Genomic DNA, 576,716 nt, shown 5'->3' with positions numbered 1-576,716 from the left:
CCTGGCTCGCAAGCCCTCTGGCTTGGGAACCCTAGAGTCACACCATAGGAATCCGCCTGCCACCCCGCAGGAAACCAGTCCATTCAGAGCTGCACCGAGCTGTCAGAGCCAGAGAAATCTGCGTGTACCCATGAGTATGCCCCCACGTTCTGCAGCCCCCTGAAGACTGATGTGCCGCCTGACCCCCATCCTCAACTCAGCTCCTCAGGGAACCCACCTCCACACCAGCAGTTCCGGCCTGCCACACCACTACCTCAGCTCTTCAGGGACCGCTGTCAGCTCTAGGCAGACCCAGATGTCCCCTGCCTGCCACAAAAACTCTGGGATCCCCTCTCCTTCTTCTCAATTTACACTGGCCCAAGGCTTTCATGAGAAAGGGGGAAGGCTACCTCTTGAATGTTTAACACCTCTTTTTCTCTTCTGCCCTATTTCTCTCCACTTACTTTGTACCTGGGCAAACTGGAAGGAATGTATCAGTGGAACATGGACATGCTCTGACATCTGAATCTTTCCTGGCGGCTTTCTGAGCGCTCCTTATGCAAACAGAAGCTAGTGTATCCTACCACAGTGTGTTTGAAAATGATCATCAACAGAACAAGAGAGCGAAAATCACTCCATTTTTACCTCACTCTTCATGAAGTAGAACATGGTCTTCTTTCCTTCCTCGACTTCAATTCCAATTTGTTTCCATGCAGTGTTCATTCCTTTGCTTCAGGGGTAGGATTTCATGATTCCTCACCTGCATAAAACACCCAGAGCTCATCACAACAAGTACCCTCCCTAATAGCCATCACCCATTGAACCCTTCCCCTGCACACCCCTGCTCTCTAGCCACCCTCGGTTGGTGCTCTAAGTTTGAGTCTTTCTTCATTGACCTATCTTTCTCCCCTCACTATGTTCATGTTTTCTTTCTGAAATTCCATCGAAGTCAAATTATAGGCTATTGGTCTTTTCTTACTGATTTTACTTAGCTAAATCCACTCTAGATCCATCCACATCCTTGCAAATGATAAGATTTCATTCTTTCTGAAACTGGCTCCTATTCCATTAAGAATATATGGGAGATTATATATCTACGTTCATATATATATATATATATATACACACACATATACATATCACTCATCAGCAAATGGACATTGGGACTTCCTCCATCATTTTGCTATGGTTGATAATGCTGGTGTCAATATCACAGTGCTTGTACCCCATTGAATGTGCATTTTGTGCCCTTTAGGGAAATACCTAGGAGGGCACCTGCTGGATCCTAGGGTTGTTCAGTTCTTAGCTTTTGGAGGAACCACCATGCTTTTCCAGAGTGGCTGCTACAACCCGCATGCCCACCAACAGTGCAGAAGGGTTCCACTGGAAGCAGAACATTCCCTGCCAGCAATTTCCTAAGGAGGAAACAGAAAACCTGGGGGATAACATGACTCACCCAGCGTCCGGCAAGCAGCCCCAGAAATTCACACCAGGATTCCTGAAGCCATGCCCTGGGAAGCCATCAGAATGCCTCTATCCAGTGGAATTCCCGAAGACTCTCCTTCTGACTTCATCACCCATGAAACTGCAGAGAAAGGCTGACATGTCCAACTCTCTAAATGGTCCACTGCATGAAATTAGAAAGTCAAGCTTCCCTTTTCAATTGTCTAAGGCTCCTTGGAATCCTTTTGAATGTTCCCTCTGCCCTCATCGGACTCTTTGGATAAAAAAGATGAATCCATTCAGATACATCACCTTGGACAAAGGAGAAGCCATCATCCAAGCCTCTATCTGACCGCAAACAGCCACCTCACTCTAGAGGCTGGCCATTCCACCACAGCCTAGGACCTATGGAATAAACACTGTTAGATGAAGGAAAGCATTCTAGGTTCCAAACACACACCGAGTCCATCTCATCTTCCCTTTTAAATCCAGGGGATTGCCAGAAAAGAGATGTTCCAAATATCTTTGTGAGCCAGAAATAAACAGATAAAATGAGATCTTCTGCCAGGTGCTCCCTGCAGGGAAACTCAGGAACTCTAGCACCCACTCTCCATTGCTGACAGCTGTGTTCGTGTGATTTTGGGGCTCCACTGGAGATGAGAGAAAAGCCAGGATATTTGGGGTGAAAGAGAAGTTCACCATGTGTCTGCTGTGCCCCATGGGTCTGCTGTTTTCTCTGAATGCTGATGTCCTGGGACAAGCTGCATGACAGACTCAGACGCTGATTTCCAAACTTCAGGTACCGTGGAGCCAGAGCAAAGAAGGGTTGTCAGGTGGGCATAAGCAGGCACCTCCCACCTAAAGCCTACACACCTGCTCCGATTCCTGGGCGAAGGAGAGACACAGCTTGTTTCTGAAGTGGTCATTCACTTCCTTCTCAAGCCGGCCAATGCCCTTGTCCTTTTTGGAGAAGCAAATAGACTCTTCCAAACAAACACTCAACTTCTCGGTTCCAAAGGCACCATGGGTTGAGTTTGGTTCCCCCGGCTCCAGACCCCCACCAGGAGGACCCTCGTGAACCATCCTGACAGCACATTCCCATCAAACCTGGGGCAACGGGGCACAGTGCTGAGTGGGGGCCTGGCTCCAGCAGTTGTTATCACCACTCTTGAGCCTGGGGAAACAGAGTCTTCAGCTCAACACTCCATCCTGTAAAAACAAGCTGCAGTCCCTCACGTTTCAGGGTCTCTCACCCAGCACCTCATCACTGCCCTCAGAGCCAGCAGGCTGCACAGACTCCTCTTCTGGTGTGTTTCCCACGGCAGCTCGCCACTGCCTCCAGTGGTGGCGAGCAGCACTGCCACGCCTACTATGCTCTCTCTCACCGCAGCTCACCACGCCCTCCAGTGGCGTGAATCGGCACTGCCGAGCTTTCCACAGACTCCTAATGCAGCTCCCAAACCCTCCACAGGTCTACAGCCACACTGGCACTGCCCCTCCAGACTGGGACCTCTAGGCCACACCCCACGAGTCCACCTGCCACCCAGGAGGAAACCGTGCCATTCGAAGCTATGTAGAAACCTAGGAATGGAACAACTTGAATGCCTCCCTGAGGACACCCCAACCTCAATGGACCCCCCCAGTCACAAACTCACAACCTGACGTGCTTCCTGACCCCTGTGCTTGACTCAGCCCCCAGGGTTCTTGCCTCAATGCCAGCAGATAGGGCCTGGATACCCCTAAGCCCTAACCCAAACCCTAGTTTGTGTTTTCAAGCTTCCGTGTCCGGAGATCTGGCCAACAAGCCCTCCAGATTGGGAACCCCTTGGCCACACCTAAGGACTCCGCCTGCCATCTAGGAGGAAACTTCAGTTCAGAGCTGCCCAGAACCCTCAGACCGCGATAAACTCGCATGCATTCCTGAGGCCACCCTCACCACAGATGGCCCACACAACAACAAAACCCAGAGATTGAAGTGCCGCTTGACCCCCCATTCTCGACAGCCCATAAAGGAACCCGCCTCAGCACCGGCAGATCGGGTCTGCCATGCCCCTAGGCCCTAACCCTAACTCTACATGCCTTTCGGAACTGCACAAAACCCTCAGAGTGAGAGAAACATTCATACCCAAACTGAGGCCTCCTCAACATTTGGCTCTACATCGGGCCAAACAGTTGGAGGCTGATGCCTGGCCACAACCCCTCCCTCAACTCTGCTCTGGGAAAGCTCCCCTGCACCGGGGCCCCCGAGTGGGCCATGTCCTCTTGGTGCATTTAGTGCTCTAGGCCCCGGGGGACAGGGCAGTCCGAAGAGCCGCCCAACACCCGCCAATTCTCACGAGCTTTCTGCCCAAATCAATACTTGATTGATTCTCCCTCTCCCTCTGCCTGCTGCTCCTCCTGCTTGTGCACTGATTCTCTCTCTCTCTCTCTCTCTCTGACAAATAAATAAATAAAATCTTTTTTTTTAAGATTTTATTTATTTATTTGACAGACAGAGATCACAAGTATGCAGAGAAGCAGGCATAGACAGAGAGGAGGAAGCAGGCTCCCCACTGAGCAGAAAGCCCGAGGCGGGGCTTGATCCCAGGACCCCGAGATCATGACCCGAGCCAAAGGCAAGAGGTTCAACCCACTGAGCCACCCAGGCGCCCAATAAATAAAATCTTTAAAAAGAGAGAGAGAGAGAGTCTTATCTGGAAAATGGAGTCAAATTAGAATGCAATTCATAAGGCTGTTGTGAGGATGAAATGACATAATCTAAAGTGTGTGGCTCTCAAATGTATTAAATTTTTACTTGCTCTTTTCCTGCCTCCCCATGGGGGACTCCAGCCTCTTGAAGAATCCATCCTGCCACAAACAAATGGAGTGCACTGGCCACTTGGCTGCCCTGAAATTGCCCAGTTTCTCCCCCTGCTGTAACCCCCTGACAACCTATCCCCTCACCTCCTAGTGTCCTCCAGGTACCACAGTCTCCTACCAGCTACGGCTGCCAGAGCCTCTAGGCACTATCCCCCACCAGTGTCACGGGGGAACCCCTTCAGTGCTAAAGCTGATTTGGGAAAATGATATGAAGTACCAAGACATTGATCCTGGTCCCCTAGGGTCCGGCAGACTTTTTGTAAAATAGCTCTTTCAGATTTTACTGATGACATAATATCATCACTGTATCCCACTCAGTCTATAAGGATTGGGCTAAGGATGAGCTGAGGAAAAACAAAGTGTTTGGAAATACCCTTCACTTCTGCCTTTCTAGGCCAAGCTAGAGGTACTAAGGGGTAAATTCACTCCTAGAGTGTTCTTTAGTTCCTCAAAAAAAAAAAAAAAAAAAAAAAAAAAGAAAGAAAGAAGGAAAGAAAGAAAAAGAAAAAGAAAAATATTTTTTCTAGACAGACCTCACATGTCTGAACCCAACTCCTGGTGAATATAGCTTTATTCAAGAGGGAAGGTTTTCCCTTGATAGAAGGACAGCCTACAGCTTTTTCTTGGCCTTTCCAAGCCAAACTCTCTCTAAGTACTTGACAGCTCCCCATTTTCAAAGAATTATGGTAAAGATAAGAAGCCTCTAAGTTTGTAGTTTAGAAACCAAATTCTTTCCCAAGTAAAACAGTGTCGGAAGAAATGACTACAATCTCTCATATTCTAATTCCTTGGTGAGTGCTCTTAAGGTCTGGGCCAAGCTCCTTGGTGAAAAAGGAGGGTAGAAGAGAAGTAGAGAAAAGGAGTCATACCTCCTATCATGCAGATATTACCTATTCCAGGAAAAGCCCCAGTCCTGGGCAGTGTGCTTTGCACTCACCACAGAAACCACATACTCCCTCAGCCCCTCATCTCTGGAGGAGCTTTCCCATGACTTTTTCACTACTAATATTGGGAAAACAAGGAAAGATAATGTTTCCCTATACTTTTAAAGATAAACAGTATGGTTTTATGATTATATCAGTATTATATTAATAATATTATAGTATTAATAGTATTATTTCATTATTATTTTACATTATATAATATATACTGTATATTACATATACGATATAATAATGTAATATTATTTTATTATATAGTATTATTAATAGTATTATATATTAAACAGTATGATTATATGATTGCCACTGATTTCCCCAGAGAGTCAGTGAACACAGATCTAAATCCTTCTCTCACTACACAACACTGTCTTCATTACTTTTCTCACACTTTGTTCACCTCCCGCCAGACCTTCATTAGTCTGGGATATGTGATTCCAAATCTCTCCCCTGTGGATAAGGAGGATCCTTGCCAGAGCTTCTCCTATCTTTCTTTTTTACCTAACCTCAAGGCCAATAGAAATATAGGCTAGGACTAAGATAAAAGAAAACTAATCTTAAATTTCAGAGAAAATCTCAAACAACTATTCCAGGAGGTAACTTCCTTGGTCACAGTATTCTTCCACCAAAGTTACAAGCACCCCATGAGAAAAAGGCAGATGGTTCTCTGGCAGAGCTGGAAGGTAGGACACCATCAAAGATGACTTCTGTGTTGCTCTTGCTTCTGTTGCTGCTACAGCCGCTAGGGAGGAGTAGGATGGTGATGAACCCAGGAGCTTCACATTGTTTATATGCCCCCATGAGTCTGAAGAGATACTCCCTATTCTCTTCACTTTCCAGATTAGAAAATTCTAGTCCAAAGTAATAAGTGGTTAGACCATTGGTGGAATGCTGTGTTCAATCACCAGTCAGCCGCTGCCTGACTTAATGATAAAAACATCCTGCCAACGGAAGGGAGAGAGCAGATGTTGCGGACAGTCTGTCCTTTCTTGCTATCGTCTCTTGTTTCCTCTCCTATACATCCCGACATTGCCGATGGTAGCAGCCAGAGCTTAGCACAATGCTGAGAAATAAAACACCATAAACTCAGGGGCTTAAAACAGCAGTCACATGCACATGTGCAGGCCACCTGGCATCGGCCTATGGGAGCTAAGTTTGATCAGGCTTCACTCCGATCAAGTGCAGGTTGGGTCCAGGGCTTTCCCATTCATTCTCCCCAGTCCAGAGGGGCCAGCTGGCACGCATTCTCCTCATGGCATTGACATGAGTAGCCGAAGGCAAACCTAACGACGTATGCAGATTTCAAGCCTCTGCTTGCATCACTTCTGCTGACATCCCATTGGCTAAAACAAATCTCATGGCCAGGCCCAAATTCAAGCAGAGAAGTAGAGTAGGTTCACCATGAGGCCATAACCAGGGATGTAGGATATTAATAGAGATGAAGAATTCTAATCAATAATTAAACCTCCATACCCAAACCTTAGACAAACAAAGATGCCAAGGAAGGATTGACCAAAGCTTTGAAAGATGGCTCCAAGATCATGGAGATCTGTAGCAGCAAGGAGTAAGAGTTAAGTGACTGAAAAAGATGAAATGAAAAATCCATAGAAAAGCAAGTTAGAAAAGAGGAAAAACTGTTTCACTGGGCTCACTCGGCAATTTAGTTACTGCAACACAAGAACTCGCTTCTAATATATAAGCCTTGCAAGCCAGGCCCTTGCAGAAGTTCCAGGCGCATCTAGCAGGGGCCAGAACTGCTCATTGTCACAAACAGAAAATGAGAAAAAGAAAACAGTTTCCCAAATTCTCCATTTCTTTATGGGCTGTGTTCCTTGGGGGTGGATTATCTCTCAAGATCTGCAACTCAACCAAAGCATCACTGAAGTGGAGCATGTTAGAGCTCAACAACTTGCAAAATTCAGGCTTTGCTGGTTTTCAGAAAACAAGAATATCTGACATTTCCCTGTTACCATATAAAAATGTCAGCTGGATGAGACCATGGGCATTTAACAATTCAAAGGAATAACAATAAGTTTGAGAAATGGTCCTTGTTTCATACAGAACACCAAATGTAGCCAAGCATGTAACGGTATTTGTTTCTCTTACAATGTTTGAAATGATACTGCCGGCCTTCCTATTTTCCCCTAAGCTTTCTCTGAAACTGAACTGTAAACTGTTTTCTATTTGGGAAGTAAATATTTAATTACTTATTTAAAACACATATTACCCCAGGTATTGGGTGGATAGCTTACGAGAATTACAGATGCTAGCAAAAGAGTTGTATACTCTGTTTAATATCACAAGGTATCATTTCATAGTGAAAGTGGTTGGGATAAAAACTCTGTTTTTTTTATAGAGGCAATGTGGTTTTCTAGAGAGATGTCTGGTTCCCACTGTGCTGTTGACTCACTCTACCTCGGGCAATTCATTTATGTGCAATTAAAGGCTTTTAACAATCTGGCACCAATCTAGCTTCTCAAGAAGTATTTCCAACTTTTCATTTTTACCCTTAGTTCCAGCCCTCTTTCCTTTTCCTCTCCCCTCTTGTTGCCTTTTGAAAAAATGAAACAGTTTTTCCTCTTTTCTAACTTGCTTTTTTACAGATTTCCCATTTCATCTTTTTCAGCCATTTAATTCTTACTCCTTACCCCTACAGATCAACATGATCTTGGAGCCATCTTTCAAATGAAAAAATTCCATTACTCTGCAGAGTAATTAATTGATTTCTTTTTTTTTTAAGATTTTATTTATTTATTTATTTATTTGAGAGACAGGGAGCATGAGAAGGGGAGGAAGGGAGAGGGAGAAAGCATGTTGAGCAGATTCCCTGCTGAGCACAGAACCCTTTCAGGGCTCAAATCCCAGGATCCTGAGATCATGACTTGAGCTGAAACCAAGAGTCAGCCGTTTAACCAACCAAGCCACCCAAAAGCCCCACAGTTACTCAATTTCTCTGCAGAATACACCTTGGATAGTCTAACTTCACTATCAAAGGGGCCTTCAGGGCATTTTCCAAAACAAAGTAATAACTCTTCTTGATAAAAATTTTTCCCAGGGTTCCTGGATGGCTCAGTGGGTTAAAGCCTCTGCCTTAGGCTTGGGTCATGATCCCAGGGTTCTGGGATCAAGCCCCACATCGGGCTCTCTGCTTGGTGGGGAGCCTGCTTCCTCCTCTCTCTCTCTGCCTGCCTCTCTGCCTGCTTGTGATCTCTGTCTGTCAAATAAATAAAATCTTAAAAGAAAAATTTTTTTTTCCCTGGTGATGGTGTATTTCCCTGGTGTGTTAGTGTATTGCTAATAGAATAGCAATTTTTTCTTCCACTTACATCAGTATAATTATAATAGGCTTTGAATGAACTTATTGAATAAATGAAAAATAATTTTTGTTTTTATACCTATCACGTTTTGACCACTGATCTGACCTAAGCATTTTTTGCAAATTCTCACATAATCCTTACTATAATCCTACTAAGAATCTGGGGGGGAAAACTGAGCTTGGAGAACTTGTTTGTTGTCAACTCTGAACTACTGCTTCTCGGCAATACAGAAGAGAACCTAAGATGCCACTTCCCAAAATTACTTTCCCTGTATTTTGAGGATTTGCCAGTGAGACTTGGGAGGCAGGGAAGAAAGAGGAGCCATTACTTGACCGAAGTAGTTACAGTCAGGTACACAAACCAAGGATCTGCAAAATCTTTCTGTGGAAGGCAAGAGAGCAAATATTCTGCAGGTCAGACAGTCTTTGTCACAGCTGCAAAGTCTGCCACTGTAATGTAAGACAGCTATAAGCAATATATAAGCCAGTGAGTATAGCTATGTTCCAATAAACTTTTATTTGTGGATACTGAAATTTGAATTCCATGTAATCATGTCACAAAATACTATGCTGCTTTTGTTTCTGTCAACCACTTGAAAGTATAAATCCATTCTTGGTTCACACACTGTACAAAAACAGGCAGCAGGCCAGATTTTTCCCAAGGGCCATAGTTTGGCAACCTCTCCCACAGAGAGTTAGCAGATAGGACGCACACTAGCTTCAGAGTGAACTCCACCCACTCCACGGTTTTAGGCCAAGACTCTCAGAAATGGCTTCTCTGATTCAGATCCCCAGCCTTTCCCATGGTTTGCAAGTCCTTAATGCCCTGCATTAAAACCCTTCAAGCTTGAAATATACATAGTGACTTCTGCTTTAATGACCAAACTCTGGCTCTGAGAACATTTCATATAGCAGCAGTGTCATGAAAACAGAACCTCAAAGAAGAAAATTCAGGCTCTGTTCTATGATGTGAATAAAGGCAAAGGAAGGAATAACCTCACTGCTAGTAGAAAGTGAGACTTTTTGGTGGACAGCACACAGTGGCAAAATAATTCCTTAAATTTCCACCTCTAGTTGCCTGGAATTACATGCCAACAGGAAGCTAGGAACTAAAAAAAAAAAAAAAAAAAAAAAAAAAAGACTGCTGCAATAGAATGTTCTAGTAGAAAGTTTGATGGTAAAGACCATGAAGCTTACTGGATACATAACACTGCAGCTTACAGAAGGAAAGTCTTCAAAATTCTCATCTTATAGTCAGAGAACCAGAAAGTCCTTAAGACTGTCCTGAAAGAGCCTTTTATTTCTAGTAGCTGCAGGGTTGAAATATCTGAAAATCAAACCCAAAATGTGATCCTATCATTGGCTGGGTAACACTGAAATTTGAATTCACAGTGGACTTTGTCAAGCCTGAAAGAATGGGGCCAGGAGAACTGGGACGGGGCACTTACCGAGATTTCAGAGGGGAGGAGAGGCTGCTGCTCCCTAGGGGAAGTTGTAGGTACATGCTGGGCGGATGGCAGGTGGGAGGCCCACAGCACTGTCCTTCCTGCTCTTAAGGACAGCCCACTTCAGTGTTGTTGGCTGAGGTCACTGGCAGCTGGCCTCTTGGCCAGCCCTTCCCTCTCCCATCTGACAGGTGTGAACCCTCAAACTCTCTATATTAAAAGACAAAGAACAACTTCCATTTTCTTGAGTGAAAACTGATACAATGATGGAACATCAGTTATCCAAAATATTAGGAAGTTTGTGAATTTGACACTTCACTTCTCAGAACTGTGCAGACATGAGAAGGAAAGCAATGTTTCCAAACCAAGTAGGAATGGGTAGATACTGGTGTTCCCAGCCATGTGCACCAGATAACACAGGAGAACCTATGTATGTTTGCTGAACAGATACCAAGGAAAGAAATTCTCTCTGAATTAAGAGCTTTTAAGCCTTTTTATCTTTGTAGCCTGAGCCCTTATCCCAAGGCCTAGTACACCTGAGCACTCAATACATATTTACTTAGCATTTTGATTTGCCTGGGCAGGATGAATCCCTCCCCACCCAACTGTTATTAACAATTTAATAGCCAACAATTAATATTATCTGCAACAGTCAACAACATAGCATCATCACACTGAAAGACTCAAAGTTGACCTGAGATATACAGATGGGATCATGGATTCATTTATTTTGCTTCAACTAAAGCTGGATAGGTTTTTAACCTAAATAGATTTTTTTTTTATTTTTTTTTTAATTTTATTTTTTATAAACATATATATATATATATATATTTTTCCCCCAGGGGTACAGGTCTGTGAATCTCCACATTTACAAACTTCACAGCACTCACCATAGCACATACCCTACCCAATGTCCATAACCACCCCCCCAACCCCCCTCTGCCCAGCAACCCTCAGTTTGTTTTGTGAGATTAAGAGTCACTTATTAACCTAAATAGATTTTTAAGGAAGGCATATTTTTCCATAGAATTTAGCTTTATATATCCAAATTTTGGGAGAGAGTTTTATTGAATATTTTTAAATTATATTTATAAACTGCTCTATGAAGTATATTTCAGTAGCCTATTTGGGGTTATAGAGTTATTTTATACACATACCAAAAAAACCTTCTTCTTGTGATCTTTTGATGTTAAAAAAGCTCAAGAAAGAATATGTAAAAGGAAAATATTCTATCAATCAGCATTTCTGGATATCAAATATAAATATCTTATGGAAATTAACTAACAAATTCAGAACTTTTAGCCAATAGAGCACTTAGAATAAGTTCAACAAAATAACGGAAGAAGCAAAATAAATGTGGCATATCTTAAAAGATAAAATAAAACTAAATTTGATCTGTTTATTTCTCTCTGAAGGTGACATTGGCCATTTAATCTCAACATCCTGAATTTATTTCCACTGAGAACAGAAACTTGAGTGCAGGGACTGGGCCTGGTCCACCACTTTACTCGGCACCTAGAATATCTGATGCAAGCAAAGCCTGAGTAAATATGCTTTTAATGACTGTAACATGGATAGACAAGTGATTTTTCTACTTTTGTTTTACCTTCTCTTCTTCTACTTCCCTCATTCACTAAAGACTGCATTAAAAAAAAATTAAGAACTTTACATCTGCTCCAGTGACCATTAGCAACCTCTCAAACCACATATCTAATGTTTGTTCAACATCAGCCCTTGAAGGGGATTTTCTTACAGACACAGCAAACTGCCCTCGTCTTTCCATGCTCCCTAGTCTCTGCCACTATGCCTTACCATCCCCACTACCAATGTGCCCTGTGTCTCCGTAAACATCACACAAGGCACCAGCTATCTCTAGGATCCTTTTTCGTATCTACCTTTTCCTTACTCCCTACATCCAGCCACTACCAAATCCCATAAACTTTATTTCCAAAATCCTTCTCCAATGCATCTACTTGTCCCTGTGTCCCACTGTCACTAATCCAAACCATTCCATCTCCATATGGACCTGAAAAATAGGCTTTTAACTCCTCCCTAGGCATTCCCACATGACCTCTCCAACTTGTTTTTGTAACTCAGCTAGAGAGATATTTTTAAAACACTGCATCAAGACTGCCTCCTCTTTAAAAATCTTATGGTAAGGATATGAAGAAAAGGGAATCCTTCTGCACTGTTGGTGGGTATGTAAATTGGTAGAAAACAGAAGGGATGTTCCTCAAAAAATTAAAAATAGAACTACCATATGATCCAGCAATCTCACTTCTGGGTATTTATCCCAAGGAAATGAAAATAGAATTCTGAAGAGCTCTCCATGCTCTCATGTGCCTATCAATGGACAAATGGATAAAGATATGGTGTGTACACATACACACAATGGAATATTATTCAGCCATGAGGAAGGATGTTTGTGACAACATGAATGGGTCTTAAGGTAATACCCTTAGTTAAGTGAACTAAGCCAGACAGAGAAAGACAAATACCCCTTGGATCACTTATAGATGGAATTAAAAGAAAAAAAGTGGGGCACCTGGGTGGCTCAAGGGATCGGTTGTATCTGACTCTTGGTTTCAGCTCAGGTTGTGATCTCAGGGTTGAGAGATGGAGCCCTGCCTCCGGCCCTATGCTCAGCGGGGAGTCCACCTGGAATTCTCGCTCTCCCTCCCCCTCTACCCCTGCCCCACTTGTGTGTACATTCTCTCTCTCAAATAAACAAAAAATAAATCCTAAAAATTTTTTAAAAAGAAAAGTTAGAACTCTTAGAGGCAGAGAACAGAAAAGTTGTGCCAGGAACTGGGAAATGGGGTGATAGTGAGAGGCTGATAAAAGGGTAAGTTCCGAGGAGCTTATGTATAACATGATGATTATAGTGGATAACACAGTGTTATATAATTCGCTAAGAAGAGAATAGAAAATTTGTCACTAAAAAAATAAAATAAAATATGTGAGGTGATGGATGTGTTAATTAAATAGATGGGAGGATCCTTTCATGATACATATCAAATTACCATGATGTACACTTTAAATATCTTATAATGTTATTTATCAATAACTCCTAAATAAAACTGAAAAAAGTAAAATATAGCTTTCCTTGTGGAAACACACACACACTCCTTTCAAAGTCTCATTTCTCTATGGCGGACCTCTGCCCATCTCTTTTTATGTCACCACAGACAAGGATATGGGATTCAACCCGAGGACGCCTAGATAACTTTCAGGCTGTCGCCTGCCAGACAGAGAGACTGAGAAGAAGCAGGCAGTAAACAGATTAGTTTAATTCAATCAAATCAGACAGAATTAAGATGATGTTTGATGTGAATCTAGGACATGTGTATTGTGAGGACAGACTACCTGGAAGACACGGAACTAAAAAGATAAAAATCTCTTACTGGTTAGTGGCAAGGAGAGAATCAAACCTGAGACCAAGTCCAAAATTCTCTGGCCAATCAGCAGCCTCAGTGAGCTGGGACTCTTTTTTTTTTAACCTGAATCTGCCTGAGAGGATTACGTCCATCTTGTTGGAATGGTAGAGACATTTCCCTGACAGGGACAGGGTCTCCACATGCATTTGTGCTGGATGCTCACTGCCCAACTTTAGGGTCTACCTTGGAGATGGTGGTTGACATGAATGCGCCCCCCAGAGTTGTTTGGGGAACCATGCATGCAGCCAGTGTTCCTGAGTAAATGTATTTTACCTCCAGAAAGAATAGTCACACTTTTGTGTTAGGTCCTAGAATAAATATTTGTAAGCAATGGTTTGATTTTACAGTTACTTTTTAAAGCATTTATAATGGAGCGCCTGGGTGGCTCAGGTCATGATCCCAGGTCCTAGGGCTCCCTGATCAGCAGGGAGCCTCCTTCTCTCTCTGCCTGCTTTCCCCCTGCTTGTGCTCTTTCTCTCTCTCGGTGAAATAAACAAATAAAATCTTTTAAAAAAATAAATAAATAAAGCATTTAGAGGCGCCTGGGTGGCTCAGTGGGTTAAAGCCTCTGCCTTCGGCTCAGGTCATGATCCCAGGGTCCTGAGATCGAGGCCCCCATCTGGCTCTCCGCTCAGCAGGGAGACTGCTTCCTCCCCTCTCTCTCTTCCTGCCTCTCTGCCTACTTGTGATCTCTGTCTGTCAAATAAATAAATAAAAATATTTTTTAAAAAAATAAAGCATTTATAATATTGAAGAAAAGTTGGCATACTAGAATAACAAAAAGATTACATTTCAAAGCAGTAGGAAATAGCTCACACACTCAAACTGGGAAAACCTGAGCAAGGTTTTAAATAAAGACACTATTAAAAAGGCATAAACTGTATCTATAGCTAGTGACAGTGACAGTTGTCTCTCTAGGCCTGAAGGGCATTGGGGTCATTACCAGAACCTAGAGGCAGAAAGGGCAATGTGTTATTGTAATTTTGAAATAATTGTTCCATTAGCGCCTCCTGACTTCTGTTACATCAGCCCTTCCGAGAAGTTTATTCCCTGTGTTCTATCTCTTTCTGCTTAAAACACCTAGATTGGAATTTAAAATGCCTGCACTAAGCTGGGCCTGGTGCAGATACCCAAGCCGCTGCAGGGAATAGAGCCTCTGGGGCAGAAATGTGTAATTGACGATCTGATCTGACTGCACTGAAATCAGGGATTATCTGGAGACTATAAAAAATGGGACATTTATAGTTCATGCCATAGCAAAATGATTGCTTAAGTCGTCACTTGTGGTTTCTTAAAATGAAGTGCCGAAGGCAGGCATAATTTTACCTGATTGCTTGACAGATAAAGGGGGTAAGACAACCCATGAAGGGCTCAGAAAAAGATTTTTAATTTTCATCGAATTTTTAAAATTTTTTTTAATTTTCATTTTAAAACATGGGTCAAAGAAACAGGAATCGCCTCTGCCTGGTCTAAACAAATCTCTTCTGTCTTTAAACCACAAGTGTCACATACCTGAAAATTGATTAGAATATGATCCTGAGGAGTAGAGAATTACAAATGCAATGTAATTCAGGGGCTCATCAGGCTCTTTACGTGAAAGACAGGATGTTAATTGGAAGGACTTAGGCTTAAGTACTAGAATAGGATCACTGGAAGGATTTAGATGATTCTGAACTCCCCCAACCTACTAACTCTCCTTTAGCAGCTGCATTTGTTGTCAATGACAGCATACAAATCATCCCCAAACCCAGTGACTTAAAATAACTAATGTTGGTTATCTCATAGCTTTTGAGGGTCAGGAATGTGGACCCAGCCGAGTTGTGGGTCTCCCTCAGGCTGCTATCCACTTGAAGCTAGGGCTCTAGTCATCTCAAGTCCTCAGTGGTAATGGATCCACTTCCAAGTCCCCTCACACAACTGTTGGAAAGCCCCAGCTTCTCCCTGGCTGTTGGCCAGAGACAGACTTCAAGTCATGCGAGCCTTTCCAACAGCAGCTCACAGCCTAGCCGCAGGCTTCCCTCAGAGCAAGTGAGCAGAAATGAGAAAGGATCCCCAAGACAGAAGTCATAATCTCTTTGTATCCTAATCTCAAAAGAGACAAGTGACATTCCATTACTTTTCCCCTATTTTATTGTAAACTCCTACTATATCCACTCCCACACAAGGAGAGAAGATTACAGAGGGTGTGAATACCAAGAGGGAGAAAACACCAGGGCCACTCTTAAGGCTGTCTACCATAGTAATGCAACCCTCTCTTCTCTTGGCTGCAATTACTTCTGCCTTCCTTGAAGACTTTGTAAGAAGCTCATGTGACTTAGCAGCAAGTTAGCTTTCCAAGGGCAACTATTCATCTCAGGCCTGTCTCCTTTTGCCCCCCTTACTTGCCCAGACAATGGCAGGAATTTCTACCAGCTCCTGGAGAATAGATCGTGGGATCGTGTTCATCTCTTCCGAAGTCCAAGTATAGAGACTTCCGGTTGGTATTTGAAAACGGCCGTGGTAAGTGCTTACACCACCAGCAAATGCTATGAATCAGGTTTTTCAGTGAGCTGATTTACAAGCACACTACTGACCCTAGATCTATAAATAAAGTCAGATTCCAGCAAGCCTTCAAAGGAGAAGTACAGCGTCAGATGCTGGGAGGTAAGGCCAAACTAATTGCAACATAGTGCTAGTAAATATTTGCAGAAATCATGGTATTATATGTGGGAATGAATATAAGGCTGGTAGAAGAAGGCCTTTAGATCAGGCCAAATGTTCCTGTGTGATTGCCTTGGCCAGATTCCAATGGATGCTCCTGGTTACACAGTAGACGTGGTAAGAAGAAACTGTGGGTTTGGTTGATTGAAAACTGCCCTCGACAGAGCTCTAACCTAAACTGAGTGTACAGTCAGCAAAATTCAGAATGTAGGCAACTCTATGGGTAAAACAACCTGAGTTCTTCAGAGAAGAAGTCATAAGAAAAAGAAATGAATGGAAGGTAAATACATAGATATATATAATCTGTAATATAGCAAATGAAAAACAAACCAAAAATATGGGTAAGACTCATCTAAAACATTAGGGAAGCACCCTTGAGAATGAAAACTCTGAAGAAACAGAAGAATGTAATTACTGTGAAAAAATCAGGATATCAGTTACTTGCAGGGGGAACCAGGAGGCTGTGGTTGGACAAAGAGGAAAGGGGATGTCTTGACCTGAAGTGACAGTTACCAAGGTGTTTACTTTATAATAATTAGATTAGGCTGTAATTAAAATTCAGTGTTCTGTGTCATTTTCAGCATTTGTGTTCTATTTTACAACTTTAAAAGTTAATAGTAATATAGATACAGGAGTATTAACATGGAAAGAGCCACTCATCGAACAACTACTTTTTGAGCATTCTGGGCTAGGCACCATAACAGAAAAAGACAAACCCTCTGCCTTCACAGATCTTAATTTCTAATGAGAGAGACAAGAGACGGATAAGTAAATAACATGAAAGATAAGTGTGGTGAAGAAAATGAAGCAGATTGGGAGGCTGGGGTGGGATGGAGGCTAGTACTTTAGATGAGGTCATGGGGGGGGTGGTGCTGATGTCCGTGACATCTGAGCAGAGACCTGAGAAAGAGAGAGAGGAGGCCCTCAGAGAGGTGGAGAACATTCCAGGCAACGGGAGCAGGAAGGCCCCAAGTGGGGGTGCAGTGAGAACGTTGGAGGAGTAGCAGGGAGGCCAGTGAGCCAGAGAAGAGTAAATGAGGAGAAAGGAGAGGAGGCGAGGCCCAGAGGTTCCCTAAAGCCATATCTTGCATGGCCTTAATTAAGGCCAACTGTTGAGTACTGGATGCAGGTTTTAAAGAAGTACAAATCCATTTTTCGAAGATGGATACAAATTCATTTTTAATGTAACATACTTGTCTCTATGAAACTACACGTGTTTAAAAAATAACATCCTCTCAACTCCGTCATCACCTGTTCCCCTTTTAGTAAACAGGCGGAAGAATGGCACTAACATAAGTTCCTTGTGCACCAAAAATGGTGACCACGTTTTGGGCTACCAATAGTGTCTGCTAAGATGTCCAAACAACCTCCCAGTTCTCATTAACCAACCAGAAAACAATGCCACCTTCTAACTACTCCCTAAAACAAGTGTCTTTGGCCATGGATTTTTTTTTTTTTTTTTTTTTTAACTAACTCTGCTGGAAACATACATTGGTTGGGGCTAGTTCATTTCTCTTTACCTATTCAGTGGAACTGTATTTAAATGATAACAGAAGAGATTGGGGATAAAAACTAGGAGGAATATCTTGATAAAATATGGTATCAAACACAAGGAAAGGAATTATCAAAGCAGTTTTTGTAATCATTTCTTCTGTCGAGGTTTTTATTTTTTAATTTTTTAAAAAGATTTTATTTATTTATTTGACAGACAGAGATCACAAGTAGGCAGAGAAGCAGGCAGAGAGAGAGAGGGGAAAGCAGGCTCCCCACTGAGGAGAGAGCCCGATGCAGGGCTCAATCCCAGGAGGCTAAGATCATGGCCTGAACTGCAGGCAGAGGCTTTAACCCACTGAGCCACCCAGGCGCCCCTCTTCTGTCAAGTTTTAAGAATAAAATGGATGCCCAGTCAAAAACTCGACCTAAGCCAACTTAGCCAGTCTGTAATTGTCAGCTTCTCTTTGATGACTCATCTTGATGCATCCAAAGATTGAAGCAGAATCGTAGATCACCTGCCTCATGACCTTGCTACCTGATAGACTGTGAAGGAAGGAAAACTGGTCCTGAATTCTGCTCCGCACCCAAACATTTATTACCAGATCTTTATATGCTGTTCACACAAGAGCTAAGATATCTGTACAATATTTCCAGCCAACTGCATATCTCAAACACCGTTAACTCTCCAGAGAAACATTGTTCCAGGTACCTCTTGTGCTAATTAACAAACTCTACTGCAGATGTGGATAGCAATATTTGAAATGCTGCAGTCAGTCATTTCTCTAGTGTGGATTCCTGAAGAGTCTTTCAAATGCTAATTAACCATTCACGAGTGTGGATTCTGATTAGAATACCTCGAATGCTCTAATCACTCCTAGGGTGTCGATTAAACTGGCACACACTTTGACATTACTCTGACTTACACACTGAAGCATTTTTAAATGAATTACCATTGATTGTAACAGAGTCTCAGCCTACGCTAACTTAGACAAAGGCCAGCTTAGGGAAAGAAAGGTTGAGTAGTTGACACCTGTGGTCTCCTTCTTCTCAGGCATTCTTTACCACCTTCCAATAAACATTTGGGCAGTCTGCAGAGAGAACTTTATATTGTCCTTATGTGCATCATGGTAAACATAGCAGTTTTAAGTCTGGCCATCAGAGGGCAGTAAATGCCTGTTTATTCAATATTTTCCATTTGAAATCTAGTTTTTAGAACAAGGAGAGTTATAATTGACTTACATGCAGCATGGAAGTTTTTCTCAATCTTTAAAGAAGGAAGAGAAATAATAGTTCTTCTATTATTATTTCTTCTATTATAAATAATTCTTCTGCCTGAAGAATCCTTGATCCATGGGCAGAAAATCCTTTCCACACTTAGACCCTTCATCTTATATACAGCTTAAAATTAAAGGTTCTGCATAAATTCTAATAGAGTAAACCAGAATTTAAAACAAAGATCCAACATCATCATTTCCATTTGCAGGGGGAAAAAGAAAAAGAATAATTCAAACTAAAGCTTTCAAAAGAATGTAGATTTCTAAACTAAAATATAATTTCTATTATTTATATACATTATAGTTCCCAACTTTTTACAAAAATTTTTATTTATCTCAGAGAGAGTGTGTGTGCACGTGCATGGGGGGTGGGGGCAGAAAGAGAGGGAGAAGCAGACTTCGTGCTGAGCACAGAGCCAGATCCCAGGACCCTGAGATCAGGACCTGAGCTGAAGAAGGATGCTTAACTGACTGAGTAACCCAGGCACCCCAGGCATTTCCCAACTTTTTTTTTTTTTTTTTTTTTTTTTTAAAGATTTTATTTATTTATTTATTTGACAGAGAGAGAGAGAGAGCACAAGTAGACAGAGAGGCAGGCAGAGAGAGGGGGAAGCAGGCTCACTGCCGAGCAGAGAACCCGATGCGGGGCTCGATCCCAGGACCCTGAGATCATGACCTGAGCCGAAGGCAGAGGCTTAACCCACTGAGCCACCCAGGTGCCCCGCATTTCCCAACTTTTAATTATCTTAACTTCACAATGATCTTTGAAGTATTGTTATCTGAGTTTTACAGACAAGGAAAACAACCCAATATATAACAGCTGTTATGCATGTAAGCAGATGTAATTAGCCTGAGGTCCAAAGTCTAATTCGTAATCCATAGCCCTGGATATATTTACTTTCTCTAAACTCCCTCAGAGATACCTTATATCTTTATTATACCACACATGCACTTATTTATGTATTTTTCTCCAATAACAAGGACATTGTAAGCTCTTTTGGGGGCAGGAATCCTGTCCATTCTGTGACCTGAATATAGTTAATGACTTGAAAATAGTTAACCAAGAAATTGAATTTGCTACCCAAATAACTAAATTTAATTTTCCTGGTCTCTTTGTCTTCCCATAAACTCTGTAGGACACATACACACACATGACAGGCATCAGCTTCAACATGGAGAAATTCTTGGTTGCATTACAAGTCTGAATAACATCAGAGAAACCCACCTACTCAATTCTAGACACAACCAGGTATTTTCATTCTCTAGAGCGGATCTTCAGACAAACTGATTTTGTATCTCAGGAGCAAAAATATGTAAGTACACATCTCTAATTATAGATACTTATTTATAAATAATAAATATGCATATCTACTAGTATTTATCTAAATTTCAAAACATACTCAAAACAGAAAAAATAAATATGGTAAAATAAAAATATGTTTAGGAAATTATATACCCCATTTCCTTTATAATGACACAAAAATATTGTTGATCTCCCTAAATATTATGTTTTATCACCTCCTTACTTGTATTTATAAATTATAAATATTTAAAACATTTCAAAACACATACACAAGAATGGAATTTTTTTTTTAAGATTTTATTTATTTATTTGACAGAGATCTCAAGTAGGCAGAGAGGCAGGTAGAGAGAGGAAGGGAAGCAGGCTCCCTGCTGAGCAGAGAGCCCGATGCGATGCGGGGCTTGATCCCAGGACCCTGGGACCATGACCTGAGCCGAAAGCAGAGGCTTTAACCCACTGAGCCACCCAGGTGCCCCAAGAATAGAATTTTTTAAATGAGTAAAAGATGCGATAAAATATTTTAAATTATTCTGTATCTTCTTTTTACAGCTACAAAAACACCTTTTTGTTCTCACATCATTTTTTTCCCCTCAGCTTACTGCAGTTCAGAGGTTTGAGTTTATCTGGATGCTTGGTTTTAATGGCTCTAGAAGCTAGAAAATTAACCTCACAAAAACATGTCATAATATTTATATCCATCCACATTTCAAATAATGTTTAATAATTTTGCCTTAAGGGGTGCCTGGCTAGCCCAGTAGGAAGAACATGCAACTCTTGATCTAGGGGCCTTGAGTTCAAGCCCCACAATGGGTGTAGCGGTTATTTAAATAAATAAATAAATAAACTTTTAAAATAATAATAATAATTTTGCATTTTATTATGTGAGATTATATTGTCAGTTTTTAACCTCATAATGTGAAAAAAAGTTCACACCAATAAAATATGTCAGCACCAACATTTTCTTGTAGATCACTTATGCTTGCACTATTATCTTATCATTTCTTACATTTTTTGTAAGAATCTTGAAGCCACTGGTAGATTGGGGAGAGTTACCCTCCATAAACTAGATGAACTAACACCTAATTATCCTGCACTGTCCTCTGTCACAAAGCACTAAAAGAGAAGAGAGGAAGACAGCCACTGCTCACCTCTTTCCATGACCCCCACTCTGCTTTTAAAGTATCCCATCTATCCCCACAATTTGTGACCCTATAACATGTGAATTGAACTGAATGTCATTCTATACATGACTATTCCAAATGCTTAAATGCCTTCCTGTAATTTTTTTTTCTTTTTTCTTTATCTTTTCTTTCTTTCTTTCTCTCTCTTTCTTTCTTTCTTTCTTTCTTTCTTTCTTTCTCTCTCTCTCTTTCTTTCTTTCTTTCCTTCCTTCTTTCTTTCTTTTTTTCTGAGAGAGAGAGCAAGAGATCACGAGTGGGGTTAGAAGTAGTAGAGGGAGAGGGAGAGACAGAATCCCAAGCAGGCTCCATGCCGAGCATGGAGTCTGACCTGAGGCTTGATCTCATGACCTTGAAATCATGACCTGAGCCAAAATCAAGAGTTGGATGTTTAAGCAACTGAGCCACTCAGGCACCCCTGAATTCAATACCTCCTACTTGAATCTACACAGTAATTTCTGTTTTCCTGACTGGATCCCAACTCTACGTAAAGTTCCTTTTAAGGATCCCCATGTAGAATCTTGTTCCACTTCTCTAACCCACTCATAAATATATTTTTTTAGGATTTTATGTATTTATTTAACAGAGAGAGAGAAAGCACAAGTAGGCAGAGCAGCAGGCAGAGGGGGAGGGAAAAGCGGGCACTGAACAGGGAGCCCAATGCAGGGCTCAATCCCAGGACCTTGGGATCATGACCTGAGCCAAAGGCAGACGCTTAACCAACTGAACCACCCAGGCACCCCACCCACTCATAAATACTGTCATCAGTTTAGGGTTTGCCCTTTTAGACATATACCCCCCCACACACACAGACCAAAAATATATGGTACTGGGTAGTATTTTTTCTAATGCACAGTGCTATTATTGTGAGTGTTCTGGTCATCTATCGCTGTGTAACACACAAAAACTTAATGATGTAAAATAACCAACATTTTTTATGCTCACAATTCTGTAAGTCAGAAATTAGGGCAGGCCACAACAGAAATGACTCATCTCTGTCCCATATGTCTGGGGTCTCAGCCAGGGTGACTTAAAATGCTAGGGATAGCTGGGATGGTTTGACTGGGCCATACGTCTAGGACCTTGGTTCTTCTCTATATGGCATCTGCTGGGATGGTAATATCCAAGACAGCAGCTTTATTCACATATCTGTTTTCTCATCTGGCTGGGTTGGAATGGTGGAAACAGCCAGGGCTGGCTGACATCTTCCCCTCTCCATGCCCACCATTCTCAGGACAATTGCATGTTTTTGTGTTTGTTTGTTTGTTTGTTTTTAAGAGTTTATATATTTATGTAATAGAGAGAGACACAGAAGAGAGGGAACACAAGCAGGGGGAGAGGGAGAAGCAAGCTTCCCGCTGAGCACAGAGCCAGATCCCAGAACCCTGGGATCATGACCAGAGCCTAAGGCAGACACTTAACTGACTGAGCCACCCAGGTGTCCCAGGACAACTGCACTTCTTACACAACAAAGGACTTCCCTCCAGAGTAAGAGTTTCAATAACTCATTCCATGAGACCCATGAGGAAGCTGTAAAGCTTCTTATAACCTAACCTCAGAAGTCCCAGAATCATTTCTGCCACATTCCATAGATCAAGGAAGTCATTAACATCAGCTCAAATTCAAGAGGAGGGCAGGATGAGGCTCAGGCTCCTACTGGAGCAACGGCAAGAATACACAAAACAGGAATACTGAGGAGTGAAATTACAGTTTTAGCATTGTAGGATATAACCTATTTAATAGATACTATCAACTTGTTCTCTAAACTGGTTCATCCAGTTTCTATTCCCCCAGGAATGCCTGACAGCACTAGTTTCCCTCTCAGTCACTTGATACTATCAAACGTGTTAAGCGTGTGCCAGTCTGACTGGTGGAAAATGATGTCTTGCTCTCTTATTAATTCTTACTCCTCTGATATTATGGGTGCTTACTGTTGGGTTTGTTCTTCTGTGAGTTGCCCATTCATATCTTTTGTCCATTTCTGCATTGTAATTTTTTATATTTCTATTTATTTATAGAAATTATTTGTCTATTGTGGATTCTGATCCTCTTTCTCTTACCTAGTCAGAGAAGGTTTGGATGGAAGTCAGGATTCCCAGCTACAAGGCTGGAGCTCAAGTGAAGAGGAAGGCTCAGAACTGTGAGGTGCAGGGTACCTCAATTTCATTACTGAGCTGCAAGTTGTATTCCGGACCAAAACAGAGTTCCAAAGACTTCCCAGGCAAAATCCCATTCTTGAAGTTACAAATTGTACTCTTGACAGTATTTCTTAAAGTGTGGTTCTCCACCAATGGTCTCAGAATCACCTGCATGATGATTAAAAATACAGATTTCTCGGCAATGCCCCAGGTCAGCTTCCTCAGAATTTCGTGGGGTGGGTCCTAGGAATCTGCATTTTTAACCAGCTATTTACTACTACTCACCCCTGAAGTTTGAAAATTACTGCTCTAAGAACAAGCCAGAAAGTTATTCTAAAATTGGGGGAGAGTGATAGGCAGAATAATATCCCACCTCCTGGTTTGCTATGGAAAGAAAAATAGAACCACATTATCCTAGAATCTGAGAGCTAAGCGGCATCTTGGAGGTCACTGGACCCAGTGGTTTAAACCTTCCTGGTATCAGTACGACCTACAGAGATTCACCCAGATTGCTGAATTCGGAATCTCTGGAGGTTTGGTCCAACACCAGCATTTGTAAAAAGCTATATTCTGTGCCATGTACCCAGAGCCCACAACCACTAGCCTCACTTTATAGAAAAAGAGACTCAGGCCAGTGAATTTACATCATTTGACCAGGGTCTCCTGGGTGCTAGCAACCATGTTCCTACCTCCCTGACCAGTGTTCTACTATTTGAGTTCCACTAGAAAGGTGAAGTTTAGTTGGAAAGGGTTAATGCTGGAAATACTTACTTTGCAAGTGGAGCGTTTTTGTAATATTGGCAGAAGTTCCTGTCTAAAAATCAGTTCTGTGCTTAGGTCTGTATTTCTGTAAGAACTAAGAAGAAAAGCTGCCAGGCCTCTGACTATGGTGGTATTGCTGCCGGAGGCACGGCTATGATTCAACACAAAGCTCTTCCTATTATGTACTTTTTCTTCCCGTGGTTTTAAAAACCACGTATAACCCATCTACATATGAGGAATTGATAAGACGTAAATATTTGTACTCTTAAAGAAATATTTCTACTTTCTTTACAAACTCAAACAAATGTGTTCTCAGAGACAGGAAGTAATATAAAAACGTAATCAAGCATTCCAATTTTCATTCCTCCTTACTGGGTTTTGTTTTGTTTTGTTTTTTTCATTTTTTACTCTCTTTTCCCTGTGCTCTTGCTCCAATTACCTTTAAAATCCTCTGCACAGTTGAGGTGAATAAACCTAGATATGGGACCAAGGAGTTTAAGCTCTAGTCCTTACTACGCTCCGTTGTGGCATATAAGAATTCATTTAATGTTCTCCTCCTCTTTTTCTATTCTACAAGATGGATAAGATAATCCATGCCCTGTTTATCTCGCAGGCTCATAAGAATTGTCAAAATACTTTACAAACATAAGCACTGTAGAAATATGATCTATCACTAACTTGTGATACCACGCCTTAGCAGACCTAAGTGTAAGAATAGCCATTAGAAGCCATCCAAAGGAGTTAACTGAAACTATTCTTCAGGAGAGGTATTTAGTTTCACCTAGAAGTTACTGCAAAGTCAAAATCATAGAAAGGATACACAAAACTGGGAATGGAAATAAAGAATCAAAATGTCTTTTTGTTACTTGTCCATGTCTAAATAATCACCATTCCTTTCTCAAGTTCTATACCTTTGTCCCAGGTCTTACTGGTCCCAATTTTTTTCTCTAACTCTGCCTTATTGCCCCCCTTTCTTTTTGTCAATCCTGTCCTTCCCTACACAACAAAAACACTGTCCAAAAGGAAATATAGTACTAAAAAATAAGTTTTTAATCAATACCCAAGGTGCTTATTTAAAAAAAAATTTTTTTAAAGATTTTATTTATCTATTTGACAGACATAGATCACAAGCAGGCAGAGAGTCAGGCAGAGAGAGAGGCAGAAGCAGGCTCCCTGCTGAGCAGAGAGCCCCATGCGGGGCTCCATCCCAGGACTCTGAGATCATGACCTGAGCTGAAGGCAGAGGCTTAACCCACTGAGCCACCCAGGCGCCCCTATTTTTAAAATTTTTAATTGGATAACAAAATAGCATTTATCAATAGGATAATATTCCTATATATGGCAAGAACTCCCATCGCTATTTTTTGTCTTTTTGGGGAATCTGATAAAGTAGTCTGAGCTTACTTTAAATGGAAAGAAACCATGTAAAGAAGATAATATTATTTATCCAGAGACAATTATGTTTAATATTTTTATATATTTTCTTACAGTATTTCTTCCATACAAATTAACAAATACACTTGCATATTTCAAAATTGAGACAAAGTTGTGCATACAATTTTAAATCCTCATGAATACTATTATGAATATGTTATCATGAATACTATTTCATGTCTTTAATTATTCTTCATAATCATAATTTTTAATGATTTTTATCTTATTTCTTTGTATAGAAGAGCCATTATGTAATTATTCACTTTCTCATTGTTAGATGCATAACATAATAAGAACTATCATTTATTGAACAATTAGATTATGGCTGTAATCAGGGCAAGATTTTATCTGAATTTTTTTCTTTTTAATAGATCTTATTTTATTGAAGATTTTATTTGTTTGTTTGACAGAGAGAGTCAGAGAGCCCAAGAGCAGCGGGTAGGTGGCTGGCAAAGGAAGAAGGAGAAACAGGCCACCTGCAGAGCAGGGAGCCCTAACGTGGGGCTCAATCCCAGGACCCTGGGATCATGACCTGAGCTAAAGCAGACACTTAACAAACTAAGCCACCAAGGTCCCCTAATAGATTTTATTTTACAGCAGTTTTAGGTTCACCACGATTAGACCGTGGTTGTAGTTATGGCAAGATTTTATCTAAGTTTTTTTTCTTTTTTTAAAGATTTTATTCATTTATTTGACAGACAGAGATCACAAGTAGGCAGAGAAACAAGCAAAGAGAGAGGAGGAAGCAGGCTCCCCACTGAGCAGAGAGCCCCATGCGGAACTAGATCCCAGGACCCCGGGATCATCACCTGAGCTGAAGGCAGAGGCTTTAACCCACTGAGCCACCCAGGCGTCCCCAAAGTTTTTTTTCTTTTTAATAGATCTTATTTTATAGCAGTTTTAGGTTCACTGCAGAATTGAGAAGAAGGTATAGAGAGATTTCTCATATATCCCCTGTTGCTGTATATGAATAACCTCCCCCACTAGCAAAAGCCAGCCCCAGAGCTGTGTATGTGTTACAGCTGATCAACACACATTGACACATCATAGTCACTCAAAGTCCATAGTTGTTTGTTTCTTTAAGATTCTCTTTATTTATTTGAGGGAGAGAGAGAGTGAGAGAGAGCATGAGAGGGGAGAAGGTCAAAGGGAGAAGCAGACTCCCGACTGAGCAGGGAGCGTGATGCAGGACTCGATCCCGGGACTCTGGGATCATGACCAAGGCAGTTGCTTAACCAACTGAGCCACCCAGGCACCCAAAGTCCAGAGTTTATATTAGTGTTCATTCTTGGTGGTATATATTTTACGGGCTTAAATAAATGTATAATGACATGTGCCTACCATTATAATTTCATAGAAGGTATTTTCGCTGCCCTAAAAGTCCTCTGTGCTCCAGTTAGCTTTCCCTCCCTCTAATCCCTGGCAACCGCTGATCTTTTTACTGTGTTTGTAGTTTTATTTTTGTCTTATATTTGGAGTCATATGGTATATAGCCTTTTTAGATTGGCTTCTTTCACTTAATAATATACATTTCTGTTTCCTCCGCATCTTTTCATGACTTGATTGTTCGTTTCTTTTTAGCAATGAATAGTATTCCATTGTCTGCATGTACCACAGTTTATACATTCACTTACTGAAGATACCTTGGTTACTTCCAAGTTTGGGCAATTATGAATAAACTACTATAAATAGCCATGTGCCCATTTTCACGTGGCCATAAGCTTCCAGCTCCTTTCGGTAAATATCAAGGAACAGAATTGTTGGATCACATGGTAGGAGTAGGTTCAGTTTTGTTAGAAGCCACCCAGTGTCTTCCAAAGTGACTGCACCATTTTGCATTCCCATTAGCAATCAGTAAGGGTTCCTGTTGCTCCACTTCTTTGTCAATATTTGGTGTTGTCAGTGGTCCAGAATTTAACCATTCTAATAGGAATGCACTAGTATCTCATTGTTTTAATTTACATATTCCTAACATATGATGTGGAACACTTTTTCGTTGGCTTGTCATCTGTAGATCTTCTTTGGTGAGGTGTCTGCTAAAGTCTTTGGTGCCTTTTTAAATCAGGTTGTTTGGTTTCTTATTATTGAGTTTTAAAGGTTCTTCACATGTTTTGAATAGCAGTCCTTTATCTGCTGTGTCTTTTGAAAAGTTTTTTTCTTGGTCTGTGGCTTGTCTTCCATTCTCTGGACATTTTCTTTCATAGGGCGAAAGTTTCTCATTTTAATGAAGTTAAGCTTCACAATTATTTCTTTTACTGATTGTGCCTTTGATATTTTGTCTAAAAAACATTGACACATCCAAGGTCCTTTAAGTTTTCTCCTATGTTAACTTCTAGGAGTTTTATAGTTTTACATTTTACATTTAGGTCAATGATCCATTTTGAATTAATTTTTATGAAGGCTGTAAAGTCTCGGTCTGGATTCATTTTTTTTTTTTTTTTTTTTGTATGTGGGTGTCTAGAACCATTTTATCTCTATTTGCTGAAAGACTTTTTTTTTTTTTTTTTTGGTGGATCTCATCACATAGCTGCTGACTTTTAATTAATAATGACTAGAAAAAGTCCACAACCTGCTACCTCTGAACTTAATATCTTGTCTTTTTTAGCATTTATAGGGGCTATATATGAAAACACTATCTTTGCTCCACTGTATTACCATTATTCCTTTGTCAATGATTGGTTGACTATATTTATGTGGGTTTCTTTCTGGATTTTCTGTTCTGTTCCATTAATCTATTTGCCTGTTCTTTCACCAGGACTATACTGTCTTGATTACTGTAGCTTTATAGTAAATCTTGAAGTTGGGTAGTGTCAATCCTCCAACTTTGTTGCCTTCAATTTTGTGTTGGCTCTTCAGGGTCTTTTGCTTCTCCAGTTATATAATATATAATCAGTTTGATTATATCCACAAAATCACTTATTGAGATTTTGATTGAAATTGTACTGAATCTGTGGATCAAGTTGAGAAGAACTGAGACCTTGACAATATTGGGTTTTCCTATCTATGAACATGAAATATCTCTCCATTTATTTAGTTCTTCTTTGATCTTGGTCATGAGAGTTCTGTAATTTTCCTCACATAGATCTTGAAGATATGTTAGATTTATACCTAAGTATTATTATTTTGGGGGGGGGAGTGCTAACGTAAACTGGTATTGTGTTTTTAATTTCAAATCCCACTTGCTCATTGCTAGTATATAGGAAAGAAATTGATTTTTATATATTAACCTTGTATCTTACAACCTTGATATAATTGCTTATTAGTTCCATGAGTTTTTTTGATCAATTTTCTACATAGAAGATCATGCCATCTATGAACAAAGAAAGTTTTATTTCTTCCTTCCCAGTCTATACACATTTTTTTTTCTTGTCCTACTGAATTACTTTGGACTTCCAGTACAATGATGAAAAGCATTGGTGGGAAAGGACATCTTTGCCTTGTTCCTGGCCTTAGTAGAAGAGCTAAGATCTCTAATCATTAAGTATGATGTTAGCCAGAGGTTTTTTGTGGGTAACTCTTCATCACATTGAGGAAATTTCCCTCTATTCCTATTTTACTGAGTGTGTTTATCATGAATGGTGTTAGATTTTATCAAATGCTTTTTCTGTATCTACTGACGTGATAGTGTTTTTTTTTCTTCTTCAGCCTATTGATATGATGAATTACATTAACTGATTTTCGAATACTGAACCATCCTTAGATAACTGAAAGCAGGCCTTGTTACGAAGAGCAGAATGCTCTGTCATATTTCAAAAATTGTTTCTTTTCCTCCTCCCCCCGCCAGAAGCACGAGGGGATGTTTCTTAGAGATTCACTGTGAGAATCAGGTCCAACCCCTATAACTGGGTCTCCCTGGAGTTTTTTTTTAATGGTCAGAGTTTTCCACAAAGACCCCAGAAATTCATCAGTTGCATTTCTGATTTTCCCAGCCTGGTGCTGGTTTCCTCAGAGTTTTCTGCTTGTGGATTTCTGCTCTGGTAAGTTGTGATTCTCTGTATTCACATATCTCTCCAATTTTGGAAGCAGTGGTTTGCCCTGTGACCTTACTTTTCTTATGGATCTAAGAAAAATTATTCATTTTCAGATTTTCAATTTTTACTTGCTGTTAGGAAGGAGTGCCAACTTCTGAGCTTGCTACATACTGAACTGGAAACCAGAAGTCCTGAACATTCATATAATTTTTGTATTCCAATAACTAGGTTGAATCATATAAAATATCCAGTAGTTGATGAGTTTCGACCTACAAAAATGGCAATTTCATATGATTTAACCTCATAAATATTACCAGTATTACATGAATACTCAGTTTTAGAGGTCAACTACCTGCCCACATTACACAGCATGTGAAAGGCTAAGATGTGAACCCCCATTTGCCTGATTCCAAGGTCCTGATCTTAACCACCACTATTTTATGTTATTATGTTTGGGTTGTTATATTGATATATTTAAATAAATCTCCTGTTTCTACTAACACTCCTCCTTCCAATTAAAAATAATGTTGCTAGGCTCAGGTTACGATCCCAGTGTCCTGGGATCGAGCCCCACATCAGGCTCTCTGCTCAGTGGGACGCCTGCTTCCTCCTCTCTCTCTTCCTGCCTCTCTGCCTACTAGTAATCTGTCTGTCAAATAAATAAATAAAAATAAATAAATAAAGAAGTAAAAATAATGTTGCTTTTGGGGCTCAGTCATTGGGCATCTGCCTTCAGCTCAGGTCATGATGCCAGGGTCCTGGGATCGAGCCCTGCATTGGGCTCCCTGCTCAGAAGGAAGGCTGCTTCTCCCTTTCCCACTCCCTCAGCTTGTGCTCCATCTCTCACTGTGTCTCTCTCTGTCAAATAAATAAATAAAATCTTTTTAAAAATAGTTATAATAATGTTGCTTTTGCTTCTTTGTATTATATAATACCCTGATGATCAAAAAGATTCATTATTTTCCTATTCCTTTGTGTAACCTCTTTCTTTTATTGGAAACCTACTCTAATTAAACAAATTGAACTAATTCAAAGACTAGCCATGAAACATCACAGAGCACTTCACTTTCATTAAGTTGAAGATATTCTCTTCTTATTCATCTATTCTCTGACCCAACATTTCTGATTACCTTCTTCAGATCAGTTATTTTTACTATAATAATGGTATAGGATTGAGTATATTTCCACACAATCTTCCTATGTACAGACAAGGCCAGAGGAAGAAAACTCACTTGGTAAACACATACTATGTGCCACTCATAATGGGAAAAGCATTCACACATTATATTACTATGTTCTCATTGTAATCCTATGGAATGAAAATTATGAGAAGCAAATAGAAAATTAATTAACTTGTGAGTACAGAGAACAGGACAGAGCTAGGATTTTAATCCAAGTCAGAGGCCCGAGCAGGTATTGATTTTGTACATAAAGGTTGGACAGTAAATATCCATCTCTAGTGGTAAACAGAAACCAAACCATGAATATTGAAGTTCAGTCATCTTTTTTTTTTTTTTAAGATTTTATTTATTTATTTGACAGACAGGGATCGCAGGTAGGCAGAGAGGCAGGCAGAGAGAGAGGAGGAAGCAGGCTCCCCACTGAGCAGAGAGCCCGATGTAGGGGCTCGATCCCAGGACACTGGGATCATGACCTGAGCTGAAGGCAGAGGCTTTAACCCACTGAGCCATCCAGGCGCCCCATCATCTTCTAAATACATCTTAAGTGTCCCAAGTTTTTGCTCAGATGCTTCTCTCTGCACAGTAAAATGTCTTATATATAACCTCACACTTTTCTGCCTGGGTTTCCTCAGTTCTGTTGCTAGACTGTGTAACTTTAGGCAAGTCACTTAATTCACTAAGTTTTAACTTTCTCATCTACAGATTTAGGTCCATTTAAGTTTTAAAGATCTACAAGTCTATATATAAGAAGAAGAAGCCCACTATCCATCAGACAAAAAGAAACAGGTATAACTACATCAGCAGTTTATAAATTACAGAAACTCCTGAGGTTAAAAAAAAAAAATCACAACTCACTGGATATAATCAATTGCACAGTCATCTGCAAATATATAAAGTCAAAGTGAAATAAGATGAAACATAATTTACAAATTAAAAAAATGTCATAATCTACAAGGAAGCTACTGCAGTATATCAGATTTTGTTTTGTTTTGTTTTTTTCTTGCCTTTTTTTTTTAAAAAAAAGGATTTATTTATTTAATTGAGAGGGAACGGGCATGCAAGCCAGAGGGTGGTGGGGTGGAGAGGGGCAGAGGAGACAATGAAGCAGACTCCCCGCTGACCAGGGAGCCCAACATGAGGCTTTATCCCAGGACTCCAGGATCATAATCTGAGCCAAAGGCAGACACTAAACAGCTTAATCAACTGAACCACCCTGGCACCCTATGGTTTTTCTTGCTTCAGTTGAGAGAGTTGTTTTTGTTTTATTTGGGGAAGTGTTTTGTTTTTGTTTGGCTTGAGGAGGAAGGGAGACTTTGTTTCTGGTTTTGTTTGGAGGAATGTTTTATATCCAAAACAGAGCACTGACCTCAGAGGCAGATAGACCTAAGCTCTGGAATCAGATTCAGTCTATTTCTTCTGCTCATATGATCCATGAGAACCCATTTTGTTCAATGTGCTTTTAAAAACAACAAAAAATAACCTAGAACAAGTGGATAAACTCCTATAAACTAACAATATACCAGGACTGAATCATAAAAAATATATAATTGAACAGACCAGCTAGTAGCAAGGAGATTGAATCAGTGATCAAAAATCTCCAAACAACAACAAAAAAAGGATAGGACCAGATGGCTTCAGTGGTGAATTCTACCAAACAACCAAAGAAGAATTAATACCAACCCTTCTCAAATTCTTCCAAAAAAAGAAGAGGAGGTAATAATTCCAAAGCCACTTTATAAGGCCAATATTGCCCTGATACCAAACCCAGATCAGGGAAGAAAAGAAAAGAAAATTAGTGGGGTGCTTGGGTCAATTGAGTATCCAACTCTTAATTTTGGCTCAGTGTCATGAGATCCAACCTTACATCAGGCTCCATGCTCTCTGTGGAGTCTGCTGGAGATTCTCTGCTCTCCCTCCCCTTGCGCTTCTCCCCCTACTAGTGCACACACAAACTCTCTCTCTCTCCCGCTCTAATAAATAAAATCTTACAAAAAAGAAAAGAAAAGAAAATTATAGGACAATATTATAGGACAATATTCCTGATTAGCATAAATATAAAAATCTTCAACAAAATAGCAAACTGAATTCTACCATACATTAAAAGGATCATAGACCATGATCAAGTGAGGTTTATTTCAGGGATGCAAGAATGACTTGATATCTGTAAATCGATCAGTGTGATAGACCACCTTAACAAAATAAAGGATAGAAATCATGTAATCATCTCAATAGATTCAGAAAAAGCATTTGACTAATTTCAACATGCTTTTGAAATAAAACTCAAAAAATTAGGTAGAGAGGGGTGCCTGGGTGGTTCAGTTGGTTAAGCATCTGCCTTTGTCTTAGGTCATAATCTCGGGGTCCTGGGATCAAGCCCTGAATTAGGCTCCTTGCTCAGTAGGGAGCCTGCTTCTCCCACTCTCTCTGTTCCCTGCCTGCTTGTGTTCTCTCACTCTCTCTCTTCTCTCCCTGCCAAAAAATAAATAAAATCTTTTAAAAATCAGGTCTGGAGGGGTGCCTGAGTGGCCCAGTTGGTTGGGCTACTGCTTTCAGCTCAGGTCATGATCCTAGAGTCCCGGGGACTGAGTCCTGCATCAGGCTCCCTGCTCGGCAGGGAGCCAGCTTCTCCCTTTGACCTTCTCCTTCTTGTGCGCTCTCTCTCTCTCTCTCATTCTCTCCCTCTCAAATAAATAAATAAAATCCTTTAAAAAAATTAGGTATGGATAGAAAGTACCCCAAAATCTCAACATAATAAAGACCATATATGACAAGCCCCCAAATAACATCATTCTCAATGGTGAAAAGCTGAAATCTTTTCCACTAAGATCAAGAACAAGTCAAAGAAGCCCACTCTCACCACTTTCATTCACAGAGTACTGAAAATCGTAGCCACAGCAATTAGACAAGAAAAAGAGGTTAAAAGTATCCTAATCAAACAATGGGGTACCATAGCCCGGCCAAGTTAACAGGTAAAATTAACCATCAATTTACCATGTGAAGAGAGATGACATCTGGGTTTTGGTTTGTCTGTTTGTTTTCTTTTGTAGGTTTTTGTATTTTTAAATATTTCCCTGTGCATGCTAGGTTTTTGGTTGGGTTTTGGTTTAGGTCCTTGCCCAAATGCAGTGTTTGAATTGCTCTACAGTTAGTTGTTGCCACATAAACAGACCATCCCCAAAACTCCATGGGTGAGAGCATCAACCACTTATTTAATTCATAGTTCTGTGAGTCAATACATTAATCTGGGCTTGATTGGGGCAGGTCCTGTCTTGGGTGGATTTGTTCACGCATCTGTGGTCAGGTGGTGGCTCATTTGAGTGCTTGTTGATCTAGGATGACCTCAGCTGGGATGGCCCATCTCTGCTGCATGTGGTCACTCCTCCTCAATAAGACTAACTCAGGCTTGTTCACACACAGGAACCAAGGGTCCCTAAAGAGAGAAAAGCATGCAAGGGCATCTTGAGGCCTCCACTTGTAAAGGCTGAATAAGCAGGGGTGCCTCTTGAGCTGCTACAAAGTGACATTGCAGAGGGCACAGCTGTAGGAATAATTGTAGCCATTTTTGCCAACAATCTTCCAGAGTTCCTCTCAAGTAGAAACCATCAGCTAGCCTGTCAATCAATGCCTGGTAAGGCAAGGTCAGTGAACATGCTCTCCCTTCTCAGTCCTTTTGGTCATCATTTTGAAGCAATTCAAGTTTTCATAAATACAGGCAGGCTAGCATTTCATTTTTTCAAGTTTCAGATATTTATTTATTTATTTTAAAGATTTTATTTATTTATTTATTTATTTGACAGAGAGAGATCACAAGTAGGCAGAGCAGCCCACAGAGAGAGAGGGGGAAGCAGGCTCCCTGCTGAGCAGAGAGCCCGATGCGAGGCTGGATCCCAGAACCCTGGGATCATGACCTGAGCTGAAGGCAGAGGCTTAAGCCACTGAGCCACCCAGGTGCCCCAGTTTCAGATATTTATTAATCGGTATGATATACATCTTCATCCTGTGCCGTTCTCAGCACTGGCAATTCTTGAAAGATAAAAGTAGGAAAGAAATTGAGAGACACTTAGTCAATATCCCCCAGCCCAAAGTATGATCACTGGATGTATGTTATAAAGGTAAATATTTCCCTTTTAAAGACCACAGGTTCTTATCCTTACTCATTCCTCTAAGTCATTATTTCTCTTTCTTTTTTTCACTTTCACCCCTCCCTGCCAAGGCTTTTTAAAATACTTTTTTCCGTATTCCTCATGCTCAGGAAAGTATATACTGTATATCTGTGCTTTATACATACAAATAGTAAGGTATTTTTTGGCCTCAAGTTCATCATCTGAGTTTTACCCCATTAGGGATGAGATCACCCTCACTGGAAGTACATACCTAAAGTTCTTAACAGAAGTTTCTTCCCCCATGCCCGGCCACTTCTGCCATCCCCACCACAGCCCAGAATCCAACCAGGATTTGCCTGTATCAACTTTAATCATAAGTCAGGGGTTGCTGACACCAGTGAATCTGTCTTCACATGACAAACAATAAAAACAGGAAGATAGGACAAAAAGTCAAGTGGAATTTCATAAATAAGGTCTTAACTGACAGGGATAAGCCAAAGGGGGAAAATCACCAGTTATGAGTAAAGACTGAATCACTGTCCAGAATTGTCAGAATCCAAAACAAAATCCATACCTCCCCTTAAGGAAATTGAAGATCTGGATAGCAAAGGAAATGGCTTTCAAACCAACGCTGTTCCACATTTTCCTGATCTTTCTTCCCTTGAGTGTGGTGTGCATGTGTGTGTGCTCGTGTATGTGCATTATGAAGCAATTAAGCATAATTTAGAGATTAGTTGGTATTTCCTCCTGATGAGTATTTAGAATCCTTCTAGTATCTTTTATTTTGTTAAGTTCACTCAGTAATATGCTCCAGTTAATCTAATTTCCAGGAGCAATGTTTTTGTTGATCTGCAAGCTTATTGATTTTTTTTTTATCACCTTACTAAATCTCTAAAACTGATTGTTTAGGAAATGACATAATGAGAAAAACCTCCAAGGATGTGATAAATTTGCACTTGACATTTAATCAATGTACCTATACGTATACATTTGAAAATATAATTATACCATGACAGAATTTTTAAAAAATATATATCTAACCATAGGTAATTAGTGTGCTAATACTCTTGATTTTCTTAATGAAGTAATTAAAGCACCTCCCTACATCAAATTTCAAGGGAATTATTTGTAGACTTGTTTCTTTTGATAGGTATGGTCATCTGTTGAGTTAGACATTATTTTCTCTTATTCTGGCATTTTAACCCAAATTAAATGCTTTCCTGAATTTTCCCAACAAGTATTGCTGGGAATTAAATTTAAAGAAAAATGACAAATGTAGATCCAGTTGATGTGAATTATATCCTTAAACCACTAAATAACATGATTCTCTGTACCTCCAAAGACTGAAAAATCCTAAAACCTCCTGAAAACCCGGGAGGCTGGGATCTTCTGGTTAAGCAGGAACTTCACTAACTAGAACTAACTAAACAGGAACTAACTACCCTGAATTTCTTGAAGCATGAAGTTCTCAGTTGATTGCCCAGCTCTTTGGCCTAGGATAAGTGAGGTGTTTGGTATATCCATTGTAAAGTCTATGCTTCTCTGGGCTTTAAGTAATGACTGATACAGGATCAAAATTGTTGTCATTTTACAAGAGAGAAGAAAGAGAAATTAAGGAGTCAATCCCATTTACAATTGCCCCCAAAACCATAGGATACATAGGAATAAACCTAACCAAAGAGGCAAAGAATCTGTACTCAGAAAACTATGAAGTACTCATGAAAGAAATTGAGGAAGACAAAGAAATGGAAAAATGTTCCATGCTCATGGATTGGAAGAACAAATATTGTGAAAATGTCTATGCTACCTAAAGCAATCTACACATTTAATGCAATCCCTATCAAAATCCCATCTATTTTTTTCAAAGAAATGGAACAAATAATCCTAAAATTTATATGGAACCAGAAAAGACCTTGAATAGCCAGAGGAATATTGAAAAAGAAAGTCAAAGTTGGTGGCATCACAATTCCAGACTTCAAGCTCTATTACAAAGCTGTCATCATCAAGACAGTATGGTCCCCGCACAAAAACAGACACACAGATCAATGGAACAGAAGAGAGAGCCCAGAAATAGACTCTCAACTCTATGGTTAACTAATCTTCGACAAAGCAGGAAAGAATGTCCAATGGAAAAAAGACAGCCTCTTCAATAAATGGTTGAAATGGGAAAATCTGACAGCCACATGCAGAAAAATGAAACTGGACCATTTCCTTACACCACACACGAAAATAGACTCAAAATGGATGAAGAACCTCAATGTGAGAAAGGAATCCATCAAAATCCTTGAGGAGAACACAGGCAGCAACCTCTTCGACCTCAGCCACAGCAACTTCTTCCTAGAAACATCGCCAAAGGCAAGGGAAGAACGGGCAAAAATGAACTATTGGTACTTCATCAAGATGAAAAGCTTTTGCACAGCAAAGGAAACAGTTAACAAAACCAAAAGACAACTGACAGAATGGGAGAAGATATTTGCAAACGACATATCAGAGAAAGGGCTAGTGTCCAAAATCTATAAAGAACTTAGCAAACTCAACACCCAAAGAACAAATAATCCAATCAAGAAATGGGCAGAAGACATGAACAGACATTTCTGCAAAGAAGACATCCAGATGGCCAACAGACACATGAAAAAGTGCTCCACATCACTCGGCATCAGGGAAATACAAATCAAAACCACAATGAGATACCACCTCACACCTGTCAGAATGGCTAAAATTAACAAGTCAGGAAATGACAGATGCTGGTGAGGATGCGGAGAAAGGGGAACCCTCCTACACTGTTGGTGGGAATGCAAACTGGTGCAACCACTCTGGAAAACAGCATGGAGGTTCCTCAAAAAGTTGAAAATAGAGCTACCCTATGACCCAGCAATGGCACTACTGGGTATTTACCCTAAAGATACAAATGTAGTGATCCAAAGGGGCACGAGCACCCGAATGTTTATAGCAGCAATGTCCACAATAGCCAAACTATGGAAGGAACTTAGATGTCCAACAACAGATGAATGGATAAAGAAGAGGTGGTATATATATACAATGGAATACTATGCAGCCATCAAAAGAGATGAAATCTTGCCATTTGCAACGACGTGGATGGAACTAGAGGGTATTATGCTGAGCAAAATAAGTCAATCAGAGAAAGATAATTATCATATGATCTCCCTGATATGAGGAATTTGAGAGGCAATGTGGGGGGTGTGAGGAGTAGGGAGGGAAAAAATGAAACAAGATGGGGTCGGGAGGGAGATAAACCATAAGAGACTCTTAATCTCACAGAACAAACTGAGGGTTGCCGCGGGGAGTGGGGTAGGGAGAGGGTGGTTGGGTTATGGACATTGGGGAGGGTATGTGCTATGGTGAGTGCTGTGAAATGTGTAAGCTTGATGATTCACAGACCTGTACCCCTGAGGCTAATAATACATTATATGTTAATTAAAAAAATAAAATATTAAGAAAATGGTTGCAATTTAATCTGTAAAAAAAAAAAGAAAGAAAGAAAGAAAAGAAAGAATTTGTTACCATATTTCTAAAGGGCAGGTGGCAATATTTATCAAAAGCCTAATGTGTGTGTACTCTATAACCCAGCAAACAGACTTTCAAAATTTATTCTAAAGAACAAGGAATATGTCTAAAGAATTAACTATAAGGATAATAATTGCAGTGTCATTTATAATGATTTATTTTATTGGAAGCTCCTCAGTATCCCACTACAGAGGAATAGTTAAATAAACAATGGTAGATCCAAATATTTCCTTACAAAAACAGGTAACAAAACTATACTAAAATATCAATTATAAGTAAAATAATCCAGTCTCCAAAAGACAAATGCTGTACGATTTGACTAGAATAGTCAAGTTCACAGAGACAGAAAGTAGAATGATGTTTACAGGGGCAGGGAGTACTTGAGGGGGAGTTGGTGTTTAACAGGTATGAAGTTTCAGTTAGGAAAGATGAAAAATTTTCTGGAGATTGGTTTCACAATAGTGTGGATGTACTTAATACTATTTAACTGATTAATATGGTAAATCTTATATTATGTATATTTTACCACAATTAAAAATGTATATCCTAAAGATATTAAGTATTGTTTTTCTTCATTTTCTATATTTTCTAAATATTTTCTATAAATGTATTTTGCTTATAATAAAGGGGGGACCTAATTATGGGGAAAAAAGAAAGCTCATTTCATCTTCAGTTAATATTATTTTTTTAACTATTATTTTTAGTGGCTAATAACTTTGTGTGACAATAAAGAGGTGTTCTGGTCATTGTCCCTGGTAAATGTGTTTTCTTTATCTAGAATTCTCTCTCTGCCCATACCCCCCATACTTGTCTACAGAAGATATACATACTCTTCAAGACCCAATTTGCATCCATCTTCCCTAAGAAATCTTCCCATATGACCTCAGTGAGAAGTCATTCTCACTCTCATAACAACTATAATAACATTAATAATACTTAATATTATGAGGTGTTTAAAATGTAACTAGCTCTAAGATTAACATATTACTTCACCTCTTAATTATAATTAAGTAGGTGTTATCATCCCCATTATACAGATGAGGAAACTGAGTAACAGACACAAACCACCTTGAATTATAAAAGGGATTACAGTCCAGGTCTGTCTGCCCCAGAAAGCACAACCTTACACTGCCTCTCCTATCTTGAAAGACCAGAAAGAATGCTGTGCTGACTTCACTTACTTTGTGGAAGAGAATTTTTAACCAATATTTGGCAGAAAAAATATTTTTCAAAAAATTTTTTACTTTCTCCCAGTATTTCCCATCACATTTGCGGAGATACTAGATTCTAAGCTCCTTGCCACCAGGGAGAGATATAATCAATCCAAAAGTAGAACATAGCTCTTCCTGGCTCTTCCCAACTGTGATTTCTGAGAGCTGCAGGATAGATAAAATGGTTGCCACAGGCTTCATGACAAAGGCCCTTCTCTCTGTCAGCGCCCCCATACTCTACTCAGTCCTTCTTTATAAAGGGAACAGAGGAAGAAGGTATGTCAGGCAAGAAGCAGGGAGAGCTGTGCCTAGGTGGGTATCCATAAGAGGGGACCTACGTCCATTTCCCAGGTTGGGCCTGGGGTGAATGACTTTGATGCCTACCTAATCATGGATCACAGAGGATTTCAGAAACGTCACTGTGCCCCAGAGGGTAATGAAAACCCAGACTGTAGCACTAAAAGGAGAGAGGTGTGGTCATGGAGGAGTCAGAGAAGGAGGGGATGACCAACACACAACCAGTCCCATGCCTTGGGTTGGGCCAGTAGGAAAACTGCCCATGGCCTTGTGGTAGGAGGCAGTCATGGACAGGATACCTTACCCTTGTTTTCTGAGCATCATCACAATTCAGTACTACCATGTATCATCTGGGATTTGCTTCAAAATAATCTAGTGTAGTGAGGATATGGGTGAAACAAGGAAATTATGATCATTACAGCTGGGAGAGGAAAACTCAGGGATTCACTGCTCTCTATTTTTATGTATGTTTAAAGTTTTTTTATAATTTTTTAAATTTTAACTTTAAAATTTCTAATAATATCCCAAAGATCTTAGAAGAAAGGTGCCAGCCATGGACTTTCATTCCAATGACAATTACAGAGGGTCCCCAACTTTTAATGGTCCAACTAAACAATGGTCGGACTTCATGGTTTTTCAACTTTGCAAAAGTAAAAAAGCAATGGGCATTCAGAAGAAACTGTAATTTGGATTTTGAATTTTGATCTCTTCCCAAGCTGGTAATAGGTGGCATGATACTCTCGTGATGCTAGGCCGTGGCAGAGCCACGGCTCCTAGTCAGTCCCCCAGTCACGAGTGTAAAGGACTGAAACAGCAGCAACCCTCTGTCCCCATACAGCCATTTTGTTTTCCACTTTCACTGTAGTGTTCAATAAATTATATGTGATATTCAACACGTATTACAAAATAGGCTTTCTGTTAGATGATTTCACCTAACTGTAGGTTAACATAAATGTGCTGAGCACATTTACGGTAGGTGAGGCCAAGCTATGGTGTTCATTAAGTTAGGTGTATTGAAAGTGATTATTTTCCAGGTTTCCTGGGACATTATCCCATTGTAAGTTGAGAAAGGTCTGTATCTTGCGCTTGTCTGTCCTACACCAGTTGAGTTACTCCAGGCCCTCAACTCTTCTAAGGAAGGCCATGCCAGCACCGATTAGTACAAAGACTGATGGGACAATGGATGATTCCATGATGCCTGCATGATATGGAGACTTCGTTTCTTCTCCCTTCTCTCCTTTCAAGGACTTGGGCCTTACTACATAAGCCCCTGGAATTTATTAGATTCAATCCCAAGAGGAAGATAAGAACCACAAATGGACTTGTTTCTACATAATGGAAACTGAATTAGAGGGAAATAAAACTATATTTTTTATAGCTGAGAATTTATTTTTAAATTCTTACTTGCTACAAATATTTTCAAGGTACTCACTATATCCTACCACTGCATAATCAGTTTGCCAGTATCTGAGTCCATTAGTTCCAATAAAATATATGCAACAGTATGAACGGCCATACTTCATACTTACTCACTTCATATCTAAATGAAGTGGATAACATCCCCTAAAGGGGTTCAGTGTTAGTAAGGATTCCTACTTGCTGGGAATTTTTTTTTTTTAGGGTTTAAGCTCCATTAAACACACACACACACACACACACACACACACACACACATTTTGTTATGTTTGTTTCACCTTTGTCACCAGGCTGTTCTCCAAATTAGCTTAACTGCCTAAGCCTTTCTTGCAAATTTGTCTGATGCAATCTGATACCACAATAATTTGAATTTAAGCACAAGTGAGATTTGGAGATGAAAGAATAAGATTGTTTTTAGGTCTACACTTTAAAAGATGGGTGGGTCCTTTTTGCCTGGGCATCCCAGATTCGAAATGCTTAGCTGCACTGGATCTTTGGCAGACCTCTGCTATAGCTCCCCTGGAACTGATGGCTTTCCAGGGCAGCCTGAGGCAATAGAACACGCATTCAGGGCCCCTGCCTCCTGCTGAATCCTGCTGGAAGAAGAGCTACTTTCCCTGACAAAATGAGGCCTACCCTACTCTTTCATAGCTCTGCAACCCTTGATAGGTTTTTACTCAGCCTAGGCTTAGACTCTGTAAATAAAGTAGACATCGTACTACCCGCATTATCATAAATTCATTTTGAGTACTGAGTGTCTAGCATATAGCAAGTGCTTAAGAAATGCCAGTTCTAAGAAACGAATGTACCCAGAAAGAAAAAGCCACCAAACCAAGATTCCTAACCCACATCTACAGACATGGTTAAAACAAACAAAAACACAAAATGAAACAAAAACTTTCAGGTAGAAAAATATGCATGTTTGGTGTTATTCGTGCTACCAAAGAATGAGGCAACCCTGGGGAGCCACAGCTAGCATCAGAGTTGAAGGTCAGGGCACGTGAAGCACATACACAGGGTCTGTCTTAAAGATGTGCCCTTTTTTATGAAAATATAGAAGACCACCAGCAACGCTGAATTGGATTGGCCTGTAGTGTGTGTGTGTGTGTGTGTGTGTTTGTGTGTGTGTGTGAAGCTAAAATGAGTTGTATGCTATTCTGATTGCTTTATAGACAGAATGCATCCAACCTTCATTTAAGAAACACTTTCAACATCACCATCCTCAAAGAGTGGGAGCTGGGATACAAACCCAGGAAGTCAAGTTCTTGAACTCACACAACTAAGGCCTGTGTTATGTGGCTTCTTGCCTCAGTGTTTTGCTTTGTAACCTGGAAGCTTCCAAACTTCATGTCAAACCGGCCCTATTCATCCAGCGAAATGAATAACAAGATGAGACCTTGGCCTATGGCTCAGTAATACAAATTTAGAAGACACAGATGACCAGGCCAGCCCATACATCTCTGCTGATGCCCTTAGTTGCTTTTTCTTTGGAGGCCAAAGACGTCATCTTCTAGATATGTGCCATGACATGGGGAGACCTGGAGCATAAGGCAACAGTTACAGAACTATTTTCCTCCTAGAATATGTACAGGGGCCCCTCTTCCACTGATCAAACTTTTATCAGCTGACAAAAGCTACATTCTCTTTCTCCAAAGAAGAAACAGAGCTATTGAATTCCAACCCTGGTGTCTTTTATATGGAAATGATTGAGGTATTCTGCTTTCTTTGAAAGTTTCTGGTTGAAGTATCCTTCTTTCAATTACTGAACAGTGAATGTCTGACCTGTCTCTTTACTCAAAAACCAAGGCCTCTTGGCTAGCTTCCATTTATGTACCGAATGCACCAGTCCTCCAATTTCAATTGGAAAAAAAAGGCAGATGGGAACAACAGTTCATTAAACAAAGACACTTTTTTTTCATCTTAATCGTGCATCCTGGTGCTATAGCGTTAGTAACAAATTCTCATTGTAGAAAAACTGTCTAATTTGAGGGATAAATAATATGGTATTAGTTGACTCTTTTGCCAGTAAATTACTATAGTAAACTTTTGACTGAGAGAGCAGATAACTACCTACCAACGCATGACATTAGGTGAGATTCCACTAGTAAGTTCAGTTTTCCCATCTGTAAAATGGGTTGCCCTTAATGCACAGTTTTAAGGGTGCCCTTAATGCATAAGGTTTGAGAATAAAAATTAAACAAAATCTTCCATGTATGTGGCCTAACACAATGTCTGCCAAATATAGGCACTTATATATATTAGCAGTTATAATTAATCATCTGAAAAAAACCACAAAAAGAATTCTGGTTTTATTTCTTTTTCAGTTTACTACAGATGCTTTGAGATGCTTGGTGAGTGTTTTTCCTCTATTTGGATTTCTCTTCTGTTAATGGTATCTTCTGACTCTAAAATCATAGCCTTACTCATTACTGAAAGTGTGATTTGTAAAATCTGTGCATTTTATATAATAATGGGGGGAGGACCTCTAGTGACCATAATATGATGAATTAAAGTTTCTTATTATCTGGAAAAAATTATTTCTGTTGTTACCCCTGTAGCTTAAAACTTTTCTGAGATATATCAGTTTGTGTTCTTTTTTAAGATTTTATTTATTTATTTATTTATTTAGAGCACAAGTTGGGGGAGGGGCAGAGGAAGAGGTTGAAGGGAGGAGACTAAGAGAAGGTGGGAAGAACACCACATGCAAAGGTATGGAAGTGTTAGAGAAGCAGTATGAGAGCAAAGGTATCTCAGTTCAAGCCACAGCAGAAACGCCAGTGGTAGACCAGAAGCCCAGCCTGTACAAAGTCACAATGTAACACTCCTTAACACCTTCCCCTCTCTACACCCTAGCTCCAGCTCTGCCTTTAGTCCCAGAACCTGGCCCTGTTTCTGGCACAGAGCTGTTGAATACTCTTTCTCACTAATAACAGTGAAGTGCATGGAGAACCATCCGCTCCCTTGAACGTTTCAATGAATTCAGTTCATTAAAATAAATTTCTGTGTGTAAGTTTGTTCTGTGATTTGGGGTCAAAACAATACATACATATAAGAATAAGTGCATCCTTTCCAAGAATCAGTGATCGATTCAACTGGAGGTGGTTGGAAACATAGTACTTTACAAGGTACAGTCAAAAGGGCACATGGACAGTTCCCTAAAGGATAAAGCTCTAGCCCAGCCAACAGCAGGGGTATTGAGCTAGTCCATTGCCTTTTCTGAACTTCAATTTCCTCTCCCATAAATAATATATAATTTCAGATAAGACTGTCACCTTACTTCCAGTGAGGGTGATAAGGCCAAAAGAAATACCTCACTGTTAGTGGGTTATGTTTTATTTTAACTCCCAAGATGCAATACAGATCTATCTACAAATACAGACAGGGTAGATATCAGAAAGCGAACGTTAGGACACTGGAAACATCAGAAAACCAAAGGTGACATACCCTATAGTGGAAAAAGAAACCATGTGGAACAGTTCAGTTTTTAAGCACAAACATTTCTTATGCCCGAGTTTTTGTGTCCGAGAGACCACCAAGGAGACAAGCACCGATGCAATCACATGAGGGTTTATTTGAGAAGCTTAAGCTTGGGCCCAAGTATACCTGGCACAGCAGAGGAGGGACTTGGATCTGTTGGAGTAGAGGGTCAGTCAGGCTAGGATTGTCCTTAGCAAAACTCAAAGTGAGGGCAGTTAAGTCCCCAGGAGAGAGCCACTCTGTCTGTTTCAAGGGCTTGTCAGTAGGTAAGGAATTTTAATGATTTTCTTCTGCCTCTGTTTCCCACATCAGCTAAATTTGAGGTGGGATGGCCTTAATTTTCTTGGTCTCCACACATTCAGAGTAAGAATGAATAATTTAGTGGCAAAAGATTATATATATATATATATATATATGAATAAATGAACAAATAAGCTTTTCCTATTCTTGACATCAGTAAAGTGTCATTTCCCAACCTTCCTTTCCATGCATTCTGAAAAACATAACATTTAAGATGCTAGCCTTGCTGCAAAGTTGATTTCAGTGCTGGTGAAGGAGCCAAGAAAAATAAAAAATAAGTCAACAAACTAGCAAGCAAACAAATCCAATGACTGCTTGAGTTATGAGGCTTTGATGAGGGAACAGAAGGCAAGCTGAGGGCAAAGCAGAAGGCCCCGCTTTGGCCCCGCTTTGCCCCCGCCAAATCCCTCCCCCCCCCGCCCCCCGCAATGGGATATATGTGACATTCCTCAGGCACTCCTGGCTGCCCTAAAGGAAAAACAAATAACTACCCTGTAGAGACCACAATCCTGCAAGACCTGAGTCTCCCTCAGTTTACAAATTTCTCAGTGATTTATAAGAAAGGCTTTTTTTCTTTCTTTCTTTTTTTTTTTTTTTAAGATTTTATTTATTTACTTGACAGAGAGACATAAGGAAAAAGGGAACACAAGCAGGGGGAGTGGGAGAGGGAGATGTATGCTTCCTGCTGAGCAGGGAGCCCAATGCCGGATTCAATCCCAGGACTCCGGGATCATGACCTGAGCTGAATGAAGGTCGGTGCTTAACAGATTGAGCCACCCAGGTATACCAAGAAAGAAGCTTTCTTGTCAACAGTCTATCTTCCAGAGACCCATAACTCAGTTCCTGAAGCCCTAACATCATCCTCCCCTCCATAATATTGAGGAAGTCTGAGGCAGAGGGAAATGTAAAAAAAAAAAAAAAGTTGAATTTCTTCGAAACCTAAAGCTCATAAACAAGGACGTGTGATAGCAGGAGTGCGACGCTCTCAAATATCTTACTGTTAATGCCTTAGTAAAAGGAAAAACCACCTTAACCTGACAGATAGGAAAGCCTCCAGTATCCTGTGTGTGTTCTTTAACACCTGGAAGTTCTTTCTTTCTTTCTTTCTTTTTTTTAAGATTTTATTTATTTATTTGACAGACAAAGACCACAAGTAGGCAGAGAGGCAGGCAGAGAGAGAGGGGGGGAAGCAGGCTCCCCGCTGAGCAGAGAGCCCGATGCGGGGCTCGATCCCAGGACCCTGAGATCATGACCTGAGCCAAAGGCAGAGGCTTTAACCCACTGAGCCACCCAGGCGCCCCCTGGAAGCTCTTTCAAACCCTCCCTTTTCCTTCCCTCCCACAAAACCATAGTGTATAATCAGCCACCCCTCACAACCCCTGGGACAGCAGCTCTCTCTGCCCACGGGTCCTGTCCCCATGCTTTAACAAACCACCATTTTGCACCAAAGACATCAGAAGAATTCTTTCTTGGTGGTAGGCTCTGGACCTCACTTAGCTTCTGAACCTCATCAGCTTCCCCCTCATGAATGGGATTAGTGCTCTCATAAAAGAGAGTTAAGAGGGGCAACAGGGTGGCTCAGTCATTAGGTCAGGCATCTGCCTTCAGCTCAGGTCATGATCCCAGAATCCTGGGGGGATCGAATCTTGCATTGGGGTCATCGAATCTTGCATTGGGGTCCCTGCTGGGTAGGAAGCTTGCTTCTCCCTCTCCTACTACTCCTGCTTGTGTTCCCTCTCTCGCTGTGTCTTTCTCTGTCCAATAAATAAATAAAATCTTTTAAAAAAACAGAGGCTCAAGAGAGAGCCCTCAACTCTTCCAGCATGAAAAGACAGGAGGAGTCAGCAGCCTGCATCTCAGAAGAGGACCTTTCCCAGACCCTGACCTTGCTAGCAGCCTGATCTTGGACTTCCCAGCCTCCAGAACTGAGAAATAAATTTCTATTCTTTATGAATCAGTCTCTGGTGTTTTGTTATAGCAGCCCAAACAGACTAAAACGTGTTGTAAGCAGTCTTCTGTATGTGATCCGTTTCTTTGAGCATGCTGGTTTCGAGATTGTGCCTGTATGTTGTTGCTTAGATGAGTAGTTGGCTGCTTTTCACTGATGAATACAGAATGCCACTGAATAGGGATACCTACGTTTTATTGATCCATTTATCAGTTGATGGGCATTCAGGTGTTAGTTACCAGGGCAGGACAAGTTTGAATAATAGTGCTTCTGAAGAGTCCCATCCCAGAGGATGTGTAGACATAAGTTTTCGCTTCTCTTAGGTAACTTCCTAGGAGTGCACTAGCTGGATTAGACAGCAGGTATATATTTAACCTTTTAAGAAACTGCTTAACTCTTCTAAGTGGCTGTACCATTTTGCATTACTGAACTGACTTATAATTCAGCATATTTTAATTGCATGGACCCATGCTTTAATAGCCCTTGTTTGTTTATAAACCAAATTCTGCATTTGAAGCTCTGCTCTGCATTCTGCAATTTTTCTGAGAATCTGCTTCTCAGTGTCTCTCTCTTTCTTTCTCACACACAAGCTTGCACGGACACAAAATCTCTTGAGTATCTCTGCCCTTGGCTGGCGGTCTTAGAGCCAGGCTGAGCAGTGGGGAAACCAACAATATATTAAATTTAGCCAAACAGCATAATTGACTGTTTTTCACTTATGTGATTAGCTTCCTTTTCAAAGTCAGCCCTAGGACAAAGAACGAAATGTCTTTCTGGACAAACAAAAGAGCCAACAAATCTACATGAAAATGGAAGATGGCCTAAAGCAGTTTGGGCTTAAGTGACCCTTAAAATGATACCAGAGAAGGAGCTATCTTTTCTGAGGGCAGAGCAAGCAAAACAACAGAGGAATTCTCCCTCCGGAGAAAACACCCGCTAAAAACACACTTCACCATTTTAGAAAATGCCTGCATAACTTATTGTCAGTTCCCAGGAAAAACCAGGGAGACATGAAAAAGAATATTGAACTGACAAGCATTCCTCAAAAAGCATTAATCAAAGAATGGATTCTGTATGTTTTAAGAAATGCCTCTTTCTTTATACAATGATAATAAATATAGTGATTTCAACCATAGCCCTTTATAAGAAGGCTTTTCTCTGGGGGGTGGAGTGGAAGGGGAAGGTAAAATGGGGAGCTACAAGTCAGTATCTGCAAATTCATAAGAGTTTTTGAAAGCTTTCTTTCTTTTTTTTTTTTTTTTTTTAAGATTTTATTTATTTGACAGAGATCACAAGTAGGCAGAGAGGCAGGCGGGGGCGGGTTGGGGGGAGCAGGCTCCCGGCCAAGCAGAGAGCCCGATGCGGGACTCGATCCCAGGACCCCAGGACCATGACCTGAGCCAAAGGCAGAGGCCCAACACACTGAGCCACTCAGGTATCCCGAAAGCTTTCTTTTAAATCAATCTGTGAAGTTGATTTGTTACACCATAAAATAAAGAGCTGGTTAGGAATAACAGAGAAGGAAAACAATGTTTTAAAAAGAATTAGCAAAATTGCCATCCTGTCTCATTCCCTTACTTCACCTTTAGCCTGGTCTTTAGCTTAGTTCTGTTAACAGACGATCATCACTTTAGATCTTTTTAAAAAGCCATGGTCTTTCCTAAGCTAGAAGTCATATATGCTAATAAAAATTACTTTTGCTACTAAAAAAAAAAAAAATTACTTTTACTACTAAGAGGATTTAGGATTACCCCAAGTGTGCAGTTCTCAACCAGGAGCAAAAAGATGCCTGACTTTTTTTGTTGGGTATCTTTTAAAGAGTCATTTAAATCATTATAGAGATAACATTAATGGCACAATTGCATTAGATTTATGCACAATAAGAAAACTTTGAAAAATGTCCTTTGTGTACATTTTAGGGACAGTAGCTAATTGTCCCCCTCCCTTGTTTCAGGTTATTTGCTCCGGGGTGCTCCATCTCCCTTCTGTGGAGCAGGAGGCTTGGAGTGGTCTATGAGTGGGATGGTTTGGCTTGACCCTGCTCCACAGAGCACCAAGCTGTCATGGCCAATATCAGGTATTTGTAGAATTCAATTACAATTCCTTGAAATTTTATAGACATTACCAATTGTTAACCTTAAAACTATCAGTTATTTTACCAGCAATAGATGGGCTTATTGGAGAATGAAAGAGAATTGCAATCCAAGACAAACAAGATGTGGCAAAACCATAGGCAAGACCAGGGTACCAAGGAGAGGCACGCTTTTTTAAGGAGAAAGGGGGTCGGTTGGGAAGGCTGTTATGAACTAAACAAAAGCCTGTTGGAGGAAACTGGGAGCTTGAAGTGCAGTGGCTTCTCACGGGCGGAGCTGTTGCCCGGGGGTGGATAAGAAAAGCATCTCTTCCTCCAGATGGAGAGTAGTATCCATGTGCAAGGTCAAGTCCAAGTAAGGTCAAGACCGTCTCTTCCTGCTGGGTCTGTAATTGACAGTGTGGTTGTGCATGAGAGCTGTCCCCCCCAAAAGTTCTGGAACTCCATTTTAGTAAGGTTTCCTGTTTTTAATTTTCACATAACAAGTCAGATTTTTTTATTTCAAGTCATACTGTATGTCTCACACATGGAAGTTCTTCTGAATTCAGATCATATTCAAGTCAGGATTTAAAAATGTACTTTGGGGCACTTGCCTCTTCCTCAGCTACCATTTTACAGAACATAATCATGTTTATAGGGGCTGTGGCCTTATTATTGCCTCATGACCTCATTAGACCCTAATCACAGCTCCACCTCCAGAATACTGGATCAAATTAACACTTGACTGAGGGAGGTTAATTCACTGGCTGAACATAACCATATGATTTCTCAATGGAGAATTTGAACCAAAAGGCAAAATGACTATTGCCAAATAGTCTGGGATCTAGCGTTAAAAGTTCATGCAGAGGGGTGCCTGGGTGGCTCAGTTGGTTGGGTGACTGACTTTGGCTTGGGTCATGATCCCAGAGTCCTGGGATCGAGTCCCACATCAGGCTCCCTGCTCCATGGGGAGTCTGCTTCTCTCTCTGACATCCCCTCTCATGCTCTCTTACTCTGTCTCTCTCTCTCTCAAATGAATAAATAAAATCTTTAAAAAAAAAAAATTCATGCAGAGGCAAGATCAGAAGTGGGGACAATGGCAAATCAGAGCCTCTCGCACACTGCAAAAATGAGTAAGCAAAGGAAGATGATCCACAGAAAGTACATTAGAACAAACCTATAGAAGAAACACAGATGAGAGACCAAACAGAGAAGAAAAAAAAAGAAGAGAGAAGGTAAGATTTTTCTAATCCTGACTATGCAATTCTCTTTTCCAGTTTGCAGAAGGTTTGGCTATACTTTATTTCCAGATTTCCAGGTCATAGGTGGCTTTAGGATTATTCATTAAATTCTTATAAAATGGATATACTAATCAATCATTAAGAATTAATAATAAAACAACTTAAATTGTTTCCTCCTGCTATCTCCTTACATTTTACTTGGGGTAAGAGAATTCTTTCCCTGCCCTCTTGATATCTCTTCTCTGATCATTTTCATGTAACATAACATTCTATGATCAATTTAAATGATAAAGAAAACTTTCAAATCTTACTTAGAAGATCCCGTTCCATGTTAGAGACAAAATTTCCAACTTCATTCAAACTGATGGCTAACTTATAACTTCCTGTGGTAGGAAATAATTCTCCTATGTTTCTGCATATCTGGATAGAGAAGCACTGACTTTCCAATGTTCTTTTTCCAGGATCTTTGTATAGTGAACAGCCATAGAAGACAGAGAGAGGGTCTCCCTCAGGAGGAAAGAGCAGAAGAGCAGACTGCTTGCTGTCCAGTATGATAAAAATTATGTCTCCCTCTGGAGAAAAGGGCAGGCACGTTTACTATTAAAAAAAAAAAAAAGTGTGGGCCCAATGTTCATAGCAGCAAATTCCACAATAGTCAAAATATGGAAAGAGCCCAGATGTCCATCAACAGATGAATGGATAAAGAAGATGTGATATATATATATATATATATATATATATATATATATAATGGAATATTGTTCAGCCGTCAAAAAGAATGAAATCTTGCCATGTGCAACATGGGTGGAACTTGGGGGTATTATGCTAAGTGAAATAAATCAATCATAGAAAGACAATTATCACATAATCTCACTGAGAAATGGAATTTAAGAAACAAAACAGATGAACATAGAGGAAAGAAAGGAAAAATAAAATAAGATGAAATCAGAGGAGACAAACCATAAGAGACTTTTTTTAAAAGATTTTATTTATTTATTTGACAGACAGGGATCACAAGCAGGCAGAGAGGCAGGTGGGGGGTGGGCAGAGGGTGGGGAGCAGGCTCCCTGCTGAGCAAAGAGCCCCATGCAGGGCTCAATCCCAGAACCCTGAGATCATGACCTGAGCTGAAGGCAGAGGCTTTAACCCACTGAGCCACACAGGCACCCTCATAAGAGACTGTTAACTCTAGGGAAAAAACTGAGGGTTGCTGGAGGGGAGGTAGGTGGGGGGATGGGGTAACTGAGTGATGGGCATTAAGGAGGGCACTAGATGGAATGAGCACTGGGTGTTGTAAGCAATTGATGAATCACTAAGTTCTACCTCTGAAACTAATAATACACTATAGGTTAATTAAATTGAATTTAAAAAGAAATTTTAAACATCTGGGTTTAATCCACTACAAATGCAGGCATAATTTGGCTCCCTTTGCATCACCCTATGGGAACTGAGGCTCAGGGAACCAGCATGAAAGTACCATTGCTATGAGTAATAAACCATTCTTTGTCTCTGGCCCAGAAGTCTTTTATCCTCTACTAGCATTCATGAAATAGTTGCAGGCTAACTTCCCAGTAGGGTAAACTCTCAAACCATTTACAGTTCTTAACACTTCCTTTTCTCCAGGCAGGAACTTCTATACCTGGGAAAGGCATAGTAGTAGTCTTTGCATCAGTTGTTTCCACTTCCTCTTCTTGCTGGCTGCTTTCTGGTTCCTAAAGGGTTTGGGGAGTGGACAGTGGGAGGGTGGAGAGGTTTTTTAACCTGGTAAAGGGCATCTAAAAACATCCACAGCTAAAACGGGGAAAGACTGAGAGCATTCTGCTTAGGATCATGAACAAAACAAGAGTGTCCAGATGTACCACTTACATTGGGCTTGGTAACAGAGGTTCTAAACAGGGCAATTAGGCAAGATTAAGAAATAAAAAGCATTGAGATTGGAAAGGAAGAAATAAAACTATCTCCATCTGCAAATGATATAATATTCTATATAGTAAATCCTCAAGAAACTATTACAACTAATAAATTAGCTTAGCAAGGTTGCAGTTTACAAAATCAATGTATACAAATCAATTGTGTTTTTGTACATTAACAATGAGCAATGCAAAAATGAAATTCACATGGGACTTATACGGAAATGCAGGAATCTAGAATAGCACAAACAATCTCAGAAAAGAAAAACAAAATTAGAGGACTTGCATATCATGGTTTCAAAATTTACTACAAAGCTAAAATACATAAAACGATGTGGCCCTGGAAAAAGCACAGGCATGTAGATCAGTGGAACAGAACTGAGAGTCCAGGAAAAAAAAAAACAAAAAAACCAACACATATATTTGTGGGCAATTGATTTTTTAAAAGATTTTATTTATTGGGGCGCCTGGGTGGCTCAGTGGGTTAAGCCTCTGCCTTCGGCTCAGGTCGTGATCCCGGGGTCCTGGAATGGAGCCCCACATCGGGTTCTCTGCTTGGCAGGGAGCCTGCTTCCCTTCCTCTCTCTCTGCCTTCCTCTCTGCCTACTTGTTATCTCTGTCAAATAAATAAATAAAAATTAAAAAAAAAAAGATTTTATTTATTTATTTGAGAGAGAGTGTGTGTGAGAGAGAGAGAGCGTGCGCCTGCGTGCACGCAGGCACCTGAGCGAGCACCAGCAGGGGGCGAGGGATAGAGGAAGAGGGAGAAGCAAACTCCCCACTGAGCAGGTAGCCTGATGTAGGACTTGATCCCAGAACTCTGGGATCATGACCTGAGCTGAAGGCAGACACTTAACCAACTGAGCCACCCAGGCACCCATGGGCAACTGATTTTTGACAAGAATGCCAAGAAAATTCAACTGGGGAAAGAATAGGCTTTGTAACAAATAGTACTGGGAAAACTTGATATCTACATGCAAAAAGAAAAAAAAATGTATTTGGATCCTTATCTCACACCATAATAAAACACTGTTTTAAAATGAAGACTAAAGAAAAAAACATTAGAAGAAAATTGTGTAAATTGTGTAAAGGCATTGGCCTCTTAAATATGACACTAATAGAACAAGCCAAAAAGAAAAAAATAGATAAATGGGACTTCACAAAAATGTGACTTCTGTTTCAAAGGCACTATCAGGAAAGTGAAAAGACAATTCATAGAATAAGATGAAAATATTTGCAAATCATCTGATGAGGGTCTAGTATCTAAAATTTATACAACACACTTACAATATAGCAATAAAAAGCAAATAACCCATTTTAGAAATGGGCAAAGAATATAAACTAGCCACTCTGCCTAAGAAGATATACAAATGATAAATAAGCAATAAAAACATGATCGACATCATCCGTACTTAGGGAAATGCAAATTAAAACTATGGAGAGATGTCATTTCACACCCACTATGGCTATAATAAAAAAAGACAAAAAGGGGTGCCTGGGTGGATCAGTGGGTGAGGCGTGTGCCTTCGGCTCAGGTCATGATCCCAGGGTCCTGGGACTGAGCCCTGAGTCAGGCTCTCTGCTCAGTGGGGAGCCTGCTTCTCCCTCTCCTTCTGCCCCTCCCCACTGCTTATTCTTTTTTTTCTCTCTCTCTCAAACAAATAAATAAGGTCTTTATAAATAATAAATAAATAAATAAAACAAATTTTGTAAGAACTCTTGGTGGATACATATGCAAACAAATGGTTACCTTTGAACCAAGACTGGAAACTCTGAAGCTATTTTAAATGTAGCCATTTAAAAATCAATGTAAGCATATTTAAACTGTAATGTTACAAGGATTGGAGACTGGGTCATAAAAGGCACAGCAACTTCCTCCTCCTTGTCCAGATCACTCACTCTGGAAGAAGTTAGCTGCCTCATTGTGAGCAGCCCTATGAAAAGGCCTACCTGGTGAGGAACTGAAGCCTTCTTCCCACAGCCAGTCCATATATATGGATAGGAGCAGGAGACAGACATTCTTCTTTACTCACCTTACGTGTATTAGTTCATTTAATTCTCATCTTTGAGGTAGGTTTCATGATCATCATTTTATAGATAAGAAAACTAGGTCACAGAATATTTATTAAACTTTCCTAAGGTCACACCACAGGGTGTTGGTGCTGGGATGAGAATAAAGGATATTGCCCCTTAAACTCAGGCTCTTGGGACATCTGAGTGGCTCAGTTGGTTCAGTGTCTGCCTTCAGCTCAAGTCATGATCTCAGGGTCCTGGAATCAAGCCCCATATTGGGCTCCCTGCTTAGCAGAGAGTCTGCTTCTCCCTCTCCCTCTGATCCCACACCCCATGCTCTCACTCTCTCTCTCCAATAATTAAGTTTTAAAAATCTTTAAATTTAGGCTCTTAATCACACACATTACTAGGTGGGAGCAGAGGTCTGGAGGGCTGAAAGGCAGAGGGAGGGGAAAAAATGAATGAGGAAAACGATGTTATAATATCATCACATTTATAGATTTGTAACATTAGTAGTTATATATAAGGCCATTTTTAACAATAAAAAGTGTAAGGTTTTATAGGCGAGATAAACACGACACCAGGCGAGGTAGGCGCAAGGCAAGATTTATTAAATGTGCTCTCAGGTGAAGTTTCAGGGAGGAGGTGGGCACCCTCGGGCAAGGTTCCATGACTCTGGAAAGTAGAGTGGGGGAAGTTGCACTGGGAGGGAGTTGGCGGTGGTCTTTCATCTGTTTCCTGCATAGGTATCAGGTTACCTATGGAGCAGTGACCTGGGCATACATCCTTTTGGCGGGAGAGTCAAGGGTGAAGGAAAGAGGGGGAGGAGGCTGGAAGATAGCTGGACCAGCGGTCATTTCTATTGTTCCTCCTGCGCTACCGGAGCCCGCCAACTCAACAAAAAGTAAATGAAATACTACAGGAGAGTATATTGGAATTTTTAAAATTGGCTTATCTTACACAAAGAGAAAATGGTCTTAATTATAATTCATTCACTGTAGTTCCTATTTTTGTTATTATTTCATTCATTCAGCAAATGCTTAATGAGCATCTCCTATATGCCAGGCAGTAATACTAGATGCAGTAGAAAACAACAGCAAAGATATGGCCTCAATCGACTCAAGACATCACAGTAGTAAGGGATGGAGGTCATCCTTCATCATCAAATTTCTTCAGTTCCTCGTACTAAATATTTCACTCAGTTTGGCTAAGAGAGCATAGGTGGACCTGGCCTTACCTGCATAGGCTCAAGTGACCCTAAAATCTAAACCAAAAGGGAGTCAAGGCAAGAAGCAAATAACATTTGATTTGTAAGGCTTTTTGAGATTTCAGAGGTTGAGTACCTGATCACAGCTTTGGCCACAGCAGAAAAAAAAGGTCATACAGATCCTTTGAGCCAGGATTTACATTAAGTGATTTGGATTTATAACACAGAAAATAAATCCATAAATGCACAAAGCCGTGCTGATCTCCTTTGGCTGGGGAAGCAGTGTCATCTGTCAGGGTCCACACAGAGACTGGTGAGAGACTCTTCAGAACCACTTTTCACACGACTTTATACATTGAAGCCAATCCTCCTGACAAAGAGTGTGTCTGAATACTAAACGCTGGTTTTGCAAAAATCCTCTCCCTTTGTGGAAGCTCGCAGGTGCCAAGTAAGGGAGCATTTGGTTCCTAGAGACTCCCAGGAACTGACTGTGCTACTGTTCATTCCTAGTTCATAAACTACCTTAAAAATGGCATAGAATAACATCTTAGGGTTTTTTGTTTGTTTGTTTGTTTGTTTGTTTTAATTTAATTTTATTTTTCAGTGTTCCAGAATTCATTGTTTATGCACCATGCCCAGTTCTTCATGCAATACGTGCCCTCCATAATACCCACCAGGTGTTTTTTCTATGGCAAAATAAAGTCGTTGAGTGCCTCACTCCAGAACAGGCAGGAAAGAAAGAGGACACTGAGGCTTCCTGGGCAGGGCATTCTCGGTCTTCAACTTTGTGATTCTGAAGAATCTTGCAAAAGAACCAATGAAAGGGGGTACCTGGGTGGCTCAGTCAGATAAGAGTCTGCCTTCGGATCAGGTCCTGATCCCAGACTCCTGGGATCGAGCCCCACCTGGGGCTTCCTGCTCTGCTTCTCCCTCTCCCTTGTTCTCTCTCTCTCTCAAATAAATACATAAAATCTTAAAAAAAAAAAAAATGGAATCAACAAAAGAAGGAAGACATAGAACTTTCCTCTGAAGCAGCACCTAGCACAGAGGTTGGCAAGAGCTGTCATGAGGGAATAGCTTTCCAACTGCATCTCCTACCCCCTACCCTCTCTCTCCTTAAATCCAGTCACACTGGTTTCTTGCTGTTCTTTCTCCTGTCTCAGGGCCTTTGTACTTGCAGACTTCTTTACGAGGAATGTGTCCCTGGTTTTCCCACAGGGCTTCACTCATATTTCGTGTTTTGAAGATTCTTTCCCTGGTTGCCTTATCCAGATTCTCTCCCTTTTCCTTGTCCTATTTCCTGTAGCAGGCGCCACTCTCTGGTACTCTCTCCCATCATTAATGTTCTACTAGGACCTAGCAGTGTGCCCAGCACATAACAGGCACTACTCGACTGATATTTGTCAAATGAGAGAGAATGAGAGAACGTGAACACAGGGAAGACGGCAAATGCCCACTCCACCTCCAGTTAGACACCCCTGTTGGATTTTCCTCAAAAATCCGCCAAAACCCCTAGTAGAGATTCAGAGACCTTCCTTTTTAGAAGATTATCAGGTGACCAAATCATGCCGGTCATGATTTGAATTCCATTTGAATACCACAAGGCCAATAGCAACTTTTTGCCCTGGGGCTTCTTTGATCTCCTATCCAATCTGGGCCAAGGATTGCAAACCAGAGAAAAGGTAAGAGAGAGCCCCTCATTCGATTGACAGCGCTGGTTTTACTTCCGTGGGGTCTCTGGTGCATTCACGCTGTGGACAAGCCCCTTAGACATTGGGTCGCTTCAATCTCTCCTTCTCCAGGAGATTAACATGACAATTAGAAGGATTAGTGACATCATACTTCTGTAATGCTGATAGGTGCCATGTAAATTTATGAAAAACATAGTTAAAATGTTATTTCCATTTGCTCTCCTTGCTTTTCTTCTTGTGTCAAGCCCAGGGCCCAGGATTTCATCTCCTTCCTCCCACAAATTACAGAAAGTCACCGCCATTGTGTTGTGCAAACTGCAATTTAAATGGGCCTCTGAGGTACGTGTCTTGTTTTGTAAAGCCCTTCTCCTCTCTCCTGGCACTGAGTCCAAGGACTGAGATGCTCTGTTAACAAACAAGGTGATGACAATAGCTCTGACAGCCTTCTTCCTGCAGGTGTCATTGTAGGACTCATCGGGCACCCAGGCCAAACTGCGAAGGCTGATTGGATTCCAAACATTAAAACTGCAATTATGCAAATACTCCTGATGACTTGACTTTGCTCTTCTCATTATTTTTATCATTCGGGGAATCTTCCAAGTCTTTAACAGAAATATTTTACTTATCTCTGCTGAGGCACACGCCCCCACAGATTTTTCTCTCTCTTCTCTGCCACCGCCACATAATTTTTGCTTAGTTATCAAAACAAGGAGCGTGGTGTGCCAAAGGTTTACAGTTTGCTAAAAGCTCTGATAACCTCTGTGTCACTGTTCACAGTAGCTACACGCAGGCAGGGCTCCCGCCTCCCACTAGGGGAACCCTCAACGCAAATGCAAAGAAAACCTGTGCTCCCAGCCAGCTGTGGGAAAGCCCATGCACTAAGTGCTGGAACCTGATATTTCCTGGATGGTTTAGAGAGTAACAGCAACAAGCGTGTCACCATCCTCCAGAAGGAAAATTGTCGAGTCATCTGTCTGCTGGTCTGTGCCCGAATCCACTGTCCAGGATGCTGAACACCGACTCCGGTGTCCAGTTCATACACTCGGGGCTCTTCGCTTCTCAGATATGCCACACACCTTCCTGATTTAGGGCCGTCCAGTACATTTATTCTGGCTACCTGGAATGCTATTCTCTCAAATCTTGGGAAACTTAATTCCTGATCCTCCTTTGGGGTATATGAAATACCATTTTGTTGGGGTAAGTCTCCCTGATCATCCAGAGTCGACCCATCTATACGCCGGGTCGTGCTGACTGCCAGCAACAGAACACCCAACGAAAAATATCTTTAGCAACGAGAATTCACTTTTCCTCACCTGATGGGAACTCTCCAGGCATTTAGCTCTGGACTGACTCAGGAGTTCAAAGTTACATTCGAGTGCTGGGTGAGCTTTCTGCCAGTTTCTTGACTTTCCCCTCCTAGTCACAAGATGCCTACCACAGCTCCAAGCATCACATCCTTATTCAGCAATGTCTAAAGTAAGAAAGAAGGGGAAGGTTTTCTTCTCAGATGCTTCTGTCTTTATCAGGGAGGAAAATGTTCTCTTAAAATGCACCTATGCCAGCAAACATTCTATTCAGACAGCATTAGAATTTATTTATTAGAATAGAATTCACAGACTCTGTATGGTGGGGATCTGGGGGTCTGGCAGTTTTAATTTCTAAAGTAGAAAAATTTTGTTGGCAAAGGAGAAGGACTATTGAATAGGCAATCAACAATGTCCATCACAGCAGCTTCTCCCATTTCTCCATTTTCATAACACTCGTACCTTTTCTTTGTATCTCTTATAGCAATTGTTATTATGGAATTCACCCTCTGAAACAAACTCCATGAGGGTAAGAGTCTGTCTTACTTATCTATCATTATATTCCTGTTTCCTAGCATAATATATGTCCCCAGGTTCAGCTACATAATTTGTGGGGTCCCTGAAGAATGATAAGCAGTTCTCCTTATTAAAAAGTAGGAGAAAAGTACTATTATTAAAGTAATAAGTATTAAAATATCAAGTATTCTTCTTCTATGTTTTCTCTCTCTCTCTCAGCTGGTCATGGTGCTCTTGTTTGCTACTTAAGATTGCTCAAAATGTTAATTTTATTAGCATGATTTGTACCACTCATCTTGACATTGTATGTTGCCAGCTCAAATGGAAATATACTTGCATTAATTTGTATGTGGAATCATCAAAATTACAGTTTGTATTTCATAGCTTGCACATGCATATTATATTTTTACCATCAGTAGAAATACTGCATACTACTAAGTCAACTATTTGAGTTCACTTCTTTATATATGCACATTCTACCAACACCATCTACCCTCAGCTTACCAAGAGTACGGACAGCTGAAAGGAAAAGGAGTTGTCTTTCCCTTTCTGTATCATCATTTTCAATGAAACAAAGCTAAGAAAGAATATGATAAGGTTCCCTGATGGTCCATTTCTTAGAACATCAATATTGGTCTTCTTTCTCTGTTTGAAGCAAGTTCTGGTTTGAATGGAAAGTGTGGCCTTTGGGGGTTGTCAGGACACTTGCATACTTAGTCCTCAGTGTAACACGATTTTCTTCTACTTGTTTGAGTCTCACTGAACTCCCACCCATCATGCGTCCCTGGAATTCTATACTCATCAAGGCCATCACATATGCTATGTGGGAATGGGACAGCAAAGAATAAGGTATACATACTGAGAATAAGATACACATGTTGTGTATATCTCCTTTCCTCATATTCCATTATCCCATCAGACTTCACTTAAAAAATCACATGTTCAACCATAAAATTATTAAGAACTTCAAGACAATGACAACGGAGCATTAAATCCAAGCACAGAGTCATTTTGAGTATGGGACCCTCTATGACTACAGTGGTCACATGTCTATGAAGCTGGTCTATCTGGCTCATCTAGATGTTCAATAAATGAATGAATGCATGCATGCATGCCTCTCTTTGACCTGTTTTCTAATTTCAATAGGTTTCTGACTTTTCCTCCTAATGAGACCCTCAGGCTCTTAAAGCATTTTCCTAATCATTTTATTAAGTTCAGATAGAAGGCATGTGAGGTTCTTAGTAGTTTAAGCATGGAGGGACACCCTGGAGGAAGAGTGAAATGTTGGCTGTTGAAATGATGAAATGTGTCTGCCATGTCATAATCCTCAAAACAGATGCAGTATTCCAGTTTTCATATTCTCCAAAACGCTTGTTGGCTTGACCACTTCAAAAGCTTATAGTATGAAACTCTAAGAGAAAGTTGAAGTCAAAATGGATACTTTAATATCAAAAAGAAATACCTTGATATTATTAAAAAAAACTATTCCTCTGTTTAAAAACTTAAGACATCGTAATGTGCTTACTTCCCACCAGTTTCAATGCAGCAATCAGCCTTGAGTCCCCACTGCCCCGCTAACTACTATTCATGGCTGCCTGTCCCTGATCATGCTGACTGTGTGAACTTCCCCCATTCACTGCTCCCCAGTTTCTCCACAAAATTGCTATTAACTCCCTGCACCTACCTGTAGTCTCTATTTCTGCAGTGCCTCACTTTTGCCTTCCCTAGTCTGTCAAGAAGACTTCAGATACATGTTCATTTTTAAAGATAAATAGTTTGAAGGAGACAAACCATGAGAGACTCTTAACTACAGGAAACAAACTGAGGGTCACTGGAAGGGAGAGGGTGGGGGAAGGGGGTAATTGGGTGATGGGCATTAAGGAGGGCACGTGATATAATCAGCACTGGGTATTAATATGCAACTGATAAATTACTGAACTCTACATCTGAAACTAATAATGTACTATATGTTGGTTACTTAAATTTAAATTTAAAAAAAGAAAAAAATAAATAGGTTGGATTACCTGGTATCATTTCCCAGGGTTTGAATTGGATACTTCTCTATACATCTCTTGTGAAAGTGTTTTCTTTCGTTTCTCAGTGTCTACAGTTCTGCATTAACCTTTGAAAGAAACTTTTATTCTTTCTGCTTTCTGTGGGAAACAAAAACAAAAACAAAAAAACAAAACAAAACAAAACAAAACCGCTCTATACTGTGAACTGCCAAGCCTCACCCCTGAAAGTATGACTCTCACAAGGAATTCTTTGGCTTCAACCTGCTTGAGAACTAATAAACTCTCCAAATTTGAAAAGGAACAAATTCTTTCCACAAAAAAAAAACAACCAAAAAACACCCTTTGAATCCACTGAGAGAAATCAAGTGGTATTTTACATTTCTAAGCATGTCTACAGAAGCTGTATTTCACTGTTTTCTAAGTACTGAATTTTACTTCACACCACTGTGTTTACAAATGTACTCCTAATCTAATTTTAAAACAAACAACTCCCTTGACTTTAAACTTCTTGGAAGAGTAGAATTCCAGTCACGATCTCCACAATCCTCACCTACTCCAATATGCTACAGCCTGTTCCACCCACAAAAACTATTCTACTGTGATCACTCTAGATACTTCTACCTGGTCCTTTTCCATCAACAATCAAGCAATCAAAACAGTTGCCCACTTTACCCTTCTTGAAATATCTCCTTTTCTTGGCTTCCATGACACCCCCTTCCTACTTTTCTCTAACGGAGCTGCTACTTCTCAGACACCTCTGCTGACTAGTCCTCTTCTTCCTATCCTCTAAATATTAGAGTGGATGAGGGCTACATCCAATTAGATTTCATCCAGTCTAATGATTCAAATTACATCTATAAGATGGTGAAAGCCAAATCAAGTCTCTAGGTTTGTCTTGGTCATGAAATGTAAATCCCTGGACTTATATATCCAATGGTCTACTTGAATCTTCACTTAGATGTCTCAGAAATAACTGGCCAAAACAACTCAACAACCCTTCCCAATCTGATTTTCCTCCAGTTTTTCCAAAAGGCACCTCCAACCATCTAGTGTCTCTAGCCAAAATCTACAACTTAAATTTGAGGCCTTTCTCTCCTTCACCTTGTACATCCAAGTCTATGGGGCAGTCCTGTCCTCTCTATCATTAATTCCTATCCAGAACCATCTACTTCCCTGCTTCTCTCCTAAACCACATCCCCAGTGTCAGTCACCATCACTTCTTAAGTGGACTTACAGCTATGGTTTCTTGAATCACCTCCTCCCTCCATTGTATACCTTGCTCTCCTACAAAATATTCTCCATAATACCTTCTTTCAAGAATGTGTTCTTGGGGCACCTGGGTGGCTCAGTGGGTTAAGACTGTGCCTTCAGCTCAGGTCATGATCTCAGGGTCCTGGGATAGACCCTCATTGGGCTCTCTGCTCAGTGGGGAGCCTGCTTCCTCCTATCTTTCTGCCTGCCTCTCTGCCTACTTGTGATCACTCTCTCTCTCTGTCAAATAAATAAGTAAAATATTTAAAAAAAATAAAAAAAAATTTGTGATCTTTTAAAAGGTACATCAGAGCAACTGGGTGTCTCAGTCATTAAGTGTCCACCTTCAGCTCAGGTCATGATCCCAGGGTCCTAGGATAGAGCCTGATCAGTGGGAAGCCTGCTTCTCCCTCCACCCTTCCCCCTGCTTGTGTTCATTCTCTCACTGTCTCTCTCTGTGTGTCAAAGAAATAAAATCTTTAAAATATACATCAGTGTGTGATCTTTTAAAAATGCATATTAAATCAAGTTATCCTCTATCCTATCATAACTGAAAAGCCCTGGATGTCTTTCTATCATATTTAGAATAAAACCTGAATTCCTACCTTTGTTGGCCAAACATTCCATGATTTGCCCCTCTCATCTCTGACTACTCTTCCCTCACCCACTCCATTCCAGCCACAGAAATATTCCTCATTGTTGGCTAACTGAACATAATAATAATAATAATAAATAAATAAATAATAAAATAAAATACATATTTTTTTTAAACCTCTAAAAAAAGAAATATTCCTCAAACACACTGAGATTCTTCCAGTCTAGGGGGCCTTTGCATTAGTTTTTCCCTCTGCTTGGAATATCTTCTGATTGTTCTTTGCATCCCTGCATATTTCTTATCATTTACTCGAGTTCTGCCTCCTGCAGGAGACCTTTCCTGACCACTAGATCTACAATAGCCTGGCTCACTAATATCTTTCCGGCCCATCCCCCTGCCACTTAATCATATCCTGTATTTTCCTTTCTTTCTTTTCCTTCCCTCCTTCTTTCCTTTCCTTCTCTCACTTCTTTATTCATTTCTTTATTTTCACCTCAAACTTGTCACAGAGCATAAGGTCCCTATGAGCAGAGTCCTTGTCTGTCTTAATCACCACTCCCTACAGAGCCCTTACATTGTGCTAGTATGTTTATGTCCCCTTACACACACACACACACACACACACACACACACACACTACTGGACTAGCAGGATGTACATGATTCATGATTCAGCTATTACGGAGCAGACAAGTAAAGGTAAGACTTCAGAATTCAGGGCTGTAGGTACCAGCCTGTGGACAACCACTCTGAGCCATCTAAATCTAAGACGAACACATCAAGGGAGGGGAACATGTGATCACAGCCTTCAGGAATGTAGGCTCCTTCTTTTCTGATCAGACCAAGAGGCCGCCTTCCAACAAAAGCAGGAAATCATCATACTAGGGACATTCTACTTACAAGGTGGTAAGAAAGTGTCTGAATCCCACCTCAACCCCAACCCAGCCCAACCTGAAAACCACGTCATGTCGTGTATTAGAGCCAACAGTTCTGGTGATGTCTGATGATGATCAGTCTGTTTTTCATTTCTTCATTCTCCTCTTGTTTGTTTTCAACAAAACTTCAATAGAGTAGCCTAAAAGAAGAGGGATTTCTTCCCAGTGAAGCAATGACTGGAAAGAATTCAGAAATACCAAGAGTGAGGCAGGTAAGCAATGTCAGAAAACACAGAAGCAGGAAAATTATGTAGGGAAATATATTCACTTCAACACAGATTTTCTTTTAAAACATTTTGAACCCTTTGAATCCTGGATCTTTCAAATTGTTCTCTTCAACTTGGCCAGTGTTTGAGGAGCATTGCTCAGCTCTCCTCTTCAACTCCTGAAGCTGGTAAACACATCACTCCTACAAAAAGAATCAGGTATGGATTAAAGTCTTTCAGAAAATATGAGGTTAAGTCTCAGATAAGCTCTTCTTTTATTCTAATAGCTCAGGGGGTATTTTTCTCCAATGTTTTCCTTATACTACCTCATCAGATGCTTCAGGAAAAAAAAAAAGAGAGAGAGAGAGAGAGACCAGTTTTAAACAGTATTAAATATTTGGAAACTAATTAGGTAAGCTTGCCAGTTTCTCATAATTTTTTAAGTTGATAAATAGTAAATGAGGACAAACACTGAATATGAAAAATATTATTTATTTTCTAAAGCTTTTTTATAAAATGCAAATGCTTTAGCATTTTTATTTGTGTTTACTTCATAAATTCATTGACTTAATATATGCTTCTAGAAAAGGGCAGCATTTTAGCAAAATGAGCAGTAACAAAAAGGAATTGGGACACTGGCCAGCTTTATGGCTAGAGCGTGCATCTCTTGATCTTGGAGTTGTGAGTTCAAGCGCCACATTGGGTGTAGAGATTATTTAAAAATAAAGTATTTATAAAAAATCAGAAGAAAGATTATAGTGTATTTGTGGACGTAGTTATTATATACATTTCCATCTTTTTTGAGTCATTAAAACACCCTAACTATAAGAAAACATGTTCAAATATTTAATAAAGAGCACAAAGGAATTTCAATAAATGATACTGAACATCTAGTTGGACAAAGATAAAAATTTCCAGTATCTATTCACTGTGTTATACCATTTTCTTCTTCCAGTATTTATCTGTATTTCTGTCCTCTCTAATTAGACAATTTTACCTATTCTGGAAATAAAGGCCAGATGTCTGTAGTAATTTAATATAAATTATTATTTTGCCCAGAACCCTCAATATTTAAAATGTTAATTAGCATATTTATATTCACCAAGGGGAAGTAATAAATATTTGGTTTGGATAGACTTTTAGTTTTTGTTTGCTTTTGTTCTTACGGCTTTAACACAGACGGAGCAGACACGGAATTGCTGTTTTTTAAGGGATCACCTGTTCCCGGTGTTCCCTGCTCCCGTTTACAACATAATCTAATGTTGCAGCATCAGAACTTGTTATTGTGAAAACAGACTTCCGATGGGGCCTCCTGGTATGACACAAAACTACATTTTGGGCTGCACTATTTTTTAAAAGGTGGGAGCATTATCTTTTTACAAGGGGTACTACAAACGGAGAATGACAGTACACATAATACTTGGCTTGAGTAAGTCTTTTGGAAAAGATGGTAAATTATGCTAGACAGGGACTATGGGATAATAGAATAAACATGTAAGAGGAATACCAGTAGTTAATCAGTAGAGAATTATTCTAATTGTAGAGGATTATCCAGTTTATTAATAATTGCAAGCGAAAGTCTTTTTTTTTTAAATATTTTATTTATTTATTTGCGAGAAAGTGAGCGAGCATGAAAGAAGAATAAATAGGGGGAGAGGCAGAGGGAGAAGCAGACACTCCATCCAGCAGGGAGCCCGACATGGGACTTAAATCCAGGACCCTGAGATGATGACCTGACCTGAAGGCAGACGCTTAACCGACTGAGCCACCCAGGCTCCCCTACAGGGAAAAGTCTTTTAAAATGAAGGGTTAGGGAATCAAAAGAACTCATCAAGATGAGAATGTCTGCAGCTATACAGACATAGACTGGAGAGCTGGAAGCAGCCATGAATTTGTCTTATAAAAACTGTATAGGACAGTGGTTAAGGGTCCATGTTTTAGACTAGAGTCAGACAGCCTATGTTTGTATCATGATCCCAGAATTTTAGCTCTGTGAATTTGCACAAACTATTAATCTCCCTGTCTTATTCCTCCTCTGTATAAAAGGTATAATTAGACCTATGACACAGGTATAGGCTGTCAAGAAGGTGTGCCTAACAAGGTCTGCCGTAGACTAAGTAGTCCATAAATATTAACTACTACACTCTAGCCATAAATAAAGTATACAAGACCCAGAGCAGTCATGCGGTTTACCCCCAGCAATTGTTAAAATTTGTGTCTTTGACCCTGTGTTTCTCCTACTACACTGTGGGATATACAAAAATTCGTCAAGACAAAGTCCCTGAAATTAAGGAGCTAGAGAACAAGGATGGTGTACGGGAAAGAATAAAGACTTTTGGTCTAGAAACTAGATTAATATGACCTGGGCCATATAATCTGGATTTTTCATAGCTTCAGTTACTTCATTCATATACTGCTTGAATACGCTTACTGTGTCTCTCCCATGCATACAGTAGCAGACACATTGTAGGTCTCTGACCCATGGTTTCTATGGTATAGAAGAAAAAATAAAATTGACTTTTCATGTGGTGACAGTCACCTTTCATTTCTCCCTATGCCAAAAGGTGGGGGAGGGGGTACTACAAGACAGGGGGGTCTGCCCACAAAAATAAGGTTAATGTAAGTTTTGTTTTGAGACTATTCTCAGGATTGTGTAATCCTCTGAAGTACTAGGAAGTAGTCTCAGATGTCACGGAACAGTGGGCGGGACACACCCAGGACTCATATAAAGAAGCCCTTCTCAGAGAATAGCCGGGGACACCCAGCCCAACATGCTGAGCAAACGCTGCCTCGTACACAGTCGCAGTTTGGCACCTCAACCTCCTTCCACTGTCAAGCTGCTCTTGGCAGGACCTCCACAGCGAAGGTCAACGCCCTGCTCTATGGAAGCAGGTAGCAGGGAGGTTTCCGCTAAAAAGACATCCAAACTCAAAAACTAAAAGCATAGCTTAATAATGATCCACTAGTTTGCAATGATCCATGGTAACTGGGAAATGTATTGGCAGGGGATACTCCAGATACAATTAGAAAAACTGTAATTGTCAGTTAGCCCCTCCTCCCCTCAAACATTTACAAGTGTTGCTAACAAGGAAAAAAAGTGCTGATTTTGACATTCCCCTCTATTGTCACAGGCAAAAAGTAACTAAGTGGCAAGAAGCAGAGAGCATGAACTTTAGATGCCCAGACTCAAGTCAACTCGACCACACTGGGAGCAACAATGTGTCATAACGGACCAGCTCACTAACCAAGAAAAAAAAAAAAAAAAGACCCTGGATGATAATAAAATTTTAGGGAGCAACTGCTCTTAGCCTTTGCTTTCCATTTTGATCCCTGGAGCATTAGGACTCTGTATATTTTGCTCCCTATCCCTTACCCCCCCATCCCCACCCCAGGGCTTCTGAACAGTTTCTTGGAAATTATACCTCACATTAATGGTTATTTTTTGCAATACTAACCCAGATGAGCAGAAAATAATCCAACAGAGCTACTTTTCCAGCAATTGTAATGGGCTCAACCTTTAACCAGCTGTCTATAGCTCCCACCACGCAGTGAAGTAAGCCAATACTGTGGTACTTGACCCATTTCCCATTATCGCTGAGAGACGTCTTCCATCATTCCTTCCTTTCACTAATATAATCTTTACCTCTCACATAGCTCGTTTTCGTGGCCAGACATGCTTATCTTTTTTTAGCCTGGATTCTGATCGCTACTGTACTTACTCCCACAAGGATTTTCAATTTACAAGTGACAGATTTCTAAATATCCCCTGAAAAGAGGAAGATAATTAAAGGGAACTCACAAACCACGGGACAAGTCACAAGTGGCATGCATCCTGGGCCTTTGAAGGCCCCAGGTCATTTGCCTCTCTAGGGCTGATAAAGGAGATACAGAGAAAAACATATGATCCTTCCCCAGCTTATGCTCTCTCTCTAAAACAAATAAACAAAATCCTTTTTTTTAAAGAAAAAGCCGTATAGTATTTCAAAGTTAGTGTTTTCTATTTTTAAATATTCTTTTGCATTTAAGCTTTGAATACTACTTGTATTATCTGCATACTAAGTAAACCACAAGTTTAAGAAGTTAAACAATGTTTGTAGCCCTCAAAGATAGCTCAGTGATTGCATTGCCTTGTTTTCAGACACAATGTGTTTGTGTGTGTGTGTGTGTGTGTGTGTGTGTGTGTGTGCATGTATTGATACACTACTATCAGCTCTTCCTACAAATGTGGATTTGTGTCTCTAAATACTACACCTGAAGATAAGATCCTGAGAGGCACAGATGACTCATGGTTTTCTTGTTCTGATCCTTCTACCTGGCATTACAACTGTTGAGCAAATTTTTCCTGAATACTGAAACTAAAGTCAGTACTGCAAAACCTGTGGATGTCTGTGATTCTTCGAAACCCATCTCTGCATGTTGCTTCTAGCTCATGGAGAGGTGGTCATTCGCCACAATTGTTTCCCAGTTACAGTCAGCTGGCTTTAACCTGTGTTTCAGTATATTTTTTTTTTTAAGATTTTGTTTATTTATTTGACAGACAGAGATCACAAGTAGGCAGAGAGGCAGGCGGGGGAGGGGGGTGGGAAGCAGGCTCCCTGCTGAGCAGAGAGCCCGATGCGGGGCTCTATCCCAGGGCTCTGGGATCATGACCTGAGCCAAAGGCAGAGGCTTAACCCACTGAGCCACCTAGGCGCCCCCTGTGTTTCAGTATATTTAAACCATTTTTCCCTCCCTGGCTTTCAGTGCCTCAAACAAGTGGCAGGACTAGTGAGAAAGAAATCTGGGGACAAATTATACCAATGAATGACTGCCTGCCCTGTGTAGGGGCTGAAATAGATACATCAAAGGGAATATGGACAAGAAGGGAAAGTTTCAGAGAGGACATGGAAGGAAACATGGGGATGAGGGGTACAGGGAAACACAGGTGGTACATGGCTCCTAAGGGGGAACTAGCACATTAAATTTAACCCTAAAATGTTCACAAAGCATTGTGCATACATTATTCCACAGCCAGCAAGTGAAGTAGATAGTATCTTTACCTCAGATGTGAGTAAAGAGGCTCAGAGAGGTTGAGTGATCTAAGATCACACAGCTAGTACCCATGCAGCAGAGCTAGTATGTAACCTCTAATGTCATCACTGCCATCAGACCAGACCACCGCATTTTCTCTGTATCCGTGACTACCCTCTATACTATTCCTTTGCCCAGGTGTCTGTAGACTCCACACTTAAATAAATATATTCAAGTACTCATTAATAATGGGTGTATATCACATGGGAGAAGGAGAAATTTTCTAGATATCAAACAAATTATAATTACTTATTTTTCTTAACTCTAAATTGCGTATATGAACAATAAGCTCCAAGAGATAAGCAGGGTGTTCACATGTTGAGATTGCTCACAGTGTATACATAGATTGTTTGAAAGACAAAACAAGACCACCAACAACAGTGACGCGGCCTGACTGTGCGCTAAGCCTCATGGGCAGGCTTCAGACTCTAGAAGAACCAGGACTGCCCTCATTTTACAGATGAGAAGACTGAGGCACATCAAGTTTGCTAAGCTGCAAGTCTTACAGGGGCATCTGGAGCTCCCTGGCTCTGAGTCCTCTCTGGGCCAGTACACCATGTGACTTTAGGTATGGATATCAAAATAAATTAGTTCTAGGTGATTTTATTATCAGTTCAATAACTTTCTCTGTATATTATACTTTATTATAAATGTATTTCACTTTACATTGTGCTTTTGAAGCTTTTTAAATTGGTAAATTCTTGAGAATGACATCATTTTCATGACTTCACAAGGGCATCATTTTCCTATGACACTTAGAAATATTCATTGTAGGGGCACCTGGGTGGTTCAGTCTGTTAAGCATCTGACTTTGGCTCAGGTCATGATCCTAGGATTCTGGTATTAAGCCCTGTGTTGGGCTCCCTGTTCAGCGGGGAGCCTGCTTCTCCCGCATGATCTCTCTATCAAATAAATAAATAAAATCTTTTAAAAAATAAAATAACTTCATTGTATGTCTTTTCTTTTAATTACTAAAGTAAACATAACCTCAGTGTAAAAATAAAATATTACAATAAAACATTAAAACATTACAGAAATCTACAAGAAGACAATTACAGTCCTGTATAAATTCAGCCCCTCCCTACACCACCACTAATCACTATTAACACCATTGACTCTGTTTAAACCACCTCGGTTATAATGAGCCCAGACTTTCAGCAATGCACACTTCCAGTGTACAGATAGTTGCACCCATTCAAGGTTTTCACGGCAGTGACAGCAGATAAACAGCACCCAGAGGAATTCAGCCAGTGTGGTGAGTATTTCGGCCAAGGCTTTCTTTTGCTTCCATCCTTCAGTCTGTCCCAGGGTCCCTGCGGTCATGTGGTACAGCTTCCCATAGGGGATTCAACTGCACCAACAGGAAAGAGAAAGGAGGCCAGCTGAGGGGAGCTGAGTGCAGTAAGAGGAAGAGAAAGGAAAACACAGGCAGACCCAGATGCTCTGATGCTCCTCAACAAAATCCAGAAACCATTCTCTTACTGTAGGTCAACTGCTCTGAAGACAGTTCCAGAGGAGAAACTCCACAGAGCCTGGGCACGGTTCAATTCATTCAAGACATTTGAATCATTACCTACCAGCCTATGCCAGGCACCACGCTAGATGCTAAGACTAGAAAACTGAGCCATCTACGCCTGCATCCTGACACATGATGCTCATGATATAGCACTGAAGACAGGTGTTCATTCATCACGCGGATATAACGTACAATTCAAACTGTGGTAATTGTTAAGAAGGAAAATTGAACAATAACGTTTGAAAAGGAACTCATATAGATGATTAAATTGCTGTGTGCTAGGAGTTGGGGGAAGTTACTCATGATTTTAAAGATAAAGCTCTCATTCAGTTTTTTACATGACACAGGAAGGAAAGGAGAAACCAGCCCAGTTCGAGAAAAACCCACCAGCTGTATGACTGATTTAATTTTATGGGTCCAGGGCCAAAAGCAGTGCTGGGCACCTTAGAATTTGCCCAGCTGCCAGCTGCAGCTTTTTGATACTGATAAAGAACACTGCAGAGAGGGATCAAAGGTGGCAAATGCCCATGGCAATTGAGGTTTCCATTGGGCAAGTTAAAAGGCAGATGTGTTTTGCATAACATCAGAGAACAAGACCAAGCTGCTGGTACCGAAAGGAGAGTTCTAGAAAGAGGTCGCTGCTATTAAAAACAAAAAACTAACAATGTGATATTCACAGCTGAGATCTGATACAGCGAAACTGATGCAAAACGGGCGGGTGAAACAGCCAACCATAAATCAAGTTCTCAAAGTCCTATCAGGTGATGTTACCTCTGCCCTAAAGAGAAAGAGCTTTCCATCAATACTGTAAGAGTCTATCAATGACTGCTCACTGATTTGCTACAGGAAAAAAATGATTTCTATGTACTGATTTATAAAATATTATAATGGGATATTTATGAATGATTAATTCATTGAGTTGTTTACATTCAGTTGAATTCACTACGAAGAGCTTAGGTGCTCCATTTGTATTTTAATAAAGATTTGTAGTGCGTTTTAATTTTAAAAAGCTGGCATCCACCTCTTGGACAGGACAATATCCTGCACATTCAAAATTTTTTAAGGCATAGTCTGCTTTTGCCTATGTCTGAGGTTCTCAACCCAGGATACAAAGACAGACTTCAAGGAGTTTACTAACCTAAAATTTCACATCTCTAGGCACTTTCTTAAGAGAGGTTCTCTCAAAGGGGAACCCTCCTGCACTGTTGGTGGGAATGCAAGCTGGTGCAACCACTCTGGAAAACAGCATGGAGGCTCCTCAAAAAGTTGAAAATAGAACTACCCTATGACCCAGCAATCGCACTACTGGGTATTTAACCTAAAGATACAAAAGTACTGATCAGAAGGGCCACGTGCTCCTGAATGTTTATAGCAGCAATGTCCACAATAGCCAAGCTATGGAAAGAGCCTGGATGTCCATCAACAGATGAATGGATAAAGAAGAGGTGGTATAATTGAGATATCACCTTACACCAGTTAGAATGGCCAAAATTAGCAAGACAGGAAACAACATGTGTTGGAGGGGATGTGGAGAAAGGAGAACCCTCTTACACTATTGGTGGGAATGCACGTTGGTGCAGCCACTTTGGAGAACAGTGTGGAGATTCCTCAAGAAATTAAAAATAGAGCTTCCCTATGACCCTGCAATTGCACTACTGGGTATTTACCCCAAAGATACAGATGTAGTGAAAAGAAGGCCCATCTGTACCCCAATGTTTATAGCAGCAATGGCCACAGTTGCCAAACTGTGGAAAGAACCAAGATGCCCTTCAACGGACGAATGGATAAGGAAGATGTGGTCCATATACACTATGGAGTATTATGCCTCCATCAGAAAGGATGAATACCCAACTTTTGTAGCAACATGGACGGGACTGGAAGAGATGATGCTGAGTGAAATAAGTCAAGCAGAGAGAGTCAATTATCATATGGTTTCACTTATTTGTGGAACATAACAAATAGCATGGAGGACATGGGGAGTTAGGAGAAGGGAGTTAGGGGAAATTAGAAGGGGAGGTGAACAATGAGAGACTATGGACTCTGAAAAGCAATCTGAAGGGTTTGAAGAGGTGGGGGGGTGGGAGGTTGGGGGAACCAGGTGGTGGGTATTAGAGAGGGCACAGATTGCATGGAGCACTGGGTGTGGTACAAAAACAATGAATACTGTTATGTTGAAAATAAATTTTAAAAAATGATTAAAAAAAAAGAGGTGGTATATCATATATATATATATATATACATACATACATACAATGGACTACTGTGTAGCCATCAAAAGAAACGGAATCTTGCCATTTGCAATGACATGGATGGAGCTAGAGGGTATTATGCTCAGCAAAATAAGTCAATCAGAGAGACAATTATCATATGATCTCTCTGATATGAGGAATTTGAGAGGCAGAGTGGGGGGCTCTGGGGGGTAGGGAAGGAAAAAACGAAACAAGATAGGATTGGGAGGGAGACAAACCATGAGAGACACTTAACCTCACAAAACAAACTGAGGGTTTCCAGGGGGGAGGGGGTTATGGAAAGGGTGATTGGGCTATGGACATTGGGGAGGGTATGTGCTATGGTGAGTGCTGCGAAGTGTGTAAGCCTGACAATTCACAGACCTGTACCCCTGGGGCTAATAATACATTATATGTTAATAAAAAAAATTTAAAAAGAGAGGTTCTCTCTATATATGTATTATATGTTATATATATAATATTATGTATATACTATATATATTCTCTCTATAAATGTATTATATATATAATACTATATATATACATACACATTCAATTATATATACATACATGTACATACATATAAGTGTGAAGAAATTTGAAATAAATGTAGATATGCATGTCACATAAAATATAACATACATGATTTTATGACTAATAATAGTTACCCCCAATTATTGTAAACACCTTGCAAGAAGAAGCTGCATTCCAAACCCCCTGCCCAGCATATAGCAGGTGCTCAGTTTTTAAAAAAATTGCTGAAATAAAGTGAATCACTGAGTAGACCTGACCTAAACAATATGTCTAAGGAAAAAACGGAGTTAGCTTATGATCCTTTGACTATAATATCAGAAATATATGAGAACCTTATGATAGATTATTTATTTTGGGAGACTTAAACATTGAATTTTATTTAAAATATATAGATAGAGAGATTCATGGTCTCTTTTTTAAAAAACTTCCCCTACTTAGGGTGCCTGGGTGGCTCAGTCAGTTAAGCATCTCACTTGATTTCAGCTCAGGTCATGGGGTCAAGCCCCAAGTCGGGCTCTAAGCTCAGCACAGAGTCTACTGGAAATTCTCTCCCTTTCCCTCCCACAATTCTCTCTCTTTCTCTCTAAAATAAATAAATAAAATCTTTTAAAAAAGAGAAAACTTCTTTTAGTCAACTGTACAACAAATATATTGGGAGATTTTGGAGGTCAGTCATATCATTCTCACTCCACACTCCAGGCAATGTAAATTTTGTGGGGTGCCTGGATGGCTCAGTGGGTTAAAGACTCTGCCTTCGGCCCAGGTCATGATCTCAGGGTCCTGGGGTTGAGCCCCCATCGGGCTTCTGCTCAGCAGGTAGCCTGCTTCCCCCCACCCCTGCTTGCCTCTCTGCCTACTTATGATCTCTATCAAATAAATAAAATCTTTAAAATAAAATAAAATAAAATAAAAACAATGTAAATTTTAAAGAAAATAATCTAAAATTTTTGTTTCCCCATGATATTTGCATTTCTTATTACTGTGGATAAATTAGCCAGTAAATACTGACGGATACCCGATAATGATACAAGATTTTACATGTGACCAACAATAAGTTTACTGGAGCTCAAGAAGGAAATCACCATGGCCTGAGTGGTCGAGGAAAGAGGGCGTTTAGAGGGAGCAGGAGGGGATAGGAAAAGTGACACTGCCGGCTCAAGAGGGTAAGGCTCTCATTCACTGATCCGTGGTGTGTAGCACACCTATTCTAACATGCAGTACACTTTCAATCCATGTTGGTTGAATGGATAAACAGAAAATGAAGGGACTGAACATGAAAAAACCCACAATATCATCAAAGTTAGAGAGATGGAAATGTGCTTCCTATGTAGGAGAATTGCAAATAGAACAATGTAGCACATGGTTTGAATAAAGAAATATAGGGTTAAGTGGGAAACACTGGTACCTCTCCTCTGTTCCTCAGTATCCTTGTTTTGCTTCTATTACACCACTACCACACTGCACGATGAATAATGCTTTACTTGTCTGTCCTCACCTCTATAAGATGAGAACTCTTTGCCTTGAGGGCAAGGAACATGGTCTCCATCTGCATGCCTAAAATTCAACACAGGGAATGGGCCAGCAAATAGCCAACTTATATTGAATGAATGAATTCACTAATCAATTTATATTATCTTGTATGATGCTCACAATAATGGTACACTTGATTTCAGTGTAAGCAGTTTGGGTTTCATCTTAAGGGCAGTGGGTAATCAATATGTTCAGTTGGTATATAATGTGACGTAAATGCTAAGGATCAAAAGGTTAATGTCATCATGTAGGTAAGAGTTGGTGGGCTGGAATGATGGCAGTGGACTTGGAGAGGAATGGACCTGTAAATGCAAAAAATATTACATATAACCCCAAATATGCATTGAAATTGGACACCATCATCCAAAAACCATTAATATTCTTGTTCTATTGATCTGTTTCCAGCTACATTATAAAAATATTCCTATCTGTTTTGAGTTCAAAATATTCTTGACACTTACTTTTTATTGTGTAAGACCTTTTACTTTCTGTAGTACAATTATCTAGGGCACTTTTAAACCATGTTTCTTCATAGCTTTGAAATCTGACAAGTACACCATAATTTTGTTTAGAGGAACAAAGAAAAGAGCCTTACTACTTAACCTGATAATTTTCATTGATTCTGTCAACAGAAGCTTCAACAGACAATGAGAAAACAGAGTAAGTCAGGACAACAGACATTGTTTTTTTGTGTGTGTGTTCCAGCCTTAGCGCACCTTAAAATTTTGATATGGAAATGAAAGAATGCTATTTTAAGACAGTATATAGACACAGATCATAAAGATCTAGATATTTTTAAAGAGCCTTAATTGGAGTGGGTTTTTAAGGGCTTACACAATAATCCCTTTGCCCTTGACTAGAAGTATTTCCATGACAAAACAAGTTCTAAAGCAAATCTAAACGCAATTATCAAGGTTTAGAGAACAGAAATTATGTAAAACCATCTATTTTTTATACATCTTGTCCTTTCCAGAGTTAACATGTTCTTAACATACTCAGAGTTAACATGCTCCTGTTACTTATCAAGCATTGAGAATAAACTGTCTTTTTTGGGATTCCAACTGTTAGCTGGCAAGTTAACATTTATTAAGCATTTATTTATGTGCCAGGGAGTGAGTGAAACATTTTATATAATAAATTGTACTTAATACCAGAACTCCTTTGTGAAATCAGCATTTTTTTCCCCCATTTTTCAGATGGAAAATGAGGCTTGACAAAAATCAAGGGACTTGCCTAAAATCACACACCTTACAGTTGATGGAGGCAGCATGGAATAGATAGGATATGAACCTTAGAATCCAAAAACCTGAGTTAGAATAGTGGTTCCACTCGCTAACAGCTGTGGGTCCCTGGCCAATTCACTTACTTCCTAAGTCTTGGCTTTATTTTAAAATTGCCCGCAATATAGAATAGTGGTTAGGGCATGAACTGTGCAGACGGACAGCTTGGATCTGAATCTAAGTGCTACCACTTACTGGTTGTGACCTTGGATAATCTAACTCCAGATTTGAATTTCCTCACCTGTAGAAAGTGGATGATGATATTACTAAGAACTATCCCAAAGGACTGGTATATAATTAAATGAGTTAGTAAAATGCTTAGAAATGTGTGCCTGGCACAAAATGTCCATATATATATATACACACACACATATATATGTGTATATATATGTGTATATATATATATATATACATATATGCTATTAAAATAATTATGACCTACACCTCCCAGGATTATCACAGCATACATAAAGGAAACATGAAAGCACCATGTCCATAGCAATAAAGATTCACTGAATAGGAGTCGGGAAAATTAACATTATGATTCAATGACAATGAAATCAAGATGTAATAAAAGACATGAGCAAAAGCCATACTGCTATCAAGCTTTGTGGAAACTGTCAAATGTCTGCAGGTGTTAGATGATGCCCAAATAAGCTAGCTGAGTTTCCCTGGGCCTAATTCAGAGTTCCGTTTTTATCTGTCCTACAGGCTCTTTGGTTCTGAAGGCAGAGGTCAGCTCAGTCTGACACTGGGTGAATTTGCATCAGTGTAAAGATCTCTGAGCTCCACATAGACATGGGAGACTGTGACAGAGCCCCTGGTTCCTTTTCAGTCTTCAGGATCCAGATGTTGCCTCAGTTGCATTTCTTCCACATGGGGGAATTCATTTCCAGGACACTGAGAATTAAGAATAGGATCCAGAAAAAAAAAAAATGGGGATCCCAGAGGTATGCATCTTATATGTGGGATTTGCTAGTAATAGAGGTTCAGAAAACAGTGGCTTAAACTATTTCCTGGCAAGGAGTCCAGAGGTAGCCCTCCACGGCAGATACTGGAGGGTCATGAAGTCCTCAGGGACTTATCTGCTTAACTGTGCTAAGTGCAGAGAGAAATCGCTATGATTATGGTTGAGAGGCATCGATGACAGAACCCCAGATCTAAGATTCAACCATCTCTGATCCTTAGACTTTAGCTTATTAGCTCAGGTGAGGTCCTGAGTGTTCATTTCAACATGGGGCTTTGCGCCCCCCCCATCCCCCTGCATTTGTTCCATTAGGGCAGCTTATTCTAGTCCAAACTCTGCACATTCAATAAAAACCAAGCTTGCAATATTAAGAGATCTTCTGGAACTGATAGTTGACAGCTTCCTCTTCTGTAACTCTTTGAAGTCTGCTTAAATGTCATAATGAAGTTTCAGTAGTTGCTGAGCCAAGAGTGAGGCCCTAGAATTTAATAGTGGAATAAAGGCTTCAATTTATTGATCACAAGCTCCTGTGTGCTTGACAATTTAGAGGTGTTAGTTCTAACACCGAATGTTTACAACAACCCTGAAAGGCAGGGATGATTCCTACCATTTTCTAGATGAAGAAAATTCAATTAAGAGAGGTGAAATGATGTATTCAAAACCACAGTGCTAATAAACGCTAGAATTATGGTTCAAATCCTGTCTTTAGTCTAGCTTAAATAAAATGTGTGTGGAGAAGTTTCAAATTATTTGCCAGGATAGCAAAATGCCACTTCTTCCCCTTCCAGTTGAACCTCTGCCTTTGGAAGTCTAACCCCACCCCTGAATTCTCTTTCATATTCTAATTTTTTTTTTAAGATTTTATTTATTTATTTGAAAGAGAGAGAGAGAGCGAGCTTGAGAGCAAGGAAGGGTCAGAGGGAGAAGCAGATTCCCTGCTGAGCAGGGAACCCAAGGAGGGACTCAAGCCTGGGACTCCAGGATCATGACCCGGGTCTAGGGGCAGATCCAGTATCATTCAAAGCATTTTGTTTATTTGTGTTTTTTACCTAACTACTACAATACAGATACAAAAGCTATTCTGTTAGCACCAAATGCGTATGCTTTCCTCTGCTCTCTGTGAGGATATCAATCTACTTAGTCATATTCAAGCACAGAAAATCCCCTCACTGAGTTGAGAGGCAGTCTGCTACCTACAGGAAGAAAGTCACTAACAAAACCAGGGTTTCAATGTGGAGCAGTTGGGTACTCCTATGGTAAGCATGAAGGAAGACTGGCCTCCCCAGGTAAGGTGAGAGAGCACCTTGTGGCTATAGGAAGGGCTGGGGCTTAGCAGGGAAGAAGGCCTGCCGAGAGTCTGGGGCAGCCTAAATAAGTCTAGGTCCAGAGAAAATTGTGAGAAACAACAGGAGTGAGTTAGGGCTTGGGAAGTATCACTGCTGAATAATCTGGTGGGAAGAAGAGGCAACCAGATGCTAAGTCTTTACCAACCCAAAGACAAGGAAGAAACAGGATGACAGGCAGGATCAGGAAGCACTGTGTGCTGGGGAATTGGAGGATCCACTTAAAACCCCCTCTTTGTGTTCTCACTTCAGGAACTGGATGTTCTTGACTTATCTTCCCTGCATGTTCTGTCTTGTCCCTCTGTACCCATGCTTCAAGAAGACTGATTTTTTTTAAAAGCTTAACCATTCATTTATGCATTTTTATTTGGTAATGTTTATATCAGCATACTAAAACTAAATTTTAGAGACTCTGGATATCATTAGTTTGAACACAATTAGTTTATTAGAAACTAATGACATGAAGGGGTGCCTGAGTGGCTCAGTCGTTAAGCATCTGCCTTCAGCTCAGGTCATGATCCCAGGGTCCTGGGATCGAGCCCCTCATTGGGCTCCCTGTGCAGTGGGAAGCCTGCTTCTCCCTCTTCCACTCCCCCTGCTTGTGTTCCCTCTTTCACTGTCCCTCTTCCTCTCAATATCAAAAAAGAAACAAAAATCTTAAAAAAAAAAAGATGAAAATTATTTATATGATGAAAGATTACACAACTTTGCTGGAATGGGCAGCTTCACTTGATGCTATTTCAATAGTGATTTATTTCAGTCTGCATACTTTCCCAGCATGTCCCTGTCTCTAAATAATAATCCTTGTCATCTAGAACTACCTTGGTACCTCCACATTCTGGGAGAAGGACCTTACCTCCAACTTCCATGCTCACTGGTTGAATCTCTCCACTCTTTCCTTTGGAGCCTGATCTAACAGCTACGACTGTTACTGGTGATACTTTTCTTTGACATTTTTCAGGAAGCATAAACCCTCCTTTTGGTTATAGTTTTGGCTCCACTCCGTCTGCCAGCTGGTACCCTGCTCTGCTGTTCTGGGGTCGCTGCGGCAGACCTGCATTCCAACAATTGGGCCATGTGAACCAAGAAGACTGATTAATGGCTCTCCTGCTGATTTCCAGCTCCTCCTAGACCTTTGCTTCCTCAACTTCCTCAAGTATGTAGGTTCTAAATCCTAGAACTAATCTCTCATCGCATAATGAGTAAACATCTTTCTAATCTGAATGGGCCCTTGTTCATCTAGGACTAGCCATGTCTCCTTTGATCCAGGAAGCCCCCTGGTCTGCTTCAGCATCCCTCCACAGGGAGGAAGGAACATGCAGATGACTGATAAGAACCTGAATTTTCCAAGTCGATGAAGTAGATATTCTCTGACTCATCCTCTAGCACACATAGAACTCTCATGATAGAATGTTCTAACTTTATTTCACCCCCTGCCTTTCCAAAGATCAGCTGGTCTCCTGAATAGCTTCTGCAGGTTAAGCAAAATCTGCCTTGATCTTCTCCAGCAGGCAAGCATGGGCACATAAAGTTTAAATAAGAGAAATGGTCTAATGGCAAGGCAGACTGTTAGAATGAGAAGGAAACTAGTAATTTACTTGTTGGGACTCACTGCAAATAACATTAACTGGCCCAATTCAAACTAAGTTAAACAAAAATGGTAACTTATTTTTTTCATATGATTGGAAAATCCAGTGGTGATCCTATTTGAAACCTAGATGGATCTGGGGGTTCTGTTTCTCAACACTTTTCTATTTTAAGATCAGTGGGGGAGGGGGTTTGCAGAGGGAGAGGGAAACAGAGAACCTTAAGCAGTCTCCACACACAGCACAGAACCCCACATGACACTGCATCTCATGACCCTGAGATCATGACCTGAGCTGAAATCAGGAGTTGGGAGCTTAACCAACTGAGCCACCCAGGCACCCCTCTCATCATTTCTTGATATTGTTTCTTGAGAATTGGCTTCATTCTCAAGCAGGCATTCTCCTGGTGCTGAAAAAGATGCTTATAGATACATATCCTTTAAATTAACTGCTATTATATAAAGAAAGAATCCAGCTAGCTTTGACACAGACTTTCAAAGAATGACTTTGGATCATCTGGGTCATGTCTCATGCAAGTTGGTAAAACACTCATCCTGGCCAGTAAAAGTGGGGTGCTTTTTTTGGCTAACCCTGAGTCATGCATGATATTTGCTAGAGTGCTACATTTCCTTAGCAAAAAGATACAGAAATAATTCAGTGCCTTCAAAAATATAGAGGCATACTTCACTCTCAGGTTTCAGCCAGAGCTAATAGTGCACACCAGTGGGGCTCTGCTCCATAAAGTCATTCAGGAATCTACATTTCTTGGATTTTGTTTCTCCACCAGCCCCTAGAGTGTGTATGGTCAAACCTGGATGACAAGCACATGTTCCAGCTTCTGGAAAAGGGAATGAGAGCATGGAAGAAGCATGCTCCTGTCTTCAGGCCTTGGCTCAGAATGTGTATGCCTCACTTTTGTTCCCAATCCACTGGTACAACTTTAGTCATATGGCCCCTCCTAAAGGCAAGAGAGGCAGGGAAATGCAACCTAGCTATGTGCCCAGGAAGAAGGTGAGAGTGTGCAATCACAGTCTTTACAAGGGCCCAACTGTGGCTAGGAAGAGGAAGAAGAGGTCACAACTGACCCATGTGGAATGAATTCTCCAATGGAAAAAAAAAAAAAGATTTTGATACTAGAATAAAAGGAACAGATGTTGTTCAGGGGAAAACAAAAACAAACACAGATGCAGGTATCAGAATGAGACATCCAAAAACATGCCAAAGCCAAGCATGGCCAAAGGAACAGGGTGTTGGTGTCAGATACTATCCAACCAACCAGAAGAGCATTTCTGAAGGCATATGCTGCAGAACGCATACAGAACAGCAGTAATTAGGATGTTATTCTTCAAAAGAAGACTTAGGGTGAACTAAGTTTGGAAAACACTGGGTTAAGCAAAGCAGAGCAGATCCCTTGACTGTAACAGTTCTCAGAGTGTTTAATCTGCTCATCTTCAAGTTGCTGACATTTGTCAAGTTCACTTAAGATCATGGGGATGGCAAGGGACTCTTGCTCTGAGGAACAAACCGCAGGATGTGGTTTCAGTGTCAGTGCTGTAAGGACCCGGGGCAGGACCACCCCTATAAGGCTGGTCTTGGCGGGAGCAGCAAGCAGCAGGCTGATAAGAGCCAGTGGCAGGGGTAAGGGTGAGACAACTTGAACTTCTGTCAAGAGTGAGGGCCTAGGAGCAGTGTTCTGAAGGACACTCGAGAAGTGACAGAGGGACTGTTCCTAACACTTCCCTTCTGGGCTAATCTCCACTAGCAGAAGATAAACTCTGCTCTCAGTCCTCATGAATCTCACCCTCCAAAGCTGTGCTGTTTGATACAATGTCCAGCAGCCACAGGTGGCTATTGAGTTCTTTTGATGGAGCGACTGCAGACTGAGAAATGGAATTTTTTTCAGTTATTTTTAATTCATTTAAGTTTACATTTAAAAACTGAAGCAGCATAAAACATTTCTCCATTAAACACAGTTTTATTGTTATTGTTATTAAACAATTGTTTTATTGTTAGTAAACAATTATTGTTATTGTTAATAATTTTATTGTTTTTATTGTCATTAACTATTGAAAAATTAGTATCTAGTTGAAATTTACACTAAGTATAAAATACTGGATTTCAAAGACTTAGAACAAAAAAAGTATAAAATACCTTATTAATTTTTATGTTGATTGCATGTTGAAATAAAAATATTTTAGCAATATCTGCTTAAATAAAATTATTAAAATCAATCTTGTTGATTTCTTTTTGCTTTTTTTAATGTGGCTACTAGAAAATGTGAAGTTTCATGTGCAGCTCACATTACATTTCTATTGAGTAGGGCAGCTTTAATATCTTGCAAAATCAATCCCCAAATCCAGACTTCCCCAGGTGATTATGTTTTCAGATGCCCTCCACAGTCTTATAATAAAGCAATCATAACTAATCAGCAGACTTGGGGGAAAAGTTAAAAAAAAAAAAAAAGAAAACCAATTAGAAAATCCATTAATTAGCATTACTTCTGAACTTACAGCAGTTGTTTGAATACATTTTTCCTTTGCCTTCCTCCTATAAATTAGTACCTGTCAACAAAAACTAATGCATTTGAACTTTACCAGAACGCATAAAATTTGCATGCTGAGACTTTTCTAATGGTAAGAAAGGATCAAACAAATTTTCACCCAAAGAGAGACAGCTAAATCAAGATCTAAAATACTTATTAAGTTAGAAAGTGATTGCCCTTCAGGCTATATCTCCAAAGAGACTTTCAGTTATTCTGTTTATTTCTATATTTAGACATCAGCCACATTCTATCTTTAGCTTTTGCAATTACAATAATTCAAGAAAGAAATCAAGGAGGTTGGAAAGGTATGTTTTGTATAAACTTTACTTGAGAGACTGACATTAAGTATAAATACGTGATGAAGAACTGCTCTGTGCCAACATTTTTGGACCCTTCTGGGATGACTGCACCCCTATGCCTTTGCCCCTGCTCATATTTGTAGCCATGTTTGTGGTACATGGTACAGTCCTTCCTTTGCCACTGCTGATTGGACAGGACTTCACTTGTGACTGAAGCTACGCCAATCAGAATCTCTTCTTGGAATTTAGAATTGCAGCTTAGAAGCTGGACTTCACTGGGTTTCTGATGAGCACTAGAGCTAGGAAATCAGGCAAAACAGAAGCTGGGGTGAACAGGTGCAGGCCACAGCATAGTAAAATAATCTATTATAAGATCAAGGGAAAATAGTGTAAATGTGCCAAAAAAAAAAGGAGAGCCAAGGGATCAAATATCCTAGGAAAGGCAGAGCAAATAACTTTGGATTTGAAGTTTTTGGTTCTTGGGTCTAGTGTCTGATGACATCTCTCTATAATTATTACCCTCAGTAATGTTCAATAACTTCCTCTGTGTTTATTTATTCATTCATTCCCTGATTTATTTTTTTGTTTCTGACCTAAACTAGTTCATACGAGTTTCTGTCTTAACAACAAAAACTGATCCTTGCTTTAGTCAGCCAAACAATAGGGCTTGCTGTCCATTATGAAATTACTTAATATAAAATTAGTGAATACATTATATAAAATTAATATTAATAAAATGATATAATACAATTCCATCAAAGAAAAAGCAGAGTGATTACCTAGAATATTTTCCATTAAATTCAAACAAATATATGGGTAGTCACACAACTCCTATTAATATGTTAAAAGTAGTAAGAGGAGAAAATGAAAAACAGAAAGAAAAAAATAGAAGAGGAAGAAACAAGTCAGCTCTTCAGTTTAAAGTTTTTCCTTCATCAATGTCTACTCCTTACCCTTTTGTTTTCATAAGATCTTCCAACAAAAACTGAGCTAGATGAGGATCTGAGATGTAGGAATGTATGAAATAAACAGTAGTAAGCATCTAAAAAGAGCTCAGACTTATACAAGGTTGTTGGGAGAATCAGCAGGAAAAAAGCACTGATCCTTACAGGGAACAGCTACCATCAAGATAATACTGGCAGCAAAGTTATTACCTGGACCTAAAAAATGAGAGTAAGTTCCTTGGATTGGAGTTTCAGAAAAAGTTTGGGTCTGATGGTATTCTTCGCCAGAGCAAGGAGAAAGGTATACTCAAGATAGAATCAGATCCAGGGCAGATATCGGCATTATCTGATAATATCTAAATTATCATCAAGGTGTAGAGAGATTCATAGGCAGGAATATAATACTGAGAGAGAAGTCTAAAGAGAGAGTTAGAGATAGAAAAATGAGAAAGAACAAGTAGGTTTAAAGTTGAGAGGAAGGAGATCATGATACATATGGAACAAGAATGGGCCAAGACAAAGATCATGGCTAGCAAAAACTAGCACAGTGCCCTCTTATATGGGGCTGAATAGCGGGCCAGGCGAGTTGATGGTTGCTCTAAAGGAAGGTGAATGGGGTGCCTGGGTGGCACCTTCAGCTCCAGTAATGGTCTCAGGGTCTTGGGATTGAGCCATGCACCCAGAGTCCTGCTCAGCAGGGAGCCTGTTTCTCCCTCCTCTCCTTCTTGTGCTATCTCTGTCCACTAATCTCTGTCTCTCTCTCTCTCTCTCTCAAATAAATAAATAAATATCTTAAAAAACAAAAAAAAAAAAGGAAAGTGAATGATTCCAACAATGGATAGTGTCTAAGGAACATCAAATCAGAGCCAACCATAATCACACACCACCCACCAGTGTAATATATCTGCTCCCCAAACGACATTCTCCCTACCTCCCAAACACAGCTGAATGTTTTCATTTTATCCACTGTGTCTGGGTGGATCATCCAGTTCGACTCACTAATTTCAAAGACCAAGCTACTAAGGGCCAGACAAGTTCTATAACTTGATCAATACAGTACAGTTAGTGGCAGAGTCGTGACTAAAATGCAAATTTTTAATTTTTAATTTCTCAGTAAGGGGCTTTCCACATATAAATTCTCCCCAATTCTGCACATCCCAACCTTTTCACTATCCCCAGCAATAGACCAGGGCCTTTTATCTCTCCAGGTATAGAAAGAACTAAAGAAAAAAAGATAATTGACAATTGGATTGGTCAAAGGAAGTTTCAGCAAGAAAATGGAATTTGATCTGAATTTTAGAAAAATAAGTATGATTGAAGAAGAAGAGACAAGGGAACAGATTCCCAGGAAAATAAAGAAGAGCCTCACTGAGAATGGGAGGTAAGGAAGCCCACATCTTGCTACAGGATGAAGGGGAGAGAGAGAGAGGAAGAGAGATGCTCCAGTCCTAGCCTTCAATTTACGAAGGACACTAAGAGCTCCTCTTCAAGGTATTTTCCCCTCAAAGCCTCCATTCAAAGAGGTCAGTAACCATTTATCTGAGACTATTTGAGAGGCAGAAATATCAGTGATTAACATTGCTTGACCACCAAAATCTATTCAGAATTTTAAGAAAAATGAATCCTTTCTCATAGGAGTCCTATTGAAATGCAATAGTGTTGCTTCATACTTTTCATATTCCTCATATTTTAAGAGCCTCAGAAAATGATTCATACCCCAATAGCTTGTTCTGATGTTTGGCATCTTCTAGAACCACAACCACGGATCTGGTCTTTCCTCTTCTCTGTGGTTTCTCTGTCCCTTCACTCATCTCAAACTTTTTTAAAAAAGATTTTATGTATTTATTTGACAGAGAGTGACACAATCAGAGAGGGAACACAAGCAGGGGGAGTGGGAGAGGGAGAAGCAGGCTTCCAGCTGAGCAGGACCCCGGGATCAGGGCCCAAGCCCAAGGCAGATGCTAAACAACTGAGCCACCCAGGCGTCCCTTATTTCAAACATTTTCTTATAGGACTAAATTAGACATTTTCCCCTCTTTCTTTCTGAAAATAGTTATGTTTTATCACATTAATATGTGGAGATCATTTTAAGTCTCAAGCAGTAAAACAAGGACCATAATGATAAACAGCAGTCCCCCCACCTCATACCTTCCCTACAAGGCCTGCTTCACTCACACTAATGACCTAACTTCCCATTTCGAAGCATGATAACAGAACCTCTGAAGGAATAATATACACACATAATGGAATAAGACACTATTAGCTTTTCATGCTTTACTTTTTAAAAGATTTTATTTATTTATTTATTTATTTGACAGAAAGAGAGAGAGAGACAGCGAGAGAGGGAATGCAAGCATGGGGAGAGGCAGGCAGAGGGAGAAGCAGCCTTCCCGCTGAATAGGGAGCCCGATGTGGGCTTGATCCCAGGATCCTGGAATCATGACCTGAGCCAAAGGCAGACACTTAAAAACTGAGCCACCCAGACACCCCGCTTTTCCTGCTTGACTAACTTTTTCTTTACTGTGTATCACTATCTAACACACTAAATATTATACTTTATCATCATGTTTATTGTTGGTCTTTCTCATTAAAATGGAAACTCTGTCCCAGCAGGGACTGTCTGTTTTGGATTTCTGCTATTTCTCAGGTACTCAGAGCAGGGCCTACACACATAGGAACTCAGCATTGGTAGAAGCCATATGTTCTAGTTCTCTATTTCATAAGACTGAGAGACTGGTGCACCAAAAACTCTGAACTTGTCCATGTTAAATGGTGAGTCCTGAACTAGAATGTGAGTCCCAACTCCCAGAACTATTTCCCTCCTTCCACTGTACCAGGATATTTTCCACCATTCGATTTAGAATTTCAACATAAATGTATTTCAGCAATAGAAGAAGTCAGTTACAGCTAGAAAATGGGCAACATTTTCCCTCACATTGGCTCTGTTCAGTCATTTAAATTGGTGTTTCATATCTATATGATTACATTAAAATAAACACAGGGATGATCACTGCAACATTACATGTAAGAGCAGAAATCAGGGGCGCCTGGGTGGCTCAGTGGGTTAAAGCCTCTGCCTTCGGCTCAGGTCTGATCCCAGGGTCCTGGGATCAAGCCCCACATCAGGCTCTCTGCTCAGCAGGGAGCCTGCTTCTCTCTCTCTCTCTCTGCCTGCCTCTCTGCCTACTTGTGATCTCCGTCTGTCAAATAAATAAATACAATCTTTAAAAAAAAAAAAAAGAGCAGAAATCAGAAAATCCCAAATGTCCTTCAACAGAAGACTGCTGGGGCATTTGGGTGGCTCAGTTGGTTAAGCCTCGGACTCTTGGTTTTGGCTCGGGTCATGATCTCAGGTTCATGAGATCCAAGCCCCACATGGAGCCCGGGCTCCCTCTCCCTCCCCCTCTGCCCTTATTTCCACTCATGTGTGCATGTGCTCTCGCTCTCTCTCAAATAAATTAAATCTTTTAAAAAGATATGAAGACTGGTTAAATAAATTCTGTGTCATTCATACAACAGAATACTTCTACAGAGGTAACAAAGATCTATACATAAGTACTGACTTGGAAATCATAGCTCCACAATAATATTTTAGGCTCTACAATTTCTTACCCACAATTCCAAAATCCAAAACGCTCTAGAAACTAAAAGTCCTTTTTAAAACTTCAATGGCAAAACCTGACCAATCCTAAACTCACTTGATAGCAAATATTTATCTGTCCTGACATGAAAACATGTAAGACTTAACTGACCTCATAGGGTGTGAAGAGAATAGTCATACCTTCCAGCCCCAAAACAATTTACTGTGTTTAATTATGAGGTATTGCCTCAGACCACACCAGCTACATCATGTGATTTTTGGTGTACGTACTATATCACGACTCTAAAATCCAAAAGAGGGGCGCCGGGGTGACTCAGTGCTTTAAGCGTCTGCCTTTGTCTCAGGTCATGATCCCAGGGTCCTGGGATTGGCCTGAGTCAGGCTCCCTGCTCAGCGGAGAGTCTGCTTCTCCTTCTCCCTCTGCCTGCTGCTCCCCCAGTTCATGCTCTGTCTCTGTCTCAAATAAAGAAATAAAATCTTAAAAAAAATTTTTTTTAATAAAATAAAATCCAAAAAATTCTGAACTCTTAAATTCATCTGGACCCAAAGGCCCTCAATGAAGAATATAACCCCATACTAAGTGAACAAACAAGATGCTGACTAGTGTCCGTAGGATGATACAATCTGCATAAGTTAAAAAGAACATACAACGGTTTGTGCCTGGAAATTCTGAAAAGAATATATAGTTTTTTACCAAAAAAAAAAAAAAATAGAATGGACGTTGCTTAAGTCTAAGGAAGGGAAAGGAAGTGCTAAACAATTCTACCATGAGGAGAACCAGCTCATCTCCTGGGCCTGGAGCACCAGGAGGGCTCCCCTAGCTCTTTCTCGGCAGTGGGGCCACAGGATGCTTCTACACCAAGTCCCACACATCCCTGTGTGCCTCAAGTGGAGACTGCACGCTCTAGTGACAGAAGCTGATTGACCCACCTTAGTCACATCCCTGGGGCTGGGGGCAGGGTGCAAGGGAAGATGAAATCTCACTGGACTAGCAGTGCAGATGGTATCTCCCCCAAAGGAGGCAAGGCTGAGGCTCTTACCCGGGGACGGGAATGATCTGTTGAACAGACAACTAAAAATAATGTCAGCAGCACACAGGACAGGACTGGCACCAGCTCATGCTTCTTAGTGACTGTGTAAATGTCATAAGCCCCTGGGCCTTGTTTTCTACCTGGGGAGGGAGAGAGACCTTCGCGCTCTCACAGACCTCACAACTCGCGGATGGACACAATACGTCTCAGACTTGAAAGAGCATTCAGATCACCTAGGGATCTTGTTTAAAATACAGATTCTGATCCAGCAGTCAGGCGGTAGCCTACACAAGCTCTTAGGGGATGCCAGAGATGCTGGTCAACCAGACCACACTTTCAGTAGCAAGGTCCCAGAGTACTCTGTGGTGGCTTGCAGAGTATAAGATGCCAAGACAAAATAAGCAAAATTTGAGGTCTGAATTGCTTGATAGTCATCTGCTGATGAAAACTTCCACTGTGGTATAGTTTATGGCAAGCATTGAAAGTATAGAGAGAGGGGTGCCTGGGTGGCTCAGTGGGTTAAGCTGCTGCCTTCAGCTCAGGTCATGATCTCAGGGTTCTGGGATCGAGTCCCGCATCGGGCTCTCTGCTCAGCAGGGAGCCTGCTTCCCTCTCTCTCTCTCTCTCTCTATCTGCCTGCCTCTCTGCCTATTGTGATCTCTCTCTGTCAAATAAATAAATAAGATCTTAAAAAAAAAAAAAAAGAAAGTATAGAGAGAGCCAGTAATGGGGGTCTGTCCTTTGTGAAGGCAAGCAACCTTTGATTTAATCATTAATCTAATTATTAATCAACAAACCAAGAGTTTATCCATATATTAATACTCTGAAGTATATGACCTAAAAGCTGGACCATGGAAAATATTAGGTACTTAAGAAACAAATGATTCTAACTTTGGCTTAGAGCTAACACAAACGATAATCACTTTTCAAGGTTTTCATGATTCATCTAAACTTCAGAGAATTTTTGGGGGGCTGTAGACCAATCCATTGTCCAATAATACCAGGACATTAACCAGCAGAATTTAGCTTGGGAGGACGCTGAGGAAGACCTAAGATTTCATTTATGGCTCTTCAGGTGGGTTTCAATAAATAATTAATTATAATGGAGCTAGGGGACTCTGAAAGTGAGTTGAGTACAGTACTGAAAGAATCACAATCAAGTTTGTTTATTCAAGGGTGTGCCTACATTAGGAAGCTAAATCCCCTCTTGATAGGTTCATTGGTGTTTAGTCTACATTAGGTATAATTTTAGAAGTCAAGTACTCTCATGCCAGACATTTTCCAAATTACACTTTCAGACTAGAAGCCACATCAGAAACCTGAGTTGATTGTGACATTAATTACCCCCAAACAAACACTCCTCTTTCTGCCAGTTTTCCCCCTTTCTGTGCCCTCTCCCTGGCATTAAACTGGCATGCCTTGGGGACACAGGAGTCTGGGAGAGCCAAATAAGATAATTGTCTGCAAATTATTGAATAGGATAGTGTTCTGGACATTTCAAGCTATAATTCCCCTCAAGACATGAAGCAGTTGAAAAAAAAATAGTTTTAAATCCTCACAAGGCAGCATTTTGTCCCAAGCGTGCAGCTTAAAACCTCAGGTAACCTGGGATCTTAGACAGTGAGAGCCAAGAAATAGCTATAAGGAAAGGGCTTCTAAGTAATGAGACAAAAATAAATAAATGAATAAATACTTAATATGACACATGGTAATAAGGGACTTCTAGAAGCACTCAGCCCAGAAGACAAGCTTTTCCCACCTAAAGCTAGGGAGAGGATAAACTCTTACCAGTTATAGTATGCCTTTCCAGAAGGAAATCCATCCAGAAGTATGGATGGCGATCCAGTGGAGATGGTCCGGAGATGCGCACCCCCAGCAGGCAAAGAGTGGACATTTAAGATCTACTCGCTTAACAGCTTTTAAGTATATAATCGTTATTAACTATATCACAATGCTGTGCATCAGATCCCCAGAACTTACTCATCTTCTAACTAGAAGTCTGTACCTTTTGACCAACATCTCTCCATTTCCCCCCTTCCTTGGCCACTGGTAATCACCATTCAACTCTGTTTCTGTGAGTTCGACTTTTCTAGATTCCACAGATAAGTGATATCACGCAGTGTTGTCTTTCTCTGACATTTCGCTTAGCGTAACTCCCTCAAGATCCATCCATGTTGTTACAAGTGACTGGATTTCCTTTTTTCTCATGACTGAATAAAATTCCACTGTATATTAATTCTACATCCTCTTTTTTCCTCTCATTCAAGAGTTGTTAAGGAAATAGATCTTAAATGCTCTTATCACAAAAAGAAATGGTCATTATGAGATGTGATGAAAGTGTTAGCTAACAGCTCAGTGTATTGGACTGAAACCTTGGGAGCTTCCTGGGTGAGATCTGAAACTGGCCCCAAACACAGAGGGCAAGGAGAGAGCAGAGAGTGGAGAAAGAGGTCGACTGCTCCAGACTGGAGGATGGCAGGTCTAACAAGCAAGGGAACTTACATATGAGACTTCTCTTGGGCGGCAGCAAGATGAGTAGATCTCTCCACCTTCTTGCCAGCATCTTAAAAGTTTATACAGACGCCTCCACAGCGTCCAGTCATGTATACGTCCAGATAGTCCCAACAACACATTGCTCTTCAGGCTTCCTCTTTGAAAACAGCTCTGGCTGTGGTGGGTGGAACATGTGCTCCAAGGACAAGGGTGGGTTGAGGATCCACCTATTGCCGGGGTCCAACTCCAGGGTCAAGCAGAGGTCATGTCCTCCAGATGATCTCTTCCAGCACGGTGGGAATCGTTTTGTGATATACAAGTGCATCCAATCAACCGTTGTTCACCTGAAACTTACATGATGTTCTATGTTAATTGTATCTCAGTAAAGCTGGGGGGAAATGGTTTAAATAAAAACACACATTTTACAAACCATAATTTCCATCTCTAGATTGATTCTTCTCTATAAGCTGGAGGAAATCTAACGTATATGCATAAGGGAATGTGTACAAGGAAGCTTTCTTTTTAACATTAAAATGTTGAATTAACCATACTGCCTATAAACAGAAGACATATTAAAAATCTAAGGTATACGCATGTAATAGCAAGCTATTGAGTAGGTAAAATTAATATAGCCACATGAATATGTGTAGATAAATCTTAAAAACAATATTGAGTCGGGAAAAGTGAGTTACACAGTATGCCTTCTGTTATGATAAACACTAAAACCATCCAAATCACTACCGTATATTGGTGACGACATACAGTTGTGGTGAATGGGGAAAACATGGATGGAAAGAGGAATCATCAGTCTAAGCACATTTGTTACTTTTGTAAAGCAAAGTGGTGGATTGCATCAGTAAGGGTACAGATGTAGTTACCACATTTAACTACAGTATAATCAGTGGATTTTAAAATTAAAAGATTGGAGACAAATATATCAACACATTAACATTTTAGGGCTGGGGCTGCTAGTCTCCCACCTCTTTTTTGCCCTTCACTTTCTCTCGGTCTTTAAGATGTGCTGTAATTACAAGGGAAACCGTTATTATGTGCTCTGGGCAACTCCTTGTACTGTTCCTCCGTAAAGCAACTGGGTTTTGTTTGTTTTTCATGTGATTAACAAACTGAAAGTTTGTCACTATGTAGAACATTGAAAGTAGACGAGAAAGAGTGGACAGAAGTCATGAAATGCAAGTATTTGAGAAATGTCCCATTAGAGAAACTTCCCATACATATAATTAAACCAGATGCCTCACATTTGCCTGTAGGGAAATTTCTAGGTCACACTGAGAATATCCAAACCTATTGGAACCTTAGATAAGAACAGAAAAAGCTCCAGTGATATGATGTACTTTATTTGGTAATCTGGATATAAGCTGTATATTGAAGAGAGTTAAGAATATATGCTTTCATAAGAAAATACTTCAAAGGACAGAAGTGTTATTTAATGCTAAAAAGTTTTAATTATAGGGCTGTGTGTGTGTATCTAGTTCCAGTAGTTTCTAGCTTTATCGTGAAGAAACACAGTATTGTGTTTAATCGTCTTTGTTCCATGTCCCCTTAAAAACATGCAGGATTTGCATTTTGGTTTAACAATAATTAGTGGTATTATTATCAAGCCCAGGACATTCCTTCAAAGACAATCCTAGAGACTGGGGGCTATAAAGATAAAAATCTGTGCTTTGAAATCAGGTTTATATTCAAATCTCTTTTCCACCACTTTGCTTGTATGACCTTGGTATAATCATTAATTTCTTAATTTCTGAGTCTTAGTTTCTCATCTATTTAAAAGGAATGCTTAATTAGCTAACTATTTCCCGCAATGCTGTTGTAGGATTAAATAAGGTTCTATTAAGTGCTTGGTACATTAAGTATTACCTGTGCTTAATAAATGGTAAATACTTTTGTTATTAGCAACAAGAAACAGGTGGTAATCTTTTCTGAATATCACATAATATTACAATTCCCGGGAAAATAAAAGTCAAATGTTTAACTTGTGTGATGCGAAACTGGTCTGACTACATTTTTTCCCTGAATTTCTTAATTTTAATAGAGTTTACTGAGTTTTGTTTTTAAATAGGAAGAACCTGTATCCATGGATATGTTAAAATCAGCCTGATTATAAACTCATCAAAAGCACGTCTCATCACCTCACACCTGTCAGAATGGCTAAAATCAACAACGCAAGAAAAAAGGGGTGTTGGTGAGGGTGTGGAGAGAGGGGAAACCTTTTGCACTTTTGGTGGGAATGCAAACTGGTATAGCCACCTGGAAAACAGTATGGAGATTCCTCAAAAAGTTAAAAATAGAACTACCCTATGATCCAGCAATTGCACTGGATACTGGGAATTTACCCAAAGGATACAAATATATTGATGTGAAAGGATATAGGCACCCTGATATTTAATAGCAGCATTATCTATAATAGCCAAGTTTTGGGAAACAGTCCAAGTGTCCATTGATTGATGAATGAATAAAGATGTGGTACATACACACACACACACACACACACACACACACACACACACACACACACACCAGAATGTTATTCAGCCATAAAAAAGAATGAAATCTTGCCATTTACAATGATATGGCCAGAGCTAGAGAGTATTATGCTAATCAAAATATGTCAGTTAGAAAAAGACAAATGCCGTATGATTTCATTCATATGTGCAATTTAAGAACAAAACAAACAAGCAAAGTTTAAAAAAGAGAGAGCGAGAGAGAGAGAGAGAGAGGCAAACCAAGAAACAGACCCTTAACTATGGAGAACAAACTGATGGTTACTGGCGGGGAAGTGGGGGTGGGGGGTGCAACAGGTGATGGGGATGAAGGAGGGCATTGTGATGAGAGCTAGGTGATGTATGGAAGTATTGAATCACTAAATTGTACACCTGAAAGTAATATTACACTGTATGATAACTGGAATTTAAATAAAAACTTTAAAAAACACACCTCATATTTTCTTGATTCAATAAGAGAAGCTTAATAAATGTTAATCAGTTTTAATTGAACCACTCTAAACATCAGGGAAATGCCAATTCTTATAGGGAAATTGCTGAACTATTATTGAGTCCAAAAATTTAGCAATAAATATTTAGTCCCCAGAGTATGTGGCATTTTACTAGGCATTTCAGAGAGCTATTAAAGAAGAGTCATGGGGGGCGCCTGGGTGGCTCAGTGGGTTAAAGCCTCTGCCTTTGGCTCAGGTCATGATCCCAGGGTCCTGGGATCGGGCCCCCCATCGGGCTCTCTGCTCAGCAGGGAGCCTGCTTCCTCCTCTCTCTGACTGCCTCTCTGCCTACTTGTGATCTCTGTCTGTCAAATAAATAAATAAAATCTTTAAAAAAAAAAAGAGTCATGGTTTAAGTCTTCAAGGGACTCAAAATTCTTTTAACCACCTTTTTGAGGTATAATTGTCATCCAACAAAGTGCACATATTTAAAGTCTACAATTTGATAAATTCTGACACAGGTATTACACCTATGAAACCATCTTCAAAATCAAGACAAGAACCATGTGCTATATCACCAAGAATTTTTTGTCCCATCCCTTTGTAATTCCTCTGTAGTTTCCCTGGTTCTCAGCAACCACTGACGTGTTTTCTGTCACTGCAGATGGGTTTTCATGTCTTGGAATTTTATGTAATAGGAGTGGTACAAAAGTGCATTCTTTTTCCCCAGGCTTATTTCATTCGCATAAACTTTTTCAGATTCATTCATGTTGTTTCATGTATCAGTAACTCAGGAGTTCACTTTTTATTGCTGAGTAGTATTCTATTGTATGGATAGATACACCATAGTTTGTTTATTAGTTCACCATGTTGATAACATTTAAATTGGATTCACTTATGGGCTATTATGAACAAGGTGCCCAAAGCTCTCTCCTGCCTTCTGTGTCTCTTGGGTTCTATCTCCTTGACAGAGTGCTTTTATCCTACACTAGGAACACCGTAACCCAAAACTAATTAACTCTCTCTTTAGACCCACAGCAACCCTCCCTCACATCTAGGATTCTGAGGTTGAGATTTTGGTGGTGATTATAGACTGTGGTGGTATTGTATGAAAAGGGTCACACTGAGCCCTCCTGCATTTGATGGCTTTGTCTTCCTTCTTTTTTCCATCTCTATTCATCTCTGCTGTGCCCTTTCTTCTCCTTTGCCACTGAACCATCAGCTTCTTTTTTTCTCCATTGTACTAGGCAGCCTCAACTTTCTCTGAGACCCAGGTGCCAATTGACAGCTCAGCCCTTGGGGAACTCATCTTCTGCCCTAACCACGTATCAAAACATGTTCCTAATATGGAGTTTCATCTTTAGGAGGAATTTCAATGTTGGTAGCTAAGGTAATACAATTAGATAGATCCTTATAAGTTTGCTTGAAGCTGCAAAGGGATATTAAGAAGATACTAAGTAGCTTAGGTTGGAGAAGGTAAGACCTGAGAAGACTTCCTTGAGGCCAAGTGTCACTGGCAAATAGATCAGAATCTGTCCTGCCTGGAGGCCTCCATGCTGATTGCTGTTACCAAGTCTTTCTCTCCTCCCATGACTGGGAAAAATATGGAGACCTCATGAATGTCATTGTCAGTGCAGCTGTCCCTATAACATGCTCCCCTGTTCCTCATGGCCAATCATATGGTTTTAACTTTAAAGTGGTCAAGTCAGTTACTCTAAGGTGAATCTAAGATGACAAACATTAGAAAAAAGTTCTGGAATATGAGGGTTGGCTAATGGGAAAAAGAAAGCTTTGGACAAAAGTCCAAACTCAGACCAAGGCCTGGGGAAAAATCAAGACAATTATGGATGTGGTCAGGGAAATTAAGAAAGTTGTGCAACAGGTTTCAGAAGCAGGAGGCTCTAAGAAAAGAAGGATCTGGGGCACCTGAGTGGCTCAGTCAGTTAAGCTTCTGCCTTTGGCTCAGGTCATGATCTCAGGGTCCTGGGATGGAGCCCCACATTGGGCTTTCTACTCAGCAAGGAGCCTGCTTCTCCCTCTTCCTCTGTGATCTCTCTCTCTCTTCCGCTCCTTCTCAAATAAACAAATAAAATCTAAAAAAAAAAAAAAAAGAAAGAAAGAAAAAGGAAAAAAGGTGCTGGGTGGCAGGAATAGAGTCACTAATGAACTAGGGTTTAAGGCATGGAAACATGTTAATGGAAACTACCATTCAAAATAGTAACAAGAATGCATACCTGGAATCAGTTTCTTGGAGATCTAAGGCCAGAGTTCAGGGTAATAGCTTAATTCCTACAGGGGCTATACAGCATCATGGTAAAGAAGCCCAACCTTTGGATTCAGACAACCCTGGGTTCCAATCCCAGTTCTGCTATTTACTAGCTAAATCACATAAAGTTAATATCTCCATAGCTTCAATGTCCTCAATCTTAAAAATAGAGTGGATAACATAACCTACCTGGTATAAAGACTAATTGAGGTTGATAGGTCTTAGAGTCATCCTTGACTGCCCTCTTACACACTTCCTGATAACCCTGTTGCTCTGTGTTCAGAATAAATACCCAGATCTAAATCCATTGTCATTGACTATATTGTTACTATTTGATATGAGCCCTGATCTTAGCTCTCCTGCATCATATATAGTAGCAATCACCCCCTAACTCATTAGCCTGCTGCCATTCTCATCCTCCGAACCTTTTAAAACATAAGTCAGACATAATAGCCCTCTGCTCAAAAATCCTCCAGTGGCCCCCCAATCTCATTCCAAGTGAAAGCCAAAGTCTTTATTATAGTCAAAATCCCTATAGGATCAGTCCCCCAAGCCCCAGTGCCCAGCCACACTAACCTTTTCCCTCAACAAACACATTCTTGATGTAGAGACTTTAATTATTCCTTCTGGCCAACATGTTCTTCTCCCATCCACATAGTTAACTTTCTCAAGGGCTTCAAATCCCTGCTCAGGTATCACCTTCTCAGTGAGGTCCATTATGACCAATCTATTTAAGATTACACCCTACCTCTCTTTATAGACATACACTCTTTCTACTTTCCCTTCTCTGTACTTTTCATAATACTTATCACCTTCCTATATAGTCAATAATTTAACTACTGATTATGTTTAAATATAAAATCGTTTCAATTCATTTAACCTGTCTTCAAAGACCTAGTTTTCAACTTTTATCCTTATTATTATTACTCTGGGAACCCTGTGAAGTTAGTTCTCCCACAGTCCTTATAAATAAATGTGAAACTTGTGGCTGAATATTGGAGACAGACAGGTAAAATAATTCTTCTGAGTCAGGCAGGCTATTTTGAATAAAAGCACTCAGTTGTCTCACGCTGAGGAATAGTAGCACAGAACACCCCCTTTTGTTAGATAATGAAGCTACCTTAGGTTAGTATCATCCTGGTTTCCACATTTCAGAATTCCCAGTCCATCCAGCTGGGGAAGGATCAAGAAGAGAGTACATTTCTTGGAATCTATAGTTGTAACAACATTGTATGACAGATGCTGCCTTCCAGATTTAAAAAAAAAAAAAAAAAGGCTTTCCTCAGAGTGTCTGCTCAATACTGATTTCATAGAATATTAACAGATGTTTCTCAGGGAAAAGGGGGAGAAGTGGATCTTCAGTCAATTTAATTTAAGAAATTACACAACCAATCTTAAGCAGATTTCTTTACTGCAAGATTTTTGGCAATTGCATTTGCTGACGTGTAACTGAATATCCAAGTGGATGGCATAATCTGCAAATTTCCTAAACTTACTAGGCCAAAGAAGCGTCTTGGAAAGAGTTCCTTGAGACGCCTGTTTCATTCATTCAACCAAAAGTTACTGAACACCTACTATGTGCATAGTTTGCAAGTATCCAGGATTCAGTGGTATGCAGGAAACACATAGTCCGTGAATTTACATGGGATTTACAGTCTAGTACAGAAGACACATATGAAACGAACATTTGAAAATTGATGAACGCAATGAAGGTAAAATACAGGCTGCTCTAAAAACATTTAAGAGAGAATGGTGTTAAGTAAAATGAACTGTGAGGAAGCCTGACCTAATAGTTTTCATGAATAATCTTATTTTCAGATGATTCGTCACAAAGTGTTTATCATTTACTGTGTACATAACACTGCACCGAGTGATATTGGGAAATACAGATGTGAAAGACATGAACCTTTCTTTAAAAAAACTTCTCCAATTGATATTCAGACCAATAAAAATAAACTAAACGATGCAAGTCAGAATAAAATTACACATAAATTTGAAAGGTTCAGATACACATTAAAATGCTCTGTATCTCTCAAAGGTAACTGATCATGGCTTCGAGAAGACTTCCTCCACCTTTGCACAACTACTCCATCTTAGGCGGATTTTTCCAGTACTTCTCACACAATGCCTCTTAGGAGAGGGATCTGTGTGTCTCTGACCTACCAAACTAAAGAGTCAACTTTGTGGCACAGACACTGGAACTTTTATATCTTTGCCTAAAGTGGGTTCAGTCTCGTAGACAGTCCAGACAGTCTCAACAACACATTGCTTTCTCAGGCTGCGTTTTTGAAATGGCTCAGGCAGTGGTGGGCAGAACCTCTATTCCATGTCCTCTCAATGACCTCTTCCAACACCTGGGTCCGGCATTTGTTAGCTGTATGACTGTGTAAAAGTCTTCATTCTTGAAGCCTTAATTTTCTTGTCTGTAAAATGGAGATAATAATACCCATATCTACCTAATTGTTTTAACAGAGATGAGGCATATAAAATAATTTAGTGCCTGACACAGTAACTCCCTCATAAATGACATCATTATTACATCTATTATTATTGTACAGTGACCTCAGAGAAGTGATCAGTCAATCTAGATGTTGAGCAAAAGGGAAAAGGAGGTCAGGCCCTGGAGGACGAGGCCCAATGCCTCACCTATCTCTCACAAAGTTCTAGCACAAAGACGGGGTACTAGCTACTGTGGATTGCGGCCAAGGGACAGCAAGGTAGGATAAATGATGTTGAATAGACATGAAAAAGCCTGATGATGGAGGTAGAGAGGACTTGAAATAATGACTGAAATCCTCAGATTCGATCTAAAGACAGTGGATTAAAAAACTAAAGAATAATGAAGATGAAATTGTTTTCAAAGAAAAATTAACTTGCCAACCATAATCCATAAGAACTAGATGGAAAGCACCAGTATCTAAGATACCAGTAAATGACAGCTATGTAAAATAATAAAGCAGACAGACCTACCACAGAGTCTTCCACTTTTTTACACTCTGATAATTAAGTGAACCAGGCCTGGATAAATGTGGAAATGGAGAGAAATGGCAATGTATGCTCAAGGTTAGTCCATTGCTGTGAACTGAAATGCCTAAACCATATTCTGCACAATGAATTCCAAGATGTCATGGGGTCTATAATTAACCATCAAAACTTCCTCAAGAAACTCTATTTTTCTTTAAGAAAATAACAGTTTCAAAAAAAAAGAAAAGAAAATAACAGTTTCATCACATGGTTAATTTAGTCATCAAATATGGTCAACATTTACATAGGAAATCTCTGTGGCTTTTTAACAGGGAACTTGAATTAAATCCATCATGGAAAAAGCAGGTGAGAAAAGAATTTGCTCATATTTCTCTAAGGAATTTTTTTTTCTTTTTTTTTTTTGAGAAAGAGAGCATGAAAGCACATGTATGAGTGGTGGGCAGAGGGAGAGGGCAGAGGGAAAGGAGGAAGAATCTTAGGCAGGCTCCACATCCCATGCAGAGACAGACACAGGACTCAATCTCATGACCCTGAGATCATAACCTGAGCAGAAATCACGAGTCAGATGCTCAACCCACTGAGCCACCCAGATGCCCCATTCTAAAGAATTTCTAATAAGACATTTTTAGTCTTGCATTTATTTTACAGAAGAAAAAATAAATATTAAAAATAACTACAGGAGAACATACAGATATAACTGACTATTTTAAAAGATTTATTTACCTTCTTGAAATAATAAAATACTTACTTTGATCTTTTTCCAAGCTAATGACTTTCTGAGTCAAGATAGAAATTTGAAGGTACAATGTTTGATCATTATTCGAGTACTATGGTGAAAGTCCTGGGAACACTTCGTCCCTTTCCATTCTCTTCCTCTCCACCCACTAACCTGTGGAGATTTGTCCTTAAAGTTCTAGATTACATTACAATGCAATTTCCCATAGAAATAATGCTATATACAAATATGTGTGCTTCAAGTAGTATTAGTTCTATATATTGGATTTTTAGTTTCCAAGCTAGAACACAAAAGGTAGTCAAAGCATAAGACACAGTATATTACAAATTAATGTTTGACACACAATCTGTTTGTAATTTCAGGACTCTCTAAGCAGTGAAATATTGGGCCATCAACTACATTCAGGTAATCACTGTCAAGATGACACACGGATTCACAGTAGCAAAATTCATACCTGGCCTCCTAATCCTGCATGGCAGATTTCTAAATAGATTCACAGGATTCTAGAGCTGGAGATATTTTCAGAATCATATAAGCCACCTCCTCATTTGCATCTGAAGACATTGAGGCCAAAATGGTGAGATGATTTGTGCAAGGTCACTTAACTGATTAGTAGGCAAGTTAGGACTTCAAAAGAGTTACTAAACTTTATAAACCCTGTTTTCAGCTGAGAAAATGCTGAAAAAAGTATTGATCAACTCACTCATTTATTCATGAATTCACTTATTCTTCATTCATACATTGAAGAACCATTTGCTATAAGCCTCAAATGTGCAGAATATTCTGCTAGCTGCTGAAAAAATTCAAAAAGATTATTAATTGGTTTGGGGCTCCTGGGTGGCTAGTTCGATTAAGCCTCTGACTCTTGGTTTTAGCTCAGGTCACGATCTCAGGCTTGCGAGATTGAGCCCTGAGTCGGGCTCTGTGCTCAGCATAGAGACTGCTTAAGATTCTCCCAGATTCTCCCCCTCCCTCTGCCCCTCTCCCCACTCTCTCTCTCTGTAAAATAAATAAATAAGTCTTTAAAAAAAAAAATATGAACGGGCTTTTGCTCCTAACTACCTGAGCTCTAATTGGCTATAAATTTAGAAAATTAAACACAAGAGTTACATAAAAAAAAAAGTTATGTCAGTATACATGATTCCATGTGAATTAAGTTATTCAGGTAATGTGTTAGGAATTCAGAGGGTGGAGAAGTCAGGGTGGATTTAAGGTGTCAAGAAAGATTCATAAAAGACAAAATTTAAATACCCATCTGTCCATTTCATAGACATTATTAATTACTCATTTTCTCCCATATACTCAACTGAACTGGGACTATAAGGATGAAAGACAAAACCCTTGTTCTCTAAGATTCACAGTCTAATGAGGAAGACAGAGCAAGAAACAACAAGAGGTAGAGGGTGCTTATGACATGTTTGTAAATATAAGTAAATACTTATGTTTACTATATTAAATATAAGCAGAGGCAGGATTGGGATTAGGAAGGCAAATAAGCAACTAGGGCACAAAATTTAAGGAAACAGTCATTCTCAAGCCATTGCAAGTTCAGACTCAACTCTTGCACAGACCTGAGGGGAAGTGTCTCCTTAAATTTTGCACCTTAGGCATCTTACTGCCTTATCTTTGTGCTGGCTCCCTAGTACTATTTAGTCATCATATAAAGTGGCAGAATGGTGTAAACAACAATAACAAAACAAAAAAAAAAACAGAAAATCGGGTGCCTGGGTGGCTCAGTTGGTTAAGCAACTGCCTTCGGCTCAGCTCATGATCATGGAGTCCCAGAATCGAGTCCCACATCTGGTTCCTTGCTCAGCAGGGAATCTGCTTCTCCCACTGACCTCTCTCCTCTCATACTCTCTCTCATATTCTCTCTCTCTCAAGTAAATAAATAAAATCTTTTAAAAACAAAAAACCCCAGAAATTTTTGAATAAGGTCTGAATAAAATCTGCCACTAATAACTATGGGATCTTAGGTAAGTTTTTTCATATCTGGACCTCCGTTTCCTCTGCAAAATCTAGGGGCTGACCTAGATGAGTGCTTTTTAGATGGTGAGCTGCACAGTACATGGAGTCTTAAGAAATAACTGAGATGAAGAAGGGCTGACTGGGTAGACCTCTATATCCTTTACCTTGGCCTAAACCAGACTAGCCATCTTTATTGCTTTTTTTAAAAGATGATTCTTACACATTCATTTTTTAAAGCTTTCAATAATTTAAAAAAACAATCAGAAAAATTAAACATCAGGCTGACCCTAGATGATCTCTAATACCTTTGACAGTTGCCTATTTATCTTTTTATAAGGGATCTGGTTTCCACCAAAGGCCAGTGAGAACAGTTATAATTGTAGTTTCAATGACCAGTGATAGAGAGCAGTACCCAAGGGCACTGATCTCTTATTATTCCTGTGGTGAATATATGAGTCCAAATGCTCCCCATACAAAGGGCTCAGTGACTCTTGATGAATTAGGTAGAGAAGAAAAAAATGAGAGCTAGGCTGAAAACTGGACCAATCTGATGCTAATCTGGGGGTGCAGTAGAAGTTAATATCTGAGTCTGATGATGTTTTGGGGTTGAAACCGGGAAGTATTGAGGCAATCAAGTGTCATGCCCATAAAACAGTGCTTCGTGAATATCATAGTACTTTCTACTTCCTCTACAGAAACACCACTTAATCAATGATTAGTCACAAATTGTCAGAAGTATGGTATTTATTGAAGAAATCCTGGGCTAACTTTGTGATTAATAGCTAACTAACTATATTATTTGTTCTATTCTAAGAAACAACTTAATGATCTCTAAAGACTTGCAAATCTTCACAAGCATTCTGAAACAATAATTAGGAAAGAGGTACAGTGAGAGAATGGAAGGGAAAGCACAGTAGTCTGGTTCATTTCTGTGAGGTGGCACGGTTTTTCAAGTAGTCATTGAGAAAGTGAGTAAAAAGTGTAGCCCTCATCTCAGTATGTGAAACCAGGACGGGTAATCATATGCTCCAAATGGTAAAAACAAAGAATGACTTTTGTATTTTTTAAGTTTTAAGAACATCAAGGACAAAACTGTTTTGATAATAAACCTCAGCCCTGTGCCCAAATTGGGGGAGGTGCCTCAAAAACAGCATGGAGAGAGAGTAAGGTGTTAGGGGAGTCCAGTTAAGGAATATCTACTTCCACTTCCTGTCAGCACGGTGAAGACATCATCTCAGTAAATACAATAACTTAAACTGGGCAGTATTAGTCCTAAATGTGGATAAAGAAACCAAGTTTCAAAGAGATTAAATTGCCCAAATCATAAAGGTAATAATAAATAGAAGAGGTGGTCTTCAAACCGAGGTTTTCCAAAAAGAATGTTTCTCTAATACAATCCCAAAGATGGGGTACCTGGGTGGCTCAGTGGGTTAAAGCCTCTGCCTTCAGCTCAGGTCATGATCCTGTGGCCCTGGGATTGAGCCCCACATAGGGCTCTCTGCTCAGCAGGGAGCCTGTTTCCCCCTCTTTCTCTCTGCCTGCCTCTCTGCCTACTTGTGATCTCTGTCTGTCAAATAAATAAATAAAATCTTTTTTAAAAAATCCCAAAGATGTGAAGGTAGGAATATAAAGATTTAATCACTTCCTTGGTTAGTCCACTGGGTGAGAGTCACAACTCCCCAAAAAAAAAAAAAAAAAATAGACAGTATGAGAGGCAAGGGTATATTGAGGAAAACGTCAGAAGCTAGTGAAAACCCATTTAGTCACATAAGAGTTCTTTAAGTGAAGAGTGAGGGAGAAGAAGAGGGAAATGAGGATGTGATGAAATCTGACAGTTTCCTGTAGCTTCTGGAGAGTTGGAGTATGCTTGTTTAGTTCACCACTGTACGTTCCAGCACCCAGCACAATGCCTGATGTTGAATTAATAAATAAATACTGAAGGAAATTTGAGGAGCTGGAGGTAGAGTTGCATGTATCATCCCAAACCTATGACAAATACAGATTTTTAATGCACACATACATCTACCCTACGTGTATGAAGGAAAAATGTGAAAAATGACTGTGAAATAATGACCACATTCATAAAGCTTCTGCCTTTATTTCAAAGTCAACTTTACTCATGGACTGAATAAATAATTTTCTGTTGGATGTGTTTCAATTCCAAGGTTTCTTCTAACATGGTAGAGACTCCCTTCCTGCAAAGTCTAAAATCCCCACCACTACATTTGCTTATTTCCAGTAAATTTAAATGTAAATGTAACAGGAAACTAGAATGAGATTTTTTTGTAACTCAGTTTTGGATGAGGCAATAGAGTACCAAAGCAAGAGTGTGACAGTCCCCCACAATACCACTACTATGTGCGGGTTTACAAAAGAAATGGACCTGAGAAATTTTCCACAGCCCTGATCCCCATAGTCAATTGAAAAGCACAGAAAGACTTTAGACAGTGGGCAGGAGGTGGACTGGTGAAGAGATTACTTGGGTAGGAGGTGCAAGTGTCTAGCCATGAGCTTAAAGATGACCACTCAGAGAACTGCATTCCCTAAATCTGGAGACAGAGTACCGCCACCTGATTTGCACATGAGAGAGCTTATGGTGGTTCTGAAAGGGCCCTGATCCCCACTCAGGAAATCTAGACAGTGAGAGAAAGGGCTAACCACTTACTGAGGGAGAAGGAGAAGGCTGCTCTTGTACAACTCTACATTCCCAGAGTTTTGTGGGGCAGAGGATGCACATTGGCTTGGGTTATATTGGGTCTTGCCCAATAGGGCTATCTGGAGTGGACTGTTCTGTTTTGCAGAAAGAAAGGAGGTGGACCCCCTTGTTGTCCAGGGGATGATTAAGGAATCCAACCAACTTTCACTTGCCCACGCCAAGGCATCTGCATGGGAGAAGAGGCTGGCCGAGATGTTGTCAGCGTGGACTGTTGGCCTGCATGGAGAGTATGAAGCCACCGAGCCCAGCAAGCTCTGGCCCTTCGCCTTACTTCTCTCCATGCACCCCACTTCCCTTCAACCCTGGTGGGCTCCAAAACTATAACTCACGTGGTGAGTGTAAAGAGAGCAGAGTACAAGGACCACATGCCCTTTTCCTCCTGGAGTATTCCAACCTGAGGCTCACCCAAGCTAGAGGAGAGGAGTCCAGAGTTTTGATAACTAAAAAAATAAAAAACAAAAAAAACACTGGACATTCTAGTTGCTGGATTGAAATTCTTTTTACCAAAAGTAACCAGAGGACTTTTTATTTTCTGAGACTGGCCAGAAAAATATGCCAGCCTAAGTCTTCATTGAGGAAGGCAAAGTATAATTGTCAAAAGATAAAAACATGTCTCTCATACAAGCACAGAATAAACATGTGTCACGATTTATTTAACTCTTGGGTGAGAGAGTTAGAAGGATATTAATGCTACGTTAATGAGCATTTGCGAAACTGAATATAGGAAGTGAGTGAGGATAGGACATTGGAAAATTGAGAGATTAGAAACTAAAATGGCTAAACTCCTACAGGGCAATAAAACCATAACCTTTCAATCTGTTGTTTTTTTTTTTTTTCTATCAGACAGAAATCATTGTATCTCTACTGAGCAAAAATCTAAAAGTGAGCATGCATTATCATGTTCAGTATGGACCCTAATTAATGGTAGTAAACAATGGCCTATTCCCCCCCAGAAAATCAAGTAGTCCTTGGGTGGGTCTGTGACAACACTTGGGTCTGATGCAGAAAGAAGAGATTTCCATCCTCTTGCCTTAGTTCCAAGTTTTTAATAATTTGTCTTCATAAGGGTTGGAGGAAATTAGCCCCCTTCTATCCCCAATCAGTTTTAAAGGGCTGTGGGAGGCAACAATAAGGTTGTATTTTGATCACAATCTGGGGTATATGGTTGTTCTGCAAACCAGATACATATTTTCAGCCCTGAGAACATGGCTCATGACATTCTGTCCTGATCAGAATAGCAGAGGTTTGGCGATCCGGTTCATCACCAGGGTATAAGGTTCAGATGGCTGGGCTCCAAGAAGAGGAAGGAAGAGTTGAGACAAAGGTCTGAATACTCAGGGAAGCATGAGTAGGCAAAAGCCGGGGAAAGACCGCTCTTGAGATGTAGTGTTTAGGGATGGCCCCCTGGGGACAGAAGTGGGTACAATTAGGGGGAAGGCTGATTCCTTTATCAGCCCCTGGACAACAAGGGGATCCACCTCATTTCTTTCTGCAAAGCAGTGCAGTCCACTCCAGATAGCCCTATTGGGCAAGACCTTATATATGATAACTTGGCTTATCACATATTTGTGTTTGGCATTCTCCAAAGCAAAGATAGGATTTGTTTGTTTGTTTGTTTGTTTGTTTAAAGACTTCATTCATTTATTTGACAGAGAGAGATCACAAGTAGGCAGAGAGGTGGGCAGAGAGAGAGCAGGAAGCAGTCTCCCCGCCAAGCAGAGACCCCGACGCAGGACTTGATCCCAGGACCCTGAGATCATGACCTGAGCCGAAGGCAGAGGCTTAACCCACTGAGCCACCCAGGTGCCCAGAATTTGTTTGTTTTCAGCTGTGTTCGACATTAAGGTTTTATTATCATTTTCTATGTGACCTAAAAATCTTTCCCTAAAGGAAAAATAGTCACACTGTTTGACCAAAACATGAATACATATTTAGTTTAACCTAGTTATTGACAGTGAACTTTAATGAAATAAATCAGTGTGCTGTCATCATTGTTCTTTGCAATTTAAGGTAGCCAAATGTTTTACAACAATTCAGAATTACATTTTTGTTCCTAGTTACCGACAGATGACACATACCAGTGACTCCTCTACAGTGTTCTCTCTCTACAGGGTTCTGACATCATGCGAACTTTTGTGGACCCAATTCAAAAGAACACCATGGTTGTTTAAGAGGGTGATACTATCTCCCTTGGTCACACATGGGACTTTTTAAATTCTAACAAACCAAGTGCCATAATGGAGCCAGAATTGCCTTTGTTTTGTTTCTGTAGGAAAACGGGTCTACAGTACAGAGTTTTTGCCAGGCTCTCATGGTTCATGCTGTTTCCTTGAACAAGTTCATGCTCTTTCCTTGAAAGAGCCCTGAAGAGTTGACTGCTGCCTGTGTGCTTGGCTACCCTCAGCCACCATCTGGTAATCTGGCCTTGGATGTGGGCAGCGGACAAACAGTGGAGTCTTCCTCATGGACCCCCAAGCTAAAATAAAGAAGCAGATACATGTTTCCAAAGAAAGATGCTTCTGTTGAGAAAGTGATAGGACAGTGATGGGATTTACAGAAAATAGAAAGGAAGGAAAACCCAACACTGTCCCACAAGACAAAGAATGAACAAAATCACTCCAGGAAGGATTGGAATAGGAGATACAATCTTAGAATGGTTATCTTTTCTAACACAGAAGATATTCATAACACAACCTAAAAAAAAAAAAAAAACTTCATTCTTTTTTTTTTTTTTACTAAAGTCATGGGAAACAGTCTTGCTTGATAAATGGAAAATTTAAAAGAATTTGTAAAAAGAAAAGCAATGAGCATGACACTACACTAGACCTGACAAAAGAATTTCTTCAAATTAGAGATAAAGAAAGTTTTTTTTTAAGATTTTAATTAATTTATTTGAAAGAGAGAGAGCACAAGCAATGGGGGAGGGGCAGAGGGAGAGGTAGACATAGACTCCCCACTGAGCATGGAGCCCACTTTGGGTCTTGATCCCAGAACCCTGGGATCATGACCTGAGCCAAAGGCAGACTTGGGATCATGATCTGAGCAGAAGGCAGATGCTTCACTGGCTGAGCCACCCCGGGCACCCCTAGAGGAGCCCTTTTAAAATTCAGTACTCGAGTGTTTGTTTATTTGAAAAATCAGTAAATAGTGGCCAAAAAATCCATTTGTTTTTTTTTAAAGCCCTTCATCTTTCATACCACATATAATGAGGATAATGACTTTTAAAAATAATAACTCAAGTCTTTGAGTTAACATTTGCTCTAATTTTTTCCAACCAGAGAATTCTTTTGGTGAATAATATGCTTTCATATTTATCAGGTACTGATCTTACACTAACGATGAGAATATTCAAAAAAGAAAAAGAAAGGCCAACAACAAATTTTTTTTAAAATTTTATTTATTTACTTGACAGACAGAGATCACAAGTAGGCAGGGAGGCAGGTAGAGAGAGAGAGGAGGAAACAGGCTCCCCGTGGAGCAGAGAGCCCAAAGCAGGGCTCCATCCCAGGACCCTGGGATCATGACCCGAGCCAAAGGCAGAGGCTTTAACACACTGAACCACCCAGGCACCCCAACAACAAATGTTTTGATTCCCTATTAAATGTACTCTCTACTAAGAGATGAAAATCAGAGATCTATAGATATGAACAACCCCAAATTACTTATATATGCCTTTGGAATGAATTTTTACTTTTCTATGAATCTAGTTCAAGTACGGAATTATAATCTTTTAATTAAACAAGTGGAATAATCCTGAAGCCTCAAGAAAGAATCCTGGTCCATTTCGTTCATTGCTTCAGACTTAACTCAGACCAGCAAGCCTGCATCTCTCTCTGAGCTCCCTTTCTAGAAAATACCTTTTGTGGAGTGAGATGAAGAAGAAAGATGGCAGGAATTAACTGCTTTGTTTAAAAAGCTTTTCTGGGTAGCTGAGACAAGGGCAAAAAGAAAAGGTAGTACATGTTACTGGATTGAAATGTGGAACGGGGACATAGTAAACGATCATCTTGACTTTCAAATTTTTAATGTCCACTGCCTGGTATGAGGCAGCGTATATTCAGAATAAAAAACAAGAAAGGTAGTGAGAATATCAGCAGAGGATTTAAAAGTTACCTGTCCTTTCCCTGTGGGAAAAAAGAAGTCATATTTTTGTATTATTGTGGAAAGCTTATTGTAAACTCTCTTCAGCAGAAAGAATGAAGAATGAGTATTATTTTTGACTGCATAATTGGGATTTGTTTCCTCTACTCTTTTTGTTGTTCATGAAATATTTAGAGGCTAGAAATAAGGTCTTAATTGACTTTCACACATGAAGCTCTTAGTAAAAATGATAGCTACCTACTATGTGCCAGGTACACTGTAGGCACTTAAACATGTTATTCTAGAATAGCTCAAAAATTAAAAAAAAAGTTCTGAATTAGTCTACAAAGTTCCAGTACCTAATACTGATGAGGCCCATTGTCAAACATTCATGGTATTGTATGCGCTCGACACATATAAGCACTAATCACTGGTAAGCTTCTTCAGACTTCCCATCCTCCTACATCAGAGAACAGCCCCAGTTAGTTCTTTTTTTTTTTTTTAAGATTTTATTTATTTATTGAGAGAGAGAGAGAGAGAGAGAGAGAGCATGAGCCGGGTGTAGGGGCAGAGGGAGAGGGAGAAACAGACTCCCCTAATGAGCAAGGAGCCTGACGTGGGGCTCGATCCCAAGACCCCGAGATCATGACATGAGCTTAAGGTAGATGCTTAACCAACTGAACCACCCAGGTGCCCCCATCCCAAGTTCATTTTTCTGAAAAGTTAAGTTGATTTTTAACTGTCAAGCTTTGCCACCTTTGGTAACTTCTAAAAATATTTTTCTATTGATTGTTTTCAAGAACAATAGCAAAACAATGGAAATAAACGTTAACTGGGAAAGAACAGATTGGTGGATAAGACAGTTATTTTCAGATAGAAAACATTGATGGGTGGTATCCATGAAAAACAACTGTAGTTATGAAAACTGATCCTGAATTTCAAATTGCAACAATTTAGTAACAGACATTTCCTACATTTATTAATGCTTTAATAGAAAGGTCAAAGACATGAAGTATAGGGGTATTTGAAATACTTCTACATTCAAATTTAGGACAGAGTTTTGTTTTCCAGAGGTAGTAAATAGAATGCTTGTCAACATATGAATCACCTGATTTATATAATGAGGACATTTATATTAAATCTCGTAACTTCTGGACACCAAAATTAGGATGCTATAGATACTTGCCTGGGTTTAAGGACCTTTCAGCTCTATCTTCTTTTATTCTAGAAAGTACTACTAAAATTCCTCTAATTTGGCCTTTAAAGGAGATACTTCTTGTTACCATTCGCTCTTTGCCATAGTTACTTATTTACACATTCATGTATTCAACCTTTGTTTAATATATATAATGTATGATAAATATTGTAGATTCAAAGAAGAAAAAGAAACAGCCCCCCTTTTTTCAATTATCTTACATTTCAGGAATCAGATAATTTTTTAAAGATTTATTTATTTACTTAAGAGAGAGAGAGAGGGCATACGGTGGGGGAAGGACAGGGGAAAAGGGAGAGAATCCTTGAGCAGTCTCCCCTCTGAGGGCAGAGCCCGACACAGGCCTGGATCCCACAACCTTGAGATCATGACCTGAGCCAAAATCAACAGTTAGAGGCTTCATTGACTGAGCCACCCAGACACCCCAGTAATCAGTGTGTAAGGTTCTATAACCAGAAATGGAGTTATGTACAGGCACTTTGGGAATATTGAATATAGAGGGAATATAGAGAAGGAAGCTCTTAACTACTAAAAGGATATGGGGACATGAAAGAATAGGAGTTAACCACTGGGTGTTGGGGGCAGGGCAGGAAGAAGGGCTTGTAGCATTTCAGGGCAAAGAACACAACCTGTTCAGACAGAAGGGTGGGGAGGAAGGACATGAGATTCTAGAAATGATGAGTGAGGCTAAAGTACAGGGTTCTCAGAATGCAGACAAGGCATTCCGTGAATGAAAGGTTAATCAGGATCAGATCATGAAGGCTCACGGTGAGGATTCTAAACCGATGGCCAACTGAAAAGTTTAAACCTGGGAAGTTACATCAGTAGGTCCTTTGTTTCTAAAGCTCTCTTTGGCTCTCCTGTGGGAGATAGCACCACAACAAGAGTCTGCTGTGGAAGTCCAGGTATGAAATCGTGAAGATCGGAGCAAAATTAGTCACTCTGGAATAGTCAGGGGGAGACAGTCTTAGGAGGTATTTGAAAGACAGAATTGACAAACTGATTGACAGACATCTGATAGGGGAAGATGAGAGGGAAGAAATAGAGGATACCCCACCCCCACCATGTCTAGAGTGGGTAGGTGGATGCTGATGTCATGAGCTGACCCTGTGGTCTCAGAAGAAAGAGAAGCAGAGTCATGGGAAGATAATGAGTTTTATTTGTGAGATATTTGAGATGCCTGGGAGATATACAAGAGCAGAATTCTAAGTCAGATTAAAATCCTGTGAGTCCTCAGGCATTGAGAGATTGTATCTCATGCCCTAGTCCCAGCAGTTAAACCAGAAACAATATGAAGCCATGTGACAAATACAAGGAAGGCCAAAATTTTTTTTCTCTAATAATGACTTTTCAAAAAACATTACCAAAATATAGATTTAAAAATATGTTCTATATGTTTATTTCTCTAAAATTTTTATTTTTATAAATGTACTACCTATATAAATATATTTATAGATCACTTTTTTTCCTGCCCCTGCTTGGCACATGACAGAGACATGTGCACAAACAGACTGCCTATTGGGTGCTCCAACCTGGAAAGTGATGGGGGTCAATCCTACTTTTTCTGCAGTTTCCCAGGTGCTGAAGAAGTCACATATCTGCCCACAGCGAATGCACTTAGGGTTTCACACCAACATAAGGCTATAGAAATCACACAGAAAAGGACAGTTCACAGTCATCTGAATAGATCAAGTTGACGAGTCTGATTCACAGCTGTTCTATTCTGTATCCATCTGGAGGGAGAGCTCTTGGGCCACGCTTTATTTTCCTGTTTGAAGATTTTACTTATTTATTCTAGAGAAAAAGAGAGAGAGAGCATGCTAGAGCAGGGGAAGGGGCAGAGAGAGAGGCAATCTCAAGCAGACTCTCCACTGAGTAGGGAGCCTGTTGCAGGACTCCATCCCCTGACCCTGAGATCATGACCTGAACTGAAACCAAGAGCCAGAGGCTCAACCGACTGAGCCACCCAGGTGCCACTCAGAGGGTTTTTATGAGAAACCCCGGGAGGGCTCTTATTCGGCTAGATTGTTGGGTCCCACCCCAGGGATTCTGAACCACTAGACCTGGTATGGGACCAAAGGATTTACTTTTCTAACAAGTTTACAGGTGACCTTGCTGCTGTCCAGGGAGTACAATCTAATTAGCCATTTTTTTTTCACAGTTAAAGCAATTAGAGGAGAACTCAGACAATAAATTAATTTTTAAAATTCACTAAAATAGACAAAAGGAAGAACTTGCCCAAAGTAGGATGTGTTCATGATGAAAGGATCCTCAGGGTAACTGGGGTGGGGATGGGGTCTTGCTTTTGAATAAAATATGAGATTGTTATGACATTCCACTTTATTTTAGTTTAGGAAAGCTGACCATAAAATCTTTATAGGCAAGCATAAAAAGTCTCTCTACTTTGATTCAAAATGCAGTTGATGATAAAAAGAACAAAGCAACTAATTCTGCATTTGCAGACATTGTAGATAGCTTTCCTGTGTACTTGCATAGAACAAACTGATCCTTTGGGAGATTAAAAGTAACTTGAGTTTGTAGTTCTTAGTTATGAAGCTGTCTTGAGGGGTGCCTGGGTGGCTCAGTTGGTTAGGCAGCTGCCTTCAGTTCAGGTCATGATCCCAGTGTTCTGGGATTGAACCCTGAGTCCAGGATTGAACCCCACGTCGGGTTCTCTGCTTCTCCCTGCTTCTCCCTCTCCCACTCCCCCCTGCTTGTATTCCCTCTCTTCCTGTCAATCTCTCTCTGTGAAATAAATAAATAAAATCTTTGAAGAAAAAAAAAAAGAAGCTTTCTTTAGTTGCTTGATTTCTGAATTTTTGCAAACTGCATGCCCTTCTTTGAGCAAACAATGATTTTACCTTTTGATAAACAATCTTCATTGGCTACTTTGGCCACTATTACCTTGGAAAAATAATCATGATAGCAGGATTTTTTAAAAAAGATTTTATTTATTTATTTGACAGAGATCACAAGTGGGCAGAGAGGCAGGCAGAGAGAAAGGGGGGAAGCAGGCTCCCCACTGAGAAGAGAGTCCCATGTGGGGCTCAATCCCAGGACCCTGAGATCATGACCTGAGCCGAAGGCAGGGGCTTAACCCACTCAACCACACAGGCACCCCGATAGCAGGAATTTTAAAATGGCAGGAGAGTGGGGGAATAAATTATAGCTGAAAAGAGAACTTAACATGGAAGGCTTGGAAACAGATTGGTAATATTAAAAACTTTTTAAAAAGATATTTTCTGGGCGCCTGCGTGGCTCAGTTGGTTGAGCGACTGCCTTTGGCTCATGTCATGATCCCGGACTTCCAGGATCTCATCCCGCATCGGGCTCCCAGCTCCTTGGGGAGTCAACTTCTCCCTCTGACCTTCTCCTCTCTCATGCTCTCTCTCACTCATTCTCTCTCAAATAAATAAATAAAATCTTAAAAAAAAATAAAAATAAAAAGATATTTTCTGTTGAATAGAATCTAGAATTTTTATATGACTTCAGCATGACCCAGGCAATTCCCAATTTAGAAACAAGTTCTGTCTAGAAGTGTTAAATTACTATATTGTACACCTGCAACTAATATAACACTGTGTGTTAACTAACTGGAATTAAAATAAAAACTTAAAAAAAATAAAAACCTCTCTGGTAAGTCATTTGTTAAGAAGTTGGAACAACTTCCAAATGACATTATTATACTTATTCTACTTAAGGTTGCTAAGGGGTTGTTTTATTTCCAAATCCAAAGAAAATTTACAAAATCCTCAAGGTAACTAAAATACCAGATCTTTGCATGGAAAGGTTAGGAAAAAAAGTTTATAAAGTAAATGATCTGATAGAATGTTAAAGAAAGTACTTTATGAAGCAACTGGGTGTTGCTTCATTCCTAGCTGTGTGGTCTTCGGCAAGTCATTAATCTTTTCCCAACCTCATTTTTCTCAATAGTAAACTGTTAGTGTTGATTAAGAACATTAGAAACAATGTTTAACTTACAATGTTGGCTAAGAGCATTGGAAACAATGTGTGTCAAATCCTCCTCCCTCACAGTGCAGGGTGTTGTCAGGTTAGTAGTTCCCTGGTATCCAAGCAGGATATGTCCCAAGATCCCCAGTGGATGCCTGGAACTGTGAATAGTACCTAACCCTATATGTATTATGTTTCCCTATACATACGTACACATGGTAAAGTTTAATTTATGAATTAGGCAGAGTGAGAGAACTACTAATAAAATAGAATAATTATAACGATAGGGGCACCTATTATATATTATAACATTATATTCATATATTATATATTTTATAACAGTAGGGATACTTGGGTGACTCAATTGGTTAAGTGTCTGCCTTTGGCTCAGGTCATGATCTCAGGGCACTGGGATCAAACCCCGAATCAGGCTCCCTGCTTGGTAGGGAGTGTGCTTCTGTCTTTCCCTTTTCTCCTCCCCAACCCCTCCGCCCCCTGCTCATTCTCCCTCTCTCTTTTTCTCTCTCAAATAAGTAAATAAAATCTTAAAAAAAAAAAACCAATATACTGATTGTACTATAGTCACTCTTGTTATGGTGTGAAATAATAATAAAATGCCTACGTGATAAGATGAATTGAGGTGAATGTTTCTGATGGGACATTGCATTAGGCTGCTTTTGACCTTAAGATTCATCAGAAGGAGGATCATCTGCTTCCAGACCAGGGTTGACTGTGAAATAATTAAATCTGCAGAAGGCAAAGCTGCAGATAAAGGAAACTACTGTATCATAACATTTATTATGCTTTTACTAACCACCCATTCTGTATCAGGAAGAGTACTAGCAACTTTCCTGTTATTCTATTACTCATCAAAATAATCCTAGGAGGCAGGTATAATTATTTTCATCCTTGTAAGTGGAAAATAGAAAAATGAAATGATTTAAAAATCTTAATATTGAAATTTCTCTTAGTACCTAAGGGAAAAAATACACTTAACTAAAAGAGGGTGATAACCTTGGGATTAACTGTTTCATATTTACAAATATTATCTCCTTGGTCTTTGCAGCTGTCCCATGAGATTGAAATGACTATTTTTTCCATTTTATAAGTTTTCTCATTTTAGAGTCTAATCTAAAGTAGGTAACAGGGGACCAGGAATCATGTGGAAGAGATACAGTTTGATATAATTCTTGTATCATTTACAAAGTGGTTTCAGTTTAGGATGATAGAAGCAAGGGATAGAATAGTCTATAGAAGGTGGCCAATGGGAAAATAATAAGAAAAGTCAAGTATAATCCAGTGGTTGACTGTACCAGAGGTTTTGAAATCACATGTTTGTAATCTAGGGAATATCTGGATTTGATGGAGGTAAAAATTACAAATGTACTATAATTCTACTCAAAAATTAGCTATAAATTTCTTGGTTCACAAGAAAATTATTATTTATAAATAAATGGTTTCATTTAATGAAAAATATATTCCTTTCAATGTCAGGGATTTTCAGACAATATGTTACTACATATGAAACCAGAATCTAAACTATTTTGGAAGCAAAAATAAGTTAATGTTAAATATTTAATGTCATATTTTTGTTCAGAGCTGTAACAGGTTACCAGGTCAGTATGAAGCAGAGATCCCCATGCCTTGATACACATTTATTAACAATCCAGATATTGTCTGAAGGGAGCTAAGCCTTCTCTTATTAGATTGTAAAGAAGTTCTGCTTAACACAGGGATAAAGTGAGAAAAATCTTCAAGAAAACAGAGGTTATAAATATCATAGATTTGGTCATTCAAACAAGCCATATTCTTTGCTGAATATAATTTTTTTTAAAGAATAATTTGCCAATGGAACCCTATTACTTGTTAGGCATTAGGCTAGGTGCTGGAAATACAAAGATAAAAAGAATGTTCTTCCTCTGTAGGACTTCACTGCCTAATAGGAAGACATCAGTAAGCTACTAGTTACGAAACAAGGAGATTAGCACCATGAAGGAGGCATGAACCTACAGCTGTGAGAGAGAGCCCTGGAAGGGCATAATTCATCCTTCTCCTGGCCTGACTTCCAAATAAGTGTTTGCTTTCAACTGGAATCAAAATGACCCTGTTTTTCGTTTTTTTTTTTTTTTTTTGAAAAAACTTTTTGTTCCTACATACCCCTCACCCAGCTTCCCCTAATGCTGACATCTAAACTAAGAAATTCACACTGTGACAGTATTGTAGTGATGTGTCTCCTTTGCCTGCAATCTGACAGTTTCTCAGTCCCTCCTGTTTTTTAGGACCTTGCCACTTTTGAAGAGTCAAGTATTTTGTAGACTATCCTCTCTTGGGGTTTGACGCATGTTTTGTCATGGTTATAGTGAGGTTGAGGATTTGAGGAGGCAGACCACATAAGCGATGTGCCCTTTTTACTGCATGACATCAGCATGCATAGGGCTTTAATAGGTCTCACTACCGGTGACTTAACTTGATCACTTGTTTTATGTGATGTCTGCCATGTTATTCCTCCATAGGTATTGGTTTTCCTTTTATTAAAAATTAAATTAAATCAAATCATTTATTTATTTATTTATTTAAAAAAATTTTTATATTTAATTTTTTTTCAGTGTTCCAAACATATTGTCTCCCTAACCACCAAAGAATATAAACCCCGCCTTTTGGGCGCCAAACTTGTACACCAATTCTGACCAGAGTAATAGGTTAGTTTAAACAGCTACTATAGGGTAAATTGTAATTCAGTTGGCCACCTGCCTGTGGCCTAACATGACTATGCAATGTTACAATCTCATTGGCCACCTATGTGTGGCCAGGCTTTTGCTCTATAAAAGGTAGCCTGTAAGCTGGGGGTGGTCGTTCTCTTTGGAGACGGCCCTGGCCAATCAGTCTGACTTCTACTGCTTGGCATAGAATAGAGCTTTGCATAACTTTAACTTTGGTTCAATCTCGTTCCCCTGTCCAATCAGTCTGACTTCTAATACTTGTCATAAAATAAAGCTTTAAATAACTTTCACTTTGTCTCAGTCTCGTTTCGTTTAATAACGGACCTAACATTTTCCAAAGTGGCTACACCAACATGCATTCCCAACAGTGTAAGAGGGTTCCCCTTTCTCCACAGCCTCTCCAACTCTCATTGTTTATGGTCTTGTTAATTTTGGCCATTTTAACAAGTGTAAGGTGGTATCTCAATGTGGTTTTGATTTGAATCTGGTTTTTCTTTGTAATTAAATATTTAGGGGAATCTGTGATGTTTTCACTGAAGAAATTATCCAGACCTTTTATTTTTTTTCCTGAAAATAGTCTTACTGATGGCACAACCATTGTGTAGTCAAAGCCATGGTATTAGAGGCCTGGAAATGAGATTATAGTTATATAAAGAACAACCAAGTAAAAGGTCCATGCAGCTATACTATAAATGAATGTTCTGTTAAAGTCTTCAAACTCTCATTTTCCAAGGGGAAAGAAACTACAAAAGAGACAAATGAAGCATATCTATTGATGACTGGGACATACATAGAGTGGGTAAAATTGAGGGTCTCTCAGTTTCTGATTTTCACACCACTTGAATTCAGGCAATCACTAATCCTAAAGCTGGAAGCACATATACTCCCAAATTTGCATTTGTAATAGATATGAAAGGCATATTTTTTCCTGGGGTTCTCCTAAAACGGATGACCACCCATTTTATTTTTTGAAGATTTTATGTATTTGAGAGAGACAGAGAGAGCACAACCACGGGGAGCAGCAAGCAGATGGAGAAGCAGGCTCTCCACTTAGCAGGGAGCCCAGTGCAGGACTTGATCCTAGGACCCTGGGATCGTGACCTGAGCCAAAGGCAGATGCCCAACCAACTGAGCCACCCAGGCATCCCATGACCACCCCATTTTAATCAGAATTTACTTCCCAGCTGATCTTCAAGAATGACATAATTGAGGAGTAAATTACATGGAAAATATTTCTCAGGAAAATCCTGTGATGCAACACTGGTCTTTGAGGTAGGTATAAAGATAGTAGTAGATTTATTAATTAGTGGTGAACACTCATACTATAGAAATCTTCAAAGGAAAAAAAAAAAGAAATGTTCAAAGGAGAACAGGTATGAAAGTCTGTTTGCCTGTCTTTGCAGAACAAACTAGCCTTGCAAAGCTAAAGATATATCAACACTTTCCCACGAAAGATAATACTCAGATGACAGAGAAACAGAAGAACTGCCTACAAAATTTTGGTTCACAAATCTGGCTAATACTACCAAATTCAATTATACCAAATATCTTATTTGAGATAAGTTTTAGAAGCCAAGGGAAAATATTAACAGTAGTGATCTCCTGGGGAAATTTTTGGAGTCTTTTGTTTTTTCATTTATGGTTCTGTACTATCAGATTTTATTTACTTATTGACCATGATCAGGTACTACTTTAAGCTGAAAATAAATTATACAGGAAATTTTTAGAAATCCTATTTTTAGGAAATACTGAGCCTCGCTTAAAGTGAAATGAAGGTCAGAACACAATAAATTAATCTCAATAGAGGTTAGTCACCCAAGTTTCCAAAGGACATTGGTAAAGGGTCATTGTTCTATGACAAAAGCTTGATAAAAGAATTCTAAGTTTATGTGGGACTCAGTGGATGCCAGAGCATGTGGTTGGTTAGATGTTTAGCCACTACATAGATTTTTCCATGTAGAAGTTTATAGTTTAGCAAAGCAAAGATTGAGAAGACTTTTTTGTTGTTGTTGTTCATTTAGATTATTTATGAATTATTTAGAATTATTTAGAATCCTGTCCCAAATTTTAAAATTAGAGAAAGGGGTCCAAGCTAAAATTATTTTTCTGTTCTGTGAAAAGTAATAAAAACTCATTGACAGGAATGGTACCTCACTGAACATTTGCAAGTTTGTTTTTTTTTTTTACATAATTATTTGCTATAAACTGGAGTACCTATTTGTGAAAAAGCCAAAGGGGAAAATAGACTTTAAAAATATTATTAAAAAAACTTTAAAAATATTATAGATATGATAGAAAGGGTGTCAGTGAGGTTTACTCAGGCCTCACCTAAGAGCAAAAATTCCAATTCCTCTTGGAAGGATTACTTTCCCTCCAACACCTGGGCCTCTCTCCCCACCTTCCCACTCATTTGGAAGAATGAAGGTCTGTATTCCCTCCTGAACTCTAAGTGAGCTGTTCAGAATGTGTAACTCCACCAGTAACACAGAATCTTGGCAAATTAAATGGTAGGTAAACATGGGAACAGGATACAGAATAAGTAAACATGAACAGGATATAGCTTTCTTGCAAAAAAAAAAAATAAGCTAATATTTAACAAATGTCACCTCTGATAAAACACATTCATTAGTTGGCTTTTCAGACATTTTTCTGTTTAAGAAAATAGTCTACATTAAGTGTCTCAATAGTAAACAGAATAAGCTTCAAAAAGATATTTTTGTTGTTATGTTGGAGGAACATGCTTGTATAATCTATTTAACAGTTAAGGACTAGGTAAAACAGGGCGTGTATCTAACTTACAGCCCTTTTGTTTTCTTTCCATTAGCTTATTCTGGGTTCAAAACAGAGCTTGTCTGCAGATAAAGATGCGTGTGGTGGTAATAAAATTTTTTAAAAAGTAATTCTAGAAATGCCTAGGAGAAAACTTTCAATAATTCTTGTGCAAAACTTGAGTTTTTTTTTGTTGCAGCTCTGAAGTCTTTTACACCAGGTGTTTCTCATTTCCACTGCCGTCGCACCGTGGACTCGCCCCACCAAGATTCCACTTGTCTCCCCTTTCCCCTCGGGCTCCCGAAGTTTCCTTTCCCCGAAGGCGTAGGCAAGCACTCCTCAGCGAGTGGACTCCTCAACTGGCTTTGCCCGGCTCCACGTGACCTCCCCTAACACCTGTATGCGGCCTTCCGCTCACAGCGCCCCCATCCCCTCAGCCAGGTACGGACATAGCCCGGCTCCGCCTCCCCCAGGAGGTCACGATCCCGGTGCGAGCCGCGCTCCGGCCGGCAGGGGAGGGGCTGAGCTCGGGCCACCGCAGCTGCCCGAGCCCGTGCAGCCTGATTATCACATGACTCGACGGCGGCGGTAGCCGTGGCAGCAGCCGCGCCGGCTCTGCTGGCTCGCCGGGTGGGCTCAGTTCCGCTCACGCAGGAGCCGAGCGCAGAGGGCGGGGAAGGGACCTGCTGCCGTCGCCCAGCCGCTCCCGGAGCGCGCGGCGTCTCTCCGGGCCCCACTGGCCCGCTCCATGCCGCTCCGTTGCGGAAGTGTAGCCTGGGGAGGCGGCGGCGGCGGCACGGAGCGCGGGAGGCCGGGGCCCGGCCCCCTGCAGCACTAGGCTCCGGGAGCCGCGCGGCGCGCCCCAGCGGCCCGGCTGCCCGTGCGCCCGGCGCCCGCCGCAGCCTGCATGCCCCGCGCTGCGCCTCGTCGGGCCCCCGCCGCCTCCTGCTCGCACCGCTGCTGCAGGACGCCGGAGTAATATGCTCACTCGAGTGAAATCTGCCGTGGCCAATTTCATGGGCGGCATCATGGCTGGCAGCTCAGGCTCCGAGCACAGCGGCGGCGGCTGTGGAGGCTCGGACCTGCCCCTGCGCTTCCCCTATGGGCGGCCGGAGTTCCTGGGGCTGTCTCAGGACGAGGTGGAGTGCAGCGCCGACCACATCGCCCGCCCCATCCTCATCCTCAAGGAGACCCGGCGGCTGCCCTGGGCCACTGGCTACGCAGAGTGAGTGTAGCGACACCGGCGGCGCCCCCTGCTCTCCTCGCGGCCCTTCCCCGCAAGGTTCCAGCCCTCCTCTCTCCTTCCTCGGCCCCAGGGCCCTGCAGGGGCTGCCGGCGTCCAGGCCTCAGCGGGGACCTCTTTACTTTACACTGGTCCTTCCCCTCTTCCCCAATTCCCCCTTCCCCCATCCCCAAGGACGCAGCGTCTCCAGCCCGGGTATGGTGGTGGATAGTGGGTGGCAGCGCAGGACCGTGGGAAAGCTAAGATTGAACCGGTCCGTGAGTCCGGGGGCTGTGACACTTGGAAGAAAGTGCGTAGAAGAGCTCTGGTGAAGTTTGAAGCACAGCAGGCAAATCTGGTATCAGCGCCCACCCTCCCCAAAATCTTTGCGCCTCCGCATGAAGTTTGTGGGGTAAAGTCGCGAGGAGCTGTAGCTGCGCTTGGGCGGTGGGGGGGGGGGCCGCGTCCGTGTGCGAGGTTGCAAATTTCAGAAGGGCTCAGTTTCTCTGACTTAGCCTAAGAGCTCGCTCCCTTCTCCTTTAGCAGGTAGTAAAAGCCTGAGCGTTCGGTAAATGCCCGTACTGTTTCCCCTAACCCACGGGGAGGGGGAACTTATTTCGGGTGTCTAACGATAGCATTTTGGTAATCAGCTTTGGCGATTAAGCGAACGTTTGAGTGATTTACTATTTCAAGAACTGATTCAGTTAGATTGTCGATCTGGAAAGGAACTGGGAAAGGAGAAGGGTTTTAATGGCCTCCCCCCACCCAACCCCGACCCCCAGCTTCTCCGCCATTGACTATTAACGACCCTCTTATGAATGGTAGGATACGTGATGTTTTTCACCCTACTCAGCGTTATGAAATGGGAAATTCGGAGGGTGGAATTTAGGAGATCAGGGATCCAGGCTTAACAATGACCCCATGGGTGCACAAGTGCACACAGAACGCGGGTGCCTGGCACACCTGGCCCTTTTCCTTTAACTCCATCCGCTCTATAATCTTGGCCCTCCCCGATCCGCGAACAGCATCGCTCGCTGATTGGTTCACCCGGGAACCAATCCGCTCTCCCGACGCCTGGGCGCTTTGATGCTGACCCTTTTCTGGTGGCCCGGATACCCCGGGGCAGATATGGTTCCCGAAGCTCCGGGTTCCGGTGCGAAAGACGGCAGGGAAGACACCCTAACTAGAATTTGGAATTCCGTTTTTCCTTCCCTTTTCACCATATGATCTTTTCTCCCTGGATTTTAATAGAAAACGTGAATAGGGATAGGCGACGGGAGTGTGAAAAATGGTGATTAGTCTTCACTAGTGAGCACGTCGGGTGCTAAAACAAAAATTAACTCCTAATAAAGGACAAGTATGGTAGAGAACGTCGTGTGGGGGGAGGTACGAGATAGCATTGTAACTTCCAGGAGAAAGCCAAAGCAGAAATGAGCACCTGTGTAAAGAAAAAGTGCCCAAACACACCAAACACCGTTTCTTGAATGAGATTAAAAAAAAAAAAAAAATGCTTAAAAGCCCATTTAGAAGCGTTGCAAGCAAAATACTCCACTCATCCTACAATTGTGTGCCTGCCAAAGACACCAAACTACCTGACTAGTTGTCACTCTGGCTAGTTGTCACTCTGGTGGGTTTCCCAAGGCAGGGGCACCTGTCTAAGGGACGGAATGACAAGCAAATGGTGAGAAAGTTCTGAGAGGAAGGAAGATGTTAAAACACATGTCAAAGCTACATGGTCGCAATAGAAGAAAGGCCTCAAACAGGAAGAAAAGGAAGGGGGAATAAAACAACCGGATTCAGAATGTTTGGATCCTATGGCAGGCGCATAATGTGCCAAGGACTTTAGAGACTGTAAGGGAATCTGAAATGAGACCTGTAGATGGGATTGATGGGACTACAAGGCTCTCCCTCCTCCTAGGTGGGCCTCCATTTCCTTATCTCCAAGAAGTTCACCTTTTTCTAGACCTGGAAGTGAGAAATGTTCAAATTGAAGGTTAGAAAGCCCACTGTAAAATGTTTAATTTTAAAAATTGATTATAAACATAGTACATGATGTGGGAAACAAAGGCAAAAGTTAAATTTCCTTGCTGCTTACAGTCTATTGACAAGTCCTTGAAACAGGCAGTGACCTTCCTCTAGAAAACTCAACTGCCTCGATGTCGACGCTTAATTAACTAAGGGCAAGAGGCGATCTTTGTCCAACTAGGATCCTGTAAGTCTACTTTAACATATAAAAATTCCTTTGGAAATTCCTTTATCTCTATTCCCCAAGATACATGTTAGCAGTCATCCCCCCCAGCATATGGCCCACTGATAAACATCCGTAGGGTCTCATGACTAAGGTTTTATTAGACTGTAATAAATGACCTTTCTCTAACAATAGCTAACCCCTCCTGGAAACTTGTTTCCAAAATTCCTTAGAGATTTACACTATCCCGAACCCCCTCCCAACTTGAAAGGACATAATCGCCAACCCTCACAACCCCAGTGCAGCCCTTTCTGCCCATGGGTCCTGTCCCTGTGCTTTAATAAAACCACCATTTTGCACTGAAGATGTCTCAAGAATTCCCTATTGGCCATCAGCTCTGGACCCCAGTATTACCTACATCAGTACAAACTTGTGAATTCAAGCAAAGACCTGTACTTATACAAATGTAGGAAACCTCCCCCCCACCAAACACACACACACACACACACACACACACACACACACACACACGCATTCCCTGGGGGTTATGACTGTGATTTAGTGTTGAGTGGTGTGTGTGCCTTTCTAGACTTATTTGGATGCACTCATCAATATGTATCATGTGTTTCTTTTTTTTCTTTCCAAGATAGACTCCTACTAAGTATGTTATTCTGTAGCATTTTCAGAAAAACACTGTCATGGACTTTATTCCAAGTCGGTACATAGAGAATTACCTCATTCTTTTAAAATATATACATGGTGCTAATAATAGCTAACGAAGTTGGTGCTTACTGTCTAGCGATTTCACTCTATCCAGATTTGTATCCTGTCATTTGATTCTCACAACAACCCTATAAGGTAGGCAGTAACATTTGTATTTTCTATAAAATAGAATATATATATATATTTCTATATAATAGAAATACATATTTTTTCTATAAAATAGAATATTTTATAGAAATAATCTATAAAATAGATTAAAAATGAATATAATTTTTAAACTGAGAAAAGGCAAATTTGGTGATGACTGATGGCAAATCTGAATATCCATAAGATTCTCTTAAATAAAAAAAAACTACTAAAATTAATAGCAATGCAGTAAACTTAATTTGGTGACACTTGATTACATATAAATTAAACATTTTTTAAAAAGTTAATAGGCGTAGGAGAAGAGTAAATGAAGCAAGATGGGATTGGGAGGGAGATAAACCATAAGTGACTCTTAATCTCACAAAACAAACTGAGGGTTGCTGGGGGGAGGGGGGTTGGGGGGATGGGGTTATTATGGACATTGGGGAGGGTATGTGCTATGGTGAGTGCTATGAAGTGTGTAAACCTGGCGATTCACAGACCTGTACCCCTGGGGAAAAAAATATATGTTTATAAAAAATAAAATTAAAAAAGAAAAAAAAAGTTAATAGGCGGGGCGCCTGGGTGGCTCAGTGGGTTAAAGCCTCTGCCTTCGGCTCAGGTCATGGTCCCAGGGTCCTGGGATCGAGCCCCACATCAGGCTCTCTGCTCTGCAGGGAGCCTGCTTCCTCCTCTCTCTCTCTGCCTGCCTCTCTGCCTGCTTGTGATCTCTGTCAAATAAATAAAAAAATCTTAAAAAAAAAAAAAGTTAATAGGCTTCCTACAGTATTTTCCAAGAATGGACATGACATAAATCATAATAGTGAGAAAACTATAATAAGTTTTAACATAAAGTTAATGCAATATATGGTAATATGTTATTCATTTTGTTTTAAAATAGTATTTTATTCTCCAGTATTCATTTAAATCTTACTGTGATTTTATATTACTTATAAATATTATTACTGTCATTATGTAAGTAAATGACTTTTCAGAGTGAAAAAAATTCTATAAAATAGAAATATATATTTTTTCTATAAAATAGAATATATATATATATATTTATATATATATAAGAATGCAGAGGCACTGAATGGTTATGCAACTTTCCCAGAGTCATGACCTTAGCAGAGCCTGTATTTGAACCCAAGCATGATTCCAGAGCCCATACCACTGAACTGCCTCCTTACAGTGTAATAAACTATGATGCATTCATCTGTACCCAAGATTAACCACTGGTGTTATCTTACCACAGCCCTCTGTCAGAAGTACTGTACCGCTTCCTCAAACCTTGAACTATACTTACTCTTCCTGCAAAAACACATCCTGAATGGGCAAAATGGTTGAAATAGGGAAGGGGAGAGAGAGATCTGTAGGGTCTAGGCTGCTATGAGTAATACTGCCCTTTGCGCAGTATCTCCTAGAAGGAGGAATTCCCTTCATTTTAGAAGGTACCTGAGAGGGATGGAATTGGTGGGAAGGTTGCTCAGAGAATGGGGACAAGGGGGGATGCTAATGACTCAAGACCTGAATCAGAAGTGGTTTGCTTACATTTCCAGAGAGGGAGCTACTTTTTATGCCTTCCCCAGAAGAATAATTGGCATCACTTGGTGAATGAGGCATTAGAGGAGAGTTGAACTCTAGTGCTGACCTTTTGGAGGGCAGAAACATTGAGAGATGTTCTATTTTTTAGCCACTTACTGCTAATCCTTTTCAAGAAGAGATTTTGTATAGGTTATGTACAGAGAATTCGCTTAAAGCAGTCCTTATAAGACTCAAGGATCCAGAGACTGAAGACCCTTACTTATTCATTCAGTATTTATTGGCATTGGGCTGAGTGGAATTTCCTGGCCCTTCAAAAAGCTTTCTATTATGGCTGAAGATTTTAAGGGCTATATGCTCGGTTGTAAGGCTCTGTAAAGCATTACAGTTACAGATAACATCCACAGAGCTAAAATCGTAAAACAAACCTGCATTAGCAAGTTTTATTTTTTAGTTTGGTTTTGAAATTATGGATTGAGACTGTTAGAACTGCTTGGAGAGAGGCTATGGAAAACAACGTCTGACCCAAAGACCCCACAGGGCAACTACTTCCTTTCTCTCTCTACAACTTTAAATACCCCCCAAGTGGTCCCCGTGCTTCTGGGACCTAGAACTTGGTTCAGTTTTTAATGGGTTGGGAGCCCATTTGACTTTCTCTTGTCCAGTTTGTCCAACCTTTCTCTCACCAGTGATCGGCTGGACTGAGAGATACAAGTGGATATGGGGTTTGTGCCCGAAACTCTGGCAGTGGAAAATGCCAGAGAACATGGAATAGTCTGTATGAAAGCATCCTATTTACATTTTGTCAATGACAAATTTTTACTTGTGCAGAAAGAAATAATTACAGCAGAATTTTACTTAGGTTATAGCTATAACTATGTGATTCTTTTCTTTTTCTAGTACTTATAAAAGTGACCCAGACATGGGCACCAAAAAAAGGAAAAAAAAAGCTACTTTTAAGTTCTTTGTGTCACACGATGTTCAAAATTATGATGAAATAATGTTGTTTAAATCCAGCAAATAGCCCATAAGTATTTAGATTTGTTTTGGAATCTGTAGGCTGTTCTGTCTCCCTAGTTATTGGCATTAATGAACAATTACCAATAAATCACATTGGTTGGCTGTGCAGCTGTGATGACGGAGAAACCACTATTTCTCTCTTGACCTGAAGCTCAGAAATCCCCTGGCCTTTCTTTTTCCCTTCGAACCTCCTCTAGCACACCCATCTCTTTTACACCTCTTAGCAGAGCTCCTGCCTTGGAGCTTCCTGTTTAACTGGGCAATGGAAAAATCTTGAAGGTTCTCCACTTCTTGCATAAAGATAAAAAGAAATGGACTGTGGAGGGGTGTGTCTTATTTCAGAAAACTCTCCATAGCACTTGTTTGCAGAATAGTTAAAAGTTCAGAGTAACCTAAAACATTTCACCTACCATTCTGGTAGCCTGCAAAAGGTATTAATTTCCTATTTTAAAGCAGGCAATTAAGCTCTCCTCCCCTTTTCAGATTTTTTTTTATTTTAAACTTTTTAATTTAAATTCAACAGTTAATATATAGCGTATCAGTAGTTTCAGATGTCAAGTTCAGTAATTTATCAGTTGCATATAATGGCCAGTGCTCATTACATCACGTGCTCTCCTTAATGCCCTCACCCAGTGACCACATCCCCCCAACTCCCCCCACCCCCTTTTTCAGATTTAACATTATAATGAAGTCTTCCCCTCAGGCGTGGAGCTTCTGGGCTATCTCTTAGGAAACTGGATCAACTTCCTTCAAAGACTAGTGATGCTTCTGACAGAAGATTTAAGCATTCTGAGGTTGTATGTATCCTGTGTTGCATCCCCAGTTAGGTACACGTCTCTGATACTTTCCCACCACACAGTACTTCCTGACACTGCAATACCGACTGATAAAACTGGTTGCATACTAGAATTGTTTTCTAAAACTATATCATTTTTTAAAAAATTTTCAAGATTTTTATTTATTTATTTGAGAGAGAGAACAAGTGGAGAGGAGAGGGAGAAGCAGTCTTCCCACAAGCAGGGAGCCCTGTGTGGGGCCCGATCCCAGGACCCTGAGATCGTGACCTGAGCCGAAGGCAGATGCTTAACTGAGCCACCCAGGAACTCCTAAAAATATATTATTGAGGACTATTTTTCATTGACATATGATGGACATAGTATTAGTTTCAGCTGTGTCGTAAAATGATTCCATATATGTATATATTGTGAAATGATCATAATAAGTCTGGTTAACATCCATCACCACACGGAGTTAAGATGTGTGTGTGTGAGAGAGAGAGAGATGAGAGCTTTTAAGATTTAGTTTTGGCAACTTTCAGATATACAGTACAATATTATTAACTATAGTCACCATGCTATACATTACATCTGCAGGACATATTTTATAACTGAAAGCTTGTACCTTTTGACTACCTTAACCCATTTTGTGCACACACACACACACACACACACCCAACCATTCACCAATCTGTTATCTTTATGAATTTGGTTTTTGTTTTAAGATTTACACACATAGGGGTGCCTGGGTAGCTCAGTTGGTTAAGCAACTGTCTTTGGCTCAGGTCATGATCCTGGAGTCCTAGGATCGAGTCCTGCATCGGGCTCCTGGCTCCACGGGGAGTCAGCTTCTCCTTCTGACCTTTTCCCCTCTCATACTCTCTCTCACTTTCATTCTCTCTCTCTCTCTCTCTCAAGTAAATAAATCTTTAAAAAAAAAAAAAAAAACGACACTTAGAAGTGAGATCATATAGCATTTGTCTTTGACTTATTTCGCATAACATATGTCCTCAGGGGCCATCCATGCTGTCACAAATGGCAGGATTTCCTATTTTTATGACCAAATAATATTCCATTGTGTGTATTTATCTATATATATCACATATATCTTATCTATATATTTATATGATGTATACGAATATAAGGTATGTATGTGATGTATATAGGTACACACACAATTTTCTTTATCCATTCATCTATCATTGGGCACTGAGGTTTCCATGTCTTTTTTTTTTTTTTAAAGATTTTATTTATTTATTTGACAGAGATCACAAGTAGGCAGAGAGAGAGAGAGAGAGGAAGGGAAGCAGGCTCCCTGCTGAGCAGAGAGCCTGATGCAGGGCTGGATCCCAGGACCCTGGGATCATGACCTGAGCTGAAGGCAGAGGCTTTAACCCACTGAGCCACCCAGGCGCACCTGTTTCCGTGTTTTACCTATTGTAAATAACGCTGCAGTGAACATGAGGGCGCAGGTATCTTTTTGAGTTAGTGTTTTTGTTTCCTTTGGGTAAATACCTAGAAGTGGAATTGGTGGATCCTAGGTTAGTTATATTTTAATTTTTTGAGGAAGCTCGTACTGTTTCCCATAGCATACCAATTTACATTCCCACCCACAGTGCACAAGAGTTCCTTTTTTCCCACATCCTAACTAATGCTTGTTATTTCTTGTCCTTGTGATAATAGCCATTCTAACAGGTGTAAGCTGATATGGCATCGTGGTTTTAGTTTGCATATCCCTGAGGATTAGGGATGTTGGGTACCTTTTCATGTTCCTGTTAGCCATCTGTTTGTTGTCTTTGGAAAAATGTCTATTCAGGTTCTCCTTCCATTTAAAAAATCAGACTTTTTTGGTTTTTGAGTTGGATGAGTTATTTTTTTTAATATATTTTGGATACTAACACCTTATCAGGTATATGGTTTGCAGATATTTTCCTCCATTCAGCAGGTTGCCTTTCATTTTATTGTATTGATGGTTTCCTTTGCTGTGTAGAAGCTTTTTAGTTTGGATAGTCTTACTTGTTTTTTTGCTTTTGTTGCCTTAACTTTTGGTGTCATACCAAAAAAATTGTTGCCAAGACCTATGTTAAAGAATGTACCACCTATATTTTCTTCTTGGAATTTTATGGTTTCAACTAGCATTCAAGTCTTTAATCCATTTTGAGTTAATGTTTGTGTATGGTGTAAGATATTGGTTCATTTTCATTCTTTTGAATATGGCTTTTCCCATACCAGTTTTTCCCATACCACTTATTGAAGAGACTGTTCCCAATTGTTTATTCTTGGCTCCTTCATCATAAATTAACTGGCTATAAATATATGGGATTATTTCTGGGCTCTCTGTTCCATTTATCTATGTGTCTGTTTTTTTGTCAGTCCCATGCTGTTTTCATTACCATAGCTTTATAATATAGTTTGAAATCAGGAAACATGATGCCTCCAGTTTTGTTATTCTTTCTCAAGATTTGTTTGGCCATTTGGGGTCTTTTGTGATTCCATACATATTTTAGGATTGTTCTATTTCTGTGAAAAATGCTATTGGAATTTTGATACTAGGGATAACATGAATCTGTAGATTGCTTTGGACACTTTAACAGTATTTTTCCAATCCCTGAGCATGATATGTATTTTCCCTTTGTACTTCCTTCACTTTCTTTCACCAGTGTTTTATAGTTTTCATCGACAGGCTTTTCACCTCTTTGGTTCATTTTGTTTTTAGGTATTTTACTCTTTCTGGTATAGTTGGAAATGGAATTGTTTTCTAAAGTTCTCTGATAGTTCATTATTAGTGGATAGAAACACAACTGATTTTTGTATATTGATGTTGTATCTTGTAACTTTACTGCATGTGTCTAGTCTAACAGTTTTTTTTAGTGGAGTCTTTAGTTCTGTTGATATCATGTCATCTGCAAGTAGTTGCAGTTTTATGTCTTCTAATTGGGATGGCTTTTTCTTTTCTTTCCCTTCCCTTTTCCTTCTTTTTTTTCCTGCCTGATTGTTCTAACTAGGACTTCCAGTGCTATGTTGAATAAAAGTGGTGAGAGTGGATATTCTTGTCTTGTTCCTGGTCTTAGAGGAAGAACTTCCAGCCTAGCACCAGTTAGCATACTGTTGTTAGCTATGGACTTGTCATATGTGGACTTTATGACATTGAGTTACATTCGCTCTCTACCTACTTTGTTGTGAGGTTTTTTTTTTAAATCATAAATGGATGTTGAATATTGTCAAATGCTTTTTTTAATGCATCTATTGAGATCATGATTTTTATCCTTTACTTTGTTACTGTGTATCACATTAATCGATTTGTATGTATTAAACAATCTTTTCATCCCTGGAATAAAGCCCGTTCGATTATGGTGTGTGATCCTTTTAATGTGTTGTTGAATTCAGTTAGCTAATATTTTGTTGAGCATCTGTGTTCATCAGAAATATTGGCCTGTAACTTTCTTGTGCCCTTATCTGGTTTTGGTATCAAGGTAACGCTGGCTTTGTAAAATGTATTTGGAAGCATTCCCTCTTCTGTCATTTGGAAATTTGAGAAGGAAGACAAATTATTTTTGAAGGAAGATATATTTTAATTCTAGGCATTTGGTTGTTATAGTTGTCTTTACAGTTTTCCCTGATTTGTCTGATTTGAACAGAGGATTGATTCCTCTCTCAAACCTTTGAATTTATTTTTGAATTACTTTTCCTTTTTCAGGAAATAAATCCTGTCCATCCGCTTCCATTCTTTCATTCAATCAATGAAATCATTGCATTCCTACTATATTGGTCCTATTCTTGAGTACATATAGTAAGACATAGTCATTGTCCTCAAGAAAATTTTATGTCAATAGTCTTTCCCCTTTTAGTGTCATCCTTTGAAATTAAAGTGAAATCATGGAGTAATAAAGTTGAAAGGGGCCAGCATTGGGGAAGGGAGGGCAAGGAAGGGTTTTATTTTTGTTTTATTTTTAAGGTTTTAATGCTTCTGGGCAATTTTAAATGTCAGCATTTGGAGCCTTTAAGTAAAACAGCAGAAGGAAACTATACTTTCCAGCAAGCACAATAATTAGCTGCCTGGTTCTCTGTACCTGAAAGTCTCAAGACCTTTATACATACCTGTATAAAGGCATGAGTGAAGAAAAAGTTATTCTAACACTTGTTAAAATGGTAAGGAAGACTTTATTCAAGACTATTGCAATAGAAGCATTTTAATAGGGGAAAGGAATTAGACTTTACTCCAAATACAGCTAAGACAGCTGGGGATTTATAGCCAATGAGCAGAGCGAGGACATAGTAGGTGGAAAATTACTAAGAGGAGACATTATGGATAGGGAGATTCTTGCTGAAGGCAGGTCAAGGGCTTAGACATCAAGGTAGGAGAGGAGGATATGAAAGGTAATCAGATTTGACTGCAAAGTGGTGACCCAAGGAGCCAAATCTGTTATCAGACAGTATATCTATTGCCAACATTTCGTTAAATAAACGATAAAGCCCAGAAGTGTAGAGGTAAATAATCTTAGCAAAGGAGCAGTTTTTAGCTTTTTTGAAAATGCTATGATACTGCTATTTTTCTAATTTTTCACAGACCCGTAAAATTACATATTTGTCCTGCCATAGAGGATTCCTAAGACACTTTCCAGTTTTAAACTTTGAGAGTTCCTGGGCTTAAGCTAAGAACATCCCTTCTTTCTGTCTTTCAGCCGTTCATTCTAGGCTGAGGTCTTTCCAGTGGGGCCTACTGTCTTCTTGTGATAACAGTTTTGAATTGTTTTTCCCTAGCACTTTATTATGAACATTTTCAAACATGCAGAAAAGTTGAAACGATTATACTCTTAGCACCCATATGGCCACTCTCCAGATTCTACTCTACGTCTTGCTGTATTTGCTCCATCACTTGCCTGGCCATCAGTCTATTATTGTTATTTATTTTTAAGATTTTATTTATTTATTTGACACAGAGAGAGAGATCACAAGTAGGCAGAGAGGCAGGCAGAGAGAGAGGGGGAAGCAGGCTCCCGGATGAGCAGAGATCCCCATGCGGGACTCAATCCCAGGACTCTGAGATCATGACCTGAGCCCAAAGCAGAGGCTTTAACCCACTGAGCCACCCAGGCAACCCTATTATTGATATTCTTAAGTGTATGTTCTCTTTAGCCCAGTGGCTCTGATTTATGCTATTGAAGTATTTTCCACAGTAAATCAGAAAGGAGGATTAGTAGCTATGACGGGCTCTGGTGAGAAAACCACCAAACAATGGGCTCGTCATCCAAGTGGGAGGAGCCAACCGGATTTAACTTTTATTCCATTGGCACCCTGCGAGTGACCCCTCAGTCCGCATGCTTGTCGTCACTTGGCATTCACATACCTGAGAGCTCTAGATGGGGTCGAACCGAAAATGAGAAATAGATGAGCTGCCTCTTTGCTGTGTTCCTGTTTAATTAGAGCAGTAGGAAATTTGTTTAAAACTCGCGCCTTTCCTTCTGGCAGCCGGTAAGTAGGCAGGTAAATACGGGGAGGAGCAGTCTGTTTTGTAAAGACAAGCATGTTGCCTGAAAATTGCTGCTGGTGAATAAAGACTCCATTGTGCCGATTTCCTTCCTTCTGAGGTAGGTACTGTCCACTAGGAGGCTTAGGCAGATCAAAGTACCTGCCTAATTGCCTTTTACCTGGTGTGGTCGGATCACTTGGGTCTTCTGGAATGTGAATCCGTAGTGCTTTCTCCGTTATACTGTTTCTGACTTAGTTTTCTCTAATAAGCTGTAAACTTTAAGAGCTTACCTCCCTGTATTTTCTCTGTGTGTGGACTTTATGCTTCCGTATTTATGAGAGAGAATAATGATGCCACCAGGTACATCTGTATAGCTTTGGATGGCTGTTAAGCCCCTGCCAGTACGCTGAAATGTCCGCAGAGGTTCTCCATGTATAATAAGAGAGGAAAGTGAGGCTCAGAGATAACACAAGTTCCTTCAGAATCTCATGCAGCCCCACGATCCCGGTGACCGTCATGGAATCCCTGAACCGGATCCTTCCCTGTGCAGACGTCGTATTCCTGTGAACAAAATGTCACAGAAGGGTGTAAGATATTTTATTACATAAAGGAAATTAGTAAGCCTTAATCGCCAGGTGACTTTAAATTAGATAAGGGTAGGGGCGCCTGGGTGGCTCAGTGGGTTAAATTAGATAAGGGTATGTTAGCACATCAAGTTTTACATGAAAGAATGCTTTTCCAAGCTTTAAAAAATAATTCTCAGAGCACCTGGGTGGCTCAGTGGGTTATGCCTCTGCCTTGGGCTCAGGTCATGATCTCAGGGTCCTGGGATCGAGTCCTGCATCAGGCTCTCTGCTCAGTGGGGAGCTTCTTTCCCCCTCCTCCCCCCGCCTACTTGTGATCTCTCTCTGTCAAATAAATAAAGTCTTTTAGAAAAAGTAGTTCTCTTCAGTATAATAGACTTTCTTAGTATAGGCACATGTCCTGAGAACAACAGCCCAAATCTTGCCAAATTACCATCTTCACTCTAAAGTACCTTTTTCATATTTTAACGTTTTTGGAAACCTTGAACCTTAAAACCAGTCTGTACATTTTGGGTGGTGGCATTTTTCTACAGTTAATAAATCCTGTGTTGTACTATAAATAGCTACTTAGAAGTGGGTAACATACTGAGGAATTCTGAATGATGAGGCACAAATCATGAGTCGGGTTCTATAAGGGATACCCTCTTAAAGTTTACCTTGGGAGTCCTGTTAGCCAAGCTCTTTACTGAAGCAGAATCAAGTTTTAAGGCTAATGTTGCAAGTTAGTGTGGACTTTGGGGGTCAACAAGGCCACCAGCACAGGTGTAGCATTTCTTTGCTGTGCCTCAGCCCCGTGGGTTCATGCGGGGACTGTCCTGTGGCGTGCACGCATCAGCAACTAGAGTCAGGTATAGGGGAATGTCATCAGTCATCACAGAGCCTCGGGGCAGACAGAGAGATCAAGTGGTTTGTATGCTCTCTTGTCCTTTCAGTAAGTTGACAAACAGACCTTTAAGCTCTTTTAAAAAGCTGCCTCTTTACCATATGACCTTTTTCATATGAGTGTAGGAAGAGAAAATAATCTCTAGTGATGCAGTTTTTTTTTTTTTTTAATAAAAATGCTGTGGATTATCGAATGACCGTACTTAAGTGGCCCACTGTGGTGTGGTAGTAGCTATTCTATGCCTTTCTTGAATGTTGGCAAATTAGAACACACAGCTAGCAAAAAGAAAAGAACATCCTTGTTGAGTAGGAAGCAAATTTTAAGGCACAGTGAATATGAATAGCCCATAAGAGGATGTGAGGGGTGGGAAGGAACCAAACTGGTATCAGTATAGAAAGAACTGTATTAAGAGGACTTTTTTTAATATAAAAGAGGAAATGAGGGGCGCCTGGGTGGCTCAGTGGGTTAAAGCCTCTGCCTTCGGCTCAGGTCATGGTCCCAGTGTCCTGGTATCGAGCCCCACATTGGGCTCTCTGCTCAGCAGGAAACCTGCCTCCTCCTCCTCTCTCTCTCTGCCTGCCTCTCTGCCTACTTGTGATCTCTATCTGTCAAATGAATAAAATAAAAAATCTTAAAAAAAAAAAAAGAGGAAATGACTACAATATTTTGTTGCAAATAAATAGCCTATGAGGATGAACTCAAAAATAAGTGGGAAAAACAAAGAGCAATTCTATCAGCCCTTTAGGATGGCATTCACCCTATAAAGTAGAGCCAAGGAGCCAGATTACTCGGCTTCTTGGCGCCCTTCCCTGTGATTATTGCTAATGGGGCCATGCCGCCCTGTTAGAACCAGGTGTCCAGAGCCGGGCTGGTGATTCAGCGCAGCCGTAAATGGGGAGAAGAGAGTTGGCAACTTGCACGACAGCAGCTGGTGTTTAATTTTTAAAATATCCAGGTGTCAGATGGGAATTGCATGGGTCCATAGTTGAAGCCTGCCTCTCCTCCCTTCCATGTGCTCCAGGTTATCTGGTCAGTGCTGGTGGAAACCACCTGGCCCTTCCCTGCCTCGTACACTACCTGGAGCCCTGCCTGGTGCTTTGCCACCCTCAGAGGCACCATGGCGTGTCACCGAGCTCTGGAGGAGCTGTGGATTCCCTCCAGTTCTGGCTCCCCACTTTCTCACTATCATGCACCCTTTGATTTATTTTTCTTGGATGTATCCCTTTGTGAAGGATTTTAACATCATATCTTCTAATCAGCAAGAAGGGTGGGTGTGATGATAATGGCATTGAACTGGTAACATTTCGGTTAAAGCAAAGAGTTAACCTTTGTTTGGGTTCATGTGTGACTCCTTATTGTCCTCAGTCTATTTTTCATTAGCTTCTTTTTTCCTCTAATGCTTAAAATCATTTAGGTTTCCTCTTGCTGCCTTCCCAGATCCTTTAAGAGCCTGGACCACAAGCTGAAACCCTCCCACCAGGCTTGGCTTCTGCACCAGCCCTGGGTTTTCCATCAGGTTGCTCAGATTCATATCAAGATCCTTTTCGCTGGGATTCAGATGTGACACAACTTCCTTGAGCATGTAATTTCAAAGTCCCTGATGTCCTTCCCTAGTTGAAAACTATGTTTTAATAGTTTTCTTGGCTGCAAGTTGCCTTAGAGGCCTGATACTTGTCAGCTGCAAGTTTAATTAAACTCGTGCTGAGAATATTATCCTTTTTGTCTAGCAGAGTTTTGACCCTTGGGCAAAAATTTATCTTGCAAAAAATTTTTATCATCCACTGATGAGTGAGAAGAATTTAAAAACATCTTTACCTGTCTGTTAACCTGCCAAGATGGAAAAAGGCATTGATTAGTCAGAAACACAGAATTAATTTTTTAAATGACACTTTTGTTTTTCTCCTTGCAGATTTGATACGCATTCATTGTAGCACTTTCAAATTCTCATAAGCACTATGAAGAATATAAAAATTATCCATAAATTCTGTCACTCATAATTAACTTCAACTGATAATTTGTGTATATCTCTTAAGTACATTTGTATTTATAGAACGGGATGATTCTACATACAGATTAGTAGTTCTTTCACTGCAAATAAAGTTACTGTCCACTTAAATATCATACTCTGTCACAGATTTTTTTTTTTGTTGGTGGTAACTCCCCCCCCCCCCCATTATTAGGAGACCTGGGATGATTTTCCTTTTAGATAAATCTTTGTTAAGCCATAATTTGAAAGGTGATATTTTTCTGGGAAAAATTTTCAAAATGGACTTTCAGCTATTTCTAGTGACATTATTTAATAGTTTAAAAGATCAGTGTTTCGGTTGAACATTGTATTTGAGAAATGTTATATACTTTATTTTAAAATCCTTTATCAAAGTAGGTTTTGGTAAGCCAGGCTTACTGATTTAAGAAATAATATTGCTGCTTTTTCACATTTTGGATTGATTTTTAGAAAAATGACCCTTAAGGACTAGTTTAAGATACTATGAAGAATTGCATGATGATTCTGTCTTCAGAGCTAAAAGCACTCATCAACTATCATGCCTTTGAGAGATAATTGGTGACATCTTGGTTAACTTAATTGCTTTAAATTTTAATGAATAATCTTGAGGGAGTATGCATTATCCTATACGTTTTAATTTTTCTAGTACATAACGTAGGGTCCATATACATTCTCATATATTACATTGACCTGAAGTAGGTGGACATAATCGGTATAGTTCCTCTTATTTCAGATGAAGAGAAGGTCACCTTTGTTCTGTAGGCTAATTTCAAATTATCTGCTCAACTCCCGGTAACACAACAGCTAACACAATACTTGAAAATTTCATCTGCTCAAAAGTTCATTAGAGGTGTTGTATGGTATTCTCTGAACCTGGAAGTAAGCAGTAAGAACTGAGCTTGCTGGAAAAAGTAGATTTCTTGGTAGAGATGAGTGAGTGGCCTATAATGGCAAGTCTGCCTGGATGCTGCGTTCAGAAACCCACTGACGTTTCTAAATACATTATCAGTGCTTTCTCTTCCCTCATCTACTCAGCTTTTTTTTCTCTACCTTATTTTCTTTACTTTGGAGTATTTTTGGTGGGTTCATAAGGCGACTGCCCATTAATCCTTCCTCTGTGCACAAGCTAAGGCATTATTGAATTAGGCACAGTAAAATTTAGTTCATCTCTGGATTGGATAATTTATGCTAAAATTTGCAGTTTCCTTTTGAATTAAAAACTCAAAGTCACCCAAGGTAATTGGCCCATTTCCACCTCTAACTCCAAGCCCGTAACTTCTTATTTAAAGTCACATATGCATTGATATGGACTAGTTAGAATAAAGACATTCTGTATTAAATTTTAATTTCATTAATTTCTATTCCTACGTTGCTGTTTGTTGTTCAGCTGAGCCTGAGGAGCTTTTGTTTTTGTCAGCTGTGTATAAAGATGATATTTACTGTGCTGGAAATTAAAACTGAGAGAATGTAAAAATATTTATAATTTCAGTTCATTTTTGGTGAAAAATAACCCTGTTTTCCAAAACAAAAACCAAGTTAGAAGAGCAGTATTCTTCTTCACTTGCAAATCTCTTTAGTATCTGGCTTAATAGAAGACAGTTGGATTCAGACCTGCTTCTGCATTTCATCTCTGTACCATCACACTCACTTGCACCCAGTGAGAGGAGGGGAGTGAAAAAGGAAAGGAGCACTATAGCATTATGGTGAAAATAGTTTTGACCTCATGTATCCCTTAGAGGGCCTGGGCAACTCCAGTCGTCCCTGAGAACTTTGGCGGGGAAGGGGTATGATCAGCATAACTGTCTTGTTATTTTTTGAATCATATTTTACAAATAGAGAAACTTAGCCCACTTTTAAAAAGTTAGGGCTGGAATATAGTTCATCTGCTTCTGACTTCAATGTTTGTACTGATTCTGGAGTCCACTTTTCCACACTGTGTGGTATTTCTTCCAGACGTGCAGAGTACTTTGTTTTCTCCAGAGGGCCTGTGCGTTGTGTATGTTTGGGCTGTTTAAGACCGATGGACAATTGAAGGTTGAGTGTTACTCTGTTTAACAGAATAACAACTGTAGGGGCCAGAATGTGCTATAAAACGTAAATCTTCAGTAAAATACAAATCTCAGATTGACAGCAATTCTGGGATGATTTAGTGTTAGCATGGCACTGGTTTTTTTTTTTTTTTTCCTTCATTTATTTATTTATTTTTTTGTATCATTGCCATGCATTTACTGTATACTTAATATGGGCAAAGGAGCAAAAGATAAAGAAGGTTTAGCCTTAAGTGGCTTACACTCTTGTTGAGAAGATAAATTCATGAAAAGATGAAAATCTAAGCATAGTCTATGACAGAGGAGTAGCATGTGCTGGGAGATTAGTATCTTGAAGAGGCAGCTTGAGGTCGTCTTGGCTCTTCTAACCAGCTTGTGGCTTCAGCAAGCTGGTTCACTTTTTTAGCATTTGGTTGGCTTATTTATAAAGTTAGGTCATTGCCTCAGTCCTTTCTGGCTCTGAGGTGCCAGGAGTAAGTAGTAGCATAAAAGAAGATGTGTGCGCTGATCAGTTCACTTTGAGTGACTTTTATATAGGATACTTGTGTACCGTTCATAAAAAGGAATGGTTTTTCGTTTGCTTATTTGCTCTGTCTTAAATCTCTGAAGGATCTGTTGGCTGAATATGCATTTTAGCAAAAGGTGGAAGGGAACTGAAAATGCAATTACATTTGACTTCATGATACAAGCTTCTAAATCTAACACAATGGTAAAACCAAGAATGATATCATGGTAAGTAAGCCTCTGTCTGGAGATCCGCCTGCCCTCCCCACCCTGTGCAACACTGAAGGAAAGAGTGCTGAGCACAGATTATAACATTGTTTCAAAAAAAATAAATAAACACAGCCTATCATGGACTAAAAGGGACGAAAATTTTAGGGAATTTTCCCTCAAATTCTTTTAGAATAATGAGGCAGTTACTGTATCTGTCCAGAAAAGTTATGATTTAAAGTATTTGCAGGGAGATATGTTTCAAAATTTTATCAGTGAAGCAGGTAAAATTGTGGTGGTGAGGATTCCATCATAATTGGTTCCCATTGCCTCCACTCTGTCCTTTTTGGGACATGATTCGGTTAGCCAAACTATAATTTGTGAAGTATGTAGACGTCTGAGTAGTGTCTATAAAAAGTTTTTTTTTTTAAATGTGAAATTGGTTGAAATCTTTGGATCCTTCCAGAAAAAGAGGAATGAAAATCACAACCAGTTTTTAATTTAGTCCTCTGTTAGCCCCATGTTGCCTCAAGTCCCTGAGGACATCTCCAAAGTTCTCAGAATTGTGCTGTCGCTTGGTGCAGAGCTGATGTCCTTTGCTTTGGCAGTTAAATTGCTGTGGAAAGCAGCTGTACTTGATGTAATTTTAATCAATACTTTGTACTTCTATGTGGCCCTGTAGCTACTGTATCACTCTATTCTGTTCAGCATCTCTGACCTAAGAGTAAGGGACACAGTGTCTTGCTTGAAATTTGGTTTTGATTATATTTTAAAAGCACTGGGAAACTTGCTACTTGAAATACATCACTGGAGGGGTATAGTGTCTCCATGTTGAGAATAGTTCTGTTAATCAGTCTTGGTTCTTGATGAGTTGAACTTTGCTACATTTTTCTAAATGGAAGATAACAAGTGGTATGTGCCTTTCAAACATTAAGCAGTAGCTAGCAAGCATCAGTAGCTTCTTGAAGGTTACCAGGCATAAGTGGCTAAGGGTGAGTGGTTGGAATTCATTTGGCTTCCTCCCTAAAGTTTCTTTTGATACCCTTCTAGGATCGATTTCTCTTTTCACAGCTTTGGTCATACCAGAACTGCTTGAGCTTCCATTTCTACTTAGTTCTAATTAAAATAGGAACTCTTCAAAACTGTGTGCTCCACTAATTTTTTCCTCACAAAAAATGTATACTCTCAGTGTTTGAACTTAAATTACATATCCTTTGCTAAGATGGATTTATTTTTACCATCTCTCAAAGCTGTGATTTACCTCACCTGTAAAGTTAATTGAACAGTTTTATAAGAAACTAGCTCTTTTCTTCCATAAATATAATTGGCCAGGTGCTTATAAATTGAAGGGAGAGCCATCTTCATTTCAGTCCATGTGGCATTCAAGCTTCTTGGGGTATGGTAGAGGACAGACACCAAAAGCAAAACAGAAGATGTTTAGGTTGTGTTATGTTAGTAAATAGTTTGTTAAAATTACATTTATTGAAGGAAATCTCTGGGTCCCTGCATGGCCCAGTCAGTTGAGCATCCGACTCTTGATTTTGGTTCAGCTCACGATCTCAGGGTCGTGAGATCGAGCCCCACATTAAGGTGGCAGGTTCCATGCTCATTGGGGAGTGTGCTTGAGATTCTCTCTCTCCCTTTGCCCCTCCCCACTATTTGCACTTGTGAGTGCACTCTCTCTCTTAAATAAATCTTTAAAAAAAAAAGAAAATCTTATCAACAATGCCCATTTTTAATAAGTCATGCTGGGTGCAAGTAAAGCAGACTTTCAGCTAACTAGGTAAAAACAGTAGATTAATTTCCATTTTCAGCCAGCTAACATTTATTAAATTTCCACTGAATATATAAGCCTTTTTCTTTCCTTTCCCTTTTTTTTTTTTTTTTTTAAGATTTTATTTATTTGACAGAACACAAGCAGGCAGAGGGGCAGGCAAGGGGAGAGAGAGAAGCAGGTTCCCCATTGAGCAGGGAGCCCAACTCCATCCCAGAACCCTGGGATCCTGCCCTGAGCTGATGGCAGCTGCTTGACCAGCTGAGCCACCCAGGTGCCCCTGAATATGTCTTTCAAGGTTAAAAAAATGCATTCCCTGTTTAAAGGAATTTCACAGGTTATCAGGGGAGGTATTATGTGCATAACTATAGTGGAGGGATCTGCTGTGATAAAAGAAGGGATGAAATGCAGTGGGAGCCCAGCAAGTAGTTGGGGGGGAGGGTGCTCAGGGGAAGGGGGTTAGCAGAGCTGATGTTGATGGAACCCTGCAGTGCTAGGTGGAGGAAGCATACTAGAGAGATAACAGCCTGAGTAAATACATGAAAATGGTTGTATGGGGGCTCCTGGGTGGCTCAGTCCTTAAGCATCTGCCTTCCACTTGGGTTCTGATCTGGGGGCCTTGGGATCAAGCCCCACGTGGGGCTCCTGGCTCAGTGGGAAGCCTGCTTCTCCCTCTCCCACTCCCCCTGCTTGTGTTGCCTGTTTCCCTGTATCTCTCTCTGTCAACTAAATAAATAAAATCTTTAAAAAAAAAATGGTTGTTTGAAAATGACTACTCAGAATTTGAATAATCTTTTATGACTATTTGTAGGAGTTCATTTGTAGAGGCTCCTCAGAGAAATTCCTTACCTGGGGCCTGACCACCTGGCACTAGACAAATAATGATTCTCCCTTCTTTTTTTTCTTTTTGAAGATCTTATTTATTTATTTGACACAGAGAGAGAGAGAGAGATCCCAAGTAGGCAGAGAGGCAGGAGGAGAGAAAGGAGGAAGCAGGCTCCCTGCTGAGCAGAGAGCCCTATGCAGGACTCCATCCCAAGACCCTGAGATCATGACCTGAGCTGAAGGCAGAGGCTTAACCCACTGAGCCACCCAGGTGCCCCTGATTCTCCCTTCTAATGAAAGAGTGGGTACAAATCAAATTTTGATGCTTTTTTTTTTTTTTAAGATTTTATTTATTTATTTGTCAGAGAGAGTGAGCACAGGCAGACAGAGTGGTAGGCAGAGGCAGAGGGAGAAGCAGGCTCCCTGCTGAGCAGGGAGCCCGATGTGGGACTCGATCCCACAATGCTGGGATCATTACCTGAGCCAAAGGCAGCCACTCAACCAACTGAGCCACCCAGGTGTCCCGAATTTTGATGCTCTTTAGACCTGCCAAGCTTGGCCTCTGGAACCTCCCTGTAAGACTTGTGCTTTCCTTTATTATGCTAAAAGGAAGCTATCTGATGCCTTTCTACCTAGGACTCCTGTTGAGCTGCTCTTGGGATGCTCTATATTTTGTACTGAGGGGTGGAGGGAAAATGAGAGGAGCACTGCTTCTCACAGAAGACCTGGTAGAGTGAATGGAGGTCTAAGGTGAATTCACTATGGACCACAACTTCTGCTGCACGAAAGGATATAATGAGGAGGGTTGTGTTCCTGTATTTGCTGGTAGGATCTCCTGGATGTGTTCTGCAGAAGCTCTGTGCTGTCTGTGCCAGTACCACCTTGTAATTGAATCACCGAGGAAGTAGAGCTAGTTCTGGAAAGCAGACCGGTAGAGCTCCTGCAGGCGTTGCCTTAAGGTACAGGTTTGCAAACACTGCTGATGGGGCCTGCCTTTGACCAAACACCCAAACGCTAAGCTTATTTTTCTTTTGTCCTGGGATTTCTGATTCATGGCAATTAAAATCAAAGTAAAACTTATTCCAGGAAGTGGACTTTTTTTTTCTTTTTTAGTGTCAGGCTTTAAAAAAAAAATGTGCAGAGAGGCTGGGGATGGGGCTGAAAAGGTATATAGGGATGGAGATGGTGAAGGCCCTTGTATATCATGATCAGGAACTTTGTATGTGTCCAGTGAGCAGTCAACAAGGGATTATTTTTTAGTAGGGGGGATGACATGAGATTTGTATTTGGGAAAAATAATTGGCAGGCATGGAGAGAAACAGGTGAATGTGAGGTGTGCTAATGAGAGGAAAGAAGAGGGGACAGCTGGAGGGCTTCTAGATGTCAAGCTGGCAGGTTGTGGGGACTGACGGGGCTGAGGAGTAGGGATGTGGTGAAGACCGGGAGTGCTTCCTCTTTTCTTAGTCTCTTGTCTGGCCACATGGGAAGCTTACAGTTTTCTGCTCTCTTTTCAGTTGAGTGAGCCCAGACGACTAGTTCCGACCAATTGTTGTGAGCAGAAGTGAAGTGTCACTTCTAGGCTGAAGCATTTCATTGTCCCTGGAACACCTTCCAGCATTATCTTCCTCTTGTACAATAATGAGAAGTCTGTGTGTCTCAGGTTGTTCAGCCGGAGGTTGGGGGGTGGGGGCTCAATCGGTAGAGTCCTTTTTGGGGCCGGGCAGCGGTTGGAGGTAGCTTGTAGAATTGTTCATGTCTTCGTCGATCACCATATCTTGTATAAAGCCACTACGATTTGGAGAACGTTTGTTACCGCAGCGTATCCTACCTGTCCTGATACGTGGTGGTACTTAGTAGCATGCATTTGTGGACGGAAGCTGTAGTGGGAAAATGGGTTCCATTCCATATTTAATAGGTGCCACCAGAGAAAAACACCCTGCAGCCATGCTGGGTTAGAGTTAAGCAGGTTTCTGTGTAAGGTTTCTTAGTGCTTTTAATCCACTGACAGGAATTTTGAAACTCCCACCTGAGGGAGATGATGAATTGCTTCCCAAGCCTACCCTGACTACAGACTCACTCACTTCCCTCTCCTTTTTGGTAAGTGCACTTAATAACAATTTGAAGAACACAGTTAAGGAAACAGCAGATTACACAATTGTCATGGTCTAGGTGTGAACTAATTGTATAAACCAGGAAGAATCCTTGACTGGAGAGGAAGGATTTGAGGGAATATTTGAAGAAAAGATGGACAGGAGTGGACTGACTGGATATTTAGAGAAAGAGTAAGGGGGTTATATTGTTTCAGTTACACCAACTCATTTCCAGTTGATTTCTTACCAGTCTCCACAGTGCCTTTCCAGACCTTTGTTCCTTTCCTTAAATTATCAATCCTATGCCTGAACCCCTTTGTGTTGGCAAGAGGTTCTTACCTTCTCTCCTTACGGAATCTCTCTTCAGCACAAGCTCCTTTTCCAGCCCACCTTGGGATGTCTTCCACATCATCACTTTTTATTCCCTGCTGTCTCGGATGGAGAAATATTCTGCCCAAAATGTTAACACCCACCATCCCCCATCACATACATTCATACCTTGTCTTCCATTTCTTCCATTTGTTACTTGTTTTCCTTTTCATTGCCTATCCTTTGTCTGTAGATGTGTTAAGTCATTGCTGTTGGGTCAAGCAACATATTCGTTTTTCCAGCCTTCATCACCCCTTCAGGTTACTGGGCATACTACTGCTCTCTTTTCTGTAACCTCTTTATTTCCTTTCTTACAGAAACATACACAGAATGCCTACCCTGTGCCAAGAACTCTTCTGAGCACCAGGGACACAAAAACAGATAAGAAAAGCCTCTTCCAACTGGGTGACCCACCCAACTGAGTAAGCCATGGCAGTGGGTTGTGCTGGATGTCCTGATAGGGTTGCGAGCACAGGGCATCACAGGGTGTGAAGCAGGAACACACAGCTAGCTAGGCTGGAGATGTTGGAGAAGGCTTCCCACAGGAGACAAAGAACTGAACCTTTAAGAAGTCAGCCAGCCAGAGGAGGGGCTGAAGAGAACAAGTGTGAGTACCTAGAAAGTGAGAGTAGGATGTACTTTAGAAACTGGGGGTCATCTCCATGCAGTGCTTCTGTTGTGGCACTGCTTGGGCAGTTGGTCAGTGGAGGTCACCAGTGACTTTTTAGGTTCAAATGGTCACTTTAGAAATTCGTTCACCCTCTACATCTTCCCTGGGGCAGTAACTATTGTGTTCACTCTAGTCCATGAACTCTTCTTGTATCTCTCTCTCTCTCTCTCTCTCTCTTTTTTTTTTAATTTGACAGACAGAGCTCACAAGTAGGCAGAGAGTCAGGCAGAGAGAGAGAGAGAAGCAGGTTCCCCGCTGAGCAGAGAGCCCGATGCAGGGCTCAATCCCAGGACCCTGAGATCATGACCCAAGCCGAAGACAGGCTTTAACCCACTGAGCCACCCAGGTGCCCCTCTTCTTGTGTCTCTTAACTTCTGGAGAACCCTTCCCTCTGGTTGTTTTTCTAGCCTCGCTCCCATTTCTTAGTAATCTTCCTTAAATAGTGGTGGTGTTCCCAAGCTTTCCAGCCCTCCTCCCTGCCCTTCTTTTCACTCAGTTAGCAGTTTATCTATGCCTTTATTCTTTGGAATTTAGATTTCTCTTCAGCCTTACCTCTCTCCTAATCTTTTTGCATGTTCCCCTCTGCTGTGGTCATCCCTTCACTGTGCCTGCCTGTTTCATATGCTTTGCATGAATCTGAATTTGTATTTGTTTGAAATGTGAGTGTAAATTATGGGTATTGTAAAGGACGTGGTAGATATATTCCATGCCCATGTATCATTCACGAGCTGATGGTTTTTGACAGTGCCAGGTGGAAGCAGTTGGATAATGTTGAGACCTCACTGTGCCCAATACCTATGAACAGCTGGGGAACAAATCTGCTTTTAGTTTCTAGAGCTACATTGGCCTGTTAATAAAATTCTGTTACGTTGTTTTTCTGGGAACATGGGTGTATTCTTGTCCAATTACATTACAGTGGATTTTTTTTAATGAGTTTCCATATTATGAGGAATAACCTGTGTTTGTCTTCTTATCTTTGTTAAAGCAAGAAATTGAATCTCTATATTGATTTAGTGTTACTTTCTGTGATGCCATAGGTAGAATGTTTACATTTCTGCCAAACCTCCTGTGGTGGTCACTAATGCCGTTCACCACTTATTTCCAGTTCTCCTCCTGGGCACACGGCTGTTCACCATCTTCCTTCCCTTTCTTACCCTCTGGGCCTCTAGATTGTGGAGGCTCTGTATTCCCTGTTAAGAAGACATGGAGCCATTAAGAGATGGACATGTGTGGTGTGTGAGAAATAAAACTTCATTACTGCCCAGTAATCTAGCCCATTCTTGCTAATCCACTTTGAAAATTTTGCAGTATTTGGAAAGCTAATTACTGGTTTGCCTGGACTGTGAAAGTGGTTCTAAATTTTCTTAATATCTCAGGCAGATAGGGACTGTGAAGAAATAATTTTCTGAGTAAATGACTGAGCTCTCTAGCTCACTAAGTTGGTTTTACTATGTTGTCTGAAGTTCTAATTAGAGTCCTCTAATAGAATCACCATTTTGTAGCATTACAGGCTTGGTTGAGTATTATGAAATAGCGGTCATCCTTTCTTTTTTTACTGAAAGAGGATAACAGGTGAGTTACTCAAAGATTGATTGATTTTCAACGATTTAGTAAGGGTAGTCAACTGATGTTGCCAGGTGCTGTGGAAGACTTTGGGATTAAACAGTAACTAAGATAAAACATTGGCCTTCTAGAATTTAATTTAGCAGAGGAGATAAACAATTAAAGTATCAGGAGATACATGCTATTATAGTGGGAGGCTTAGGGTGTTAAGGATGTTAAGGAAGGATTGCCTAACCCTTCCCCCTGTTGGGAAGTTTTCTGGGCAGGTGACCTTTGTTCATTTGTCCTGCACATTTGTTAAATGCTTCCTCCTTACCAGGTGGTGTGATGAATGTTGGGGACACAACAAACAGGAAAGCCATGGTTGCTGCCCTGGCAGAGCTTGTAGTCAGAGCTGAGACTGTGGGAGGAGTGTGATTAGTGGGAATTAGCCAGTGCATTCCCTGAAAGTGGAAACCTATGTGCAAAGACGTGAAAGTAAGTAAATACTGAGGTCCAGAGGATGAATGGCTTTGTACACAGTAGCTCCAAACATACATCTTAAATAATGCTGAATGCCAAACTTAGGTAAGTAGAGTCATAAGCAAATTGGTCAAGATGCAAACACATTTCCTGAAAGTATAATATGTTATTAAAAAAAAAAAAACCCAAACAGAAAACATCCCCAAACTTGACAGATTTTGAATGCTACATTTCATTAAAAAATCTTGTTAACTTAAATATGTCTTTGGGAGACTAAGAACTACTACATAGAGTTTAAAAGTTTGGCAAACTAGTGTAGTTTTACAGCTTTAATATTGTCAGGGGGGAGGTGTATGGTGATAGCAGGGAGAGAGAAGTCAAGGACTATACTAGAGCTTTTGGCCTAAGAAACTGGGTGAATAAATGGTGGCTCCATTTTCCAGGAGTAAGCAGGGCCCAGCAGAGGGACTGGTGTAGTGTTAAAAGAAATGGGCTCCAGAGCCCCTTGGCCCAAATTCTAATCCAAATCTGCTCCTTTTAGCTGACACTTACGACAGTTTCCACATCTGTGAGCCAGGGAATAGACCTAACTCCTAGGGTGTCTGTGATGATTAAACAAATGTGAGGAAAAAGAAAACATGCTAAATAATTACTTGAAAGTACTTGTTTAGTGTATTTACTCCACTTTTCCTGGAAGCTCCTTCAGGTCAGGGTCTGCATCTGCTTTATTCCCTGCCCTATATAGGCCTGGCACATAAATGCAGCAAATCTCATAATAAGGATGTAAGGGGGGCCTGTAGGGAGGAAAACTAATTTTCCCTCCACCTTTCTATGTTCTTGGCTGAGACCCACCCCTGTTATAAAAGACAGATTAACAGGAGAAAAGAGAACTTTAATAATACATACACCTCTCACATACATGGGAGGTGCCCAGGAAAATGGAGTAACTCCCTGACTGGGCCAAAACTATCACCTTAAGTACCATTTTCAGCTAAACACAAAAGACAGTGTTAGGGGAGGGGCCAGTTATTGGGGGTTACCTGCCAAAACACTGTGCTGTATGGTTGTTATGCAGATTTAAATCCTGGCCTTTTCCGTTGATAAGCGTTTCCAGACATTTAGTCATCCTTGGTGCAGAAGGGGAGACATCCCTACACATGGAGATTTTTCTTATAAATGTAAATGACTTTTATTAAAAGGAAGCTTCCAGGTTTTCAGAGCTTCTCTTGTACTTGCTGTTACTTAAAAATAACCAGCTGAAGATAATCTTTATACCAAAGAGGTGTATTTTGGGGTGGCATACTCTGCCTCCCTTCCGTTCCAAAGAAATTGACTTGTCTAAAATCAAGGGGCCAGGAAATAGATAGGGCCACACTGTGAAGCCAGCTGGCAGGGGGTGCCTACGTCTGGCTGCAGATCCCCCTCCCTCCTGGCCACCACTCCGGATTGGTGATTGTCCACTCCAGTTATATTATCAGGTGGGTCAGTTCTGTGTCCTCTGCCTGGTTGGGATTTCTAGGCCAGAGAAGTTGTGTCTTGAACTGTACTTAATAAAGCTAAGTCTTTGTTGGGTAATGCCTAGGGCTGCTGTGAAAATGTATCACAAACTAGACTTAAGACAATAGAAATTAATTTCTCCACCGTTCTGGAGGCCAAGAGTCTGAGATCAAGGTGTTGGCAGGTCTGTACTCCTTGTAAGGGCTCTAGGGGGAGGACTGATTCTTTGCCTCTCTCAGCTTCTCCAGAGGGCTGCAGGTCTTCTGTGGCTCAAGATTGCATCACTCTAGTCTCTGCCTCTGTGTCACGTGTCTCCTCTTCTGTCTGGGTCAAATCTCTCTCTGTCTCACCCTAAGAAAGATACTTGTCATTGGATTTAGGATTATGTAAAATCAGTAGGTCATGATCTTGAGGTGTTCATTTTAGCAGCAGAAAAAAAAACAAGGCAAGATATTTTGAGTTTGAGTTTTTGTTTGGGCTGGGATGTTTATAATATTCATTGAATTTAGGGAGTTTACAGGTTTGGCATTAATTTTTGCCTTGATTTCCATTAACACTCTCAGTTTTCAATCTTATTGACTAAAACTTTGAGATATTTTCTTAAGTTGTACTTTTTCTTATCAGTTTTGTTCTGTTGCTGCTCTGCCTTCTTCCTTGTAGTTAAAATACATTTATGTGCCCTTGCAAAATGTGACATTTTAATAACAACTATCATTTAATGAGGAAGCCTGTATTCCATGGGTAGATCGTTAGGATTTTTCTCTTTCATTTGTGTGTGAGGCTTTATCTTTGCTTTTTGTTCATCTTTTTGGTCTTCTGGGATGGTTTCTCAAGGTTATCCCCTGGGGTACTAATTTAGTTTTTCGTGGTATTTCCTTCTGAAAATGAAGGTTGTAATTTCAGCAATTGCATTAAATTTTTTGTTCTTTCTTGTTCCTGTGTCATAGAAGCTGTACATTTTTTGCCTAAAAACAAGAATCAAATATATTTTTTTTTTCAAATTGACTTTGTTTTCATCAAGTTTACTTTTGGGGGAAGTGTGGGAGTAAAACAGGATATTTCTCAAAGTTTTGTTTGTAATTATCCTTGTGGTTGGGGCTTGGGGCTGTCACTAGCCCAGGTGCAAGTCTGGCTGCATGAGTGAGTGACGTGTGCATGTAGAATAGTCCTGAGTGGTTGAAGACTGACATTGCCGTCATGAAACTTATGTAAATTTTGAACAGGGGACTCCATGTTTTCATTTTGCACTGGGTCTTGGGAATAATATAACCATTCCTGGCTCTGTGGTCCCCATGTATGAATTGTAAAAAGAATCCTTACCTACTGGTGGATACAGCCACTCTGTGATGCCCACCTTGACCCCCAGCCAGCGTTTTTGTGCAGTGACATCCTACCCAACCTTATGTGGCATTCTTGGTGGTTGTCCTCTGCTTGCATTTTAGTAAATGACTTCTGGTTAATAGAAATATGCCTTTCTTGCCTTTTCTGATAGGCTTTTTTTTTTTTTTCAGATGGGCTTTTTAAAATAAAAATTAGCAAGACTGACTTCCTGATGAGCTATTGTTATATATGCATGATTGTGACTGGAAGCAAATCAATAAGCAGATTGTTCTCTGCTTGTCCTCAATACTTATTTTTCTTGTGTGCAGTATATTTTGAAATAAATGGAATGTTAATTTCTGCCTCAAGCTTTTAAAAATGATCTCAGTTAATGTTGCACTAATAGCCTTAGAGCTGGTTTTAAAGTTGTGACACTCTGTCCTGATTGAATGCAGAGAGCACGTGGTGAGGACCATCACGGAGAGGGAGTACTTCCTCTGTCTGCTGCTGGGAACTGGGTGTTGTCAGCACTCTTTTCCAGACCTGAAACTGAAGGGCGGGATGGTATGGAGAGCTTATCACCCTGGCTGGGTGGTAGAAAACTAAGAATGGGCATTTGTGCCCCTTGTTGAAAGCAGGTGTGCAGGGGCGCCTGGGTAGCTCACTGGGTTAAAGCCTCTGCCTTCGGCTCAGATCATGGTCCCGGGGTCCTGGGATCGAGCCCCATATCGGGCTCTCTGCTCAGCGGGGAGCCTGCTTCCCTCTCTCTCTGCCTGCCTTTCTGCCTACTTGTGATCTCTCTCGGTCAAATAAATAAATAAAATCTTAAAAAGAAAAAAAAGAAAAGAAAACAGGTGTGCATTCAGATTTTCCAGGTTACACAAGAAGCTGTCCTGAATGGGGGTCTACAGCCCCTTATGTAAGAAATATTCATTGGATAAACAGAGGAGAATTAGACCAGAGGTGTATTGACAATGCTTTTTGGGGGTTTTAGAGTCAAGGTTTTTGATCTGGCAATTCTTCAGAGACAGAATTGCCGAGTGGCAGTCCCAGTATAAAGAATGGGACAGAGAACCCAAAGGACACAGGACATGCAGGCTTTGGACACACCATTGTTCTGACGACCTTGGGCAATTCGCTCATTTCCTCAGAACTCCAGTTTCTCCATGTATAAAAAGTAAGGTGATGATATCCAGCTGCTGAGAGTCATGGTGATAAACTGAGATGATAATGGAAATTTCCCCACCTAGTGCTTGGCACATGTTAGTGCTCCGCAGGTGTCCTTCTCGTTCTTGTCTTTGTCCCTGGCATTCACATTGCCTGTCTCAGGTGAGTGGGTGCCAGGATATAGTGTTGCAGAAGCAATGATATCCAGCCTTTCTAAAGACAAAGGAGAGTAGCTACCAAGCATGAACAGAGACCCAGGGTTTGGAAGAGATCTGTTTTCGTTTCACCCCTTCTTCAGGGAGAACTGGGTCAGTGGAATCTTACGAGGTTTTCTCCCTCCATTCACGTCTTCCACATCTAGAACTTCACTGTTGTTTTTAATGACTCTAGACACGTTAGCATACCTAGTCCTTTGAGATTCATTTATTTCAAAGCAGAAAGAGAAAGAATTTGTTGTTATGCTATATGTGTCTGATTACATTTATGCAACAGACTGACGCTGGAGTCCACTGTGGTGAATTTCCAATTATTCCCATGTCCTACTTTTAATAGACAAACTATGGAAGAGGAGCACTTATCAACTGTGTAGCCTTTCTTTCTCCTGTCTTTTTCTGTTGTTGCCTTTATCTTTTGTTTCCCTTGGGGTCATTGTGATGGAAGAAGGGGACTACTGTATTTCTCAGTAGTCTTTCATGTGGAGAAATACAGTTCACACCCTGGGGACATTCTGTTGGTGACCCACTTTCTGTGTTTACTGTCCAAGGGTTTTTGTTCACGGGGAGAAGCTCCTTCTATTAGGTGTGCTTTAGTGCTCTGATGGTTAAACTGAAAATTTCTTAAACAGTTCCAGCATTTAAATGTGATTATAGTCTTAGATTTCTTTTAACATTTGAAACTACAAGGATTCTTTTGAATACTCCAAACACTGGAAATAGCACACAAATGTCTGTTGATTAAGAAATAATAACCCTGGGGTGCCTGGGTTGCTCAATGGGTTAAAGCCTCTGCCTTCAGCTCAGGTTGGCCCAGGGTCCTGGGATCAAGCCCCATGTTGGGCTCCCTGCTTGGTGGCGAGCCTGCTTCTCCCTCTCCCTCTGCCTGCCTCTCTGCCTACTTATGCTCTGTCTCTCTGTCAAATAAATAAATAAAATCTTTTTTTTTTTTTTTTTTAAGAAAACAACCTATAACCCACTTGAACCCAGAATAGGTTAATTTGTTGTTCTTAAACTTGTTTGTTTACTTTCCGAGTTCTGTGCCAAGATTTTTTTTTTATAACTTCTAGTGTTACAGCAATACGTATTTTTATTCTTCCCTAGGGATACAATAATATAGTAGTATGTTTCCACAATACAGAGCCAGACAAATAGTCTAAGCAGCCGAGAAGACAGGATCTAGTTATCAGCCAGTTGATTTTTGGTCATCTTTGCATTCATCGAATCCAAGTTGCTGGTCTTCTGGCTAGGCCCCATTTTATATTCGTCTTCCATTTGTTGTATCAGTAGGATTATAGAGCTGTGCTTTCCGTACAGGTCCTAGTTTTTTGCAGCATGGTGCTTCCACCAGAATGTTTAATTCTCCAAATTTTGCTTGGGTAGTGTTTCATAGACCGTTGCCCTGTCACCTGGATATTTGCCTGGTCTCTTTGCATCATTGGAAGCTTACATTTTATTACTGTTGTGCTCCAGTTAGTAGGACCATTGAAGAGTATCCTCTCCTAGAATATGAGGGAGAAAGTCTACAGTTCGTGCACCTCTTAGAGCATTTAGCTAATTCATCATCTTGACACACTATTCAGTTTTCTTTCCCCCTAAGACCTTTTTACTTCTTATTACTCGTATACCCTACCTTGGCTAGGACTAGTAGGATTAAGTTCTTGCATTCACCCTTCTCTACTTAAAAAATATTTCCTGGATGAAACAAAACACCTAGCTCTCTTCTATTTATTAAAATTAACAGAAAACAACTGACAGTCTTCTCTCTTATTTTCATGATAATGTCTCCCTATGTGCTTTAGACTGAGTTTCCTTGTTTGGGTATCATTACGGAGTCATGCCTTTCACATTTGGATTGCTTTACTACCTTTGATGCCCACCTGGTCCCATCTTGGCCCATGATTAGTCTTTTCAGCCCTACCCATGACCACCTTGAATGCCTTCTGCCTTTCTGGCAGTCACAAGTTGGGCCTTGACCATCCTTAATTTTTCTTGCCCCAAGATATAGCGTCATTTACTCTCCAAGAATCCCTGGTTTCTTTCTTTGGAGAATAGTTTGAAGCCAATATTGGGGTGCTGGTTTCATCTAAAAAGTCCTTCTGTGAGGTTCACTCTGTGCTTGGGATTATTCTGAGCACTTTACAAATATTGTCTCATTTACTTATGGTAATAATCCTGTTAATATGGACACTATTGTCCCCATTTCGTAGATGAGGAAACTGAAGCTCAGATCGGATAAGTCACTTGCCCAGGGTCTTAGAACTAGTAAGTCGCTGAGTCAGAATTTGAACCCAAGGCGTCTGGCTCTGGAGTGGCCTCTGCTGCTTGGGTGGGTGGGGGGCCCACGAGTGCTGTTAGCTGGGCCTAAGGCTGCTGCAGCTGTTGGGTTATGCCTGGGTCAGAGCTGGAGAACACTCTTCTTTTGAAGTTTATAGGTTTGGTTTGATTTTTTTTTTCCCAAGAAATTAACACTTTGTGTACTAAAACATCATTGATTTTAGGTACACTATTCTTCTGTAACCTAGTGGGAGAAAAATCCCACTGAAAACTTGACTGTAACACAATGATCATGATGATGGCCCCAGGTGACTCCTGACTAGATCATACCAACCTCTGTGGCTTTGAAATTTTCTTCCTCTGTTCCAAAGGAGGCAGTTTCTTCTGCCTCCTTTTTGTTGCTTGGTGTCTCCCAGCAATCCTTTTGCCCATTTATCATGAGAAGGTGTTCATAGCTTTGTCTACTGATGAGTTTCTTCCTTTCTGAGGTTCCACGAAGCAGTGGGTTGTAGCATTCTAAGAAAATATGGCACAATATGCTTTACTAATACTCAACTTGATACTGCACAGCTCCGTTTGTGGGCCTTTGTGTGCACTGCCACTTTTTGTGTTAATGCTGAATGGAATATAGTCTTTTTGCAGACCTTTTCACTGGTATCTCAGTACAGGAGAAGTACCAACAGTGCATGAAATGCAAGTTGAAGTGGTGGTGGTAGGAGCAGTTTTAATCAATTTAGGTTCGTCTCATGTTTCTGTATCCTGTTCTTGTGCTATAAGGTTTCATCAGCCATGAAGACTTTCTATTATAGGGTTACTCCAGAAGAAAGACTTTCAGAAATAGATTACCCAGTAATTAGGTTGAATATGAACATGTCTGCCAACATCAAATTTTTGAGTTGCCTTTAAATTTCTCAATTCTCTTCTGGAAACTCTTAGTCTCTTACAAATTTGATTTGAATAAATATATAAGACCTAGTTCCTAAGTAATAATTGAAAGTGTTCAATTCTTTTAGACTCTGCACTCCTCTCCTTTCCTTCCAGCTCCCTGCCCCTGCAATGACAACTGGGCACTGTGCTGGGTTTCTTGGTACTTCTCAAGTTTGAAAATCTTAAGTGAAATTGATTGTTAGTATTTTTTTCTGCCATTGGAGGGGTTTAGGTGGATGGGTGAGCTCTATCAGTTTCCTCTCTTACTGGGTCCTTGGCGGTTAAGTAACACCTGACTCCCAGGCTTCATTGTTAACTTAACCAGAATCCATTCTATCCACCATTGTTACTCTCTTACCGCTTTCTTCGAATGTCAGAAAAGCTCTGATATATGGAGGATGAGATTGCATCAAAGATGGAAGTCTTAAAATAATTCTTAGGGGTATTTCTGGGCCAAACGTGTGCTTGACTTCCTGTTCCTTTGTCTTTAGCCAAGCTCTGTGTTCTCCTTTTAGAGTATTTGCCACTGACATGCTTCCACCCCTTCACCAGCTGTTTTTATCTCAATCTTAAAGCATGAAGAGGCTTTCAAACTTGAGGTTGATGGAGGCATCTTTAAAGAAATGAATCTTACTAGTCAACTAAAAATGGAAGAACTGGGAAACTGATGATGTCTGAAATGCAGTTTCCGTAAACTTGACTCTTGACAGTATATGGTCATTTTGTCTGTGCGTTACTCAGGAAAAGGGTGGGCAATAGGCTTTAGAGTTGCTTTACAAAGTGAAATATCCATGATGGGTAGTGTGGTTGTGTCCCCTACAAAGTGAAATATCCATGATGGGTATGGGTAGTGTGGTTGTGTCCCTCCCAAATCCACCATTTTGGTTGATACCTAAGTACTCTGTAAAAAGCAGAGTCCGGTATTTAGTCTAATAGGATGAGTTCAGTCCACTTGTTAGGAATATACTTCCGTGGCCGTGGGAAATAGGCCTGTATGGTTGTGTCTAAACTGGCTAAAGATTTCTAATCATCAGTGGGTCCATCACCTAGAGTGGACCTTCGGTGATGCTATTTCCACTCATTCTGTCATTGTTAGCAGTAACAATAATTATTGCAGTCATGAGGGCCTTGGCCAGTATGGAGTCCTTTCTGTGTGTCAGGTACTTGGCTAAGGGCTGTACGTGTATTATCCTAATTCATCCTAAAATCACTTTATCATGCTAGTAATGTTACTGTGTGGATGAAGAATTGATTCTTAGAAGTTAAATTACTTCTCCAAGGCCTCAGCCAACAAGGGGAAGGTAGAATGCTACCAGGGTTAGGATGTGATCCTCATTTGGCTGTGCCAAAGAGGGCTGGAAATGAGGTTGTCCGCTTTACTGGAAAATGTTCTAGTGTTGGGCAGTTAAAAAACAGTGCCAGAATATCTCTGCTTTGTGCATTTTAAAAAGTCTTAAACTTTTGTAAAAAAAAAAAAAATTATGTATTGGTTTTCTTTCCTTTTCCTTTTTAAAAATTTAAGTATGCTTCATGGCCAAAGTGGGACTTGAACTCACAACCACCAGATTAAGAGTTGCCTGTTCTACTGATGGAGCCAGCCAGGTGCCCCTATGTATTGATTATTCATCCTTCTGAATTGGTTTGAGAGGGGCCTTCTAAAGTCAACAAGCTGTGGTACAGTTAAATTATTTCTCATTTGTTTTCTTTTTATCATCCCATTTTATGCTAATCGTAGAAACTTGTGTTAGAATTTAGAGCTTCTAGAACTTCCTCTTGCTTGCCTTAATTTGGAACCAAAACCTCTTGTACTCACCCTGTCAGCTTTGAGGGTGAGTGGCATTCAGGAGCCCCTAGGATGCCTGGAATAGATCTGTCTTCTCAAACCCACCTGTCTGGGACTCGCTCCCATGGCACCTTACAGCATGTTAATAGACTTTAATTGGAGAGTACACATAGCCAGGGGTTCCTTTACCTGCTAGGAATGTGGAGAACAGCTTTTTAAATTCAGCTCGATCACCTTAACATTCAGTGTATGTGTACTAATACGGTTGCACTTATGTTGAGGCGACTTGCATAGAGACGTATATAGTTTTAGAGCAAGAACCACTGGCAGCTCCTGTCAGTGCTAAAACATAATTTTACCCAGAAGGCCTGTGTTGCCTGAGGACATAAACTCACACTTTCTCTTTGGCGGGCTTCGGATTTTATCTGTGACATGGCAAGCTTTTAACGAAACTAAACCGTGGGTCCCATTATTTATGTTCCTCAGTCTTGTCTTCTAATTCAGGTAACTTTAAAAATAGAAATGGAGGGGCGCCTAGGTGGCTCAGTGGGTTAGGCCGCTGCCTTCGGCTCAGGTCGTGATCTCAGGGTCCTGGGATCGAGTCCCGTGTCGGGCTCTCTGCTCAGCAGGGAGCCTGCTTCTCTCTCTCTCTCTCTGCCTGCCTCTCCGTCTACTTGTGATCTCTCTCTGTCAAATAAATAAATAAAATATTAAAAAAAAAATGGAACTGTTTGAATTTGGTTGCTGATAGTGATCATTTTCTCATAATAAATGTTAAGCTCACCTCCTAAGGTTTTGAGAACGTGGCTTTGGAGACTTGGCTGGTTCCTTCTAGGGACATATGGTATCGGGGAGTGTGAATGTTCACTTTCAGCAGAGAGCTCTCCGCTGCGCTGAGAGGGCACCATGCTTGCGGGACAGGAGTCTCCGCTCTGTTCCATTCTAAGCAAAGCACCTGTCGCAAAAATATACTCAGCCGTGTGGACAGAGAGGTGGATGAGCCTTGACATTTTGTAGCCTCCCAACTTCTTCATGTTCTCTAGATGTGGGATTTTCACTGACCTTGAGAAAGCTGAGGAGCCTGTCTGGGTTCAGGTACTGGTGGGGGCGTGGGGGGCAAGCCAGAGACGGTGCCAGAGAGCGTGGGACTGAGAAGGGTCTTGGAAGCAACATCATGGCTTCTGGAGATAGAAATATATGGGAGCACTGAAACGGGCATCGCCAGTTGGCTTCCATCTCTGGAGACAGAATTGGTGAGGTAAACTTTCCCGTCTGTACTACCTCCCATGGCCTTGCTTCCCTCTTTGTCAGGTTGAGAACTGGTGGGCAGCCTAGAGGGTACAGTGTATGGACTTGGCCGTGTAGGAGATGCTCGGAAGGCACTAGCTTCCTGCCCGCCCCTCATGCCCTCTGCACACTGCTTTCTTACCCAGATGAGGAAATGGGTAGTCAGAGAAATTGAACGACTTACCTGAGTGGCAGACTCGGGGCCACTTGGCTCTTCTTAGTCCTGCTATATCTTGCGGACCCTACGGATGGTTGTGCATGCTTTGCAGATGGCGCCAGGCTCGCTGGGTTGCAGGGTTCTTGGAGCTCCATGGTCTTTCTGGGTGCATCTCGTTGGGTGGCTTTATACAAATAAAGGCTATTGATTTTTCTCTCAGCAAAATTGGCCTCTCCCTGAGGTTCCCTGTGGTTAGTGGTTGGTACCCCTATAGAAGCTCTTCTAGTACTTCAGTATTTTAAAATGTCGTGAAAATACAGCCTTTTTAAAAGGAGGGGTGTGCCTCCAAGGCTTGTCTATCACCTTCTTGTAAATTTAGCTATTTCCCCATCGATTTATATTCCGTTATCAGTTGTGCTGGGATCTTTTGACCTTCAGTGGTCAGGGGCACCTATTACCTTTTATTTTCTCAGGCTACATGTCAGGAGGTTAATAAACCATAAACAAATACATAAGCACACTGAGGCAGTTTTAAGGAAAAGAATAAAGTCTCTCGTAATACCATGATCCTATAATGCATATGTTTAACAATATGATGTATTGTATGCCCTGATTTCTAAAACAAGGAACAAGAATATTAGTTATAGGGTGCCTGGGTGGCTCAGTTGGTTGGAGCAAACTGCCTTAGGCTCAGGTCATGATCCTGGAGTCCCGGGATCGAGTCCCGCATCGGGCTCCCAGCTCCACGGGAAGTCTGCTTCTCCCTCTGATCTTCTCCCCTCTCATGCTCTCCTTCACTCTCTCTCTCAAATAAATAAATACAATCTTAAAAGAATATTAGTTACAGCATGCATTGCTGTTAATAGGGGTTCTTTTTCCCTGCTCCGCATACTGATGTTTTGGTTAGAGTTTACCCCTAATCCTGATCAACATGCCCTGAACACTCATCAGAAATCCTGATGGGCACAAAGCCTTTCAGCGGCCTCAAAACAGTCTTCCTTCTCTTGACGGCTGTTTGTCTTTCAGTTGTCCTTTCCCCTTTAGTAAGAAGTAAAGTGGTCTTCTATATGTTAATGTGTATAAACTTAAGAAAGCTACCTAACCTGAGATGATAAATTGTTAAGTTTGTGTGAATTACTCGGGCATTCAGTAATACATTTCAGGAAGTCGTTTGGAGAAATGTGGGTTGATCATTACCAAATACATTTTTACTTCTGACTGGCTGCATTTTTGAAGCTTTCTTGTAAGTTCTTTCATTTTCTAAATTTGGAAAAATCTGTGTATTTGAGCCTTGAAAAAGACAGTCTCTTAGCAACATATAAGGACAAAGGGGATCAAATTAAATGATAAGTGTGCTGTGATTTGTGTATGTTCTTGCTGTTTTGAAAACCACCCCAAAAGTAGATATTTTTAAGCCATTTTATAACATTTGATAAATTTTAAAAGTAAAAGAAACAAAAGTGGTATTTTTTTAAGTCGTCTGTGCCTTTTTTTCTTTATCTCCTCACACCGTACACTTTTGCCCACTTGGAGGACATACATGGGCATTCATAATTAAGAATTAATCAAAAGTGTCCTCATGGAGGACTTGCTGCTCCAAACTTAATTAACTTAGAAAACATCGCTTTGATAAGCGGATAGATCAGTTTTAAAGAGAAAATAGAGTTCACTTCCATTTCAGACATCTGTAATATTTCATTCGATTAACCCTGGGCATCTTGTGTCCATGGAATCCGAAGGTAAGGAAATGCAGAAGTGATCTACTGTTCCCATTTAAGGCTAATTGTGTGCTACATAGTATAGCTCTTTTAGTTGTGAGGCATAGTGGGTAGAAGCAGAAGGAGAGTGAAGCTTTTAGCTGGGCTGGGCAATCAATCTGGCAGGGACCCTGGCTGCTCTGCCACATTCTGCTAGTGACAGCAAGCCACAAGGTCAACCCAGATTGAAGCAGGTGGTGGGGAAGTGAATTTGTCTCTTGATTGGAGAATGGGCATGCACACACAAGGAAGAAAGGGATTTCTGGTGTTCATCTTTGGAAATGGTTTTTTGCATAAGAGTGTTCATTGATGCCCCAGACACCATGTTCCATTGATTCTGACGTGTATTTTTCTCTCATGTTTTTACTCTTTTGGAAATCAGGACGCTTCTTACTGTGCTAGCATGTTATCACTATCGGCTAGAAAGTGCTGATGCATTGTTGTCATTACCTGTGATTTTGCAGATGTGGAGATAGCGATTGTGTTCATATATATTGTTGGTAATACACATGTCCAAGTTAATTTCGTAAAAAAGATCATCGAAAATATTCACGGTTCATGGGTTGGCCTGGCCGGCTTCGTGGGTTGAGTATCCCACTCTTGGTTTGGCTCCAGTCACAATCTTGGGTCGGGCACCGTGCTCAGCATCAAGTCTGTTTGGACTCTTCCCTCCCACTGTGCTCCTCCTGCTCATGTGTGCTCTCGCTCTCTCTCTCAAATAAATGAATCCAATCTTAAAAAAAAAATTACCATTCAGCGCTCAAATAAAAAGTATTTTGCACATAAAAAGTCATAGAAACAGCAACAAGATGTAAATTTGGTACTAGTGAAGCAAATTTTTGTTGGAGAAATAAGCACAGTTACCATTATTTGGCAAATAGTCAAGAGCTGGGGGGCGGGGCTTGGGACGGGATATAGGGAGCTGAAGCTGTGTTTCAGAGTTAGAGCGGAAGTACTGCCTTCCAGGTGATATATTATGCACCTCGAGCCTAGGAGAAATCAGTAATCCCTTCAAACAGTTGAAAGGCATTTCAAAGCCCAAGTGCCTGCCATGTCCAATTCCTAAGTTGTACAGGACTGTTATTGAGGCATAGGACGTCAATTTATCAAACCTTCTGCCAACTTAGAACTGTAGCTGCTTATTTCCTGGTGATTTGTGATTTGAAGGAAAATTGACTTTAGACAGATAGGAAATGATGATATAACTCTGGCATTCTTGGAAAGGCTCTGAAATTTTTCTGTAACGTTAAAGGTGCTGAAGAGATCAAAATCATGAGCATGGGCTATGGAAAGCAGTTATTGCTGTGATATTTCCCACAATTGCTGACAACTAGAAGTTACAACTATATGTTAATGTTAAGCTGTGAAACAATTCTCAAGAGAGTCCTCCAGAGACGTTAGGGCCTTCGGTTCTGACACCTGGTGAGAACAAGACAGTACCAGCCTTAAACTGGGTGTATTGAGTATCTGGCAACTGGAAGAATGTCTCAGAGACAACAATGGAGTATCAGGTGGAAAAAATCCGGACATAAGCAACTGAGTTAAAGTGATTCGAAAGAGTCAAACTTGGCCTGTTGAAGATGTGTTGGGAATAGTTTATAAAATATTTATATATAAATATATGTTATATATTTTATTTTTATAAAAAATATTAAAAGTATATATTTTTTAATATAGATATACAAGAGAGAAGATAAATCTAATTACCTAAAAGTTTTGGCAATAATTATAAAATAATTCTAAGTAACAAGAAAGCATTCTATGATCGCATTTGGTGGCATTTTTTTTTAATGTGCAAATGGATGGCTCATTTTACAATTGACTGCATCTTAGACCAAGTAAATACGTTTTGGGCATTGAGCCTAAAGTTGCTGATTTCATGGAGTTTTCAATCTAGGTGTTTCAACGTGCATTTCAAAAGGCATTCTCACAGCGTGAATAAGAACAGATAATTAAGCACTTATCCCTTTTATGAAACAATAAGCTCCAAATTCCAAACAGCCAAATCTTAAAGGAATTAAGTATTAGGCTTATTTCTTGCTGTTTCATGTATGTGTCCCCAGGTAATCAGTGAGTGCTGAGTGTATTATATAGTTCCCATGAATAACTATTGAAAAATAAGGTATTTCAAGATATTTCAAGGTAAGGTGAAGCCTTCAGTTGTTAATGGCTATTTACCTTTCAGGGACTGCTTGAAATTCATCCTCGTTTTTACAACAATGCCTTTAGGAGGTAAATGTCCAAAAAACTTGATTTTTTTAAAAAGCAGACTTTATTTTTTGAGAGCAGTTTTCAGTTCACAGCAAAATTGAAACGAAGGTAGAGATTTCCCATAAACTTTCTGCCCCCAAGCAAGCACAGCCTCCCCCATTCTCAACAGCACCCACCATTTGTTACAATTGTTACGATTTGTTACGATTGATGAACATTTGTTACAATTGACGAACTTAAACACAACATTGTCACCAGAAATTCATAGTTTATATTAGAGTTCACTCTTGGTGTTGTACATTCTGTGAGTTTTGACAAATGTATAATGACATGTATTCACCACTACAGTATCGTACAGAATAGTTTCACTGCCCTAAAAATCCTCTGAGCTCCACTGATTCATCCCTCCTCCCAATTAATAATTAATAATTAATAATTGTGGCAACCATTGATCTTGTCTTCATAGTTTTACCTTTTCTAGAATGTCATATAGTTGGACTGAGACAAATAAATTCAGATTGGCTTCTTTTACTTAATAATAAGCATTTAAGTTTCCTCCATATCTTTTCACAGTTTGATCGCTCATTTCTTTTTAGCACTGAATAATATTCCATTATTATGTATGTGCTACTGCTTATCTACTCACTACACAAGGACATCTCAGTTGCTTCCACGGTTTGGCAGTTAGGAATAAAGCCACTGGAAGCCTCAGGTGCAGGTTTCTGTTTGGGCCTAAGTCGTCAACTACATGGGTACCAGGGATTGTGATTTCAGATAATATGATAAGACTATGCTTAGTTTTGTAAGAAACTACCCAGCTATCTACAGACGTAATTGTGCCATTTTGCGTTTCTACCAGCAATGAATTAAAGGAGTTCCTGTTGCTCCCCATCCTCACCAGCATTAAGTGTTGTCAGTGTTCTAGAATTTGGCCGTTCTGGTAAGTGCTTAGTGGCATCTTCGTTGTTGATTTAATTTGCATTTCCATGATGACATATGATGTGGAACACTTTTTCATATATTTATTTATCATCTGTTTATCTTCTTTAGTGAGGTGTCTGGTAAGGTCTTTGGCCCATTTTTAAAATCAGGTTGTTTTTAATATATATTTAATATCTTTGTTATTGAGTTTTAAGTATTCTTTGTATATGTTGGGTAAGTTTCCTCTGTAGATATCTTTCTTGCAGGTATTTTTTGCCAGTCTGTGGTTTGTCTTCTCATTGTCTTGACCATGCCTTTTGCAGAGCAGAGATTTTACATTTTAATGAAGTCCAGCTTACTGATTCTTTCTTTCTTTCATGGATCATGCCTTTGGTATTATATCTAAAAAGTCATCACCAAACCCAAGGTTATCTACGTTTTCTCCTTTGTTACATCTAGGAGTTTTATAGTCTTGTATTTTACATGTAGATCTGTGATCCATTTTGAGTTAGTTTTTGTAAAGGATGTAAGCTCTGATTCTGGATTGATTTTTTTTTTCAAGGATTTTATTTATTTATTTGACACAGAGAGAGAGATCACAAGTAGGCAGAGAGGCAGGCAGAGAGAGAGAGGAGGAAGCAGGCTTCCTGCAGAGCAGAGAGTCTGATGCGGGACTCGATCCCAGGATCCTGAGATCATGACCTGAGCCAAAGGCAGAGGCTTAACCTACTGAACCACCCAGGTGCCCTTCTGGACTGATTTTTGCAGGGGGATGTGAAGTTGTTCCAGCACCATTTGTTGAAAAGACCATTTTTGCTCCACTGTATTACCTTTGTTCCTTTGTCAAAAGTCAGTTGATTATGTGGGTCAATATCTGGTTTGCCTACTCCCAACTCAGTTGATCTACTTTTTGTTCTTTCTCCAATACCATATTATCTTGACTGCTGTAGTTTTTTTAGTAGGTCTTGAAGTTGCATAGTGTCAGTCTTTCAATTTTGTTCTTTTACTGCAATATTATGTTGGCTACTCTGCGTCTTTTGCATCTATTTCCAGATGAACTTTAGAATCACTTTGTTGATACTGATAAAATAACTTGCTGGGATTTGGATTGGGATTGCAGTGAATCTATAGATCAAGTCAGGAAGAACTTATATCTTGACAATAATGAGTCTTCAATATTGAGAACTTTGAGATTTTGAAATTTTGAAATTCTAGCTCTAGAACGGTTGGAGGTTTAGGCTGCACGTGGCCAGGCAACCAATCCCTGTCAGCAGTTTAGGCCATCATTCTAGAGAGGTGTTGCTAGAGCTTATGGGCAGTTTAGTTTAAAACCCATGGGCATAGGTGACTACAAACCCTCTTTCATATCATATTCAACTTCCTGAAATTCCACATTAACATTTAAGAATGTGGGCTCTGGAATCTCATTGTGGGTTTCTAATCTTGGCTGGATCCCCTTGCATCACTTATAAGATTTTAGGCAAGTAATGTTTTAGTTGTGAAGTGATATTAATTATGGGAATTAAATGAAATAATTAAGTAAATGCCTCAAAAGTTGTTTGTCAATCCTGATTCTACTTATATTTTATTCTCTCCTCTCTCTACCCTTCTTTGGATTCCCTCTAACCTGCCTTTGAAACTACTTTGCATAACCTCACCAGTGACTTCCACATTGCAAAAACAGCAGTCCCCACATGACTTATTTAACAGCATGTGGCTCAGTGGCTTACTCCCTCCTTAAAATATTCTGTTCTTGTATTGGCTTCTCGGGTAGTACCCTCCTGATTTTCTTCTCCCTCACTGGGATGTTACTTCCCAAATTTCCTTTGCTTGCTCTTCCTCTTGTTTGAAGTACCAGAACTGGGTTCTAGTCTTTCTGCTCCATTGTCTTTAGATACTGTTCATATGCTAATGCTGCCAACTATCTGCAGGGCTGAGCCCAGATCCTTACAGAAACTACCGCTTGACTCCTATTGGCTTCCTCATCATGGGTAGAACTCTTGGTTTCAGTGTCTTTGTTCCCTTTTCCCTGAATCCTGCCCCTCCTTCTATTTTATAAATTTCAGTAAATGGAACCACCAGCCACCTGGATGATCAAGTCAAATACTCAGGCATTGTGCACTGCTCTTTACCTCACCACTCTCCCCCTACCAGCACATTCTTTTGGCTCTAAATCTTGTCCTGATCCCATTCTCTCCTTCATTGTGCTTGATATTCCTCTTCTAGACTCCTACTAGAACTTCCTAACTTGTTTCCCTGCACCCACTCAGACCACCTTTTCTTCATTCAGTTCCCAGAATGATCATTACAGATGTTAATTATATTGGGTCACTATGGCTTGAAATCCCATCAGTGGCTTCCTGACCCCCTTGAGGCTGATGGGCTCCAGTCACACTGGTCTCTGAAAGGAGGGAAAAATTAATTCTTCTCTACCCTCAGATCTTCCTCTAGATTAAGAATTAAATTTATACAAGATAGATAAATTTCAGATGAGAAAGTTATTTCCTGCTTTCTGGGGAGACAGAGGAGGAAGGTCTGAGTGCTCTACTTGTATAAGCTCTTAATTAACTTTTATTTAAAATAATCAATATACCAAAGTGGCCCATGTTAGGCTTACCTGTCCCCATACCTCCTTTCTATTCCTTGACTGTACTAAATCTGCCTCTACTTCAGGCTTCTGTAGTTGGCAATCCCTCAAGCCTGGAACACTGTCCTCACCTTGGCCTGTGTTAAAAAACAAAATTCAACTGACTACATTTTAAAGATCTTTTTGGATTTATTCCATGATTCATGAATTGGGCAGCATCCCATCTGGCAGAGAGGAGCTCTGAATAGCTGTACAAAATGAAAGACTTATGGGCAGAAGGGAGCCAGACAGGGAAGTTACTAGCAAATAGTGGATTGTTTTGGGCAAGGTCACCTTCCTTTAGTGGGATGGCAGGGGTCCCGTCAGGCAGATGACCTCACTGGTGCTGACCAAGTAATTCAAGGTTGACCGGTTTAAGATTCCACTGCTGGGAGAGGTTGAAACTGGTATTCAGTTTGGTGGCATGCACATAGCACAAGTGACTTTATTTTTAACAATTCCCCACTTTTGATCAGACTCTCAGCTTTGCTGAGAGATGTGATAAAAATTGCAGGCATTGGCACCACTCCCAGCTAGCATTCTGAGCCTCTCAAGGTTTTTGCTGATCTTCCTTGCGGTATTTGCAGGTCACGACTTCAGGTTCTCTTTGGTTTTTCTCTTCATTCCTTTTCTGACCTTCCAGTCTTAGGGAGATCGTTTACTTGGTAGTTAGTGGCTGTGAACATGCATTTAAAGCCTCTGAGAGAGGATGTGTGCAGGAGAGACTACTGTGACTGTTAGAAGCAGGATAATTCCCGTTGTCTGGCAAGCACTTTGGAGTCATGGTCCCCAAGACACAACCAATCAAAATCATTTAAGCCAGACAAAGACCCTATTGAAGGAGTCTCTTTCTTCCTTCCTTCCTCTTTTTTTTTTTTTTAAAGATTGATTTATTTATTTGAGAGAATGAGCAGTGGGAGGGACAGAGAGAGAGAGAGAGAGATCTCAAGCAGACTCCCTGCTGACTGCAGAGGCCCACGAGGGGCTTGGTCCCATGAGATCTTGACCTGAGCCCAAACCAAGAGAGATGCTCAACCATCTGAGTTAGCAGGCACCTCAGGAGTCCCTTTCTTAAGCCAAGTGGCTTGTTCAGTGATCCTAGGTACCTGAGTCTCAGCTTCTGCACAAGTGTTAATCCAGAGGCCGCAAGCAGGGTTCTCCCTCTGCGTTCAGCTAGAAGATACTCAGGGGCCATCCTGCTATCAAGAACAGCCTTGGCCAAAGAGTCTAAAGATTTTTGTTGGACAGTTATTGCTGTAGCACAGATTCTGCAGTATTTTCAAGAGTTAAGGAGAGGTTCCTGATCAGAGCCTCATTTGTACTGACTCCTAACCAGGGAGGTAGGGAGTCTGCCAGAGGGAGCTGATTTTGAATCACGAATGTCTCCTGGTAATTCCTGTTTGAGTCTGTGGCTCAGGACTAGAAAGGTTAACAGCTGTGGAGGCCAGTAAAATGTAGGGGTTTGCAGACCACAGAGGTGGTTTTATTCTGGTTACCCTCGCATTATGTCCCTTTCTTTGTGTGGAACCTCGACACAAGATTCCCCAGGTTTGGGGTTGTTAACCAGAGACGGGGAAACAGAATCCAAGGCCAGGGAGCCTGACATAGTAGCATGGGGACTGAGTTTGTTCTGGAGAAACTGAGGCATTGAAAATCAGGGAGAAGTATGTGATGTGCAGAACCGGATAGGATCCAAGGTCAGGCAGGAACTGCTGAAAGGGTCTGTTGTGGTGGTTTTGACTGGAGGGATCACGTTGCCATTTAGAAAGGGGAAGGTCAACCTGTCAGTAGGTTGGAGGTGAAAGGGACAGGAAGAGCAGTGTGACTGCCTGAAAGTGACGAGCTGAACCAGAAACAAGGAAGATAGACTCTACGGGGGCAGGGAGGGAGACGCTGAACTGGCCTGAGATTGAGGGACTCAGGTCAGAGGCTGTATATAAGGACCTTGGCTCAATATGGCAACTTCCTCATTTGAAGATGAGAAAATTCCAAGTACTCTGTATGTGACAGCTATTTTAAGACATTTCTGGATTGAAACATTTGTGATGAGATTTGCTTTCCTTAATATGTCACTTCTGACAATAAAATACTTGGGGGTAAACATTCAGAAATCTGCTGACGTAGTTGTTTTTCTGTTTGATTGCCAGTGCCAGTAACATATTTTAACCAGCAAGTTTAGAAAATGAGGCTTTATACTTTGATAAGTACCCCTGTGAGGGAGTATAGACACTTCCCCCAGATTGACTGTATTCTTTTTTTTTTTTTTAAAGATTTTATTTATTTATTGGACAGGGAGAGAGAGATCACAAGTAGGCAGAGAGGCAGGCAGAGAGAGGAGGAAGCAGGCTCCCTTCCGAGCGGAGAGCCTGATGCGGGGCTCGATCGCAGCACCCTGAGATCATGATCTGAGCCGAAGGCAGAGGCTTAACCCACCGAGCCACCTAGGCGCCCCAGATTGACTGTATTCTTTTAGTGATAGTGTTCAGTTTTGTTACTTGTTGTTAAAAAATACTGTACTCTGGGACCTCAGGCTAGCTCAGTCAGAAAAGCATTGAACTCTTGATCTTGAGGTTGTAAGTTTGAGCCCCACATTGGGTGTAGAGATTTAAAAAAAATAAAAAAATAAAAATATATATATATATACACACACACACACACACACACACACACACACACACACACATATATATAGCATTTTTCCAACCATAGAACTTGAATCAGACTACCCAGTTATATGAAACTGGGTATAACCAAAATAATTGTATTATTAACACATTGTTTTTTGATAGCATAGTACACATGGTTTTGTAAGTTAATTACAGGAGTTATTATCAGCAGTTAACAGATTTGGCGCTCAAAAGTTAATACAGGGAGAAATTATATATGTGTAAGTGTGTATAACATAAGACTTACTCGCTAAGGATAATAATGGTGATTAAAATATCAGGAGCCATACGCGATATAAAGGCCCAAGGATAATAGTGGTGAAACATAAACCAATCTAGCCAAAGGCAGTTCATTCATGAGAGGCTTCTAGAGTTGAAATAAATATTGACTATAGATGTTCAATTGACTTTTTTACATTGCCTTTTTGTAAGAATTCCCTTGACACACTATCAGGTTATTCCAAAGTGCATGATTTTTATTCCATGTTTTTAAGTTTTTCTTTTTAAGGTACCAAAAGCATTGCTTCAGAGTTGTCCTGTTTCCCTTATTGTTAACATCTTATGTAATCATAATACAATCTTCAAAACTAAGAGATTAACACTGGTACCTGTGGTAAGCAGAATTCTAAGATGGTCCCAAGTTTCCTCCCAAACCCCAGTGCCCTGCATCATTACCTTCCCTTGAGTGTGGGCAGGGCTTGTGAGTATGATGGGAGAGAACAGTATAATCATGGTATCTTACATGGCAGGAGGGGTTTTGCGGGTGTAACCAAAGGTTCCTAATCAACTGAGTAATCGGTTACCAGGCAGAGATTATCCTGGGCTGGCATGACCCAATCCTTTAAGGCCTTAACAGACTTAAGAAGCAATGGCAGACATACTCTTGCTGGCCTAGAAGAAAGCAAACAGCCCTGTTGTGAACTGCTCATGTCTGGGGCCATGTGGATAGAAACCGAGGGTGACCTCTAGGAGCTGAAACCATCCTAAGGCCAACAGCCAACAAGAAAACAGGGACAGCAGTCCTACCGCTGTAAGAAATTACGTTCTTCCCATAATGAGCTTGGATAAGGACCCTGATCTCCAACGGAATCCTGGGCGTGCCCAAACTTGGTTTCAGCCTGGTGCGCTCCAGCTACACTGCACCCAGACTTCTGATGAACCAAAATCTAAGATAATAAATGTGTCTTGCTTTAAATCGTTGGTAACAGTATATTGTTTTGTGGTCATCCGTTTGTTATGGAGGTACAGAAAGCAAATAGAGCACGGCAGTGTTAAGTACAGACCTCGTTTAGCTTCCGCCTGTTTTCCATTGATGTTCTTTTTCTGTCCCGGGATCTAGCCACGACACGTAATACTCAATGCTTCCGTTCCTAACCAGTCAACGTGAAGTTCTACTTGCTAGTTTGTGATGAGCAATCAGATGTCTGTAAGGGATTTCATCTCCCTGATTTGGGGGAGGGGTGTACTCTGCATGTTTGAGTGCTAGTTTGTCACATGAACACTGCGCGTGGCATGAGCCATTTAAGGGCTTGGTGTTAGTCTGTGAGGTCCCATGTCTGTCTGAGGCGCATCCCCGGGTGGGATGTCACACCCGCGTAGAGCTGCTGCAGGGTGCTGGGAGTCTGTGGAATGGGCCTCGAGCTTGTTGTCCTTTTCCCTCTTCTCCCTGCCCGAGATGTAGCTGTCTGAGAAGGGTGTGCTGAGGTGAAGAAACACCTCCTCTCCCGCCTAACTCTTGAGCTTTGAATTGTTGATTTGAGGGCTGGTGAGATATTTTCCATTGCTCAGACTGCCATGTAATCATGACCGTGACCCTATGCTCTGGACATTCACTTCACAGGTGACAGGGTTCACACTGTTAGATCAGAGGGGTCCAAGGGGTTTTGCTGTTGCCTCTATTGGAATCTAGGCCTTCTTTTTCCTTCTATATTCTCCTGTCAGCAGGCTAGTCTTTTCAAATCCGATCTGTTGTCTTGCTCATATCACAGAAGGGTGGAATTTAGGTGCTGTTCTGATGGAATTTATCCAAAAAATGCCCAGATTGTGCCCTGCCCAACCCCCCATACCTCACTGTAAGGCTCTGGGGAGCCTTCCTAACACTGGGATCAGAGTACCACTTTATGGAAGCTTCACAAGCATCCAGCACCCCAATGCTGAGTCAGAATAAAGGTTGCTCCCTCCAGTTCAAAAGTTGGGACTGGCCCAGGTAGAGGTGACTGTGGGAGAGAGGGGACAGAGCGCTCAAAGGGACCTGTTGTCCATTTACCCAGCCACAGGGAAGCAGAGATCTTGGGCTGGGGACAACATTGGTTCAGTTGGGAGGCATGTGTTCCTGCTTCATAGGGCCCACTGATCCTGTAACTGGTAATGGTGGCCTATCATTGTCATGTGTTCAAAGGGAACACATTAGCAGGGTCTCCTCCCCCCTTGAATCTCTGGGAGGGGAGTTGGAGATAGGCAGAAGTGAGCCTGATACACAGAGGGGTGGTGGTATAAGGTCCTTTCTTATAAGCAGTCAGGCTGAGGGCTAGGTGATGGATGTTAAAAACTATTCCTGACCTCAAGGAGAGTAAGTTTTAGTGAAGGTCACTCACAGAAATAAATATAATACAGAGATTCTTTCTGAGGGATTAAATGAAGAATCCCACAGAAGAGATACTCAGGCTGTTTCAGAGGGTAAGTAGATGTTTACCAAGCAGATAGAGCTGGTGAGTGGCAGGGGAGGGGTGGAAGCTGGCCTTCCCAAGCTGTAGAAGTCTCAGGTGCAAAGGCACTGAGATGTGGAACTGCATTGGGGGTATGTCTGAGAGAGAGTTCAGGAAATTGTCCAGTACTTCCGAATAACTTTTTTTTTTTTAAGTTTATTTAATCTCTACGCCCGACATGGGGCTTGAACTCACAATCCCGAGATCAAGAGTTGCCCACTCTTCCGACTGATCCAGCCAAGTGCCCCCATTTCTGGAAGAATTTTTAAATAGAATTGACATCAGACTTGCATTTCTGAAGTCAGACTTTTTTCTTATTATAAAAATATCTGAAACCATAAAAAAAAAACTATAAAAAGGAAATATTTCCCTTAGGTTTGGGTTTGCTTGTCCTGTTGTCCGGGATTCCCTGCAGTGCCCTGGGGCAAGGCCCTGGTTGCCTCACCCACTTCTGCTCCCTGTTCTGCCTCTTACCACACAAAAGATAGGCACCGCTTGCACTGTTAATTAGTTTAGACATAAAGCCCTCCTGAGGTGGCAAGAAGCAGGACTGCCCAATTTACTCCAAATTATAGCAGGGCACCTGGCATCCAGTAGGTCTTGAATGAAATGTAGAGTTTCAAGACACAGAGATAACTGTTAGAGATAGCTTCCCTCATTTTTGCATATTAAAAACATTTTCTAGTATTTGACCCCCTTTTTTTAAAAGAAATCTTATTTGTCCGATATTGTCTCCTAGAGTGTCATGTTTATTTGCATTTTTAGAACAATAAAAATGCAAAATGGTCATCAAAAACAGTGCTATTAAATACAGTGACTACTAGCCATATGTAGCTATTTATATTTGAACATAAATTAACTAAAATTAGTCATATGATTTTACACCTATCTGGAATTTAAGAAACAAACCAGCAAAGTGAAGAAGAAAAGATGCAAACCAAGAAACAGACTCCTAACTATAGAGAACAAACTGATGGTTACCAGATGGGAGGGAGGTGGCCGGGGGCGGGGGGGATGGATGAAATCGACCTTGGGGATTAAGGAGGGCACTTGTGTTGAGCCCAGAGTAATGTATAGAAGTGTTGAATCGCTATAATGTACACTTGAAACTAATATTACACTGCATGTTATCTGGAATTTAGATAAAAACTTAAAATAACAAAAAGTAACACACACAAACTCAAATGCTGGTTCCTCAGTCTCACTGGCTATATTTCGGGGGCTCATAGCCCTAGGTTACTAGTGGCTTTTATATTGGACAGTGCAAGTCTAGAATATCTCTGTCATCTCCAGTTTCTCTTGGCCAGAGATGCTCTAGAGAGTGGATTGGTAGGGAGAGAAACTGGAGGCAGGTATACCAGTTACGTGGTCTTTGCATTATGCCAAGCAAGAGAGGACAGCTTGAAGCAGGGGGTGACAGTGTCCGAGAAGGGAGGACTAAATCCGAGAACTGTTGAGGAGTTAGAATCAACTCGATTTAGGGTGGGGGTGGGTGGGGAGGAAATGTTGATAATCAGAGTTTGAGGGGAGAAGCAGAAGAAGCAGGTAGGTATGGGTGGATATCTACATATGTACGAAGGGAAGGGATTTCTTTTTTTTTTTTTAATGGATTATTTATTTATTTGACAGAGAGAGAGAGATCCCAAGTAGGCAGAGAGGCAGGTAGAGAGGGACAGGGAAGCAGGCTCCCTGCTGAGCAGTGAGTCCAGTGCCAGCCTCCAGGCTCTATGCGGCTCGATGTGGGGCTCGATGTGGGGCTCGATGTGGGGCTCGATCCCAGGACCCGAGATCATGACCTGAGCCGAAGGCAGAGGCTTAACCCACTGAGCCACCCAGGCGCCCCCTGGGGAAGGGATTTCTGCAAGGGATTGCTTCTGCTGTTGAGGGCTGGCTAGAGAAGCTGGGTCCCTGTAGGCAACCATCCTCCTTCCTCTCTCCCTCAATATTCTCCTTCCTGCCTCCTCTTTCCCCCCTCCCCCCCCCCCACCTTCTGCATCCTGCACTCTTCCTGCCCTCCATCTCCTCTCCCTCCCTCTTCCTCCTCCTTTTCTCTTTCCCTCCTTCCCTCTCCTTTCTTCCTTCCTCTCATCTTCCCTTTCCCTCTCTTTTTCTCCTTCCGTCCCTCATGCCCTCTCTATACCTTCCACTGATTAAGTCGGCTCACCCAGGATAACCTCCTTTAAATTCAGCTCCTTAGGGACTTTAATTCAATCTGCAAAATCCCTTCACAGCAGCATTTATCAGCATCAGGAGGGGCGCCTGGGTGGCTTAGTTGGTTTGAATATCTGACTCTTGATTTTGACTTGATTTCGGCTCAGGTCATGTTCTCAGGGTTGTGAGATCAAAGCCCACATCAGGCTCTGCGCTCAGCAGGGAGTCTCCCTCTCCCTCTCCCCATGCCCCTCCCCCCACTCATGCGGATGCCTGGGCATGCACACCCACGCGTTCTTTCTCAAATCTTAAAAAAAATTAGTGTTGGAATCATTGAGAGGGTGTGTGTGTGCTAGAGAAACTGGCTGTGTCATCCCCCCTACCAGTCCTCCTGCTCTCATGAGAGACTATGCCTTGTAACCCATCTGAACCAGGAACACGCTAGAAAGGGAATTCTAGGGAGTATGGTTTACCCCGTTTTCTGACTAGGGCAACTGTGTGAATACTTGTGGTAGATTAAGATCAGGTCATAAGAGGAGCATTGGAGGTGGAGGAGAATAGCCGATGAATTCAGTTGTGGCTTGCTGGGGTTGTAAAGTGCCTGCACACCACCTGTTCTCATAAATCTGGGTCCAAGAATTCCAGAGGGGGTCTGGTGGAAGACACAGGTGGTGGATCCTCAGCACACATACGGTAGTGAGACTCAGGGACCTACAGTGCTTCTCTGGAGACAGCAGAAGAGTGCCTGCATCGGGGAATGTCTGCACCTCCAGGGCTGAGGAGGGATGTGGGGCCAAGACGGACGCTGAGCTAGAAACATCCCAGTGTGGAGCTGCGGGAGGGCAAGTGAAAGGGCCATAGCAGCAGATGCCTGCAGAGGGGCGCAGTGTTCTCTTCCTTCCCCAGGTGAAGGAGCAGATGACGCTGACTTTACCGCTGATCCATGATCCGAGGAGGACATGGTGGGAATGGAATTGGGAAGGCTAATCAGGAAGTGGGTCCCCTCCAGTGCACTAGGCATATCTCTCCAGGTGAGAGATTGCAAACTCACATGGCCTCCGGGCTCCGGCAGGGAGGAGAAGCCCCTAATCCAGCCATGGGGCTCATGGAAGGCTTCACAGAAGAGAGAACAGAAGTTGAGATCTCCTGGATGGGTAAGAATTAGCCAAATGAAAAGAGGACCTAATATCTTACCACCCCAGTAATCCTGGTCATATCTGATGTTTACAGATTCTTTAAAAAAAAAAATTATTTAGAATAGTGTTTCACCACCTGGTCGCTCCCTACTGGGAAAATGTCTCTTTTCTACTTAGTCCTCTACATTCTATTAGATAAGTGTATATGTATATGTGTATAGTTTTGTGTGTGTAAAATCGTTCCATTTATACCACTTTTTCTCTCCTTTTATTGAGAATGCTTAAATTAGAGTAAGATGCATTTTACTCTCTAAAGGTCTTTTTGTTTTATTTTTCAAGATTTATTTACTTGAGAGAGAGTGGGGGAGAGCATGAGCAGGGTAGAGTGGCAGAGAGAGAAGCAGGCTCCCCTCTGAGCAGCTGTGGGGCTTCATCCCAGGACCTTGGGATCGTGACCTGAGCTGAAGGCAGATGCCCAAGGACTGAGCCACCCAGGAACACCCTCTAAAGGTCTGTTTTTAACATAAGTTTTGCATACTAAAGACCTGCAGTAATAGGGATTTTACAGACCACCAAGCACATTTGGCCATTGGTTTTCTAACAAAGATGACTTCAGACAGCTAATCCAGGCTCCCCACTCTGGCTGCCCATCATTGTCCTTTGAGATGTTGCTGAGAAAGCCCCAAGATGGGGCCACACCCCCCAAAGAGTCTAGTCTAATTGGTCTGAAGAAGCCCAGCTATTAATACCATTTTTAAGGACCATAGAATATGGTAGTGTACAACCAGGATTGAACCCCCAGTTTAATCATAGCATTTATATGTATTTTAAGTAGAGGGAGAGAGGACCCTTCACAGCCTCTGGAGGAAGATGGGGAAGGAAAACAGTAAAAGAAGTTACTTCCTAAGTAGTGACTCATTAGAATAGCCCATTTTCCTTCCCTGTCCCTGCAAGAGGGCAAAAGGTTGGTACAAGTGGACTGGATCCAATCTAGATATTGAAATCTGACTTGCGTACTCATGGTCTGCTTCCATCAGAGCATAACCCACTTGCCATCACAGGTGACAGGAATAAGGGAAAATATTCATAAACCTTTAAAATAAAGGTTTCCAGTTTATTTTAAAGAGCTGAACCATTATTTCAAACCAAATCTTTCTTCAAACTCCACTCTCCAGCCCCCCTCTTCCCCAAGACCCTTAGGAACACTCAGGCTCCTCAAAATACAGTTTAAAAACCAAAGCACCAAGTGTTACAGCTACTTCCATCTTGAGTACAAGCTAAATGAAGCAAAAATAGCATTAAGTTGAAACCAGCTGTTCCATAACGAGCAATCAAACCGTGGTCTATTATTTCCTCCTGAGGTTTCCCCTCTGATAGAGCCGTGAGTAGAGGATCTTTCCATCTCCACAGCATGTGACACCCTGATGGGGGCAGAGGGGATGAAGAACATTTTCCTCCTTTCAGCAGAAATAATATTTTAAAAAAAGAAATAGGTAGTGGAAAGGAAATAAGATTTAGTTTTCGACATTGAAACTGAGTCCATTAGACTTATCCCTTCCTTCCTCGCTATTTGAAATGTCTGAGCTATTGTCCCTGCAAAGACAAAAATAATAGTATAATAATAATATAATATATAATAAATAATAATATATGGCCTTAACTGGGAATTTAAGACCTAATAGACTATTAACCACTCCTGTGTATCTTTGTGGTTTCACACTGCAGAAATGTGGGCGTGAATCTTTCCTTCCCTGCCCCACCCTCCCCCCACCATGGCGCTGTAGCTGTACAGGAGCAGACAGAGGGTTTTAAGATCATAGGTGGTCTAGGGTCTGGGACTGGACCTCTGCTTGGCTGCTTATTATCAGAGTGACCTTGAGCAGATCCCTTCTGAAGACACTTGCTTCTCAAACTGGGAATAATCATATGTAGCTCATGGGTGATTGGGAAAGATGAAGGGAGACCATCGATGTAGACTTCAGCAGAGCGTCTGGCTCATGGTAAGCTCAAGTGATAGTGGTTACTGTTATTATACAGTACCTTGGAACAGAATGCTTTCCCCAGGAGCTTAAATTTGGGGGGAGCTGAGCAGTTGGAAATTATTCATTCATGCAGTGTTTATTGATAGTCTTCTCTAGTCCAAGTTCTTGTTGAGGAACTGGAAACACACGAGACAGAATGAAAGGAGCATTGCCAAAAGAGCCTTGGTTCTGCTGGCACAGATGCATGGGGAGAGTGGGAGCAGGTAGGGTGCATTAGCATGGGGGAGCTAGCTCGTGACATGATCCCCTCAGCAGGGTGCTGGGAAAGGGGCAGGGAAGGCATTTCAGACCGTCAGAGAGGTCCAAGGGTGATGAGTGGTCAGAGTTCCTGAAAGTAACATCTAAGAACAGATACAGTAGCGTGAGGGATGAGGTTGGAGAAGTAGCTTGGGCCGTCACAGAAATGAGCGGAGAGCTCTGCCGACCCCACCGGCTGCTCCCTAGGGGAGGGCAGCCATCCTCTGTGGAGAATGCTCTGTCCTCACTGCATGAGGACGTGCTCAGAGAATGTCAGGTCTGTGTACAATCCAGGAAGACGACTGCATCCAGGGACGCAACAGCCATAAGAACAGCCCATAATAGCAGGCTGCTCACACAGTGTGCTAAGTCCGGGGAGGAAGCCACTGCCAGGATTTAAAGAGATTTGGCCAAGAAGACGCCTTCAGAATGATTATCTCAGACTGAGCTTAGTCTATATTTCTAACCAGAGCAAAATATACATAGTCTAGGTCAGGGAACGCCATACGCCCGTTTCTAAGAAACTGCAAGAAAGAAACTGGGCAACAGCATGTTTGTAGGAGCAAAAAGAACTGAAACTTTTCCTCAAGATGGGCATGAGGGCTGATGCAGGTTTGTCCGGATCCCGTGCTTGAGGCAGCCACAGCGGGTGCAGAAGAAACGGTGGCTGACAGTTACATCTCTGGAATTAATGCCTGGAGGCAACTGGGCACCACTTAGGAACTAGTGCTGAACCGTGCACAACACAATGTCGGGCTTCTGAGGGATGTCATTAAATGTGTCCAAATGTGACCAGGCTTTTCTATGCGATTCCTGTCAAGTAGCACCCACCCCCGCCATGTGAACCGTCCACGATAGTGAACTGAGAGATTAGGGGGCGATCCTGTTTCACCTTGGAGAGCTGGCTTCTGTTCTCTGGCGACTAGTTGTACCTTGTGAAGACATACAGGTGAAGTCCTCCCCGCAGCCTTTCCAGCACGTCCTTCCCAGACAGCGGTCTCGCCTGCTTGTGTTGCCTTTTTCCTGAGTGGATCATCATGGAATGTGGCTTTAAGGCTTTTTACCCTCTTGATTACTTATCTCCATATATTTTTTCCTAGTCCTTTCATTGTTTTAGTTCAGGCTGCTATAACAAAAATACCATAAACTGGATGGCTTAAAGAACCAAATGTATTCATCATAGCTCAGGAGGCTGGGAAGTCCAAGATCAAGACTCTGTAGATTGGGTGTTTGGTGAGGTCCCACTTCCTGGTTCGTAGAGGACTCTCTTCCCTCTGTCTTTGCCAGGAGGAAGGGATCTCTTGTAAGGGCACTAAACCCATTCATGAGGGCTCCAACTTCATGACCTCATCACCTCCCAAAGGCCCCACTTCCAAAGTGACATCGCACTGGGGATTAGGATTTCAGTGTACAAATTTGGAGGGGACACATACGTAGTCTGTCACAGTGACAGAAAGCACTGGATGCATCATTCAACAAATGGCCTCGTTTGCCTTTAATAGGGTGAGACTGTGGATCTCCACCTTCCTCTTTCTAAACTGCGTTTCCTTCCATCAGTGGAGCCCAAAGTGTAGGTATATTCAGGTTGCTTGTCTGCTAAAACCTGCAGAGGTATTTTTGTTTGCATATTTGTTTGTTTTTGATTAACTAGCAACTTCTAAGTTTCTACTCTCCTTCCTCTATTGGTACTCTTTGTTTTTAGTAACTCAAGTTCAGATCTTTCATTGATCCCTGTTTTCTTTCTCCAGTTTGTAAAGGTCACTGATTGCTGATTCAGTGGGACAGGAAACTGGACACTCCCCTCTGCTTTCTCCCAACCACACATGTGATCAACTAGCCTCTGTGTTGCCATTCAAGTCAGAGATGACATCAATCAGGCTCAGGAGGAGGTCTCTGGCAGGACATGCGTCAGCCCTTGCCCTACCCCAGGCTGGCCACACAGCAGCATGCTTTGGACATGCTTATTATTCATTCTTCAAATTGTTCTGCCTTGATTTGCAGTTGAGTTAGAAAGAATATCATGAGTACCTTTTCAGAGGCCGTTGTAAAGCCCAGTTTCCCTGATTTCTTCCTTAAAATTTCACGAACAGTGGAGTAGCAATGAAATTTCCAAATGTTGAAATACAGGATAAAACCATGCCAGGTGACTTAAACCCATTTTGAGCCAGCTAACTGTTCTTTTACATTTTTTTTTTTTTTTTTTACAATCTTGGACTTTCATTCTCCCTTTTAAATATTCATTTCTTTTCTGTCTTGAAGAAAATTTCCTTAAAAAAGCCAAATGTAAGTTCTGTTAACCCCAAGCACCAGAAACAGCCCTTCCTTAATTTGCTATATAAAAATATTCATGATATTTTAAGAAAAGAGCCTGCCCTAAAAAACCCAGTTTTCTTGTGTATAAAATTTCTATACTGCCCAGTTCACTTTGGCCCTTAGTTTCCTGACTAAACATTTCTGTCCATACCTTATAGTCCTCTTAAATGCTTATCCTTCAAGGTATTTGCCTGAGCGTAAGCAGCCTTGTTGGTTTCCGTAAAAGCACTCTCTTGTCTTCTCATTAGCATTTTTGGGGGATTGTCTAATCAAAGCTTCTAGATGTCATGAACAGTCTTCTGTTTTAGAATTTCATTCCCTAGAGTCATATCTGTATTGTCTAAGAACTTCCAACCTTGTCTTTGCCACTTATTAGGTATATGGCCCCAAATGGTTGCCTCTAAGCAAGAAACAATAAATTCTTCCAGGCTTAAATCTTGTGTATGGACTTAAAAAAAAAAAGAGGGTCTCACCAGTGCCTGGGTGCTGAATGACTACTACCTGTCCTGAGGACAGTGCTGATGGAAATGTGGCGGTGGCTGGTAGGACTTGTAACTGTTTTATGCAGAAGACAGATATCAGAAGAGTTGAGATTGAGATTTGGCTGTGAGCTTTCGTGATTCTCCCCTACTCCTACATATTCTCATCTCAGCTCTCATCACGTAGAAATCCAAGGGTGAATGTTCAAGTGTTACACAATTCGATATTGGGACTGAAAATGGCAAGGCAGTTTATTTTTCATTCTTAAATTAACATAAAGCACAGAAGCTACATAAATGTGTTTGTGCTATTCTTAAGATAATGCCATCTTAATTTTCTTGGAAAGAAAAGGGCATTTGAAAGCATGCCTCTGTGCATGAGATTTTTATCAGCTTTGGTCTTGGACTTTCCTAAATAGGGAATAGTCTGACCTTGGAAAATGGTTCTTGGCCTCTCAGCAGTCTGGAGTTAGCCAGGTCCCCACTCTTAGGAGTAGTTTAGAAAGGTGATTTCAGTGATGTTTGAGAAATGCCTTCCATATCTGGCTCAGAGTAATATGGAGACAGATGCCTGTATTAAAGATGGCCAGCTGCCACAGCCAGTTAGACAACTTGATCTTCTCTTCAATCATTTGCGATTCAAGACTTGCTTTTAAAATTTACTTGAGGTTAAGATGTTAAAGTTGTCCCCTTAGACTCTCAGAGATCCAGTTCCCTGGTTCTTTAAGTTTGCCTGACCAATCTTCATTCTCATTTCATGGTCCCTCCTCTGCATCCATGTTGCCACCACCCTGTACCAGCCACCATCTTGCTATTATCTAAGTGGTCTCCCCACTATCCTTGTGCAGCTCCAATTCATTTTCTAGACTGGACAGCAGCCAAAATACTCTTTAAAAAGTCACAGCATCCCCTTGCTTATAGACCTCCAGTGAGTGCCTCTTATATTTTAGATAAAAGCCAAAATTCTTTTTTTTTAAGATTTTATTTATTTATTTGATAGAGAGAGCGCACGCGCACAAGCAGGGGAACAGCAGGCAGAGGGAAAGGGAGAAGCAGGCTGCTTGTTGAGTAGGGCTTGATCCCAGGACCCTGAGATCATGACCCAAGCTGAAGGCAGCTGCTTAACCAACTGAGCCACCCAGGCGCCCAAGCCAAAATTCTTTACAATCTCCAGTGAGGATATGATTTGCCTCTGGAATAATCTCCCCGCACATAGTCCATCTTCCAAGACATTTTTGGCCTCAGGGCCTTTGCACAAGTTTCCCTCTGCCTGCTTTCCTCTGCAAGAACCACTCTTCTCCCTCCCTCCTCATCTGGCTGACTTCATGCCTCAGTTCAAATGTAACTTCCTCAGAGACGTTTTCTCTAAAATTCTTACCTAAGTTAGGGCTCCTTGTTACATTATCTCATAGCTCTTGATTATTTTCCTTCCTAGCAATTATTACACTTTGTAGTTATTTGTATTACTAAATCTGTGTCCTCCCAAACTCAAGTTTATGGGACTAGAAAATATGTTTTTTATTTTCTACTCTAGCTCCCACAACCTTTTATACATCCTGATGCATACAGTGTACTTAAATATTTTTGAATAAATACATAGATGAATAAATTAGTGCTATGTCAACTTACTATCTTACCATCTACGTGTTAAAATAGAAAATGCTCTAGCATTGAACCAATAAGATGTGGATTCTAGACCTTGTTCTGTCAATTGTCAGCGTTGTCTAAGTCTAATCTCATGAGTCCCAGTGTTCCAGTTGCCTTTTGTTTAAGTTGGGAATAATGATCTTGACCTGTCTACACTGGGGAGATGTTGTAAAAATCAAATGAGTCATTTTGTAGCTGAAAGTTCTACTCTATTGCATGGTAGAGCAGCTTTGTTCTTAATGTCATTGCCTTGTTAATGACTAGCAGGGGATAACAGGAACTGAAGGACCTGGAGGGAAGAGAAGGACCTGGAGCCAGGCCTGTGCAAAAGCTTGGGGACAGAGCAGACACCAGGCACAGGAAGTGTGTGTGTGAGAGCGTGTAGTTGAGGATGGGCAGAGCTGCATGGGGTCATCCAGCCAGGAGCCTCTGCTAAGGCCTCCTGTGGCAGAGCACATGCAGGGTATGAGAAGGGTACAAATGCTTAATCTTAATGATTTCCACACCATTTCCATGGAGAGGCCACGTGCCATAGTAGAAAGACGCTTGATTCTGAGAGAGACATCTTGAAATGGAGTCCTAACCCTGACACTGACCAGGTCTGTTGTTTCAGAAACATATCGTAATCTGTATTTCACTGTTTCTTTGCTATAAAATAGATTGGCAAGAAAAGTATTAACTATTTTTATTTCTGAGAGGATTGGTATCAGAAAAGATCGAATGAAATGATGTAAATACTCTTTGGAAACGTATTAGGTATGACAGGCAGAAAGTAGTGTTTAAATCCAAAATTGTGAAATAATTTAATAACTGCCTAAAGTGCTTCCTTTCCCATACTTTATACATAAATTTCTTGGTAATATGTTTTAGGTGAATAATTTCATTCATAGGGTGCTTGTGAATGCAGTAACTATTATGTGGATTTGTAGACCCCTTTGGGAAAAGAATTTCCATCTCTTCTGATTTGGTCTAAGGGCAGTATATTTTGATCAGCATTTGCTAGCTAGAGAGCACCTCTCAACTATTTTTGCATGGTGACCACTAAAATGTATGCAAATGTAATCATGTATGTGGGGCCTAAAATACCTGATTCAGAGACTGAGCTGGGAAATGTGCCTGCAGCTAATACCATTCGAGTAGTCTACGCATTGATAGCAAATGATTTTAAACTGTACCAGAAATTTAGTGGCAGCATTTCAGTGAAAAGATACCATCATACTTAATCTTAAGTCATTTGTAAACTTCTTCTTGATTTCAAAATAATTAAAATATTAAAATCAGATCTTAGAATCAAGAAGCTGCCTCATCTTGTTGCCCCTCTGGCTGATGTTGTATCTTAGTGACTTGGGAGTTAGGAGCAGGCTGTTGTGCAGCATCTGGAACCACGGGCACATCTCTTAGCACGCCTGTGTTGGCGGTACCATGCCCTAATTGCTGTTAACATTGTCATCCTTCTGTCTCTTGTTAGGAATTGAAATGGCTTCCTTAGATGTGCGAGTTCTTAGGCTAGAGCAGGAAAGCACTGAGGTTGTGTTCTTCCAATTAACATGTTGATACTTCATCTCAGAAATTCTCATGAGATTGCAAAAGCTGCATGTCAGTTTATGAAGAAACATTTGGCAGGAAGCTAAATGCTGCATTTATTTCCATAGATCTAAGTTTTAAAACCTTCGTAAGAGCTTCTAGTATGATTTTGCAAATTTGGAAGTTATTAAGCTCTGTGCCCCACAGTAAAAGTTATAGATGTCACAGGTCTGCCTTTGTGAACCATAAGTCTTCTTGCTTTTTATTTTATTTTATTTTTTAAAAGATTTTATTTATTTATTTGACAGAGAGAGATCACGAGTAGGCAGAGAGAGAGAGGACAAAGCAGGCTCCCTGCCGAGCAGAGACCCTGATGCGGGGCTCAATCCCAGGACTCTGAGATGGTGACCTGAGCTGAAGGCAGAGGCTTAACCCACTGAGCCACCCAGGTGCCCCAGTCTTCTTGCTTTTTAAATTGAGATATAATTCACATACCATAAATTCATCATTTAAAATTTACAATTCAGTGGTTTTCAGTATATTTGTGAGGTTGAACAAATATCACTATTGTTTAATTTTGATAACTTCTCATCACCCCCAAAGGAAACCTTATGCTATTAACAGTGACTCTCCATCCTCAATGCCCCAGTCCCTGGCAATCACTGATCTACTTGCTGTCTCTCTGGATTTGTCTGTTCTGGGCATTTGCTGCAAATGGAATCTTACAATATTATGGTCTTTTGTGTCCACCTTCTTTCCCTTAGCATAAGGTTTTCAAGGTTTGTCCATGTTGTGGTATGTATCAGTACTTCCTTTCTTTTTATGGCCAAGTAGTATTCTTTCTCTTTTTTTTTAAGATTTATTTATTTTAGAGAGAGCACGAGTGGGAGGAGCAGAGGGAGAGGGAATCTCAAGCAGACTCTGCTAAGTGGTGCAGAGCCTGGTTGGGGACTCGATCCTATGACCTCAAGATCATGACCTGAGGTGAAACCAAGAGTCAGACACTTAACTGACTGGACCACCCAGGCATCGCTAGCCAAGTGATGTTCTGTGGTATGCATATGCCATGTTTTTTCGGTTCATCAGTTGGTGGATATGTGGGTTGTTTCTACTTTTTGGCTATTATGAATAATGCCGTTATGAACATCTGTATATAAGTTTTGGCATGAACATCTATTTTTGGTTTTCTTGATTATATACTCAGGAGGAGACCTGCTGGATCTTACGGTAACTCTAACTTTTTTGGGAACTGCCAAACTTTTCCAATGTGACTGAACCATTTTTACATTCCCCCCACCAGTGTATGTTTTTCCACATTCTTGCCAACACTTGTTATTTTTTTGGTAATAACTGTCTTAGTGAGTGTGAAGTGCTGCCTCATTGTGGGTTTGATTTGCATTTCCCTAATGACTAAATGTTGGGTACCTTTTCGTGTGCTTATTGGTCATTTGTGCACTTTGGAGGAAGGTCTGTTCAAATCCTTTTCCCATACGTTCTCCGCCCCCTCCTCACTGCCCCCCGCCATGTTAAGACCCTACCATTGACATTAAGGCCCCAAGTGTTCCTGAGCCTGAGAAGCAACCTGTCAGCCTCCCATATTCCTTCCTGTCACAGAACCACACCGTCCAGCTGCTGAAGCCAGGAACTTGGAAATCTGCTCTTCTCACTCACCCCTTTGGCGTGTGTCATCTGTGAGTCTGCCCTGCAGACTCTTCCTTTCCTCCACAGAGCCTGTTAGCCTCTTTCCTCAGCCTCCCAACTCAAAACTGAAATGACCTCCCCAACTGGTCTCCTTAGCTACAGCCTGTGACAAATCTGATCACAGAAAATTCTTCCAGGCTTCCCTAAATCCTATAGGCCATGGCTGGACTCCTGAAGGTTACCTGGGAAGCCTTGCCTCCTTCCCTTTCACTGGTCCAGAATTTATTCAGTATACTTCAAGGCTGATTTCGTCTTTGAATGCCCTCTGTGACTCAAGGTATCTCCAGTCTTGGTTTTGTTTCCCTTCCACCTCCCTCCATAAGACCTTGCCTGTATTTCTGTCATAACATTTATTTCACAGCGTCATGTAATCATTGTGGGTTCTTGTTTTGGGGATTTGCTTTGTTTGCTTTTCCCTCCCTCTAGACGCTTTTATTTATTTGTTTATTTATTAATGAGATGAGTCAACATTTTTATTTCCTTTTTATCTACGTTATTTATTTATTAGCATAAACTGTATTACTTGTTTCAGGAGTACAGGTCTGTGATTCGTCATTGATCAGTCTTACGGTGCTCACCATAGCTCATACCCTCCCCAGTGTCCATCACCCAGCCACCCCTCCCTCCCATCCCCTTCTACTCCGGCAACCCTCTCAATGCTTTTATAGTTTCTGGGGTAAAGTAACCTTGAAATACTTGTTCAACACATTTTTTTTAAGATTTTTTTATTTATCTGTCAGAGAGAGAATGAGCACAAGCAAGGGGAATAGCAGGCAGAGGCAGAGCCAGGCTCCCTGCAGAGCAGGGAGCCCACTAGTAGGGCTTCATCCCAGAACCCTGGGATCATGACCTGAACTGAAGGTGGACGCTTCACTGAGCCACCCAGCCATCTCTTGTTCACTGAGCACCCATGATGAGCCAGGCCCTGTGCTGGTTGAGGGAGAGGGCTTACTGGAAAGGGGCATGGGATAGTTTTGGGGGGGTGACAGAACTGTTTTGTGGCTTGACCGTGGCTGTGGTTGCATGATGATTATATGTGTTTGTTAACAATTGCAAAAACATTCAAAGGGAGAGGGTTACTGTATGTAAATTATACATTAATAGAAATTTGGGGAAAAGTAGTGGGAGAAAGGCACAATGGTAATTACATGAACTTACTCCAAGATCAAGCATAAAGTCATGAAAAGAGGATGTAGCAGTTGAGCAGAAGTGTAAGGTTTTGGACGTGATGATATCATAAAACCCTTTTAGTCACCTCCTTTGGAAAGTCTTTCCAGAACACCTCTACTTTTTTTATGACACCTTTTCCTGTCAGCTCTTGTGCTTACTATATTGTATTCTAATGATCTGGCATTCAGGACATCCAGAATTGGTCCTGCCTTAGCTGTGTAGGTGAAAAATGGGGTGTCGTCAGGAACTCATTGGACATGAGGGCATTCTATGAAAATGCACACAAAGCTCTTAGCCCAGTGTCGCCCCACGTGGGCACTCATGCATATGGAAATGGCTGCTGCTGTTACTTTTCATCATTTCTGGAGTGATTTTTCCCCCCATTTGTAATTTCCTCATTTTCACAGCCCCTAGTGTGCATCTTCTGTAATACATGCACCGCGTATGATAAGGTCTCTAGTGGAAGTGTGAATAGTGTTTAAAAGTTAAAAATTCAAGCTCATTATCTGATGAGATTAGTTACTACAGAAACAGTAAATGTTTGACAAGTGGCTAATAAGACGGTCCTGTGGGGGCGCCTGGGTGGCTCAGTGGGTTAAAGCCTTTACCTTCAGCTCAGGTCATGATCCCAGGGTCCTGGGATTGGTCCTGCGAGCCAGCCCCGCATGGGGTTTTCTGCTCAGTGGGGAGCCTGCTTCCCCCCACGCCCCCCGCCTACTTGTGATCTCTGTCAAATAAATAAAATCTTTAAAAAAAAAAAAAAAACAGTAAGACGGTCCAGTGGATGTCAGCCCATTTTTAAAAATTTAGCCATGGATTTGAGTGGGGAGGGGAGGGGAGGAGTGGTTATTCAGTTATTCAGTTCTTTTACTCCATAGAAGTAGTGAGACACCAAAACTATAGTGGCAAAATAAAAACAGAACCAAGCCCTTGGAATGGCTCTGGAAGGTGGTATGGGCCAATTATAGGAGCATGTTGGAGCCCTGGGAGAAGTCAGGAGTTTTGTTTCTAACACTGCCCTTCGGACTGCATAACCAAATCCCAGGAGAATGTTTGCTTCCATTACTGGGTGAATTTTCTCATAAGACCTTTCTGGAAGGGGAAGCTGGTTTAAAGTAATTGTATCAGCTATGATGATGTCATAGAATGTTTTGTTTCCCTGAGTTATATTGAGTGCTATAATGTCTGCGGGAGGAGGCAGGAAGGTAAATTCAGGAGCAAGACAGAGAAGAGAGCCAAACAATCTGAGGGGAAAGTTGAGGATAAAAAGTTTGAAGGGTCCTTGATCTGGTATAAAATAGAATTTTCACCACTGCTAATGTGTAGTAAGTGACTGACAATCTGATGTGAGCACTGTGGAGATAAAGGCATCAGAGTTCGGACTCGAGCACAGACAGATGAAGAATGTGAGCCAAACTGAATGCTCTGCAGCATTTAGAGCCTGTATTAATAATCAGCCCTTCATAATCAGGTGGCAGAGGACAAATGACCATGCCCTGTGTTAGGTTCTGTCAACAGTTGAGGATCAACTCGGCTTTTTTTTGGTGCATTTTTTCTGGGCTGTGAATGAGCCACAGGCAAGGCTGGAATAGGAGGTATTTCTTGAATAAGCATTTGTGGAATGCCCACGGTCTGTGCAACTGCAAGGCGGGAGCAGGGGTGGGGTGGGTGGGATGAGGGGAGCAGAGCAGGGTAATCCTGCCTAAGACTGGGCTCAGGGGAGCTTGTTCCATAGGGGTGAGCGCCATGGACTCAATTCTAGGGGATGGCACAGGGAAAAAAAGTGCCATGTTGTTTATTGCTATGCAACAGATCACCGATCTTAGTGGCTTAGAGCAAACATCTATTATCTGTAATCGAACATGTTTTCTCTAGGTCAGGAATCAGGGGCAGCTGATCTGGGGGGTTCTGGCTGAGTCTCATGAGTTTGCCTTGTCAATATTAGCTGTGACCAAAGTTATCTGGAGGTTTGACTGGGACTGGAGGATCCATTTCGAAGATGGCTCATTCATACCGTTGGCAAATTTGTGCTAGTCATTAGAAGGAAACCTCCATTCTTTGCTGCATGTCCTCAACACACAGCAGCTGCCTTCTCCAGGGCAAATGGTCCAAAAGAAAGAGGAAGAAGGAAGCTTTGTGTCTTTTTAAAGTAAGCTCCATGCCCACTATGGGGCTTGAACTCATGACCCTGACATCAAGAGTTGCATGTCCTACCGACTGAGCCAGTCAGGTGCCCCAGCCTTAATGTTTTTCATTACTTTTTCATAGACCATTATTTCTTCCACGTTCTGTATGTTAGAAGAAAGTCATTAAGTCTTGCCCACACTCAAGGGAGGAATTAGGCTCCACTTTTTGGAGGTAAGGGTGTTGAGGAATTCGTGAACAAATTTAAAAAATCCTCAGAGGTGTTGAGTGTGGACGTCAGGAAGCACCAAAATACACCTGCAGACGAGCATGCTGGAGGGAGGAGGCAGGCCATTAACATCCCAGAGGGGCAGGGAGCCTTGCTGAGATCAAGAGACACAGGAGGAAGAAAGTAGAGGGAAAACGTTACATGAGCCTCTTGTGACTTTTCTGCTAAGCAGTTCCGTATTCCTGTGACACCTCTCCTCCCATCTCACTCTTTGGAAGGGGACCCTCGGAATTCACCATGGATTTGGCTTATATAAACACACACTGAAATAAGCGCTTGTGCAGAAGTAAAGGTTTAGGAGATTCATAAAATAAACTGGGGCCCAACAGCCATTGTAACTCCTCTACCGAATCCCAAATCCCATTCTGTTCCTCGTGTGAAACAGTTACTCCTGGTCAAGAACAATTTGAGTGTTCTGCTGGACTTTATAGGGGGTCTAAAAAGATACTTTTTTATATTTATCTCTAACTGGAGAGAGAAGCCTAGTAGAAGTGAGGCCTTTAATACTCAGGAAGAGAGGGAACAAGTAAGAAAAGGCCCCAAATAAGTCATCCAGAGGGATGCGGTAAGAATTCAAAAGATGGTGAGATCCATGAGGGAAGCCTCGAGAGCAGAGAGGTCAAAACTAGAAGCTAAAACCTAAAGGGTGTGCAGATCTGACTGGAGCAGCAGAGGAGGGGAGGGCACGGGAGATGGGATGGGGAAGGGAGAGGAGCTTCGTGAATCAACCTATCTCAGGGTGGCACTTGTGGGATGGTTAGAGGCCCACTGGCTTGGCAGAGCAGTCTTTCAGGGAAGCCAGTCAGACTGGATGGAGTCCTTTGGAAGAGCTGGAGCAGACACTTGTCAGCCTTCAAAATAAACTGAGATGGGCCGAGCATCTGAGAAGGGGCTTCTTTACACACCCGCCTAGGGACAGGTCATCCTAACTGGAGAAAAGGAACAAAAGGAAAAATAGTCATCCACAAGGCCTATCAGCTGGCATTCTTCCCCTCTGCTGAAAAAGACTGTTTATTTGACACTAATGATGATGCGTCCTTTTTCTGAAACAAGAACTCCGCATTGCCAGATGCTTTGGATATTACCGGTAGCTTATCATTTCCCATTATGGGTATTCAGATTATCATCTTAATGGGTAGCCTTTAAAATAAACCTAAAATATTCCTTGAGGCTTTTTAGATTTAGAAATTATTTTTAAAGGTCATATGAGGAGGGCAGTCTACTCCAATTTGCCTTTTCCTGTAGTCTTAACTTCCTTGAGTTGCACATTCAAAGCATGCTTTGTAGTACAACACAGAATTATTTTACCCATGTTGTGGGAGTGTACATAAATCTTTCCCACTGTTATATGATAATTCTGGTTTTAAGAAAGGTTACTTTAAGAAATTTTTTTCTCAGTAGGAAAGGAAGAGAGCTCAGGGCTTAGAGAGAGGTTTAAATTTACAAATTTAACTTCCCTACCTAAATTTCCTTAAGAATTTTTTTCGTATAATTTTAAGTCTATCTTGTTATTGCCAAATAATAAGTTGGGTCGTCTAAACTGACAAGAAGAATACTAAATGTCATTGAACAAGTTCCGAGTCGCCTATACAACCAAACAAAACCAGCCATGTCTAAGGCAAATCCTAGCTGTGTTTGTGAGAATGTGAATTAAGCAGGCGGTCACTCCGGGTTTGCATTTTCTTATTCCTCAAGTATAGAATCTGTTTTATTTAAATATGTGTATGTGTGTACATAGATTTTAATTTTCTTACCAACATTGATGCATATCTTACAAATCAGGTACCATGTTTGAACAGTAATGCCATATCCAACTTTCTTGATGCAGACTTGCTCTGTAGAAGAAATACCTGCCTTCTTTTATTGCCTCTGGGCCAGCTTCTCAGCCTGGGCACGATGGGCATTTTGGGTGGGATAATTCTTTGTTTTCTAAAGAGCTGCCCTGTGCACTGTAGGATGTTCAGTAGCATCCCAGACCTTTACCCTTTAGATGTTAGGAGAATCTCCCTCATTTGATTGTTATAATCAAAATGTCTCTAGGCATGGCCACAGGTCTCCTGCAATAGAACCGCTCCAAACTAAGTGCTGGCAGGGGAATGGAAGCAGAGAGGAAAATGTGATTAGAACACTGATGCGGGGGGGTGGGGGGCGCCTGGGTGGCTCCGTGGGTTAAAGCCTCTGCCTTGGGCTCAGGTCATGATCCCAGGGTCCTGGGACGGAGCCCCGCATCAGGCTCTCTGCTCAGCAGGGAGCCTGCTTCCCTCCCTCTCTCTGCCTGCCTCTCTGCCTACTTGTGATCTGTCAAATAAATAAATAAAATCTTAAAAAAAAAAAAAAAAGAACACTGATGCGTACAAATGGAGCGAGAAAATATCATTGTGTTCCAAAATCAGGTGTATTGTTTTGTCAATTAAAAAAAGGTTTTAGGGACGCCTGGGTGGCTCAGTTGGTTAAGCGGCTGCCTTCGGCTCAGGTCAGGATCCCAAGGTCCTGGGATCAAGTCCCGCATCGGGCTCCTTGCTCGGCAGGGAGCCTGCTTCTCCCTCTGCCTCTGCCTGCCTCTCTGCCTTTGCTCGCTTGCTCTCTCTCCCTCTGTCCCTGACAAATAAATAAATAAAATCTTTAAAATAATAATAATAATAATAATAATAATAATAAAAGGTTTTATTTATTTAAGTAATCTCTATACCCCAGAATCAAGAGTCACGTGCTCTACTGACTGACCCAGCCAGGGGCCCCTGTTCTGTCCATTTTTATTAGGTGCCTCAATAAGAGAGAAAATTTTGGAAATGATTTAGGATACCTGAATTCTGCTAATTTGGCAATGACTTGTGTCGTCTTCTGGGACTCTATTTCCTGTCTCTGTCAAATGAGAGAGTATCCCTAAACCTTTTTCCAGCTTTAAAATTAATCCTTTTTCTTTCCCCGTATCTCAGTTCTCAGCTCTTCCTTTTTTTTCAAAATGCAATTGACAAGGAAATCTGTTTCTGTGACATACATTTTAAGATAACTAGAATTATGATGATAACATTATACCAGGACATTTCAAATTTCTAGGCATTTCATACAAGATTAGGAATGCTTATATTAATAAGATAGAGCCACACAAATATAATCTAAGACAATTTAGCATCAGTTATTTGATAGTGCTTCCCATTAAATTTAATGTACCAGGTAAGCCTAGGAGTGAGCAAGTCTGAGATATCCCAGGAACCCCTTGGGAATCCCTTGGAAAACCGTAAAGTTAGTTCAAGGTCAAAATCAGCTCTTCCTTTTCATTCACTTTGATGAAAACTGTCACTTAAAGCAACAGTAGTAGCAGCAGCAGTGATCCTCTAGCACCATATTTTTTACTTAGCAAATCCCTAAATTTCCAAAGCTAGGCTTATAGAAAATGGCAGTAGCTTTTCCACATGTTTGTTTTCTTCTGGAGACTGTTAACATAGCAGATGCCTTTTCTTAAGTATGAAAGTGAGTCCATTGAGACTTCATCTCTGAGAAAAGGAATGAATAAAATCAGCAACTTAGCCATAGAGCCAAAACACCCTCCCCCCGCCCCCGCCCCCGCCCCCGCCAACCGCCCAGTTTAGATGAGTATCTGAAGAGGAATATTTGGGTTCCGAAGTCCACATATGTGAGTACCAGGGTGGGTGGAGTTGTAAGTATTTTCATTTAGACAGCTCTGTAGGTAGAATCCATTTCATATAATGGAATTCCAGTGGATTGAAGCCTTTGAGCAATGCTTAGGGTTTTATGATACTCTTGTGCCAGGAAGAACAAATTCTCTTCATTAAGCAAACGATTGAATTGTCACTAGAACACTTTGAAAAGATTGAAATGTGTGTGGAACAATAAAGGGCGAATTGGTGCTTTACTGTATTTCTGCCTTTTATATAGGAGAAAATGAAATCCCTGACTAATGGGTTTTCTTTGCAGACTTTTTGAAGTTGACTTCCATGAGTCATAGGTTTCTAAAGAAAATACTGAAGCGGCTGACTTTCTTTACTTCCAGCTAGGCTGATTTCATCAGGGAAGGTAGCTAGCTGTCTGTATGTCAAGCTTGCTAAAGTTTTTTACGTTTCTTTTTATTGTAAGTTCTTTTCACTTTTGCCCATATAGAAATGATGTTTTAAAAGGCACAAGTTGTTGCATCAAAAGTAGGCTTTGAAAGAGCCTTGAACATCATACATCATTCATGTTTCTGAAAGCCTTGAAGTCTTCTTTAGAGGGTTCAGAAGTATTCACATCGATTTGCCACTGTCAAACATTCAAGCTTATGTAGATGAGAGCATTAATATGTAGTTAGAAGCCCATATATCCGTGCTTCTGCACAGCAATGTCTCTGGAAGGTATTACTCGACACAGGAGTCCCAGACTCTCCAGGAAGCACTGTCTTTGACTGCAGGCATCTTCTAACTCCTGAGCTCTTGATCTGCCTGATATCCAGTAGACTAAGATTTCATCCTTCATAGCTAGTAGCACCCTCTCTAGGCCTTTCATGATCTCTGTTCTGACTGCCTTTCCAGGTAGAAAACTCCAGAGCAGGGTTTAATATGACATAGCTTTTAGGCAGAAAGCTTTAAAGCAACAGTTGAAAACGTAGGTGATCCGTGAACCAGACTTTCTCAACAATGAATTTTATTTGGCCCACACAGTGTTTTCAAATGTAGAAATTTTCCATAATATAGATTCTTGGCTTCTAGTAAAATGCCAGGAGACTTGACAGTATTGAGCCATATTACCATAATCAGCTGGAGCTAGGTTCAGGTGGTGCCCCTTTAGAAGGGTTTATCCTGAGGCTCCTGGGTGGCTCAGTGGGTTAAAGCCTCTGCCTTTGGCTCAGTTCATGGTCTCAGAGTCCTGAGATCAAGCCCCACATCGGGCTCTCTGCTCAGCAGGGAGTCTGCTCCCCCACCCCACCCCCACCTGCCTCTCTGCCTATTTGTGATCTCTGTCTGTCAAATAAATGAACAAAATCTTTAGAAGGGCTTATCTTCTTCCCTTTGCTGCAGGCACCAGTACCCCAGATGTAACATTCTTGCCCAGGAAGCATTTGGGTCCAGGCCCTGCTTCTATGGACACTAAGACCTTCCTTCCAGGAAGTCTTGGCACTGAGGTTCACTTCCTCATCTGCTGCTTTCTCCATGACCGTATATGGTTTGTCTTCTGGAATTAAAGAATCTACTACTGGGAGTGAAATGTAGAGTAAGAAGATAGGTGTTTGAATGCACAAAGTGTATACTATTTGTGCTGGGGAGCAGGAGAAAATAACTTGCAGAAAAAAGGTAGTCATTAGTCAATACAGCAAGAAACAATTTAACAAATAGAGAAAGGGAAGCAACAAAAGATCAGTGATAGCTAATCAGCTGTTGTCACGTCCCTGTCTAAAGGTTTTGTCGTTTAAAAGGCGAGTGAGACTATCTAGTTTGAGTTTCCATGATTTGGAACTTGTAATTTGTTGGAGTGTTTTATTTCAGTGCTTCATGATGATTGTGGGTCTTGAGTGAGAGACCGCTACTGTCCCGGGCACTGTGCAAAAGTCTCTTTCCCTGCCCATCCTCTTTGACAGCTGCAAGGAAGGTGGTTAGTGGAGCTCCCACTCACAGAGGAGAGAACGGAGGCTCGTAGCTTCATTTTGCTAGTAAGCGGACAAGGTGGGACTATAACCCAGTGTGGTTCGATTTTTGAATTGATGCTGTTGCTGCAAACTTATTAGTAAGTTTCCAGCATCGCTTTATTCATAGTGTACGTTGTTATGTGAGGCAGGTCCGAGAGGCAGTTCTGTCGGGAGGGATGGAGACGTAACTTCTCCCACCTCACAGGTTTGTTGGGCGTGTGCATGAGATGACAGACGTGGACATGCTGGTAAAGGACAGAACAATAAGCAGCAGAAGGAGGCTGTGTAGCCCCGTTCTCCCGACCCCGTGTCCCCACCTGCCGGCATCACAGCGGAGAGCTAATAGCCACAATTCATACTGCTGTGGGTCAGGCACAGGGATAGTGGAACCTGGCCCTCTGGAAGGTAGAGGTTGTCGGTTTGTTATATATAACCTGGACATTTAGAAGGAGGAGCAGGAGGCCTGCCGGTCCGCGGTGAGCTGGAGGAGCAGCATTAGATAAGGATGCGGAACTTCATAATCAGGGTTATTGCCATGTGACCTTGAACCACAAGCACAATTTTTTGTGCTTCAGTTTCTTCATCAGAAAGTTGAAAGTGTTCATCCAAATCATCTCCAAAGTCCCAGCTCTGATTTCCCACAATCATCAATTTAAGTGACATTGAACTATATGCCTGTTTTGTTTCTTGTTACTTTTTTTTTTTAAATAATGAATATTGATCCAGGATTTTAGCCTTGTAAGGAATACTTTCAAAGGTTTCAATTGTTGCTTCCTTCCAACGCTCCTGCCCCACGTCCCCAGAGGACCAACACATACTTACACACTTTCTCCTTCAGCCTCTTTGTGTTGATAAAGATCTCACATGCTTTATTCCTTTAAAAATCTGTGCTTCTGATATTTTTAATTAATTTTTTAAAGATTTTATTTGAGAGAAGGAGAGCCCACAAGCGGCGAGGAGAGGGAGAAGCAGGCTCCCCTTCAGCTGAAGGAAGGCAGACATTTTAACCGGACTGAGCCCCCCAGGCACCCCATGCTTCTGATTTTTTAATGTCATTTGGGAAGTGAAAGAGAACCTTACAGAGGAAATCTCGTAGTTAGAGACCCCCACCCCCACCCCGCAGTAACAACAGAGGCAGGACTGTGACATTTGGGATTTGAAGGGCCTGGTGCCCAGCCTCTGTGTTGGGCATAGCTTTGTTTGCCTTCCTTCAGGTGATTCACTTCCAAACTTCAGATTTTTGAATGCGAAGTGTTGAAGGCTTTTCATGTGGGACTGTTCCGTGAGACAATGAGCAGTAGGAATCTGGAAGAGGAATGAGGCCGTTACTTGGCTAACTGATGTGAATGAGCAGCTATTCAGCATTCTGATTGCTGGCTACAGTTGTGAAAGAATCATTTTCTGTCATTCACCGAGACAGTTAACTTCCTCCAAAATGAGGCCAGTGCTGTTATTAAAGATAATGTATGATGCTGCTTAAAATGCAAGTCACTGCGGGGTCCATTTTACATAGAAGTGCAAGTGTCTTGGTCTACCTCTGGAGGAGGACAGAAATTTGAACAAATGACTGATTTCATAGTTATTCTGTGACCTATATGTTTAGAGATCTGACCTTGCTTTTTGTATACCACGCCCCCCCCCCACCCCGCCCCGGTGTTTTCTAGATGATTGTTAATGAGGAACTGGAATTGAAGATCACATGCTTTGGGGAGGCTTGTTTCCTACTTCAGTCACTTCCTTAAGAGAAACCTCTAGTATCTTTTCCAGGGTTATATTTCCCACTATGAAAATTATCCATGTGTTGCTACTAACTTAGTTTTGGGTTTTGTATAATTTTAAATAATTTGTGTTTGTATGTAATTTGAGGGTAAATAACAAATGATACTCTCTGTGTGAAGAATAGAGGTAATGAAGACATGACATCTTTAAGCTGGCTTTTAGGTTATATTCTCCTCAAAGTGCTATTTAAAAAAATTTTTTTGGTATTCCCTTCCTTCTCATCTTCTCTATCTGGCAGAGGGCAAGGGATATTTAAAGCTCTTCTCAAAGCTTTGACTTAAAAAGCACTTAAATTATAGAGGTGTTATTGCTAGGTGATAAAACTGTCCACAGCATTGAAGCATAGAGTAATATTTATACCTTTATCCCCTTTTTTGTTTAAGACCTTAGAAGATTCAGATTAACAGCATTTCACTTTTCCTTTCAATTGAGTAATAGACACAGAGCCCAAAAAGTCTACAAAGACTACATTCATCACCAGATGAATGGATAAAGAAGAGGTGATACACAGACACACACACAAACACACACACAGGAATATTACTTAGCCATCAAAAAATGAAATTTTGCCATTTGCAATGACGTGGATGGAACTAGAGGGTATTATGCTAAGCAAAATAAGTCAATCAGGGGTGCCTGGGTGGCTCAGTGGGTTAAAGCCTCTGCCTTCGGCTCAGGTCATGATCCCGGGGTCCTGGGATCAAGCCCCTCATCGGGCTCTCTGCTCAGCTGAGAGCCTGCTTCCCTCCCTCTCTCTGCCTGCCTCTCTGCCTACTTGTGATCTGTCAAATAAATAAATAAAATCTTAAAAAAAAAAAAAAACACTGATGCATACAAATGGAGCGAGAAAATATCATTGTGTTCCAAAATCGGGTGTATTGTTTTGTCAGTTAAAAAAAGGTTTTATTTATTTAAGTAATCTCTATACCCCAGAATCAAGAGTCACGTGCTCTACTGACTGACCCAGCCAGGGGCCCCTGTTCTGTCCATTTTTATTAGGTGCCTCAATAAGAGAGAAAATTTTGGAAATGATTTAGGATACCTGAATTCTGCTAATTTGGCAATGACTTGTGTCGTCTTCTGGGACTCTATTTCCTGTCTCTGTCAAATGAGAGAGTATCCCTAAACCTTTTTCCAGCTTTAAAATTAATCCTTTTTCTTTCCCCGTATCTCAGTTCTCAGCTCTTCCTTTTTTTCAAAATGCAATTGACAAGGAGCCTGCTTCCTCCTCTCTCTCTGCCTGCCTCTCTGCCTACTTGTGATCTCTGTCTGTCAAATAAATAAATAAAATCTTTAAAAAAGTCAATCAGAGACAGTTGTATGATTTCACTTTTACAGAATTTAAGAAGCAAAACAGATGAACATAGGGGAAGGGAGAGAAAAATAAGATGAAATCAGAGATGAAGACAAACCATAAGAGACACTTAACTCTAGGGAAAAAGCTGCGGGTTGCTAGAGGGGTTGAGTGGAGGGATGGGATAACTGGGGATGGGCATTAAGGGGGGCACATGATGGAATGAGCATTGGGTGTTATATGCAACTGATGTGTTATATGCAACTCTAGTTCAAACTTAAAAAAAATCAGTTTCACCTCTATATATGAGCAACAAGCAAAATGAAATTTTTTTGTTGGCTAATTCATTTTTTTTGTTTGCTGCTCAGCTTATTAAAAGTCTTCTTGGGCCAAATGATCATTACCACACTTAATTTGAACAGCATGCGGCCTGTCCATGTCTATAAATACTCTGTGAACTTTGTTCTTATTCTTCCTGCCTACCTTCTGCGTCCCCAACTAGGGTTCTCAGTGGACTTGGTTTTGGAACACCCTCTTTAGGTGAGATAAACAGACAGTAGAAGGAATATCCTCTCTTTTCCCTGTGGTTATTGTGGGAGAGAAGGTAAAGGTGTTCCCTTAACCAGTGAGTCTAACCCCCTAGGAAGGGGAAGAGAATAGGGAATAGAGATTTCCGTCTGAACCAGCTGTAGTTTCCCTACTGTACTAGTAACCTTCACCTCTGGATGATACAAGAGTATCATGTATGTGAGATGATACTTGGGCACCATGTGAATATCCTTTTGCTAATTACCTTTCCCCTAAGTGTTTATGATCTTTGCCCAAACCAAATATATAACTGGGGATTGTCAAATGGCTATTTTCTAATTAGCACTTCTTCTATGTACTATATAGCTTTTGTCTGTAGACAGGACTTTTTTTTAATAGCTGGAGGTGAACTAGTATTCTCCCATGTATACAAACACACACACACACAAACACACAAACTCATCATTTAATTTATTCCCTTTAATTATCAATTTTTAGAATAAGTAGCTAGCATGACAGTCACTCCCAGTGGTAGTGAGTGAGTGTTTTTATTCCTTTAACTATCACTATGGATTTAGGGATTTGTTTTCCTCTACTGTAAAAATCTGTTTATTTTTGATGCTCAAACTATCTCAGATTTGGCCAGTGATAGCCCCTTCAGACATGCTCGTGTGTCCTCCTGAAATGCCTGTTATCTTTGAGTGCTTCTCTGCTTTCTGATTCAACCTAGTACTTCAATGTGTCTTACTGGGAGCCAGCCACTTTCCCAATCTTTTATCTTTCACTGGGGAATCTTTTACTGGGGAATGGTGTTCTGAGTACCCACACCTCTGTGGTGCTGTTGCTTCTGGGCCCTTTGAGTGGACAGAGTTATAAAATACATGTGTTTCAGGATGCCTGGGTGGCTCAATCAGTTAAGCATCTGCCTTCAGCTTGGGTCATGATCCCAGGGTACTGGGATTGAGTCCCACATTGGGATCCTTGCTCAGCGGGGAGCCTGCTTCTCCCTCTGCCTCTGCCTGCTTGTACACTCTCTCTCTCTCTCTCTGACAAATAAGTAAATTTAAAAAAAAAATCATAAAATACATGTGTTTCAACAACTGAATTCCTATTGATAATTCCAATTTCAATTTAATATTATAAGGTTTTCCTTATATTTATAGCCTTATATTACAAATCTGAGGACTTAATAACATTGATGCTTCCAAATCCTAATAACATGTGTAACATAGTTTTAAAATTTTAATACAATATTTCTGAGCAAATTTTAAGATTTTTCTGGAGTATATTTCTTCTTACATTATATCCCACAATTGTTCATAAGTCACTTGAAAGAACCTGTGTGATTACAAGACCAATTTAATATACTGTTAGAGTTTGTTTTCAACTATAAGGTGTAGATTTTTTTCATTTTTGATTTAATTTTCAAAAGTCTAAAGTGTTTTTCTTTTTAAAAAGGTATGCACATACACTTAGAAAAGTCTCAGTTCCATTCCTTTCTTCACCCCTTCCTCCCACACATAACCCTTATAGGTATCGGTTCTTACTAGTTCCTAGTTTATTCTTCCAGTGTTTTTATTTGTGTGTGTGTTCTTGTTTTCTCTTACAAAAAAGGTGGTGTAATATTGCTTTCTTCCATTCACTATATCCTGGAGATCACAGTAATGATACAGATATTTTTTTAAAAGAGAAAAAACTTCTGTTTGTGAAATGTTGATTAAAATCTCTGCTTACTGGAAATTTTCTGAGTTTTAAAAGAATACTATAAAGGCTTAAAACTGTAAATTATCAGTAAACCATTGACAAAATGTACAAAATCTAATGTACAAAAGCACATTAGATTTTTGCAGTGTCTACAGCTCTAGAGTTTGGAGCTGATTAGAACAGTGTCAGTTTTGGTTCAATGAGCCTCTACATTGCTACATGATTTTATAGGAATTTGTGGGGGCTTTAGAGCAATTGTTTACCAGTGTCACCTTTGGATTAGAGCGAAAGTCTGTTTATGGAGAGGTGGGTGCTATAATAAGTTTTTTTTTCCTTGATTATTCATAAAAACAAGCAGACAAGTGAAATACTTCTCTGGAAACTAGTACGTTCTATCTCCATGCATTTTATCATCTTAAAAGTTTCTCTGGGAGGGAAAAGTATTTTAGGACTTTGGATCCTTACCAATGGCCACTCATAACCTCTTAATTACCATATTGAGCAGACACTTGAACGATTCCTGGCTTCTGACACTTTCCTTTCTTAAATCTTCACTTCCTTGGCTTCACTGATACTAGCAGAGCCCACGTTTTCCTTCAGAATCTGCCAGCCTTTTGGCTGCCTTTCTCTACTGTGTGGGTATGGTGGAGTTAGACCTTGGAATCGGATGGGGATCTGAGTGTGGCTTTACCACTTGGGAACTGTGTTTGAACCTGGGCTAGTCAGCCCTCGGGATTCAATTTTTATCAAATGGGACACATGATACCTCTCCTATCTACCTTATCACTGGGAGGTTCAAATGAAACAATTAAATTATAAAGTACTAGTTAGTGTTACCTTAGTCTTTTTCTTAATAAAAAGTATCTTTTAGTTAATAATGTGGAATATAAATAATGTACAATCGCCTTTGACATGAGAATAGTTGCTCCAGATGATAATGTATCTTTTAGTTAATAATTTGGAATATAAATAATGTACAATTGCCTTTGACATGAGAATAGTTGCTCCAGATGATAACGTACCTTCGATGTGTTTAACAGTCAGAATTCGTTTCTCCACTTTGTATTGCAGCCACTCTCACCACTGGGAACATGCCTCCTGTGGACTGCCTTTCCCACCCCAACCTCCTCGTAACCCATTCTCTCTTATTGGCCACCATCCCTAACATGAGTTTCAGGTGTGGTAGACACAACCACCATTCCTCAAACTTCCTTCCCCTCAGCTGGTGAACTGAGATTCCCCATAGAGCCCTGCCAGGATTCTCATTCTCAACTCCACCCCCTGCCCCAGTCAAGCTCCTGCCACTCACAGAGACTGACCACAAGCCCCTCAAGTCATGTTCCTGTGTCCATGTCTCCATGCCTCACTGGGATTCTCCTTTCCATTTCTGGAAGCCTCTTGAACTTCTGATTCTAGCAGGACTACCCAGTGGCTTGTCAACTAGGGATATCCCATACTCTTCTTGAGCTCACTGGCATGAGGGTGCCTCATTCCCTCATCCAAGGGAATTCTAGTCCTGGGTAAGTCTAAGGACCATGTTTTATCTAGGCCAGTGCTGCTTAGTATCTTCAGTAAACCAAAAGTGTCACTACCACTTGGGAGCTTTTCTCAGGTTTTACCTTCCTTCTACTAAATCAGAATCTCTGGGAGTGGGACTCAGAAATCCACAGTCTCCAGGTGACCCATATGCACACAAAAGTATGAGAACCATTATTAATAACAGAAGTTGGGAATTCTAAATGCACTTTTCCATAGAAAAAGGGTCATAAATTACATTTGTAGTCATTCAGTGTTGTGCTTTACTAGGTTATAGTTAAGTAAAATTTCCAGGTAAGCCTATGAATGGATCTCATGTTTTGGTCAAAATGTAGGTTAAGTTGATGAGTCATCTTATTCACAAACTTTTGTGCTATAACCCTTTAGGAATGCATTAGTAAGTTATAAAGTGTTTTGAAAATGTAGGATGTAAGAATTTTTCTTTACTACTTTTATTTACTGATTAATTCATGCTTTGTGCCAGAGCAAAAAGGATATGTTGCAACCAGCTTACAAACATAGGCAATTTGGAAACACAATGAAATGGAAATTACCCTTATGGACCTTTTTATGAAGAAAAATTCTTCCTCCTGATTTCCTTCCTCCTGCTCCTGGTTCTGCTATTAAAATTCATTCTAGCCATTTAGAGCCTATTTCTTGCTATAGCCAGGAATCTGGAACAATGAGATCTATTTTAATCTCTAGACTGAAATGCAGTAGAGAAGGTCATCAGTTAACCTCATTTTGAATCTGTGGAATTTCCAACAATTTGAGACTTAAATAAGTCCCTCTGTATTGCAGGCTCATGGTTGAGTGTAATGATTAGCTCTCAGTTGCTAAATTTCTAATAATGGAATATTCCAGTAATAATGGAATATTCCACTTATCCTGATGATAAGCTTCAGAATAGTTCTCTACATTCATTTAGCATTTATTCATAGTATACAGTTAAAAAATAAATCTTCCCAACAATTTGGATTGACTCAATTCATAACAAGTTTAGAATATTCAGGTACTGAATAACCAATGGCTCTCATAAGTGTATATCTCAGTGCCTATTTTTGGTCAAAACTGTCAAAATATTATGACTGTTGTGTCTATGGTCAAAGGAACAAGACTGATACAAAGCAAAGGTCAAGCAAAGCTTTATTTCACGCCAACCATCGAGAACCAAACCGACGGGCCGGGCCGCCTCCTACAGAGAAGGCGAACCGTCCCAGCCTCACAGACTAACTTTTATAGAGTAAAGGCCATGTGGTTGAGCCTGGCCACACACAGGTGGCCAACTGAATTACAGTTCACGCTATAGTAGCTATTTGAACTAGCCTATCACTCTGGTCAGAATTGGCACCCAAAAGGCAGGGCCCACATTCTTGGGTGGTTAGAGAGGTGCTTTCCTGATTGGATGTCTCCACCTGGCTTGACTCATCCTTGTATTCTGGGCTCTGTTACCTCCCCCTGACCTGACACGTCCTGGTATATGGGCTCTGTTATCAGGGGCTGGTCAGTCATATTTTACTGGTTTCCCAGACTTGTTTCTAAGTAAGTTCCTCTGGGGGGAGCGCGCAGGGTCATTCTAAGTTTACTGCATAAACAACAAAATGGCTCACTCTGGCTAAGTAGTCCCTTATAATGACCTTTAAAAACAGCAGTTTCTCTTTTACTTCTTAGGACAGGTACCTAGAGATTCTTGAGCTGTGATTAGATTTTTAATCTCAAGCTACTATTTCTCTCCTGAAGTCAACTGACCTTAAATCATTCAGTAGATATTTGCCTGCTTTATATCAGACACTGTGCTAGTCTCTGAGAACACAAAATCAGGTAAGATTCTACTTCTACCTTCATGGTACTCATTACTACAGTAATATTACTAGAGAGTTTGTATGAGACTTGGGTTTTGTTAGAATTTACTTTTAATTGACAGCCACCTAATGGGAATTTATTGTAGGATATTGGGGTTACTGAGATATTCTAAGGATAATTGGGGTCTCAGGAACAGCTGGAACTAGGGACTCAAACTCCACTGAAATTCTTTCTATATAATCTGTATTCTTAGATCATTTATTTATTAGAGAGAGAGAGATTGAGAGAATGAGCATGAGAGAGAACCCAAGAGCCTGGAGGAGGGAGAGAATCTCAAGCAGACTCTCTGCTGAGCACAGAGCCCGGGGTGGGGGTGGCGGGGGCCTGAATCCCAGAACCATGTCCTGAGTGGAAACAGAGGGATGCTCAACTGACTGAGCCACCCAGGTGCTTACGTGATCGATTTCATTTCTTTCTCGTCTCTCTTATTGCTCTCTCCCCCACCTTTTCCTCTTTCATTTTCCATGGAAGATTCCTTTTTGACTCAACTAGCCTCATGTGGTTAGCCCTGGACCAATCAATTGTGGGCAAGAACAACTGTATGAGTGGATTAGAGGAAGGTAGGAGGGAAAGACAATGTCCAGAGGAAAGGGGGTCTGTCTCTGCCAGGTCTGTGTGAACCATTTTACCTTCATTCGTATTCTTAATTCACTCAGTAGCCCAATGTTATAGCTAAAGAAACTGAGTTTTAGAAAGGTCAATTAACTTACCCAAGTTGCACAGCTAGTAAATGGCAGAGCCAGGAAAGCAGTCCAGATTTCTGGTAATTTCCATGAGTGTACCAACTGCACTACTTAGTGGTGACATTGTGGTGTTTAAGAACTACAGTAAAGAAGGACTTGTCAAACACCCTTAGAATGATGTGGTTACAATGAGTGTTGAAGGACAAGGTGGCATTTGTCAGACAAGAGGAGGTTAAGATCATTTAGGCAGGGGGAGGCATATGTCTGGGAATTGTGTGCAGCAGTACTGCTTTCTGTAAACCAGTGGCAGGTTTGTTGTTGTTGTTGTTTTATGGCAGAGAATAAGGAGGTATGAGGGGAGAGCCAATGAGAGAGGAGGATGAGGATAAGGGCCAAATCATGAAGACCCACATGTGGCAAGCTGCGGGGTTTACATTTCCCCCTAAAATCTTAAGAGTCCATTTGAAGGAATTGGAACATGGGGAGACATGGCTGTATTTGTGGCTGAGAAAGGCCAGTGTGGCCATGCTGTGCAGGATTTACTGGTGGGGAGGGGACAATCAGTGAGGAGGTTTTTGTAATTGAACTTGGCCTAAACTAAGTACTAGTTGTGACATTCAGGCTGAGTGAGGGACTAGATGTGGGCGAGAGTATACTCAGAAGTTAGGAGGACAAGGCTGTTCCTTGTAATTCTTGGTTCACTAAGGCAGAAACAATAGGAGGAGGATCGTCTTTGAGATGGTGGTAGACAGCAGAAGGAAAGCGAAAATGAGTGAAGGTTTGAGGCAGCCTGCATGTGTGCAGTATGCCATGCCGAGATCCCAAAACGCATCTAGAAATACAGGTCAGACCCGCCAGAGCTCTGTGCGGTAGATACGAATACGGCAGTGCTTAGTGTTTGGGTCTTAAATGACACCTTGGGAATAGAGCTGCTCTCCCAGGGAAGGTCCGGTAGGAAGAAAAGCAAGCCAAATGGGAGCCTCAGGGAGTGGCAACATTTGAGGCTCATGTGCGCACTCCCACATTAACAGGCTAGTTGGGGATAGGAAGTTTGAGTTAATCAAATTTCTGCTGGCCATATGGCTAAATAGTAGCCGTATGCCAAATACGGCTTACCAGGTATCACAGGATTGTCTTAGACAAGGACCACTCTAAAGCTGTGTTCCATAATAGATTAATTTTAGCTCTGAAAGCAGGTTAGATTTTACATTAACTGGAGTTGGGGGTGGGGACAGATAGAGACTCAACAGATGGAAAAGAAGCCTTGGAATGTTCTCTTTTGGGGCACCTGGGTGGCTCAGTTGTTAGGCATCTGCCTTTGGCTCAGGTCATGATCCCAGGGTCCTGGGATGCAGTCCCCACATCATCAGGCTCCTTGCTTGGCGGGAAGCCTGCTTCTCCCTCTCCCACTCCTCTTGCTTGTTTTCCCTCTCTTGCTGTGTCTGTCAGATAAATAAATTTCTAAAAAAAAAAGAAAAAGAAAAAAGACATGTTCTCTTTCAGTGCAGACATCTCAGAGTGCCCCAGAACAGTGGTAAGCCAGCTTTTGGAGATTTCCAGTGAAGGGAATTTCTGTTTTCTGACATAACTCACCGTGTTGCTGTGCAGCTTTGCACTGATGACTTCTGAATTGTCTTTATGCTACTTCCAAGTCCTCCTTTAACCCCTGGAGTCTCCCTCCTGCACAGCAGTCTCAGTGCTGAGAGAGTGCGGTCCCGGCCTGCTTGGACCAGTGCACCAAGCCGCACTGGTATAGAGCATTGCTCTCGGCAGGTACTTGGTTAAAGACCAGAGACCAGCACTGGGGTTAAGATTCCACTGGACTTGCGTGAGGTTGTCTTCTATCAGCCACTTGGTGGCAACTGTTTGGGTCTCCCTTTATGAGTCCTGCTCCTGAGTTCATTAGAACTTATAATTAAATAAATTTTTTCATTTGATACGGAGTTATTTTCCTTGAAGCCAGTTGATGGGAAGCCCCTGTAAAACTATTTTAAGCTTTATGAAACAAATAGGATTAGAATTCACTTGTTATTCTAGTGGACCCCCCCCCTCCCCATGGGATGTTATGGAGAAAATAAGTTCATTTGTTCATTCATTCATTCAGCTAACAGCTAGTGAGAGCCTACTCCCTGCTGTGTGACTTGGGATGGGGGAAAACAACTAAAATCAATACATGGCATTGCCGAGCCTACCTCTCTCTTGGACTAGTTGAACTATGTTGGTGGCCCACCTTGTCCTTTTTATTTAAGGATGATACTGGGCATCCAGTTTAATAGTTTATATCCTTGTCAGTGCATTTATCTCCTTTAAGGCCATAACAAAGTCTCATGGTACTTTATAAAGAGCTTTTTGAGGGTGTAGAGATCAGTTTGCCTAAAATGAAACCCGTTTGGCCCTTCTGGGGCCTGGAGCTTTAAATGTTTTTTTTTTTCCCCTTGTGAATTAGGGAGGATTGAAATGTTAATGGACTTGCCGGGGTCTAGGCACAAAGTTAAAAATGTTTGACCAGACAACAACCAGCTTTCAAAGGGCTACTCTTTTTATTCAGGCTTTAACCTGGGGAGTGGGGGTGGGGAACAACAACAGACTTTCTCTACGAATGAGGCTGAAGATTTTTCAAGGCAGATTATTTTCAATGAAAATAAAGTGTTTTGTGTCTTTTTTTTTTTTTAAGATTTTATTTATTTATTTGACAGAGATCACAAGTAGGCAGAGAGGCAGGCAGAGAGAAAGGAGGAAGCAGGCTTCCTGCTGAGCAGAGAGCCCAATGCGGGGCTCTATCCTAGGACCCAGGGATATGATCCCAGGATCATGACCTGAGCAGAAGACAGAGGCTTTAACCCACTGAGCCACCCAGGTGCCCCTGTGTCTTTTTTAAAACAATGACTTAAGTAATGAGTGGGAAATTTATTATTGCTGTTAATGTACATTTGCAGGAATTCTGTTGGTGTGCTGAAACCATGTCAAGTGTCACAATTCCTTCTTGCAATACCTGTGTTCTATTTATAGGCTGTTGTGCAACTAATTACAAGAGCTTTGTTTGTGTGAACACAATACATCATTTAAAACCTCAGTTGCTAGGAGAAAATGCCAGAACAGCTTATCTAGGATGTTTAACTGAATCATTTTGCATAGGGTATTATTGATGGAGCTAATAAAATGAGGACAATGAGACCACCTTTCTTGTGTGTAGGGTTAAGAGTATTAACTAAATTGTTAGGTGTAAAGCTCATTTCTGACATTCACGCAATCACCCTGAGCGGAAAGTAGTGGTCATTGTCCACGTCTTACTGATAAGAAGTGGAGGCCCAGGAAGATAAAGTGAAAGTCACACAGGTACTGGCTGATTACGCATTCAGACCTGGGGAATCTGGTTCCAGAGTCTCTTTGTTCTTAACTGCCTCCCAGATTTCTAGCAGATAGAAACATGTTGCCTGCCCCTCTTGGCATTTCCTGCTCTGTTGTGTGTGGAGGCAGCTAAGTCCGTGCAATTCAGGTGGACGAGTGGCCTTCCCCTCCCATAAAAGAGCTCATGTTTTAAAGATCTTTTCTAAAACCAGGACTCAGAATTCTCAAGTTAGAGTTTCGTCCTTCTTACCACCACACAATCCTCTTCTGTATAAAATTATTGTTCTTGTGTTGCCTTAATGTTCAAAAGGAATGTAGGGGACGTCTGGATTGTCCAGAACCTTGTTTATCCCAGAGAAAGGGAAAAGTCAAGATTGTATGACTTTTTGAGGAAATCACTGATTAAAAAGTTATGTATTTTTTTTATGTCTGTTGAGATTAGAGTATTTTTATCTTTTGTTTTCATTTTGTCAATTTCAGCCTTTTTTAAATTCACAGTTTTAAATTTGAGATGGAGTTTCATTTTGTTTTGGAAAAATGCATTTCTCTGACATTGGTGATAGTTCTGATATATCTGGTAAATAAAGAAAGGAAACCTTATCTTTAGAAATAGTAGCTTCGAGCACATTGCTTTTTTTTCTTTAATTGCCAACAAAAACTTCTGCAAGTAATTTTGTTCTAAAGTCGCTTTATTTAATGCAAAATCTCCAAACCTGACGTCCGTTTTGGGTAGGTTTTATTTTCCTTTTGCTTGCCCTCAACAGAGCAGCGCTGTGGCTTTGATGGGAATGGCTCCAGCATCTGACAGGGCACAGACTTCCTTATTTAAATGCGGAAGCTGGACTTTGGTGATATTAATGGTTTTGCCAAAAAGATCTGGTGAATAATTGAAAGGAAATACCCCAAAACAGCTTTCTGGTTGTTACCTTTGCTTTGTTGAAAGCTCATTTCAAAACAGCCAATATGAAGAAGAAAACATTGTTTTTTATGTGGGGAGATTGATGTGACAATGTCATAGCTTCTTTCAACCTTGGGTATTTGTTCTTTAATCTTCGGTTATTTAATTATATTGGTGAGAAGCTAATGATGACCCCCCAAATGCTAGCAGCAAAGTATATCCAAAGCTAAAGTTACTAATAACACCAAGATGCACATTAAATTCTGTACAAATTGGTAGCTCTTTTCTCTGCTTCACTTCTGTATTACATGTAATAATACAAAGTTGTCAGTATTCGACTGTTTTTGACCTACAACAATTTTAGACCATTCGGTGGAATAGTTAATTAAGTTCAGGAGTCAGCATGCATTTTCTGTGAAGGTATAGACAGTAAATAATATATATAGGCTTTGCAGGCAGTGTGTGCAAAGTTCAAAACTATGAACGGCCGTTGTACCTGGAAATCCACAACTAAAAATATGTAAGTGAGTAAACATGGATGTATCCCACTTAAACAGTAAAATTACTGATGCTGAAATTTGGACTTCATATAACTTTCACAGGTCACAAAATATTCTTTTATTTTTTTTCCCCTCACATACATAAAAATGCAAAAACTATATTTGGGGTTCATACAAAACAAGCAGTGGCCCAGATTTAGCCCATGAGCCATAGTTTGTGGAACCCTGGTGAAGTCAACGTGGGTTGCCACTGCCTTTATAATTTCTGGTACCAAGAATTTTCTGTTCACTGACCTTAGAACAATTTCATTATCTCCTCCTCCAGCACTCCCCACCCCCAAGTCTTGTTTCATCTTCTCCTCTTCATTCATAATCATTCTGTCAGTGGAAACCTGAGAGTCCTTCCTCCTCCTTGCTCCTTTCTCCCCTGTGACCCATGTCCAACAGGTCTTCCTGGGAACTCTCTGTTCTTTCATCTCCTCTGAAACCCTCACTTCAACCCAGTGCCAGTGCTTGAGTCATGACCCCTTGGTCACCTGGACTATAGTAAGAGACCCTGGCTGATCACTTCACCTTTGTCATTTATCCTCTATAAACCATCCTCCATTAAGCCACGGTTATTTTCCTAAACAGTTTGGGTCCTATGAATCCTTTGTTGAAACAATCTTAGATTCTTCCCGTGCGTCATAAGCTCTGTAGGATAAAGTTCCATAGAATTTCAGGGTCTCGTTCTGAGGTAGCTTCCTCCGCAAACCTATACTCAGACCACACCTAAACCCTCTTTATGAAGTTTATGTCACTCTCTGCTTTCACAGGCTGTTCCTCTGCCTAGAGAGCCTTTCCTTCTCTTTTCTCTGATTGTTGATTTTCTCCTTCATTCCATCAGGCTGAACTTGGATGCCACTCCTCTATGATACTTTACCTGACTCTCTGGTTGCAGAGTTGTCTCCTCTTCTGTGTGCCCAGATCCCTTGTGACACACAACTGGAGCATGGCATCAGTCTGGGCAAACTGTACTTATTGTCAGGAGGTCTCCCAACTACAGATGACTGTGGGCTTCTTGGGAGTGGAAACCACATCCTAGTCTTCTTGGTTCATCCCCATGTGATGGGGATGACAGTAAATATATTTAAAGTAAACTTTCAGTCAGTATATTATGTATCTGATAAGTGTCTTGGTTTACTTATGAAGTCCCACAGATCAGGATGCAGGGTTGCAGAACCAAACGCCTTGTGTCCAGGCTGGTTACCTCAGTGGTACAAGCTGACAGAGTGAGGTCTGGGGTGAGCTAGGGGAGAAATGTCCTACCTCTGATTGTCGTCACAGGAGACTGAGACACTTGTGTAACCTGATGTACTGTTTTTTGAGAGAAATGGGAAAATGAAGACTTTAATGTAAATATCCCAATTTTTTCAATATTGGCAACTAGTTCACTTTTTTTTTTCCCTCTTAAGAATTTATTTGAGAGAGAGCAAGAAAGAGCTAGCATGAGCAGGGGGAGGGGCAGACAGAGAGGGAGAAGCAGGCTCCCTGCTGACCAGGGAGCCCAACTTGGGGCTCAGTCCTATCCCAGCACTGCGGGATCAGGACCTGAGCCAAAGGCAGAAGCTTAATGGACTGAGCCACCCAGGCATTCCCTACTAGTTCACTTTTTAAAAAAACACTTTGTGGACAAAAACTTTAAAATAGTAACCTCTCTGGGGGCTGAATATGGCTCTTGAGATCCCAGTTAGTCCCTTGATTGGTCACATCCCTTCATGACAGGGCCTGGGAACCAGAGGTGTGAGGTTGCCAGCTAGAGAAGACGTGCCTGTATGTGCTCTTTTCCCACCCGTCGTTTATCTTCCTTCTTGACCACCTGCCTCCTGCATGTGTTGGTACGTAGTTACCTTCCAAAAGGGGAGAGCCTCACACCCCAGAAAATTCCAGTTCTTGACATCCTTTTTCCTCTCTGCCTGGTAACGCCTGACTGACCGTTAACTCATGGGCTGGGATGATCTACCCTGAGGTGGCTGAAACTGTCAGGGAGAATCTCTTATTCTCGCTGAATGTTCTGGTTGTTTTGCTGATGGCTGTTATCAAAGGCTTAGCTTCCTGGTCAGAGGCATGGTTTTCTAGTATACCAAGAATGAGAGGTTATTAACTTCCTTGGAGGTAGGGATTAAGTTGTCCATATATTCCAGCTTATTTGGGTGGTCAGTAGCCCCTTCGGAGAGTCACGTGAAACATTACCTAGGAGGTTACATAGGAAAGAGAATTTTAATAATCGGTAGTTGTATTTGGTCTTGCATAAATGATTCATTTCCATTCCCTCCCCCTACAGCCTTTTGCTGTCTGCTTCTCAATTATATATGAATCAACAATCTCTCACTTCACCTGATGGCCTTTGTCAATTACTTTCTCCTTCTTAGCCAGTGTAATTACTGCCTGCTTAGCAGTAGTAACACTAGTGTAAACTTTATAGCCTAGACTGTTCAGGCCTTTATTTCTTTTAAAAACAAAGCAATATAATAAACAACCAAGCCAGATTCTGTATTTGGCCATCTTCTGTGGGGTCTGAGACCTGAGCTTTTGAATCCAGGAGGCTAGGGGTCCAGAAATGGCATCTGTGGGCAGGTCTGGATGGAAATCTAGAAACAATGCAGTCATGACCCTGTGAGTGCTTTCCAGGTACTGAACACTGTCCCATGTGGCTTCATTGTTGTAATAATTTTGAGAAGAGGACTCAGAGAAGCAGATGTCCTTGCTCAAGGTCCCTGTTCTGGCAAGTGTCACGTGATGCTGCTTGAAGGCTCTGGGTGCATGAAGGCGGCCATGTGTCCTGGAGGCAGGCAGAGGGATCCTAACAGGAGGGAGGGGGAGAGTCTCTTCAGATTTTCACAACTGCACAAATTGTGCCCAAATCCCTTGGGCCCAACAGAAGGAAGAGCTAGCTTTGTATTGGATATAATATTAATAAATAATATATCCTGAGTGCTCACTGGGTACCAGACACTCTTGAATACTTCCCATGCTAGGGCATTTAATTCTCATGCTCTGTGTGATTGAAGAGGACTACTATCCCCATTTTAAAGAGAGAAAGTAACTTGCGCAGGAACACACAGCTAGGATTAGTAATTAGTGGAGAGACCAGGTCTGGACTAGGTCTCTCCAACCATTGTCCCTGTTGTGACATCTCAGGAGCATATGGTCGGGGCGGAGGTTGGTGAGGAAGGAGGGGACAGCTGTCACATACTAGCACAGTAAGTGATGCTTGGAATCCTTCAAAGAAAATGTCAGCTGGGACTCTCCTCTCTTGATTGTCTTTGTAAACCCTTTTGAGAATGGTTCCATTGCCTATTCTCTGGGTCTGTGTCTTTTGTGACAGGGCTCATGGCTTGAGTATACTTGAGGGTACTTGTCTGAATTTAGTAATAGCTACCTGTTGTCTGTGTCATAGTATCAGGGAAGTGTCCTTGTAGCCAAGATTTTGAGCAGATGATAAGGCAGATAATTTGATAGTTTAACAATCACAATTAAAACCAGGAATTTACTGCTGAGATTGAGTGTTTAAAAATTTGTGACTAGAGTATTTCACAAACAGAAAGAAGGAAAACAAGTTTCTAACACAGACATATGTGACAGTGACATAGAATCAATCGTCTGCTCCTTTGAAATAGGTTTTGCTACCGCTGTGGCCTCAAGGTCACCTTCATGCTGGTACTCAGATCATAGCTTCAAGTTGTGTCTGATACACACATAGGATTTCTGACTTCCAAGTCTTTCAAATTCTGTGTGTGCCTGTTCTTACAAGGGGGAGAAATCTAGGTGTTTGGGTATAACTGAAGGTAGACAAAGCCCTAAAACAAATGTAACTTTATCACACGTCTCTCTCCCAGCGCAGATGTGCCGTGGTCGTCTCAGAGATGAAAGAAGTGAATGGAAACCTTCATATTGAGGAGACAGAGGCATTCTTCCTGTTTATCCTCCAACAGTTCTCCCCCCGCGTTTTAATCCTAACTTCAAATTTTTCCAGTTCTTTTTTTTTTTTTTTCTTCTCAAAGATTTTATTTATTTGACAGAGATCACAAGCAGGCAGAGAGGCAGGCAGAGAGAGAGGGGGAAGCAGGCTCCCCACGGAGCAGAGAGCCCGATGCAGGGCTCGATCCCAGGACCCTGAGATCATGACCTGGGCCGAAGGCAGAGGCTTTAACCCACTGAGCCACCCAGGCGCCCCAGTTTTTCCAGTTCTTGATTATTTTATGACCAGAAATCCCCCCTCGCCAGCACACACGTAACGTAGCCACTCCTAGAATTTAATCCACAAAGCACTGCTCAAGAACTGAAGTTTAGAGAAGTTAAGTAGGTTGGCTGAACACTTTGCCTGTCCACTTGGCAGTGATTTAACCTTTAACAAGAACAACAGTGGTGGCTAACTCACAGATCTGACACGAGGCTTAAATGAGTTCATTACTGCCTGTAAAGCTAACGACAGTGCCTGGCACTTAGTTCATTCTCAACAAATGTGAGAGAGTGTTATTCCTCCACATCTCGAAAGTAGCAGAGTTGATTCCTGGTTTTCGTTCACTCATTCAGCAAACATTTGTTGAGCACCTGCTGGGTGCTGTGTTCTGGGGAGAGAGCCTGTGTTCTTAATTGCTATGCTCATTGCCTCCAGTTCAATTCCAAGGAAGATAGCTTCCCTCTTTGTAGGCAATTGGAAAATAATGTCCCTAAAGATAGGACAGTTCCTGGTCCACCAGCACTTTGCTTTTAAGTCTTTAAGCATCAGGCTAAGATAAAGAATGCACATCTTAAAGTCATTCCTCTTGATCTCAAGATAGTGCTGACTTCATGCTGGAGCAGAAGATAAGTAGGGAGTGTAGCTATGGGTACAGCTGCTTAGATTAAATAAAATTATTGTATCTATTAATAGCGTGATGCTCCTTTGCTTGGGGAAACAAAGTGTTTCTCGGTTTACTTTTAGAGGAATTGAAGATTTCATGTACATTTTATAAACAGATAATTTGCCTCTGAAGAACAAAATAAAAGATTTAAATTGATAGAGGCCAAGCTTTTTAAAGCCAGAGTACTTTAAGGAGAACCAGGTCATGGTGGGCCTGGGTGGCTCAGTCATTAAGCATTTGCCTTTGGCTCGGGTCATGATCAAGCCCCCAATTAGGCTCCCTGCTCTGCGGGAAGCCTGCTTCTCCCTCTCTCACTCCCTCTGCTTATGTTCCCTCTCTCGCTCTGTCTCTCTCTATCGAATAAATAAATAAAATCCTAAAAAAAAAAATGAGAGAGAAGAACCATGTTTTTCTAGCGAAGATGGAGTAAGGGATTTGAAATGATATGAAATATGGGACAAGAAATTGTGGGGTTTTTTTTTGTTGTTGTTGAAGGCAATGGCTTTAAATTAATCTGACTTTAATATCTGAATAATAACCAGATATCTGACCAAACAGGCTTCCCAGGTTGGGGCTGCTGTCTTCCCATCAGGGCAACATTTCTGACTGTTTGATATTTCGTAGTGTCATTCACAAGCTGTATTCAACCTGAAGTGGCAAAGTAAGGCCACTAGTGATCTGTCATAGTTCTCTGGCTTTGATGAGTCATTGCAGTACAGCACTCTGAACCAAGTGCGGGTAAGAATAGATACACAATAGGAAAATAAAACAACTGAGAGCCGAAGGAGAAATTGCTGGGAGCTCACAAGTGTGCACGGCTCTGCCGTATTTAGCTGCATGACCTTGTGCACAGCGGAGACCTCCAGGGCCCCAGGCTGCTTGTGCACAAAAGAAAGTTTCTAAGGTTTCTTGCTGAAGTTAGGTCAACTTTGGAGTTTAATATCCACTGAGAGCGGGAGGAGGTAAAGCCCTTTCAGGTGCCCACGGTTCAGGATGTATGTAATTATAGTAGCTTTGTTGACTGGTGGAAAACAGCAGTGGCAGATGAGTCAGCCTGGCCTGTCGCTATTGGAGACCAGTGATGCTTTTTTTGTTACAAAAAGACTTGACTGCAGCCCAAGTTTAGGTGACAGTGGTAGGGGTGATACCAAGTTCCAGAAATAGCAGCTGGGATGTTGTACAGAGGACGATATGGAGGGGACGGTTGTCACGAATTGGTTTTCCCAGCCAAACCTCCACTTCCGCTTTCCGTGGGGAAGCCGTTCGTGGGAGAGGTATGGGGAGGGTATCGTCCCCAGCCAGCCAGCCAGCAGCCCACCCCTCATGGGTTGCTTGGTAAGTTGCTACCCATGACTGAGAAGAGGCAGGTGGTATTTCATACCGCCTTCCTCTGCCCGGTTTGGTTCTCCAAAGGTAGATGTGAGAAGGAGACTCTGGACAAACGCATGTGCTCTGCCAGCTGCAAACCGTGGGACCAAACCTGGACTCATTTCAAGACAGGCAGATCTGAACCATCCATCCCTCATCCTCCCTCTGGGTCCTTTCTCCACTAGTTAGAGAAGAGGCGGCTTATGCCCATTTCTGTCACGCCTGGTAGTGAGCTACCTGATTCTAATCTACTGCTCCTGTGCCTCCCCACACGGTTCAGCCTGGCCTACCACAGATCGTGCAAGACCCCATGTGTAATAGGAAGAGACTGGGTTGGGGGGTTCGTTCTTCGTCCTAGCGGCACCACTTCCTGGCTGCAAAACCTGGACTAATTGATTTAGCTCAGGTGGTGAGTGTGGTAGTATTAATAGTCTTCAAGCACACGGTGACTTAAACCTTAGGAAATTACATTTTAACTTAAACCATATGAAAGTCTCTCCTCCTGAAGGAGGGAGAGTGAAGGTGGGGCAGAAAACTAGGCCTTGATCTCTTCCAGTCCCATCCCTCCATCAGCAAGAGTGTGTCATAAACACAAGAGACAGATTTGACCTCAGAGGTCACAAGGATCCCCACCTCCCTGCACAGGCCCCTAGACAATGAGTTTCAGACTCTGTAAGCAGCGATCTACTTTTTAAAAATCTTACACAGAAGTGTAATACATAAAGTGAGTAGAAGTAGGCTTTTGTGTATAAACATATGCTTGCATTGAAATTTATAATAAACCCCGTCAGGATTATGGAGCAGTTTTGATTAACCCAAAAATTTGAGATAAGGGCAATAATAGATGACAGGTGTGGTCTTTTTCATATAACATATAGATAAGCAATTACAAGTGATATTTTTTTAAAAATTTATCTTCCCAGTCAAGTGGTAAGTCAACTAAAGAGAAAAGATAGGCATATTATGCCAAAGCTGCCTGAATATGTAGACCATGGACATTTCTATGTTCACGTGTAACAGATGGGAATGAACTTCTAAATTACTGCATTTTTTCCCAAAATGCTGTACGTTTAAAAAATAAATTTAAAGTAAATATTAAGGGGCACCTGGGTGGCTCAGTTGGTTAAGTGTCTGTCTGCCTTTGGCAGAGGCTCAGGTCATGGTCTCCAGGTCCTGGGATTGGCATTGCCCCTCCTCTGTCTCAAGTGAATAAATATTTTTTTTTAAATGAAGTAAATGTTAAAACATCTGAAACATGTCCATACACTCCCAACATTTGGTAGAAGGATGCTTGAAAGACACCCTTAGATCTTGGGGGCACTCGGATCCCCATTTCCTCTCTGTTTCCCATTCGGTTGTGGTGAGTGTGCATTGGCTTAAGGAAATCTACGCAGTTTTTAATACTGAGAGCCATTTGATATTAAAAAAATGGTTAAATTTGGATAAGGTCTGCAGTCTGATTTACAGTATTTCATCAGTGTTAGTTGCCTGTTGTGCTATTCTACTGTAGGGATGTCAAATAATACAGCTGGGGGAAAGGTGCCTGAAACTGCATTGTTTTAGCAATTTACTCTGAGTCTATAATTATTTGATGATTCAAAATTTTTAAAAAGTTATTTGAAAAGGATTATCTTCTAGTTACGAGGGAATATAACCGGTTTGATAGAGTGGTGTACACATCACACTTACTGAATGAATTTCTAGATTTCCTACTATCTTACCTTAAAAAATAAAAAAAGCATCTTTTCTTTTCCTTGCTACTGAGTTCTATTCCCCACCCCTCCACATTCATTCTGTCACCGACTGTGACACTGTTGAAGTTTTTAAAAGAAAACACAGCCAATGGCAAAGAGAGCTCTCTCTTTTGGGAAATCTATTTTAGCTGCTAATTAATTACTTAATAAGAAAATGATGCTGAGGGCGCCTGGATGGCTCAGTGGTTAAAGCCTCTGCCTTCAGCTCAGGTCATGATCTCAGGGTCCTGGGATCGAGTCCCGCATCGGGTTCTCTGCTCAATAGGGAGCCTGCCTCCTCCTCCTCTCTCTCTCTGCCTGCCTCTCTGCCTACTTGTGGTCTGTCAAATAAATAAAAAAAAATAAAAAAAAAATCTTTAACAAAAAAAAAGAAAAAAGAAAATGATGCTGAAACCCAAGGGTTCACCTGCAGTCACCTGATACAGAAAAGGTAGATGAATGATGTAGCATGTTCTTCTAAAACATTCCTATGCTTAAAACACTTAGTAATTAGGCAAAGCATTATCAACATGCTGTAATATCATATGGTCACGTGTCCAAATCAGAGTTCCCTATAGCCTAATGTAATGGTACAATGTGATGAATATTATTCTATAGGAGAAAAAAATGAAGGATTAAAGATAATTTTTAAAATACACATTTGATGAACTCTCTTTTCTGTGAATAAAGTAAAAGTGGGCACAGCGGTAGTGAAATGTGGTTCTCTGTTCTCTTGGATTTTACAGTGTGCTGTAAATTACTGCACTGCCTTGTTCTTTGATAAGATTAATGGTGGGTTTTGCTCTTTATCACTTGGAGAAATGCAACAGAATTCCCCCCAGCCTGCCCATCGATCTTCATGGTAATTGCCAAAAGAGTGTCTCCTGTGTTTTGACCAAAATGGATTGGTGGGATTGCTCACAGCCGTCAGACACCTGGGAAGGTGAGCTGGGCTCAAAATAGTGCTTTAGGAAATGTTTTAAAGTGTGCTAATATAATTCCATTTTTAGCAAAATTAGTTTACTTGGGAACATAAAATAACAAGATCACAGGGTCCTGTGCTCTAGGTAGGGCTTTAGTTTTGGAGCCTGCCAAGGCTGACCCTTGAGACTGGGCTCTGAGCTTTCCTGAAATCACTGTCTGACCACTCTTCTGGCTTCTTCTGCAGGGTTATCAATGCCGGGAAGAGCACACATAATGAAGACCAAGCCAGCTGTGAGGTCCTCACTGTGAAGAAGAAAGCAGGGGCCATTACCTCAACCCCAAACAGGAACTCGGCTAAGAGACGGTCCTCCCTTCCCAATGGGGAGGGGCTGCAACTGAAGGAGAACTCGGTAAGATCTTCTTCACCCCTAGTTCTCAGGTGAGAGGCACATGGGCACCCTGGCTCCACTGTGAGGAGCTAGAGCTGAATCCCATCTGCAGTGGGAGAGAGAAAAGCAATGTCCCCAGAGTTAATGCGGCAGCCCATCTGTACTCAGGGTAGCACACAGTCACAGCTGGAGGTGACAGGTGTGTGAAGAGCTGGTGCTTGTTAGGTTCTTAACACTTAGAGTAAATAAAACACCCACATCGTAGATAGGTTTTGTTGAGATACAATATGTATATTGTTTGGTGGTTGTAAAAGAGCCACTTAAAAGATTTTCATGAAGGAGGTTGTCTCCAGAAGCCTCTCCTGAGGGATGGAAGGAACTCTAGCCATTGGCTTACAGCCCTGCCCCGGCTCTGCCCCCTTCTTGCGCTGGCCTGTCAGAGTTGTCCAGCAGGAGCCTCTGGCTGATGCTCTTCCCAGTTAGTCCTTGTCTCAGTTGGCCCAAAGCCCTTGCATCCCGTGGGGCAGCCTGGCAGACTGAATGCCCTGTTGACAAACCGTAGCGTTTCTCCTCTCTTCGGTTTCTGGAGGAGAAAACAGACATCTTCAGAAAGTTCTGAAGAAGCACTCAGAAAAGTATAGGAAATAATTGGTACTCTGTCCACCAGCGGATTATTTAGCTTACAGAAAAGAAACTTTGAGATGATCCGAATGTGACTTTTTATTCTAGTAATCTTGCAGATATTTTTGTATATTCATTTTTAGAGGATTGTAAAGGGTCCAGGAATCTTTTCTCCGTGTAAGAAATAGTATCTCATTGCGTTTATACGCAGGGAATGAGACTCCTGATTTATTTGGTTCATACTAGTTCGACTTAGAAACACAGTGACTTACAGAGACTCATCAATTGTACTTGTGTTCAAGGCTAAAGGAAGAATTGACTGGGCTTTTCCCAAAGGGCCAGAGTCAAGGACTCAGATGGGCAGTACAGACGAAAATGGTTAAGGGCATAGGCTCTGGAACATTAGGTTTCAGGGTAATCCATCATAGTCCATCATTTATCAAACCATTTAATTTTAGCATAGTTATTTTTTCTTTGAGCCTTAGTTTCCTAGAAAAAGGAATAATAATAGTTTCTATTACCAAGTATGGTGGGAAAAGACTGGTTGGAAGTATGAAATCCGTTGTCTGTGGAAATGTTGAGCTGGTGTCTTAATTAATAAATCCTTGATAAATGTGAGCAGTTACTATCCTAAAGTCAGTTCCGCTTGAGGGATTCTCTGTGGTTGATGTCCACTGAATTTTGTCTGTTTATCCATTTGGTAGTGAGCAATCACACAATTTTCCTTCATGCCTATTTGACAGGATTGTTTCGAGGATTGAGTTATTACGGAAAAGGACTCCGAGTCCGTGAGATATTGATGATAATTGATATGGGTGCCAGTGACTTCATGTTGCTCTTTCCCCTGATAGTTCTCCCCTGCCACCAGGATATGAAGTGATTTCTGTAAAAATTAGTCAGTACTGACATTTGGCCCGAGGCCAGTTGATGATGTCATTTTTCCTTGTTGCTAAATTCCTCCTAGAAATAGAGCCAGGAGTAACTTTTTACTTCCTGTCCTTAAGAACAGTGAAACAAGGGACACCTGGGTGTCTCAGTCACTTAAGTGTCTGATTCTTGGTTTTGGCTCAGGTCATGATCTCAGGGTCCTTAGATCGAGAAACCCCCACCCCTAGTGAGGCTCTCCACTGAGCATAGAGCCTGCTTAAGATTCCTTCCCTCTCCAGGGCATCTGGGTGGCTCAGTTAGTTAAGCGTCTTCTGTCTACTCAGGTCATGATTCCAGGGTCCTGGGATTGAGCCCTGTGTGGGGCTCCCTGCTCAGTGCAGAGTCTGCTTCTCCCTCTACCCCTCACCTCCCACTCTCTTTCTCTTGTTCTCTCTCAAATAAATACATTTTTTTAAAAAATCTTGGGGTGCCTCAGTGGCTCAGTCATTAAGCATCTGTCTTCAGGTCAGGTCATGAGCCCGGGGTCCTGGGATCAAGTCCCTCATTGGACTCCTTGCTCAGCGGGAAGCCTCCTTTCTCTCTCCCACTCCTCCTGCTTGTGTTCCCTCTCTCGCTGTGTCTATCAAATAAATAAAATCTTTAAATAAATAAAAAATTTAAATCTTAAAAAGAAATTCTCCTTTGCCTTCTGTCCCATCACCTACCTCTTCTTATAAATAAATAAATAAATGTTGTGGTTTTTGTTTTGAAACAAAAACAAAAAACAAAAAAGCAGTGAAATCAGTGCCTTAGTTCTTTAGGATGGAGCTATGAACCTCGCTTGTGATCATTCTGTAGCTCTGTCGGGTCCTTGGTCCACGAGGCAGCGAGGACATGCCAAGCAGAGTGGACACTTCCCGCCCTTCCATTTCCTGCTCCAGCTGTAGGCACCTCACTCCTATCTGCCTTATATATTAGGTTTTTTATTAAGAGTTTAAGGCAAGAGCTGTGCTGCTGTTTTTTAATTATGGGAAATTATACATAACCTAAAATTTATTATCTTAACCAATTTTTAGGTGTACAGTATAGTGGCATCAAACACTTTCTTACCATTACTCCCCTCCATCTCCAAAACTTTATCTGAAATTGAAACTCTACCCATTAAACTCTAACCCCTGTTTTCCCTGCCCTCAGCCCTTGGCAGTTAACTATTTTACTTTTTTCTCTACAAATTTGACTACTCTAGGTACCTCATATAAGTGGAATTATACAATATTTGTCATTTTGTGTCTGGTTTATTTCATTTATAATGTCTTCAGAATTCATCTGTGTTGTAGAATGTGTCAAAATTTCATTCTTTGTTAAGACTGAATAATATTCCATTGTTATGTATCTGTACCATTTTATCAATTTGTCCATCAAGGGACACTTGCTTCTATCTTCTGGCTATTGTGAATAATATTGCTATAAACATAGGTCTACAGATATCTGTCAGTCCCTGCTTTCAGTTCTTTTGGATTTATGGCCAGAGTGGAATTGCTGGATCATACAGTAATTCTGTTTAAGTTTTTGAGGAGCTGCCATACTGTTTTCTCCAGTAGCTGCATCATTTTCCATTACAACCAGCAATGCACAGGAATCCAATTTCTCCCCATTCTTGCCAACACTTGTTGATTTCTGGTGGGTTTTTGTTTTTTTTTTTTAATTAGCCATCCTAATGGGTGTGAAGTGGTATCTCCTGGTTTTGTATTTCCCTAATGGTTAGTGATGTTGAGCATTTTTTATGTGTTTATTGGCCAGACATAGCTTCTTAAAAAGAAACATCAGGTGTTCTTTATTCAATATTTATCTTTCTATCTTTGAATCCTTTGCCCATTTTTTTTTTTTAATTTTTAAATTTTTGGCGCCTGGGTGGCTCAGTGGGTTAAAGCCTCTGCTCAGTGGGAAGCCTGCTTCCTCCTCTCTCTCTGTCTGCCTCTCTGTCTACTTGTGATCTCTATCAAATAAATAAATAAAATCTTTAACCAAAAAAAATAATAAATTTTTTAAATTTTTTTATAAACATATAATGTATTATTAGCCCCAGGGCTACAGGTCTGTGAATCGCCAGGTTTTCACACTTCACAGCATTCACCATAGCACATACCCTCCCCAATGTCCATAACCCCACCACCCTCTCCCGATCCCCCTCCCCCGAGCAACCCTCAGTTTGTGAGATTAAGAGTCTCTTATAGTTTGTCTCCCTCCCAATCCCATCTTGTTTTATTTATTCTTTTCCTACCCCCCAGACCCCCCACGTTGTATCTCCACTTCCTCATATCAGGGAGATCATATGATAGTTGTCTTTCTCCAATTGACTTATTTCGCTAAGCATAATACCCTCTAGTTCCATCCATGTTGTCGCAAATGGCAAGATTTCATTTCTTTTGATGGCTGCATAGTATTCCATTGTATATATATACCACCTCTTCTTTATCCATTCATCTGTTGTTGGACATCTAAGTTCTTTCCATAGTTTGGCTATTGTGGACATTGCTGCTATAAACATTCGGGTACACATGCCCCTTTGGATCACTGCATTTGTATCTTTAGGGTAAATACCCAGTAGTGCCATTGCTGGGTCATAGGGTAGCTCTATTTTCAACTTTTTGAGGAACCTCCATGCTGTTTTCCAGAGTGGTTGCACCAGTTTGCATTCCCACCAACAGTGTAGGTGGGTTCCCCTTTCTCCGCATCCTCGCCAGCATCTGTCATTTCCTGACTTGTTAATTTTAGCCATTCTGACAGGTGTGAGGTGGTATCTCATTGTGGTTGTGATGTGTATTTCCCTGATGCCGATGATGTGGAGCATTTTTTTCATGTGTCTGTTGGCCATCTGGATGACTTCTTTGCAGAAATGTCTGTTCATGTCCTCTGCCCATTTCTTGATTGGATTATTTGTTCTTTGGGTGTTGAGTTTGCTAAGCTTTTTATAGATTTTGGATACTAGCTCTTTATCTGATATGCCGTTTGCAAATATCTTCTCCCATTCTGTCAGTTGTCTTTTGGTTTTGTGAACTGTTTCCTTTGCTGTGATCTTGATGAAATCCCAATAGTTCATTTTTGCCCTTTCTTTCCATGCCTTTGGCGATGTTCCTAGGAAGAAGTTGCTGCTGCTGAGGTCAAAGAGGTTGCTGCCTGTGTTCTCCTCAAGGATTTTGATTTCTCACATTGAGGTCCTTCATCCATTTTTAGTCTATTTTTGTGTGTGGTGTAAAGAAATGGTCCAGTTTCATTTTTCTGCATGTGGCTGTCCAATTTTCCCAACACCATTTGTTGAAGAGGCTGTCTTTTTCCCATTGGACATTCTTTCCTGCTTTGTTGAAGGTTAGTTGACCATAGAGTTGAGGGTCTACTTCTGGGCTCTCTATTTGGTTCCATTGATCTATGTGTCTGTTTTTGTGCTGGGACCATACTGTCTTGATGATGACAGCTTTGTAATAGGGCTTGAATTCTGTAATTGTGATGCCACCAACTTTGGCTTTCTTTTTCAATATTCCTCTGGCTATTCAAGGTCTTTCCTTGTTCCATATAAATTTTAGGATTATTTGTTCCATTTATTTGAAAAAATGGATGGGATTTTGATAGGGATTGCATTAAATGTGTAGATTGTTTTAGGTAGCATAGACATTTTCACAATATTTGTTCTTCCAATCCAGGGGCATGGAACATTTTTCCATTTCTTTGTGTCTTCCTCAATTTCTTTCATGAGCTCTTTAGAGTTTTCTGAGTATAGATTCTTAGCCTCTTTGGTTAGGTTTATTCCTATGTATCTTATGGTTTTGGGTGCAATTGTAAATGGGATTGACTCCCTAATTTCTCTTTTTTCTGTCTTGTTGTTGGTGTAAAGAAATGCAACTTATTTCTGTGCATTGATTTTATATCCTGACACTTTACTGAATTCCTGTACAAGTTCTAGCAGTTTTGGAGTGGAGTCTTTTGGGTTTTCCACATATAGTATCATATTATCTGCAAAGAGTGATAGTTTGACTTCTTCTTTGCTGATTTGGATGCCTTTAATTTCTTTTTGTTTTCTGATTGCTGAGGCTAGGACTTCTAGTACTATGTTGAATAGCAGTGGTGATAATGTACATCCCTGCCGTGTTCCTGACCTTAGCGGAAAAGCTTTTAGTTTTTCTCCATTGAGAATGATATTTGCAGTGGGTTTTTCATAGATGGCCTTAATAATATTGAGGTATGTGCCCTCTATCCCTACACTTTGAAGAGTTTTGATCAGGAAGGGATGCTGTACTTTGTCAAATCTTTTTCAGCATCTTTTGAGAATATCATATGGTTCTTGTTCTTTCTTTTAGTAATGTATTGTGTCACATTGATTGATTTGCAGATGCTGAACCAACTTTGCAGCCCTGGAATAAATCCCACTTGGTCGTGGTGAATAATCCTTTTTTTTTTTTTTTTTAAAGATTTTATTTATCCATTTGACAGACAGAGATCACAAGTAGGCAGAAAGGCAGGCAGAGAGAGAGAGAGGAGGAAGCAGGCTCCCCGCAGAGAGCCCGATGGGGCCTCAATCCCAGGACACTGGGATCATGACCTAAGGCGAAGGCAGAGGCTTTAACCCACTGAGCCACCCAGGCGCCCTGTGAATAATCCTTTTAATGTACTGTTGGATCCTATTGGCTAGTATTTTGGTGAGAATTTTCGAATCTATGTTCATCAAAGATATTGGTCTATAATTCTCTTTTTTGATGGGATCCTTGTCTGGTTTTACGATCAAGGTGATGCTGGCCTCATAAAATGAGTTTGGAAGTTTTCCTTCCATTTCTATTTTTTGGAACAGTTTCAGGAGAGTAGGAATCAATTCTTCTTTAGATGTTTGATAGAATTCCCCCGGGAAGCCGTCTGGCCCTGGGCTTTTGTTTGTTTGGAGATTTTTGATGACTGTTTCAATCTCCTTACTGGTTATGGGTCTATTCAGGTTTTCTATTTCTTCCGGGTTCAGTTGTGGTAGTTTATATGTCTCTAGGAATGCATCCATTTCTTCCAGATTGTCAAATTTGTTGGCGTAGAGTTGCTCATAGTATCTGCTTATAATTGTCTGTATTTCTTTGGTGTTGGTTGTGATCTCTCCTCTTTCATTCATGATTTTATTTATTTGGGTTCTTTCTCTTTTCTTTTTGATAAGTCTGGCCAGGGGTTTATCAATCTTATTAATCCTTTCAAAGAACCAGCTCCTAGTTTCGTTGATTTGTTCTGTTGTATTTTTGGTTTCTATTTCATGGATTTCTGCTCTGATCTTTATGATTTCTCTTCTCCTGCTGGGTTTAGGCTTTCTTTGTTGTTCTTTCTCCAGCTCCTTTAGGTGTAGGGTTAGGTTTTGTATTTGAGACCTTTCTTGTTTCTTGAGAAAGGCTTGTATCACTATATATTTTCCTCTCAGGACTGCCTTTGCTGTGTCCCACAGATTTTGTACCGTTGTCTTTTAATTTTCATTTGATAATGATGAATTTTTTCATGACTTTTTTCAATTCTTCTTTAATTTCCTGGTTGACCCATTCATTCTTTAGAAGGGTGCTGTTTAGTCTCCATGTATTGGGGTTCTTTCCAAATTTCCTCTTGTGATTGAGTTCTAGCTTCAGAGCATTGTGGTCTGAAAATATGCAGGGAATGATCCCAATCTTCTGATACCAGTTTAGACCTGATTTATGACCCAGAATGTGATCTATTCTGGAGAATGTTCCATGTGCACTAGGGAAGAACGTGTATTATGTTGCTTTGGGATGGAATGTTCTGAATATATCTGTGATGTCCATCTGGTCCAGTGTGTCATTTAAGGCCTTTATTTCCTTGTTGATCTTTTGCTTGGATGATCTGTCCATTTCAGTGAGGGGAGTGTTAAAGTCCCCTACTATTAATCTATTGTCGTCAATGTGTTTCTTTGATTTTGTTATTAATTGGTTTATATAGTTGGCTGCTCCCATGTTAGGGGCATAGATATTTAAAATTGTGAGATCTTCTTATTGGACAGACCCTTTGAGTATGATATAGTGTCCTTCCTCATCTCTTATTATAGTCTTTGGCTAATTGATCTGATATAAGGATTGCCACCCCAGCTTTCTTCTGATGTCCATTAGCATGGTAAATTGTTTTCTACCCCCTCACTTTAAATCTGGAGGTGTCCTCGGGTCTAAAATGAGTTTCTTGTAGGCAACATATTGATGGGTTTTGTTTTTTTATCCATTCTGATACCCTGTGTCTTTTGATTGGGGCATTTAACCCATTTACATTCAGGGTAACTATTGAGAGATATAAATTTAGTGTCATTGTATTACCTGTATGGTAACTGTTACTGTATATTGTCTCTGTTCCTTTCTGATCTACTACTTTTAAGGTCTCTCTTTGCTTAGAGGACCCCTTTCAATATTTCCTGTAGAGCTGGTTTGGTGTTTGCAAATTCTTTTAGTTTTTGTTTGTCCTGGAAGCTTTTAATCTCTCCTTCTATTTTCAATGATAGCCTAGCTGGATATAGTATTCTTGGCTGCAGTTTTCTCGTTTAGTGCTCTGAATATATCATGCCATTTCTTTCTGGCCTGCCAGGTCTCTGTGGATAATCTGCAGCCAATCTAATATTTTTATCATTGTATCTTACAAACTTCTTTTCCTGGGCTGCTTTCAGGATTTTCTCTTTGTCGCTAAGACTTGTAAATTTTACTATTGGGTGACAGGGTGTGGACCTGTTCTTACTGATTTTGAGGGGGGTTCTCTGCACCTCCTGGATTTTGATGCTTGTTCCCTTTGCCATATTAGGGAAATTCTCTCCAATAATTCTCTCCAATATACCTTCTGCTCCCCTCTCTCTTTCTTCTTCTTCTGGAATCCCAATTATTCTAATGTTGTTTCATCTTATGGTGTCACTTATCTCTCGAATTCTCCCCTTGTGGTCCGGTATTTGTTTTTCTTTCTTTTGCTCAGCTTCTTTATTCTCTGTCATTTGATCTTCTATATCACTAATTCTCTCTTCTGCCTCATTTATCCTAACAGTAAGAGCTTCCATTTTTTATTGCACCTCATTAATAGCTTTTTTAATTTCAACTTGGTTAGATTTTAGTTCTTTTATTTCTCCAGAAAGAGCTCTTATTTCTCTGGAGAGTGTTTCTCTAATATCTTCCATGCCTTTTTCGAGCCCGGCTAGAACCTTGAGAATCGTCATTCTGAACTCTAGATCTGACATATTACCAATGTCCGTATTGATTAGGTCTCTAGCCTTTGGTACTGCGTCTTGTTCTTTTTTTTGTAGAGAGTTTTTCTGACTTGTCATTTTGTCCAGATAAGAATATATGAAGGAGCAAATAAAATACTAAAAGGGTGGCAATGACCCCCGGAAAATGTGCTTTAACCAAATCAGAAGAGACCCATGTGGAAGCTTTCTGTATGATGCAAATCCTGTGTTTCTGAACAAGGAAAAGTGGGAAGGGGGGGTCCTGTGGGAATGGGGAGTAAGGAGTTGGGGACTGGGAGGTAATGAGGCAAAATGATCACATCAGTTCTGGAGTTGGACTGAGTTCAAATCTTAGCTCTGCTCCTTCATTAAATAAGGAACCTTGAGTAAGTTTCCTGTGCTCTTCTCCACCCAGGAGGCTGGTCCCGGCGCCACACAAAGACTTGCCTCCTCAACACGGGGTCTGAAAGGGCTCCTCCTTTGCCCATTTTTAAGTTAGGCAATCCATCATGTTGTTTGCACTACTTTTTAAAAGCTCGAAAACTGTGCCTTGCTGTGCCAGGTAAACCCCTGAGCACTTGCTGTGTATCAGAAGCTAGATGCTGAGGATTCAGCAGGGAATAAAACTGACAACAGTCCTTACCTACAGGGAACTTACATCCCTTGAGGGAAACAAACAGTTAAAATGTATCCCACAGCAGATACTAAGTGCTATGGAGAAGAACAAAGCAGACACGCAGGCGTACAGGAAGTGGAGGTATGGGTGGTTAAAGAAGGTGCCACTAAGAAGGCTGTTTGAAAACAGACCAGAAAGTGCAGCTATTTGGAGGGAGAGCTTTCTGACGTTCTAGACAACTGCAATGACCCTGAGGCAGGAGCAGTTCTGGTGTTCTCCAGGATCAGTGAGGAGGTGTACATGGCTGGAGCAGAGAGAGTGAAGTCAGGATTGCAGGAGATGTTTTCAGAAAGGCAGTGAGAGTGGGGTGAGGCCATCTGGCAGGATCTGGATGGCTGTTACCAGGACTTGGGCTTCTACTCTGAATGAAAAATTTGCTAGCAGGGCATGCTGGATATACCGCTTAAAAGAAGCCAGTGACTTTTCCCATTTAGAAGATGTCCCTTACCTCAAATACAGTGGTGCTTAGGAAGGGTAATGACAGTATAGGGCATAGCACAAATCCTCTGCAGGGGACAAGTGAGGTGGCTCTGCCCCTTCCCCCTCTGTGTGTCTGTTCCTTCACCTACCAAACAGGTGCTGAGCACTGAGGCTGCCCTGGGGGCAAGATGAGCTCAGTACAGTTCCAGTTGTCCTCCTAGAGCTGAGTTGAGAAGGACGCAAGAGTCAACAAGTCAGCGGCAATACAGTGGAGTAAGTTTCAGGAGAAAGATTTTAAACATTTTTAAATTTAAATTTTAAAATTTAAAATTTTAAATTTTAAAAATCCAGGTTCCTGGGTAGCCTAACTCAGATGGGTTGCCGATGGTTTGGGGAACAACAGAGGAAAGGGAATGGATCAGATTAGAGAATGGTTCCTGGAGAAAGTGACATCTGAGCTGTCACTTAAAAAAACTGAATTGGGAGGGGAGGGCCCCTGGGTGACTCTGTTGGTTAGGCATCCGACTCTGGATCTCAGCTCAGGTGTTGATCTCAGGATCATGAGTTCAGTCCCACACTGGACTCCTTATTCAGCACAGAGTCTGCTTTTCCCTCTTCCTTAGCTTCTCCCCTTGCTCATGTGCATACTTCCTCTTTCTCTCAAATAAATAATTTTTTTTAATTAAAAAAAATATTTTATTAATTTATTTGACAGAGAGAGCGAGAGACCACAAGTAGGCAGAGAGGCAGGCAGAGAGAGTAGGAGGGAAGCAGGCTTCCCTCCGAGCAGAGAGTCCAATGCGGGGCTTGATCCCAGGACCCTGAGATCATGACCTGAGCCAAAGGCAGAGGCTTTAACCCACTGAGCCACCCAGGCGCCCCCAATTAAATGTTTTTAAAAAAAATTTCTCCCTCCTTTCTTGACGTCTCATTGCCAGTCAACTTAGTAAAGTCAAATATTTCCAGAAGACGTCTTTCGTGTGTAATACCACCTTCATCTTAGAAAGAAAACTTAAAATGTCTGGAAGTTTATATATGATGACATTTCTTAAATTGAGTGGCAGTTGGGCAGCTGGGTAGCAATAAGGTGATTTTTTTTCTTCCATGGATAATTATTAATTGGTATAAAGATTTTAAGACAACTTTAATTCACCCCTCATGCCAACTCAGAGAATTATTTTATCTTATTAGGACAAGTAATCTTTTTAGTCAAAGGAGTCAATAGTTAATCCTCTTATTAAAACAAACCTTAAAAAAATTGGTGGAGAAAATAATATGAACTATGTTCTCCGTCCCTTCCATGAGGCATTCACTGAAGGAGTGTTGTTTCCTACAGTACTTGCTGAGTTCTTAACAGCAGCACCTTTCAGGAAATCACAAGTTAATTTCAGTTTCCTTCTACATATAAAAACAATACATTGGGAGCTAAAGAAGCAATGTTCGAAAGAAGCCCTAAAGCTTAAAAGAGATACAAATAGAAATTTCAATGTGTTCTGCACTGTAGTATTTTAGCATAAAGAATGCAAGGGATACAGTTGAATTACTGTGTTCTCCCTTATAAAAATAATAATAGTTTTTTTTTTAATTTTAGAATTAGTGACATAGTGAAATGAAGAAAATATATATATATTTTTTTTTGAGGCATAAGGAAATCTTGAGATCTCTAATGAAGATTGCTATAAAGTAGAGAAGGGTATTTTCTATGACAAGTTCAGGGTGGAATTTTCCAGTGCCTGCATCCCTTTGGGTGGTTTATGTTCGAGGAGCCATAATCCCTCAGGCAGTCTGGCAAGAAACAGGTACTCTGTGACAGTGTGCAAGCCTGCTCACATTCCTGTGCCCCTAATGATTTGGGGACACAGGGTGGGTGGTAGGAAAGAGGGAATATAAAAATGCTAGCATTTCTGAAGGACTCTCAGAATTTTCTCTTAGGAAAGATGCTGTAAGCTTGTTGAGGGCAACACCTTAACCAGTAGCCTCCTACCTGCTTCCCACTGAAGGAATTTTAATTAACTGGATCAAGATTTGTAGGAACTAATCACCACGACTATGTTTTCTCTGCTTTGGGAGATTTGAAGCAGTCTTTATCTGCCATACCGAGGGACCCCATGCTAGGGAAAATGTAACTTTCCTAAAGGCTTTTGCTTTTTCATTTCTCAAGTGTCTGGTCATTTTAGCAGTGAGGTAAAAAGACGGAAATACTAGCTGATTTCTCTGAGGAGGGAGAAGTTCACTCCTAAGGGCATTGTAGAGCCTTCGTATTAAGAAAAGAAGCTCTTGTACTCTAAGTTATGTAGGTGGGAGATAGGACATTGTGGCAATAACCAAGACTTCCTCCCCATCCCCCGCACCTGACTGCCTATTTAGAACAGATTGTTTCTGGCTTAAGACCGGACTGTGGATTCATGCATTCCAAGTCTCTTTCCTTAGGAGCACCCTTATGTTTTTTAATCTAGTCAAAACACATCAAAGTATGGGGTTTCTGTATCTGTTAGTTCAGTCTCTAATTACAATAACAGGAGATGACTGTGTCCACATTGTGGCCAAGATCATCAGCAGGGGAGAGGAAAGCTGATTATCTTTCTCCTTGGAGGATAGGACAGTACTATGGGAATTCAAGGCAAGTAGGATCAAATTGGGGTTGGGAGAGGTGAAAGGGAAATGAGAAGGGGTATTTCAACTCTTTGAATGGAAGATTTGCCACTTTTTTCCCTTGTTTTCTATAAGAAGGACTCATTCACTGCCCCACCCCCAAGAGTATTAATGAAGGTTACTGATGGTTCCAGCCCTTCTGGAATATTTGACCCTCATTTGGCAGTCTGCTTCCTGGAGTCATGTCAGCTATAAAAAACAACGGGAGGAGCTTTTTCTTTTTCTCATTGTATGTATTACTCTGAATTTTCCTTCTAGTTAAGGACTTTGTTTTGTGCAAGTCAAGAAAACATAACCTTTTTATTTATCCCCTTGGATTTTCTGAAGCAGGACAGTAGTTTCTCTCAAAACTCTTCTCTCTTGGTTCTAGGGACTCAAATTCTTGACAGTGATGAAGAAGGGTGACTTTAGAACCAGGCTGATGTCAGAGTTCCCTCCTCAGTGGGTGTTGGTTTTCTCTGAAGACCGGGTTTGACCAAGATGTCCATAGTAGTTGGGAAGGCAACTTGAACTTCATTCCACAGTAGACTTTTTCCCACTACAGCACACCTTAAGGCTGAAGGAAAATAGATGATGCTAAGATGGAAACTTTTCCTTGTTTCACTGTAATTTGATTTCCCCACAGCTTTAGATGGGAAGAACATTGGCAAGAGTGATAACCTCTTGAGAATTTTTCTTCTTCCTTTTTCTTTAATACAATTCTCCACATTCATGTGCCAGACATGATACTGATCTCAGTCCTTTCTCCAGTATTGATTCATTTAACCTGATAATATGTTCAGAAGTATGCACTATCATTATCTTTATTTTACTGATGAGGAAGTAGACACACAGAGCTGTAATGTGTGCAGCTTGGAGTCAACTGGGACAGTCTGGTCTCTGGTGACATGCTGCCTCCTTATCCATTAACTGCTGGGAAATGTGGCAGAGAATCTTCTTGGAAAAGGCTGCAATAAAGGAATAACTCCTAATGATGTGTATAATTTCAGTATAATTTGATGCTAAATATTTTCTCATTCCTATTATGATTTCTCTTTTGATTTAGGAGTTGTTTTTTAAAGATTTTATTTATTTGAGAGAGGTGGGTAGGAGGGGCAATGGGAAAGGGAGAAGCAGACCTCCCCACTGAGCAGGGAACCCAGTGTGGGGCTTGATCCGAGGACCCTGGGATCATGATCTCAGTCGAAGGCAGACCCTTAACAGCTGACCCACCAAGGTGCCCCTGATTTAGGACTTACTGAGCAATTTCTTCTTTAAGTTCAGGAACTGGATAATAGCTCTTACTGACTCAGCTGAATAACAGAATGGAAATGAACTTGCTTATCCCTTATTGTCCTTATAGTCCATTTTTTCCTTGATAACTTATAGAAAAACTTGTTTGCATGAAACCATGGCAAGAAGAAGTAGTCTTCTGATTGGATAATAATGTGTGTCTAAGTTTGAATCCTTGTGCTGCCACTTACTAGATGTTAGTTACCTTGTGCAAATGAGTTGCCCTCCCAGTGCCTCAATTTCCTCATCCGTTACACTCCGGATAATAGCTCCTACCTCATAGGGTTGTTTGAACCTATGTTTAAATGAGTTAAAAATATGAAAAGTGCTTAGAATACTACCTCACCTATAGTAGATGTAGTTTAAGTAATGTTATCTTCTGTTGTTCTAATAGCAGAGTTTGTAGCTGCATTTCAGTATTACTTCACATTACTTATGTTTTCACCATAACCTGTCTTTTTTTGAGGGGGGAAGGGTCAGAGGGAGAGAGATAGAATTTCTGCCCAGTGCAGAGCCTGACATCATGACCCTGAGACCATGACCTGAGCTGAAATCAAGAGTCAGATGCTCAACCAACTGAGCGACCCTAGCACCCCTTACTGTAACCTGGTTTAGGGGGAGTTTTGATGTGTAAAATAATAGTTTGGGAACATTTGAGGTAATTTTTGAGTCTAAAATAAACCACAACACAACTTAGCCAAAACTGTCACAAACATCATATTTCTATCTCTCAGAAATTAATATTTATTTGATAATGTGTTTACAGTGGGACAGAATGAAAAAAAAATAAGATGGGACAAAACGACTAAAATTTAAAAAGAAAAAGCAATTGTTGGCGAGGATGTGGAAAAAAAAGAACCTTATGCATTGTCGGTGGAAATGAAAATTGGTGCAGTCACTGTGGAAAACAGTACAGGTTCCTCAAAAAATTTAAAAATAGAATTACCATATCCAATAATTCTCCTGGGTATTTACTCAAAGAAAATGAAATCCTGAATTTGAAAAGATGTAGGCATCCTTATGTTTATTGCAGTGTTATTTACAATAGCCAAGATATGGAAGCAGACCAGGATATGGAAGCATCGATAAGATGAATAGATAAAGGGGCCACCTGGGTGGCTCAGTAGGTTAAGCCCCTGCCTCCAGCTCAGGTCATGATCTCAGGGTCCTGGGATCAAGCCCTGCATCAGGTTCCCTGATCAGTGGGGAGCCTGCTTCCCCCCCCACCCCCGCCCTCTGCCTGCCTTTCTGCCTACTTGTGATCTCTCTCCTTGTCAAATAAATAAAATCCTTAAAAATATATGAGTGGATAAAGAAGATGTAGTATGTATGTGTGTATATACACAAGTGAATATTACTCAGCCATAAAAAAGAATGAGATCTTGCCGTTTACAACAACATAGATGAATCTGGAGGGTATAATGTTAAGTGAAATAAGTTAGAGCAAGACAACTATTCTATGATTTCACTCATTTCTTTAATTTAAGAACCCAAACAAATGAACAAATAAAAAAGATGAAAAGACTCTTAAGTACAGAGAGCAAACTGGTGGTTGCCAGAGGGAGGAGAGTGGGGGGATGGGTAAAAGAGACAAAGGAGATCAAGAATACCCTTGTCATGATGAGCACCAAGTGATGTAGAAAATTGTTGAATCACCATATTGAGCACCTGCAATGAATATAACATTGTATGTTAATTATACATGAATAACTTCTTTAATTAAAGACTTTTTAAAAATAAAAATTTAACAAAGAGACTAAATTGCCATTTAATAACAAAAACCAAACTACTAGATGTGTCCTACATCTTACTGTTTCATAAAGTGGAAGGATTGAAACAAAGAAATCTGCATTTCATAATGTCAGATCCTGAGGAAGCAGTCCTCATTTTTAAGTCTATGAAATTAAGCATTCTTTTCTACTGGGGAACAAAACATCTTAATAATTAAGACAAAAAGAGGTATGGTAAAAAACAGAGTATGCTACAAGGGCATGATGCCAAGTGCACAGCAATAGAGGGTGGGCCCTAGGGATGGCTTGCATGAAGTTACTCAAATTTCCTGCATCTGCTTGGACATTGGCTTATTTTTCTCCCTTTGCTGTGTCACCCTGTGGATCAGAATTGGAGAGTTCAACCAAGCCCTGTGGATAAAACGCCTAAAACAGATCCTCTAGATTCTGACATCTTCATTGTGATGCTTTGAAAACTGGCCAGAAACTATGGCAGTCAAGCCATATAGTAGCTGAGAGTGGGGAATCAGAAGAGTATGACAATTTTCTGATTGCCCAATGGGAAATAGTAATTCTTTTCCTTTGGCAGTGAGAAAGGAGGCAGGCAAAAACATCCTGTGCTCGTATGAATCCTATAAAAACAGCCATGGGATTTAACTCAAAGTGGGATTTCCACTTTGAGTGGAACTCTTTGTGGTACTCTTTTCATGTTACTGATTTTCATGTTATTCATGTTATTTTCATGTTATTGATATGGACCCTCCGTCTATTTCTAAATTCCAGAGCCATACGATGTAGGGATGGGAAGATGAGTGTCAAATGAGCTGAGTTACTTGTGTCTTCAGGGTAGATAGCTAAGAGGAGAACCCCTTATTTCCATAGAAAACTATTTCTAGAGTAGCAGTCTCCATACCATGTGTATGAGTATGTACCCCCAACGTATTTGCTCATTTAATGCTATATAACTATACTGGTACATATCATGTAATGTACATGGAGTAATTATAAAAATATATTAATATTTAAAAAATAAAGGCAGTAAAGATGAAAAGTCAACGTTTTAAAAATAACCGCTAACAGTCATATGATTTTTATCATCTGCCAGGCATTGTTCTAAATATTTTTCCCACAGTAACTGGTCTGTCTTACTAAGAGCAAAGACTTCATGTTCCCATTAGCTAATATCTCAAGGCAGAATTCATCATTAACAATAACAAGTATAATTCCATATTCCAGCGGTCTCTTTGAGCATTTCGTAGACTTTGGATTCGAACGATTATTACTGTTGTCAAATATGACTAGATTGTCAGTACTTGGAGTAAGATGTGCTAGCTGTGACATGTTCTCACTTGCTCGTGTTTTCTACCAGCAGTTTCTGTGCAGGGATTTTTTTTAAAAACCTGTTGCCCACGTTGGGAAGGACGATTTAGTTAAAAACTTAGTAATAGGTCGCACGGGCCGCTTAGCGGGGCTGGGCACACACGGACCGGGCAGTGAGGCGCGATGTGCCCAAGCTGGGTGTGCATCAGAAGGCCCGCGTCAGGCCCGCCGCCGAGTCTGCTGACTTCACACCACGGGAGGGCGCCGGTGTCAGTTTCTGTGAGGAAAACAGCAAAGCTTCATTTCTTCTCCGGCTTGAGGAGAAAAAACAGGAAAGACTTGATCATGTTGCCGCGACGCACTGACGGGTCGCTTATAAGTCCCACTCAGCTTAGCGCGCTCTCTGGCGGCGGGCGGGGCGCCGAGGGGTGCTCGCACGCTGGGAGAGCTCCAGAGCGAGAGAGAACCTGGCTCCTTGGCCTCGTGACCCGGAACAAATGTGTCAAGCCTCATTCCTGGTTTTCTTTGTGTTTCCTGCCTCACCTCTCAGCACTTCTGTCAGGCTCCACAGGAAATGTCTGAGGTTTTGTCTAGCATCTCCCCTTTTTTTGTCCGCACACCACAGGAGGGGCTTCCTCACCGCCCCCCAGGGGGGCTCACCAAGGCTCTTGAGCCTGTGGGTTCCCCGGAGTTGAGGTGCACATTCTGTGGCTCCTTTTTTGACAGAGCTGCAGTTTAGGCTACTGATTTCTGACCCCTTGGATTCGCTGTGCTGTCAGTGCCCCAGAAGCTGAATGGGTGCGAGCCGCTTGCGTCCAAAATTTTGTCGGTAGCCGGTTCGCTGGGTGCGTTTCTGTTGGGAGCAGGCTTAGCTTGTTGAAAGGCCCAAGGGGGCCTTTAACTCATTAATCTAAGTTCTGGCATTATAGATGATTGTGAAAATGGGGAAAAGGGAATAAGCAAATATTTTTAGAAGTCAGTTTCTACAACTTCTGCAAAAGAGGGTTGTCAGGCCTGCTTCAGAGAAATCCTGAAAGAGAGACGGTATACTTGAAGCTCCCAGTTTGTCAACCTTGTGAAATCTTCCTTCATCTGGCTGCACCTGTATTCCTGAAAAGGGGTGGGGGGGGGAGAGAGAGAGAGAGTTCTCAGTTATATACAAGACTTTTTTTTTTTTTTTTTTTGGAGGGGGCAGTAAATCAGAATGCAATAAGAAAACTGCTGCAGAGTTGCTCTTTTGTAAGACATTAAGTGATGGCTGCAAAATGTAAGTGTGTGGTCAGTCAGGAAAAGGTCTGATACTGCTTTCCTTAAAGTGGAGTACCTGTTTAACTCCTGTTCATCAGGAGCAAAAACAAGGTAAACACTTGTTAAAACATAATACTAATTTTGAAATTCATTATGTCAAGAGCATGCTACTCTAAATTTGAGAGGGTTGACTTTTTAGGCGTAGAACTTGGCATCCGGGGCTGGTGCCCCAGCGACGTTTTCTGATACTACCAGAGATGAATGCAGGGCCACTGTCCGAAGTTTTGGTAATCAGCTGATGGCCCAGGATGTGTATGCAATTTCTAATAAGCAGCAAGGGAAAATGGTGCCGAAGTACTAAAGGCTACAGAGGGACAGAAGCCAGGGAGATAATGACACAAAGTTGTATGTACTGGGAAATTGGAAAGATCCCCTCCCTAACTTGGAATCTGAAGGACTGTGTTCAAATCCTGGCATCACCCCATCGCAGGAGTCACTTAACAATGCCCTGGTTAAATCCCTGGTGAAGTGGGATAATGATGCCCATTTTATGGAGGTATGGGGGGGATTAAACACTGTAGGTAATCATCAGGCATCCTTAGAATTCAGACTTCTCAGAGGGGAAGTAACTTAAGAAAAGAAATAACAGAAGCTGTATAGGGGCATCTGGGTGGCTCAGTCATTAAGCGTCCCGCTCAGTGGGAGACCTGCTTCTCCCTCTCCCACTCCCCCTGTTGTATTCCCTCTCTCACTGTCTGTGTGTGTGTGTCAAGTAAATAAGTAAAATCCTAAAAAAAAAAACAAAAAAAAAACAAAAAACAAAAAACTGTATGGTAGAGGGACATGAGCACCCATCTGGCAGAGTTGAAAGTAAGGAGCTAAAGTGTGGCTTGGTCCCCCTGGTTATAGGAGCTCTTACTGCGCCCTGCCTGCTCATTGTTCCCCAGGCCCTTTAATAGTGAGTATAAGTAATTACTGTTGTAGGGTTTTGTTTTTGTTGTTGTTGTTGTCCTTTTAGATGCTGGACACTTCTGCCTTCAGCTCAGGTCGTGGTCCTGGGGTTCTGGGATCGAGCCCCAGGTCGGGCTCTCTGCCCAGCGGGGAGCCTGCTTCCCTTCCTCTCTCTCTCTCTGCCTGCCTCTCTGCCTGCTTGTGATCTCTGTCAAATAAATAAATAAAATCTTTAAAAAATTATATGTACAATTAACCTTTTGGTGTGCAGTTTTATGTTTTCAACATATATGTAGATTCATGTAATCATCAATCAGGATACAACATTCCCATCGCTGTAAATCACTTCCTCGTGTTCTTTCTTTATGGTCCTACTCTTTTCCCCTCCCATAACCCACAATTGTCTGAACATTTAATAAATATTATCCACTCCTCTGGCACCCCACGCTCCCCCTGTCTAGCACACTTGTAGTTACCTATTCACGTTTTAGACTGCTAGCCTCAGGAGTTTGGGATCATGGTTTTTTCTTCCTCTCTCCTACCTCCCCGGTGTCCAGCATAAGCCTGGCACATAAGAGACTCTGAGACACACATTAAATGAATGAATCCTTACTGTCTGTGTCCTAGTTTCATCTTGTTCTTTAAATAAGGAAACAGGTGAGAGGAGTTAAGAAATGTGCCCAAGATCACAGAGTAGTAAATTCCCAAACCCAGGGTGGTCTTGGTTTAAAGCCTGTGCTCTTTCTGTGCTAAGATATTCACAACAGATAGGATTTGTATTAACTCATCTGAAAGTGCATTACGTAAATGACCCAACTTTTTTTTTTTTAAGATTTTATTTATTTATTTGACAGAGATCACAAGTAGGCAGAGAGGCAGGCAGAGAGAGAGGGGAAAGTAGGCTCCCCGCTGAGCAGAGAGCCCGATGTGGGGCTCGATCCCAGGATCCTGAGATCATGACCTGAGCCAAAGGCAGAGGCTTAAACCACTGAGCCACCCAGGTGCCCCTGACCCAACTTTTAAAATCACTGGTGTGTTGGTATATTGTCACCGGTGATGAAGTTAGCCTTGTACTGTAGAATATGTAAAACATGAAACCCTGTGTATTTACCGTATAAACTCAGAATGGTGTTCCCTGAGCTAATACCAAACTGAGGATGTATGCCTTCTAAAGTGACTAACGGTGTGACGGGTGGGAGGTGGGTGTGTGTGGTGGGTGCGCAGAGGAAGCCTTCGCTTCCCTATTTGGTGCCTTTGCTTGAGCCAAGCAGGTGGTGAACACAGCTCTCCCTCTTCCCACATGCATGCCTAGCCTTTTAGCCAGTGGTTCAAAGGATATAGCAATGCTGGATTGTACATGCATTCCAGCAGTGTATGGGAGCTGAAGAAAGGGTGTGGTTTTCAGCATATGCTCCAGAGAGATGGATATGGTTTATGTTTTGCTTTTTTGTAATCTTCCTTGGGGAAAAAAAAAGTCTCCATAGCTTAGAAGGGAATAGTGTGTGTATTTTAAACTGGTCCTATAGGCCCATAAGACTCAGCAAGTCAGGTACAGGAAGAGAAGGCAGCGTCTTGTCCCTTTGGTTTCCATGGAGCACCTGTGAGATTCCCGGGGCCCTACATCTAGGCTGCCTCAATCAGGACCACTGACAAAGAGCAAGAGAGGGCCCTGGGGAAGGAGTAGCAACTAGATCATGTAGGACCCATAAGCCATGCGAGCACGTAGGAGACCCAGGGCAGTAGGGAGTCACTGAAGGTTCTAGTCTATGCAATGATGAAATAGATGTGTGTTTGCAATTAAGTTGAACATTTGAGACACTTGAAAGCATCATGTTCATACTACTTGTGATCTTTCAGACCTCTTTTGCAGATTCTCCCCTGACATTGATTCACCCTTGATGTGGGTGTGACGTTTAGGAATTGTTCTTTCCTCAAGGTTCTCAGATCAGACTTTATACATCAAACCATACGTTCCTACCTGATGACATTTGATGGCACTGTTTTGAATAGAGAAGGGGGTGCGGGAGAAGGGGGTCCTTGTATCTTTTTCAAAATCAATGTATGGCATGTCCTGTTTGATCATGCCACTTTCAAAAGTAGATTTGAATTCTTTGTTATGATCCTGGTTCCATTTCAAACACATGCAGCCCATTCCAGCCTTATACTGCTCTTTGAAGTGTCTTGTGAATTCTTTAGTCTCCTCTCTAGGCCCATCGATCCGGACCTAGGCCGTCTTTGCCTCAGGGCAGTTCTCTGTGAGCCTCCTAAATTCTAGTGCTTCCTTCTTGGCAGCACATTGCAGAATGCCATGGGATTGGCACCCCTTAAGCCTGCTGTCACCTTGTTCTTCCACATAGAGGCATTTCACATTGAAGCTCCTTGGTCTGCCTTGACCCCAGAATCTCCCTCCAGCCTTAGCCCTCAAGGCTGGTCTTAATGAGGCCACTGTCCACATAGGCCATATAAAGTCCCCTTTACACCTGCACTGCCTGTTAGTTGCTCCTTTTTTCTAGAATAGTCTTTCAGTCGGTCATCGCCCAAGCAGGTGACCAGACAGACATGCACAATTTGATGAGTGCTGCTGTAAAGGGTGGGCTCAGGATGCAGTGGGAGCTCCCAGAAGGAGATGAAATTTAAGATGTGTACTAAGAGATAGGTGGGGGCGGGGGGGGGTACTCAGGCAAAGGATGGGGGTGGTTTGTGATGAGCTACAAGTGCCATAGTTTGGTGGGTGAGATTTGGAGTGACAATGTGGGGAGACCATCAGAGACTACATCAGAGACTGCAAACTGGCTCAAACACTGGAGCCAGCCTACGAAGGAGGAGGTTAGGCTGGCCAAAGAAATATGGTCAGATTTGGGGTTTTAGGAAAAAAATCACTCTGGTTACAACTCGGGATGCAGAGAGGAGAAGCAGATCCAAGAGGCATGTGTACAGGAGAGCAAGCATTCCCTCCAGGAGCAGGCGGAGTGTGTGTGAGGGTATTCAGCTAGGCAAGGGGCTGATGGCTCAGAGCGTGGAGCCTGCTCTCAGCTGCATCCCTTACTAGGTGGTCATCTTGAACAGTGAGACTCTCTGTCCCTCCTTTTCCACCTCTATAAATTGGGAATAATTACCACACATCATAGGGTGGCTACTCCCAGGATGGGTTATGGTAGGATTAAATGTGCTAATATTGATAAAGCATTTAGAATACTGCCTGCTGTGTAAGGTTTATTACATGACTGGAAAGGGTGCTGTGGCCCCATAACTCGATGTTTCTGTGACCTGATGATCTCTTAGGCATTAAGAGCTAAGTTGGCATCTAGAGCATGTGGGAGAGGGCCCACTTGGTGGCTGTAGTTTCCCAAATAATAGATCTCTCACTTGAAGTTCTGTGCCACAGACGGACACTGAAGATTTTGAAGTCTCTTGATGAATTCGGTTTTACCTAGTTCAAAAGCTTTCAAAAATTGTCCTCAGCAGTTGATTCCTTTTGTCCAAAGTCTTCTGCAAACCCCTGATGTTTGTAACCGATGCATCTGTGCTGCTCTGGTTGAAATAACCGTCACTGGGACTTATCCTTTAAACGCCCACTTCCTCTTTCCTAAGTGGTACAGTTTGGAAACACGAAACACAGTTTGGACCCTGCTGTTCTGGTCAGTTCAGGGTGATGTGAGTGACTCCTCCAAGGTCACACAGAGAATGGCAGATTTGAGACTAGGAGGAGGGTCTCCGGAACTGCTTGAACCCCCTTCTGTTAGTACGGGGGTTCTCAATTTGGGGAGCACTTTAGAATCCCCTGGGGAGCTTAAATAAACGATCAGTGGTAGGGCTCCACCTTCAGAGAAACTGACTGAATTGGGCTGGGAGTGAACCGTGCATCCAACAGTGCTGGATTTATTCAGTCTCCAGTTAGAAACAAACTTTCTTTGTCGAAAAACTATGTCTTACAAGTTTTCACTGTGAAAATGACTAATTGCATTTAAAAGTAGCTATGCCAGCGTTTCTAGCCCTGCTGTGCTAAGGTGTTCTCCGAAGCTGGGTGTTGCCCTTCTCGGCCCTGCTTCAGAAGTCCCCCAGTCTGGTTTTTCTCTTGACTGCTTAAAAATTGCCCAGAGAGTTCAACAGCGGGTTGTTGCTGCAGTGCCTTCAGAATGCTTTGCCTTGTTGAAGGAAATGGTTGGATTACTCATCAGAAAAATGTCAGAGTTGCTTTTTAAAAAATATAGTAGCATTGCATTGCCGTGTGCCTCGTTATTTCATGGGGTCTGATCTTCTTTGAATCAAATCATGATTCTAGAAACATGATACTTTAGGTGTAACAGAATCTGAGTCATGGACACAGCTGGTCCTATTTCGTCCCTCACTGGCCCTGCCCACAGCTTCCTTAACAGTGTTTGCTGGGTTTTCATTTAAATTGGGTGCAGAAGGACTGTGTGGGCAGTTTTTATTCAAGCAGCCTTGGGACTTTTGGGGAATTAGATGTGATAAGCAAAAAATCCCTTTCTTTTGCCACTTTTTCCTAGTTGTGAGGGTGTAATATGGCAATATGTACTTTACTAATGCAGCAAGTAACAAGGGCTCATGGTGAGTGTAATAACTCCGACTACTGCAAAGTAATAATGAGCATGAACAATAATTCAGGCTGTGTAGAATGACAGTCATTGTTTCTCTTGGTGACCAGGTCATAGGAATTGCTAATCCCATGATGCTTCATTGCCTCACATTCATAATAAGAGGAAATGCTAAATTTCAGAGGCTGGTGAAAATATAGGTTCACTGAATTCTATCCACAGATGCCCTACATTAAGAACTTTTTCCAGGGGTTTCAGTTTTATTCCTGGTTGATAGCCACTTCTACCTACTTTTCATTCTTCTTTTGTGTGCTCTTGCATTCCTTATCTCTCACTCCTCCTTCCCGCCATGCATGCCCCAGGTCCCAGAATACTAGATAAACATGCACCTCCTTTCATCTCCTTGTCCCCAGCTCTTGTTACAGAAGCTGGCAACAGCGGCTTATCAAAATGTCATGAAGCCCGCAGACAGGGAGCCCAGAAGGCAGGCTGTTGAGGGCCCGTGTGGCATCCCAAGCAAGACACCAAGCGCCCTGGCTCCTTCAGATTTCCTGTCCCACTACCTCGAACAGCAGGTTTCAGCCGGTTTTGCAAGAGGGTTACTCTACCTCCAGGTGTTGCTTCTGTGACCCAGGCAGGAAGGAAGCAGAGATGGGTAAAGGGCAAAGGCCAGGCCACTTGAGCTGTTCCTTTTATCAGGAAAAGAATAGCTTTCCTGGAAGTTCCACCCAAAAGAGTGGATACTAGGTAAGCAAGTACCACAGTCAGACATACAGCCCAAGCCTCCTGGTATTTTCCTCAACTGGCTGCTCTATCAGCTCTCATTCCCTCCCAGTTCTTCTTGTCCCATCTTCAGGGCCCAGCTTCTTCCCCCACCTCCCCCCGTAACATGGATTGATACTTCTTGATTATTGAACTTTCGGAGTTTAGCAGAGGCATTGGACTCTTCTACAGTAGCTTCTCATGTTGGTGAAGAACTAAAGCTCAGAAAGTGACTGAGGTGAAATCATGGTAGTGATAGCAGTCACACACAAGGGAGACTACTTATCTACTCCACAGGCATAAATCACCATTCACCCTTGCTAAATACCCACTCCCTGTGAGCGAGCTAATGCCTGCTGCTTACGTACTAGGCAGACATGGTCCAGCTGAGCACTAGGGATGTCCGGCTCTGGAGTGACCCAGCCAGGGTCGAACACCTTTACTGCCTTTCTCACCTTGGTCTGCCTCCCACGCCCACTGATTGGTACTGACAATGCCATTAGAACTCACATCTTCTAATTCTGAAGTCCTTGTTCTTTCTACTGCCCTCTGAGTTCGAGTGCTTTTACTCATTCATAAGTGTTTCTTACTGCCTGAATTTGAATGTCTTTTTAGGGTGTTATTCACCTCCTAGCTGGCATCCTCACTTTTACTCTTTCCTAATCCTCATGGCGTAGCCTGAGCGATCGTTTAAAAACATAAATTAAGTTTGTTACCCTCCCACCCACCTCAGCCAATGGGTCTTTGTTACTCTTAGTCTAAAGCCAAGATCCTGCATGTGTCCTGGGAGGACTGAGTGGTCTGGCTGCCACGTCCCTCTATAGCCTCATTTCTCCCCCATGCCTTTCCTGTTTCACTCCTCTATTCAGTCACATGGTATGGTTTCATCTCGTCTCACCTTCCTACCACAGGTACATCATGCACCTTCCTACCACAGGGCCTTGGCACCTGCTGTTTCTACTGCCTTGTGGTCTCTCCTTCCCCATCATTGTCTTGTGAATTTCTAAACAGCTCTTAGGCTAGGCTGCATGTCCCCGGGAAACCTCCTCCAAGTCCCCTTCTGCAAGCTGGCCTCCTGGAGGCACCAGGAGCCAAGAACCTCTCCTTGTAGCCCTCACTAGAATTCTGATCTTATGTTTGTGTGATTATTTGATCAGTATGTGTTTTCCTCACTGGATTATTAAGATCAGACCATATCTGATATGGCTTCCAGCAAGTTTTTTTATCCCCTGTCCACTTTGCACCTGTCACGTAGGGAATGCACAGTATTTGTTGACTAAAAATCAATTTTTTTTTCTCAGCACGTGGCACAGAATTAAAAGTGAAATTTAAAAGGCACAAATGGAGCAGTGGCATATGTCACCATAACTATGTGGTATCTTCCAGCATCATTCTAAGATAGACCAAAAGAACTTTATTTAATGGCTTTAGCTAGAAAAGGATTTGATATTTATTGCTGTGGGGGTGTATACGCTAGTAGTTAGAAGTAGATGTTATATACACCCTACCTGTTTAATTACCAATGCATCTTACCTATTCAATAAAGTAATTAATGCATTTAATTTAAGCTTTTTTTCCCTATAGCTAAGATCTTAGGCATGTGTAATTCAGACATGGTTTTTAAAAACATTCATTTGAAATAGTCTAGAAATAACTCCAAGATGAAATCCATGGTAAGTGAGGGAACGTGGGAATGTGTAGCTTTAGGATAGGAAGAGGAAGAAACAAAGATGTTGGGTACCAGCTGGGAAACTGAGGGAGGCAGGAAATAAGAGAAGGAGATTAGAATTGGCTGCATCTTAGACTGGGTGTCTAAGGGGAGAACATGTTCTAAAAATATAGGATGTAGATCAAAGAGGATGGGGCAGGTATCTGAGAGCGGAAAGGCTCTAAAGGGGGAAAAATGGGTCTACTGATTTCCTCTTGAAGAATCTGCAAAAAAGAGCTTGACTTCCTCCAAAGACCAAACCAAGCCTGCTCTGGGGTTGCAGAGGGCAATGAGGACTTGGGGGTTAAAGCTGGACTCCTAAAGACTTGCCTGCTGGCATGGAGTTTGACATCAAACATCCGTACATCAAATCAAGGTGGATCTTGCCACAAAGTAGTTGCTGAGCTTGCTTGGTAATTTGGGCTCGTCCTGCAGGCAGAGAAGCAAGGACCGCTCCATCCCCCGGGTGGTGATCACAGCAGTGACAAATCCCTGAGCCTTTTTGCCGGGTTTTGACCCCCATTGTTTGCCAACCAAAGACAGATCAGAAGTGGATGTGCTGAGCGCCCCACCTCGCTGCGTCAGTGTGACCCTGGGGCCCTGACCACCCAGGTTCTCACTCCCTGTCACCTCCCTCCCCCAGGAATCAGAAGGCGTTTCCTGCCACTACTGGTCGCTGTTTGACGGTCACGCAGGGTCCGGGGCCGCGGTGGTGGCCTCCCGCCTGCTGCAGCACCATGTCACGGAGCAGCTGCAGGACATCGTGGAGATTCTCAAGAACTCTGCCGTCCTGCCGCCCACCTGCCTGGGCGAGGAGCCCGAAAACACGCCCGCGCACAGCCGGACTCTGACCCGCGCGGCCTCGCTCCGCGGAGGCGTGGGGGCGCCCGGCTCCCCCAGCACCCCGCCCACGCGCTTCTTCACCGAGAAGAAGATCCCTCACGAGTGCCTGGTCATCGGGGCGCTGGAAAGTGCGTTTAAGGAAATGGTAGGTGTCGCGGAAGGGTCCAGGGATCTGGGTGGAGGCCCTCGCTTAAGCCAAATCCATGCTTCTTCTAGAAGGTTCCCTGGAAGGGCAGGTCTCTGACCTGCCCTCTAGTTGTGTGGCTCCGCATGGATGTCCCTTTGATAACAGGCCTCCACTCTTAGGAGAGGGTGGCAGTAAGAGTTCCTGGCATGGCATACTGGCAAAATTAAGAAGATGAAAGGGAGGGATAGTGTATGACGTAACAGGCTTTTTAAAGGTAAGCATTATGGCTTCTCTTTCTGCAGACTCATTGATGCCAGCTGGTACAATTCCACTTAACTGAAACTCGAGCGTCCTTGCCATCTGTCTGACACATGTGTATGAATTCCAGGTGTTTGGGGGAAACGGCACTTTAGTCAAGTGCTTAGAAGTACCTTTCCCATACAAAACTGATCCGAGAACAGCTACTGTAACCATGATTGGCCATGTGGTTCTCAGTGCTTTAAAAACAAAAACAAAACGTAGCTGCTGAAGGAGAATCAAGGGGCTAATATCCGAGATCACCGGCTTTACTGGGGAACATGGATTTATTTGTGTGTTTAAATGCGGATGTGTCTTATCAAAGAATTCAGCCTCCTTCCCTCTCAGTCTCAGTCCTGAGAACACACATAGGGAGGGAGTGCAGCTGCTTTCATGGTGTTCCCTGACCCTACGCCTGGAGAGGGACCACCCACTGGACCACCCCCTTCCCTCTCTGAGCTCACTTTCTACTGACGCTGTTACTTTGGTTCCAGAGATTTTTCTTTCCTGAGCAACAGCCTGTATGCAGGTAATAGAGAAGAAGTATTTAAAGATGTCATAATGATATGAGTAAAGTGAGTGTGCTGTATTCTTAAAGCCTGGAGACTCGGTACTTGGGAGGGCTCAGTCAGTGAAGTGTCTGCCATTGCTGGGGTCCTGATCCCAGGGTCCTGGGATCGAGCCTCATTCCGGCTCCCTGATCACCAGGGAGTCTGCTTCTTCCTCTACCCCTCCCACTGCTGCTCGTGATCTTTCTCTCTCTCTCAAGTAAATAAATAAAATCTTAACAACAGGAACAACAACAATACCCTGGGCATTCAGAAGTGATGACAAACTGTTGTTAAATGAAGCACGAACAGCTAGGAGCACCTCCCCAGAATGGAGTGTACACAGAGTGCGCATTCCGCAATTAGGCTGTGTGCTAAGGAGAAAAAAATAATGTTGCACAGCGCCTTGCCATCTGATTTGTTTCTAAGGCAAAATAGTTCATATGTTCACACCTGGTATTTGCATCCTATCCTCACTTTTATGCGTCCCCTCTTGGGTCACCGTGTTTCCTTGTCATATAAATATTTACCCTTTGATTAGCAGGTGACTTAAAATGCACCTGTCTCTCAGGAGTGTCTGGTAGCCTTCAATCCCAAGAAGATCACCAGGAAGCTGGAGAAGATTCTTTAGGAAAAAAGGAATCAAGGTAGTAAAGTTGACTTCTACTCAGGCTTCATATAAAATCTCATTCCCCAGCTGTCACAGAAGCTCTGATGGGAATAAGTGTTTCTCGACACTGATGTTCAGAATGCTAAATATTTAATTGAGGTAAAAATGTGACAGTAGGCTGTTCTCTTAATGGGAGAAAAACTCAGCTGACATGACAGAAGTGAAAAACAAAAGAAACTTTGGTTTTCTCATTTCCTTCTGTAATTGCTTATGCCCTTAGACATCTTTTACTTGAACCTGCTGTATTCTCAGATCTATCCACTAGAGGCCAATGTCACCTTGAGACAGGCCTCTGCAGTGGTCTCTGGCTGTTTCTGCCCATTAATGGCTAAGGGTTACTAGCAACCACTATACTTGAAGTGAGAGGCTTATTCAGAAAAACGCTTAGTAAAGGGCCTTATTCTTGTCTTTTTTAAATTTTTCTGGCTTTTAACCAGTCGGTTCATGACCTGGAATTTTTACCTTAAAGACTTAGCCAGCAGAAAGATCATTTCACTTGCCCATGTAATTCATTCAACCAATAAATATTTGATCAGAATTAACTGTGCTAGGCCTAATTGGGAAAAGAGCATTGAACAAACTAGGCAAAAACGAGTATTAACAAGTAAAATATAAGTGGAAGGGACGTTGAGTGAAGAAATGCAGGGTGAAGTAGGAGTCCAGTAAAGACATGAAGGGAAGTGTTCCCTTGGGAAAGTGATGCTGGGTGGAGGGTGGGGGGGGGTATTATTTAGGGGAAAAAAGCATCAAGGTAGTAAAATTGACAACTACTCGGGCTTTGTTTAAAATCTCATTCCCCAGCTGTCATAGAAGCTCTAATGGGAATAAGTGTTTCTTGACCCTGATGTTCAGAATGCTAAATATTTAATCCAGGTAAAAATGAGGTAATAAAAATAAAAATTGAGTTAAAAATGAAGCAGACAAAACACAGGAGGCCATTTACATGGACAACTACATCAGAGAACCCAGATGGGCCTAAGGCAACAAGCCGGTGTCAAAGTTAGGAATGATGGATGGAAGGTGAATTGGAGAGTTGCTCTGGAAAGACCTGGTGTGCTGTATTATGAATTTTTGGCCTTAAGCCATATCTCATCTCCAGTTCATCCCAGCCTGCAGCTGCTGCTTCACACTCAAGTTTTTCTCAGATTGTCTCTCTAGCCACCAGCATGCCGGAGACCTACCTAGGCATTGTACCATGTGCTTGGCCTTATTAAATGACAATATTTGTCATTGCTTTGCATGGTGCTTGCTAGGGTGGCCGTACTGTCTGTCCTCCTAGGGACTGAGCCAGTCAGTGCCTTTTGGCCCAGAGCAATTATTAATATACTGTCCCCTTTTATTCTCAAAAGTGTTCCTGTTTGGATGATGTCTTATTATAGAAAGAGGCCCTTGTTTTTCCTTTGCTTCGTGGGGGACTTCAGGAAAAACCTACTCAGTGTCACAGAAATGTGCCCAACTTAAACATTAAGTTACTGGCGGTGAGCTTTACAACCCATAACACAGAAATTACACAGCATACCTTCAACTTCATGGCCTGAAAGGCCATTGCCAGCTCATAGAAGATACTCTTTCTTTACTCCCCTTTGCAGTATGATATTTTTGAGAGTCCGTGTTTGAAGGCAAACTTTGGTTTTTTGAAATGCCCAACATGCAGTTGATTTCCTTACCTTGTTGGCCTGGTCTTGCTGGTTTCTCCTTGGCCCTTTCAGAGTGGGGCACGTTTGGAATTTCTTGGGCATTTCTAAATTTTTTCCTCACAGGAGCCAGCCACTTTCTAGCTTTCCTCTTTCTAGGTGTTCTTTACATATTGCCGGTTCTGTGCTGTTCTGATCCTCTGTAGTAGGAGAAACTCAGTATTAAATAAGATGCCGTTATTTTCAGTTTTGTGGCTTTTTTACTTTCTCTTGCACTTTTCATCCCTGAAAATTCCCTAAGCCCAGCTCCTAAGCCTCCAGTTTGCCTCACTGATGACAGCTTTGCCGCTACCCTTCCTCAGATTCAGAAGTCACTTACAGTATCTTTAAAGGCAAAGCTCACCCTTCACTTGGGTGTTTGCTTTATGAATAGCAGCTTAGCAGTGTAGAGTCAAAGGTCTTTGGTCTGTCCCTCTGCAGTGTCCTCAATCACTAGTATTTATTGAGGCTCTGTTTTATAGCTAGCGTTCTAGATACCATGGGGTCTGGAAATAAAAGGTTAGCTTTTATGTCCGGGGGCATTTGGAGTCACACGTTTTATGCATATAGATATATGGTATCTCATTTATTTTGATATTCTGGAGTGAAGTGAGGTGGTGAAATGCAGATACCTATCTAAAAGGAAGGATTGGTTAAAAAGACTTAGAAACACCACGCCAGAATAAGGAACATTGATTTCCAGGAAAAACTAGGTACTCGTCGCAAAATATAGACTACCAGCAGTGGAGCAAACGCTTTGAACCAGTGGAGATGAGAGCAGTTTCATCAAATACTGTGAGCTGCTTTGAGGTCACTGCTTTTCCTTTCCTCTTTGATCCTCCAGTTGCCTGCCCGCAGCGTGTGGCTTGTGGTGGAGGTGACCTCTGACCCCTGGCCTCTGATCCTTCCTGTGCTTTCCCGCGGAGGCACGTTTGCCCTTGGGCCCCCTTTATTACATCTCATCTTGGATCTTCCTTCATACTGAGAAGGCTGCATCGTCCATTCTTCCTGTGTCCACTGTGGAAGTCGAACCATAGTTTCCCACAGGACCAGAATCTCAGGAACTTCTGAAATGACCTCCGTTCTGCTTCCCCACGGCACTTTGTCACGGTGCCTCTTTCGGCAGCTGCGTCTTGTCACCTGTGGTGTTAGGCTATTGCTGGGCCCCGGATGATAACTGTCTTCTCTATCCTGATGTCAGTCTTTTCCTTGCTTGCCCACCCTCCCCAAACAGAGTCTCATCATCAGCATTTCACACTCATGAGGGAGGTCGCTTCCACGACTGGCCTTTGCAGGAGATCCCGGCTTTCTTGGAATCACAGCACAGGCAGCACAGATGAGCCTTGTAGCCTACCACCCATGGGATTTGAGTTCTGGACACAGGCAGGAGGAATTTCACAATTCTGTCCTATTTCCTTTATCAGTGTGGGTATGGATTCATCACCAGAGTGAAGAATATTTTAGAAGTTTGCTTGTTACAAAGGAAGAAAATGGCAGTATTTTCCCTTGTAAAACTACCACACATCTTCCTGTTACTGAGCTAATGACTGGAAATAGCACTGAGCTTGGATTTATTGGTCCAAAAACAAAAACAAACCATATGGTGACACTGCAGTGAAAAAGAGGATAAATGCAAAGCTTATTTATAGTTTATAAATCCTAGTGTTTTCCAGAATTGCCATATTCATGGTAAGTTATGGACCTGCATGTCTGTCTGTGTTTAATTAAGCTAATTTTGTTTTGTCTTTGTTTTTGGTAGAACAGGAAATTCCTCCAAGAAGGAATGAGCGTGTGATTCTACCAACAGCCAGAAGGTGGCAACATGAGGCAATACTGGGGGTGTTTTTTTTCCTTCCCATTGCCTGGCTGACAGATTGGCTTGTTCTCAGAATAAACCAAAATCAGACCCAGATACTGAAACCATGCAGAATCTTATTATTTGTGACTGACACTATTAGCAATGTGCTCAGAACCGTGTTTTAACCCATCTGTGTGGAGCTGCCAAGTCCTATTGAAACTACCCAGCACTCATTCCCTTCCGTTGTTTGATATTGCTGTCCATTTGGAACCTGAAATTGGTAGGAAACAAAGAATGATCCTGGAGTTGCATCATCTCTGGGACTTTCAAACCAAATTACAACCATCCCAAGCAATATATTTTCTCTCTTGCAGTTCTTTTCCTGCAGAATTAGTCTCATTTCACACATCTTATTTTCCTTCATTGCCTTCTTTGAAACAAAAGGGAGCAAAATAAAATCCGAAGTCTTTAGAAATTGGAACTATTCTTAAGATTTAGAAATAGTCCTGGCTTAAATGTAGTACTTAGACAGATGCAACACAGGATAAATCAGTCCTGCTTAAATACAAGGTGGCTCTGAGAGGTCTGTAGGACTCTTGACTGAGCAGATAAAACAATCTTGTTAATTGAATATTTTGAGTGTGTAAGTTGGTCCTTTTAGGTCATAGTTGAAAAGGAATGATAGTACATGCCTGTGTTTTGCTGATAAGTTATTCTAGACTTATGTCTTCGGGTTTGTTTACAGCTAACATGGGGAAATATTCCAAATTGGTCCATATTTAGCACAAAGCAGTGCACAGGTTTTCCCATGATTTCATTGATTTTTTTGAAAATATACCCAAACCTGAGGCTTTATAACATATAATAATAACTATACATTTATTTATATGTGTGTGTGTATATATTTTTATGTGAAGTGTGAGTAGCTTAAGCTAATTGGAAAAGTTGAGGGTTTAAAGAAAATGGGTAGCTAATTCAGCAGTAAATATCTTTATTGACTTCATTTATCATGTTTGATCTGGTAGTAAAAGAACCATGCAGATGGTCCTTTAATGTTCCTTTCAGTACTAAGATTTTGGGAAACATCTTTTAAAGAGGAGTAGGTGGTGTAGGAAAAAATAAATGTGCTATTTTGGCTTCTAAGGAGGGGAGGGGAAGCAATTATTTTTAGAATATGTTCTAGTTACACCCAGTTTTAGAAGAAATAGAAGAGTGTATTTTAATGTCAGTGAATCCTTCAGGGGGATGAAGTCTATGGAAACACATCTTTCATATCCTAATCACCAAGTCTGGACTCTTTCAAATCCCAGAGAGCATACATGTAATTAAAGCATGTGCGCACACATGTGCATCTGCACACATACGTGTTTCACCACACAAATGGTGGGGGGTGATGAAAGCATGAACATATTAGCAAAGTTTCCTGGATACAAAGTAGCTAGACATTAATCCACTGTTTAAGTGATGGTGCTGCCAAATTTAGCGCTCCTTATGGTGGGGAAACTACAGAGGGAATGTAGTTGAAATATAGGAAAAGATGAAAGAAATGATGGAATCAATTAGAAAAAAATATTGAATCACACTATTAATGTAATAGCAAGGGAGTAATTGGGCAAGCTAACAGGAGCGTTTCCCCCCAAATTGAAGGCAGATAGGAACTCCGCTGTAGCAGAAAATCATAGTGTCGTATGTACATTCTTGCCTTGATTTTTTTCTTAAGGATTAAATAATATTATAATCAGGTTTTCTTGTAATGTTAACCATGACAAATAATGCACATGTGATGCAGAATGAACTTGTCTGCGTCCCAGTGGAGATTTTTGCCATGGACGGTGCTTTTACTCGGACTCTGTGTACCAAAGCATTTTCTTTTGGATTGCACCAGGGATGTCAGTCTTTTGAGGCTTGTTCACACTCCAGCCTGTGTAGAGCATGCAAGCAGTTGAGTGCTCATGGGTTTTGTTGTGGGTTTTTTTTTTTTTTTAATAAAAATGGTCTTTTATTCAGGCATTAGGTATTCAAACAGACGTTGATTCTGGATATGAAAGGACACTTTCTGTTACCCTCAGCAATTCCTTCCAGTATATTAAAAACAGTTATGGAGTAGTAGTATCAAGTGTGGACTTGATATAAAAGTTTATATATTAATTGGCTGAAATATTTGTCTATCAGAACATCAACTTTATAGTACTTATTTAAATGCAAAAGAAAGGGAATATATCCGTCCACAACTGCTTTGTGAACTGGGTTGTTGGTTCTGTTCTCATGCATTGTTTGAACTTCCGACACCTTGACATTTTCTTTCCCTTTCACTTCCCCATTGATGGTCTTCTTGGCTGCTGTCCTTGCCCCTCCTTCTCCTCGCTCTCCAGGCTCCTGCCTTCCCGTGCAGGACCTGGTAACCATTCATTCATTCTCGTCAGCGGGCTGCATCTGAAGTGAGGCATGGGTTCCAACTTAATCATCATTTCAGTGAGCATTTGCTTGCACTGTAAGCTTTTCCTTTGTGAATTACTAACAGGGGTCAGGTGGTGAGGACGTAATTTAGAAACCTGGGCATGTCCAAAAGTATTTCTTCATTTGCCCGTTTAACAGATTAAGAACTATCTTTTTTTTTTTTTTTTTTTTTTTTAACCTGGCCTGGTATAGGTGTTAAGGGTCTAGCAGCAAGCAATAGAGGTCTCTGTTCTCAGTCATGAAGCTTCTGGCCCCAGGAAGGATCCAAATGGCCCGCTCAGCCCGTCACACATAGCATCCAGTTTAATACAGTAGTCCTCTAATAAACTAATGGATACAGGGTTTGAGTACATTTTTTAAATCTGGCACAGTCTTCAAGAGTGGTCCTCATGCTTGACTCTACAGCTGGAGTTTTTCTTCACTTCTAAACTACTATGTCCTACATACACACATTCTTACTCCCATGGTTCCTCAGCCTTCCCCCCCGCCCCAACCCAGTTGATCCCCAGTAAGTTAGTTTCTCCCAGATCCTGTTTTTGTACTTTTTATCTCTTTTTGAACAGTGTACTGGTCTTCATCTGTCTCCTCAGCTCTGGCTCTTCTCCTGTTTCCAGTTTCTCACTGGCAATTTATCTGACCGTGTATTACCACCACTGTGCGCCACCCCCCCCCCCCCGACCCAGCGCCAAGCATTTGCTGATCAGTGTTGGCTTACTGGATTATCTCCTCCCTTCTCTACGAGGAGGCTGGTCAAAGCCACATAGTTGCAACTCTGTGGCTTTCTAAGAACCAGAGAAGTGCCCTGGCCCTTTGTCTACCAGGGACATCCTAGAATCAGCCAGAGCACAACTTCCTCATCTGTTTCCTCCTCCCTCCCTCTGCCCCAACCTTCGACTACCATGGGAATGTCTGGCGTTATTTTAGCCAACATTCATTTTGTTTTCCTAGCTCAGCTCACATTTTTCTCAGGTCATGGAACCATGCTTCTGTCAGTGAGGCGGGATTTCACAGACACCTCTGTCTTGGATGATATCTCTCTGTCCATGGGAGTCTTGGTCAATTTTTCATTGTCTTGGGGAAGCCTCATTAGGTGGCAGGTAATAATAAACCTTGGAGGAGGAGAACAAGATTGAAATCCAAATTCCAACCAGGTAAATATGGGCAGGTTACCCGCCTTCTGCATCCAAACATTGAGGTTAATAATACGGTTTTGAAGGGGCACCTGGGTGGCTCAGTGGATTAAGCCTCTTATTTCGGCTCAGGTCATGATCTCAGGGTCCTGGTTCTCTGCTCAGCATGGAGCCTGCTTCCCCCCCCCCTCCTCTCTGCCTGCGTCTCTGACTACTTGTGATCTCTCTCTGTCAAATAAATAAATAAAATCTTTAAAAATAATAATAATAATAATACGGTTGTGAGGATCCGCTGAGATTCTCTATGTACTGGACTTCGCGCCCGGCCTGACACAGAAGCCGGGCTCGGGAAATACTGGCTGTTGCTGCGAATGTGTGTCCCTGCTGTGAACCAGCAGCTGGGGGAGGGTGAAGTCAGATCAGAGTTTGGGAGCTTCTATCTTTGATTAATAAGACAGAGGGTAGACTCTGCCTGCTTTGAGTAGAGGACACCGTCCTTCAAGTTACTTCTCTTACCTAGCTGTAAAAGCAACTGTTGGAGACTTTGGGGTTAAAAACATTGCTCTGGTTCAAGTACTTGGCCTTTCAGTATTTCTCATGTGGCAGCTCAGGCAGTCCATACAAAGACTACATTTTCCACAAGTTACATTTATTAAATGCAGTTGGTTTTCTTTTTCTTGCTTTTGTTCAGATTAGATCTGTTTGCCATTCCTTGTTTCCTGTATCTGGTCTGCAGATGGTCTCGTAGACCACGGTCTTACATCCGTGTCCTCAGTGAGAAGTGCTCTTCAGGTGGTAGAAGAGTACAGAAGATTTTCTTGTCCCATCTTTGAAGCGCATTCAGACTCAAAGAGCTGTGTCGAGGGAGTGAGGTTCAGAAAGTCTTTGATAAGAGTTCCTGTCCATTCCAGCACTGACTTTGTTTTCTTTCTCCAGGACCTTCAGATAGAACGAGAGAGGAGCTCATATAATATATCTGGGGGCTGCACGGCGCTCATCGTGGTTTGCCTTTTGGGGAAGCTGTATGTGGCAAATGCTGGTGACAGCAGGTAAGCAGTTTCTCTGTCTGGCTCTTACCGATTTCCAGTGCCTTCGATAATTTCTATCCTTTTTAAAAGAATTATATGATGGGCAATTAGATCTTGAGAAAGAGGATCCTTCTGCATCTGAATAAAACACATGTAAGATGAGTCCTCGGGCTGGTATGAGAAGGTGAAGGGGGTCTTTGGCTCGTCCACCAGGGCAGTTTGCACGTATACCTGTGGCCAATTTAAACTGGTTGTATCCAAATGTTTTTTGACTTCAGAACCTGATTTGCAATAAAAGCTTAGCAGAAGCATAAAATGTGAGAGTGAGAGGAGGGAGGAGAGGGATTTGAATGAAGTGGGTGTTTGGAAGGGACCCGGGAGGACTCCACAGCTGGTTCTGCTTCGGCTCAGTGACTTTGCTCTGTCCCCTCCCAGAAGCCCACGAGTTTCTCCTTTTATGCATAAGCCCTGAGAGGCTGTATTCTTCTTCTCTGGGCTCAACTGAAAGGAATTTTGGCCACGAGTTTATGGTTAACCCCTACTCAATCCAGCATTACCAGGAATAAGATAAACTTGGCTTTTATTTTAAATAACTGATGTGTCCTCACTTTAGGTGCAGGGAATTTTAAAATTATAGACTTTGTGAAAAGTGTTCTGATATGTATGACATACTTCTCTGCCCCTTTAGTCACAGCATATGTTGGCTTCTTGCTAAAGACGGACTCTTTGTTTTGAAAGTAATCGGAGTACTGGACTCTGCAAGATGTCCTTAGGGGACCAGTGATGTCCCTGCACAGTCTGTGGTCCTAGGATGCCCTCATTCCTCCATCCCCTCCCTTCAGGTCACATGCCTCTTCCAGCATCCCTGCTTGCCCTGGCCCTGCTCCAGGTCTGACCCCACTCCCCCCGCTTCCCTGTTCGCATCAGGTCACTGCTGAAGAGGGACTCCCACAGACCGCAGAGGAATTTACTTTACTTTTACTCTCATTTACAAAGCCTGTGGGAGTTTTTATTCCTTCTACTTAAACATCCTTTCTTGCTCTTCCCACTGAAGAGTCCAGAGAGTCAAGGAGAGCGAACTTCTAAGGCAGCAGTATTTGGGGTCTGTGTACGTGGATTTCCATTAAACTCTATGTCTCCATTTCAACATAATGTTGTGCTGGGTAAATGGAAGTGTCGGTAGGATACCAGGTGTATCCCATGGCTTCTACTCCTTGGTGTCATGACAGATTCCTGGCAGAAGACAGACTCCTGCTCAGGTGGGTCAGCTGAGTGAAAGGAAACCCACTCGGAAGACGTTTACCACCTGAGGCCTGCAGGGCCCAGGAAGGATTTACTACAGCAGAACCCAGGAGAGTGGGGAGGAGAGAGAGCTCCCTGGGCAGGAGCTACAGGGGAAAATGGAAGAAACACTTGGACTTCTTTCTCTTTCCATTACCACCCCCAATCCCCATCTCTTGCCAGCTCGCCAATGGGTGAGCCCAGCTGGGAGCCAGGCGACAAGTAGGCCAGAGAGAAGTGGGCCTCGAGGTCAGCCCAGTAGGGCATGCACACTGACCAAGACGGCGTCTCTGGGATAGGGGCAAGTGGAGGGTAATCAGCACGGCTGCTGCTTCTCCTTTCCTTCTCCATCCCAGGGTTTGAGCTTCTCAAAAATAGCAAGCCTCGGGGAGCTTGGGCCGCTCAGTGGGTTAAAGCCTCTGCCTTCGGCTCAGGTCATGATCATAGGGTCCCGGGATCGAGACCCTCATCGGGCCCTCTGCTCAGCAGGGAGCTTACTTCCCTTCCTTTCTCTCTGCCTGCCTCACTGCCTACATGTGATCTCTGTCTGTCAAATAAATAAATAAAATCTTTAAAAAAAAAAAAAAAAAGCCTCAGTCTTCCGGGGCCTCTTAAGACAGGCACTGAGGAGCTGGCCTGGGGCCTGTTGTTGTGTTCCAGATCTTGTGTTTATTTAGAGATGGATGAGCAGATCAGGCAGTGATGCCCTTCTGTGTGGAGGGAGACCGAATCAGTGACTGAGCCGTTGATGTTCATATTCCTTTGTCTTTACATTTAGCTCCATGCCTTTGGAAATGACTGCCTTTCTTGTCCTTCCAGTGAGTAGGGAGGTGACAGAATGCCTTGCTCCCTGTGGATAGGCCCACCTCTCATTCCAGGGGAGCACCTCTCACCAGATGGTCTCCAACTCAGACAGTAATCCAGCTTCTGGGCCCAGAGTATCTCCATGTTGGATTATCTTCATTTTGAACATAGTTTTCTTCCAAGCTCCAAGCTCTTAACAGAGCCACTTACCAGCCACAGCCTCGATCCCACTTCCCAAAAGCTCTAGTGCCCTGTCCAGGACCTGCCACTTTCAAGTATCCATCTTCTGGGCCCCTCTTCTCCCCCTGTCTCCCCACCCACCCACTTTTGTTTAAAAAGTGCCAATTTCCAGACCAGATCAGGAACTCTCCTCATCTATAAAAATAATGGTGGTAGACGAGATAATTCCTAAAGTTTCTGGCATCCTATAGGTTATCCCATGAGGAGTGATAAGTTTGAGAAAGTAAAGTGATGCTATACTTGTGGATTTGGGGGGATAATTTTTATCCTTCTTAGAGTTGTTTTTGAACTATTAGTATAACACAGGTTCCCATGTTCCTAAAATGTTTATAAAAGTGGGATATTTTACAAGTTCATAATAATTTGAAATGCCTAATAGGTACTTTTATCCTTATTAAAGCTATAAGGTGCACACACACACACACACACACACACACAAATTATCCTATGATAAAATAGTATCTTTAAAAACCCAATAAGTTAATTACATGTGTAGTGTTCCATCTCCAGTATCCAGATATGAATTTGGGGTTTTATGGGTGATTGGTTGGGTTTGCTGTTCATGTGTGGGTCTTATGTCATATAGAAACGTAAGAGCAATTGGAGTTGTTATTTGTATGCATAGTCTAAAGGATAACTTACAGGACACTTACTTATTAGGGTGCTGTTTCTAGCTCTTGTGTGAGCCACAGATACTCAGTTTCATCTTAAGCAAGATCACTGCCTAGTTTATGTACTAATATTATAAGTATTCGAGTTTACAAAAATATTCAGTTATTCCCAAGAAACAGCAACTAAGTGAACTCTGGTGAGACTTACCTAAATATAAGTCCATTTTCCCTCATGGGCAAGTAGTCATGAATCTGAGGGCTAAATTTAAACAGATGATTAGAGCTGACAGAAGTTTCTTTCTTTTTTTAATTATTTTTATTAACATGTAATGTATTATTTGCCCTAGGGGTACAGATCTGTGAATCATCAGGCTTACACATTTCACAGCATTCACCATAGCACATACCCTCCCTAATGTCCATCATTCAGCCACCCTCTCCCTACCCCCCACCCCCCAGCAACCCTGAATTCAGTTGTGAGATTAAGAGTCTCTTATGGCTTATCTCCCTCCCAATCCCATCTTGTTTCGTTTTTTCCCTCCCTACCCCCCAAACCCCTTGCTTTGCCTCTCAAACTTCTCCTATCAGAGAGATCATATGATAATTGTCTTTCTCTGATTGACTTATTTCGCTCAGCATAATACCCTCTAGTTCCATCCACGTCGTCACAAATGGCAAGATTTCATGTCTTTTGATGGCTGCGTAGTATTCCGTTGTATATATACCACCTCTTCTTTATCCATTCATCTGTTGATGGACATCTAGGTTCTTTCCATAGTTTGGCTACTGTGGACATTGCTGCTATAAACATTCGGGTGCATGTGCCCCTTCAGATCAGTACTTTTGTATCTTTGGGGTAAATACCCAGTAGTGCAATTGCTGGGTCGTAGGGTAGCTCTATTTTCAACATTTTGAGGAACCTCCATGCTGTTTTCCAGAGTGGCTGCACCAGCTTGCATTCCCACCAGTAGTGTAGGAGGGTTCCCCTTTCTCCGCATCCTCGCCAGCATGTGTCATTTCCTGACTTGTTAATTTTAGCCATTCTTACTGGTATGAGATGGTATCTAACTGTGGTTTTGATTTGCTGAGTGATATGGAGCACTTTTTCATGTGTCTGTTGGCCAACTGGATGTCTTCGTTGCAGAAATCTGACAGAAGTTTCTAGCAACAGGTCCCTGATTAATTAGGTGCTGTTTCTTTCTTCTTTATTGCCAGATATTGGCTGCTGTATGTTTACTTTAAATCTTGACAGCTTTGAGAGTGAAAGCAAATCTTCATCATAGGTTCACTACCCCATAATTATTCACACTCAAGAGAAGAGAAGGTTCTCTCTGGTTTGATTCAGAAGCTGCTGGTGGTCAGGAACTATTTGCTGAGCTCTGTAGGGAGCTGTGAACACTCTGATTCACCATCGGGCACATGTGGGGTGGGGTTGTATTGAGGAAGGACTGCCTCATGTTGTTGGTGGCTTAGTGGTTTCTGAGTCAGTGATCGCCCTCGGTGTGGGGCGCTCCACAGGGATGCCAGGTGACCAGGGCACCGTCTAGGACAGACTTGCCCTTCGCTCCTCTGCTGAGCTAAGCAGCCAGAGAAGAACACGCAGGAACTACCTGATGCATGACAGTTGCTTTATTTTTCCTAGGCAAAGGCGGCCAACCGAACACCTAGGGGTCGTAAGGGACTAGGAAAGAAGCAGATGGTGGGTGGGTTTTCCCCTCAAGTGAAGAAAGAACTGGTAGCATGCAAATGTCATGCAAAGCAATATGCAAAGTTTCCCCCATTGTGTTTGAGTCATTGGCTCTTTAGGGTGCTCTGAGTGATTCTTCGGTTCGAGAAGATGCTTTGACTCCATTTTAGAGGATGATTTCATTGTATTTCTAGAGAGCTAAGTCACTAAGACAGCAAAGCCATTTCCACTTATTTCAAACAGTGTCTAAAAGTTTGGCAGCTGAGACTAGGTGAACTCATTCAGATTAAAGAAAACCATTTAAGATTTGTCAACTTGATGACTCCACCTGCCCAATTTATAGTAACAGAAGCAATCAGACACCTAATGAGTGCTAGGCACATGTTGAGTACTGTAACGTCCCAATCCTATTTCTCTCATCTGTTTAGTGAGAGTAGGCCTTGTCAATATCAGATAAGGATACAGAAGCACAGCGAGGTGAGGTGATCTGCCCACAGTCCCACAGTCCCACAGCTCCCAAGGAGCCCAGCTGCCATCCAGCCCAAGCCTGGAAGTCAGAGCACCACATTCTTCATTAATGTGCTCTGCCCTGGGGTTTCCCACCTATGCTAAGACCCACAAGGTTTTTTGTCACTGTTCACATTTTAACATCTCTAAAATCAAGAGTTTCTAATTAATGTTTTTTTCTTTGCTATTTGTATGTAAAATGATGACATACCTTATGATCTGTGGCATCTTTGATTTCACCTGAAATGGTTTATGGGGTGTCATTGAGGGGATGACTGTACTTAAAAGCTGTTTTACATGCCTTGCTGTAGTGAGGCAGATAAGCTTTGGGTGGTCCAATTCATTCATTCATGATACAAGGAATATTTTCTCAAAACGAGGACAGTTACCCGCTTCCAAAGGCCCTAAAGTTCTATGAGACCGCTGCAAATTTTGTGTTTTCATTTTGGTGATCCTCTGTTGAAAATAAGCATTTTCTGGATTGCCTGGCCGACTCGACCTTATAAAAGATAACTGCCATGAATTCAGACCCCCCATTTCTCATGTTGACGGTCCTCCTAGGAAAAGATCAGGAAGGTCACATGTGTTCATGGTGTAGCTTTGTCTGCAGAAGTAAGTAAGCATTCCACTAACTGTCTTTAAAATGAAGCCAGTTAAGTCCAGCCAGGGTGATTTTCTTTCCTTTCTCATTCCCTCATTTTCAAATGTCCAGAATTACCCACCATGGAACTTACAACTTTCTGTATCCATTCAGAGGTGAACTCTTCTGGCAAGTCTGAATTTTCTTGAGGATGGGAGTTGGGTATTAAACCAGACTTATATTTCTAAATTCAAAACCAGTCATACCTCTGTGGTGTTTCGTTTCTCAGCCTTCTCCCCTTTACTGGTGGTAAGACAGTGAAACATGATGTAACTTCCTCCATTCCAAGGGAGGGTAAAGAACTATTCACTCCTTTTTATCTCCATGGACATAAATGCCCAGTACAGAACCTTCCTGAAACTACTTATTAATAAGTGGTTCATCTGTCCATACCTACCACTGGGCTGCTACTTTGACAGTGGCCTTCCTCTGAGTTCAGAAATAGATTTGATCTTCTTCCATTAACAACATTTCTATTAACAACTTCCCCATGCCTCTCACTGTTCACAGGTGTCTGAGAAACAGTATAGAGAGAAATGAACACTAACCACCGTTCTGTACTATGAAAGGTGAATTGCCACGTCTCTTTTTCCTGCATCATCCCCATTTTGTAGCATATATTTACATAATCCCTTAGCTCTACCCATAACCTGTAGTAGGGAAGAGCAGAAAGAAAATACTACTATGTGATATTCACAAGTACAGAGACTCTGATGGCTCAAAGCAGTCTTTACTTTTCCTATCAAGCCACTCACTGCCTGCACAGAGGGCACCTAAGAGACCCTTCTCTCTCTGGATTTCCTTTGTGTCTCCTCCCCTTGGATATTTTTGAACCTGTCTCTGACACCCCTTGCCCTAACTCAGTGGTTCTCAAAGTGTGGCCAAACCAGCAGCATTTGGTGCGTACTTATTAGAAAAGTAAATCCTAGGGTTCTGCCCCAGGCATACTAAATCAGAGCCCCACTGGATGGGGCCCAGCAAACTGTTTTCGCGAGCCCTCCAGGTGATTCTGCAATATTTCAGAATCCCTGCTCTGAAGTCTACCCCTGGGCATGTGAGAGAGCCAGGAAGGAGCCACTGTATTCCCCCGGGTTTAACCCTTCCAGCTCTTCCTGGCCTGAGGCTAAAGTGCCAAATTGCAAAGGCCACTGGAATCCCTCCTACCATCCCACGGCAGCCAGATACCACACGTAGGGGCTCGTCTATGGTGACGTTGCCCCTATTGTCCCTGACGCTGCTCCTCTGTCATCTGGCTGCCAGGTCCTGTGCCAGCCCCGCCACTCTGGAGCATAGGTCCTTTTCCTGGAGAAGTGCGAGTTAGAGGAAAGATTTCTTACATGATCCAGTTCCTTATCTCAGAATCTCCCACTGCCTGTTGGGTAGTTGTGAAGCCCCCATCCCATCCTGTACCAGACTAGGATTCCCGTCTCTGAGATGGGTCGGGCCTGCGCCTGTGTGGACTCTGGTCTCTCATGGTTGGGCGCCCGGAAGAGTGTCCTTCTGGCTGTGATTCCATCATCCCACCCAAGTCCTGCTTTGAGCAACTTTCCTGTACTCCCAGCCCAAGAAGGGGCTGGGCTGGGAAGTCTCGTGGTATTTGTAGTAATGGAATATTTGCTCTTAGAAACACTGGCATGAAATGGTTGTGGTCAAGGTAGTAACTTCATCGCTGGCTGCTGAAGGTGAAACAGTGGGTCGTGTCATGAAGGAGCTTCAAGTAAGAATCCCAAGGCTCTATCTTTGGACCACTTAAGCCATCACCAAGGTTTTTAGAGTCCAGTCATCTAATTTTCTGATCATGTGAAATCAGGTAAGATAAGGTAGCAAGATACAAAAAGACCTTTAGTACCTGGGAAAGTGGGCTAACCCTAATCAAGTAAAGTTTAACAATAGTGAAGGTAGAGCATCATACTTATTGGAAGAGAAAAAAACTAGCAAAAGCTTATCAGTGGCTCACATTTTTAAAAAATGGATTTAAGTGAACAGTAAATTCAATCTGGTCAACAGTGTGATAGAGACACCAGAATCTGATGTAATCTTTGGGTGAAGCATTGGGGGTATAAGGCAAACAGTGCCTAGTGGTTTTTGTTGGCTTATTTTGTCTCAAGCACTCTTTCTAGTTTCTAGGGCTTTACACGAATAATTGATTAAACCTCACACCAGCTCTTTTGGGGACGAACTACTGTTAATCTTATTTTACACGTGAAGTTTGTCTCTAGGTGACACAATTCAACATGTGCGTGAATGAACAGGAACATTCCACCGAGAGGCCAGAGTGGTGAAGGGCTTCCGAGCCATGTTTGAAGAAGGGGAAAAACTGAGACAAACCAGAGCTTTTTAGTCACATGGAAAGATAATTTGTGTTGGTGCAAGAGATCTTTGGGTGTTTGTGAGATATGGGGGAGACTGGTAAGGGTTGTTCTCCATGAACTGGGGACAGAGGTTACAACCACAGGAGGAAAGGGCTGTGGTTAGGAACAGGGGCTCAGATTGGCTGAGTTGAATCTTGGCTCTGCCACTTTTACTTGTATGTGACCTTGGGCCAATCTCATGCTTCCGATGCCTCGGTTTTGCTGCCTGTGAATGAAGATGAGGGTGACTTTCCCTCTCCAGGGAGGATTAGATGAGTACATGCACACAGGCTCTCGGCATGGAGCCAGGTCCACGTAACTGCTCAGCAGTGGTCAGCTGCTTTATTGTCATCGTACTGGGTACAGACTCAGTGAGAGCTGAATACAGATGCGGGGGGCTGCTGTGGAAAAGACTGGGTTCGCCCTTAAGGAAAATATTTGTGCATCAACTGTATAATCACCTAGTAAGAACATTGTACTAAGTAATTTGGTTTTTTCAGGGTCCCCATTATGTTTCAATGGCTTTAGGGGAATCTTTATAATATTGTGATGTTTCCATTTTCCTTTTTTTTTTTTTTTTTTTTAGAGAAAGAGAGGGGCAGAGGAGAAGGGAGAGAATCTTTTTTTTTTTTTATTGTTTTTATTTGGCAGAGAGAGACACAGTGACAGAGGGAACACAAGCAGGGGAGTGGAAGAGGGAGAAGCAGGCTTCCCGCTGAGCAGGGAGCCCGATGCAGGGCTCAATCCCAGGACCCTGGGATCATGACCTGAGCCAAAGGCAGAAGCTCAAAAACTGAGCCACCCAGGCTTAGGCGCCCGAGATAGAGAATCTTAAGCAAGCTACACACCCAGTGCAGACCCCGATGCAGAGCTTGATCTCACAACCCTGAGATTATGATCCAAGCCAAAATCAAGAGTCCGATGCCTAACCAACTGAGCCACCCAGGTGCCCCTCAGTTTTCCTTCTTATAAGAGATTAATGATCTCATGATTTGTATGAGGAAAGGTACAGAGGTTTCCTCCTGTCCTTTAGGTAGGCTAAGTGTGGAAACAGTAGACCCACAAATTCACTAGTCTAGAGAAGCAGTGACTTTGTCTCCTGCAGGCATCCAGGGACTTGGGATGAAGGAGGCTCTGTCATCTTTAACACTTCATCTCTGAGGGTGCATCAACATCCAGTCAGCTGGAAAGGGTCAAGAGTGTGGAGGGGTAACAGTCAAGGGGGCGTTTTATGGCCCTGGCTCAGAAGGTTCACCTGTCATATCTGCATGCTTTCTACTGGCTGCTACAAGTCAGGTGTATGGCCATCCAAGAAAACAAGGCTTCTAGGACATGTAGTCTAAGTTGTTTTCCCAGAACCAAGGGAATCTACTTTGATAAACGTTTGGCAGTTTCAGCCAGCACTGGGCATTGAGAAGGGAATTCATGTTAAGTGCAATTAGTGATGGTGTCTTTGTTTTTGATACATTTTCCCCCATTGAATGCTGAGGAAGCTACAACTTGGATGTCATTATCTTTAAAGCACAAACACCAGTGATCTCTTTTGTTACTTTAATTTTGTCACTGTTAGTTTTAAAAGAGATGCAGTAAGTTCAGCTTAAATTGTCAGATAGCAAAGAACTAGCTGTCTCACTGTGATCCACTTTCATCTTTGAGAGTGTATTTGAATAATGAATAAGCCTGCAAGTAAATAGCATACTGAATATATTTGTCTTTAGAAAGTTTATCACAGAAAGCGATACTCATTTCATGCTAAGGAAGAAAGGTGACACTAACCAGGGTAGGGTGTGACTATCCTGATGTTTTAGCAAAACATGTCCTGTTCTTTTGAGATGAGTTTTAAATTCTCATAGTTATGTTGTAGAGATTTTTAAATGGCATACCGATTCAGGTCAACAGTTCCATGAAGGAGGCCATTACTCATTAACTATCACGTAGATGAGCAAACCATGTCTTAAAGAGCTCTTGTACCTTGCCCAAAGTCATGCTGTGTACTGTGCAGCTAGACTCAAACTGTGACCCATGAGTCCCAAGCACATGTGCTTAACCACTACCCTATCCTGAGTCCCGAATCGTCCTCCCCTTGGATAATTGCACCTGCACTTCAGCTGTGGGTCTCCCTTAGCCACTGTCTGAAAATGTTATCTGAGATTTATATCTAATTTTTTATTTCATGTTCTTTTTTTAAAAAATAATCTTAATAAATCTTTAGTTGTTAAGACACACAAATGCTTGAGTCCAACCAAAATCAGGGCCCCCAACCTGAGGTATGAAGCTGACTTGAATCAAAACCATACCAAATCATGACCTAAGAAGAAATTCTTCTCCTCCCCCAGGAGGAAGTGGGGCTAGCTTTTCCTGTAGCTTTCTGATGCACAGAAACCCTCTGCGAGGGGGTCTGGGAAACCACTCCTCCTTGGGAAGGTACCAGAGGGATGAATCCAAGGGAACTCAGAGGTGTGGAGAGAATGGAGGGTAGACACATGAGACCCACCCCAGGCAGTTTTACCGGCTCCACCAGCCTAGAGGCAGGCAGTGGCCAGCGTGCTGGTGGTGGCAGCAATGACAGCGGCGGTTGTCTACCCACAATGGTAGTGGTTATAGTCGCATTAGTGGGCATCAAGGCAGGGGATGGTATTTCAGACAAGAAAAAAGAGCCTACTCCTCAGCTGGAGAGCAGTATGTAATACTAAGAGAGAGGTGGTGCCCAGTGCCCAGGCAGCTGCTAACCTGGGAGCTGCTAGTTCAGAATAAGAAAGGAGTTAAACTTTGAGATGTGCTCAACCTTAACATTCAGTGGTAGACATAGTGCTGGAATCAGTAAATCTGGGCCTCTGAGGGCAGGAAGGCTACCACTGGACAGTTGGGAAGAGCCTAGGTCATGGCTTCCCAGGAGGCTCAGATCTGGGGTAACCCCTCTGTTACAGGTTCTCAGGGGGCCAAGGCTCCCTAGAGCTGATAGAGGTGGCAACGAAAAGCTTCTCCAGGCATCTTGTCCATCTCTTGGCAACTAAGCTGGTAAGGATAATGGAGCAGGATCTCAGCTGAGCAGGGCAGGTCAGCCTCTGGCTGGGTGTTATGGAGTGGTCACCGAATTTCAGAGCTATGGATGTCATCTCTGAGATGCATTAATAAGATCCTTTTAACTCTGCTTGTTTGCAAAGCAGGGAACTGAGGCTCCATGGGGGATGTGAATCTTGGACCCTATCACAGTTCGGGACAAATTTGGAGTTTACCTCCGGGTCTCTAGGCCCCCAGCCCAGTGTGCCTTCTGCTGCCAGCTCCTCAAGCCAGCCAAGGGCAACGTCCTATATCCGCACTCCGGAACCTTTGTTTCCTCAGTGCTTCAGGATTCTGTACTTAGGCTCTTGTCTCTCAGTAATGTTACAAAAATTTCAACCAAGGAGAAGAAGAACTAGTCTTCATAATGCCTTAGGGCAGGTGGTGGCTCAGCAGGTAGTGGTGGTCAGGCATAGTAGGGCAGAAAGAATACTCTGTGCTAGAGACAGCTGATGCTACTGAGTGCACGCCCAGCAGAATCTTGGAAAAGGAAGAAAAGGAAGGGATCCTGGGTTCTAGTTTCGGCTCTACCCCTGGCTATCAGTGGGAACTTGGGAAAGCCAGTTACTCTGGGCTTCAATTTCCCTATCAGTAAAAAAGGGGATCTGGGCTCCCCCTTGGTTCCCAGAGTGGTTTCATGAGAATCACCCGGAGTGCTTTCAGAGTGAAGACTTCCACCCCCACTTTCAACAGTGCTGATTCAGTAAGCTTGAGAGAAGCCCGACAGTTTTTATTTATTTTTTTATTTTTTTATTTTTTTTTAATTTGATAGAGATCACAAGTAGTCAGAGAGGCAGGCAGGAGAGAGAGGAGGAAGCAGGTTCCCTGCTAAGCAGAGAGCCCGATGAGGGGCTCGATCCCACAACCCTGGGATCATGACCTGAGCTGGAGGCAGAGGCCTTAACCCACTGAGCCACTCAGGCACCCCAACAGTTTTTAATTTTTTAAAAAAAAATCCCCCAGGTGGGTATTAAATGAGAGCATACACATTAGGCATTTATCCTCTGTGGCTGGCACATAGAAAGCACTGAGTACATGTTAGCTATTAATCTGTGTTAAAATTTAGAGTCAGAAGTGCTTGGTATTGGTTAAAAGTGCAGTTTCAAGCCAGGAGGTCTGGGTTTGAACTCCAGCTCCTCATTGGCCGTGTGACCTTGAGCAAGCTAGTCACCTGCTCTATATCCGCTTCCTTCATCTGTAAAGTGGGAACTTCAACAGTCCCTGTATCATAGAGTCACTGTGAAGGTTAAATGAGTTAATGCAATTCAGCAAATATCTGCTGTGTGCCAGCCACTGTTGTGAGAACTAGACAGTTAAATAATGGAAACAAAACCTCCTGTCCTCTTGGAGTTTGCATTTCAGTGCGGGGAGACTGGCCGTCAGGAGGATCAAGAAGTAACACATAGATTGTATGTAAAACCATTCTTACCTGCTGATTGAATGCATTTGAAGAATTCAAATTCTTTCTGCCATATGGAAAGCATTTAATAAATGTCATTAATATTAATATTGATTATCAATATAATATGATTACTGCTGTTACTACTAACACCGTAAATAGAGTTTGTCACTTTAGTATGTCTTAGATTATCATAGAAATATGATGCAAAGGGGCGCCTGGGTAGCTCATTTGGTTAAGCAACTGTGTTCAGCTCGGGTCTTGATTCCAGAGTCCTGGGATCCAGGCCCGCATGGGGCTCCCAGCTCCGCGGGGAGTCTGCTTCTCCCCTGACCTTCTCCTCTCTCATGCTCTCTCTCACGGTCTCTCTCTCAAATAAATAAAATCTTTTTTAAAAAATAGGATGCAAGGTAAAATAAATTTTGCATTATGGTACAGATAACTTGTGTATGAAAGGGTACATTATCTCTGGGACTGAAGTAAAAGCATGTGCTATGAACTTTTTAGATTGCGTTCCTGAGCTGTTGGGGACTGTAGTATGGAGTCCAACTCCTCTTACCCAGTACTGCTGCCAGATGTTAGCTCTGGACCCTGAAGCTATATTCTTACCAGACTGGATCTGGACTACATGCCGAATTCAAGTCAGCACACTCTCTAAGACCATCTGTGCAGGGGGGCGGGGGGGCCTCCATATTGTTTACAGTCATACTTTCAGTGCATTGGAGGCACGCTAGGCAGCCTCTCATGGTCTTTCCAGCTCTCAAGCTTTGTGATTCTTTTTTAACCTAGTGTTTTGGCAAGCAATGGTTGTCTCTAAGTAACATAGAAAAGTTCTTTTTTTCAGCAAAGCCCTTTAAAAAGCCTCCAGGCTCTTAGGCATTCAGCAAACAAACAAGTCATTTTTTTTTTTTTTCCTTGCAAGACTTAGCTGTGAAGTCAAGGTCATGCTTCCCAGGGAGCTAAGCAGCGCAAGAAACCCTCAATCATGCTGCTGGGCCCAGAGCCCGCCTGACCCTTTGCGCTGGGCTATGCTTGACCACCCAGCTTTTGGATCCCTGCTTTTCTCTTCCAGTGGCAGGCCAGACGGTATAGCCTTTCCCAACTGCAGAGTGGGGACTTGTTCCCTGCTATGTGCCATCAGACCTGCCTGCCAAAACTGGATTCATGCAATTGATTTTCACACTGATTTCTCTCTACTTACCACCATTCCCACCCCCTCTACCTACTCCCACCCCACCACAACTTGGTTCTTTTTTGTGTCAAAGTTTATGTATAATCCCCCCCCCCCCCCCCCCACCGGACACACACACACCCTCAGTCATGCTCTTTGTAAATCTGAGCTGTCAGGTCATAACCGTAATAGCCACCAGTATTCCGAGGACAGAGGGTCGCTCTTCCAAACAGGCTGCCCCAGTTCTCAGTGTTGATTGGTCTTTTAAAAAATGGCTAGACTGTTCACTTTTTAGACCCTTCATTTAAGTGAAATTGCATAGCCAAGTCTCAATATAGAAAACCGAGGAAAATACTTGTGGTAGGGCAGGTTACAGAGTAGTGAATAACCCAGATTTTAGAGAAAACTTCTCTGGGTTCTCTGGTCCTGGCTGCGCCTCCTCGAGTGCCGTGTGACCTTAAAGTGTGCAACCTCTCTGTGCCTTCATTTCTTTATCAGTGAAATGGAGATAGTGAGACACCTTATCTGTAATAAGGCTGGTAGAAGGATTATAAGCATACAAAATGCTAAGTGCAGTTCCTCGCCTGTAGTAATTGTTCAATAAATGTTTTTATTACTATAATGATAATAATGATCGTTAACCTCCATCTCAGTCCCTTAGGGTGTTCTATGAGGTTCTTAAAAACCACTATATGGTGCTCGGCTTTCCGCACCGTATTCTCACATCGTGCTTGTGCCTACAGAAGGCATCGAGTAAATGTCAGAGAACAGGGCCTAGCAAGCCAGTCTTCGTGTCATGTTCTGGAAGAGATACTTAATGATTCCGATGATGAGCAGTCTCTCAAACAAGTCTGTCCAGGCACTGAGACTGGTTTTCTTGGTGACCACGCGGCTGTACCCTTTGCCCTCTGCGTGAGGAATGAGTGCTGGCTCACCGGGATCCACATGGGGCCTTGTCTGCCCCCTGCGGCCGCTGCGGTTCAGCAGCTCCAAAGGCTCCAGTGGTATTCGCATGTAAGAACAGCCACACGCACGCATTTTAGCTTTTCCTGACCTTGGGCTCTTGTAGAAAACCTCCTTGTTCCCAAACGGTATAGGTTTGAAGGTCAGAACCTTTTGGGGGTGATGAGGCCACATCAGAACGAGCTAGACACTGTCCTGTTGCAGGCCGCTGTGATTTCTGTAGCAAATACTTAATTACGGGATGCCGAGGCATTAAACACTGTTTCACTGCGTTGCCAGCAGGCAGTCTTCTGGTTGCCCCAACATGTCTGTCTGTCTGTCTCTCTCTTTTTTTTTTTTTTTAAATATATTTATTAGAGAGCGCACGTGCGAGAGAGTGGGACAGGGGTGCATGGCAGAGAGACAGCGTCTCAAGCAGACTCCATGCTGAGCTCAGAGCCTGACGCGGGACTCGATCTCCTGACCTGAGCCAAAACCAAGAGTTAGAGGCTTACCCCATTGTACCACCCAGGCGTCCTGACCCAGCATTTCTGTAAGAACACTCAGGCCTATGAACCTGGGAATGTCCAGTGCTGCTTGAAGGAGAAGCAGCACTCGTGAATTTCCCAACGTATCTGTGCATAACATACGCAGTGTGGGCACATGAGAACATGTGATGAGCTGTGCCAAGTAAGTATGTCCCAGGACAGGCCTCAAAGAAACCAGACAGTGGGCTTAGAGAGCCAGACACACCCCAGCTCTCTTTTCTTTCAGCATTTGCCATTTCATAGAAGGTTGCCTGTGGCGGCCAGCTTCAGGAATATACTGGTAGCTTCCATTGGTGTTCTTGGTCCCATCTTTCCCGACCCAGACCCAAGGCTCTACTTCTCCCCTCCCCATGGCCTCGACTCTGTCCTTGCCCCTTGCCCCTTCCTTGGAATAGTTTACTTCCCCACCTCACTCACCCTACTTCTGGAGCAACTGGCTAGCCACTCCCTAAACCCCTGTCCTCTTCCCCCATCCCCCCCACCTGCATGGGGGGCATGGGGCACTACCTTGCCAGCCTTCTGTGCAGTTAGGTGTGGCTGCATGGTGGATTGTTAGTGGGGGTGGGAAGGGGGAGTTGTGAGCAGAAGTGATGTGTGCCACTTCTCAGACCTGACCCATAAAAACCTCCGTATGCTGTAATGATTTGATTGTGTTCCCCAAAAAGGTAGGTCTAAGTCCTAAACCTCAAATCTTTGAATGTGACCTTGTTTGAAAATAGGGTCTTTGTAGATATAATTAAGATGGAAGTTGGGATGAAGTCATAGTGGATTGGGGCAGGTCCTAAGTCCAACGACTGGTCGTCTTATAAGGCCACGTGAAGGCAGAGACACACTGGGAAGATGACATGTGAAGGTAGAGGCCAAGAGTGGATTAAGTGACACAAAGTCAGAGAATGCCAGGGACTGCCAGGACTCACCAGAAGCTAGAAGAGGCAATGAAGGACTCTCCCCTAGAGCCTCCCCTAGAACCTCCAGAGGGAGCAGGACCCTGCTGGCACTTGATTTCAGGCTTTCAGCCTCTAAAATGGTAAGAGGGTAGACATCTGTTATTTTAGGCCACTAAGTCTGTGGTAATTTATGCCAGCCCTAGGAAACTGCTATGCACACCATCCTCCCTTTCTGCCTTTTCTGCCAGTGAGAGGTTGACCTGCAAGGTTGGCCTGGGAAATGCGTGCTGAAGCAGGCGGAACACTTGGCCACCTAATTCCCTAGGACTCCCTCCCCCAACCTCCGGATTTGCTAAGTGACTTTGTGGTCCATATGTGACGTAAACCTGTATTGCGCTGAGCCCCTGCGATTTTTAGGGTTTATCTGTTACAGCCGCTGGAAATACCTTAGCTAAAACACCTGCTTACAGAAGGGACTGAAAGCAGCTGCCATGAACACACTGGCTCTTCGCCTTCTGGAAGGCATCTCTTTGGTGTCTTCCAGGATTTCACTCTCTCCGTTCCCCTCTCTCTCCTCCTAACATGCAGCCCACCAAGGGGTTCCTCTTTGGCAAGCTTCCCCACATCCCACCCTTAGCCAGCTGCCGTGTGCACCTTCATGGACCCCTTCCATCCTGATGCCACCCAGGCCAGACAGCTCTCCCACATCTCAGGACTGCCTCCCTCTGGTCACCTCAGCTTCCCACCTCTCTATGGCCACATGGCAGGGTCCGCCTTCTGACTTTCCTCAGACTCCGTGGCTCCTCTTCCCTCAGATCTCCGAGTCTAACCTGTTTTCTGGGCCTGAGGCCTGGCACACGGAGTGATGCTTTCCAGGTACGTGTTGGACAGCATAACCAGGAACATGTTGCCTTCCCTGTTTTGAGATTCTGTTGTAAGAAACACTACACGGAGGATTTCCAGTTCTGAAATTCCCAGGTCTGTCGCTGGATGAGAGCGGACCCCCACACTTGTGACTCCTTTCAATGGTTTTCTGTCTGAACTACCGTCTTGATGCTAGGAGCCCTCGTTGGAGAAGGTTTCGAGAAATGGGAAATGGATTTTTTTGTATTTACTAAAGGGATGCAGCTGAAGAGCCTGTTTGTTTCCCAGAGTCCTCTCTCCTCGGTATCACAAAGACCTTTTCTCTTGTGTGCATTTTAGAGAAAGGCTGGGGGTTACGAGGAGTGGGATGGTTTTTGCATTTTGGACCCTGAGATGAGTAAACTGATGGTGGTTTTTTTGGTTCTGCTGTTAGGAAGCATTTGTGACTGCTTCTAGGAAAGTTAAGAACCTTACAGCACGTGTTTTTTGTATTAACTTAGTTCCTAGCCTCCTCTGATCTTCCCTAGTTTTATTTCCCACATAGATTTATTTTCTGTTTTGCCTGGTGTCTATTCGTGTAATCTCTCTTTAAATCATTTCTGGAACAAAGTAAGGTCTAAATAAATAAGATGTCCTGCAAACGTGTTCACACTTAAAATGTCCAAAATTAAAGGAATTTTCCCAAACTATGTCTTTGTGTTCCCAGTTTTGTTTTGAGGCACCACTGAAGCCCCCATTACTTAACCTAGAACACTAGGATATGGTGCAAAGTCTTTCTCTTTTCCCTCCCTGTGTATTAGCAGCTCCTCTCAGTGGCCAGCAGCGCCTGTGGTGGAGCCTCACAAGGGCTCTGGATGGGGGTGGCCGCCTCACTGTTACCCACCCAGTCATTCCCCTAGACTGCTGAAACTCTGGAGGCCACGCTGCTTCCCTGTTGAAAGCCCTTCAGCGACTTCTCATCTGCAGGATCAAGGCCAGACTCTAGTCTTGTCAGCCTGCCTTTACCTTTGTCTCCTGTCACTCTCTGTCCTTGTACCACAAGCTCTGGCAATACCAGACCGTGTCCTTAGATCCCTCAGAACTAAATTGTCCTCTGGCCCCCCCAGAACTAAATTTTCCTCCTTCCTTGTCTGTCCAGCAACCCTGGCATATCTTCTAGAAGATTTGACATCAGGATCACTGCTTCCTTGATGTCTTTCCTGTGTTCCCTGTCCTTTCCCAGGCAGAGACCCGTTTCCTGGTGCCCTTCTGTGTACCAGAGACCCCTTTCTCTGTGCCATTGCTTCACTTTTCATACTGCAATATAATTGAGTGTTTCTCCCTCCCTCTCCTAACAAGCCAGAGCTCATTTGTGGCAGGAATCAAATCTTAGCTTTGTATCACCTCAAAGCTCTTTCAGAAGAAGGCTCGAGTCTGCTTAGGCTCTCCCAAAAATTGCTTATAAATAGCATTGTTGTTTGAAAAGACCATGATAGCATTGAAATCATGGTGGGCTTGATAATATTCTTTAAAGGAGCCTACGCAAGTAGGTGCGCCTGGCCTGGGACGACGCTACGTGGTAGGTGCACTGGAACCGGGAATACAAAGGAGATGGTTACTTGTGGGGAGACTGCCCCTGGCACATGGAGGTGCCGCATAAACATGGCTTCAGCCCCATCGCCCTGGCTTCCCATCAGGCTTGATTCTGGATTACATTGTGAATACCTCCTTTCTCGTGACCTCCATTGCTTAGCCCTCAGTCAGGACCAGCACATCTCTCACTTGAACCCCAGCTATAGGCTGCTATTTCCCTCGTTCAGCTCTGCCCTGCAGTGGTCCACTTTCTGCACACAGCAAGCGTGGTCTGCTTTGTAGAAGATCCATCCTCTGCTCCAAGCCCTTCAGGGCTCGTCTCTGATCTTACATGAACTCATCTGATGCCCTGCCAGGCCTTCCGACTGGCCCTGCCCACTTCTCCAGCACCCTCAACCCCATCTGGTCTTCTTCATGCCCCACTCATCACCCATGCCCAGTGCACTCCCACCCCGGAGGGTTGGTGCACACAGTCATTTCTGCCTGCACTGTCCACCCCCCTGCCTACCCCCGGCTTTGCACATGGCTCTCCACGGCGAGTCCTTCTGGCCTCCTTGTCCTCTGCTCGCCTCCTACTCTGGCATGCCCCGCCACCTTCCTGCACAGACCGCAGCCCCTCCCAAGGCTGTAAGCTCCATGCGGCAGACGGTTCTCTCGGGTACCCTGCTGTCTGTGCCTGGCACAGGGGAAGCACTCAGGGAAAGAAAACGAAGAAGAGGAAGCAAGGCCTTAGAAGTTCTAATTTGATCAGTAAAAGTATGGTTTTACTGGGGCTCCCATTATGCTTGAGGTCACATGGGTTTAATTTCAGCTGATGGTTTATGGCTGAAAAATTCCAGCTTTAGAGGCTGAGCCCGCCTCCCTGTGTTTGGGAGGTCTTTGTTCAGCACAGCTATCACCCAAAGTTGAGACAGATTTGCCTCAGATTGGTGGCTCAGCTCTGTCGAGCCATTTGCAGCTGTGGTCTCCTCTTACTAATCGAGGGCATACCTAGATATTCAGCTCATGGTTTCCCCTCTCTGCAATGTAGGACGTAAGCCAGGGGACTCGGCTCTCCCCAGGCAGTACCTCTCCACATCCTAGCTCCAGAGTAAGTGATCTCTCTGGGTGCACACTCTCTCTCCTCTTCTGGGTCACTCCCACTTGTTCTCATTTCACTATTTTTGTCCCTGGTAATTTTCTGGAGGGAAAAACACCAGAGTTCAACAATTTTTATATTACTGGATGTGACCAAGGAGAGAAGAGGGAGGGTGGTCATCACTGGCATGGGGCAGAAACCCAGTACAGATGGCAAAAAACAAACAAAAAAGGTGGTTGCTGGATGGAGGCAGGAATTCAGGACTGGGAAGAATCCTGGCCCTTCTTAGAGGGTAGCGGAATGCATTGGTGAGTGTCCCTAAATGTTCAAAAACAACCAGGAGTTTAAGTGGGAAGTAATGGTCCACTAGGAGGAAGGGGGAAGAGTAGCATATCGAAGAAGGAACCCTGAGGTGAAATGGAAGATGGGTTTCAGTCTTGGCAAACCCCTCATCTCCCCAGATCTTGGTCTCTTCATCCCTAAAATGAAACGATCAAACTGATAGGATTTCTAAGCTCAAAAATTTCTGTGAAGAAATGTCATTTCCCACCTCTCTGCCTTACATACCTCTAGTAAATGTTTAATGATCTATGATAAGTTTTAGCATCACATCAGTGATTTCAACTTTCTGTGTTTGACAAATGTGCTCTCATTATCCCCCGAGAGAGCCGCCGAGGAAGCATCGAGCTGGGGACCCACAAGAGGTCGTAGCAGTTTCTGTGGTGCTTCCACCTGCTTTGTCAAGTACTGAACGACTAGGCTCACAGCTGAAGAGCAGCCCACTGCTCGGGCGGCAGGGGGTCTGAAGCGTGGTCCCCGCAGGAGCACTCCCTCTGCGTGGATTCAGCGCTCCGGTCCTGGCAGGTGCTCATGTATCCATGGCCGAGTACACCCTGCCGTTGTGCTTAAGGCTTCTGGATAGCCGTGTCCGACTGCCATGTGCTCAGAGCGTCATCTTCAACCTGAGACTCGGTGGGTCCCCCTCAGAACCACCCCAGGTCATTCGGCCATTTTATCCCCTTTTTATAAGAATTTTTTGAGTCACTCTGGGAAGTGGCCTGGCCGCACAACCTTTCGAGGGAAAGAGAAACCCACTTTCTCTCTTGCGTCAGATACCCTTTTCTCTTCTCCGCGGTGTAAAGGTATCGAGAAAGTGTGGCCAGCGAGGGAACAAAGATTGCTTGTGTACACAGAAAGAAAAGACGTGTGGAGCTTTGGCAAAGTTTATGTCCCACTGCTGAAGGAGAACACACGTGGATGCAGCCAGGGTGTTGTGGGTTGGGGTTAACTGTCCCAGGGAGTTGTCCCATGTTGTCTGGTGAACGTGCCTCTTGGATCATCTTTAAATTCCGTCCTCCTCAGAAACCGGTGAAAACAGTGTTAACGACAAACACATAAGCTGTGGAGATCGAGAAGCCCCGCACATGCAGGGACCTCCCCTTGGTGAGAGGGCTATGGGCACCGATGAAATCACACTCAGATAGGTTTCATCTGTGGGGTTCATGTGAACTCTGACGCCACCAGACCTCAAGGCAAAAATAGATGCTCTTCAAAGACTTTATAGCCTCCAACAGTTGTTCATGTGGAAACCAAATGAAGATGTTGATTCTCATGAAAGGGATCTCACAGCGACAACGAATGGCTCTAAGTGATCCCAGCCAAACATGAGAAAGTGTGAACTTTTTCATCTGTGATTGAAGGAATGTGATTGGAATTAGGATATGTTACTTGAGGATTCCAGGGCAGTTTTAAGCACTTAGCTTCAAGCCCTGCAGTTAGCCTTTTGAACAGCAAAGTCATGTTTCGAATCATAACAAATGGCTCTATTAATGCTCTCTCTAATTGCTTCTGAACCTCACTCTTAAATTGTGCCAGGCTGAGGCTATAAAGGTTTGCTTGCCGAAAGCTTCCATCTGGGTTTCTCCTTTGAGAGGGAGTTGTGAATGGGAGCAGCCAGTGGGACCGGGGTGATTGTGCTCTGAGAGCCTCTTGTTCTGTGGTATGTGGAACTTGCTGACTGATGCCAAACATTCAAAATGTAAATCTGAATAGGTCCATAGAAATTGAGACACGGAAACATGGGATTTGATGGATTGTGTTTCTCCTGAGTGTTTTTGTAGAGCGGTGTTGTGGTAGGAAATGCCTCTCCAACAGGGTTATTATAAGAACAAGCTTACAGCTTGAACCTTGCCCCTAAAAGAACATTTGAAAACAGTGTATCTATGAGAACACATTTCTGGTGGATTTACTCCAGTGGGTTTTTCTTCCAGTGACTTTACCTCTTTCTTTGTTTTGTTTTGTTTTGTTTTCCTTCCTCATTCCCAAGATATAGGAGGGTAAACTGGTATATTTTTCTCTTAGAGTTTGAGGAGGAACGTTAAACATTAACTGGTTTGTATAAACTAAAGATTTTTTTATTCACCTGAAGATTTCTTATTTCATACATACTAGCTCACAGTATAAATATTTCCTGTACATTCTTTTTTTTTTTTTTTTAAGATTTTATTTATTTGACAGAGAGCACAAGCAGGGGGAACAGCAGGCAGAAGGAGGGGGAGAAGCAGGTTTCCTGCTGAGCAGGGAGTCCGATGCAGGGCTTTGATCCCAGGACCCTGGGATCACGACCGGAGCTGAAGGCAGACACTTAACCAACTGAGCCACCCAGGCACCCCCTTTCCTGTATATCCTTTTTTTTTTTTTTTTTTTAAGATTTTATATATTTATTTATTTGACAGAGAGACACAGCTAGAGAGGGAACACAAGCAGGAGAGTGGGAGAGGGAGAAGCAGGCTTCCCGCTGAGCAGGGAGTCCGATGCTGGGCTGGACCCTGGGATCATGACCTGAGCCAAAGGGAGCAACTTAACTGACTGAGCCACCCAGGCGCCCCTTCCCTGTACATTCTTGTATCAGAAATGGGAATGATGTTCCTACTCTTTCTTGGAAGCTAAGTAGCTAGCTAAGTTTCTACTTTTGACACTACTGATCCCAAGGAAAACAGGAAGTGGCTTATCTACTGGAAATCATGCTCCTTAGTTTGTTGGTGATGTTCTTCCTCTTTTCCTTTACCCTCCCATCCATACTCAGAGAATTCAGACTGATAACTGAACCTTATCAGAGTGTGAGGAGGAGCAGGGATAATAGCCCTTGTGGCTGAGACACCTCACAGGGTTGGAATGACTCAGTTGCCAGCATACGTAAAAGAACCCAACAGTGTCCGTCAGCCTCCATTTGGCTGTTGGTCTCTTTCCTGAGCCCTCCTACTGGGGTTTCTTTTTCTGATTTCCCTGACTTCATTTTCCAACTAGACCGGTCACAGTGTCCAGTGTTCCTTGAAGAGGAGATTTTTCTTCTTTGACCCCTTGAAGATACTCTTTGGTTTTGGTTAAATCTTTTCTGATATCCCAGGCACCTCATCAGTTAACTTAAGTAGATCCAACTGGCTCATAGTTAGAAGTCCTGGTTTGTCTCTCCCTCTCGTTGCTGCTGTTCCTGAAAGAGACTGTTCCCAGGTTTTTAGCCTTTCATGTACCATCATCTCTTCCCTAGCTCTGTCAGTCAGCTTCTGTGAAATTCAATTGCCCACCCTCCTCTCATCTCCCCCTACTTTTTTCCTTCTGTTCCTCAGGAAATACTCTTCAGTGTGGCCCTCTCAACAGTATGTCTGCACTCCCTGGCCTGGACTTCCCCTTTGTCCTGACAGCCTTCTCCTTTAGGCATTTATTTTATATATGTCTATGCATGTTTACCTCATGAAACTTTTGTAAAAACAAAAACCAAAACAAAACTTTCTACTATCGCATAAGCAGTGTCGGTTACTTGTGTAGTTTTTAAAAGATTAAGGAAAGAAAGTCATATTCCTACCACCCAGGTGGGCTCACTTGGTCTTCCACTCGTTGCTCCTTCAGGTATTAAAAGGCACCTGTTGTAATCATCCACAAATCTTGTTTGGAATAAACATCCCTAGTCTCCTGCACACAATCTCCAGAAAGCTGGTTTGAGCCCCTCATCACCCAGGTCTCCGGCCCTGGCCCGGTTTGTGTGGTATTTCCCTGTTCACACATGGCACCACTCAGAACGGAGCTGACCCCGGCACTCCGTAGGTGTTGGCTACTCCCCTATGAAGAGAGCAATCCTTACACCCTTCTGACCTTCTTCCACAGAGCTGTACCACAGGGACTGTCTAATGGACTGAAACTCTTTAAATTTTGTGGACATTTCAACCATTTTTAATTCGCATATTTTAACTGACACTAGTTTCTCTTCTTCATTGTCCACCAAAAGATCATGAAAAGATTATGTTGGTTTCTGAAGTCCAAATCGATATTCTGCCTGCAGCATTTCTTTCACTTGGCCCAAAAGAGGGATGGGGGCAGGTTGTGGGTGACATGGTGTACTCTCTCAGGCAGACGACCAGTGATCTGGGCTTTCCTTGATTAGCCCTCACAAGCCATTCTTTATGGGCACCCTCTAGAATCTTATTCCAGATTGCTACCCAGCCACACTCCCCTGTTGACCGAGTCTCATTGAAAATCGGACCTGATTTGCCCATCTCCAATCTTTGGGCACATTTCTTCACTGTACTTGCTCTCAGAACTCTGACAGAACTATGGCTGCCTCATTTTTGAGGACTGTAGGGCCCCAAGATACAATCTGTTGAAGCCAGAGGACTTGACCCCATTTACTGTGGCAGAGCTCTCTCCTGAAATAATTTCATCTATCTTGGGCTTTACTTTTTGTTTGTTTGGGGTTTTTTTTTGTTTTTGTTTTTCTCAAGGCTGTTTTCCCTTCCTCAATCTGACATGTAAAATAGCAATAAAATAGTACTACTTCTGCTTTGTCGTCTGTCAGCATCACACCTTTGCTGTCAAGCAGCCAATTAGTCTCTTCCTCAGTTGCCTCCATTTTTCAAATATAACTAAGGCAGGCCAGTTCTGTTGTCTTCACCATGTTCTGTAAGCATAAATCTATTTGGGGCTTCAGCTATGTGAACACTTTTTTTTTTTTTTAAGATTTTATTTATTTATTTGACAGAGAGAGACAGATCACAAGTAGGCAGAGAGGCAGGCAGAGAGAGAGAGGAGGAAGCAGGCTCCCCGTCGAGCAGAGAGCCCAATGCGGGGCTTGATCTCAGGACCCTGAGATCCTGACCTGAGCCGAAGGCAGGGGCTTTAACCCACTGAGCCACCCAGGCACCCCATATGTGAACACTTTTGATAGGTTGATGGTACTGTTCACCCTTGGCCTTCCCATCAGAAGTAATGGGATCTTAACTCCATACTGTTGGTCTGAGTATTTGCAAAATGGCAAAAACATAAATTCCAAAATAGGTTTCTTCACCTGTAAATGTCAGAGATATTTCCTGTTTGCGCAACGAGAGCCATTAGGGAAGCTATAGAGCTACAACAACATTCTGCAGAGGTGAGTTAAAACTCTGCCTGATTTTGGGCATGTCCAGGGAGGAATAAGAAGCTGCATGGCCAAGACCTGGAAACTGACTTCTAAAGTCCTGTTCTGGACCCTGCCTACCAATCCCAAAAAGGTAAAAAGAGAAATCTATGAACAGAGGATAAGACAGGGGAACACAAAAATAACAATTGTTGGCCTTTGACCGCATGACCTTCATGAGCCATGCTGACACATGTCATGGTCTTCTTTTGTTGAAGCTGGAGTTGGGTGCAGGGCTTAGGACCAGTACAGCCTATCTGCCTCTTTCCCCCTAATCCTGGTGAGGAGGGAAAGTCATTCTGGAGAGGCAGCAAATACAGAAATAAAATGAGAGCCAGAATAAGATAACCCTCAAGTGTCCAGTCAGAACCAGTTGAAGTCAGAGTAGCAGGAACACACCCTGCATACTCTTACCGGCAAACTATGAGCCGGAATGGAGATAGGCAAAGAGTGGGGAGGGAGAGGGAGATTAGCTTTCTTCAAGGCAGCTTCCACTGCAGTGTCCACCCCCTTTACTGCTGCAGTGTTGTGAATGAGAGCATTTCGGAAAGAGAATGGAGTCAGAGAGAGATGCCTGGTGTGGCTTTTTGCCAAGAGAAAGCAGCCCCAAATTTTATCTGACAAGGTTTTGGGAGTAGGGCAGGAGACTACCAAGAGTGAAGCCTATTGTGTCCCCAGGCTCAGTCACGTGCCTCTTACCCCTGAATCTAACCCACCCTTGGTAAAAAAGTGAGGAGATGTTAAGAGCTTTTCCTTCCCTAGTCCCATTTGAGAATTATTGTGCAATTATCAACTCTTACGGAACAACATCCCATATTATTATATAAAAGCTCGGGAAATTCGTGTGACGAAGAAAGGTATTTCCCAGACTCTCTGAGCATGAATTTTTTTTTTGGTGGCTTCCTACTATTTATCACTCAGAAGAGCGTTCCATGGAGGCCAACTTCAGCTCATTGACTTACTTGGTGAAGAGTTCACTAGGTAAATGAGGGAAAGGACCCATCTTTCTTTGTTCTCACTTAATATTTACACACTCCTTTTCTATCTACATTCCCTGAAGCATTTGTTTCAATTCCATAGTTTTGACCACCATGTAAATATAACTATTCCCAAGTCTCTTTTTCTAACACTGACCTCATTCTTGAGCATCACACCCACATTTCCAGCTGAGTATTTACTAGTCCCTCTTCCTAAGCGTCAGTCACATGCCCTGAATTCAGCATGCAAAGGCAAGAGGCAGTAACCTCTTCACCAGATTGGCTTCTTTCCGGTCTCCCTGTCATTAGTGATATCATCGCCCTCCAGGGACAAAGTTGGGAACCTCACTGGATTCCTAGACATTTCGTTTCCTTTACCGGGAGGATATATTTAAAAATTATGTGCATATGATAAATACAGATAGAATAAAAAAATTTTAATGTATTTTATCTCTGAGACTTCTATCTATTCCCATAGACATAGTCCAGACTCTCATTTTTCATCTGGACAATTGCAATAGCCTTAGGTAAATTGTGGGGTAAGCAGGATTCTTGTAAGTAAAGGGAATTTGGCATGAGACCCTTTTATAAATCTTTGTCAAGATAAAATCTTAAATTACAGATATGCTTAGAAAAATGTTGAGGCGATTGTGACATTAATATTAATGAATAGGGTAGGGTTTTAAAGCTGGTGATCAAGAGAAGCAGGAATGTTCCAGTACTACTCTATCAATCTGCCTTGTTTTCTGTGGAATTCTGGAGGGATCTGAACACATGTCTGGAAATGACCATGGGAAATCAGCATACCATTTTATCATTAAAGTCTATGGGCAGCCACCTAAGTACAATTTATTTTTTCATTTATGCAGTTCCTTAGGGTCACAACAACTATGGACAGTTACTGTATAAAACAACACCGTTCCAAGTAACTGTTTTAGTTTGACTTGGGATATGTGGATTTCCTTTAATGATTCAGTCAGCATTGTTAATAAACTAGTGAAAAAAAAAAAAAACTAAAAAAAAAAAAAGACAAAACCCCAAGCTATATGTAAAGTGTCTTGCACATAAACTCATCAAATCTGAAGAAAGTGGTATTGCCCTGTTTTTCAAATGGGGAAAATCAAGTCACAGAGTGGCTGCTATTCCCAGCATAGCTAGTTCATAGCTTGAATTAGACTTTGAACTCCAAGCCCTAGTTACTTTCCACTCCATTTCCACCGGCTCACAAAACCTAACTGATGGTTATGTTCAGTGAATGAGAGATGGGCTTCCCAAGTCTTTGTCATGTAAGAAACTGGCGTGGGATTGTATAAGGAACTGGCAGGGTAACTCTGAGCAGGTAGAACCAAAGAGGGCTTACAGAGAAGGCATCTAGCCTCTGTCCTAGCCATGGGCCACAAGCGAGCCCACCTGCCCTGTGAGGTGAAGTCCTGCAGCTTAGTTTTGAACAGGGGCTATGGCAACAAGGATGTCCTGTTTACTTACACAGTGTCGGTTGCAAGCCCTTCTAACACATTACACATTCTAGAATGAATTGTTCATGGATCTGACTTTGCCCTTACAGAGCAGATGTAGTTCTTGATTTATAGCACCATAAAGAGAAACAGTGAAGGACGCCTTAAGACTTGGCAGGCGAATATAGACAAAGTTCCCCCATGTCCTTTTGAATTCCAGGGGTGGGGACTCATGGTTTTCGATCAATGCATAATTTGAAGATCTGAAAACTCTCTTCCTGTTTCCAACCATAGAATCTTACTTATTTGATTTAAATAGAATTTCCTCTTGTTTGTTTTGTTCTAAGCATGAAGAACTGGTCACCCGCCATTCTTTGAGTAAAACCATTTCAAATTGCGTGAAAGAGAGTGTGATCAAGTCATTCCTCATTCTTTCCTTCAGGCTGAAATACCACAGTTGTTTTAATTTCCTTCAGAGCATCTATTTTCTACCCCCTTGAGTTTTTTTTTTTTTTTTTTTTCTCTTCTTGAGATTCTGTTCATTTGTTCCATCGCATTGCCTTTTTAAAGTGAAGAGGTCAGAACTGGACCCAGCTCTAACCTACGTGTGACTAATGCAGAGTGTTCATAAAGAAGAGATTGCTTCCCAGATGCTGCATGTCCTACCTGCCTTGGCACACAAATACTGAGCTATTGTAGTCATCGTGTATTTTTAGAAAGGAAGGGGGATCCATCCTACTCCCAAATGACTACAGTAGAGAAAAAAAAATAAAGAAAAAAGAAAGGTGAAATCCTGCACCTTAGTTTTGAACAGAGGCTATGGCAACAAGGATGCCCTGTTTACTTTCACAGTGTAGGTTACAAGACATTACCCATTCTTTGGTGGACTCACCCAGTCTAGCTACTTGGTATGGGGAGATAAAGGTGCTCACTTGGGGCTTGAGAAGTATGTGTCCATTTGTGCTGGGGTAGCTGTGTCTTGCTGTGGAAGCTGTGTCTTGCTGTGGATTATAGGTATTGACCCTGCACTTGAGAAGAACCAGATATATACCGGCTGATGCAAATGGAAAATGAACGTTTAAGTGGTCAGTGTGTGTACTAAAATCTAAACACACAGGCAGAACTTTCCGGCAAAGTTCTTTAAAACTGTGTAAAATGAGAAATGACTGTGGGATTTTCAGAAATAAATTTAGTTTGAACTCTGTGGTACTTGAAGAGAAAATTTTAAAACCCGCTGTTGGCAGTGGAAAATGGTGCAGCCACTTTGGAAAACCAATTGGCAGTTCCTCAAAAAATTAAACAGTTACCATGTGACTCAGCAGTCCCACTCCTAGGCATATAGCCAATAGAATTAAAAGCATAATCACACCAAAACTTATAAATGAACGTTCATAGCAGTGTTAGTCACAGGAGCCAGAATGGGGGCAAACCAAATGTCCATCAAGTGATGAGTAGATACATAAAATGTGGTATATCTATATAGTATCTATATATAATATTTATATAGTGGAATATTCATTTAGCCGTAAAAAGGAAAAAAGTAGTGATGCATGCTACAAGGATAAACCCTGTAAACGTTATGTTAAGTGAAAGACACTGGGCATGAAAGGCTGTATATGATACGATCTCATTTATACGATATATCAGAATAGGCAAATCCATAGACACAAAGTAGATCCGTGGTTGCCAGGGGCTGAGGGAGAGTGGGGGAACGGGGAGTGACTGCTGATGGGTACCTGTAGGGTGAGTGGTTCTTTCTGATGGGATGAAAATGTTCTGGAATTATATAGTAGTGACAACCTCGTGAGTTTACTCAAAAATACCAAATTACACACTTTAATTAGTTGAACTTTATGAAATGTGGTTTATAGTTTTTTTTTAAGTAGAACACATAGTCCCACTGTTCATTTATAGATGGATCTCTTATTATTATTATTATTATTATTATTATTTTAAGAAATAATCACCTCAGCAAGTTTTCTTTAATGACTGAGGCTTTTATTACTTTGGGAAATGTCGTGCTGGTACATTGGGTTTCATGAATGTTGCTGGTAAAGCAAGATGCTTGTAGAAAGTGGCAGAAGTATGACATTGAGATATTATTCTGGGGGCTATGAATACAGCCTGGGCTGGTTGTGAGAAAAACAAGAACATCCAATTCAGTTATGGCTCTACAAATGGTCACTTATTTGTGCTACTATTCAAAGACCAGTAATTTTTTTCTCCTGACCATTCTTTGGTGAATATTTTTGCTGGGAAATTTAACTGGGTGCTTGAGGTTCTGTTAAATGAATCATTGTATTTGCAAACTTTTTCTTCAGTATCCATTCTGAAAATGGAATGACTAGACACACACCCAAACTAATTCCAGGCTTGTGGGATTATTTTTTCCCTTCAGCTATTTTCTGGCACCTCTAATTAGCCTCGACAGCCTGGCTGTCCTCTGCCAGTGGTAACCCCTGCTTGTTCCATCAGCTGCCCTGCTTTCTTTTCTGTCGACAGATTTCTAATACCTCTGAAGGAGACAGATGCTTCTGCTGCATCTGAACAGGACTCACAAGGTCTGATGCTTTTTGACAAAATGGATGCCTCCTCCCTGTATTTTGGAATTGATATACACTGTCAAAAAGGGTTTTCCAAATGGTTTCTCTTTGTCACCTTGTATCAGATTTTCTCCTCCATTCTGGAAATGTGCAGTTTAATGTTGCGTTTCGAATCACTTTCAACTGAAAAAGTGTGTAATGGAATCAGGGCATCCCATGAATACTCTTAACAGTGTGGAAGATGCCCTTTGTTTGCAGCTGTGCGTTCCAAGGGGATTGGTGACAACAGTGAAATTACACTGGAGGGTTGCTTCATAATGGACTCCTTGTCCCTTATGATTTAAGAGATGTACCAAGGGTGACTTCTCCCATCCTCATGCTTCAGTATTGGTTTGTACGTATTAAAATCTAAATTGTGGCGACTGCCACCTGAGAAGAAAAGCAGTCACTGTACAAGTTTGCCCCTGTTTCTCTACCCACATACCTGAGGCTTATTTTCTAAATCGTTTAAATTTAGGCTTGAAAGATGCCTGAGAAATGATCTGGTCCTGTCTCTCCTTTTTCTAGGCAAGGACATCAAGGTCCAGAGCCAAAGACGGGCATGAGGTAGGGCTGGCACCCACAGATTCTGATTCCCAGGCCAGGTCCATCTCTGCCATCCCGTGTGGCTTCACTACTGTGGATAACGCACACATGCGTGCTTCCCTCCCATGCCGCAGGCTTTCGGAGCTGGGAGAGGGTTCAGCAATGAGCCATTGCCCCTCAGGACTTGTCAGTTAGTGCTTTGGCTTTCACAGCATCACCTCCTGGGTAAAGTATCTGAACTTACCACCACCCAGAGAGGATGGATAGTGCAGAACCTTCCTCCTGCACATTTGCATGTCATACATGTACACCTGCTTAATGACACACGTGGTGGCTTCCATGCCGCCGGGCTGACTGACCTCTAAACAGTGAGAGATTGGAATGAAGTTCTGTGCTGTTGGGACTCTTTCAAAGGTGAACCTCAAAGCACTTTCTTTGCTGGCTGGCTGTTCCCATGCCTCAGAGAGAAGAAATCAAGGGATGGCAGGAGGAAGCACCTTACTTTCAGTTCTAACTTCAGGAGTGAGCTTGATCCCTCACTTTTGTTTTGTCTGGAAGAGTTTTTGTACCTCTTATTCCATGGAAACTGGACTGCTGGACCATTACCTGCTTTTTAAGTGCAGCAGCCCGGCATTTCTTTTCCATTTCTGCTCTGCACAGAGGGTCCCAGAGTTAAACTTGGAGGGGTGTGTGTGTGTGTGTACATGTATGTGTACTTACATGTGGGTACATATATATAAAGTCTGTATTTATAAATCTAAATCTGTATGGTGTACCCATTTTCCCCCACTCTTTGTACCACTTGGAGAAAGCCTTCTATTGAGGCTGACAATAATATATTTATTAGTTGTCCCCTTACCATGTCTGTATGGCCTCTATTTGCAAAGTCATGTAACTGTGAACTTGGAGATTTTGTTTGGTTTTGAGCCCTAAGGGTTTACCTTGTGGAGGCGGAAGGGCTGAGAGGCCATCTGCCCAGGCCTGCGCCTGGTGGAACATGCGCTTCTGGGCTTGCTGAGGGTCATGGGAAGGGAGCACTGATAAAAGTTTTCCGGCATTTGCCCTGTGATTCTCCAAATGTCATCTTCTTCTTAAAACAATGTCATTTTTAAATGACATTTAAAATTATCTTACAACAAAGACATTTTGGGGCTTAACCAGTTTGTATTTTTATAACAAAATCCAGCCACTGGTTTCTCAGCGGCTCCTGACACAGCTGCAGGATCCCTCTGCTGGTGCGCCTCTGCCCTGACTGATGACCCATGACCGATGACCTCTGGCTGATGACCTCTGACCTGTGATTGGGCACTGGGTAGAGTTCTGTGGACCTGTGCTTGGGGCATACAGGGGTTACAAAGATTGGTAGTGGAACAAAGATGAGTCTGCACTTAGTAGGACTTGAGGTCTTTTATGAATATCTGGCCCAATCTGGGCAAACAAAAGGAACATACATTCCTGGTAGCAGTCAAATAACAGAAAGATACGTGAGGCAAAGTTAACTCTCATACTTCTGTACCTTTGTCTCTGCTCAGTCAAATGTATTTTTTTTTAAATCCTGTCAAGCTGCCAGGTGGTGTGGTGATCCAGTGAGGACACTGCCCCAAACTGAAGGTAACGGTCAACCTTTATTCCCTTCCTGTAATCCTGAGGCCAAGAGGCAAAGAAAGAGAGACGTGCCAGTTCCCGAGTGATCCATGTTCCCCCCTGAAAGGCACCTGGGCAGGCGAGGCTCAGTCAGCATGTGGCACAGACCCAGGGAATCTTCTTGCTGCCAAGGAGCCTTTGCTTCTGCCCCTGCCTTTAAAACCAGGGGACAGTGGGGGGAGGGGGTAAGAAGGAGAAGGATTCAAAGTGAAAAAGTACTGAGTGAGAATGGAGAAAAGTTCCAGAGCCAGGATTCCCATGGAGCTGCCAGGGCTGGGAAGGCAGATTGGTGCATAAATGTGGCTGGTGGGGGAGGCTTCATCTCCCTCCGGAGACTGAAGTGTACTGGCTGGGCCCTCATCTGGTGGGGGAGGGCAGCTTCCCGGGGAGGGGAGGCTGCCTGGTACTACCTTTGTACCTTTTGGGGGGGGGCTCCTGAAGGAGCACACCAGGTTTGGGCCTGGGATCAGGCCATATGATGGGGCCATATATGATCAGGCCATATATGGAGTATCTGTGTTTAGTTTCTGTTTTTACAAAAATGGAGATTATGCCACGTATTACTCTGAAACTTGCTTTTCTCACATAACCGTGCATCATCGATACCTCTTACTTCAACATACTTAAGTCTTCTTTTTGTTGTTGTTGTTTTGGGGTTTTTTTTTTGTTTATTTTGCTTTCTTAATGACCATATAATATCTTATGGATTACAAACCAATCATTCAGTATTTCCCCTTTTGATAGACATTGAGATTGTTTCCAGTCTTTGCCGCAACAAATAATGTCAGGTATGAATTCTTGTCTGTATATCCTATGTACTGAGTTGTCTGGGTTTTTTTTTTTAGGATATAGTCCCTAAAGTAGGATGACTGAACCATCGACTGCATCATTATAATAGATTAAAAAGGTCTAACTGTTTACATTCCCAGTAATTATGAGAATGGCTTTTTCCTCTCACCCTATAAGAACTACTACCCATCGTTAATTTTTTCAACAAACGTTTGCCAATCTGATGAGCAAAAGTTATATGTTATTTTTACTTTAATTTGCATTTTCCTGGACTAGTGAGATTGAGCATCTTTTCTTGTGTTTATTGAACATTTGCATTTTCCCTTCTGTCAGTTGCCTAATCATATCTTTTACCCATTTTTTTTCCCCTTTGCTTGTTTGTCAGATGCCTCTTGAAGAGTGTCATTGCTACTCTGAGGTGGGATTTCACAGGAGTTGGTATGATCCCCTTAACAGAAGTTGTAAAATCGAGTGGATATTTGAAACGAGCATCTCATTTGACCCCTTATTTTTCTCTTGACCGGTTAATGATTTGACTAACTTGGGGAACAAAATGCCAGTCTTTTTGACTCCAACTTGTGACCTTAGAGGATAGAAATAGCCAGGTTTTCAAGAAATTGTTCTCTGAACCCAAAATTCTCATCAATTAGCAATAAATTGCTTTTATCCATGTGGCTAATGTTTGAAGAGGGTGGGAGAACATTTTAAAAACCGTTAATGTCTTTGCCTTACATTCTCTTCTCCCATCCTTGCCATTGACTCCGAAGAACATGTTAGACCTTACCCTTCACCACATTACAAATAGGGCTCCATGTATCTTGCTGGACAGGAAATGAAAGCATGTGAATATCAGTTTCAGTCTCTGTGAATGAAAGGCTAGACTTAACTTTGGGGATTATGCTTAGGAACCACCCTCTGTGGTAAGAGATGCCATGTAGGAAGTGGTTGCCTGTGGATTAAATCACCTCAACTCTAGGACGCTCCTCACTTAATCTTTGGCCAGTCTCTGAGTAAGGAAATGGAATGTCATCCAAAATCTGACCGTAGTCCTATCTCTAGGTCCAGATCTGATGGCTAAGAAGAAAGGCCAGGGCATCTGCCTAATTGTCCTTGATTCTTACTATGGCCACAGCTTTTTTTACTTTTGTTTTAGATAGTTTTCCTTAGGAAAAACAGCCCATAAAATAACGAAGTGGAAGATACAAAGTATCCGAGGATCCCATGATGACAGAATGTAGCTTTAAAGCATTTCTCTGGTTTATTGGTTGTTTAGTGCAAGATTTGTCAGCCTTCACACGCACTCTATTCCCTTTGAAACCCATTCCGTCTCACTGCCCTGCTCCAGATTGGAGACCAGCACTCTGACACATTGATCCCGAGATCAGAGGGATGAAAGAGCGAAAGATCAAAAGGAAGCCAGGAAGCACATAGGAAGAGGCATCATGATTTAGGGACTGGAAAGTCTGACTGCCAAACATGCTGTCATCTTTAATCCATGGGCGTCTCATAAAGGAAGAACTTGGTAGTTCAAACAGAACTGAAGAACGTTCTGTACATAGATGGATTTGATATAAAGATCTATTTAAGAAAGTAATTAGCTAGGGTTAGCCCAGCGGCGAATATTGGAATTGAAGGCTGATATCTCTCTGTGTGTGAATTTGAGATTTAAAAAACAGACCAGAGTGGTGGCTGAAGGTCAAGGGTTCTGCCTCATTTGCCTTCATCTCTCGAGTCCCCTTTTTAGTGGTGATCTAACCAGAATGACATCCTTTTACGTTCATTGTCTTTTGTAAAACCAATGAAAAGGCGTATTTTCATTGGCATGGATATTTAAAGGTCCGGACTGTACACAGTCAATTAGAGACACTAATGTCGTTACTGGGAAAAGTTTTATTCAAGGCCGTTACTCTGGATTCATCTGTGGATCCTCCCAAGAGTAGCTCACTAACTCTTTATCCACATAATCATCTATCCATCAGCGGCCACTGTGTGTCTGTCATAGGCCAAGCATTGTGTGCTGAGATTCAGAGACAAGGCCACAGGCGCTGGCCAGAAATGTTCACAGGTAGTTAGAGAAACCATGGGAGAAGCTGCCATGGTGAGGACCGGTGACAGGTGTGACATACACACCATGGTACCACAGAGAAGGGGCCTCAGAGGTAAAGCAGGAGGGCAAGAGAAGGCATTCTCCTGGGAGGACTCTCGAGAGCAATAGCTTGTCCAGAAGAAGGGCGAGGTAGATGTGTAAGAATAACGAGAGTGAGGCTTAAAGCCGGAAACAGAGGCAAAATGCAGATAATGATGGATTTTGGAAATGCTGGGGGTGCTTAAGGGAGTTTAGTCAGGGATATGACTTGACGAGAATCATGCTTTAAAATCACCGTGGTGACTATGCACGGGGCAGAGGAGGCAGAAGTGGGAGCAGCAGAGAGCTCCTGATTCACGTGGATTAGCTCTGATAGGGCCTGGAACCAAGGTGCTAATGGTGGGAGTCAAGGAAAGGAACAGATTCACATGCTGTTGGGGAAGTGAAATTTACGAGATTCAGTGCATGTTGGGATGGTAGGATAAGGGACGGGAACAGTCTGAGAGGGCACCCTGGTGTGGGGGAGGCGACCAGGTGGGAAGGCCTGTTTTTCCCTAAGATGGAAATGCTGGGAGAGCTGAGGGTGGGGTGAAGTAGGATCGTTAATTAAGTCTGAAACATGCTGAATCTGAGATGATGCTGAGTATTCAAGTCGAGATATCTGTTGGTGGTTGGCTGTTCCAGGCTGGAGGTGCTGGAAAGGATAGTTGGGAGTCGTTGGCATATGCGGTTGTCGAAGCCTTTTACTCGTTCAGTAAATTTTAAGGGAGTAAGTCAGGCCAGCTTCGTGGATGTGCAACTGTGGGTCACACAGGCCTCACTCTAGGGAGGGCCCTACATTGGGTTTGATGCACTGTTGTCACCATCTTAAAATACTCATTAATTTTTAATCAAGAGGCTCTGCACTTTTATCTTGCACTGGACCCTGGAACTTAGGTACCCAGTCCTGCTTATCGTGGTTGAGCCCTGTTACAGTACTGAGGCTACAGTGTTGAGTAAGACAGCCATGGTTCTTTCCTTAGGTGCTCACAGGCCTGCATGTTAAGTCATCAACAATGAAACGTGATGTGCTCTGTATTAGAAGTAGCAGGCTCAGGGACCACGTGGGAGAGGTGGTTAAACCTAACCTTGGGGGTGAGAGAGTTAGGAAATGAGATTACCCAGGAAGCGGAGGAGAGAGACAAAATGGTAGCCTATAACATCAGAGGAGGCATAGAGAAGTCTGAGAAGGGAGCCTTCAGGGACATAGGTAATCCAGGAGAAGGGGTGTCCCAGAAGCCAGATCAGAAGAGACTGTCCAGTGCTACCAAGCAGATTAGGAACAAGGTCATTTCGAGTGGATAGAGCAACAAAAGAGGCCATTGGATGCTTTTGAGAGCAGTTGGTTAGAGAGAGGGCCAAGAATTAATTTACCTCTGTTACCAAGAATGTATTTACTAAGGGATCAGTGGGAGGTGGGGAAGTACAACCCCTAAATGTAAGTTATTATCTTAGTCGGAGAGAAAAGAAAACAGGCCCTACAAGGTGGGTTGTGGATTAGGAGAGTATCAGTTTTTGTTACGTCATACCTACGCCATAGGTACAGAGAGGGAATAACTCATGTAGGGAAGGCCTGAATGGGAAGTAATGTATGGACACACCCTGGTCGGGAAGAGAAGAGAACAGGATAGCAGAGGGAGCAGGTGCCTTTCTAGGTGAAGACCCCACTTGGCTTGGAAGTCAACTCCACTTGTGAATGGGAGCGTCTGCTACCTCTGTCTTTCTGGCCTCGAATTCAAGGGAAACACGTCTCCGGAGTTCTCTCATTTGCTCTCGTATTCAACAAATAGTTACAGGGCTCCTGCTGTGTGACAGGAGAGCATTTGGAATCTAAGAGCAAACAAGCCTGCTGAGCTCACCTGTAGGTCCTACAAGAGGAACTTCTATGGCCTGATGGCGCAGGGTTGGCTCCTCCCCACGCACCCTTCTCTGAAGTCTCTGACACTGTCTTCCGTCTTCTCTACCTTCCTCCTTTGATTCATTATCTTTTCCTTCCTTCCCAGATAGCCACCTGTCCTAGTTGGAGCCTGGAAGCTGGGATTCAGGGACCATGTAGAAAAGGGGAAGAAAAGTGAAAACTAGTTGTAAGCAAATTTTTGAAATAGAAGATTGCCCTTGGAACTTATTGCCTAATGACTTTTGATCTTATCCCCCTGGTTCTCATGGCCCTTCATGCTACTTTGAGATAAGGCTCTAACCTAGACCTTCTTTCAAGCTCTCCAGATCTCTCCATCCTCTGTCAAATCCCCTACTCCCTTATTCAGGAGTTAGCCTTAGCTGATGAATTAGGATAGAGTCCATTTGAGTGAACACACTGATTTGTGAATGGTGGATATCACCTTTCTTGCCTGGGGTGGGTGGGGGGTGGGGTTGCACTTTACAAGTGACTCTGGATTTATAAGAAGGAAATTTAATTTGTCCTATTTTTGGCATCATCATAAAAGAAGCCATGTGAATATTACATCTTTTTCCCAGTCAGTTCCCCTAAAACTTTCCATTTTCTTACAGCTTCTACTGGTTTTCTTGTAGACCCACTAATTCTCTAAAGCCCTGTGTGTTGTTCAGTATCATCCCCTCCCTTACCTGCCCTCCTACCAGTTTCTGTGACAGCAACTGGGCATAGGTGGTGTGGGGCAGGGGTGGGAGGAGGGCAGGGGAGAGATTGGGACAGCTGCAGCCATTTATAGGGATTGCTTCTGAGTTGAGGACCACCTCTGTTGGTGGAGGAGGGGGTGGCTGGGGACTCTTGGCACAAAGAATGCAGCTGACCCTAGAGTCAGTGATGCAGCCACCCGGAGCTGAGCTCAGGGAAGGCATTTCCCCCCTTGGGGCTCTTCACAGAGAAGTGTGTGGGATTCCTGCTTCCTGGTACCCGGGAGCTGTTGGGTTCCTATAGAATGAAGTTCGCAAGCAACTTCACTGACTGGTAGGGGGGAAATGGCTGCTAGGAACCACTTCAGAAAAGAAGATCCAGGAACAGGAGGCTCCATCTGGACGAGGCCTAGGAAACGTTCCTCCACCGTTAGCAATGCTGTGGCATCTTCCTTAGGTAGCTCCTCTGGGGAGCTCTGTTCTCGCAAATGCTTGAGTCAGCAGTAGCTTTGGGGCACATTTGTGGATGTGTGTGATTTTCCCTAAGCTTCGGGATGAGATGAAAACGTTTTTTCCCAGACCCAGAATACTATCCCTGAACTCAGGAGTCTCAGTCAGGCATTCTCAGATTGGATCACCTGGGGATCGTATAACAGTGAAGATTCTGATACAGTAAGTCTGGGGTGGGACCCGAGAGTCTGCATTTATGATATGATCCCAGGTGAAGCCAGTGCTCCTGGCCCAAGGACATGTGGAGTAATGAGGATCTGAAGCTGTACTGTCTACTACATTAAGCGCTAGCCATTGTGACTGCTTAAACTTAAATGAATTAAAATTCAGTAAAAAAAAATTCACTCTCTCAGCTGCACTAACCATAATTTAGATGCTCGTTACCCACATGTGGCTGTTGGCTGCCATATTAGATTACACAGATTAAAATATTTCCATTATCACAGAAAGTTCTGTTGGAGAACATTAGTTTACAGTAAGCCTCAGTTTCCCTCATTTACTTTTTCATCCATTTATTCACTGAACATCTATTACGTGCCAAGGAGGATGATTGGTTCTGGCCATTAAGGGGTGGTTCCAGCTAACAGAAAAAGAAAACGTCAGCTACCCCAAATGTAATGTTCTTAAAGTAAAGATACCTATAATATGGTGAGGGATCCTTAGTTGGTAACAGTGAATGTCGCCACACAGGTTAGAGGAAAAGGCGTCACTAGGGCATTTCATGTGTGTTTTTGTTTTTTTTTTTTTTAAGATTTTATTTATTTATTTGACAGAGATCACAAGTAGGCAGAAAGGCAGGCAGAGAGACAGAGGAGGAAGCAGCCTCCCCGCTGAGCAGAGAGCCCGATGCGGGGCTCGATCCCAGGACCCTGAGATCATGACCTGAGCCAAAGGCAGAGGCTTAACCCACTGAGCCACCCAGGCGCCCCGTGTATTCTTTTTTTTTAAGATTTTATTTATTTATCGAGAGGGAGAGAGAGTGTGTAAATGCATGTGAGTTGGGGGAAAGGGAGAATCTCAAGCCGACTAAGCACAGAGCCTGACGTGGGGCTTGGTGTCACAACCTGAGCCAAGATCAAGAATCAGACGCTGAACTGACTGAGCCCCCAGGCACCCCTCATGCGTGCTCTGAACCAAGCTGTGCACGTAGCACAGAATTGAGGTCCTTAGGAGGTCGGCTACTGACAGTACATTTTTACCATTTCAGGGCCATAATCATCAGAAATGGAGAAATCATCCCCATGTCTTCAGAATTTACCCCTGAGACTGAGCGCCAGCGACTTCAGTACCTGGTAAGAGTCGTGTCAGTCTGGTGGAGCGCCGTGCTGTTGGGGATGGTGTCGGAGCTGTTTCGGAGAAACGTATCGCTATTGACATGGGAGCAGGCCCACAGCAGTCAAATGACATATGGTCTTAACTCCCCCACGCACATCTTCTGGATCACACATCCTAGCTCCGTGTGTGACGACACACTCCACCTCCGTGAATTTATTATTGTGGCTGTTTTCCTTCCATCTGTAACCAGTCGAAGACACGATGTGCTCTGTTTCTTTTAATGGTTTGGTATGTACAATATGAGATGGGGTGTTGGATAACACAGTTACCATTCTTCTACCCCTCCCTTGAACTTAAGATGGGGGCTCAGTCCTAAGGAGGAGGTCAGCCCCGAGATCCCACTGACACCCCACCGCTTCACACACAGATATGAAGTCTCAGGGGCCCTTTCGGACAGACGCGGGTGTCAGAAAACCTGTTTCTGTCCTGAAAATAAGTTCTCCGTGTAGCTCACCCTCTTCGGAGTGAAATTACGAGTAGGCTATAGGAGGGCTATTTGGTTTTTCAGATCTTGAGAGTTTTTGCTTCACCTCGAGATTTGAGTTTTCTGGAAAAGAGAAGGCACTTCTCTGTCCTCAGATTCCAGGGTCAGGGCATTTGGCTTTGAATCTCAGTTCAGTGACAATGGCAATCGTGCGAGGTTACGATCTTTGGGGACTGACAGCATGATTATTCGTCCTATGGATGACATCTTTTTTCTTACCAACTGGCTTCCTTTTTAGACAGCACAGCCAAGGTAGTGATCCTCTGCTCTTAGGACAAAATTGATCCTGGCTACTCAAGAAGGACTTTGCTTATGTCTTTGCATTTTGGCGTGTGTGAACAGTTCAGGTTTGATCACTTTGACCAGTTTAGAAAGGGCTGTGCATGTTCCCTTAGCTTCCTTGTCTAGTTTGTTTTACTCAATATCTAAGCTGTGTTGGTCTGGTACATAATGACAGCAGGAATCCAAACCCAATATAAAAACATTCATTTCTCTCTTTCACCAGCTGTTGTTCTCTAACCTTTCTGTTTTTTTTTTTTTTTCAAACGAATAAACTTGTAGCCACTCTGGGGAAGCCCAGGCTTCAGAACGCTCATTCTCTTTGGCAGTCTGGGTGGGGGAAGGGACCGTGCGGCAGCCGCAAAATATCCTCATTCCCGTGCCAAGTCAGTGAGTTGCTGGTTTTCCCCAATCCATCTTCCACAAAGCCACCCCAGTGAGCTGATCATGAACTGTGTCACTCCCCTGCCTAAAATCCTTTTGGCTCTTCATAGTGTACAGAATGCGGACCACACTCGGTAGACCCAGAATCATGGTCTCCATCCACCTCTCCTCCATCGTTTCTCTGCTGCCTCTACCAACACCACCAGTGTCTCGGGCTGTAGGCAGAGAACCACCTTCCATTTCTGGGCCACACCTTGATCTCCCCAACCTGCATGCCTTTGGACATATGCCCTTCCTGGGTAGCCTTCCCCTGTCCTCTGCCAGGGAAACAGCTCTTCATGCTTTGAGACCCCAGCATAAATGTCACATCCTCTAGGAAGCTTCCCCTCCCTCTCCTAGGGGTGGGTGTCAGTCCCCGGTGCTCGTGCCCTGGAATTACCCCACAGAAGCCCCATGCTATTGTATTGCTGGTTGTCATCCCTCTTCCCCTTCCCGACTGAGTCCTGGAGGGCAGGCTCCTTGCCTTTGTCACTTCATGTTGTACCCCGCATGGAAGAGATACTGAACCAGGATTCATTGAATAAAGGGAAGAAAGAACCAATATCTGTATTTACTTCTGGATCATTACCACACAGTACTCTCCCCTCCTCCTTCCCCTGAAACTTGTCACAGCCCTTTGCCTGGCCATGCCTCAGGTACACTGTCTTCATCACCTCCTTGCCCTTTCATGAAAACTGTGTCCTGTTTTCCTGCTGAAGCCAATGGGAAACAGCAAGTTGACTTTTTTTTGTTTTGCAGTGATTTCATGTCTTCATGTTACAAGAACGGTTCAGAGAGTTCAAAATGTTAACTTTTAAGGAGGGATGGGAATGCTGACATTCATCAGATTCCTAATATTGGTGGTATATATATATATATACACATATATATGTGTGTGTGTGTATATATATATGTGTATATATATATATTTTATATATATATAAAGATTTACTTATTTATTTATTTGACAGACAGAGATCACAAGTAGGCAGAGAGGCAGGCAGGGAGAGAGGAAGGGAAGCAGGCTCCCTGCTGAGCAGAGAGCCTTATGCGGGGGCTCAGTCCCAGGACCCCGGGATCATGACCTGAGCCGAAGGCAGAGGCTTAACCCACTGAGCCACCCAGGCACCCCTGGTGGTATATTTTTTGATCGTTGCAATGAGATGTTGTTTCTTCCAATCTCAGCTTTGTCATGTGACTGTGTCTGTGATTTCAACAAGGCCCTTCCCTGATCCACAGCTTTATCACCAGTAACAGACGTAGAAAGCCTTAGAAGACAGGTTTAAAGACTAAGTGAAAACTACATGTAGAATTCTTTTGTGCACAGAGTCCTCATTTGATTATTATTTGATGAATCAGTCTTGCCACTTCAAATCCTGCTGGCCTGCAAACCACAATGATTCTTTCCCTTATTTTTTTAATTTAAGAATCATTCCTTATGTTCCTAAAGATGAAGGTGTATTTTTGTGTCACTCAGACACAGTGTACACTCTTAGCCCACAGAACTGAGCCTAATTGCTGAATTTCTAAAAGGTAAGAAAGCCGTCCCCGTTCTTTTTCATCCTTACTTCTAAATCATTCACATTTCTCTGGTTTATAACTATTCTCCCCAAACAACAGAACTGTAAATGACCAGAACATAAAATATCCTGGCTGTCCAACTTCCCATTCTGTCAGGAGTCTAGAAATGTATGCTTCAAATTGAACAAATCCAATAACTGCAGTCACATGATCTGTGATGCAAATCTTTTGTTTTTGTTTTTGTTTTTAAGTGAAATTTTGAGAGAATTAGGGGGTTTATAGTATAAAGTGTTAAAAATAATATCAAGGGGTGCCTGGGTGGCTCAGTCGTTAAGCGTCTGCCTTCGGCACGGGTCATGATCCCAGGGTCCCGGGGTCAAGCCCTGCATCAGGCTCCCTGTTCGGTGGGAAGCCTGCTTCTCCCTCTCCCACTCCCCCCTGCTTGTGTTCCCTCTCTCACTGTCTCTCTATCTGCCAAATAAATAAATAAAATCTTAAAAAAATAAAAATAATATCAGTTATGAAAGGAAAACAGTAGTGTGATAACTTCTCTCAGCCCAGCCCAGACACAGCTTTGTGATCACACTATGTCCCTGAAGGACACCTCCCTTGAAATATTCACTGTAGGTTCTGAAATCAAAATGAAAAGTAATCCCATGGTAATATAAAGCACAGTATATATCGTAATCATTTTAAGTGCATCTAATCCTACCAGTTCATTTTTTTCTTGGAAGATCAGTTCCCTTGAACTAATTATGAAACACTTTAGTGTAATGGGGATTGTAGTATTCTTTACGTGATCTAAAAGAGTTAGTACATCCCTGGAAAGTTAACAATGTACTCCTTATTCTTAGGTCAAATTAAATTTTCTTTTTATGATGTGTGAGGAAACATTTATGATAAAATCATTAAAGCTTCTGGGTCCCTGGAGACTTGACTTAGCATGTGTCTGCAGTTCAATGTGTAGAAATGGTTAATTGTTTTCTTGGAGGCAGCGAAGATTCAGAGCTCATTGTACGTGAGCCGTTTTGATCCACATGGAAGAGGAATGTTCTTGGTATGCACAGTCTGGACATTTGGGGATTACAGAACTGGAAGCAGATTACAAGATGATGGATGTGGCAGGCATGTTAGTTTTGTTTGGTCTTGCGTCCTGACCTCAGGAGGGCCCTTCGTGCTGCTCTCCCGTAATGTGAATTTTGTTCCATAGATTCTTGGGCAGGGTGATTAATCAAGCAGGCTTGAGGGTTTGACGTGTTCACACGGAATGTGGCAGGTGTGTGGCGAAGGGGTCAGGGGCTGTGAACTTCTGCCCCAGCAGCAGGGAAAGCTGCTGTCCTATAGTCATGAGTAAGCCTCACTCTTCTGTCGCTGTGCCTTTTTTTTTTTTTTTTTTAATGTTTCTAGGATGATTGAAGTAAAATATTTAAGGAGGTCCACCAAGCTAAATGGAATGTTTGGATGGAGTCAGGGCACAGACGGGAGGGAAGGCAGTCTGGTCATGGTTGTGTCTCGGCGGAATTTACTGCTTTGATGCTGCCTGCAGAAAACCACCCCCACCTCTGCTTCAGGTGACAGCCAGAGATGGATCTCCCTCAGGGGGACCTCTGGAGCCCCGAGGTGTGAGAGTGATGGCTTCTCCTCCATTCTGCCTAGACATATTTATAAACTCTGATTTGATTACATTAAGATGTGCTGGTATCATCAAACCTTCAAATAATGCACTTCTGTCCTTGTAGATAATCCAAGTCTGCAGCTGTTTTTCATCAAGGGCAATGTACAGAAGAGATGAAAGTGGGTTTCAAATACACATTTGATACGTACAAGTGCAACATTATCCGAGGTGATTTCTTGCGGTGTCCTTGGAACTACCCCCAGCCTTCTCCGCCGAGTCCGATTTTGTTTGCGTGCCGTTTCCCTGGTGTTGGGTTTGGAAAGCTTTCAAGGTGGACAGTGTTGCTCCTCTTGGCTTTTTGGGATTTTTCATGCTCAAGAGTGATCTCCCAAAAGTATATTCCTTTACCTGCTTTTTAAAACAGGATACTGTAATGTGGGGGAGGGTCAAGTGTACTAGTGTATAAAAGTGACTGACCCACCACCCCCACCATACCATTTAGTCTCGAGAGCAGGTTGAGCCCAGGAGGCCTTTAGTCATAGGGCGGCAACTTCACCATCACTGTGCTTCCCTTGATGACTGAGTCATAGAAAAATCCGCTCCAATCCTCTCTCTTTTTTTTCCCCCTTTAAACCTTTCTCGCAAAACTGCCTGTGAGTTTCAGAATTTCTAATTGAAATATGGCAGTTAAAAAACGGCTGGCCTTTTTCTTTCTTTTTTTAAAATATTTTATTTATTTATTTGACAGAGGGAGAGAGAGTTCACAAGTAGGCAGAGAGGCAGGCAGAGAGAGGGTGGGGGAGCAGGCTCTCTGCTGAGCAGAGAGCCCGATGCAGGTCTTGATCCCAGGACCCTGAGATCATGACCTGAGCTGAAGGCAGAGGCTTAACCCACTGAGCCACACAGGCGCCCCATTTTTCATATGTACTATAGGTTTGACTGATCACACAGGTGCACAGAGAAGCCAGGAGAGTTTTAGAGCACAGAAATGGCACCACCCAGACTTTTCGAGACAGGGCTTCTTTTTGGCAGCCTGGGAGTGCTGCTTGGCTTCACGGAAGACTGAGAGACATTAGCCCCTGTAAGTGAACCTCACCACTAACAGAGCCTTGGTTTTTGTTTTTGTTTTTTAAGATTTTATTTATTTATTCAAGAGAGAGAGAGAACACAAGCAGGGGAAGGGGCAGAGGGAAGCAGACTTCCTGCTGAGCAGGGAGCCCGATGCAGGGCTCAATCACAGGACCCCAGGATCATGACCTGAGCCAAAGGCAGATGCCCAACCAACAAGCCACCCAGGTACCGCCAGAGCCTTGATTTTGAAAATGAATATAAATGGATGTTTTGTGTATTCCAGGTTGGGAGGGGTCAGAGGCTTGGTGTTGAGGTATTCTAAACACCCTAGGCAGACCTAAGAAAATGAATTCCGCACAGCTAAACAAAGTAACCACGAGAATGTATCCCTAACTACTTTTATTCTGTAAAAAAACTCAGTCTTTCTTCACAGTTGCTACACTCATAAAATCTTTAGACTCTCTGAAACCCCTGTCCCTTGCAACATTGTGAAGAAAAAGTGGGGCACATAAAGCCAGAGCCATCTGTCCATAGGGTCCCTTAAAAATTGATCTGAGTGTAAAGAAGCAAGATCATGTAGTGCATCCTTTAAAAATGTTAAAATTAAATACGTTCTGAAAGAGGTAGACAGCATTCACGGAGGTTTACCAAGACAAACGTTAGCTGTGTATACAGTTTTCTCTTCTCCAGTTGCTTCATCTGTGAAATCCGGTAATTATGGACTCCTCCCATGATGGGATGATGACTAATGAGTTAATATTTATAGTGTGCTTAAACAGTGCCTAGATCAGAGACAAAGTAAAATCTCTTCGCTTCACTTCTAACTGTATATGACAACTTTTGTATGGCCGTCCTGCCTTCGGGACTACTTCTGCGGCCTTTTATAAAATTTATAAATTCCATTTGCATATGCAGAGGGATTGAAGATATGCAGGCACATTCTTTTTGCTGACATGAGTTGTTCTGTCTTCCAATGAATTCCCTTCCCAGATTTTTACTTGGGAGGAAAAAAGCATTAAGCATATGAATATGGAAACTTTATATGTTTTATGTAAATGAATACTTTTTACCCCTTATTCTATACATTAAACTGTTGCAGAGTTGACAAATCTAGGCAATTTTGTTTAATATATCCATTTGCATACCAGTTTTCATGTGGTTCCTTTAGCGTAAGCTATAAATTTTACAATTTTAGAGTTATTTTAGGGGCACGCTTTTCTCTGGTTGATCAGTACAGTCCCATGTAGAAATTTAAATGTGAATCTTTCTTGACATCCATGTAGCCAGACAGAATTTTATCAATATTCAGTTTCATAATGGCATAAATACATAAGCTTGGTTCTTGTTACTTTGGGATTTTTAAGGATAAATTAAGGCAGAGAATCTTAAAAAAAAAAAAAGAGAGAGAGAGAATCTTTATGAAAGACTCCAAGACATACATATTTAGATCTCAGTCATTAACATTTTCCCTTCATTTTTGTTTAACTCAAACCAAAATATTCTATCTCTGCATCAGAGATAAATCAGGCAGCCAGCCTTGGCTCTGGGATCGCCATCTCATTTGACCAGTAGTGTGACCATCAGTGGCTTGGCTGATGTTATTAATTTCATTGCATTCGTGACCTTAGACTTTCTATCATGGTAAATCACCCTGAAATGTAAGGCTTCCAGTCTTCCCGTCATAAAATCTGACAAGGTTTTTCCCTTTCTATGGGCAAGAAAGAGGAGAGATTACTCAGGGGTAAGTTGTGTTGTTGTGTTTTTTTTTGTTTTTTTTTTTTTGGTCTTAAGATTTGTGTTAAACACTGAAAATCCTCATTTTGGCAACTTCCTTTCAAATACTGAGAGGTCCGACCATTTAACAAATTAGCTCCTATAAAAGTTTTCTAGTAAGAGGACTTCGCCAACTATTTCCTGCTATGGAATCTGCCCTCTCATTGAACATATGAGTGTTTTTACCTTCCGTATCTTGCCAATGGGAGTGGAAATTGGAACAACTACTTTGAAAAAGGGTTTGGCTCAGCAGTTCTACTCCAAGGTAGGCACCTAACCAGAGGGTACACAAATGTTCACCAAACTAGAATGTGCACGGCAGCATGGGTTGTAGTGGCACAGACTGGAAACTATCCACATGTCCCTGGAAAGCAGAATGCATAAGACACTTGCCAGCCAGAGTCATGGCCTGGAATGCCACGCAGTACTGAGAATGAACATGTTTTAATTATATGCAACAGTGTGGATGAATCACACAGACTTAACACCCAGCACCGGAGGCAGCTTATAGGATTCCATAGTAAGTGTACAAAGAAGCAGACCCAACCCACAGGTTGGGATGGTGCTAGGGAGAGCATTGGTTGGATGGGGTACTGACCCCAGGTGCTGCTAACATGTTGTTTCTTGATCTAGATGCCAATTACATGAGCGTGGCCAATTTGTGAAAATACGTGGGCTCATATACATACGATATAGTAACTTTACTGTGTATATATTATTCCTGCTCGAAAAGGTTTTTTTGCAAAAAATACTACCACTTTATTGAACTGGTTATTGCTCTTTGTGGGAGAGGCCTTCTTCAGGGCTCTGCAGGAGCCCATGGAGAAGCAGCTAGATAGGTCCCCAAGAAAGGCACCCTTCTGCCTCATCTCTGTTCTTTCCTAAAAGCAGCTTCAAAAGCCCCTCCACTCACCATGCTGCTTCGCACTTCCTCCCCTCTCCTCTTGCTACTCTGGCCCCAAACACCTTCGGTGACCAGCTTTTCAGATGCTTTTCAGATTCTTTCTGACCCATCCAGTGAGTGCCCCACTCTTTATCCCTTAGCCCCGGGGATATCTCCATTCCACCCAAGAGCCTTCTTCAGTCTCCCCAACTCGTGCGAGAGCTCTGAATAAAGGGACCTCTTTTTTTTGTTATTCTTTGAATCCCTAGCCCCCGATACCTGGCACATGGGGGAGTTCATGTGTCAGTCGCATGCATTCCTTAGGCTGGGTACCCCCAAACCTGGGTTAATCCTCTCGCTAGCTGGCACTACTCACTGGCAAGATGACCACAGAACAGCAGAAGGAACTTTTATTAAAAGGAGTAAGCATTTTGTGTTGCAATTTTGAGTCGCCTCAGGACCCACCATCTCAGTGTCTGCCGGAAGCCTGGTGCTCTGTCTCCTCCTGTCACCATTCCATACATATCACTCTCTACTTCTGGGTCCCGATTCTCCTCCCTGTGTCCACCCTACCTTGCCAAGGTGTGCAAAGCTCTCCAGCAGTCTGGGAAGGTGGAGCTCAGATCCATGTGTTCCAGAGTGAGACAGACCTGGGTTCAGGTTTCTCATCCACTTTGCTCTAATGAGAGGCTTCCTAGAAGATTCTGGAAGGCATCTCTTTTTCAGGCTTGTCCCCTCCTGAATCCCTTTGTGACTCAGATTCTCACTGGGATGGGGTGGTTGTGTTTGTTCACAGTAAGTGCTTACTTCTGTCCCCTTGTAGCTAGTTTCTGCCCAGAACTAGAGAGCAAAGCAGCCAGAAGGCATCTGATCCTCCTTCCCCATCTCTGGTGTCCTGCTGCCTCTTGGCACAGCAGGTTACTCTAGGATCGTTTCCCTAGATGAGCTGACCGTCTTGTCCCTGGACAAACATAACCATGTCTGGAAGTTTATTATCATCAGCTGTACAGACACTAAGTGGCAAGGATAGGTCCTACCCTCTTTCTAGCAAACCTGCGCTCTCCAGACTCCCTAAAGGTCTCCTGGCAGCCTGTCTTTGGTTTGGTAGGGGCAGTGGTTACCAAGCTTTCTTTCCAGGGGTCATTTGTGGCAACACATGACCTTCAGTGTACCTTCACCCCCACCCCTCAGTTAGGAACATTCTGTTATGCTTCCTTGCGGGAGAGTCTCAAAGTTTAGGATAAAAATGGAGGTACAAAGAGTGATCCTTTTTTTTTTTTTTTTAAAAAAACACATGAAACAGGCCAGTATACTTTAAACTGGATTTTAGTATAAAATATGTCTCTGGGTTTCTAGTCAGCAAGCCTATTAAGTAGAGAAGAGACATGACATTGTTTGGATATTCTTAGGAATGTGAAATACCATGAGGTTTTAAATGGTGTAACTGCACCCACACACATGTGGTTTTATAGGAAGGTATCTATCAAATTATAAAAAGTTAACTAAGTCCAGAATATAGTAATATGTGTCCAAGATTGTTTTTATGTGCCATGGACCTGAGTTTTAAGTTTTTCAAAAAATTGAAAGCTATACTATATTATTTTACAAAGTTTAATTACCAAATGTAATTGTGTAAAGCAGGTCAGAATGTCTCATATTTGTTCTTCCAGCAGATGCTTACTTGGAGTCTTTACTGTGTTAGGTGCTATGCTAGGCCCTGGCCTGTAGCTAAGGTTTGAAAATAATGAGATACTTAAGTGTGGCTGGTATTTTTTTAATCACAGTGCAGATGTTCTAACATACATATGCCCAAATATTGTCATTATAGAGAACGAGCTAAAATATATCCAGCATGTGAGAAAAACAAGGACCATTTAGGAGAGTGTCCAGAATTTTTATTTTGTAGGGATCTTAATGTGTTCGTGCTCCCCTATCTTGGATTTTTATCCCGTTAAGGTCCACATTTTTCATAGGCCAGCATCCCTATGAAACGTGCCTTGGGAAAGGACAGTAGTCTTGTATACCTATTTATGAACTGCCCAGATATGAGCAGTCGAGCAAAACATTCTAAAATCATCCAAAAGTCTTAAAAGTTTGGAGTCAAGATACCATTGGACTTTATTGCTGAGAGGAACCTAACAAGTTCTTACACCCACATTTTACAGTCTGTAGACTTTGGGTATGTTGCTTGTATTGAATTCAAAGTAAAATCACTTTTGAGGCTCAAGATTCCAGAACGCTGACATGAGTGATGCTTCTGGTGGGACAGGCCAGCTCTAGCCAAGTAACACTAACGAGTTGTGTTGCTTGAATGCTGTGTAGCCTCTGAGAAGTTGTTTCTGAGTTGCCTAGTTGTGGTCCACTCTGCTTCTGAGAATAGAATGTCTGTGTGCTGGGCTGTTGGGAAGCAGTGGGCTTTGGCGTCCCCTGAATTCAAGCCTGGTAGGTCCTTCCCAGTGACATTAGCTTTCCCTCAAATTATTGGAATAACAAGGGGCAGTGAAGCTCCTCTCAATGATTTTCTAAAACTTACTTTAAAAACTGGGTTCTCATATTGGGATTACATCAAAATAAAAAGCTGCACAGTGAAGGAAACAGTCAATAAAAAGGCACAGTACAGAATGGGAGAAGATATTTGCAAATGGTGTATCCAGTAAAGGATTGGTATTCAAAATATATAAAGAACTTCCACAACTCAGCACCCAAAAAACAAATAATCTAATTTTAAAATGGGCAGAAGACATAAATACACATTTTCTCCAAAGAAGACATACAGATCACCAACAGACAAATGAAAAGATGCTCAACATCACTCATCATCAGGGAAGTGCAAGTCAAAACTACAATGAGATGTCATCTCACACCTGTCAGAATGGCTAAAATCAGCAACACAAGGAACAAGAAGTGTTGGCGAGGATGTCGAGTAAATGCAACCCTCTTCCACTGTTGGCAGGAATGCTGACTGGGCAGCTACTATGGAAAATAATATGGAGGTTCCTCAAAAAGTTAAAAATAGAAATACCCTATGATTCAGTAATTTCACTAGTGGGTATTTATCCAAAGAATACAAGAACACTAATTTAGAGGAATACATGCACCTCTGTTTGTAGGAGCATTATTTATAATAGTCAAGTTACGGAAGCAACCCAAGTGTCCATCGATAGATGAATGGATAAAGAAAATGTGATACACATACACACATGAATATTATTGAGCTGTTAAAAAGAATGAAATCTTGCCATTTTCAGTGACATGGATGAATACTTAGAAAGTATTATGCTAAGAATTTAAACAAATGAGCAAAGGAAAAAGAGAAACTAAGAAACAGCCACCTCACTATAGAGAATAAACTGATGGTTACCAGAGGGGAAGTGGGTAGGGGGTTAAGAAGTGCACTTACCGGGGTACCTGGGTGGCTCAGTGGGTTAAAGCCTCTGCCTTTGGCTCAGGTCATGATCTCAGGGTCCTGGGATCGAGCCCCGCATCGGGCTCTCTGCTCAGTGGGGAACCTGCTTCCCTTCCTCTCTCTCTGCCTACCTCTCTGCCTACCTGTGATCTCTGTCAAATAAATAAATAAAATCATAAAAAAAAAAAAGAGAAGTGCACTTATCATGAGTCCTGGGTAATGTGTGGAACTTTTGGATCACTGTATTATGTTTCAGGTGAAACTAAATAACACTGTAAGTTAATAATACTGGAATTAAAACAAAAACTTTATTAAAAATAAGTAAAAATAAAAAAATAATGATTTTTAGGGTTTTCTTTAATAATCCATGTTCAATAGTAGAAATGGTTATAAATACAGGTAAGTTAAAAAGAAAGCTGTCAGATAACATTTTGCATTTAGATGACTGTGAGTATGTACTTACACAGATGTGTTCATAGAGGACCATGTGATAGACTGTTTAAGCTGCTGTCCCCAAAAAATTTATGTTGAAGCCCTACCCCCCCGGAGTGCTAATTTGAAGATAGGGCCTTTACAGAGGGAATTAAGATTAAATGAGATCGTAAGAGGAGGACCTTCATCAGATAGGATAAACGTCCTGAGAAGAAGAGACTCTAGGGATCTTGGTGTCTCTCCCAAGAGAGACAGAGGAAAGCTGGCATGAGGCACAGTGAGGTGGGTCTGCCAGCCTCACAGTGAATCTGCTGGCACCTTGATCTTGGACTTCCCAGCCTCCAGAGCTGGAAGACAGAGTGTTCGAACACCCAGTCTGTGGTATTTCAACGTAACAGCCCACCTAAGATGAAGTACAAAAACTCCCATGAGCACCGCAGAAAAAGATACACCCAAAGGCGCAGAAGTATGTTTTCCTCTGAAAACCTACAGGGATGTGCGCCATTGTACTATAGCATCTCATTTTTCGTAAATTAACCATCTATTTGCTCTACTGTACTTACTTCTTGAGTTCTTTTTTCCTTAACACCAGTAACTCCCGTCGGGTGTGACAAACACCAATGATAGTGAGTACTGAAATTGCTGGTAAGAAGGAGCCCACGATTAGGATATGGACGGTGAATTTTAAAAATAGTAAATAGATGTCCTAGGTACATCCTAGGTACATCCTAGCTGGGTCATCCTCATAGGGAGAGTTGAGGTGGCCTGTGCGGAGAGTGGGCTGCTCAGGACTTCCCAGCTGCTTTGCAGGCATCTCCCTCAGCAGGTCTTCCCCTTACCACTGCCCAGGCCAATGTGTACTAGCAGAAAGGGTGTGAGAGTACCTGGTTCCAGCACCATCAAAGGGCCACTCAGCCTCCTGGTAAGGGGGCCAGGTACCTGGGATGCTGCACACTGACCCCTTTTGGTCACTTGAGTCTGTGAAGAAATGTACTTAGAAAAGGCCTTAGGATCCTAACCTGCTTGTTAATAATATACATGTTGATAACCTGCTTTTTGCAAATACATCTACTCTTTCCATGTCATTATGTATTCTCTGGATGGTCAAAATAAATGATACCACAGCATTCCTTTGTATGGATTTTTACTCATTTATTTCGTCGCTCGTATTATTAAAGGATTTCTTCTGGCTACTTCAGGCGCATCCTTACAGCCAAGCTGTGTGCAGTCTGTCATTTTTTGTTAACTGGATCTTCACAGGTACCCGTTGACGATTCAGACTTTGCATGGTCCAGGAGCAACAGGGCCACAGGCTTTTCCCCACTTTCTGTTTTTTGTAAATGCATGTGCAGGTTGAAGGGTTGGAGTGGGTGTTACGGACGTGGTGTTAGAAACCACTCAGCCCTGGCTGATCACTTTGGGCAGTGTGTCTCAAGTTCTCTGGGTCTTCATTCCCCATCTGTAACTTGAGTCTCTGGCACGTGATTTGTATGGTTGTTGATGTAGTAACAGGCGTACGGAGTGGCTGGTATTTGGTAGCCCCTAAGTCAGTGTTTGAACAACTTGGGCGGGGGGTGGGGAGAAGAATGTCGTGCTGATGGGGTCCCGCAGTTCTAGGGGATGACAAAGTGTGCATAGTAGATACTGCTATTCATTGATGGTTTATGCCTCTGCTCCTTTAGTCGGGACAGCTGGCTTCCTGGGTGTGTGACTCGTGCGTCTGCACAGGGCCTTGCACATGATTTAGTGGTCTGCCCTTGCTGTCTAGAAATCTTTAATCTTGAACAGAAGCTCCATATTTTCATTTCACATTGGGACCCACAGGTTCTGTAGCCAGTCCCCACTGAAAGGCTGTTGGCAGTGTGACATGAGAGCTCACAAAGCACGTGTCATAGTTAGGATGTATGTAATAGGGCTCAGGCACCATGAGAAGGATATAGTCATTTTTTTTTATGAGCAGAAATGGCTATGGTAAGTGCATTCATTTAATTATTAAACATGTGAGATAAATACAGAGTTACTTTAGGAGAGAGTAAGAAACTGAGGCTCCAGAAGCTTAATCACCAACTAATAATAATACCTATTAAATGCAGAACTTCGATTCAAACCCAAGTCTGTGTCCCCCAAAGCCCACACCACTGACCTGCCCTGTGAAGTATTAGTTTCCTCCCTCCCTCCCTTTCTTCCTCCCTTCCTTCCTTCCCAAGGAACCTCTCTGTCAAACTCAGTGTTTAAGTGTTCTTGATATTCATCAGCAGCCCAGCCCTCATCCCCAGCAGAGGTTGATATAGAGCCCCTCAGAGATGGTGTAGAATTCCTGCCAGACCCCGGAACTTTGGGGGCTACAGCGGACAGTAAAGACCCTTCCTCTTGTCAGTACTGTACTGCCATATCTCCAAGCCTGCTCAGAATTCCATTATCTGGCCCAGTCTAGCCAACCCAGTGACAATTCAGCTTGTTGCCTTTGATTCCAGATAGGCTTAGCTGGGATGACCAACATCCAGCTGAACCTCCAGACTGCCATGAGAATCATTAGGAGATCTGCCTGTTTCAGGTCTTGGGAAAGAGGCTGTGGGAGATGCCTATTGCCAGTAAACTGAGGACATGACCATCTGTCCTGTGGCAGGGATCCCTTGCTTGCCTACAGTGCCAGGTCATGATTTGCTCTGCCCACTCTTCTCTGCGAGACTGAGAGAGAGAGAGAGAAAGAGAGAGAGAGAGAGGAAGGAGAGGGAGGGAGGAAGGGAGGAAGAGAAAGGATCCATTCCACTACACTGCTAATAAGCAATCGTATAGTGTGGTGTGGGGAAGCTTCAATGCAAGTTTGCTTATGGTGGCCTTCTAGCTGGAAAGTTAATACTTGAGCATTTCATCTCTCAGAGAGCTGGATTTGAATGTCGAACGTGACAATGAGACTGTTTGTTGTTTCAAAGCAATTCCCTAAGTGGCTGTTTGCTGAAGACTTTTGTAGTGTGAACAGAGATTTGGGGGAGGGGAAGAAGCCATCTGCTCTGCAATAGTCTTCCAATTACATGATCAAATTACTGCAGAGCAAAATGGAAGGAGTCCAACAGAAAGTTCCCGTCTGGTGTATCCAGCCCCAACCTGCTCTCTTGGGCAATTGTGTTCATGTGGAGATTCACATGCAGGTTTCAAAGGCAAGGCCATGATCGCCAAGAGTGTGAGTAGGAGAGCAGAGAGAGCCAAGGAGGAGAGTCAGGGTGAGCTTTCTTGCTGCGTCAACATGCCATTCAGGCAAGTGAAACAATCTTGGATTTGAATTAAGTGAACTTCTAGAGAAGCTTAGTTTCTTTTCCTTTTGACTTTAGTGATCTGTGTCTCTGATTACAATTAATTTGTCACATATAGTGAAATAGTTACATCCCTTTATAAATTAATTTGGTGATTTTTATTTGCTGATAACTGTAGCTTTGTAAATCTAATTCTTTCCTTTAAAATAGGAGAACAGTTTTCTTGTTTTTGAAATACGGACTGTCTTGATTTGCAAAACATTTTCGAGTCTTATTTTTTCTTCTAAATATGTGTGTGTGTGTTTTTTTTTCCCCTTTCTTTTGCTATTAGGCATTCATGCAGCCTCACTTGCTGGGAAATGAGTTCACACATTTGGAGTTTCCAAGGAGAGTACAGAGAAAGGAGCTTGGAAAGAAGATGCTCTACAGGGACTTTAATATGACAGGCTGGTAAGAACACGCCTCCCTCTGCCTCGGCACTGCCACGGTATGTGTGAGGGATGCATCACCACAGGCAAAAGCCATTTATGCAGTTTGGAGCAGGTAGTGCAGCCGGAGACCTGGCTGGTGGTGAAGGAATAGGAGCTGTGTCCACTTCTGCTGTTGGTGCCTGGACGCCAGTCCTCAGATCACGGGGCTGGTTTGCCTCAGTGCTGCTCCGAGGCCCTCCCTGGGGACACGAGACCCCACGAAGCTGACAAAATTCCTCGCTTCAGATGAGCAAGCATTTTTGAGGCTTTTAAAACTCATTTAAGTTGGTTTTTAGGTCAGCGGCTCCAAGGAATGGGCTAACAGCCTACTGAGCCCGACTAGCATGGATGTGAATCCTAACTCTACGATCTTTCTAAATAGGCAACGTTGGATAAACCGCTTAACCCCTGGGAGCCTAATTTTCCAAGAATAAAGTGGAAAATATTTGCTCTTAAGGGGTTGTTGTAAGGACTGGAGGTAATGACCCATCTGCGTTATTTCTTCACATTCACAGCGAGATGAGAGTCTTGGCCGAGGGTTGTCTTCCTCCCACAGCACACCTATGGAAACACCATGTCCATCTCGGGGTCAGTGGCTAACACGGACTCACACCTCCTCTGCTTCTTCCGTATGAAAAATAGATACGGTGTAAAGTACATCTGCATCATAAGACTGCTGGAAGGACTAAATGAGAGTGTGCAGGGCCCGGGATATGGAAGTGTGGGTGAAGGTTTGCTGTTAGCCCCGAGGTAGTGAGCCCTGAAGCAGGAGGTTGAGACAGGGGACTCTTCCCTTGGCATATCTCCAGCCTCAGCACAAAAGTAATTTCCATTTCCTCTTCTTCGTTGACCAGAATAGTCCTAACAGATGGTCACAGCCCAAATTCTCGTTGTGGTGACTTCTGGGCTGGGAATGTACTCCTAGGCTGGGAATGCACACCTAGGGAAGATAAGGGGCTGATCTGAGGCACTTCCAGTTGTCCTTTACCATCTAAAAGAGAAGATTTTCACCACTATCCACTCTTCTTCTAGTGCAGGGTCAGCCAACTATGGCCCCAAAGCCAAATTCTACCCACGGCCCCTTTCTGTAAGTAATTGTTCAGTCCCATCATATTCATTTGTATACATTTGATCTTTGGCTACCCTCACTCTACAACAAGCTGGTTGAGTAGTTGGAACAGAGACTGTATGACCCACAAAGCGTCAAATATTTACCACTGTTCTAAAACATGAATGGATGTTGCAGAAAGGATGTTGCAGCTCTGAGGGTCTGGAGTTTTGGTGCCCCCAAATCATTATCCTTACCTGGCTGGGTTGTCTTTGTAAGTTCATTTGTTTTGAATCCGCAAAATCAGCACTTGTCACAAAAAAAATTTAAGGTGAGGGCCACTCTAGTTGGAAAAGTGTGGTGGGGTTTTGTCTGGGGTTTGCAGAGTTTAGAATGATGGAAGGAAAGATGTCCTAGTTTAGGAATCCCCATGATTGCAAACACATAAACAAAAAAAGTGCATCTGCAAGACAGTGAGAAGGATGGCCAAAAAGAGAGCATCTGTGGGAAATCAGACTGAGTCGGTATCAAGGGAACATAGCCGAGGATAAGGGAAGCCATTCAGAGAAATACATTTACTGTGGGAGGCTGCGGGTTGTGCTGATGTGTTTCTGAGGAGAATGAATGTTGAAAGCAGTGTTCTAGTTAGGCAGTCCTAAGGAGTGTGAAGGAGAATGATGAAAGCAGACTTAGGTAGCCAGAAGAAAACCAGCATAGAAATATGTATGTGAAGGGGCACCTGGGTGGCTCAGTCGGTTAAGCATCTGACTGTTGATTTCAGCTCAGGTGGTGATCTCAGGGTCCTGAGATGGAGCCTCACATGGGGCTCCCTGCTCAGCTGGGATTCTGTGGCTCTTCCTCTGCCCCTCCCCCCACTCAGGTGTGCCCTTGAGCGTGCTCATGCTCTCAGGAGATCATGACCTGAACCCAAGGCAGGGGCTTAACTGACTCAGCAACCCGGGTGCCCCTAATTAGATAAATCAAGAGAAAGAGAGAAGAAAAAAGGAAGGAAAGAGGGAAAGACTGCAGTCTCTGGGGCCAAAGAGAGGGATGGAAGCAGAAAACAGAGAAGGAAGGAAACAAGAATCTAGATGAGTTAGTCCAGAGATAATTTTAAGGGTAAGTCATTAATTCCAATTAGCTGTTCAAACAGGTCTCTTGAGCTAGCCTGTAATGCCCCAGGAGGATTGGGTGGCCTCCCCTGGTGCCTGACACCCAGTGAATGGCCAGGGATTATTAATTGGAGGAAAGGAACGAAAGGGTGTGATTGACGGCAGTTGAGGGGGCGGGGCCGTTGTGGATGGCCCAGTGGAAGGGTGGGGGAATAAGGAGCTGGCTTTCATCTGAGATAGGTTAAGCTTGGGGCAAGGCTGTCTGTGTGTTCTTTCTATGCCAGAGGCCAATTAGATTTATGCAGTCACAACACACTTGGTAGACAAATGGCTAAAGATTACCCGTATTTTATAATTTTTAAAATGTAGATAAGTTCAGGGACTAGATCGCATCCAACTTTGTACATGCACACTCAGTCTCTTACACTCTTTCTCTCTCTCTCACTCACACACACACACCCCCCCCACACACTGTGTTAGCATGATCCTAAGGAAAATAAGCAGTCCATAAATAAGCTGTATTTAATGTATGGATCTCCACAGAAGGTACCAAGTAACTGAAGAGCCAAGCCTGAGAATGGCTTTAGTCAGACATGGTTCACTGGCTTGTTTAAGCATGGTCCCCACGCCTCTGTGGGCGCCAGCTCTGGCTCCGAGCAGAGATTTATGTATATCTTTGTGTATTTCCTACCTATTCTTTTGACCTGATAAGGACACTTAAGAAAAAGGAGAGCTTGAAATAAGTGGGGGAGTTTAGAACCAAGTTAGACCATTGCCCTTGTAAACTCCCTCCCTCCACCTTAATGAATTCCTTTTTTAACTGTTTGAACCTCTCATGAGAAACCTCAGATCTAGCAGTTATCTTGTAGACTTAAAAAAAAAAAAATGGGCTCATAGTTTGCTGTGTTTCTGAGTTGTCTATAGAAAGAGAAAGCTGGCAAAGGAGTTCTATAGCAAGGGAGATGAAGGTCTGCGGCTCTTTCTCCACAAACGTCTTAAATTACTATCAACTGGTTGGAATTGGTTGAAGGCGGTTGGGTGAGTGTTTGGTGTGTGTCACGCTCGAGGACACAGGTCCTTGCCATGTCCCTCTATGTTTTTGGGCTTCAGAATTGGCCTTAGCCTGTGAACTTGTTTTTCTGAAGCCCTTCTACAAATCAAGGGTTCATGTAATTCAAAGCCCTTTAATCCTTGTAGTAAACTCCTAGTTGTGATGGTCATGTTTGTCTCCCCCTTGAGCCTCCCACGAATCAGGATAGAAGTGGGCCTACCTGACAGTTACGGGAGCGGCTAAGGGCCAGGCACCGCAACGGGAGCTTTAGGTGATCTCTCATCGTTAACAGTGAACCAGATACGTTTCACAGATGCAGAAACTGAGGCCGAGGGGCTAAGTTTCAGGCTACGTCACTAGTAGGATGGGAGGAGCTGAGATGTGACCCCAGCAGCGTTACTTAGGGGAGCACACCGTGTCCTGCGCCGGACTGCCCGTGGCTGAAGGACTCCTCCTCCTTGTTCCCATTTTGCAGCTGAGCAGGTGGAGACTCTGAGGGATTCGGTGGTTTGCTCAGCTTCTACGAGTGCAAAAGTGTTCGAGCAAGTACTAGATCCCAGGGCTATGACTTCTAGAGCTCTTTCTGATACAAGTCCGTTTTTCTTCAGGGTAAGATTAGACCTAATTACTCCGTTTGGAGCGGTGACCTGAAGTTAAGCAGGGGGACCCCTATCCACCAGGATTAGTGTCTCCCCAAAAGTCCTTTAAAGAAGAGGAGGGGATGAATGAAGCATTTCAGGAGCTGCTGAGGCACTAACTTTTCTGGTTCCTGGTCTGACCTCCCGTATTGCCGGACACATTAAACCTTGAGGCTTCATGCTTGTCCCTAAGAGTCTATGTGTGATTTGGGGGTGCTCTTGTTGGGCAAGAGCCCCCGAGAACCAGGTCTCCCTAGTGCTGAGGACAATGGTCTGCTCTCATTCCTGGCGTCATGGCAGCTGTCCGAGGCACATCTGCAGCAGAAAGGAAGGTGAGGGAGAGGCTGTCAGGTGGGGGGGGGGGGGGGGGGGGGGGGGTGCTCGTCTCATCATCAAGGATGAGTGTGTTTCCTCCTGACGGGGAGCTTTTCTCTCCCACCCTCATGCTTTCTCAGAGACCGTGGAGCAACTTGGCAGGCCAGAATGTGGAGAGGACAAAAGGTTGTCACCGGCACCTTCATAACGAAACCGGTCTCTTCCGTGGCTCTCCCACCTCTCCTTCACCCACCTCAGATCGTTCCCCAATAGATTGATTTACAAAGGCATTTTCTTCACAGTACCCCTGGCACCGGGTTGGTCCCTGACATGGCCCAGTCCTCACCTTCCTTGCCTGGTGTCGTTGGTCCTGGTGCTGGAATCCCGGCCTTGCCTCATGGCGAGCCGGCGCCCCTCCTCCCCGGCCCTTTGTGTGGAGCTGCTGTTGCGTGCTGCTTGCTAGCTGGCGGTGTGAGCTCTGTCCCGACCTGCAGCCCTCTGAGCCATCTTGGGCTGTAATTTGCTGGCAAGCATCTCTGTTACTGAGTTGAAACAGCAGTTTCTCACAGCTGCCTTTGTGGCACCGGGTCCCTGCTCTGGGGCCTGCTGGTGATTTAGCTTTCTCATGTGGGTTCAGTGTTCGTCGTGCGCTGTGTCCAGGCCCATGGGAGGCAGGGGGTGGCGGGCAAGCCCGGGGCCCAGAAGGACATTCGTGTGGGAGGGGGCTCTGGCTACACCCCTGGCATCCAGCCAGATTCTCCAGCAGCTGTTCCTCGCCTGATGGGATTTGTAGAGAGAGCGAGGGCCAAAGAGGAAGAGAAGTCCATCGTGTGAATGCAAGATTGCTTCCAGATGGTTCTGGTTATGAGTAAAGTACACCAGAATTCTTTCCTTAAGCAAAGCCTTTCTAACATTTATGACGGCCTTATTTCAGAGGACAGCCTGGACCCGTAACCTGAGACGGCCTGGCTTAGTTAGTACAGAGTTGATGGCTTTGGGAGATGGGCTCCATGGGTACTGGCCCTTGCTCTGCCAAGATTTCCGAGCCTTAGGCAAACCCTGGGCACCTAGTCTCTCATTTGTAAAATGCTTCCTTGGCCCCTTGCTGCCACCCTCTGTGTCTGGTGGGGGATGGGCTTTGCTCTGCTTTTCAGAGCTTCTGGAAAAGACAAATTCCATTTGAAAGATTTCAGTGATGGTAACCTTTCATTCTGATTTCTTGCAGCCTTAACTCTTTATTATTCTAACTTGATGATACATCAGGGTCATTTTCCCCTCATGTATTTCCTTTAAAATTATGAGCAAATCAGAGATTTTCCTACTGGGAGCAGAGGGGGGTCAACCACCATCTTCTATTCTGGCAAAGGAATACTTTTATTAAGGCAAAGGAAATACTTTTTCTATTCTGAGTGCTCTCCAGCACGGCAGCTGCTAGCCACCTGTGGTCATTTAAATTTATATTACTGAAAATTAAATAAAATTTAAAAATTTTTCCCAAGTCACACTAGCCACATCTCAATTGCTCTGTAGCTAGATGTGGCTGGTGGCTGGTGAATGTGGGGGTGCAGGTAAAGAGCATTGCCATCATCCCAGACAGTCCTGCTGATGGCCCCTGCTTCCTAGATAAAGTAAGGGTATGGGTCTAGCTGGGGGTTGGGGAGGACATGCAAGAAGCTATCTGTTAACATCCCAATGGCAAGGGATTTAAAAAAGAAAATGACAGCTGAGCACAGATAGGGCACGTGAGTGGAACTGCATGGCCACATGTGGCTTCTGGCCCCGCTGCTGCTCGCCTTAGAGGTGACTGGGGAATGGACTTCACTCCACTTCTCAGATCTTTAGAGGCCTTAGCTGCTGTGTGTAGGGACAGCTCATCTCCCAAGGTCACTCCTTGGCAAGCCTGCTGGCGAGCCTAAAACCTGAAGAGGACCCGTTTCCTTGCCCGGTCAGGAGTCTGCCTCCCTCAGCCATCCTCTGCCAGCTGCCTGCTGGACTGGTCCCGGCCATGGTCCCTTTGGTGCCTCTCGCTTTTCCTTCTGCTTTTTGGGGGGAGTGTTTCAGACCCTGAGGGTCTGATTGAAAAAGCAACTTCACTTCCAACCCTTCCCATTCTGTTTGGGGTGAACTCTGTTCTCCATCTGCAGCCTGGAACCTAGCTCGGGGATGAGAGCCACAGCCCCATGGCACTGGGCTTCTTACCAATAATCCAAGCATTTTTTGGAAAGAAACTCACTGGAGGCAGCCCTAAGCATGGTCTGGAGAGCTGCTGGGTCGAGTTTTACAAATATTGTAGATGGGGCTTCTATCTTCTTCTTTACTGCTCTTTTCAGTGCCCTCTGACAACACATTCAGGCAGGCTGACGGGGAAGTGGATAAGCAGATTGAGAAATGCCACAGAATGCTTTATGAAGCCAACTCCAGAGCTGCACCCGCATATAATATAAATTGATTTATTGAATCAAGCACAGAAGCCCTGTTACAGAAACCCCAGGCTTTATCCTCTGGAGGACCACCTATTAAAGCAGCCCCAACTGACACTCCTCATTAGCTTTTCCACTGATCCCCAGGCACTTTTTAAAGGGACAGTGTCCCTCTTTTGGGCCTGAATTTATATGTTGGCCATGCCTGTGAGTCTAATTAGCTTAGCATTATTAATCTTACTCGGAAAGCCTGCATTTTCTATAACAGCTTGACTCTTGAGTTTTAAAGAGTAATTGGAAATCTCAAACCCTGTCCTTTTCCCTCTCTTTGTTTTTAATTACCTTTAACCCAATCTTTGGAAACCTACCTGCATGTGTCTCTTGACTAGCAAACATCTTTAGAGCACCAAAGGATTTCTCAGTCCCGTCTTGGTGCAAATCCTGACATTACTGTTGTGCCACAGACCTCACGGGGAGGCTTTTTAAACCCACCGGAGAAATATCACATTTTAATTTTATAATTACTTCACAAGAAAGCAGGCCTTTCCCTAGTTAAACCTGGTATTAATTTCCTCCCAGCAACTTGTATTTTCATAACTTAATGATTATGGGCCACCTCGGCCACACTCTGATTGCCCAAAGCAATCTGGAAATCCAACCTTGCAGAGAAGGGAAGGGCCTGGACGTCGTTGCAGAGAATTTTAACCCTGTGGATTATTCAGGATGGGCATTGGCTGGGACAGGGAGCAGGCTCCCGGAAAGTCCTCATGTCCCAAGTTCCAGTGGAACCCGGGGCTGACGTCCGAATAGGTCAGCCTCACATGGGGAGGGTCCGTTCTCAGATGATGAATGATCATTTGCGACGTGCATGTTCCGCAGCTTCTCGGGCTTTGTGGCTCTCGCAGCAGGAGCAGCAGGGAACAGTCTGCCCTGCTGGGTGCAGCCCATCTTCTGACAGTGATAAATGACTCCCTTCTCCCTGCCCCCCTCCCTGCCACTCTGCCTATGCGGCCAGAGGAAGCTCTGAGGTATTTACAAATGGTTAGAAGGCAAGATAGACAGGCATTGTCAGCCCATGGGGAGGGGGAAGAAGAGAGATGCCCAGGCTCATTCCCCAGTGATCGTCCACTCACACACACTCTCTCTGCTCTAACATTGGGCTAAAGTGGCCACACTACTGCCAAGCCTTTCTTTCCCCCTGAGAACCTTTGAACAGTCACAGCATTTGTTGGTACCCATTCATATACCCCTAAGTAGAGTGTACCTCCCCCCCTTCCCCAGTGACCCTTTTGGGACCTGCGTGGTGGTGACTTCACTCTCTGTCATCTGGGGAAGGGCTTGCATAAATCCCTGTGAAAATAGCTAGTGTCCTTTTAACCAAGGACCCCCAGGGCAGACAGGCACTTGTCTGTATATATGGCAAACTTTTATTGTCTGCATGCTGCCTGTTAGACATCGAGCTGTAGTTAAGAACAGGGGTGTGGAGCTAGACTTCCTGGCTGGGTCCCCACGTGTGGCTTGGACAGATCATGTCACTCTGGCTTTCCCACGTGTTGGTGGGATTCATGACAGTAATAATAGGATGTCATGAGCTGGTATGGTCATGTGTTCAACACAGTCTGCCATGTCAGAAGTGCTCTAGGTGCCCAGTAATCATTGGATACTCTGGGGTATGAGGTGGTCGGCAAAGTTTGATCCTTGTCTCAGGAGGTCTACAACCGAAAAGGGGTAGAGTTGCTTGTTTCTCAAAGTAGTGGGAGGCTAGAAACCAAAAAGTAAAAGGATGGCAGTTTAGAGAAGCAAGAGACGGATGAAGGTCCAGGTGTGCTGACTGCTTTTACCTGGCAGGCCTGTCCCACAGGCGCTGTGGCAGGTGAGCACAGAGAAGGTGGGGCTGTTGTCTGGGGGAAGAGACATGCTCAGCACAATCTGGAAACCTCTCTTCCCCTGGGTACTGATGGGTAGGGTGTTTTCTGTTTTATTTGAAGGCCTTTTTGTTAGTTTTTACGGGGTTTTCTGGTCTATACATCGGCTCTACATCTGTTTTTGAGTCCTAGGTGCTGAACTTTTTAAGGTTCCCTATAGCCCTCCTGAGCCATACCCGGGGTGCTGGGATATCAGGCTGCTCAGAAGCCGAAGCGTGCCCTCGCATAGGAGGGGCCTTGCCAGATAGGACTGTGTTTGCTTCCTAGGGATGAGCAGCTGGCCCAGGAAGCAGCTGTCTGGAAAAGTGCTGAGCAGTACCACCTTACCTGTGAATCTATTCTTACATTCTCGAGAGCGAGGCAGGTAGATCTGTTGGAATTTGTGCAAAAATAACAAGACAGAATATAGAGCTTATTTACAAACAGCCTTGTGGGGACGTTCCGTGGGGGTGGATTTAAGACTGGAATTGGGCTGGGGGTTTTTTTTGTTTGTTTGTTTGTTGTTCTTTTTTAAGATTTTATTTATTTATTTGACAGAGATCACAAGTAGGCAGAGAGGCAGGCAGAGAGAGGAAGGGAAGCAGGCTCTCTGCAGAGCAGAGAGCCCGATGCGGGGCTCCATCCCAGGTCCCTGGGATCATGACCTGAGCTGAAGGCAGAGGCTTTAACCCATTGAGCCACCCAGGCGCCCCTGGGCTGGGTTTTTAAGATTGGAATTGGGCTGTGGGAAAACTTCATGGGGAAAGCTGTGTTTGAACCAGGAGGCTGAAATAAGAGAGGTTTAAGAGGGTTGAGGGCCAAAGGGAAGGACAGTTGGAAAAGAGGGCACAGTGCAAGTGAAAACCCAGAGGGATGAAAACAAGATGTGAGTTGGGGATGTGGAAGCCAGAGGTAATACCTGAAATAGTTTCGGGAGTCTGTGGGGAGGAGTAGGGCCCCTCTTTGTCTCAGAAGTCCCCTGCTGTGCCAGGCATTAACCCTTTATTTACCACACTAGAGGGATTCCAGGGGAGGGTCCAGAGCACCAGGAAAGGGCAAGGGGGTGGGTGTGGGGGCTTGGGACAGTCATTATTTGCCAAACAGGACAGAAGTGTTTCAGGGTGTTAAACTTAGGAATGTCCTGTATTGCTGTGTATCAGCTAGACAACATTGCAAGTGATCGTCAGATGTAAGTGACATGCAAATGAAGGCCAGAGGGTGTGGGCAGGGGTGGGTAGTGAAGGGATCCAGTGATCTAGGGAAGTAGATTTAAGTCAACACAGGGGGAACTTTGAATGCAGTGCTAGGATGGCATGAACTAACATCTGATTTTCCCACCCTTAAGAGCTCTGCACCTCTGTAAAGTATGAAAATGACACACAGCACGGCCGAAATATGGAGCTGACAGTATATTTAGAAGGACATATGGTCCAATCCTCAGCCTATTTATAAGATCCTATTTTTAAGGAAATTCCAGAGAAGTGAGTGCTACAACACTTCACCAAATTCCCAGGTACTTAACCCCCTGCCAAGGAAACATTTTCCTGTGTCCAACCTGCATTCCTCCAGTTCTAAAATTTCACTCTCCTCAGAGCTTGATAAAGTGTTTTTCTTCTCTCTGCCACCCCTTCCCTCCCCACAAGGCTTCAGAGCAGAAAGTCAGTGTCCCTGGTTTCAAGCTGACAAGCCCATGCTGGTGCTAACCCACCACGGCTGGAAGACATCGTTGTCAGATTCAGCTGAGGTGCTAGTTGGAAGCCTCTGAGTTCTGGACTTACCCCAGGAATCCGCATGGCAGAGTGGGAGAACCAGCACCACTCTGAACCCCGCCGCCACATTCCGCTGAGCTTCAGACAGGAATTAGTCAGAGCAAGGGTCGGGTTTACGTCTGTGCCTTGCTGAAGAACTAAATACGCTTCTTTCTGTAAGAACTGGAAATCATGTCAATACATTCCTTTTTCTGTTCCTCACCTTGTGCTGGTAAAAGCAGTAGTACTCTACAAAGTCTGGCTTCAGATTCCACTAGGACTGAGCCAGCTTTGTCCATCACCCAGGTTCAATCTAATGCAGTACATTGTTGTGCTCAGGAACTTAAGAGGACAGAGCACAGGGCTTCATCTTTGTCACATAAAGTGGATGTTTTAACCATTCCTCCTTCAGTAACATGTTGTATTGGGCGCTGGAGACAGAAAGAAGATGAAAACAATCCCCACCCTTACGGTGCTTACAGTGTGGTATAGGACAAACTCATCCCGAAAGGGGCAGATGAATATTTACACACAGTGAAGCTTTTTCTTCTGGAGTGATTATTAAAAGCATTCTAGAATCCCTGAGGTCCTGGAATCTGTATTTAAAAAAGAAAAAAAAAAAAAAAAAGCTCCCAGGTGATTCTTGTACATCCTTGAACATTGGCTTTGAGCAGCCTTAGAGATTTTTACCATGGTGCTGAGTAACTGCTAGCAGAAATGGTGGGTTAAAGAACACGAGGTAGCCTGGGCTTTTTTTTTTTTTTTCTAGCCTGGGCTTTTTATTAGATTTGTGACTTCTGGCCCCTGGTTTTCCTCTTGCTGTTGCATGGAAACTTGCTTGTCCATTTGTGTGGGCCAAGGACTCTGTGCAGGAGGGGTCGTGGACTGGACTGACAGTGGAAGATGGGAGATGGTTGGTGCCTACCGTGGGTCAGAGTTGAGTGTCTCTCTTCCTTCTTGATGCTTATGCAAATAACCTGGATAGTCCAGGCCCCAGACAGCCTAGAAATACATGGAGTAGTTAGGAAACCATGCTCCCAGGCATCCGACTTGCTGGTTTCTTACTCCGGTTCATCCTGAATAAGTAATACTCCCTCCCCAGATTTACCTAATCCTTTTACATGGCCTTGAATCACCCTATGAAAAACTGGGCACCAAAGTGTTGAAGATCTAAAATCTGCAGTTTACTGTCAACAGAACAATTTGAAAGTTCAGCCTCAGGTTAGACTGAATTCTACAGTGATCTTGAACATCCATCATATTGGCAAGAGAAGAAAAAGCTTAAGGAGGTGGTATGTTTAAACTTCTGTGTGACCTACTACTTTAAAAACCTGGGAGGTTGGGGGGTTGACTTTTTAAAAATTTGTATGATTTACCCTGATAATGAGGATTAGTAATTAAGCAATTTTATTGGATATCATTACATTTTATGGCATTTGCCACATACTCATTGCTCTTCAAGGATGGCAGAGAACCCAGTGCACTTTGGGGCAGACCTGGAAGTGAGTTTGACTTCTATTTCCAACGTGTGTGACCTCCATTTTCTTCTTTGGGTTAATGTTAATATCTGTCTTGCAGACTTGTTTGGAATTGCATAAGTTTTGAGGCGCCTGGTGGCTCAGGTGGTTTAAGCATCTGCCTTCGGCTCAGGTCATGATCTCAGGGTGCTAGGATCGAGTCCTGCATCAGTCTTCTTGCTCAGCGGGGAGCCTGCTTCTCCCTCTCCCTCTGCCAACTCCCCCTGCTTGTGCACGTGTGCATTCTCTCTCTCAAATAAGTAAAATCTTTAAAAAAATAATTACATAAATTTAAAAGATGTAAGTGCTTAGAACAGTCTCCAGAAGAAAGAAGATCATGCAACAAGTAATGGGTATGTTAGAACTTCTGTGAATGTTTGGGCCAAGGTGGCAGCAGAAGATTTAACAGTGGTTAAGTCAGTTGTTGCCTTTCCCCACCCATCATCTGAAACAGTGGGGCCAACTTGATGTTGGAGCCAAGAGTATGGTGTTCTTTCCATTGGTAAAGATCAGCAGCCATTGCCCAGGCCTGTGCTTCTTACCCTGAGGATCGAGTCATGTGAAGGTCAACAGAAGATTCCAGAAGACTAAGGATTTCAACTGAAGATTTTGGGGGTAGGAGAGGATATTTTTCTGTGTTGAGATAAATGTTATATATATGATTATTATGCAAAATTCTCATGTTTTTTTGGGCTAAAACAGAAGACTTGGAAAAGCACTAACTAATGCCTACTTTGAGATACCTGAGCTCTGCCCCAGGTGATGTGGCCAGTTCAAAGACACTCGAACGGAAGTGCTGAAATGATGTAGGTAGAGTCCTGGTGTGTGTGTGGTTTCCCCGTGGGAACACTGCAGGACTTGGTGCTCCCATGTACAAATACCCTTATGTCCAAAGAGACAGAAGCTTTGTGAGCCAGAGAAACTAGACTGCAGGAAAACCCTCTTTGCAGGGAACACTCTATCTGCTATTTTCTCACCACCATTCACGGAGATGGGGTCCATTTTGGTTACTTCTTGATTTGTATGTATCAACTTGGTTTCATACAACATAAAGGCCAGTGTCAATGAAATTCATGTTCGTTTCGGAATAGATGGTCCCTGAGAAAGCAGAAATCATTCCATGTCGTGTGCTCATAAAATAAGGATCTGTGATTCAGACCTATGGGAGATCTAAATGTTATTGATTAGAGAACAAAGCTCTCCTAGCCAAGTGCTAATGCACACCAAGTAAATACTGAGTCAGAAATCACTTCTAAATCTGAAATTTCCCTCAAAGTCATCTAGAATGATTTATCTTGAAATATTACTGGTTCTGGTTTGCAAACACACATGACCAGTTACATTTCTGAAAGATTGACTCAAAGCATCTTCTGTGTGAGTTCTTTTCCATTCCTAACCTTAGGCCTCAGTGTTAAGGGACGACCTTTACTTCATTTATATTATTTAACTCCACATTCCCAGCACCTGTGCCAGTGCCTGGCACTTGGTAGGTGCTCAGTAAACATTCATGAAGGATTCTAGTAGAGCCCATTACTCTCATCTAGTCCAGAAATGAGCTCCTGATTTGGAGCTACTAGGAGCAGGTCCTTTTCCTTTACCTAAGTTTTCAGCTGTGGGTAGGGGCCCATTAGTGGATTGTGAAAGCAGTTTAGTGTATGGAGATAAGCATTTTGAACAAATTAAGTAGTGTAAGGAGAAAAGAAAGTCTCCGTGTGTATAACACAGGAAGGGTAAATGTTGCTTCCTGAAATTCGTTAACAAGACCTGCTCTAAGCCAGCGGACTTTCCCCAGGAGCATGGGCCTCGTGCAGTGAGAGCAAGCTCTGATGCCTTGTGCTGTCCTGCACAGACCCAGTGTGAGGAAGAGGAGTCTTTAGGCCAAATTAGAAGAATGGTTACTGCTTCCAGAATTCCAGGCAGGATCTGGTTTGGACATGCCCGTGATGGGGAGCGGAGAGGTAGGCATTTCCCCAGGGATTCCAGGTCTGTTAGTTGGGGGATTTCCTTAAGGATAAATGCAATGCCAGGGAACAGAGCTTGAGTCCCATTAAGGAAAAAAGGTTTTCTGGAGAGAAAGCCAGAAGATTCTCCCTTTCATTTGTTTGTCTCATTAGAGACAGCCAGATATATGCAAGCTAGACAGCATTATACCTCCAAATTAGATCACCAAATATTAATCACGCTTTTACAATTCACGCTTATTATTTGAGGTTGAATTCAGACTATTGTACTGTATTAGCCCAAGAATATCAACTTGTATGTAGCTCAGGGCCTCCAGGCCTCAAATAAGTTAAACAAGGCTCCAAGGACTAAAAGGAGAACACAAGGTAGCATTTGTTTGTAGAGCCTCGGCCCCACGAGGAACTTTCTCGCGTAATCAAGGTATCAATTGACGACAACTGCTAGCACAGAATCCAGAAACTCAAAGCATCACAATATGACCCTGTCCCCCCAAATGTAGATTTACAAGTAACTGAGGCCTGCTGTGCAATGACACTTCTGTGGCAGAGATGTTGGCTCCACCCAGAAATATCTTAAAGGAGAATTCTGAACCCTCAAGCCACCTAGTAGATCCAGGATACTCCTCAGCCTTTTCCAGCTCACCCAGGGGCCACAACGGCTGCCTCGCATCCTTGTTCCAGATCTCTGACTTGAGCCCGAGTTCATTAAGCTTGGCTCAGATCCTCCTCCCTAACAGTTTAGTGACCTTTTCCCAGCGTATTAAGATTTGACCCAGAGATAAATTTAAGAAATTTCTGGGAGATGTCTTAACCGTAAGTCTTTGAAACCAGGACAAAAAGGCCTCTTGAAAGAAAATACTAAAAAAATAAGAGTAAGCTCTAATAAAAGACAAAATATTCTTGTGTTGCTTTACAGGAAACACATGGATACTCTTACGGTCAAGAGGGAGAGTGGGTTGCCCTGTGCAGGGCCTCCTCAAGGAGCAGGAAGCAGCCTCCATTTACTGCTCTGTGGCTTTGGGTTTGATTCCTTTGGAAATGCAGATGGCTGGCAGGAAAAAGGAAGCATGAGGTGATGGCCAGCTCTGTGTTGCTTTTTCCAGGAAGGTCTGGCCAGGGTGGGCGTGGAGAAAGGCGAGGCAGGGGAGAGCCTCTGCAGATTCCGTGAATTGCTGAATTGGGGTTGTGCCAAGCTCTTAAAAGCCATGAGTGGCATCTGGGCTCCAGGCATGTGTCTGCCCCTGGCCAGCCAGGCCCAGGTGGTGTTTCCTCCCCAGCCTCCTGGGATTCAAGTTCTTGTTGAGATTGGTTGTAGGAAGCAGAAGTGGTTGTAGGAAGCAGAAGTGGGGACCAAAGACCTAGACGCTTCTGCCCACCATCCTCCAGCCAGACCTGTTCAATCCCCATGTGGTGTGCCCCTGTCTAAGACTTGGTTTTTGCTGGGAGAAAATGAGACTTCCTGTGGCTTTTACCTTCCTCCCTGAAGGGGCATTCAGCTTCTCGCTGAGGGGGAGGGAAATGCTCCCTTTATGCCTATTGGAGACCAAGCCCAAAGCATCCCCTAAAGATTACTAGCTCAGGTATCTGAGTCTCTGATTCATCACTTTCGAGCAGAACAGTGGACCTCTCTGAATAAAGTTGCGCAGGCACTGTCCTTTGTGCTGTGTTATTATTAGCACCAGTAGGAAAGTATGAATTGGGGCGTCTTGGGTGTTCAGCAAGAAGCAGTTTTCCCGTGGGGATGTACTGTCTTCCGGCCTGTGCTCCCCAGTTATCTGTGCGATACACAAGCAGTGAAGAAAGAAGAAGGGCCCTAGGGCCACAGTTGTATGAAACAGGACATTCTCCTTCACAGAGGACTTCTCAGGCATCTTTGCATTCAGTCCTTGCAGCTTCTCCTGCAGAGTCCAGCTGAAGAAGCACGTTCCGTGAGGTTGAGGGATTTTGCCAAGGTCACTTGAAGACCGAGCTGAGACTTCAAAACCCCTGATTCCAGGCCTGACGTTCTCTACCAGACCCCAGCAGGAAGAAGGGAGGATCTAGGAACTCTGCTTCCCAGGGGAGGACAGGCATCCCGGGGCCGTGGTGAGAGGTCAACTAGTGGAAGAATGTGACTCACTGGCGTGTGTCTTTGGAGTCATACAAGTGGATTGTCGGGATTAGGCAGTCCCAGAGGGGTCACGTTCTTTGTGACCTTTTCTTAGCAAGCTAATATGGAAGAAATGTGTCTGGGTAACTCATCGGGAGAAATAATAGGCAAGAGGATCGTAAGTGCTATTTTTTTCATAACTTTATGACTCTGTACTGCTGTATATTGGTACTAAAGATGAACCTAAAATTCTAATGGAAAGAGATATACACCAGTCCAAGGTATCCCTGATTGGACTTGGCCCTGAATTTCAGCCATAAAAAGGCCTACCGTGAAGGCAAGACGAGTGGGGAAGCCAGGATTTTGTGATGTCCTTAGAGGAGGCCTGCGTGTGGAGGAGGAATGCTTGCCATCGTTCAGCGTTCATCCCTGTAGATCAGGTCAGCTTCACATCCACAGTGTGCTTCCACCGTGTAGACAGAAGGCCAGAGCAGCGGATAGACAGAGTGAATGTTCTGGGGCTGGGGGGCTAGAAAGAAGTAAACAAGATTAGATAAAAATCAGATAGCTTGAGATTGCATTGTGGAAACACTGTGAAGAGCCGCAGCATGATAGCCGGGAGCGGTTCAGAGAAGGCTGAGGGATGTGTGGGAGGTGGTTTGGGGGACCCAGCAGAAGAAGGGCCCGGGCAGAGGGAACAACGTGGCCCCGGGGCACAGTCGAGGGACAGCGAGCAAGCTGGCATTGGAAGAGCCTAGTGGAGGGATAAAGGAGGTCAGAGCAGCATGTGAAGATCAGATCACAGAGGCCTTGTTGTCCAATGGGGAATTTTAAGCTGAAGAGTGAGGCTTGTGAATTAAAAGAGAGAAATGGTTGTGGGAGATTGGCTAGCAGGCTGCTCGGCCAGACCGAAAATACAGGCAAACCTTTCTCTGCAAACAATTATGGAACTGACCATGGACAAGAGGTGTTCATCCTGGAAGAGTCTTATAATAGCTGCTCATCAGGAGGGGGAAAGGACATCCATGTGGCCATACAGGGACCTCTTGAGCTCAGATGTCCAGAGAATGTGTCTAAAAGATTGCAGAGAGCAGCGTAGAGCCAGCCGAGACTGGAGGCAGCCAAGGGACATGTCTGTGGGTGGGCGTCAGTCACAGGCAGCACCTCTGAGGCCCAGAGAGCAGGCAGAGAGGCTGGGAAGGCGCTCTGCGTTTGTTTTGTGGACATGTGTAGGACGAGAAAATACAAAAGGGCAGAATAAAGGTGCTGCCTGGGGTCATGGGCATTCACTGATTTGCTCACACAGTCAGATATTTCTTGAGCACCTGCTACACACTGGGCCCTCTTTTAAATACCGGGGACACCACAGGGGGCAAAATGAGAGTGGCTGTCCTCACAGAACTTCTGTGGGGCCAGGGTTGCAGGAAAACAATAGAAAAAATAAACACACGGAAGTAAAACACTTTAAGTGTTAGGTGGGGGTAGATGACAAGGACAAAAATAAAACCAAGAAGGGGGAGAGGAAAGTTGGGGGAGGGGAGCAATGTTAAAGAAGGTCATTTCATTATTTGGCTTTTATTTAGAGTATGATGGGGAAATCATTGGGGGTTTGAACAGGGTAATGACGCTCTCTGACATTTTAAAATAATTACTCTGGTTGCTCTGAGAATAGAGATAAAGGACAAAACCGAGCAGTTTCCAGAACCTTCACCGCTTCATCCAGGTCCTGGCACCGTCTGCTCTTACCCCAATAATTGCAGGCAGGCCCAGTGAGGCAATTGCCATGGTGTGGGCCAGAGACGGTGGTGGTGGCAAAGGTCCTGGACCTGTTGGGAAGGTAGAGCTGACCGTATTCAGTAGGACAGGGGCAGACGAAACCCTGAGTTCCTTTTGTGTTTCCCTCTTACTAGAAGATAAAGTGGATGAGGAAGTTTAGGCTGCCAGCAAAAGAAGGATGCAAAAAACTGTCATGAATGATGGAGGCTGGCGGATGAATGTGTATGGCCAGGAGGGAGGTAGAGTGCTGGGATGGAGGAGCGGAAGTGGCTGGGAGCCCCAGCAAGCCAGTGGGAGAGGAGGGCTGGCTCGCAGTGGGAAGCTCCAAGGAGAGGATGCTCTTGGTGCAGCCCACATGACCAGGGTGCTGGGGAGCCATAAAGAAAGTTATCAGGAAGTAAGTAGGTTGGGAGTTAGAAAGTCAGGATTCCAGAAGCATCATCCACACATGTAAAATTACTGAGTCTAACAGTCCAGGAAAGAGCGGAAGCCACTCGGCGGAAGTCATCAGGGAGGATGGGAGGGCATCCGGGCCTTTGTGAGCAGGTGGAAGGATCGACTCGGTGGCAGCAAGCCTCATTCTAGACGGAGGAGTGAAACGGGAGCAGGCAGGACCTCCCTCTTGCCTTAGGAATCAGAGGACTTGGAGATACACTGGTGGCTGACTGAGGGGTTTAAGAAAGAATTTCCCAGGGCTGTTCTCCGACAGAATCAGGTGCTGCTGCGTGCGGCCGAACTCCCAGGACAATGACTTCCAGAGCAGTCCATTCTGTGACAGAGGCCAGGGACTCATAGGAGGCATGTTGGTATTGGAGGGACTCCCACGCTTGGGACACAGCTGACTTAGTGGCCTCTCAGTCTCTCTCGTGCTGAGCTTTTCCTTTCCATAGGTCTGGACCAGTGGTGCCTTCTTTGGCTTTCCAGCTTTGCAAAATCCACATTGTAAGGGAAGCCATCATTTTTCAAAAAATGTTTAATGGAAACTTCTTTGCTTAATGAAACTTGCCTCCACTTAGGGAAAGCCCTTTAACTGAGTAACTGAGCCCTTTTTTTTTTTTTTTTAAGATTTTATTTATTTATTTGACAGATAGAGATCACAAGTAGGCAGAGAGGCAGGCAGAGAGAGAGGAGGAAGCAGGCTCCCAGACGAGCAGAGAGCCCGATATGGGGCTCGATCCCAGGACCCTGGGATCATGACCAGAGCCGAAGGCAGAGGCTTTAACCCACTGAACCACCCAGGCGCCCCTAACTGAGCCCTTTTTAAGCCTTGATTTTTTTTCTCATTCTTCTGTCAGTTGGCCTCATAAATATTCATTAAGGATTGACCCCAAATAAAACTTATTCTGAAAATCTTTCCTAAGCCTTTCAGTTTTGCTTTCTTGTAACAAGTAATTCTTTAAATATGATCTCTGGTCAGTTATATTATTGTAAAATCTAGTGAGTAATTGATTCTTGGAGTTTTTAAATTGAATCAGGATTTGTGAAATCATGGGATCTGATACGAAGGAAGAGATATTTTCTATGAATCAAGTAACTCCCTCTCGTGGAGCTCCAGCTGCAAACAGTTGTCCTTCTCTTGTGTCCCCCAGCAGAGAAGGTGGCAGCCAAGGCTGAGCTGGAAGGGGAGAGAGAGTCAAGCCTACAGCCTGGGCATGGACTAGAATGCAATTTGAACAGCAGAAGGGCTTTCAGATGAGTATGGACAGGGGTGGCCCCCTAACCTGCAGACACACGTTTGCAGGAGGCCCGCTGTCCGTGGGGAGAGGGCTCCTGCAGGCTCGGTGGCCGTGGTGAAATGTCTGGTGGGCACATGTGGGTGCTTCCCTGACTTCCCGCCATCTTCCCTGTGGACCGTGTAGTGACACAGCCTCTGGTCTGTCCCCACATGGTCACCTTTTGTTCTTCTGCTCACACAGAAAATTCCTTTTCCTCTTTGGCCAAAGACACCTTTTCATCGTCCAGTGCCTGCTTTTCTCCCACTGGTAGGCAGGCAACAATGGTCTCATTGCAGATTTTTCAGCTAGAATGAGAGATCATGAGAGCTGAGCCCTGCTGTCCCCTTTCTTTGATGTGTTTTCTGGGAAGGTTTGAGTCTAGCTTCAGGCCACTAAGATGCTGTGTGGTCCTGGGAAAGTTACTTAACCTCTTGGAGCCTCAGTCTCCTCACCTGTCCGGTAGAACACTGCAGAACTTAGGAGACCTTTTGAGATACAGTAAGCCAGCCCCAAGCCCAGTGTGTGGCATGTGGGTGTTCGGTGAGTCAGAGCTGCTATCGTGGTTTGAGCTCATGTATGTAGACTTTAATCAAGTTACCAGTTTAATTACCTTACTCTAGAGTGTTTTTTTCTTTATTAGTCCAGATTTTAACTAGGAAAGGAAGTCCACCTGCTTTATCTGGTACCTGTGCTTAGGACGCAGAAGGACTGAGAGGGAGAGCATGTTGAACCTCTTTATTTATAGTTATTCACCCTTGTCATTCGTTGGTGACAGCAGGGGAGAGGGCTCTTACATGATTGGAAACCAACAATGGCAGGAACAGAATAAACCTTTTTCAAAGTTGTCCTTTCGTTTTTAATATTTTTGTTGTTTGGGAGGATGGAAAAAATAGCAACTAAAATATTAGAATTTGCCCTGGACCCTGTAGGTGACAACTCCAAAGGGAGTGTTTGTCTTTCAGAGCTGTGGTCACACAGACTTGATGTTCCTGAGGGTCTCTGTCCTGCGAGAATTTGATGGCCTGGGCTTTCAGAGGATCTGAGAACAGCTCTCTGGCTGCCTTTCAAGCCTGTTAAGAGTGCTCTTAGCCCATCTCTCCTGAGCTCGAAGTAATTTCCAGTCAGTGGTGTTAGAGTTGCTGCCTTCTGCTTCCCATTTAATCCCCGACTCCTGTGCCTTGCCCTAGTCCCCCTCCTGGTCCCGTCCCCTCTGTGTCCTCCTGAGTCTGGCCTCTCCTCTCCACACATCCCTGTCTACCATCCCCAAGCCCTGATCATGCCCACCTCAGAGCTTTTCTCAGGCCATGTCCCTCCTGTCCCTTGAGCCACATGGTCTGTCATCTTTAGGGTCAAGCTGGTTCATCAGCTGATTTTCAATATTAGCAAATGACCCTTGGTTTGTAGTAGGGGTTCTCAATTTTGACTGCACAATGGAATCCCCTGGTAGCTTAAAAAAACCCCAGTGCCTGGCTGTCATCCCCAGAGGTTCAGATTTAATTGTTCTGAGCTGTGACCTGGGTGTCTGGATTTTTAAAGGCTCTCCCAGGTGATTCCTTGTGCCACCGGGATTGAGAACCCCTGGTCTAAAAATTCATTCTTTCCCCGAGCTGAGTGTATTCTAATAATAACTCTGTTTGTTTCCCCAAATGACTTGTGTACCACTGCATTTTAAATAGTTCATGTGACTGTAAAAACATCAAAGTAGCTATTTCTACCTCGTGTTAATTTGGTAGATGGGGGGAAAGGAAATCGTACAGTTTTTTTGTGTTGTTGTTTTTTTTTTTTAATTGAATTCCTAGAGTACCTCTGGGCCCACTTGATGGCAGTACGAGCAGCTGCCATTTATGAAGCTCTCAGCCTGTGCCTGGCACCGTGCTAAAGACTTCCAGCGCTCGGCACGTTCTTTAGGCCTTCTTAATCCTCAGTCCCCAGAGTAGGTCTCAGTTTTCCTCTCGCTGATTAATGAGGATCCTCAGCCCCAGGGAGGTTCACCTGCTTGCCCAGGGCTGAACCGGGAACCCCGGCACATCTGGTACCCAGCCTTCACGGATCCCTTGGGAAGGAACCACTTACCTAAATAATTTCCCAGAAAATAAGGGTGTCCCTGTGTTAGCTTTGGGGTTGAACGCTCCTTGAATTGGGTTGTGTTCTTTTGTGTATCGAGAGCTTCCATAAATTTGATTTTTCATTCCCAAGTTGCCTATATATATCCAAGACTGGGAGCCCGTATCACAAATTCGTTTTCTTCTTGCCCTCAGCAGACGTGGTTTCAGAGAAGCGTCTTGTGTCTAGCGCCTCACTTTGTAGAAGCCACCCCAGGTTTTACCTAGTGACCCTGATACTTCTTTGAAAGGTGGTGAATAGGCAGGGCTGTCCCCATTTTGTAGAGAGGGGAGGTGGTGGGCCAGTATTCGTTATCTGTTGAATAGCAGTAATAGCTACACTGAATGAGTGCTTTCTAGGCTCCGCGCTGAGCTCGTTACAGCCTATGTGATTATCCTCATTTTACAGCTAAGGAAACCGAGACCAGAAAAGGTGGAGCTCCTTGCCCAGGTGGTACAGTTAGTTAGTAATTAGATGCCCTGTATTCTTTGCAGCTCGTTTGTTTTTTCACTCCTGATGAGCAAAATGGCAAGACGCAGACTTCATTTTCCCTCTCCTGGTAGCCTGGCCGGGCCTCGTGGTATATGCAGCGGCATCTGGACAGCCACGCCTAGAATAAACCACTGAAGCATAAACTGCATTTTCTTCCCATGTGTCGAATGGCCATTTAATAGCTATTGTGAAACAGAATTTTCTGCCAACCTTGAATGTCACACCGAGGTCAAACAGGCTCTAAATATTCCTTTTCCAGCCATCCCAGTACGAGGCTGCTTTGGTGTAAACAACCCCGGAAGGTCAGAACCAGCTTGAGGGGCAGTCCTGCTCTGCATCGGTCTCTGAGCTCTGCTGTTTCTCAGCTTTGCACTCATGACAGGACCCTTGTCACTGCTGCTGGGCCATTTCATAGAGTGCAGGCACAGATGCTGAGGACAATACCCACCTCCCCCCTTCTTGTTGCTAAGTCTGAGTAGTTGCCTTATTTTCTCCCTCTGCAAGCGAACACAGAGTCGATAGCTTCTGGTTGGTTAATTATGTGTCCCCATACACAGTTCTGGAGGAAAAATAACTCCGTGTGCAGGGAGATTGGCAGCGTGGTGAGTGATGGAGCGTCTGGGAAAATGAACTACCCAGCCGCCTGTGTCAGGGCGGCGGGTCACTAATTGAGTGCAAACCTCTTTTTTTAATGTTGTTTATCCCCCTACAGGGCATACAAAACCATTGAGGATGATGACTTGAAGTTTCCCCTTATATACGGAGAAGGCAAGAAGGTAGGCATGTGCACTCCCCCCGGACCGAGAGAGCCAGGCTTCGTCCCCGCACCGCCCGTGGAGGTCTCCGCACCCCACTCAGCAGCCTGGCATTTTCTAGCCCTGACAGCTTGAAAGAATACCACCTTCCATCCTCCTTCAGGCCTCCTGTCATGAGGGTCTGAGGAGTGGCAGAGGTTAGGGAGGGGGGAGGTGAGTGGTGAGCATGAGGGACAAAAGTCCAGTTTATGAAAATAACATTCCATTTCTCAGATCTATCTGAGGAAATTTTTACAGTGTTTAACCACGAACGCATACACATAGTTCATCTCCCTGTGTTTCTGACAAGCCACGAGGCAGGCCGAGCCCACGGTGTTAGGTCCATTTGGCAGACGAGGCCGCTGAGACTCTGAGGAGAAATCAGCTTCCGCAGAGTCCCACAGCCAGTCAGGTGCAGGCGTGTAGGATATGTGGAGCCATGGCCGCTTCCCAGTTTCTAGAATGCTCACGCTCCACCATGATGAAGCCCTAGGATTCCGTGGACCAGAGCCCTGGCTGAGCTAGCAAAGCTCCTTGGTCATGAGCTCCCAGGGCCCCAGTGGGAACCACACCCTGAGCGGCAGGCACGTGGTGCAGCCCAGGAAGGCTGTCTGTCCGTCTGGATCTGGGAGCTGAGGCTGGAGGAGGTGGCCGTCCCAGACCAGAGATGAGGGGAAGCTTTGAAACAGTTTCCCAGTAAGAACAAACAGCTCTGAGTCATTGCATTCTTCCTCTGAACACGAATGCACTTCAGACTCTGTGCTGAGAGCTCCTGTTATAAGTGAAAAATGTGCTCACATTGAGAAAATCTTCAGATTAATTTTTTTCCAATATCTGATAGTTTTTTGGAGGAGGAAGTGACTCATAATAAAACTGAAGGGTGCCTTTATGGCCAGAACTTGAGCGTGTTTGTGCGTGTGTGTGCACGTGCATGCTTGGGCCTCTGAATGTGCATGTGTGGGAGAAGAACACGGGTTCACATTTGGGCTCATTGTAGCCGTGATTTCAGTGCAAGGGGGCATTCCGTGGAGGGACATGAAACACAAACATCTGGTTCACAGAGAGATCGTTTTTTGAATGAACTTTCCCCATTCATGGAAATGGGCCATCCCTGATTGAAAATCACGACGGGAAGGGACTCTGTTCCTGACAGTGTTGCGTGTGCCCGTCAGGAGGATGGGTACCATTACTGCACGTCTCTCAGCCCTGTGACCTGTGCCTCTAGCGGCGGTGCTTTGTGGGGCTGAGAGTCTCAGTATGACTGTCCCATACCCAGTGAGTTCCGGTAAGCTCAGCGCTACCTCCTGTTCCCTTTGCATCCATAGCACCTGCCCAGCCTGGTACCGACACACGGCTGGCTTTCCTTAAAGGCGTCAGGATTCAATACTCTTTTCCGTTACGTATGGTATCCTTTCCCCCATACCAGAGGAAGATGGACGAATGTGTTCTTAGAAGATGGTCAGAAGAAGAAGTAAAGGAGCCAGGGGCTTTCCCAGTTCAGCAAATGTTCATTTCACCTGGACATCACGTTCCCCAAGCGTTTCAGTTAATTAGGGCTTGACAGGTCTGTGATAGGCAGCTGGCAAGTTCTGTCGTCGTACCTGATGGCCTATTTAAAAGCCGGTGTGGCTCCTGTCTTTTCCGGGCTTGCTCTGTGGTGAAGCAGCACGAGACCCCTGTCAGGGGATCCATGATTTCTTGTGAAATCTTGACAGCTGCATCACGTCAGTTCTGTCAAGATCCTCTGTGGGGGTTTCTCTTCCCTGTCTGCATACACCTACCCAGAAGTTTCGGAAGATCGCCACAACCACAACTTCTCATTTTATTCCTGCCAATACTTTTAAGGATTTGTGTGGGTTACACCTACATACTTTGTAAACAAGTTCAGTAACTAGCAGAAACATCAGATTGCTTTAGACAAAACGCCCACCTGTGCTTTTCCAGCCAGAGGAGCTGCCATTGCACCGGGGAGAGCAGAAGGGCCGCCAGGGATTCAGAATTTTCACGCTTAGAGTTGAACACTTCTTAGCCAGTAGGGACCTGGTCCAGCTCCCCAGCGGACCAGAGAGTTTCTGCAGCCTGCCTGACCAGAGGTCCCCAGGCTTCGTATCACATGCCTCCATTTTATCCCCTTTGATTCTTGCCTTTAGAAAAATATGTCATGGTTTCATTTCCACTTTAATGCATACCTGCCCATCTTCTCATCTGAAAGCAGCTCCAAAATCCATAGCCTTTTCAGGAAAACAGGATGAAAATGCTGGTAATGTTTTAGATTGTACTGTTTCTTAGCCTTTACAAGTTACTCTTACTACCCAAAGAGTAGAGTGAGGATTCAAGCCCAGGTCTTGGCACCATGACTCTACCCTGGGTTTATTATTGATGGTCCCAGTGTTAGGCCACTGGGCTCCATTCTGTCAAGAATGACTTTCACTCCATCTCTCTCTGCTTCCCCGGCTCAACACTACCCATTCTTCTGCACAAAATTGTCATGCCACCACCTCCAGGAAACTTTCTCAGCAGAATGTTTGCCTCCTCTGAACTCCTATAACCCATGGTGCTGTGTCTTTCAGCACTTGGCCATATTTTACATATTTTATCTCCCTTCACAAGTTTCTTTTTATTAGGGACAAGTCCTTAGATATTTGTCCCCACAGCATGACTTCTGCACATAGTAGGTGCTCAGTAAATGTTTGGCTAAGTCAAAACTATGGCATCCCGGGAGATATTTAGGGTGACTGTGTAGGCATTAGTATAATAGTATTATTTCCTTAAAGCTTTGGGAAACCGAAACTGTTTAGAGAAGGCACAGGTGATCAGGTCTCAACCCTGAGCTCTCTCTGTAGTTATAACAAAGTGACATTTTTCTCCTTTCCACCCAGAGGGAATTCGTGGGGATCTTAGCAGGCCGGGTTGGAGAGTTGCAAAGAGTTTCTTTTCTCTAGACATGAAGTACACTATGTGAGCTTTGGGAGGGTGGGAGCTGCCACTCAGTTTTTTACATCTCTCAGTAGTGCCTAGCAGGAACTGGAGACATGCCTGGTGTGTTCAGTGAATTCTTGTAGGGTGGGTACATCATCGACCGACAGATGGATGGATGGACAGATCGCATTGGATTGGAACTGATTTTTGTAGCTGTAGACATCACACATGTTGGATTTAGTTTCCCAGATACCCTTCCTTCCAGTCTCTACAAAAGAAAGCTGAAAAGAGACAGCAGCAACCCATTAAACTTAGGATAATTGGTAGGACAACCACTCCTTAAGTTCATGAGTGATCTTGGTGAGCCTTTCCTTGGAAACAGCTACCCACAGAAGTTAGTAGCAGGGAACATGGAGAGGGACAGAAGGAATTGGAAAATGATTGCTTCTCTTCACCTGTGGCAGCTACATTGTGACAGGAATGCTTTCTCAGTCTGTGGGAGTGTTTCTGATGACCCTCTGCTTATACCCCTAGGCCCGAGTAATGGCAACTATTGGAGTGACCAGGGGACTTGGGGACCATGACCTGAAGGTGCATGACTCCAACATCTACATAAAACCATTCCTGTCTTCAGCTCCAGAGGTATGGTATGAAGTTTCTGTTTCTGTTTTGTGCAATAAACAATGGTCTGCGTGACTCCTGCTGTGACTCGCGCCCTACCTGCAGACAGTAGCTGGCTTATGTCACAGAGACTTGTGCTGTGTTCCTTTTACCCCCGCTCCATTTGTACTTTGACTGTCCTGGTTCCCACCCTCCTCATTCCCTGCCCAGGGCGTTGCACAGCCCCCTCGTGGCATTCCTGCCTCCTCAGTCCATTCCATATTTTATCATCAGGCATGTGTTCCCAGATAGGTTACTCTGACTCCTGTTTGTTTCAAAACCTTCAGTTCACCCCGTGGCTATAAGAATAGAGCCCAGACTCCTTCAGTTGGCATTTGAGGCATGTTATAATTTGGTCTGACTTTCTGGACCAAAAATTTGATCTTTGTTGCCCCAAACGAACCAGAAAGAATTTGCTGTGTCCTTCCTGTGCACAATCTTCAGTTTCCCAGAGTTGCTTAAACTGTTCTGACTAGAATGCCTTTCCTCCCCATCTCCAAACATCCAAAGTCTCCTGTGGAGACTTCCCTGATTTCTCCCTTCCCTGACCAGAGGTAATGTCGTCCCACAGGTCGTAAAGCAGCTGCCTTTTACCATCTTCCACTTTCTGCCTTATCACATCGTTGTTCGTATATATACCTTATCCCTTCTTCGATTTTAGTTGCCTGTAGAATTTGTATCATTGAGCTGATGTTTACAGAAGTTAATTGGAAAAGAAGTTGTCAACTCTTTGGTTAAAAACAATTTTTTTTTTCCTCACCTAAAACTAATGTTAGAAAAAGCCAACAACCTGTGTTTCGTATGATAGAGGAAACAATGTCAAGTTCTGTTTCAGGGTGTATCTTTAGAAAACGTTTTGGTTCTAAGTTGTAGAGAAATCTAAGTAGTAGTAGGTTAAGGGTCCATTTTTTTTTTTTCCCTATAGCAGACAGGCTGGAGCTTGGTGGCAGCTACTGTGGGTGCATGCCCTCCAGTGTGCCTGGACTGGCATCCCAGCTTCACTGCCTTTCACTTCAGGGTTGCAAGATGGTGGCAGCTGCTCCAAGCGTAGCATTTCCATGCAAGGCAGGAAGGAGGAGGCAGGCAGCCCGTCTGTCCCAACAGAGACTCCCTTGTGCACTTGTGTCTCGTTGGCCAGAACTGTGTCACATGACCTCCCCGGGCTGCGAGGAGGGTTGAGGGAGAGAGCTCCAGCTTTTCCAATTTTTACAATGGAGGGGAGCCAGGGAGAGGTGAGTCAGGAACCAATGGTGTTCGCATTCTGTCTAATTACCTTTTAAAGCAGTGCCTTGCCCCGGAATTGCCCAGAATGTTTAAACATAGCTCCATCTGCGTGTTCTTCCCAAGCATAGATGCTGTTTTATTGAAGGCTCTTTTTGTTGGAGGAAACCAAAATCCACTCATGCTAACTCAGAAGAGGAGGTGTTTATTATAATTATAGTAGAAGAGATGTTTATGGTGAACACAGGATGAACACAGGAAGAACCTTACCAGCCAGGCTTTATGGGAGGGGGGTTCTGGAATCAAGGCACCTGCAGAGAGCCTCAGCAGTGGGAGTCTGTACCTTCATGGAGGTATTGTGCCCTTACTGTGGCCAGTCATGTTCCATTTGTTTCTGCTACCAGTCAACCCAGTCCTTCACTCTCCTGATTCCTGATTGCCAGAGAGGAATCTCACTGGCCCAACTCCCTTTTTATACCAGGCCACAAGTGACTGCCCAGCCCATGAATTGCCCCTCCAGCTTGTCTACCCCAGAGCCCTCCGTGGGCACAAACAGCCATGTAGGCCCACCCCTTTGGCAGGGCTGTGAGCAGGGGTGTGATTTTTTTTGGAGTCTTTGTTGCTGATGCTGGCATTTAAAATACATGTAGCCAGAAGAGTTCTGGAAGTCACAGAGGGGACAATATCTAGTAGGTAGAAGGCCTGGAAGACACACACCTTTCCTGATATCACCCAGAATTTCAAATGAGATCAGCCTGGTCGGAATAATAACTACCATTCATCAGAGCCCGTAGGTGTCTCTGTTTTAAGCCTCCCAGCAATTCTGCGTGATGAGGACAATATGACATAAAACGTCCAGGGTGCCCCAGAAGCTTGTGGATTCCTGATCCTTCTATTCTGGCCAACCTCAGGATCCACGAATTATTGCTAAAACTACTCTTGGCTCCAGGAAAGCAATAAATACTGGACTCATGGACTCTATGCCCCCCTCTTGAGAGAGAGGCATTTATCAGACCTATTAAATGGTGCCATCGTCTTTCTACTTTGCAAAAGGGACAGATGAAGTGTGACTCATGTTCTTGGTGGCAAGGGCGGGGGGGAGTCCTCAGAAAGCACTAATTAACCATTTTGCTTCTTAAAGCAGAGTGAAAACCTTCTCCTCTCCTTCCACGCACACCTATGCTTTCTATATAAAGTGAGAAAAGGTGTGGTTTGGTTTGAATGAGAATGATTTCTGCCCAGTTAGATTATAGATCCTCTGATCACTCTGTTGCCGTGGTTCCAAAGAAGAGACTGTGGGTTAAAACTTGGGGGTGCATGGGAGACTCCCTGGGGACTGAGGAGAAAGCCCAGTCGGTTGATCACCTGTCTAGAGTGATGCTGATTTGCAGGGACCTGGGTTGGTTGGTTCAGCCTTGGTGAGGGACTGGACAGGTGGGCAGGGTGTTTAAAAGGAAACCGCCCACCTCTGGAGAAATATAAGAAATATAAAATATAAATACAAGAAATATAAGAAATAAAAGTGCCCTTAGAAAAGGTGTAGAGTTCAATAAGATGTAGTTTTGTAATAACAAGTAACATAACGGGTTGACTACTTAGTCTGGCTCAGACAACTTAATGTGTTTTCTGTACACAGTATCCTAGGACGGCCATATGCCTATTGTACCCATTTTGCAGATGGGGAAACTGAGCTGCAAAGAAGTGAAATAACTCCCCCAGTTATGACTCCCCCAGTTGTACGGTCATGAAATAACAAGATGGTACTTGTACCCAGGTCTGTCTAATTTGATGATGGTCTGTAGGGGAGAGAAGCTGAGTTCAAAGAAATGTCTCTGGACAATGTCTAAGGGACCCTCTGTGTATAGGTTCGAGGGGCTCTGAAGAGAATCTTTATCCTGGGACCTCAGTGGCTCAAGTTTCTCAGAGAAATACTGCTGGCCTCAGACTAAAGTTGTAGAAAATGATGGTGTACTAGAAAAAGTAATTGGGAAAGACAGTAATAGCCTTTGGTGTGTGCCAATCTCAGCCAGACAGAATTGTGCAAAATAAGATTGTGCACTTATAATTTAGCTTAATGGGTATGTAGTGTAGACCCGAAGATTCCTTTGCACAAGATTAAAATTGTTGTACATGTTAAGTGCTTCCAGATGGAGAGGACTTAGCCGGAATGAGGAAAGAGGGAGGGCGGTTAGAAGAGGAGGAGCAGCTAGAATTGGCTACTATGGAGGGGTACAAGAGACTCCCTCATCCCCTGTCTTGGGGTAGAAACTCCTCTTCCTTGAGTGCTAGTGATAGAGTCCCAACACTGGAGACATGGTGAATGGGCCTCTTCAGGGGAGCTCAGAAAGCCAGGTAAATTGAGCTAAACCGTCTAATGAAGAATGGCCTCCTTTCCTGCCTGTGTCCCCTCACCCCACACCCCACGCCTACCCTGGCTTTCTAACTGTGACTTCCTAAAAGCATTCCCCTGCTATGCCTCATCTTTGCCAAGCATGGATCTTCATTTCACATTTGGGTTCTAAATTTCAAATCCAGCTCAGTCTGGTAATTTTAACAGTTGGGGAGAAAATGCGATTTAGTTCTAAGAAAAAAAAGGCTCCAAAATCTTCTTGGAAATCAGCATTGTTCCCTTCATCATTGTAGCTCCTAATTCGATTTGATGAGCTAAATAAAAATAAGACAAAAACATGTGTATCAAATTTATGTAAAAAATGCTCAGGGGTTTAAAAATTAGAGAAGGGTTTCTAGCCAAACACATTTTCGGTTTCACTGAACACAAGGCGCTGGAAAAATCTTGAGTTTGCCAAACCCAAAGAGCAGCCGCCAGGCTTGCTGAGCCTCCCTCCTGTCTTCCAAGGTCTGAGGCAGGGATTTCCGGCCAAGAAATGAATTCCACAAGGGGCCCCTGCCAACCGAGCGTTGGCCTGACCATCAAATGTGGAGGCGTTCTGACTCTCGTCTGGTCCATAGCACCGTGGTTCCCTGTGTCACGGTGGAAGAGCAGCCTCTCTCCACCTAAGAGAAAGCCTCAGCCAGGTCTCCCACATCCTTGTACAGTGAAGCTCATCAGCAGTCACCTTTCTTCGACTGTCCCGAAAGAGTTCAAGAGGAGAAGGAAAGGATCGGGAGAGTCAGGCGCTGAGCCCAGACTCTCCACCTCTTCTCTTCCAGCATTTCTTCTCCCCGCCGCAATCCAGCACACTTCCTGCTGTGTTACTCAGGCACCTTGGCACAGGTCTGCAGCCTAAACCTCCACATGTTCTCTGCTCCGCGCTCCTCTCTGACCTGTAATGGGCACTCACTAGAGCTAGGATTCCTCTTCATGTTACTTGCTTTCTGGTCTGCACTCCAAGACTGCCGTTAGCCCCCTTTCGGGCTCTTGGAAGAACGGGGTCTTTTTCTTTGTGGGGACTACTTTGCAAAGCCAACCAACCCCTCCCTCAACTCTGCATCCCCTCCTCCCGCCACTGCCAGACCGAACCACAAGGAGCCCCATTTTCTTTTGGCTTCATTGTTCCTTTCCTTGGTGTTCAAAATTCCTGTCAGCTGTTTTTTTGTAACGTCAGCTGACTCATTCAGCTCGTTCTTGCTATTCTTCATCTGTTTTCTCTTTCATCTGAAACCGCCCTCTCTAAGAGAAGGAAGACCTTAGACTCCAATATCTCAGTGCCCATGTGGCCTGCACTATGTTAGCCTGCCTTTCCCTTCCCTTAGGTGGGGTGAAAATGCCTGTAATCACAAGGTGCTAGAAAAAGCAAGGAAAAACATCTTTGGAACTATCTGGCACAAGGTCTGGTACATGGCCAGAGATGGTCAAGAAATGCTAGTCTTCCTTCCCCATCAGGTTCTGGAAGGCTTTCTACTTAGGGATTCCCAGTCATCCATAGTAAGAGAAAACGACCCTTTTCTTTGGGCCTCTCCTGTTGTCTCCCATGAAATCATGAACATTATTTAAGATCTCATTGTTATGATCTTAACGTTTAAAGTCCTCTTGATAGCTTTTCATACCCCAAGCCAAAGTTGCACTTTGGGAAGGGGCATGTTGTATTTGTATTGTATAATTTCTGCAATTCCGTAAAAAACAATATTGATGCGTAATGGCATGGGAAAAAGCTGTACTGTATTAAGTGAAACAGAATATGGTTGTATATACAAAGAGCATGATCGTTAGTAAAAAGGTATGCGTGTGTGTATACAAATATGCACATGAAGAAAATTTAATAAAATGGTATCAGTAAATATCTTTGGGTAGTAGAGGAGGAAAAACTTGTTTAAAAAATTCCCTAGCCCCCTCAAAAATACCTTAGGAGGTGGTTTCATATAGTACTTAGAAGCTCAGACTGGTCAGTGTCTTGACTTCAAGTTCTGCCTCTTCACTTACTACCTGGGTGACCTTGAGAAAGTTACTTTACCTAAGTCTCAGCTTCCTCTTCAATAAAAAGAGGACAGTAGCACTGTTATACCCAGAAACTTAACAGAACAAATTAACGACATATATAAAGTACTTAACCAGAACCACGCACAATAAGTATTAGTTCCTTGGTCTTTCTCTGATTCCATCAAGATCACAAGATTTCACTGGCTCTTTACATAGAGATCATGAGTCCAATCATGTTTACTGAGCCAAAAACTAGGGAACGTGTCCTCAAAAGAATTAGAATTTGGGGGGAAGTTGGAATGTGAGACCAGTAAAGGAATCATCAGCCATAAACCCTGCGATTCCTGCTTTCTAAGAGACTAGGGGAATTCCAAAAAGGGAGAGGGACTCATATACTGTAAAGAAGGACAAGATAAGTAGAACAAGAAAAGAGGCAGGAGTGAGTCTGGTGTGAAGTAAAATTTGCCTTATGAGGTCACTGAGTTTGGAAGATTAGCTCAATGGGCTATGAGCTATATAATAAACTAATTATTGTGGAGGGCCTTGAGCAGGACCCAAGGCAGTAGGTAAGCTCTTTAAGCAAGGGGAGTAGCATGATAAATGTTGGGTGGAAGCCTGTCATAGCAATAGATGGGGGCGTGGGGGTGGTGGAGGGGTGAGGAGAGGCAGACAGGAGACTTTGGCAGAGGATGGAAGCTAGGACAGGGACTGCGAAAATGAAAACAAGGGGCATCTTACAGACATTGCAACAGAAAAATGTAACAAAAACATGGCCGTTTTAGAGGGTGAGGCAGAGTGAAATTTTCTAAAAATTAAAAATTCACTGCTTTCTAGCATAGGAAAAGGGAAAGGTGTTGCTTATTGGGGACTGAAGAAGAAACCTAATTTTATACCTTTTTCCCTTTGAGTTTTCTGAACAATTAAAAACACAGCCACCAGTGCCTGGGATGAAAATAACTTTATAACCAGTATAAAGTTAGACTAGAAACTATAATTTGGATTTCAGACTGAAATGTTGTCCTTGTTCTTCTACTCTACCCAGATTTAATTTACTCACTCAGTAGCTGTGGCTCTCTTCTTGCCCCACAAAAAGTGTTATTCCTAATATTTGCCTGTTGGAGGACAGGAGCAAGGGGAACAAGTGATGCTTATGGACAGATAGAAACCAAGGAGAAAACTCCAGGGGAGCCCAGTGTCCCATCCCATCTCCCCAGCCCCATAGTGGGAGAGGGCCTAGAAGTGATCTCTCACACTACAGTGCCTTGTGCCTCTGTGGACTGCCGAACAAACCCCCCTAGAACCTCGAGTCTTGACAGAATAGTGCATTATATATGTTCTTACCTTTCATAGATCTGTGAGTTGGCTGGGCTCAGCTAGGTGGTTCTTCTGGGAGTCTCATGTCACAGTTGGATGTCAGCTGGGGCTAGAGTCATCTGAAGACTAGATGGGCTGGAAGTCCAAAATGGCTCACTCATGTAGCTGGCAGTGGACATTGGCTATCAGCTGGAAGTTCGGCTGAGGCAGCTACACGTGGCCTCTTCATGGGGTCTCGGCTTTTCATAGCATGGCAGCTGGATTCTGAGAAAAAAAAAGCTCAAGAGTGAGTGGTTCAAGATTGCCAAGCAGAAGTTATAAGGCTTTTTAAGCCTTCTTCTAGCCCTGGGGCACCTGGGTGGCTTTGTCATTAAGTGTCTGCCTTGCTCAGGTCATGATCCCAGGGTTTGGGGGTCATGCCCTGCATCAGGCTCCCTGCTCAGCGGGAAGCCTGCTTCTCCCTCTCCCACTGCCCCTACTTGTGTTCCTCTCTCTCACTGTGTCTCTCTCTGTCAAATAAATAAAATCTTAAAAACAAAAAACATAAGACCTAGCTTCAGGGGCATCTGCATGGCTCAGTCAGTTAAGCACCTGACTCTTGATTTCAGCTCAGGACAGGATCTCAGGGTGGAGGGATTGAGCCCCACATCAGGCTCTGCGTTCAGTGGTGAGTCCTCTTGAGATTCTCTCCCTCTCCTTCTGTCCCCTTCCCTGCCCTTCCATCCTTAAAATAAATTAATAAATCTTAAAAAACAAACAAACAAAAATCCTAGCCTCAGAAGGCCTAGAACCATCATCTCTGCCACATACTAGTGGTCAGGGATATCACTAAGGCTGGTCCACATTTTGGGAGAGGGAAATTGGAATCCATCTTTTCATGGGTGAAACAGCGTGCTTGTACAGGGAGGGCAGGAATTGATAGAGGCCGTCTTGGAAGCTCTGTAGAAGTACCCTCCCTGCTGTGAAATCTTGAAGATTAGAGGAATAATCGTCTATCTTTCCAGTGCAAACTAATATAAATTGATGCGTTAGCTGTTTAGCTAGTTAACAGAGGTAATCTAGTTATCAGTATGGAGGCAGATTTACAAAGAAGCTAATTAAACATAAGTTACCAGGGTTCTTCACTTGGACCAGCACTTACTGAGTTCTGGTTATTGCTAGGAAATGTAGAATGTTCTAGGTGGAGAGGAGAGGCAAGGTTACAGTCAGGAATCATTTCTTTGTAAACATTTCTCAAAAGAAAGGGACCTCATTTTCCACGGTTCAGGAACTTGTTAGTTTCTTCCTTCATTTAAAAAAAAAAAAAAGATTTATTTATCTACTTGAGAGAGAGGAAGTGGGGTGAGGGACAGAGGGAAAGAACTTTCAAGCAGACTCCATGCTGAGCATGCCCCTGACCTGGGGCTCGATTTCATGACCCATGAGATCGTAACATAAGCTAAAACCAAGAGACAGGCACGTAAATGACTGAGCCACCCAGGTGCCCCTTCTTCTCTTATTATTTTTATTTTATTTATTTTTTTTTTAAAGATTTTTTTTTTTTTTTTAGAGAGTGCATGTGTGCATGCAGGAGGGAGGGGCGGGAGAGAGAGAGAGAGAGAGAGAGAGAGAGAGAGAGAAAATCCCAAGCAGACTCCCCGCTGCGTGCAGAGCCTGACATGGGGCTCAGTCCTGCCACCCTGAGATCATGACCTGAGCTGAAACCAAGAGCTGGACACTCAACCCACTGAGTCCTTCAGGTGCTGTTCTCACTTTAAATAAACACATTAATATCTGTGTTTTTATTCATAATTGTTTCTGTATTTTTTTGTGAAGAGAGCTGCTAAAATTGTATAAATTTCAGGCCTCACAAACCATGGCTACTCCTACAAAAGAAAAATGGTGAGTTCTATCTAGGGATGCTTTGGTAGTCTAGAACAATTGTGTTTGGCAGTTTTCTTTTTCTAGTTTTACTGAGATACAATTGATGTGTAACATTGTATAAGCTTAAAGTATACAATGTGTTGATTTGATGCACTTGTGTATGTATATTACAAAATAATTAGCACTATAGCTCTGTCACATCAGATCATTACTGCTTCTCTTGTGCTGAGACTATTAAAGCTTTACTCTCATAATATAGTAATATATATAGATGTTTATATATTTTATGCATATACATATATACATAAAATGTATATACATATACATATGTATATATATATACATATACATATGTGTGTGTGTGTGTGTGTGTGTGTATGTGTGTGTATATATATATATATATATATATAAAACACAGCATCTATAGGTTATGTGTAACTACAGTTCCCATGCTGGACTTGGTACCCCTAGTCTTATAACTGGAAGTCTGTGCCCTTCAGCCGATGTCTCATGCATCTTTTCAGTTGGGGTGCTTTACTCTTGGAGGCTGTCTGCTCCCCTTTCACCACCACCATCACCACCACTTTGAAAATGTGTGTGGGATGGGGTGGGGAATCACATTAAGAGTATAGAGACGCTCCTTTTATTTGACTAAGGTGCCGTCTGACCCTACATCTAGGAAAGATTCCGTGACTTCACTTGTCCTCCATCTGCATCTCTAACTCTCTGGTCTAGCTGTAAAAATCACTTGTATGTGTGCATGTGACATTTTCCTGGCTTGTTTCCATTGGGAAATGACTTGGGAAGTAACTAGCTATTTGAATAAAACCAGAATTTGACATTTACTTTGACACCAAAAATTCTAGCTTGGCAACTCATAAAATTTATGGTCACACAAGGGAGCCAACTTCTCTATTGTGTCAAATATTTCTTCTCATTGGAGATTATTTTGCTCTGATCCCCTTCTAAAAAATAATAATTTCACTTGAATGTTTCGGTTAAACATGTAGTACCTTTTTTTTTTTTTTTTTTGCATTTATTTATTGCATTACACATGGAAGAGTAGTTTGAGAAGTTTGTTTAAAAATGAAAATCCCAGGGCGCCTGGCTGGCTCAGTTGGTAGAGCATGAGACTCTTGATCTTGGGGTCCTGAGTTCAAGCTCTATGTGGGTATACGGGTTAATGTAAAAAATAAGAATTAAAAAAAACAGATTTAATCATGTATAAAGAAGATGCATGCCTGTGATCTCACTGACATAAAATGACATCCATACCTCAGTGGCCACCAGACCATTCAGCAGATCATAGGCAAGCATGGCATCATTGGCTGTGATGTTTGAAGATCTTTTTTTTTTTTTTTTTTTTAAAGATTTTATTTATTTATTTGACAGAGAGAGATCACAAGTAGACAGAGAGGCAGGCAGAGAGAGAGAGGGAAGCAGGCTCCCTGCTGAGCAGAGAGCCCGATGCGGGACTCGATCCCAGGACCCTGAGATCATGACCTGAGCCGAAGGCAGCGGCTTAACCCACTGAGCCACCCAGGAGCCCTTTTTTTTTTTTTTTTTTTTTTTTTTTTTGGAGAGTGGAAGAGAGAAGTGGGGGAGCGGGAGCAGAGGAGAGGGAGAGAGAATCTTAAGCAGGCTCCACACCAAGCATGGAGCTCGATGTGGGGCTCAGCCTCACAACCCTGAGATCATGCCCTGGGCCGAAATCAAGAGTGGGACACTTAATTGACAGAGCCACCCAGGCGCCCTGAAGACCAGTCTTTAACATCTGTTTATATTTGTTTTATTATTTGAGTGTTCTTGGACTATGTGTGGTCAGACACATTGTGTCTTCTCTCCTGAGGTGAGATACATAGTAACTCGCTCTCCTGCTCACTGGAGATCTCTGAAATCCTGCCATGGTGCAAAAAGTCCTGTGCAGCAATAACACGGTCTGGTTATGTGGTTTTGTTAGGTCCCAAGGGCCGGAAGTAGCAGTCCTTTTATTTCTTAGTCAGGTGGTGATATGACTTACCCTCTCAACCAGGACATTTTTGAGAGTCAGTGTGGACATCATTAATAATTATGCTGGGAAAACAGCACAAACCAAAACTATCTCATGCACACTGGGACACAGGGTCACTCTGTGTGTGTCCTCACTGGAGTTGACACGATTCAGTCCACCTACACTGCACCCACAGGCCTTCACTCACAGGCTGAGGTTTCTTCTGACCTTTAGCTCTGTAAATGGGCATTTTAATGAACACAAACTTATTCCTCAGATGATCAATAAGCTAGACTCAAGCCATTCATTCACTGATTCATTCAATAAGCCTTTACTTCGTGGTGCACAAGCCAGTGAAAGACCAAAGAAAGGAGTAGATCATGGGAGTAGCCCAGCATGTAAAGGAAATTCCTTCCTATGGCTTATTACTTCACTGAGCTGCAAAGCACTGGTCTCATGAGGAGAAAACGGAAACCTCCTGCTAGAGTGGCCAGCCGGTAGCACTGGGTTCAGCTTCAGGCTTCTTACCTAATACTTCCACTGGTATAGAAACACTTCAGCTATTAAGTTGTATCCACCCTCGAAAGTCACATGTTTACTTTGTCTGCAGACTACAAAAGAAAAAGCAAACCCACAAGAATATCTGTGGTATATTTCAAATATAAAATTATGCCCACGGCCCAAACAGCCGGCTCCTTTTGGGGAGCGTGGGTAGCCAGCGTATTTGTAATATTTAAATGTCCCTTGATGCATTTGCAGTCAGATGCTCCGAGGTCATGGGGCCCGTCACATGCAGCCCTAAGTCCTCCTATGATGAGTCAGAGAACATTAATGCCGTAAGCATCCCCAGCGACCACTGCATCCTAACCCTTCATTTCACTACAGAGACAATGAAGTTTTGAAAGGTCATATCTTCTCCCTCACCATTCCTCAGTGAAAATCCAGTGCTGTGGCCAAACCAGATGGTATAAAGCTGCCCAAGCACACCCGCCCTCTCTCCCCTCCCCAGGCTTTGACCCCTGCAGCTCCCACTGTGTGTCAGACATGTGATCCCACATGCCATGTGATGAGTCACTGCTGCCTTCCACATTCCCTGCAGGTGGTCAGTAGACTTTGAAAATGTGAACGACCAAGTGGTTTTGCCTAAATTTTAAGGAGCAGAGGTGGGTTTCAAACCCAAGTCTTTTGCCGCCAAATTCAATGTGTGTTTCATGACACCGTGTAGATAGGGTCACAAGAGAGACTCTGCATGCTGTCTTGGTGGCTTGCCAGAATGCCAGCATTGTAATAATCTGCTTTGTTCATATTTCACAAGGAAATATGGTGGAGTTTTAGGGGTTTTTGGTACAAGCACCATATTCAAAGTTCTCTAGGTTGAGCTTTTGAGTTGGCTTCTTGGGGTATAGAGGATAAGACTTTGTCCTCTCCTTATTTTCTACCACCTGTCAGCATCCGTATCTTGGGAACCATCTGGCTTTCCTGCCAAGAACACTACTGAGAGTCCCAATCACTATTATTTTAAAAGAGACTTGTACTTGAACTCCAAGGCCCTTGAGCCCACTCTGAACCCTCTCCTTCCACAAACTAGCTTACTTTCAGGTGGACTGCCCAGAGATCAGTGCCCTAAGATAATAAATAACATGTGGTACATTAGAATTTTTGGTTTCCTTCCATGTCACCTCATTTGATCTTCCTAAGAGCTTTGTGAGAGAAGTGAAGCAGATGCTATCATATATATATTTTTTATTTTTAAACAATTATTTCAGAGATGAGAAGATTGAGAACAAAAGAAAATAAATGGTGGGGTGCCTGGGTGGCTCAGTGGGTTAAGCCTCTGCCTTCGGCTCAGGTTATGATCTCAAGGTCCTGGGATCGAGCCCCGCACCAGGCTCTCGGCTCAGCAGGGAGCCTGCTTCTTCCCCACTCTCTGCCTACTTGCGATCTCTCTCTGTCAAATAAATAAATAAAATCTTCAGAAAGAAAGAAAAAGAAGATAAATGGCTTCTCTTAAGTCCCAAAGGTGGTTAGAAGCAGAGACCTGAAGTAGGGGCTTTTGATCCCAAAGGCAGGGCTCTTGTTCCTCCCAAAAAGCCAGGCCTGAGCTGTGCAAGCTCATGGGCCTCCGCTGAGTGCTTCAGAGGGAAAAAACGTTGGCAAATTTGCTGAGTTGATAAAGCTGTAAAAGCCACAAGGGCATCCTAGAGAAGCAGCCCAGATCTGACAAATGGAAGAATTGATGGGCTCTTTTTTAAAAGTAGCTTCAAGAAGCCTGTATCGGCTTACACCCATGTGAACTATCTTAACATGCCACTGAAGGTTCCTCTGTAGTAGAGCAGAGAGGCGAACACACATTTTCCACAAACACTGAAGCAGCAGCCTGCGGCCAAGCCCTGAGTGGTGGGACTGGATGAAAGCTTGCTTGTCGCAAGTGCCTGTGTCCACAGGTGCCCAGTGATGACACTAAGGACATCTCTAAATGCTCTGCCACCAGGAGCCTGGGGACAGCAGTCAGCACTCGGCTCATTCAGGGGCACATTAGCCAAGGCTCTTCTCTGCCCCCCAGACTCCCTCCTGCTCCCTCCTGTACACTGAGTTTTTTGTCAGCAGATCCAGTGAGGACAGGGATGGAAAAGGAGAGTCTGCAACTTCCGTTAAGTTTCAGCACACTGCATTTGGGTGACTGCGTGGCAGAGGTAACAAGCCAAATCCGCTTGGTCACCAGGTGAGCAGCCTCTGAATAGATCTCGGACGTGGAATGATTTTTCTTCCTCCCTTCCTCGCATTTCTTCTTTGTATCAGCAAGTATATACCGAAGATCTATTGTTACTTACTATGAAAAATACCACGAGCACAAGAAGAAATGCAAAGTGGGATCTCTGGCTAGAGGGTGAGTTTGGGGAGGGGAGAGAAGAGGCCCAAGTCACTGTGTGTTTGCGGTCAGCAGAACAAGGGGAAACGTGCAGTGAGGCAGATGCTTCTCTTGGCTGCTTATTGAATGCTTCCCAAATGCTAGCTCCGTGTTCTGTGTTCCGGGGATAGAAACAGAGAGGGCAGCTCAGACCTTGCCTCTTGAGGAGCCCACTGCCCCTGACCATGTTTCCAAGGCAAGGCTCCCCCACCACTTGCATTGGAATTACCTGGCCTTTGTCTAAAGCTGATGCCTGGGTTCAGATCGACACAATCAGAATGTTAAAGGTGGGCCCTTGAATCTCAAGTTGTTGGGTGAGCACCCCCAGTGATTCTTCTTCTTCTTCTTTTTATTTTTTTTTAAGATTTTATTTATTTATTTGACAGAGAGAGTATACAAGCAGAGGGAATGGCAGAGGGAGAGTGAGAAGCACGCCTCTCACTGAGCAGGGAGCCCAATGCTCTTGGGGCTCAATCCCAGGAACCTGGGATCATGACCTGAACCAAAGGCAGATGCTTAACCGACTGAGCAACCCAGGCACCCCAGCCCCAGGTGACTCTTAGGCATAGGAGAGTTTGAGCATGATCTTGTGGCAGAGACAAACAAGGGGACCCAAACAGGTACAGGTAGGGAAGAGCTGTGCTGGGGGGTGTGCAGGCTTGTGACTACAAAGACTGGGGAAGAGGAATGGACCCTGCTTGTTGGTTTCCTTCAGGATGGCAGCAAAGGGGGGCACTGCACCCCCAGTCTAACACCACATCCAGAGGAAGGAACGGGAGGCACAGGAAGGGACCTGTGGGAAGTCACCTCCCTTATTGAGATCTTTGTTCAAACAGTGCCTTCCCAGAGAGGCCTGCTATAGCCAGGTCTTCTAAAAGGACTCTTATAATTTTTATTTTTTTTTTTATTTTAAATTCAATTAATGAACATATAATATATTATTGTTTTCAAAGGTAGAGTTCAGTCACTTGTCAGTCTTATGTAACACCCAGTGCTCATTATATCACGTGCCTCCCTGAGTATCTATCACTCAGTGACCCCATCTTGTCGTTCTTCTTACTCCGACTTTTCCTCAGAGCACCTGTCCTCTTCTGACATTGGAGTTTGTGTGTCTGTCTAATCTACTAGTAGAAGTTGTGCGGAACTGAGGGGCGCCTGCATGGCTCAGTTGGTTAAGCCTCTGACTCTTGATTTTGGCTTGGGACATGATCTTAAGGTCATGAGATCGAGCCCCACATCTGGCTCCCAGTGCATAGAGCCTGCTGAAGATTGTTTCTCTCCCTCTTCCTCTCCCTTTCCCACCCTCCAAAGAAGCTGTGAGAGACTTCACAGCTGTATCTGCAGTGCCTAGAAAAGTCGTTGGCTCATAGTAAGTGCTCAGTAAACACATGAAGGTTCTTCTAGGTGGGCAGACAGATCCACACTGGCCCCATCTTTCACCTGCTCAAATTACATTGCTGTCAAAGACTGCAAGAATCTCAATGATTCCTGTGGCCTTTCTCTTCCTTCTTGGCAGCCAGGAACATTGGAAGGAGCCACAAGAAGCCCTGACCTGTTCCCCAGCTCTCCTTCAGACAGAGGCATTTGCATAGTACATGTCTCCCCTACTGGGCCCCACAGAGACACTCTTCCTGGTGTCTGGGTCCTGGGGAGCCTCAGAGCCATTAGTTAAATGTGCGGCTTCCTGGAATATCAAGAAGCTATTTACAGAATGGAAGAGGGAACTTTGAGAGGTGAGTGTGGTCTGATAGAGGAAGGCCAACGGCAACTTCAGGGAGAGGAGGTCAGGAGTCCAGAGCCTGGCAGAATCCTCTGGAGCCCTTGCCTCCGGGAGGATAGGCATGCAGCGGGCTGTCCTGTGCTGCAGCCCAGTTTTTCTGAGAGCTTTCTCACAAAATGTTCTGCATCACAGGTTAATGTATAAGACACAAGTTGTAAGTGGAAAGTTGGCAGAGTCCTTTGGAAATTGGCTAAAGGGCAGGAAATAAAGGGTAGCAATAAAAACCTAAAAGGATGTTAATTGGGGAGTGCCTCAGGGAACAGGGTTGAGACCAGCTTTTTATTATTTACATTAAAAATACTTGAGAATGGTTTTGAAAGGATTTTCATGTTGGCTAATGAAACTGCATTAGAGAGCTGTGTGTGGAAATGTGAATAGTGAAATAGGGAAGGATTCAATTTATTGATGGTATTGAAGAGAGCATTTTCTAATGTTTTCCTGTGCACCAATCCACACCCATTCTGCTGGCTAGACTTCCATTTGAGTAGTGGGCAGGATGACTTAAGATTACACAACTCAAATCTCTACATATTTTTGGCCAGCAGGAAAGCACCTGAAGGGATTCTGGCATCCTAAACCCAGGGTAGTCCTGAAATTAAATGGAGGTTATCTTCAGACCTAGAAATCCTTCTTTTAGAAGGAGCTAGAAGACAGATAGAATATCCTACTTAGCTACAGGCATGAGACTGGAACCAGGATGGCTGACATCAGCACCCCACCTCCCATAACCTTTTTTATTCTGCGGAGTTCAGATTATCACAGAAATGTATTGTAGATATACCCCAGTAGGAAGTTAGCAGAATCATTCCATCCTGGAAATAATACAGTGAACCAGGACTGGGGAGCCCAGAGCCAACATTTGCTGTCCTCTCTAAAGCCTGCCTCAGAGGACAGGCTGGAGGCATCACGGAGGCCACCAAGCCCCGGCTTCCCGTGCTTGCAAGCTTGGGCCAGTAGGAATCCCCTTCAGCCTCCCTACTCACAGTGTGGTCCCAGGACCCAGGGCATCGGCAGCATGCGGGAGTAAGCTAGAAACGCAGCCTATCTATCCAAACCCAGAGCTGAATTTGAGTCCGCAATTTATCAGGAACCTCCCCCACCCCCGCCCGCCGGACTCCTAGGCACCTTAGCATTTGAGAAGCACTGCTGTAACATTTGTGACACCCAGGAATCACAAGAAAATACACCAAAGGGGATTTGGTGGGTTCCATGGAGTGAAAACTGGACCACATGAGTTCAGTGGCCTGAAGATAGAATTCTGTCATTCGGGATTTTCCAGTCTGCTGTAAACTAAAGATTCCCCTTGTTGTTTTCTTCAGTTTGGCTCCGTAAGGCACAGTGCCTTCTCTGGGAGGTAAACTTACCCTTGAAGTGGACATCCCTTTTGAGGCAATGTTAAAAGCCAGTCCAGGATACCCCTGAGTTCTCTTCCCCTGAGTGTGGGCCACTAGCTAGTTGTTATCACCTAGTTAGCAGGCCACAGAGGTGTGGTACCTGGAGGCTGCTTTTCATCTGAGCTCACTTTCCAAGGGCTCTGTGGTAGGTGTGTAGTATTTTGTTGTTTTCTGCTGCTGGGTGTAGGCTGTTAGTCCACAGGCCCTCCCTGTGTCGGGGTGTCACAGGCTTAAGCAAACCTTTCTAAACTGTAGGAGGCTTGGCTTTCAAAGATGTGGGTTTGAGCAGTCTGTAAGCCTCTTAGAATGGAATTCTCTGTAGGTTTGCAATGACCTAACACCGACTGTGTATTATGGGGCACACGGCTGCTTAAACTCCAACCTCCTTCTTCTTCCTGCCCCTCCCCTGGCCTACAGCTTTCACTCAGACTTGCTTTTAGAAGATAGGAGAGAGAAATGGAGGGGTTGAAGGAACTAGAAGATTGATGACACTGACCTGCGTTTGTCCTTAGCTCATGGGGTGGTGTACACAGGGCTGGTTCTGCCAAATTAGGGGGGAATAGCAATGAAATCCCAAGCTGTTTTGCTGCCAGAGTTGGGTGAAAATAGAGTTGTGACCTAACCCAAATACTGCTTAATTTTTATTCTTTCTAGTTTTGTCAAGGTTATACCATTCTCCTCAAAGAATGGATGGATATTGAAATATCCGGGTCATTCCAGCTACTAGGGATGGGGAAAGACGTCACGTCTGCCAAGATACAGTTTGGAGACTCAGACTTAGCATGTGTCCTTTCTGAGGCTAGACTGAGGCCCCTCAAATCTGAGTATAGTTCTGAGCCCTGTCCTTACATGAGAGGAGTCCTGCCCCCAGGGCCTCAAACAAGTCAACCAAAAAGTGATTCCTGTGAGCCCATTAAACAAGTGCGTCTCCTCAGTCCCAGACAAATACACACAGAGGAACTACTGAAGATCCAAGGCTGGACTTCTCTCCCCCGCAGAGAGAGCCCAGAAGCAGGGAACTCTGCTATCCGTCTTTATACTTAGAGCATCTGGCCCAGAGCGGGCCCTTAGTTAAGTATTTGTGGAATGGATGTGCAAAGGAAGGAAGGGGGCAAGCCTCTGGGTGCTCTTCTGGCTAGCACAGTATTCATCATAGGTATTGTTCTAGTTGTGTCTCCAGCATTGCATTTCCAATATATTCTTCCTTGTCAACTATGAAGCCCATCTGGTGAGCCCCATATGTCTATACAGCAAGTCTCCCAAGGAAGCTACGCCTGGCCCCAGAGCTGGCTGCACAACCAAGCGCCTTAGAGTGCGTCCCTAAAAACCTCTAGGCTAGAGGGGAAATGAGAAAGGAATTCAGAAGCTCATTTGTTGTGTGAAATAATGCGCTCTCTACCTCTGAAGAAGGAATGTTCCCATTCTTTTCAGGTAAGAGTCTACGATCTCTCCAGATATGAGCATGGAGCAGATGATGTGCTGATCTTGGCCACTGATGGACTCTGGGATGTTTTATCAAATGAAGAAGTGGCAGAAGCCGTCACTCAGTTTCTTCCTAACTGTGATCCAGATGACCCTCACAGGTTTGTGCATTTCGATGATGGTAGGGTTGATCCTCGAGCCAGTTCTCACTGTGGGACTGAAATAATAATGCTGGGAGCGGATATGGATGGATTAGGAACTGCAAAAGGTACAACGTTTCTTACCAGACGTACTTTCACTGTCAAATAAAAATTCTCCTTAAGTCAAACCTAGATGCAAGCGGTAGAGAATGTGATTTGTAAGATACTTCAGCAGCCTGTTTCTCACATTCTTTCTTCATAATTCCAAAGTGAGAATAATCCAATTTGTGATCCTTTTCAGGAGAGTAATACCAAATACTGCCAGCATTGATTTTTATCCATTGGGAAATGATTTCTTTTGAGAAACGTAGGGAAAGGAGAGAAAAATTAGAGGAGGTTTTCACTTGTAGCGTAATGGCAGTGTAAGTATCCCACACAACTCTAGGTGAGTCTCAGAAATAAACAGAAGTCCCCTCAGGAGAAAGGCAGCGTTCACTTAGAACACAAGGAAACAAGTCACCATGAGTAAAAGCCAGTAATAGCAGCAGACAGTGGAGTGTAACCTACAAGTACTTCATTCTTGAATTTGTCAGCCAAAAATGGAAATATTTTAACTTTTCAGAATTGGTTTTTTGTTGTTGTTGTTGTTGTTGTTTTTTTTCCAGAAATGTTTTTAAAAGTGTTGAAAATAGAGGGTGCCTGAACTGGGTGGTTCGGTCATTAAGCGTCTGCCTTCAGTTCAGGTCATGATCCCAGGGTCTGGGATTGAGCCCCGCATCAGGCTCCCTGCTCTGTGGGAACCCTGTTTCTCCCTCCCCACTGCTTGTGTTCCCTCTTACTCTCTCTGTCTCTCTCTGTCAAATAAATAAATAAATAAAATCTTTTTTTAAAAAAAGTGTTAAAAATGGGAACAAGGGGGGGCGCCTGGGTGGCTCAGCGGATTAAAGCCTCTGCCTTCGGCTCAGGTCATGATCTCAGGGTCCTGGGATCGAGTCCCACGTCGGACTCTCTGCTCAGCAGGGAGCCTACTTCCCCCTCTCTCTGCCTGCTTGTGATCTCTGTCAAATAAATGAATAAAATCTTTAAAAAAAAAAAAATGGGAACAAGGACAAGAGACTATAAATTGACTACACAGATTTTAAAAATAAGGAAATGGAATTTCAGGAGATGACAGATATAAAAGTGAGTTAAAAACTCAGTGCATTAAACAGATTAGGGATAGCTGAAGAAAACACTGGTGAACTAGAAAATTGAATAGTCCAGAATATGGCTCAGAGAGACAAAGAGGAGGGAAAATATAAAAATGAGATTATGAGTCTAGGGGAATGACCTATGATGTTCTCAGTTCCAAAAAGGAAATACTGTAGATGAGAAGAAAAAGAAAAAGTTCCATAATTGTTGAATGATGATAATAAACTGAAGATCCAGAAAGCCCAAAAGATCTCAAGCAAAAGAAATGGAAATTATTAGTACTTCATAATGAAACTGAAGAACTTTAAACAAACAAAATAATGAAAGCCAGAAAGAAAGGCAAAACAGATATATATAAAAATATATAAATATATATATTTATAAAATATATAAATAACTAGACCAAAAGCTGACTTTTCAGAAACAACAATAGGATCCGAAAGACAGTGGAGTTATATTTTCAGTTGTCTAAGAATATTTTATTAACATGAAAGGTTTTTTTTAACATATATGGAAGAATTTTTCTTATGTTGTAAAAATATCATTAAAGAGGATAAATTAAAGACATTTTTTTAATATTTATTTATTTATTTGACAGAGATCACAAGGAGGCAGAGAGACAGGCAGAGAGAGAGGAGGAAGCAGGCTCCCCGCTGAGCAGAGAGCCCGATGCGGGGCTCGATCCCAGGACCCTGGGATCATGACCTGAGCCGAAGGCAGAGGCTTTAACCCACTGAGCCACCCAGGCGCCCCGATTAAAGACATTTTTAGGCAAAACACAACCTGAGGAATTTTAATACCAACCAAACTGCTCTGAAGAAAATTCCAAAGGATGCACTCAGATAATAAAAAAGGAAATGGTCCCAGATGGAAGATCTGAGAAGTAAAATGGCTTATTAAGGTAGAAGCTTAGTAAATTTGTAGATACATTGGCTATACAAAACAGAAACAATGTCTAATGTGTGGTACTAAAAATGGTAGAATTAAAATACTAAATAAAAACAATAAATTGGCAAGGGGGATTGGCAGTCAGTTACAGTGTGCTGTGATTCTGTTGGAAAAGAGGTTCTCTTAAAAGAGTTTAGCTTTAGGGGCACATGGGTGGCTCAGTGGGTTGGGGCCTCTGCCTTTGGCCCAGGGTCCTGGGATCGAGCCCCGCATCAGGCTCTCTGCTCAGCGGGGAGCCTTCTTCTCCCCCACCCTGCCCTGGCCTGCCTCTCTGCCTACTTGTGATCTCTGTCAAATAAATAAATAAAATCTTAAAAAAAAAAAAAAGGGAGTTTAACTTTAGACTCTAAATGTGTTTAAGTAGCTAAGAAAACTATAGAAAACAAACAGAATGTATAATTTTCAACTAAGCAAGGGAAATAAAACCTACATGGAATCAGAAACCAAACTTCTACATAATTTATAAGTCAAAAAATTTGAAATTACTTGGATTTGGGGCTACTTGGGTGGTACAGTCGGTTGGGTGTCCAACACTTGGTTGGCTCAGGTTGTGATCTCAGGGTCATGCGATGGGTCATGCAATGGGGCCCCATGTCAGGCTCTGCACTCAGCACAGAGTCTGCTTGAGTTTCTCTCTCTCTTTCTCATGTGCATGTTTTTATTTTTTAATTTTGGTGTAACTGAATGAGCTATGCATAGATAAAGACTCCACTCACCCCTGACCTGCCAGAAATACCTATATCCCCTCCATGTTATAAGATAGCTCTTTCTGGAACTCCCCACTATATCCCAAGAAAACCCTGGTCACAAGCTCTAGACTCCTTAGCACAGAGAAAGATTTTCTCAGACTAGGACCTCAGGGACTGAATTGTGTTATGGGGCTAGTTCTGTCTATATTACCACATAAACATGTACCTAAGGCCTCTTATAACTTCTAGATTCTAGGAGCCAAAGGAGTGGAAGTATCTACTTGTGGACCATATATTCTGTTTTTGAGTGCAGGCTATTAGTAAACACCTGTCCTAATTTTAAATATTAGGTCTGCTGCCCTTATTTTTTATAATAGCATCTAAATTTAAGAAGTGAAATAGCAGAATAAACACAGAAGTAATGGGAAAAAATATAGATAATAAAATAGAGAACAGATATTCAATAAAAATAAATGATAAATGAATTAAGTTGCAAAATACAAAATCAGTATCCTGGAATCTGTTGAGTTTCTCTACACTGATAACAAACTAGCAGAAAGAGAATGTAAGAAAACAGTCCCATTTACAATTGCATCAAAAAGAATAAAATACCTAGGAATAAATTTAACCAAGGAGGTAAAGACCTATACTCTGAAAACTGTAAGACATGGATGAAAGAAATGGAAGAAGACAAAAAGAAATGGAAAAACATTCCATGCTCGTGGATTAGAAGAACAATTATTATTAAAATGTCTGTACCACTCAAAGCAATCTACAGATTCAGTGCAATCTCTATCAAAATACCAAAAGTATTTTTCACAGAACTAGAACATACAATCCTAAAGTTTGTATGGAACCACAGAAAAATTGCCAAAGCAATGCTGAGAAGAAAGAACAAAGCTGGAGATACCACAATCCCAAATTTCAAGATATACTATGAAGCTGTAGTCATTAAAACAGTATAGTACTGACACAAAAATAGATACATAGGGAACAGAATAGAGAGTCCAGAAATAAGGCCACATTTTAATACTCAGTCTACAGAGGCAAGAATGTACAGTGGGGAAAAACTGTCTTTTCAACATATGGTATTGGGAAAACTGGACAGCTACATGTGAAAGAATGAAACTGGGCCACTTTCCTATACCATATTTATACTTATTTATATCTTATAAATTCAAAATAGATTAAAGACCTAAAACCATAAAACTCCTAAAAGAAAACATAGGCCATAAACTCTTGGCCTTAGCAATGTTTTTCTGGATGTGTTTCCCTAGGCAAGGGAAACAAAAGCAAAAATAAACAATTGGGACAGCATCAAACTAAAAAGCTGTTGCACTGCAAAGGAAACCATCAACAAAATGAGAAGGCAACCTATTGAGTGGGAGAAGATTTTTACAGTCGTTGATATTTCTAATAAAGGGTTAATAACCAAAATATATAAAGAACTCCTGTAACTCAACACTCCAGGGGAATAAAAAATGGGCAAAAGACCTGACTAGACATTTTTCCAAAGAAGACTTATGGATGGCCAAAAGACACATGAAAAGATGCTCAGTATCACTAATCATCAGGGACATGCAAATCAAAACCAGCATGAGATAGCACCTAACAACAGAATTATTTATTATTTATCAAAAAGATAAATAACAAGATTGGCAAGGATATGGAGAATAGGAAACCCGCCTGTCCTAATGGTAGAAATGTGAATCGATACAACCACTATGGAAAACAGTATGCACGGTTCCTCAAAAAATTAAAAACCAACACCGTATGATTGGTTTTACTTGCAGTAGCCAAGATATGGAAGCAGCCTCAGTGTCCACTGATGAATGGACAAAGAACATGTGGTGTATATACACAATGGAATATTACTCGGCCATAAAAAAGGGGAGCATCTTGCCATTCTTAACAACATAGCTGAAGGGTATTACACTAAGTGAACTAAATCCGAGAAAGACAGATACCATATGATTTCACTTTAATGTGGAATGTAAAAAACAAAACAAAGGAACAGTCAAACAGAAACAGACTCAAATGCAGGCAACAAACTGATGGTTGCCTGAGGGGACGGGAGCTGGGAGATGGGAGGAACAGGTGGAGAGGATTGAGAGCTGCAAACTTCCAGATAGAAAATAAATCGTGAGGATGAAAAGTACAATACAGGCAGTGTAGTGAGTAATATCATAGTAACTTTGTATGGTGACAGATGGTAACTACTCTTACGGTGAGCATTTCATAATACATGATTGCAAATCACTATGTTTGTATCTAAAACTAATATAATACTGCATATCAACTATACTTAATTTAAAAATTTTTTTTTTAATGATAAAGCCAGAGTTTGTTGTTTAAAGCAACTAACACATTAGGAAAATGCAAATCAGCACCACAATGAGATACCACCTCACCCATCAGGATAGCTCTTTAACAAACAAAAAGAACAAAAAAAATTAAAAAAAAAAAAACAACAGAAAATTACAAGTGTTGGTGAGAATGTGGAGAAATGGGAACCCTTGTGCATTACTGTTAAGAATGTAAAATGGAAAACAGTATAATGGTTCCATAAAAAGTTAAACATAATAATCATATGATTTAACAATCCGCTTCTGGGTATATACCCCCAAAGAAGTGAAAACAGGGACTCAAACAGGTATTTGTACACCCATGTTCATAGCAGTGTTATTTATGATTGCTAATATGTGGAAGGAAGTTATATGTACACCAGTGAATGAATGGGTAAGGGAAATGTGGCGTATAATGCAATGGAATGGAATATTAATCAGCCTTATAAAAGAACGAAATTCTCACAGACGCTACAAAATGGGTGGTGGGTATTGACATTATACCAAGTGAAATACCCAGTCACAAAACAAATACTGAATATGATTCAATTTATATGAGGTACTTAGATTCGTAGATTCACAAAGTGAATGTGAGGATATTGTGAAGATACGTGTATTCTTTCATAGGTACATTGTAAAGATATTAATTCGCTCTTACTGATCTTTAGAGGCAGTACAATTATAACCAGAATTCCAGTGAGGTTTTTGTACAACTTCACAACCTTATTCTAAGATGTATGTGGAAGAACAAGATGCCACGAATGTTTGTGGCATTTCTGTATGGGTCTTACCCTTCTAGACAGTAAGACAAAATCAGAACAATTAAAACAATGTAGAAAATGGAATCCTTTCCTCACACCATAGACTAAAATCAAGTCCATGCAAATTTAGACTTAAATGTGAAAGGCAAAATAAATACAACTTCTAGAAAATACTTTGGGAGAGACTGTCTTTATGATCTTAGAGAAGGATTTTTTTTTTTAAGATTTTATTTATTTATTTGACAGACAGAGATCACAAGTAGGCAGAGAGGTAGGCAGATAGGAGGAAGCAGGCTCCCTGCTGAGCAGAGAGCCCGAAGCAGGGCTCCATCCCAGGACCCTGGGATCATGACCTGAGCCGAAGGCAGAGGCTTTAACCCGCTGAGCCACCCAGGCGCCCCTAGAGAAAGATTTCTTAAAGAAGACCCAGAAAGCACAGACAAAAGATTGATAACCTTAACTGCATTAAAACTAGCAACTTTCATTCTTGAAAAGACAACATAAAGAGAGTAAAATGACAACCTGGGAAAAGATTTTTGCAACTTGTATCAGTGAAGAGGGATTCATAGCCATAAAATACAGTGAACTCTCACAGGTCGATAAAGGAAACACAAACAACCCAGTAGAAAAATGAGCAAAAAACCAAACATTCATGACACAGAAGAACATTAATAGCCAGTAAATGTATTTTAAAAACACTCAACTGCTGTAAGCAGAGAGGCACAAATTAAGAAAACGGAGTAGCACAGATGGCTTTGTGAATCTGTAGAAGTTGGGCCTTTGCACATCCTGTGACTCCAAAATTCTCCCCTCTCTCGCACTCTCTCTCAAATAAGTAAAATCTTAAAAAAAAAATGCACATATTATGATTCTATTTACATGAAGTAGAAAACTAACAATATATCATTTAGGTATATAGATACTAAAACTGTAACAAAAAGCTGACAATTAACCCAAAATTGAGGATAATAGTTAGGTTGGTAGAAGGGGTGAGGTACTTCTTGGTGCTTATTCCTTTAGCTGATGGCAGGTGCATGATTATGCATGCTGCTTTGAAACTACATATTTGTTGTTTGCATTTGTTCCTGTGTAAACTATGAGAGGCAGCATAGTTCCAGTGCTTACTAGCATGGAACTGAGTCAGACTGCCTGAGTTCAAATCCTGGTTCTGCCCCTTTCTAGTCTTGTGTTTCTTAACCTCAGTGCCTCAGCTTCCTCCTCTGTGTAATGGGGGTTCCGACAGTACTGACTTCATACATCTCCGTAAAGTGAAGTGCCTACTAATCACTAAGCAGTAATGGGTATTTATTGTTGTTATTCTGTGTTTGGTGCTGTTTTTCTATGTTTCATATATTTCCCAATGAAAAATATTCCTTTAGGAAAAAAGTGAAATGAGGCTGTCTCTCTCTTCCTTGACTTGTTTGGTATCTAATTGTTTGGATTCTCTCTTTTTTAAAAAGATTTTATTTATTTATTTGACAGAGACACAGCGAAAGGGGGAACACAAGCAGGGGGAGTGGGAGAGGGAGGAGAAGCAGGCTTCCCACTGCCAAGCAGAGAGCTCGATGCGGGGCTCGATCCCAGGACCCTGGGATCATGACCTGAGCCGAAGGCAGAGGCTTAACAACTGAGCCACCAAGGTGCCCCTGGATTCTTTTATTTGAACTTAAATTAATTTTTCTCCTGTTGAGCTTTTAGTTTTAATCTGTGTTTTATATCCTGCTTGTTAGCAACATTCTGGCTGGTTTTCTCTACTGTGATTATTTTTATGAAGCTTTGCAAAGCCAGCTGACAGGTACGAGTGCAAAGGCACCCGACACTTTTTTTTTTTTTTTTTAATCTCTCCAGGCTGGCTTGGTTTTGCTTACCAGCCCATCTCTCTCCATGGCAACAAATCTGCCCTCCAGGGAGTGGTATAACCTACGGACAGTGTTGTTGCTGGGCAGGTGCACACCCGGTGAAAGCGGGCTCCAGGGTTCCACAGAACTGCTGCCTTCAGAGGCCGGCCTTAGAGGGATTTCTGTGGAACAAACAGGGCAGTAAAGAAAAGGGTTTTGTGTCTGCCTTTCAGGGAAGATGGCAAACCAAAGCCTAAGAAAGACTTCTGAATCTAGTAGATGAATGAGTGAAAGGGAAAGTTGTAAGATAAGCACCGTTTTATTGGTAAGAAGGAGAATACTGGGCTGGAGATCAGAAAAAATTCTGGTTGGCTCTTGAGACCTTAAGCAAGGAAGACCTCATGGGCAGAGGTTTCTCCTTTGCCACATAACTCCCATTCAGATTCATTCATTTAGGAAATATTACTCAGGACATGTTTTATAAGCCATGGTCTGCTGGGTATTGGGGAAGAAACCTGGGAAGCAAACAGACCTGGCTCCTGCCCTCTAGGAGTTTAGAGTCTAGAGGGGGTTATGGGCACTTAAGGAAGTTACAGTAGAAGTGATTAAAGGCAGCCGAGCCCAGAGCAAGGGATAGCCAAGAAAGCATCCCACAGGAAGGGGTTTCTAACCTTAGACCTGGAGAGCAAATGAGGAGGAGGGAGAGCGGGGCAGCGGAAGGGCAAGGTGCGGCTGGGGAGGGAGGACAGGGTGCAGTCGAGGAAGTGGGTGGTCAGGGTGGCTGACTGGGCTGAGCGTAGGGTACTGTCCACACACGAGGTGTGAGAGGCAAACGGGCCATGTGTGGCTGACCCTAGGAACGCACAAGATTTTTTTTTTTTTTTTAAGAATTTCTTTGGCAGAGAGCGAGCAAGAGATCACCAACAGAGAAAGGGGCAGAGGAGGAGGGAGAAGCAGGCCTCCAGCTGAACAGGGAGCCCAATGTGGGGCTCAATCCCCAGGACCCTGGGATCATGATCTGAGCCAAAGGCAGATGCTTAACCAACTGAGCCACCCAGGCGCCCCAGGAACTCACCAGCTTAATGAATGTGGAAATTAGTTTAGGAAAGGAAGTCTATAATCATGACAGGAAGTGTATGTAATTCTATTCATTCCATAATCCATAATCAGGAAATCGCCTGTGCAATCTGATGGTGAAAGCACAAAATGTGGGTTATTTCTCTACCCCCTTTGCTCCTTTGTAATTAAACTATGATAGGAAATCGGAAAAACTGAATTTATTTCAGACTCATGGCTTAGAAGTGATACAAACTTTTCTCTTTCACGGGTGACATATTTGTACATATTCTGTGTGTGATTTGGGAGGTGAGCCCCACACTTGTGCCCTGGAGGAGTGTTTCTCTTTGTGTGGCCCATGGAGAGCTCGGTCCCAAAGGCTGTGGTAGGGGGTTGTTCCAACTGGGAGCTGTTCTGATCTTCCTGTGCTATTGAAATATGAGGGAAAGTCATCCTAATGAATTTTAGTCAAAGTTGTAATGTCCGTGAGGAGGAAGGACCCACTTTATAACCACAGAGGCTCTGTGGGCTCTTCCTTGGCCAGAAGGTTCACTTCTCCCCTCGTGTATAGCCCAGGACCAAAGGTTTACCTATTTAATCATGTTGGAAGGTGGGGCCTGGTTGGTTGGCTGGCTTGCTTGCTTTCTTTTCTTTCTCTTTCTCCCTTTCTTCCTTCCTCTTTCTTTCTTTCCTCATTTCCTTTCTTCCCTTGCTCCTTTATTTTTCTTTTTTTCTTTTCTTTTGCTTGGAGTATGCCCTGAAGTAGAGCAGAGCTGGTCCTTCTGTGTGTCCGTAGTGGGGTTACGCATGGAACTGTTCACAGGAAGTATTCCAAGCTAGCACTTGAGTTGGGTGGTTGGAACTCATGGAGGTTGGGCTACACAACTTGTAGTTCTCTGTAATACCAGGAAGATTCTCTACTGAGGCCTAAACATCCTGCACAATTTGGAAAGGCTTCTGGGGAAAGGGCTGGAAGGGGTTTTCTGAGGCCAACGAGGGACTGACTTGTCCCCTCTTGTCAAAATTTAGTGGTAGAAAATTCAGTGGTAGATCTCCTGTGATGAATATTCAAAATAGAGGCAAGTGTGTAAACATTCAAAGAGGATGCTTAATATTCTGTCAGAAAGTAATAAATTGTCGATATGACTGAGGGGGAAGGGCAGGGGCAAAGCCGGAGCAAACTAGGGCTGAAGAATGGTTCACCAAACATGAGAGCACAGTATGCGGTCACTTTCCAAATGCCGTGGCAATTTTGCCCGAAACCTGTCTGTGGAAACTTCCTCTTTGTAACGTGGACCTACTGACCCTTGGTCCCCCTGTCATGACATGCAAGGGGCTTTTTATGAGCTATTAAATCTGTAGGTACCAATATACCATAAACTCCACAAAGCGTTTCCCTAACAAGAGAAGTCATCTTGGGGCGCCCGAGTGGCTCAGTCGGTTAAGCGTCTGCCTTCGGCTCTGGTCATGATCCCAAGTCCTGGGATTGAGCCCCGAGCTCCAACTGGGCTCCCTCTCAGCGGGGAGTCTGCTTTTCCCTCTCCCTCTGCTGCTCTCCCTGTTTGTGGAGAGAACACACACGCACTTTCTCTCTGCCAAATAAATCTTCAAAAAAGAGAGAGAGAACCCTCGCTGATGGTCACACTTTGTTGGGTCCCCCCAAAATTGGGTACCCCAATAATGGGTCCGTGATTAAAGGAGCGAGACTGATACAAAGCGAAGGTCAAGCAAAGCTTTATTTCGCGCCAAGCATCAGGAATCAGACCGACCGTCAAACAGACTGGTCGGGGCCGCCCCTCACAGAGAACAACCCCTCCCTGCTTTCCAGACTAACTTTTATAGAGCAAAGGCCATGTGGTTGGGCCTGGCCACGCACAGGTGGCCAATGAGATTGTAACACACACAGGAAACTCCACAGTGATGCTAGGCGACCATTTGAATTACAATTTACCCTAGTAGACATTTGAACCAGCCTATCACCTAGCTCAGAATTGGCGCCTGAAAGTTGCCCAAAGGGCGGGGCCCATACTCCTTGGTAGCTAGGAGACCGTATGCGCCCCCACTGATGGAATACCTGCACCTGGCCTGACCCACCCTTGTACTGGTTTCCCGGACTTTTAAGTAAGTTCCCCTGGGGGGTGGTGGGGGGGGTCAATTTAAGTTTTACAACAAAATGGCAGTTCAACCGGGGTGGGGCCGCTCGGCTGAACAGGCCCTTACAACTTCAGATGGTGTTCTTCACATCCATGCTCTCTGAGACTCAGATCTGTGTGCGTCGAAGAGGAAGAGATTCCTCCTTGGGAAGTTAACTCGCAAAACCACCGTTGACACGGACAGCATCCCATGCGGGCAGCTATTAATTGGTAGTTGGTATTTTCTTGATAATGTGAAATTTATTTTGGCAAAAGACAAAAGTTCTTTTTATGAAATCTTTCTGTGAATTAGCTGAACTAATTTCTACCAGCACTGCATGGTTTTGAAAAACTATGCCTCAAATGCAAAAAAGGAAGGGTTCCCCCGCCGCCCCCCCAATATCAATTACATATTTGAAGAACAAATTTGTGAGTGCTTGATCTGCTATTTGAAGACCAGATAAAATCTGCATTTTGGGTTTTGTTTTTTTGGTTTTGTTTTTGTTTTTGTTTTTTTGCAGTGCTTAGCATATTTAGAACCATGGGAACTGGGAAGTCAGTCTGTGACCCTGCCTTTAACGGTCTCTGAACAGCACGCCACCAGGCCCCTCTGCCCTCCCTCACGGCTGTTTCTGTGGCCGCCGGAGCGGAGCTGTGTGGCACTTAGTTGGAATATCAGGGCATTTTAAAGGGCCTGCCAGGGGGAAGATTGTGAAGGGAATGTTCTTTTGCTGCCTCTCACGTTGAAATTTTACTATTTGGGAAACAAATGAAAATAAACACACACCACGTAAGGAACTGGGGTGGGGGTTTTGGGGCTGGTGCCAGGAGCAGAGGGCTGGAGGAGTCCCGGCAGGTGTTCTCATCCTCTTCCGTGTCTCCTGTGGGCATGGGCAGCTCTTCTGGGTCTGTGGCCTTGTACCTGCTGGCACATTAACCCCTCATGTACACAATGGCCATGTCACAGACCTGTCATTATTCCAGTGTCTCAGGAACTCCCACCTGAGTGGAATCTGTGCACCCCGGGCCCGGGGACGGAAGTGGTCACGAGTGGCTTCAGTGAGTTTAGAGGCAGACAAGAGACCGGTGTGGTTCAGCTCCCAGAAGTGAGCCTGAGAGATGCCTCCTCCTGGGATGAGTTTCCCAGGTCCAAATACAGTAAGAAAGCCTCTCCAAGCCGCCTCTCAGCCCAAGCCACCTGGTCACCATAGAGCCCTGCCCATGTTAGAAAGCTTGGGAGAGCTTTTCTACCTCTTAAATTTCAAAGGCCTACTCAGAATGCAAAGAAGATTCCTCCTCCTGTTCCCATCACACTCTATTACTGCCGGGCATCAGCAGATGGAGGCAGCCTTTTATATGCAAATATTTGGAACCCATTAATTCCCCAGTTCCTGCCACCTATCTCCCTCTTGTGAGACCCTGATCTGTACCATCTAAATGGCAAATAGCAGTTCCCACCCAACTGGAACTATTAAAGCCTTTAAGGCATGGTGATAGCCTGAGGCTTGAAATGGACATTTCTTTGACACCAGTGCTGATTCAAATGTGGTCTCTGTGAGAAACATGCTCTCTAAGAGGTGGATGACGGAAGGCAAATCCCTTGGGGAAGAGAAAGACATTTTACAATTAATGAGGAAAATGATAACTGACGTGTACTGACCTCCGACCAAGTGCCGAGCCGGTGCTGGGGGCTCTGTGGAAGGATCTCGTTCATTCTTTGCAGGAGCTTTTGAGGTCTGCCCTGTCATCATTCCAGATTTATAAGTAAGAAAAGAAGGGCTCCAAGAGGCTCTGGAATTTTTCCAGAGTGCCCAAGTGGGTGGTGGTAAAACCACGATTGGACCCTAGGCAACCCACACACACACCCTGAGCCCCTTTGTGTGCTCTGCTGTGAGGAGGTGAAAGAAGTAAGAACTGCCACAGAAACGGCGGGGACAACAGAGACAATTGAGGATTTATGGGTCGCCTTCCACTCTGTTAGTGCCGCTGTGAAAGAGCTTCTGGCCTTCCCATAGTCCTTCAGCCCTCTTCCTCTCTTTGTTTTCCTCCCTCCCCTGCTGTCCTTTCTCTGCTCCCTCCCGCTCGGAGCCCGAGGAAGCCTCTGAGCCAGGGCCTGTGCCTTGTGCCAAGTTAGCTCCCTCCCTGGCAGCCATTTCTTTCAGCAGAGCTTTGCTGATCAATATTGAAAGTTGCGGCCAGAGAAGAAAATGTTCTCAAAATACAAAACTTGTCTCCCAGGGAGATTCTTTCTTAGAAGAGAGCGAGTCCTTCAAACTGCTCCAGCAGTTCTCTCATGCTTTCTGACCAAGCATTCTGAATAAAGCATCCAGGAATGGCCCTTCCTTCGTCTGCTCCACATCCAGCTTCCAGAATGGCCGGGCTCTTCCGCCGCCTCACACCCTCAGCCCGTGTGCAATGGAATCCGCTTCCCTGTCACTGTCTTCAGCTGTGCCATATTCTTCTTTGCTCCTCTCCTGTATATTTTTGTACTCACATTTCAAGTTTTAACTCCGCCTGTGGCATATGTCTGCCCTTGTGCTGAGTCTCAGTACCAAAATCTGTAGAGCTCTCCCGTTTTACTGCTACATTTAGCAATTTCTTTCATAGTCACCAAACCAGACAGACTTTGTCAGGTAGAAATTGGAAGAAAACCAAATGGGAGTGGGGATACTGAGTTCTTTTTGTCCAGAGAAAGTTGTTTCCTCTTGTACCAGTTTTGATATAAAGCAACCTTACAAATGGTTTCATGCCTGGGGCAAGTTGGCTCTTGAATATGGATGCCAGTGGGTTTTGAAATGACCACCAGTCTGGCTGAATACTGGAGTTGAGATATAAACCGTCCCCCAAGAACTGGTTCCTGGGGTTCTGTCGAGTTGATCATTTATGAGGAAAGCTCCTACAAGTGCCCTCATTTTACCTGAATGTTGTTTCCGACTTCATTTCAGGACTGGATCTCCTATAGCCTGAAAGAAATGTCAGGGAATTGGTCTTAAAGAGTTCAGCTATACTGTTAAGTCACTGAATACAGCATCTACTCAGTCCCCTTCAGTTATCCACACAGGCTGCTTTTACAGAGGGGTTACCACACTCATCAGAGAAGTCTGGCAAAGAGAAATCACGTGGAGGAATCTGAGCTCCTGGCAACAGTGTTGGAAGAAGTGATCCTAGGCATTCTCCCTAAGCCTCCCACTCAGGTCAGGGCCGTCCTTCCCTGAGGCACATGGATACATGGATGACAGCAAGAACCTGATGAAACTGAAGTTCTTTGAGGAGGGGATATGGTTGGGTAGACTCACCGCACAGGAAGTGGGAAGTTAAACCTCAAACCACTCCTGTGTTATGAGAATCCTAAACCAAGAAATTACATGTTCTACAGTCGGAAAAACCCATAGTGTTTCCTAGTAAAAGCAAATTTAAAAATCTCTCTGTAACCTAGGGCACAGAGTTAGCAATCCTACCAAAGAGAAACATCTTCAAACCCACTGTGAGAAAGAATGACTAGACACAATGGAGCCTTCTCTCTACCTCTCCAAAGAAAACCCAGTAGAACAGGTTGAAACTTTAAACTTGTACAGATAGAACCACAAGGCACGAAGAACTGAATTTGGAAAACAACCAAATGGAAATTCAAAATGGGGGAAAAGTATATCACTAAAATAAAGTTACCATAGTTCACCCTTGAATAACATGGGCTTCAACTGCATTAGTCCACTTATACATGGATTTTTTTGGACAAAGTACTTTAAATGTGTTTCAATAATGTTTTCTATAGCTTACTTTATTGTAAGAATATAGTAAGTGTAATAAGTATAACATACCAAATATGTATTAACTGTTTATGTCATCAGTAAAGTGTCTGGGCAACAACAGGCTATTTGTAGTTAAGTTTTTGGAGATCCAGAAGTTATACTTGGATTTTTTACTGTAATTGGTGATTGGTGTCCCTTAACCTCCATGTTGTTGAAGAGTTAACTGTACTGAATGGATTGAAGAGTAAACTGCTAAATCAGGAATTAGTGAATTTATAGAAATCAAAAGAGGAAAAAGAAGACACAAAAGAAGTGCAAGTCTGGAAGGCAAAATGGGGAAGGTCTAATAGGAGAAAATATTAAAAAAAAATAGAGTTTAAGCAATATTCAAAAAGTTTACAGTTGAAAAACTTTCCATAACCAAAGAAATATCCTCTTATTTGAAGGAGTAAAACAGATTTTCAACCATGATAGATAAAAAGGAATCCTCATTGTTATGTCTTGCATTGTTATGTCTTTTCAAAAAGCACAGAAGTTAGTATATTAATTTATTTACATAGTTATGGATTGTAAATGATAATAATGACTAACAGAGGCTTAAAAAAGATGAAATTCAACTACCTGGCAGTAACACAGATAATGATAGAAGGCATTCTAAGATCCCTTTATTTTCGATTGTTATCGATTGTTATTTATTGTTATCAATTGTATGTAACTTCATACAATCGATAACAACAGTAAAAACTTAAAAGGTTACCAATGAGAAGATATTTCTTTTTTTTTTTTTTTAAACTTGACAGAGAGAGACAGCAAGAAAGGGAACACAAGCAGGGGGAGTGGGAGAGGGAGAAGCAGGCTTACCACTGAGCAGGGAGCCCAACATGGGGCTCCATCCCAGGACCCTGGGATCATGAACTGAGTTGAAGGCAGATGCTTAACAACTGAGGCACCCAGGCACTCCAAGATATTTCCTTATAAAGAAATGTCTTCTCAGTAAGAGAAGTCACAATAAATGAAATATTATCTCTAAAATGCTGAGGGAAAATAACAGTCAATCCAGAATTCTATACCCAATAAAGCTATCAGGCAAGATTAAAAACAAAAACAAAAGATTTTTGTGGTCCAAAGACTGGGGTGAGTTTAATCCTTCTCAGACCATTGTTGAAAGAATTTCTAAAAATGGACTCCAACACAAAAAAAATCAAATCCAGAAGGAAGGAATGCATTTCAAAAAGCACAGAAGTTAGTATATTAATTTATTTACATAGTTATGGATTGTAAATGATAATAATGACTAATAGAGGCTTAAAAAAGATGAAATTCAACTACCTGGCAGTAACATGGATGATGATAGAAGGCACTCTAAGATCCCTTTATTTTCTGAAGGAGGACATAATACTGATTAACCTATGTATTAAAAATTTAAGCATAAGTGCTAAAATGATAGAAATTAACTATCACTTCTAAACCAGTAGAGGGAGGGAAAGGTATTAAAGCAATCAACCTGACAGAAAGCAAGAATGAAGAAAAACATAATCAGAAAACACACAGGAAGTTATATATATTTATATTAGTGATGGCAGAAATAAGCTCAGATATATCAGTTTTTATAATAAATATAGCTTACATCTTAATAACTATGAGATTAGATTTTAATTAGCCATGTACCACTAATGAAATACACTTTAAAATACAAAGTTTAGAAGTCCTACTCAGTCTTGTGGCTTTTATCATCAAAAAATGACCATCTTTTCTTGCCCAAGATCGCATAAACTCAGGATGATAGAGGGGCAAGTCCCACTTCAGAAGTGAAAATAAGTGTTTATTGATGAATTCTTAAGTCTTAACTGGGGCCTCCCAAGGAACTTAAGAAGCATCAGAGAGAAGAGCTTGTGTCATGTGTCATGAAAGCTCAGGTGCAGGAGAACTGGGGTGTGTGGAATGGAGTGGAAACTGTTTACCCCCCGACCCCCTCTCCCACCCCACCCCGAAAAGGAGAATTCAGAAAGACAGGAGACATCAGAGGCAAAGAAGATGGTCAGTGTTATCTGCTGGAGCAAGGTTGAGCTGAATAAGTACTGAGAAGAAGCTTTTAGGTCAAGGTGTAAGAGGCCAGATGAGTGAGGTGTAGTGGCCCCACTGGTAAGAGATTAAGGAGGAAAAGGGAAGAAATTAAAGAAGCAAAAATGGATTTCTGTCTCAAGAAGTTCAGCACCTAAGGGAAGACAGAATGGATGGTAAAGAGAAATTCAGGCTCAAGGGAAGTTATCTTGGAATAGGCAATAACCACTTTTAAGAATAAAACCTTAATTATCTAGAGCCCTCAGGGAAATGAGTTTCCTGGGTAACCATCTTTTCTAGGTGACCTAATGCTGCTTTTTAAAATACCACTGCTAATTTTGACCATTTTTTAAATACTCCACGTCACCAGCAGTGGCAATATCGGGGTGGTCTCTTGCCTTGGACTAAGGGTGACCCTCCTTTATGACTTCTTCATCTCACCTTGTTTAGATCTCACTGTCGCTGCCCCACGGCTGTAGACCCACAGAGGCCCACAGGGTGGTTCGCCTCTCCTAGGCTAGCCACAGAGAGCTGGCTTGAGTCTTTTCTCTGTTTTTTGACATCTTGGAGCATCTTTCTTTTACTGTCAGCCATCTTTTACTGTAACTTGCCATCATTTTCTCTGTCCAGCATGCTCTTGAGCTGGGTGAGGGTGTGTTCAGCCCAGAGAGATCAATCTACTTGGTATTGACTCAGCCAGGTTTCTTCACTTGAAAGGCTAAAGTCTGGACCACCGCAGTCAATCACCAGGATAATCAACCACTGAGATCGCTGGCAGCCTTTCCCAACGTGGTTCTATCTCACAGACACAATTTAATATAAACCCAAGAGTCCTCTGGGGTGAGCATCTGAGAGACTCTTCTGAATATAGTATAACCTGCAGTGTGTGGATTTGGGGACATCTATCTGGCTCTTTAGCCAGAGGCCTCTCTGGACTCCTTTCTGTTTATTTCCTGATCTCAGCAGGGGAGCCCTCCAAAAGGGCTAACTGGCTGCATCTTCCCTCAAGTGCAACTGAAGACATTTCCGAGCAAAGCTGGAAATTCTCTCCATTCAGATAGAAAAGGGTGTCTCTCCTCCCCACCCACCAGCCACCCTCTGGGAGGAAAAGCATTTATTTGGTATTAACTCAAATAGCCTCTCCTCTGCCACCTGTAGTGTGTCCTGCACTCCTCCCCTCTGCCTGGGCTGCAAGAAGACTTGCGTCTCAAGGACTTTATGTCCTGGAATCTTAATCCTGAGATCATCTGCTGCAGAGTTTGGTCTTAAATATTGTAATGATGGGCTGGATGCCAGTTGCTTATTTTTATTTAATTATTATTTTTTTTATTTTTATTTTATTTCATTTCTGCCAGTCTCCTTTATTAGGAGACTCAGTAAATCCATAAAGGGTCTCAACAGAAGAAATAGAAGAGCCTTCTGGTGTTCCAAATTCCATAAAAATCACAGTCCTGAGGGCAAGGCAGAGATATTCCCAAGTAGGGAAAAGCCACTGGTAACATCAGGGTGGTCTGTTGTTAAAGGTCTGTCGTGAAAGCCTTCCAAGAAGCCTTCCTTACAGGGTGACATTTATTATCGTGGTGATTTATCTGAGTCTAGCTTTTAGCTTTTCGGGTTCAGAAACGGGTTTAATCAACATACAAAGAACAGATTCATTGTCAGAGCTGGGCTCACCCTAACCAAGCTTACAAAATTGATCTGGAAACCGAGATGCCAGTTGACATTTATATGGAGAAATATAAGTGACTGATACTCTTGGAGTACAATGACTGGCTCATTCTTTTCCTGTAGGCAGGACTACACAAGGAGCCCAATCAGAATCAGGTTATTTGGTGAACGTGAAATCAGAGTTAACGGTGAATCATGTTTAATGGCATAGGCTGAGAGAGTCATTCATCCACACTAAATATGGTCCTACCAGCAGAACTAAATCTCTTTGAAGTCTGTCAGCGAAGACTCTCTCTGATCAGTATTTGGATAGCCACCTGCCAATGTTTTGTCTCATTTCTTTATGCCTCAAGGCCAACCCAGGCCCACACCCACCAAAATCCCCTCCCACACTGGTTTTTAGATATTAATATTTCCCACTGGCTAATGATGTAATCCTTCTTTTTCCTTAAGTTTAAATCTCTGTGAGCAATCTTATTTTCAAATTCTTAGAGGACCACCCCCACTAAACCTACGTTGATCAAGAGGAGAGTGTGGCATTGATAAGAGTGGGTAGATAGCCCGTCCACACCAAGGCTTATCAGTCCGTTCCCAAACACCTTCACATTTTTACTGTATTCCTATGCTACATGTACTATTAATGTTTTTATTTAAATCAACTCACTTTTTAAAAACAATTTTATTGGGCACTTGGGTGGCTCAGTTGGATGAGCAGCTGCCTCTGACTTGAGTTGTGATCCCGGAGTCCTGGGATCGAGTCTCGCATCGGGCTCCCTGCTCAGCAGGGAGTCTGCTTCTCCCTCTGACCCTTCCCCTTCTCCTGCTCTCTCTTTCTTTCAAATAAATGAATAAAATCTTTAAAAAAATAAAAAATAAAAACAATTTTATTTTAAAATATTGACCATACATGGGAAAATTACTATCATTTGTCCTTAAAAAAGAAAGTGGCCCCAAAAATAAACACTGAAAACAAAAGCTCTTATGTTTCCCAAGTACTTTTTCAGCTAGGCATGGTTTGTCAAGCAAAGCTCTGAGCCTGAGCAGATCCATATTAAAGGCAGACTCACACTAAACAAAGACTTTCTCCTTGACATCACCAAAAACCTCAAAAGACTCAACAGGAGACTAATTTAGGAGGTTATTTAATGTAGGTGGTGCCTTGTCCATCTACCATCTAAAAGAATAATCTCACGTTAGGCATCCCACAATTTAGGAAAATATGGCCTAGACTTTTTTTTTAAGATTTTATTTATTCATTTGAGACAGATATACAGAGAGAGAGAGAGAGAGCGTGAATAAGGGGGGAGGGGTAGAGGGAGAGGGAAAAGCAGACTCCCCACTGAGCCCGGAGCCCGAAGTGGGTCTTGATCCCAGGACCCAGAGATCGTGACCTGAGCCACCCAGGCGCCCCAGCCTAGACTTCTTGAGACTTCAGGGGTATTTGAAAACTGTTTACACAGCTGTAGTGATGTCTCCTTCTCAGCCTCCCCCGACTCCAGATTCTGCCTGATGCCTTACTGCTGGTCTCATTCCTGCTTCTCCCTACACAGGTACACCCTGGCAGCTCAGGACCTGGTGATGCGTGCCCGCGGTGTCCTGAAGGACAGAGGATGGCGGATATCTAATGACCGACTGGGCTCAGGAGACGACATTTCTGTATATGTCATTCCTTTAATACATGGGAACAAACTTTCCTGAAAATGGCCCAGGGCATTGGGAGGACAGCAGGGGAGAAAGCTGGGATACCTCTTAGCCGGGTGGGACTGGGAAGTGCCCCAGCAGAGCTCCAGGGGATGCAACCTCTTCCCATCCCAGGTTGGGGGTTTGCTGCCAAAAGTCCTCTGGCTGTACTTCTGGGGGACCCTTAGTTTTCAGTTTCCTCTTCAGTAACAGGTCTGGATACTCAACAGAGCAAAACATAAAGGCTGCTACTGAGTGTTGTGTTTCTTTTGGTTCCTTTAATAGGCCTCTTAGGTGGCCCTTGCCTATTTGGGGTACACATGTCGTATTTATTTGGAGTAGCTGGGCAGCCATTTTCAGGTGTAACTGGCAGAAGACTCTTTAGCTGGTCAAGCTGCCAGCTTCTCTACGGGTTAAAAGTACTGCATTGGAAAGTTGGGGATCATGCCTCAGAAAGTGTAAGCACCCACCTTCTAGTAAGCCTGAGACTGATTTCAGGGAACACCATCTGTGTGTGTGTGTGTGTGTGTGAGTGTGTGTGTGTGTCTTCCTTCTTTCACGGCTATGGTGGAGTGAAGCAGGGATTTTTTTTTTTCTTTTCAATATTCCTTGAATCTTAATTGTTTCCCTTCCATAAAATAGGCCTGGGACTTTCCAGTTCCCTACTGAGAAATTTGTGTGTCAAAGTCCAGCCCAGGCTGTCCCCATACCCGGTAGCCCACACCACCCAGGCAGCCTTCTGGAGCAGTGCCCAGGCTGACAGAGTCCTGTCTTTGTTGTGTAACAGTTTGTTCCTGAGTTGCATTTTTCTGACCAAATCAGTGTGTTTTCATGAAAATATGGGTGTTTCTTTGGACCAACAGTTCCTCTGTTGTTTTGAAGGATCTCCCTTTTTGTGGCTTGAGATTTCTCTGAGAATCTAGGTTTTCATTTCTGGAATAGTTGGCCCTCCCCACCTGCTGTGCCATGGGGACATATGTAAAGCAGTGTTTAAGAGATCAGAACAGGAAGCTCCATATATCAGGTCACCGTACCTCATGTGAAGACCATTCCTCCATTTTGGATCCAGGTTCCATGGGCTGTGACTGTGCCCAAGGCCACTCCACGTCAGTAAGTATCCATGTTCTGTCAAGGAGCCGCAGTCCTGCTCTCCCCCTTGTCTTTGGGCAAGGCCCACTCTGAATAGCCACTTGAGAAAAGTGAATCTGAATTGGGTTGACTGGTCATTCTGATGCTGTGAGCCCCGTTCCTTCCCCTTGGACTCCCGTCCCATCCCAGCTGAAGCCCCATTTCCCACCGCTGCTCCACTTCTGAGTTTTCCTCACAAGAGCTGCAGAAGCAGTGGACACCAAATCTACCTGCTGCTTCTCTCCCATGAAGAATCACAAAATAGATTTTTTAGAAATTACTTCTCTTAAGCAGACTACTGCTCTGCACTGGAGGACCCTGTAGAGTGATGTCCAATTACTGAGGCTGCTTCCTGAACACCTCCTGTGGCTTCATTGCCATCTTGACAGTTTTGTGTAATTTAAATGTTCTTCCCACCATATGAAGAAAAATGTCATTGATGTGATTCCCAAAACTGCTGGAGAGCCAATCCCAGCTCCCATGTTTGTTGAGTCCCTTCCCCAGAGGAGAGGAAAGGAACCTTTCCTCCAGGATAGTTCATCACCTTCCTGGAGTTGTAGATATTTTATTAGGAAAGGTCTGCCTGGAGCCTCTCTACTCAGGAATGAATTCATTCCACAGTGTGGAAATGATGCCCTGTCTGGTAGGTAAAGTACCATGGGAATTTACCGAGCAGCTGTTTGCCAAAATGTTGCCTGGGAAGAATTAGACTACCGCCTTGTCAGGGGTCATCTTCATCTGACAGCTTCCCTTCTCCTCCAGGAGATCTGAGCGATCCTAGAAGGCTCTGTGCGGACAAGTCCATGGTAAACCATTTGCTTCTCTGGCAGAATGAGATGCTGTGGGACAACATGCAGGCATCTCCCAGCAATGTGGTCCCCCTTCTGTTCCTGCCCTGACTCAAAGTCACATGCAAATGGAAACCAAGGAAGTTTTTTGTGGAGGACTCTGACCTCCCTTCTTTGGGAAGCTGTCCTCATCAGCATTCACCTCTTTCCCATGTTCCCATTGCCTTTCTGTTTTCTCTCCCAGGCTTCTGTGTTGGTCCCGCCTTGAGCTTTTCTACTTTTATTTGAGCCGCTGGAGTCTGACTTTGGGCGTAGATGTCATGAGAGTCTTCTACTCAATTCACCAATTCATGTACTGCCAATAAATGTCTCAGGAAAAATTCTGGAACCCCCTTTTCCAATTTATCCTGAAGTCTTGAGCATTTTGTTCTGCTGGTTTTAGTTAGAAAGGTATCCAGGAATTCTTTTCATAAGCCTCCTTGGTGGAAAGATCTTAGTAAAAAGCTGAAGCCCTATTTCTGTTTGTGGGATGAGAGGAAAATTACAAATGAGATGGATAAATCATATGTGGAAAAAGTGATTTGTTAATGCCCATAGCAGATCTACCCAACACTGATATTGCTCTGTGAATTGAGCTCACTCTGTTTGGCTTTATTTTTCACCCAGGCCCTGTGCCTTCCCATCTCAGAGCAGTAACTGTGTCTGCATAACAGGGTTGGCCCTAGGAGCATTCCTGGAGAGGTCAAGAGGCAAGGCAACACACTCAAAATTCTGAAGAACATATTTATATGTGGTTCGGAATTCTTGTGTGTCTGACTTATAGCCAAATCTCCTTGTCCTAATGGCCTCAGAGGAAGTCTTGTTTAATAAAAAGCTTTCGATTTCCTAGTCCAGTCTTTATGGTTGTCTTGGGGTGTGTGTGGCCACTTCCTCTAATGAAAGGTTCTCTCAGTTCTAAATCTCTTTGTTGGGCTGGACCCTGCTCTTCGCAATACCTGGGGACCGTCTTTTCCTTAAAGAGGGCAAACGCACCCTCTGTCCACACCTTGTAGCATTTTGCCAGGTGACAACCAAACCTTTGTTCTCATGACACCTGCAGTGAGAGCGCGCCAGTTGGCAGGGATGGAGGGTCTGTTCTGTGGTGGTTCTGCTTACCTAACTGCCATTCCTGGCGTGGGAAGGGAGAGGTGAAATCAGGCTAGGCCAAGTACTCAGCTGTGGACTAGGATAAAACCACAAAAGTGGCAAATTCTGTCCCTTTCTACAACTTGGGGGAATTTAGGGTGCTTGATCTTTTCATTCCTATCAGCTTACCTCTGTGCGGCTGTGCAAAGTCAGCTGTGCTCACCTTTTTCTTACTCCCAAGTATTTGTTTACTTCTCGACAACAACTACAGCTGTAAGTGGATATTGGCGGGCAGGGCGGAGAGTCTCAGGACCCAGATTGGGCCTCAGATCTTGGCCATTCGGGCAGGATTTTTGGTTTACCAAGAGCACTAGCATGGAAATGTGGAAAAAGACTCCCACATCTTTAGAATTCTGCTTCTCCTCTAGACTGCACCTCCTTCCTCATCTGCCAGTCCTTTTTTTTTTTTTTTTTCCAACATGGCCAAGAGTGGTTTTCCACCACAGTTTTCGGCTCTGACCTTTCCTTAAGTGGCCCAGCAGCACCGCTGTTCTCAGAGGGAATGTGTTAAACTTTTATGAGATTCTATTTTCAGCAAATAACCGCTTCTGGGACACTTGGAGAAAGCAGTGAAGAGTCATTGTCTATGCAGAGAACAATCAGGCTGACCCTAAAATTTACCAGATCTAAGAAAAGAGGAAAACAGTATCTGGCCCCAGGACAGGATCTTCCATGAGAAACTTGGGAGTCGTGAGGACTGTCCATTTGCAGAGAAGCGTAAAAGTCTGCACACCGTGCACAGTCCACCATGCGGAGCTGGCTCTGGGTGGGTGCGGCTGACGTGGCCGATGAGTACACTGGGATTCTTCAGAGGACACCAGCGTGCAGCCTCCTGGCCTCTTAGGCGCCCACCGTTGCAGATCCTTGTCCAATCTGGTTGCGGGTCTGGGCACGACTGCTCTTCCTAGTCCGTGATGTTACATGTAAATAGCTTTCATCTTTCCTCCACGTCTTAGATGAAGTCTTGTTCACTAGCAACCAGGTAGACAGTGACCAAATGAGGCTATAAACATGGTGTTTTCTACTGCGACGTACTTGAAGGAGAACCTTGTGCCCCCTACCCCCAATCTTCCATAGTATTTTGTGTTGGGGAGTCCTGAGGTTATTCTCTTGTTTCTCTTCCATTTTCTGTTTCTTCTGGAGACCCAGGGAGGCCCACAGTGGAGATCATTCGTAAGGAATGCATCACGGTCTGGGTTTCCAAAAGTACCAGATATATAGGGAATGACAGGAATCTGCCTGAAAATGGTATCAGGACCATGTACCTTTATGCTTTGTGATTGTGAAACCTTGACTTTTGTAACCCCCCAAAATGAAAACTGTTTAGTAAAGGGGATCTATTTTGTGTGTTTCGAAATTTAGGTGCGATGTTCCCTGGAAAAAGCTAAAGAAATGTATATGCTCAGTGACATTTTAAAATAAAATATTATATATATGTATATAGGACACCTTTAGAAAAACAATTGTGTTATTTTTTTTTTAATTCGCTCTGAAGTTTCTTCATATCAGGTAATGGAATGACGGGAGTGTCATGGCCTCACGGGGAATTACAAACTGTGAACAGATTTGAAAGACAATCAAAGGGGAAGGGATGCCAGCTCTATAAACCTTCACAAGAGTAGCAGTAAAGGCTATCCGTTTCAGCAGTGCGTCTAGAAGAAACATCTTGGATATTACTATCAAGCATTGCTCCCAAAAGGTATCCTTTTTTCTCTTTTTATTGAGGTATAATTGATACACAATATTACCTAAGCTTCCAGTGTACAATGTAGTGATTTGATCATGTGAATATACTATAGAATGATCATCACAGAAATTCTGGTTAACATCCATCACCTTCCTATTAACAAAAGTATTTTTTTCTTATAGTAACACTCACTTAGAAACTTTCAAATATGCAATACGGTATTATTAATTATAGTCACTATGCTGTATATTACATCCACATGACTTATTTTATAACTGCAAGTTTGTATCTTTTGATCCTCAGTCACCCATTGCTCCTACCTCTCACTCCTGCCTCTCCCAACCACCAGTCTGTTCTCTGTGCCTATGAATGTTTTTTGTTTTTATTTTTCAGATTCCATATATAAGTGAGATTGTATGGTATTTATCTTATTTCACTTATCATAATGTCCTTAAGGTCCATCCACACGGTCACAAATGGCAAGATTTCATTATTTTTGATGACTGAATAATATTCTCTTTGTGTGTATTTTCCTTTTCCATTCATTCATTTATGGAAACTTGGGTTTTTCCATATCTTGGATATTGTAAATAATGTTGCAGTCATCATGGGAGTGAATATGTCTTTTCAAGTTAGTGTTTTCGTTTTCTTTGGATAAATACCCAGAAGTGGAATGGCTGGATCATATGGTAGTTCTATTTTTAACTTTTTTATGAATCTCCATAGTGTTTTCCATAGTGGCTGTGACAATTTACAGTCCCACCAGCAGTGCACAGCGTCTCCTTTTCACCACGTCCTTGCCAAGATTGTCATTTCTCCCCTATTTTATAAGAACCATTCTAACAAGTGTGAGGTGATACCTTATAGTTTTGATTTACATTCCCTGGAGATTAGTGATGTTGGATACCTTTTCATGAGTCTGTTTGCCATCTGTAAGTTGTCTTAGGAAAAATGACTATTCAGATCTTCTGCCCATTTTTTAAATTGGGTTGTTTTTTTTAAATTATTGAATTGTATGAATTCTTTATATATTTTGGATATTAACCTCTTTTCCAGATACATGATTTGAAATATTTTCTCCCATTCAGTAGGTTGCTTTTTCATTTTGTTGATGGTTTCCTTTGCTGTACAGAAGCTTTTTAGTTTGATGTAATCACACTTGTTTATTTTTGCTGCCTGTCGATACTTTTGCTTTTGGTGTCAAATAAAGAAAAATCACTGCCAAGACCCATGTCAAGGATCTTACTGCCAATGTTTTCTTTTAGGAGATTTATGGTTTCAGATTACATTCAAGTCTTTAATCCATTTTGAGTTAATATTTATGTATGGTGTAAATAGATGTTCAGTTTCGTTCTTTTGCATATGCTGTCCAGTTTTCCCAATACCATTGATTTAAGAGATTGTTCTTTCCCCATTGTATGTCCTTGGCTCCTTTGTCATGAATTAATTGGCCATATATGTATGGGTTTGTTTCTAGGCTCTATATTCTGTCCCATTAATCTATGTGTCTATCTTTATGTAAATACCATATTGTTTTGATTACTGTGGCTTTGTAACATAGTTTGAAATCAGGGCACATGATGCCTCCAGCTTTGTTGTTCTTTGTCAGCATCACTTTGGATGTTTGGAGTCTTTTGTGGTTCCATATGAATTTTAGGATTATTTGTTCTATTTCTATGAAAAATGCCATTAGAATTTTGATAGGAATTGCACTGGATCTGTTGAGTGCTTTAGATAGTGTGGACATTTTAACAATACTGGTTCTTCCAATCCATGAATATAGTACATCTTTCCATTTCTTTGTGTCATACTCACTCTCTTTCATCAGTGTCTTATAATTTTCAGTGTATAGTTTTTTTTACCTCCCTGGTTAAATTTATTGCTAGGAATCTTACTATTTTTTTTTATCTTATTATAAATGGGATAGTTTTCTTAATTTCTTTCTGATAGTTTGTTATTAGTGTGTAGAAACACAAGAGATTTCTGTATATTTGTATCCTGCAATGTTATGGAATTCATTTATTAGCTGTAGCATTTTGGGGGGGGGGATTTTTTATATTATGTTATCTGCAAATAATGACTGTTTCACCTTTTCCTTTATGATTTGAATGTCTTTGACTTCTTTTATTGCCTAATTGCTCTGGCTAGGTCTTCCAATATTATGCTGAATAAAAATGACAAGAGTATGCATCATTTTCTTATTTCTGGTCTCAGAAGGAAAGATTCCAGCTTTTTACCACTCAGTGTGATATTATATGTGGGCTTGTCATATATGGCCTTTATTGTGTTGAGGTACATTCCCTTTATAACCTCTTTGTTGAGAGTTTTTATCATAAATGGATGTTGAATTTTGCCAAATGCATTTCTGCATCTGCTGAGATGACCGTATGTTTATCCTTTATTTTGTTTAAATTATGTATCACATTGTTTGACTGCAGAAATTAAACCATCCCTTTACCCCTGGAATAAATCCTACATGAAGATCCTTTTAATGTATTGTTGAATTAGGTTCACTAATTTTTTTGAGGATTTTTTACATCTATGTTTATCAAGGATATCGGCTTGTAATTTTCTTTTCCTCTTGTATCTTTATCTGGTTTTGGTATCAGGTAATGCTAGCCTCATAAAATAGGTTTGGAAGCATTCTGTCCTCTTCTGTTTTGTGGAAGAGTTTGAGAAGGCTTGATATTAATTCTTATTTGAATCTTGGGCAGAATTCACCCATGAAACCATCTGGCCCTGAACTTTTGTTTGTTGGGAGATTTTTGATTATTGATTCAATCTCCTTACTAGTAATCAGTCTGTTCAGATTCCCTATTTCTTCATGATTCAGTCTCTAAAGGATGTATGTTTCTAAAACTCATCCATTTCTTCTAGGTTGTCCAGTTTGTTAGTATATAATTGTTTGTATTAGTCTCTTATGACCCTTTGCATTTCTGTAATATCAGTTGTAATGTCTCTTTTGTTTCCAGTTGTATTTTTATGAGTCCTGGTCATTATTTCTTGGTGAGTCTACTACTGGTTTGTCAATTTTGTTTATCTTTTCAAAGAACTAGCTCTTGGTTTCATTGATCGTTCATATTGTCTTTTTGGCCCCTATTTTACTTGTTTCTGCTTTGATCTTTGTTATTTTCTTCCTTCTACTAACTTTGAATTTTGTTCAGTTTCTGATTCCTTGAGTTGTATAATTATGTTGAGATTTTTCTTGTTTCTTGAAGTAGGCATTTATTGCTAAGAACCTCCCTCTTAAACTGCTTTTGCTGTATCTGATAGGTTTTGGTATGTTGTATTTCCATTTTCTTTTGTCTTGAGGCATTTTTTATTTCCTTCTTTGGTTTCTTCACTGACCCATAGATTGTTCAGTAGCATGTTGTTTAATCTCTAAATATTTGTGAATTTTCCAGTTTTCTTTTTATAACCAATTTCTAGTTTCATACCATTGGAGTCAGAAAATATGGTTGACATGATTTCAGTCTTCAATTTGTTAAGACTTGTTTTGTGGCCTAATATATGATGTATCCTGGAGAATATTCCATGTGCTCTTGAGAAGAACTGTATATTCCGTTGCTTTTGATTGGAATGTTCTATATAAATATCTCTTTAAGTCCATCTGATCTAACCTGTCACTTAAAGCTAATGTTTCCTCATTGATTTTCCTTCTGGATGATCTACCCATTGGTGTTAAGTGGAGTATTAAAGTCCTTTAGTATTATTATATTGCTGTCTATTTCTCCCGTTCAGTCTCTCAGTATTTGCTTTATTTAGGTGGTCCTATGTTGAATGTATAGATATTTACAAGTGTTACATCCTCTTTTTGACTGATCTTTTCATCCCAAGAGGTATTTTTTATTTCTTATTTATTTTTTTAATATTTTATTTATTTATTTGACAGAGAGAGAGAGATCACAAGTAGGCAGAGCAGCAGGCAGAGCAGCAGGCAGAGAGAGAGAGGAGGAAGCAGGCTCCCTGCTGAGCAAAGAGCCGGATGCGGGGCTCAATCCCAAGACCCCAGGATCATGACCTGAGCCGAAGGCAGAGTCTTTAACCCACTGAGCCACCCAGGCGCCCCCCAAGAGGTATTTTTTAGAGGGCTAGTGATTATATACTTGCTGAAGACTGTAAAAGTCAAGACTCTTCTTAGTCATTTAAGCATTTTTAAGTACTTACAAAGTGTTAGTAAAATGTTCCATCTTACAGAGAGAAGTTAACAGATGGGACAAGACAGCAAAGAATGCTAATTCTGCTTAGTTCTAGAGTCCAGGAAGTTAAAAGTAATCTAGAAAATAACACAGTGTTAAAAATAACTTAAGTATTGATTCACAAAAGAAAGCTAAAAGTAGGCTATAGCTTATCTGAAGCTTATTTTGGAAGAGCAGACTAGTTAGAAAACACTCATATTAGAATAGTTTTATTATAAAACCTCCTCAGCCTTGCACCCTAATGCATATGATGCCTCCTCCTCCTCACTTAATAGTAGAAAGTCATTAAGAGTCCCAAGATTAGATTCCTGAAGGTTAAGACATTTCTTCTCTGTGGAAGATGGAAGAGTCTTCTAGCATTCTCTCAAGAACAATGTTTAGCTTAATCAGATTAGTTCTTGAAAACTGTGGTAGGTTGTCTTCAAAGATGGCTGCCAACATTGCCTCCTACATCTGTTCACAAGTGCTCCTTTTCCCATCATGAGGTGGCATTTGTTTCCCTACCCCTTGAATCTGGTCTGGCTGGTGACTTGCTTTGATTAATAGAACGCAGAAGTGACATTCTGAGAATTCCAAATTTAGGTCTCTAGAGGCCTTATAGCACCTGCTTTCACTCTTGGAAGCCAGCCACACTGCAAATGTCAGACTACATTACTGAGTGATGAGAGGCCACCAGAGAGATAACCAAAATGCCCAGACATTGTAAGTGAGGCCATCTTTCATCCCCAAATCCCTCTTGAGTCACTCCAGGTGATGCCATAAGAAGAGAGAGGCCCAGCCAGCTCTCAGCTGCTCAGGCCATTCCAGCTGAGGCTACAGACATCACAGAGCAGAAAGAAGCCATCCACACTGAGCCCTGCCTGAATTCCTGGCCCACAGAAACACGAGCAAATAAAATGGTTTTATTTTAAGCCACTTAAGATTTGGATACTTAATACACAGCAGCAGATAACTGAAACAAAGTATAGAGAACCTGGCTATGAGGATTTCGGGGCAAATTAAACAGAGAGGAAAAGGGCATTGAGAAAAATAAATTCGTAACTTGGGAAATAATCCTACATATGGAACCTGGTAGAGTGACTGAAATGAGGGAAACCAACTTCCAGCAATAATGTGGAGATTGTGATGGCTGTCCTGGGGTCCCAGTAAGAGTTCTCCACATCTATGTTTCTGCTTCTTCGTGCAGCTTACAATGATCATTACTAAGCCAGGAAAATGAGGATGGTTTCCCCCTACAAGGGGGAAAGGAAGGTCTTACCCCCTCACTCCATGATAGGTCCATTCCATGACGCACCATTCATGACCTTTGAGAGATTCAAGTGCTGCTTTTGCTCCCCAGACTGTTGCTTGAGAGTGATAAATTAGAACAGAGGGAAAACACAAGACAGATTTCAAATTTTATGTGCATGTGTATGTTTTAAAAATTCTCATCATTTAAAAAGCCCCATGTACAAACTACTTCAAAGTTGTTGCCATCCCAGTTTTTCCCTTCAATTAAATGTCAGGCCGAAGAGTGCGTTATATATCCTTGCCTAGTCTGCCTTTTTAATTGCTTTTTCTATCATTAGAGCCCTGAAAAGACTGCTGCTCTCAGTACATCTCTACATTTTTAGTGTCTTGTCTTTCACTTCTGAAGAGAATTTTTCCAGCCAGCTAACCTCTTTTGCTTTATTGATTCCACTTAAGCTGCCTGCAAGAGACTCAGAGTGTGAATGAGCACGAGGTGGGGGCAGGGTGCTCTTTGATTGCCTTCCAGGCACCAGATCGGATCATTTGCTGGTCCAAGGGGACAGGGACAGGGCTTTGGAAGGTCTGAATGCAGCCCTGGAGGGTAGCACTTCTCTAAAGAGGGAATATAAATCTGCACTTTATCTTTTACCATTTTTAAAAATTTTAATTTACAAATATAGTCACCAAAAAGGTAAATGCAGATGAGCTCATTCAGAAGGCACTGTTGTGAGGTGGGAGTGGGGTAGGGGGATGTTTGACATGAGGATGAGAGAAAGGTGAATTCACGGTAGCAGAATGCCCCAAACCAAGCCATTTCACACCCTTTAAGCACTACTAGCAGGGCATCTGGGTGGCTTAGTTGGCTAAGTGTTTGCCTTTGGCTCAGGTCATGATCCCAGGGTCCTGGGATGGAGTTCCACATCAGGCTCCTTGCTCAACGGGGAGCCTGTTTCTCCCTTTCCCTCTGCTGCTCCCACTGCTTGTACTCTCTCTCAAATAAATCTTAAAAAAAGAAAGAAAGAAAAGCACTACTAATTTACGTGAGTAACCAGATATCTCTGATTTAAACAGAGGAATTGTGGAACCTGAAAATGGTAGTCTCAGCAGTTCTGAATTTGAGATTACTTCCTTGCTGAGTTGGGTCAGTGAGACCAAAAGTTGTCGGTGAGATTTTGGAGAACTATGAAATCTCTATTCTCATTGTCCTAGGTAAAAAAAAAAAAAATGAAAGTTCCAACTCCTGGAAGCCCTAATATAAATCAGGAACATCTGGCCAGTCTATTAAATGCACAGTAGAATTTGAAAATGAACAGTGTGGTTGAGCTCATACTTGCAAAAAAGATAAGTGCTATCATTATTAGTGTCATGTGTCTTAAGATACAATTCAGATAGACTCAGTTATTTATAGATGATGTTATATCTGGGAATTGCTTCAAACATTGAGTAGGGGGAGTTGATGGGCACTCAGAATGAGATAAGATTGACCATGTTTAAGAAAGTTATGCAAACTTGGAAATAAAAGGATGATTGCATGCCTTTCCAGGGTCTTTCCTAGAATGTCATCTACCAGACCCACCCAAGAATTATTTAGTTCTTAGGTTAGAGTTCACCAAACTTTTTCTGTAAAGGCCAGATAATAAATATTTTAGACTTTATGGGCCATTTGGACTCTGTCACAACTACTCAACTCTGCTTTCTTGCATGAAAGTAGCCACAGACCCAACAAGGTTCTGGGCTAGAGTGGTAAAAATTCAAAGTTTATGTCTTGATCGGAAGAATTAACTCATGAAAATGCGGTCTGATCTTCTCTGGTATGAAATGAATGAAAAAGTCACCCAAATTAATGAACACTAATGGGCAATCATTAAGAAAACCAGGTAGATCAATAATCATTTATCTTATTTAGTTACAAACAGGATAATTTAGAAATGCTCCAGCTGTTCACTGCTAAGACAGTTTTATATTCAGATTTTAGCCAGGATGGCGGGGGAAGTATCAGGGTTGTGATACTGTGTTTCTTCAGGAAGTATCAGGGTTGTGATACTGTGTTTCTTCAGTACTAAGACACCAGTTACAAAATCTGCCACCAAGTCAAGGCAGTTAGACTTTTTTTTTTTTTTTAAGGAGGAAACTAACCTATGATTTACCATACTTTAGCATGAGATAAAAACGAAACATCTGTGTATTATATTCTTACTATTTTTTAGACCCTATGCTAGGTACTTGAGATCTGATTTATTTTATGCCCCTCTCAGGTAAATATTATCACATTTTACAGACAAGGAAATAATTTCATCCCATTTGTGGTGGAGAATATACTCTGTGATTTTAATCCTTTAAAATTTACTGAGGTTTTATGACCTAATATAAACAGGTATCCCCTCCATCCAAAAATGGGAGTGTTCCTGTGAAACCTTTTGTGAGCTGAAATGGCGTAAAGTGAAGAAGCAATTACCATTAATTTATACCCCCCCCAAAAATTTGAGCATTCCCAGACCCCTTTTAGGCTTTTCTGATACTTTATGACACATCTCGCTAATGGATGCACAAAATAAATCAAGCTGAAGAACAGATGCTCACAGGCACAGTTCAAAGCTTTGGCAGCTTGATGCTGAGTGTAGTTCCAGGGGAAGGAGCTCGGCAGGGCCGCTCTCATAGCTCAGAGCGTGCACTTCCTCTCTTGCTGCAATGCTAGTACTGAACGCTGTTTTCACCTTTCCTCTGTAAAAGGGAAAATCCTCTTTGGATGCTGTTCAGTTAGCAAAAAATAGGCAGCCTTTCACAATGGAGGTCCTTCATAACAATGGAATGGCTTAAAACAAAATTTGGAAAAGCAGGAGATCCCTGTAGTCTTTCCTGGATAATGTTCCAGGTATACATGAGAAGAATGTATGTCCGGCTGCTGTGGGGTGTGTTCTTTAGCTGTCTACTAGATCTTGTTAGTCTATCCATTGTTCAGGTTTTCTGTTTCATTGTTGATCTTCTGCCTAGTTGTTCTAGCCATTATTAAAAGTGGGCTATTAAAGTCTCCCAACTATTACTGTTGAATTGTCTGCTTCCCTCTTTAATTTTATTAGTTTTTGCTTTGTGTATTCTGGGCTTCCATTGTTAGGTACATATATTTTAATTATCTTTTCCTGTTGGATTGACCCTTTCATCATTGTAAAATGTCCTCCTTTGTCTCTGGTAACTGGTTTTTGTTTTGTTTTGTTTTTTAAGATATATTTATTTATTTGAGAGAGAAGAATTTATTTATTTATTTGAGAGAGAGAGAGAGTGAATGAGCAGGGGGAAGAGGTAGAGGGAGAGAGAGAATCCCCAGCAGACTCCCCACTGAGCACAGAGCCCCCCCCATGTAGGGCTCAAACTTACAACCCTGAGATCATGACCTGAGACAAAATCAAGAGTCAGATGCTTAACCGGCTGAGCCTCCCAGGCGCCCCTCTGGTAACAATTTTAAAGTATATTCTGTTTGATATTTGCATAGCTCTTATCTGGTTACTTCCTGCATAGTACATCTTTTTCTATCATTATGAGCCTATTTGTATCTTTGAATGTGAATAATGTCTGTTACAGAAAAAATGTACTTATACCATGTTTATCTTTTTTAAATTTTTGAAGAGATTTTATTCATTTATTTGAGAGAGGGACAGAGGGAGCATGACCAGGGAGGGGGCAGAAAGAAAGGGAGAGGGACAGGCAGGTTCCCCACTGAGCAGGGAGCCCAACACAAGGCTCAATCCCAGGACCCCAAGATCATGACCTGAACCTAAGGCAGACGCTTAACCTACTGAGCCACCCAAGTGCCCCAGTTACACCATGTTTATAAATTCATTGTGGTACACTCTGCCTTTTGATTGGAATGTTTAATCCATATATATTTAATGTAATTGCTGATAAGGTAGGATTTAGGTCTACCATTTCATTATTGGTTTTCTATGTGTCTTATGCCTTTTTTGTTCCTCTATGCTTTATTATTGCCTTTTGCGTTAAGTAATTTTGAGTACACCATTTTAATTCCTTTGTTATTTCTCAACTATATTTTTAAAGTTGTTTTCTTAGTGGTTTTCCTAAAGGTTACCACTAACATCTTAAAGCAATCTAGTATAGATTAATACCAGATTAATTGCAGTAGTATACAAAAACATTGCATACACACACACACACACACACCTCATATATATATATGAGGTGTAATAAAAAGACACTTCTACTGTCTTTTATAATTCTCACTTATTTACTTACTTAAAGATTTTATTTACTTATTTGACAGAGAGACACACAGGGAGAGAGGGAACATAAGCAGGGGGAGTGGGAGAGGGAGCATCAGGCTTCCCGCTAAGCAGGGAGCCTGATGCAGGGCTCAATCCCAGGACTCTGGGATCATCACCAGAGCCAAAGGCAGACGCTTAACCAACTGAGCCACCCAGGCACTCCACATATATTTATTTTTATTGGTGTTCTTTATTCATGTGAATTCAAGTTACTGTCTAGTATCCTTTTATTTCCGTCTAAAGGATTCTCTTTAGTAGTTCATGTAAAGCAGGTGTGTTTGTGACAAATTTTCTGTTTATCTGGAGATGTCTTAATTTCTCTCTTATTTTTTGAAGAACAGTTTTGCTGGCTATCAAGTTCTTGGCTAATGGGGTTTTGTGGGGGGTTGTCTGTTTTTGTTTTTGTTTTTGTTTTCTTTTGGCACTTTAAACATGTCATCCTACCACCTGAACTGCATGGTTTCTGTTGGGACATTATCTTGCTGACGATCCCTTGTGATGAGTCACCTTTCTCTTGCCGCTTTCAAGAAGTTGACTATATTGTCTACCTATGATCTCTTCGAGTTTATCTCACTTGGAGTTCACTGAACTTCTTGGATATGTAGGTTAGTGTTTTTCATCAAACTTGGGAGCACACATTCAATGCTCCTGAAAGTAACGGACAAGTCTACCTTAGCCCTTACTTCTGGCTTTTTTTTTTTTTTTAAGATTTTATTTATTTATTTGACAGAGAGAGATCACAAGCAGGCAGAGAGGCAGGCAGAGAGAGAGGAGGAAGCAGGCTCCCCGCTGAGCAGAGAGCCCGATGCGGGGCTTGATCCCAGGACTCTGAGATCATGACCTGAGCCGAAGGCAGCGGCTTAACCCACTGAGCCACCCAGGCGCCCCTTACTTCTGGCTTTTGCAGGGCCTTCCGGTCAGCCAGAAATAGAGAGCTGGCCTAGTGAGATCTCCTGGGTGTGTGCACTGACCTGCATATGTACAAGGACTTAAGGTTTCCAATAACAAGCTGGAGCTTTCCAGTGCCCTCTGTAGACAGCTCATTCACTAGTTTTAACTTTTTTGGTTAAAACTTTGGGTCAGTCTTTTGTTAGCCTCCACTGATATGGCTGCCTTACACAGCTAAGACATTAAACAACTGTTGCTGATTGTTTTTAACTAATGCAGTGGGGACAGAACTGTTCCCAGAGAACTGGTCAAGTTAAGACCCCCTGAGAATGGGGTTTTTCCAGGGAACCGCCAGACAGGACAAGTTGTGGCAATGCTCTGGGGCTGCGGCTTTTTGGGGAGCTACAAACCCATTTGCCCCCTTCATTGGCTTGTAGTCTTTTGGGTCTCATAGCTGCTTTGGTTGTGGGGCTGTTGGTGTCGGGGTTACCACGTATCTGGTAAGGAAACTGGTTAAGTTTAAAATGCCACCAAGCTCCTGGTTCTTCCTGCCATTCAGCTATTTTTCTTGAAAAGACACTCCGTGGATTGTTGCCATCCTCTAGCTAGTTTACAAAGTTTTGAAAAAGATGATTTTAACAATTTTTTTTTTTACCAGTGTTCTCTTTAGTACCTTGTGGTTGTGTGACAGTGGAATTTCAAAAGTCCTTATCCTCCTATTCCAGAAGCATCTCTGCAGGTGAAGAAAGAAAAGTTCGGGTAGGTTGAGGACACAAAAGCCAAGGAGCGCCAAAGCCAGGATTTTAAGTCCAAAATTTGTATTCTGTACTCCATTACTTCTCGCTATAACAGTTTCTAGAACTTCTCATTAGATAAGCAGTAGTGGCAAAACCTCCATCGTGTACCCGTTTAGATGGCATTTTTAACAAAGCCCTTTTACATCAAATCTCCATTCCTGACCTCTGCACGGAGCCATCAGGCCATGTTGTCTGTGGACCCACCAACATCATTTTCTACAAAATGTGTTTCTGTCACAGGCATTTTATTTCCCTCTCACTTTGGCTTTGACGCTTACTCAGCTGGCACTCTGTGCCAGCGTCTCCTGCGCACTTACTGTAAAGGTTTCTCTTGGCAAGTGTTCTTTTCGCAATGAAAGAGAGTACCAGGCTCAAACAGAAGGCCCTTACCCGAGCAGAAAGAATGGCATGCTACCCCGCCGGTATTAGCCACGGTACCTAAATTTCCATGAAGTTCTCCATACTTGCCAGTTAATAGTTGAGGAACAGACCCCCAGCGTCTGGAGCAACAGGACAAAATTATGTTCAAATTCCTCTTGAAGTGGAAGTGTGCTTAAAACAGATCCTACACTCTTGAGCACTGACCTGTAATAAAAGTAATGGTAAAAGGTAAACCTTTTACCAGGGGACCCAGCTGCACTGTTTATTACAAAACCTGCAGTGTCAGGATGGAGAGGCATTTGCCGAAGTGGTGTCAATATTACAGCTCTTGACATCTCTCTTTATGGGCTCGGCTGACCTGAAATAAGAAGACCGTTTCACATACTAACAGGGCACTTTTCGATGATCTACTTGACCTTTGCCTCTGGGCTCAGCAATAAGAAGAGTGATAAAATGACATTTTCTCACAGAACAAAACCCAGAGAATTGAAGCATAAGGGAGCCAAAATCCAACAATGCAGTGGCCTTGAGCACTGAATTTGTTTATACCGATCTCTTTATTTGTTGTTTATCTGAAATTCAAATTTAGATGGTGGCCTGTGTCTGGAAACCCGATATAGAACAAAACTGAAAATTAGACGGGGCAAAAATAAAGCTCTTCTAGCAGAGCAATTTCACCACCTGGTAGGTTCTTACCTCAAAAAAATCAAGATCTCCTGGAGCATAACAGAAAGAAAAGTTGTGCCTGGTCAAAGCCATCTGCAGGGAGAGTTTCCAAGTCATGGAGAAGGAGAGAGGGCCACAGGAATGTTCCAGCCAGGTTTCCTTTGTGCCTAGATTAGTTTGCTAGGGCTGCCTGTAAGAAACCACCTCAGACCGGGTGATACCAGCAGCAGAATTTTACTTTCAAAGTTCTGGAGGCCACAAATCCAAGATCAAGGTTATTGGCAGATTTGGCTTCTCCTGGGGCCTTTCTCCTTGGTTTTCTGGGTTTGCCCTTCTCGCTGTGTCCTCACAGTCTTTTGTCTACATTCTCACATCCCTGGTGTTTCCTTGTGTGTCCAAATTTCCTCTTATAAGGACACCAGTCATTCTGGATTGGACCCCACCCATAGGACCTCATTTTAACCTTCATTACCTCTTCAAAGGGTCTGTCTCCAAACATAGTCACATTCTGAGGTACTATAGGTCTTCAACAAATTTTGGAAGTCACAATTCAGCCCCATAATATTGCCATCCCTAGCTGGACTGCAGTCCTGGTGGGCTGTGGGGGAGTACGGTGGGTTATTATTACTGCTCTGATGTCTTCGCTCTCCCCAGTGCCACCCTAGCCCAAAAGAGTGACTGTGTCCTGAGCACCAGTAAAGAGAAAAGGGGCATTTCTGAGGGAAGTGATAAAAACGAGGGTCAGGAGGGCAGAAGAGGAACCCACTCTTTTCTGGGAAGAAAGGGAGAGAGGCAGGAAGAGTGATGTCATCAGATGGGAGGATAAAGGAAGAAGGGAGAACATGTTAAACCAAGAGGGACCATATGCAGAAAAAAGGAGTAAGGTGATAATCCACTCCTTCAGCAGCAGAGGACAGTAGGAAAGGTGGGGGGCAGATAGCAGGGCCAAAAAATCCCAATCTACAAAGCAAAGGGAAGGGCTAGGGAAACTATCCCCCAGCAAAACTTCCTCCTTTCTTCTGTCCCTTTTTTTGGGGGGGGGGGGGCGAGGGCGGGGCTGCCTGCAATGCCCTCAAGTCCTCTTTACAGGACTCCCAGACGCCGTCTTCATTTTATGGGAGTTCTGGAGCTTGGTCAGCCTTCAGGAACACAGTTGACTGTGTCCAGGCCGCTAAGCTGGGTCTCACTGCCCTGGGCATGAATATGCATGGCAGGGAGCCCCAGATGTGCAGAGGCTGCTGGAGTGTTTTCAGGACATGGACGCTCACACGCACACACGCAGGTCTGCTTGGGGTTTAGGAGCTCCCAATGCAAAGAATAGCTGGCAAGTTCCCTCCTCCGGAGTCCTTACTGCTGAGTCCACCCCCGCCGATGGGGGGGTGGGGTGGGAACTACACCGGGCAGAAGAGGCAGGGGAGGCTTGGGCTGCGGTTGGACAGGAGATGGAATCTTCACCCAGGGTTGCGGATGGAGGTCGAAGCGCGTCGCTCTTGTTTTCTCCTGCTGGACGTTTACCAAGAGCGCAGAGGGCCAGGGGGGCTAACACGGCGAGGGGAGGTCCAGCCACAGGGACACGGGGCTCTCGCAGGGTGGTCAGAACGCCCAAGCTCTTGCTCACCGCGGCGCCGGCCTTCCCGGGCGCCTTTGTCCCCGCGCGCTCCGCGCTCTGCTCCCCCGCCGCCCCCTCTGGCTGCCTGGCCCGGGGCCAAGCGCGCGCGGCAGCCACTCGCTGCCATTCCGCCGTGAGTGAAGGGCTCCTTAATAAGAGTGTAAATAAAGGCCAGGCTGAGAAATGAGTTTTCCATGCCAGCAATCACCCGCCTAACCTCGACTGTAAATAGCCTGGCGGAGCAGCGCAGATGGAGTCCCCGCACCTGGGGATCGAGGCCAGCCCCGAGCAGCCCATGTCAGCAGCTGGGGGCGCGCGTCCAGCTCCGGGTTGCTCGGGCGGGCGCTCCCGCCTCCTCCCCCGCACCCCCTCCACCCCACCCCACCGTCTCAGCCGGCTGTGTCCTCGGGAGGGACGCACCGCCAGGCCCCCTAATTTATGGTCATTGGTGTAATAGCTTTAAACGTGATTTATCTGACCGCAGAGGAGATGGCAAACGCCTGGAGAATGATCGGTCATGCGGGCTTTGTGCATTTCTGATTGGCCTTATTAATTTCGAGCAGAGCCAGGGAAGTCAACTTGGCAACAGCGCCTATGCAGAGCCGGTTTGGGGTTGGGCTGGCAAAAGCTTAGCTTTGGTCAAAACGGAAGGAATCACGTATTGTTTCAAAAGTCCGGGAATCAGACAGAATGTGGGAGCACACTGATTAAACCAGATTTCGTTTGAAAGCGGTGAAGATCACTTGATTTGACCGATTCCTTTTTTCCCCTCCCTCCTGTTTGTACAGACATCAGTGCCTTGGGGGTGGGAAGGAGAACAGGAACAATGATCTGTTTTTATTTTTAATGTCTGAGTATTAGGGTGGGGGTGGAATGCTTATCATGCTTATGGCTTCGAAGGGAAGAAATTTCGGGGAATCATGGGGCAAGTAAGTATCAAAACATGCTCCTAAAAATGTTATATTTCACAATCGTTTGTGTGGGGGGAAAGTACTTCTTGCCATTTGGGTTCTCTTCAGACATCACAACTAGTATTTATGAGATCTATAAATTACTAGATAAGCACCCCCATACCCCACACTTCACAAGCTCATTACTCTCGGTTACGGCAGAAACTGTCATTTAAATGTCACCACTGAGTGATGCAACTTAGGCCGTGAATAAAAGGGACTAAATACGAATACTGGAGGAGTTAGAATATTTAGTGGAAAATACTTTCCTATGAATGAATTACAGATTCAGTGGGGGGTGAATGGGCAACTGAAATGTACCCATGCTCATTTATTATATTTATTTGTATGTGTGAGACTCAGATGCAGACACAGCACCAGGCAACCTCCAAATGCAATCCTTAACACGCTGTTCCTCAGGGGGATCGGAACAAAGCCAGAGAGCGAGCAAGAAAACCTGATTGCTTGGGGAGGGGGCAGGGTAGTGTCACACAGGCAGTGGCACCATCATTTCTTTTATTTATAGCTCTAACCAGAAAAATAGACTGGGAGCAGCTGAGTACCAATTTATTTTGCTGCCTGAACTGATGAGTGGTTGCCTTAAATGTCATTGAGTTGGAAGGTTGTGCATTTCAGTCACTGCCGGGTTACAGGAAGCTTTGAAGCAGGTCTGGCAAGCGACCAATAATTGTCCTGCCACCTTTGGAGGTGGGCAAGGGCAGTCCAGCGAGGGGGCACTGGCTCAGTGGGGAAAGAGGGCGGCCCAGATCTCTGACTAGTCTCATCAAATGCTGCTTGAGTAGAAACAAAGAGGGCCCATTTGGTCCTATTAGAAGAGCAGAGTGAAGTGGCAGGGAAGGGTTACCTCCCAGAACAAGAACACATGATTTGGGGCTCAGGAGCAGGGCCCTCCTTGGGCCACAAGTCACGCCATGTGCACATGACACACAAGCCCTGCGTCCAGCTCCATAAATGAGTAATGCTCACAGGACGTCAGTACCATGAGAGAGGTAGGAAGGGGACACCGTGGAAACTCTGTAAGTCAGGCAAGCTTTGCTGCACATGTTGCCCATTGCACCAGGTCACGGAGGAGGAGGAGCTGGTCAAGGGGAGAGGGGAGAGGTCACACGGGCCAGGGCATGGAGGAGAGGAAGCAAGGAGCAGCACTGGTGCCCATGAAGACCCTCGATGTAGGAGTTCAAACTGCATCTCGCCTCTCTCTGAGGTTTACAAGGTGCCAGAAATTTCACTCCCCGATACAGATTAGCAGTCAGGTGTCTCCTCTGATTTTCCAAAGAACATGATGGGGAAATGTATGTGTTTCTGTAAGCACATCTAGCCATAATGACTGCAGAGCAGGCCAAAATCACAGAGGAGAACTCAACTCTGACATCCTAGTATAATTGTTTTGAGCTAAAAATAATCCTACTCCACCCATAGAACATGTGACACAGAAACCAGGACTCAGTGCCACCTTCCCAGCTGAAGTCTGGTGGTGGTCTCCAGGGACAGCGGAGCCGGCAGCCCCACAGCAGTAGCCCTACATCTGCACCATGGTCTGCTTCTGCCCCTCCGCCTCTCCCTGCTGGGTGGCTCTCGGGACACTGCAGGAAACTCATCTGTCATCACAACAAGAATCCACTCTGTCGGTCTGTGTTCATTTGCTCGCTGGGAAGCTCGCTCCCAGGCCTCGCAGGAGATGCTTCTTTTTCTCCAGCGCCCCCAGTGTCTCTCCTCCTCCTTCTGACCCGCTCATTGTCAGGCATCGGAACTATGACTGTAGAATCAACTGCTGCCCTTGGTTACAGAAAAGAAGAAAAACGCCTCTTTTGTCTTGACTTCAGTCAGCCTCACAGGCTGCGTCTCATAGCAGCTCTAGTCTTTTCTACAAAGACGCATGGGTAGTGATCTTGTCTGCAAGAATACATGTTCCCTGAGTCCAGGGAGTCTTCGTCTGGGACAAGATTCTAGCCCATCACGAACAGCATTTCCAAGACCTCTATTCTCCCACTTCCTCCCTTACCTAAAAGTGCCTCCTTCCTCTCGCGGATGTATTGTTCAAAACTTCTCAAAAAGCTCGAATCCAAATCACAGAGTGGCTTCCCCGTAGGAACCCCAGTGCCAGGGTATCAAGGTCAGAAGCCTGTCTAGCCCAGGGGCTTGCCTGTGGGTCCTGTGCTTGTGAAGAGCAGTTCTGGAGGACTCTGACAGGCCTGCGGCTTTTATTTATTCATTTTGCAAACATTACAGAAACCCTCTCATATATCTTAGGGGATGCAGAGATGAATACGAAGCCTCCGTCCTGGGGCAAGGGCAGCAGACAGGGAAACCGTGTCCTGCTCCCGGGCGACAGTCCTGAAATGGAGGTATGAAGGGAGCACTGTGGGAAGTCAGAGGGGAGCATGACTAGGAGTCTGCAAGGATCGGGGAATGTTTCCCACGGATGTTGATCACTGCCCTGTGTCATGAAGGATGAAGAGGAATTGATCAAGGGGAGAAGGACCTGGAAGGTCATGCTGGCCCGTGGGCAGAAAACAAAGCCTCCGTGAAAAGAGGAAAAGTAGGACAAGTAGAGAGAAGAGATGGGAAGGAGTCTTTGGGGTTGATTGGCGCGTTATTCCCTAATAAATACAAGGGCATGACAGACCGGAGTGAGAAGGGGAGCTAGGAGTTGTCTGTCGTGCTGCTCCCAAGCCTCAGCCTCCCCAGCTCACGGCAAGCAAACCCCAGGACTTACGGCACTCGTCTCCCCAACAGATTCCCAAGCGCCGGGGAGTGAGTGACTTGGAACGGTCACAGTATGCTAAGAGAATACGACAGAGAGGAGGGAAAAAGAGACCCAGGCACTGAAGAGTTCAGAGGAAAATATACTGAAATGATAGGAGCTCTAATCTCTTATCTGTAAGTGATAGGATGGTGAATGATTTCAACTACTTTTTACTCCTCTCCATTTTCTATGGTATAGTGAGCTTACATATCAACTGTTTGCCAGGCTGAGTGATCTTTAATACAACCACGTTCTAATAGAAAGGATTCCTACAGTTATCTTCATAACAGCACCCAACCCACAGGTAGAAAGGGGAGGGCAAACAACTTGGACTGGCTCATCCAATGGGCAGAGAGAATGTGGGTCTGTCTCGTTTACACACATGTGAACAGGGCTGCCATGGCCATCCACCCCTCCGCCCAGAAGTGGAGACAAATCTACAGCCGTCTCAGTGTCCCCTGTCTCTAGCACAGTATCTGGCACAAGTGGGTGCATTTTAATAAAGTTTGTTGAATGAAAGAATCCTAGGCCTTCTGACCTTAAAACTGACCTCTTTCCACTGCGACCGTGATGCTCCTACTGCAACATACATCAGAATTACCTGGAAGGCTTGTGAAAACACAGAATGCTGCTCCCAGCCCCCAGAACTTCTAATTTAACAGGACTGGGGGAGGCCCAAGAGTCTGCCTTTCTAACAGGTTCCCAGATGATGCCAATCTGCTTCCGGGGGCCGCACTCTGAGAACCCTGGACCACAGCCTACTGTCTTCAGGTGGGGAGATCCTAAGGGCTGCCTGGTGCCACCCACACTTTTCATAACGACGCCTTCAGAGAATACCCCCAGGGTGCCACGAGAAAGAGTGAAAGCTGAAATAGTTGGCAGAAGGCCAAAATGACCAACAATGCTTTAAATTCAGCTCAGTAGGTTCCTAATTACATTTTTGTCTAGTACTAAGACTTGAAGGGATTACAGAAGACATCTCCACTGTTTGCCATCTTCAAAGATCATAGGGTTTGGTCATGGAGGAAATACTATATACAGGTAGATAACAAAATATGTGGTATCAGTAAGCTCCGGGGGAATTAAAGAAGGGAGAGATCAAGGTTAACTAGACTAGCAACCAGCAAGGCGAAGCTTTCCAGAATATCTAGGTTTGGGACCTCAAAGGGCGGCACTGAGGTTATTTATTGCTATATAAGCAACCACCCCCAAACTTAGTGGCTTAAAACGACAGTTATCTCAAGGTTCTGTAGGCTGACTACTCAGGCAGAAGGTCTGCTTGGGGCCTCTCCTCTTGTTACAATCAGACTGCATTCCCCTTGAGGGGAGACTGCGCTGGTTGTCTGAGATGCTTCTCGGGTCTCACGTCTGGTGCCTTGGCCCCACACCATGTGGCTTCTCTCTCTTAAGAGTTCCATGGACTTCCTGAGAGCAGTTCAGAGCTGCAAGACACAGGCTGGGGACACTGGCGGTCCTCTTAAAGAGCAGGTCCCTAACTGGCTCAGTCTCCCCTCGTCCACATTCTACTGGTGAAGGGAGTCCCAGGGCGGCCCCAACCCTGGGGGGCAGGGAAACTGACTCCATCTCACTGTGGGACGGTGGAATGTGTACTCAGAAGGGAAGACAGTGACGTGGCTTTGTGGCGGAGACAAGACTACAGATAGGTGGGCAGAGGAAGCACCTCAGGGCATGAAGATGTGAGAACCAGATGAGAGAGATCAAGAGATCTGAAAGCTCGTGTCTGGGAAACCAGAGTTTGGGTCTCACCTGGAAAATGGTGGGGCACTGCCAAGTTCTCAGGTTGCAAGGAAGCTCTCGCTCATACCCACGCGGAGGGCCTGGCCCCCGGCATCAGGGCGCAGTGGGGCGCACGCAAACGTAAGCCAGGCACAGGCCCGCCGAGGGGCCCAGCGACCAGAGGGCCACGGGACAGGCGAGGCAGCAGTTACAGCCGGCTGTGACGCCTGCTGACAAAGGGGGAAGCCTGGGGTGTTCAGAAACCATCTGACTCTGATAAGCAGGCAGGAGGGAGGGGAAGGGGTGGCTCGGTTATTTTTGAAAGATTCCTCTAACAAATTTGTGGGCAAGCTTAAAGGAGGGAAAGGCAGGAGTCAGGGAGAGCAGCTGGAGGCTGCAGCAATTCAGGGGACTAGAATTAGACATTTTAAGTCTCCTTCTTCATCTCCAACAAAGGAAGACTCAGCCCGGACAGGGAGCACTCCGAGAGCATGCAGTGTTAAAGTTGCCACATCGTCCCTTTTAAAGATCTAGTTCCACCCAATACAGAAAGTCATCTGACACATGTGAAAGGACAAAGGGTGGTTGAGAGGGTGCGGGCATTATCCAGCATGGCTGGGGGATTGCATCATAGGCCGCAGGTGAAAGGTTCTTTCCTGGGGCTCTGGAAGCACCTCCCAGACTCCAAAAGGACTTACTGTGTTTTTCAGAGGCACACAGGGTCACCTGTGATGTTCTTATCTAAATTAGATAAGCTCACTTCTTTAGCACAACACCTGCTGCAAAGTGCTTGGACACGGTGCCAAGAAAGGAGTGACCGCTTATCCTAACCCAGAGAGATCTTCTCCACCCGAGAGCAGGCGCCGCCGCCGGCTGCCACCTCCGCTCCCCATCTCGGGGGCATGGCCAGATCTACAGTGGGGTCTCAGTGAGTGCTGGACTGGCTTCAAACACACATCGAATCTTGTGATTGCATGTGGTGATGGGACCTGGTACACGGGGAGCCCGCCACTCTGGAAGAGCTCCGTGTGCGGGGAACTACTGAGAGAGACGCAGGCTTTGCCACACTACGGAGAACGCGGGAATGGTATTTACACCCGGCCCTGGAACAAAGTGCAATGATTTTGTAAGGAACATGGTGACGGCTAGGTCCACGAGCCGTGGCAGTCCCTGTCTTGTCATCCTTCCCTTTTGTGTTACTGTCTTCAGGTGACTCTTGTCCCATCAACTCCTTTTGTTCTTTGCTAGCTTTCATTCAGGATTCTTCCTGCAAAACTGCAGGTGTTGGGGGAATGGAGGGGATTCACAGGAATGTCCGTTTCCCCCTTACCAGCTTAGGCCACTGCCAGACATTTCCAGTCTGGAAGCGGAGAACTGGAGAGGAGACAGAAGGAACAGATGAGCCTGGGGAGTCAGAAGGGACAAATGAGGAAGAAGGGGATCACAACAAGAAAAAGGGAAGGAAAAGAAATGGAGGCAGCAGGAGGCCAGTTGGGGAGGAATCCCGGGGTCGAAGGCAGGGCATTGGGCATGGGAAGCCAGGACATGGGCAGAGACCTCTGTACTGAGCAGCGAGCCTCCCCACCATCCAGGCCCTGTGCTGTCACGTTCCTCTGCTTTGCCTTTGCTTTGTCATTCCACTTTCTGAGAAAGAGGGAAGAGATGAAAATTGGGTTCATGGATGTCAGATATTTAGTTGTTCAGAGTTAAATGCTATATTAATCTCCACTGCCACTGTAACGAATTACCACCCATGTAATTGCTCAGAACAGTGCAGAATCACGAGTGCACGGTTCTGGCTAGAGGTCTGAGACGAGTCTCACTGGACTCAAATCAACGTGTCTGCAGGGCCTTCGGAAAGTTCTAAGGCAGAATGCGCTTCTCTGCCTTTTCCAGCTCCTACCGCAACCTGAGTCCCTTGGCTCACAGTCCCTTCTCCCTCAGCAGAGGCCAGTCAAGTCCTCCCTCACATCACTGGAAGCTTGCTTCCGACTCCCGACTTTCCAGCCTCCTTCCCCTGTGAGTATACCAAGCCCACTGTTAGAATCCAGGACAGTCACCCTATTCTAAGGCCATCTTGATCAGCAACCTTGCCTCCATCTGCAATCTTAATCCCCTTTTACCACGTAACCTGACATACTCGCAGGTCCCAGGGAAAAGGATGGGGACATCATGGGGATGGCGTCTCTGGTCTGTTGTTAAAGCCATCCTGTTTCCAAATTTTCCTAGCATTCTTGAAAACAAAGAACTGAATGCCCATTATTTGTTTTCCCTCTTAAGGGGTTTTCTGGAAACAGTAGTAACAATCCTCACCATCTGTCCTTTAAACAAGGGCAGACTTACTGCTCCGACTGCACAGCACCTGTCACAATGGCAATGCTGTAGCTTCGACAGACAGCACGTCTCCTGCAGCAGCCGCGGCACACGCCCCGGGGTCACCTGCCCCCACCTTTTCCTATCAGGTCACACAGTTCCCGGTGGTCTTGCATCCACAGTCCTGAGAAACCCAGCCCTTTGTTTGGGTCAGTTTTTTAGTTTCTGCAGAACTGGATGGCTGATGTGTAGAAGGACTCCTGACCACTTACTAATCTACCCAAGCAATGTCCCAGCGCTGCTGGTGCAGGTGCTCAGCGCAAGCCCGAAGAATGCTCTAGTTCCAGGCGGGCTAGATGCCAGTCAGCAAGAGAAGAACTGGATTGATGTTATTTTTGACATCACAATTAGGCATGGGGCTAATGAGTTAAAAATTACCAGAGAATAAAGAAATAATACATTTCTGCCTTTTAACTTTTTCTCAGCTATTTTATAATGTTCCTTTAACCTGGCAACAGGATCACTCTCCCATGACAGAAGCCCACTTTTTTTTTAAGATGGATTTATTTATTTAGAGAAGGAGCAGGTGAATGTGGGGGGAGGGGCAGAGGGAGAGAGAAACTCAAGCAGACTCCATATTGAGCACAGAGCCTGATGCGGGGCTTGATCCCACAACCCCAAGATCACAACATGGGTGGAAACCAAGAGTCCGATGCTTAACCGACTGCACCACCCAGGCGGCGCCCCACCAGAAACCCACTTTTAAAATCGTGAGGGTGTACATACAATTTTAGGAGCTTCGAAAAATGCTGTGTGTTTGAGAGAGAGAAAAAGAGAGAGGTTAAGATAGAGATTATATGGGTGTATTAAGCATTGGAAAGAGACTTGTTAGACTCCCTCAAAAGGCTCCCATTTATGAAGATCATCCTTGCGCTGGGACTTCACCGGGCACTTTAGGTATATTATCTGTGTTCCTCAGAGTGACTTCTCCTGGGAGGAATTACAAACAAGCAAACAGGATAAATGTGACCTGAGGTCACACGGCTATTAAATGGCAGAGAGAGGAAATTACCCCTTGGCTGCCTGACTCTAAAGCCCTTGCTCCGTGTTGCCCAGAGTAAGTCCCTGCTGGATCATGTAAGGCCTTTAAGGTACATGGTGGCAGTGGACATATGTAGAAGTACCACCACCAAGCCCTGAGGGTCACCAGGATTTTGTCCAGGCCTCCGTCATCATCGAGTTCCCTCACCGACGGACTCCTCCGGTTTCCTGCTTCAAGACTGGCCCAGAGTCCCATGATGAGTCACTTCTCCTCAAAGATGGCTAGTAATTAAGAAATGAAGAAACTGGGGCACCTGGGTGGCTCAATTGGTAAAGCCTCTGCCTTCCACTCAGCTCATGATTTCAGAGTCCTGGGATTGAGCCCCACATCAGGCTCCCTGCTAAGCAGGGAGACTGCTTCCCCCTCCCCTCTCTCTCTGCCTGCCTCTCTGCCTCATGATCTCTGTCTGTCAAATAAATAAAATCTTAAAAAAAAAAATAAAGAAACTGAGCAAAGAAGAAAAAAAGACAAAAGTGAGAGCCCACGTGTGAGCGTAGGAAGGGAGCAGCTCTCTGTTGTAGAATACTGGAAGTCACACGTATTGTTTACCATGGAAAGACCGGAGGGAATCACTCCAAAAAACTTGGGAGCCCTGATTTTGCATTGTTTACCAAGTCCCCTGTAGCCTGCAACCTCAGGGGAGAGGATGTATCTTTGAACTCAAATTTAATACTGACCAAAGCAAACAACTAAAGATGTTAATTAAAAACAAAGCCCAAACCAACAATAGCCTAAATATTAGAGAACATGTCTTTTGTGAATTAAATTCACTTTGTAATAAATGTATTCTAAAGGTTTATTTCTTTTTTTCTTAAGGCTTTGGAAGCTTTTAGTTTACAGAAAGAGGTTACTGTTGGCGGAATTCAGCTTTCCTGAGAACTCAGTATTATTTTAAAATCTAAGAATGCCTATGCCCTGCAGTAAGAGACATGGTCTAACAGGATGCAAAAAACTTCCCTAAGGAGTGGCAGGTCGCTCTGGCCCAGGGCCCGTGTGGGGCACAGCACCAAATCCTTGCAGGAACCCGTCCTTCGGAGTAGGGCTCTCTGGTTTACATTATCCCCAAAGACGCTAGTACATTGGAAGAGTCAGAGTGATACTCAAGAATACTGGTTAAATAAAGAAATGTGTATTCAGGTATATCTATATTCACTGATTCACAGAATTAAATGAGCACATGTATTTTCCAAGGCAAAACAATTCAGGTAAAACTCGTCCACTTTTTCATCCCCCTTCCTTCAAAAATCCTCTTTCTTTGGGTTTTCCTCTTGAACATTGCTATTGACTTTAGTTTTAATTAGATTAGAATCCTATACACAATGCTGGGGAAAAGGAGACAAGAGACACATCTGACCTCGAACTCCAGAGCTTCCAATTGGCCCATAACATGAAAAGGAGCCAATGTCTACACTGTTATTACATCCGTCAAAATAGCAACTCTCCATTAGAAAAGAACATGGATGTCATGACTTGAGTGTCAACTTAAGGGTTCTTACCTGAAATAGTCAGAGGGCCTACAAAAGTGTCTGAGATCTTCTGCTTCTTCCACAGGGTAAACGTTGAGAGCGCCGAATCCTAACCACTAGACCACCAGGGAGCGTCTACAGGGTAAACGTTGAAAGTTGCTATTACAATCATACAAGTAAAATGTATGGGTTAACTCTTTAGCATCATTCCTCATACTATCCATCTGGTCACTCTGTAAATTTCTCAACAATTAAGATAGGCAAGTTCAGAGTCTGGATGAGAGGAAAAGGCCAGAAGACATCTAGAGCATAAGGAGACGATAGGGGACTGGTAGAGGAGGCTGTAGGGGTAGGAAGCCCTAGTGAATGAGAAGTCAGCCTAAGGGAGCCGGATTCCATGAATAAAAATAACTTCTTTGCGAGGAAAAAAGAATGATAGAAGAAACTAACATTCACCAAAAAAAATTATTACGTACTAGATAGGCCCTATGTTAGGTGCTTAGAATATACCAACATGAGATTTCAGAGGAAGGAGGATTTTTGTGCTTAATTTACAGCCATTCTAGTTACATTATATGTTTGTTGTCTTATTATGATTTAAAGTTACTAAGAAAAAAAAAGAAAGAAAAAGAAGAAAATCAATGAGAAAATTACATTTTCCTAGAGGAAAAGTACCATTCCTCTAGGTCTGAAAACCTGGGAATTAGAGAAACAAATTATCTGTCCACACACAATAAATATGGTGGGGTACTCAACACTCCCAAGTAATTGAGAAAACGAAAGGCATGTAGCAAATCCAACATGGGCACATTTTGCCAGTCCCATAAGCAAGGTTCTCTTCTGCCTACAGTGATTCTCCTCAGCTCCTGGCATCATCCTCTGGGATCTTAGTTCCGCTGAGTTATCCTTCCATTCCAAAAAATATAGCCCATATTTTAAGTTTAGTAGTTTCATGAGACTAGTTTCTGCCTGTGAAAGTTCCAGGATCTAAAAACTTCTTTTCATATTGAAGCCATTTCTCTTCCTAGTCCAAGCTGGTAGTATTTCTACAAGTATAATTTTCTTAAAAGCTTTGCAAGTTTCCTATGAATCTTACTGATTTTATTGAGGTTTACTTCATGAGACAAAAGCCACATCAACAAATCTTGTCTACCTTGGGCTCCCTGTAAAGCTCCTGAGCATCGCTGACTTATTAGAATTTCTGTTGTTTAATGGAAGGGATCCTTAAGCTCTGCGCTTGGCAAGGATTCAAAGGCACCACCCTAAATCTTTCTGGAGTCTAGATTTTACAGTCAAATCCTTGGCCTCATCTTTACCCTGAGAAGTTTTTGTGACTGGGCCATGAATTTGACTTTTTCCCTGGGGCCTTTTTTAACTTCGGGCATATTCTGTTGGGCGACCCTGTTTTTATTTTCTAACCCACTAAGTCCTGCCTCTATATTTCCTCTAAATTTTGCATGAAAACGGTAATTTCTTCTGTACCACATGATAGTCTGTATTTTAAGACAGCTACAAGAAATCAGGTGACACTTTTCAACCTCTAGACTGAAACCTCTTCAAGCCGACGCATCAGTTCATTAGGCAGATTTTCTAGTTCTCCATTATCACAGCAACAGTTCATTAACAGTGGCTTTCCTTCAGCTTTAATAGTTTTTCCCTCACTTTCCTGTAAGCTCTACTGACAACCTCAAGAGCCATCAGACTTCTGCTACTAATCTCTTCTGAGGCCCTTCCCACTTAATGCCTGCAGCTCAGTTCCAAAGCCATGGCCATGTGTTTTAGATTGTGTTAGAGTAATGCTCCATTTCCAGATCCCCAAATCATTTCTAGTCACCCACCGCAATGGAACAAATCACCGCAAAACTCTGGCTTAAGACAACAATGAACATTTTATTATCTCTTCTGGTTCTGGGGCCTGATGGAGTCTTAGCTGGATGGTTCTTGCCTGGGGTGTTTCCAGGAGCTTGGAGCCAGATGGAAGACGGTACTGGAATCATCTGAGGGTTTGCTCAGTCATATGTATGGCGCCTGGTCAGGGAAGACTTCAGTCGCTGGAGGCAAGAACCTGGAGGTCCTCAGACATCTCTCCCTATCCCCCTGTGCTCTCCCCCAGTCTCTCCAGCATGGAAGTTTCAGGATAGCTGTTCTTACTTGACAGCTTAGAGCTTCAAAACGTATGTGTTGTGTGAGAGAAAGGAAGGCAGAATTTGTATCTTTTATGATCCTGTCTCAGAAACCAGTGTCATTTCTGTCACAGCCTATTTGTTGAGGCAGTTACAAAAGCCACCTAGGTTCAAGGCTTTTTTTTTTTTAACCTAATATAGTGTATGATAGATTTATTTTTAATTCCAGTACAGTTAACAGCCAGTGTTGTATTAGTTTCAGGTGTACAGCACAGTGATAGGCAGCTCCAAACATGACTCAGTGTTCATCATGGTAAGTGTGCTCAATGCCCATCACCTGTTCCCCCACCCCCACCGACCTCCCCTCCGGTAGCCATCTGTTTATTCCCTATAGTTGAACATGGGCTCTTTTTTTATGACAAATGTCAAATAATTTGCAGATTTGTTTTGTCTCTTAAAGATTTAGAGAGAAAGTGAGGGAGACTACCCAGTAGACTCCCTGCTGAGCAGAGTCCCACACAGGGGCTTGATCTTACAGCCTTGAGTACATGACTCCAGCCAAAACTGAGTTAGACACTTAACTAAGATACCCAGGTGCTCCTTGCAGATAAGTTTTTAAACTACCACAGGAAAAAGGAAAAAGGACAGAAAGGAAGGCAGGCTTATATGGCCCCAAAGAGTTGGCAGTCACAGTCACAAATCTGAGTGATAATGGTCAAAAGCAGGTCAGGGGTCACATACATTCAAATGTATTAAATTATTCCAACTTCATATTCTCCACAAAAGACCTTTATCTTTCTTCACTTACACTGAATGTTATCTCAGGAACTCAAAGTTCTAAAGCAGGGATCAACAAACTATGGCTTGCAGGCCGCATCCAGCCTGTGGCCTTTCTGTATGTTCCCTGAGCTAAGAATGATTTTACTTGTTTTTTGTTTTTTAAAGATTTTAAAGTAATCAGTACACCCAAAGTGGGGCTCAAACTCACAATCCCGCAATCAAGAGTCACGTGCTCCACTGACTGAGCCGACCGGGTGCCCCTGATTTTACAGTTTTAAAGAGGGAAAAAGGGATATGCAAATAGATATGGTATGTGACCAGCAAAACCTAAAGTATTTACTGTCTGGCCCTTTACAGAAACATTTGTTGATTACTGTGTTAAAGAACTTTCAAGTGTGTCTTCAGATGATTACCATACACAGAACAACAAACATACCTACAGGATGTTTTTAATACGTAGATTTTCCATATTTCCCCATAAAACAGAATAGATATTATAACACAAGACTTTATTCTATCAGTTATCCCTTTCCTAGTATCTATTCAATGAAGAATCCCTATATCTCTTCTCATTTTTCCTCCATCCACCTACCAACATTCTAGTAACAAATAATCCTTCCCTACCACTCCCCTCAAGTTTTGTGATTGCAGTTTTCTTTTCCCCTTGTGTAAGTTCCCTCTTCAAAAGCCACAGGTGTTTCTTATTCTTGAATAATAGTCAAAAAGGCAACCTACTGAATGGGAGAAAGTATTTGCAAATCATATATTTGATAAGGGATTCATATCCAAAATATATAAAGAACTCATATAACGTAACGGCAAAAAAAAAAAAAAAAATCCAATTTAAAAATGGGCAAAGAGGGGCTCCTGGGTGGCTCAGTCAGTTGAGCGGCCAACTCTGGATTTTCAGCCCAAGTCATGATCTCAGGGTCCTGAGATCAAGCCCTGCATTGGGCTCCACACTCAGCGGGGAGTCTGCTTCAGATTTTTTCTCTCTCCCCCTTCTGCCTCTTCACCTACTCTCTCTAAAATAAACAAATTTTTAAAAAAATCTTTTTAAAAAGCGGGCAAAGGGTACAAATAGACAATTTTCCAAGTAAGACATACAGATGGACATGAAAAGGTGGTCAACATCACTAATCATCAGGGAAAGGCAAATTAAAATCACTGTGAGATACCACCTCCCAGCAGTCAGAATGGCTGGTATCAAAAAGATAAGAAATAACAAGCATTGGTGAGAATGTGAAGAAAAAAGAAGCCTCATGCACCACTGGTAAGAATGTAAATTGGTGCAGCCGCTGTGAAAACAGTATGGAGTTTCCTCAAAAAATTAAATATGGAACTACCATATAATCCAGCAATTCCACTCGATATTTATCTGAAGAAAAACAAATACTAACTCAAAAAGACATATGCACCCCCATGTTCACTGCAGCATGGTTTACGGTAGCCGAGACATGGAAACGATTTAAATGTCCATGGACAGATGAATGGAGAAAGAAGATGTGCTGTATGTGTTTATATATACAACTATACGTGAAATATTATTCAGCTCTAAAAAATAATGAAATCTTGCCACTTGTGACAATACGGATGGACCCTGCGGGTATTATAAGTAAAATAAGTCAGAGAAAGACACATACCATTTGATTTCATTTGCATGTGGAATCTATAAATTACTTTTTAAAGATGAATTCACAGACACAGAGAACAGATTGGTCGTTGCCAGAAGCAGAGGGTGAGGAACAGGTAAAATGGGTGAAGGGGGTCACGAGGTACAGACTTGCAGTTGTAACATACATCCTAGGAACGTAATGATGAACACAGTTAATAATACTGTATTGCATATTTGAAACCTGCTAAACAGTATATCGCACACACAAAATTTAACTGTGTAGCGTGACAAATGTTAAGTAGCACCTCACGGTGGTGATTCTGCAATACTGCGTCTATAGATCACTGCGTTACAGCCCGGAAACTCGTGTAATGTTATGTGTCAGTAACATCGAAAGAGAAAGAGAGAAAAGGAAGGAAAAGCGAAGGAAAGAAAAGCAGTCAAAGCCCCTCACTCTTGCAGCTCACTCCATGAAGTAGCCCACTCCCTTTCCAGCCTCTTCATTTTCGCCACCATCCACGCCCCAGCCCAGCTCCTACATAACCCCTATGTTAGATCAGGTGGTCCTTGAAGTCCAGGCCCTTTTGTGTAACTTTTCTCGTGCCATGCTTACATCCAGAAATGCCCATTCCTTCATGCTTATCATCTTGAGAACATGCTAATCCCTGTCTCTGGTGCTGAGCCCTGAAGATGATCCTGACGGAGACTGACGGCTCAGTGTTCTGCGGCTCCAAGGCCTGTTGCTGTATGGGGATCCACACAACACTCGCTTTCTTCTGCTTTTTACTTATACATGTGTCTATTTACTCAAACAGAAAAGTTCCTTGAGGCCAGGAGGTATTTCTTATTCATCTGGATATCTAATAAATATACAAGTCAGAGAATGAATTGGCCAACGTTCATTCTGGCAACTTGATGGACCCAGTTTCATTACGTCGTTGTCTTAGCACTTCAAAACCCCACCTATCCCCCAACATGACTGTCCACTTAGCTCAAATGCACCTCAACATGACTCCTCCCAACAGGTGCACGGCGCACACAGCACAGGCACACCAGGAAGACCACCTTATTTTTCTTGCTTACCTGTTTTTACATTAATAATATACGTGAGACCGGACATCACAACTACCTTTATACCTCCAAATGGCCATGACTCTTCTTATTTTGGAGACGGGGATATTGTTCTTGCCATAGCAGAGACATTGGGAAAAAACGCAAGGTGGGGAGGGGCATGAAGAAAGGAAAATGAACGTTGCACCAAAATGCCCAGAAGTTGTTTTGGAATTTGCATACTAACTTTTGGGATAGCACGTGTGATTTCCTGGGAATGGTGGACTTTTCTGCTTCTTGAATCTCCCTATTTAGAGTTTAACTCAATTACTTGAGAATGCCTAACTGTGGAAATGGTGGCTTTGATTCCCTAAAAGAAAATGCTAACAAGAAACTCAACTGACAAGGAAGGGGTCATGACATAGAATCAGGCAGAGTGTAAGGGACAGTCAGTTCAAGCATAATGAAATCCATAGGGCTTACAGATGGTCACCAGAAGATACTAAAGGTATTAGTAGTTGTTAACATCTATATAGCTAGTAATTACTGATATTACTCTAAGACAACTGAAGTCCCAGGGTTAAAATGGAAAATGCCCATGTATAGTAGATAAGGTCACCGCTAATTTCAAAATCTAAAACTAATAAGAGTCCAGATAGTGAGTGGTTTACTAAGTATACACAGAGAAAAAGTACTAAGTTAGAAAATCAATAGGATGCATACTTGGAAATAAAAACTATTTAATATCGACAGTATTTCTAAACTGAAAGAATTCTTTTATCTGTAATGATGCTTTAATCAATTCTTTTCCTTCAATATTATGATGCTATTTATATACATGAGTGTGTATCCCTGGCTCATGATAGGTGTTCAGTAACATGATGATTCCTGCAGTAATAAAACACAAAATCGTTGTTTCTTTTTGACCCAAAGCAAATTGTCAGTTATACTTTGTAACCTTTGCAGTGTGAAATATATCCAAAGAACAGCACCATTTAGAGTATTAGCTTAATAGTACTGGTATAGACAGAAGGACAGTCAACTTGCACTTGATCTCTGAGCATAGGTCTAAACTGCAGGGGTCCCTAATGGGTAGATTTATTTTTATAAATACAGTGTAGTACTGTAAACATATTTTCCCTTATGATTTTCTTAACATTTTCTTTTTCCTGGCTTATTTTATGGTAAGAATTGAGTATATAACATATAACACACAAATATGTGTTAATTGACTGTTTATGTTATCAGGCTTCCAGGTAATAGTAGGCTATTAGTAGTTAAGTTTTGGGGAGTCACAAGTTATACATGGATTTCAACTGCACGGGGGCTTGGCACCCATGCCCCCATGGTGTTCAAGGGTCAACTATAATTACTAAGAGTTAACACGTATTAGTGGGTACACTGTATACTACACTGATAAAACATACAGGTAGTAAAAAATTAAGGAATAATATTTTAAGTAGAAATACAAAGATCTAATAAATTGCTAGAACAATTATGACAGCTGATCATTTTAAATGAAAAAAAAAAAAAACTAAACTTAATGAATGTTCAACCCCCCAAAAAAGTATTTTCAGTAAAATTGTTTTAGCTTAGAATACCTGTTTTAGATTTTCTTTTTTAAAAAGGGCACTATTATTAATAAAGCATATGTCTAGAAAAAGACTGTGGAATCAGCAAAATACCAATATTTAAAGTGGAAAGTTCTTAAAATTAATAGGGTAACATTAGAGCAATTATTGTGTACATACAAAATACTTAATAATGTAGGTCCTAAGCACATCCCTTATTCTCTTCTCATTAGTTTTAATTATAATAGATACATTTAAACAATAATATTCTTGTGGGTGTGTGTGAACTCATTGTACAAGTCAACAAATTTGATCTGGAGTATAAGGAAAATGGACTGATCCTGTGATAGAGTTCAAGGTGATATTCCAAGCAGTCTGGGAGGACACCCCCAGAACACTAATTCATCCTATTAATTTTTGTGTGGTTTGGTATGTGTTCTCATTCTTCCCTTTGGTTCTCTCTCAACTACAGAATTCTTTCTTTCTTCCCTTTTGTTTTCTTGTTATTTTTTAGTTTTTATTACGGAACATTCCAAACATACAGAAAAGCAGAACAGTATAAAGAACTTCCATGTTGCAATAAATTTTCATGTATCAGCCTTAGCGATATTTTTCTGGATTTGTCTTCTCAGGCAAGGGAAACCAAAGCAAAAATAAAAAATTAGAACTTCATCAAACTAAAAAACTTTTGCACAGCAAAGGAAACCATCAAAACAAAAAGGCAACCTACTAAATTTGGGAGGTAATATTTGCAAATGGTATCTCTCGTAAGGGGTTAATATCCAAAATATATACAGAAATCTTACAACTCAACAGTAAAAAAAAAAAACAACAACAAATAATCCAATTAAAAATAGGATCTGAATAGACATTTTTCCAAAGATGACATAAAGATGGCAAACAGATACATGAAAAATGTTCACCATCCCTCATTGTCAGAGAAATACAAGTCAATAACCACAATAAGCTGTCCCCTTGCACCTGTTGGCATGGCTAGTACCAAACAGACAAGAGATAAGAGCGGGCGAGGACAGAGAGAAAAAGAAGCCCTCGCGCACTGCCAGCGGGAATGCTGACTGGCGCAGCCACGGAGGAAAAGGGCATGGCAGCTCCTCAAAACAGTAAAAACAAACACCAAATGATCCAATAATTCCACTTCTGGTTATTTACCCAAGGAAAACAGAAACACTAATTCAGAAAGATACATGCACCCTTACGTTCCCTGCAGCATTATTCACAAACGCCAAGATGACGGAAGCAGCCTAAGTGTCCACCAACAGGTGCACGGATCAAGGAGACGGGGCGTGAACACACACTCGGCCCAAAGCCTGGCCGTTTGTGCCAACACGCTTGGAACGAGGCAGTTATGCTAAGTGAACGGAGCCACACAGAGAAAGTCAAATATATTTTTCAGTTATATGTGGGATCTAAAAAACAAGACCAAGAGAAACAGATTCATAAATACAGAGCACTAGTGATCGCCAGAAGCGAGGGGACTAGAAGGGAGAAATGGTGAAGGGGACGAAGAGGTACAAAATTCAAGCTGTGAAATACGTAAGTCATGGGGATGAAAAAAGCACAGCAGAGTGAATGTAGTAAATAACACTGTAGTAACTCTGTGTGGTGACGGACGGGACTACACACGTACACTGGCGAGCATTCCATAATGTATACAGTTGCCAAATCACTATGTTGTACACCTGAAACTCATACAGTATGTCAGCTACACTTCAGTTTCAAATGAAATAAATAAATGTACCTCCCTGTCACCCAGGCTCCACAAATGCCAGGCCAAGGGCAATCTTCCTTCACATATCCTCCCACCCATGTCCTTGCCCCCTACAGACCATGGGTTATTTTGAAGCATAAAGCAAATTCTATACATCATATCTTTTCACTGGTAAAGTCTATATGTGCACATATCCTAAAAGATAAGTATTTTTTAAAAACACAACTATAATAATGTTACCAAATATTAACAGTTAATTTCAAATAGTTAGTATTTAAATTATTCCAGTAGTCTTACAAATATTTTTGTAGTTGGCTTTGATCAAATCAGAATCCAAACGAGTTCTGTGCATTGCAAATGACTGCTGTCTCATTAAGTCCATTTAACAAAAACGAAAACATGAACTCAAAAAGATATGTGCACCCGCATGTTCCCTGCAGTGTCATGTACGATAGCCAAGATGTGGAAAAACCCAAGCATTGATCAATGGATGAACAACTTAAAGAAAACCTAATATATATGTAGTGGACTATTATTATATTACCAAAAAAAGAAGAAAATCTTGCCATTTGCAGCATGACCCATCTTAAGGGCATTATGCTAAGTCAAATAAGTCAGACAGAGAAAGACATATACAGTATGATCTCACTTATATGTGGAATCTTAAAACACACACACACACACACACACACACACACACAAAGAGAACAGAAAAAAACTGAGCTCATAGATCTAGAGAACAGATTGGTGGCTCATAGAGGCAGGGCATGGACAAAATGGGTGAAGGGGTCAAAAGGTACAAACTTCCAGTTATAAAATAAATAAGTCCTGGGGATGTGATGTACATCATAGTGACTATAGTTAATTATACTGCATTGTATACTTGAAGTTGCTGAAAGTAAATCTTAAAAGTTCTCGTCACAGGGAAAAAAAAACGTGGTTGTAACTCTGTATGGTAAAGGATGTTAACTGGGCTAACCCTGTTGTTTTCCCTGTATACCCAAATGCAGAATCATGCTACATGGCTTAAACTAATGTGATAGGTCAGTTATACCTCGTGTTTTTAAAAAAGCCAACAAAATGGATTGAATACACAAGATGATACCTGAGCTAGTCAAATGGAGGACAGAGAAAAGTGAGAAGTCCTGGGGTGCCTGGGTGGCTCAGTGGGTTAAAGCCTCTGCCTTCGGCTCAGGTCGTGATCCCAGGGTCCTGGGATCAAGCCCCGCATCGGGCTCTCTGCTCAGCAGGGAGCCTGCTTCCTCCTCTTTCTCTGCCAGCCTCTCTGCCTAATTGTGATCTCTGTCAAATAAATGAATAAAATCTTAAAAAAAAAAAGAGAGAAGTCCTAAGGGTGAGGAAAATGGAGTCACACTTAAAAAATAAGACTGGAAATCTCAAGTGCTCTGCAAGGTAATGACTGCGGCATTCTGTGTTCTCCAAAGAGGTGTCAGTTACGGGTATGAAGGAATCAGATTTGACTGCCAGTCATCTCTTCCCATGGAATGTTTGGAAGACACACCCTTTAATTCACAAAGATTTTTAAACTATAAAGAAAAATGTGTGTGTGTGTCCAGAGGGACCAGAAGAGATGCATCAGGAAGTACACAGAGGCACATTGTCCTCTACATCTTGCCTGTTGAAGTTCTTGGTTTTGATGGGACATGATCTTCATCATATATTTCCTATGTTGCATGTATCTTAGAAAACCATAGTGAATTGCTACGAAAGCTGTAATTTCAACAACAAAAAAAGCTCATTTTAATCTATAAGTTCCCCCTCTCTTTTTTCTTGTAATTTTTTTTCAAAGATCATAGCATTTGTCATATAGAATGTATCAGTGTGTGTTTTGGTAATTGTACCCTATGGTGATTTAACATGTTCCTCTATCCTAAATTTCCTATAAACCAGCAGTCAGATCTAGAAGCTTAAGGAGAGTCAAGTTCAATTATCTGAATCTCATGGATGGTGTTCTGTGCTTCTACTGCAACCCCTCAGGAGGCACAGAATGTCTAGTTGTCTGTTTTTGCAATGTTAAGACTCATCAGTGGGTTCAGGTGCCATCAGCTTGATCCAGGCATTACAGAGGTCCCCATCAGCATCTCACTTAGTAGTTTTAACGGCCATGGAAGAACCCTAGCTTGATTCATTAGCTGTTGTAAAATGTTAACGTCCTATTTCTATCACGCCATCTGTATGGAAGTACAGTTACACGAAAATGTCCCTCACAAGTATTTAGTGACCCTGAGGTGTTAGTTTGTATAAGGCAGGATACACATGTGGATCTTCCTCTCCTGTACTCAGTCCCTGGAAGGCTCGTAATCAGCCGTCCATTACTGGTACCATCAAAACAAGCCGACACTCCTGCTCCAGAAACACGCATCCTGGGAGGCGAGCTCCACAACCCTACTCTTGCTTGATCTCTTACAACGTTTAGAGTGTACATCCTGTGTGATACCTGACTGCCCGGTGGCAAGAGCTAAAACACATTACATTTTGTGTGGCTCTGGTGGGACTGAACTTTTAGTTTTTTTAAACACAGGTACAATTATAACAGAAATCAAAGGGGGCAGAGGCTTTTTTTTCTTTTTTCTTTTTTTAAACACAACCACAAGACCACGAGTGGTTCTGGAGCAAGGGCTCTAGAGTAGGGCTCTAGAGTAGAGTTCCCTCAAGCTCCACTTGAATGGAACTCAACTTTGAAACAACCCTTGTGGCCCATGGACAAGGTTCACTACATGTTTGTTTTGATTATAGAGAAACGTATTTCTCTAAGAATGCTCATTCCATCAAGGCCAAAGATTTGTTTTAGACTCTGTGTAGCCCCAGTGCCTGGCACATAGGAGGTACTCAACATATTCATTAAATAAAGAAAATGAATGGATTTATCTAGAACATCCTTATTCTGCATGAGTTTGGTTCAGTAAAAAAGAAATTAAAGGGAGATAGAATTCTTATTCTGACAATTCACCTAAGTCTCATTAAATAGTATACAACTGTCTTTTAAAAAATAGGAAAATATATTTCCATTAGCTTATTTGTGTTTTAGAGTTTAGTCAGCTCTGTGTGGCATCTGTTCGGGTAACATTAAGTCAGTGTTACGACGACTACAATTAGTGCATTCCTTGTATGTATATAATGCTTTCTGTTTAATAAGGGCTTTTTTAAAAAAGATTTTATTTATTTATTTGACAGAGAGAGATCACAAGTAGACAGAGAGGCAGGCAGAGAGAGAGAGGGAAGCAGGCTCCCTGCTGAGCAGAGAGCCCAATGCAGGGCTCCATCCCAGGACCCTGGGATCATGACCTGAGCCAAAGGCAGTGGCTTAACCCACTGAGCCACCCAGGCGCCCTAATAAGGGCTTTTAAATATACTATGTGCAACCAGTTGAAACGGCTACCTCTGATCTTAATACTTTGTTAGTTATGTTCAAAGTGGTATGAAACGCACATAATTGTAGCTTGTTATTTAACCAAAGAGAGGTGAGATTTTTCATTTATAAAACAATGACCTAAATTACCAATGTCTATGGACACTTTTTAGTCCTTAATTTACTTGACTGTTCTGTGACATTTGACACTATTTGGCCTTTTGAGAAACCTCCATCTTCGTAATAAAACACTCTCAATTAGAAGAGAACAGAATTTGAAACCCAACTGAAAGCAAATGGTGTATTTTCAGAAAGTGTCGTTTGAAGTTGAAAAGAAAAATGAAGAATTTATCTTTTAAAACCAACACAAAATTTGTATCTTAGTTTTGTTCATATTTGATATAATTAAAGACCAACTCTGTAGCATTAGGTGTCAACAGTGTAGCTTAAAGAACCCTACTCAAATTCAGCAGCCATAAGTCTGTATAGACACAATCCAATTACATCCAAACCAAAGAGCAATTTTTAAAAAAGGTAACTGTAAAGTGAAATTTTAACTAACCCAAAATATAAAACTCTCAACTGAAGAAAGCAGACTACATTCAAATAAAACTAGTAGTATTTCTCTTAAAATAATTCAGGTGACACCCCTAGCTATTAGTAGCTAAGATTGAAGTGTCAGCCACCCAGAGTATCACTCAGTACCAACTACAACTGTAACACGCACTTCCAGGATCCCAACTCTACTTTTCTCCCAGTGGCTATAAACCTAATCAAGAGACCTCTCTAAGCTACATGATTTATTCTAAGTGCTCCATAGGCCTCTCCCCTCAGCTCTTTCACCCACTTTTCTGCCAGGTCTCAAAAGTGAACTAGGTCACTAATGCTTTTCCCACCTGTCCACACTTTAAGCACTTCATGTTCTTTTCTAAAGGCATGTTCCATTGGGGCAGTGACCTAGCCATACAATTTTTCTGCTTTTCCCATGGTGCCCAACCATAATGATCTAACAAAAATAATGAATTGCATTAGACAATCATTCAGGTGATTTTAATATTTTTGCCTTATCTAGGTACCAATGGTTCCAAGGGCTTTACAGATTTTACAAAAATGGTACTAATTTCTCTTGTTACCAATCTAGCCTTATTTTTGACAACGATTGTCCTAATTTCCTTTTGTTGCAGAAATTATAGGGGAGTATTCTGTGAAGTAACTCCTTTCCCTTGTCAGGTTTATTATGGAAAGGGTGGGCTGTAATAAACAATATGGAGCAAGAACATACAGTTACAAAGAAATCTCACAGCCTTCTTGGCACCTTGTTCCTATACACTGAAGAGCTAATCTCTGCTGTCAGGTTCCTTTGGCAACAATTCCTTTGGGGTTACTCCACAAGACACAGTATATCTTAAGTGCACCCTTGCTGATCAGTCTTATCTACCTGTCAAAAAGTAATTTTATTTTTAAATAGCTTATTAATGAAAGTTTTCTATATGTAAGACTAAATCAGGAACTCTAACTTTGGAGCATCTGAAGCAATACTGTTTCCAAAGAATCTTCTCCAGATGTCCCATAATAACATCTGTAATCCCAATAATTGAGGATGACATTAAAACATCATTACCATAGCCCATATTTCCTTTGGTAGGAACTTGGGAAAAGCACCCAAAATACTGCCTTATTCTTTCCCAATCAGTGGCTTTTGCTAATACAAATTACCTAAATGCTTGAAAACAGGTCTCTAACCAAAATGTTAATTGTTCAAAACAAATGTCAAAAATATCAAAGTTGGAAGCTGTACCTTTGATAAGGCAAATTCATCCTGTAGGAAACCATCAAGTCAAAATGTTCAATAGGTAATTTTCTCTGGTCTTGCACAGGAATATAAAAGTGAAAGGCTGATAGTGTTTTTCTTAAATTGGAGATTATAGCATTAATATAACTAGAGTATTAATAGTAAGTTAGCTGGGAGCAGTATCTTCTCTTGTAATTTGGAAAAAAAGAATAACATATGGAAGGAAGTACCCTTATATCCAACAACTCAAAACTGTTCCTATTATGTGGGCAATACATAGTTCTGGGTGAAATTTACTTTTAAAACAGAGGATAAACTATGACTACTGTTAACTGTAGTTTCCTTTATGCTGATCTATTTTGAAGTTCAACAAATTACCAGCAGAATTTGTAATACTTTGGTATAGAGACTAGCAACTGTTGATCCTTTGTAAAATGCTACACAGTGTAGTGGGAAAATGGTGACTGCTCTTGGGTGAGGAGTAGCTTTGCTATTTGAATGAAGTGTCTTTGAAAATGAAAAGTATCATACTGCAATTAGAATTTTATTATTAGTTTCTCCCTAAATCAAGATTTGACATAGCACCTTGGCACTTAATAAAGTCCTGGATTTACACTGTTCTTGGATATCAAGAAAATCAAGCTCAATGAACCAACATTCAAGTATTTTCTGCATTTTAAGATTCAACATAAGGTTCTTTACTGTCCTTCCCAGTAGGGAAGCTCCATCCAGATGAGATCAGATTAAGGTTATCTCTCAAAGCTAAACCAAAACCAAATCAAGGCACACTTATTGGATCACTTTTAAATTACAGAGGTATCAAACTCCTATTGAAGGGAAAAGGATGCAGTTGGTCTGTGAAAAATTTTTTTCTCCTTATATGACTTTTTTTTCTTCAAGAATTGTTTTCCCATTTAAGCATCAAAAATTAAACCCCAAGTTTTGTGATTACATTGTATTCAAAGCGGATTCTGAAAAATCAAAACCAGTATTTTTAAGGAAACTACTAACATTTACCACTGATTCAGCTCAGTGAAATTAAAATTTTAAAAATTATCTTCTTTTCCACCCAACTTAAGGTATTTAAAATATCAAAAAAAAAAAAAATCACTAGTTATCCCAAACTACATTTTCTTTATATATACTGTGCTTCCTATTTGGAGTAGTTGTACTTCACACGAAATGGGCATTATTAAATTTTAAACCCAAAGTATCCAGAAACCATCCTTTTAATTCTTACCGAGATCCTTTCCTCTCATAGTAAAATGCAATGACATAAACTAAGAAGTCTAAGAATCAAAAAACCAAAGAAAAGCCATCTAAACAAAATCCCACACCAGCAAAATTGTAGCTCCATTGTTAAACGAAAAGGGAAAGGAAAAACAACAACAAAAAAACACAGCACACTGCAGAAAAAATTTATTTGTCTCACACGTTAAAAAAAATCTCAATAGTACACTTAACTATAAATTCAATCTTCTCATTCAAAGAGTTGCAAAGTTTAAAGAGAAACTTTTAATTGCTTTAGGTTTACATTTTTAATACTCTTAAATTTACTGAGGGAAAAGATCAAAAACACCGGATTCAAAAATGTTAAGGCGTAAACTTTATAATTAACGGGTCTACTATTCGGCTCCCCATGCCAGCTCTGCCCAAGAGGGCAGCTCACTCCACTCCGACCTTCAGCTTAAGAATGAAGTAAAATAGGTAAACACTCCCTCGCGCACCGATCGCTACGACAAGCGTTAAAAAACAAACGAGGGTGGGAAAGTTACCTGTTAACATCTTACACAATTTCACTCCTTCCTCGGAGAGTCAAGAGCGAACCCAAGGCTGAGCTCCTTCCCTGCTCTAAAAAAACGCGCCCGCCCGTCCGCCCCTCTCCCCGCAATCGCTTCCTCCCTCCAGCAACACGCTGAACTAACGGTTTCCGCGGCGGCCACGCGCCGGGGGTCCGCGGGCGATCCCCGCGCCCCGGAAAACAAAGGGGATTCCCAGCCATTGTCCTCCGCGGCGCTGAGCATCACCAGCACTAGCAAGGCAGTAGCTTGCGCAGTTATCTCCACAGCGGGCAATGTCACAACCCGACCAACAGCACAAACTACTACCTCAGCCAGGGCCATGGTGTGGGGGAGGCAGCGGACCAAGCCGAGGGCGAGCGAGGCGGCCGCAGCTCTCCTCCGTCCTTCCTCCGCCGCGACGTCGGGCCGGCGCCCCGGCCCTTCCCCGCCGCGCCCGAAGACCCCGCCCAGCGCCGCGCCACCCGAACGCGGCGGGCGCGCCCCGAGAGCGCAGGCGACCGGAGGCAGAGGCGGTGCCGGTGCCCGGGCCGGGCGGCCTCTGCGGGGCCGGCCGCTCTGCTGAAAGAAGTGGTGTGGAGGGGTCCTGGCAGAGGCAGCCGCTTCCTCCGCTGTTCCGAGGGGAGCGCGTCCCCTGGGCCATGGAAAGCAGGAAATGGGCGGCAAAAGCGCAGCCAGACGCCGGCGCAATCAGGACGCTCCCTGAGGCAGCGAGTCGCGCTCCCACTATCCGCCCGACGCCCGCCAGGAGCTCCGGACCGTCCCCGCCACGATTCCGCCACGGCTCCGGGGGCGCCGCCCGCGGCCCTCCCTGCCCCGAGCCCGCGGTGGGGGCTGGGCGGAGGCCGGGCCCCCGCCGCCGCCGCCACGCGTCCTGCACCCGGCTCCGGGCAGGCTCTCCGTTCGGGCGAACGCCCCGGGCGCTTCCCGCATAGGAGGACACCCGCTCCGGCAAGCCCGATAAGAAACCAAGTCACAGCCCGGAAGTCCCGAAGCCACCAGTTCCCCAGCACCCTTCGGGGAAATCCCGTACACCTCTGCAGGAGGCGAGAATAAAACAAAAGCCCCGTAAAACTGAAACCGAGCCGGGCGGCGGGTCGTGTGGCAGCGGCGGCAGGTCTGCGCGCGCGAGGACACACGTCCGGTCTCGCGCTTCCCTGCTCCTGTGCGTCCGGACGAACCATAGAGATCACTTAAGGAGGCTCGCGCGCTACTCCTCACCACGTGACCGCCCCTGCCAGGCCGCCCCCCGCGCCGCCATCTTACATCCGGGAGAGAGGCGGCGTCCCGTTTCCCCGCCTTGGCAAGTTTCGACGTGTCACTAGAAATCAGCCCCCAAAAGGGGGACCCCAATTCCACGTCACCGAAGTGCTGAGGCCAAGAGCTGTGCCCCCCCATGAGTTTAACGGGGCAAACTTGAGCCCCTATCTTCCCCCAGTTTTTGCCCGCAAAGAAAATGGCGGCACTTACCGCCGTCTAAGTGGACACGTTGTACCCTGGCGGGGGTTCAAAGTTTCCGGCACCTCCTTTCCCATCCCGCAAGGACACGGCCATTTGCGCTCCACCCTGCGGGTACCAACTGTGCTGCATTTCGGAGAAAACCGGCGGGAAAGCTGCTGCTGCTCGCTTTAATGCGCAGGCTCCTGGGACTTCTGGGTGGGTTTTTGTGTGTGTTTTAAAGGCCAAGTTTTGGAGAGGGCCTCCTACCGTAAGTCTTATTTGCTGTTGGTCCAGGAAAGATACTTTTTGCTCACATACAGAGCTTTCTCTAAGTTAGCAAATCATCTTAAAGATGAAGTAAGCAGAGTTTGCCCGATGTAATACAGAACGTCCAGTTTAATTGGAACTTCAGGTAAACGAATAATTTTTAGTTTGTACTTAAAAATTACTTGGAATACAAATTCAGCACGACGTCCTATATTTTTATCTGTTAAATCTGGTAATCCTGTTAGTCATCAATCTTCTGCAAATACAGACTACATATAGCAAAAGTAAGGAATGTTTTAATTGAAGACTGTTTAGTCGTGGTACCGACTTCTGCAGAGTTTGATCCTTTAATGCTGGCAACAGGTTCTAAAATACGGTAACAGCGCATAAGGGACATTCGTGTATAATTTCGTTTTGAAAGAGTAAGACCCCCCCCGCCCCCGCCTTAAAACCACAGTGTAATTTTGAATCAAAGATCCTCACGACCAAGAGTCTCATTGCAAAGTAAAGATTACATAACACTCCTTTCGTTTCTGTCATCTATACTATTAGCGGTGGGACAGAATTTCACTAACAAGTTTTCAAATTACTACAAACCCTGCCTGACATAATTCAAAATAAATAACATTTGTGTATAATACGCAAATTGAGAAAGTAGAATATACTTAACTATCCGCTAACAGATCTCAATGTTACACTTATTGTAAGCATTTTAAAGCAACTACTAAAGCAACTACTAGTAGCTTGCCTGGGATGTCACTGTGAAATATTTCCAGTTAATAAAATTTCTGCATTTTTTGTGTGCATTTCTGTATTTTTAATGTATTTTTGTGTGTAAATAGAACACACTTGCAATTAAGTGCTTTACTTGACAAAAGCAGAAATTTGACTACGCATCATACTGACGCTTACCACAAAGTCTGCAGAACCTTTACTAATAGTTTCACTATGATTTGTACCACCTGTCCTGATAAACAATGATTGGGCTGCCATGGCATCACCCTCCACTTTTCATTCAGTGCACAAGTGGACCCCATTATTCTTCATTCATAGCAAATGTCTTCTGTCATAATAGCACAGATTTTCAAATTCAAATTTTCAGTTGTTTGGTCTACAGTATACATTAGATCAATGAAGTTTCCAACTAAATTTAGTCACTATACTACTTCAGCTGCACCCAATTCCTTTCCACAATTAAAGTTTTTGACAGTGCTGACACCAACATATTCCTCATCCAGACATGGCGTGTTCTTATCAACAGTCTTCGCTCCAGCCATGATACACAGAATCTTATGCTTTCCCAGAGTGACTACCCTCAGCTTATCAATCCATCATGACCACACAGCAGGAAAATTGCAAGTTTCTACCTCAGCTTTCCCTGGTCTATATTCCTTCGACTCTCTCCTGCTTATAACTACAAGTTTATCTTCCTTAGTTTCATAATTTATTCCCCAAAATAATCACCCCAAAATCCTGCCATCCGAAATCTAGTCCACTTAGCTCTCAAAACAATTTCATCAATGGGCCTCAGTCACTTATAGTCAACCTTGTTTGACACAACACACAGAAATGTACCTCATTATTTCATAGTATGATTGGTTTTTACCTGAAATATCCTCTAAGATCTTTTGGCCCCAGGCAAAAATCTACCTACCCATCAAGGACCATTGAAAATCCTATCTCTACCATCAGGCCATTTCATTTTTTTAAAATTGATCTTCCTTCTGAATATTAGCAAGAATACCCTAAGCCACGTAAGACTAGGCCAAGTTTCCCTACTCTGTCATTCCATAGATCCCTGTACTTGTCTTTCACAGTACTTTGCATACTCGTTAAAGATCTGTATTTCCTTCAAAACTAAATTCCATGAGGACAGAGACTAACTGAATGGCTAACAAATAATGGAAACTGCCAAGGACACGAGTATTCTGTATACAGTCTTGTATTATTTTATGTATGTGGTTTCCTCAAGTAGCTATAAGCACCCAAGAGCTTCCAGTGACTGTGCATATAAAAAGGACAGTTATGAGCACACTGTAGTTCTTAATACACAGTGGTTGTCCAGTAAAAGGCAAAAAAGTGGCCTGTGAGAAGGCATAGGTTTTCTGCTCACATCTTGGATGACGTGTATCAAATGCGTATTTTATTTATGTAACATCAACCTAGGTGCCAGAGACAGTGCTTTACAACACTCCTTTTTATTTTTATTTTTATTATTTTTTTTATTTATTTGACAGACAGATCACAAGTAGGCAGAGAGGCAGGCAGAGAGAGAGAGGAGGAGGAGGAGGCAGGCTCCCTGCTGAGCAGAGAGCCCGATGCGGGACTCAATCCCAGGACCCTGGGATCATGACCTGAGCCGAAGGCAGAGGCTTTAACCACCGAGCCACCCAGGCGCCCTACAACACTCCTTTTTAAATCCTAATAAACTCTTACGAGTTAAACACTACTATTATATCCAATTTACAGATGAGAAAACCAGAACAGATTAATTAACTTGCCGGAGGTCACACACAGCTGGGATTTGAATTTAGGAAATCTGACCCCACACTCTGGGCTCTCCATCACTATGCTACTGCTTATAATATAACCTCTTATAACAAACTAGAAATCAGTAAGATGTTACAAACTGTCCTGAACCAATAATAAAAAAAAACACAACGCAGCTCTGGAGGTCACAGCCATTAGATAAATCTTGTTTCACAGTATTTGAAGTTCTTTGTTATGTCCCAATGCCTACTCATAGAAATAATTGTCCAAAACATATTTTAGATTTATTTTAGTAAGGCTTGAATTTTAATGGAGAAAATATTTTTTTAAGATGTGAAACTAGCACATTGTAGTGGAAAAAAAAACTGTTTTTGAAGCAAGACATGCTAATGCACAGAATAACGGTGTGACTCTAGGCAAGTCACTTCAGCCTTTAAACACTGATATCCTCCTCTGTAAACGGAGTATAATATACAAAACCTTCTTTGTAGGACTGCTGTGAGGGTTAAAAGGAATAATATAGGTAGAGCCCTGGCTGACACATACTAGGTACTCTACAAATGATGTTTAAAAAGAGAAATTAGAAAATTTATTATAACTACACCTGTTTGCTTTATAGCAAATTTTTTTAAAAGGAGGGAAGGTGAAGGAAAGAAAGGATGGGGGAGAAAAAGGAAGAAAAATACATAGTCAAAGTTCTTAAGATGCAATAATAAAAATACCATGTAGGTATTTTTCAGTATACAATATATTTATTACACAACAGAGGTTCTCAAAAAAGAAATTTTAAACAATTATTTAAAATTTAAACTATTGTTCTTTGAGAATTAGAGGGTGGTCTGATATTGCTATAGACAGGCCATCTCACCAGGCCTCACTAAATTAAAAATAAATAGGAATGCTTATAAAACAAAATAAATTATTAAAAGGGCCTAATCTACATGAGGATTGTTTACTTACCTAGAATTTTTACACAAAGTTCTAAATCTCCTTTCTTTCCAAACACCTGAGATACTTCATAATGTTCTTCTGATTATATATCTTTTGATTTTTATTTTACATATTAGTAGTTTCAACAAAGCTCTGAAAACACATCCCTACTATTCCATTTTATAAAAGTTTTTCCAATTTGACCATTTTTATAAACTACCCTAAACATATTTGAATCATTACTTATGAAGTCTCTAACCAGAGCCAATTATGTGAGTGTCTTTAATGTGTTGAACCTAATGGGGATGAGAAAGCAAACACAAAGTATATTAAAGAAGAAAATGAATCATTGATCAGATCTGAAAGTAAATTGCCAAAGTAGCTATGATTTTTAAGCTACACTGAGAAAACTAGTAGTGCTGGAACATAATTAAAAACCTAGAATCGTGCTGAGTGGTAACTGTAAAGCAAATTAAAAATCTATGTCATCACAGCTATAACTATGCAGTTTTTGTGAAAAATCCATCCTAGGCCACAAAGAAAACTTGGATTTGAGGCCAAGAGAGTTTCATGATTATAATATATAACTGATACATCTCAACAACATAAAAATTGTAAGAAGAAAGTGTAACAACAGCGGTATTACTTTCAAGAACTGTGTTGGGAGCTAAAAAAAGAATCTCACAAAATTAGATAAATATATCCAGTCTGACATAAACACCATATGGTAACTGCCTAAGAGACAGGAGTTGTACGTTATGTGTTAAAATTATGACACAGAGGTAGTAAAAGCTGGAAAGCAAATGCAATTTGCACAGTTGGGTCCGAAGCCTAATATTCTATTTTATTTTTCTAGATAAAAAGAATAAGATTGCAATGTTATAGCTTTGGAATTTTTCTCCCATCTAGTAAAACTTCATAGAAAGAAGGAGTTGTTATTATATTGCAACAGTTTCTCAAATAATGGCACAGTTTGGCAGATCTTCCCTGGTTGCATTCCTCATTGAATGTCAGTTTAAAATAAAATTTAATGTAACTACATTTGCAGCAACTGAAAATGGCCTCAGAACTCAAAGGTAAAAAACTATTTTTTTTCTTACCTGAGGGGCTAGATTCAAGCCTATAGCATAATTAGGAACGTTTCAACTGACCTCTGTGTCACTGTAAGCACTAAGCACAGGGATACCAAATACACTCTAGAAAGACTTGGAGATGAGTACTGTTATACTGTAGCTCTTCTCCAAAGAATATTGTTTTGCAACAGAAAATTAGAAACAGTTGAAATATATGGGCAATATGCTGCCTCAAATCCTTCTGAAAGTAGGCAGTATAAATACGTATTATTTAGATAACATACAGCTAATATTTCAAAGCATTTGCCTCTAAAAACAAAGAAACCCCCCCTCCAAAAAAGACAAAATAATATTTAAAACCTCATTTAAACAGATCTTAAAAACTCTTGGAAAAGTGGTAGAAATCTCTATCCATATAACAGAAAAGACATGATCGTTCCAAGTTTGCTGAATTCATCGGATTTATAGCAATCCCAGTTGTGAGCATCCTTGCTGCTGAATCCTGTGGTTTCAGAAAGACAGCAGAAGCTATAGTCATTACCTGAACTTGTTCAGCTATTTTGAAATGGCAGGGGGACTTCACCTTGGCAAAAAAGCAACAGTGGCCAAAGCAGAAGGTACAGAATCTCATTTAATAAAAAGGCAGGTGGCAGTGGTCCTACCACTAATAGCTCTGCTTCTTTTGAACAGAAGTATAGTTGAAATTAAAGGAAGAGCTGGAACAGAAGAGGCAGAAAATAAAAGAGGAATGAAAAGGAGAAAAATCTAGGAGAAAGTATAAAAAAAGAAGGTAACATAAACAGAATTTTGTTAAAAGGAGGGAAGGCGAAGGAAAAAAAGGATGCAGGAGAAAAAGGGAGAAAAATACACAAAGTTCTCAAGATAGAATAATCAATTTACCAAAAACTTGAACAGTTAACCTGACAAAGTCTTTAGAAAATCATATCTAAATTCAAAATATGTGGGCGCCCGGGTGTCTCAGTGGGTTAAAGCCTCTGCCTTTGGCTAGGGTCATGATCCCAGGGTCCTGGGATCAAGCCCATGTGGGGCTCTCTGCTCAGCAGGGAGCCTGCTTCCCTTCCTCTCTCTCTGCCTGCCGCTCTGCCTGCTTGTGATCTCTGTCAAATAAATAAATAAAATCTTTAAAAAAAAAAATTCAAAACATGTGCTACCTTTCTCCAAAGAATTAACACATTAATTATCATCTCTGTTTTAAGGATTAAATAATAGACGCTTTGAAAAGTTCACATGCCTAAAGTTATGATTTACTGGTTTGTTAGTTTTTTTATTTTTAAGTAAACTCTATGCCAACATGAGGCTCAAGCTCAGGACCCCAAGATCAAGAGTCGCATGCCTACTGACTGAGCCACTAGGTACCCCTTACATATGCCCAATTAAAGAAGAGAGAGTGCCTCTTCTCACTGCCTCACAGTCCAGATTTCTAAGCGTTTATATTCACAAGAGGACTCACTGTGAGCTCCTTTAAAGGGAACCAACGCTGGAGCACCTGGGTGAGTTAGTCAGTTCGGCAGCTGACTCTTGGTTTCAGCTCAGGTTGTGGTCTCAAGGTCGTAGGATCAAGCCCCATGGTGGGTTCCCCGCTCAGTGCAGAGTCTACTTGAGATTCTCTCTCTCCCTCTGCCCCCGCTCATACATGCTCTCTCTCCCTCTAAATGGACAAATAAAAATCTTTAAAGAGATCGGCCCCTGGGTGGCTCAGTGGGTTAAAGCCTCTGCCTTCGGCTCAGGTCATGATCTCAGGGTTCTGGGATCGAGCCCCGCATCTGGCTCTCTGCTCAGCAGGGAGCCTGCATCCCTTCCTCTCTCTCTCTCTGCCTGCCTCTATGCCTGCTTGTGTTCTCTATCAAATAAATAAAACCTTTAAAAAAAAATCTTTAAAGAGAGCCAACACTGCTAGTGTGTTCCAAAGTGCTAGATTTATAAGAAATTGGTATTTACCTAACCTCTCTGAAATAGTTTTTACATAAATCAATATACAAAGACATTATACCTTTTTACCCAATCTATAAAAACTTTTCAAATTGAAAGCACTACTCTACTTGCCAGATAAAACTGAATTTAAGTGATTTTGAAGTATTAAAAATTATTTTCCCATAATACAAAAGTCAGTAACACCACATGTGTATGAACTCCTGTTATCGTCAATAGTAATTAAAAAAAAACAAAAACAAATCCACTCTAGCATACACCCAAGCAACACTAAGCACAATAAAATGTGGTGGTTTATAGAACAGCATATCTGCCATAATGCCAAACCTAATCTGTAGAAATCTAAATGACCTATTAGGATGCTGGCAATGCTTTCTTGAGACTCTTTTTGTTCACACTATGACAGTTTTCGATTAAAACAAACAAACAAACAAACACAAAACAGTAATTCACAATATTCTTGGCCTGGACATTACTTCTGTGCCTTTTAAACCTCCAATATTAAATTTTACAGCAATTACAGATAGGTGGGTTTCTGAAGGTATTCTGCCAGACTACACAGACTCCACCTATAGTGGTCTCTTCAGGATTTGGCTGCCCAACTGAATTGTTCTACATTTGCGAAGACTGTATTTTATTGTCTCACTATATAATAACTAAACCGTTCTTTAGCAACACAAGTGTAATAATGACAACCTCATTAATACTTTTCTACCCTATGCTATTTCACTCTCACTTTTTTTTTTTTTTTAAAGTAATCTCTACACCCAACATATGGCTTGAACTCACAATCCCAGGATTCAGAGTTGAACGCTCTACTGACTGAGCCAGCCAGGTACCCCACACCCTTAGTTTCTTAACTGACCCTTTGGCTTTATGGTTACCTGGGACTAGTGGTACCAAATTGTGACAATGAGCAAAATACTCTATGGTTATAGTGAGTAAAGAAAACGTAGTCATTACTGGCTTTTTATGGAATTAATTCAAATGAGTATTATTCTTCCGAACAAAATATATGTGTAAATTGTTCATTTCTTCCTTCTGGTGCTAAATATAATAAGGAACATAACAAGAGTTGAATTAACACTCAAATGAGAGGGAAATAGGCAATAAATGACAGAGCTGGAGCACCCATGTAGCTCGGTCTGATAAGCATCTCTTGATTTCCACTCGGGTCATGATCTTAGGGTCATGAGAGTGAGCAAGCCCAGTGTAGAGCCTGCTTAAGATTCTCTCTCTCCCTCTCTCTCTCTGATGATAACATCCCTCCTCACATGCTCTCTCTCTAAAAAAATAAAAATAAAAACACTTAAAAACCAACATAGCTGCTAATATCATAAAACTAAAAATGAAAGCTAGTGAAAAGTAGTTTTCTCTAAACCAGACTTTTATGCATTTTCTTTTTCTTTTGGCCCCTACAGACTCCTAATAAATAAATGTTACTCACAAAAATACACAGTAAAAGTAACAAAACTTTAAAACCAGTTATAAAGAAATACTAAATGAGACACTACAAAATCAGCTTTTTTTTTTTCCTATTTGGCAGTGGTAGCATTATAGGGAAATTAAAAGTAAGCTATTCAAGTTGAAAACTAGTTTCTTTTATAATGGAAAAAAGTCAGAAAGTCAGAAAGGAATTGTAAACCAATGTTGGAATATACCTGTTGCCTGGTAATCTATGTTATAAGATAGGCACTGTCAGTGACAAAAAATGATCATGTGAGGCTTAAAACTCATTATACTTATATTTATAGTATGTATTCCAGAGGACATTATTACTAATGGTTCAAGGACTAATCATCGTCTCAGTTGTGCTGTAATCTTAGCCTTGAGAACTTCCTTTTTTTTATGATCTCTTAGCATCTAGTAATCTTACACAGCTCAGTTCTCCTAGTCACTAGAGAACCCACTTCATACTAACAAAACAAGGGCTCTGCGTTAACCACCCCAGGGATCGGGATATTTTAGAAAATGCAGCCTAAGAGGAATGAATGTTTGACTCAAGGGAATGAATTGCTGGTAGCTGACTCCTGGGGGTGGCAGGAGATATTCTGAGAGGAAAACCTGTCAAATTATATCACCAAGGGGGCAGCTCACTTTGCTTGTCACTAAGATTGGCACTGATTACCATATTATATGGTATTAACACATTTATGCTTTGGTCTGTAGGGGATGGTCCCAGTACTGAAAGCTAACAGGATATTAGCTAAAGCTACTCAATTTATATAAAATCAATGCTATAAACCTCTGACTCATTTTTAACTTTCACTGGAGAGTAATTTTTATGAGTACAACTGGTCTATTATTTCTCAAGAATAAACATTTTCACTTCATGTAAATTCATGGCAGTATTTTTAACATGTTACTTAACTGGCACACTACCTTTGTTATTCTATTTCGGCAGTCTATCAGTGATAAACAGAGTTTTCTAATCCTTAATTTAACATATCCAAATGTAGGAAATAAACTAAATACACAGCTTGAATGTATTTTTTTTTTTTTACAACTTTAAGGAAAATGCTGGAGATAGACTCTAGGAAATGCCATAATTTACCTTAATTATAGGTGAAATTATAAAATAGAAATTCATTAATTCTGGTAAATAAAAATAATATCCCCTCCAAAAAAGACCTTAACATGTTTATAGATAATAGTGCAAATTAAATAATTACATAATTACAATAGCCTCAAAATTGTTTCTCATCTATTACTCAATTCTAGTATCTTCTCCTAGTTTTATATTTATTTGAGAGGCTGAAGTGTATAAATTCTATTAAAATCAAAAGCCTTCTAGCACATTAACACAATACTGAAACCATTGTGACTTCTTAACCATTGTTTTAAACATCTTTGCATCTTTACATGTTTAAGAAAATTTAAGAAAAATATGATATCATAATCCATTAAATAAAAAATACAGTGATCTAGGTTAGTTTTTTAAGAAACAATTATGATAATGTACTCGAGCATTTTTCTTCTTCACTAAGAGAGGAAAGTGAAACAAAATTAGCAATTTACTCGATGACAGAAAGTTTACTGTACTTCTAAATGATTCACTATCTCCAAAAATACATTTCTCATTGTTTTAGAATACACACACATTTTAAATTTATGAGTTAGCATAGTTATTTTTCTTCTTGAGAAGACATTACAAAATGAAACACTGAAATGAACGAAACTTCACAGGCAAAATTTAGGAAATCTGGAATCATCTTGCCTGGGTCATAATTCAAAGAATGATAAATGCTTAGTCAGTGGGAAAAAAAAATCAGTAGAAATATAATATGAAAAGTCTTTAAAATTCAGATACCAAATATAAAAACAGACAGACTTATGTGAAAGCTGGGAAAGATATTTAAAGAAATGAGGTATGATGGAGCCAGAGCGCTACAATATATCCCAATGTATTAATAACCTATACTTCAAAGTTGCAAAATCAGCAAATCATAAACTATTTGCTGCTGTGTTCACATGATCTTTCTGGTCAGATGTTTAATAGTCACTAGTAAATACATTTAAAATAAGCACTGAGACAACTGCATGATCATATGGTGAGCATAATTTGCTTAAGAAGGCAAATTATAAGTAAAAATGTAAGCAAACAATTTTGTATTAATAATAAATACTAGCTTCAAGCATTTAACATTATCAATATTTTAAAAATTTAAATAATAAATGCAACTATTTTATACAGAACTGTACCATTTATTATACACAGAAGTTTATCAGTTCCCTTTGTTAACAAAGGCTGGTTATAGATAATGTGGAATGTTACAGTACCATCTTGCATAAAATTTTAGTACACTTTTGTACTTGAAAAAGGGTGCAAAAACACCGGCCTAATAAATCTGACTGAATGAAATAGCTTTTCTTTCATTTTAAAAAGTACATCACATACACCACAAACTGTACATAAGCTCACTTTTAAATCACCCATTGAAGATAAAGTAGCAGGCGTGTTGTAGTCACATCAACTCTCTCTCCGTCCGTTTAACGCACTAAAGGCTTCCACTGCTACTCATTCAGGAGGCTCTGTTGACATGGAAGCTCATAGTATGAACGACTGAATTCCGCTAAGTACAATTTACAGGAGGCCAACAACAGCTGCCAAGAATTCTTTGTAGTAAGAAATGTCCTTCTCATAGAAGACGCACTGAGGATCAGATACTCTTGAGATACCTTTCTTCTTTAAAATTATTGTAGCTGGTCAAGATTCTCCATTTTGAACTTTGGATGCTGGTGGTTGCATGAAATCCTTAAAAGGAACGAGGGCCTCTTTAAGCGCAGAGCAGACTTCTGCAGATGAGCAGGTGATGCATTCTACTAAAGTTGGGTATAAAGCAATCACTTGTGCCCAGGTATTTCCATCAACTGTAATTAAAAAGTATAAAATCTCAAAAACTTGTGGTTTAAATAGGAGAGATTATGCAATTAACATAAACAATCCTTTAAATACAAGGCAAAGAAAAAAAATCCCCAAATACGGAGATTCCACAAACTTGTACCCTTTTTTTTTTTTTTTAAATCTTTGGGAGATTTCCTGCACTATTTAGTAAGATATGAAGGAAAAAAATATGGTCAGTGTGCAGAGTCATCAATACCAAGAAATCTGATAACGTCCATTTAATTTTTTTTTTAAGATTTTATTTATTTATTTGACAGAGATCACAAGTAGGCAGAGAGGCAGACAGAGAAAGAGGTGGGGGCAGGCTCCCTGCTGAGCAGAGAGCCCGATGCGGGGCTCCATCCCAGGACCCTGGGATCATGACCTGAGCTGAAGGCAGAGGCTTAACCCACTGAGCCACCCAGGCGCCCCTGATAACGTCCGTTTTAAACGACACTTCAATTTGTGAAGGCCCTGGAAGCTGACAAAATAACCTGGAATTCAAACTTTTATCATTTTCAGTATAAGTGCCAGATAATGTAGTATGTATTTCAAGAACAATGAGAAAACAACTCCATTTCTTATGTAGTTGTATGCTAAAAATATAAACATTTATATGATTTTCCCAGTAACGTCCTTGATATTCATTTTAGTTTCAAGTGACCACACAGATCCATTCTTGTCCTGTACTGCTCCCTAATCTTTAATGTATATCACTACATTTAAACTTCAGTGGGGAGGTACATGTCTGTGTTCTTCACCACTATCACCAACAACCAGTATAGGTGAATGCTATTTGGCTATTTATATCCTAATTAATTTATAATTTCCTCATACTCTGAGATCACATATTACATTCCTATTTTCTTGGAAGTACTATGCATGTTGCTGAGAGTTCAATATGGAATAAAACCAGCTGAGAGATTTCATTAGATAGTATATGTATACGACACTTCATGGAGTAATTCTCAAATCTAGGAGGCAGTACAGTATAAAAGAAAGAATACTATGTCATTCATGAGGAACTTTAATTCTGTTTTTCACTCCAATTTCTCTTTATCTCAACTTCTGTTGGAGAATAAAGGAATGAGTTTCTCAAACTAGTGTCCTTCAAGATACTTCTTATAAAAAGAAATAATGTTCAGGTAAGTTTGACACATGTTATATATATTATCTTCCTTTTTGGGGAGTCATAATTTACATGAATTTATTAAAAACCTGCAGTAAAAGAAGATGTTTAACTTTATTCAGGGCTTCCAAAACTAATTTGGTTATGCAAATTTTATATTCCGTATCTACTGACACCACTCATCATCATTCATCATTAATAATCATTGCTTAGTACTAACCTTGGGAAATGCTGACCTGTTCATGTAATCCCTACTTCACCCACACAAGGGCTTCCTCAGAGTGGGAGTAGGGCTGATGGGTAATGGTGAGGGAGGGAATGTCAGGCCAGAGCTGTTTTTATCTGTTTTATATGTTGGGAATCAATATCAGATTTCTTTTGTAAAAAGAATTGTGCTGCTTGACAGGAAAGAAGTTTTAAACAGTCTTCTCCAGCTGTTGTTTGTGAAACTTTCCACTAATCATTTGACAAAAGACTGCACAGAGAGGATTCTCGAAAAATGGCAGAGTAGGAAGTACCAGGAGTCTCTCTACCCACCCAGACAACAACTGCATTGGCAGAATCTGCTTGATGCCAACTATTTTGGAACTCTGGAGTCTACTGAAGGCTTGCAACTTCCAGGGGTAGACTTGGACAGTTTATTGTGATTAATTTCAGTCAATTTCAGGTCTTAGCACAGTAGCAGCTACACATCCCTCACTCCTAGCCATGTGGTCGGCAGGTGTGCACATGTTTCTGAAGCAGCTAGCACAAAGCCTGCAGAAGGCCAGTGGACAAAAATAACCCAGCCTCCAAATAACAGGGATCTGTGCTCTCTAATCGATGCTTCTGATCACAAAGGTGCAGATAAAGAGGCTTCAACAACAACAAAAAACCCAAACACCTCAATTCAAAAAATGTGCAACGGGTTTAAATAGATATTTCTCCAAAGGAAATATACAAATGGCCCATAATGCACATGAAAAGATGCTCAACATCATTAATCATGAGGGAAATGCAAATCAAAACTACAATACGACCCGCCTCTTACTCATTAAAATGGCTACTATCAACAAAAACAAAAATAAAAACAGAACAAACAAAAAAACCCCAAGGATTCGTAAAGATGTAGTAAAATTAGAATCTTGTTCACTCATGGTTGGAATGTAAAATGGTACAGCCATAGTGGAAAATAACATAGTGGTTCCTCGGAATGTAAAATGGTACAGCCATAGTGGAAAATAACATAGTGGTTCCTCAAAAAGTAAAAAATAGAGTGGCGCCTGGTGGCTCAGATGGTTAAGCATCTGCCTTCGGCTCAGGTCATGATCTCCAGGTCCTGGAATCGAGCCCCATGTCAGGTTCCCAGCTCAGCAGGCAATCTGCTTTCTCTCTCTGCCTGCTTGTGATCTGTCTGTCTCTCTGTATCTCAAATGAATAAAAATCTTTAAAAATAAAAAAAATTCAAAAATTCAAAAAAAATTAAATAAAAAATAGAATTACCATATAATCTAGCAATTCTACTTCTGGGTATATACTCAAAATAATTAAAAGCAGGGTCTTGAAGAGATTTCTGTACACATGTTCATAGCAGCATTACTCACAATAACTAAAATGTGGAATCAACCCAAGTGTATACCAATGAATGAATGGATAAGGAAAATACAATACATACACAGAGACACACAAAGACACACACACACACTGAAATATTATTCAGTCTTAAAAAGGACATTCTCCAACATTCTATGATATGAATGAATCACGATCATATTATACTAAGTGAAAAAAGCCAGTCACAAAAAGACAACTTACTACATGGTTCACCTTATATGAGGTACTCAGAGTATTCAAAATCATAGTGATAGAAAATAGAATGGTGGTTTCCAGAAGCTCGAAGAAATGGGGAATAAGGAGTTATTGTTTAAAGAGTGTAGAGTTCCAGGGGTGCCTGGGTGGCTCAGTGGGTTATGCCTCTGCCTTCAGCTCAGGTCATGATCTCCGGGTCCTGGGATGGAGCCCCGCCATCGGGCTCTCTGCTCGGCAGGGAGCCTACTTCCCCCTCTCTCTCTGCCTACTTGTGATCTCTCTCTCTCTGTCAAATAAATAAATAAAATCTTAAAAAAAAAAAAAAAAAAGGAGTGTAGAGTTCCAGTTGCAAGATGATAAGAGTTACGGAGATAGATGGTGCTGATGGTAGTACACTATTATGAATATATTTGAATTTGAATATATATTGAATATATATGAATATACCACTCAACTATATACTTAAAAATAACTTATTATAAATTTTTATGTGTATTTTACTACAGTTTAAAAAAAAAGGTTGCACAGATTGAAACCTAGTATCTAGATTCCCCCAGATGGAAAGTCAACTGACAAAATTAAGTCTTGGTTTATTATAGGAAAATACAAAAATACATTAAGATCACATCTCAAACTCAGGAGAAGTTACTCAAATTTCTTAAATTAAAATATATTTTTAAAAGCCCACTATAGATCTTGGTGGGCACCTTGGACTACCTACCAAAACGGAATGAAAAAGCTGCAAGCATTGATATGGAAGAATCTCCATATTATATGAAGCAGAAAAAAAATAGAGTATTCAGAATAGTAGATATAGTATGGTCTATTACGTATATTTATTTATATTCAAAACTGGGGGCATACTGGAGTACATATTTGGTATTTACATAATAAACTTTTGGAAAGATCCACAAAATAATAAAAGTGGTTGCCTATGGCAAGTTAAGAACCAGACAGATCTAAAATAAGGTAAAGATGATCTTAAAACTTTTCCCTGTGTGTCTTTCTATGATTTGGAATTTTTGAACCATGTGTAATATTATTGCTTATCAAATTTTAACGTAAAGATCAAATAAAACAAAAACAAAATTCCTCCAAATTAAAAATAAGTCTAACAAATGCCTCTCTCCTCCTCGAAAGCCCCAAAACAAATGACAAATGTCCTAAACAAATGTTGGGTGTACATTGGTTCCAAATCTTGTACCTGTCCTCCTGAATTAATTCTGGAATAGCTACAAGCAATCCAACATATTTCCACTGGAGAGGCCTGAATTTTTCTAAGTTACCTTCTTTTTTCCTGTTTCTTAATGAAGCTTATCATAGCTAATATAATACCATCATCATTTATGGTTACATTTAATTTAAATTTTCACTTCATATATCCGAAGCTACAATTCAAACTCTCTTAGACAATTTGTAACAGTTTACTTAAATAATCTGTCACTAATGCACTGTCCTATTCATGGCCCACTGGTTTAAAAAAAAAGGAAAAGAAAAGAAAAAGATTTTTAAAAGTTACATTTTCCTTCTTTTTTTTTTTTAGATTTTATTTATTTATTTGACAGAGAGAGAGATAGCGAGAGAGGGAACACAAGCAGGGGGAGCGGGAAAAGGAGAAGCAGGCCTCCCACCAAACAGGAAGCTTGATGCAGGGCTCGATCCCAGGACCCCAGGATCGTGACCTGTGCTGAAGGCAGAGGCTTAACCAACTGAGCCACCCAGGCACACCAACCAGAACATTTTTTGAGAGAGCTCAAATTTGAATTTGATGGGATGAAATCAGAGTATTGCTCCCATAATTTTCTTACAAACTCTACCCCTCCCTTTGGATTGAATAAATATAAATCTATCGCTCCTTAAGATTTAGTGTAATACTCACCCGTTCTAGGCCAAAGCACCAGTGGGTAAATTTTGAAAACAGAAAAATAAGTATTTACTTATATAGGAACTTCCAGAACAAATATCCTATGACTCATTTATTAGGCATTTATTAGGAACTTCCTTGGGTATTGAAAGTAATGTTACTTAAAGTGCCAGTCTGCTAAGGTACTTGGGCCAGAATATAAATCAATACACTTCCCTCTTTAACAAAAACTTGTTGTATTAAAAATGCCAACTGGGGTGCCTGGGTGGCTCAGTCGTTAAGCAGCTGCCTTTAGCTCAGGTTATGATCCCAGGGTCCTGGGATCGAGCCCCGCATCGGGCTCCCTGCTCAGCGGGAAGCCTGCTTCTCCATCTCCCACTCCCCCTGCTTATATTCCCTCTCTCACGGTCTCTCTCTCTCAAATAAATAAATAAAATCTTACCAAAAAAAAAAAAAAAAAAGTCAACTGACCCACTGTGTTCACTGACACAATTAACTTATATTCTGGTGCCAGCTCTTTATCCTGTCCTCAAACCACTTTGTATTGCAATGCAGAGCATTCAAAATAGAACAAAGCATGCCCCAAAAAGCCTCTCAAGAAGTTTACAAGTTAAGGGAACTGAGCCATGTATGTATGTAACTGTAACACATACGGAGTGCTTTAAGACAAAGGTAAACATGCTACAAATTCAATAAAAAGAGAAATCACTCACCATTAAGGATTAAAAACAAGGCTTAAAAGCAGAGTGATATTTGAACTAGATAGAGTAGGCAGAAGACTGAAATAAGCAAAAGGTTGGGAATACTTGGGTAGACTGAGAATTTTAGTTTGGTGGGAAAATAGGATATGTGAGGTCTAGTGGAAATAAACCATAAATCTAAGGGGGTTTGACAACAATACTCTTTGCATTTGGTAAGTAATGGTAAATGAAAATTTTTTGTTTTACAAAGATAGGAAAATGAACGATCAAAGCTGCACTTTTCGGAAAATCATTTCTGGCAATAATGTAAAGAATGGAATGAAGAGGAATGAGTAAAGAAGAGGAATGTAAAGAAAAGGAATGAGTTACAGAAAGGAGAAACAAATGAGATAAAGCTATTAAGTGATTCAAAGTTGTATAGTTTATTCAATACAAACACAGGATGGAAGCCTACACCTACCCAAAAACTCAAGTGATGGTCTACATTAAAAATATATGAACTATGAATTATCCATGGAACATCCTGAATTCAGACCAACTTAGTTAAAAAAAAAACCAAACAAGCTGTTATTTAACATAAAGAAGCTAAAACATTACAAATTAATTTTACTTAATTAATATCCTAATGGACTTGATTCTTTGCTGTTATAAGGCCTGGAAAAAAGAAAGCCAAATAGCTGTTATATTCCTAAAATTCAGTTAACTGAATAATAATAGAAAAGTGCATCAGAAATAGAACATAAATGCTATGAGTTTATAATAACTGAGTTTCTAAGTACTTACCATTCTCAGGCTGAGTTTTCTTAAGTGAATCAATGAGAGTACTGACTGCCTTTAAAACAAATATGATTTCCGTTACTTGTTGCCTGAAAAAGAGATGGGAAATTATTTCCATCAGGATTTTAAGATATGCCATGTGTGTTTTTTACTAGGTTTATACAAGTAGATGTACTTTGGAAAAATACTAGACACAATACAATGCAAAGTTAATATTAGTTTTAAATTCTTATAAAAGAAAAATTATTTTATTAATATGTAGTTCAGTATGCAAATAAGATTTACAGTTATTTTTATCATAAATTATCCATTTCAAAAGGGGGGCATCTATTCAGGCAAATCTAAATTTATTTGTAAGATATTTCACATAACTATTTAAATTTAAGATATTTTATACATCCTTTTAAAGCTTCTCTACAAATTTTTTTTTTCCTTTTTAACTAACTAGTACTAAAAGGGATTTGCCAAAGTTTAAATGGAAATAAAGACTACTACTACCTCCTGGCATGTAATTTTACCATGCTGTTAAAAGGACATTTAAATTTACAATAATACAGGGACGTCTTGGTAGCGCAGTTGGTTAAGTGTCCCAACACTTGGTTTCAGCTCCCTGTGATCTCAAGGTCCTGATTTCAGGATCATGAGGTCAAGCCCTGTGTTGGTCTCTAAGCTCAGTGTGGAGTCTGCTTGACTCTCTCTCTCCCTCTCCCTCTGCCCTCTTGCACTCTCTCTCTCTCTCAAATAAATAAGTAAATCTTTTTTAAAAATTACAATAGTACTGGGGTGGGAAAAAAGTATGATAGTACCTTTAAAGTTTCTAATACAACAAAAGAAACATGCTCAAAATTAATCCTAAGGCACGATTATTTGGAGACATTAGCAATGAAGAATTAACTTGGGAGTAAAGGATCAAGAGTAGCTTGATTCCCTTCTTTCTCCCTAGTCTCCTCAGTCCTGATACAAATCTGTGTTTTCATTCTACAAAAAAGATTTTTCTATTACTACGACAGTATATTTCAAGTTTCCTTTTTAAGCACAGAAGAATGTCATTGTGTTGCAATGTAGTTTAGAAAGTAATATAATGATACTGAGTCAAACACAGGATGATACACTGTAACACTTTTATAAGGCAACTATAAATAAGACTCAATTTAAAAGCAATAAACACTAAAAACATAAAGAGGAAAAATTACTTTCTGAAATAAAATAATGTTATACTGTAATAAATAAAAAATATTCCAAGCAAAGCAACCTTATTACTGCTTTTCAAAGTATACTTCAGAGATCAATTCTGACAAATCAATTTTCAATTATGCCCATAACCAAATTACCAACACCTGTCTTTGGAACTTTTTCACGTATAATTCTAAATATGAGAAGGTATAATTTATGTTTAAGAATTGGTAAGCACTGGTAATTAAAAAAACAATAACAAACTATTATGTAGCTATTTTTCATTCATCAAATTTTAAAAACATAAATCATAAACTGGCAAATAATTTTAAAATGCTAAAAACTGAGGAAAAGGACATTTATATACTCCTCGGAAATGTAAATTGGTAGAAATCTCAGGTAGGCAATTTATAATATACATATCAAAAGCTTTTAAAATGTCTTTATCTTCTGACAAGCCAATTCTCACTTCAAAAATTTATTATAAGTAAATAAGAATATACACAAGGATTTAGGGGTGGTGATTTACCTCTCCAATGCTACCTTATGAGATGGAACCTATCATGATTTTCGTTAATTCTTTTTTGACTTTGACAACTTTGTCTTCCAATATTATTTTGTTTCATTTGTTTTGCCTTAAACTCTAATTCCCATATTTAAAAATAGACTGGTGACATAACCATAATTTATTATTGCATTTTTTGATGAATTCTGATTTCTACCCCACCTTTGGGGGCTTAGCAGAAAGACCTAGAGTCCATTTTACTAACACAGCATGGCTAAATGGGAAGCAAATTAGTCCAGGAACAAGGGCTTAATTAAACAAGCCAGATGAAAAGAAGATCTAAGACATGGCTAGCTGACTTACAGAGAAATTTAAAAATAACTAAAACAAACTAGGAAGTTTGTGGAGTATGATTTACCATTATTTTCTCTCTAGAGAGAGTCACACCCATGTGCTCATACAGATCCATAAGTCATTATCCAGAAATGCTTAAGAAGACATATTTTAGAATTCAAAATTTTCTTTTAAATCCCAAAAGGAAACTTGGTACATATACATTACTTAACCTCCATGAGCAGTCTGAAAGAGCACCCCATAATAAAACACACTAATATATCTGCAGCAAAACTTACAAATATTTACACTGTATAAAATAAAATTATAAACAGCTTCAAGTCACATCAAATCACTTATGAAAACAATTTGGTGCTCAGAGCTTTTTTTATTCGTAGTAATTATGATAACATATTTCCTTCATCTATAAAATAAAATCTATACCTTGGAAGAGGGCATTTACCACTTAATCTTTCATCCTCTATATAGCGATGAAGCACATCTTGAGATCTCTTTAAAAGCACTGAGAGTGCCATTCGTGAGATGTAGCCTTCTTGAGGTGTTGTGACTTTATTACTGAAGGAAAACTGGAGCAATGTTTCAAAACACATTTTAGAAAATTCCTCTCTCAAACGAATATCAATCTCTGCTTCTGTAAAATTGACAATTATTGATGGTTAACAAAAGGCTTAATTAATAACCTTAATGATAACAACTCTTAGCCAACTAGAAATAGAAGGAAATTCTTCAATTGATGAAAGCCATCTATGAAAAACTTACAGCTAGAAGCATATATATAACAATTTTCCTCTTTGCAAGATCAAAAGCAAGGCAAGACTGTCCACTCTCATCACTTCCACATTTTTTTTTACCTAGACAAAGACAATTTTATACCCTTTTATACCCTTGACAGCACTATCAAATACTTCTCAATAGTTTTCCACAAGGTCAAACTTGCGATACTCTTTCTTTTTCTTCTTCCTCCCTCTCTCCCTTTCCGCCTTCCTCTTGGCAACATCTTTCCCAGAGCCAGACCTCTGCTCTAGTGTGGACTAGCTGCTCTCCAGACCTGCCATCCAGCTATATCCTCCAAATAGTCTCTGCCAAACCCTCAGAATTGTCTTTATTCTCTCTTGTTTTAATACCCAACTTCCTAGATCCATGCCCTCTGTTTCTTTGGTTTACTCCTTTGTTTTCATGGAACACATTCTGGAGTACCTGAGAAAGACTGAATAGGAAGTAAAATTTTTCAGAACTTGCATTTCTAAGAACGTCATTACTTTACTGTGGTACTCAAAGAAGTGTGTTACCTAGCATTAGCACCACCAGAGAACTCATTAGAAATGCACATTCACACATCCCACCCCAGACCTACTGAATCAGAAGCTCAGAGATTACAGCCCAGCAACAGCTTGCCCTTGGAACTGATTTTAATGCATGCTGACATTTGAGAATTACCATTCCGTGCTTATACTCTGACAACGGTGGGCCTACGTATAAAATTCCATGTTAAAAATCCTTTCCGACTATAACTCTGAAACCACTATGTCCATGTCTTTTAGCATCCAATGCTGCTACTGAGAAGTCCAGTATCATCTTGACAAAATCCTTTTGTGTCGGCCTTTTTTCTTTTCTTTCTGAAATCTTATAGAATCTTCTCTTTAGCCCAAGTACTCTGAAATTTCATGACAACATGAAATTTGTGGATCTTCCTATGGATCTTTTTTCTTCCACTGTTCTGGTTACTGAGTGGCCATTTTTAATCTGGAGACTGATTTCTTTGGTTTTATGTCTTTGATAATTTCCTCTTTTAGCTTTGCTCTGTATTTTCTCTTTCTGGAAGACCTATTGTCAGATATTAGACCACTTGGATTCCTTTTCTTTCTTTCTTCTCATATTGCCCACTTTTTTTTCTTTCTCTGCTTTTGGGGTTATTTCCTTATATTTTCTTGCAACCCTTCACTGAACGTGTTATTTTAGTGGTCATATTTTTAGTTTCTATGAGCTCTTTCTTATACTGATTGCTCCTTCTTAATAGCATTTTCTGTTTCATTGATGTAAAATCTTTTATCTCTTTGAACATCCTAATTATAATTGTGCTTTTTGGGAGTGGAATGCTTCTGTGGCCCTGAATTTACATTTCCTCTGGGTTTCTTTTCTTCCCTCTTCATCTGTTTTGGTTTTTCTCTTCGCGTTGGAAGATTTTCTCTGAAAGCTTTGGCTATCAGGTCATACTTAAGAGTGGTAGACCAAAAATGATCCCTGGAACCTAAGTCTTTATAAATTGGCCCATTTTAGCACAGAAGGCTTTCTATATATATGTTTTAAAAAGCCCTCCAAGTTCAAACTGAGAAGTTTGTGTCATATAGCAAAGCCATTGGAAGAATGTCCATGTACCTGTTTTATCTTGGTATATTTAATACTTTAAATGGCAAGACAGAAATCGCTTGAAAAGGTACACATGGCAATTCCGTGGTCCTTATTTAGCTTAAAATATTTACATCTGACTACAAATAGTTTGTAATACTTTTATAAAAATGTATCTAGAAATTTTTATATACTCTTAATAATAAAAAGTTGACTGTATTAACATATAAATAGTATTTAATCTTTTTTTCTGAGATTTTTATATTTGTTAAATCTGCACTTACCAGATCACTTTTATCACTTATCTGGGCTGGGAAAAAGAACTACTGTAGTTTCTGAACGAAGCAGTATGAGAGACACCTAGTGGCCAAACTGTGCGCATTTACATGCTCTTTAAAGTGTTAGCACAGTTCAGCAGAAGTTAGTCATGGCTCTGGTAAATTCCGGGGATAATGGATATGCATGGCACAAATTTAAAATTTTTTAATCATCTCAAGAGAAAAGTCATGTAATGATACCACACAATTACATTTAGCAATTGAGCACAGGTTTAGAAAAAGAGAAATAAGCAAAAGGCAATTTAAGTATTATCTCCCAATAAGGTAGCATGATAAAATGAAAAGAAGCATGGAATTCTTTTTAAGGATGAATTTGGCTTCCAGCTTTTAGATTATGGATAATTTTTCCAAACTTTTTAAACCTATTTCCCTCTGCAATATGGTGGAAACTATTCTCATAGAAATGTTGTGAGGAAACAGGTAACATTCTAGTGTAATACCCTGCACATAGTAAGCATTTACTAAACTTAGTTCCATTAACAATGTTATAGCATCTATTTGTTTTAACTGGTTAACTGTAATTTATAACTCTGAGCAATTGATATCAATATCTTTATTTCACAGATGACAAAACTGAGACTCATAGAAGTTAGCCAAACGCTAGGTGGTAGAATATACACTTATCCCTTCCCAATAATCCATGATTTCACAAAACTTTAAACTTGTGTCGGCCAACAGTGACTTAGGTAGATTTTGTAAGTGCTCTGCAATTTAATTCATAACACATAATTCACAGAATATTCACGTTTTCTCCGTATAAAACTTAATATTCTATCACATTCTTAAAATTTATCCGACAATTCTCAAGTTCACAATTTACCACAATCATAGGACTAAACATTTCTATAATCAGCCTCATCCAAAGTGCTTCAATAGTTACTAATATATTTAATAAATCATTAAAGTAACATACCCGTAAATGAAGATGACTGAGAGTGTATTGAGCCCTTATTAAGCATAGTCATTATCTGACCAACAAATTCCTTAGGAATAAAATTGGCATAAGGTAGTATCTCAGTGCTGATAAGCTGAACTACCTAAAACAAAAGAGGTAAACTCAAATGCATTTTTTTTCTTGAAAAAGACCAACACAAATGACAATTTCTAGACTAAAATCTAAATTTTATTTTAAAAGAAAATCGATTAAAGAATTTTTCTTAATAAAGTACACAAATATTTTAATGTTAACATACAGGATGGGTAGCCTATTTCACCTTGGTAATAATAATAGTTTATTTTTTAATAATAAATTACAAAACAGTCAATAATATAAACTGTTTACTATGCAGTCATTTTAATAAATGTTGATCTTATATGAAATGTATCCATGTTAGAATAAAATATCCAAAACAGATTTAAGAATAAATCTGGTTAAATCACCTTTTTAGAATCATAAACAATAAGCCAAAAGAGAAAGTAAAGTTATATTCATTTTTGCTAAACAGCTCACTTCTAATATATAATGCGTTAATTTGTCCTTTGAAGAAAAAGGAGTTTACAACAGTTTTAAAACACGGGACAAAAGGCAGTGTACACTTTAAAGTAGTTTACTTATTTGATTTACTTAAAAGATCCTTTATCCCACTTAAAGGAAAATCATCAAAACACCTCCCCCAACAAAGAACCCATAAAAAAACTACTTCCTTAAAAATTCCATTTACAATTAAAAAAAAAAAAAACCACTCATTATGTGCCTCCAGAGTTCTAGAGGTTTTATCTACAGCTGGTTAAAAACAAAAACCTAGGGGCGCCTGGCTGGCTCAGTCGGTAGACTATGTAACACTTGATCTCAGGAAGCCCCATGTTGGGCATAGAGCCTACTTAAAATATTCTCAACAACTTACTGATTATTTTGAACCACTAACACCTGGTTTGCCAAACTATAGAGCAAACTCTCAAATACATGCTCAATAACTGACAGATTTCACTGAATCAATTGCTTTTTTAAATTATTAAATGAACACAACTTCGTATTTAGAGACAAAGCTAATAAGTATAAGGAAATCATGTCAGGGCTTTCAAAACTAACCTTTAATCTATGTGAGAGTTTTACTGCTTTTAGGTTCAATCTTAAACCTATTACTTTACTTTTTCTCTTAGCAATTTTATAGTTCCAACATTTCTACAATTTGCTTTGCACAAATGGTTATGGGAAAATGTTTTAAATAGCTTCCTCACCTCAACATCAATACTTTCATTTCTCTGAAATTCTTGAATAGAGAGATTATCTGGAGGTATGCTAAAAAAATAAACAAAACACTTGATTTTTAAAAGGTAAAATGTTCTCTGGAAATAAACAGCATTCAAATGACAGAAAGTATTTTCTCACACAGGTTAGACATTACCATTTATTTAAAAGAACAGTATTTTTTTTTTTTTGTCAGAGAGAGAGAGGGAGAGAGAGCGAGCACAGGCAGACAGAACGGCAGGCAGAGGCAGAGCGAGAAGCAGGCTCCCTGACGAGCAAGGAGCCCGATGTGGGACTCGATCCCAGGACGCTGGGATCATGACCTGAGCCGAAGGCAGCTGTTAACCAACTGAGCCACCCAGGCGTCCCAAGAACAGTATTTTTAATTAAAAAGTTATTAGGATAAGTGACTAAACTAATTACAAACATGAATTTCTAGCTACAAAAATGCTTGGTGCAATCCTGAACTAAATAAAATCTGTAAAACTAAATTCCTTTCAGTACTAATGAATGAAAGAATAATGAAGAGTGAGGATATTACTATTATCTGTAATAACAACAAAAATTACCACTGTGACAATACCTGAATTCACTTATACTGCCAGTGAAGTATTTTGGTTATATGCTGAACTATTCACGCAGAGACTGACCATTAATCACTAATTTGTAACAAACACAATATATTAAAGATCTTTACAATAAAAAAGAGAACATCTGGGGGGGAAAAAAGCAGAAAATTGTTCCAGCAAGATCGCTGGAAATCAACATTCTGTGAGTACCAAGATGAATTTTAAACCACGTGACTCTTAATAAGAATGAACAGTAAAATGGTATTAAACTTGTGAAGCAGTGAAAAATAAACTACTTGAAAACTGCTGAGAATCAGATGTTAATGCCTATTATAATAATAGTAACAGTTAAAGTTACAGAGCCAGCCAATGTACAAAGGGCTTTATTTGTATTACTTCCTATGACTGAACAGTAACCACATGTAGTATTATCCTCATGTAATTGACAGAAGAGGAAACCGAGGCTTTGAATGCTAGTAATATGACCAAGAATGTATTATAAGCAAATGACAAGGTCAGAATTTGACCCTAAACTTCTCTGATGTTCGAGCTTAAATCCTTCTCTTTCATGTTGTAAATGCAAAAATAGTGTTATCATATTTAGGATTAGAGGCATAGTGTACACTTTTATATCTAGGGCTATTTTTGCTTTATTTGGTATTATTTGGTTTTTCTGTTTACAAGTATTTTTCTACTTACAAGTGTTTCCTATTTACAAATATTAGAATATACACACAAGTATTAGAATATACACACACACAAATGTACTCTACTATGGTTACCAGATCTTTGTTTGAATCTATTTTTCATTCAACAAATTACTGAGTAACAAATACTCTGTATTAGGCACTCTACGAGCCAGCTGTGAACAAGATGGACCCAGTCCCTGTTGCATGAAACGTGCATTTTGGTGTGCAAATCCTAGACTATAATCCAGTAGTAGGAAACTACAGAAAAAGTTTTAAAGACATGTACCCAAATTTGTACCAATGGTGGGAATTTTATAACCACTACTACTAAAGTAGCTTCACAGAATCTTTCTGTATCTCTAGAAATAAAACTGTTTAATTCTAATTTATAATCAAGTAATGTAAGTGTTCACTGATACAAAATAATTCTGAAGATGGTGGAGGTAACTAAGGATGGGCTGATTAGCAATTTAAAAAAAGTTTATTAGGAACAGACACTAATAATATTAATGTTATTGGAATCATATAGCAGAAACACTTAAATGGATATATTTTTTAAAGATTTTACTTATTTATTTATTTATTTATTTATTTAACAGAGATAGAGAGAGAGAGAGAGAGATCACAAGTAGGCAGAGAGGCAGGCAGAGAGAGAGGGGGAAGCAGGCTCCCCACTGAGCAGAGAGCCCAATGCGGGGCTCGATCCCAGGACCCTGAGATCACGACCTGAGCTGAAGGCAGAGGCTTAACCCACTGAGCCACCCAGGCACCCCACTTAAATGGATTTTTAAAATACTTTATAAATACTTTATAATACTTTAAAAGAAGGTAGCACACAAAGTCAGAAACTGATCCCAGTGATCAATAAAATTGGGAAATTATTTGATCATGCATAGATTACGTATTCTGATCTCAAAACCCAAACTAACTGTTATACTTTAACTAGAGTTAGTATCCTTATTAAACACTTTGAGCATATAAAAAAACACTGGTTGAATTTTTTAAAAACACTAATGATTAACACAGTTTACCTATAAAGTATAAGTAGAGACTGCCAATAATCCAGGCAGAAATGGGCCATATAAGATCTTTAAATTCTCTAAGACTGAGGTTAGTAAGTTAGTGATTTTTTAAAAATTATTTTTATGAAACTTTATTTGAAATAAAAGAGCCTTCAAACTGATAAAGTATTATTTGTAATTTCTGTCAGTTCTCTCTGCATGGTACATTAAAAAAATATATATTGAGATATAATTTCGTACACAATAAATTTCACCTTTTAAAATGTATAATTCGGTCCTTTTTAATATATTCACAAAGTTGTACCACTTTCAATTCTAGAGTATTTTCATAACTCCTGAAGACATTCTGTACTTTTAGCAGTCACTCCTCATTGTCTTCTCCTCCCACCTGTGGACATTAATCTACTTTGTCTCCATGCATTTGCCTACTCTGGATATACTATATAAATGAGATCATACACTATATAGCTTTTCATCTCTGGTTTCTTTCACTTAGCGTAATATCTTCAAGATTCATCTATATTGTAGCATGCATGCATCAGTATTTTATCTCTTTTTATGGCTGAATATTCCATTCTATGGACAGACCACATTTAATTTATCCACTCAACAGCTGATAAACACATTTGCATTTTTTTTTTCATTTTTTAGCTATTATGAAAAATACTGCTATGAACATTAGTGAACAAGTTTTTGTGTGACTATGTTTCACCTGATTCCTTTTGGGAACTACTTGGTGATTTTAAACTTAAGGTCCACTGACCACTAATTGTATGAATTCTCACTAGCCCAAGTGTATTCTAGAAAATAAATACATTTCAGTACTTTAAGGAGGACTGAATGATCCTAATAAACCTCAAGTGTCTACCTGATCACAATGTTTATGTTTTTCATCTTTAATCATGTATTTTCTTTTTCTCATTTAAAGTATTTACTTATCATAACCCTCAATTATATCCAAAGTCCTTGTTTTCTTCTAGCTAATTTTTTTTTAAGATTTTATTTATTTATTTCACAGATAGAGATCACAAGTAGGCAGAAAGGCAGGCAGAGAGAAAGAGAGAGGAAGCAGGCTCCCCGCTGAGTGGAGAGCCCGATACGGGACTTGATCCCAGCACCCTGGCTGGAATCATGACCCGAGCCAAAGGCAGAGGCTTTAACCCACTGAGCCACCCAGGGGCCCCTTGGTTTTATTTGTATTTCTTTGTTACACTGCCTTGCAAAACAGTTTACAGACCAAAAAGAAGCTAAGAAATATCAGAGAAAGGCATGGTTATTCGCAGTCTTAGAGAATTTACTAAAGAAGTTAAAGGATTTATAAATGTTCCAAGATAAAATATACTCAAATATTAGTATTATCTAAAAACCTATGTCTTGTTACTCTAGGCAACATTCTGAAACACCACTGTTCAAATACTAGTGATGGACTTCAGTTATAGAACAAGTATATATGTGACATAAAACAAAATTTTGTGATTTCCAAAGTAATCAATTATTTGGAAAACAAAACCAAAGCCCTCTCATGAAATAAAAATACACATCGTTTTTAAGTTCTCTTCATGAGCACTGCATTTTTAACTTCAACCAACTAATGAAAGCATTCAATTTGAGCCTTAAAATATTTTTGGACTATAAAATAAAAACTAAACTGGCTTTATCCATTTTAGCTGTTTTCACACTGATGAAAAATTTAAGTGAAAACGTATAAACTAGTGGGACTTCTACAACTAATCAATTCATTTCATTTTATAATTAAGAAAAATGATGCCTACTGAAGGGAAACAACCAGTTCAAGGTCAGCAGAAAGTAGGTAGCAGAGTCCAAAGCAGGTCATGGGTTTCCTGACTCTCAGTATAGGGTAGCAGAAGGCTTAAATCTATAACTAAAATAATCACAACTTAGAATGCTGATTCTGTGTTAATGACAGCAGAATTTAGTGCCTTTATTATTTTCTAGCCATTATAAGCAATTCCAAATTTAGAAGTAAATTTCTTCTCCCAGTTATTTAAAGTTTGGGTCTTTAAAACTCTGGTTTGAAATATGGCTGCTTCATGGGAAGGGATATGTATAATATCACTTTCTCTGAAGGAAAAGAAATAACAATAATGAGGATAATAAAAGTGGTAGCAAGCATTTTTAAAGCACTCACGTGCCAGCTACTAATCTAAGCAGTCACTTTTCTTAGTGACTTAATACTTGGGTGTCTGGGTGGCCAAGTCTTGATTTCAGCTCAAATCATGATCTCGGGGTTGTGAGACAGAGCCCCTTGTTGGGCTTCATGCTGGGCGTGGAGCCTGCCTAAGATTCTCTCTCACCCTTTCCCTCTGCCCTTCCCGCACCTACTCTAAAATAATAAAAATAAAATAAGTGACATAATACTCTAAGCAGTCACTTAATTTAAGTGACTTAACCCTCATAGTAACCCTATGAGTTAGGTAGCATTATCATTCCTACTTAACAGATAAAAATATCTCAATTACAAAGTAACTGTTGGGATTTGAATCCAGGTGGCCCAACCCCTGAGTCAGTGCACTACACTGGCTGCTTCTTAAGCAATATGATTTTTTAACATACCCAATATACTCAAACCTTTATCATAAGTAGGGCCATTGTTGGGCAAAAGACTCCAATGAAGTTATAGTACAGCTGCATTAACACAAAACGACAAGAGATGTATAGTATCTATTATTAGGACTTTGATTTCACTTTCTACTTTCCTGCACAAAAACAAACAAAAATCATTTCATAAAACTGAATTTAATAAAAATATGCAACAAGAAACTTGAGAATAATTAAGATGGTGTGGAAAGACTTAGCCATAGTAAAAGATTCTTTTTTTTTTTTTTTCAGATTTTTATTTACATGTTTGAGAGAGCAAAAGAGAGAGAGAGAAAGAGCACACAAGCAAGGTAAAGGGCAGAGGGAGAAGCAGACTCCCTGCTGAGCAGGGAACCAGATGAGGGGCTCTGATCCCGAGACTCCAGGATCACGAACTGAACAAAGACAGATGCTTAACTGACTGAGCCACCCAGGTATCCCAGGAAAAGAAATTCTTAAAGAAAAGTTTACTCATTGCTAAAAAACCTGCTCTAAAAGCTTGTATTGATAAAGCAACATGCATATACAGAGAGAGAACTGGGAAAGAAAAAGTGTAAATTTCCAAACCTACTCGATTTATACAAATTAACATAGTGATTTTACACAATGGAGTCCACAGAGGAACTCCAATTTTCAGGGTTGAAGATAAAAACATAATTTGTTTGAATATGTTTTGTGAGTCCTTATAATTTTTCTACAAATACAAAAAGTACACTTGCATTGGTATCCATAACATATCTAGAGATGAGAAATATAAAAGAAAGTAAAACAAAATCTAACCATTTGTGGAAACAGAAATTAGAATGTCATTACTTTCAATTTTGAAATACCAGATATGCTTTCACACAGCAAAATTTAAGTTAACCCACAGACGATTCCTCCTTCAAAAAATTCAGTGTGTGTTCCAATTATCCTACTCTCAGTGAGGGGTCAAAAGAGGATCCATAAGTGCTCAGGTGGATATCACATAGTGAAAATTCCACTCTTCTTTGCCAAACCTAACATCTTAAAGAGCTGATCATTATCACCACTAGTCTTATTTATTATGGTAAAAATACTGATTTTCTGAAATTGTTTTCCTCTTGCAATGTCAAATGGGTAGCAGATTTTAAAAAACAGATCTTCTTAGCTTCATTGAGTCAAAACCTTAATTATGATGCATCCATATAGTCTTATAGATTCCTGTCTTAAAACCCAAAATAGCGTGAAAAGCAAAAATCTCCACTTGTTCATGGATACTGTACTAGTGGATAAATGTTTAATCAGTTGTGCTCTGTATATAATGGAACAATCTTAATAATTACTTTGTTAATGAATGATGAGAAATACTGTTTTCAGATCAATTGCAGTTATTATATCCTTTTTGAGAGACTGTCTTAAAACTATAAAATTGAATAAGCTGACCTTTTGGTAAAGAGAAAGTCTTCAAAAGTATTGGCTAGTTCTGGCCACATACTGTCAAATTTCCCAGAAGAAGCATGCTGCCGGGCAACAGGTAGACCAATAGAAAGAACTTTGAGGAGAGAAGATACTGCTAATTTCCATGTGCTTTCGGAAGGGCAGGAATATTTCAAACTGAGAGGAACCCTAAGTGTCTGTGAAAATAAAGACAGTTTAAGATATGTATTAATTAAAATATATACGCACTTTAATTACTTAAAAAACTAAAGCAGAAAAAAAATAATAGCATAGGTATTTTCACTTAAAAAGGATGTTATTTTCTAGAAAGATCAATTTTCAAACATAGTCCTCAAATCTACTGCCTAGAAAGATATTCTGACTCCATTTTATAAACAATGACCTTGAATAAGGAACAACATTTTGAACTTCAGTCTCTCATCATAAAATACAGTGATGTTATCTCAAAAGTTAAGATAGGAGTAGCAAACTTAAATTTTGCAGGTTCTCTCAACCTAATGTTATTTAATTAGAACATTTTGCCATAGTTTTCCTAGAAGAAAATAACTTGGCTGATGGCGTTCTCACATCTAAGAGAGATCAATACCTTGCTTTTTTCATTATTGCTTAGGTAAACATAACCTAAAGCATCAATACTTTGAAGCCTTATGTTTTATCTCTAAAGTTCTTTAAATCTTATGTTCTATTCCAACATTTAAATGTACCTTTTTTTCCATTTCCAAGTTATTTCAGTAAAATTCATAATTAAAAAGACAATTTATTAAATCTTTAACCCTTGTGGATACAGGTGTAAAGCATCTGAGTTATGTATAGTGACTACGATGTTCAGATTTATTTTTAACTGGTCAGCTTTTGAGGTGGATTGCTATAAACCATTAAAGAACTAATTTGGTGATTCAGAATGAAATCCAAGAGTCATAGTTCTATCCACCAACTAGAAGACCAGATGGACCAAACTACCAAAGTGAGTTGTCTCAGAGCATTATCAATAGTTTTAGCATACAATCAGATCGTTTGCATTAGAGTGAAAATCCTGCTTTTATATAAAAATTCTAATTAGAGAGAGATAAGGAGTAGAAGAAATACATTTTCATATTTCAGAGTTATGGAGGGAATATAAAACTTAATTTCATCACCCTCCACACAATTATTACTAACTACTCACACAGTGAACCATTTACATATTAGCATGAACTGGGCCTCCCCTAAGAGACAATCCGCTTAGCCAAATCTATTTATCCTTTTCCTCTCCCTATGTGCTTTGGGGAAACCTGACTCCACTTCCAGTTAGGAATTTCAGCAATATCATACAATAGGGAAGATAATTAGAAAAAGACATAGGATTTAAAGATTTGCTCTTCTAATTTTTACGTCATTTCTGAAGCCCAATATGAAAGTAAGCCAGCATGTAGTGGGTTGAGAGAGAGCGGTGACTAGGTGAAGGACACAAGCTGTTTACAGTAAAGGAATTTGGAAAAGAAGGAAAGCTGAAAGAGGATGGCCATTTGAGTAGGAAGTAAAGTGAGAGAAAGTTCTTAAAGGGCTTAATCTTCTTTCTAAGATATGGTTATAAGGCTAAAAGGAAAATGAAAGAAAGGAGGAAAAAGAAAGAAAGGAAAAGAGAAAAGGAGAAAAACAAAGAGAAGGATGAGCTTTGGAACGGAGAGAGGCTTTCTTCCTTGAGGGAAGATGGTTCATATTGGCCTGAATCTGTTCAGTAAACAAAAGGCAAGGTTCAGATTTGCCCTTCAAAACACAGGAAAAAAACAAGAAATAAACTTTGGAGGAATCAGACACAATCAACCAGAGATGAGTTTTAAAAATAGTTGTCCATAAACTAGGGAACTGGCTTAAAAACAAAATACAGATCATCAGTTAAACTGATGCGCTGTGAATTTCTCTCCAAATGCTCATCAACCTTGAAGTATGAGAAGTATTGTCCTAAGAAACAGGATCCTTCATTGACTTGTGGCATAATTTAAGAATTGTAAAAAATCTAATGCATACTTATTTTAAAATATTTTTCGTTAAAAAAAATTTTTTTTCATAGTGGGAATGGCTTCCTAAACACTATCCATGAATGATGGAAAAAAGTCCCTATAAATAATAATATAAATATTTTTGCATTTATCTCAATATATGATAATATGTTATTACCTAAAAAGGAATTTCAGTAATAGTGTCATCATCAAAAAATAGAAATTAAAAAGAAAAAGGTACCTTAATAATATTCTGGAGTACTTTCTCATTCACCACCGCTTTGTGACAGGCTGTTTTCTGGTATAAATCCACAACTACTTCTAAAGACCTTTCAGCAAACGGTACATAATTCAAGGCTACCCATTCGGCCTAAAAAGTAATATTTTCACATGGAGTAAAAATAAATGAGATTAAATTAAATCATATTGCTTTCAAAGAGAAACCTTCTTTGTCTTAAAGTTCAGTCCTTGGTTTTAGGCTGCATTATATCACATGCAAAGTTTTCAAATAGATATGTACTTCACGAAAGAACAATTTTCAGCTAGGCAAAAATTAAGACTATCAGAAAAAGGACAGAGAGCATTCTTACTTTTTGCCAATAGGTTAGGACAATTTCAGGAAATTTAACTCACCGGTGCAAATAGTTGGATCTATTGTGATTCCATTGTGTTGCAAGACAAATAGAATGAGAAAAGTTAATACACATTAAAACTACTTTTCGGACCATGTAAAATTTTAATTTATGTTGAGTGAACAAAATCAGCCTGTGCATGCACTCAGAAATTTACTTTTCCCCTAAGCCAAAATTTGCAAGCTATGGCTATAAAAATCTTTTAGGTAAAATCCAACTAAATTTCACACCAGCAGTAGACAACTTATTTAGTATACACGGATTTCTTCATTTTGCATCGCAGCTATTTATTTTAGACAAGATTAGGCTTAGGGATTTAGAAGCCATTTTGTAATGGGATGGGGCAGTCAAGAAACGAACTTTGAAGAAAAATGTAACATGAAAAGCCAAACTATCTAGAGAACTATTTGGGAAAGGAAAGTCATAAACAAGAAAAAAAAAAAAGAACACAGAAAAGGTTTTCCAAATAGTGTTTCTTTTCAGCTTAAACTATTAACAGACACATGAAAGTTTATTTGTGAATGAAAATTTCTGAGATACTCAAAGTCCTTCTTAAGTAGAACTGTTTATAAGCCATGAAATCTTACAGAGAAAATACAATTTAAAGCAAATTACCTGATTATATTTTGCATTTGCAATGTGCTTTGTTTCCAGTTGTCCATACTGCGGAGGTTTACACGAAAATTCCACAAATGCCAGTAACTGGTCAAATATAGCTGGATACATTATTTGCATGTTTTCTGGCCCCACACAGATGGCCTATAAAAGCAAAAACATGAACAGTAGAATGCATAACCTGAACTCCAGTTAAGTTCTTCACTGTATACACATTTAACCAAATAATCTTAAAAACTGTCCTATTTTATGTAAGTATTCTATAATCTTTTATAAGCCCTGAAGAACATAGCTATTACAAGTTATTTTAAACTATTATTGAATACAGTAAAAGTTAAATGTGTTAATCAGCTAAAAAATTGCTTTTTAATAGAAAGCGTGATTTATTACTTAACAGACTGGAAAAAGGAGAGGAATCCCAGGCAGTCCTGAGTTTCCACGATCGGATCACTTATTCAGTAATATAGCCACTAGACCATCAAGAATACTTCACTGACCAAGATGATATTGACTGATACTGACTTCTATTTAAGTGATAGTATCAGTTCATTGAAATGACAGCTGATTTCTGCACTATGCTTAGTGTTCTGACTTTAACAAATAATCATGTGTATTATAGTTAGGAAAATAAATCATGTATGAAAATCTGTTTCTAAAAGAAATGTAGGGGCGCCTGGGTGGCTCAGTGGGTTAAAGCCTCTGCCTTCGGATCAGGTCATGATCCCAGGGTCCTGGGATCAAGCCCTGCATTGGGCTCTCTGCTCAGCAGGGAGCCTGCTTCCTCCTCTCTCTCTGCTTGCCTCTCTGCCTCCTTGTGATCTCTCTCTCTTTGTCAAATAAATAAATAAAATCTTTTTAAAAAAATTATTTAAAAAAAATAAAAAATAAAAGAAATGTATATGTTAATTTTTCAACAGGAAAGTATACATTTAATGTCTAATGTTCTGAATATACAGCCTTGGTTTAAAACAAGAATATTTTTAAAAATTAACAGAAATTAAATCTATTGCTATAAGCAATTTGATAAAACAAAGAGTAAAATGTGTATCCTGACACTGCAGATTTTAATTACTTCAGATATGCTGAAAGCACCTAAAATAAACCTTACATTTTCATTTTTTTCTAGCAACAAATGTGTTTTCTCCAGCAACAAATGTGTTTTCTCCTCTCACCCTTTCACATATTTTAGTGTTTCTTTTTCTCTGTGGGAAAAATATTTAATGATATTATTTACATAACGTCTAAAATAAATTTGTGCTTTACAAAACAAAAAGCATGGTCATTCTACACTTTAGGTACCCTCAAAGTACTAAATCAAAATTCAAAGCATTTCAATTTTTTTTTCAAAGCATTTCAAATTTTTAAGGAATTTCTTTAAAAAGATGTATACATTTATGTTTTTCTGCAATCCATGGCTTTTTAAACCTGTCAGATAATATATTAATTTTATTTTCCCTGAGAGAAGATGTAACCGTTTAGTTACTATGTTACCATTTAGTTCTAAATAAAAGTCTTGAAATATAAAGTAGATAAGCAAATTGCTGCCATGACTAAGTTAGATCATCTTGTAATTACAATGTAAAAAAGTAGAATAAAGATACCTAATACTATCTCTCAATATTTGGTTATTTTTCTCAGTAACAGTAAATGGAGAACTTGAATACCTAAAAAAAATTCACTCTACTGACTGCTTCTGTTAAGTTTCACTTTCTTCCTTATTAACCTCTTGCTGAGTCTTAACTCTTAGGAGTAAACAAGCAGTAATTAGGAAAAGAAATAATTATACCAAGTAGATACTTAATTTTCAATGACTAAAAAAGAGAGAAAAGCCTGTGTGGTTACCTTAGAAAACTAAGTATTACAATTTCTCTGGAAATATCTTAGCACCATATGAAGACTGTGATTATATACTTTGATTTTCAGCGGCTCTTTATAAAAAGAAAAACATATTATAGTGCTATACTTGACTTAATAAGCAATTCTGAGATCTTAAGATGCATAATATGGAACTGACATTTTTTTTTTAAAGATTTTATTTATTTATTTATTTGACAGAGAGAGATCACAAGTAGACGGAGAGGCAGGCAGAGAGAGAGAGAGAGAGAGAGGGAAGCAGGCTCCCTGCTGAGCAGAAAGCCCGATTCGGGACTGGATCCCAGGACCCTGAGATCATGACCCGAGCCAAAGGCAGCAGCTTAACCCACTGAGCCACCCAGGCGCCCTGGAACTGACATTTTGTTAAAAACAAATCCCATCTAAGAAAAAGTTATTATTGGTTTTTCTTCAGTATTCTTAAGCTTGCATATCAGAAAAAAACTATAGTATGAACCTGATAACAGATTTTAGTCCAAAAGTTAAGAATCAGTCAGCAATCTAGACATTTCCTATTATTCCAGTTTGAAAATACATGTGGAAACAAGAACAGAAAATAGACATCCAACCTCTGACATGGTTCAAGGTTTATCTTACTAAGTCCTTCAACAGTAATTCGTTCAGCACCTGTATATATTAAGACTTCTTTGCCCTCTACCCTCATATACTAATACCCTTGACAGGGAACTTGAAGACAGTAACAGCTAACATTTAGTTTAACTGTGTCAGGCATTTAGAAAATGCCTTCAGCAAATCCCATTTGATAAAAAGAAAGTTTTAGATCTGTTATTTTCATATTTTATAGATTAAGAAGCTGATAATTAAAGAGATCCCAAAACCCAACCCATTGAGTAGCAGGCAGGGCTTCATTGCACAACTCCAAGGGCACCATCCACACATAATGTGATGGTGTTTCCTGGAGTACTACTCTGACAGCCTTGATGACAGAGGCAGATACAGTACCCAGCCATCTGACTTTAGGAAGTTCAGCAATAAATAAGACAGATGCAGTCACCCGATCTCAGAACTTAGGTAAAACAAATAATCAAATTCTCGTCTCCCACACATGCCAAAATATCTTGGTCCCAAAAATAAATAAATAAATAAATCAGCATGCATAACTAGGTCAATTTGGTGGGAACTAGTGACTTAAAAACCAAGAGAAAACCGTGACCCTGAAGCCCTAAACTATATAAGGGTAAACATGAAATAAAAAATGAGGTTTTATGAAGGAAATGATCTTTAATCAATAAAATGTTTTATTGGATAGCTTATTAATTTAAAGATAAAGTCCCAAAGTAAGTAAATTTTGCTGTGAAAAAATTTTCTGACACCTATGGGAGTAAATACAGAAACACTTTTACTGATAATGAAGTATGTTAATTTTTTCTATTAGGAAAAATTAAAGACACCATATAGTTGACTCATATTCAAGTACTATGAAATATCATTTAGATAATCACAGAAGTAATAAATGTTAGAGTGAAAACTAGTAACACAAAATGGTATCAACTGATATAAATGAACAGCAGCAAAACTTCCTAAGTTTCAGACTGAAGGTATGTATATATTGTTTTCAAAGCCAGTAAGAGCTCAGAACAAATTCCTAGTAGTTGGAATAAATGATTGTTCTGTCATTGCTAAAGCAAAGTTTTTAAAAATAAAATTATGTACTTTTTTTCTTGAAAGGAATTTTGGAGGTTTGTTTCTTTGTTTATAAAAACCTATGTCAAATATCTGAATGAGAGTTCTAGATTACAGACATCCTATAAGGCCTGTGCTTTGCTCTGCTTTATGACAGAGTAACTTTTCAGTTTCCTCCAGGCCACTCCATAAGCAGCCTATATGCATGGTCAATCAAGGGGGACAAAGTAGGTACTGACAGGCTACTTTTATTTCTACACTGAAAATAAAATAGCTATTCTGATTTCAATTGTTGAAAGCCCATATCCCTAAAATAAAGTTTTTTAAATGTCAGATTCTCTTAAATTTGTAAGCTTCTACACAATTTTTCTTTACACAGTATAACTAGGGTTAAAGAGATCAAGGAATTACTGCTCAGCTGGACTTCCTCCAGAGCCAGTGAAAAGGTATTATGGTGTAACAGAAACCGCTACTTTTACTGTGAAAGTTTTCATCATTCCAGCTGGATATAATGCAATCAGTTAATTAGAAAACATGATTTGCAGTACACGAATCTGATTAACCATGTGTAATCAGAATCCAGTTCCATTCTAATTTTGTTAGAATGTCATAGCAACTTTGTTGGAATTGCTGGCTCCTCAGTAGACATTTTTCTGTTTAGTATTTTCGTTATTGTGAATTACGCAATTATCTTGATAGTTTAAAGAATTCTTTGATTTTGATCTGGTCTTGCCTGCTAATTGGGATTTACTCAATGATTTCTAGGTCAATTGTTTATTTTTTAGCTGTTTGGTTTTTAATTTTTTATTTAAATTCAATAATTAACATATAATGTATCACTGGTTTCAGAGGTAGAGGTCAGTGATTCGTCAGTTTTATATAATACCCAGTACTCCTTAATAACTTCTTTGCAGTAACAAAACACACATAGATAAGATACATCTTTTTAAAATTTCCATGAGGAAAATTTATAAATTTATTCTTATTTACTTTTTTAAAATATAGGCTTCCAACAATTCCAGAGCTAAATGAACAAAATATATATATGATCCCATACCTTATTAATTTTCTAATTATATAAGTATTTACAAACGTTGTTATTCAGAAAAGTATATCCTCTTATGAAGAACTGCATGATCAAACCAAAAATGCTGGTGAAAGGAAACAAGAGGATACATACAGTTTCTGAAAGATTCTCAAAACAAACCTGAATCACTTTTTCAGATACATCAGAAAACCCAATGTTTTTAAAATAACTGGATGTTTACAATCCTGAATTTACCCAACGTATACATATACGACAGTCTTGATGATCCCGATTTCATCTCAAAAAACATATAGCAAACTAAAAAACTGCCAGCAAACCACATGCATTATTGTTTAGACAGCCACTAAAATTCTATTACCTTTTGGAGAACATCTAAAGCTGTAAGCACAGCTTCCTGTAAACTTGTCAAAACGGCTTCCGTGTAAGATGGAAGAATGAAAGGGGATGCATCCGAACTTATTGGCACTGACACAGCACTGTGCAATATGACTCCCAGCTTTTGCAAGTCATCCATGTTGAAACCAGTTTTTATGTGTTGGTAGAGAGCGGGAAATATCTGAATTAAAGCTGTAAGGAAAGGCTGACTGGGAATGAAAGTCAGTTTGTCAAAAGTAACAGGAGGCTTAGTGCTTTCCGATCCAATTCTATACCAGGTATTCCATGCAGCCCACCAGAGATTCAAATCTTCAAGCTCATCAGTAACTACTGGTGGCTCAGAGCTATTGTATCTTCCCAGTCTGTCTCCAATGGAATCTGTTCTTACAAATGGTCTGCTCAGGCCAGGGCCTGATATGGACCCTAGAAGGACAGGCACAGGTACATTAACTGCAGGTGGGGTCTCAGGCTTATCTGAGTCTCTGACAGGGGACACAATCTGTAAAATTTCCTGGAAGCTTTTCAAGGCAGCCAGAGACACTTCATTGTTTTTGCTGAGTGCTGCTGACTGTATATGGTCAAGAAGAACATCCCATGCTCTTGAAAAATCTCCTGTATTAGGAAGAGAAGAACAAAATCTATCAAAGCAGTCAAGATTTCTCTTACTAGTCAAGATGTCTCTTACTACTACACACTTTAGAATGTTTGTTTTATTCTACTACTCTAATTCCTATACACTAGGAAAATATGCTTAGGTATTAAGATACAAACAATGTGAATTAAAATCGATGAAATCCAAAAATCCAGTAAAAATGTTTTTTTAAATATAGGAACAAAGAGCAACACAAAGAGGATAATGAATATATCATCAATGTTTCGGTCTTAAATACAGAACTCTACAAATGTACATACACATGTTTACAATATTTCCTGGTATTTCTGCCTAAGAAGAATGGAATAAAAATTTAAGAGGGTAAAAACAAAAGCTTTTTAATAACAACTTTGATCTATCCATCTATCTTTATTAATGTTAAAATCTTAAGATGTTCTCATTCTTGAAAATATTGGGAAAGTTATAAATTATTACTGAATAATATATTTTTATAGGTCTAAATGTTTAAAATAAACTATGCTATACTCATAAAATCTTAGCGCTACACTTTTTCATATTTACATAACTTATAGTTGCAGGGTTTTCCTTCCTTTTTTTGTTTTTTGTTGCAGAATTTTCTTAAACATTTATTCCCAATTACAAGGAGTCACCAGGAGAAAATGTACCATAAAGAATAGACTGCTTTTTAGAATGAGTCTAAATTTCTTCCTCTCATGGGAAACTGAGTCTGCTGATCCACCATCAGCAGAGCATGGGCTGAGTGGTAGTTATTGGTTTCCGCTGATCAATCCAATCTCTTTTTCTACTCCTATTACCAATTAAGCACATTTATATTGAAGCTTTTTACAGAAACATGTAGTTTGTTCCTATGAAGCCCAGCAAAAATGACCTTGTTCCTCCAGCACTCTAGCCCAATGGCTTTTAATACCATGGATTATTACCAACATACCTGCACTTTTTTTGGTAACGATTTTTTATTTTATTCATTTGAGAGAAAAAGAGCAAGCAAGCAAGAGCACGAGCAGGCAGGAGGGTTAGAAGGAGAGGGAGAAGCAGACTCCCCGCTGAGCACGGTGCCTAATGAGGGGCTCAATCCCAGGACCCGGGGATTATGACCTGAACCAAAGGCAGACACTTAAAACCAACTGAGCCGCCCAGGCGCCCTACATACTTGCATTTAAATAACACCAACATCAGAAGAACAGGTATTTTCCAAAGTAGGATGACATACGTAGGCTATGAAATACTTAAATAAGGTTTAAACTCACTTCCCAAAGGCTATAAACGACTAAATTTTTAAAGAGGAGATGAACCCATAAGCCTATGGAAGCATTCAGTTAGTAGGAAAGCTCAAAGTCGTCCTGCAATGAAACAATAGGTACTATTCTGCCCAAACAGGACAAAATATAATACCTCACCAGTTACATGCCTCTTCCTCTCCACTCTTTATTTTATTAAAAATTGAGGTATAATTTATATACAATTGAAAACAGATTTTTTTTTTCTTGTTAAACTGTTCAAAGAGTTTTGACATATTAGATCTAAAAACTATCAAAACAGCTAAACAAAACTTCGGTCTTTTGCCATCCTAGTTCAAAAGTTAGATGAAACAATAATTTGCCAACCAGAATGGTGACTTAATCTCAGAATATTTCATATAATCAGGGGAAAAACCCTGGAATTCCTTTACTAATTTAACTCTATGTCTAGAAAAAAGTCCTCTTTCTAAAAGACCAGGTATAATTATATATTGTACATGGTTATGTTAAACATATGAACATTCTAAGATAATAAAAAATACTTTCTAATCTTCGAATTATAAAAACATTATCAAAGCTACACAAACTGTCTTATGTCTTCATTTTTTAAAAAACTAGATCTTTATCTATTAGGTTTTAGCTTTTAAAATAAAGTAAGAATCATGGAAGTATTAAAAATGATGCTTATTTGGGGCACCTGAGTGGCTCAGTGGGTTAAAGCCTCTGCCTTCAGCTCAGGTCATGATCCCAGAGTCCTGGGATAGAGCCCCGCATCGGGCTCTCTGCTCAGCGGGGAACCTGCTTCCTCCTCTCTCTCTGTCTGCCTCTATGCCTACTTGTGATCTCTGTCTGTCAAATAAATAAATAAAATATTGAAAAAAAAATGATGCTTATTTTGTCAAAACTCAGCAAATGTGCACTTAAGACTGGTACATTTCATTTTCTATAAATTTTACATGAAAACTAAAAACTACGATTTTTACATATATATTATATTAGGCTCTAGGAATGCAAAATGGATCAGACACTATGGATTATTCTGGGGAAAAAAAAGGAAAAATGCATGAAGAACACTACACAAAAATGATGATGAAAAGAATAAATACACTTATGCCTTAAAAGAAACAGGAACAAAGGGCGCCTGGGAGGCTCAGTTGGTTAAGCAACTGCCTTTGGCTCAAGTCATGATCCTGGAGTCCCAGGATCGAGTCCCACATCAGACTCCCTGCAGGGAGTCTGCTTCTCCCACTGACCTCTCTCCTCTCATGCTCTCTCTCAAATAAATAAAATCTTAAAAAAAAAGAAAAGAACAGGAACAAAAAAGCTAAATGTAAAATAATAATTTGTAAAAATGCAAGACTCTGTAGGACATGCTCATAATTAAACAAAAAAAAAATTTCGTCCTGTTCATTTTTCTCTAGCACCACCATCACTACCATCAGAAGTGAAGGTACAATCCACACTGGGTTTCTTAATCTTAGTACTACTGACCTGTACAATTCTCTCTGCCTGTAAAACTCTTCACATTTCGTCTTACTATTGCCTGATGAACATACTACTCACTCCTCAGATCTCCTTGCTAAAATAGTGCTTTCTTAGGGAAGCCTACCTAGATCACAGAGGCCAGGTCAAATACGTATTAGAAGCTTACAAAGCACCACCCCTTTGTAACATTTATCACTGTAGTAAGTTTGTAGTTATGTAATTATAGTTACTCCCTCAGGCACAAGATACCAAGGATGCTGTGTATTTTACTCATCACTCTATCCCTTAGCCCATATGAGCTACATTACATGTTTTCTCAATAAGATGAATGAAAACATGTATAGCTCACACCACCCATACACAAAGACTGGCAGTTAAGATTGATTATTCTTGGGAAGTAACATTGTACATAAATTTTTTAAAGATCTTTTATATTTTCCAAATTTCCTTTAACATGAATTACTTATATAACCAGGGGGAAAATGTATATATATACCTAAAGGTTGCAGTAAATATCTTCTAGTGTTAAAGATTCTTGCTACTCCGGCCAATGTTAAAACCCATGTCTCTGCCCACTGCTTCTCTGCTGTGTCCCTTGAATGATGAATGAGAATATTGCCACCTCCAGACTCAATCTTTTCTTTGTCTGCAGTGGTAGAAGACTCCCGAACTCGGTCCAATAGATGAAAAAGAACCTGAATATTTATAAAAATGAACAGAAAAATAACACAGCTTAAGTAATAGCATAGTAGTTAGAAATTGTCACAAGAAATTATATCTGACAGATCAATCCCGAATACTAGAAAAATTTTAACAATAGATATACTGTATTATCTTTAAATATGAAATGGAATATGAAAAAATTTTTTTAAAGATTTTATTTATTTGTCAGAGAGAGAGATAGCACACAAGTAGAGGGAGCAGTAGGCAGAGGGAGAAGCAGACTCCCTAACGAGCAAGGAGACCAATGTGGGACTTGATCCCAGGACCCTGGGATCACGACCTGAGCCAAAGGCAGATGCTTAACCCACTGAACTACCCAGGCATCCTGGAATAGGAAAAACTTTAAAATTGGGTAGAATATTTTCTAAGACTTACTGATTTGGAGTATCAATAGAGTATCTATGGAGTAATATACAAGAAGGGAATGAAGCTAAAAAGTCCAGGCAAAAAATAAATTATGGAAGATATCTGTAGAGAGATTATAACTGAAAATTCAGGACTATATGAAGGTGCTTCAAAAAAATAAAGCAAGGGGACTTCTGGCTGGTTCAGTCCATAGAGCACGTGACTCTTGAACTCGGAATCACGAGTTCAAGCCCCACACTGGGCATAGAGCCTACATTAAAAAGAAGGCGCCTGGGTGGCTCAGTTGGTTAAGCGACTGCCTTTGGCTCAGGTGATGATTCTGGAGTCCCGGGATTGAGTCCCACATCAGGCTCTCTGCTTGGCAGGGAGTCTGCTTCTCCCTCTGACCCTCCCCCTTTTCATGCTCTTTCTCTCTCTCACACTCTGACTCTCACATAAAGAAATAAAACCTTAAAAAAATAATAAAATAAAAATAAAAAAATAAAAAGAAGAAAGAAAAAATCAAGCAGGAAGTGTTTGGGACTTGAAGAGTAGATTCAGGGGAAGGAACTGAAGAAAAATTTTTTAAAAATTGGAAAGAAGCAGAAGCATTCTGTGAAACAGAATCCAAGGGAAGAGAAATTTCAAGGAGAAAATAATCAAGTGTTAGATGCTACAAAAAAATAAAAGTGAATAGGGTAAGAACTGAATTAAGGTGAAAATCTTGGCAATTATAAGACCACCTATAGCCTAAGAACAATTTCCGTGGTTCTCAAAATATGGTCTCAGAACCAACAGCATTAGCATCACACAGGCAATTCACAGACATGCAATTCTCAGACCACAAGCCTGGGCGGCTCAGAAAAATCAGAAATTCTGGGAGGCAGGGGCTGGTGGCTCAGCAATCTGCACTTGAGCGAGTCTTCTAGGTGATTCTGTTACTTTAAGGTTTAAGGGTCAGGAGAATGCAGGGAAGGTAAGGAAGGAAAAAAAAAATCACTGACAACTAGGCAGCAAGATTAACAATTAAGCTGTTTAAAAGGAAAATAGGAATCAGAAAATATCAGTTTGTTTTTTTAAATGGTAAGGAAGGCTTAAGCATGTTTGTGATCTGAAGAGGAGGAGCCAGCGGATGGAGTTGAAACAGAATACACAGGACGGAGAAGGGATTTTAATTATTTTTATTAGTGGATATGAATTATTAATTTTTAAGAAGACATTTTGGAATATTTTTATTAAACTGAAGACAAATTGTTAAATATAACTAAGATTTACTATGCAGCCTATTGTCAAACACTGATCTCAGAAATTCACAAAAGTGGTGAAATGATAGATTTTTAAAAAAATTTTTTTAAAGATTTTATTTATTTATATGACAGAGGTCACAAGCAGGCAGAGAGGCAGGCAGAAAGAGGGGAAGCAGGCTCCCTGCTGAGCAGAGAGCCCCATGTGGGGCTCGATTCCAGACCCCTGAGATATGACCTGAGCCGAAGGCAGAGGCTTAACCCTCTGAGCCACCCAGGTACCCCAATAAATACATTTTTATTAAAATAGAATACATGGAACAAAAATGGAGAGCTTTCAGCAAAGAGGGGATCCTCACTAATAAGTTGTTGGCTTTGTAAAAAGTTTTTAAAGTATATTTATTTATCTTAACAGAGAGAGTATACCTGCACACAGCTGGGGGAGGGGCAGAGGGAGAAGGAGGGAGAGAATTCCAAGCAAACTCCATGCTGAGTACAGAGCACCCAACACAGGACCCAATCTCACAACTGTGAGATCATAACCTGAGCCGAAATCAAGAGCTGGATGCCCAACCAACTGAGCCATCCAGGCATCCCATAGAAAGTTTTTAAAAAGAGGACGAGAAAGAAAAATAAAGGGGTGCCTGGCTGGCTCAGTCAGTATAGCAAGTGACTTCTGGTCTCAGGATTGTGAGTTTGAGCCTCAGGTTGGATGTAGCGATTACTTAAAAATAAAATATTAAAAAACAAAGAAAAGCAAGAGAAAAAAAAAAAGAAAGAAAATGAAACTGTATATTTAATGAACAAATATACAGAATTTACCAATTAGAGGTTACTTCTGTTTGGTGATCCTGAAAGGAAATTTCACTACTGTTGATATTCTTTTATTTACAAAATTCTCAATTGGTTACATTTAAATTACGTGGTTTTAGGGAAACGGGAAGCAAAAAGGGAAAGGCAAAGGCAGAAATCAGAGACAGACAGTAAGAGATGAAGACCGAAAAAGAGAGAATAGGCTTTCAGTATGTAATTTATTCTGGGTGAGGTACAACTTAAAGTATGACAAAACTAACATTCTGTATTGTCAAAAGCACAAACGCCTGGAAATTCTTCTTCAAAAATTAATAGGTACAAGATTAATTGAAAAATTTAAAAATCTGTGTCAAAAGCTAGTAACTCAAGCTAATCCACAGTACCTTCCAAATAACAGTGTGCCACGTTGAGTGCTGTAGTAAAGTTCCATGTGCACCAATTGTTGAAAACAGAGTTTGTCCTGCACTCTTCCTCACAGCAGGACGGGGGTCCACACATAGTTCACCCAATTTTGCGTAAAGACACAACCACAAGCAATCAAATGGTGGTGCAGGATGGAAAGGCCGATTTAAAACAACTCCTTTCTCTTCTGCCTGCTTTTGCTGTGCTGCCTCTTCTTTATTTAATTCTTTTTCAATAGTTTCTCCTCTTTGGAAAAAATAATCTGAAATATTCCACTAAAAAGCAAAGTAGAAAAACGCCATTCACTCACAGATTTTATTTTAAACACATAAATACATATGCAACACATGGTTGCTTTCCTTTCAGAATAAAACTTTAAAAAGCCACTTCAGTAATTTCTTTTCTAGTAGAACAGATCTGAAAACATCTCTGTCACATGTCTCCATCTGATCTCAGGAGAATTTGGGGAAACAAGCATGGGCTAACGTGAACATTCTCAAACATTTTTATTATGAAACATTTCAGTAACATAGAAAAATGGGGAAAATATATCAATATAGTGATATACAGAAAGCCAGGTATTAACATTCTGTCATATTTATTTCGTTCCACTAGATAAAGTGTTTAAAAAAATAACCATGATGCCATTATGACACCACAAAAATCATTAACAATTCCTTAATATCATTTAATGGTATTTTATAATTTCATAAGAATAATTACTATATCCAAATAAATCTTGTGACTTCATTCTCAACCACAGTATGTGGTGTATGAATTAATGAGAATTATGCCAATGATAAAAATGTGACCATAAAAATACAGGAGGTGACACCTAGCAGTAATTTAATCAACACTGAACTACTCTTTGGGAACAATTCTATACATGTGCTTATTTCCTTTCCTATAATTACCTATTTAATAGTAACTTATCTTACTTGTAAGGGTATTTAAGTTTGACTTTTAAAACTTCTGGCTTATAATAAACATTAAAAAGAGTCAAAATAATCTCTTTAAATACATTTATATTGGGAACAGCTTTCTATTTGTTTACTTATATAATATTAATAATATGCTAGCTTAGATTTTACTTTCTACATTAAAGATGAGTAAAATGAGGCTCAAGATGTCAATAATTAAACAAGAGGCACAGAATTAAAATACAAGTATATCTGCTTCCACAGTCAAAGCTCTTCTATTAACATATGCCTTCTAACAGCTAATAAAGCAGCACTAACAAACTATAGGACTGTGTATATAGCAAAGCCCTACGTATATAGTAAAGCCTTTTATTGGAGCTTTATTTACTAAATAAGTAGTATATGGAAATGTTGCTACTGAAACAATATTAAAAATCAGTTAATCTTTACACAAGCATACATACTACTGTTTACTAAATCCTCTCACAATAAACCTTTTAAAGCTAAATTTTAGCTCAATATATCAAAATTATTCCAAATATTCTATTAATGAAGTAATTCTTAAGTTGTATCATTTAACCCTTCATGCAAAATAAAAGTTTATTACTTAAAAGTCATTTGAACAACCCCTCTAAAGCCAAAAGCCAATTCTCTTAGTATTCACTCTCAATAACATAACAGTGATTTCTAAATTATATGATCACAAGAAAGGCAGCAATACTTACCAATAAACCTATCGAAGTCAAACTAATATTAAGTTCTTGGTTATGAAGTCCAAAGCTACCTGCAACATCTACAACAATCTGCAGGCATGTACAAGGCATTGTTGGTAGAAAATCCGTCACAACCAACTGAAGACACTGGAATGCAGTTCGTATCAAGGATTCTCTGAAAAAAAATGGAGAAAAATTATACTCATGCACTTAAAAGAAATATAAGTAATAATACACACCTTACACTAATTTTAACCAAGTTAAATTCTATTTTAAAAATTGAACAAGAAAATCTTCCTAATATAGGTCATACAGTATTTCAGTATTTACATAAATGTAAAAGAGAAACACACACTTGAAAAAATTAACAAATAAAAATAAAGAATTTTGTATCAACTAGCCAAACAAAACTTAGACATTAATGAGAAAAGGAAACTGGCCACAGCTCCTTTCTCACCACTATACCCCCAATACCTAGCATGGTGCCTAGCACATGCAAATACACATAATTTACTCACTGAATGAAAATTAGTTCCTCATTCTTTTATATCTATATCTTATTTAAAATACTATATCTAGTCAGTAAAAGAAAAGAGTACATTTTGAATTTCAAATGAAGAGAATAAGAAGTAACTGATTTTAGAGAGAAATTCTAGTGGTGAAATATAATAATGAAATGAATTATAATAGCTAATGCTTATTTTTTCTTAAAGATTTTATTTATTTAGAGAGAGAGAGAGAAAAAGAAAGAGTGCACTCAAGCAAGGGGAAAGAGGAGAAGCAGACTCCAAGCTGATGCAGGGCTTGATCTCACAGCCCTGAGACTGTAACTGAAGTGGAAATCAGTCGGATGCCCAATGAACCGAGCCACCCCAGGCAACCCAATAGTTAAAACTTATTATTGAGTGTTTGTTACGTCATGCACTTCCTAAGTGTTCTACATGTACTAATTAAATTCATCCTACAACGATGTCCTATTTTATAACTGCACTGTAGACTGGGAGAAGAAAAATACTTAAGCTTGATTTAAGCCATGGCTGATCTCTTTCCACTTTAATCATCTCAGTATTTTGTAGTATTTAAGAAAATTTAGGGCCCCTGGGTGGCTCAATTTGTTAAACGACAGCCTTTGGCTCAGGTCTAGTCCCACATCAGGCTCCCTGCTCAGCAGGGAGTCTGCTTCTCTTTCTGACCCTCCCCCCTTTCATGCTCTCTCTCTCTCTCTCAAATAAATAAAACCTTAAAAAAAATTTATTACTACAAATAAGTAAGAAAAAATAATTTTCCTTAATAAGCCCAAGCACCTCAATCATATAAAACTCCTCAACTAGTCAGCATACCGGATAGCATGAGTTCTGCTGCAGAGTGAGACAAATATATGCAAACATTCGATAGACCTCTCTCTCCGCTGCAACATTCTACCTTAAGCTAAATAAGTCCATTTTGTTCTTCCTTCAGTATTTACTAGTTACCTAATAATACCACCATTCATTAAGCTGCCTAAGTTACAAATATAGGATTCATTCCTTATTCTATTTTCTATATCACCCTTCACTTCCATAATCAATCTGCTAAGTAGGTAACTCCATCACTTTGTGTTTCTAGAGAACACTGCAGGTTCTCTCATGTCCCACCCACCCCTCCATAGTGCTTTCACAGTGATGTATCTCAAATGCACATCAGATCACACTGTTCCTCTGCTTAAAACTCCTAAAATGCCCCTCAATGTACTTAAGATAAATCCAAATAGTTTATAAAAGCATATAAGGTTCCTCATAATTTTGACTCTGCCCTCCTCCAGGGACACAGGCCCCTACCACTGGAATCTTATTCTTTTGCAGGATAACAGACTATTCTCATTAGGATTCTACTTACAGATCTTGTTCTTCTTTCCTAAGATTCTACTTTTAGAGCAAGAGCTATTTATCTATGTAATCAGAGTAACTAGCAGGGCACAGGACTTAGAATACACTGGCACAGGGGCACCTGGGTGGCTCAGTGGGTTAAAGCCTCTGCCTTCGGCTCAGGCCATGATCCCAGGGTCCTGGGATTGAGCCCCACATTGTGTTCTCCGCTCGGAAGGGAGCCTGAATCCCTCCCTCTCTCTCTGCCTGCCTCTCTGCCTACTTGTAATCTCTGTCTGTCAAATAAATAAATAAAATCTTAAAAAAAAAAAAAAAAGAATACACTGGCACAAAATAAATGAACAATAAATTTTTACACTCGATCTTAGCCAAAAGGCCGAGAAGCGATGAACAATAAATTTTTCAAAGTCCCTTAAAAGTAATTTCTTAGATTTCCCAATATATGCAGTGAAGTCCTAAAGTGTTAATTCACATCTTACCAGTGCTTATTTTAATAATATAAGACCCAATCTTCCGATGTGTTACAAAATTTGTTAGCTTGGTGCATTTACCCTAGAAACCTTGTATTTCTGTATAAATGTGAAATGTCAAGTAAACAGCAATTTTTCTATCCTTCCAAAACAAAGCTGAGCCCTGATAATTCACTACAGTCACTGCGGGTAGAAATAAGAAAAACGATTCTAGATCTTAGCCAGGAAGAGGACACATAAAAAATTACCACTTTTTCAAGATTTTAGGGCAAAGTCCCTCCTCATTACTTTTTGGATGTTAATTTTAAACACTTACCCTTGATCATTTCTGATTGCTCCCATGACTCCAAGCACTAATGGCCATCCAGGCCCAAGACTGTCTCCCTGACTCTGAAGAATCTGCAACACACATTCTAATTGCTTGAGTCGGATATCTGGATGGTTAATACTGGACATTTCCTTTAATGGGTTCAATAAAAGCAACTGCAGCCTCTGAAAGGAGGGCAGGAAACTAATTAGGAAGAGAGGCTCAAAAAGACAGAAAGGCTTTACAGTTGCTTTTTAAATTTAAATTCACTTCCACTCAGACTATAATAGTAAACAGAAACTTTTCTACTAAAACAAACACTGAATGTGATTCTCTAACCATAATCACCAGAGGTTTCTTTTGTCCTCTGTATTTTTTTAAAATAAGAGAAAATAAAAACCAATTTTCAACATGTTAAATTTTGGATTAAATGGAGAGTGATCCTGAATTAAAAAACATTCATTGAAGACCCCAAACAAAAATTAATTACTTAATTAAAAACTTTTTTAAAAAAGACACTAATTAAAGACCCATATGAAATTAATCTCACTAAAGGAAATCTATCTATTTATATCTAGCTATATTTGGAGAGAGGAAAATAATCCCCAATTTCTAAAATCATCTTTCATTTATTCTGTTAATGTATATCACATGTATTGAAAATTCTTAATACTCCTAAAAATTAAGTATGGTTGACATGAACAAAGATGGCATAAAAGTACTGGAACCCATGAGAGTTAAAACAAAAAAAAGAAAGTACTCTGTTCCAGTCCCTTCAAAAGTATCTGAAAGCACTTGCTTCATTTTTAACTTTGTTCTCTTCAAGGACTCACTTATTTGGTTCGCTGACTAAAAAAACATTAAAGCTCTCACCATGTGCCAAGTATTAAGCTGAACGTTAAGGATATGGATCAGGGTTTTGTTTTCAGAAACCTTAAAGTATAATAGGAAAAAGTATGAAAGCTAAAATGTAAGTTCTGTAAGAACATACATCTTTTCTGTTTCATTTATCATTCTATGCCAAGAGCTAATATACCAGTTGGCATATCATATATACTCAATAAGTAACACAATTACAATATAGTAAGATAATGAAGGCAATGGAAATGCCTATTAAATACCTCATTACTACTCATTCTGGTAGACTTTTAAAAAATTGTGTAAGATAGAGGTGAATGATTACAGAAGTCAGGACAAAGGATTCAAAAATAAACTCTGGAAGAATAAAATAACTTTTAAAAGTATTTTAAAATAAAAATCTATTTATGGTACTTGTCTCTTCCAGCAGTTGTTTTCTCCTCATGTATGGATAATCAGAGAAAAAATTAGAGACAGTTAAGGACCAAACCAAGCAGGCTAATAAAGTAGGGCATCAAAATAAAGCTTTAGCAATGCATGAACAGGGAAACTTCTGCACTAGGAGACCAGTTCTAGGTAATTTAATAGCTTTAATTCCCTGTCATTTGCAAGAAAGTTGCTGTATTTTTTAATAAAGATAATCCTAAAAATCCAGACATATCAACCTCTGTAAGATATCCATGGCCTACATATAAAATAGAATATTAAGCAACAAAACTCATTCTCAGAAATCATCCATTTGCTATATTAAGAAAATTATATATGGGAGATGATTTTATATTAAGAATTATTTTTAAAAACAAGAATTTTTTTACCTGGTTTTGTGAAAGTGGAGGATCATGGTTAAATGTTAATCCTGCTTTAATAAGTGAAGTTAAAGCTTCTGCTCCCCATTCTCTCATTCGAGAGTTTGGATGCTGGCAGACCTGAGGACAAAACATTGAATAAAAATTAAATATTTAAATTGTATATTTAAGCTATGTATCACACATCAACTTGAGAAAAGAAAAATTAAAACATTACATTTTCTGTTCTTCAGATTTTATTTATTTATTTGAGAAAGAGAGAGAGAGCCCAAGCAGTGTGAGGCACAGAGGGAGAGAGAGAGAAGCAGGCTCCCGACTAAGCAGGGAGCCCAAAGCGGGGCTTGACCCCAGGATGCTGGGATCATGACCTGAGTGGAAGGCAGACATTTAACCAACACTCCTGTTCTTTCACATTTTAAAAATGACATCAAAAGTTCATCAGTAATGGAAAATTATATCTATAATGTAAGTTAGCTTACCTTCTGTATAAGGGGCAAAGGAAGCAATAAAGAGAAGATAAAAGATGAAACTAAGTAAGTCACAGGAAAAAAAAAATGTCATAAAAGTAAATTGTGTCATTAGAGTAAACAAAAAAAGCAGGCTGACACCAAAGTTCCTAATTAGGCCTACCCTCATAATCGAATACTGTGCTAAAATCTTAAAAACTTATTTTTGTGCCATTTGGTGAGAAGGTCCATGATAAAGAAATTGGCATATATCCTTTAATAATTCATAAAAGTAATCCCAATAAAATGGAAAAGAAATAAGGAAAAGGACAAGGACATTTCCTAGCTTACTCAAAAAATACAAAATGAATCTAGGTAACCTAAACCTAAATCACACAATAAACACATATAATGACCGAAGCAGCTTTTACTGAGAAGTAGCTCATTATTACCAATCATTCCAACTTGGACACAAGATACAAATTCAGATGAAAATTCCCTGGTACTATCTATAATTAGTGATACCAAAAAAGTTTTTCCCTTTGCAGAAGAGCTATCTCAGGATCACAGGAAAGGCTATAAAGACACAATGTTTACTACTAACTCTCAGCCCAATTACCTTGAAGTTTCAGAACTAGCTGAAACTGAGGTAGATCATGAGACTATATAACAAAAGAAAGAGGTCCCAAGCTAACAGCTGAAGGAGACTTCAGAGACTGCATTGTGTATCACCCATTTTTCAGCCAAAAGCAATTCTTCCACCAAAGCAATTATTGTAAAACTTCAGTCATTAATAAATTATACAGGGATAAGTACAAGGAAAAAAAATGGTAATGCTGATTTTTCATATGGTTATCCAGAATCATTAGTTCAATGTGTAGGCCTTTATTCTTAACAAGAAGTAAACAGTATTTAAGAAAAAGAAGTTACCTCAAGCAGATGTCCAGTTAGAGGTCTCCAAAGAATTTCTATTCGGTGCATGTTAACTAGACCCGTTTCTAACAATTTGGCAACAGCAAAAAGAGATGGTTCCTAGAGAAAAAACACATTGCAATTTGCTATTATAAGAATTTTTAGTACCTCAAATGTAAATAAAACACAATACACTGAAAACCATGACTATAATTAATATCTAATTAGTATAAAGTTAGTAATAATCATCACAGAATCTCAGTTATCATAAGACAAGCCTTTCTGCCCACCTTCAAGTATCCAGAATAGCTTCTAGTTGGAAAATTGGTTAGGAAGAAAATGCCTTCATGAGGAAAAACTGAAAAATTCAAAACTTATTCTAGACATATAGAACGGCTAGTCGTCTGACCAGAAGGAAAGATACATTCTGCCACAGACTAAACTTTGTCCCCCTAAAATTCCTTTGTTGAAACCCTAACCCCCAAGTTGATGGTATCTGGAGATAAGGCCAATAAGGGGTAAGTAAAGTTAAATGAGGTCATAGGGTGAAACTCTGGTAAGCCAGGATTAGTAGTTTCTTAAAAGAGACACCAGAGAACTTGTTAGTGTGTTCTTAAGCACTCCATCCCCACCACATGAGGATACAGTGAGAAGGCAGCTATCTTTCAAGCCAGGAAGAGAGCCCTCACTAGAACCACCATATTGGCATCTAGATCTCAAACTTGCAGCCTCCAGAACTGTAAGAAAACACAATTCTGTAGTTTAAACCACCCAGTCTGTGATAATTTGTTATGGCAGCCCAGGCTGACTAATATATATTCTTATTAGTGTAGTCTTCAAATGTCCAGGTTTTATGTGTGAATGTCAGGAAGTATGAAAAAAGCAGAAAGAAGACATCAGAGAGCAGGGGGAAAAGTATGATGTCAAGAATATGGCTGATACCAGTTTAGACACTGACAGAAAAGTAGCAGAAATAGAAGACAAACCCCTCTCCTCAGTTGCTAGCATTTCACCAACCAGAAAGACAAATATAATGGTCAGGCTGACCCTTCCTGCACGTGCTAATGTTGTACACACCTTAAAAATTTGTGTGGTAGAAAAATGTATCATGGTAGAAACAGCATGATAACTGTGAACTGCCTATAACTGCCTAGCATTTCATTTCAACTGTACCACTTAACAGCTGTGTAACAGTAAGTTACTACTTCCACTAATTTTTTTTAATGTATGAAATGGAGACAATAATATACCGAAACAACCACATGTTAGAAAATATCTGGCACATAGTGAGTCCCCATAAATGTTGCCTAGTATTACTTCCTCCTCCTCCTCCTGCTCATTCTAACCAGGATATATATAAGAATACTGTGTCATTTAAAAGAATATACAGACATCCACACCTCATAACAAAGATTCTTATTCAGGAAGCCTCGGATGTAGTCCTGGTGTTTGTATTTTTAAAAACTCAACAGCAGACTTTTTTTTTTAAAGATTTTTTTTATTTATTTGAGTGAGCAAGAGAGAGAGAGAGAGAAAGAAAGCACACAACCAGAGGCAGAGGGAGAGGGAGAAGCAGACTCTCCTGCTGAGCAGGGAGCCTAATGCAGGGCTTGATCCCAGGACCCCAGGATTATAACCTGAGCCAAAGGCAGATGCTTAATCAAAAAAACTCTATAGGACACAAAAGTTAAAGCCACTAGTGGTTAAGAATAAAGCTCTAGAATGATACAGATGTGGGTTCAAATCCAAGCTCTAACATTTGCCAAATAGGTGATCCCAGATAAATTAGTTAAGCTCTCTATTTTCATATTTCATCTGTGAAAAAGAGGATAATACCACCAAACCTCACTGAGTTGTTTTAAATGATTAAATAAGTAAGTGCCTGACATACAGTAAACTACGAACAGCAGCTGCTTTTTTATTTTTGTCATTGTTATACTGAGTTTGGTAATATGTCTGCACAGGTATCATCAACCCATTTGAAAACTTTACCATAAGCTACTTTCTCAACACATTGGCACAAATTCCTGAAATGAGGACCAAAAATGAAAAGGCTGGTCACTCTAAAGCCATGATAAAGGACATTGATATATAAATCTTTAATCCCTAGAATATTTAACTCAGAAGAGCTAACAATGAAAAAGTATTTTTAACAATGAAAAAAATTATACAAGTTTCTTATTTCAACATCTGCATATTTTACAATAACTTTTTACAAAAAAGCACAAGTGAATAATATACTGTTTCATGCTTCCATTTAAAAATTTTTTATACTTGAATTATTTTTATAAACTTTTATTTCTGTTCCTCATTTACCACTTCACTTTACAAAATCAAATCATATAATAGAGAAATAAGAACACATTCTCAGGAATATAATACCCATTCCAGTGCATCCATGCTTTCAACAACTGTTCCCTCTAAGCCTCCCTGAAATATCACATCTACTCCTACCACTCTCTTTAAATTATATTTTTCCAGGTTAATTATAAACTAATAATAATCAAATTTCCTATTTCTTCTCAATCCTCATTCTTCTTGATTTCTTGTAACATTTTTCTCTTTTGATTTCCACAAAATTGCCCTTTTCTAAATTTTGCCATTCCTTCAATACCCAACTCCAATCACAAATTCATTCATCTTGATTAATCTTAGTTCTTTTAGTCAAAATATGCAGTAAAAACATCTTCCATAACAGGACACTAAAGATTCAGAAAATAAGTCTCACACCACATAAGATCTATAACTTTAACTCTTATACCATTTCAACTACCACTTAACCATGAGTCAAGTAGTTTACATGCTATTTGAAAGTAAAAATCTTTTATTTCCTTTGTATTTCCTAGAAGAGTATCATGTACATAGAGTAAACATACTGTGGTTACTGAGTGAATATGTAAATTCTCAAGACATTACCATAGAAACTTGTTCAGATTTCCTTAAGGTACTCTATTAAAAATATATTTGTGTGTTAAGAGTTAATCTTAAAGATACAGGATTATTAGATATCAAGAAACTAATTACTTCGCTATATTTTGTATTGCTCTTGCCTTAATTTAGAGTCAACTATAATGCACATTTTCAAACACCTACATGCTTATGTAATTCTCTAGCTATGTGCTATAGTATACAAAACTTCTCCCTAATAAAACCTTAGTGTGGTTAATCTTTACCTCAGTCTTACAGATGAAAAGCCACAGTAATAGAATTATAATTTAGGTCTAGGCAGACAATATAATTTTGGATCTTACAGGTATATGTTAAACAAGTTATAAAATTGCATTCTCTGCTTTTTAATCATGTTCTGGGTATCTTCATTTATTTGTAAATGGTCACACTATACTTATTTTAAAACACAGAAAGCATTTTATTTTAAATAATTTCTTTTTTTTTAAAGATTTTATTTATTTATTTGACAGAGAGAGATCACAAGTAGGCAGAGAGGCAGTCAGAGAGAGAGGAGGAAGCAGACTCCCTGCTGAGCAGAGAACCCGATGCGGGGCTCGATCCCAGGACCCTGAGATCATGACCTGAGCCGAAGGCAGAGGCCTAACCCACTGAGCCACTCAGGCGCCCCTTAAATAATTTCTAAAATATAAATTAATCCATATATTCCTGTGCTTTCTAAGTACAACAGAAAATTATATTTTGAGTACAGAAAGAAATGTTCTTGAATGTCAATATTCAAAAGTACTGTTCTATTCATTCAGTTAATGAGTAAAGCAAAAAATTAATTTTCAAGGTAGGGAGAATCATTACCTTTAGAAAGAAATGATTAGCTCCTTATTTTCCATCCCAACGAAGGCAAGAGAAACTGAGACATATATATATTGCTTGATTTAAATCTTGTATTGCCCCAATCATAAATTATAATTACAAATATTATTATGACATTTTATGGAACTCATTTATAAATGTGATACTGCCTTTATTCTTTATCAAAATGTTTCTTAAAATACTCACTACCCAAGAGAAACAGAAACAGTTTAAAATTATTAATATATATTAGACAAATCACAAACCAGATAGTCCTCTTCACTCCCCCTTCAACAAATAACCACCATAAATGGTAAAAACTCAAGAGAATTGAGAGAGCCTGCAAGATAAGCATTAGTCCCATTACTAAAATACTAAGATCATAATGAGTGTACTCCTTATTTAACTCAATAATGTACCATATTTAAAACAGAAAGATAGAATATCACACCTTATTATTTCCATAGGCCATATCCATTGCTTCTAGGGATAAGGAGCAAAGTGCATTTATTAAATGATGCAATGATACGTCATCAAGATACCTATAATGAAAATGAAGAAATAAAACATTCTGATCTAAAATATACACTAATAATATTTCTATCAATTTTAAAAACTGATTCTTACTGTGAGCTTTCAAACAATCTTGAAAGTATATTGGAAATCACTGGTAAATCTGTCATCACTGCTGTTGTTAGAACCTAAGAGAAGAATACAATTAAATGTAACATATGAACATTTCAGGAAGCACAAATTGAGTAAAACCAACTAGAGCTTACTGTACTGGGTCCTTCTACAGCTCTCCCAGGTTTCAAGGCACCACCACTACTAGGCTTTAATCCCAGAATCCACACAAGATGCTGTAAAATTAAAGGTAAAAAAAAATAAAGAAATTTATAAAAATTATAAAAATTCTAGTAACTAAAATTTTTAAAAAATTAGTAGTAACTTCAAATAATTAAAATTAGTAAGTTTCCAATAACTAAATTTGTTTTTAAATATTTTATTTATTTATTTATTTGACAAAGACAGACAGAGAGAGAGCACAAGCAGGGGGAGTGGCAGAGAGAGGGAGAGGGAGAGGGAGCAGCAGACTCCCCGTTGAGCAAGGAGCCCAATCCAGGACTCAATCCCAGGACTCTGAGATCATGACCTGAACTGAAGGCAGCTGCTTAACTGACTGAGTCACCCAGGCACCCCCAATAACTAAATTTAAGTTAATAATTACTATTCATACAAAATACTTCTGACACCAAGCATAGGATATAGAACTTAGGCCATTGAGAGAAGAATTCCATTACTTTGTACAATAGAAGCCACGTCTTTATTCCTTTCTAACTTTTTCTTCTTCAAACTTACTGCCTAGTCTTTAGGCCTGCTCAAAGCACCAGTAGGCATTGCTTAATTTGTTAGCACTCAGCTATAAAAACAACACTGACCTCTGACCCAGAGCCTACAACATACCTGTAGAGTTGCCAAGACAAGTTGCCATGATGTTCCAAGAACAGCTCCATGGCAGTGTGCCAAGTTAAGTAAAGTCCTCATACACTGGATATTTTTGGAAGTGAGCTATATATATTTTTTAAAAGATATATTTGTAAATACTGTTGTACATTCTTGTAAAGCAGCATTATCATATTCAAATATTTTTTGAAATAAAAAAACAAAAATATTAAGAAAATAGGTTTGGATGGTTTTGTAAAGAACAAATTAATTTGCTTAAAAGTTGTGTTATCATATATATATATATATATATGTATTAGAATGTCTCATAAGAGATTCCAGATGGAGGTCAAGTAAGGAGTTTTAATAAATACTATAAAAGCTTACAGATTTTACTTTAAAACAGAAGTGTTTAAAGAGGTATAGATAAACAGGAATCATGTCATACTGGTCTACTTTATTATTCTGAAAATCAACCTGTAAACAAATATTAAGAAAGACTGCATAAAGTACAGTTTGACATTGGCCTGGATTAACATTGGCTGAGTTCATGTCACGGAACTACCATAACCTTAGTTAAATTAACCTCTCTACCTATCATTTCATTTCTTTAGAAAGAAAAGAGCTGAGGGTATTAAATCAGATAAAACAAAATTCAATAAATATCAGCTGCCATCATCATCATTATCATCATCATGGAGAATATATTTCTTTTAATTTGGTCCTTACTATGGTCTTCACTGGAAAATATTGTGTTTTAAGAGTACCACAAGAAGAAACGGCAGATCATGGTTTACACTTTCCTTTTTTCCTGATTCCTTTGAATTAACATTTTGTAGAACTCAAATGCCCCAGAGTTGTTCTATATTAGAAGGAAACCATGTCAACTACTTTTATCCTAATTACATTATTTCAGAATATACCTGTAAGATATATATTATAGTCATGATCCTTGGCTGGAGCTAATTTTCTGTGATAGTTACTATTAAAAAGATGATTGAAATGAATTACTTTTTAGGAGAAAAAAAAGTTGTGTTATCACAATTGCTTATGATAATGTCAACTGCTAATGTCTTCTGAAGGTATCAATCATCCAGGTAAATAAAAGTAAGTAACTATAATGATAAAATTAGGCAAACATAAAAAGAAATGTACAAAAGGTGTGCTGGAGAGTTAGTTGGTAACCAAGATAAGAAAAATACTTTACCATTACTGTTCCTTGAGGCTGGATGGCCAGAGGTTGACCCACTGCCACAACTTGTTGGTGAGATTCACTTGATGGACTTATCATCATAACACTTTGACCCTGAATGGAATATGCTAGAACACAAAGGAAAGCTTAAATAATTAAGATAAACTTCTCACACAACATTCAAGGTAATGTTATATCTTACTTTGTTTTGGTTTTTTTTTTATAGATTTTTAAAAAATTTATTTGACAGAGAGAGAGAGAGACAGCGAGAGAGGGAACACAAGCAAGGGGAGAGGGAGAAGGAGGCTTCCAGCTGAGCAGGGAGCCTGATGTGGGACTCTATCCCAGGACCCTGGGATCACGATCTGAGCCGAAGGCAGATGCTTAACAACTGAGCCACCCAGGCATCCCATTTCATTGTTTTATTCATTTGAGAGAGAGAGAGTGCACAACAGTTGCGGGTGGAGGGAGGCAGGTAGAGAGAGAGAGAAAAACAGACTCCCCACTGAACAGGAAGCCCAACACAGGGCTCAATCCCAGGACCCCGAGATCACAACCCGAGTCAAAGGCAGACATTAACCATCTGAGCCACCCAGGTGCTCCAGTAATGATATATTTTAAAACATTAATTTTATTAAACTAAGTGCAACTATGACACTTATGTAGTTATCTATATGCAAACCTTTTAAAAACTCAGGTGTTACAAAAACCAAGATAAGTTAAACAAATTTTAAGTAATTTTCTATATAACTTTTTAAAATTGTAAAACTTTGGCAGACTTCTTCACAAGCAAAACAGAATTAGGACATATTAAGTATTTTAAAATGTATTCACAGTAATCTTTTCTAATTAAAGTTATAGGCCAATTTTCAAGTTTTCAAACTGAAAACTAAATATCATATTGAAACATATTTACTTTACATGTAACAAACCTGTGTGTTTTCAAAGTATTCAACAAGAAAAAAACTGAATGTTAATCCAGTGGTTGCAAGCATTACTGTTCTACTAGTTCCGTTAAAAAAAATAAAAATAAAAACCACCATTTCAGCAGTATGATATAGTTTACAAAAGACTTCCAGATTTATTTTCTTCTAACTTCACAATTATTGTTTAAAATTGGTATTATTCTCCCTGCACCCCCATTGTTTTGAAGAGATGGAAATAACTGAAGCTCCACATCATTAACTTCTCACCAAGGTCAGAGTCAGTGAATGAAACAGCAGAGGCTTGAACTCAGAATTTCTATAATATTTTCTCTATACCATGTCACTCCACTAGATGGAAAAAACTGTGAATAAGCTAAAGTCTTACATTTGTTGGAAAGTGTGGCTGCAGTGGTGGTATTCAGTACTGTAAGAGCATAATGGGGAGGCAGGGAGCCTTTGCATATTGCAGTTATAAAGGCATCTCTTGAAGTTACAAGGCCCAATCTTCCACAAAGAGCAGCCATAGTCAATTCAGCTTTTAAAATATTCTCAGTGGCAGCTTCATCTGTGCTGAAAAGATAAAGTATTTTATTTAACATGATTAATTTATGTTTAATTATACTGCAAACATGACATGGAATTAGGTATTCAGTAAGTTGTAAGAAAATCTATACAAAAGTATTATGAAAATCAATTTACTTAAGAAGGAATTTTAACTAATCAACATAATGCCTGAAAATCTGAACTGGGTAAAAGCAGTATATAATACATATATCATTATTGAAGAAAATGGTCACACACTCAAAAGATTTAACCTAAAACATCAAGCATTTTTTTAAAGATTTTTATTTATTTATTATTTGAGAGAGAGAAAGATGAGCAGTGGTGAGGGGCAGAGGGAGAAGCAGACACCCTGCTGAGCAGGAAGCCTAATGCAGGGCTCGATCCCAAGACCTGGAGATCATGACCCGAGCCAAGGGCAGATGTTTAACTGACTGAGCCACCCAGCTTCCCCAAAATATCAAGCATTTTAAAATCAGCAAATCCTGTCATTATGGAAAAAAAAAAATCAAGGTAACCAATAATTATCATTACTGTAAAAGTTGTAGAAAGGCTTGAAGTGACAAAGGTACTCTGTAATTTTAGGACTGTATTTTCCATTAAAACATCATGACAACTATTCTGGGGGGGAGCAGGTCAAGAATACGATGAAGGAGAGGGAGGTGGCCAAAAAAGAATAATGTTCTATCTCTCTGATATGAGGAATTTGAGAGGCAGGGCAGGGGGCCGTGGGGGACAGGGAGGGGAAAAATGAAACAAGATGGGACCGTGGAGGGAGAAAAACCGTACAAGACTCTTAATCTCAGGAAACAAACTGAGGGTTGCTGAGGCGGGATGGAGGGGAAGTTATAGGGTAGCCGGGTTATGCATATTGGGGAGGGTATGTGTCATGGTGAGTGCTGTGAATTGTGTAAGGCTGGTGATTCACAGACCTGTACCCCTGAAGCAAATAATACATTATATGTTGATTAAAAAAAAAAAAAAAGAAGAATGTTCAATATATATAAAGCTATAAAAAAGATAAGAAAAATTAATATTAAAAAACTAATATTAAGAAATAATTTTAGGACCAATTTAAGTATCTATTTTAATGTTTATTTCTTATTAACTGCCACACGCAATAAAAAAAATTATAAAGACTTGATACCTGGCATCGAGGAGGAGTGAGAGAGCAGCAAGTAAACCACACCAGCAGGCATTTACCATTTCTTCCCAAACAGCTCTACTAACTTAAAGGACAAAAACATACAACACTTCATGATCATTACAGACAGCAGAGTATTTGACAGTATACCATTCTAAAACCACCCTAGTCATTTGGCAATACATTACATATTCTATCAACTTGATTATTAAATACTAAAGCTCTAATAGTTAAAATACATTTGAAAAAGTGAACACTTAAAAACCACACCAATTTCAGAACTCAAGAAGTCTTTAAACTAAGTTGCTTTAAAATATCAGTGGTAGTTGATATCAACATCAATATCAATCGTCAACAGTCAATATCAACACACAAGTTAACTGGTATCTGTGCGTGTGTGTAATACAGTTCCTATTCCCTTCCCCTTCACTGGGCCAACTTTCCAGCCTCTGTGACCAGCTCGAAGAGAGGCAGTGCTAACAAGCTATTCAGCCAGGAGACTGATTTCTGTACACTGGGCATCGAGCAAATGAGTAAATCCACTGAATAAACGGGGACCAAGTGTCTCACTTCTGGAAAAGGTAACTGAAAACATGGAAAGGTAAAAAAAATAAGCCTTGCGGTATCACACCAGAACTGGAAGAAACCTCACTTAGACATTTTTAGACAAACATTTTTTAAAAAACATAAAGAGATGTGTGTTTATGTGTGTGTATCTCCTTTTCAAGTAATAAGAAGCACACTAGTGCCCATGTGATCATTTCTAAATACTAAACTAAAAATAGCAAGGGCTCCTTAGAAAAATAACGGATTCCTGGGCTTGGCAAGAAAGATCCAAGATGAGCTTAGAACGGTGTATTGTGTCAGATAGTGAGATAGTGCTCAGAAAATGATAAAAGGACACAGTGGCCAGTTTGAAAGGGGTCCCACTGGCCATTATCAGGAACAATCTGAGTGTTAAACCAAATAATGATAATCACATCACATTGTAAGCTTTCCAATAAAATAGAAATCCAAGAATCCATACTAATATAAATGAGTAAATTTAAAAAACTAAATAAATGGGTGAGAAGGGAAAGCTCTCTTTTACAGAAGCCTCAAAATATTTCTCCACAAAAAGTTCATAATTAATCTTACACCGAAGAAATCAGCCAGACATCATGTTAACCAAGTGATAAAAGTTAACATTACCAATAATGAGACATACTGATAACTGTATGCTGTTGCTGTGTTTATAGACTAGGTTTAACATAGCAATATTTCTGTGGCAGCCCTAGCAAAAATGAGTAAGTTGAATCTAATTATAAGGGAAAAAAAGACAAACCTAAACTGACTAGGCTGTACTCTTCAAAAATGTTAAGATCATATAAGACAAAAAAAATCTAACGAAGTTTCCAGATTAAAGATAGTATAGCAACATGGAACTAAATTCAACATGTGATCCCAGAACACCAAAGACATCACTGGGGCAACTGGCAAAATTTGAATGAGGTCTGGGATAAGATAATACTGGGCTGATGCTAAATTTATGATGGGACTATACTGTAGTTTTATTAGGAAACTGTCCTTACTTTTAAGAAAACACAAAAATATTAAGGATATCATGTCTGCAACTTATTCTCAAATAGTTCAGCAGAAAAGTATAGTGACGTACATAAACAGAATGATAACACAAATAGGATAGTGTTAACAACTGGGAAATCAGGGTGAAGGGATGTTTGGGAACTTGAGTATTTCTGCAACTTTTCTGTAAATTCAAATTATTTCAAAATAAAAATTAAAAATACAGGTATCAGTATACCTTTTTCTTTATCCATCTGGTCTGATGTTGACTGTAATTCTTGCTGTTCTGATGATTGTGTTGGTGAAGAAGCTGCTTCAGTAGTAGTCTGACATTCTGTTTCAACCTCTCCTAACTCTCCTTCAATCATACTAGTAATTCCACGTACAAGGTCAAGCAAACAATGGAATGCCACAGACATAGCATAACCTTCTGGTATTGTTGGGGGCTCAACTTTATCCAACATCTCCAGGCTGAAATTAAGAAAAAATCAGAACACTAATTAAAAGCCATGATGATGAAAATATATATACAAGTGTTTGTAGTTCATAGAAAGTAAGAGCAACAGAAGAGAAAACATGAATAGAATTAATGAGTGTTACATTTGGAGGGATCCTTTCTCAGTATTCTAAGAAAGTGATTAGAATAATTAAGGCCTGACCACTACCATAACTAATTATTTTATCAATTTACTTTTTGTCCCTCTCCCTCAATGTGCCAGTATTTTAATTAAAGAAATTTAATTAGAGAAATTAAGTCTTACATATAAAATAGAGTAAGATTAAATGGATTATAAAACTTCTCAAACTCTAACTCAGGTGCTTTCAAAATAAGGTACTACAAAATCAAATCAATCCTATAAACAGGAAGATATTTTCACACTGAGAAAGTATTACTATGAGATATCCAGCTTAGCTATCATCTCAGACACAATCTGCCAACAGGGTAAGAATAATACTCAGAGCATCAATATGTCAGTCAAAAAAAATTTTTTTAAGATTTTATTTATTTATTTGACAGAGAGAGAGATATCACAAGTAGGCAGAGGCAGGCAGAGAGAGGAGGAAGCAGGCTCCCTGTTGAGCAGAGAGCCCGATGAGGGGCTCGATCCCAGGACCCTGGGATCATGACCTGATCCGAAGGCAGAGGCTTTAACCCACTGAGCCACCCAGGCGCCCCAAGTCAGAATATTTTTAATGATTTTTTATTTTTATTTATTTGACAGAGAGAGACTCAGCGAGAGAGGGAACATAAGCAGGGGGAGTTGAAGAGGGAGAAGCAGACTTCCCGTGGAGCAGGGAGCCTGATGCTTGATCCCAGGACCCCGGGATGGTGACCTGAGTCAAAGGCAGACACTTAACGACTGAGCCATCCAGGTGCCCCCAAAGTCAAATTTTAGAGCAGTTTCTACTCCATAGTCAGAACAAGTTTTCAAAAAGAAAGATAACAAATCTTTTGTCTTAAATCACAGCAAATAAGAAATTATGGTTTTTAAGTGACTCTTAATCTCACAAAACAAACTGAGGGTTGATGGGGGAGGGGGGTTAAGAGAAGGGGGGTGAGGTTATGGACATTGGGGAGGGTATGTGCTATGGTGAGTGCTGTGAAATGTGTAAACCTGGCGATTCACAGACCTGTACCCCTGGGGATAAAAATATATTATATGTTTAAAAAAAATAAAATTTATTAATAAAAGAAAAGAAAAGAAAAAAAAATATGGTTTTAAGTTCCTTAAAATTGAAATCTGTCACAATAATTCAATGGAAAAAGAATTGGTGGTACTGGAGCAACTGAATACTCATATGTAAATGAATGATGGTAGATCTTTACCTGGTACCATATACAAAAAGTAACTCAAAATTAATCAATGACCTAGATATAGAGGCTAAAACTAAAACTCTTAGAAGAAAACACAGTCAAAAATCTTCATGACCTTACATTAGGTAATGATTTGTTAGATAGGATACCAAAAGCACAAGCAACAAAGGAAAAAACAAATAAACTGAATTCATCAATATTAAAAACTATTGTGCTTTAAAAAGGCCACTATTAAGAAAATGAAAGACAATCCACAGAATAGACAATTTTTGCAAATCATGTATCAGATAAGGGGCTAAAGATCCAGAATATATACTAAATAATAAAAAGACAACCCAATTAAAAAAGGAACAATAGAACTGAAAAGACATTTCTCCCAAGATGATATACAAATGGCCAAAAAGTATGTGAATGAGATAGATATTCAATGCCATTGGTATTTAGAGAAATGCAAACTGAAAATATGGTAAGGTAACACTTAATGTCCTCTAGGATGGCTAAAATCAGAAGACTGTAACAATAATCAAAAGACAGTAACAGGGGCGCCTGGGTGGCTCAGTGGGTTAAAGCCTCTGCCTTCGGCTCAGGTCATGATCCTGGGGTCCTGGGATTGAGCCCCGCATCAGGCTCTCTGCTGGGCAGGGAGCCTGCTTCCTCCTCTCTCTCTGCCTGCCTCTCTGCCTACTTGTGATCTCTGTCTGTCAAATAAATAAAATCTTTTAAAAAAAAAAAAAAGACAGTAACAAGTGCTGCTGAGGATGTGGAGAAATCTGAACCCCCATATACTGTTGGTGGGGATATAAAATGATACAGTCAGTTGGGAAAATAGTTTGGCAGTTATTCAAAAAGTTAAACATAGTAATATATGACTCAGTAATTCTACTCCTAGGTATATACATCTATGAGAAATGAAAACATACGTCTAAGCAAAAAGTTGTACACAAATGCTCATAGCAGCGTTATCTCTAAAAAACAAAAAGTGGAAGCAATCCAAATATACCCATCAGTTGATGGATAAACAAAATACAGTACATCCATAAATCTGAATATTATTTAGCCATAAAAAGAAATGAAGTACTGATATATCCTACAATACAGGTGAACCTTCAAAACATGCTGAAAGAAGCCTGAATAAAAGAATATTTATTGTGTGATTACATTTATATGAAATATCCAGAATAGGGAAATCAGCAGAAATGCAAAACAGATTAGTGGTTGCTAGGGGAATGGGAAAGAGAGACTAGGAAATGAGTATGGGTTTCTTTTTGGGATGATGAAAAAGTTCTGGAATTCAAGGTGATTACTGTTACATAGCTTTTTAATACAGTAAAACCATAAAATGTATAATGTAAAGGGCGAATTTTATGGTATGTGGATTACATCTCAAAAACAAAATTGAAATCACTAAAGATTACAATAAGTTAATAAAAGAGATTTCCTAAAAGTTGCTGAATCATAATCAAGACTGGAGGTAGGTAATTTGTAAAGAAATGCAAAAATAAACAATAACAACACCTACAAACAGCTACCATTTGTTGCACAATAACTCTTGGCCTGGGACTCTAGGGGCTTTTTGATGTATGTTGTCTTGTTTAACTTCTCACAAACCCCTAAAAGATACAGATGATGCAACTAAGGACTAAGGTGACACAGTTATCCATCAACAGCTCTTAACCCAAGTCTCACTCTAAAGCCTATCAATTTAACCTCTAGAATGTGAGCACCGAGGATTTTAAAATTTAGGTAATCAGTAAAGATATATTTATATTACTGATCAAGAGATCTAAGCTCATACAAAGAGGTGAAGTTTATGGGTTTAATCATTGCCAAGCAAATGAGCCTTTTAGAGCCACACATTAAGCCTGTGAGTGCTAAGCATTTTTTCAGACAAATCTCTATTCTCAGTGAAGAAATGATCTACTGAGAAAATGCATCTCAAACAAAGAAAATAATCTTAAATATCCCAAACTCTAATCCCCATTCTATGGTAAAGACCTTAAATGCTAGTAAAGAAAAAAAGGTGATTTATACTTATTTTTATAAATACCACAACCTAAAACAAAGCTCATGCTTTCTTATCTCAGTATTTCAGTGCTATTTTATTAGAACTAGTATATAAATTCCAGTTTTAGATAAAATGTAACTCATTTATTTAAATATTTTAAAATTTAAGGTAAAGTTGCAAAACTGTCACCAGCCCAACTCTGAAAGGAGCCATAGTGTAATTAATCAGAAAGAATATGTCAGCAATACTTATGTCAAAACTACTTTTGTCTGTATATGACTTAAGTTTTCAAATGATTATATATGCAAAAAGTCAACAGAAGAACAGAATACACAATCAAGATTTACATGTATGCCTTCAAGGAAAACAGTGAGAGTAACTTTATACTGAATCTCACAACAAATGAATGAATAAAAGATACCAATTCAACAGGGAGGGTTCAAACATACTAATCCATGTGTAAAAGAAAACCCAGTATTTCCTGGCTATTTTTGATTCCAGAGGTGAATAATCTCAGTGTTTATAGCACTAACAAAAACCCCCAAACCATCATTTGTATGTTCCTTTAAAAATTTAGTCCTAACTTTGTCTTCAAGTGAAATAATGTACTGTACTCAAAAGCATAGTATTTAGTAGCTGAACTAGTTAAAATCCAACTCTTAATTGATAAGGATTAAATTATCAATAAACAATTGGTTTCAAACTTCCATCAATAAAAAAGTAATTCGTACAACTTTGCCAAGTATTTATTCCCATTCATTTGTTTTAATTTTTCTTCCTCAAGCATACATCTTCACTCTCTCCCTTTATTATGTATTTGCTCAATCTTCTTTCCGCAGAGATTGTTTCTATCCCCATCTTTACCCTGGTCACTCTCTATCCCTTTAATTTTTTTTTTCTTCAAAGAATTAACCACTACCCAAGGTGATATTATATGTTTATTTGAACCTTTATTGACCATCTCACTCACTAAAACGTAAGCTCAATGAGGATAACTAGTTTTAATGTTGGGGTTTTTTCAATTTATAAAATGAGATAGGGAAATAAATGAGATTACTGTTTCCTTCAGTGCTAGAAATCTGATTTCTTTTAAATCTGATCATCTAGTATACTTGAGTCATTAGCCTTTGTAGCAAGCAAAACTTATATGAGACTAGGTAACTTTAATTTCTTTTAAATGACTAAGAATAACAATGATTTTTAGTTAAGTATTTCAGTCCTCTATGATTCTATACTTTCATAATTTGGTGCAAAATAAAGCTGCACCTACCATGATTATACTATGCAGATTGACACACCATATAAATTTATCATTTAAACTAGTCAGAGAGTGGGAGTTGGGCACATGGGTGAAGAGGAGAAGGAGACACAGGCCTCCAGTTATGGAATGAGTAAGTGATGGGAATAAAAGGCACAGCATAAGGAACATAGTCAATGATATTGTAACAGTGATGTAAGAGGACAGACGGCAGCTGCACTTGTGGTGAACACAACATAATGTATAAACTTGTCAAATTACTATGTTGTACTGTATACCTGAAACTTACGTAATGTGTGTAAATTATACTCAAATTTAAACAAACAAAAAATAACAAACAAACTAGTCAGAGACTCTGCTTCACACTTTAGGTTCTGATTTACTGTCATCAGAATAGTGTTTTAATTACACATGCCAAGCATTCAAAATGTATTACTTGATTGCCTAACAGCAACAGCAGTAGTGTTAAATCTAAGTAGGACTGATTGTTTTATCTCTGGAGCACTGTAGTTCACTCTAACTTAAGAAAATTCAACAATATACTGCCAAATATGTATTTCTTAAACTGAATTGGCTTAATGACAATAAAAATAACACATATGGACTCCATTAAACACCTTACGTTAATTAAACTAAAAGTACTGTGTGTTAAACTCTAAAAACGTAATTAGCTACAGTTAAAATAACTTTTCTCACCTACAGAATCCTGAAAGGTAGATATAACACTACTCTCATTTTATAGGTGAAGAAACAGATTTTTAAAAAGGTTAATTCATTTGCTGCTGGTGACTCAGTCAGCATTAGAAGACCTAAGTCCAAAGTCACATACTTAAATCAAAAAGCCATACAGAAAAGCTAACTAGGTCCTCAGGTTAAAAAAAATACATTTTGTTTCACAATACTGTTAACACTAACACATCAATAAACAGCAAAAAAGAAAACAAACAAAACCCAATCCTATGTAAAACTCTCAACATAAGAGAAAATTAGTTCTAAATTGCATTAGAATTATTAGGTTTAAAATTTTAAATATAATGCAGAAAAATTTTAGGATAAAATAACCTCAGTGGTGTCATTCATCACAAAATAAAGCTACTACTACTTACTACGTGGCTTTTGCACTGCCTTGCACTGTTATAGTCAGAATAGGTATCCAAGTTCCTCTATATTCAAATGCTGGTAGCAAAGTAACACCTCCACCAATCCCCAACATTCCTGAGTTAGCTGGTGCTGAGACAGGGCCACCTGAGTTATTGTTTCCTATTAGACAAGGGAAAGAAAGCAAAGATACCAACTTACTAGTTAATTACAAATCCATAATACACAGACATCTGTTTAATTAAAAAAATTTTGTTCTATTAAGAAAGGATACCACACAAATAAATGAAGTTTATCAATCCTGCTTTGGCTATTAGAAGCTCTATTTCCCCAGAATACCATTTCCTTTTTTTTTTTAATTAATTTATTTTTAAAAAGATTTTATTTATTTGTCAGAGAGAGAGAGATGGAGAGAGAGAGCACGAGTGAGCACAGGCAGAGTGGCAGGCAGAGGGAGAAACAGGCTCCCCGCCGAGCAAGGAGCCCTATGTGGGACTCGATCCCCGGATGCTGGGATCATGACCTGAGCGGAAGGCAGCCGCTTAACCAACTGAGCCACCCAGGCGTCCCCATTTCCTTTTTTATAAGAAAGGTACTAATGAGTAAAACTACTGACAAGCTTTATAATATACTTTTTGTTAGACCATTTCTTATCAGAGATGAAAATAAAGAATTAAGAAACCATTAATCAGACAGTAGAAAGTAGAAGATAAACATAAAGAAGGCAAAAAGAAACAAGAAGCCATATGTTGATTGCCAAACAAGCTTAAACCAAGTTTACCTATTTTTTTTAATTTTTTATTTTTTATAAACATAGAATGTATTTTTATCCCCAGGGGTACAGGTCTGTGAATCGCCAGGTTTACACACTTCACAGCACTCACCATAGCACATACCCCCCCTCACAACCCTCCTCCCCGCAGCAACCCTCAGTTTGTTTTGTGAGATAAGAGTCACTTATGGTTTGTCTCCCTCCCAATAAGTTTACCTATTTAAAAGAGAAATGAACAGACCTCCTAAGGTGGTGAACCAAATTCTTTAAAGAGAGGCACAAAATGAAGATCCTTCTCTCTCTCTCTCTTTTTTTTTATATTTTAGTTATTTGAGAGAGACAGAGAGAGCACAAGTGGGGGAGGAGCAAAGGGAGAGGGAGAAGCAGGCAACCTGGGATCATACCTGAGCTGAAGGCAGACACTTAACTGACTGAGCCACCTAGGTGCCCCAAAATGAAAATTCCTCTAAAATGAAAATAAGCATCTAAACTCTTATTCTTATGTGATTAGAGAACCTGAAAGTATACTAAAGAAGGAAACATATTTTGGAAAGAAGTAAACATAGCTGCCTCAATGAAACTGAATTTTCTTTAAGTATAAACTCTTTACTATCAATACATTTAGGTAATCCAAATTTCTCCAGTCACAAAATTTCCATAAAATATCCTCTGAGAACAGTGAATACAGGAAATCATGGCAGAATATAAAAAAACAAAATATGAATTAGCCTTTACCAGCTTGGTTTGTTGTAGCAGGATTTCCGGTAGGAGGGACAAGAAACAACGACTGTATAAAAGATCCCAGGGCATTCACAATATCACGAAAAACCTTGGTAGAATGCTGTTTCATATCATAGGACTGACAAAATGACCTGTAAAATAATTTTAAATGTTTCTGAGAAAAATACTTGAATATATTAAAAATTTTTAACATTTTTTATAGCAATTAATGTTGATATAATCAGTCTGAATGCTGTACTTAAAACTTCATCAACAAAGGTTCAGACTGAGGTTAGTGTTATAAAAAATAAAAATCATCTTGGCCATATTAACCAATAAATTTGGATTGATGGCAATTACTACCCCTATTTTTTTTGCCCACAGCTCAGTTGTTTTACACACACACACCACTACCACTCCATTTACATATAATACCCAATTTTCTTTGTTTAGACATCACTAATACTTGGGAATAAATACTTAAACTCTTCCTACTAGCAAACATTACCCTATCTATTTAACAAAATACTGCTGAGGTTTTACCTTAAGAGCTGAGGCTGCACACAGAGTCTGTGTATTGATTCTACTGCAACAGCTCGTAACCACTGTGGTTTATCTGCATCCAGAAATTTCACCAGAAGTGACAGAAATATCTCACATTCAGTTACCTAAAAAGATTATTAAATAATAATATCTTTAAACCTAAGATCAGAATTTATAAATTACATTCTTGTTCTTAGTGTTACGGACAAACCAGTAAAATCTTCCAATTTTAAATAAATTAAAATTCTTAATGGGGAGTAGAGAAAAAAGCAGACTACATAGAAAAAAGCTAACAATAAAAATAATCAGTCTCTCTCTACATCTCTGAAAATACACAAGTGATCTGCTCTCATGGTTAACCTTTTAACCTTATTCTTTAGAAAACACTATGCACCATCACACCATTCTCATTCCTGGCAGGTAGTATATATCATATAAACTGCTAATAGGATGTATGCTCTACTCTTCAATAACACCACGTTTTCCCATATGTTCTTTTGCTGCTTAAACAAAGAGGCAATAAGCCTAAGCACGTTTAATATATATTTTCTAGTAGGAAAACAAGGAATCTGTAGCAGTTGACAGGTAAAAAGATACATAAAGTATTTAGAACAAGGCCTGGTACATAGCTTTGCTTTGTAAGTACTAGTTATCATTACCAATATAAACCATCTCCTCTGCAAGTTCTTTGTAAATAAAATGTCTCAAGCACATTTTCACCATTATGTACTAAATGTCTGATAAATGAATAAACAACCAAAAAAAAAGTAACCAGGTTTTTCAACAGTCAATGGATTACTTCTGTTGTACACTAACTGAGGACACAACAGGATATCTAGGAGCTAAGAACCTGACATTGTGATTACTAAGCCAAACTGGACCCTCCTTTTACTGTGGCACCTTCTTGGATGAATTAGCTAGGGGTAACCTGAAATGAGCGAGCATCACATGGGGCAAGAGGATGTTCACCCAAAGTCTTAGCAGCTGGTATTCTCTAATGCCTTTCAGTACTGTTAACTGAATGCTTAAAATCTGGACATGATCATGAAAGCAGGAGGGATAATTAAAAACTTTATCTGTGGACTGCTATGATTGGAGAAATCATAAAACAATGTTAATTTAGCAATGTTCTAATCATAAGACAGCTAAAAAGCACTAGATCAGAAATCAGATAGGCTCAGCTTCTTTATCCACCAACCGAGTGGATGACAAGGTACATAACCTTCTTATAAATAAAGGATAAAATTATCTATATCTTTCGGAGAAATCAAATCAGAAAACTGTAAGAATAAAAACATCCCCTAAACATGATAAAATTCATGTAAATACAGAGCACATTATTTTTTTCTATTAAACAAATGATCCTTTTAGTAAAGAACTGAAGAAGAATCATGTGGTGACTTACTGTACAAGTTGTATCTACTAGAGTTTTAACATTAGTGTATCCTCCAAATGGACACTACCTACTTTAGAGTGAAAATGAAGTATGTATGTGGTAGAACTGAAGCCTCATCAGCTAGATTATGAGGCCAGAAAACAAAGACTCTCAGAAACATCATTATATCACAGCCTAAGAAAATACTGTTAAAAAACTTGCCTTGAAGAGTGTATCATTTTCTCTCCTGTGGTAGACAGATTACAGCACAAATCAAACAATAAATTTATATTGCAGCCACTAAAACCTTGTGATCTGGGTAAAGGAGAGACTCTCTCCTGAGGTCTGGAACTTTGTTCTCCCTTCTTCCCTCCTTGCCAAGTGTGAAAGTCTGATCACAGAACTTGTGTTGAGGTCACTGCACTGTTCTCAAACAAGGACATCAATGGAGGGTGCCTACTGTGAATCTGTTAAGCCTTTTCCCCCAAGAGGCTGAACTCATAGGGAAACAGGTACTAAGATTGGCATCTATGGCCCAAGTCCAATTCCTTGTGGCATGAAGATACTTCATGAACTCCATTATAAGCATGAAGGGTGATAAATGTTTCTGAATTCCTAGTCTTTTGGTAAAGCATAGTAGTCAAGAGACAACTGATGCTTTAATTTAATCAAAGTCATCCTGGTAGCAATTCTAATCACAGCATCACATGGATTTCTAACAGATTATATACATAAGATAACTGCTGGCTTAGGACACAATAAAGAAAGTCTGATAGAATATTTAAAATTGGCATTAGCAGCCTTGAAGAGAAAAGAAATGAGAACTAAGAAAACAGAGAAGTAGTAGTAAAATGCACTGGAATTAGAGTAAGGGTTTTAGGGTCTAAAAGAATTCATTAACATCCCAGCTCTGTGGCTTAGAAGGTATAATCTCAGGCAAATTACATAAATATCCCGAGTCTCATTTTTTTTTAGCTGTAGTAAAGTCTAAATGAACTAATATATGTAAAGCACTTTGTACAGTACCTAAAATAAATGCACTCAAAAACAGAAATTTCATCCAAAACCGAAATTCTGAAGAAGAATAAGGTTATCTATATCTCTCACAAAGTCACCAGATGAACTGCTACATAAGATAACCGGTGGACAGAAACCAAGTTCTTCGTCTGTTGGGATACTATAACAAAAGACCACAGACTGGGTCGCTTAAATAACAGAAATTTATTTGGCACAGTTCTGGAGGCTAGAAGTCTGAGATCAGGGTGCCACCATCACTGGGTTTGCGTGAAAGCTCTCCTCCTAGCTTGCAGACAGCTGCCTTGTCACTGTGTTCTCACATGGCAGAGAGAGCAAGAAAGCTCTCTAGTGTTCCTTCATATAAGGTCACTAGCATCATCATGACGGCTCTACCTGCATAACCTCATCTAACCCTAATTACCTCCCAAAGATTCCATCTCCAAATACTACCATGTTAGGGGTTACGGATTAGGTCTGAGAAATCTACTGACAGTCTTATGAGTGTTCCCTTGCACATGACAAGTCACTTTTCTTTTGCAGCTCTAAAGATTCTCGGTAAGTTTTAGCAGCTTAATTATAATGGGTCTTGGTATAGCTCCCTTTGGATGAATCCTAGTTATAATCCTCTGAGTTTCATGAATTTATATGTTCCTTTCCTCTTCAAAATTGGAAAGTTTTTAGCCATTACTTCAAATAGGCTCTCTGCCTCTTTCTTTCCTCATCTGAGGAAATAATAATGTATTGTTAAGTAATAAGAAAATACATATATATTGGTCTCTGCTCCTGGTTTCTGACACAGAGCTCCTAAAATCCCCATAATTTCCTGAGTGATCAGAGCATCTGACACAGAGCTCCTAAGTCTCTTGGAATTTCCTGGGTGAATAGTATCTTCCACTCTAATGAGGCAATTCTTAATGGATTACAGGAGACAGGCTGGATACCAGAAAAAAACAATCATAATTAGAAGCTTCAGACTTTCAACCCCGCCCTTCATTCTCTGGAGAAGGGAAAATGGTAGAAACTGAGTTAATAATCAATCATGCCTACATGATGAGAACTACCGTAAAAATCCTAAAAGTACAGAGTTTAGGGAGCTTCTAGGTTGAGGAACACATATACATACCAAGAGAGTTGAACACTCCAACTTCATGGGGACAGAAGCTCCTGCTCTTGGGACTTTTCCAGACCCTGCTCTTCATCTGCCTATCAGTAGTAGTATCCTTTAAAATATCCTTTGTACTAAACAGACAGTAGTAAGTAAACTGTTTTCCTAGGAAACCCAAAGAGGAGGCTGTGGGAACTTCCCATATATAGCCAAGTTAGAATTTGTGGGTAAGTGGGCAACATACTACTAACAATTGGCATCTGCAATAGGGGGTAATCTTGTGGGACTGAGTCCTTAACTGTAGGGTCTATGCTAACTGTGGTTAGTATCAGAATTGAATTAAAATGTAGAATATCTGACTGTCAGAGAATTGGCTGATGTGGGAAAAAATCCATTATGTCTCATGGATGAAGTGTTATGAGTGTGAGAGTATAACCCAGTGCGTTTTTGCTAGACATGTGTGTCTTGGTCTGCTGGATGGTATGCCATAAGTCTCTTACAGGCTCTTCATTCTTCTTTTTTTTTTCTCCCCTAATCTGGTAAATGTAAATGACTTATCTTCAAGCTTGTTGATTCTTTTTTCTAGTCTACTGATCTAGTCTACTGCTGATCCCCTCAGTGCATTTTTCAATTCAGTTACTGTATTCTTCTGCTTTAGATTTGTTTTATCCTTCTTTATAGTTTCTATCTCTTTATTGATATTCTCATTTTGTTCATACACCACTTTCTTGATTTAATTTTAGTTGTCTGTATTCTTTTCGTTCACTCAGCAACTTTATGATTATTCTGAATTTTTGTCAGGTAACTCACTGACCTCCATTTCTTTATGGTTAGTTTCTGGAGATTAATTTTGTTCCTTGAATTGGGCCATGTTTCCCTGTTTCTTTCTATGCCTTGTTATTTTGTTGTTGTTGTTGAAATCTGGGCATTTGAAAAAAGCCAAATCTTTTAGTCTTTAGGCAAAGACCTTCACCAATCAGTCAGGGATCCTCTCAAACCTCTTCTGTCCATTTGTTTATTTCCTCTGGGCTTGTGTGTGTGTAACTTCCCAGCTGAAGACATTTCCTTGTTTCTATTCAGGAGCTCCCCCTGGTGTATGTCTGCAGTATTACGCTCTCTGGGCAGCAGCAAGCAGCAGGACTTGCCTTTGTTCTGAGCAGGCCAAGGGTACTGCTACCTTTCCCGTTAGTGCTCCAAGAATCAGGTGAGACAGAAACCAGTTAGCATACCCCAAAAAAGTTAGAATGGAGAATGCACATTTCATCTTTCTGCAATCTAAAGGAGAAACCACAGGTTGGGAGTTTTTTCCTGATCACATCATGCTGTGCTCTGTAAGGAGTGAGATGTGGTATGCAGCTAAGTGCAGTGAGATTTCCTACCCACTCTAATGAACCTCTCTGCTTCGCCTTATACTTGCCTGGGGTGCTATAACCTCTCAACTGTTAAGTTCGCACAGAGGTAATCTATGTACTGTTAACCTGGTGTCTCCGTGGGGGACAGAGGGGCTCAGCTTCATATTTCCAACATTTTGCTGATGTCACTCTGGTTTACATTTTTAAAAAATTTCTTTGTGGATTGAAACAGACCATAAATAAATATAACTCAGAATATGTAACAGGTGACAGGTAAAAGCTCTCCACGTCTGGAAGAAATTAAGCTACCTTTCATTTATTTTCAGCAAGTGCCAGGAGACCTTACAAAACTTCCAAAAGTTAATCTATGTAAAGACACACAAAATTTCCATTTCAATTGTATATAATTAGACAAAAAAGTACTGTTTTTTCAATTAAATATAATTATTGAAAATTATATCAAATACCATAAATGTTGAGAGGGACACTGTAATTTTTTAAAAGTTAATCCTTGCAGAGGAAGATGGAAGCTATGAACTAAAGTAAATTTACAAACTTATGTAACTAAATATTCAGTTATATATTATTAATTTTGGTGGAACAAAAAAAGTCCAAGCCAACAATTATGAGTGTACCAAAAGACTCTTAAACCTCTGGCACCCAACTCTGATAACAACGGTGTCCCCAATAAATAGCAATTCATTTGAAGTGATTTGATTTCCTACAAGTACTTCTACATTAAATACATCAATGTGTACTACAGGTATACTTTGTGTGGCCAGAAATAATTGTTAACTATGCTTATAAAGATGATTTCTAAATACACTGTGCATGAATGGATTTGGAATATGAAAAGAAAATCTATGACATGTTTATCATAAATATGTTTAAAAGCCCTTTATTTTAAAAAGCTCTCCACAGAATTTAGTATAAACTTATCTACTGGTTTGTAAAGTTGATGGTTAGCTCTAATATTTAGCACATCGACTGCTCACAGTGTTAGAAGTATTATAAATTTATATGGTTAACTATTTCATAATTATCAATAACCAATTATTCCTGTTAATTAAAATTAGGATATAAAGTAAAAAAACTGTACAAGGATGAATTTCACATAACATAAAACTAACAAAAAGTATAATACACAATTTCCTCTAAAAAATATTACATTGATACATTATGATAAGGAATATCACAACATATCCTGCATTCATAAATTTATGCAAAATAAATACAATACTGGACTAGAAGTCAAAATAGTTGATTTCTAATCCTAGAGTTCACCAAATTTTTAACTTCTTTGCTTTAATTTGTTAAGATAAATAGTATAAACAAAAGCAGCATAAATTGAAGATACTAAAATTTTAATTATCCTTCAAATGAGATAATTTGCTAATAAGCCGAATTTCCAATCCACAAATTCTATACTGCCCTCAGATAAAAGGCCATGACTCCCCTTGACATACATTAAAAATACTATATAAAACATAAGCAAAAACCTAAGAAAGGATAGATTAAAGCCATAGAATAACTAGGAAAATACCTATAAATACTTTAAAAGAAATTCTGAAGTGAAAAAGCTGAATGCATTATAATAAATCATCATTAAAAAGGGCACTACATGCAATTACACATACAAACACACATGAAAATTAGCACTTACCAAAAGGCTGTAAAATTGCTTAATTAGAACAGATACTACTCTCAGCAAACGCATGCAGATAGGAAAATATGGTTTTTCAACTGGTGCTGGAGAAGATGAAGAGCTGGAACCTTGTCTGAACTTTATATTTGGAGAAAAGAGTTTTATCACAAGAGGACATACCCTTTCTTTGAGAAGGAAACTAAACTCTTGGTGCTATTTGCAAAGATAAAAAAAAAAAGAATTAATTTAGTTTGTACTTAATACTTTTAAAACACAGTCTTACTGGCAAATAAAACTTACTAATAATCAGTATGGATAATTTAGCTTTATTACATGTTTAGTTTATTATTCTACAGTTTACACACAATTATGAAATTAGTGTTGCTATTTCAGAGTGTAAGATCAAAATGGTCATCAATATTTCAAAAAAATCTAATTTAAAAAGGAACATTTAATGATTTGGAATTAATTGGTTTATTATTAGGAACTGTGATTTTGGTAGAACACTAGCAATTCAAAACAAAGAAGAGAAGAAAGAAGACAGATTACACAAATTCAAACAGCTAAAGCATTTAAAATAGGCTGCTGAAAGAAAACCAGATAAATAAAATATGTTCTATAATTCATTAATTTTACTTTGTCAAAATAACTATTCCATTCAGGCATGGAAGATTTTTTTTTTTAAAGATCTTATTTATTTATTTGACAGAGATCACAAGTAGGCAGAGAGGCAGGCGGGGGAGCTGGGGTGTGGGGGGAAAGCAGGCACCCTGCTGAGCAGAGAGCCCAATGCAGGGCTCAATCCCAGGATCCTGGGATCATGACCTGAGCCAAAGGCAGAGGCTTTAACCCACTGAGCCACCCAGGCACCCCCATGCATGGAAGATTTAATAATTAACTTAATATTTTGTTCTACTTAGATTGCTTGAACAGAACACAATAAGCTGATTTAAAAAAAAAAAAAAAACTCAATGACAAGCATAGTCACTATTTTTTTTTAAGTTTTTATCTCTTCAATCTCTACACCCACCATGGAGATCAAACTCACGCCCCCAAGATCAAGAGTCACATGCTCCTCAACTAAGCCAGCCAAGAGCGCTGCATAATTATTTTAAAGTCTGGAACTTCTTTTTTCCATTTGAATTATCCAAAAGCACATAGCTACATATAAACAAGTAAAAATCAGTAACAATTTTTCAGTTTTTTTTTTTTTAAAGATTTTATTTATTTGACACAGAGAGAGAGAGCACAAGGAGGCAGAGAGGCAAGCAGAGGCGGGGAGGGGGCGGGGGGAAGCAGGCTCACTGCCAAACAGAGAGCCCGATGTGGGGCTCAATCCCAGGACCCTGGGATCATGACCTGAGCTGAAGGCAGAGGCTTTAACCCACTGAGCCACCCAGGCGCCCCAATTTTTCAGTTTTTAAATATTATAATAAATAGCTCACATACCAAATTCCCCCATACACCCACAGATTGGGAAATGCCTCACTAGATGGTCTCTAGGAATTCCTTCTAATATTAAAATTTCAAAGTGCTAGGGCATTACAATAATGTAAGACAACACTAAATTATCACGTCTAAAGTCTAACGCTGTAATTCTTTCAATCCTCTCACATGGGAAAAAGAATACATGGTAATGTCTTGGAAAATACCTGTGAAAAAATATGATTTATTTTGTTGCAAGATACTACAAATGGCTTACTTGTAAAAAGACCTGTGGAAAATCATTCAGGACTGACTCAAGTAATTCAAGGCCAAATGTTCGAGTCATTTCTGTCATGCCTACTAGCCAGTAAGGGGCATCAGCATTAACCAACTGACAAAGGTCCTGGGAAAATAAGTAAAAAAATAAATGAAAAATAAATAAAACATTCACATGCTGGAATGAAACATGCTTTTAAAAATTCATAAAATTTTTTAAAGTTATCTCTTCTTATATAGTTGTTTTTACTCCTTAGAAACTAAGCACTGGTAATTCAATTCTGAAAAACTATATACTTGTTTATATAAGTAAACTTTAAAAGAATCATATAACTATTGACAATACATAAGGTACACAGATAAATAGTTAATAGTCTTTTAATGAAAAACCACTTAAAATAACCCTTTAATAAAAATTAGTAAAATGTTCAGGGCAGATAAATCTTATTTTACTTAAAAGATATATTCATTATAAGTAACATGAAAATCAGGTATTTGTATATAAAATTACAGTGTTAGACCAAAGACTTATTAGTTAAGTTTTTATGTTACAGAAATTATTTTCTAGTCATCCCTAATATGCCTCTCTTTCTAGTTCTGGGCTTAATTCATTTTATTTCCTTAAAGTGACATGTAACATTTTATCATGTTCCTTAGCTATAGATGGCCTTTAATGTTTTAGAACATTTTTCAAAATACTACTTTTGACCCTTTAAAATTTGACAATTTAAAAAATTGACACTTGAAAAATTAAATCAGACATAAAATTCCAAAATCAAAAATTCACATAAAACTATATTCTATAATAAAATCACTTTTATCAACTGAAATACCTGGAAAAGCATATATGCATCTTTAGCACAAGGTTTGAGGGTGCTGACAGATCTTCTGTTACTATTTCCTTGGACCAGTACTGGTTGTTCTATAATATCTGCAATCAAAATAAGATGGGTTTCAGGGGTTTATAATGACTTAATAAATCATATATACTGTTTAAAATAAATACATGTTTGTGAAATTATAAACATTTCTTAAATGTAGGCTCAGTATTATGCCTCCAAAATGGGAAAAAACATTAGGAATTTATTGTTATACAGAATTCCATAAAAACTACTCTTTACTATCTTATGTCATTTTAATAAGTTTAGCATCTTTATCCATACATTTGATTTTCCCAGTCTCCCTTTTCCCAATCCCTTTATTTTATGGAGTTGAAATTCACATGATCTCTGAATGTGCCTTTAAATATCAAGTACACAGAAGTTTACCACATGGTTAATTCCTATATCATCTCAGTATAAACGGAAGAATTAACTGCTTGATCTGCCACAATTGAGGGAGGAGTCAAGATGGCAGAGAAGTAGCAGGCTGAGAGGACATCAGGTAGCAGGAGATCAGCTAGATAGCTTATCAAACCATTGCGAATACCTACAAATCCAACGGGAGACTGAAGAGAAGAAGAGCAACAATTCTAGAAACAGAAAATCGACCACTTTCTGAAAGGTAGGACCAGTGAAGAAGTGAATCCAAAGCGACGGGAAGATAGACCGTGGGGGGAGGGGCCGGCTCCCGGCAAGCGGCAGAACAACAGAGAACAAAATCAGGACTTTTAAAAGTCTGCTCCAATGAGGGACTTCACTCCAGAGGCTAGACCACGGTGAAGCCCACACGGGGTCAGCGTGGCCCCAGGTCCCAGGGGCTCACAGAAGGATAGGGGGTTGTCTGAGTGTCGCAGAGCTCGCAGGTATTAGAGCAGGGAAGCCGGCTACAGAGACAGAGCTCAGGAGTGAGCTCTCAACTCGGGGTTACCTTGAACTGCAATCCGTGCCACAGGCTACTGCTCTGTTGAGTGAGGTCCCCACAAGACCCGGGGAGACACCCCCTGGGGGAGCTCAGGGATCTGCGGGGTTCGAAGACTCCAGGCGGAGCTGTGTGCCAGAGACCGAGACGCTTGGTCACAGGCTGGGTGACCTCGGAGCAGGGCTAGAGGCCAGGGAGACCGGAGTGATTGAGTGCTTTTCTCTGAGGGTGCACTGGGGAGTGGGACCCCGAGCTCTCAGCAATTCCAGGCCAGAGATTTGGAGGCTGCCATTTTCATTCCTGTCCTCCGGAACTCTACAGAAAGCATTCAGGGAACAAAAGCTTCCAAAAGCGAACCAATGAAAGAGAACCCGATCGGATTACTTAGCTTGGCCCCTGGTAAGGGCGGTGCAATTCAGCCTCAGGCAAAGACACTTGAGAATCACTACAACAGGCCCCTCCCCCAGAAGATCAACAAGAAATCCAGCCAAGACAAAGTTCACTTACCAAGGAGAACAGCAAATTCCAGAGGAGGAGAAAGCAAAGCATGGAATTGATGGCTTTCTTCCCATGATTCTTTAGTCTTGCAGTTAATTAATTTTTTTATTTTATTTTTTTCTTCTGCTAAATTTTTAACTTTTACCCTTTCCTCTTTTAACGTTTTTTAACTAGTTTATCTTAACAATACCTTTCATAAAAAAAATAATAATAATATTTTTTGAACCTTCATTATTATAGTCATATTTTATCCTTCATTGTATCTAACTTTATTTTTTGTATACACATAGGGTTTTTTCTTCTAAAAAATTTGGGGTACAACTTCTTCTAATATATCAAAATATACCCTAAATCTAGCTCCGGGCTTGTTCTAGTCTCCAGCTCAAGAAAATTCTCTCCACATTCTTTTTCTTTATTCTCCCAACCAACTTACTTATCAACTCCTTTTTTAGAAATTAAAAAAAAAAAAAAAAAATTTTTTTTTCATCTTTAGAGGCATATTCCATCCCTTTATTGTGTTTACCCTTATATGTGCTTTTCATTCTTTAAAATTTTAGGAGGTAGTTTCTTCTAAGAGACCAAAATACTCCCAAAATTAAGTGGGTGACCCTGTTCTAGTCATTAGTCTAATACATATATATTTTTTCCTTTTTTATATTTTTTTTCTTTATTTGTTTTCTTTCTCTAACTTTTTTTTTTCCTGAACTTCTTTTTATCCCCTTTCTCCCCCCACAATTTGGGGTCTCTTCTGATTTGGTTAAAGCACATTTTCCTGGGGTCTTTGCCACCCTTTTAGTATTTATTTGTTCCTTCATATATTCTTATCTGGACAAAATGACAAGGCGAAAAAATTCACCACAAAAAAAAGAACAAGAGGCGGGTCCCTACCGAAGGCTAGAGACCTAATCAATACGGACATTGGCAATATATCAGATCTAGAGTTCAGAATGACGATTCTCAAGGTTCTAGCCAGGCTCGAAAAAGGCATGGAAAATATTAGAGAAACCAACTCCGGAGAGATAAAAGCCCTTTCTAGAGAAATAAAAGAACTAAAATCTAACCAAGTTGAAATCAAAAAAGCTATTAATGAGGTACAATCAAAAATGGAGGCTCTTACTGTTAGGATAAATGTGGCAGAAAAGAGAATTAGTGATACAGAAGACCAAATGACAGAGAATGAAGAAGCTGAGCAAAAGAGACAAACAAATACTGGACCATGAGGGGAGAATTCGAGAGATAAGTGACACCGTAAGATGAAACAACATTAGAATAATTGGGATTCCAGAAGAAGAAAGAGAGAAGGGAGCAGAAGGTATATTGGAGAGAATTATTGGAGAGAATTTCCCTAATATGGCAAAGGGAACAAGCATCAAAATCCAGGAGGTGCAGAGAACCCCCCTCAAAATCAGTAAGAACAGGTCCACACCCTGTCACCCAATAGTAAAATTTACAAGTCTTAGCGACAAAGAGAAAATCCTGAAAGAAGCCCAGGAAAAGAAGTTTGTAAGATACAATGATAAAAATATTAGATTGGCTGCAGATTATCCACAGAGACCTGGCAGGCCAGAAAGAAATGGCATGATATATTCAGAGCACTAAACGAGAAAACTGCAGCCAAGAATACTATATCCAGCTAGGCTATCATTGAAAATAGAAGGAGAGATTAAAAGCTTCCAGGACAAACAAAAACTAAAAGAATTTGCAAACACCAAACCAGCTCTACAGGAAATATTGAAAGGGGTCCTCTAAGCAAAGAGAGACCTTAAAAGTAGTAGATCAGAAAGGAACAGAGACAATATACAGTAACAGTTACCATACAGGTAATACAATGACACTAAATTTTTATCTCTCAATAGTTACCCTGAATGTAAATGGGTTAAATGCCCCAATCAAAAGACACAGGGTATCAGAATGGATAAAAAAACAAAACCCATCAATATGCTGCCTACAAGAAACTCATTTTAGACCCAAAGACACCTCCAGATTTAAAATGAGGGGGTGGAAAACAATTTACCATGCTAATGGACATCAGAAGAAAGCTGGGGTGACAATCCTTATATCAGATCAATTAGCCAAAGACTATAATGAGAGATGAGGAAGGACACTATATCATACTCAAAGGGTCTGTCCAACAAGAAGATCTCACAATTTTAAATATCTATGCCCCTAATATGGGAGCAGCCAACTATATAAACCAATTAATAACAAAATCAAAGAAACACACTGACAATAATACAATAATAGTAGGGGACTTTAACACTCCCCTCACTGAAATGGACAGAACATCCAAGCAAAAGATCAACAAGGAAATAAAGGCCTTAAATGACACACTGGACCAGATGGACATCACAGATATATTCAGAACATTCCATCCCAAAGCAACAGAATACACATTCTTCTCTAGTGCACATGGAACATTCTCCAGAACAGATCACATCCTGGGTCCTAAATCAGATCTCAACCAGTATCAAAAGATTGGGATCATTCCCTGCATATTTTCAGACCACAATGCTCTGAAGCTAGAACTCAATCACAAGAGGAAATTTGGAAAGAACCCCAATACATGGAGACTAAACAGCACCCTTCTAAAGAATGAATGGGTCAACCAGAAAATTAAAGAAGAATTGAAAAAATTCATGGAAACAAATGATAATGAAAACACAATGGTTCAAAATCTGTGGGACACAGCAAAGGCAGTCCTGAGAGGAAAATATAAAGCGATAAAAGCCTTTCGCAAGAAACAAGAAAGGTCTCAGATACACAACCTAACCCTATACCTAAAGAAGCTGGAGAAAGAACAAAGAAAGCCTAAACCCAGCAGGAGAAGAGAAATCATAAAGATCAGAGCAGAAATCAATGAAATAGAAACAAACAAACAAAATATATACATATGTATGTATATATATATAGACCAAATCAACGAAACTAGGAGCTGGTTCTTTGAAAGAATTAATAAGATTGATAAATCCCTGGCCAGACTTATCAAAAAGAAAAGACAAAGGACCCAAATAAATAAAATCATGAATGAAAGAGGAGAGATCACAACCAACACCAAAGAAATAAAATGATCTGCCACAATTACTACATCAGCTATAGGTACTGACTAGCTAAGCATCAGCTAGAAAGCTGTTTCCTAACTCAACATTTCTTTGAATACTAGTAAGATACCATTTCTATAAGTTATGACAGCCTGTTTTGAATAAATGTTGACTTGATGACTATTTGGAAATAAAAAAAGAGGTTTTAAGTATTTCTTACTTATTAGAAAGTATTAAATGAGATACTGGTTTTTGGAGACACACAACTAAAACTAGCAATCCAGGAATCACACTGAAGTTACGAATACATAACACATCCAAACTGGAGAACTGCAGTTTTGCCCTATAACTTTAATTCCTTAATATTTCAAATTCTAGAACTCAACCCGCATTTACCCTGAGAAAAAAAGCAGAAAAACCAACACACCAAACTAAGTGGAAAAATTCTAATAAACCAAAAGATTAAGAATGCCTGAAACTTAAAATCTGACCACTGGTTAACCTCAGCAAAAGTAAAGAAATTATTAGAATAGGCCTCATTACCATTACTTACCAGTATTGCCATTTTTTATCAGTAATACCAAAAGAACCTCAAATGAAATGACAGACAGCATAACATTAAGATTTGGGGCTGGGGGGGATTTCTCAGGGATTTTCCCTGTGTAAAAGGGAAAGATAGTTTAATCTTTTGTTTCTTGAGTACATAAGCAGATAGGTTGCTCATGGTAGCACCTTATGATCTTTCCAACTAATCATGGGGAATAATTTACTTTTCATCCAATAACAAATGAATAAAACATAATTTCTATAGTTAAAAGTTATCAAACTATAAAAACTACAACAGGAACAGTATCTTCAGCTCTCTGACATGTTCCTAAGTTTTTAGGAAATTTTTTAAAAAATAACAAAGAAATGTTTAAAATTACAATAAAATTATCTAATGAAAATATGAAAAGATAATCATACATTACATAAAATCCTTCATTAATACATGCTAATAGGCACAGACTAAAATTCATGTGAGGGAAACCCACTCTTGGAAATTTACCTTAAGGAAGTAATTCAAATGGGAAATAATATGTAGGAGGACACTCAAAAGAGTACTCAAATACTAAACACAATATAAGTATCCAATAGGAAACTAGTTCATTAAACTCAGAATAGCCACAAAACATAGCGCATCCATTAAAATTTAAATTATAGGGCACCCACATAGCTCAGTTGGTTAAGCATCTGCCTTTGGCTTGGGTCATGAACCCAGGGTCCTGGAATTGAGTCCCGCATTGGGCTCCCTGCTCAGCAGGGAGCCTGCTTCTCTTTCTCCCTTACTCTACTGATGATCCCTTGCTCTTTCTCTCCCTCTCTCTCTCAAATAAATAAATAAAATCTTTATTTAAAAAAATAAATAAAATAAAATTTAAATAAAAGAATAACATGAAAAATTCATATAATATAATGTCTAGCTAAAAATACATATAATGCGGTATTTGATATAAAATGTGAAATTATGCATAATTAAAAATAAACATGGAAAATAAAGAGTTTATTCTTGGGGTGATAATACTGTTGAGGATTTAGTTTTTTGAACTGCCAATGTAAATATAACAATATTTGTAAAATAAATACATTTTTTAAAGTATTCTAGTTTTTAGGCAACCTAAGTTCACAGGGCAAAGACTGAAAATCAAAAGAGAAATCATGGGTCGAAGAACCACACACTGTGAAAAGGAAACCAGTTTTATCACTCTACCTCTGTGTCGTTCATCTTCAGCAACCATCCTCTCAAAAACAACAGTAACAACTTGTCGCACTGTAGCAGCAGCTGTATTATTTGTAATGTTATCTTTTGTAAAGTGTAGTCGAAAACAAAGAACAATTGCCTAAAAGAACAATTTTCATTTAGTGAAATAGGACTGAAGAACAGAATATTTATTTGATGTAACCCAAAACTAAGTAATTTGTTCGGCTGTTTCAATCACAGATACTAAAATTTCCACCCTCTTATATATACAATAAAACCACTAAAATCCTTGGATTTTGAAATAATTCAAACTAAATTTACAGCCACATAAGATTATATAAGATAATGTGAAACATGCCTTTAACAACTTGGTTCTTTTAACATGCATATAAAAATGTGCTGTGATGGGGGCACCTGCGTGGCTCAGTTGGTTAAGCGTCTGCCTTTGGCTCAGGTCACAATCCCAGGGTCCTGGGATTAAGCCCTACATCAGGCTCCCCGCTCATTGGAGAGCCTGCTTCTCCCTCTCCTCCCTGCTCCTGCTCTTACTGTCTCTGTCTCTCAAATAAATAAAATCTTTAAAAAAAAAAGTGCTGTGCTTTATTTCCCCAGAATGACTTGTTTTGCAAATAACAAGTATTCAAAGTTTTTTATATCACTAAGTCATCTGGAGAAATATTATATAAATATGCTAAGCATATAAATGAATAAAATTATAATTTTTTAAAGGAGTCATTCTTTTTAAAAATCAACTTCAGGTTGATTAAGGTACAATTTTATACAATAAGCTATATCTCTTTAAGGTATTTAATTTGGTGAGTTCTCATAGTTATAGTCACCCATGAAACTACTGCCACAATTGGGTTACAAGACAGTTTCCCTGTGTTCTTCTGCGCTCCTTTTCCTCCATCTTTGGCTCTAGGCAACCACCATCTTGCCTCTTTCACTACAGATAAACTGGCATTTTCCACAAACAGCATTTCATCATTCAGTATGCACTGTTTCTGTGTCTGGTTTCTTTTACTTGTAATATTCGTAAAATTTATCCATGTTGTTCTTTGAATCAGCAGTTTGTACTTTTTGATTCCTGAACAGTATTTCACAGTATAGGCATACCAAATATTTTGCTTATCCATTCATCTGCTAATGGATATCTGAGTTGCTTCCAGTTTTTAGCCATTGTGAATAAAGCTGTTGTGAATATCATATACAAATCATTCTAAAGATATGTGTTTTCCTTTACCTTGGATAAGTAATTAGAAGTGAAAAGGCTGGATCATATAGTAAGTATAGGTTAAACTTTTAAAGAAAATTCTAGTTCTCCAAAGTGATTTTAAACTCCTACCAGCAGTATGTGTGAATTCAGCACTTTCCCACATCATCAACAATACTTGATATGGTTGGTCTTTTTCAATTTTAGCTACTCTAATGGATGTGTAATGATACCTCTCTGTAGTTTTAATTTACTTTTCCCTGATAACTTATGATGCTGAGCCACTTTCCATGTATTCAATACCCATCTTATTTTGTCAAGGGTCTATTAAAAAATTAGTGCAGGGGTGCTGGGGTGGCTCAGTTGGTTCTGCATCTGACTCCTGATTTCCACTTAGGTCATGATCTCAGGGTCATGAGAATGAGCCCTGCATCCAGCTTCACACTCAATGAGGAGTCTGCTTGAGATTCTTTCCCTCTGCCCCTCTCCCCACTCAGCACTCTCTCTTTCTCTCTCAAATCAATATATAAATCCTTAAAAAAAATTGTCTGTTTTTGTCTTGGGTGATTATCTTATGAATGAGTTGTAAAAGTTGTTTTTTTTTTTTTAAAGATTTTATTTATTTATTTGACAGAGAGAGATCACAAGTAGGCAGAGAAGCAGGCAGAGAGAGGAGGAAACAGGCTCCCTACTGAGTAGACAGCCCGATGCGGGGCTCGATCCCAGAACCCTGGGATCATGACCTGAGCCAAAGTCAGATGCCTTAACCCACTGAGCCACCCAGGCGCCCCGAGTTGTAAACGTTTTTTATACACTCTAGATAAAAGTCCTTTGTGAGATATTTCTGAATATTTTCCCCCATTCTGTGGCTTTTTCTATGGTTCACAGATTTTTTTTTTTTAATCTACCTAAAGCATCTCTACCTAAAGGTCACAAAAATTTCCTCCTACGTGATTTTCCAAAAGTTTTAGTTTTAAAGAAGCCATGTTTGGAGAAAAACATAATGGTAATCTAAATACTATATTTATCGTATTAATTACATTAAAATTTTAAAGGAAACAGGCTTTTTATACCAATATTACTGTTTAAATTACAACATAAAGGAAAGGTTTATGTTATATAGAAGCTTTCATATTACTCAATTTTGTATTATTTCTTTATACTTCACTTTTCATTCCAAAACATTCCATTTCCAAATTAACCAACATATTAAAGCAAGCCCTGCATTTAATTTTAAACTATAATAGTTCTTATTGCTTTGGTAGGTTAAATGACAGCATTTTATAAACTCTTAAATATATTGTATCAGAACAATAATTTGATAGCTAGAAACCAAAAGGGATGACATACAACAATACACAAAAATACATAAAATGTTTTATAAAATAGCAGGTAGCTTAAAATAAGCTATTTGCAAATGAGTAAAATCTCATTATGACCAAAGAACATCAAATGAATAACTAAAAAAGACAGATATATTCTCTAGAAACAGTATATACAGCTTAACGTGACAGTACACTTTTCTACTTTATTACCCAGCCATCTTTAAAGGTACGCAAATTATAATGGAACTATTATTGAAAGTCCAACAAATTTCTTAAACAATAAATGATTAACTAAAGATTGTTCTTTATATTATTCTCTGTACTTTCTGTTCTTTAGAAATAATTCATAGTTTTAAAAAAACTTTTTAAAGAGTGAAATAATAGAAGAGCTGTTAACATGTTCCAAAGAGGGTAGGAATGGGGAAGAAATGAGAAACCCCTACCATACATGCAGCTTTATCTAGTATAAATGCCAAAAGGATACTTTTCCAACTACTTAAGAAAGAGATTTAAACACTCTGGCTTACATATCACATAGATGTAAAATTTTAAAAAGTGGGAAGAAGAGCTATCACAGGCATACCCAACGCAATGAGAACACAGATACCTCCAAACATTTTCTCTCTCTATTCCTATTTTTCTGCCAATTTTCTCTTATTCCCAACAGGCTCTGCTCCATTACCTAACCTGATTTCAATTCTAATCTGGGGAAAATAAGGCCACAGTGGTTTTTAATGTGCAATGTCCATTATCATGATAGCTACAGGGAAGTTGCTTTTGGTACAAACAGTACCAAGCTTTCCTCTTTCAGTGAGCTTATTCAAATACTGTCTCAAAGCACTTAGAAACTTTGACAACAGGTTTCCTACCTTAGAGAGTGACTCATCATGAACTACTGTATTGGTTGTTAAAAGAACAAGAACTGTTTGAAGTAGCTTAAGTTCTTCAAGACTGTTTTCCATTAGCTGCCAAAGCATATTAATTATATTTCCAGCGGCAGTCTGTAAAATAATTAGTTGAATTATTTTCAGCAAATAAAATATAAGGTGTTTAAGTCCCTAAATAAAAAGATGTACAAATATTACCTCTTCTGGTGTTTCTTGATCATAACAATAAAACCCTTGTTTCTAGCTCTATAGATCAAAACACATCTCTTAACTAATTTGAGATTCACAGCTAATTAATTTTTTTCTAAAAAAAATAAATTGTTTTAAAATATACCATTTGAATATACGCAAATAGTTGCATACAGTTCTGAGATACCTAGTCAAAATCAAAGCTCATTTCTACAATATGGGTATATTTCATTTGGGCACTTATAAATATAGACATACACAAATTAACTGAGAATGCTACTATTTCACATATTATTCCATTTACAATACGTATACAAAAAACAAAATGCAACTCAAATTAACAACACATTTATAAAGTCAATTAAATCTGATAGTGTTTTGAATGTTACATTACAGGTAAAAGAATGTATCACTTCTATTAAAGTAACTTATGGAGTACAAAGTTAAGGTAACATTACTACATTTGAAAGCAGGATGCAGATTTGTAGTGATGAAATGTTTTTCCTTGTTTTAACATAATAAAGTTAGATACAAACAATTCACTTAAATTAATGAACAACAAACTCACTTCAGATAATCTAGGAAAATCATTTTTCCTTTTTTTAAAACATTGTAAATTATATTCTCTTCAATGACACTGACCTATATCACTGAATGGTGATTTCCTAATCATGACATGACAAAATGCACTTCATTTTTATTCATTATTTATGAGCGCTTAATAGTGAGAAAATATGGTGATCTTTCAAAATTAAGCCATGTCCTTCAAGCACATATATTGTTTTACATTGAATTATTGGGTATGCTTCATTCTCCCCTAATTAAAAAATTCCTGATTTGATTCTTAGGTGCACAATTGAGATAAAATCTTCGCATTACCTCAGACACAACTTCATGTGACATGAGTCTCTGAATGGCGGCCAAACATAGCTGAGTAATCTTTGGCTCCTTGGTTCCACAACCCATTAGAAACGGCTGAACAACCTCTGAGCTGTTTTCTTTCAAGGCTTTATTCAGAATACATATAAAATAAATTATTAAATCTAATTCACAAGAAGGAATACATTTATATATTTACAACTAGTATTAACAACCTTATTAATAAAAACCACTTTATGTAAATACTAAAATAGAAATCAAATAATAAGAGTTAAAATACTTCAGAACAGACACTATCAACTCCATATCTAAACTACCCCCTTAGCTAATAGCTTTCCCATGCTTTTCTCCTAGCATTGTCTTTTGGTTTTCCTCCATCTCCTGCTATAAAAACTTTAAGGACAACTTCTCAGAAGTTCTATCCTGCCCTGGAGAAGTACTCTATTTCTTCAACAGTGCATGAGGGGAAATATGAAAAAGAATTAATACTCTAGAGTAGAAAAAATAATTAAAAACAGTATATACATCCTCCCCATCACCCTTCTGAATGTTCAGAAGCTCCCTAGAATTTCATTACATGCCTTGAACTTACATAGCCCTAATTTCTTCAAGAAATAAACTCATTAAAAAACAATAACATTACTCCTCTTTTTACTATAGCATTCTTTAAGTTAAATGGATGCCCATGCTGTAATTCCGTATCTTAATTTAACTCTTTCCACCAAGCCAATTCTTTCAGAAGCTTTAAAGTAGCCAACAAAAATGTAAAAAGTTAGAAAATGCACAAGCTGAGTAATACCTTAAATTTACAAAATGAAATTAAATCAGTATACACTTACTTAATAGCTATACAAAGATGAGTAAGACAGGTCTGTCATCCTCAGAGAATTTAAACAGATAACATGGAATTCCATTTCCTTGGAATTCCAAGGAAAGAGAACATTAAACTTATGTGTTTGGTATATGGTTTTCAAAGGTACTACATCCATCAATTATTCTTTTGAGGTTAAGACTTGTAATTAAGACAGACAAATCTGAATTTTAACATTTTTTTTTCAAAAGAAATTGTCGGAAAGTCATCCACAGTCACCATTAAAAATATAAAACCAGTCTTAACATTAATTTCATCATTTAAATCCTCATCTTTCTTCTCCCAAAGCTCCCTTTATAGTATGCTAAATAAAGCCCACCATCTCCTACGGCATACTCCACAAAGTCCCTCAGTATGCCAGCATAAATTACTGATTTAACACAGCTTAGAGATGGCAAATATGATCGTCAAAAAACAGTGTTTCCAAAAGGGCTCCTTGCCTTATTTCCTTGCTTTCTTAAGCATAAAAGTTTTGATTCAAACCCAGAGTCACAAATTTTCCATAACAATGTCTCAAAACATTTATATGAATGATTAACAAAGGAAAATAAAGCTAAAAAAAAATAGTGAGGCAGTAAATATGCTACCATATTCAATCCTGCCAAAATCTCTGAAGTATGAGGCTATTCCTAACTCTGTTGAACATGCCTAGTCATTAAGTGCCATTCAGGTAAACAAAAGTTTATCATTTATCATTTTTATGACATTAACATGTTTCTCACATGAGTGTCACAATAATCACAGAGAGTTTACAGAGCATCATTTGGCTCAAGTGCACAGTAAGTAAGTGGTAAAGCCAGATTTTTAAAATAGGTCTTCTAACTCCTGGTTTGCTATTCTTCCCACAACATTATGCTGCCACTCTTTAAGGTAAACAGCACTTAATGCAAGTCGAAGTTAAAACTGTTTAAAATATGAAAGAGGACCAATGAACTGCACTGCCTAAAGTCTTCAGATAAATTCAGGAAAGAAACAGTGTTTATAGAAGGGGAAAAAAAAAGTACTTTCTTGAGTCTCTGAGGACAATGACTTCAAGACACACTGGAGGATCACAAAGACAAATCAGTGCCAATTAACTATGATACAACGCCTTCTAATCACTTAGATTTGTTCCTCACAATTTCGTCCATCAAGGCCATTGTTCTCTCTTGTCTCTTTGATAACAGCCATTCTGACAGGTGCAAGGTGATTATCTTATTGTGGTTTTGATGTGCATTTCCCTGATGATTAATGATATTGAACATCTTTTCATACACGTGTTAGCCATCTGTATGTCTTCTTTGGAAAAATATCTATATAGATTTTCTGCCCATTTTATAATCAGATTGTTTGGGATGCTTCATTTCTTGAAAGAGTACTTCACTATTGTCTCTGAGATCATCTAAGCCAATGTCACCACACATAATGATGCTGGCACTTTTCTGACCTTACCATAAGATGTCAACAGAAAATTTCTGTACAACAACTAGGTGACATTTTAAATAGGAGTCAAACTTACAGGATATCGACAATGCACATAACTCAAACGATGTAATAATAATATGAATAACTATAAACAAGTTCACATATGCACTGAAAAAGACACCTCCACACTACCTGGCCCACAATGATTCTAAGATACCATCAATTTTAAGATGTGTTATCAATTTGAGGAATACTAAAATGTGAAAAATCTGTGCATCTTAGAATGAATAAAATAAGGTTTATTTCAGTGAAATGCTATATACAGGTCAGTCACAGTTACCCATGTGTCTCAAGTTAGGATAAATTAAAATAGTATTAAAAATAATTTTTAGGGGCATCTAGATGGCTTAGTTGGTTAAATGTCTTAGGGTACATTTGATCTTAGGGGAATGAGTTCAAACCCTGCACTAAAATAAAAAAAATTAACAAATAATAATGATAATTTTTATAAATTTTATTTTAACATAACTCAAAGGAACCAAATATCTACTTCTTGTCTCCTTCTCATTTTTTTTCTCCCAGTTTATATAAGAATAAAATAATCAAAAAGGAAGTTCCTATGTTATCCAGGATAAATAATCAGTAACAAAAAAACTATTGATCTGTTGTCTTTTGAAGCATATGTGAAAACAAAAACATCTACCATATCCAGATCACAATACTGTATGATAGATTACAACAGCAAAAAGTTAGTTTTTTCTTCTTTTAAAAGTGACAGTAGACTTAAACAGAAATTAATATTGCTCTCCTGAGAGGCGCTCTCTGTTTATATACAATAATTTTAATGACATGCTATTTAAACACAGCTTTATATAACACCTTCCAATGGGCTTAGACTTTAGAAATCACATTGAGGAAAAAGCTGTATAGCAATAAAGACAACCTGCTCTAACCATTTTTTAAAAATCATTCCAGGAAAGAAAGAGAAAAAGGTCAACTCTTTTTAATCAAAACTCTCTATTTCAATATCCTTTAAAATATAAAGTCAGGCTTTTAGGGGGTCAGAAAAAAAGTTCATTTTTTTACCTAAGTTCTTTAATAAACATGACTCCTTTAATAGTATAACACTATGTTTGATAAAGATATTTTATTTCCAAATTTTATAACTGTGAGAGCAAATGATACACTTTCACACACCTGGAAGAGGTCCAACAGGTCCCCATATCCTAGGGGTTTCCTTGCTCTGTGCAGTTTCACTACATAATTGTAGTTTTTATCCTGGAAAGAAAGAATTAAACTAGGATACCCCACTATGAATCACATTTATGGGGGTTAAAAGTTCCATTATGATAAATTTTAAATGGTCATTAAATAACAAACTGTAATTCTTGTGAAAGAAATAAAATGTGATGCAGACACAACTGCTATCCTCAAAATCCCTTAAAGTTTAATTATGGAAAAGACTGATATTTCTAACAACATAAAAAAAATAATTTAATGATTCTAAAATCTGAAAATACTTTAATAAAGTCACTCAAGAATAGAAGGACAAAAAAAATATGGGCAGTTTCATATTAAAAGCACATTGTATAAAAAGTAAGGATATTCAACAAATGATGCTGGTTTAATCAGTTAGTAATTCTGCACAAGAAAAAGAAATCTAGGTCCTCATGTCACTCCACATATTAAATAAGAAAAAAAAATTTAAAAAAACTAAAAGAAAATAAAAATGTCTACTATGCGGGGGAAGGGCTTCCTAAATTCAAAACAAATGAGAAAAGTTAGATTATGTAAACATGAAAAACATCTAGACAAAAATTTAAAAGATAAATGACTTGCAGGAAATATAAACATGATGGGAAGTCAATACTTTCGCTATGTAAACAGCTCAAATAATTTGATAAGAAAACACAAAAACTCAAAGAAATAAATGTAAAATGAAAAAAAGGAAATAATATATTCAGAAGAAAATGTTCAACATTAAAGACAAACGTCAATTAAAATAAGAATCACTTGCCTGTTCAATTTCCAAAAAAGATTTTTTTAAGATAATAATCAGGCAAAGATGTTATAAAAATACACTCACATATTGCTGCTAAAGGCATAAAGTTTTAGCTTTTCAAAAAGCACTACGGTAACAAATTCCAAGACCATGTTCATATACTTTGATTTAATAATCTCATTTCTAGATATTTATCTTTAAAAAAATTCCAAATACTGAAATATGTCTAACATAAAGGAATGGTTAAATAAGCTACAAGCACTTTTTCCAATATTATGAAGGAATTTTAAAAAATTAGAAAAGACAGCATCAAAAGAAAGTACTTAACAGTGTAAAAATACAAATTAAAAGGTTAAAAAGTGGGCGCCTGGGTGGCTCAGTGGGTTAAGCCTCTGCCTTCGGCTCAGGTCATGATCTCAGGGTCCTGGGATCGAGTCCCGTATCGGGCTCTCTGCTTGGCAGGGAGCCTGCTTCCCTCTCTCTCTCTCTCTCTGCCTGCCTCTCTGTCTACTTGTGATCTCTCTCTGTCAAATAAATAAATAAAATCTTAAAAAAAAAAAAAAAGGTTAAAAAGTTTTGGGGCGCCTGGGTGGCTCAGTGGGTTAAAGCCTCTGCCTTCGGCTCAGGTCATGATCCCAAGGTCCTGGGATCGAGCCCCGCATCGGGCTCTCTGCTCAGCAGGGAGCCTGCTTCCTCCTCTGTCTCTCTGCCTGCCTCTCTGCCTACTTGTGATCTCTGTCAAATGAGTAAATAAAATCTTTAAAAAAAAAAAGGTTAAAAAGTTTTTAAGTATCCAAGGAAAAGAATAAATAAGAACATATTACGCTGTAGAGAAACTATGTAGTATCTGGCCCACTAGATTAACTTGTAAGCATGAAATTAATTACAGCTCCCTAGGTCAGTTAGCCAAGATTATAGAACTAGCCCACCAACAGACCTCAACTTTATGACGGTACACTGAAATACACCTTCCACACTGCTGTGCGAATAGTTTACATAAAAACATTAAAATGAGGGGCACCTCGGTGGTTCAGTTGTTAGGCATCTGCCTTTGGCTTGGGTCATGGTCCCAGGGTCCTGGGATCAAGCCCCACATGGGGCTCCCTGCTCAGCAGGAAGCCTGCTTCTCCCTCTCCCACTCCCCTTGCTTGTGTTCCCTCTCTCTCACTGTGTGTGTGTCTCTCTCTGTCAAATAAATAAATAAATAATCTTTTTAAAAAAGAAAAAAAAAAAAACCATTAAAATGAATGTGCCACTGTCCTGATTCAAACTTTTCCATCAAGCAGCTCACGAAGTTACACAATGGCAATGCTTAAATAGTGTATCCAAATAGACCAAACTGTTCTCTCTCCCATATATTCAAGTAATCTGCTTTACTTTCCACTTAGATACCTTATTTGCCTGGCTAACTTCTTCCTTTTTTAAAAGATTTTTTAAAACGATTTTTTTAAGATTTTACTTATTTATTTGAGAGAGAGATCACAAGTAGGCAGAGAGAGAGGGGGAAGCAGGCTCCCTGCTGAGCAGAGAGTCTGATGCAGGGCTCGATCCCAGGACCCTGAGATCATGACCCCAGCTGAAGGCAGAGGCTTAAGCCACTAAGCCACCCAGGCGCCCCCAGCTAACTTCTTTTTAAGCTTTGAGACTCAGCTTCAGATCCCCAGGCTGGGTTGGATACCTTCTCTATGTTCCTATAATAATAAGCCTGTCTATTTTTCCATCTTGGCATTGACCACAGTATTAAAATTCTCATTTAGGGGCTATCTCCTTCATTATTCTGTTATCTGACTGATATGAACTAAGTATGACAAAATTCATCTACCAGAGTCATCATAACATGTAAAATTACAATAAAGACTGGGAAGTAGTAAAACACAGTAGAGGCGGCACTAAGAGACTTACTCACATTCTGGAGTGACTCACTCACTATTAGCCTACATTTAATGAGGGCTTATTATTTCCTACATAATATGCTAACTACTAACAATATAAGGAAGAGTATGCATCTCTCCTAGTGATTCTTACATGATTTCCTTATTAACAATGTATATATGATATATATTCTACAGATGTTTATAAATTATCATAAGCATATATACTGATAAGATAGAAAATACTAAATAAAATCAGCAGATAAATTACCTTTTAACATCAGAAAATAATTCCAAAGCATATTTACTCATTGCTATTTAAAGACCTTTTAGTAGTAAGACCATGTAGATATGAAAAAGGTGAGGGAAACTGTGAGAAGAGAACACAAATCACACAAAATGATCATCTATGTGAAAATTCTATACGTAAACTGGCAGTAGCTGAAAGCAGCCAAAGATAGATGTAACCATTATGGTTTTGAGTATGGGTTAAATACACAATTTTAAGATATCACAACTTCATTGGTTTCCTTGTTTCAACTATTCAAAAAGCAGATTCTCTGTTTATGTAATTCTTGTATAACACAAGCCTTCTCAGTCAACCTCAAGTACATTATAAACTGGCTTAATAAAAACATTTTGTAATTTATGGTAGTCAAGTGTAAGATTAAGGCATTTGGCCTTGTAAAAGAAAAACTTGATGTTGCTATGTCTCATTTGCAGAGTTTTTATCTTTAAAGAAAAAGAAAATTCTGAGATAATGATCTGTATATCTGAATCGATGCTGACATTACCTGGCATAGCATTCCCACTTATGTCAGCATTCATGACAGCAGTGAAAACAAAGAAAAATAAACATTAAAGGAGGATGCTTAAAAGAAGGGGAGATGCAAAGCAAAGATTTATTCTGCAATGTAAATAACCTTCCTTTGGAAAATAAATCTAAGAAAACTAAAGCTGGCTAGAAATCTATGCTGAATATCACTGGTCAGACTAGTTAATCCTAATTAAGGGTGCTGATTGTTATAGCAACCCTTTTTATTTTCTGAATATGTAGAGATATCTGAGAATTCAATATCCCATTTCATTTGCAACTCCTCCATGGTTTGGTATCTTTAAGATCCATGATAGCACAAAAGAAGTAACCTACAGTCTCTAGAACTATAGAGAAGTAAACACTTCTCAAGAAATTAAAATTTTTTAAAAGTTAACTACAAATTTTTCTTAGTATAAACTGTATTCTAATTAAGTAATTTAGAAACTATATATTGACAAAACTCTTTTCCCTTATTCTTGAGAGCCTTTCATTTTCAACATGATAGTGTTCTAAGTATCAATGCTATAGATACTTGGTAAAAAATGCAAGGAAATAGTTTAAGTGCTATATAGCTCCTCAATTACATGGCTCTGGACACTATGGATCTTAAAACATAAACTATTAATTGTATTTGCATAAAGATTTGTTTAGCATCATTTGAATAAAGCTAATTTAATTAAAACAAACAGCCCACCTATACATTAAACTCACACTGATAGAGACAAAATTTTCTTACTTGTTCTTAAAATTCACCAATTAGACATTTTATTTACTTTGGTATAGAACTCAGCACCAGACAGTGATCCTCTGAAGAAATCAGTCTCTTTAAAAAACGTTCATCAGCTACAGACCCAATGAAAACGTCTACTCTTGGTGAATAACTAAGGACATGATATCAGCAATTATAGTAGCAAAAGTTACTATTTGTAATGATATTCTAAAATGATTAGCTAATTTAAAAACATCCAGATCATAATTTATCTTAAAACATTAGTTTCCTCACAGTGGCTAATCCACCCAACATGCATCTCCCAAAACCCACTATCCCACCCTCCAATCCAACCATACCTACCTTTGCCTTTACCCACCACTTTCACTATAACCCTTCTCAAAGTGCACAGAGCATTATTCAGCGCTGTGAATAATGTTACAAAACTATTTGGTGTTTCGACAGATTGTTCAAAATCAGAGAAGAAGCTGTGAGAAACAGATGCAACACAGGAAAGCTCACCCTAAGGGCAAATGTCCAGCAAAGCCCGGCAAGCCCAAGTGAAATCCACCTTCCACCCTTAAAACTTGCCCCCAAAAGTCTTCACTTCATTTTGTAATACTCTTTGAGATTCCACCAATTAGGGATTTTTTGGTATCACTTTTAAAAACGTAAAGAGATTTATGAGAGTTGGAGAGATTCTCCACTATTTGAATTTTGCGTCAATCCACGTAATAGGACGGCTTTTCTCCTATAACCAGCTGAGAGCAAAGCACCATTGGAACTGGAAATGCAGACTGAAGGAACAGTAAAGTAAGCAACAGTTACATATAACCCTTGGGAGGGAGTAGCTAGTGTGGAAACCTCACAATACCATGGCAGCATACTGTAGCGGGAAGAACATGGGCTCTCAACAGCCCTGGATTTAAATCTAGTTCCACCACTTAATCATGTGACCTCAGTCAAGTAACTTAATCTCCTTGCATGTCAACATGCTCTATTATAAAGTAGAAGTATTTCCCCACAAAGTTTTCTTTTATTAAAGTGGCACATATGTCTCACATGTAACAGATTCTCAGAAAATGCTACTTTCCTTTTCCATGTTCATTACAGAGGCAAGAACAAAAAGGTGCCAAAGAAAAGAAAGAAGTAGATGGAGTATCAAAAAGAGTGCCAAAGAGGAACTCCCGAAATTCCTCCTTGAATACCAGTTCAGTCAAGAGAATGTAAGAAAACTTTTTTTTTCTTTTCTCCACCCAGTTCCCATTCTTTCTTCATGACCATACTGTCTTAGTCCTAGGATTCAAAACTCATATAGTACTACTAAATTTATAATACTACATTATCACCTGTTTATATTATATAAAAATAAAATAGATCTTGGAAGGTGGACTAAGAATCAATCTTTCATTCCATTCAGCACAACAAATATTAATTGAATGTCTTTTATGGGTAAGGTATGTCTTAGGTGATGGACAAGACATGGAGGAGAATGCAAATCCTTGCCTGGAAGACAAGTAGTTTTAACTTTTCTGATTTCAGAGAATTTCATGACATTCATCTTTGGCAAACCCAATTAGTTCGTAAGTTAGGGACTTTTACATGTTATCATCATAAACAGCATGCTAGGGCCTAAAGGAGAGGCCACAGAAAACTGATAGCTGTTTTCTGGGTTTTTTAAAGATTCTACTTTTGTTATTAGCGAAATTTTCATTAATGGTTGAATTTTTAAGCAAAAAATTACCTGCCAAAATTTCGGTGTTTCGTGCAGCTATTGTTTTAACTTTTATTATTCCTGATTCAGCAGCCTGCAAGAATAAAAATAATTAGAACATAAAAGTTACTATCAACATGAATTATCTAGGGAAAGAAATCATATATGATCACTATTATCTTTATTTTCAAAACTTCAGAAACTAAAGCCTAGTAGTGCCATAAATATTAAATGTAATAAAATGTGATTCACCTGATTACTCACATGCAAACTCGGTATTACAGCATGTTGCCTTTCTCTGCCTAAGGCACATTTAATCCCTCATGAATTGAAATGTTCATAAAATATAAAAATAATATACAAAAACAAAGTCTAATGAAAAAAACTAGGTTTCTCCTTCCCCATTTCATACCTCTGTCCCCACCACTAAAAAAAATTGCAAAACACTGCAAAATCAAGTAGACCTGTTTTGGATTTGAGAAGAATGAATAATCAAGAACTTTGTTATTACCTTTAGTTTACATTTTTTTAAACACCCACTAGATTTTCATAAGGCAACTAAAACACTGTATCATTAAGTACATTTAGCTGGCAGCATTTGGAAGTTATATAGCATTTTATACAATGCCACAGAACTGTGCTGTCCAAGACAGTAGCCATTGGCCACACGTCGCTATCAAGCACTCTGTATGAGGTTAGTCTGAATTGAGCTGTACTCTTAAGTATAAAATACACACCAAATTTTGAAGACTTAGTATGAAAAGGAAATGTAAACTATCCCTTAAATATTTACACTGGTTAAATGTTGAAACAGTATTTTGAATATATTGGGTTAAATTATATACTATTAAAATTTAATGCCTGTTTCTTTGTATTTTTAATGCAATTTAAAATTACACATATGGATTGCATTTGTGGTCCACATTATATTTCTATTGGACAGTGCTGACATATAACATTGATATATAACTTCCACCACAGAAACTCAGAACATTTTCACTATCAAGAAACATGCCTATTTAATACTTATACTGGTCTCCACACTTCCAAAAATAATATATATTCATAAGTTATATGCCTAAGTTTTCCTATTAATTTGCTTGCTACTTGCTCATTTATTTTGTCATCTCTTACTGCTTGCTAAGAGACAAGTGATAGCGGGTTCTAAAGGTTTAAAAATCATTATGGAAAAACAGCTGTGTCCTGGGGGTTCTTAGTTTGAGGGGCACTGGATAAATGCATAAAATAAATACTACACTGTAGGCTATACTATGTATAGTATATGACCTTTGTCATTCTGTTGGTTTCCAAGCATGTGAAGCCCTTGCCTGTGTTTGCAAATTTCCCAAGTTCATGAGTTCTGACGCAGGATAGAGCTTATCTACACTATTAAAAATGGAAAGTGCCAGATAACTTGCTTTCCCCCATGCCCTGGGAGCCTATTCTAATCCAAATAGACACACTTAGCAGGGATTCTGAACATGGAGAGAAAAGCAGAGACAAGAGAAAATTCTTTCTGATGACAGCAATAGTGAAGGTGACATCTACTTTCCCAGGGCAGTAATAGCAGAATCCAGTGGCAGCACAAAGGGGCCAGTGCCATCTCAGGTATCCAGTCACTTGTTTGGCAGAGAACAGCAGGTTCCAGATATTTAGATTCTCTTGGTTTCTGCACTTTTTCTAAAGCTGGTTCCATCCAGCCTTCTATCAATTATGTGAGCCACTCAATATATATCAGTACACTTCATTTCTGCTAAATCAGTCAGAGCTGGTTTTCATTGCTCACAACTAAGAAGCCTGATATACTAGGACTTACTTCTACAACTTTAAGAAATGAAAACGTCCCAAGTTAAATGAACATTGCTACAAGCAAAAATATAGTAAAAATAAAATTCTTCAGGGAAAGATAACTGATTTTCTAATTATTTGGGGCAGGCAGTGTGTATCAGAAACACCAAAGGCTTAAAAAAATCCTGATGCCCAGGTTGTAACACATTCCAAGGAATGCCAGTGGGAGCTAGGTATCAGTATTTTTTCAAATCCTCAGGTGAGTCTACTATGCAACAAAATCTTAAAGATGATTGCAATAATGTATGCAAAAGATGATGGTATAAAAAAGATGATGCCCAAGGTAACAGTGATTGAGATAATAAAAAATGGTCAGATTCTAAATATACTTTGAAGATGTACAAACCATAGCAAACTTACGATAAAAATTTGGGTAAAGAAAAACAAAAAAGCAAAAATGCAAGAACACTGAAATCATTATATATACTGTGTTATACCCACACATCCCATCTCAAACTCTGTTACGTAAATTTCTTACAGAGCCACTCTGTTGTCACTGAGATTACTTCTACCATCATTTCAAGCTCTTTCCCTCTTCACTATGACCCTTTGTACCCCATATATGTTCAAGTTCAGTATTTCTTCCTGCTCAGCATCAAGAAAAATTGGTCTAACAGAACCATCATAAATACCACTGTTAATTGTCCTGACTCTGAATTCTAGCTAGTCTGACCTAAACAGTTTCCAAAATCAGTCCTATCACTTGCTAGATACCAGATGTCAGTCAGTAAAAGATTTCAAATTTGCTAGACACTATTCTGATTCCCTGAGATAAATTAATAGTCTATCCACATCTGTGTCAGAGATATGTATAAAGAAGTATAAATAAATAAATTGTAAAGAGTATAAAATGCTTAACAAATATTTTTATACCTACACAATGAGGAAAAGGAATAAAAAGTGGGTGGGTTTTGTTTTTTTTTTTTAAGTATAATAGTTCCAAAGTAGTGTTTTAAAAGATACATAACCAGTATTTTCATTCCTAAACACAAAAAAAATCGTAAGGACTATTTGTTGTCTTAGAGATAATTAGACCTATCTTAGAGATCCCCATTTTTTACATGCAGGTTTCTACTCTTTCTACTTTGAAAATGTAACAGCTTATCCCCTAGGCACCCTGTGGAAAGTCTCATTATCAGAGTTTACTGACAACATTTGTATACCAGGGACTCCCTAACCACTACAGTCTTGCTTCATACACTGGCTACGTCTTCAAGAGTGTCTTTTATAAATGGAGGTATTCAGACTCAGATTGCCTTCTGTTTATCAATGATAGTCTATGTGAAGAAGAGTCTTTAACTTCTTGCTTTATAAGTATCCTCTACTCTGATCAGGTTAACTCGTATATCCACTAGGGAATTACTCAATTATAAACACAGTTATTTTTTTTTCCTGAACTGGCTCTCAAGCATAAAATATTTTTTTAAGAAAGTTGCCATTTCTGTAGGCTTAGGTAGAGATAGGATAGGATAGGATAGGATAGGTTAAGGTGGGTAGTCTAATATATCTATTCCTGGGGGTAATCTGAGGAAAAAACACCAAAATTAAATATACTGTAGAACTTAATACCCTTTACTCTTAAAATTAATCTCTCTCAAGAAATATTTTTTCTTTTTTTCAATATTTTTTGCTTACCCAAACAGACTCACCAGGGACTTTGGCACAGAAAAGCAGAGACAAAAAGAATATGTACCCCTCTTCCAAGACCATCTAGAATATTCTTGGCATCACTTCTTACTCGGTAAACTCTTCCTGGGCAATCTCAAAATTCCATGGTTTCAATTACTTTCTAAATGCTGAAGACTCCTAAATTATATTCCTGTTCCTTGCCTGTCTCCTAAACTGTAGGACTTATTAACCTAAATGTTTAAGGGGCACCTAAAATTCAAGATATTCAAAATAGGTGTCATCATGTCACCCCCTCCACGCATTTCCACTTCAGCCCCAAAAACACTTGTTTCTCCTCCTTATAATCCCTATTTTTCTGAACAGCAGCAGCATCCATCTACTCACTGACTACACATCTAGAGATTCTCCCTCATCCCACAAATCTGATCAACCATAAAGGCTATTTTGTGAGCATATCTTATATTCATCCTTCTCAAACCCCACTTCTTCGCCTTGATTTAAACTTCTCATTATCAACCTAAACTAGTAAAATGAAGGTTCTACTAGTTTAGAACCTAAACAACCTAGAGATTTCTCTACTTATAATCTTGCCCTCCATTCATCCACTGAGTCAAATTTTCAACGGTTCCCTAGCACCTATCTCTACTAGCATTTCTCAAAACTGAATAGTGTAAGGCCACCCTTTAAAGGAAACAAAACAAAACAAAAACAAAAACAAAAACAAAAAAAAACCCTCATAGACCTACCCAGTTACTGACAAATCTAAGCATGTATAAATCAAATTAGGAACAAATTCCTTATTTTTACTGCTCCTAAATTATAAACCCAACAAATTCAAAAGTTATATACAGACCCATACTAACACTAATTTAATGTGACAAATAATGTTTTGCTGAAATTAAACCACTGCTGGTAACATTAAGATAACTGTAGACTTATGGGGCAGGCTCTCCTGATTTTGGCACCCTTATAGTACCATAAGCAGTGACAGAAATAATTTCTTCCATCAGTTTTTTCCGTGACAACTATCAAAAAGCTTTCCCATATTTGTGGGCTATCTATGGTTTGTACCTATAACACTTTATCCCATTTACCTCATTACATGTCTATTCCTCCATTCCAACTGTAAGCCCCATAAGGACAAGAAATATATTCTATTCATCCCTTCATATTACTAATGCCTAACAGTGCCTGGCATATAGGAGCTACATAATAAATGTTTCTAAACAAAAACATAAAAAGTTCTAAGTAGAAGAAGAGACTTCATTGCCCATTAACTGAAAAATCCAGGGGAAATCTGACCCAGAGGAAATCTGACCCAGAGGTTCACAAGGCCATCAGGGCTGCAGTTCCACTTCTTTGCCATTCTACTGGATCTGTCCTGTTCCATGGTAGGTGAATCTTTAGGCCACTTCCAATCTTGGCAATAAAAACGCTGCAGTCATTCTACACCTCACAATTTTATATGACACTATCTAATAAAGATCTCTTTCAGTAGCTTTTAAGAATGAAAGGAAACTCCTTGTCCAGGAGCACTCACTGGCATTATGTAAGTTGGGCAGAAATGAAGGTGGGATGGTGGGGGTGGGGAGGGTTTAAACTAGATTAAACTAATCAAGGTATGGTACCCTGAAGAAGGAGTAAGATTAATTCACCTCAATCCAAAGGTCTAGAAATGAAGAGGAAATGGATGTTAGGAAGAGAATTAACAAATGTCCACTACTTGAACTACGGACAAACTAAAAAAAAAAAAAAAGAATGCTAATTCCCTTTGTCAAAGCTTCTATGTTCTTTTTTATTATGTTCTGTTTAAAAAAAAAAAAAAGAACTTTTTTTTAACTTTCATCTATGAAAACAGATCTCAAAATCAGAACTAATTTACCAAAGGTCCAAATTAATAATCCACAGGACATAGCATAAAAAAAGAGTTAAAGTAGTACTGTGAAATTCAAGTTAACAGCAACTTGGATTTAAAAATGTACTCATAAAAAAAATAAAATAAAATAAAAATAAAAATGTACTCATAAGACATCAGGCAGGCATAAAGCTGCCTAAAGACTTATGATTTTGGATGTCAGGTAAAATCAAAAGACCTAAAGTGAAGTCTACACTTGGGAATAGGGAGATCTAGAACATTCCCTAGAGAACAATATATGTGATATGCCTATGTATATGGCATCCCTTTTCTTTCCTTTCAAAAAAAATTTAATCTCCAACAAGTAACTAATTAGTACTTCCTAGATATAAAAATGCTTTGCACTATGGTGAACAGAAAGATAAACAAGATTCAAGATTTACCCATAAGGAGCTATTTGGACAAAAAACAAAAAACAAAAACCCTAAAATCACTGTAACAAAAGGTAAAATATAAGAGTTATGAGGAAATAACTTTTAAAATAAGTTTAAATGAAAATTGAGAAAACAGAGGGAAACATAATAGCTTGAAAACCCTGGGAAGGAGCTGTAACAGTTTTGCTGTAGCAACTACCAGTACATGGCACACAGCAGGTACTCAAAAACTATTTCATGAACAAATGAATGAAGGGATGAGAAAATTAGAAAATTATCTGGGGGCACCTGGGTGGCATAGCAGGTTGGATATCTAATTCTTCGTTTCAGCTCAGGTCGTGTTTCTCAGGATCATGCCTCAGGGCTGTGGGATCAAGCCCTGCATCAGGCTCCATACTCAGTGCAAAGTATGCTTGAGATTCATTCTCTCTCTCTCTTTCTCTCTCTCTCTCTCTCTCTCCCTCCACCGCCCCTCCCCCTTGCAGGCAAATGCTCCCTCTATCTCAAATAAATCAATCTTTTTTTTTTTTTAAGATTTTACTTATTTATTTGACAGAGAGAGAGACAGCGAGAGAGAGAACACAAGCAAGGGGAGTGGGAGAGGGAAAAGCAGACTTCCCACCAAGCAGAAAGCCCGATGCTGGGCTGAATCCCAGGCCCCCAGGATCATGACCCAAGCCGATGCCCAATGACTGAGCAACCCAGGTACCCCATCAAATAAATAAATCTTCAAAAGAGAAAAGAAAATTATCTGTAAAGCTGATTCATTCATGCAACAAATGGATAAGCAACATTTAAAGTGGGATTAAATGAAAGGTAGGAGTTTTTGTTTTTTTTTTAGATTTTATTTATTTGACAGACAGAGATCACAAGTAGGCAGAAAGACAGGCGGCGCGGGGGGGTGGGAAGCAGGCTCCCTGCTGAGCAGAGATCCAGATGTGGGGCTCGATTCCAGGACCCTGGGATCATGACCTGAGCCGAAGGCAGAGGCTTTAACCCACTGAGCCAACCAGGTGCCCCTAGGATTTTTTTTTTTTTTTAAGATTTAATTTATTTGTCAGAGAGAGAAAGAACAAGCAAGGGGAGTAGCAGGCAGAGGGAGAAGCAGCCTCCAGCTGAGCAGGGAGCCTGACATGGAACTCGATCTCAGGACGCTGGGACCATGACTCAAGCCAAAGGCAGATGCTTAACCCACTGAGCCACCAGGTGTCCAGAAAGGCAGGATTTTTTTTTTTTTTTTTTTTTTTTTAAGATAGGAGAAGGTGAGTCTGGGCCAGCAAAAGGAACCTCAGAAACATGAAAGAGGAAAGCAGTAGCACATATTTGGAGAATATGCAGCAGGCAATACATCTTGGCTGAAGTATAAAGGAATATGAAGAGAATATGAGGGTGATGACACTAGAAAGGAAGGTTAGGACAATCAAGGAGGGTCTTAAATGCCATGCTAAGGGGTCCTTTACGTACAGAGCAGCCACTGAGTGTTTCTGAGCCACTTGAGTATATTAAGCTAGTGGTTACATGTAGAATGGTTTATATTTTGTGCCATTATTGCATACTAAAGGCCAGGCATTTGAAACCTGGAACTAAAATAATACGCTGAGAAAACAGAAAGAAGAAGAGGTATGTTGGAAATTACAGAGCAGGAAGGAACAGGCGACAATGAATACAGAGAGCATACGGGGAGAAGATAGCCAAATGTGACTAAGGTAAGCACCAGTGATAAATGCCATCAACAGGATAAATGCCATCAACAGAACAAATGAAAGGAGGGGAAAGGGCAAGTTTTTAGATAAGTAAGTTCAATTTCAAGAAGTTCTATTTCAAGTGTGGGAAAGATATTCTGGTAGGTGTGTTCCACCAACAGCTAGAAACACAGGTCTCTGCTCAGGAAAGAGAGCAGAGTCCGTGCAGCCAATTTCGGAGTTAGTGGTACTGGGGTTAAGGCCAGCAGCAGGGGGAGTTAACAAGATGCCAGTGCTAAGGGATGAGTATGGAGAAGAGGCCTGAAAATAAAACTTAGGATACACTTATAAATAAACAAACGGAGAAGGAATAGAGCCAGGAGAAACAGGAAAGTAAAGTGATACAAACTTCAAAATGAGAGAACTGCAACATGGAAAAGAATGATGAATAGTAACAAAAAATGAAGCAAGGCAGAGGAATGGAAACAATGGTAAGAACAAGTTGAGTATGTTTTAAAGGCACTTTGCAGTATGATACAATGGAGAGGAGTTTCAAAAAGATGCACAGGGATTCACATCCCAGTTCTTCCACCTTCAGCTTTACTAACATGTGCAAGTTACTGAACCAAGAAAAAACCGTAATTTCCTCATCTGTAAAATTAAAACAGCATCTTGTAATAGAATCAATGGATGCAATGTCCCTAGACTAATGAAAAGACAATATTTTACTTAATACTGAGTTAACTTCATAATGATAAAGGCAGTCTCTCATTCATTTTCTTATTTCCCACCATGCTTTACACTTAAGACACTAATAAATTCCTATTAAATTATAACAGTGATAGCAAAACCCAGTGTTTTATACATGCCTGAAAATAAGCTCTACTTATATAAAAGAAAAAAGGGAAAAATTCCATTTTTTTTAAGATTTTATTTATTTATTTGACAGAGATCACAAGTAGGCAGAGAAGCAGGCAGAGAGAGATAGGAGGAAGCAGACTCTCTGCTGAGCAGAGAGCCCGATGCGGGGCTTGATCCCAGGACCCTGGGATCATGACCTGAGCTGAAGGCAGAGGCTTTAACCCACTGAGCCACCCAGGCGCCCCAAAAATTCCATTTTTGAAGTATGTCCTAATGTCTTTTATTTCTTCTGTATCACCAAAGCACAGTGATAAGAAGATAATCAATACATTGGACTAAAAGATGTTTTTACTGATCTTTGCTCTCATTTTCTTCATAGAAGTAAAAATACAATGATCAAAACACTTAGTGAAAAAAATGTTTTATATTTTAACAATAAATGTCATTGTTTATGGTACTTTCATAAATGTATAAGACATGTTACAGACTAACCAAAAGCTGTTTAAAGAACTCTCACTGTAAAATGCTCTTAGAATACTGCGATAATCTAGAAAATTTTCCTAGAAGTTCTAGTGAAAACATTTCTGCTTATATTATTCTTGAAGTTAATATCTAAACCATTAATCAGAAGAAAATGAATTTAATGAGACCTTAGGAATCTAAGGTAGCTCTTCTGGAATAAAGTTATAGATACTACACTTGATCTTAGCCAAAAGGCCGAGAAGCGATGGAATAAAGTCATAGAAAGATCAGAGTCAAAGGAAAAAAAGAGAAAAAGAAAAGAAACAAAGGCCAAAGGCCACTCACCTAACACAGTAATTATCTAAAATTGCATTATACAGGAAAATAAGTCTTGACTAAAATGATTTCCAACTCCTTACATACTTCTCATACTAATGTGACTGGGGTTGGTAAGTTTTTTTGAATAAATTATGAAAATTTATTTCAATATACAAAACACCAACTTATTCTACTACACTTCTGAGAAAAAGAACACAATTGGTTGTGTCATGAGTAAATTTGTTCAACCAACATCAACAGAAATAAAAAACTACATTATAAAATATTAAACCAAAATAGCTCCCGTTTAAGCATGCAAACATTATCCAGCCCTCATTCTTAACTGTCAAACGATCCTGAAAATGAGATCTTCTCCCTACCAGAAGAGCCAACCAACTTGGTCCTCAGTCCTCAAACAGCTGGTCAAACAAAGAATCCTGTCATGATAAGTAAAAGGCATCTCTCTCACCAAACTAATACATAAAAACACTGGGCACTGATCAACTCTACTATAAGAACGTTTGCTTTTTAAGGCAAAAATCTCCGACAACTAACTCTTATCAAGCCCAAATACACAAGACAAAACAAAGCACCTGGCATGGAAAGACTACTTGCACTTTTTCTTTTTTTTTTTTTTACTATTTATACCCTTATTGATTCCACTTCATTAAAAAGGAAAGAAAAAATCCATTCAAAACCCTAATTCTGACCACCTCAACTCAAATGATCTTCATTCCCTTCCTCTTCTACCACCCATTCCCAGGACTTCATCATCCTCTAGGGCAGCCTAATTTGGCAATCTGAAATCCATATCCCCTTACTGTCCCAATCCCTGTCCTTCTAGCTCTCCCACTCCTCAGCTCAACTGGTGCTGCTAGTGCCTTAACCTTCCATTTTCTTCCAATCAACCAAAATTTTGTTGGATTTCCTTCTTTAGGAATACAACATAGATCTCACCATCTATCATCATTTCAACCACTTTTCCTGCTAAGACTCTTAAGTGTCCCAAGTCAATTTCTCCTCTACTTCTCTAAAGTGACCCACTGCTCCCCTCAAACTTTCTACCCATCACTCCTTTCACTAATTACTCCTAGCAGTAAGCTTGTTTCCTACCTTACCAAGAATAGAGGTAGTAGGCCAAACTGTCCACAACTTCCTATCTCTCTACAATGTCCCTCATTCAAATTTATCACATTCAAATTCATTTTTTCTTTTTCCCTTCCTCGGTCTGAGGAAAATATGCTCCTTCTCAGATTGAAAGCAAGTTCATTCACTTATGCCCTTGAAACTCCAGCTTTCTCAGGGACCTTGCTTTACAAGTATTCCCTTTCTCTCCCATATCCTTAGCTTTAGTTGGCCAGCTACCTCTTTCTCTTTATTGCTCTTTTTTCCCAAAGTTCCTTCTTTGGACCTGATATTCTCATTCTATACACTCTTCCAGAATCACTTTATCTACTCCTATGGTTTCTATTATCATGTATAAACTGATACTTCTAAATCTGAAATTCTAGACCTTCCCCTTAAGAACCAAATGATCATTTTTGAACTCCTACTGGTCAGTTCCACTTGGATGTCACACATGAATCTTAAACTTATTATATTCAGGACTACTCACTTTACCCAAAAACATCAACTCCTCTGATGTTCCTTCTCTTAGAGATCTATCTTGTTTCCCAAGCCAAAACCTGGGAGGCATCACAGATATCTCTCTCCGCGTTATATAGGAGGTCACCATGCCCTGGTAATTTTACCTGCTAAGTCTCTCTTTAATCCATGCTCTCTCTTTCACACATGCTCACCACAATGCAAGTTACCTTCTGTCTTCCTCTACTGCTACCTTCATGCAGGCAATCATTTTTTAAATTTGCCCTCTTTGCCTCAATCTCAGTCCCCTCTAATTCTTTCCACCAATACTGTCAGGAAAATGTTACTAAGGGGCACCTGGGTGGCTCAGTCAGTTAAGCATCTGCCTTCAGCTCAGGTCACGTCCCCGGGTCCTGCAATCGAGCCCCGCCATCAGGGTCCCTGCTCAGTGGGGAGCCTGCTTATCCCACTCCCCATGCTTGTGCTCTCTCTCAAATAAATAAATTAAATCTTTGAAAAAAGGTTACTAAATATGAATTTATCATTATTATTCTTGCTCTTAAAAAGCTTTAATGGCTCCCAATTACCTTCAGCATGAAATTTATTTGACATGAAATATAAACATATGCTATTTCCTCTGCCTGGAATGACCCCCTCCTCTTCTTCTATTGGCTAACTTCTACTCATCCTATTAAAGCTCAACTCAAGAATTACAAATTCTCTCTGACTGTACTTCCAATCTTAGATCCCCCTCATTTGTCTCCAGAGTAATGCCTGCAAACAGAAAACGACCAAAATGTTTTATTCATTAAATACATAAACAGAAAGCTTCAGAGATTACTACCTCTGAAGGCACTGAATTTCAATTATACAGAAATGATTTTACAAAGCTTTAAAGTAATTTTTAAAGCAAAGAAACAATTTTTCATACAAATATTCCAGAACAAATTAGCTAGCACACTTGTGCTAAAAAAGTTACACAGCTGAAGCATTAAAATCTATATTTAAGGACTAAGAAAAATAAGCAGGAATACAAGGAGAAGGAATATACTGCTGTTAATTGAATTACTACTTTATTATAAAATGACAATGAAATTACAGCCACTACTGAAACAATTTAATAGGCAAAGGATAGATTTATAAATGAAAACAACTAAGATGGAGAAAACCATGTGGAAAATCCAAAGATAAGAAGTAAATATCAATAAATAAGGGACGCCTGGGTGGCTCAGTCGGTAAAGCCTCTGCCTTCATGATCCCTCAGGTCATGATCCTCGGGTCCTGGGATTGAGTCCTGCACTGGGTTCCTTGCTCGATGGGATGCCTGCTTCTCCCTCTGCCTGCCGCTCTCCCTGCTTGTGTGCTCTCTCTCTCTGACAAATAAATAAATAAAATCTTTAAAAATAAATAAATAAATAAGGCGCTATCCTTTACCAATACTCTTTTCTTCTGTAAGCACCATGATCAAAAAAATAGAAATTACTAGAAACTTAAAGACTAAATATAGAAGCTATCACTTCATTCTACCTTGTTTAAAAGGTAGTGGGGAAGAAGGCATCCCTTCCAAAGCACATGTGCAATTACCTCTGTACTGCACTGAGTTGTTTAGTACACTTATAAGTAGTTCAGAGTAAGTATTTTTCAAGTAATATCTGCGAAGATATTGGGACAGCGTTAACTAGTAAAGCTTCTTATAGTGAGAAAGGCTTTGCCTTAAGGTCTACCAAGCACCATCCTCTCCCCATCCCCAAAATAAATAAAACAAAAATGTACCAGTTCCTGAGAGAACAAAAGCCAAAACAGCACTGCTATTAATTTCCAGGAAAAATTTAATTCAACCAAAATATTTCTTGAAAATCAAGGGTCCCTCCTAAAGAATCATCATTTTCAGACTAATTACTTCATTCTTGTTTTAAACTTGACACAGTAATGGTCATTTTCCAATTCCTAAAGTGGGACCTTAAGTATATTAGAAGTGCCACTGGTTAAGGAGTCAAAGTTCTAACATTCAACGGATTCTTATGGAGTAGGTATTATATAGGAAATTATGTATCACACCAAGATTGATTGATTGATTGATTATTTATTTATTTATTTATTATCACACCAAGAATTATTTTTGCCATTACCTCAAAGAGTAGGTGCAATCACTAAGTATCTCTTTGGCCTACGTTCAAGTAAAAAAACTAATGAGTTTTAATGAAAGTTCCTAGATTAGATGGACTGAGTTCTAGAACTCTGTAAGTTATCTGTTTGGAATTCTGAATGCATTTTCCTAAAGAAATAATGTAATAAATGGCAATTAAATTTTCAAGCAAGCCCACAAAGGCCTTTATGTGTGAGAGAAATCTCAGTCTCTATATAAATTTTAAGAGCTGGGAACAGTCAGTTCTATAAATTGTTAAAATTACAAAATGGATTTGACATTTCAATAATGAGCATTTCTCTTAACAATTAGAACAGCCTGATTCTTTAAAATTCTTTAAAACTGCTTAATTCTTTAAAATTACTTAGTATAAAAATTTTTTTAAATAAAATAAAATTACTTAGTATAACTTTCAACAGAAGAGGATACAGAGAAAATAATGAAAATTTGTATCACAAGCTACTGAGTATCTGAAATAAAACATATTATGATAATCATCTTTCCAAAAGTGGCACATCAGGTTTCCACTATTGGGTAATATTTGCTTACTTTATTAAAGAAATACTAGATGGAGTTTGTTGAAGACTGATGAGACCAAAAGCACTTACAGAAAAGTTAAGGTTCCTTGGAAGCCTAAAATCCAAACTTTACTGGATAAGTTTTAATTATAAAATTGTTATAATAATAAAAGCAAAACATTTATATTAACATGAAAACATTCCAAAATTCCTTAGTGAACTTTTGGTGAATCCTAAATAGTAAATGAAATTGCTGGTATACCAAACTACATTAAATAAGAATAAAAATAATTGCCCTTGGGGCACCTGGGTGGCTCAGTTGGTTAAGGGACTGCCTTCAGCTCAGGTCATGACCCTGGAGTCCTAGGATCCAGTCCCACATCAGGCAGGGAGTCTGCTTCTCCAGCTGACCTCTCTCATGCGCTCTCTCATTCTCTCTCTCTCTCTCAAATAAATAAATAAAGTCTTAAAAAAAAATTGCTCTTACAAAAATATCATTGAAATACCTTATGTCAGGTAAGAGAAAGGAAAATGAGAGGTGATTTTAAAAAGCTTAAGAGAAATAAATGACATCTTAAGAGAAAAGGTCAATAGTGATTAAATTAAAATTTTCAACTTAGAAATATTTGGACAATTTATATATATATATTATTAATTGAAGCCTGTTTTTAATAATAAGCCTTTTGCTCTGAAAACCTTCCCCTCATAATCTAATAAATCCACCCTTTAACCCTATTGACACATGAAAGAAAGATGAAGCGTGTATTGAATTTAAACCCAAACGTCCCATTACAGCTCTGCTGATAACAAGACTTAACATGATTATTGTGGGCCTTCAATATTTGTCATAAGTTAGGTGATTGCACAATTTACTAATACTTGATAGTACTGACACAGAGTTAGGCTGCGTAACACACAGGAAGGAAAACTACTTCCCATTGAGTGATACATACTTAAACGTGAGGGGCGGAGATTTTTTTTACCACAACGATGGGTAACAGTTTTTAGAAGCAACGAACTTAAGTTTTTCAATTCTGGTTTGGCTAGTTTCAAGTTTGAAGAAGGCCAGAAAAGGCGAGGGTAAGGTACATTAGCTGAATCGGCTCACTTCCCGAAGTTCATTTCTAAACGCTGAGGACAGGAGTAGAGAAAATCAAAGCACCCCAGTCGTCTTCAAAGGAAACTATAAAACGCGCTTGTGGTGCAAGCCACTGACTCGTAAATCTGGAAAGGTGAGGACCAAGTAAAAATCAGACAGGACAGGAGTTTGGGAGCGAAGGGCTGGGTCTAATAGGACCGGACATGCTTACCGTGCCTTCTCCCAACGTCGTCCAAAGCTTACCTCTTTGACAGGTGGGAATTTCTTCTTGCATTCCAGGGACAAGGCCCGTAAATCGCTCTGCATATTCTCCAGCAGCTTCTTCACCGCCTCGGGGCTGTTGGTGCCGGACATGATCCACCAAACCACAATCCAGTATAAGAGCGGCGCAAACGAACTCCAGCCCTGTCAGCCCCTGGGGGCGACAGGCAGATCCCTCCTGGCCTCTCTGGCCTCTCTGGCCCTTCCGCAACCCGCCTCCTGGGCTCCGCGGGGCTCGGCCAGGCCTGGGCTGCGAACCCCGGAGCGTACCCGAGCGCCTCCCGCAACCTCCTCGCAACTCTCACGGCTCCTATCCGAGGCGCCCCACGCAGCTGCCCCGCCCCGCTAGGCTCCGCCGGCTCTGACCGAGGAGCCCACAAGGCGGGCAGGTCCCTCCCGCTGCCGCGGGGTCCGGCCACAGTTCGTCACCAGCCAATCTGGCAAAAAGCTTCAGCGATTGCTCCCCAATCCCTCCAGACTCGCCGACGCCATTACCCGAGTCGCCCACAATTCCGAGCGCGGCCGGGACACGTCAGCCGCACTTCCGGGCACCATGGCCACCGCCCCCGCCGTGGCCAACTGGGGCGGTGAGCCGCAGGAGGGGCGGGGAAGGGGGCGTGGTCACGTTTGGGACCCGCCAGGTTCCAGGAGGAGCCATTTCCCTCATTCCCCACCCTCGCAGCCCGCCCCCCCTGCCCCCCGCACACACTTGGGCCGGTACTTACCTCGTCTAAATTTGCTTTTTTTAGGGTGACTGCTCTCTGAACGGAGCCACGTATCTCTTGGCCTATCTCTTGGCGTGTGTTTGAGTTAAATTGTATTTCGGTGTAAACAGTTTGCTTCCTTTTGGCTTAATCTTCATCTGTTTTGTCCTTCTTCATTTCTGGCCCCTCGAATCCGTGGGCTAGTGGCCCCATGTCAATGCCCACCTCCTGTTAATTTTTGTCCCTCCTTAGTACCTAAATTGCAGTTCCTTCACAGAGTTGTACGGAACATACGGGTGCACTTACTGTGCTGTAGTTATTTATTTCCTAATTTGTAAAATGGAAGATAAAACTACCCTTGTTCTAAACCATCCACTGTCTTTCCGTTTCGCCCAAAGTAAAAGTCAGAATTCCTTCCTTGACCTGCCAGGTGCTGCGCGATCTGCCCCGCCCCTTTTACCGCTAGTCTCAGCTAAAATGAGTTTCAGAATTTTTTGTTTTGTTTTGTTCCCTGCAGTATCTCCAGCACTTAGAACAGTGCTTGGCACATGGCAGATGATCAATAAATAATGGAATGAATGAATACCCTGCTAAAAACCGTTTTGATGCTCAAATAAGACACCGATATAAAAGCCTTCATTAGGAAGCAATTGTCTATAAAGCCAGAGTGAACAGAAAAATCATCTGTGCTTCTCCGAAGATCTGGGCCAATATTTCTGAGTAGGAAGCAGAGAAAGGTAGAGGGAAAGCCTGAACCAGGGTAAAGACAGGAGATGAAGAAATAAGCACCTTCAGACAACTGAGCTGATGACATCTTTGCAGTATGGAGGACAATGGACCGTTGAGAGTGTCAGTGGGCAACAAGGTTTGGCTGTGAAATAAGACCTTGCAGCACAAATACTTTGTAAACTAATTTTTTTTTTTTCCCATCTGACAAGAAGTAAAGATGGAAACATGGAGAGCATGTTACCTTGGTGGAGGGATGTTAATGAGCTCTCAGAACAGTAGTGTGGATCATTTGTGTCTACACACAACTTTGGGAAGTTCGACAGCTCTTATAGTATAAGTTTTTGTGTTTTTTTAATGTTTTAATTTTTTTTATTAACATATAATGTATTATTAGCCCCCGGGATACAGGTCTGTGACTTGCCAGGTTTACACAATTCACAGCACTCACCATAGCACATACCTTTCCCAAGGCCCAAAACCCCACCACCCTCTCCCTACCCGCCCCTCCACAGCCCTCAGTTTGTTTTGTGAGATTAGGGTCTTTTATGGTTTGTCTCCCTCCCGATCCCATCTTGTTTCATTTATTCTTTTCCTGCCTCCCAAGCCCCCCACGTTGCATCTCAACTTCCTCATATCAGGGAAATCATATGATAATTGTCTTTCTCTGATTGACTTATTTCGCTAAGCATAATACCCTCTAGTTCCATCCATGTTGTCGCAAAAGGCAAGATTTCACTTCTTTTGATGGCTGCATAGTATTCAATCCTATAGTATAAGTTTTATGTATTACAAGCTGTGAATTTAGAAAATAAAAAAAAGTTTAGGTAGACTATGTGGCAGACATTATTCTTGAGGTCTTAGAGAGCTTTTAAAAAGGATACTTTTTAAATTATTTAAATTCAGTTTAGTTAACATATACTGTATTATTAATTTCAGGGGTAAAGTTTAGTGATTCATCATTTGCATATTACACCCAGTGCTCATTATGTCAGTGCCCTCCTTAATGCCTGTCACCCAATTATTCCCTCCCCCACCTACCTCAAAGGAAAAAATGATCCTCTAATAACTGGCTCATAATCTACCATCAAGCTTCCACCCAGTACCTTTCCCTATGTGGCCAATTTTTCTTTTGAAATTTAATTTTCTTATTATTAGTAACTCTGACAAGAGTGACTCAAAATTGTCTTTTTTAGAGTCCTTTTCATCTCTGTTATATAAGTTGAGGGAATGCAATTAGAATTCATTAATTAAAAGTAATACTTACAGTGATTTGAAAACCCAAAATTTCCTTAAGGTATAGCAATTACTTATAACGAATATTCTATACATTTCTTTTATTTAATTTTTTAAAAGATTTTATTTATTTGGCAGACAGAGATCACAAGTAGGCAGGGAGGCAGGCAGAGTGAAAGGAAGGGAAGCAGGCTTCCTGCTGAGCAGAGAGCCTGATGCAGGGCTCAGTCCCAGGACCCTGGGATCATGACCTGAGCCGAAGGCAGAGTCCCAACCTACTGAGCCACCCAAGCACCCTCTTTTATTAAATTCTTAATAGACTTAATTATCAACATGTTTTAACATTCTAGTTGAAAATTAGGAAACCCATGTGTTTTTCTGAGCCTTTTTTCCAAATCTTTTAGAAAATGTATTTTATATAAATAATGAGCATGTATTCATGTGTAACAAGAAAAGTTGTCTAATGTCATTCTGAAATATCTGTCTCAGTTGATGGTGAAATCCAAATATTACTCAATTTACCTTTCTAGTTGTTCAATTCCTCAGATTTCACCATCAGTCACTTACTCTCTTCTTGGACTTTTTTTCTTCTACTCACTCCTTAAAGATTAGTATTTCCCAGAATTCTGTTTTTTTGCTCTTTCCTTCTTAATTTATTCTCCTGGAATGATCTTATTGTGCACACTGATGGTTTCAATTACTACCAAACTATTGATAATACCGTGTATGACCTCCAACCATAGAATATCCAGATTAACAGAAATACTACAACAGGAATGTGGTTGCACTATCAGCAAAGAGATAAAAAATAAAAGCTTCTAAACCTTCCAAATATTCAGACTTTCTGGAATACATAACATCAGACCTTCTAAAACTTAATTTCCCCTTCCGGTCCTACTCTTGAATATGTAAAGTTAGACTGGCCCTATCCACACTGTTGTGTATAGAGATGGGTCGATAGGCCTCTCTAGAGACCATCTCACGTAGGCAATGTAGCTCATGAATCTCAAGGTAGCTCCTCAATCTCAAGAGTTATGTAATATACAACTTCGCAGCTAAGGTGCACTATAGAGCATATTCAGACACGAAAAAAAAACTTTATTCTTAGCTTCTCTAGGCTAATGCCCAAGTACATTCCTGAATTTAGTGCTATGGAAATAAAACAAGAAAGTTAGTGGAATATCTCTGAAAATCATGATATCAAGCCCTTACACACAAACCTATAACCCCAGAATTCTTGTGTGAGATCCAGACATGAATATACCACTGCTTATTGGACATCCTTACCTGGAAGTCTCATTGGCATCAACATACTTCCCCCCGCAAAATTGGTCCTCTTCATACATTTTCTTTTTCAGTAAAAGAAATTGGTTGCCACTATCCATCTGGTTCCCATCTGGTTTCCCAGCTCAGGAAACTAAGAATCAAACTTCACTCTTCCTGCTCCCTCATCTACTACATTCCAGCGGAATCAAATTCTGTTCATTCATCCCATTTTGTAATTTTCAGCTCATCCATTTTCTCCATTCTCAGGCAATCATCATCTCTCACCAGTTTATTTTATTTATTTATTTACTTATTTATTTGAGAGAGAACCCGCATGTGTGCGAGTGGGGGGAGGGCCGAAGGGGGAAGGGAGAGGAAGGGGGAAAGAATCTGAGGCAGACTCTGACCTGGGTGAAGAGCCCAACTCAGGGCTGGATCTCATGAGCCTAAGATCAAAACTTGAGCCAAAACGGAGTGGGACGCTTAACCAACTGAAACACACGGGCGCCCCTCACTGGTTTAAAACGATGGTTTCCAATGTGTAATCCCTACCTCTATTGCATTTTTAACTTATTTTCTACTCTAGTCCCAGACTCCTCTTTCTAAAATGAAAGTATGAAACCCTTTTATGACTTTCTAATGTTTTCAGATTAATGTCCAAACTCCTTTATATAGTGTATTAGTTAGATTCTTTTAGCTACCTCAAGCTGTCGGGCTTCTGAACATAAGAGACTAAAGAATTTCAGCCACAAGTCCAAGCACTTTGGAAATACAGGAAAAGCTTGGCTTCACAGAGCCTAGAATACAGTATGGAAACTAGAAAGCCCTTTGGCATCCTGACTGTGTGTTGCTTCCTCCCCTTCATCTGATGATGAAGTACTACCAAAACACATCTACACCATGTCTCTGCTAAGATTTCTCCTGCTTCTACCAACCAGTTGCCTTATTCCTTTTCTTTCCTTTTCTTTCCTTTTCTTTTCTTTTTAAGATTTTATTTATATGACAGAGCAAGAGAAAGCACAAGCAGGGGAGCATTAGAGGGAGTGGGATAAGCAGGGAGCTTCCTTTCCCCATGGAGCAGGGAGCCCTAGGACCCTGGGATCAGGACCTAAGCTGAAAGCAGATGCCCAACTGACTGAGCCACCCAGGTGGTCCCAGTTACCTCTCTCCAGATTCTATAGGTCCCCAGCATCCTTCTCTCTCATAGCTTCAGCTTCCTCGTGGCATCTGTTGCTTTTCTTCTTTCTCTGTGTCTACTTAGCTTCTGTTTCTCTATCCTACCAATTACATATTTTATGTGTTACATTCAAATTTCTAAAGAGAAAGAATCTAAGTAGCTTGGCAAATCACATATAAATGCTGTATTCCAATCTTGGTGTGCTTTTTGTCAGACCATGTCCTAGGTCACTGAAAAGAATATAGATTGACTGTCCTTGGATCAGGAGACACCCCTGATTCCTACAACTATGGTCAAAGGTGATTGGTTTATGGGGTCCGGGTAAGGGGTTCGTATGGTGCGGAACATGGGCAGATATGTTGAGGAAATTAGAGATCTGTTAGTTGGATGAGTTAATATGAAATATTATTGAAAATGTATTGAAATGTAAATGCTTTATTACCCACTTTTTATCAGTACTTATATTCTAAGTATTATTTATAATTTAAACTTCATGTTTAGAGATTAAAACTGTGTTAAGTTCATAATTAATAGCAGTTATGAATTGAATTTTAGATTTTAGTTAGTCTCAGTCTTGTGTCTTTTCCTTTGTCATCATTCTCTATCTCTGAATTACTTTTCCTGAAATAAATTCAGTTTTACAATCTTCTTTATCTAAGGATTTTACTAAGTCCAAAAATGATTAGTCCTTGATTCCTCTTGGTACATATGCTGTCTATGCATTTCTTAAAACATATTCTCAAAGAATCCCTTAAACTCCAATTTTCAGAATTAAAAATTATAACTTGCTGGCTGGTCTAAATTACATACTGACTAAAGAACACATGCTTTCTTTACAGAATAAAGAAATGATTATGAAAGACAAATTATGAGTGGAGAACCTATAATTAAACACTGTGTTCTTCCTAGATGTAAGAATAAGTTGTTTATATGCTTCTTATGGTTACTCTCCAAATTTTTTTAAAGATGAGGGTTTTTAAATATTTTTTAAATTTATTTTTAAATAATCTCTACACCCAATTTGGGATGCAAACTTAACAACCCTGAGATCAGGGCACTGGGTGGCTCAGTCAGTTAAGTGTCTGCCATCAGCTCAGATCATGAACCCAGGGTCCTGGGATTGAGCCTCATGTCCAATGTTGGGCTCCCTGCTCCACAGGGGTCCTGATTCTGCCTCTCCCTCTGCCTGCCACTTCCCCTGCTTGTGCTCTCTTTCTCTCTCTGTCAAATAAATAAATAAAATCTTAAAAAAAAAAACCTGGAGATCAACAGTCGCATGCCCTAAGTGCCCCTAAGCCAAGTGCCCCTTCAAAATTATTTTTTTAAATATTTTCTTTTCTGTCTTTGTTGTATCTGCCTTAAGAATATATTTTATAGTTGGTACATCGGTTTGTTCCTTGTCATGTGGAATGGCAGCAACAATGTAGTACTAGTGAAGGAACAGGTTTTTAACAAGACAGCCATCCTTTTTTTTTTTTTTAATAAACATATAATGTATTTTTATCCCCAGGGGTACAGGTCTGTGACTTGCCAGGTTTACACACTTCACAGCACTCACCATAGCACATACCCTCCCCAATGTCCATAACTCCACCCCCCTCTCCCGAACCCCCTCTTCCCAGCAACCCTCAGTTTGTTTTGTGAGATTAAGAGTCACTTATGGTTAAGACAGCCATCCTTATAAGGAACTTTCTCCTAGTTAGACCTTCCCTAAGTCATTGTATCAATCACCTACCGGAGCACACCTGAGTGCACATGGTGCAGAAATAGTTCTGCTATGAAAAAGCCGAAGCAACAGTCACCCCTGAAAGATGTCATCCACTCCTAGTAGCTCACAGAATGTTTTAAGCAGCAAAGGGAGCAGTGTACGGTGTACAGATTTGTCAGGTTCTTTCTATGTTACAGAAGTACAGATTGAAATACACCCTTTCAACATTTCAGGGTCCAGGGGATTACAGACTCCTTCATTCCGTGGTGAAGATGTTCTGGAGATATTTAATATTAACAACAAATCATTTTAGAGGTATTTCTTCTAATAGTTCCATGATTTTTTATTGCCTCGAGGCCTTGTGCTCTGTTCTTGTTTCAACTTCATTCCTGAGACTAAGACCGCACTATCTAGTTGTCTCTGGCTCCTTAAATCATCTCTCTCACTGCTGGGGCTTACACTGGTAAACACACTTATGGTGGGGAGGGAGCTGTCTCACATACTTTGGTTTTCCAAGTATGTGGAACAAAGAAACTCCAGAAGCCCACGGGCAGTACTTTGGAGGCAAAATCATGCTGAAAGTGTTGCTGAGTGAACTTGGGAAACTCTGGGCCCTTGACCCAGCTCATCCCCAAAGGTGTCGCATACCCTGGGATTTGGGTTTCTATCTTTTATGGACAGTTCTTAACTGGGGGATAGAACGTTCATTACTTGCAAGGAGGATTTCTTGGAAGCAGGATTTTGTGTTTTTCTCCCTTATTTGGTCAGTATTTCCTGTCATGGCATCCGCCCTCTTGGGCCCATCCAATTTGATCCAGCTTCTTATAGAGTGCTTTCTAGACAGGCCTCTGACTTTCCTGATAGCTGGCCAGAACTTCCTTGTTGCTGGCCTCCAGGGATCCTCTTAGAACCTAACTAACTGCCTACTCTGACAAAAGAAGGGGAACAGAGAAGGCAGGACAGGCTACACAGAAATGATAGTAGGGACAGGGATCTGGGCAGACTGCTCACTACACTTAGTGGGCCACTGTCAGTCATTACTTCTGGCTCAACTTATCCCTGAGACCCTCTCACCCCAGACTCCACCAGCTGGAGCAGCACTCTCTTAGCAGGCATGATCTAACCCAGTGGTTTCCAATGGAGGACAATGTGCCCCCTCCCATCTACTCACCCTCCATGCACTGGGACACCTGGAAATGACTGGAAACATTTTAGATTGTCACAACTTGGAAAAAGGATACTAATGGTATCTGGTAGCTAGAAGTCATCAGAGCCAGTGCTAAACATTCTACAAAGCATATAGCAGGCAGCCCGCTGCCCAGCCCACCCCAGGAAAGGATTATCCAATCCAAAATGTCCGTACTGCCAAGGACGCTAGAATCAGTCCCAAAAGTTAGATCAATGCTTTCTCCTATGTTTGAAACTGTGGCTGATAAACTCTCTGGTACCCCAATTCTCCAAGTTTTTTTTTACAGATCCCCAGAACCCTCCTCAAACTGGGACTTAGCTCCTGAGCTCCAGCTGTATGTCATCCCCACCTGTCTGGATCTCACAATATTGCCGGCCCTTTGGTCCCTGTATCCATGAGCTTGGTCTCCACACATGGCAGAACATTCAGTTCCTCTGGCTGCATCTTCCTGAAGTCAATTCTCCACCCTGAATATTAATGTCATGGGTGTTAATCTGTTTTTGGATTTCAAATGCCACCTTCTTATCTAGACTTCTTCCGATGGCCTCAGTTTAGTCTATTCTCCAGCTGGTTCTTCCCACTTCTCAACCTACTGGTCTTTCATCAAATGGGCACACATAGTTTCAGTCTTACTCTTCCTAGTTAACCCTACCTCATGGTAGTTAACACATCTATGTCCAGCTGCTTGACTAGATAGCTCAAAATGTGCTTTAGAATTTAGATATGTCTTATAAAGCCAGTTTTAGAGGTAAGAAATCATGTTGGTTTAGCTCAATATTTCCTAACTGGAAAAATCAGCAAAGAGAATGTCCACCCAAGGCAACATCCAGACTAGGTTTGTCTTATGAGACTTCCTCTAAGTCTGAAGAGAGATAAGAGATTACATTTATTGAGCAACTGTGTGGGAAGCTCTCTACAAAATGCATTTACTATCCCAACTCATTTAACCTTTGTAAAAAATCCTGTGAATTAAGAATTATTGTTTCTATTTCATGGATGAGGAAACTCAGGCTGGAAGAGATTAGTTCACTCACTAAAGTTCCTCTAGCTAGTAAGTAGTGAGTCGGGATTCTGAACCAGGCTTTTTTACCTAAAACCTGTGGCCCTACTTCATCTATATTTCAGAAGTGACATGCTGTCCCTTGAAAAATCTGTTAAAACCTGAGGCCTGAAAAATGAACTATTGGGATTTTATCAAGATCAAAATCTTTTGCACAGCAAAGGAAACAGTTAACAAAACCAAAAGACAACTGACAGAATGGGAGAAGATATTTGCAAATGACATATCAGATAAAGGGCTAGTGTCCAAAATCTATAAAGAACTTAGCAAACTCAACACCCAAAGAACAAATAATCCAATCAAGAAATGGGCAGAAGATATGAACAGACATTTCTGCAAAGAAGTTATCCAAATGGCCAACAGATACATGAAAAAGTGCTCCATATCACTCGGCATCAGGGAAATACAAATCAAAACCACAATGAGATATCACCTCACACCAGTCAGAATGATTAAAATTAACAAGTCAGGAAATGACAGATGCTGGCGAGGATGCAGAGAAAGGGGAACCCTCCTACACTGTTGGTGGGAATGCAAGCTGGTGCAACCACTCTGGAAAACAGCATGGAGGTTCCTCAAAATGTTGAAAATAGAACTACCCTATGACCCAGCAATTGCACTGCTGGGTGTTTACCCTAAAGATACAAACATAATGATCCGAAGGGGCACGTGCACCCGAATGTTTATAGCAGCAATGTCTACAATAGCCAAACTATGGAAAGAACCTAGATGTCCATCAACAGATGAATGGAAGAAGATGTGGTATATATACACGATGGAATACTATGCAGCCATCAAAAGAAATGAAATCTTGCCATTTGCGGCGACATGGATGGAACTAGAGGGTATCATGCTTAGCGAAATAAGTCAATCGGAGAAAGACAACTATCATATGATCTCCCTGATATGAGGGAGAGGAGATGCAACATGGGGGGTTAAGGGGGTAGGAGAGGAGTAAATGAAACAAGATGGGATTGGGAGGGAGACAAACCATAAGTGACTCTCAATCTCACAAAACAAACTGAGGGTTGATGGGGGGAGGAGGGTTGGGGGGGTGGGGTTATGGACATTGGGGAGGGTATGTGCTATTGTGAGTGCTGTGAAGTGTGTAAACCTGGCGATTCACAGACCTGTACCCCTGGGGATAAAAATATATTATATGTTTATAAAAAATAAAATTAAAAAAAATAATAAAGCACAAGTAATAATAAAAATCAATTAAGACAAAAAAAAAAAAAAACCTAAGGCCTGTGTCCTCCCTTAATCTGTTTCCTGAACATGTTATTGATTGGAACTTCTCTTTCCGACTGATTATTTGATTAGAAAAAAAAAAAGAACTTCAGGTTTGTCTTAACACTTGATACATTTCCTTGTGGGGGATAACATGTATCTCGTGTAATTGTAGGGGCATCTTTCTGTCTCCTCACTGTACCAGAGTTTCTTCAGTGGAAAGGTGTTTGTGTTATTCATAGCTATATTCCTCATAACAGGCATATATAAACTGGGCTTCAGTAAACATTTGTTTCAGTTATATGGATTCTTGTCCTCAATTGTAGAGGAACAAAGGTACTGAAAAACAAGAATTCAAGTAAAGGAAAACAAAGGTAGACTACTACTAAGGTAGACACACTGGGCAACCTGCTCCCACAGAGAGGAGTGGGATAAATCCTGTGGAAGTGAGAGCTGCTAGGCATCTTTTCCCATATATCTTCCCCCGAATAGCGGCTTCCCTCCCTTGACAAATGTTTGTGGGGTGAGTTAGTAAAAAAGTGGTTGAGTGAGTAAATGAATGCTGCCAGTGGAATAAGATGTCTTCCTCCCGATTTTAAGACCTCCACCGTAACAATATCTGGCCACTGAGGAGGCAACTGTGTGTAGCACATGGAATGTGCCAGAAGTCAATGTCTCAAATCTTTGAAAGAAAAACTTGAGTAACAACCAAGAATTCTTCAGATCCATGAAAACAGTGTAGATTCTTGACTCAGACTTGGTTACTCAGCATGCAGTAATAGAGTACTTTCATGTCAATGGTGGTGATATGCCTGACATTTGGTAAATCTTTCTTTTAAGTAAATTACTGCATTACAAGGTTAGTGACTTTACATTTTTAAAATTAGTATCAGGGGTCAAAGAGACCAGGGAAAGAGTCAAGTCCAAACAGCCTCTTGCTTCTTGACAACTAACAGAAGACTCTGTGAGAACTAGTGACCTGGAAAATTTTGATATGTAGATGGGCATCTACACAGTCTAGGGGCTTCAGTAAGCAAGGAATGCCCCACATCACTGAGCATGTTGAATGCACAAGATCCAGACACAGGATAGCTATGCTTTAAAGAGCAGCTTCCTGGTGACATTGGATGCAGAACCCATAAACCAGTCTAGCCCTGTTTGAATGCATTGTCCCTAGCCTCAGGCAGCTTGACTTCTGGGTCTCTGAGTGTTATACCAGAATGGGGCCAGTGGAGACCCAAGAGCTTCCCAGGAGCTTGTCTTTAATAGGGAGGCCAGAGAGAGTGGCCTGTGTCACAAGGAACAAGCAAAACTTCAGGCTGCAAGAAAGAGCTAGAAAAAGAATGCGATTGCTATGACTGAGTGAACAATAGGTGCCCCAAAGTGGGAAAGCATGTTGAGGGTACAGGAAGGATTGGAGGATCTCCAAGTCAGAGGGAAGACCCCACCTGCCCAAGCCAGGGAATTGCCTGAGAGCCTTGTGAACAAGACTTTACCAGTCCTGCCACAAAACAGAGAAGGTCCTTCCAAAATGAAAATGGCGGGGGTTCAGCGGGGGGGGGAAAGAGGTGAGCTATTTTCAGCTCTAGAAAAAAAAGCCAAGGGGCAAGAAAGACAACTGCAAACCCAAATCAGTACAGATTCTGTGTGAAGCTCAGATGAAAATAGAGCTGACATTATAGGTTTTCAGGATCCTAAACTTCCAGGGTACATGCAAGTTCTAGGGTGGATCCTTGGAAAGGAACAGGGTCTTCTTAGGTAGACATTTCCAGCATTTGAGGAAAGTCAGAACTAGGAGGAACTCCAGTTCCAGGCACAGTTTTTAGATGAGAAATACTGTGTTTACAAGGCCCCCTCCTACCCAAATCAAAGGAAAGGGACAAATGCCATATTAAACTACCATCAAGAAGGCTGTAAGGATACGAATAGATGAAAACCCCCAGAGTCATCCTTACAGAATTGTCAGATTCCAACCATCAGGCATTTTCTCTGGTTGACTCCCCTTCCACACCCACCCCAGCCCCCGGCCCCACCCTAGGGAGACTGCACCTCAAACTGGGATATTTAAGCATGATTCAAAGTCTCAACTAGGACAGGCTTTATTTTTTTATTTCAAGCAAGCCAGAAATCCATCCCCTGTTCTTTCCGAGGAGGAGAATCTCTGGAAGCAAGGTTTGTATACATCCTGAAATAAAGATCTAATAGCCCAGATGCCAGCAGCCCTCTGCAGAGGGTGGTCTCTGTTTATCACCAGCAAGGATTTTTACTCTTCCCTAATTGTTTCTTCTTAAAAGCAGTATTTTATTGTCAATGTTCCATGGGGGTATATGTCAGTGTATCCCAGCCCAGCACTTCAGGCTTAGTAAACTGAAGTGTTCAACTTTAATTCTTAACCGCAGGCCTGCTTTGGATTCTCAGAGATGACCAGGGACAGAGAAGGAGGCTGGTAGTAGCATTCCACACAGACCCCATTCTAAGTTTCTTTCTTTCTTTTTTAAAAATAATTGATTTATTTGAGAGAGAGTGAGCTCACAGGCAGGGGGCTGCTGCACAGGGAGCGGGAGAAGCAGACTCCCCACTGAGCAGGGAGCCCGATATAGGACTTGATTCCAGGACCCTGAGATCATGACCTGAGCTGAAGGCAGATGCTTAACAACTAAGCCACCCAGGTACCCCTAAGTCTCTTAATCACACCTGCTCAAAGGTCCCATTACCCAAATATTTCTCTTCTTGTTTTCGTAATACATTTGTTCTAAGAAAGAAAACATGAAAAAATATCAACAAAACATTCAGGAGCTTCCCATAGTAGAAAAATGATGAAATTGGGGTGATCAGAACTGTCAGAGGGCAAAGACGACTGGGGGAAAGGCCCAGGACTTCAAGGGTTTGTCCTTCAGGCTAACATAAAATGTTAAGATTCCAAGTAGAGAGCAAATCTTGCCTGATGGATTATTGTGCAGTTTAACAAAAAGATATGTCAGACCATTGGGGTCCAAAAGGCTTAGGAAGGGACAAATCATGTGTTATATTATCTAACCCTACACAGGGATGACTTGTGTACTCATAGGATTCCTTTGGGGGAATTGTGAGATGTTGAGGGTACAATAGCTAACTCGTGTCTACGGAAAAGGTGATGCGGTACCGACTGGCTAGGATTATTTTTTCACTCAACATATTCAAGGGTATTTGGGGATAACCAGGAGCAGATTCCAGGGAAGGCTTATTTATTTAAACTACTGTAATTGTAGTTTACTGTTTGTCTTTAAATTGGGGCTACTTTAAATCCAGTTTCCCTTTTCTTTGCAGTACCTACAGCCATGATTATTGATTAACGATAGTCAAGAATGTCCCTGAGGCCTTGGGTCACACAGATATTCTCCTACTTTAATTCCTAGTATCTTCAGGAATTTACTTTTCACATTTAGTCTTTAAGATATTTGTGGTCCGCCTTCAACTATCATGTTAGGAAGGAATGCAGTTTTACTTTTCCCCATTTGGTAATCCTGTTTTCCCAAAACTATCCATGAAAAAGTTTGTGCTTTCCCCATTTCTAGGAGGTAAGAAGTCTCAACTACATATGGGTCTATCTCTGAACTCTCTGCTCTGTCGCAAGGTCTATTTATCTCTGTTCTTGTACTCTACTCTTCCTTATTGCCATGGCTTTGTAGTGTGTCTTAATACCTCTTCCTCCCCCATGTGGCTCTTCCTTTACAACTGAAAAAGTTAGATAATCATTGACTTGTTCTTTCAAATAACTTTTTAAAATTAACATATAATGTATTATTTGCCCCAGGGGTACAGGTCTGTGAATCATCAGGCTTACACACTTCACAGCACTCATCATAGCACATACCCTCCCCAATGTCCATCACCCAGCCACCCCATCCCTCCCCTCAACCGGCAGCAACCCTCAGTTTGTTTCGTGAGATTAAGAGTCTCTTATGGTTTGTCTCCCTCCGCATCCCATCTTGTTTCATTTTTTCCCTCTCTACTCCCCATGACCCACACCCTGCTTCTCAAATTCCTCATATCAGAGAGATCATATAATAATTGTCTTTCTCTGATTGACTTATTTCACTCAGCATAATACCCTCTAGTTCCATCTCAAATAACTTTTAACTACTGAGTTTCCAAATCCAAGAAAACCAAAGAGAACAAAACAAAAACACAGCTGCAATTTGGGTTGAGATTGCATGGAATTTATGGATTAATTTGGGGAGGATAGATGTCTTTATAATAATGTTCTGTCATTCAACATAACAAAAAAATCTCTATTTGTTCAAATATTTCCCTATGTCTTTTAATAGAGTTTCAACATATATATCATAGATAACTTCTCTATTATTTGGTAAGTTAAATTCTTAGACACTTATATTTTTGTTGTTTAAATTGTATTTTCTGGTTGATTAGTAGTCATAAGAGAAATGTTACTGATTTTTTTGTTTAAGATTTTATTCATTTATTTGACAGAGAGAGAGAGAGAGAGAGAGGGAGATCACAAGCAGGCAGAACAGCAGGCAGAGAGAGAGGGAGAAGCAGGCTCCCTGCTGAGCCGAAAGCCCGATTCGGGGCTCAATCCCAGGACCCTGAGATCATGACCTGAGCCGAAGGCAGCAGCTTAACCCACTGAGCCACCCAGGTGCCCCAATGTTACTGATTTTTATCAACTCATCTTATATCTGGTGCTCTTTCTGAATAATCTCACTCGTACTAATAGTTGGATTGTTGAGCCTAAGTTTTCTGTCTTGGTCATATCTGGAAATAGTACAGTTTTATCTTTTTTTCTTCAAATTCTAACATCTCTTATTTCGTTCTCTCTTCTTCTACAGCTTATTGGGTCCTGCAGAACTATGTAAAATACTACCAATGAATGTGAACAACCTTGTGTTTTCCTGATCTTAAAGTGAATACATCTAATTTTTTTCCATTGAAGAAAAAATTTGCTCTAAGTTTTGGTATTAAATCTTTGTTAAGATAAGGTAGTTTCCTTCTATTTTTTGTTTGTTAAGGGTTTTTTAAAAATCCTTGCATAGGAGCACCTGGGTGGCTTAGTCAGTTGAGCCTCTGACTCTTGGTCTTGATCTCAGGGTTGTGAATTCAAGCCCCATGTTGGGCTCCATGCCGGCTGTGGAGCCTACTTTTAAAATAATTAAATAGGGGCATCTGGGCATCTGCCTTTGGCTCAGATCATGATCCTAGGGTCCTGGGATCAAGCTCCACACAGAGCCCCACACCAAGCCACACATCAGGCTCCCTGTTCAGTGGGGAGTCTGCATCTCCCTCTCCCTCTACCCTTCTCCCACCCACTTGTGCTTCTCTCTTTCTCTGTCTCAAATAAATAAATAAAATCTTAAAAAAATAAAAATAACTAAATAAATAAAAATTTAAAAATTAGAGATCTTTTCATAAATGGTAATCATTATAAAAGTCTTGAGTTTATCATATGATGTTCTCTAGAATGTTAAGAAGGAATTCTATTGCTAAACTTTTCTGATATGAATTATGCTTACTTATGATAAACTTGATCATAATGATTTTTTTTACTACATTATTGGACTTAGCTCCATAATACAGGCATTTCCTTCTTACTCTCATTAACACTTTTTGAAAATGAGATGTTGAATCATTAAACAGTAAAAATTATAATGTATTTGTATATTATATAATGTGTACATTATATATATTATATATATAATGTAAATGTATAGTGTATACATTATAATGTATAATATATTCAATCTAAAACTTGAATAAATTTCCTAAAACATAGGAAAACTCATTAAAAAGACTAAGTAGCAAACAGTACTGTAAAAAATATAAAATACTTCAAACATCACTTCCTGGGGCGCCTGGGTGGCTCAGTGGGTTAAGCCTCTGCCTTCGGCTCAGGTCATGATCTCAGGGTCCTGGGATGGAGCCCCGCATTGGGCTCTCTGCTCAGCAGGGAGCCTGGTTCCCGCCTCTCTCTCTGCCTGCCTCTCTGCCTACTTGTGATCTCTGTCAAATAAATAAATAAAATCTTAAAAAATAATAACTTCCTGATAACCTTAAGTTAAATGGAGGTTAATAGGTAGGACTTTGAAAAAGCTCAGCTGAGGTTCAGTCTTGGCCCTCTGTCTTTCCTTGTGTTTCTAACCTGGAAAGCAAGTATGATGGCTGAACTTTCATGCAGCCATTTTGTGATGTTGAGGGTGGAAACTTCATGCTGAGAATGGTGGAGAAGAACGCCTGCCTCCTTTATGGCTTCGTGCAGCTGGTTTATTAACCCTTGGTTGCCTATTTCCTTGGATTTCCATTATGTGGGGAAATTCACCCTTATGAATCACTACAGTTGTGTTTCTTTACTAGCAGCAACTACTTACCTGACCCAGGTATGTTGTTATCCAGGCCTGTGAGCTCATATTCCCCTGAGGTATCAGTTACCTGGTCAGAGCTTATATATGGAAGGAGAGGCCAATGCCCTGCCCTAGTTTTTATTCTTCCTGGTGAGTTTAAGATGAGGTGTAGGAAAGGGAGGAAATGGGGATAAGACCCCCGGGCAGAAGGTCCCTGGCTGTTGACCACTCCCTTTTTCTGCCAGTTCTTCACACAAGTCTTCAGAGACTCTTTTCTGTTTTTAAAAGCAGCAGCACAGGAAGAAGATGACTTCCTTACACTGTAATACACTCGTTCTGAGGATTAGAAAGGGAGAGGATGAGTTGTAAAGTTGTAATGTTGTAAAAGATGCCAGGCATGGCCACGTTCCCTTAGCTCATTCTCAACACCATCAGCAATATTGCTGGCAGCTGCCATATTGAAAGTTTGGCTGGAGCTCCCTTGGAAAATAGCTTTGTTTCATGTAATGTCACAGAGATAGCAAAATCTCTCAGCCTGCAGATATCTGGTGAGTAGTTTCAGGCACCCGCTTCATATTCTATGTCCTATTTCCCTGAGTATCCAATTTAAAATCGCACACTTTTCTGGGGTGCCTGGGTGGCTCAGTCAGTTAAGCACCTGCCTTTGGCTCAGGTCATGACCTCAAGGGTCCTGGGATTGAGTCCTGCATCAGGCTTCTTGCTCAGCAGGGAGTCTGCATCTCCCTCTCTCCCCCTTCCCCCAATGTGTGCTCTTGCGCTTTAATAACTAAAATCTTTAAAAAATAATTAAAATAAAACTGCACACTCTCAACTCCCCCACCTCTCTTCCCTGCTTTATTCTTCCTTCACAGCATGGAACATACAGTATATATTTTATTTATTCTGTTCATCATCTGTCTCCTCCATCTGCATAAAGGTCCAGTAGCATAGGTGTGTCTGTTTTCTTCACTGCTGTACTTCCAGTTCCTGGCACATAACATATGCCCAATAATTATTTACTGAATACATGAATTCCAAGGTGTTATAATGGTTGCTGCATTCCTTTAAGTCAAAAACTAAATTATATTATTTAGAAGCACCTCCCAATGCCCTCAGCTGCCCCTGAATTCCTCAGGCTCATAAGGAATTCCTTTGGGGGTACAACTACTCCTTAGATTGAGTGACTTATCAATCAGAAGACAAGCAAGAAAAAGCAGGCACTGCTAAAAGGTTTATCTGAGGATTGCTTAATAAAGAGGCTATTTACAAAAGTATGGACAGATTTTTAAAAAATCCTTAAGGGAAGATGAACTACTCACCCTGGCTGAAAATTGTAAGGAGCTATTATTCCTCCACACCTTGGACAGACAAGGAGAAGGCTAGTCACTGGAACCTAGGGAGAGTAGTTGTATGTGTAGCAGATGTCCTACGGGGCTCCTGCACTAAGGGAGCTGGAAAAATAATGCCTTGCCCTCATCCTCTCCCTTCCTTATGCCCTCCTGCCAGTACCTCTCATTGGCCAAAGCCAACAGGAACCTCAAGGATACAGAAACTTCTTAATGGTCAATTGTAATATTCTAGAGTAGAAGGAAGGGAGGAAAATAGTGGAGAGAGGATTTGCACAAGTGGTAAAGATACACTGGTCAATTATGCAGTCAGTAGTTCTTCTTTCTACCAAACTTTTCCCTGCCATCATTCAAGTCCCAATAGATAGATTCCAGAGGGCCAACAGTGTGTGACTCTGATTGTTTTCCTTGGTGTATCTATCACCCATTAGCATGTCTATCTGGGTCTCCCACTTTTCAGCACATCCAGTACCCCCCACTTACCATCTATGGAATCCACCTGTACTCAGCAGTAACTGCAAGTGGCATGCCCCCTTTGATTAAGAACATATTTTAGCCACAGTCCACCCATTTACCGAGTACACGGGTACCTAATGTACTTTCTCCCTTCACTCCCGCGTTGGCAGATACTGATGACCTATGGCGGAGTTAATAATATTCTTTATTCTTTTCTTAGCTTGGTGAAACTTGCTAATATCTTTTTCTAATGGAACTAAAGCATCATCTTTCTAATGTTGAACTAGATTGATACAGTATACTTGGGGAATTTTATAGAAATTAGGCGTTTGCCAGGATTAAGTAATCAATATATCTTCCTCACCCACCTGCCCTGCAGGTTATCATTATATCAGATGGTTCCAGCTGCTACATTGGGTGATCTTGCCATCTTAGGGGTTTAGGTTTATGGTCACAAACAAGGAATATCCACATCAAGTAGCTCACTCTGCCCTGGATCATTAATGTACAGTCCCTTTGCTCAGATCACAAATTCAAACTCCCTCCCTGCCAAGACATCAGATTAAAATAGGCCCTTCTCCCTACTTTACATCTCTGTCTCGTGTGGTCATTGCCCTCAAATCAAAGTATGATAGAAACTTGGTTCACAAATCTTCCGTATTAAGTATGACCATATCGGTATCCTGGTAATTCCAACTCTGTGACTGCCCTCAGATGTAACCAGCTTTCCTAGAATTTCATAGGTATGTGTGGTAGACCAAATACTGTTCCCCCTGAAGGACCCCCAAAAGTCCAAATCCCAAATCCTAGGACCTGTGACTATATTACCTTACACAGCAAGAGGGAGTCTGCATATGATTAAGGATCTTCAGATGGAAAAATTGTCTTGTATTATCCAGCTGGGCCCAATGTAATCACAGAGGTTATTGTAAGGGAGATCCAGGAGGGTCAGAATCACAAACAGAGATGTGAGAACAAAAGCGTGGATATGTGAGCAAAAAGGAGAGAGGAAAATGTGAAGATGTTAACCTGCTGTCTGTAAAGACAGAAAAAGTGACCATGAGCCAAGGAATGTGGAAGGCCTTTAGAAGATGGAAAAGGCAAGGAAATGAATTGTTCCATAGAGCTTCCAGCAGGAACATAGCTCTGCTAAAACCTTGACTTTAGTTCAAAAGACCCATTTTTGACTTTGCATCTCTAAAACTTTAAGATAATAAATTTATCTTATTTTAAATCACTGAATTCATGGCAATTGTGTTATAGCAGCAATAGGAAATTAATACGGGTGCCACCTTGCCTCTGGGTAATGAGTGATGGAATGACAGCCGTTCCAAGGACAACAGAATGAGTAATAGGTGAGTTCAGGTCTGCTGGTCTTTCATTCTCTCTCTGTCTCTCTTTTTTTTCGGGGAGGGGACAGAGGGGCAGAAAGAGACTGAGAAAGAATCTTAAGTATGTTCCACCCCCAGCAAGGAACCTAGACTTGAGGCTCCATCTCATGACCTTGAGATCATGAACCAGCCAAAATCAAGAGTTGGGTGCTTCACTGACTGAGTCACCCAGGTGCCCCTTTCATCTTCTCTTTTAACTAAACTTTTTAAAAATAAAAAGTAGTTCAAAAGCATAAGATCTTATGTTTGCACTTATTTAATTCCTGATAAGTGTATTTTTTTTAATTATGGAATTATTTGATTTTTATGCTCACATCATAATTAAAAAGAAACTGTGTAGTAAAAAATAATGAGAAAAGCACAAGATAAAAATGAGAAACATTCAGAAAGAACAAAAGAGACAACATACTTAAAAAAAAATCCATATTACAATATGGGTGAAACCTGAGGACATTATGCTAAGTGAAACAAGCCAGTCACAGAAAGAAAAATAGTGATCGCACTTACAAGACATATCTAAAGTAGTCAAATTCATTCATTCATTCATTCATTTTAAATTAACATATAATGTATTATTTGCCCCAGGGGTACAGGTCTGTGAATCATCAGGCTTACACATTTCATAGCACTCACCATAGCACATACCCTCCTCAATGTCCATAACCCAGCCACCCTATACCAGCCCCCCCACCCCCCAGCAACCCTCAGTTTGTTTCTTGAGATTAAGAGTCTCTTATGGTTTGTCTCTCTCCCGATCCCACCTTGTTTCATTTTTTCCTTCCCTACTCCCCACGACCCCCATGATCCCCCCGCCCAATCTCTCAAATTCCTCATATCAGAGAGATCATATAATGTCTTTCTCTGATTCACTTATTTCACTCAGCATAATACCCTCTAGTTCCATCCATGTTATTGCTAATGGCAAGATTTCATTTCTTTTGATGGCTGCATAGTATTCCATTGTATATATACACCACATCTTCTTTAACCATTCATCTGTTGATGGACATCTAGGTTCTTTCCATAGTTTGACTATTGTGGACATTGCTGCTATAAACATTCAGGTGCATGTGCCCCCTTCGGATCATTACATTTGTATTTTTGGGGTAAATACCTAGTAGTGCGATTGCTGGGTCATAGAGTAGCTCTAGTTTCAACTTTTTGAGGAACCTGTATAGGGTTTTCCAGAGTGGTTGCACCAGCTTGGACTCCCACCAACAGTGTAGGGATGGTTCCCCTTTCTCCTCACCCTTGCCAACATCTGTCATTTTCTGACTGGTTAATTTTAGCCAATCTGATTAGTGTGTGGTGGTATCTCACTGTGGTTGTGATTTGTATTTCCCTGATGCCAAGTGATGTGGAACATTTTTTCATGTGTCTGTTGGCCATTTGGATGTCTTCTTTGCAGAAATGTCTGTTCATGTCCTCTGCCCATTTCTTGATTGGAGTATTTGTTCTTTGGGTGTTGAGTTTGATAAGCTCTTTATAGATTTTGGACACTAGCCCTTTATCTGATATGTCATTTGCAAATATCTTCTCCCATTCTGTCAGTTATCTTTTGGTTTTGTTAACTGTTTCCTTTGCTGTGCAGAAGCTTTTGATCTTGATGAAGTCCCGATAGTTCATTTTTGCCCTTGCTTCCCTTGCCTTTGGTGATGTTCCTAGGAAGAAGTTGCTGTGGCTGAGGTCGAAGAGGTTGTTGCCTGTGTTCTCCTCAAGGATTTTGATGGATTCCTATCTCACATTCAGGACTTTCATCCATTTTGAGTCTATTTTTGTGTGTGGTGTAAGGAAATGGTTCAGTTTCACTCTTCAGCATGTGGTTGTCCAGTTTTCCCAACACCATTTGTTGAAGAGGCTGTCTTTTTTCCACTGGACATTTTTTCCTGCTTTGCCGAAGATTAGTTGACCATAGAGTTGAGGGTCCATTTCTGGACTCTCTGTTCTGTTCCATTGATCTATGTGTCTGTTTTTGTGCCAGTACCATGTTGTCCTGATGATTATAGTTTTGTAGTAGAGCTTGATGTCTAGAATTGTGATGCTGCCACCTTTGGTTTTCTTTTTCAACATTCCTCTGGCTTTGGGTTTTTTTTCCTGTTTCCATATAAATTTTGGATTTGTTCCACTTCTTTGAAAAAAATGGATGGTATTTTGGTAGGGATTGCATTAAATGTGTAGATTGCTTTAGGTAGCATAGACATTTTCTAAAGTAATCAAATTTATTAAAACGGAAGATCAGATAGTGGTTGTCAGGAGATAGAAGGAGGGGAAATGCAGAGTTGTTATTTAATTGGTATGGAGTTTCAGTTTTGCAAGATGAAAAGTTCTGGAGATCCATTGCACAACAATGTGAATAAACATAACACAACTGAACTGTTAATGGTTAACTATAATGTAAACTTAAAAATGGTCAGGATGATATATCTTATGTGTTTTTTACCACAGTTAAGAATATGTTTTTAGGGGCGCCTGGGTGGCTCAGTGGGTTAAGCCACTGCCTTCGGCTCAGGTCATGATCTCAGGGTCCTGGGATCAAGTCCCGCATTGGGCTCTCTGCTCAGCAGGGATCCTGCTTCCCTTTCTCTCTCTCTGCCTGCCTCTCTGCCTACTTGTGATCTCTGTTAAATAAATAAATAAAATCTCTCTAAAAAAAAAAAAGAATATGTTTTTAAATAAAAGGGGGTATGCCCTCTATTCTAGCTATTCCATCAATAGCACTTCATCCCACAGACATGCTAAGAACCCAAAAGTGTATGTGTACACGTTTATATAGAAATGTTTACATACACATGTGTGCATAGTTATATAGTCATAGATGTATACATGGGGGATGATATCATTTTCCTAAAACCCCTAAGCTAAGCAATATATAAAAATACATATATACACTCAATTCAATTTCAATTCAGCAAAGGTTTTTTTTTTTTTTTTTTTTTTTTTTTTTTACCTTGTGCCAGGCTATGTTCTAGACACCAAGGATACAGGCAGCGATAACACAAAGACAAAAATGCCTGACTACATGGTGCTTAAATTCTGGTGATGAAACACAGCAAACAAGGTACGTTAAATATATGTGAGTAGGAAGTGCTAAAGATACACATAATGGGAAATGGCTAAAAAGTGGTAGGGAGAGTAGCAGGGTGGCCAGGGAAGGCCTCTCTGAGAAGGGATATTAGAGGGAGGACCTGAGCCATGCAGGTATCTGGTGAGAGAGCATTCCAGACAGGAGAAACAGCGAATACCAAAGCCCCAAGGTCTGAGTGGTTTGGGTGGGTTTCAGGAACAGCAGGTGTGCCTGTTTGACTGGAGTACTTGGCATGAGAAACGTAGTAGGATGCAGGTTTACAAAAGCAAGGCAGAGTGAGACTGACTCTCTCTAGGATATTGCAGGGTTTTACTCTGTGAGCCACTGGGAGTTTTGTATAAAGGTCTGCCATGATCTGACTTAGGTTTAAACAGAATCACTGGGGCCCCTGTAATGAAAATAGATGGAATGGGAGCGAAACAAGAGAATCAAGTTAGGAGGCTACGTTGAGGATTCAGGTGAGAGGTGGTTCCTTGAGAAGAATGTTGCTGTGGTGGTGAATTCTGGATATATTTTTTTAGGGTGGAGTCAACAGGATTTGCTAACAGATTGGATATGGAGAATGGGAGTAGTAAGAAATCAAAGATGACACCAAGAATTTTGGCTTCAGCAACTGAGATAGATATGTGCTGAGTCAAATGACAACAAGGGAAGAATGAAAACCACAAACTTCAGTATTTTTCTCTGGGGGTTGGCAGAGGTTGAGATTAGAGAGAAGCCCACAGGCAGCTACAAATACTGATAGTTAAGTTCTGAGATTGGATGAAGGGCTCCATGGTGTTTATTTTATTCTTCTTCAAACTTACACATTCATTACATAAATATTCTTTTACAAATATAAAACATGACATTTTTTCTAAAAAGAACAATAAAAACCCAGTAGTAAATGAGAGTAAAACTATAAAAACTAACCACATGTCGGACTTTTTCCTAAAATAACTAGCAATGTGCACAAAAACTGATATACAAGGGGATTCACTCTTATTCAATAGAATGGTAATACATGAAAAATAGAGTAATGGTTAAACTAAGACACAGAATATTATATGGCTGTTAAAAAACCCCATAATTTCAAAATATTTATGTGGGCACTATTCACTTTACAATGTTAATTGATAAAGATATGTGGTTTGATGACATTTTTTGTATTACATACACATAAGGAAAGGAGACTGGACTTTTGAATCTAATTGTACTAGATATAAATCTCACCTAGTCTGTTAGTGTGAATTAAGTATGCCTGTGAGTTACAGAAATGCAAGACACAATGGCTTATTAAGGTTGAAGCTTATTAAAAAAAAAAAAAAGGTTGAAGCTTATTTTGCCTTCATGTAAACATAGATGTCCAGGCTAGAACAGTCATTCCAAGGTAATCTGTCCATGTTATCCTTCTATCACCTTCAGCTTGCGTTATTTTTTTTAAAAAGATTTTATTTATTTATTTGACAGAGAGAGAGATCACAAGTAGGCAGAGAGGCAGGCAGAGAGAGAGGAAGGGAAGCAGGCTCCCTGCTGAGAGGAGAGCCCAATGTGGGTCTCAGGACTCTGAGATCATGATGTGAGCCCAAGGCAGAGGCTTAACCCACTGGGACACCCAGGTGCCCCAGCTTGCATTATTTTTAAACATTTAAAATAAAATACTCATGATTAAGAAGAAATTAAATAATAAAAACAAGGAAATTGAGGGCTATTCTTCTCTATACTAGATCTGTTTGTTTTAAGGAATATTCAGAAAGCGCACATGAAGCCTAGAGAAAGTGATAGAGAATACTTTGTATGTTGTGTAGGAACTCAAAACATCTTTTGTAAAATAAATATTAAACAAAGGGATAAAAAGTAAGATCCCTGGAAACATACAAGAAACCCAACTTTTTTTTTAAATCATTTTTTTAAAATTTATTTACAGCATAACAGTATTCATTGTTTTTGTACCACACCCAGTGCTCCATGCAGTCCGTGCCCTCTCTAATACCCACCACCTGGTTCCCCCAACCTCCCACCCCCTCTAGAAACCCAACTTTTTAACATAGTTGAGCTGACTCTGACTTTTGGGAATGCATGGCCCTCTATTGTAACCATTGTGAAAGCAGAAACCCAAGAGATCAGAGAACATGAAGATATCCTTGGCTTGGCCTCTCAGTGTCAACTGGATGTATTCTCTTACTGTGGAGTCCCTGAGGGGTGTGATTCTCTGGTCAGTCTAATATAACTTTCACTCTAGTCTTTGCAAATGTCTCAAGCAGACAACTTAAATAAGCCCAAGGTTGCCTGGCTAGTGAGGCCAGATATCTCGAGAGTATATGTATTTCCCTCCTTTTCTGTCTCCAGCTGAGATTATCTGCTGAATGTGAAGGTAGAAGATTTTGCTCTGTGGAGGTCTAAGGAGAGGACACATCTTTGTGGGAAATCAAAAATTGAGAGTCATAATCAGTAGAAACTTCTTCCAGTTTTCCAGTTTTAACATGACAATACCAAGTCATTTTTACTATGTACCAGGTATACACCTTAAAAATGAAAAGATCTGACACATCAGATTAGAGCACTTCTTATTTAATATAGGTCTCAAAAAGAGCAGAATAATTGCAATGACACATACAGCTGACACTCCTGCCGCCTTCTGGCTAGATTTGACTACGTCTTGGTTTAACCACTAATGGTAGTAACTGAAACCTGTCTACTTTTCTAATAGGAGATAGCCAGTTTTTCCTATACTTTGACCAGGAAATTTCTTAGTTTATTTTCTTCAAGAGGAATACACACACAGAGGGAGAAAGAGACAAACAGAGACAGAGAGGGGCAGAAAGAGAAACTTAGAAAAGAGTATAGATAAACACAGAAGAACTTGCATCCTGCCTTTTCCTCCCCTCTCTCCACCTCATGGCATTGTAATAGCCTGCTCAAGTACTGATTTGGTTCTTAATATTGTAAGATGACAAGAGCAATGATTTTTTAAAAACATTTTATTTATTTATTTCACAGGCAGAGATCCCAGGTAGGCAGAGAGGCAGGCAGAGAGAGAGGGAGAAGCAGGCTCCCCGTAGAGCAGAGAGCCCGATGTGGGGCTCGATCCCAGGACCCCGTGATCATGACCTGAGCCAAAGGCAGAGGCTTTAACCCATTGAGCCACCCAGGTGCCCGCCCACCTTTCATACTTTTAACTAGCAGCGTGGTGCCTCTCCAAAGGATGTGAAGAGGGGAGAGCAGAGGTAGGGGAGAAAAGTAGCTTCAGGAGTATCGTACCAATCTTTTCCCATAAGTCATTTGCCTGCTGGAATGTAATTATATCAGAGATGACATCACTCTGGCAGAGAATAAACTTCATCAACCCAGTGTTTCTCCCTCCCCCTTGACCACTTAAAGGGGAAAAGAGCAGAGGTGGGTGAAGTATAAATGGAGTGCTTTAGAGGACCTGAGACAGACTCGGGGGGGGAATTTCTCAGTAGCTTTCTATTATAACTTAGAAGTTCACTAAATCTTTCTACTTTCAAGAGTGGATAGATAGCTCATCCAGACAGAAAATCAATAAGGAAAATTGGACTCAAAACTACACATTAGAAAAAAGCAAAACGAAACTACACATTAGATCAGATGGACGTAAAAGACATTTACAGTACATTCTGCTCAACAGTAGCAGAATACACATTCTTCTCAAGCACACGTGAAATATTTTCCAGGATATATCATCTAGTAGGCCACAAAATAAGTCTTAATAGATTTAAGAAGATTGAGATCCCATCAAGTATCTTTGCTGACCACGATGGTATAGAACTAAAAATTAATTATAAGTGGAAAACTGGAAAATGTACAAATATGTGCAGATTAAATAACATGCACCTGAACAACCAATGGGACAAAAAAGAAGTCAAAGAGGAAATCAAAAAAATATCTTGAGACAAATGAAAATAGAAACACAACATATTAAAATTTATGTGATGCAACGAAAGCAGTTCTAAGAGGGAAGTTGATAGTAGTAAATAATTTCATTATGAAAAAAGAAAGATCTCAGATAAACAACCTAACTTTACACCTCTGAGGACTAAAAATAGAAAGAAGCTCAAGGTTAGTAGAAGAAATGAAATAAAGATCAGAGTGGTAATACACAAAATAGGGACTAAAATGAAAATAGAGAAGATCAAGGAAACTAAAAGCTGGTTCTTTGAAAAAAATGAACAAAATTGACAAACCTTTAGCTAGACTCACCAAGAAAAAAGTGAACTCAATGAAAATCAGGAATGAAAGAAGAGACATTACAACCACAGAAATATTAAAGATTGTAAGACATTACTAAGAACAATTATATGCCAACATATTAGAAAAAATGAATAAATTCCTGGACATATACAACCTACAAAAACTAAATTATGAAGATATGGAAAACCTAAACAGATCAATTACTAGTAAGAAGATTGAATTAGTATATAGCAGAATGACAAATCAGCACTAACTTTACATTTAAATGGATTAAAACCTTCAACCAAAAGGACAGAGATTGGCAGGATGGGTAAAAACACATGATCCAACTACATACTGTCTGCTCACTTGAGATCTAGAAACACAAACAGGTTGAAAGTGAAAGAATTGAGTATTTGATGCAAACCAAAAGAGAGTAACCAAAAGTAACCAAAAGAGAGCAGGGTTCGCTACCCTAATATCAGACTCAAATTTTTAAAAAAGATACAAGAGACAAAGAGGGACATTATATATTAACAAAGGTTCAATACAGCAAGAAGATATAATTATTAATATTTACACATCTAATGACAAACCATCAAAATATATGAAACATATTGTTCTGTAACAGATTTCTAGAAATTTTTCATTTTGCAAAATGGAAACTCTATATTCAATGAGCAATGACTCAGATTTGGAGCTAACCTTGAATTTCTGGGATAAACCCCACTTGGTCATGAATGTACTATTCTTTTAAAAATTGTTGGATTCTTATGCTAACTTTTGTATGTGTCTGTGAGGATTTCTGCATCTATGTTTATGTTTATTTTTAAAAAGATTTTTATTTCTTGACACAGAACGAGAGAGAGCACAAGCAGGGAGAGCAGCAGAGGGACATGGAGAAGCAAGTTCCTGGCTGAGCAGGGAGCCAGATGCAGAGCTCCAACCCAGCACCCTGGGATCATGACCTGAGCCAAAGACAAATGCTTAACCGAACTGAGCCACCCAGGTGCCCCAGCATCTAGGTTTATTGAATCTGATATGTTTTTTTTTTTTAAGATTTTATTTATTTATTTGACAGAGATCACAAGTAGGCAGAGAGGCAGGCAGAGAGAGAGAGGAAGGGAAGCAGGCTCCCCGCTGAGCAGAGAGCCTGATGCAGGGTTCCATCCCAGGACCCTGAGATCATGACCTGAGCCGAAGGCAGAGGCTTAACCCACTGAGCCACCCAGGCACCCCATCTGATATGTTTTAATACCAAGTTAATGTTAGCCTCATGAAATGAATTGAGGAGTGTTCCCTTTATTTTCTGGAAGAATTTGTGTAAGATTAGTATTATTTTCTCCTAAGATAAATAGGCAGAAATCAGTAGTAAAACTTCAAGGCTTTTTTTTTTTTTTTTCTCCAGAGTCTTTTTTTTAAGAGTAAAATTGACATTTTAAGGGGTAAAATTAACATTTTTGGGGTGCACTGTACTATGAGATCTGTTTATGAATTAAATAAGTTTTTATTTCATTAAATAAGTTTTCATTTCAAAGAAGTGGGATTACTGGGTTGTATAGTTAATGTATATTAAACCATATAAAAAACTGTCAGATTGTTATGCAGAGGGGCCATATCATTTTGCATTCCCACTGGTAATGGGTGACCGTTCTATTTTATTTTAGCCATTCCAATAGATCAATAGCAGTATAAAACATTCTGGTTTTAATTTGCACAAATCCTTATAATGGCTTATGTTAAGCATCTTTTCATTTGTATATATGCCATCTTCTTTGGTGAAATGCCTGTTCAAATCTCTTGCATTGTGTTGGATATTCTTGTTGGACATAGAATTCTAGGTTGACCGTTCTTTTCTTTTAGCACTTTAAAGATGTTCCCCCATTGTTGTTTGGGTTTCATGGGTTCAGAATCCAAGTTCATCCATATCATTGTTTTTCTATATGCAATGTTTCATTTTTCTCTAGTTCTATTAAGATTAAAAAAAATTTTAAGTAGTTTTTAGTCATTTTATGTCTGTTATTTTCCTTGAAAATACTATCCCACAGATCCTTGATGCTGTTCTTTTCTTTCTTTCAAAAGTCTTCCCCAGACCATGCTCTTCAGACTGTATAATTTCTGTTTATCACTCTTCAGGTTCAAAGACTTTTTTTTCCTCTTATATTGCTATTATGCCACTGAAAACCATCCAGTAATTAGGAATTTAACTTTTAAAACCTCTTCATCTTGTAGAGAATCACAAAAAGGTGCCAACATAGTACAGTGAGAGGCACTGTGTATCTTTCATCCCAGTGGTTTATCTTATCCCAGTGGTTATATCTTATATAATTTATCCCAGTGGTTATATCTATCCCAGTGGTTATATCTTATATAATTATTGTACAATATCAAAACCAAGCAATGACATTGGTACAATGTGTGTATATAGTTCTATGTCATTTAATCATATGTGTAGATTTGTGTAATGACCACTGCAATCAAAATACCAAACTATTCCATCATCACGAAGACCTCTCTTGTGCTACTCTTTTACAGTCATACCACAACTTATCTCCACCACCTAACTTCTGGAAACCACTAATCTGCTTTCCATTTCTATAATGTTATTTTGAGAATTTTATATATATATGGAATCATATACTATATGATCTTTTGATTTTTTTCATTCAGCACAACGCCCTTGAGATCCAATAAAATTATTATTGCTGAGTAGAATTCCATAATATGGATATAGCCATTCATTTAACTTTACCTATTGAGAGACATTTTGGCTGTTTCCAGTTTTGGGTTATTACAAGTAAAGCTATGAACAATCATGTTCAGGTTTTTATGAAGACCTAAGTTTTCATTTCTCTAGAATAAATGTCAAGAGTGATTCTGGGTTGTGTGATGACTACATGTTAGTTTTTAAAGAAAATGTCAAATTATTTGCTAGAATGGCTCTACTATTCTGTATTTCCACCAGCAATGAATGAGATCCATTTTTTCTGTATTATTCTTACCAGTATTTGGTATTTTCACTATGTTGATTCTTTTTAGTTTTATACTTTCATACTTTGCATTTAAATCTATGATTCACATTGAGTTGATTTTTGTATGAAGTGTGAATTTTCGGCTTATTCTTTTGCTTATGGATATCCAATTGCTCCAGGGTCATTGCTGAAAAGACTATCTTCTCTCCATCGAATTGCTTTTGCAACTGGCTGTACTTGAGTAACAATATTTTGGGTCTCTCTGTTCTATTGACCTCTGAGTTTATCTCTCTGCCAATACTACAGTCTTATTACTATAGTTATAGGTCTTAAAATCTGTTAGTTGTTTTTTCCTATGTGAATTGGCCACATTTTTCTCATTCTTTGTATGCCAAGTAATCTTGGATTCTATCCTGGATATTGTGACTGTGATGCTATGTAGACTGTGGGTTCTTTTATAATCCTATGGAGGGTGTTAATGTTTTTTTTTTTTTTCTTTCTTCTTAGCCAATCAACCTAGTTTAAGCTCAGACAAGAAGTTCTGTCTTTTCTTTTTCTTTTTCTTTTTCTTTTTTTTAAAGATTTTTATTTATTTATTTGGCAGGCAGAGATCACAAGTAGGCAGAGAGGCAGGCAGAGAGAGAGGAAGGGAAGCAGGCTCCCCGCCAAGCAGAGAGCCCGATGTGGGGCTCCATCCCAGGATCCTGGGATCATGACCTGAGCCGAAGGCAGAGGCTTAATCCACTGAGCCACCCAGGCGCCCCTGTCTTGTTTTCTTATCGGCAGTGCTTCCAATCTCAGTTCTGCTTTCAAATTCTTTTCTATTTTCTTTTCAGACTTTCCCACACCTCCATCACTCAGGTTCGGTCTGAGATCTGGGCCACGGTTTCAATCTCAGTTCAAGACATAGAGCTTCTGCTATGTTATTTTGGGTCTATCACGCACATGTGTTTCTCGGGGTTAGTATGAAACTTGAGTAATGGTCTAAATATTAAAGGTTATGTTTTAGATTTGTCCGGTCCATGAACAAATCAGAGGTGAGTGTTAAGTGTTATGCTGAGTTAGTTAATCACCTTCCATAAATCTCTCCTTTCCAGAATTCTGGTTACATTTTCTAGCCTGCAAGTGTCCCCTTTCATGATTCCTTTAGACTGGAACACAAGGTTCTATTTGAGGTTAGCCATCTACATGATTTATATTTCTACAACTGGGTCTGTTCTTAGAATAGGCATGGAACAAAAGAAACTCAGAAAATTCACCCCTTTATGGGTTGCTTTTCCAACTTCTGACTTCTTTCCACAATCTACTTCTTTTTATGTACTTTTCAGAACATTCACGAAGTTGCTTTATTAATATTCTCAAGATTTTAGTTGTAATTCACCAGAGAAAAATACAATTTATTTAAGATATAGAGCTTTTCAGAATTCTTTCTTCTGTGTCAGTTGTGATAAATTCTATGTTTGTTAGATTGTACTCTTTAAGGAAATTCTCCATTTTATCTAAGTTATTGAATTTATTGTCAAAGTTGTTCAAAATAGTATTCCTTTAATCTACATAATATTTACAGTGATATCCTTGCTTTCGTCCCTGATAATGATAATTTATTCTATCGATTATATGGGCTGAAATGTGTTCCCTCAAAATTCTTATAATGAAGCCCTAACTCCCAGTACCTCAAAATTGACTCTATTTGGAGTAAGGGATTTTGAAGAGGTGATTAAATTAAAATAGGACCATCAGGGTAGGCCTTAATCTACTATGACTGGTGCCCTAATTAGGACATTAGAATACACAGAAAGATGCCAGCGGTACAGAGTGGCAATGAGAAGCAGCCAGCCGGTGGCCATCTGCAAACCAGTGAGAGAGGACCTCAGAGGCAGCCCTGCTGCCAGCATGTTGATTTCATACTTTCAGTATCCAGAACTGTGAGAAAATGATTTTCTGTTGTTTGGTATTTGTATTTTGTTATGGAATACCAGCAAACTAATACAGTCTTGCTAATTTACTACTTTCAAACATCAGCTTTTGCTTTTTCTCCATTTTTGATTTCACTGATTTCTTATTTCCTTTGTGTTCAATTTGCTTTTCTTTTATGAGCTTAAGGAGAATGCTGAAAAAATTTATTTTAAAACTCTTCTTTCCTAGAATAAGCATTTTTAGTCATAAATCTCCTTTGAAAATGTTTTAGCCTCACCCCACAAATTTTCATGTACTTTTCTTTTTTGACCCATGTTGATTTTCTAGATACCTTATTATTATTTTTACTAACATAATTATCTGGTGGTGAGACAGCATATTTTGTATGACTTCCATGCTTTGCAATTTACTTAATTATGGGCCAGCATTTGATCTATGTAGACTATTCCACATGCATTTGTTGCATGTAGTGTGCTAAAAGTATCATTCATCTTGTGTTAATATAGCTACACTAAACTTCTTATGCTAGGTGTTTGCATGGTGCATCATTTTCCATATTTTTACTTAAAACTTGTCTTTATGTTTAAAAGGAAAAGCATATACTTGGATTTTTCTTTTTTTGCCCTATCTTAAAATCTTTGCCTTAGAGAGTTTAGTCCATTACACTTTTTACTGATATGATTTGGTTGAAATCTACTGTCTTCCTTTGTTTTCTATTTTTTCTGTTCTTTTTTCCTTTCTTATCTTTACTTTTTCTGGGCAGGGAGGAGAGACAACAGTTTTTCCCATTTTGTCTCTAGTGTTGGCTTTTAGTTATGCCTCTTTTGTTCTTTGTGTGTGATTCTAGGATTTGTAATATACATTATTAATTTATCTTTTTGCATTAATATTTCACATATAATGTAAGAAATATACAACAGTATAATTTCAAATACACTCCTCTCATCCTTTGTCGCCTATTTTATTCTCACATTACAAATCTCATAGTACTTATCATTCATTTTGCTTTGAACAAGTATCTCAGTATTTCTAAGAAAGTAAAATTATATATTTATCCGTAATACTCTACTCACCATTTCCAGAGCTCTCATTCCTTCCTATACGTAGATCTGAATTTCCATCTGGAAATTCCTCCAGAATTTATTTCCCGTAATGTGCAGTATAGGTTACCAGTGGATATATTGTTTTTATCTGAAAATGTTCAATTTGCTTTCAATTTTGAAAGATATTTCCCTGTGTCAATACTAATTTTGACAGTCCCCCCCTACCCTGCCACACCTCTTAGCACCTTAAAGATGTTATCCCATTTATTCCTAGCATTGTTCCTAATGAAATGGTTAGTTGTCACATCATTTCCTTAGTGTGACTTTCCCCCTATGGTTGCTTTTAAGAATCTAAATTTTTACCTTGGAATTTTATCAGTTTGACTATTAAGGTTTTCTCTTCATTTATCCTGCCTGGGGTATGCTTGATTTCTGGGTGGTTTTTTTTTTTTTTTTTTTTTTTTTAATCAAATTTGGAAAAACTTCAGCTATCTTTCCTCAATTACATTTTTCTGCTCCATTTTCTCTTTCTCCTGTTTGGTTCTGTCTCACAGGTTTTTGAGACTCTGTTAATTAAGAGCACCTCCCACCCCTTTTCTTTTTTAAAGACTATTTGACAGAGAGCGACTCAGAGAGCACAAGCAGGGGGAATGGCAGAAGGAGAAGCAGGCTCTCCACTGAGCAGGGAGCCTGTGCAAGGCTAGATCCCAAGACCCTGTAATCATGCCCTGAGCTGAAGGCATACTCTTAACTGACCAAGTCACCCACGTATCCTGAAACAAACAAAAAAAAAACCCTTTTATTTTGGATACATTTTTTTTTTTACTTATTTTTATTTATTTTATTATTTAAAGATCTTATTTATTTGACAGAGAGACAAGGAGAGAGAGAACACAAACAGGGAGAGTGGGACAGGGAGAAGCAGGCTCCCTGCTGAGAAGGAGCCCCCCCCCCATGTGAGCTGGATTGCAGGACCCTGGGGACATGACCTGAGCCAAAGGCAGGTGCTTAATAACTGGATCACCCAGGCACCTCTTTTTTACTTACTTCTAATTATTCTGTTTTGCCTCAATCCCAACCAATAGTTTTTGATTTGTTATTATATTCCTTAGTTTTAATATTTCTATTTGGTTATTTTTTCAATAATTTTCATATAGTTCCTGAAATTTCCTATTTCTTATTTATTCTAACCTTTTTCTATAGATTCTTTATTTATTATAGTTAAGGCCCTTATTTGCTACTTCTAACACATGGGTTATCTTTACCTGTTTCTTTATATTTCTAGTGATTGTGAATGTTATTTTCTATTTAACAACATATGAAGCAATGAAGTAATGTCAATGCCTCATCAAAGCAAGTGAAATTAACGTTTTTATGTATATCTTTGGACTCTATTTCCCCATTTTTTTAAATGATAAAATAATTTGCATGTAGCGATTTTGGTCCTGATGTTTTCCAAGAACTTGGTTTTTGGAAATGTATTTGAAATTACATTAATAACAACAATGTGACAGCTGTGGAAATACAGCCACAAATGATTTACTATGGAAGGACCTCTCTCATCCCTGAAGTTAACAGTTTAGTTATATGTAGTGTAGTCAGTATAGTTTTCTTATGAATGATGGGCAGCTTTTGAAGAGGGCAGATCAAGGGAGTCCAAGAAGAGAAGACCTACAAAGACAGAGAAGATGAAACAGTAACTTAGAGTTTTAGGGGTAAATCCCAACACCACATTTTGACAAACCAAGCCCGCAGGATATCAGTAAGCTTCAGAGTCTGGACAGATAAACCATGCCCCTGGAGATCCAATGGAGGTATAGAGAGACAAGAGTTACAGAAGGATTACTAGGTCAAAATTCAAGTTTACAGAGATACCAGCCAAAGTGAAGGGTAGAGACAAGCAAGCATAAAAGTTTTCAGTGAACAGAAGTGTCTCAGAATCTGTGAAGAGTAAGTGGGCCCCTTGACAGGAGAGGGAGAATATGGTTATCATTTAAGGCAAGGAGCTGTCTTCTCTCTACCCTGAAAGCAATTACTAAGGAAATTCTCATTAGCATTTAAGAACTCTACCTTCTAACAAGATGGAGGAAGAGACTTGTTGATTATACTTTCAGTCAATGAAGAGCAAAAATAGCCTAGATCTTACTTTTGGTAGTTGTTTATTCTTTTGGAAAACCTTGGCCTCTTTTCAAGTAAAATGGACAATCTTAAAGGAAAGACATCAGATGGACAAAAGGAAATTAAGTAGCCTAGTCACAGTATGCTTTACTTTGCCATGGAAACCATGTAAGATCTGTGTTGGAAGACATAATTCTTTACAATAAAAATCTACGCACATATGTAGGGTAAGCAGGCTCCACACCCAGTATGGAGCCCCATGTGGGGACTGAATTCATGACTGAGAGATCAAGACCTGAGCTGAGATCAGGACTCAACTGCTTGAGTTGAGCTGAGGTGCCCCAATAAAAAAAGTCTTTTAAAAAAAATATAAACTATATTTCTTACATTCTTTTCATTTATTTTCTATTTTCTATTCTTTTATTTTATTTTGAACATTCCAAATTTCTTAAATGATACTGAATTTAGACCATCACTGTATTTTATTTTTAATCTATTTTTAGTGTACATTTGTAAGGCAAATTTACTTTTAAAGATTTAACAATATGTACTTAGTAATATGTCAGGGATAAAACAAAATCACAATACAGTGATATTTGAGATATTGAGCAAATTTCTTCATTAACAATTAGCACATTTAGGAACATTGAACAAAATTCTCCCATCAGATAATTCAGTCTAATAGGTTAAGAAAATTATGTGAATTATAGCCCAAGGTGGCAATAGGTGTCAGGAAGACCAAGCAAGTACATGCTGGGTTAAGTCTTGAAGAATGTGTATAGGGATTTGTCAGGTAGAAGATATGGCAAGCCAAGGCAAGCTAGAATAGTATGTGGGAAAGCCCACAGTCGTCAAATTGTACAATTTGTTTGTGGGAAGGTGAGGAGTTAAATAAGGGCCAAATTCTCAAACTTTTCCCTCAAGCACCAATTTTGGTAGACCAACTGTTACCCTACTCTTTGCTCTCTTGCTAAAGAAAGCACAGTATCCTTGAGAATGAATGATAAAGAGAGAATAGTCATTCCCACATGTGGGTACTTTACTAGTAATAATACTGCTACATTCTTCATTAAGATCAAGATAGTTTAAACCTCATGGTTTTGAAAGGTAGGTAATACAGAGTCAGAAGTGGGTAGCTCAGGTAGATGGGGAGTTTGGTTTCCTCACAAACAATTATTAATAGCTCTCCACCACAAGTAAACTGCTTTCTGTGAAAAATCGTGTGCTCGCTAAGTAAATAAGCAGTTTAAAAATCTCACACTTCCTTCTAATCAGACCCCAAGCTCTCCTAGATGGAAATTCTACAGCTGTTCTAGGTTAAAACTAAGGAAGTTGGAGTCAGAGGGGCAACATGACTTGCAAGAAGGTGGTAGACCTAGAATTCAAGTGGTTTAACTCCCAAGTCTATGCTCCAAACCACTCTTCTCCTAATGGAGGCGTTAGAAGAGAACTTTGAGTTGGGAGAGGAATAGAATCTTTTATTTTTACTTTTATAAAATGGTGATCACTCTGGCAGAACAGAGAATGAACTGGAATAAGAAAAGACTAGTGGCCAGGAGACACAATCCTGGTGAGTGAATCTGCTACATTTCAGTCTGCCATGACATGTAGAGTTATTTAATACTCGTTAAGTTCAAATACTTATAATTGTTACTAAATATATCCAAACATAATAAAAGCTATAACCTCTGGAGTTTGAACTATTATCTTTGACTCAAATATAGACAATGATTAATGAAGTTAGTGGGAAAAAACCCAACAAAATCCATGCCTGCCAAAGGCAGAGAAAAAGTTCTCTGGGGTGCCTGGGTGGCTCAGGGAGTTAAGCATCTGACTCTTGACTTCCACTCAGGTCAAGATCTCAGGGTTCTGAGATCGAGCCCTGTGTTGGGCTCCCCACTGGGCCTGGAGCCTGCTTAAGATTCTCTCTTTCCCTCTGCCCCTCCCCACTCTAAAAAATAAAAAGTTAATATAAAAGCTATGAGGTTACAATCAAGAATAGCTTTAAAAATCATATTTGTTAGTATGCAACTGGATTCTAGAATCCATGATGAAATTCTAATTCCCAAGCGTACCATCACAATAATACTTCTGCTCTTTTACAGGAGCTAGGACAAAGATTAAAAACAAATGAAAAATAAAATTAATTTGGCCCAGCCTACTGGTTATTCTTTTGCTAAAAATATATAATTCAACAATAATTTCAAAAGCTGAATGTGAGCCTTCCATTTAAGAGTTCTTTTATGATAAATGATACAACATTCTAGGTGTCCATGGTAGAAAACACTCTTATTTTGCAAAACCTCGAAGTTTACACCTATGTGTCTATTACCTCCCTTGCAAGAAACTGGTATCATTTTATGGTTCAGAAAACTGAAAATCAGAAGCTAATGATTTTAGAGTTAGCTGTGGGGAAATATTTTTAAATATAGAATGTTCCTTACCATACCTCACTGTCTCTCAACAAATATACTGAGTATCTGTAACTACTGATGTTCACTGTTTGAATCTGCAGTATTACCTCAACTTACACATAGACACATGGCTCAAAACTGAATTTAATTCTGAGTTCTTTAAATTGAAGAGTTTATCTTACTAAAGTCACTCAATATTTAAAAGTTATACAGGAATCCTTCCTCAAATTAAAAAATATGTACTATAGTTTTCCCATATTTACAATTTTTCTCATTTTTTGCAATTGAGGGCAAGTCTAAAATAATTTTTATTGGGGCGCCTGGGTGGCTCAGTGGTTGAGGCCTCTGCCTTCGGCTGGGGTCATGATCTCAGGGTCCTGGGATCGAGTCCCGCATCGGGCTCTCTGCTCAGCAGGGAGCCTGCCTCCTCCTCCTCTTTCTCTCTGCCTGCCTCTCTGCCTACTTGTGATCTAATTAAAAAAAAAAAATCTTAAAATAATTCTTATTTGTTTCAGGACACTGGTAGTTCACTACTTCACATAATGGAAGATGGCTTTCACTATAAAGAAAATGAAATACTTTCACTTGTTTATAGGGAGAATTCAATATCAGAAGAAAGCAAGCTAGAAGAAACAGTGGAGGTACACATGGAAGGCCAGACATATATGAGATACTTTAACACATAAGTCTAAATTATCTGAATCATATCTAAGAATCAATGAACCTCTGATGCTCTTTTACAAAGTTTAAAAAGAAAAGCAAATACTGTAATAAAAGTTTAATGAGAGACGGGAGATGTTACAAAGTTTAAAAATCCTGAAAGATTTTAACTAAGAATTTAAAAAAAGGTGATAGTTAAGCTTTTATTTTAGAGATTTTATTTGACAATAGTTAAGCTTTTATTTTAGAGATTTTATTTGACAGAGAGAGAGAGAGAGATCACAAGTATGCAGAGAGGCAGGCAGAGAGAGAGTGGTAAGCAGGCTCCCTGCCAAGCAGAGAGCCCAATGTGGGGCTCGATCTCAGGACCCCAAGATCATGACTTGAGCTGAAGGCAAAGGCCTAATCCACTGAGCTACCCAGGCGCCCTGATAATTAAGCTTTTTTTTTTTTTTTATAAAGATTTTATTTATTTATTTGACAGACAGAGATCACAGGTAGGCAGAGAGGCAGGCAGAGAGAGAGGAAGGGAAGCAGGCTCCCTGCTGAGCGGAGAGCCAGATGCGGGTCTCCATCCCAGGACCCCGTGATCATGACCTGAGCCGAAGGCAGAGGCTTTAACCCACTGAGCCACCCAGGTGCCCCGATAGTTAAGCTTTTAAGCAAGTTTGGGAAATTATAAGAATGTGTCATTATTGAGAAAAAGGTAAGAATACACATTATGGGAAAAGACTGTTGGGATGATTCCATATTTATTGTTTTACTTTTATGTACGTAGATTTAACTCCAGCTAGCAATGGACTTGAAGGTCACAGCAAATGAAACTATTTTTTGTTTCACCAAACTATATAGAACAAGCTGCAAGTTCCTGATGTGAGGAAATTTTGAGCAAAATGAGCACCATCATCAACTATGATTTTCTACAGTAGAACATAGTTAATTACCAAAACAGTTTAAACATTTAAAATATTTGATTTTGTGCATATTGGAAGATACTGAAAATATTTATTCTTACAGGATTTCCATTTAAAAGAACAATTACAGAAGAGCTGTATATTTAGCTGCTTTGTACAATCATATCCAACAGACATTTCTAGAAAAAAATATTACACCAAAATCTATTTGATTCACTTGCTCCCTGTCCTCTGAGACTCTAGACTCTATTATGTCAACTCTTGATTTTCTTAAATGGTTTATCTACTTTCTAGATTCCCTTAATAACGTAGAGTCTCTCTTTCATTACCCTGGCAATTTCTGCACTCTCAAAAGGCAGAGACGGGATACAATTAGACTATGGTATGATGTGGGGTGAGTATGTTTCCCAATGTATTTATTTGCCAAAAATAATTTTTGTACTGCCTGTTTTATGTTACCTACTAAAAAATTCTTTACTCCATCATTACTGCAAATAAGTCTTGATCAATATTTGAATTTTACTATGTACATTTTAACTTCCCAATTATATTTAAAAACCTACTTTATGTAGCTTATAACAATTTGAGTATATATTTTTTAAATGAAAGTTTTGTTGTCTGGACTATTTGGGAATTTTTTTTTGTTTAATATATAGTAAATATAAATTAAACATATGAAAAATACACATATCTAACTGAAATGTTCCACAATCTAAAATGCTTTTATATATATATATATATATATATTTCTCATTGCAAAAAATCTGATAACAAAACAATGTAGTACAGCTCTGCAACTTCATATGTAAGTCAAGAAGGATATCCATATATTCTCCTTTCACCTTTTAGTGCTTTTGAGTGTCATTAAAAGAATTATTTGGGAATTATCAACGTAATTATATTTTTAAGAGAAGTGATTTCAAAGAAAAACAGAAATTTTATTTTATCATAAAATAAAAAATACAATTAACTAGGCTCAGTGGGTTAAAGCCTCTGCCTTCAGCTCAGGTCATGATCCCAGATCCTGGGATCGAGCCCCGCGTCAGGCTCTCGGCTCGGCGGGGAGCCTGCTTCCCTTCCTCTCTTTCTCTGCCTACTTGTGATCTCTGTCAAATAAATAAATAAAAATCTTTAAAAATAAAAAAATAAATAAATAAAATAAAGTAAAAAATACAAAGAAAGATTTCCACTATTCTTCTTTGGCTCCAGAAATGAAATTATTTTCTGAGATTTTAGAGGATTTCTGGTTCTTTGCCCTAACAATCAAGAATTTTCCACATTTGTATCTTAAAAACTAACTTAAAGAGAATGTGCTAATCTATACTACACAAGCAAAGATCAGGAGCATACCAAGAAGGGAGGATGGGAAGTAGGCGGTAATGAAATGTATTGTCAATAAAGAACATAAACATAGGGGTGCCTGGGTGGCTCAGTCAGTTGAGCAGCTGACTCTTGATTTTGGCTCATGTCAGGGTTGTGAGATGGAGCACCTACTGGGATCCACACTCAATAGGGAGTCTGCTTTGGGATTCTCCCTCCCGTGTCCTTCCCCCAAGTTTTTCCTAAAATTAAAAAAAAAAAACAAAACAAAAAACATAAAAAAACCTGACCAAAAGTTGGCCTGCTTTTTATTTTCACCATGCACCAATAATAGTGTCAATTCCTCTTTGGGGTGAAAGATTCTAATCTGCACATACCCCATCCTCTGCCCCTTTGGTAAGCCAATGAAAGAGACTCACCTCATCTTTTCTTACAGTCTCCTGGCTTATTTCTTTTTCTTTCTTTCTTTCTTTTTTTTTTAAGATTTTATTTATTTGACAGACAGAGATCACAAGTAGGCAGAGAGGCAGGCAGAGAGAGGGGGGGAAGCAGGCTCCTTGCTGAGCAGAGAGCCGGATGCGGGGCTCGATCCCAGGACCCAGGGATCATGACCCGAGCTGAAGGCAGAGGCTTTAACCCACTGAGACACACAGGTGCCCCTCCTGGCTTATTTCTTATAAAATGTCCTTACCTTAGGGAGATTAGTTGATGAGGAAGTGTTGTCCTTAAATTCTGTCCTTGTACAGAATCAATCAGTAGTTATTGATTTTCTTCATGCCCAAATCAAAAGTTTGTGTGGTTTTATAGTGAGTTGCCAGGAAAGCAAGGATAAATATAGGACTGCTAAAAAGAACAGACTATAAGAGAAAGCAAGATCTTTAAACAAAGTATCAAGCTATAGCTATTGCAGAGATTAATTAAAACTAAATTATATGTGAAGAAAAAAGTCCTGAAAATTAGGGATGCATTTGCGGAAATGTAAAGAAGGGCATACTTGAGTTAGATAAACAAGGAAAAAAGTGCTTTATTAAATTTAAATCAGTAATGAGTATACTACATAGTTTACAAAGCACCTTTCCATAAAATACATGATCTCATTTGCGATCTCAAAAATCCTGTGAGGCTGACATTATAAAAAAAGTGGGAGGGAGTATACAGAACTGAGGATAGAATATTGGCTCCACCACATAGTAATTATGTGAACTTGGGAATAGTAACTGCTTTGTACCTTGGTTTCTCCAAATGAAAAACAGTGATGATGAATGTCTCTACCTCATAGCTACTATGGGATTAAATGAGATACTACATACAGCACTTTAATATACTACCTGGTCCATTTTAAGTGCTCAATAATGCTATTATTATTATAATTTTATAGGTGAAGAAACATACTGGGGAGATTAAATTCAAAGTCATCTGACTACTAAGTAGAAAAGCTAACAGTGGAATTCTAGACTGGCTACATTCCTACCACCCTTATTATTAGAATTAGATATTAGAATATCTACTTAGATATTATTATGAATATCTACTTTTAATTAGAGTATGGATTAACCTTTTGCACTATTTTTATTTATTTATTTATTTATTTGCAGCTGACAATGTCATTTGAGTTTGACAAATTCAATGGTATTATTAACATCATTTTCTATTTTAAAAACACTTCTTTTAGTGGGAATAAAAGTTAATCAAAGGCATTGAAAAGAAATGGGTCTCCATGGACAACTGGGGTGGAGACTTCAATCCAGGGCTGGAAAAAGTTAATTTTGGTTTTTCTGTAAACCTCAGAAAAATGAAGTCTATTAGGTGGTAGACAGCAGAAAGACTGCAAGCTGAGTGGAGAGATGCTTGT

At 40.7% G+C, this 576,716-nt stretch overlaps 2 protein-coding genes, 1 non-coding gene and 1 pseudogene across 10 annotated transcripts; 2 read left to right on the top strand and 2 right to left on the bottom strand.

The window, feature by feature from the left end:
• The first annotated feature begins 119,952 nt into the window (after positions 1 to 119,952).
• PPM1H (protein phosphatase, Mg2+/Mn2+ dependent 1H) lies at positions 119,953 to 372,946 on the top strand. Its single transcript, XM_032874649.1, has 10 exons — positions 119,953 to 120,629; positions 215,687 to 215,852; positions 242,477 to 242,821; positions 252,313 to 252,425; positions 291,919 to 292,003; positions 307,516 to 307,634; positions 330,256 to 330,319; positions 333,791 to 333,898; positions 352,196 to 352,347; positions 372,315 to 372,946. Exons 1-10 carry the CDS (start codon positions 120,385 to 120,387, stop codon positions 372,460 to 372,462), a joined length of 1,545 nt encoding a protein of 514 aa, XP_032730540.1. The 5' UTR covers positions 119,953 to 120,384; the 3' UTR covers positions 372,463 to 372,946.
• Positions 372,947 to 416,098: 43,152 nt separating this feature from the next.
• Positions 416,099 to 419,108, top strand: LOC116877559 (annotated as a pseudogene).
• Positions 419,109 to 428,603: 9,495 nt separating this feature from the next.
• MON2 (MON2 homolog, regulator of endosome-to-Golgi trafficking) lies at positions 428,604 to 534,945 on the bottom strand. 8 transcript variants are annotated; one of them, XM_032874640.1, is made up of 36 exons: positions 534,410 to 534,945; positions 519,761 to 519,824; positions 510,343 to 510,470; positions 509,257 to 509,388; positions 505,859 to 505,988; positions 499,606 to 499,703; positions 498,774 to 498,899; positions 497,090 to 497,284; positions 490,578 to 490,702; positions 490,050 to 490,186; positions 488,551 to 488,704; positions 482,604 to 482,836; positions 480,806 to 480,887; positions 479,483 to 479,667; positions 478,187 to 478,299; positions 477,001 to 477,105; positions 476,316 to 476,396; positions 476,164 to 476,237; positions 475,988 to 476,078; positions 471,799 to 471,900; positions 470,902 to 470,904; positions 470,432 to 470,542; positions 468,768 to 468,943; positions 466,129 to 466,291; positions 464,465 to 464,758; positions 461,453 to 461,651; positions 457,583 to 458,211; positions 452,661 to 452,804; positions 452,047 to 452,064; positions 451,655 to 451,783; positions 449,420 to 449,610; positions 443,128 to 443,188; positions 441,863 to 441,986; positions 438,689 to 438,896; positions 436,240 to 436,322; positions 428,604 to 429,961 (listed from the first exon to the last, which is right to left on the bottom strand). In XM_032874640.1, exons 1-36 carry the CDS (start codon positions 534,518 to 534,520, stop codon positions 429,798 to 429,800), a joined length of 5,163 nt encoding a protein of 1,720 aa, XP_032730531.1. In that variant the 5' UTR covers positions 534,521 to 534,945; the 3' UTR covers positions 428,604 to 429,797. The 8 variants fall into 8 exon arrangements, with proteins under 8 accessions (XP_032730531.1, XP_032730537.1, XP_032730533.1 ...); XM_032874646.1 differs by lacking the exon at positions 534,410 to 534,945 and adding an exon at positions 517,285 to 517,301 and having other exon boundaries at positions 519,761 to 519,799; XM_032874642.1 differs by lacking the exon at positions 452,047 to 452,064.
• Positions 528,582 to 528,768, bottom strand: LOC116877859. Its single transcript, XR_004384730.1, has one exon. It is a non-coding gene; the product is annotated as a U2 spliceosomal RNA (small nuclear RNA).
• Positions 534,946 to 576,716: the final 41,771 nt, after the last annotated feature.

Source organism: Lontra canadensis, unplaced genomic scaffold (genome assembly GCF_010015895.1).
Source record: "Lontra canadensis isolate GAN:19392208 unplaced genomic scaffold, GSC_riverotter_1.0 scaffold53, whole genome shotgun sequence".
NCBI lineage: Eukaryota > Metazoa > Chordata > Mammalia > Carnivora > Mustelidae > Lontra > Lontra canadensis.
Note: the sequence above shows the minus strand (reverse complement) of the source record. Positions and strands in the feature narration are given on the sequence as shown.

Excerpts from the sequence above, each read along its gene's own strand:
- PPM1H (XM_032874649.1), top strand. The coding sequence starts at position 120,385 with ATGCTCACTCGAGTGAAATCTGCCGTGGCCAATTTCATGGGCGGCATC. Across the intron at positions 120,630-215,686 it reads TGGGCCACTGGCTACGCAGA|GGTTATCAATGCCGGGAAGA; the intron begins GTGAGTGTAGCG and ends CTTCTTCTGCAG. Across the intron at positions 242,822-252,312 it reads AAAGTGCGTTTAAGGAAATG|GACCTTCAGATAGAACGAGA; the intron begins GTAGGTGTCGCG and ends TTCTTTCTCCAG.
- MON2 (XM_032874640.1), bottom strand. The coding sequence starts at position 534,520 with ATGTCCGGCACCAACAGCCCCGAGGCGGTGAAGAAGCTGCTGGAGAAT. Across the intron at positions 498,900-499,605 it reads ATGCATATATGCTTTTCCAG|GACCTTTGTCAGTTGGTTAA; the intron begins GTATTTCAGTTG and ends TTATTTTCCCAG. Across the intron at positions 464,759-466,128 it reads TGACTTCGATAGGTTTATTG|TGGAATATTTCAGATTATTT; the intron begins GTAAGTATTGCT and ends TTTGCTTTTTAG.